Source organism: Onychostruthus taczanowskii, unplaced genomic scaffold (genome assembly GCF_017590055.1).
Source record: "Onychostruthus taczanowskii isolate IOZ18803 unplaced genomic scaffold, ASM1759005v1 scaffold32, whole genome shotgun sequence".
Taxonomy (NCBI): Eukaryota; Metazoa; Chordata; class Aves; order Passeriformes; family Passeridae; genus Onychostruthus; species Onychostruthus taczanowskii.
In genome coordinates, this window is record NW_024500572.1 from 5,003,391 (window position 1) to 5,495,074 (window position 491,684).

General features: G+C 46.2%; 11 protein-coding genes across 28 annotated transcripts; 3 read left to right on the forward strand and 8 right to left on the reverse strand.

Annotated features, from left to right (window-relative positions):
* Window positions 1-90,352: 90,352 nt before the first annotated feature.
* Window positions 90,353-174,760, reverse strand: MN1 (MN1 proto-oncogene, transcriptional regulator). 3 transcript variants are annotated; one of them, XR_005953074.1, is made up of 3 exons: window positions 171,179-174,760; window positions 111,972-112,042; window positions 92,626-92,759 (listed from the first exon to the last, which is right to left on the reverse strand). XR_005953074.1 is itself a non-coding variant. In XM_041410012.1 (2 exons), the coding sequence occupies exons 1-2, from the start codon at window positions 174,609-174,611 to the stop codon at window positions 92,593-92,595; spliced, it is 3,600 nt and encodes a 1,199-aa protein (XP_041265946.1). In that variant the 5' UTR covers window positions 174,612-174,760; the 3' UTR covers window positions 90,353-92,592. The 3 variants fall into 3 exon arrangements, 2 of the variants coding, with proteins under 2 accessions (XP_041265946.1, XP_041265945.1); XM_041410012.1 differs by lacking the exon at window positions 111,972-112,042 and having other exon boundaries at window positions 90,353-92,759; XM_041410011.1 differs by lacking the exons at window positions 92,626-92,759; window positions 111,972-112,042 and adding an exon at window positions 139,903-144,899.
* A 9,235-nt stretch (window positions 174,761-183,995) lies between these two features.
* On the reverse strand, window positions 183,996-198,986 carry PITPNB (phosphatidylinositol transfer protein beta). 2 transcript variants are annotated; one of them, XM_041410257.1, is made up of 12 exons: window positions 198,917-198,986; window positions 198,180-198,210; window positions 197,202-197,347; window positions 196,554-196,645; window positions 196,420-196,427; window positions 195,229-195,303; window positions 194,010-194,093; window positions 189,960-190,037; window positions 189,362-189,472; window positions 188,717-188,839; window positions 185,486-185,570; window positions 183,996-184,659 (listed from the first exon to the last, which is right to left on the reverse strand). In XM_041410257.1, exons 1-11 carry the CDS (start codon window positions 198,934-198,936, stop codon window positions 185,523-185,525), a joined length of 816 nt encoding a protein of 271 aa, XP_041266191.1. In that variant the 5' UTR covers window positions 198,937-198,986; the 3' UTR covers window positions 183,996-184,659; window positions 185,486-185,522. The 2 variants fall into 2 exon arrangements, with proteins under 2 accessions (XP_041266191.1, XP_041266190.1); XM_041410256.1 differs by lacking the exon at window positions 185,486-185,570.
* Window positions 198,987-201,548: 2,562 nt separating this feature from the next.
* On the reverse strand, window positions 201,549-309,671 carry TTC28 (tetratricopeptide repeat domain 28). Of its 3 annotated transcripts, XM_041410029.1 has the most exons (22): window positions 309,526-309,671; window positions 303,487-303,765; window positions 249,042-249,189; window positions 247,161-247,433; window positions 246,009-246,139; window positions 233,787-234,294; window positions 229,410-230,751; window positions 228,546-229,069; window positions 226,874-226,983; window positions 226,566-226,695; window positions 225,951-226,169; window positions 223,863-224,028; window positions 221,084-221,224; window positions 217,386-217,530; window positions 216,407-216,586; window positions 214,689-215,409; window positions 212,906-213,030; window positions 211,619-211,850; window positions 211,157-211,233; window positions 208,163-208,292; window positions 207,522-207,629; window positions 201,549-207,044 (listed from the first exon to the last, which is right to left on the reverse strand). In XM_041410029.1, the coding sequence occupies exons 1-22, from the start codon at window positions 309,607-309,609 to the stop codon at window positions 205,420-205,422; spliced, it is 7,398 nt and encodes a 2,465-aa protein (XP_041265963.1). In that variant the 5' UTR covers window positions 309,610-309,671; the 3' UTR covers window positions 201,549-205,419. The 3 variants fall into 3 exon arrangements, with proteins under 3 accessions (XP_041265963.1, XP_041265964.1, XP_041265965.1); XM_041410030.1 differs by lacking the exons at window positions 303,487-303,765; window positions 309,526-309,671 and adding an exon at window positions 279,790-279,929; XM_041410031.1 differs by lacking the exons at window positions 303,487-303,765; window positions 309,526-309,671 and adding an exon at window positions 248,146-248,238 and having other exon boundaries at window positions 249,042-249,153.
* A 1,680-nt stretch (window positions 309,672-311,351) lies between these two features.
* On the reverse strand, window positions 311,352-324,420 carry CHEK2 (checkpoint kinase 2). The gene is made up of 16 exons (XM_041410238.1): window positions 324,140-324,420; window positions 323,002-323,253; window positions 322,364-322,488; window positions 321,962-322,109; window positions 321,132-321,222; window positions 320,062-320,170; window positions 318,982-319,035; window positions 318,380-318,441; window positions 317,805-317,904; window positions 317,266-317,352; window positions 316,381-316,544; window positions 316,067-316,182; window positions 314,651-314,736; window positions 312,438-312,518; window positions 311,783-311,874; window positions 311,352-311,473 (listed from the first exon to the last, which is right to left on the reverse strand). Exons 2-16 carry the CDS (start codon window positions 323,246-323,248, stop codon window positions 311,437-311,439), a joined length of 1,599 nt encoding a protein of 532 aa, XP_041266172.1. The 5' UTR covers window positions 323,249-323,253; window positions 324,140-324,420; the 3' UTR covers window positions 311,352-311,436.
* Window positions 324,421-324,455: 35 nt separating this feature from the next.
* On the forward strand, window positions 324,456-330,113 carry HSCB (HscB mitochondrial iron-sulfur cluster cochaperone). Of its 4 annotated transcripts, none has more exons than XM_041410320.1 (7): window positions 324,495-324,624; window positions 324,690-324,786; window positions 325,177-325,266; window positions 325,804-325,948; window positions 326,835-326,882; window positions 328,014-328,128; window positions 329,402-330,113. In XM_041410320.1, the coding sequence occupies exons 1-6, from the start codon at window positions 324,617-324,619 to the stop codon at window positions 328,103-328,105; spliced, it is 480 nt and encodes a 159-aa protein (XP_041266254.1). In that variant the 5' UTR covers window positions 324,495-324,616; the 3' UTR covers window positions 328,106-328,128; window positions 329,402-330,113. The 4 variants fall into 4 exon arrangements, with proteins under 4 accessions (XP_041266253.1, XP_041266254.1, XP_041266255.1 ...); XM_041410321.1 differs by having other exon boundaries at window positions 329,406-330,113; XM_041410322.1 differs by having other exon boundaries at window positions 329,425-330,113.
* On the reverse strand, window positions 328,703-340,227 carry LOC121338938 (solute carrier family 2, facilitated glucose transporter member 11-like). 8 transcript variants are annotated; one of them, XM_041410308.1, is made up of 13 exons: window positions 339,929-340,204; window positions 339,527-339,597; window positions 337,515-337,613; window positions 335,809-335,969; window positions 334,992-335,116; window positions 334,631-334,760; window positions 333,979-334,127; window positions 332,953-333,140; window positions 332,329-332,439; window positions 332,118-332,219; window positions 330,962-331,037; window positions 330,408-330,535; window positions 328,703-329,503 (listed from the first exon to the last, which is right to left on the reverse strand). In XM_041410308.1, exons 2-13 carry the CDS (start codon window positions 339,578-339,580, stop codon window positions 329,285-329,287), a joined length of 1,542 nt encoding a protein of 513 aa, XP_041266242.1. In that variant the 5' UTR covers window positions 339,581-339,597; window positions 339,929-340,204; the 3' UTR covers window positions 328,703-329,284. The 8 variants fall into 8 exon arrangements, with proteins under 8 accessions (XP_041266242.1, XP_041266241.1, XP_041266243.1 ...); XM_041410307.1 differs by having other exon boundaries at window positions 339,527-339,616; XM_041410315.1 differs by lacking the exon at window positions 328,703-329,503 and adding an exon at window positions 329,885-329,937 and having other exon boundaries at window positions 339,527-339,616; window positions 339,929-340,227.
* Window positions 340,228-340,359: 132 nt separating this feature from the next.
* On the forward strand, window positions 340,360-347,111 carry CCDC117 (coiled-coil domain containing 117). 2 transcript variants are annotated; one of them, XM_041410316.1, is made up of 5 exons: window positions 340,362-340,823; window positions 341,450-341,500; window positions 341,852-342,085; window positions 343,457-343,594; window positions 344,130-347,111. In XM_041410316.1, the coding sequence occupies exons 1-5, from the start codon at window positions 340,531-340,533 to the stop codon at window positions 344,380-344,382; spliced, it is 969 nt and encodes a 322-aa protein (XP_041266250.1). In that variant the 5' UTR covers window positions 340,362-340,530; the 3' UTR covers window positions 344,383-347,111. The 2 variants fall into 2 exon arrangements, with proteins under 2 accessions (XP_041266251.1, XP_041266250.1); XM_041410317.1 differs by lacking the exon at window positions 343,457-343,594 and having other exon boundaries at window positions 340,360-340,823.
* A 1,749-nt stretch (window positions 347,112-348,860) lies between these two features.
* XBP1 (X-box binding protein 1) lies at window positions 348,861-351,944 on the reverse strand. Its single transcript, XM_041410318.1, has 5 exons — window positions 351,657-351,944; window positions 351,477-351,573; window positions 351,268-351,399; window positions 350,612-350,775; window positions 348,861-349,870 (listed from the first exon to the last, which is right to left on the reverse strand). Exons 1-5 carry the CDS (start codon window positions 351,863-351,865, stop codon window positions 349,681-349,683), a joined length of 792 nt encoding a protein of 263 aa, XP_041266252.1. The 5' UTR covers window positions 351,866-351,944; the 3' UTR covers window positions 348,861-349,680.
* Window positions 351,945-362,366: 10,422 nt separating this feature from the next.
* On the forward strand, window positions 362,367-433,147 carry ZNRF3 (zinc and ring finger 3). 2 transcript variants are annotated; one of them, XM_041410052.1, is made up of 9 exons: window positions 362,367-362,760; window positions 398,745-398,870; window positions 414,057-414,131; window positions 417,418-417,549; window positions 418,459-418,569; window positions 419,499-419,666; window positions 421,557-421,659; window positions 422,384-424,129; window positions 425,159-433,147. In XM_041410052.1, the coding sequence occupies exons 1-9, from the start codon at window positions 362,521-362,523 to the stop codon at window positions 425,200-425,202; spliced, it is 2,745 nt and encodes a 914-aa protein (XP_041265986.1). In that variant the 5' UTR covers window positions 362,367-362,520; the 3' UTR covers window positions 425,203-433,147. The 2 variants fall into 2 exon arrangements, with proteins under 2 accessions (XP_041265986.1, XP_041265987.1); XM_041410053.1 differs by lacking the exon at window positions 419,499-419,666.
* Window positions 433,148-433,170: 23 nt separating this feature from the next.
* Window positions 433,171-458,717, reverse strand: KREMEN1 (kringle containing transmembrane protein 1). Its single transcript, XM_041410055.1, has 9 exons — window positions 458,174-458,717; window positions 448,493-448,655; window positions 445,528-445,619; window positions 440,826-440,950; window positions 440,236-440,389; window positions 439,092-439,424; window positions 438,326-438,484; window positions 437,021-437,105; window positions 433,171-436,286 (listed from the first exon to the last, which is right to left on the reverse strand). The coding sequence occupies exons 1-9, from the start codon at window positions 458,250-458,252 to the stop codon at window positions 436,124-436,126; spliced, it is 1,353 nt and encodes a 450-aa protein (XP_041265989.1). The 5' UTR covers window positions 458,253-458,717; the 3' UTR covers window positions 433,171-436,123.
* Window positions 458,718-460,141: 1,424 nt separating this feature from the next.
* Window positions 460,142-476,297, reverse strand: SUSD2 (sushi domain containing 2). Its single transcript, XM_041410054.1, has 15 exons — window positions 476,231-476,297; window positions 474,848-475,052; window positions 473,370-473,521; window positions 472,704-472,871; window positions 472,304-472,478; window positions 470,684-470,885; window positions 469,561-469,646; window positions 469,076-469,344; window positions 467,966-468,109; window positions 467,404-467,559; window positions 466,115-466,363; window positions 465,537-465,809; window positions 464,847-465,032; window positions 460,527-460,617; window positions 460,142-460,218 (listed from the first exon to the last, which is right to left on the reverse strand). The coding sequence occupies exons 1-15, from the start codon at window positions 476,295-476,297 to the stop codon at window positions 460,206-460,208; spliced, it is 2,436 nt and encodes an 811-aa protein (XP_041265988.1). The 3' UTR covers window positions 460,142-460,205.
* Between the last annotated feature and the right edge of the window lie 15,387 nt (window positions 476,298-491,684).

Sequence of the window (491,684 nt, forward strand, 5' to 3'; positions counted from 1 at the left end):
TCCCAGCACCCACCTGATCTCCAGCACCCGGGGGCGGGTGAGTGAGCTCTGCCGAGCGTGGCTGCCAGAGTGCAGATTGGCAGTTGGCAGGAAGAAGAACTCAGAATATGCCAAAAAGGCCAATTCCAGCCCTCTCACCAAACCTGCCAGAAGAATGAGCCCCATCCAGGCAGGGACGGGTGCCCTGCAGATGTTCGGCTGCCTGCTCACAGCTGTAGGGGACCTGCAGAGATGTGGCACTTTCAGCTTCACTGGGCTTCCTCAAAACTGCTGTTAGAATCTCCTCTAATATTTAAGACTCTCTTTTTTTTTTAAGCATTTCAGTTTTGTGGAGAACGAAGAGCTCTGTCCTGGGGAGCTCATTCTGAGGGAAGAGTGGGATTAAGAACTTCAAAGTAGAGTTCTCCCCTGTGACAAGTTCTTAGGAGAGACCCTGTCCAAGAGTTATCACATCTCTCCAGCAAAGGAAAAGATTTGCCATGAGAATCCTTCTGGGCTCAGGAGCTTGTGCAGAGGCGGAGATCTCTGCCAGCAGCGGCTGCTCTCCAATGGGAAGCACACCCTCCTCCCGGAGGTGTGAAATCTCCAAGGAGGGCAGGCTTCTTCCCACGTGGCAGCCGGGGAACATGCCAGCAGAAGCATGTGCTATTTTAGGAAGGCAGGAAAGGAATGAAAAAGGCTTTCAGGGGACTGAAAAGCCAATGTGGGATGGATGGAAGGATGACAACTGGCTCCAACTGAAAAAGAGAAACTGATGGGCTGCAGAGGAGAGAGGGAATGTAGCTTCTGAGTATGGGAAAAGACTCCTGTCCCACTGTGCTGCTTCCCTGAGGTTCACACTGAGAGTTGGGACACCACAGAGCTGGCCCCAGCCCCAGCAGCATCCCAGAGGATGCCACACCCTGTGGCAGACAGCCTGGTGATGTCAGTGCAGGCTGCGCAGGTTGGCAGGGCTGTGCTCTTTGCCTGTGTGGCTGTTCTAGGCTGTCCAGATCAGGTGAGGAGCAGCAGGCCAAGTATTGGCCTGGGTCAGAACAGCTACAGAAACACCAACAGGAAAAAGCCCTTTTGTTCCCCATGTCTCAACATCTGCTCCAAGTCTTGCCACAGGGCCCTTGGCATAGGACAATTCAGAGAGTTTCATATTTCATTATCACTGCACAGCATCCTTCTTGGTCTGTTCCCTTTTGTATCTGCCTCCAAAACCACTCTGCTGTTTGGGAATCTCTAAAGCAGCCTTGGATACAACACGCTACTCAAAAATAGTTTCCTGTCCTGCAAACAAAGATGATCTACAGCAATGAGGCTTCCCTGGCAGAAGAGTGAGTGAGAGGGTGACCATAAGCTGGTAATTCTCAGTGAACCCTGTCAGGAGGCCTTGTCACTGGTCTGGAGACCTTCTGAGGTCAAGAGACAAGGCATGGCAACTGCTGGAAAGATCTCCTCCTATCAGGAACTCTGCCCTTGTCCGATCTCTCCACACCCAAGGCAGACCATGGCAACAAAAACTGTAATTTAAGTATTAGACCCCAGTATTGGACCCCTAATATTATTTCAGTATTAGACCCCAAAAAATTGCAGGAGTTTTGTGCCTCTTTTCACATAGCCATTCCCATTGGCAGAGCTGAACAAACAACAAACAATCTGCCATGAATATTTGATCCTTTCTTTCCATTATCAGATTGAGGCTGTCCCAGACCTGCTCATTATTCAGCAGGATTTTAGCAGCACTTTGGAAGCTCAGTGTGGCACTGGGGGTGCTCATCTGCACCAGCAGCCACCACTCCACCTCTACAGGTGACAAATGCAGGTGCCAACGTGGTGGCAAGGACAGAGCTGCCTGAGCCAGAGCGATGCCACCTTTGCTGGTACCACTGTGAGAGAGAAGAAGAGCCCGAGGGGCTTGGGTGAGCAGCCCCTGAGAAAAATGTTTTTAGTTAGTCATTTTGTCATAAAACAAATAAAAAAATGTCAACTTCTGATGGCTGTGGAGATTGGGGGTAAAGATTCAGTGAATGCTGCTGCATGTTCAACATCCCAGTAGCAAAAAGGCTGTAAAGGGGGGGACAATGGGGAGGTGAGGATTCTGCACCAGACAACAGGGGCTTTTTGGTGGGTGGTGGTAAAATTTTTGGGGTCAAAAGTTTTACTCAATGAACTTGGAGGTCTTTTCCAACCTTAATGATTCCGTGGTTTCTGTGATTACTGGCTCTCTGGCGAGGTTTTCCACATCCCAGATGGGACAGGTAATGAGAGCACTTGACTGCTGAACTCTTTTTGACATCTCTGCTTTTGCTCTTCTGCAGGAAAAAGAAAGCAAATCCATTCTGATTTCTGTGGAATTCACTCCTCACCTCTGGGTGGTGTTTTAGAAATCAAAAGTAAATCCATTATTTTGCTTCTTGTCTAAGGACTCGAAGCTTTTCACAGATGTTAAGGCCACTTATAAGTGAATGGATTTGTATTTCAAGCTCCTGGCTGTATTTTTCATGCGTTTTAAGCACTGACAATGGGAGAGGTAAATGCACAAACTCAGCAAGGATGCTCTCACATACCAGGATTAGACAAGCAAAAAGAAGCAAATGTATCATCCCTGTGCCCTGGTCATCCTGAGGGCAACTTATCTCCAAAATACTCTTTTAAAAATCTCCCAGTGTATCTGGATCTTGCAGTTTCCTTTCTTCCCTGGAAGAACCTTCACAAATTTCCCCTGCTTCTCATTTGTGGAGGCTGGATAGAGGAGAGAAGAGCTGCTCTTTTTCCACCCAGTGTGACATTCAGCCACACTCTGGGCTTAGTCTTCATCTGTGGTGTAATTCCATTTCCCCTCTGGATGATGTGCTCTCGGGAGCCTGCCTTGTGCATAAAAGATCCATGATGGGGAGCTGCATCATTCTTTTTTTTTTTTTTTTCCATGAGCAGGTGCAAAATATAATGTCCCTGATTTTCAGGATCTGATTAAACTGTCATAGATGTGGAGCAACCTCAATAACTCCCAGCGCCAGGGAGGGATGGCTTATTACAGCACTGCACCCTCCTATGCCAGCAGAAAGCATCTCTCAGCATTTCAATTACAAAGCTATCCTCAGCATTTGTTTATTTAAATTGGAGGAATTTGGTGCTCCTGGAAGCCTGTAATCCACAGGCTGGAGTCCAGCAGGCACAGCCACGTCCCTGATCTCCAAGAGGGGCCACTGGTCCAGAAGTATGATGTGCAAACCTCACGGGCAGACACTGGCAGTGGGAGCACCAGCCACCCCCAGTAGGTCCCAACCCTCAGTGCCTCCCGCACTGGGGTTTGTCCCAAGCTCTCCCACACATCCACTTTTGTGCTCACTCATCCAGCCACAGCTCCTCTCCCCAGCCTCTCTCTTTCCTTCCTCCAACACCAGAAGTGCCTGGGCCCAGATTCCCAGCAACAGCTCCCAGCACTCCCTCACCTTTGCTAAAGTTCCTCAGTGATTCGCCTGTCTCAAAAATAGAATTTATTTTTCTTTTCTCCAGGTATTGGAGCACAAGGATAAAAACAAGAGGATGGGAATCTTCTCCAGTTCTGCAAGAACTTGGACTATGCAGTGGCCAATTTGAGGAGCTGGTCTCCAGGGGAGGGAGAGGCTGAAGCACAGAGAGGGAGAATTCCCTCTGATGGAAATAGTGACAGGAACCAGCTCTGTGTTTTGGAGGGGGAAAAAAACCCCATGTCAAAAGGGGCGACAGCAGGACCCCAGAGCCAGCAAGCCACTGGGGCAGGGGCAGTGAGGGTCACAGAGCACACTGAGCTCAGCCAGTCTTCACTGCCTTCCCCTCGCTGCTTTTTGGCAAAGCTGTTTCCAATATTGGAATTGAATCCTTAACTGTTACACTGATGGAATAAATTAGACTGAACCTTTTATCCCAAAATCTTCTCCATAAGAAAGAGACATCTGAGGGCTCTGGCAGGCTGACAGGTATTCCCTTCCCTGGGGGCTGGCAGGGGGGTCACAGATGTCCCTGGCTGACGCCAGCCGGAGCAGGGCATCCGCGTTCCAGCGCTCCAGCGCGTCCCTGGCCGCTGGGATGGGCTGGCCTGGCACGGGCACGGCCCAGCTGCGGGAGGGATCGCCCTTGGCAAGGGATCAGTAGCATTTCTCTGGCAAGTGCCAGAGCGATGGAAGCAGCCTGTGAGGCGCTGCGCCCGCCTTGCTCCGCGACAGGAATTAGCCGGATAATTGCTCTGGCTCCCAGGGTGTCTTGGCCACCCAGAGGTGCAGCATCGGCAGGAGATCTGCTCCAGCACTCCCAGGACATTTTGCCATGTCCTTACCACAGAGCAGGGTTGAGCCAGGCTGGATCACCGACCAGCCTGTACCAAGACCAGCCTGGCTAGTCCAGAGCAATGTGCTGCACTGGTGTCAAAATCCTCTGGCAAGCTGCCATGCCATGGCCTTGTTTCATATTCAAAGGTAGATGTGTCAATGCCGGAGCTAAAAAACCCCAACTATTCAAATTAGCAATCAGCACCAATGATTGCCCTCCCATCCCGTCCCTGTGCTGAAACAGGAGCTCCAATCCCTACACACAACCAGTGAACACATGCTCAGCATCTGATTCCGAAGAAGGCTCCGGCACCATGAAAAGAACAGGGAGAAGGTACGGCAGAGTGGGAGCTGCCATCTGGGCTTGCATCTGCGCGTTTGCCAAGGCGCAGATGGAGGATCCTTTTCTCTGACTCGGATTTGGCCCTGGAAACTGGGGGATGATGGAATGAAGAAGCAGCTCTGCCTGGAGCCTGGTCACTATTTGGAACTCAACATTAATGCCAAGCCTGTGAGGCTCCTGTGATCAGCACTGGGGGAGATGCCAGGTCAGGGTTAGCTGTGGGGACAGTAGCTGGTGACACTGCCCCTCTGCCAGCACTGGAAGTGGTGCCATGGTTGCTGGATGGAGAGACACCCCACCATGAGTGACCTGCCACTGGCACCCAACACTTCACCGTGCAGCTGAAGATGCACTTTGCTGTGGTGTGTCTCCACTATCCTCACCTTCCTCACCTTCAAGAGACTCAGGGTTCTCTTGAGTCCATGGAATGACACCTGGCTTCCAAGTGACACAGAAAACAAGAAGATGTCTGACTGGGAAGAAAAAGGATATTAGAGGAATAAGGAAAATTGATGCCACTAGCAGGAGGAGCTTGGACTCTAAGGTGAAATAAGGGGGGTGGTCATTGCTACAAGCAGTGAGGCCTTTTCTCCAGGTCAAGGGCTGGAGCCAAGCTATGGGCTGAACGTACGTGTGCTGTAACAGGGGAGGTCTGGGCAGGAGCCAAACCTGTCTTAAAACACATATAGAAAATAACAACAGCATGAAAACACTTGCGAGTTCTCCTTTTCTTCTCCAAGGATGACATTCTTGGCTCTCCTCCTTTAAGTCACACATTACCTAAATTCCTCCTGTTTCTCTTACCCCATTCATCCCCAGTCAGGTTGGGATCTGGGGGTCCTTTCCTAGAGTTATTCCTTGACACTGAAGAGAAACAGTTCTGAAGTGGAAAAGGATGAAAGACGGTGGAGGGGCAGCACAGGAACTGTAGGCAAGGGCTGCTGCAGACACCAGCTGCCCACAGGGCTCAGCACCCCAAGGCTCAGCATCCTCCTCCACCTGGTGCTGTTCAATGATATCCAGCAACCACTGGAGTTACCTTAGTGTCTCCTTCACCCCATCAGCAAGAGACAGAGCAGGAACAGCTCTGGGAGGACAGTGGCAGAATATTTTCTTGTGAACTATGCAGCACCAAGGGGCTATCCAGTGTTCAGTAATTCCACAAATACATAGGCTCATTCCCTGGCACAGGAAGGTGCATGTTTGTCTCCGAGTTCCACGCCTGCTGTTCCAGCACATGGTTTGGTGGGTGTGGTGACTCCCCAGCAAGAGAAGGACTTGCTGGCCTCCTCCCCCTGCTGAACTCCCAGGGGTCCTGTCTGCTCCTTCAGAGCTCATTCCTCAGCGGAAAGAGCCCACCACACCCAACCCGCAGAGTCCTCAGCCCCAAAACGCCAATTCCCAACATAAAGCCTTGGGGAGGCAGAAGCCTGAAACCGCCAGATAAGTAGCAGAGAGGGGAAATAGTGACACAAATTGGAGGGAGTTTGAGCCCTTGTGGTGCTGGGGTGGCTTGAGGCAGGACTCAGTCCCCAGGCCACGAGCAATGTATTTGCTGGGCCATGTGCTTGTGGAGCTGGGAATGCCTCACTCAGCCAAGCAAAGCTGCAGCACCTTGACACATGTCCTGTACCCACCACATTTCGTGAGTCTAATTAAGTGCAGGAGCAGAAATGGTGGAGCACAACAGAGTGCTTGGAGGCTGGCTGTCCACAAAAGCTTCCTCAGAGCCGGATTGTTCAGATGAAGGAATGATCTCATGAGCAGATGGGAGAAAGGCTTTGCTTGTTCCACAGAAATCTGGGCTAGAGCAGAGATGAGGAAACGCAGCACAGAAAACCATTGTGCTGGAGTGTGAGAATGGAGCCAGCAGCCGAGGGGGGAAGGTGTCGGGGGGTGTCTGCTGTCCTGTTCCCAGCAGCAGCCACGGGAGCATCCAGGCAGCCGACACAAGCCTCCAACTGAGACGTGAATCTGGCAGCAGCACTCAGAGGGGGAACAGGGGAACTCTGCTGGGCACTGCGTCCACTCGGTGATGAGTGCTGGCAAAGGGCAGTGCCAGAGGTGCCACCTCCTGCATCACAGGACACACTCCCGAGGGGCCCAGGGACAATGCCGAGCCCAGAAAGGGAGAGAGATATTTGCAGACAGCAAAACTTGGGTTTTTTTCTTCTTTTAAATAAGGTTAATTATTTATTCATGCACAAAACACAGGTTATTGTTTGCTAAACAAATCTGTGCGCCAGTCTGTGTGCAGCTCTCTGTACATGCCAAACGCCCAGTTTCTGAACAAATTGTGCCTCTGTTGGTCCAGAACTCTCTCCTGTGCTGGGCTGGGCTTGCTGTGGGCCCTCAGGAGGGTCAGATCCATCCCAAGGGGGTATGGGAGAGGAGAATTCACAGTGGAGGGAAGAGATGTGCACCAGGGCTGGAACAAGGAGCTGCCCATGTGTCACAGGCACCACCATCCAGCAATGCCCAGGCAGCAGCGATGGAGCACCCAGGGAGGGCTCAGCTGCTCCAGCTCCATCCAGTCCCATCCATGGAACCATCCCAGAAACACACTCAGGAACACCAGCATCTCTGCAGCAGCCCAGGCACAGAAGTAATGCCTCGCAGGGCTTTGTTATCACACCACATGGTTAAATGTCCTAAGCAATCTTTTTTTAAGGAAAACAAGTCTTTAGAAACAGAGGTGACCCCAGAAGCGATAAGTGAAGAGGTGCACCTGAAAGTCTGTTATCAGCTATTTGTGCCTGGCTCTGCCTCAGATTTCTCATTTCGATGTGACGGCAGCTGAAAATTGGATAGATACTGGCTTCACCTCAAACAAGACTTTCTCTTTTTGTCTTCAAGGGCAACTTAAGTGCTTTACCCTCTGAGGTCGGAGAGAATCGCAGGATGCTGGAAAAGGAGTGTTCTGGAGCGGGAACCACAGTGCTGCTCTGCAGCACAGTTTGATAATTAAACTCCACGGTGAAGGAAATGTGAGGGAGGCTGGGAAAGCACAAGATTGCTCCTAACATCAGGTGCTGATGAGGATTTCTTTACAAACGAAAATCAGGTTAAATTTCTAGCACCAGTGACTCCTCCCAAGCCATTTTCTGCCACCAGCGCTGCCTCCAGCCCAGGTCCCACGTCCCAGGGGGACCCAGCTCAGGGAGAAGGTGGTGGTGCTGGCTCTGGCACCATTGAGGGCTGTCCTTGAGAGACACATGCCAGGAAAGGGAAGGGAAGGAGAGAAAAAGGGCAGAGGATCACTGGGGTATGAGCCTGAGAGCAAATTCCACCATCCATGACAGCACAAATCATGAGGAATAAACCAGAGCCCATTCCATCCCCAGTGCAGGGAGCAAGGATAGAAAAGGGACAATTGGGATGCTGGGGTGAGAGGACAGAACTCCTTCTACAGAAACGAGGCTCTGAGAAAGGTTCCAAAGGAGAGGCAGAGACCAAAAGAAGTTCAGTCTGACAGAAGGAAATGGAGAGAAAGACAGTTCCTGAGACCAGGCAGAGCTGGTAATGCTGTGATTCTGCTCAGACTGTCCATCCCCTGGAAGAGGGTGTGACAACCTGAGCAGTTGGAGAGCTCTCCCACCACCAAAACACCTGCATCTTACCTTAATCCTGAGCAGGATACATCACACAGACTTCCCAGCATCCAGTGACAACTAATCCACTGAAATCTCTCCCCCATCTTGACTCAAGCTCTACAGCACAAGTGCAGATTCTGAATCAATACATTTCTTCAGTCAATGTTTTTGTCTGTTTTTCCCTATAAACACCCATTCAATGCAACGTGTGAAACACAGATGTGCTGAGTGGGAAAGCTGAGTCTTTCAGACTCATCCTGTGCCAGCATCACCAGTGAAGCCTTCCTGGGAGCACAGCTGGGGAGTGATGCCATTACAGATGTGCTCTGCTGAGGGATCCCAGTGCTTCCTGGGCAGAGGAGCCCCATCAAAGCCAAGTAAATCCCTAAAGCCCTGAGTGTTCTCCATCCAGGCACATAATTCTGCCTGGATCCAGGACTGCAACTGGGAACAGTGTGTGGATCCTGCAGCTGGAGGGAGAGAATCCCATTTGGAGACTTCTGGTGCTGCCAGAGAGATTGGGGGTGAGATGCATGCACAGAGCTGGGATGGACACCCACATGTCCTGCCCCCAGGACACCCACATGTCCTGCCCCCAGGACAGCCCAGCACAGCCTCTGGATTGGCAGCAGCCTCTGAATTTCTGGGAGACCTCAGTTCCCTGAAAGCCAAACCAGGAGCAGGGACATGACCTCGCTCACCCTGTCACCCGAGCAGGGGATGCAGGAGGGAAAACCACAAGGCCTGACCCTGCAGCACTGGCCCAAATTCTCCCTGTTCCAGGAAAACAGTTCCCTCTCTGCCAGCAATGTCCCCCTCCCCAGAAGCCTCCAAGCCCCCTCCCCTTGCAGCACTTGAGGCACCATCCATGTTCACTGCGCAGACAAAGTCTGAGCAGCACTTCAGGATCTGCAGGAAAGTTTCCCAAATGAATGCTGAGCTGCACAGACTCAACCCAGCTCCACTGTTTCCCACGAGACCCATTTCAAACCAGACCAAAGCCCCCTGGTCCCACTTCCCTTCATAATGAGTTGTCTGTTTTTTCTGATACTTCGGTGGGAATTTTTTCCCTTTAATACCAACAGCTGACACATTATGAGTAAAAGGAAGAGTTCACAGAATAAACTTCAGTGCATTAATTATTGAGGGATATAATCCAAATTTATTTAATGAATTAATAATAAGTCATAGGGGTATTTTAATAATGAAATACTTCTAGTTGTGTTTCAATAATTATGGCTGGCTTTCATAATTACACTGCTGCAGTGAAAATAAAATCAAAATCAATTAGGTGGTAGCAATTCTGTCCCAGGAGTTCTCTGTGCAACTCTATCTAGATCAGGTTTAAAGGGACACAACGAAAATCAATGTTGGTTTAAATTTCCAGTGTGCAGCTCGTTCTGTGCTTCACCATTGGAAGCAGTCAGGGCTTCCCTGTGTGCAGCCACTTCAAGAGATCAGGACCGGGTCTCCTTAGGAGAATCTGGGAGCAGAGCTCTCAGAAACCATTTCCTTTTAAAGAAAACTGACATCTCATCACAGCCAGTGATTCCAGGAACTGAACCCGGAATTCTGCTGGGGCTGTCACCCCTGGCTGTGGTGAGTGCCAAGAGCCCAGGGCACTGAGACAGAGCTGAAGATACCCCAATGTTTGTTCCCCACACCAATTGTGTTTGTTTAGAGATAACACTGCCAGAGAGTTTTTCCAGAAAGGCAGACAAAATGTTGCTAATTCCCTCCCATTCCAGGGAACCTTTATCCCACCCTCCAGCTCAGCTGCACTCAGAAAGCAGCTGGGTTTCTTTAACCTTTTTCATCTCAAGAAAGAGTGTTTGGAACTGGGAAGAGCTCCCTATTCAGCTTGTTGAGTCAAATTGTCACTTCCAGCAGCTGGGATCCTTCCCAGTGACTGCAGAGCCTCACAGCTGGGCGAGCAGGAAGGCACAGCCTTCACTGTGGGGCTCTGGAGAAACCTCCTGCTTCCCCAGCACCTGGATCCCCGCCTGGCAGGCAGCTGGGATCCCAGCTCTCCCTCAGGGTAGGTGACATCCATGTCCCCATAACCCAGCTGTGGGATGGAGATGGGCTCCAACACCAGCATCCCCCAGCACAGCTGGAACCCCAGGATGTGCCAACAGAGACAACACCAAACCCCTGAGCAGCACCACCTCACTGGGGGACTTTGGCACACACAGAGCAAACCAAGGGAGTGGGAAAAGTGCCCAGGAAAAGGCTGGGCACACTGCTGCTTGCATTTTGGGGGGATTTCTGAGTGGCCACACTCAGGTGAGCCTCTCCTGCCCAGGAGCTGACTCAGCCCCACTGCAAGATGAGTTGAGCTCTCTGCAGAGCCTGCCTGCCTCCCCCTCCCACCAGGCTGAAGGTGCAGCATCCAACCCCTCTCCCTTGGCAGCTGAAAGTCCTGTTCACAGTTCCCACATCTTTGAACATCTGGCTGCTCATCTCAGAGGGCTTTGGAAAAACATCCCATTCCCCAAAAGGTGTTGCAGCCAGGATTCTTCAGGCAGTGGTTGCTCGGGGTGTCACACAAGAACAACCCAGAAGCAGCAGAGTAACAGGAGGCTAGCCCAAAACAGGAAAGGGGCAAAGATTTTGGCATCAAAGATTAAGAGCCTTAAAACAGGAAAGGGAAAATTCAAGTACAGCATTAAAGACAAAGTATTCACAAGCAAGAGGTCAGTCAGACAATATTTATCCAGAGGGATGTTGTCACCAGAGGCTTGAGCACAAACAAGATGTGACACTTGGAGAAGGTTGGACGAGGGGCTACAGTGCTGGTGTGAAAAGTGGGTTTGTGCCTGAGGAAATGTTCAGCAGTGCTGGGGACACTGTGGGAGCTTGTCTCTGACACCCAAGACATTCCTGCTCTGCTCCAGCAGCACTGCAGCTTCGGCTCCCAGGAAAAGCAGATGTGGCTTCACTGGAAATAATTATTGGCACCTTGGTATTTTTGCCCTGTGTAATTTAAGGAGTGACCAGTGTTGCCTGTGAGGAGATCACTGCCCTATAATTATGGATCCAGGATGCAAATTCCCATCACATGCAGAACTGCCACAGCTCTGCATCTCGGTGCCACAGCAATGCTGCTGGGAGAGTCCATGTTTTGGATTATACATGGAATGTAATACACTCTGCTTAATGGCAGGGATCATTCTGGGGCAAATGCCCATTATTCTGTCCTGCAAACACCAGCACAGGTCACCCTTGTTCTTCAGCAGGAGGGTTGTCTCTAATCCTGGGAGAAAATGCGTTAAGAAGTCAACCCAAACCACCTTAGACTCAGGGCTTTGCCATTGCTTCTGCAACTCAGAGGATCCAAAACATTCACATTGAAGAACTTGTATATTTTGCACCAAAATAATGGATGTTAAGTAAAAATGGGCCCCAATTCCTGAGCTTGTATTTGTTACCTAGAGAACAGTCCCTTGGCTCACATTCCAATGCCTTCAGGTATTCCTTCCCATGCCCTGCTTTGAGCTGCTGCTCAGACCGTGTGGACTGCCCTCTAAATTACCCAGGGCTCCTTCCAACTCCTTAATTAACTCCAAGTCCCAAAAGAAGATCCAGAGCAGGAACATATCCCACAAAGAGCCTGCAGCTGCACATTCTCACACACTCATCCAGCCAACAAGACATGGCTGCAAACCTCGGGTGTGAAGGCTCCTGCCCCCAACCAAACCCAGGGATGTTCAGCACGTGGAGTCAGCCCAGGAAATGGGAAATACTTCTGTTTGTGCAGCAGCAGCTCTGGACACCCATGGGAGCTCCCACAGGGTGGGACTGGGATGCCAGGGAAACAGGGCACAGCTCCCCCAAAATCACACAGGCAGCTCAGACCCAGCTGCAGAAGGACAGGCAGGGGAAGCCTGGGCTATTTTTTTCTGTGGGACAACATTACTCCTCAAAACATCAACTGCTTCTCTGTGAGTGCAGTTTGCATGGAAAGTAGAATTCCAGTTGAACGTAGCAGTCCTTCACAGTGAGTTATTTGGTGCTGAAGCAAAGGCTGTAGATTCTCCATCCCTGAAAATATTCACAACTCACCTGGAAAAAAGGCCCAGGACAACCTGCTCGAGCTGGGAAGTCAGACCTGACTTCAAAGCCAGCCCTCCTTTGAGCAGGAGGATGCATTTCACCTAGAACACAGGATGCCACCTGCAAGCAAGAGCCTCTGTGGGTGGTGGGTCCTCTGAAGGCACCAGCCCTGCTCCTCCATCGCTCGGGAAGGGGTCCATGTACAGATAATTGATGCATTTTTAACTTGCAAATGCGGCACAAACTTCCCTCAGGAACATCTAATTCACATTTTAAGTAACAAAAGGGCTCAAATCCCTTTCTTGCCTATTTAGTCATGCTGCATTTGGTAGAAGTGAGATGAAATGCTCAGCTCAGGGAAGATCAGAGAGAAATTGTATGATTTCCACATTATAGGATAATTCCACGGCTGACTTACCCAAATGTGCAAGATGAGACGCCACACTCAGACAACGTTCACCATGCTGAGCTGAACTCTTGGGTCTCAGAGTCAAAGAGAAGGGAGCAAGCAGGGGGAGCAGGATTAGCAGGAGAATAACAGATGGGGCCTTGGAGCATCGGGGCACAAAGGAGAGCAGTGAGAAGGTGCTGGATGCAGGAGCCTGGCTGCAGTACCAGCAGAGAGGAATGCCTCAGAGGAACAAGAGGGACCTGGCCAGGTCTGGATGTCTCCAAGGTGAGCTCACACCTGTGGAGTGCCCTCTCATCCCCCCACCCACACCAGCTCTGCTCCCATCCACCCTCAGCTGCTGGTAGGGGGGGGTCTCTGCTTTGAGCATTACCCTCAGTGCAGGTGGAGGCTGGCAGAGGGAGGCAGCCCAGCTGCAGCCCCCTGGCAGCCATCTCTTTGTATCTCAGGTATTTATTTTTAAGCACCTGGGCCTCTGCACTGAGGCAGATGCTGTCACTGTCCCATTCACAACCTCCTGACCATCCACTCAAGGGTTTTACCTGCTTCATGAGGTCTGGACACTGCCTTTCCTTCCCACTCCTTTCCTTTTGTTGATCAAACCGAATTTTATCTCAGAGCGGAGCATCTTTCCAGAACAGAAGGCTCAAATGCTTCATCTTGACAAAGCTGAAACCAAGCCTTTGTTTTGCCAAAAATACCCCTTTCACTTTTCATTTTGTCCTGCTAGTCACCAGATTAAATCCACATTAACAAATATTGTCACTCATCCCAGAAGTACATTTTTTGGAAAGCAAAGTGTGTGTTACAAAAAGCATCATCCTGCTCTACAAGTCCACCACAAGCACACGAGGAGGAGAGCAGGAGCCTTTCCCAGCCCTTGGCTCACAGTGAGCACAGCTCTGCCTGTTCCCCCAGGCAGGAACAGCCCTAATGAACCCTCCCAACGTCACCAGGTTTATCTCACCCCTGTTACTGGTGGTTGTGTGTTTGTTTCAGAGTGCTCTCATGGCATCCCAGAGATTCCTGCAACCCCCACCTGCCAGAGCTGCTGCTCCAGCCAGAAGCTGCCCAATGCCCAGCCCAGCCCTTCAGGAAGCACTTTTCCACCTGGCTGTGCACAGGTAGAGAGCACAGGGTGAGGGTTTGGTGCCATGGAGCTCCTGGCTGGGGACTGTCCCTGCCTTTGGCCATCCACCTCCAAAGCTGCTGCACAGAGACACTCACAGCCACTTATCTTGCAGCCCAGTGCAATTTAATTATCAACTTGGAAGCTCTCCAGCAAAGCATAAAAAGTCAACCCATTGCAGTTGTTTAGGTGTATCATTGCCCTGCTAATTGAGTTTGATGGGAATTTCAAGAGGACTTTACCATATTTTCCTTCATTGCTGTTATGTTTAAGTCTTCCTCATTCTCTGTGTTGCTGAAGGCAGAGGAGGGGTAGGAGAGAGACCTCCCTTCATCCCCAGACTAGGAGTAGTGGATAATGTACTGGGAGATGACTCCTTACTGAGCCACATCTCTCTTTCTGAGAGCCAATTCCCTTTTGAGGAACGCTGCTGTGGACATCAACTTCTGCCAAACTACAATAACCTCCCCACTTGTGTCTGTGCACGGGGATTTCCACCAGTGCCAGACACCAAAACCAGCCTCAATGGTGCCATGGAGCCAGAGGATGTGACAAACAGCTCACAGCCAGACCCAAAGCCCCAGCTGTAACCAGAGAGCCCAGACCTCCATCTCCATGAGCCAGGGGCTGTGAGAATCAGGAGAATAAAGGGTGCTTGGGCAGCTGGCACTGCTCCCACTGTGCCAGCACAGCCAGGATGTGCCACATGGCACTGCAGGGTTGGCTCCCAGCACAGGGCATCCCTTGGGAAAGGGCAGGAGGGGTTCTGGAAAGTGAGTCTGTGCCACACAGAGTCTGTGAATAGTCTCCCTTCTGTTGTTGCTATTTAAACTCTTAAGGTGCAGTCAGGCTAAAAAGGATAAACAGAATCACTGAATTTGTACACAAAGCCCCCCAGTGCCTCTGTCCAGCGCCCAGGAGTCAGTGCAGAGGGTTTCATTGACCAAAAGTCTCAGCAGCCAATGACGTGCCAGTGAGGCCAACAGGACCAAAAAGGAGAGGGGGGAATGGTGTCACTGAGAACCCCTCCAGCACAAACTACAGCTGAGAAGCTGCTTAAACAGGCTGTGCTCAGAGACACCTGCACTTTGTTTCAGGGCAGGTCCCCAGAAGCCAGGTCTCACCTCACCAGGGCTTCATCCCTGTGTCGCCCTCCAGAGCCTCCTCTGTAAATCCAACAGCCTGCTGCAAATGCAGGCAGCAACAGAGGAAAGGGAAGCATAAAACTAACCCCAGGTTCTTCCTGGGGGAGGTTTCCTGAGTGGCCACAGCGAGGCGAGGCTGGTACACAAGGGGCAGCTCAGCCCCGGGCAGCGCCCGGCTGGCAGCGAGCAGCCCCTGACCTGCACCCCGCCTCTGCTGCCCAGGCACTCACAGTGAGTCTGCTTTGCAGCCAAACACGGCGAAGTTTTGGATCTTCCCAGCTGTCAGCATTGGTTCTGGATCTGCACTGCTCACCCAGGGCTCTGAGTGCCTCACCCACGTGCCCGGAGCCAGGAGCAGCAGCTGGTCCCACATCCCTGCCCGTGCTGCGCTGCTGGGCCTGGGCACGGTGCCAGGCTGATGATATCCACCGTGACGTCTGCTCTGCAGCCACACCAGCTCCCAGACACGGGGGAAGAGACACTTTTCCTCTCACATCAGGAGTGGTGGCAGCAGCACACGTAATCCGCGCTGGCACCAGATTCTCCATTTCGTGTTTGAATGATGCTGCCACAAACATTTATTGTCACAAAAGAGGTTATTCAAACATGAGCAATTAGGCAACTATATTAGCATATTTTTCATTGTAATATTACAACAAAGGGTATATTCCTCCCAGTGAATGTATTTATAGGCTTTCGGAGCTAATATTTGTTTAAATGATTAATATGTTTTTCAAATATATGTGACAAGTGTGGCAGAAATATTTTTATCTCCACAAACAATGTTCTGAAAGGCAAGAGCTCAGAGTCTCCGGGAGGGCTGTTTTCCAGGTTCAACAGAGTTTTTCAAGGCATACAAGTTGTATTTTTATCATCATGAATTGCAAGGGAAGCCTTTCTCTGAGGAATGTTTAGAAATAAGCTGAGGCTGCATGGCCTCCACCCCAGCCAGTACCTTTTTTGTACAGCACCTTTCCAAAGAGCCCCTGGATTGTCCCTGCAGTCAGGTCACCATTTCCATCCAAAGTGTGTCCCTTACACTTACTGAGAAAATCCCAAAGGGTGGATGGTCAAAGCAAGGCTCAGAGCAAAAGTGTGTCAAGTTTTTAACCAACACTTTGCTTTACTGAATGTCTTCACACAAAGGGTCACAGGATTTTAATCACAGTTCTGGTGGGGGGGTGGTAGGAGTCAACTTCCAGAGTTCCACGTTCCCTTTTCTGATCACCTCCATGGACAAGCACATCCTTCAAGTCTGAGTGATCTGTGAACTCTCTCACTTTGGCTTTCCTTAAAACAAGAGAAAAACACAGAGAGAAGCAAATTCAAAAAGGTTAATATTGACATGTCTGGAGCTGAGGGGCTCTGGTTGGAGGGAGCAGAGCTGGGGGTGATGCTGCCAAGCCCCTGGACCAGCCCTCAGCAGGGACCCCCTCACTGCCCTTCCCGGAGGAGTGAGCTGCTCCCTAACACCCAATCTCCTCCTGATCTGGGATTTTCCCCTAATTGGTTTCTGTCAAAATCAATCAGGCCCTGCTCCTGGGGTTTGAGTGAGAAGGGGCAGGGCTGGGACAGGGCATTATAAGGTACTGCTGTTCATTTAGCACCCAGCACAAAGTGTGGAGAAGTTGTGAATAAGCCTCCAAATGCCAGCAGGTCCCAGGGCAGCACCCTGAGGATTCTATCCATGCCCTGACCTGTCTGCCCCATCACCCCCACCCCGCTGGGCTGAGGCACGCTGGTTTTGGGGGCCTGACAGCTCTGGCAGACTCATGTGGGACAGCAGCCCAAGTACCTGCAGGGTCTTTCCCCACTGACAATCCTCATGTCCTCAGCAGCTTTCTGAACTGGCAGAATAAAGTGACATTAACAGAGGAGTATGAGACATCTGTGATCGATGCCGTGGCTGAAATCTCAGCCTGGGGTTTTTCTGCCTCTTCAAGTCCTCCTTCCCTTTTAAACGACAACTGAGTTATTTACATTGCACTCGGCTGTGCAAGGAAGTGCAGTCTGAAGAGGAATATATTAACACCACCTGTGGAACCGAAATAGCCATCATCTGCAGGGGAAGTGGCTGCGGGCTCCAGCCTGGTGTCTCTGGGAGCGGCGAGCGGAAACTGCCGCGGGCTGGAAGCTGCTCCTGCTCCGGGGGGTGAAGGGCTGAGGGGAGGGGAGGTGGCTGGGGCAGCTCTCCAGTGACAAACCAGGGCCCCCAGGCTGGACACTGCAGGTGACATGCTCTGTCCCATGGTCGAACCAAACCCTGCCATGGACAGGCATTTGCTCTTCTTTGAAGAACAGATTTAACCTGCTCAGACCCCAAGATCCCACCAGGTCCTCCTGACACCCAGGGCAGGGCAGCTCTGGCAGGTCCATCCAGGTCTGATTTCCAGTGCTGTTGGTGCCAGCAAATCCCCAACCTCTGCATGGATGGCTGACACTGAACTCAACAGCGTTGGTGGCACAGGGGACATCACTCTGTCCTTCCCAGAATGGCTCCACAGGGCCTGGCCTGCAGACTGTGGTGTTGGTATCTCTGCAATTCAGAGAGGAGTTTAAAGGACCCTTTCCAGCCAGGGTCCTTCTCATGGCATCCTCTGACAGCTCCCTGAGCCACCACAATGCTCTTGGTGGTAGAAACCCCTGGCTTGTGCAGGTCCCTGGAGGAGACAGCTCTGGCAGAGCAATTCATCCCTCTCTACACAAGAGGAACCTCTTGGCAGCAGAAGCTGAGACATGAGGTGATGGCTGCCCCATCCCTGGAAGTGTTCAAGGCCAGGTTGGACAGGGTTTGGAGCATCGTGGGATAGTGGAAGGTGTTGCAGTCCATGGCAAGGGGGTTGAGCTGGATGGGCTTTAAGGTCCCTTCACACAAACCATTCTGTGATTCTGTGCTGGCACTGGTGAGTGGCTCCTGTCCCCACACAGCACCTGCCCCTCCCAGTCCTCCCCAGCCTGAGCTCCCAGAGCTCCCCTTGCAAAGATCAGCTGCAAACCTTGATGAAATCTGAACAGCAACCGATACCTTAAAGCCATGCTGGAAATGTGGTTTTCCACCACTGCTGCTATTGCAGGGAGAGTAAATTCACAGACAAATCCATGACCTCGGATTCTTTTAAAAATTCTCCAAACAGAGCCTTAGAAATGCATGGCTTTGCTCAAGATCGCCCTGTTTGTGTTGGTACGAGGCCAAAATCCATGAAAAATAGCATGCATGCCAAAAAAATCAATTTTATATAATAAATACAGATCATTTGGATGTTTCTTGCCAAAAACAATGCAAACATATACATCCTTCATGATTCTTATCAGAGCACAGCTGAATCTTTAATACACTCCACAGACAGGCTACTAAAAGGCAAGAAGACACTGCTCAATGGTCAAAGGTTCCTCATGTCTATCCCTTGCAATGGCTTTAATGGCCAAATTGTGAAATTCAGTTTAATGCAAAACTTAATAAACCAAACCCCAAAGATTCTTGTAAGTAAAACCCTATTTTTAACAAAGAATAGGAGCTGGAGTAAAAAATTAATATATTTGGCAGCACTAGAATTGCTTTATGTTGCTGCAAAAATGTTTACCAAGGTGTAGCTGCTCTGAGCTGCACGTTCCCAACAATCTCATATGTTTAAGGTCTACAAGTGTGTCAGGGCACTCAGCAGCATCCAACACCGTTTCCTGGAACACAAACCTGTTGCAGCAAATGGTTTAAATTCTCCATTACAACCTAGGTGGAATAAATAAAATATTCCATCTGCCTAATGTGACATGCAGATCAGACCCCTGTGGGTAATCCTGGAGTTTGCAAAGGTGCATATGGGATGCTCCAGCAAATTTAATAAATGTAAAGGAGGTTGTTTTATTTTTTAAAATAACCTTTATGTTATCCTTGCTGTAAATTATGTAAGAGGATGCTATCGGAAATGTGACACACGTGCTGCACACGCTCACAGGGGAAAGGCAGCGCTCAGCCTGGCAGCGCCGTGCCAGGCACTGACGGCAGCCTGCGGCTCGCCCGGCTGCGGCACCGCGGGATGGGGGCGGCAGGAGCGGGATGGGGACAGGAGGAGAGGGATGGGGACAGCAGGAGAGGGATGGGGACAGCAGGGACGGGATGGGGCCAGCAGGGACGGGATGGGAGCAGCAGGAATAGGATGGGAGCAGCAGGAACGGGATGGGGGCAGTAGGAATAGGATGGGAGCAGCAGGAAGAGGGATGGGAGCAGCAGGAGAGGGATGGGGACAGCAGGAACGGCATGGGGACAGCAGGAACGGGATGGGGACAGGAGAAATAGGATGGGGACAGCAGGAGCGGGATGGCGAGAGCAAGAATAGGATGGGAGCAGCAGGAATAGGATGGGAGCAGCAGGAGCGAGATGGGGGCAGCAGGAGAGGGATGGGGACAGCAGGAATAGGATGGGGACAGCAGGAATAGGGTGGGGGCAGCAGGAACGGGATGGGCACCCGGCACTGCATGGACCGCACGTTCCCGCCTGCCTGCAGCAGACACTTCATTTGCCCTACAAAACACACCGTTCCCTCCCACGGCTGGTGTTTGTGGCAAGAACACAGCTCCCAAGGATGGCTGAGCTGCTCGGTAAGGCCCCCTGGAAGTTGGAGCAATTCCTTTTTTTAGCTTTCTTTCAGTGAAACGTCGCTGGGGCCGCTGTTGACGCCGAACGCTGGCTGTGCCCTCCGAGAGCGGCTCCCTTCCCCTCGGGAGGGCACCGATCCTGGTCCCAGGCTGGTGACACTCTCCCTGTCACTGGAACCTCACATGCAGATGGAGACTGTGGCACACAGACCCCGCACTGCTGCACACCCACCACTGTCCCCCTCCTGCTGTCCCCCCCAACACTGTCCCCACACCAGTCCCCCACCCACTGGCAGCCCCTTCTGTGCAAGCAGAGCAGGAAAAGCTGCTTGAACCCAGCTCTAGGGAATTTGAGGAGTTTTTTCCTCCTTCTTTAAAGCATTAGTTATAGTGGAGAGGCTGTTTCACAGCAAAGTTTGCAGGAACTATCACAGAGTGTGGAACTGCTCGTGGTGCTGCCTAATGAAGTGTGTTTGAAATATTGAAGTATATGATAAACCATTATGTAAATTAAATTCATTGATAGCTCTGCTATGAAATTGCTCTGGTAGCAGAATAGTAGATAAACATGGAGCTTAGAAGGTGTCATTTATTCATCCTTAAAATGGTTTCAAGTTTCTAGTGATTCATTATCATTCAGCAGAAAACAAAGAGATCATTCGTTTCACAACTAAACTCCAAGACAGGCTCTGGGATTTTGCAAGTGCCCATGCCAGGCTGAGGTGTTTCAGGTGCTCAGATTCTTCCAAACCAGGTCCTTCTTCCTTGCAGGTCCTGCCTTTGCCAGCTGCAAGGGAAAATTCACTCCAGGGCTAAGCAACCCAGGAGGGTTGAGAGGAAGAATGTTCAAAAAGGATAAAGAGCAAGACCAATAGTTCCTGATGCTTCCCAACAATGGAAATGGCATTTGCTATGCTCCCTCTTCCATCACCCACTGCTCCACAACCCCCCCAGCAAGGGCCATGCAGCCTCAGGGTAGGTCAGTTTTTGTCTCCATGCAGGCACACGGGGAAAGCTGGGCCCAGCCCATTCCCCTGTGGCCATGTCAGTTTGTACATTCACCACATCTGGAACAACCTGACTTGCAGGTAAAGATGTTCCTGCAGGGCTTTGCTGCAGAGCAAAAGCTTGGGGCATGGAGCAGGACATCCCACCAGAGATCCTGGGGAGAGTTGCTGGGGCCACAAGCAGGACATCACCATCATGACCATCCACATGGCCCAGCCATCCCCAGCCATGAGAGCAGAGGGATCACAGTGTCCCTGTGGGGCAGGATGGACACGGTGCCCTGGCAGTGCAGGGTGGGAGCAGAGCCGTGAGGGGTTAATGCTCCCGCAGCCGCCAGCCAAGCGTGCTGGGAAGGAGACAACCCGCTGCTCTGAAACTAATTTTACAGCTTAACTCCTATCAAATATCCTGGGCCCCCCTCAAAAACCCTCTTTGAGAGGAGTGCTCCTAACCCGTTGGAAAACCCGTGGCGTGTTTTGATTGGCAAGGTTTCTTCCAGACGGTGGGAGTTATAAATGAACATCTCAGCAGGGCCTGGAAAAGTCCGGTTCATTCTGCCAGCCCGAGACGGCGCGAGTGCCTCTCCACGGGGTCGGTCCCTCACTGGAGCCCCTCCATCCCATTACATAAGCCCCAAACAGGACATTACTGCATGTGTGTGAACAACTCGTGTTACAGGAACAGCAACTCCTATTCACCGGGAAAATTGCTGTAGCTCTCAAAAGGCCCCTTTTCTCACAGCCTCTCGGCCTGGAGAGCCCAGGGAGCTGCCATGTGCATGGGCAGGGACAAAGTCTGGCTCAAGCTGCTGCATCCACCACTCCTCGCTGGAATCTTCATGTGAAAGCAGGCTGTGAACCACAGGGGTCCTGCCTGACCGCACAGTCAGTCCGTGGCTGTCCTGCTCCGGGCTGCACCCCAGCACGAGCCCCAGGAGCAACCAGCTGCTCCACTGAGAGAGACCTCAGGGCTCTGTGCTGAGCTGTGCCACCTCTCCATGCCAGTCTCACAGCCCTGTGGGCAGCCAGCCCACCCAGCCCACAGTGGGTCACTCCCAGGGATAGTTCCCATGCAGGCATTCAGCTGCCAGTCAGTTTTGCAGGGTGAACAGTGGAGGTGGGGGCTGTGCTGGGCACTGGGTGTCCCTTGATGGATGGAGACTCAGCTGCTCCTGCACCAAGCACCCCAGAATGATTTGCCCCCTCCAATCCATGCCATGCCTCTGGAAGACAGTGGAAGCAGGGATGCAAGCCCATGTAAAGGTGTGCCCTGGCTCACAGAGATGAGCATCTGGCCCCCAGAACCTTCCCCACACAGCAGGCATTGCTGCTCAGGGTCAGCACCACAAAACACCCCCATCCCCTTGGTGCCTTCCCTGTCCCATCCCCAGTGTCCCGACCAAGCCAGGTGGCTGGAGGGCAGCTGCCCCTGCCTGCTGTGCCCTGCCTGGTCCTGCTGTGCTGGTGCTTCCCGGAGCTCTGCTGATGTAGGGTGCCAGCAGCACTGGCCTGGTGACAGATTGCAGCCATAAGTCACCGAATGCCACCAGCCCATGATGTGTTACTGCAATACATCACTGGCATGACGGGCGGCAGCACCACGCACCCAGCCCGCGCCCTTCATCAGGCATTTCATTCTCCAGTTCTCAACTTCTCTCCTTTCCCCAGAAAATTAGGGCTGTGTTTACAGTGCATGAGCTGGGCAGCTCCCCAGGTCACTCCATCAGCAGGCAGGGAAGTGGCAGCAGGCACTTTCCCAGCAGGAGCACAAGCCCCTTCGCATGATGAGCAGGTCGGGATGTCCCTCTGGCTGTGACCTCTTCCCACAATTTAAAAGTCACCACTGATTTATCGATCCTACTTCCACCTTTCCTTCCACAGAGGACAGAGGGATGCCTTGAAGAGGCCATTTCTGTTGTAAGACAAGTTTTCCCCAAGTCCCACACCTTCAGCTGATCCCATCCTGCATCATCCCACACCATTCCCACGTGCAGCACGTACCTGGCAGCTCAGATCCACTGCTCTGGACTCAGCCTGAGGCTGGGTAGGTGGTTCTGCACACCCTGCAAAGCACAGGCCATCAAAAACTTTGTTCCTCTGTGCAAACGGAGCTGTTCTCATCTGCAGCTGCTGCAGCTGCTTCTGCCCACATCCCTGGGACCGCTTTGGCTCCTCAGAGCTTTCCCTGCAGCCAAACCAGGTCCTTCCAGCCCCCTTCGGGGTCACTGGTCCCCGCTGGCCCCGGTGTGACTGTGGCCGCTGCACAAACCCTCAGAGGCAAAGCAGCTCTGGGGCTCCGGGGCACACGGGGTGAGTCTCTCACTGCTTCAGAGAGGAGCTGAAAACATATCTCTCCACCTGGATTTTGGGTTGAATTCAGATTGAATGCTCACTGTGAAGGGGCTCCAGCTCCTGGTGTCAGTGCAGAGTGAAGAGGAAAGGCTGGTGCCACGCAGTAACAATTCAATTACTTGCTGGGGATGCTGAGGAGAGCTCTGCTCATTTTAATGCTGTGGAGTAACTCATTTCATGCTGGAATTGCAAAGCACTCTCTAGTCCCACACACACATAGCCCCTGGAGAGCCTTTTCCAATTAATAATCATTAACATTCACTGCTTCAATAAGTAAAATTATTTCTGCATCATCAAAGAGGGCTGGCTCCTCTTGAAAGCCAGGCAGCGTGCTCCAGGCTGGCACTCTGACAGCCATGTGAGTCTGTGGGGCACGTGCTGGAGCAAACACCTTCCCAAAATGCCCTGTGACAGCACAGAACCCACTGATATCCTCCTATTTCATCTTCCCATGCTCTTGTGTTTATCCTTTACTTACTCAATATCATTTCTGCAGTAGGAAATTCTGGCCAAGCAGATTAACACGCTGTGAATATCTGGCTTTGGGAAGGATCTCCCTGAGCAGTGGCAGGTTTGGAAACTGCACCTTTGCTGGTAAGAGGATTTGTTGCTTGATATTTTTACCCACAATTAGCTTGCTTTTATAACATGCAGCAGAAACTGAGGACTGGCACAAGAACAACCCCTTTATGTTTATTTTGTAGGAAAATTTTATTGTGCATCTGTTGGCATCCAGATTTTAAAAGTTCATCCAATGTTAATCGTGTGGCAATTTACATTTGTCTGTGACCTGTTGTTCATCTGCTGCTGGCACTCAGATATCAAATTGCACTTCTAATTTTAGGTGCTGGAGTTTGCCAGGTGTATTTTTGCAAATGAATTTTTGTCCTGTTTTTTGGAGGGTCACACACACAGATCCTCACAGCCCTGTGTGCTCATCCAGCCCTAGGGACACACTTGGGGTATCTGTGGCAAGCCCAGCTTGAATTTGGGGTAGATTCATGGCAATCTGGAGAACACACAAAGCTCAAGGCACCACCAGCTCCCTGCAGAGTTCTCAAACACCCCTCTCCTGCTGAAGCTGGCTGTCCCCTGGTCTCACCTGCCCAGAGCCCTGCAGTCAGGTGGGACAGAGCAGGACCACCAGAAGCCCTTCCACCAACCCCAGACCTGAAGCACCAGCTGTGACCTCACCACAGCCTTCACAAAACACAACTTTCCCCTATCTCTTTAGTTTCATTCCCCACTGGAATCAATTTTCTCTTTTGAAGCTGCACAGAAATTCAGTATAATCCCAGTGCCTCGCCCTGACCTGTCAGTCCAGAGCTGTGCCAGCCTGGGGCTGTGGGGCCAGCAGGGATCTCGTGCTCTGTGCTCACAGCACCAGGGCCACAGGAACAAGGGACAGAGCAAAAAAGAACTTGTGAGGTCAGGCTCGGTGCCAGCGGGCCGGGCTGTGAGGCTCAGGGCAGGGGATGCCTCCCAGCACGCTTTGTCCGTGAGCAGCGCTCATGCCAAGCGCCACGGCGAGCAGGGAATAGGTCATTCACGCTTGAGCTGAAATCCCAGTCGCATTATCTCACTTACAGCTAATTAGCAGGCTCCAGGCACAATGCAGCCAGACAACTTACTGATTTCTGTGTCAGAACTGGGGACAGCCCTGAGCACAGCGCTCGCTGGGTTCTGTGTCAGCCCAGACCATATCCACCTCCTCCCTTCCCCCTTGGCACAGAACCTCGGCAGGGGCCGGGTATGAACCTCCCAGCGTGGGCTGAACCCAGCAAGTGACAGGTTACGCTGAAAGACTGCAGGAAACCATTCCCAGAAGAAAGGCTGCATTGATCTGCAGGGGCAGGGTCCTGGCTCTCCCCCACACTCACAAAGTTGGGTTCCTCTGCGCTCCTGGATGTCCAGGCAGCCACAGGGGCTGAGTCAGCCTCTGCCCTCTCCATCACTCACCTCAAGGCCGTAGCATCGTTGTCTCCAAATGCCACTGAGGGGCTGCATGGCGAAGCCACACTGCTCCAGGGACAGCAGCCAGGCTCGCTGACGCAGGGCAGCCACTCTGGCTGTGAGGGGACCATACGGAAAGGGGCTGCACGTCTGCTCTCCTTGCCAGACCTCTGAACTCCCCTGCCAGCACACAGGGGCTGGGCAAGCCTCTCCAGGCTTTCAGAGTGTTCAGGGTACACCAGGAAGGTCGAAAAGGCAGAAGACAGGTGGAAGAAGAGCAGGACCCTGCTGGTCTCCCACCTGCTGACCCCAGGAAGGCAGGGCTGCAGCTGCCAAAACCGAGCCTGGACACGGTGAACCACGGAAACCACGGAAGGAGCCAAGGATTCCCCCGCTCCCCCATCAGCACCTCCCGTTGCCTGGTTTGGCACAGCTCTGTCCCCATCGTGGGGCTGCCCCTGGTGCAGGGCCAGGGAAAGGATCTTCCATGAACAGAAGAAGCAGTGCAGACAGGGCACGACTGCGCAGGAACAGGAGCGAGCCAGAGATGGGGCACGATTCCTCCAGCGAAGGATGGGCCACTCCAGCCTAAGTAGGGCCAAAGCCTGGTTCCATCTAATCAAGATGATGAATTTCCTGGTTTTCCCAGATGAGCCATGAGGTATCTGGCCTCAGTCAGAAGACCAGAAGAGCTCCAGTTAAGGACTCAAGACAAAATGCAGATTTGCACTGCTGTTCCAAAACGTTTCGCTTCTGAAGGTGCCCAAAGCGGAGGGAAATGAGGACATGGGAAGCAGGCAAGCATTTTGCCTTCTGCCATGGGTTGGTGAGATATCCTGGGCTGGCGCTGTGGAAGGAGAGCTGACCTCCCAGCACAGCTGGGGCACCCAGTCCTTGATGCCCAGCAGGGCAGGTGGGACTGGGAGCAGAGGAGGTGACAGTGGTGACTCATCTACAACCACCGGTGGGATTTTGGAATTAAAGCAGCAGTGCCCAATCTCTGAGAAGATGATTAATCTAACCCAAGGACACACTTCCCCCAAAGAGGAGCAGGGACACAGGGACACCCTGCACAGCCACTGTGCTCTTCCAGCACGCTCCAGGTCAGTGGTGGCGGTGGCAGAGACCCCCCTGTCCCTCTGCCAGGACCCCCCAGCCCGGCAGCCACAGCGTGGGCAAGCTGGGCACAGAGAGCTGCTGAAAAGTGCATCTCACTGCCACTGTAAACACTTTAAAAACATTTCCACAGGTTTCCTGCCTGAGCTTCCCTGCCGAGGAGCTGGGGAACAAACACACTCTGTCAGGCTCTGGTTCATTCAGGCACTACTGATCAAGATGGGATTTTTTTTTTTCATTTTCTATGTTGTTACTATTCATGTCAGTCTGGACTCTTTGCAAAGGAATATTTGCAAAAAAAAATTTTTCGGAATTATTTGCCAGAAACAAAGGATGTATTTCTTTTTGGCCAAATACAGTAGTTATGTGGATAGTTCAGTTCCAGCCACAGTTCACAGAGGCTATTTTGGAGCAGATTTACCTGGCTGTGCCCCACATCACCACACACTGAGCAGATGCATCTCAGTCAATGAGCTCCATGAATTTAAGGGGTATTTCTTTGGAGAGATGTAGGCTGAGCAGTTTAACTAATTACTTACAAAATCATTTTCTTACTTGACAATAACAGCCACCACCTGTTCTGGGGCTGGCCTGGGCTTTGGGCAAACATTACCTCGTTTGTTCATTTCCCACCTGGGAGAATGAGAAATGCTCTGGTTTTATACAAGTTATTTCTACAAAGCTGCTCTTAATACACCAATAAAGAGAGGATTCCTGCAGGCCAAGGACCTGGGGCTCTTTGAAATGCAGAGTTTTACTGGACTTGCAGAGGCAGAATTTGCAGGATGGAAACCCTGGATTTGAGGAGCATGGACAGGATCTCTCTGTGCTGCTGCTGCAGGCAGCAGCCTCATCCCTCTGCTCTCCCAGGAAACGTCTGGAGGCTCTAACCTCAAACTGGTTCAGTTTCTTCAATAACAGTGTCAAACCATTAGCTAGAACATCCTGAACACACATGAGCAGCTCACCCCAGCTCAGCACCCCTCGGACATCCCCCGTGCCAACCCAGTGGGTTTATCCACTTGGGGAAAAACTCACCCTCACACAACAGATAATTTTCATTCCCAAAGCTGACGAAGAGGGAGAAGGAGCTTCCAAGGCCATGAGCACAGGCGGGTGTGACCCCCAGCCTGCACTCCCTGTGTCCCAGAGCCAGGCTGCAGCAGGTCCCCTCGGGCTGGCAGGTGACAGCAGTGTCCCAGGGCCAGACCCAGGTGGGAACATGGCACTCACAGACACCAAACCCTCACAGGTCCCAGGTCCCCTACACTGAGCTCTCTGTCCTCACACAGGGCTCTGGGAACAGCCAAATAAATGAGCAAAAAAGCCATTTTTGAGGCTATTTTGAGTGCTGGTGGATTATATTGTAATGCAGCCCAAGTGCCAAAATACACTATGCTTGGGGGTATGTAAACTAATTCCCAAAAAAATCTTAGGACTTTATTCCACTGTCCTGTCCCTCGGTCTGACACAGAGCCAAGCCCTGCTCAGCACCACCACAGCCTATTAGAGATTTTGCTCTAAGCAGCTTGAGAGTGTTTATTTGGTGTGCAAAGAAGATTGGAGCTGGGAAAAGCACAAAAAGGATTATTCTGTTTATCACTCAGCTTTCCCTGGCCAATCTCTATTCATGGAAAAAGTCATTTACTCGGGTTATCCACAGGCTTTGCTCGCCACAAAGTGTTGAAAGCCCTGAAAATTAGAGAGATGCAGAATGGATTGGAAAAACGTAAGGCACTTAGAAGCCTCTGACACCCAGAAATACACCAACACAACACAAGGCTTTTTCAATCCCAACTTTCCCCACTGCTAATAAGAAACTGTCCAAGTCCCAGCACGTGCCAGTTAAACCGCTCCAAAGGCCAAGCAATAATTAGATGGATTGTCAAATCTGGGAGGCTGGGTTTTGAGAAGAAAATTAGAAACCAAAACATCAGGCTGGCATAATGAGTTCTTCATTAATTCTTTTCTTTAGCTCTTTGCTTTTTATATGGTCTCCAAATGACATTTGATTTTATTTCCATTGTAGCAAACACGAAGCAGGAGTCCACTGGGCTCGTGCAATAGCTACAGACAGGGGAAAAAAGGATGAGGCAAGTGGGAGGGCAGGGCTCACAGCACCCAGACAGTCCTGTGGGCATCCCAGGCTTCCCTTGTCCCCTGGCTCCCCTTGTCCCCAGCTGGGGTTGTTGACACAGCCAGGTCACAGGACCCAGGATCTGCTCTGCATGGATGGATCCCTCCAAAGAGGAGCCCAAGAATGAGTGAGTGCTGCCAGGGGAATGCCCTCTGCTCCTGCCAGGCACAGGGACGGCATGTGACACTCACAGCTTGGGGACAGGGACCCCCATGTGGCCCCCAGCTCCCTCACACCCCAGCTGGAGCTGGAGCTGGGGCTGCCCAGACAGCTGCTCTGACACCGCGAGGCCTCCCTGAAAAGGGAGATTGTTTCTCAAAAATAAATATTAAATAACTCTAAAATTTCAAATAATTCAGAGCTCTGCTGTTTTCCATGCATTATGAAAACAAAATTGAGGGGAAAAGGTATGTAATACGTTTCCTATTTCCTGTTTCTGCAGCTCTGCATGTGCCCCGGGGGATCAGCACAAGTGGAATTATCTCTCCTCTGGCTGGGAGCGTTCATTTCGGGCCAAAAATACCAAAAAAAGTATGAACTAATCCCTACATAGAGCTAGGAAGTGTGGGATCGCAGGCCAAATGCTGAAAAATGAGGCAATTTTCCCCATTTCAAGAAGTGACTAAAATCCCTGTGCTGTTCTCCGCACAGGCGGGTTCTGTTCCAGCCCAAACCACTTCAAGAGCCGGATCAGATCGTCTCTCCAGGAGCAGACAGACACGAGGAGCTGCTGCTCAATGCAAACATTGTCCCTCTCCCAGGAATCCCTGCCTGGAGAAGGGGCACTGCCCAGATATTGTTTCATTTGTCTCTGTGACGCTTGGAGCAGCGGGAAGAGCAGCATTAAATACATTAAATACATTAACAACCGTGGAATACTGCAGCAAGATCTGGAGACCGATAAAATCATCACTGGGAGCGGGATTAGCACAGCAGGGAAGCACCTGGAGGGTTTGGGGTGGGAAGGAGCACCCCCTGCTCCAGGAAAGGGAGATTTGGTTGGGATGCCTGTGCAGGACACAGCAGCCTCTGGTTCCTGCAGCCTCTTCAGCACAGGTTTGGCCCAAGAACTGGGATCAGGGAACAGCAGGAGCACACATGGTGCAGGACCCCCTGCACAGGGCAAGTGACCACTAAAACTCATGGTCACTACAAAAACTCACTCGTGGTCACCACCAAAACTCATGGTCACCACCAAAACTCACTCATGGTCACCACCAAAACTCACTCATGGTCACCACCAAAACTCACGGTCACCACCAAAACTCGTGGTCACCACAGCTGCAGGGAGAGGCAGAGCAGTGCCTGCAGCTTCTGGAGGAGGGGAGAAAAGGGGAAGGCAGGAATCACCTCTCCTTCCAGAAAATACCTACCAGCCAAAGGCAGGAGCCAGCATGAGATGCAAAAATGACAGGAATGTGATGCTCTGGTTGCATAACTGCAAACCAGCCAAGAACACAGCAGTCAATCCTCACCCTGCACCCAGCAGCTTGTGCACTTCATGCCACAAGGGTTTTCCCAGTTGGGGTTGGAGAGTCAAGTGTAAATTCCACCTTTGGCACCCTCTGAATAACTCATTTACTGTCTGACCCACAGCTCTGCTGGCTGTGTATTCAGGGGGTCCCTCATTCTCAAACACATCCTTGAGATTTCCAAAACCCAGAGAATACATGCAGGGATGAGCATGTTCTTACACAGTTTGCTGTCTGGCCCAATTTACTAAATTGCACTTTTATGGAAAAAAAAAAAATCACTTTCTAAAACTTCATGAGCACCACGGAGGAAAAATATGTGTAAGAATCCACCTTTTCATATTTCCTTCCTTTGATGGTGCAACTTCAGCTCTTCATCAACAAAGATCCTGCTTGGAACTCAGCTCCTTAAAAAAAAAAAAAAAACCCAAAAAACCAACTTCACAAGAAGCCACCCGGGGTGGAGCTTGTGCACTTCATGCCACAAGGGTTTTCCCAGTTGGGGTTGGAGAGTCAAGTGTAAATTCCACCTTTGGCACCCTCTGAATAACTCATTTACTGTCTGACCCACAGCTCTGCTGGCTGTGTATTCAGGGGGTCCCTCATTCTCAAACACATCCTTGAGATTTCCAAAACCCAGAGAATACATGCAGGGATGAGCATGTTCTTACACAGTTTGCTGTCTGGCCCAATTTACTAAATTGCACTTTTATGGAAAAAAAAAAAAATCACTTTCTAAAACTTCATGAGCACCACGGAGGAAAAATATGTGTAAGAATCCACCTTTTCATATTTCCTTCCTTTGATGGTGCAACTTCAGCTCTTCATCAACAAAGATCCTGCTTGGGACTCAGCTCCTTAAAAAAAAAAAAACCCAAACAACCAACTTCACAAGAAGCCACCCGGGGTGTGAGGAGGAACACCAGCCCCAGCCCCGTCCACCCCACCCCGGGCAAGCTCCGCCTGCTCCGGGACACCGAGCCAGTCTCCATCTGCGCCGGTGGAGCTCGTGATGCTGCTCGAGGCAACAGCAAAAAAAAATTTAAAAAAAAAAAAAAAAGGAGAGAGGAATCATGGCAAGACAGAGCATGCTCTGACAGCTGTGCCCTCCCCCAGCCCCTTTGCCCAGTTTCCCATTTTCTTATCCCTTTTTTCCCTTCGCTTTAATCTTCCCACTGAGGTACTTGGGCCAGGCCAAGTTCCGAGGCTTTTCAGACTCCAGGCTATTTTCTGTAGCCCTGTCTCAAGGAGAAGGGGGGAAAAAGTAGCTACAGATTTTTCCAGTGGGAAGCGAGTATTTTCTCTTCTCCCATAACACAGGCACGGCCAAAGGAATTTTTCTCAAGCTTGACAACAATTCACCTTCAGGCAAACAACAAGCATGGAAAATTTAAGCCCAGCAGGTGAATGTTTGGGAAAATTTTTAGCCTATAGAAATTCTCGTGTAACCTTAACTATAGGGGTCGCTCTGTGGCATCGCTCATCGCGGGCTCCCTCCTCCGCCGCGCTGGCAGCCGCGTTCCCAAGGACAGCTGAAGGATTGGCATGAGAAAATAGGAACTTGGGAGAAAAAATGTGTACCCGGCCCCTTGAAAGCACTGCACAGTCGGGTACACAGGCGAGGGTCCCCAGCTGAGAGTCCCCAGCCAAGAGTCACTGCTGACTGCCACCACCCACACGGGCTGGGACACCAGGCAGGGATGCAGGACAGGCAGGGATCTTGGCCAAGGATGTTGGGGAGACAGGGATCCCAGAGGGCAGGGATGCAGGACAGGCAGAGATCTTGGTCAGGCAGGGATCCCAGAGGGCAGGGATGCAGGACAGGCAGGGATCTTGGCCAGGGATATTGGGGAGACAGGGATCCCAGAGGGAAGGGATGCAGGGCAGGCAGGGATCTTGGCCAGGGATGTTGGGGAGACAGGGATCCCAGAGGGCAGGGATGAGGAGCAGGCAGAGATCTTGGGCAGGCAGCACAGGGGTTTGGCTGTCACCACCCTGGGACCACAGAGGAATGTGCACAAGCCACAGATTCAGCTTTGCTGCACAGCCTGGACTCGGTGCATGTATTTAAGTTAATCAGAAACAACTGAACCACCAAGAGATTAATTTCTCCAGTGTTAACTGTCCACAGTGGAACCACTGCTGGGAAGCCTGTGGCATCCCTCAGTTCAGTGTTGTGACCTGAGCAAACTTCCCTGGAAGAAGAAAGTAAGGTGAATATCTCTATGGCTGAGCAGTGACTCTGTGCCTACAAGGCAGACCCACCATGGCCCTTCCAGCCACACAGCACCACTGCTCAGCTGATCATGGACATCTGAGTAAAGATAAAGCTTATTTCTTTCCCCACTCCTTCAAGACATTCTCATAGAAATACTTCATAATTTCTAGCAGAAAGCATCCAACCTGTGCTGATCATGTGCCAGGATGGCAAGGACAGCTCCATCTGGAGATGTTCCAGGGCACAAACCAAGAGGAAAGAGCACAGACCTGGGACTCCAAGCCTCACCTGAAAATCCCAGGCAGGGAGATTAATTTCCCAAGCAGTGTGACTCTGAGTCCCTCTCACCATCCCTCCCCAGCACAGGAGCAGCTGCAGCAAACAAAATGTTTGGCCAAAAAGGGAATTTTAGTTAGCCATAAGAATTTATCCATGTCCCACTGCTCTGGCTGGAGAGTCCCTTTGGAGGTGTGAGGAGTCTGTGCAGACAGGACCCCGTGTGTCACAGTCCCAGCTGGGGCACCTGCAGAGAACTGTGGTGGCAGAGTCATCACCAGGTCTGCTGCAATGGACCAGTCAGCCTGTCCAGAGCCCTCAACTCCAACTGCAGGGCAGTTTATAGATGTGGAGCATCCCTGCAGTGCTGCCTGGAGAGCAGGCACTGCCAGCTGGGCTGGCCAGACCCTGACCTGGACACAGGGAGCCCTTGGGAGTGAGATGCACATCAGGGCACTGCCTGGCACGGGCAGCCCCCAGCCCACAGATCCCACTCCCACAAGTCCCACTGATTTGTCTGCTGAGGATAAACAAACACAAGAGGTGATCGATGGCTCCCTTTGGAAAACACTGATCACTCGGCCGCAGCGCACTCAGCGAGGCAGAGGAGCAGCTGCCTTCCATCACAGCCAGGTTTAACTCACCCAGTTTGGGGAGTTAACCACCCTCTGGTAGACAACACATCCTCAGAGCAGTAAACATCCTTTTAGAGCTGAGGGACAGCAGCACTTCTCAGTGTCCCCACAGCCTCATGGTGCTCCGGCTGCTCTGGGACACCAGGATGAACAGTGGGGACGGGGGCTGAGGCTGGCGGGGAGGAGTCACTGTTGGAAAGGCAGATATTTTGAAATACCATGGCTGATATTTTTATACAATAGAGACATCATGTACGTAGGAGGCCTTTTTACATTTTAAAACATAAACTGAATCACCAAAGATAGAAGATGAGCAAACCTACAAGCATATGAGCATTTCACCATCTCACAGATTCCCTCCTCAGCGCTCCAGGGCCAGCAGGCAGCACGTACAGGCAGCTCGCAGGCAGAGCATCACCTCATCCTGGCAGGGAAGGGGGTTACAGAGGGAGAAGGTGCTGGTTTCTGTCTTCCTCTTTCCCTTGAGTTCACCCCCACACCGGGGACTAGAGCTGGTGTTGCGGACAAGTCCGAGGGCAGACAGGGTGGGAGGTGGCACCCACTCGTGGCAGCCCTGAGGACACAGCAGCCCCACGCCCAGATCTGTGCCCACATCCAGCACCAGCTGCTGAAGGTGCCTGACAAGGTGCAGAAGAGGTTGTGCTTGGAGAGGCAAATAAATGAGAACCAAATGTAGGGATGGCTGCGCGTGGACCGGACTTGTGCTCCGAGAAGCTGAAAGATGCTGCACTTTAATTACAGCTCTTACCAATCAGGCAGTAATTGCTGGTATCCTTCCTGTAGCCCACAATTGCCTAATCTTGTTATTTGAGAGCCATCACAGTTTAAACAGCTGGTGAGCTCTGCCTGCTCCTCAAAAAGTCATAGTTTGCCCAGCACTGCTTAATCTGATACCTGTGTGTGACGATGGATCCTCTGCAGCCCCCCAGCTCTGTGGGTGCAGCCTCACGCTGTCCCCTGCCCCTTCCCGGGACATTTGTACCAGGTTCACGTCAGCTCGGTGTCCAGCAGCAGCCTGCCCCTCTGCTGCTCCTCCATGGGGAATCCCACTCCCTCTCCTGAGAGGACACATCTCCAGGAGGCTCCAGAAACTGGAATCTTCTCTGTGCATGATCAAGGCTTGGGAGAACATCCCAGATATAAAAAACCCTACTGGCCACATAAGAACAGATCCAGAGCTCCCATCCAACCATTAATTTTCATTTTTCTGTATTGGAGACATCTGAATGACACCAGCTAAGCTCGGTTGTCCCTGGGTGGCACAGAGGTGACACCTCCCCAGCCCCACACTGCTCTTGGGGCTCCTTGAAGAGGAGGTGCCATCATGCAGGGCTGACACCAGTGCACCCAGAGCCCCCATCCTGCTGAGCCCTGGGGCTGTCAGGAAGCAGACTTGGCTTGAGGTTGTCGCTGATGAGCCCAAATGTCAGTGCAAGAACCAAGAGCTCCTCACAGGACTCTGCTCAAACCTGCAGCAAGGGGGAGTTTTGGAAAATGGTCCCTTCCCTTTGGTCATATTTAAGAATTAACACGTCATGGAAATGCTGATGGTATCTCTGCGCCATTCCTCCTTCATACTTGGTGACTTATCAGCCTGGGAAGCAGTTATGGAGATGTTGTCAGCAGCATCCATCTCCACAGAAAGCCTGGAATGATTGTGATAATACTGCAAATACTTCAGGCTTTTCTTTTATGACCATTGCCATTTACAGGGGATTCAGAAGCACCTCAGCTAGAAACCCCAGCTGGAGAGCAGGATGGGGTTTGGGTGGGCAGGGACAAGCTGCCATGGGCTGTGTGGGATCCTGCAGTGGGCCAGCCCTTGGGTTTGAGCAGCCGTTCTGTGCAAGGCTCTGATTGATGCTGGACCCCTCCCCAGCCCTTCCCAGACCCACGGCAGCCAGCCAGAGGCCCCCCAGCCCCACTGCTGTGGGGCACAAGGCCAGAGCAGAGGAGCCTTTGTGTGCTCACAGCTCTGGCTTTGGGGTCACCTCCCTGCGTGCCTGAAAGGGCAAGTGGAACTGAGGGCAAAGCCGGCTGTAAACGGGGAGGCTCGGGAAGGTCAAGCCTGTGGCTGTGGCTCCTGTTCCATCCCTGCACTGGCAGCCACAGGGGCTGGTGCAGAAGCCAGGGGAGCGCACGGGGCACAGGCGGGATCTGGTTGCACCACCCCGCTCGGGTTCGGCAACCTCTGACAGCTGAGCACAGTAACCCTTTAATCCGTTGCAGAGCTCGTCTGTCAGAGCCCCAAAGCCCACGGGGAGGTATCAGTAACAAAACGCAGGAAAGAGAAATGAGAGTGGAAAATGTTTGGCTTTTTGTCTCCTTGCTCGCTAGAAACACAACCGTGGCTGTGCTGCGGGCGGGTGTTCTGCAGGCACTGCCCAACAGCCCAGGGCTCTGCGGCGTCCTGTGAGCTCCGACTGCACCCAAGGGTGTCACCCACACCTCTGACCTGCAGCATGGGACACATCCTGCCTGCCCCTGCCTGCTCCAGAGCCACGGGAATCAGGGAGGAACGGGTGAAGGCGAAAGGAAGGCAAAGGGAGGGGAGAGGACTCTAATTCTGAGCAATTTAAAGGTGTAAATGATGTTTCCGTGTGGTCAGTGCCCTCCTCTGCTCAGCTCCTCACCTGAGACAGGTGAGAGGTGCAGCTGAGAGGCGAGAGTGGAGACTGGGCACTTCCTCCCTTGTAATCTGCGGATTATGGCTGTGAAACTGGATTACCAGAGGCTGAGAAGAGGTACTGAGCGGGATCCAAATCACACAGCAAAACAGCAGAGAAACCTGGAAAAATGTCTCACACAGTATGAGTGCAAATACATCCTTGCAAGACCACATTTATATTTTAATATCAATTTTTCCGTAATGCAGAACACACTTATGGCCCAGCTCCCTTGCTGGGCAGCTGCTGGGTTTCAGCGTGGGGGAATTGGCAAGATCTTTTCACCAGGTGAAATAAATAGAGTGCTGGGCCCCAGATAGGATTACAGTTTGTTTTCTTTAGGTGTATAGAATCCGCGGGAAAGCTGAGCCCAAACGGAAACTCAACTCCTAAAGAATTTGGCCTATACTGGCCAGCTCCTGTCTGCCTGCCAGGCATGCTCTCCTTGCCTTGTATTTTGCTCTTTATCTTTTAAGAGGCTTTGTTAGCAAGGGATCAAGCCATTCTTTGTGTGCCTGGAGGACAGGGGGCTGCTTTCATATTATTTGAGGATGATAAAGTTACAGGGTTTTACCTGGAGAGCCGCAATGAGAAAGTTCTCCTGGGCATTTCCAGGAACACTCTCCCAGCCAACCCCCCAGCTCCACTTCCCAGTATTTCCAGAGCAAGCCAGGGGGGGCTGAGCATGGTGAGGGAGAGAAGCATGACAGGGCAGAGCCTCCCCCATCTCTGACTCCTATTTTTTGTCATGAACATGTTTTTCTCCTTGTTTTTTTCCTGCAGGGAGACAGGGTACGGGGTGGTCAGAGCCACATTCTCCCCCAACACAGCCACAACAGAGGGGTCTGGACAAGGATCCAGCCTCAGTTAACACCAGAGACAGAGAAAAGCACAACTCAAGAGCCAAAGGCTGCGTGCTGGAGTTTGCTGCACGTCTCATCTCTCTCCTTCTCTTTGTTTCTCCAGTGAGCAGCATTTGGAGGAAAAGCCTTGGCGAGCATATGCTGGAGCCTGCAAGCAGCTGCCTCCTCCTGCTCCCTCACTCCTCCAAAAGCTGGGACATGTGGGAGGGGAAGGGGCAGCCCTGGGACAGACCCAGGAGCACCTGTGGGACCAGCACTGTCCCTGGCCAGTTGGGGCAAAGGCACTGCTTCACTGGGTCAGAGCTCTCAGAGGAGAGCCTGGCTGGAGTAAATCCCACTAGATTTATGTCAGTAGGAGTATTTTGAGGGCCCAGAACAAAGGGGACAGCTAGATGTGTCCTGGAACGGGCATGGGTACATTCAGTCAGTGCCCAGCACGATGTGAAAAATCTTTAAAAGCCCAAGGAGAGGCATCCCCAGTGTCCTGAGACACCCACTGCCCTCCAGGAGTGGGTGCCAGCATCCCATCTGAGCCCTGCTTGGCACCTCAGGCGGCACCATGTGCATCCCAGAGCATCCCACGAGGAAAAACAGGATCCCAGCCTCAAAATTAACACAAGTTAAAATTTTTGGGCACAGGACTTCTAAACTCACTGCTCCAGTGGGACATCAACACACATTTTAAAGCACAAAAAACTCTTCAGCCAGGCATTCCTCTGAGCTGGTTGAAAGCCCTTGTGCCCATGGTTCAGCCCTGGGGCACTGCTGGGGCCCTGCAGCTGCTGCTCTGCTCCCAGAGCTGGGAGCAGCCGTGGCTCATCTGGATTCAAATACAGCCTCAGAAATTCTTCTGGGAATACTGAGGGGAATCTCTCCCTGAAAATATACACATCCCTTCTCTCCAGACACTCCAGCAGCAGCTGAAAAATGGGTCTGCAGCTTCAGCAACCCAGTTCTCCACCACAGTCAGCTGTGCAAGGACTGCACAGCAATTCAGGTCTTCATTTTAGGTCTCTCTGTGTCTTTGCTCCCCCCGTACAGTCCGGGTGGCTGCAGGTGCCAGGTTGTCCCTGTGCCCTGGATTGTCCCCACGCCCCTGGGGCTGTCCCATGCCAGGCTGGGAGCTGCTGCAGATATTCCTGCAGGCGAGGAGGGTCGGTGGGAGTGGAGCCCATCCCTCTGTACCGCCCCTCTCAGCTTCACCACCTGGGCAAAAAATGCGGAGAGCTGCAGAGACACGACCGAGCTGCCTCAGGGAGGACGAGCACGGCCCAGCTCCTGTTGCTAATTAGACACCCGGAGCTGTCCCGCTGCTCAGGTGAGCCCTTCATGGAACAAAGGAGCCCTTGTCAGCAGCATGCTGGTGATCCTCCAGGAGGAGGTGAGGGATCTCCTTGGGGCTCTTCCCGCTCTCCAGTGAGGCTCTGCCAAGCCCATCTCTGCCTCCTGCCACGCGGGGTGGGTCCCTGTCAGAAGCAGGGCGTCTGTGACAGGAGAAGAAGTGACTCTGGTGTCCTTTTGCCCATAAACTGCTGCTTCAAATTTGCTGGAAAATGCACAGAAATCTGATCACAACCTCCCCTAAAAAGCTCAATGCCAATGCGGTTCACGGCTTTGTGAACATCTGCAGCCAGCAGATAATGAAGGGAACTGGCTTTGTACCATGGAGGGGGAGCCAGGGGGGCTGCTCCCAAGGCAAGGGCAGCTGGCAGTGCCGGCTCACCTGGCTAAGTGTGCCAGTGGCACCTGGCTGTCAGGGCGAGGAGGAGTTGGTTGCAAAATGAAAATATTGATATTTGTTTGATATTCAGCAAATTCTCCCAGCTCTTGCCTGCTGCAGGAACAAGTCAGAGCTGTTGCATGTGTGAGCAGGGTGAATGTATCCCTCTGGGGAAGACTGGTGTTTGACTGAGCCAAACCACCCTGTGCCTCATGGAGACTCCTCGGTAAAATGACAAAATCACACATGTGCACTGACAGGGAACACAGCAGGTCTGAGCCCATGATAACTGGCCACCTAAGGCCACAAAAGCATGGCCAACTCCACCACAGACGTCACTGAGAGCAGCCACCTCAGCTGGGAGTGCTGAGAGTGACCAGCCCAGGGGGAGAGACCAGCCCAGGACTCCGCTCCCCCTGTGCCAGCCTGCAGTGGGCTGCCAGCCTGTGCCCCCAGCATACACATCCACCACACAGCCTGCCCCACGAGCAGCTGGAATTGCTGTTGGTGGGACTGCAGGAGCTGCAGAGCCATGAGCTCTTCAGAGCCTGAGCTCACAGACCCGCAAAGAAATGTTCGGCCCATGATATCACAGAGAGCGCTCGCCAAACCAGCTGAAATCACTCAAACATTCAGAGCGTGCTTATGGGGGGACCCTCTGTTCTAAATATATTCCTTTGAAGGCAGCTTGTTATTTAAACAGTGATTGCAAAACAGGGTTTACATGGAGCTGCTCCAAACCAGAGAGGCAGGGAGAGAGGGATGCAGGGAGGGAGGGAGAGAAGGCAGGCTGTGGGCACAGTCACCACCCAGGTATTTTAATTGCAAATCCCAGCATGTTTTATAGATATCTAGAGAGTATCTTTTTACGTGGGCTCCAAGGATTACAGTAAGATCCATCACGTTTTATGTGATCCTAGTGACAGTGCCTGAGTCCCACCCTGACGGCGTCTGGGATGGGAGTATCCCATGGAACAGCTCATCCATGGAGCTGGGAATAGTCCAAGGCATCTCCACGCAGTCTGAGGCTCCCAGGAGAGTCCAGCTGAGCAGAGCAGTCGTGGGGCAGTGCCTCCATCCTGCACTTTGAAGGTCTGTGGGCTCTTGATCCCTTCCCTCCCATCCATACAGCATTCCTGGGGGAAGTGACGCTGCCTTTCTCTGCAACATCCCAATTCCTCCAGGTCTTGCAGCATCCCAGGCTCAGCTCCCTGCTCCTACCCAGCCCATGGTTCTCTGGCTTGCTGCTTTTAGGCTCAAGAACTCCGGCAGAGGAGGGAAATGCAGGGGCAGGACTAGGAGATGGTCTGCAGCAGAGACACGGGCAGGGTGTCCCCACGGGCTGGCACCACCTGCCAGTCAGCACCGCAGGAGGAGCTGCTGCAAGGCCCTGCTCATCCCTTCCAGCCCCACAGGAGCAGTGCCTGTGCACACTGCCAGGCTCCTGCTCAGCTTTCCTTGTGTTGTTAATACAAACAGGGGAATCCCAAGTGTGTCTGTGAGATTCCCAGTGGCAACCAGCCCAGCAGTCAGCAGGGGCAGCGTGTCCCATTTGGCCCGACACGACCAGTGTATAAATGCTGCAACCTGCTACAGTGCTTATTCCAGAAATCCCAGAGGTGCAATCTTTCCTGAAAAGTCTGTCAGGATCTGTGCTCCAACACAGGTTTTGCTTCCTGCCTCACAAAGCCCAAACAAGGGAGCTGCTGGGTCTGCAGTTAAAGCCCCACTGGGCTGGGGCTTTAACGCTGGAGGATTCATGGGCTCATACACCCAGGAATCCCCACGAAGGGTGACTCTCTGTGCTCTTCTGGAACAGCACCACCAAGGGGGAGAAGCCCCTCCACAGCATGCAGTGTGGCATCAGAGATGGCTGTGACACTCAGCAGCACGGGCACAGGGACACAAAGGCGCCTGGCTGCCAGCAGCAGCGAGGTGGCTGTGTATGTGATCAGAGTGCTAAAGGAAGGTGTCTCCATTGCTCCAGTGAAACACTGGTCTGTGTGCTCCCCCCACTCCCAGTGACCTCTGTCCTGACACAAGGGGCAATGTTTGGGTAAATTCAAAACTAGGCTTCCACTCAGGAAGCTCTTCCTGCGCTCCCCATCCTTGAGAGTGCTCTCTGGAGCTCGTTTGTTGTTGGAAATGCCCACAGCAAATGACCTGCCAGCCCCTTGCTGCACTCAGCTTCTGGTGACGTGGAATTTGCTTTGGTGGAAGCAGTGATCTGGCACCTCAGCCAGAGCACAGTGCCAGTGGGGACAGCCCCAGTGCCACCAAAGGCAACCGGAGGGAGGGTGGAGGGAGATCACCCTGCCCAGGATCCCTGATGCTGCTGGTCACCAACCATCACCCCCAAGGCATCACAGGCTCCTCTGGCAGCCAGACAGCAGCAGGAGCCAGGCATTTCACAGCATCCTGCCCTGAAAAGCAGGGATTCACCACCAAAAACAAGTGTAAGGAAGCCTCCAGCCCCCAGGTGAGACTCTGCTCCTCTCCTGCTGCTGCTGAGGATGGACCATGGACCCCACTCCTCCTCGCCAGGACAGGGACTCCTTTGTTACCTTTGCAACAAAGTACCCCAAGGCAGGAGGCTGGAAAAGCCCAAACCTGGCTGCTAGCACTTGTGTGTATAACAACACCCTGAGGAACAGGACACGGCCTCTGGGGCAGTGTGAACACGGGTAAAACAGAGAAGTGTTCGTGTACCAGTACAAAAGCATCATAAATACTCTCCCACTGCCAAAAGACCTCTCAGTCTTTTACTAAATCTCATCACAGGAACAATTTACAAGCCAATAATGCTGAACAACTCCATTTCAATCTCAGGGTTAAGCTTTATTTCAGGCTTTTGCACCTTATCATGTTTTCGCCCCTCCCAGGCTGGCATTGGACTGCTGAAATGGAGTGGGGCTTGTCTCTGTCTAAAAATCATCCCATCAGGAAAAAATTGCCCTTCCCAGGGCAGCAGGGCTCTGCCACCCCTCTGTGCTGCCAGGATCACCCTTGGGCCATCCCTAGTGCCTTGTCCTGGGGGACATGGCACCAACTGCTCAATTCAAACTGCAGCTTCTTCAGAAAACACTTCCACAAACACTGACACTCCAAAAAAAGCTCTCTTTAGCCTTTTCTAAGCTGGGTGTTTATTTTGTTAATATTTTTCTGCACGGCGTGTTTCAAATGAGAACATTCTGAGAGTAAATTGGTGAAGTCTTTATTGCTGTTTATTTCTAAGCAGCTACAAGCCAATAATAATAGCAAATCCTCTCCAAGTGAAAACTGTGTTCCTTTTGGTGGAAACGCTCAGCGCGGAGTCTGAAGCTGTGTTTTGTCAAGCAGATGCAGAGTGTCACCTTATAACGCCCATGCTAATGGAGTAATGGGATTGGAGCTGTGCTGGCTGCCCAGATCGCTGTGATAATCCTGGCCTAGAGAAAACAATCCTGTGTGGAGCATTACTGCTCTGGAGAGAGGCCATTCCCTGCTGGCCCAGCTGGCCCTGCTGCAGGCACACGTGCCCAGAGACACGCCGGGGTGAGCGCTGCATCCTCCAGCTGCCCACGAGAGCCATGGCATTTGGCAAAGCTGCCTCTGGATCCCTCCACGAGCCCACAATCCCTGGGAAATCTCAGGAACGGTGCTGCCCCATCTCAGCCTGCTGCTGGGGACACGGGAACATGCACAGTGAGTGCACCACACACACACCACAGGCTCTCCACGGATGGGATGCGGTGGCACTGCAGTGGCAGCTGGAGCAGCACTGCAGGACTGAACAGGGATGGGGCTCAGTGGGGACAGGGTTCTGGCCCAGGTGGCATAGAAGGAATTCATCTGGGTGGCAAACAGGATCAGCTGAGGCTGGACCCAGCTGCAGGGGATAAAAGCTCTGGAAGTGGGTCTGGGGCTGAGCAGATTTTAGTGCTCTGGCTGGGGATAGATAAAGGGCTCTGGAGTTTGGGGTTGTAGCAGAGATGAGAGGAGTGCTTGGTGTGGGCTGCAGCTGTGTCCCTGGAAGCTGAGATCCCTGCAGACAACAGGACCTGCCAGGAGCCAGCCACCTCCATCAGTGCTGCCACTCAAAGGCAGTGCTCCCAGAAGGAATGACCCGGGTGCAAACTGAAAGTCCTCAGGAAACTTTGAGGATTGTGTTTACTCCTCCAGGAGGGTTACCAGTTCCTGAAGCTCAGGACACGCAGTGGTGAGTCTGGAAAACCAGCAACAATCCTTCACAGTCCTTTGGGAGGTTCCTCTGCCCGCCCACAGGGGGGTTTGAATGCAGAGGAAGGAGCAAAGCAACTTGTGAACGTGTTGGAGAGCTTGGCAGAGCCAGTGGGATGCCATGTGTGGCTCTGTGCTCTCCCAGCCCTGCACCCAGCAAGGCTCCTGCTCACAACACAGAGGTTAGGAGAGGAAGGATGCCAAACCACTGACAAAACAAACCCTGCTGGTGCAAGGAATCCCAGAAGTGTCTGGAATTTGCCTGTGAAGCTGGGCAGCCCGTTGCCCATCTGCTCTCTTGCTCACTCCATTCACACGCTCCTTTCCTCCTGGTTTTACAAATTAAAAGTTGTAACAGTCTCTCTGCAGGCTTGCAGCGAGTGCAGGAGGCAGGTGGTGACTGAGTAACTACCCTTTGCTGTGTGCTTCCCACACCTCTCACCCAGCCCCATTCCCTGCCCTAGGAATCCTTCTCCAGGTGTGGGTGTGAACTTACCCGCTGGGTGAACCCTGCTTGGCATAGGGTAAGGGCTGGCCTTCCTCAGAAAGGATCTTATTTGGGTCTCTAGATCCACCAGGAGCCTGGCACTTCTCTGAGGGGAGGAAGGAGCATCACTCTGAACTCAAAGGTGGCAGGGATGGACACACCTGGAGCCAGGTGTGAGGGTGCTGGTGGTGGTCACCCTGGAGCCCAGAGCCAGCACCCAATCCTCGGCCGGTATCACTTCTTAAAGTGCAGGTTTTGTGTAGCCACGGGGCAATTACTATAAAGGAAAAATCCTTTTATCCAGAATAGAGTACTTTGTTAATGTGATTATGTGTTAATTGCTCTGATTTAACTGGAAGTGGGTGATCTTTACCTGTTAACCGTGGAGCTGATCTGGGAGGAGGCTCACTGTCCTCTCCTGGAAGTTGTTGCAGCTCTGAGCTGTCTGTGGTGTGGATGGAGCCCACGTCCTGCACCTGATGGCTCTTGCTGAGGAGCCCCTTGGCACAGAAATGAGTGGTTACTGGTCACATGGAGGTGTTGGAGCGTGGTGTGGAAGGGTTGGGAGTCTCCCAAGCATGGTGCTCCTGCGGCGGTGCTGGGAGGCAATCAGCAGCACTGCCAAGGGTCTCTGTGGGCCTGGAGAACATCAAAACCTTACAAAACACTTCCATGTGGGCCTCCCCGCTCCCTGCGTGTCAGTCATTCTTTATTAATCCATTGGCCGGCGTGAGCGCTGCTGTCCCCACAAGTGTTCTTTCATGTTTGCCTGCAGCCTCAATGTCATCGCACAAAATCAGGAGTAATTATGAGCAGACACCAGCCCCTTGCTCCCCCCACCGTGACCGTTCCTCCACATCTGGTTTCCACAACCCCTCTCAGGGGTACTGGGAGCTGCAGCTCCAGCACAGACCCTTCAGCTCTGCTGAGCATTAACCTCCTCTGCCCCTTCCCTCCCGCCCCCCATAATTTTTCATTTTGACCGGTGTTCGTCATCAAACAGGTTTTAATTCCCCATTCCACCATTCCTGATGGGTTTATCCTGGGTTTCCTGGCAGCACAGATTCTGAGCCAGCCCTTCAGAGAGGCCAAACCCACACTGTTCTGCAGTGAATCCCCTGCATCCCAGCTCTATCCTGGTAGCTTTTTTGTAATTTCATTTTGCCAGTTCAGGTTCTGGAGTACCTGTGCAGCCTGCTGGCAGAAGGGCCTGTGGGAAATAAATGCCACTCTGTCCACGTGCAGAGAATTTATCCACTGTCCATCTCCTCAGGGAGGCCAGCTCCTACTGCTCCTCTAAATTTTTACCTGATCAGGTATCTCCATGCATCCCCAAGCCAGTCCCTTTGCTGGGCCAGCAGCCTGCAATCCTGCACACATCCCCTTCACATGGTCCTTGTTACAGGCACAAGATGTGCCTTAATCCTGTAATTTCTGCTGGGGCTGGAACTTGCTGCATCAGCATTTTGGGCCCCTTTGTAGATGATTTTCCTTCACTGCCTGTTTAGGTGGGAAGGGACTCCAAGGGGGCCCTGCAGCAGCAGAGCAGTGGGTGCCTTTGGAAAGGTGTCACCAAGAGTCCCAAGAGTTTTCCTTTCAGAAAGGTGTTCCCAGGAGTTCAGAATGTTTTCTCAATGATGGTAAGTGTGGATTGAGGTGCCAGGCTGCTGCGAGGAGTGAGGAGGGGTCTCAGTCAGAGTGGCCCTGGCTGCTGCTGCCACTGTTCTACCTCTTGAGCTCACTGGTGTTCTCACAACCCAAGGGAAACAGAGGTTGTGTTTAAAATTGAGAAAAGGGGAAAAAATGTATTAGACATCAAATGTTGAACCAATTTTGGCTTGACCAGAATCCAATAAAATACAGTTCATACAACATTTTTATTGCTAATTGGTTTGACTGTTAAAATTTAAATGCATTAAGTTACTTTAATGATGGACAGAGTGGACCTTGTTAACCTTTAAAAGGGGTTTAATTAATTTATAGACCTCCTAAAATGCTGCACACTTCTCCCTCCTGTGCTTGGCCCTGGCTGGCTCAGCCAGGCTCCCTCGCAGCCCCCGAGCTCTGAGAGGTGACTGAATGCAAAATGTGGTGAAGATGGGGCCAGCAGAGCATGGCCAGTGCTGGCCAGGGGCAGAGGCACCCTGGGCTGAGCCCCCAGCACAGGGGGTCTGGGATGGGCTGTTAAAGCACTCAGGGTATGACAGAGGGCCACGTCCCCACCCTGCAGAGTGGCAGAGGGGGCTGGGGAGCAGAGCAGGGTCTGTCCTGGCTGCTGGAGCTTCCCAGCACCCTGCTGGTGTTTCACCATGGCCAGGGACCCCTGCCATGCATGGCCCGGTGGGTTACAGGCTGCCAAACATTTTCTATTTAAATGCAAATTTTGACTTTTCACTCAGCAGCTCCATGAAGTTTTTCACAGCGCAATGGGGGTCACAATAATAATTTATCCACAGGCCTCGTCCTACAGGTACTGGTTGTACAGAAGGTTTGGTGCTTTGATGGCTGGGAGAGGAGAAAGGGGAAAGGGAAAAGGAAGGGGAATGAAAAGGGAGCGAAGGACAGACCTCAGTGTGCCACAAATGTGCTGGACTGGGCAGCCCCAGCTCAGCTCCTGGAGCCACTGGCAGCCACAGAGGATGGCCAGGCTCTGGAATTTGCCAAGCCCTTCCAGCTCTTCACCATGTGGTGCCTGCTGAACTCCCCACAGCGTAACTCCTTCTCAATATATATATTATTCTCATTCTTGGTGCCTGCCATATCTAAAGCTGTGCCTGGAAGACGGAGTGTTTATGTGCTGTGCCAGGGAGGCTGTTCTACAAGGCACATCATCACAGCATTTGATGTACACACAAACTTACCCTCATTTATCTGCAGCCTTCCCACAGGGTACAGGGATGGTATTTCTCAGCATCATGAGAAAGAGCAGAGATGCAAGGAGATGAAATTCAATGGTTTCCACTAATTTGGATACCCAGGGAGTCACATCAGATGTGCTGTACCCCCAAAACATCAGCCCCTCTTGCTGTTGCTGTTATCCCCACTCCCTACAATCTGCCTGGCAAGAAAAGCTGGGCTCTGTGAGCAGCAGCTCCCTCCTCAGACAGCCCCAGCACAGGAGCAGTGACTGAATAGGGCATGACACATCAGGGCCCAGCCATGGGAGTGTCAGGAATTAAGATAAGCAGAAAAAGCAGAAAGCCTTTCCCGTGACATCATCTCGCTCTCCTGGTTCACAGGCAGGACAGGGGTCATGGCAGTGCCTGGCCCATGCACAAGCCCTGTCCCTGAGGCACTGCTGGGACAGGGGACACGGGGAATGCAGCACAGCTCCTCCCCAGCCCAGACCCGCCACCTCCACGTACAGCAAGAGCCATAGAAAAGGGATCTGGAGCCGAGGTCACATCCTTTTTCTAATGTGAATTAGTCTGAGCACTAAATGAGTTCAGACTTAATTGTAAGCATTTTCTGTTAACTAAGCAAGAAATCTTATAATAACACAATAAGGTGCCATTTCACAGCATCCAAATGGAGCAATAAGCTGGGGCCTCATTTGTATGTATTTTTTTTTCACAGTGATTGCTGACGCTGCTGCTTTTAATATATTCACATTGGCACAGCCATTTGCATTCAGATGCAATTATGAGTTAGAAACTCCCTCCTTTCTGCAAGCTCCAGAAAGGGAGAATTTCAGCCCAGAGACACGTTACTGTTCATTTTGTGGGGTCTAATTAAGGAGTCTGCTCTGGCAGGAATCGAATTCCTATTGTTACCAAAGGGAGCGTCCTGCAAAGAAATAGATTAAATTAAACCAAGCCTTTAAAATTCTCCCTTTTTCTTAACAAAATCTTATTGATCTTGAGCAGAAATAGTTATTTCCTATGGAAAAAATGACACTTTGGGGACAGAGGCCAAAAAAAAAAAAATGCATGAAGCACATGCATCCATTCCTGGGGAATACTGGCAGGTCACAGCTGTGCCACACACAGTCAACCACTGGACAGCCAGCACAAGACCCCCAGAGGGAGGCTGAGGGCTTCACTGCAGACCCCCAAACCCACTGCAGACCCCCCAAACCTCACTCCAGCTCAGCAGTAGTGTCAGGGCTCCTCAATGACCAGGTTCCCACAAGGCCAGGGCAGTGCAGGCGCTGCCTGAGCAGCAGAGCTGGGTGCATTCCCAGCCCTACTGGGAAGAGCCACCAAAGAGCAACTGGATGGCTGCACATCCCTCCAACCCCCAGCTTCTCTGAGGAGCCAAAACAACAAATAAAAAATTAAGAGAAATTAAGAAAGCAAGGAGGCTGGAGCTCTAGGAGGGGGTGGGAGAGCAGTAAAGCTCTTGCCACGGGCTCAGGTATCCTGGCCCTCAACAGCATGAGGCAGCACCATCCGTGGTAGCTGGTTGTGGTGTGTGACAGCACCATGGGTCAGGGCTTAGGGACACCCACAGTCACGCGGTGGGACAGGGAGCTTACATCCCCCACAGCTCTGTGGAAGGGCTCCATTTTGCAAAGACAGGTGCTGCCCATCTCGCCACCTCCACTGCCGTTCCCAGGAACAGCACAGGGATTCCAGGAAGGATTGAGATTGGGAGCAGCCCAAGGGCCGTGCCACACCAAAATGCCAACCTGCCTGGGGAAACCCTGGCATGACTTCAAGAACTGGTGGCAGCAGGAACTTGGGGGAGTCCCTCAGGCTGGGCCACAACAGAGTCAGAGCTGGACTCCTCAGGTGCTGGTGAGTAGCCTCCTCCTCTTCCTCCTCCTCTTTCCAGAAGGGAGAAATAGCAGAGGGAGGAGGAGGAGATGATGGTGTAATTACTGCAGCACCTGAGATCTCATAAGAGTGCCATGCAGATTACCTCCTCCCGACAGGCTGGAGCTGTGGTTTATAGTTTACACCAGCATATATCGAATTAACCTCCGAGAAAAAGGTTAAACTATCAATCACGAGCTGCAGTTTAAGGAACTGCATCCCTGTGATGTATGGCACCGGCAGCACGTCAGGACTCAGCCAAAGACTGCTTAAAAGTAACGGGGGATAATGGGCCTGGCTCCTTATGGAGATAGATGTGCCGAGTGTTGACTTTAATACGCTGCATAAATGAGACCCCGGTGTGGAAATATTGCATCACAATGTAAAACAATTTCCTCTATTCAAACAACTCCTAAGTAGAGCTCTCGTTAATATTTGCTGGGCGGCAGGGCCAGCCCCAGGCAGCCCTGGCAGTGGTGGAGGTGCCAGTGGGGCACGAAGGGCACGGTGATGGTGGGGGTCCTGGGGCAGTGCTGGGGCTGGGACAGCCAGGGCAGGGGACATCTGGGGCAGGGGACACCGGACAGTCGCTGGCGCTCGCCTGGGCTGGGGCCCCGCGAGCAGAGGGCTTCGATTATCTGCACATGTGTCGAGCAGCAGGGCTGTAATTTGAAGACATGTAACACAGACTGTTTACATTTTTGCAATCCTGGATAGTTATGCGCTGAATTTCCCTACTGGAAAGAAAAACTGCATGAGTGGGGAATGCAGAGGAGGAGGAGGAGGCTTCTCCCCTTCGCAGCACAGGCGATGCGTTGCATCTGGGAGCAGGCTCGGGACCCTGCTGCCCCATCTGAGGGGCCCCTCACAGCCCTGCTTGGCTGAGGGTCGCACTGGGCAGCCCAGGCAGAGGGACAGTCCCCAGAGAGGGGCCCAGGCAAGGGGCAGCCCCCACAAAGCTCTGCAGAGAGCCCAGCCACCGTGACCACCAGCTCTGAGAGAGCGCGGACGCGTCTGCAATCACAGGCTGGGGACACGTGTTACAAAGTTGGGTTTTAATTGTTACAAATGTAATTGCTAATTTTGGGCGAAGCTACTCGTTAGTGCTCCAGGAACCTTGGGAGAATTGGCACTGGATACTCCTAGCCAATGACAGCACTGCCCAATTTTTGTTGAACACTTTTTATTTGCAACAGCTCTGTGATCATCAAGGCTTTGGCCAAGTGATGCCAGTGGTCCCTGTGAGACCCAGGAGTGTGACCAGCCTTCCCCTGCACCCCCAGCACGGGGACTGTGACACTGCTGTCCCATCACCCCGACCCTGGAGAGCTCAGAAGTGTTCAGGGAACAACCCCTCCGTTCCTCTTCAGATGAACTGAGACCTGATCTGCTCATTGTGCTTTTTGAGCTTTAAAAAAAAGGCTGGTCTGAGGTTAGAGCTTCACCTAATGCCGCCTGAAGAATAAGAAAAGGTCAGCAAGACTTGTGAAATAAAAATGTTTCCATCTCAGTTGAGAACAAGCCCAGATGGGTGAGCAAAGTTTAGAAATGGGAAAGAATTGAGCGAGCAGCAATACTGTGAGAAGCTGATAAGAGGAGCTCTAGCAGGAGAATAGGGGAGCCTTGTCTATCAGCCTATTAAAGGCTATTCTTACAAGTTTTTTTCTTTTCATTAATACGCAGGGTGAATAGAACATTGAATAAAAATCAGTACTTACTGCACAATTGTAGGATTGAAAGGTAACTGTCAACAGAAGGATTGGGGTGACAAAAGGGGCCATTTCAGTGCTTAGCAAATGATTTTCGGCTTGTCATTTCAATAGGCCGTGTTTTTCAGAGATTGTGTTTTTTTGAATAGCGTTTATTACCATGCTTTTTAAAAATTTCATGTTGTCTCTTTGCAGGCACCATTCATTTGCAGATGCAGTATTCCTTTTGGGTTGTCAGAGGGATACTGCTTTAGAAAAATAAAGTACAGTCGTCCAGTGAGAAAAAGGATTCTCTTGTGAAGCTAATGGCTGGGAGAAAAACAATCGGGCCAGCTCCTACCTTCTTGCCAGCCTGACCCAGTTTCTCCCACTGTTCTTTATTCATGATCGCGTGGGCCACCGGTTCTCTCCATTTCAAATTACAAGTATGATGCTGAGTAAGATAAAACTTTTTTTAACAGAAAGCCCATCTTCCCTAACGCTCCGATTTTGCAACGGGAGACCCCAAAACCAAACTGGTCGCCTATCTCTCACCCACAGACAAGAGGTCCAATTCTGCAGCCTTTATTCAGACAAAATCCCATTTCTCTCAATGGGGGCTTTGCTTGAATAAGCAGTGGGCAATTAATGCTCAGACTTTACAAAGGAGATACGTGGGGTGTTTAAGGCTTTGTGCGTATGCCCGAGAGGAGAAGCGAAGTGACAAAGTTTTACGGTTATCTGCCTTAAATAAAATCTTTGAAAACACATGTTGGTTTAATCGAAATGATCATGTTCATTGCTCCATAATTGCTCACATAGGTCTGGAATTTGCATGACACTGTACACTATGCAATAGTGGTTAAAAAGACTGGCATTAGGATTTCATATCATTTTAACAAAAACCACCATTTTTGGCACCCTGGGCTCCTAAGTAGAGAGTAATCTAGAATTAGTGAGAAATAGATTTCATGGCTTTAAGTCACTTTATAGTGTGCAGGTCTTGAACCCTGATCTTTTGTAAATTGAACCACTTGTGAAAAAACAAAGGGCTCTAATCCGTTTAAACTACCACTGCACATCCCTGGCCCAGCGCCCTTGAGAAGTGATTTAAATGGCGTCGGGTATGGCAGCCCAAAATATACTCAAATCTGTTAAGAGGCTGATATATAGGAAGGGAATGGAAGCAGGGTAAAAAAAAAAAAAAAAAAAAAAAGCTAATTAAAAGTATTGATGAGTCTGACAGAGCAAGACTGGAATCCTCCTGGCACAGCAAGGGGGAGAGGAACAGCTAGGAGGATGAGGGTTCCAGGCACTGTGGTGAGGATTTGCTGGGGCTGGAGGGGCAGGATGAGCTCTCGATGAGGGTCAGAACAGCCTGGGACACTGTGGAGAAAGTCCTGTACCTCCTACCCAGCTCAGCTTTGCCTCTTGAAACCCCTTTTTTCCCCCTCCTCCAAAACACAAGACACCACTTGTGAGCTATCCCAGGTGACCTGGAGTTTTCTGTGTTAGACAAACATTACTAATTCAAAAGCACTTTTCTTTGCTATGCTGGCATTCCATCTCTTTCCTGAGGAGCTGCAGTAATAATGAGTGTGTTAATGAGGATTATCCTTCCTGTCAGCCCAAGGAACAGCTGATCAGTCCATTGAACCCTCATCCCAGCTCCTCCCCAACTCCCAGGTCTGTGGCCCCAGGTGTGTGGCCATGGCATGGGGATGGCACAGTGGTGTCACCCTGGCAGGCAGCTGTGGGGTGAAGGGCAGTGTCCCCATGCCAGGCAGAGATCCTGCCACTGCCAGCATTTTCCCTGGCTGCATCTTCCTTCTCCCAGCCAGGACAGCTCCTGAAAGGAATGTGCCAGGCTGGCAAGGCACTGTGCTCCAGCATCACAGGGAAGGGCTCTTGGCATTCGTGGCTTGATTTTACACCACTGCAGCACTGAGTGCTGGAGCTCAGGGGCCAGCAGGGACAAAATGTTCAGTTTCCTTAGCAATAGCAGAAAAACAAGAATTTCACTTTGAAAAACTTAAAGCGGTGTTCTTTAACAAACCTGCTGTCTGCTCTTCTCCCAGGGGAATGCTGAGACAAGGATCTCTGCAGCAGAAATGCCTGACTCAGTGTTTAAAGTGCCCTTGTTAGCCCTGCCTTGATGGCTGTCTGGAGAATCACAGATCCCACCGATATTTAAGGCCATATAATTTGCTTATCTCCTTGTACAGTCTTAAGCAGCCCCTGAAGAGGGAGACAGGCTGTTCCCTTGCAGATGCTTTTGTTTCCAGCTGATGTTCAGGTCACAGCAGAGGCATCAGGTGACAGCACAGGGACCCCACCAAAGCCTCCACAGTGGCACCAGACCTCGTCCTAGAGAGGCAGGAGCACAGACACCAAGGGCTGGGGGGATCCAGACCTGACTGTCCCGGCAGGGTCCCAGATTGCCACCTTGCCTTCACTCCGTGGGTTCCCTGTGGGCCCCCACAGCCATTCCCTCAAGCCTTCCAGCCCCCTCCACGCAGCAGCCTTTCCCAAAGCCTCCCTTTGTAAATACCGATGGAGAACCAGAATGAAAGGCCAAGCAGCCATGTCAGAGCACTCTGGACATTAGTCACACAAAAGACTTTAAAACAAAGTTCAATTAGGTGTGAAGGAAATAAGAAGCTGCCAGCAGCAGCAGGGCTGTGTGAATGCTCTGAGATGCTGGAGCAATATGCAACATAAATGCGTTTGTCTCTGCTCTGACCAGCCTTCCCTGACAGCCTGTGCTCCAAGCCGTGCAAACAGAAGCCTCCTGGCATACTTGGAAGATAGTCAACATTTCCAGCAATAATATTTTAATTATGAAGCATGCTGTTGAGTCAGTTATCTGAAGCAACCGGCTCAGGGAAGGCCCAGTGCCACCAGGCATGGGCTCTAAATGGGATGCTGGGATGATGCTTCTCCAAAAAAGCCAACGAGCTCCTCCCTACAGCCAAGGGTGGAGCTTCCCCCACATCCAGCTGTGCTCTGCAGCATCCAGGGCTCGGTGCCACCACCCTTCCCAGTACAAAGCTTTCCTCAGCAGACACCCACCCCACACCCATGGGACAGACAAGGATCTGCTGCATTCCTGGCACAGATCAAGTCCCAGGGCAAAGGATGAAGCTACCACACACCTTCTCTGGAGTCAGATGTAGTTCCTACATCACTGCTGCACATCTGCATTTGGCTGGAGTTTCCTGAGGACTTTTTCAGCTGCCAAGGTATCTCCTACATTCTTGGTTCTTCACGTCCTCTGTGCCACCCATCCTGTCTTCCCAAGTACCCCATGTGTGCCTCTCTCACTGCTTTTCCATGAGCACCACTGATTGTTTTGGTTCAGAGCCACAGCTGCTATTGTGTCCTGAGGTATCTCTACTGGGAAATAGGACACAGAAATATGAATTCAGCAAGGAAATAATAAAACAAACAGTTATTGCTAAATGCAACAGCCACTGAGTGCCCAGCCACAACACAAAGAACCTGAGAGCTGAAGCCCTGAAATGCTGGGAGGCTGGACAGCAGTGCATGGTAAGTGCAGGGATTTTGCTCCAGGGCTGTCTTTACACTAAATTAAATCTGGAGAAGTTCTCAGGATTGTACGTGAGCCCCAGCCAAGGCGCCGGCAGTGAGCGTGTGTGTTTCACCACGGGCGCCTCAAAGACCTTTTGGGCACGTACAGGAATCTGGGCTGCACAACTGCATCCCAGGGCTGGACAGGGACCACTGATTGTGCTTTAATTGCAGGCTCAGTATGAAACAAGGTGTGGGCCAAAGTGCAGCTCCAATAGGTGCAGCGCCAAGAAGGACGCCGTGCCAGCAATAGATACTCTGGCAAACTCGGTCCTCCAGCTCCAATTATGGAACTTCTCTTATACCACTGTCTCTAAACATTGGCTTCTGACTGCAGTGCCTTATGCCAAATTGTAATCGCCCTCATTCTGCTGATGGTCAGAACGCCTGGAGCCCAAAGGGGATGTAATAATCACCGAGGAGGAGAAAGCACGCTCGGAGCTGATGCTCAGCACAGCGTGTGCAGCGCACAGGGAACGGCAGCATATGTCATCGCTCTGTGATTACCTCACAGGAGCTGGAAAAACACACTTTTCCTGCTCAGACTCCAAAATGATCATAAATTCAAATGGGTTTTGCAGCTTTCTGTGAGGAAGACTCTCCAACAAATCCCACCAGCCAGGGACAGGCCAGGCTGTCTGCAGGAAGGTGTTGGCAGGGCAGTGTCATTCCTGGTGGCGCGAGCAGGACCCACCGACACTGTTCACACCATCAGCCCTGATTTATAGCTTATTAAAATAGAGAGAGTTGAGATAAAATGCCAGGAATAAAAAACTCTGACTGGATCGAGTGTGACTTGGCTTATTGAGTTTGTTTCCTCTCTTTTTATAAGGGCTATAAAAACAAACAGCTCTCACTTGACTAAAGAAATCATTCATTAAGCTCCTCCACTTGCTCCAGCACATCCAGACACACACACATAAATTCCGGGTGTCCCTTTCTGGAGCTCACCCCAAGAGCATTGGTGGGGCCCTTTCACTCCAGCTTTGCCACCTGGGCAGGGCAGGCTGGTGGTGGCACAGTCACAGTCACACCCTGGGTCCCCAGGATCCCGGGGGTCCTTGGGGCACAGGCAGGGCTGTGTAACCTGAGGGGAGCCTGGCTGGGTTCACATCCAGCCCAGAGAGACCCCTCAATAAATGTGATTGAAAAGGAAGGGGACAAAAGGGAAAGGGAAAGGGAAAGGGAAAGGGAAAGGGAAAGGGAAAGGGAAAGGGAAAGCCTGAGCAGCTGGGGAAGAGAAGGAGGAGCCTGAGGCAAAATTTATTTCTGTCAACTGGTGGTCTATTTCCTTGATACCATTTCCTTGTATACAGATAAGGAGTTATCTTAAATGACCATGTCTTTTTCAATTTGTACTTAACAGTCAGTCCCATTTTCCTTATATGATACTATCACAGCAGGATGAAAAATGCATTACAATAATCCCTGAGGATCTTCATATATCAATATCAAATGGGCTGAAATTGACCTGTTATAAAAACCAGCCTTTCAAGTCAGAAAAAACTTAAATAAAAAAAGCAAATTTCAGAGCCGGCAGGATGCTCCATAACCCGAATGCTCAGGCACAAAGAGCAACGTTTCCAGAATGCTTAATGAAAACAAACCTTCAACATGCACGGCAAAAATATCCTTGCCATTGGTACATCTGCTCTGTGTTTGCTGCACCTTGGAGAAATGCTGACCCAGGCCAGACCAGAGCATCCACAGCCAAACTGGGCTGAGCCACTGAGTCCAGGACCAGGGATTTGGCTCTGGGAACTTTCTCCCAGCCTGCACAAGCTGGAGGGTGGCAGCTGGAGGGGAGGAAGGGAAAGTGGCTGAAAAAACTCAGCCCTGCCCTGACCACCCAGCTGAGTGTGGCAGTGCTGCACCAGGGCCAGAGGGAAACCAGGCACCACGGGGCAGGAGCCAGCTGGCTGCCCCCAGCTCCCCCAGCCTCACCTGTCAGCTCTGGAAACAGAGCACCAAGCCCTGAATATTCCTCCTGCAACCCTTTAAAATAAAAATCTACCTTCAGGCTCTTCCACACAAGGCAAGGAGAGGATGGGGCACTTCTCTAGGATAATACCCCAGAGTTTCTCTAGCTCCCACTGGGTTCACCCCTCGCTCACATACTGATTCTGGAGCAGAGCACCCAGGGCTGCTTTAGGCAAAGAGGCTCTCTCTCCATTCCACACATGTTTGCAATAAGCACAAACACCACATTATCACACCACTTCATCCTGCCTAAACCAGCAGTGCCCATTTCCCTTCCCGCTATCACAGCTATGGGGGATTTGTCATCCAAATTAGAGCTAAAGATACAAAAATACCTCAACAGATCCTAATCAGAAGAAGATGTTTCTGTTGTGAGTTATTGGCCCACCACAAGCCAGTCAGGGTAAAAAAAAAAACCAAAAAAAACAAAAACGAGAGAGAAGAGGCTGCAAATAAGCTGAGCACCAGCAGCTGCCAGTGCCTACAGCAAGTTGGGCAAGTCCCAACCACATCCGCTGCCAGAGGAGCTGCTGAGGCACCTCTCACCATAAAAGAGGACCCTCAGCCCCAGACCTCAGCACCACAGACTCAGACCACCTTGAAAATCTGGCAAGATGCCCTGTGGTGCCAAGTATTGGGGCCTGCATTTGCTGAAGCCACATCCCCTGCCACGTCTGTGGAACCAGACCCTGCAGATTCCAGCTCCAGCCCAGCACAGGCACCTGTCCTCAATGCTGAGAGATGCTGCAGTACCAAAGCAGAGTCCTCCAGGCCTGGGCAGAACCAATGGACTGGGTGGGATGTGAAATTATTCATTTAAACAACACCATTAAACACATCAGGACCTGGCAGCACTCTGTCCAGAGTTTAGGGATTCTTTTCCTTTCCTGTAGTTTTTACCCCTCTGTTCCATCAACTCTCCTGTGTGGGAACTGCGGGCTCTACCAGGCAGAGTCCCCAAGCTGCCACCTCAGCTCCTGGCACTGCCCTGCTCCCATGCTGCCTCTGACTCCTGTCCCACCATGGCACGTGCGCCCCATGCCATATGTCTGCAGGACACCCTGCGCCAGTTTAAATCTTTAAATCTTCCATCCCTCTAGGAAGTTGGAAGGAGATGTATGAGAATAGCTCAGAAGAGCCTCACTCAGCCTTGCTGACCACAGGACAGCCCTCAAGGGAATGGCTTTGGCCCCGGCTCTGCCCAGCTGCCCACGTCGCAGCATCCCTCTGCCTGTGCCAACTGCAAAAGCTGAGCAGTGAAGGGGTCCTGGAGGAGAGCCTGCCAGAGAGGAGCGGAGCGGAATCCTGGCACGCGGTTGCAGGGCCGGCTGCCAGCTTTAAGTGAATTTCATGAGAAGTGCATTGGGCCTCTTATCATTTGCAATGAGCCCTGCAGCTCTGACGAGACACGGGGGGACATAAGTAATGTCGGAACAGAGCCCTTTATTAATTAATAAACAGGAGTGCAAGCTAAAAGCTCTACATCCACCACTGCTAAATGCACAGTTAAAAGCCCTATAATAACCTGTGTTCATCAGATATTCCAGGCACTCCGGCTCGCTCCGAGGCGCGTGTGATGTGACACCATCTACCTGCTGCAGCCCGCAATTAAAGCCAGGCAGCGGCTCAGCCCGCGAGGAACCGAAGCAAGACGCTGCACGGCAACATCACCTGGCAGATGCAGCCAAGCATCACGGCATCCACAGTGCCCAGGCTGGGCTGGGATGGACGTGCTCAGCACGGGATGGATGTGCTCAGCACAGGATGGATGTGCTCAGCACAAATCCTGCCTCTGCCAGGCTCCCTGACTGAGCGTCACACTCTCCTAAAGCTCACTGGTACAGTCTAGCCCTCAGCTGATCTGTTTGTAAAATAACACCCAGGGCTGCCTCAATCATTTCAAACCAAGGCACATTTCGATTTTCTTGGGTTTTCTCTGCTACCACGGAGCACGTGCCCGTGGTGGTTACGCGCAAATTCACACGCTCCTGTTCACCAGGCACAGCTACCATCAGCGAACATGCAAAGTAGATATTAGCAGCCACACATGGCCACTTAGATGCCTGCTCATTTGCATATGCAAACACTCATTTTGCATGCAAAATGTGGTTTACAGAAAATGGACATCTAAATCGAAGTCCCAGCATTGGCTCTGCCCCTGCTACTGACAGCACCGACAGTGCTAAACCATGATGAGCAAGGGACAAAAAGGGCTGTGAAATGGCCAGGCGTTGTTGCTGCTTTCATAGTTGGGGATTCATTAGAATCCATTCATTTTTGAAAGACACCTTTGGAGTGGGTCAGTAGTATTGACCCCTCTACCCTGACCCTTGCTCTGTGCAGCCTGCCAGACATGACAAAGAGGAGAGGCTGTGAGGGGTCAGAAGTAGCCCCTTCCCTCTCAACCTGCTCTGATCCCCATGAATCCACCCTGCTCCGGGCAACGCCAAGGACATTTTGAAGAGGGGTACCTCTAACACAGAATTCATCAGTGACCATGGGAGCTGATGGGTTTGGCAAAGACCCCACGAGTGTCACGCCAGCCATGTCCAGCCAGTGCTCCTGGAAGATGGCTCTGTGCATCATGCATGCCACCACAAGGCTTTCCTGCCTTCCCTCCTTGGCAGCCCGCTGAACACGCGCTCCGGCGCGCTGCCACACACAAAGGAGCCGTTCTGGGAAATCCTGGCTTTCGGCATGACTGAAGTTTATAGCAGAAAGTGATCCTATTTTCAGGCAGATTTCCACTAATGAGCAAAGCCTTGACGGCCATATGCTCCCCACAGCCTCTCCTGCTCGCTGCAAGCTCCTTACACGTTCTTCGTAGTGGCGAAGAGACACAATACATTTCCATACTGTTTCACTATAATATAAGGACTGTAAGGCTCACCCGTGTTAAATTAAAGAAATTTAAAACAACAGCAGGATATACAACAAATTCATTCCTTAAGGCTGTGCTGTACAGTTCAGTAGGCCAGAATGCTGTGCTGGGATTGCTTCCCTCTGACCCCATGGAATTAATGCTACACGAGTGATACAGGTATGAGTGAGGTATCAGATCCCTTATATGTGTAATATCACACAATTATTTACAAACACCTGTGAAGAGAAAGACAATTTCTGTACAGCATAAAGGCCCATACATTCTCTAGCAAAACTCTGAGATACGCAGGGCTCTGCATCCTGTAAGACAATCCAGAGCTACTCTCTTTTTATATGTCCAAGCTCTCTCTTGTATCTCAGGACAAGCAACTCTTGAAAACTCTGCAAAGCTGAAAAAACATCTTTATCCTTGTCAACATTCTAAGTGAAATATTGGAGAGCCAGAGAGGTCTTTTACCTGACCTCTCTTTTACCTCATGGATACCTCCCCACAAGGGTGCAATCTGTGTTCCTCTTTCCTTGGTTGGGCATTATCATTCTTTTAGAACATACTTAGAAAATACATGTTGCCATTTGGAGTTGGAATGCCTGTTTAAAATATTTAATAATCAGGTAATGAGAAATATTTCTTTCAAAAAGGAACTGGGATATTTGCGTGAAATTCTGGACTTGACGAAATGCCACACTTAAAAATCACAGAATCATTTAGGTTGGAAAAGACCTTCAGGGTCATCAAGTCCAATTTTTACCACCTTGTGAACTAGAGCAGAGTACTGAGTGCTATGTCCAGTCATTTCTTGAACAGGGATACCCTGTTTGTGCATATATTTTCCTGCATCTCCAGCTGAGCTGAGCACCTCAATATTCAATGTGATGAATGTGATAGTTGGAGTTGCTCCCTCGCCACCGGCAACATCACCCAACAATGATTAGTTTGCAAGAAGAGAAGAAACAGCTTCAGAAAAAGTTTGAAATAGTTCCTGCAGTTTGTGCAGCTGCTAAAGACAGACAAAAAGTCAGTGAAATGCTCGTAAGCAGCATGACACACCTCAGTTTATGTGATAATAAAAGCATGATTTGACATTAATTCTCTGCTTTCTGTAGCAAATCCCTGCGCAAAGCTTCTTAGCCACCAACGCAGTTGGATATGTGGAGCAGCCAAGCTCCCACAGAAAGGGTTAAAAGAAAATGTTATACTAAAAGAAATCTCTCTACAAGTATAAAAAAAGAAAAATGATTGTAAATTCCACCAGGGGAATTCTGCCATGAATATGCTTCACCTTTCGCAGAATCTCCCACCCTGCCTCAGAGGATAACTGACCTTTGGAGAAAAATAATGAAAAGAAGAAATTCCTTGGAGAAAATAATGTGGCCAGGCCTCAGTAATGAGATCTGCTCCCTTTATGTTGCTATGACAACCGCAGTCATTTTATAATACAAAATACATGAATGGGAAGAGGGCCATCTCCTCGCACCGGGGCCGGCGCTGCGGCACCCCCAGCCCTTGCACGCTCCTCACAGGACAGCAATGTTTGGCTTGGTTGGTGCTCCACTCCATTTCCTTTAATGTGCATGGGATCAAGGAACCCAGCTTCTCTGAGTGCTCTAATTATGGCTTCTGGATGCATTTCTGGGTGGCAGGAAGGTGTGGGGAGGGTGCACTCACAGCACCCAGCCTGAAGCCTCGGCAAGGCACACAGGGGAAATCTCCCCACAGCTCTGTGCAGCCTCTGGGAACTTCAGCCTGGAGATGGTTCTTGGAAAGAATCTCCTGCTCTTGACTCGAAATCACAGATTTCCCACCCATTTGAGTTTGTGACAATGAGGAATGAGGAGGCAGAGTGTGCCAGTCCCAGAGCATGTTCCAGGCCACTAGGAGCTGCCTGGTGAGCACACCTCTGCTCTACAGGGACACAGGAAGCTGAGCTTTTGTCAAATCAGGTGTCAACAAAGTGGGAAGATTTGTATGAGAGCCTTAATGCACATCCCAGGTTTTCCAGAGGAAGATCCACTTACTCCTGGCATGCAGGACTCTCCAGCTTGCCTCAAACCACTTTGGTGTGTGAGCATGATCGTAACTGCTAGGACTGAAGGTGGCCCAAAGTCAGAGCAGGAGTTGGAAATGGAGAAGTCAAGGGGGACCTAAGTATGGTGTTTCAGTTAATCCAGAGGTTCAGAGCGTTTCCTGTTTCCCAGGTGGTCTGCGGGGAGACCTGTGCTCGCTGCACCGTCAGCACAACTGCTCAAGGAACTGGAGTGCTGGGAAACTACAAACCCAGGTTTGCAAATGAAGAAAACAGCCAGAAACACAGAGGAAACCAAGAGGGTGGAGGAAAAACAGGCTAGGAAACCAGGAAAAGCTCCAGCCCATGGTGTTATACAGCTCAAGAAAGGAGCAGAGTGGAGAAGGGCCCCAGGGCTGTCTGATGGGATGAGCCACAAGGAGGACAAACGGGACAGGATTATTTCCATCTCCCTCTCCACTGTCTTTTCACGGCGACATTTCCCAACAGAGATTGGCAGGAAGGGGTGGAAAGCTGAGGGAAACAGTCCCAGGCAGACAAAACCCAGACTGCTAAAATCAGCTGCCATTCTCCAGCTATTTCCAGTACTATGACAAATGTGCCCAGGACAGGTTGTTGGGTTTTAACTTCTGAGTTACGTGGACATTGAAAGGGGGTCTCCTCTCCAGCACCTGAAGTCAGCACCATTAGCCAGACCTCTTATTTCCCTGCTCCACTCCAAAATACTTTTAATTGCCTCTGGCAACTGATGCTGAGGACCATGGAAGGATTTCTGCAACTACCTAATAATCTGAAAACAGCAGAAAGGCATCAGGAGTAGCTGCTACATCAGGACAGCTCTGAAAAAAACAGATGCAGGGGGCCCAGGCACTGCCAAAATCAGGGTAAAATTTAGGTTGCCCCCTGATTGGTACCTTTTATACATGTGGAATTTGCATGTGGGCAGCAAAATCCACCTTATATCAAATACCAAGGCAAAGGCTAATTTAAATTCTTTTTGTTCGGTACTATGGAACAGTAATAAATCTGGGAAACCACTGGAAAGAAGTTTAAGAGGACATACAAATTGCAGTCACACATCAGCAATTAGGAATCCCAGGAAGGAGAAAGCACCTGTCTTGGTCTTTATTGAATATTATTCTCAATTAGAATATTCATCATGCACACAAGACAATTCTTTCATTCCAACTTCCATAGACATGTCCAAATTACATCATATCCGCAGAACAGAGGGAAGGAAGTTATCTTAATCTATCTCTGAATAAAGCATTATTTAAACTCTCAATGGTCCTGCCTGAAGCTCACTGAGGTGCAGAACCCTGGCAGCTGCTGCACAGAAATATGACTGCCTGGGTGAGCCTCCCAAAACAGCTTGCAAGCAAATGATCCCATTAAGGCTGAGGCTTCCCAAGCAGCCCCCATGAGTGGCTGGCAGGAGGCTGAGGCTCTGCCTTGGAGGGGAACATGTACTGCACACCAGGTGGACTCCAAGGATGCTGATGCCCATGGGGAGAGTGGTCTCACTTGGACACTGTCCAGGCGTGTCATGCAAAGGAAAGCAGCTACAAATTCCTGCTGCCTGGAACCAAAGATGTGAGCCATTCCTTGCCAGGAAAGCTGTGCTCTGGACAGAGCATGTGCTGTTGTCTATGAGGTTTGTTAAATCTGAGGTTACTCTTTGCCTGGGGCTACCCCTGTGCACGGCTGGCCCTGGGAACAGAGCTTCAGTTCAGAACCTTCCCACCCTGTCCCTTGTCCCTTCCCAGCCATGCCAGTCAGACTGCCAGGTGTTTTCTAATAACAGATCATACATTTCAGGCCAGAGGGATCCTCACACTCGTCTGGCCTCTGGTAAGTAGGAGAACAGACCTGAGGGCTTTTTTGTCTCCATTCCTGATACAAATCCCATGTCTCTGCTTGAAGTTTTGACAGAACTCCCTTGCAATGAAGGCTGGAATCTCCCAGGATGAGAGCTGCATTGCCATGGCAGTGCTGTTCATTCCTTGGTCGATAAACCCAAACCCCACAAAGGGGACAGTGCACAGCCACAGTGCTTGGAGAAGGTCCCCATCCTGTCTGTGGGGACGTGGCTGTGCAGGCACACGGAACACGTGATTGTGAGAGGTAACAGAGCTTCCAGCTCGGTCCTACACTGGCTCACAGAGAAGTTACGTTGGCCAAAATATCAGATTTAGGATAAAAATAAAGCTGAGGCAATGTGCTTTAAACAGAAGTCCCTGCCATGAAGAGAGGGCTGCCTGGCTCCTTGCAGCAGCCAAAAGAGGAGACACACACCTAGAGGGTGAGCAGCATCCCTGCTCCCAGCACCAACTTCCCCATTGTCCCCATGCAGCTCCAGCCAAGCATCTGGGCAGGGCAGAGGAGCCACAATGCTCTGCCACACACTGGTGCTGTCACCAAGAGAGCCTGGACCCCTGGGGGGATCTCTGTGATCCTGCCCACCTCATCTATCTCCTGGGTCCCTTTGAACCATCACCTCTCATTGCCACTTATCAGGTTTCTTCAGAAATAAAAAGGTATTGAGAAAAATCAATGATAATTCATTGTATCCCATGATTTTTAAAGGCAATTAAGGCAAAGACAAGGTAAGAGGTTAGCAAAATCTCTCATTCTTTAATATATTGTATTTTCTCATTAATTCCTTAATCTTGTGACAAATTCTCCCAGGCAGAGGGCCAGCTTCCTGCCCACTTGAACTCTGGCCGAGTTTTGAATGAAGCAAGTAATGTCTCAGCACCAGCCAGTGTCCAGTGCTTCCCAGCTGCACTGGGGAGCTATGGGGGGTCCATAGGGATCTCTTCTGGCCCCTCAGCTTGTCCTCTAACCCTGCAAAGGAGAGGGCCTTTCCTGCAGCAAACACAGAGTCTGGGCAGGCAAAGCTTCCCCAGGGCACAAACCTAAAAGCAGTGGCAAAATATTCCTGTGCAAAAAGAAGTCAACGCTCCCCAGCTCTGTCCCTGCTCGTTTGTACCAGAGTTAATAACTAAATTACTGCTAATTGGGGATACTATGAATGAGAGCATATCACGCCTCTGCTAATCACCAGTGTTTCTGTGTAATGTCTGGAAAATCAGAATTATTAATGAAGAAGTTATTTTGGAATTCTGAGTTTAATTCCACAAATTCCAGATAATGGCAGTCTGGTTTGCCAACTAATTTTCACATCATAACATCAAAACCCCTTAATTAATAGTGAACTAATTAGAAAACACTAACTTAAAGACAGCAGGAAAAGTTCTTTCCATAAGGAGAGTTGGGTTGGAGTGAGGCAGCACAAGCTGAAAGGGAGGATTGGAAAGGGCAAGGGGTGGATGGGGATGGGTGAGAGGAAATTCTCAGTCTGGTTTTGAGCAAGCTTCAAATCAATTCTCTTTGAATGCCTCGCCACAAGGCCTCTCCTTGGAAGAGCTGGGAAATGGCTCCTTCCCTCCTTCTGTCGCCCTGGGAAAGGCAGATGCAACGTTAACAACCTAAATATTTACCTGCTTCATTTTGTTTCCTAGTTATTAGGAATATTTTCCATCACTCCGCCTATCTAAAAAAATTTTCCCCCAAAACAGCAAATATTATGGCCCTTCATTCTACATAAATTTATTACTATGGAGTAAAAATGCTACTGTATTCCAAACACTGGCAAGAAAGCCAGGAGGCTCCACTCCTGCCAGCTTTTAATAAGATACACATTGGAGCTGCATGTTGCTCACAAGTTGCATGTTTATTTAAACAAGAGTTTCCAAGTGTTTAGGGACAGAGGTTGCTACAACAAGTTCTTATCATCAAACACAATGGTGCTGAAACGTTCAGGAAGGAGAGTTACAAATGGAGTAACTCTGCAGAATAAATCACTGATAAATTTTCAGCACAATTAGCTTTAACGCAGGATGGAATACTGTGGACCCTGAGTCTTCAAATGGATGTGCTCACTCCTAGGATGGTTTGGGACCTATTATGAGATGAAATGATTTATTTAGGGATTTCAAATGCTTTAAATAAATCTTTCTTTTTGCCTCTGAATTACATGTTTTTCTTGCAGAGCCAGAGATTTGACACTTTCTTGAGGTAATTCTGCAAGGCCAGGATCACCCAAACCTTCCCACTCGCCTGATGACAGAATCCTCTTCAGTGATTTCCAAAAAAACAAAGCCACGTGTGCTCAAAGTGTGCCTCTCGCCTTCAGTGGTGATGATAAATGAGCTTCTTAGCTTGATTGTACAGGGGCAATATAGAATACTCCTGGCAGTACAGCTGCTGAAGGGATGCCACTCAAGCCATGGGGTCATGCTCAGGAAATGTCCATGCACAGATGCCTGTCCAAGCTTTACCCACTGCCTGTGCCCCAGTGCTGGACGTGGGGAGAGGGTCACACACGGGCCTGTCACTGTTCATGGCTCAGCCTTTGCTCCCTCAGCAATGGAGGGACCCAGGCCCCACGTCTGGATGCACTGGGTGCTCGCAGGTCCCACACAGGGATCTCCAGCTGGTGCCCTCTTCGGTTTTCCCCTGCACTTTGTGATCTCTGCACATCCCCACAGCATTGCTGGGATCTCTGCACATCCCCACAGCACTGCTGGGATCTCTGCACGTCCCCACAGCGCTGCTGGGATCTCTGCACATCCCCACAGTGCTGCTGGGATCTCTGCACATTTCACTCTGTGATCTCTGCACGTCCCCACAGCACTGCTGGGATCTCTGCACGTCCCCACGGCACTGCTGGGAGCTGGCACAGGGCGGGGCACACACCGAGGCACCCTGTGCCCAGCCCCGGCAGTGCCGGCTGCTGGAGCACCCACAGGCCTCAGCAGCCCTGGGGCTGGCGCTGCTGCGAGACCTCGAGCCAGGCACGGCAAGAGCCCCGGGCAGAGGCAGGAGCAGGACCCCGAGGGCGCCGAGCCTGGGCCCAGCCCCGGCCCCGAGGCAGGAGCCGTGAAGGGCCCGGTTTAATGAGAGCTGAAAGCTGCAGGAGCAGTGTGTCGGTCCCTCAGGCTCGCCGGCCGGCCCACTGCCCGGGAACTCGGCAAATGTCAGAGGCGATCGGATCTCAGCCTGCTGTGTGTCAGCACAGAGCTCGCAGACATGAATCCCTCAGCTCCGCGGTCTGGGCGCACCCATACGTGCCTTCCACACCCACATCAGCAATCAAAGCGCAGGGGTGAGGATAAAATCCATCCTGCTCTCCCTGACCTGTTTTTGACACCCGCCATGGCTCACTGACACCCCGGAGATGAAGAGGGAATGGTTTAATTAACTTCACTCTTATTAATCTTAGCCAGGCTCGGAATGTGATGGACACTTACTGCATCAAAGCCGGATGGGGATGCAGGCTCCAAGCTGCTCCCACTGAGCCTTCATCGCTTCTCCTGGTCCATAAACTGGGAGCCACATCCAGCCCTTGGCTCCAGGCTGGCTGCTGAGAACCAGGGAAGGAAGATAAGCAATCCTCTGCTGCAGTGCCACTGAAAACTGCTGGGCTCGGTAAATAAAAGGAGTCTCTAAATATTATTTTTGGTAGGGATTTTCATCTGAAAAAGTAAAATGCCATAAATCAGGCACAATGCTACAATCAGCACATACTTGTGACTAAATGCATCCCGTAGCACATTTCAGCATAAATTACAGCCATTTGATTTAGACTTTGCTGCACAAAGCCATATTATTTAAATTCAGCCAGAATTGAGTCCACTCACATTGCTATACACTTATAAAACATAGTCATGATTATTGTCATAAACTTCTGCAAACTGGCTGTTGAGTTACTTTGCCACATCATCATCTATAGTAAACAAGACTTATTTTACATTTTTCTCTCCTTCCCTGACAATCTGCCACAAAACGTTCGGCAGAATTGAGGCTAAAGTTGTGGCCAGATTCCCACAGCACGTGCACAGCAGTCCCTGCACCCCGGGGAGGACAGAAAAGCCTTCATGGAGCTAGAATCATGGAATTATTAAGGCTGGAAAAGACTTCCAGGATCAAGGTTTAAGCTCCCATGCAGGACACACACCTCCCCATAGGCCACAGGCACCAGCCTGGGGAAAAGGACTGAGGTTGGAGCATCAGCTAGCTCCTTTTGGTACCAAAGCATTTCCTCCACATGCAGAGCTTTTGATTTGTGAATAATTTTTTGTTCTCTGTGCAGAACCTTCGAGCTTATCCCTAGAAAGGGTGCAGGCAGGAGTGAGACGTGGAGAATGCTGCAGTTTTGAAGTTTTCCAACTTCATCAAAGAAAGTCAGAGTGGCCTGAATAACAAGTCCCAAAACTGTCCAGTGCCCCTTTCCCTGCCATGACGCCAGCATTCCTCCCCAGCCTGGGGGGACCACTCACTCACTAGCTGGCTTGTCTGACTAAATTAATGTTTTACATTTCTTGTCTAGTTTGCAAACTTTTAAAAAATTAATCCCATCATTTCAACAAGTGTAACAACTAAATTATCATCTTTACATGATTAAAGTCTCTGCTGCGTCTTTTCTTGGCAAACATTACATGCCCATAATTTTACTAAATGTAATAAACCAACCATAGAACTATTAATTTTAGCATGGTATTCATGACAATTAGAAACGCATGAACCTTAAAATGATAAAAACTGAAATGAATACCAAAATAGCATGAAACACAAGAATCCAGCTCCTCAAACCAGGGAAATGGATATTATTGCCTGGTGTCACAACATCTATTTCAAGAGACAGCCCCAGCACCGCCCGGGATGCCACGGGCTGGCAAGCAGCAGTGCCTGGGGCAGGGGTGGCTCCAGCTGGCCCCACTGGGAGAAGCCCCACTTTCACCAGGACCTGGTGGGATGGAGGAATAGCACCGGCAGCACAGTGCTCCCACAGCAGCTCAGCTGGTGGTGGATGGGCTGCAGGAAGGCACCCATCAGTCCCCAGCCCGAGGGCTTCGTTCTGAAACCCTCCCAGCTTCAGACCCACCACGGGGATCCCCACTTCTCCCACTGCTGGGATGGGTGTCCGCAGGGAACTCTCCTGTCCTCAGGGACTCTGGCCAAAGAGCCCCCACCTGCACTTCAGTTGCCCCTGACCACAGCTGAGAGATCCACTCCTTCCAAAGACCTGGAAATCATCCCTTTTAACTCACATGAGAATCACATGAGTGAGAAGCTCCTTTTCCTCACTTTCAACAGCTGAACTTTTTCTTTTTCTAAAAAAAATAAAAAATAAAAAAAAAAAAAAAAAAAAAAAGAAGAAGAAAAAAAAGAAAAAGCAAAAAAACTAGACACTGAGTATTTGAACCAAAGCCAAAAACAACCTTTGGTATCAAGGCATTCCTGAGCTGCTTTGTTTATAGATACCAAAATACACACACACCACCCCACACTGCTGCAAGCACACAGAGCACAAACCGCTTCCATCCGCGCGGCCCGCGGCCACAAATCACACGCTCAGGCCACAAATGCCCGGGGCCAGCAGCCAGACTGGGGCTGGCAGCCACAGGAAAGCCACTGCCCAGGGTCCAGCCCAGCCCTGCCACTCGCCCTGCTCGCTGTGTCCTAGTTTGCAGAATTCCTGACGGACTGGACGCTTCTGCGTTTCCTTTTCCATTATTGCTGATTGCCAAAATATTTGTGCAGTGATGGAATTTGCCTGCCAGAACTAGAGCAGGAGGAGGGAGCTCTGTTTTTGTCTGACCTCGAGTCAGGAGAGGTTCTGGGTCCGCGGCTGGAACTACTGGAGCTGAGCTCTGGCTGGAGCCCAGCGCTCCTCCTGGGACGAGCCCGGGCAGGCTCTGCCTGCCCTGCACTGGGGGACGGTGGGAGGGCTCCTGCCTCCGACAGGACAGAGCAGCCCAACCCATAGAAGGAACCGGAATGTTTCCACTTTGCCTGAGCGCGCTAGGAAACTTTTGGAGAGACTATTTTAGCAAAATATGCTAAATGCCTCCAGATCGATGCCCGTGAGTAGGAAAAATCAAATAGCTTTGCCATCACAAACAGCAGAAGGATGGCGACCAGAGGAGTCCAGCAAGCAGTGGGACAAACAGGAAAGAGTTGGAAATTTCCAGGGCATTGTTTGAAATGCAAGACAGAACATTCTGATCTACTTTTACTGTTTTGATGTTACATTTCATGTTTTAAAACACTCCATGCCTTTACAGAAACACTGCAAAGATGTCAAAAGAATTCAAATACACCAACTGCTCTTTACTTGGCTCTCCTTAGTCATTGCTGATTAGCAACATTTCCATCAGAATGGAGGCAAGACATTTAAGGACAGCCACATGGTGCCACTTTGGTTCTCACTCAGCCCACAGGAAGGAAATGGGAGGTCTCCTCCTCTCACAGAAAGTTGGGCAGCTCCCAGCTCCAGCTTCACCCCAGATTCTGGGCAGGTACCCCACAAGACAGCAGCAACATGCCAGGGCACAACCTTCTGTTGATGAGAACAAGCAAGAGCTTCCCAACCAAGCGGTGACTCATAGAAGGGGCACAGAGAGATCAGCTGTCACCAGCCTGTGGCACACTGGGAATAGACAGCACAGGCACCCACTGCTCCTTACTGGGGATGGGGAACAGCAGGGGATAAGGTGCAAGAGCACTTTTCAAGGCTCTGAGCAGCCACCCCACACAAGGGATCACTGGCTCCTGCCACGGAGATTGGCTCAGCAGGGACAGCCGGTGGCCCGGCACAGGAGAATGGTGACACCGCTGTGGCAGCAGCATCCCAACCATCTCCATAAGCACAGGGAGCAACAGCTGCCAGGCACAGGCTCACACAGAAAATCCTATCCCCAATACCCCATTTCCAGCACTACCACTCCTGCCCAGGGCTCCGTGTCCCTTCCCCACTGGGCACACAGCTCAGCTGCTGCCCTGGCCAGGCTCTGAGCTGCAGGTCTGAGGACACCATGGGTCACAGCTCTGCTGCAAACATGTGTCCTTATGATGATTTTGGCAACAGAAATGGCCTAAATATTTGTTCAAGACTAGTGAGTGTCTTTGTGTGTCAGGCACAGAGAGACTTTTCTTCTGCATCTGCTCAGCCATTTATCCTGCTTTGTTGCTGCCAGTTGGAAGCTGCGCTGTGCAATCCAGGCCCTCGCAGAGCAGGATGAATTCTCAGCCAGGCAGAGGAGTGTCGTGCTGAGTCCAAGCCCTCAGACTCAGTCTCACATCTCTCCCCATGTGTACACAAGTGACACAGCAGGTTCTCACCCTCAGCTCCAGTCTATGGCTCCTCACAGCCCCATGGTGCCTGTGCCCTTCCCTGGGGAGCTCTTACTGCCCCCTCCACATGAGACAAATCCATGTGTCTGTGGCAGAGCACTCCTGGCATTCTGGCTGAGCCATTCCCATTCTTCCAGCACTTTCAGGACATAAGCTTCACTCTCCTGGCTCAGATTTTAAGTAAATGAGCATTTCTCTGAGACAAACCATTACAGGAGGCAGATCAGATTTGTTCATCCATCCAGTTAGTCAGATATTATGCCCCCAGGAATATGCTCTACTGGCCTAGTACCAGGTTTAGGAGAAATGTGGGAGAGTGCAAAAACCTTCAGATAAGGTCACAGCACATGTTCCACCTCCTCAAGCTGAAGAACAGAATGCCAGAAAAGCAGAGGTGGCAGATGAGTCCACTTACAAGGCATCTCCTCACAACAGGCTGCTCCCAGCTTTCCTTACACTAAGGGAAAACAGATTTTTCAGAGATGCAGCCCCAAAGTCGACATCTCCCCAACACCAGTCAAGGCTCTCCCTTTGAACAGCTGCTGATGGAGCAGCATCTCCTGCAGCCAGTGCAGGCCAGGGGGGCAGAGGGAAGCTGGAACTGGGCAGGACGTGACCATCATTTGTACATTTTACGCTCTGGAGAGTTTTACATTTTATTGTCTTATTTTTTATTGCCTAAGCCCTTCAAAAAGATACTGGAGCTGTCAAATCTAAAGTCTCCTGATGATAAGCATGCTCTGTAGAGGAGGTCCTGAGGCATTACTGCGAGAAATGCCTTGGGAGCTGCTCGGGGTGAGGGTCAGTCCTGTCCCTGGTCCCTCTACAGGGCTGCACTCAACAATTAGTCTCTAGTGAAAATCAGCCACAGAAGTTCAGAATTTTTTTCCTTCCATTTCCACAGATCACCTTCTGCTCCAAACATGGAAACCATATGGCAGACAGGTCCTATCCCCTGCCAAGAAATTCCTTCTTGATGAGATCCCTGTAGCTATCGCTGAGGCTACATGGGCTTCCAGCAAGGGAGTTCACTTTATGCATCAGACAAACCCTCCAAGCAACCCAGGGAGGAAGAGCAGGGTTCGAGGTGCCAGAATTCATGCTGTGACTGTTGCCTGTTGAGAGTAATTGCCCTCAGAGGGAATATTGTCATGCTTGGATTTTCCTCTCTGTCCCTCCAGCTGAAGCCAGCCTCGCTCCACTCTGCTGCAAGGAACAAGGCACAGCTCAGATGCAGGCTGGAATCTGGCTGCAGACCCTCTTCTCCATCTGAGGGGCACAGGGGGAACACACAGAGAAACACAAATGGGGAGTGTTTCACCCACAAACATGGTCCATGCTTGGGAAAGGCTAGGAATTACACCATTCTGGACAGGCAAAGGAGTCACACGGGTTTGTTGAGGAATAAACCCAACAAAAAAAAATCCAAAACTCAGCCCCATGTTGTGAAAATTCATCTAAAAGCTGTACAAGTCCATGGCACAGCCCAAGACAGGGAGCAACAACAGCAAGGCGAGGGGAGGTTTACACCACACCCCCAAGTCCTGGTATTTGCTGACATCCTCCCACACCTGCTGCTGGCTCAGAGCTTTGTGGGAGCATCCCATCCACAGGGACTGGGGATCCCCCCTCATTTCGGGGGGGTTACCTTGCATTTAGCTCTGTGGTGATGCATCACATTGGCTTGTGACCACTGAACCAGGAGAGTCACAGCTCTGCCCTCAATGCTGACACCACCCATCTCCATGTCATCTGCAGGCACTACCAGCAAAGGTTTTTACCATCATTGTTGTTAAATCACACACTAAATCATGTCAGAATGTTCCTTGGGAACACCACAGGGAGCGACACTGCCATTACTGACCAGACTTTGAAATCTGTCATTAAGCCAATTTTTAATCCACATAATATGTGCTATTAGCTACAGGTTCTCTGGGCAAAATGTCAAACATCTTCAAAAAAATTGAAATACACAGCACCAACTGTGCTACGCTTCCTAACCAGGCCCAAAATTTGATCATACTGGACTCTTCATATGTTTTCTCGCAGCAGGAGCTGCCTGTCCCTGCTCCACACAGCACTGCTGGATCACCAAGGGAAAGTGTGCAAGATGTCTGACCATTGCTGTAATTAACTTCTTGTTCCTGCAAGGAACCCCCAAGTTTCTGCTCCCAAGCTGCCCTCTACTTCCATATCAGACAGGATCTCCCCAGCACGCTCAGTCACTCGTGAGTTCCGCTCCAGCGTGGCACAGTGTAAAACAGCCCCAGAAAACTGCAGGGAGAACCTGCCAGCAGCCAGACCCCAGATAAAAGACACAGCAGCACAGTGAGTCCTGCACAAACTCTGTGAGTGTGCCATGAAATTCCAATTATTAGTCAATCATTGGGGATCAACAGCGCTCCCAAACTCCTGTGGCTTTTGGGCAACGAGACAGTGGCTGCTGGGTCAGGAATTGCCAGATGCCTCAGGAACACCAAGTCCAGGAGGGTGGACAAGTGCTGGGCAAACAGCAGGCAGTGTTTGGGAGATGCTGTGCCACTGCAGCAGACACAGGACTCTCGGGGACTCTGTGTAAAGGCAGCAGGCCCTGAGCAGCAGAAAACCTTTCTGGCTCTCAGTGCAACACCAGCTCATCCCCCTGCCCTCCCTCAGGCAGCACCTGGACCCCTGGTGCCACTCAGCCACTTCTGCTGGCCCACAGTGCTCAGCCTAACCTTTGCCCAGCTGATGATTCTGGCAGATGTTGCTGGCTGGCTGAGGCTGTTTTTTTGGGTTCCTGTGCCAGTGACCACAGTGCAGGGCACAGCCACCATCCAGGCTCTCCAGAGTGGACCAGCAGGGCCACATTTGCTGAAGAGCAGGGAAGAAAAAAAATCAATGAGCACGGTGCAGTCAAAACAGATTCTGGCAGAGTCTAGGCCATCCTGAAGTGAATATTACTTGGGACTAAATTGTTTTCCTTATCTAGCAGTTTGTCCTAAGGAGCTGGACTTAGCCTCCCAGCGAACCCAATAAGTCTTTCAGTTTGACTGGAAACTCCACATTTTTCCTTTTTAGAAAAATGTCACAGACATTCCTCTGTTTCATTACTCTCCGCTGCTTCTCCTTTCCTTCCCATTAAAGCTCTGGCGAGGGGAGGCCAAGCTGAGCGCCAGTGCGGGGCTGGACACAGGCCCAGACTGTCTGGACGTGGCTCAACAGTGGAAAGACCTATTGTTTTCCTTGGCAGGCAACTGGTATTTTTCCTTATGCCCAGAAAGGCTGCGCCAATTTACAGCCCATGACCTGTGGAGGGGGAGGAAGAGCCAGACTCGCGTCCCACCCTTTTCCCCCTCCAATAATCTCAGTCTGTGGAGGCACCACACACCCTCCTGCTGGGCAGGGACCATCGCCCTGAAAGTTAATTCCTGTAACCAGGACAGCAGTCCTTCCCCCCAGGTATCCTGTGGCCCTCACTCAGGTTTATCACACAGCCAGGATCTGATCCTGAAAATAACCCCAGGGAGTGGGCAGCCTCCCTTGCTCCAGAGCAGCCTCCCAAGCCCTTCCCATGCTCGCAGGGCTGTCCCAGGGGATGGCTGGCACATCCTGCTCCTGCCTGAACAGAGATCCCACCAGCACAGCCCCCTGATGCTATCTCAGTACTTCCAGCACCAGGGCAAGCAGGAAGCACAGGGCTGTGGGAAAACTAAACAAGGAAGTTTGACGAGGTTTCTCACACCACAGAGTAGGTTTGCTCCCTTCTCACTGAAAACTGCTGGGCACAAGTTCAGGTCAGGACTTGCCTTATCACGAATTGTTTCTCCCAGGCCTCAATACCATCAGCAGCTTCCACCGTCCTGCTCCTGGCACCATCCCTGGACCACAGCACAGGGGCCTGGATTGTGCTCCCTGCATTTAGGCAGGGAAGAAGCCATAAGAACACACACGTTGAGTCTGGTGATAGCTGAAATCTCCCCCAAGAAAACTCCTGGGACATAAGAATGGGGAAAATCTCAACATTTCATCAAGAGTTTGGTCCCTAGCCTTCCAAGACTTTCCCCACCTCAGCTCCTGAATCCCCATTTACCTCCCTAAGACAAGAATCACTGCAGCTTTAGGAAACTGAAATCCTGCACTGAAGCAGCAGATCTCCCCAGGCTGGGGGAGGTTTCCAGGCCTGCCCTTTCATCCATCTGCAGAATAATGCTCAAAAAAGGAAAAAACAAAAGACTAACGCAGAAGGTTTGCTCAGTGCATGCATCCTTCCAGCTTTTCATATTAATTACTCTGCTTCCCTCCCAGGCCTCCACTTGCCAAGCGCTCTGCCCTACCAGCCAGGCTGTGCTGTGGCAGACAAAGTCCCACAAGCCCAAATGTGGCCTTTTCCCACTGGCCTGCACCAGCAGCTCTTCACAGTGTCTTGGTTTAAATGGAAGCTAAGAGCAAGAGTGACCCCAGTCAAGCCCCACCACCTGCATCACGTCTTGGTCCCAGACTCTCCCATGGCCTCAGCTCACACCTTGGGGCCACACAGATTAGGCAGGGTGCCCAGCATGGCAGGGAACACCATGGTGCCCACAGTGCCAGCAGGGCTGTGGGCACAGAGGAGCCACAGGACCTGCACAAGGAGATGTTGGGTTTGGCCTGTGCCCTGGAGCAGTCTGACTGTCCTCACTACAGCCAAAGCCCAAGGACACGAGACCCCTCACCCCAATGCCTGCTGCGCAAAGGAACAGGACATTCCTGCTCCTCTTGGGCTGTTCTCAGGAGCCAGGTGGAGCCCTGAGGCTTTGGCCAAGGGTGGTTCCAAGTCCTCATCTGCATGCACTGCCCACCCCATCACTCAGGAGCTGCAGCTGAAGGCCCCAGTCCTTGGGGAACTCTTGGAGAGCACTTCCCACCATCTGAAGGCAAATATGGCAGGTCTTCCAACTTAGCAAGATACTTGCAGATACTTAGCAAGATGATGACAACGAACATTAATTATATCTCAGATTATGTACTTCATCCACCACGTTTCTGCAAGCTGCAAACCCCCCAAATGTCCTCAGACAGAGAACTCCATGAGCAGATATGGATGGAAAGGGAGGAAAGCCAAGCGACAACCGGGCTAATCAGAAAGGAAACGGCCTTTGTCACTCGGCCAAGTCAAACTCAGATTGTCTCTTGGATTTAAAGTGCTGCTGAAGCAGGAAAGCTCTTTAAGAGCACACATAATAATTGTCCAGCAAATAGAATGGTGCCAGCTTTTCTCCTCAGCTTTGGAAAGGACATGGAGGATGCAATACAGGGCCATCACCAGGGGTCACGGAGTGGTGATTCAGTGATTCGGCACCCAGCAGAAAGCTCATTTGTCACCTCTGCTAATTGCAGAACCCTCCAAAGGCTCCCAAGCTCACAGTCTTCCAAACCCTGCCACGCACTCTGGGCAAGGCAGGACACCCCAGCAGAACCACAGGGTATTCTTAGGGATTGCATCTCCCCCATTTCAGCCCTGCAGTCCTTTCAGAGGTGATTATTCATCTTTCTGGACTCTCCATCACACCTCACGGCAGCAGGATTGCAAAGCTGCTCCTGGCATTTCCATCTGTATTATTGCTGGCTGGGAACACAGCTTCCAGTCTGGCCCCTGCCCCTGCCTGTGACTCCTGAGAGGCGAGGCTCCTGCTGGGACTGCTCCAGCTGCAGCAGAGAAAATGCTTTGCAGGGATTGTTTTCACAAACCTTTCTACTGCCAGCTATTTTGATACCACGAGTCATCCCTGCAATGGGGAGGAGAGACCTCCCTTCCCCTTCAAAGGATATCCATGCTTTGTCAGGAGGCTGCTGGGTGCCAGAGCAGAGCTCATGGAAAGGGAGTCAAGGGCTGCCCCTCTAATCAGGGTGGTCCTTCCTGACTCCTTTTCAAAGCATTTTCCAAGAAAACTGGATGCATTGGCACCAATCTGGACAACTCATAAGAGAAATTTCACTGGCTTTGGAGGCAGACAGCTCCACAAGATGGAAGGTGTTGGACATTTCTTGTTCTGGCAGCAAACTCCTTTCAAATGATTCTGTTCTGCCTATGAGGTATGAACACTGGAGGAGTTGGGGACACTTTCACCTGCAAGTCTGTCACCACTACTGCAGCTGGAATTACATCTCCAGACCCTTGGAAGGCCAAGAGCTGCTCAGAGGACCCTGCTGCCTGGCCAGCCAGGAGGCTGCACCTTGGAGGACTCAGGATCATCCTCATCCAGGCTCTCCTAGAAGACATGGAACTGGGTGATCAGGGCTGGGCAGGAGTGGATGCAGGGATCTGGTCTAGAGCAATGACAGGATAAGATACTTTGACACAGGGAGAGAAAAAGCCCCATGTTTTCCAGGTTTCCAGCTCCAGCCTTGCTGAGCCCAGACCCAGGAGCCCACCCCACTAAATCTCAATGTGCCAGTACTCAGAAGCCCTCCCAGGGGTCAGGGTGGTCACAGCACAGTGTTTCTCCCCAGAAACAGGGGAGAATTCTGCTCAGCACAGCACACACTCACCCCACACCCTTGAGTCAGCGACCACAGCGTGCCATGTTCCACTGCCTGTACCTGCAGGGCAGGAGGAAATCAGCCAGCTCCTGGCCCACCAAGCACCTGGAGCAACAGTCCCATGAGCTCCCTCAATCCCTGCCAAGGGAGGAGTTTCGGGGCTGGGAGGGGAGAATCTCATCCCGCCGAGACACGCCTGGCAGCGCTGGAGGAACGTGACTAATCCTGCACCGGTGCTGGGAATGCGAGCGGCACCGAACGCCCCAGCAGCGGGGAAACGCCGCCAGCAGCAGCCAGTGTGAACACGCTGCTCGGGTGTGATTGCTTCAGAAATGGGATAAATAAGGAAGTGGCAGCTCAGCCAAGGCACCAGGTAACCCCAGCCTCACAGACAGCTCATGCACTGCCTGCAGTGCTCTGCCCTGCAGCTCGTTCTGCAGACACACCGAGGGGACAGGGCTGGGCTCTTCCCCGCTGAACCGCACAATCCCAACTGCTGCGGACACCAAGGGAGTTCTCCCAGGGACTGCTGTTGGGCCACGGATTTCATCCCCTTTAGAAAAGGCAAAGTTTTCTCTCACCCACCAGATAGGCGTTGCACAGTTCCATAGGGAGAGACCCTCGTGCTTGACCGTCATGGGAGAGCATCCCAAAGGGATGAGCTGCTCCATGGAGACACAGGGATTTCATCCCCTTTAGAAAAGGCAACATGAGTTTTCTCTCACCCACCAGATGGGCGTTGCACAGTTCCATAGGGAGAGACCCTCGTGCTTGACCGTCATGGGAGAGCATCCCAAAGGGATGAGCTGCTCCATGGAGACACATCTGCTACAGAGCAGGCTGGCTGCTGGGGACAGACATGGCCATTGCCTTGCAACCCAACTCTCCTGTTCATCACACCCAAGCAAGACCTCTCTCAGGAGCAAAGGATCTTTCCACTTGCCTACAGGCAGCCCCAGATTTTGTGTCTGGTTGTTCTGGGAGGTCAGCTGCAGTTTTCAGAACAACAACTAACACAAAGAGATGCCATAAGTATATTCATATGCAGGCAAAGGAAAACAAACCATGATTTTCAACAGCACAGATCACATAATATTCCAGTTACAGCTAATTAAACTCCCTGCAAGAATGTCAAAGAGAGGAGTGTTTTTCTAAGATCCTTTTCCTTTGATTTACAGTGTGCATTGGGATTTCAACCCCAACTCTGTCATATGCTGCACTACCTTCTCCCTCTCAAGATTTCAAATTGTCCTGCTCCAAGTGGAACTCCAGAATCTGGGAAAAGCAGTGACAAGGGTGAACTCAGTCACCTCTGCGGCACCAGCCAGAGACCACCAGGTAATGGCTCTGGACACCAGCGTGACACTGGGCAGTCACACAGCTGGGGAAGTCACAGCTGATGGGGCAGACATGGCTGGGGCAGGAACCAGCACCTCCTGCCCAGCTCCTGCAGCCCTGCCCAGCAGCTCACACGCACTCCCAGGGGAAGGCTGAACCAATTGACATAGAGGAACTACAAGGGCTCAGTGGAAATGATTTGTTACCAATTAAGGCGGAAGTCAATTAAGGCAATCGGTACAGGTTAAAGAAAAGATGGCCTAAGAAATACCTAATTGACAGGAAAAAAATAATACAAAGAGCCACCTTGCAGCAGCCCTGCATTAACAGGGGAGACTGGGGACAATCTGAGGTTTCAAGAGTTCATTGCATTTATGATCAGGAGCACAGAACTCCAGAGGCTTCTGTCCAGATGAGAGGCTGAGGGAAAGATATTGCAAATCATCACTGAACTCTCAACTGCTTTAATCCTCCTCTGTTCCCATTTTCTCCCATTCACTGTGTCAGCAATATCTGGAATCTAACACCCACAGGTGTGTTTTCACACACAAGTGATGTGTAACAACTTCCACATCCACCCATCTAAAGAACACCATCTATTGTTACAATTCCAGACACACACTTTTATCCAGCCCAGGAAACCCCCAGGCTAAAAATATTTGGAGGCTGGAAATATCCTCAGACATCAATCACTGTGAGCCTACTCACAGTGGAGGATCCAGGAGCCACAGAGGCACAGGTGACCCCAGGGAATGACAGGGCAAAGGCCCAAGTATCTAAACAGCAGAGACAAAGGCAGAGGTGGTGCTGAGGAGAGACATCCTGGCTGTTCCAAGGGAGCTGAGCTGCAAGGAAGTGCTGGGGAGCCCACGACGGCTCCTGGTGATCGTGGGACCAGGACACTGCAGGGACACACCAGAATCTCTGGAGCCAAGGACTGCAGCATGGCACAGGGAGGAAAACAAATTGATCCCTGCTGGTGCTGCTCAGCTTTGGTCCAGGGTGGCAATACTGCCCATGAACAGCCAGGAGCACCCATCACCAGCCCAGCATCCACACCTCCAGGAGCACACTGCCCTTGTCCCACCAGCACAGGGCCAGGCTTTGGTGACCAGTAGAAGCATTTGTACCTCACTAACTCCTGTGTGAGCAGGTGGTTGCACCTTGATCTCCCCTGTGACCTCTACAAACCATCTGCTGAACCCCCTGCCACCACCTCCTGCCCTGAAGAGCTCTGCTCCCACAGGTGCCAGCACACACATCCATTATGGGATCCTGGGGACCTTTGCAGGAATAACTCTGATGTGCTGCAGACTTCAGATGGGGCTAAATCACTTGCCTGGTATGAAGGATGCCTTCCTTGGTGACAATTTTAACACTGTTGTTAAGGAGCATATTGCCCAGCTGGAAATGAGAATCCATCAGGCAATAGCATATATCGTAGGTCCTGGTCAGTAAGTGGAAAGAATTGGGGTTTATGGCTTAATAAATCATAGAACTTTCAATTAGATGAGTAGCTTAATTACTCCGCTGGATTTCGCATCCTACCTCTTTTGTAAGATCGTATTCTTTTAATGGCAACACCGCCGTTACCAAGGCCCTGACAAATTGCACTTCGTTCCTTCCTATTCAGCATCTGACTGGAGCAGGTAGGGCATTACAGCTTAAATTCATTAAATTACTCTTAACATACAACTTCCCTTGACTTTCTGTAGATTATTCAAAATAAATGGCATCCCATAAACGCCCTCTCCACTGGGCAGGATTGACTTCCCTTCTGTGACCCTCTCCAAAGAGAAAAATACACAGAGTAAAAACAGGAGATTCAGCACACATTTACTAATGGACATCCGCATGTTTGTTTCAGGATTTCTGACACTTCAGGCCTGGACTCTCCTCCCTAGGCTGGGCAAGGCTGATGCCATTTGGATTGCAAGGAACCTCTCCAGTGTCACATATTTGTCACACACCTCAATGCCTGAAAACCACAACCATCCACAGTCATGGCCCCAAGGAGCAGCAGCACACAGCAGCAAGCACAGCCCCAACAGCACCAAAACACTCCTGATGCCTTCAGGTAAAGAGGGGCTTGCCAATACACAACAGTGGTCACTTCCAGCCACAAAAATATTGCTGAAGTCCTGGGGATAAACAAGTAGGAGGTGCCTCCACCAGCACTCTGTAGGAACAAAGAGCACTCAAACCCAGGCAACAGCAAGCAGGAGTGAGCAGGAGGGATTCAACCCAGCCTGCTGATGCTGGCAGACAGGTGCCCCAGCAGAGCCATCTGACACACCTGAACACCTCGACCTGTGCTTGCAATTCATCCCTCCACAGCATCACCCAAGAGCAGGCCAGAATGTGGGGTGACCACTCTCAGGGGAAGCTTCAGCAGTTGGTGTGAAATGAACCTGTGCCTCATCCTTACTTCTAGAAAAATAGGTTTTAGTTGAAAGCCAACATTTCCCATACACAGGACAGAGTATCCGAGCCATGCAGAGCGACTCCCCGTCTCTCCTCACTTTCTTCCTATTGCACCTCAAGAGTTATAGATCCTTCACACTCATAAAAGATAATCACCCTTCATGGGTGAAGGAGCCTCTATTTATACCACTGCAGCAGGATGAATAGGCTGTGCAATTAAAGCAGGAGCTGCAGCAGAAGGGCTGAGCACAATTCCTATTGAAGAGAAAATCCAGTACTTTCCAGTACCTCAAAATTAGGTATTTTTACCTAATACCTGCTGGGTTAGAAGCCCTAGAGTCAAAGATTTAATCCCAAGGCTCGCTCATGCCATTTCCAAGACCAGCACTGTTCCATATCCTGCAAACGTGTGGACAGCACTGCTCTGGGTACCGTGTCACAGGGTCCATCCAGGAGCTCCAGGCACATCCCTGGGTGCATCCCTGCTTAAGGGCTCTCCAGGACTACAAGGATGGCCACTGGCCATGCCTGGCCGGGATCTCCAGGAGCCCTGCATCTCCGGGGACCCTCTGCCGCAGGCGGCTCCGCGGGGGGCACTATTTACCTTGTTAATTTCCGAGGGAGGCGTTTTAATTGCTTTAAATTACTGCTGGAAAAACTGGAGTGGTCAACAATCAATCAGGCTGATTTACCACCCCGTGCCCACCCGCCGCGAGCCTGCAATCAGCTGCCGCCACGAGATCTATTATTGATGAACTTTGCGGCACCGCTAATTAGCCTTGAGCGCAGGTCCCCGGCGTCGCAGTGCCGGCGGAGCACGGCTGTCACCGCTGCCCGGGACAGGGGACCCGTGTGGCACGGACAGCGCCCGGGGCACCGGGAGGGCTGCCCAGCCTTCCCTCCCTTCCCTTAGCTGGATCCTACAGGCAGCCAGGCAAGGGTGAAGGGGGCAAGGAAGGCTGCACCTTCCCCAAAATGCAGGGAAGAACCGTGGGGGGAAGTGAAATTGTCCCAGGAGCAAAGCCACCCCGGATTCCAACAAAAGCAGTGAGGGAAGAGGAGGGCATTGCAATTCTGCGCAGGAATCCGTAGTTCCCATCCCTGCCAAGAGCACCTCCACGGCGACGGGCGTGTGCGTGCCAGTCATCCATCAGCCCACTGATCTCATCCTTGATTTTCATGGACAACTTTGATTTTTCATCATAAATTCTCCTTGTTCCTCACTGGAGACTGACAGGGGGTTTAAGTACAGAATGAAACGGAGAATATTAAAGTGGCTGCTATTCTTTTGTGCCTGTCAGCTGATTCACTTTAAACACTGTCCTTTTTAGTGAGAATACCACAACACTTTGGGACCCTCAGCCAAGGCCCTCAAGGATATTGATTAAATGCAGCTTTCCTTGGAAGACTCTTCATTTTTTTTAAGTTCTCCCTGTTCTAAAGAGGGGCAGTGGAGGTCCAAGGGTCCTGCCAGGACTGGGTGGAAGCACAGCAACCCCAGAGCAGCCCTCAGATGTACCCAGCCCTGGCCAGCTCGTTCTGCCACATGGGTGGGCCCCATGTTGGTGACACTGGATGGCTGCAGTGCCAGCTTTCCTCACGGGACCAGTCCTGACAGGAGTTCTGTGCCGTGCTCCCAGGAGCCTGAAGAGCACAGCCAGCCCTGGGAGCACCCAGACACAGGGAGCCCTGCATGGCACCAGGTTGAATCCCCCCAATCCTTGCTTCCAGGGGCATCAGCTCCCCTTTCACTCCAGGGAGAAAGCTGCTTTATCATCCCCTCCTTGTTATAATCCCATCAAAGCACTCCTGGCCCCCTCGCCCGGGGTGCCTTTACCGCAGGCACCCACACAGCGCTGGTGCCAGCGCCTCTCCCTGGCAAGCCCAGCCGCAGTCTTTTATCTGCAGACACAAAGCGGCAGTGCCCTGCAGCTCCTCCACTAACAGGTGATTAAACGTGCATAAAGATTTACTCATTTCCCCTTCCCCGCCGTCAGTAAGCAACACGAAAAAATAAATATTCCAAGCGCTCAAATATGAAGGCTTCAGGTTCACAGTGGGAAACAACCACTTCGAGCTATGGAGGTTTCTAGCCTCTGCTGGAAGGAGGTTTCCATCCAGCTGCAGGAGGTGACCATTCCCTAATTCCACTTCACAGCCACGACCTCAGTGCTGCTGCTGCAGCTTCTTGTGTCTTTCTCGGCGAAGGTGCTGAGCCCCGCCCGGCTGCCAACGAGGCAGGGCTGGGCACGCAGGGGAAGGTCCTCAGCATGGGTCTGGCTGGTGCTCCCCTTGCCCCCGCACCCTCCAGAACACCTGCACAGCAGCCACCATGGTCACCAGGGCACCAATCCCAGTGACCAAGCATGCTGCTCCTTCCTGGCACAGGGCTGCACGTGGAGAGGTGGGAGATCTCTGGTCTGGGGACATGGGCCAAGAGGTTCCAGCCACAGCCCCAGCCCCAGCAGGGACAGCCCTGGGAGCATGCCGGGAGTGGCCGAGGTCGCAGGCAGGCTGCTCTGGGTGCCCTCACCATGTTCAGTTTGTTCAGCATTCCTGACCTGCCTCCAGCACAGCTTATCTCTGCTCGCATCGCTCTGGGATGGAAACAGCCCCAGCCCCAGGGGAAGTTTGCTCACCCTGCGTTTACACCTGAAAGATCCGTTGTTTATCCAAAGCTGTGCAAACTGTAGGCCTGGAAACCGGACTGAAACCCTTATGCAACCACCCTTCTGAGCCAGAAACAGCCCAGCAGCAGCTTGCACGGCTTGGCCCGGAGCAAGGTGGGTGTAAAAACTGGAGCAGAGCCAAAAGTAAGTCCATATACTGAGCATCTCTGTGCCTCCAAGGAAGCTCAGCCTCCTGGGTGACGCTGAGGTGACACTTCTGTGCTGCCAGTACACACACCTGCACAGGCAGGAGAGTCCTGGGAGGCTGACACCAGAAACAATAGCCACAAGTCCCATCAGTTTATCACCACTACTGCATTCACCCCCATGGAAATCACACTTTGATTTGTCTATTGATTTTTAAATGTTCAAATTAGCACAGACTCACTCCCTACCTGCTTCCTTCTGATCACAGCCACCTGCCCCCAACACCTCCAGTTCTTTGGGATTCACCTTTCCCCAGCTCCTGCTTTGTAAACACCCCAGCCTCCCCACTGCACCACTGAGCACATCAGGGCTCCTGCTCCAGTACGGGACCCATCGGTTCCAGGGCACAGCTGCTGCCAATTACCACTACTTAACTGGCACATTAAGCACAGAGTAAGGAATTAGGAGTTTCGGTCTGCTCTCTACTTAACAATAACAAAGTCACTTGACCTTTTTTCAGCCACCACAATGGCTGTGTAAGTGACTGCTTGACAAATGGGCTTTGTAATGGTCTCTGCTCTTTCTCATGTGGCTGGTGGAACAGTTAATATCTTGAGTCACAGCATTAAGAGGAGTGCTCGTGATTAATTTAAGATGTCAATTAATCACCCCAAATGGACTGGTTTGTCATCACTTCCTAATGGGAAGATGTTGATTTGTCCCACAGAATTTGTAACAGGAAGGGAGGCTGAAGGCCCCGCTCAGAGCGGCGGGAGCTCTGTGACCAGCGCTACTGAGAGAGGAAGGAAGAAAGGAAACAACCACTTCCACATACAAGGGTGCCACTGTGTTCCCATTTTAAAAATCACACCGCCCTGGGAAGAGCCTGCGTGGATTTTTTTCTGAAGTGCCAGCCCTGATTATGGCTTTAGACACCTCCTTCCAGCAATCCGAGGTGCATCACCCACAGTGCAGGGCATGGGGGACAGCGCCAGGTCCAATCCTTAGAAAACTCACACATTCTTTCTCTCAAGCACAGACAGCAAGAACTGGAAAAATCTCTGCTTTTAGCTGGACAAAGGAGATGTTGACAATTTCAAATCTGTCCTTGGTTTCCTTTTATAGAAACAAGACATGTGCAGTGATGATTCAGAAATGTAGCTCCAGAGATTGCCAGGGCTGCTTCACACCAGCTCCTCCGAGCTAAGCAGTGGTCCCTGTCAGAGCCTCTGTGCTCAGAGTCACCCACCCTGGCCATGGGGTGTGTGGACACTGGGTCCTGGCTCTCATCCCCATTTCTGGAGGCCAGCAGAAGCCATTTGGCCAGTGTGAGTGCTGCTCTGCACTGCATGGATGGTGAGAACACGTCCATGGTCTGACAAGTGTTGCAGTGGTTCTGGACAGGTTCTGCCGAGCCCTGCAATTTTGCTCCTTTTCTAAAAAAATTGCTGTTTGCTACATAGGGCTGATTGCTGAGCACAGGGCCACCACAGCCAGCACACTCTACCTCTAGGAAGTCCATCTTAACTTTAGATTCTATAAGAATTTCCTCCACTGGGAAATGTAAATGTCCAAAATAGCCCCTTGTCAGCCCTCATACTGGGAAAAGCTTTGAGATTCCTCATGCTCCAGAGAAGATGAGCAGGCTTTGTCTGAACAAAGTCCTGGGCAATAGTGTGACAGCCATGATGACAAGGAACTGGACCTCTCTGGATTCCAGGTGGAGAAGTTTGTACTCAAAGCGGGGCCAAGCACTGCAGTTCGCTCTTTCTGGAGGAGGAACTGGACCTGGGGAACTCCCAGCCCACAACACAAAGGGCAAGAGCCCTGTCACCCAGGCAAAGAAAACCCAGGATTGGCATGCAGCACCATCATTTAGGTATTTGTGAAACACTAAACCACAGCTTCTTGTAGCTATAAAAATTATTTCAGACTTTTCAACAGCTTCGCTTCATGAGTCCACAAGTGCCCAGACTTTGCATCCACTGAGGTGCAGGGAAGAAATTCTCCATTCCAGTCACAGTGGGCACCAAGATGCAAAAGATAGCAAACCCCCAGCTGACTCCAAGAGGCTGTTTCCTTGGCTGCACTTTTTCAGGATGTTTCTGGGTCACTTGCTTCCGTATGAGGCATTACCTGGACTCGTGTGAGCTGTGTCACCCCTCATCAGTCTCACACTGCGGCAATAAATAGAGTCCAAGTGGAGACAGGTTTTTTTTCCACCCTGAAGTCTGTAAAAGAAAGGGCTGCAGGAGTTGGAGATGGAGCATCACCTGCCTCAGGCTCCCATGGAGATCCCAGACACGTATCACACTCCAGGCTGTAATTCACAAGGCATATTAATCATGTAACAAGGAAGTCACTTGGGATGTTGGAAAATAAAAGCAATGATGAAAAAATAATTTTTTTTCAATTGGTGTGTAATGAGGCAGGTTTTCCCCCACACAGGCAGGTTCCTCCCTGGGAGGAGAGCCTTTGCTTCCTGCCTGCCCAGGGGCCCATGACCCCGCTGTCCGTCACACCCCATGAACCCTGCTCCTCTGCCCAGCACCACGGGAAATGTGCTCTCCTTTCCTACGAGTTCCCATGAAATCACAAAAATGTTGGGGGTCTGGGGGAGGAAGCACTGCATTTCCATCCATTCCTTTCCTGCCATGGAGGAGGTTTGAAAACAACTGTCCTTGTGTCTGTGTGCGCCTCGTGCGCGGCAGCTGCAGGACGAGTCCTGCTGACAGAGTTGTGGTGAGACCACACTGCATTGGGAGCCCCATAGTCAGGGTTAGGAACTTCTTTCTAATGGGGTGACCCCAAGAAAGTCAGATGAACTCCCTGCACACACGAGATGAGCCCAGACTGGGCAGAAGAAGGCGCAGCGTGGCACCAGCCTGCACTCGCTGGGATTTCTCCACGGCTTTCACCAGCCAAAGCTCCATGACAAAAATGTCAAATCTGGAATTTTAACCCATAACAAGCCCATGAAATCCCAGATGCATTTCCATGAAAGTACTCTTCCTAGACATGCCTGGGCACACGCAGTGCTATGCCAGTGCCTAGGTGCCAGCACCAGAACCTCCAGTGGAGTCACAGTCTTGTAACAACTGCTGCCAACAGGGAAACTGGTTTTACTGGACAGTCAGGTCGTAGGGAGGAAGGTATAGGGGACATATCCCTTCCCTCCCCTCAGGAGCCTTCCCAAGGGTCCTCTCCAGCCATCACAAACATGCACACATGTATGCAGCTTGTCTGGGGTGTGGGACAGAGCTCATCAATGCCACTTTGGGCAGCAGCAGAGCCCATGTGTGCCCATGTGTCTCACTCTTTCCAGAGCTTTTGTGTTTATCAGCTCCCTCAGACAGACACTGGAGCTGCCACGTGTTGCCTCCAGCACAGTCCTGGGGAGAAGGGAGAGCAGGCCCTGGGAGGAGGCAGCTCTGCTGCTCTGATCTAACCGGGAGTGACACAAGGGCTGGGGGCCAGCAGTGCCCACCCCCTTCTCCTGTGATCCTGGACTTCTGATCCACAGCACTGCAATGGGAAAGTCACAGCCCCAGCAGGGCCACGGTGGGCAGCCAGGCCATGGGCTGGAGAAGGTTCTTTTGTCACAGACCGCTCAGCACAGAGCAGTAGATGATTTCCCGATAATTTCCTGATTTCATTCGGGGATCAATTGGCCACTTGCTCCCGTTCCTTCCCCTCAGGACCAGAGCCTCCAGCTCTGCATGCAAAGCAGCCGCTCCCTATTTCCAAATGCAAATGCCTCTGTGAAAGGCCTTGCTTTGAAACCAGCATTATTCCCCAGGGTCCCGACCCTCCCGCCACATCCCTCACCCCGGCCTCTAGCCCAGCCTCTGCCTCTGCCTTCCCAGAGTAACAAAGGTTACTGGAAATAAAAGCAGAGCGATTACCATCTGGGAATCATCAGGCAGAGCCCAGAGGGATAGAGCAGGCTGCAGAGACCGGGCTGACCCCACAGCCCACCACCCATGTGTGCCTCAGCCCCCCCAAACCCCAACAGCCTGACAAGGGCTGCAGGGACCCCAGCAGCATGGTGTGAGGGGCACTGAACCAAGCTGAGCCAAACCCAGTGACACCCTGAGTGGCAGCTTGCACCCCACTGACAGGGGCTGGAGGGAGGAGTGGCTGCTGCATCCCTCCTTGCACCCCGACACAGCACTTCTGCAGCCCCAGAGGCAGGCACAGACAGCCCAGGATGGCAGCAGCATACAGCCATAGCTGCAGCAGGGCTAGAAAGTGCCTGGCAGCTCCATCTCACTCTGTCCTCACCCTGTGACCCGCTGCCAGTGGGGCTGTGGAGCAGGCAGCTGGATGGGTGTCACACCTTTGCTGGCCCCAGTGCTGCAGGTCCCTAAGCTACAGTGGGAACAGGGGTGGGGATGGGGACATCCCACTGTTCCACACTCCCTGTGTCCCCTTGCAGGCGGCTGTGCCCATGAATGGAGTGGCTGCTCCTCCCTGTCATCAATCTCCTGCCCTGTCCACTCTGGAGCCTGGAAATAAACCCCCTTAAACTCTCCGCCACAACCGCTCTGTTTTGGTGGCGGAGGGCCCCACATTCCTGAGTTTCAGACTGCAGCCACGTCTTCAGGAGCGGAGCCACAAGAGCTTTCTGATGGTTAATTGCTGGCACACTCTCACTGAAAACATGAAACACCCCCTGACAAGCCGTGTGATTTATTACTGCCCACTGCAAAACGGAACAAAATCAATTGGCTATTACCTCACTTAGCGAAGGCTTGTCACCGCCTGGGAGCAGGGTGTTAAAAATAAAAGCCAGGCACAGCCCCGGCTGCGATCCCCACGCTGGGGCTGCTCCACCTGCTTTGCCACAGATAACACCAGGGCCATGCCAGGGCCGGGCTCCGTGTGCCCTGATCGCTGCCATGCTGCTGCAGCTCGTTCCTGCTTTGCTGTTATTAATCACACAAATGCCATTGTGAGCACAGCACATTTTACAAGATGTGCAGAGCAGTGACAGAATATTTATGAGAGAAACGTATCCTCTAATTCGTCAAATTCCTGCAACTCTTCCTGCCCCAGCAAGGTGGACCCTCCATGCCCAGGAAGCCACCCCATGCTGGTTGTGGCACTGGCAGGGAAGGGCTGTAGGGTTCATGGGCAGGTGGAACGTGCCAGGGAAAGGGACTGTCCATCCACTCGTGTCTGAGTGTGACAGCCTGGCTTTCCTTGGCTGTGAGCTGTCTCTGAGCTGACCCCCTCGGGGTGCCCAGTGCAGGCTGTGAACACCCGTGCTGTGGCAACACTGATGCAGCTGCCCCTGCTTGCATTTCCAAACATGCAGGGAAACCCATATATTGCCCTAAAAAGTGACCAAAGAACTGCTCCAGCAAAAATCCACCTGTAGTTCCCCAGTGCCAGGTGTTTTCCTTGATAGGAAAGGGAGTGACCCATAGACCACCCCACAGGCAGTTTAGGTCTGGGAGCACACACCCTGTCAGCAGTGGGATGGCTCAGGAGCCAGGGCTGGGACAGCTGCCACTCACTGGGACACTGGCAGCCAGTGCCAGTGGGGCATGGCAGCCCCAGGTTCATCACTGTGACAGATGAGAGGCAGAGCCCTGAGGGCAGGCAAGGACCCTTCTCCCAAATGTTTCCATGGTCAGTGTTGGGGTCTGTGTCCTGGTGCATGTGGCACAGCCCAAGGCACTGCCAACAGGGTGGGTGGCAGCTCAAGAGCTGGCATAAGTGGCAGAGGCACATTTGCAGGATATTTCAGAAATTGAACAGTCCCCCTCTTTACATTTCATCGCCTTTGTTTCATACCCAAATCACTTACAGGCTCCTCCAGTCATAGCAGGGAGATGCTCCTCCCATGAAGCTCCAAACTGTGCACAGCATAAAGAGGCTGCATTATTTATAGACTCTGGATGGATATTTCACATGAGGTCCAGCCCATTCCCAGCATTCCCTCCATTCACAGATCATTAAGTAGCACTTGCTGACATACAAGGCAATGCAAGTGAGTGGGGAACTTTGAATATTGCCACCCAGCCCCTCAGTCAATGAGATTCAGGATGCAATCATCTGAGAAAGGGGGACAGTTGTGCCCTCCCAAACAAATCTCATCTCAAAGCATCCACAAAGCACCCAGCACTAAGGCAGTTGCAGGTGGATCAGTGGGACCCACATGGCACCACAAATAGGACATGAAGGCTGCCCAGGGCCCATTACCACCACTGCTGAGCCTAAAAGGGGTTTCCTCCCCACTGAGCTGATGGCTGCAATCATCAGCCTTGTGGGGACAAAATCCCTCCAAAACCTCAGGAGCAGCACAGCACAAAAGGGCCATGAGGGCAAGAGCAGACCCCACGAGTTTAACTCAGAGCATGGCAGGTAGAAGAGAGGGTCTCCAATGTGAGCAGCACGAGCAGATGTTTGTGTCCAGGTGCTGCAGGACACCTTTCATGCCTGCCAGGTGTTCTGTGCCCTGTGACCATCCTAGCTGGGGTGCTTGGAGCAGCCAGTGGCTCTGTTGCTGCCCCAGACCCCACTCCAGGCAGGCAGACACTGTCCCTGCTAAGGGCCCATGGCCATCACATTCCTGCCTACAGCTGGAGTAAACCTGGGGCTGTGTCTGCCCCCACCTCAGGCCACAGCCGAGCAGAGACAATGGCAGGACGTGACTGTGGGGACATCTGTGCCTGATCCAGGAAACATTTTGGCATCTAGCAGAAGCAGTGGGTTGTTAAAAAGTAAAAAAAGAGATGTGTGATTGCGAGAAGATCTGGGATACATTTGCAGGCTGCAGCAGAGCATTTCAGAGGAGGACAAGGCTGAGATTCCAGTTCCCAGGAAGCCTGACATCCTGCTCCATGGACTGGACCCTGCCAGGAGCCAGTCTCCAATGGGCAGGTCATGTCACCACCCCAAGGGCTCACCCCTTTGCCCAGGGACTGCCTGGATGCAGAGTGAGGCTCACTGCTCTCCCAGTCCCCAGCTGCTGTGCCCATGCTGCAGGCCTGTGCCCTTCAGCAGGACAAGAGCTCTGTGTGTCCCCTCAGTCTCGCCAGTGCAGAGGGTGGCCAAGGGGTGACACAGGGTGGCTGAGGTGCACAGCAGAGCACCTGCATCCCATCCCAAGGGCAGGTGACACTTGGCCATGCAGACCTCCCAGGGAACGTCAGGCTCCTGCTGCCCCTCACTCGGCCAGTCTGGGACCAAACACTCCCCACGGCTCTGTGCCCCACTCTCACCCAGCTTTCCTCTGCTGAGGCCAACGCTGCTGGTCAGAGTGACTGTCCAGCCGGTGCCACCAGCTGCAAGCTTGTCCCCAAGAGCACAAGGCCTTGCTGGCACACACAGGGGCTGCAGCAGCACTGGCTGTGGGAGAGCTGCGGCTCGTCTGCTCCAGCCCAAGGCCAGCCTGCACGGCAGCACTTCCATTTCAGTCCATGGCGCGGTGTGCTGCGGCGACGGAACCGTGGGGCCAGTGGAAAATGGGGCTCTGAGCTCATGCATCTTATTTTAGTTCCCCATCCTCTCTGGAAGCTATCTCAGGCATGTTTTGGGAATACAGCAGGTATTTTTATGAGTGGGATTTGCAAGGGTATTTTCATCTTAGACTTGGAGACAACTGGGCCTGCTGCCAGGTTTAGGAAGCACAGGGGCAAGAAACATGAAACTAGGGAGAGGTAGGCTTCCCACTGGGGCTTATATTTAGCTGAGGGGAGCAGGAGCACTCCAAAATGTCCTGCTTGGTGCTCTCTGTGCCAGACCATCCCTCAGCCGGTTCACTGAGGCCAACCTTGACCCAATCCAGGAAAGGCAAGGGGAACGTGTCCCGGGCGATGGCACTTGTCCGGCTTGGCCCACCTGGCACTGCCGAGACCCCGGCTGCCCTTTGGATCAGCTGTCACCAGCAGAGCAGCGGGTGCGGAGCGAGCTGGACGTCACCTGCACTGGGGGAACAGCACCCCTGGCAAGGACAGTGAGGGCTGGGGGCACAGCACTGGCTGGGTGCTGCTCTGTGCCCAGGGCAGCAGAGTGGAGCTGTCAGGCAGGATGACCAGCTCAGGCTCAGCCCCAGGACACACACGACGGGCAGGGTCCCCTGGGTGCCACGGGGTGCATAGCTGCTGCCCAGTGGGGGATGACAGCTGACAGCTGAGCTGGAGGGGCTGGGGAAAACCACGACCTTGCAGTGACACGGGCCTGGCCGTGCCATGCTGTGGCCGGGAACATGAGCTGAGCAGCTGCGTGGTGGTGCTTGGCCAGGGGCCGAGGTGCACGGGCTGCTGGTAGCCAGCACCAGAGCTGCTCAGAGACCCCTCAAAGACCCTCCCTAGCAAGCACGGCCAGCTCGATCCAGAAACAAAATGCCTTCCCAGGAAAAGAAAAAAAAAAAAAAGAGGAAAAAAAAGAGACAGCTTCAACCAAGAAATAGCCACAGGCAGGTTTTGTTTTTAAAGCGTTTTTATTTTCTTCATTTTGAATTGAATTTTTAAGTGATTTGTCTCACTGAAAATGGACACATTTTGAAATCCCATGTGTTCCCTCCTCTCTGCCCAGAGGGGGTTGGCTGCTGACCCAGTGCAGCGAGCTGGGGGGCTGAGCCACAAGCTCCTCATTTTCTGTGGCAGCTTTGTACCTTTTCCAAAGCAAAGACAATCCTCAGAAAGGGATAACCTCAAGCAAATACCCCCCCTCTTCTGTACCCAAACTGATTTTATTGCACCTGGCTACTAGTTGGAGGGAGCAGAATCAGAGAGCAAGATTTCCTTTTGACTTTCTATTTTGTAATCAAACTAAGTGTAATGTCATGCCCACCATCCAGTGCAGCCCAGCACCTCACAGGGGTTTTAGGCCAGCGCTTGCTGCTCTCCCTGTGAATTCCCAAGTCTCCTGAACAACCAGCACTGAGACACGGCACAGGAGCCCTTGAGCTCCAGCTCCTCCGGCACAGCTCGGAGCGCCCTGAGCCAGGCCTGCCCCACTGCTCCAGTGCCACACAGCACCGAGGGGACCTGGTCCTTCGAAAATGTGTTGGTTTTGCACCAAAACAGGAGCACGTGATGCTCCACCATTTTGGCAGCCGCCGTGTGCCCGTGAAATGGTGTCGGCACAGCTGCACCACCAGTGGCTGCCACCGCAGCCCCACTGATTGCGGCGCCCTTGTCACGCTGCTCCTCCGCGAGAGGAGCTAAATTAGAGCAACTAATTGCACGTCTCTTTGAAACAATCAGAATGACAAATCAGTGGTAATCTCTTCAGTTCTAGAGGGAAGCTATTGCGGCTCGTTCACAAGGATTAATCAGCTTTTCATCAGTGTTATTATACCAGCGCTGCCTCAGGAGAAGCCCCGAGGCCTCGCTGGCTGGGCTCACACCATGGGGACATGGAGGCCGCAGCACGGCCAAGCTGCTCCCTCCCAGCCCTTGTCCATTGGCAGAGCTGCCACATCCACTCCCAGGCTCCGTGGCCCTCTCTCAGGCTCTGCCAGGGGGCAGCTCTGCCCGGGGGGCTGCGCTCTGTGGGCAGCAGGAAGCCTGGAGGGAGGCTCAAGTCGAGAGCACCCCCCTCAGTGTGACTCTGCAATACACAAAACCAATTTAATGATCAGTGCCAAATCAGAGATCGGTCAAGGAGAAATAACTACAGGTCTCTCCCTTCTACATAATGAGCTGCAGGAGACGCCCTGGTGCTCCTCCCCAAGCACAGGGAAGGTTTTTCTCCATGCACCAGCAGCAGTGCTCCGTGCCTGTCTGGGGCTGCTCCACAGAAATCCCAAACACTCTGCTGAGCGGGAGCTGTCAGCAAGCGGAGCTGCTGCCTTTCAACTCTTTACCACCTGCACTCTGCAGAAAAGCACTCAGCAGCATCCCTTCTTGGCTGATACTCAACATCCAGAGGACACAGGCTGCTAGGGATGAATGACCTAGGCTGGGTTCTCCCAGCCCTGCCACTTCTCCATGGCATGACCACGCCCAAACAAGCCACTTTCTACTCGACAAAAGGTAAAATGGGAGCATGTTCTTCGACCTCTACACTTCCACTGCATTTCAAGGCAGTCCCAGAGCACTTTGTGTCTACCCACACATCTTAAGAACAATGATGGCAGAGAGCTTTACTGAAAATGCCCAGAATTTATGTTGCAACCAGTGGTAGTGCCCTTTGGCCAAGGCCTAGGAGGGAAGGATACTTGAGGAGAGAAAAGCAATTTGTGATACTGCTCCATGGACAGAACTGGCTGCTTGCTTTTCATGGCTCATCTTCCACTGTCAAAGACCTTCCCCCGGTCCACAGAGGCTCTTCTTCCCCACCAGGCAGAACTGAGCACACAAGTGTGAGCATGGGGTGTTCAAGGAAGAGATGAGAAGGGGATGGTGCTGCTACAAAAGGCCCTAAATTCTTGATTTTTTATGCATTCACACCAACAGCCCTGAGTGCCCTGAACAAGGGGGCTGAAGCACTACACATGGCTCTGCTGTGCCCTGGAAAAACTCTGTGGCGGGCACGTGGCATTTCAGTGCCCTGTTTCAGTTTACAGGAGCACGGGTCATTCATTCCCTCCCCAGCACAGCCCAGCTGTCTCTGGCCAAGGGGCTGATGCTGGCCTGGGAGAAGCCTCTCCACCAGCACTGCCATGGTGAGCCTGCCCATGGGTTCACCTTGTACCAAATGTCCTGGGCAGTGGGCATGACTCTTCCTTAGGTGCAGGTCAGTGCTGCTGCCATGGAGCCCACCCAGGGCAGCAGCTCTGAATGAGACAATGCCCAGCCTGGCAGTGGGAGATGGTTCTTGGCATCCTGGAGACAGTCAGCAGCAAGGCCAGCGTGGTGTTGCATGGAGGCGCTGTCGGAATGGGAATCACCATCTGCAAGGGATGGAGAGAAGAGAGGATTAGCAGAACTCAGCCACAACCATGGAAGCCCAGCTCCCAGCAGCTCCTCCTGGCTCAGACCCTATCCCTGCTCAGCCAGGAGAGAGGCTGGATAGATCAGGTCCTAGATCAGGGCCTGAGGCACCATCTTCCATGGGAAATATATCAGCCTGCAGCCCATTGCTGGGGCTGGGGAAGGGTGTGCACAACAACACAGCAGCACTCAGAGCAGCTGTGCACAGCTCTCCTGCTGCCTTTAATAGCTCTGTGCCAACTCTGCCACATTACAGTGCTTGGATCACACCATCAAAACTCAACAATGCACTTGAGTTACATAAAGGTCCAGCTCGTGGAGAAGTGCTCTTGACGTTTCCCCACAGCAGGCTTTTAGGGTACGTTAGGAACGCTAAAACCATAGATGGAAAGTGCATGGAAAAGTGAAGTCAGGGTCCTCCAAAACAGTTAAACTAAAACTGCTGAAAAACAGACAAGGAAACATACAAGGTCACTCGCTGCAGCCAAAGGACCCTTGAAGCTGTTTACAGATGGTAAACGTGCACTACATGGCATGCATAACTTCAATTTCCCACTAGCACGTGTGTGGGCACACACCAAGTATAACATGTACATAAAATAATACAGAGAGATATATTTAAGTCCTCTTCATGCACACGTAAAGCCAGCATCCAGGCAACAAATTTCTGGTGAATTCAAACCCCTGAACTAGGAGAAATCCTTAAAAGCAGAAGAGCTCTCTTAAGTAATTGTCTCTCACACCAGAAGCAGTCCATATTAAAATAACCCAATCCTTTTTTTTTTTTTTTCCTTCTGAATACCAAACTCACTCCTACCTGGATTTGCCATGCTGCTGCTGGACCTGTGATGCACACAGTTTACCCAGTGCACGTTAAAATGCCCATGAAGTACAGCACTGTACCTGCCCTGCTCCACATGATTCTCTGCAGATCCCCACTTGCAGCCTCACTCCGGCCAACTCGCTTAGAAATGTCTGAAAGTCAAAGCATTGCTCTCACTCAGGGAGTGTCACGGTGTATTTTGTAACTGGGGCTCACAAACACAATCCTTCCCCCGTGCACAACAAAGGCATTTGGGATCAAAGGAAAGGGTTAACCCCCACGCAGTCATCGCTTGGAGTCCTGGAGGTCTGAGCGCTGCCAACTCCTGAAAAATGGCCACCAGGCAGGCAAGCTGCTGAGAATCATCAGAATAAGATTGGAAGGTGTCCACATCAATCAATCACTTGTTGACAGATGACTGGAAGCCCCCACTGTGCCCGTGGACAGCTGACCAACTCTGGGCTTAACCTGGAGTCTAACATTAGCCTGTTTGCTTCGTGTGGGTGGCTGCTGCGTTATGACCTTAATAGTCAATCAATCTTGCAACGAGCAGTCTGTCTGGCAGAAACATTCATTATCCATCCTATTCATGCATTGAAAAGCTTTATCTTCAAAAACTCTGCGTCACTTAGGGAGGAATAACAGAACCCTGAGCAAGAAAATAGGCCCAGCCCCAGTTTCTAGGGGAAATCCAGATGTTGGGGCCGAGCTACCACAGCCACTGCAGCCCCAGATCCGGGGGCACTCAGGGCAGGGCTTGGCCTCCCTTTTATTTCTGGTACCTATTCAGGCTGCTTTGAGGTTGCTGCTCTTGCACCAGCAACTGCTGGAATCAGTGCCAAGAGGAAGACAAGGGGGAGAGATATAAAAGGACAACAAACACACATCAATTAAACCTTGCAAGCTGTTAGTCACACTAGTTAATAAGTTCTTTCTATCTGTAAAGTGCTCTTAGTGACAAATCCTTTAACTGGCACTCAGAGCGTTATTATGGCTTTCAAGATGCCTCTGTCTTTCATGTGCAGCTTCTTGTACACATGTGAGTGCTCCCCGTTGCGCAGTCTGTTTACACTAGTTGTGAGAAGACATCATCAAAGCAAACTGAAAGCAACACTAAATGCTTGAGAAAAACAGAATTTATTCACTGCTGCCTGCTCTGAAATCGCCTTTCACTTAACAAACCACTGCAAACTGCAGCGGCAGGAGCCAGGGAGCTGGGCTGGCACAGCAGCCCTCGGCCTCTCTGGGCATCACCAGCAGCATCCATCTCCCAGCATCAGGCAGGGGGGAACCTGAACCTGCTCCCAGCAGCTGAGACCTGGTGATCACAGCTCCAGGGATGAGGAACTGCAGGAGCTGCCCATCCCCTGCTGTGACATGGGGTCCTGAGCATGGCAGTCTGTGTACCAGAGCTGTGCCTGGGAAAGGACAAGGGTTGGGAACAACAGCAGTGCCCCAGGGGTCCTCACTATCACTCATCCCAGCTATCCCTGTGCCACGGGGCACCCAGAGGGTGGTTGAGGCTTTGTTTCAAAGAGCTGAAGCCAGACAAAGCTTTGTGCAAGAAGAGCTGGAGGGGAGCACTCCTGCTTCACTCACCACCTGCAGAAGCTGGCACAGGGTGAACACCCATGGGGCAATCTGCAGAAGCCCCTTCATTGCTGGCTGGACCCTGTTCAGGAGAGGGGCAATGAGAGGGTGGCTCCATCCTCACCTGCATCACACAAATCCCAGGAGAGCAATATGTGACATACAAGAGCACATAAACACACCAGCACAAGGGAGGATGGGGAGCCGACCCCAAGTGCCTTGTCTGGGGCCAGCAGCCACACAGTACCACGGGATGCCCTTACAGAAACCATCCTCTCCTTACTCAAAGTCAAAGCAATTAGGGCCCTGCAATGTTAGATTTAAAAAGAGGCAGTTAATAGGAGATCTTCCGTAATCCTTCACACTCAGGCTGCCAAAGCAGCCACAGTTCAGCAGGCCTTGTCCAGGCTGATTGTATGTCCTGAAAAATGAACAGTAACTTGCACAGAAGCAAGTTATGTTTCTGCAAACTCTCTTCCACACAAACTAAATATTAATCACCTTAATAGCCATTAATGTGTAATGGCCATTCATTAAATTCAGGAAAATACAGGGCCTCAAAGCAACCATGTCATGGTTTCAGTACCTGGGGCACTCACCACACAGCACCTGTGCTCCCTGTGCATGGCATGTCCAGGGCCACTGCTGCCTGAAGCCACCCTGTTCACGTGGCACCCACCTGCCAGTGGCAGCACAGCCACGCTCCCAGACCGTGCAGCAGGAGCAGCGCTGCCACATCATCACCTCTGGGTGTGCACAGAGAGCAGCCCGCTCTGCCAGGACAGCCACCAGAGCTCAGTGTGCTGAGCAGCTCAGTGCCTTGCTTGACCTGGCACCCATCCACACAGCTCCTGCAGCAGCATGGCCCAGCACAGAGGAGCTGTGCCACTGGGGAGTGGGATGGCAGCAGTGGCGTTTGGGGGGCCTCCAGGCTATCAGTTGCAGGTGGCAGCATTAGATCTGCTGCCCCAGAAAGTCCTCGGTGCAACCTGGCCTCCTCCGGCTGGCTCAGGGCTTCACGGGCGGTGTCAAGTGGCAACTTTCTCAATTCTGACCTTGTTGGAATTTGCTGCTGGGGGGGGACACACCAGTCCATAAAGTTCCCATTAGTGTAAAAGCAGATGTAAGCACTTTGCTGGCAGAGCTCAGCAGCAGGGAAGCCTGCAGTTGATCAGTTATGCCTCGCTGGTCACTGCAGTCAACAGGAATTACTGCAGAGGGTTCCTGTGCCCCTCTCTCAAAGCCCACCCCTCCAAAAAGGATGGTTTTAAGGAGTCAGCCAAGTTCAGGCAGCACTCCAGGATAGCACAGTAAATCCATGTGATCCGTGCTGAGGGGAGCCAGCCCCAGGCAGGAATAGCCAGCAGGAGAGCAGTGTGGATTTGTTATTGCACTGAACACATCTAAGTATGGGGATGCGCTGCTGCTCCCGTGAGGAGCTGGTGACTGCAGGGCCTTTGTGCCACATGACTCAGCGCAGGACCGAGGGACAGGCAGGTGGCAGCTGGGACTGGCCTTTGCCATCAGCTCCCACAAGGACACCCAGCACCCCCAGATTGTCACAGCCAGGGAGCAGCACCTGCCCCTTCCCACAGCACCAAGGGCACAAGGGGACCCCAGACCCTGGAGCACCTCCCTGGGCTGGGGACCTGAGTGCAGCCCCTCAGACCCCAGCCATCAAATGGGCCACAGTGCTCAGCTACAGGGAGGAAAAAGGCAGCAGTAAAGGCTGCTGTGGCCATGGTGCTTCCTGTCGCTGGAGGTGTGGGACTGCCAGTCCTCCACCCCCCGTGCTCCCTCTCCATCATGCTGCACTGAGAACCAGCACCAGCTGACCTGGTTTCAGCCAGTTTTCCTTCATGATTAACACTCTCCGGGCTCATGCTCACTCTGTTATTCTCACCAAATTAAAGAGCAGTCCTGGATCCTCGTTAGATTTGCTCACATTTGAGCAGTGTCATGTGGTCAGTAGCCCATGGCAATACACTAAATTAAAGGCCTAATGCAGAATCCACCTACAAGCCTGACAACTAATGAATCGAGAGCTTCAGGCCCCAGAGGAGCTGCGCTGGGATGAAGCCACTTCACACCGAGCCAGAGCAGAAGTGCAGTCCCTGGGCTGTCATTCAGAAATAAAGAGTTGTTGAATTTTATTCACCACAGGACACAGAAACAACAGCATCTCTGTAACTAACGCTGGTTTGCCAGAGAGCCAGGCAGCAAGGAGCCCTCTCAGCACTGATCCCCCAGGGCACAGCAGCTCCTGCCTGAACACCAGAGGTGCTGCAAATGACCTCCCACTTGGCTTCAATGGACTGGGTATGAGTCCCCATCAGGGACATGATGACTCTTCCCTCTGGTCAAAATTAATACCTCCACCCACCCCTCCAAACCACGCTGGTGCTCCAGAGTGTACAACACAGCCCCTTCCTGTGCCCCCAGCTCTTCCTCTGTGCCCCAAAGGGCTCAGAGAGCTCAGCTGCCCATGGCACGGCACCCAGCCCTCCCAGGCATCAGGCAGCACCCATGGGGCTACACATGAGAGCAGACTGTGGCTCCACACTGGGCTGTTAGCACCCTCTCCCCATCCCCAGCAGCAGCTGGGCAAGCACTGCATGTCAGCTCTGGGGCCAGTGCTGCAGCCATCAATTTTGCTCTGAAGCATTTCAAGTTGGAGCTGAAGCCTGGAAAGGTTCAGCCTGTTGCATCAGACAGCTCCAGCCCTGCAAAGGTCAGGGCTGTTTTGGTAAGGAGCTGTTTGCTGAAGCCTCCCCCTCCCCCAGATCCCTGCTCTCGGCCACAGGTTCCTGCACCCATAGCCCTCCCCATGCTCACACACTCACACTCTGCTCAACTTTGGAAATGGAGAAGTTCCACACCAGGACATTGCTCCTCGCCGTCAGCACACGTGTGCCACGAACTGGGGGCTGTGCAGCGCTCCTGGGCCACCCAGCGTGGCACTGGGGGGCCTCCCCTCCTCTGTGCCCACCCTCTCGTGCCCCTGCTACAGCTGGGAGCCCAGGCAAGCCCTGTGCCAGGCAGTGGTGACCGCTGCCAGTGCCACTACCCACTGTGCGTTCCTGATGGTCACAGTCATGGACCCGAACCTCTCTCCTCATCTCCACAGCAGAGGCAGAGCCACAGCACAAGGACAGAGCACGGTGTTCTCTGCTCAGGCTGGTCTGAAACACCCTGGGAGAAACTGCCCCAGAAAGCACCACGCTGCAGAGAGGACACCCAAACCTTTGGGGGACAGGAGAATGCTCCCAGTGACCCCCAAAACTCCGTGCTGGGGGCTCTGCAGGTGTGGGTGGTGCAGAGCAGCGCTGGGAGCAGCCAGCCAGGACTGCAAAGGGAGGAGAGTGGTGAGCTCTATCATAGCCACCCTGCAGCCAGGCACAGGGGATTGTCCCCCTCTCCTCTTTGCAGCTGGCATCCATCCATCCATCCATCCATCCATCCATCCATCCATCCATCCCTCCATCCATCCCAGTGAGGATGGCAGGGCAGGTAGGAGAACTTAAGGCTGAGATGTGTTAATTGGTGCTGGTGCACAGCCCATCCTCCCCACATTCCTCCATCTGGACAAGGCACCACCACTTTGCTAAAGCCATCTTTTCATCCTAAAGCAAGAGCTGTATTTTAACATTAATTCTTTTTTATTCCTAGACAGACTTAAATCTCATTAATTTTAAGACACTTCAAGCTCTCTTTAGCAGCCCCTAACATAATTCTCCTAGCTTAAGATACAAGATACTAGATAGAAGTAGCCAATCCCGTTTATAATTGTATATATGACCAGCAATTCAAATTCACTTCCCTTGATTTAATGTCCTATTTGTATTCTATCAATAAATGGAGTTCTCAGGACCATACTTAAATGGAAGCAGCACTATGCTCTGATAGCCAAAGCCAGCAAAAAAAAAAAAAAAAATTGCATCACTAAACTAAAATGTCTTGTAGTATATGATTCCTTGACTTATTGTTCTCTCCTCTTCACTGCACTTGAATATTAACTGTTGTATTAATAGCTCACTCTTAATTATCCATGAGTAATGTACTACAACCAGAAAATTAATGGAGGGAAGCACCACAAAAATGGAAAAGAATTCTTCCTATCCCAGATATATTTTCAAGCACATTGTGAGAGGAAGAAGATACACACTGCCTTGGACACAGCCAGAGAAGAGGCCAGTGCTGGGGAGGGTCCATTGCTGAACCCCAGGGATGGGTCCTTGCCCTGCTGGATTCTGCTTGCCATGGGAGGGAGGTTCTGAGCAGGGGTCCCATAATGATCCCAGAGAGGTGGGGTGGTCTGGAGAGGGGCAGCAGAGCCAGCCAGTGACTTTGGTTCTCCAGCCCAAGATGAAGGAGATTAGTGGGACCAGAGTGAGAAAATTGTAGTTGTTAAGGAAGACCTTGCCACAAAACACATAATTCAGCTCCAGATTTCACTGTAGAAGGAATCTGAACTGGAAAAGACTGACAAAGGACAGGATGTTTTCATGGATAATGTGGATTCTCAGAGCTAAACGTTACAGCTGATGGGAGTGCAATGATATGCTGCACCCCTCCTTCATCACCACCCTTCTCTCCAAAGGGATGGAGAGACCTCTCATCTCTGCCAGGACATTTTCCCTCCCTAGGAGCCTGTTGGAAAGTGCTGCTCACCGTGATGCCATGACACAGTGTCTCTGCCCCCGAGCTGGGACCAGGGACAGTGCCACATGGCTCCCCCAAGGCAGCCAGGAGCTGCACAGGCAGGGCCACCGCATCCATCTCCACGGGTGCGATCCTGGGGCTGCTCCAGAAGACTGGAATGGTGAGGTGCCTAATTAAATATGTGCCTCCCAGTGCTGGAGCCCTGCAGCAGCCATGAATTATGCAGCGACTCACTTACATGTCAGCAGGATCACAATATTGATGAGCTATCCTGCATGTAATCTGATAAAAACCAAGATAAACTCAGCAAAAATTGAGTGTAATATGATCCTTTCCTTTCAATAAACCACTTCCAGCCCAGCACTGGGAATGTCTCTCCAGGCTCCCTGCTCACCTCAGGCAGCCAAACCCATCAGCTCCTCAGCATGGCCCAGCAGGGGCACGAAGCAGCAGCGTGCTGACAGCATTCCCCTGCACCTGCAGGGCAGCACTGGGTGCCTGTGGAGCCCACCTGGGGATATTTCTGAGCCCTGGTGCTCTCCACAGCGCCAGAGCATTCCAAAAGGTCTGCGTTTTGGCATTTAGATTAATGCTGGAGACAGGGAGGAAGAAGTCTCACCCTGACTCCCTCCTCTCGGTCTGAGCAAACGAAGGATGACAGAGCGCAACTCCCACTCGGAAATGCTTTCCGGTGCTCACACAGACCCAGGTCCGACTCCAGCTCCCGTGACAAGCCAACTGCTTTGGAAACCTGGGCTGGATGCTTTCGGTGCCCTGGGAACAGCCAGCAGCACAGACTCCTGCCCTCAGCTAAAACACATTCTCCAAGAAGCACTCGAAGAGAGGGGAGAGGCTTCTGGCCACGTTTGGTCACTGGACCCGTGCAGAAGGCTGAGGGCTGTGAGCCAAGGACAGAGGATGCTGCTCCCTGCCCCAGTACTTCCCCAGTGCAGCAGGGACTGGGGCTGTTCCCCCTGGACTCAGCAAGACCTTCAGAGATCCCCTGAGGGCAAGCAGTGCCCACCTGTCCAAGGCAGGGGATCCCCTGCCCACCCCCGTTCCAGACAGAGCCAGATACAATGAGGGGAAAGCGAAGTGTCTGCCCTCACCTTGGGGACACACACACTGGAAGCTCCTCAGCAGCCTCATTCCCAATGTCCTTGTCCCATCAGATTTAGGGACATAACGAGGTGATCACTTCATTGACAAGAAACAAGCAATGGATTAAGTAGAAACAGGAAAGTTACACCAACTCTGGAGCCTGTTGGACACTGGCAGGGGCTGGGGATCCTGTGACAGCCCATAAACCCCACCACCAACCCCAGTGCTGGCAGGTCATTGCAGAAGAGGTGACTATCAAAAGCTTGTTTGACCTCCCAAGGAACGTTTACTTAGAGCACAAGAACAAATTTCAAAAACTAGAGCACTGCTGGTTTTCCTTTAAAATTGTATTTCAATATAAAGAGAGAGGAACACAAAGATTGAGAAAGACTCAGACTGGGGGATATGCCCAAGAGAACCAAGAAATGGCAGAAAAAGACCAGTAAAATAAATGAATGATGAATGCAAAGACCTCAGTAACTGAGCAAGTGGCCAGCTCCCAGCTCTGCTGCTCCTCTCTCCAGACCTCTCTCTGGCCCATGGGAGGGCATTAACTGGGTGAACTCCAGCTGGAATCTGCCCTGAGAGTCGGGGGTGACAACACCACAGTCAGCACCATGTGCCAAACCAACCAAGCACAGGCAGCACCAGGCTCTCCATAGCCACAAGTTCCTCCAGTTCCTGACGTTGCAGGATGGGTCTGGATCCAGCCAGGTCCTCCTTGCCCCAAAGGCTGCTCTCCCTCATGCCCAGGGGGTCTACACTGGCCCAGCAGGTGCAGCTGGGGGGGAATTGGTCTGGCCCGACACCCTGCAGGGGTCTCAGCCCCACTGATAAGCCTACAGGGAGGGACAGGAATGCTGCTGCCTGGAGACGCCTCATTGCACAGATGTGTCTGTGTCTGCGCAAGAGAGAAACTTTCACAGTTTTACTGCTTTTCAAATATTTTAATGCAAGCCATTTGGTGTCATATTTTTAAAAAATGGGTACCAGCACAAGCTACATGCACATTAGCAACTGTCTCTCTATTAGTGTAAATACAAGAAGCAGAAAAGCACAGTCTGACTCCTAATCCATATGGTTATTCCAAATAGATTGCATGGTCTTAAACTTTGGCTTACTAGACTGGATCTTACATATGGAAAGAATTAAAATGCTGGATTTACAGTGCAGGCTAATCAGAACATGTTTAAATAACGATGCCCCAGCAGCCCCAGAGGGTCACAGCCTCCTAGACACCTGGTGGAGAAGCTGATCCTGCTCCCACAGAAAGCACCTCCCCAAAGCCCGGCGTTGCAAGAGCTGCACCGTGGCGCAGGGCAGGGCAGGATCCAGCCTCCAGCACTCCAGCAGAGCAGGCTGCAAGGAGGAAATACCTCATTTCCCACCGACTAGTCCATACAAGCAGAGACAATAGGGCCAAGTGTGCGCTGCCGGCAGTGCTCCCGCGTCGGAGCGCTGGCCAGCACGGGCTGCTCTGCCCTGACTCTTCCTATCTGAAAAAGCCATCAGCCCGCCTGCTCCTTCACTTAGAATGAAAGGTCACTTCAGGGCTTTTAGGGTGGTTTTTTTGGTTTTTTTTTTTTTTTTCAAACAAAAAAATTATCTCGATTTGGAAAAAAAAAAAAAAAAAAAACCCCCTTTAAAAAAAAAAAAAAAAAAAAAGAAGAAAAAAACCCCCACTATTAAAAGCAAAACATGATATCACTGTTAACAAAGCCAGAACTCATGGGAAGGTGGATATACATTACTTAGTTCTGCTAATTCATTTCTGGACAAGGCCAGACTCATTTTAGGTGCTTCAATACTTCCATGTCCACCACCACAAATCTAAACATGTTCCCCCACCAGTCTCCTTGCAGCAATCCAAGCCTCTCCCCTTTTATTCCACTGATGTTGTTTCCATGTGAGTCAGTTGCCTTTTTATTGCTCCTCTAAATACAGCTTTCTCCAAAGTTGCTGAATTTCTAGACTTGGAAGCATGACAAAAGAATGCACTGATTCACCCCCCTCCACACAGCTGGCTGACACCTCGCCTGGAGCAGACTCACCACAGGGAGGGTGACCAGTGTGAGCCAGTATGGGCCCAGCAAAGGAGATGTGGTCTGGGGAAATGGAGCCCAGCCACATCCCAGCCATCCTGGACTCTGCAATCTGCCTCTCTGCTGACCAGAAGACAAACCCCAAACACCAGCCCCAGGATTGGTCCTGTATTGTGCCGCGCCACACAAGCTCCATGTGCTGGAGCCAATGCCTTGCACAGGAGTCCAGCTCCCTCAGCTCCACCCAGATCAATAACACTGATCAGCAATGCTTCTTGTCCTGAGGGGTCACCAGAGGCTGTGCAGAGTAGAGAGGGAGAGGGTTTCAAAAGCACAGCCAGCCCTTAATGACTACATCAAGTGGCAAGTCAGTTACTGGTCTCTTAAACTTCCAGAAAACATCAGCACCAGGGACCCAAATGGTGTTGAGTGTCTCCTCCACTCCCTGGTGCAGGGAATTGTGCCACAAGCTGAAGGGCAGCCCCATGGCCAGGGAGACCAATGAGCAGGATCACACCCCCAGCCCATACCTGCTCCCTCCTCCTCATTCCTGTCCACAGAGACCCACGTGCTGGGCTTCCAAATTGCTACCAGGAACGAAAGTCAGCCCCTCCGTGGAGCTGCAAGGGGGCTCAGCTGTGTCAAGCTGGCAGCACCCAGCACAGGGCAGCTTCCTGGGCAGGTCCTGAGAGCACAGCTGAAGCCCAGAATGGTTTCCCCATGGTCCATACTGCCAGCTATACGGGAGCACCTTATCTGTGCTAAAACCATCATCAGATTCTGCTGCCAAAAGATGCAGAGGAACTTGGAAAGGCCACAGATGAATAGCACAGTTCAAACCATCCCCTTGGTACTGAGAACAGTTCTGCACAAACACACTGCACTGACTAGGGCCTAACTAAGGTCTTCCTCTCTCCAGGTCTCATTACTGAGGATCAGGAAAAGGGAAAGAGCATATGCTCCTTTTGGTTTTTAAGGAAATTATTAAATTGGGCTCAACTTTTCATCTTTCCCACAAAAAGGTGCCCTGTCATCTCATGCCTGTTCACCTACACAAAGACGAGATGACATCTCTGGCTAAAGGCCGACAGTTCTGCACCTCCTTGTCACTTTTAACAAGAAAATAATCCTGCAGAAACACTTGAAAAACAAATCGGTGTTGACACTCCTCATCTGCTAGGTACACTTTACAAAAGGAAAGAAATACTGCATTAGCGTTTGACCCCCTCACCTTTCTGACATTGCAAGAAAATAAAGAGGGAAGGCTCAGAAAAGCTGATGCTGAAGTGAGAACGTCAGGAGAGCAGCCAGAGCTCGAGGCTGGAGCCCCCAGCGCAGCGGGCAGGGCTGGGCCAGCCCAGGCAGAAGGGAACTGTGTGCTGAGAGCATCAAGGAAGCTGCAAGGGGCACACAGGAGTCCCAGGAATGGGTGAAGAGATGCTTCTGCAGATGAGGGCATGAGAACTTAAGGAGAGACCATCACCGAAAAGCTTCTCAGTCCAGCAAAGCCCTGGGGCTCTGCCCTTGGGCTGGAGTCAATCCCTCCATGTGTGTGAGCAAACATCCTCCCACCTTATCTTATCCCTACCCCACAGCAGCCCTGTTCCAGCTCCATCCTTGCACCTTTACTTGGCTGTGTAGTGCTGAGTGGCTCCTTGCACTCACAAGAGACTGCCTTGTCCTGTTCTAAATGCTCCTGAACCGCGCAGCACACTTCCAGCTCCTGACCTCTGCAGCAGGAACGAGAGGGTTTCCTCAGCTCCCAGCACTGTCAGCTGCTCCCTTCATTCTGGGCACGGTGGATTTCACCAAATAAGTCATGCTAACCCCACCTCCTCTTCCCTGAGCAGAGGCTACGGAGAAATAAAACTGAGCTTTGTCTTCTGAACAGCCAGACACCCTCCACGAGAATTCTCCCAGCAAAGGCAGCTTCCCTTTGGACACAACACTCGGGTGACTTTCCACGTACTCAGGCACCAGATGGTCTCACTGCTCCCCCAGTGTGGCTGGGCACAGCTCTGCTGCCAGGCACAAGTCCTTGCCTGTAGGAGGTGGGGGCACTTCGAGGAACTCCCAGAAATATTTTCCCACCGGTAGCTGTCGGCCTGAGCTAATGCGACATGACACGTATCTCACCAGGAACAATGTGCTGACATTCCGAGCCTGCTCACCATGTTCCCAACCACTGTCACTGCAGAGAGACCACGGGCAGGGGGATACATTTCCCCCCTGAGCTTGTTTCAAGCACCCCTTTGAGGTGTCACTGCCGTGGAAGGCCTGGCAGTCCCTCCACAAGACAGCTTTGTAACAGGTAGCACAGTACGGTGGTAATGTCAGCTGGAGCAGGAGGACAGGGAGAGAGGCAGTGTGCCTGCGCAAGGAGTCTCCTGCAAAGCCACTCTCATTAAGTGTCCACGCACAGCAGCAGCTTCACATCCTGCAAAGATGGCCCTGGACTCTGCCCCATCTATGTAAAAGGTGCAGCTGTGCACGGGAGCAAGAGTCAGACACGAGTGCCAACTGTTCACAGCCTAAAGACTGCACCAACAGCTCCCTCTGAGCAAGGGCTCTGTCCCTGCAACACCCCCAGGAAAGTGGATGGGAAGTTCTTGGGACAGATCCCCTCCAGGCTGCAGGTGGGGAAATGCAGGGAGCATGACAGAGCATGGTTTGTGTGCCGAAACCCTGACACCCGCCCGTGCCCTGCTTACACAACAGCGTTACACAACACCGCGCTTCCCTGGGTTGCATAAGGCCAGGACAGGCACACCCGAAACCCCAGAGACAGCGACGTGCTGGGACAGCAAACCCACTGCTGGTCACCCAAAAGGACATTCCCACCATGCTGCCTCCCCAGTGGCCCTTCCAGGCCACTCCTGAGAGGAGGCAGCCCAGCACAATGACAGGAAGAACCACAACATGATACCAGGAGGCAAGAGAAGGAGCTATTTCACCACATCCTGGGAAAAAGCTGATTCGACCCCAAATCACAGGACCTGGAGAGCTCTTTCTCGCTGCACAAAGAAATTGTTGTAACTTTTAGAGAATTTAAGGTAAATTTTGTTAGAGACCATCCAGGGCCAGCCCAGCACAAGGGGCAAGCAGCATTTCCACATATCTGCAGGTTTCAGCTGGGTGACAAAGGCAGCACCGTGGTCATCAGCAGTTTGTAACTTCTACCCCAAGCTGTTGCAAGAAGGAGCAGCACTGCCAGGTGCTGCCATACAGCAGGTGTGAACTCCTGGTCTCTGTTTCAAAAAATCCACAGCACTGCGGTCTTCACAGTTTGTAGCTTCTACCCCAAGCTGCTGCAAGGAGCAGCACTGCCAGGTGCTGCCATACAGCAGGTGTGAACTCCTGGTCTCTGTTTCAAAAAATCCATCCAGTACATCCCAGTGTGTGAAAAACAAAGCATCTACCACACCACGCAGCACAGAGAAGGCTGCTAGGAAGGATGAGGCTTGGGTTTCTCCCCAGCCACTGAAGTTTCCATTTTCTGCACCCAAGCCAGATGCCTGCAGCCTGAGCAAGGATTTACGACAGCATGAGCTTCAGAGTCCCTCTGCTTCTCAAGGAAGTATCAGGAAATAAAAGGGCAATTGCATTAGTCAGTCATCAGGAGTTCAGGGTTTCTGCTTGGTTTCAATGACAGCAGGTAAAAAAAATTGCTCAGCTGCCTGACTGCAGCCAGCAGCCCTGCAGGAGGCCAGGCACATCCCTTCCTCACACACTGCATGCCACACCACCAACACCTCTGCTCTGGTAGCTGCCAGGGCCAAGCTCAGGTCATGCAGGGTCTCCCCCAGCCAGCACAGGTCATGCAGGAGCCAGTGTCTCAGCCTGAGCTCTGCTCTGCTCCAGCAGCTCTTGCCTGTGCAGGGGGTGGATGGAAATGCAATGCCTGGAGGGTCTGAGCATCCCCCCGTGAGGTCCTCCCAGCTTGTGGTCTGGTGTGGAGAATTTAACCTCTACTGAAAGTCCCACCAAGAGGAGGTTTGCCTCCTCACCAGCTGCATCCCACCAGCACCCTCCTATCCCCTAGGGACACCAGCCCTGCCCTCCATGGACCCTACACCCATGTTCTCAGTGGTGGCAGATGTCCCCATCAGTGAGGTCACAGACATCCCCACCCACCTGTTAGCTCAGTCTGCTCCGTGGGAAGGCCACCCACATCTGTGGGAATGCTGTTCAAGGTTACATTATGAGCAAATTCCAGTTTTTTCACAACAGAACTAAGCAAATATCACTATCCAGATCTGAAACTCACCTTGGAAATGCCACGAACATCCGCTCTCTTCCTCTGTGTGTCCCCTTCACGCAGCTCTTGGCTGGTGACCAGCCAGCCAGTTTCACCCACAGTGCTGCCCCAAATAATTGGTTTATTCCCTCATGTAACAATTCCTAAAAGACCACTGCAAATCCTTTCAACAAAAGCTGAGGTAGCCAAATTCAGCTTCTACTAGCCTCTTTCCCTCTCCTCCCCCCAGATATAAATTTTATATTTGGACCTACTAAAGTTGGCTGAAAATAATGATAACTGACAGATGCTGGGTTAAATAGGCCACAGTCTTTCCCTGGGGCCTAATTTAGACCGGATATCAAAATGATACAAAATATCATTGCTTGCCTTCACTCCATCAGGACATCTGTAGACAGACCCATATTAACTCCTTCCTGGGAACATTGTGTTTGCACTGTCACCTTGCAAGGAAAAGCACTTTTTTTACCTGATCTCCTGCCCTGGATCTTACGCTCCAAGATGTCTCCTAAGCAAAGTCTCTTTAGTTCCAGCCTAGCTTAGTGCCAGGTGCTGGGCAGGTCACACCAGCTGAGCCTCTGCCCCTTGTGGCACAGCAGCCTCAAACCATGACCCACCCGTGGCACTGCAGTGTGTGAGGCACAGGACCCCCAGACCAGCTTGGATACACGGCTTGCACCACTCAGGACAGGTAATTAGAGGCTGTATTCTAATGAATATGCACAAGGGGGCAGAGTCAGAGTTGTGCACCTGAGGTAAAGTTATGCATATTTTAATTTTCAACACTTGGCAGTGCAGTCTCACTTCATTCACTTGGTCTCCTGCATCTCCTTTCCTAGGAGGCTTGTTGGGTTTGTTTCTCTTCAGAGGAAAAGGAAACATTACAAAAGATCTCCTTTGTCTCATCAAGCACTCAGGGTAAAGCCCAGGACAATCCCAAGCCCCAGCCCAGACAGGGTGCATGCCACATCCTCAGTGGCACCTGCCTGCACCACAGGCAATGGGTCCATCCACTGACAAGACTGAAATGTCTAACTACCAAGTCTCATTTTCAGTTGCTTATAAATTTACCAAGGATTAACTGATCAGCCCCAATTTTCCTTGGCAAATGCATCAGCTGTACTGGATATATTGATTTGAAGATTTAATTCAGAATTTCTTGTTTATTTCTGAGAAATATTTCTCGTGCAAACTCTCCATCTCTCCCACTCTCTTCACTTTAGAGGGCAAAGGCACATTCCATGTTCTGAAAAAAACATGAGTTTGATTTACAGAGTTATTGCTGTCACTTAGTTACTGTACTAAACAACAAGCAGTGAAAGCAGCTCCAATAGAAGCAGCAGCATTACAGCCACCTCCACTCCACACCTGCCCACAGCTGGCTGCAGCTACAGCCCTCAAAGCTCTTCATCTCTGAGGGCTCAGAGCTCCTGAGGCCTCAACAAAACCCACAGAGTGGGCCAAGGCTGAAGAAAACACAGTTGGTGCTTTAAAGTGAAGTTGAATTCAAAGAAAATCAGTGCATCAGTTTAGAGTTATAAATGCTAAACTGCGGAAGGGGATCATTTGTGCTCCCATAGACTCATAAAACTGTATTAAACATTAAGTACTATGTTAAAAGGACATTATTTCCAAGTCCCAGATGGAGCATTCAGAAGTTAGGAATGCCTCTGCAACCTGCATTTGACCTTGTTTCTTTCATTTGTGACAGACTTGGGTTGCACTGGTTTTCCTCTGAGCTCAGGCAGGCGCTGGGTGCTGGAGCTGCTCTGTGAACAAACTGAGAATAAAAGTGGTGGACACTGATGCCATCAAAACCCAGCTTTGCCTGCTGGAGCTGGGAAGTGTGGGTACAGGAGACAAAAAGGGCTAAGGGAATCCCATGTACCCCACAGAGCACTGCTTGCTGTACTCACCACTGGCAGATGCTGCCCAGGCACTGCTGCCAGCCTTCACACCCTGTGGGGTGGAGAGGAGGCTGCAATAGCCTGGCAGCCCCCAGAGCCAGGGAAGCAGCCAGCTGCCCCCACAGCTTCACTGCAAGGCTGTGTTGTGGTCCTGTGGCCCAGGAACCCTCCCCAGCCCTGCTGCATGCTGGATCTCTGGTGCAGGGCTGTGGGGAAGGGCAAAGGGCAGCAGGGCACAGGCTGAGCTGGGCACTGGGTGTGCCAGTGAATCGTGCACTTAACTGGACACTGAACACAGCTGAGCTGTCAGCGTGTCAGCACGGGGACTCCTAATCCCAGCCTGTGTCAGGGACAGCCAACAGCCTCAACATAATTGCAGAGAGGCACAAGCTCATGGCCTGGCAGCAGAGATGCTGCTACTGATCTGACATGTGCAGTAGGGCAAGGCAGCAGCAGCCACCCAGGATCAGATCCTCTGAGCTGCTGTGCAGAGCAGCACCACAGCCCAGGGAGCTTCTCCTCTGCCTGCCAGCCCACAGCCTTAGCCATGATATTTTATGAAAAATCCTTTGCTAGGATTTTTCTCCTGTTCTAGCTGAGAAGCCTCAGAAAAGAAATGTGAACAATAGCTGTCTGATGGCTGTGGAATGTGGTCTGGACATTGTTTACCAACAGGTGCATCTGTGATTGGTGCATGTTGGTTGTTTCTAATTAATGGCCAATCACAGTCAGCTGGCTCGGACTCTGAGAGTCACAAGCTGTTATTCCTGTTCTTTCTAGCCTTCTGATGAATCCTTTTCTCTCTATTGAGTCATAAGCTTTGTTATTCCTGTTATTTCTAGCCTTCTGATGAATCCTTTTCTCTCTATTCTTTGTGGTATAGTTTTTAATATGGCATTATAATATAACACATATCATAATATAATAAATCAGCCTTCTGAAACATGGAGTCAAGATTCGCATCTCCTCACACAAAGCATCAACCACACACAGCAGCATCCCAGCAGAGCCCAGCATTCCATCAGCAAGCTCTCCCTCCTTCAGAGGGCAGGGAAAACAGGGATGCCACAGAAAAGGGATTCCCTCAGCCTGTGGGGGACAAGCAGCGTTTATTCCTGTGTGTGGTCCCTGCCACTCTGCCATGCTGACGCTGTGGGGGACAAGCAGCTGTGCGTGGTACCTGCCACTCTGCCATGCTGACATGTCAGGTTAAAGAGCCAAAGGATGTCAGAGCCCCCAACAGCAGCTCTGGTGGTTTTACTCACATCATTAACAAATTAAACTCTGAGATTTGGAAGGGACAATGGCAACAGCTGTTTTGTGGCATTGCACCTTTCCTGGATCACACCCTTCCCCCATGACAGTGTAAAAGGCAGGAGACCAGCATCACCTCTGCTCCTGCAGAGACGTGCAGCCCTCTCAGACATCACATGGGAAACACTTCTTGGGGACAGCTGCGATGGGAGGGAGAGGCAAGAGAGCAGAGAGCAGTGCCCCAGGTTGCCCAGATTTGTGCAAATATTTGCTGGGATTCCCAGCATCCACAAGCAGGAACACAGTTTGCTATCTTATTTTCCAAATGAGAAGCCAAATTTTCTGGAGGCACTATGAACTGCAGGCAGTTATTAACAGGGTCCTGCTTCTCAGCCCTCACTGCAGGTTTGACCAGGGCTTGCTGAATGGCCAACACAGAGCTGTCAGACAGCCCAGAGACCCCAAGGGCATTGCTGCCAAGCACCTTCCCAGCAGGAGAGCCCAAGGCCTGGATCTGTGCCCTTACCTGGCGAGGCAGGGGCTCAGGCTGCTCTACAGGCACAAGGAATAAATCTCTCCTGCACAGGGAAGCTCTGCTCAGTGCACAGCAGGATGTGCCACTGAGCTGACATCACCACCAGCTCTCTGCAGCACATCCATATGGCTGGCCAGCAGTGGGCATGTTCTTTCACTTATATTTCCCTCAAGTTTTGATAGTACACCAGGAGGTGCAGCAAAGCAGTTTAATGCCCAGGGTGATCACACAGCCAGATCATGGCAAGAGGGCTTTTCCAAGCAGCAATGAGACAGCATCATGCATTAGCCAGGTCATGCTGAGCTCAGTCCAGCACAGATGTCTGAGTAAAACCTCTCACCTTGCTCCAGCCATGCCTCAAGGGGCACCCACAGGTATCCCCATGTGCCTCACACCAGAAAAGAAAACCCAGGCCTGTCAGCAGAACCAAGCAAGGCAGTGGCTATGAAGGCTGCTCCCCCTCCCCACCACCCGTGCAGCATGGGCTGCATGGCTCAGGGGGCTCCCATGGGTGCCAGAGAGCAAAAATCCCCCAAGGTCCAGAGGGGCACACCCAGACCATCCCTTGCTATCTATTTCCACCCAGCCCCAGCCACACTCCACTGGGATTGAAGAGCCATCTCTTCTCATGGCCAAGTAGTATCTCCTCTGTGAGCAGACAGAATAAGGCAACAAACTATTTCATTTTTACTATTTGTATTTGACCTTTTTATATTGTTTGCTTTTTCCAGCATAATCCCTTAAGAACACGACTGATGATTTATAACAAAAGAATATCTCTATAGTGGGTGCCTTGCAAGACCTCTCTCCTGCTGTTTTAGAGTGATTTACTTTTGGATTAGCCTCTGATAGAGAAGGGCTCGGCTGACGATTTGCCCTCGTATATCAAAAGGGAAATCCTTAAGACATCACTATAAAACAGCAGGAAAGAGCACCTGCCTGACTCATAAACTTATATGATGTGGTTTAGTCAGATAGGCCATCTGCTTCCCTTACATACCCATATGTCCTTCGCTGTTCCCCGCTACCTCACGGTTAACTTTGGTGATTTTCTCCTTCACTTCCGCAAAGCTGAAACAGAGAAATGAATCGAATGATAAACTTTCATGCAGATGGAAACAAGTGCAATAGCCACTGTCTCTGCCTTCCAGTTACACAATAAATAATGACAGTGGAGGTGAGGAAACACACGCCTGCTCTTCATTAGAGCCATCATATAAACTTAATGTGCCAAATCCTGCCCTGGCCTACACCCACATGGCTCAGCCAACTCGGGTGAAGAGAGGAAAGATCAGCTTTTGCAGTGTGTCCTTGCCAACCGCCAGCTGTTCCCAGCAGGAGCAGGCCATGGTGCCCAGCATGTCTCCACTCCCATGCTGGAGCTTCTTCCCATGGGCGAGGGGTGGTTGTTCAGCCAGGGCTGGCCTCAATCATCCCAATGTTTAGGGGAAAAATACAAGAAATGGAAGATTACTCCCTTCCCTAGGACAGGAAGACACCCTCCATCCTTATGATTAGGGACTGACTGAGCCAAACTATATATGAAGTCTTCAATCCCAATGACCAAACAGGCTTTTGTCCCCTGAACTCACCTGTGACCCTTTTGAATCCATTTTTGTCTTGGCTTCTACAACAACCCATACCCGTTAACTTCAGGGACGTATCTGAACACCGTGATATAAAAGGTATCCAGCTTCAAAACTGCTGGCTAACTTCATTACATACCCCAGCTCTTGCCCTAGAAGAAAGCAATTAATTGTTTTCTAACGAACCTCTGCCTTCCACACGTGACTGCACATGGCTGGCCAGCAGCCCCAGGGACCAACCCAACACTCCTTTCCCACAGGGACAGCCTGCTCTCTAGCCTGCCTCACACAGAAGTTCTTTCATGCCACCTTTTCCCCCTTTCAGCCTCTTTAGAGGTTTATTCTGCCTTTTTTTGCAAGACAGGGCTTGACTAGCACATCACTCGCTATATCCAAAATGTGCTTGCAAAGACCACTGCAGCTTCTCCACAGTGTAACTTTGGTCCTCTACGTGCTTTGGACACGCACAGCCAACAAACACTGCTGTCCTTTCACACCTCTCATGAGGAGAAAACCAACGGATCCTATTGCTTTGTGACCCCAGCCACAATCCCAAGGAAAACTCCAGCATGCTGGCCCGGGGAAGTGGGAATGCCCTGCATGGAGGCAGAGCAAGCTGCAGGCACTCGTTCTGCAATGAGAGCATGTCGGCATCCCCCAGTCTGGGCACGCTGCTGCCGTGCAGGGAGAGGGGGGGCTCACACCAACCAGCCCTGGGGGCACAGGGAAATCAGCCTCCCTGCAGCTCAGGGGGGAAAGAAAACCTCCTGTAATTTACGTCCTTTTTTAGTGTTCCTCTTGCTTTTTAATTTCCCAAAACCCAGTCCCTGGGAGTTCATTTTTCTCCTCTGCAATAGAGTAAGGCGAGCGGAGGTTTTTCCGGCTCTCTGGAGAGCTGCCTATAGCCTACCACAGAGTGGATAAAAACCCGCATAAAAAGACCACCCAAGGGACTGGGAAAGTGGTCCCTAGAGGGAAGAAAGAGGCATTTTGTTTAGAAAGGCTGAAGCACAGACAATTACCCAAAGCAGGGGGGGAAAAACCGGCATGAAATCTCCTGCTCAGCTTTCCCCTCCGAGAGGCCTGACAGGAGCTCTGGCCTGCACTGTGCTGTGCCATGGGCAACAGAGCTGCCAGCACAGGAGAAGGTACCAGGGAGCACACATGCATGCACCAGCATGTTTCCTTAGGGAAAAACTGGCAGCATCTCGGGCACAGGAAACACTTCACTGCCCTTCCCCTTACAGAGACCCCAGTTTATTGCTCACAAACTCCGTGGAGCAAATGGCTCGAGTCCCACAGCTGATCTCCACGGAGATCCAGTTATTGCAACACTCGGAGTGCACTTAGCCATGACGTGTCCCCTGCCTGCTCTTACACACCCAGCAACAATGGCCTTGCACACCCACGAGGGCACAGGCATGGCAGGGAGTGCCCAGTGGTCCTGCCACAGGCAAGGAACAGCACGGCTCCAGCAAGGACTCTCTCAAAGAAATTAAAAGTGGAAAAGGCATCACATTAACCTCCTTAATTTTTCATTTCTGACACACACTGTTTTCTCCTCATTTCAAAGAATTCCAAGTTAATGTCTGGAGGGCAGAAAAATCCATTTCCCAATATGCCTGCTGCAGCTTTTTCACCAATCGACTGCCCTTCCTGGTACAATCACTGGGACATTGATTTTTTTTTTCCTTTTTTTTTTTTTTTTCTAGAGCATCATACAAAAATCTATCAATGCAAACAGCATCTTTGAAAAAAATACCAGCAATACAAGGCAGGATGCTTCTTCCACCCTTTAACCCCAATGCTGCAGGAAACCTGTGCCTGGTACCAGTTCCAGCAGCACCTATTGCAGCGTGTCAGGGACAAAGATGACCCACGAAGCTCCTGGCAGTGGGAAAAGTCTGGGGGAGGAGCAGGGGGAAGGAAGAGGCTGCTCCATGCAGTGCTGGATAGGATTTAGGGAATCCCACTGCAGGCAGCTCCCTGTATGTCCCCCACCCACAAAGGTGACAAGGCACAGACTCATCACCCCAGGGACACAGACCAGCTCCTGGCAACTCTGGGCTCACCTTGAGACCTCCATGGAGAGGGAGAGCGTTGTCCCCCACACAGCAGGGAAGCAGCCACGGGGATGGGCAGCAGGCAGAGGAGGATTTTCTGCCTGTGCATTGCCTTCCACGGGACCCAAGGCTGCCCGTACAACAGCCCGGGTTCTGGAGAGCCTGGCAAAACCCGCCTCCTATTACTATGCTAAATAAACACTTCACTCAACAGTCTTGGCACTTATTAAGCACCTGGGAGAGAGACTGCCTCACGTTGTCCAAAACACTCTTAATTACTGTTTAATCAAGATCTCTTCCCCTCTAGAAAAAAAAAAAAAAAAAAAAAAAAAAGAGGCGGGTAAACATTTGCATGTATTTTCCACTGCAATCACATTACACATCTCTGTGACAAGCAAATTCTTGGCAGAGCTCAGGAAGAACACGCTGCCTGTGCAGGAGCATCGCAGCACAGCCTGCTCAGCCAAATAGCCTTAGGTCCCCCCTTCCTTAGGTAAGAAAAGGAACCAGGAGGATTTCCTGGCACATGGACTAACGCCATCAAATGCTTCTTTTATTTGTTGTTGACACATGTATAACAGTAGAGGAATCACTAAATAGCCTTGTAATATCTTGATTTATGGATTATTCTTCGCTACGAATAGCACATGGCAAGGACAGCATGACTTCATGCTGTATCTCTGCTAGCACAGGAGCACTGGATTGCTGCTATTAGCACCCCCAAATCCCAGGCAGGACAGGGCTGAGCCAGGCCTCGATGGGATGCCCAATCCCCTGCTATTAGAGGTGGTGAAGGCACAAAGCACTGAGTGGGCGTTTAAGCACAGATCCTTTTCCTTTTTACAAGCCTTCTCGAGCTGGATTTTCCCTGAGTGACTCCTGCAGGGAGCTTTAGAACTGTGCCTGGCAATGTGCAGCTGTTTCCAGAGGCCAAAGGCTTGGGGGATGCTCTGTGACATCGCCAGCCTGACTGCCCCAGCCAGCACAAAACCTGGGCTTGGGGGTCATGATCCTGCACAGAACCTCCCTTCTCCTCTACTTCACACCCAGCTCTTCCTTAAGATACAGGGGATTTGCCTTAATTGATTTAACTGGCAGCTGCAATGCTCTGACAAAAATGAATTTATATCAGAGAAGCACAAGAAAGAGAAGGACTCTTGGGACAGTCTTCACACCAAGGGGCAGGTCCCAAACGGGCCAGACAGGGCTCAGTTTGGGTAACACCACACTGCCTCCATCACAGTCAGAAACACATCAAGCAGTGCCCTGTGAAAGCTCTGGAAAGGAGCAGGATCTATCCAGGGCATGTGTTCCAGCACCCGTGTGCTGCGCCTGACTTGTTCTGTTGACTAAGTGACAATTACCCGGGATCCAATGCTGGTGATAGATTATCAATGGCATATGACTTTGCATTTTAACAGCCACTAATCTGCCTGCTAAACCCAGAATATCAGGTTAAATCACCTAATGTGATCTTTTGAGCAAGGCAAAGCAGAATTCTGTTGATAGTGGTTTAAACAGCTGCTGGTGAAAGCATCCAAAGCAGCTCAGCTGCAATATTCCAACATGGATGGCCAGGCTTTGGGTAAAGGGGACACCTGTATAGGAGGGGGGATAAACTGAGTCCCCAGAACCTTCTACACAGTGCATGCATTCAGAAGATCCAAAGCTCTTCATAAAAACAGGCTTTGGGAAAAGGGCAAGAGCCCCCAGGGGAGATGGGCACAAAGGTCTCTCTAGGACAAACAAGCAAGATGAAGGTAAAACGATCTTGGATTACACATTAAACAAAGATTCATTTATTCATTTTTATGAATGACTGAATTTCTTCCGTTCCTCCTCCCTATCCATGGTACAACATCCTCACACAGACAACAGGCAATCTACCAGATATGTGCACGAGTTCATGTGACAATGATGTGATCAGGAGCTGCACGGCTGAACCCAGCACAGACTCCAGCTCTAAATTAGCATTCAAGCACAAACTGAGCTGTGTCAGTGCTCCTCAGCAAACCAAACTAGTCTAAGATTATCTCTGTTCTCAGCCCATTTACCAAATAGGTCTCGTAGTGAACATGTGCTGACTCTTGATCTAGGGAATGCATCCAAGGAAAACAGCTGCCAGAGGCTTCGCTGCGAATGAACACTGTGTGCTAAAGGAGTCCCGTGCCTGACACGGAGCTGGAAAGCTGGCTGGAGGTTGAAGTGGGGACAGACAAAAAGTTCACTGCCTCAAGTGCCATCTCTGAAGAAAGCCACTCACAGACACAGAGGGTGGGGCAGTCATTTGCAGCAGCCCCCAGCCTAGAGCAGTTCTCTACAGGAGCAGAGTCCTGCTGCTCTCTCTGGACAAGTCCCCCCAGCCCAGACACACTGAAGCCTGCCAGGTGCCTGCAGGAGCTGTGCAGAGCTGCCCCTGCTTCTGTGCCTTCCCTCAGCTCCATGGGAGGATGGGTTATCCCTCCAGCAGCTGGCCTGACCAAAGACCCCTCCAGCAGCGCTGCTGCCAGCCCAGAGCACAGCTCCAGGCCAGCACTGCTCCCCTCTGCAGGGGGAGGGACAGCAGTCTGAACCAGCACTAACAAACCTACTCATTAAAAACTTGGAAAGGGCATAAAATCCACTTTTCTAGGGAACAGGAACAATTTGGGGGGGGGGTGGGAAGGCAAACATTTTTTCTTTCATAAAGAGGCAGTGGAACCAGGATCTCAGCATGCTGCAGCCAGGAACAGTGGCTGGGAGCAGGATAATGCCCATCTCTGCCCCAGTAGCTGCACCCCATTGCTGCCCTGCAAAGCTTCATCACCATGGGCAAAAACACCAAGAGAAATTGGCTGGTTGATGCTCTGTCAGTTAAAGAAGACATTTCATATGTTGTGAAATTAGCATCTGACTTCACTGCTTTCTCCTCCCCTCATCCTTTGAACATTCATTTTCTCCAAGATTTTGAGAAACTACAGCAAGGGTGATGGAAACCAGTTCAGGGTGCACAAAAGAAAGGTCAGCAAGTGCATCTGGATAACTTTTAAAAATAATTACTCATTTTCATATCCTCCTTCCGTTCTTGTGGCTGAGAGCACCAGACACGATGAATACAGCCTTCCTTGGAGCATTTTCTTGGCACAGGGTGCTAAGGGTCTTCAGAAAAAAACTCAGAAAACACTCAGACCTGGGCTGTGATACCCTTGCATCTCATTAACATGCACATCCCAGTCAAAAGCTAATGTCTGGTGTGGAAGATGTCCATCCATTTCCCGCTGAGCCCACAGCAGATTTCTCTGGGCCTGGTTAGTGAAGTCCCAGCACAATAGTGCTGCAAGGCCCTTCGTCCTGCTGTGCTTTAGCAGCATTCCTTGGCCCAGCAGAGCACACCAGCAGTACGAGACGTGAACAATGGCCAAGCTTTGTTTCCATGTTCCTGTCTCCTGAGCCCATGAGGAACATCTGGTTGCCTTCCTTCCACTGCAGAGGGTGGGCATGGGTGGGTCCCCAGTGACAGCAGCAAGGCTACAGTGAGCAGCACACCCCGAGCAGCCTATTGATCCACACAAGATGAGGCAAGACCAAGGACGTGCTTGGAGAGGTGCCTGCAAGACTTTTGCCACGCTGGCAGCAGAAATTGGAATCTGTGTGAATGTCAGCACTGCGAACAAAACCAGCATGAAAGACTTGACCGTGGCCTGCAGAGAAAGTGGCCACTCATGTCCTCGTCTCCACAGACCAGAGCAGGAATCACCACCCTGTGCAACATTTCCTGGTTCCTGCCAGGACAGGGGCATCTGCTCCAGGGCTTTAACCACATCAGAGGCAGCGCAGGAAGATGCTCAGGCTCACGGCCAGTTTCAGGACCAAGAAGCAGGAGTCAGCACCCAGCACCCCACAAATGGTGCTTAGAAGAGTTGAGGAAATCTCTTCCACACAAAGCAGAGACACAGGTCTGTTTCTGAGGGACACTCACCACGTGGGACTCCCATTACCCAGGAGAGGGGAGGACACCCATCTTTCACCCAGGAACACAGGAGCAGCCAGGGCACTCACTCCCTGCTTTGAAGGATTTCAAGTTCCAGGTATGTTCAAGAAATGGCTGAATGTGGCACTGAGTGCCATGGTCTAGTTGGCAAGGTGGTCAAAGGTTGAACTCAATGATCTCAGGTCTTTTCCAGCTGAATTGACTGTGTGTCCCTTCTCTTAGGGGTGTTTGGTAGGTGTTCCTTGGGATAGGCAGACAGCAAGAGTGCATACACTGCTGTGCCTCTGGAAAAAAAGGCTTTTAGGAAATAAAAAAATCTTCCTATAATAATAATAATTCATATAAAGTAACTCCATAGATTAAGCTTGTCTGATTTGAAAGCCAAGACATAACTCAGAGAGAGGTTGGGGGGCTGTGAGATGTTGGCAGGAGACACCAAGTCCCCAAGAGGTTTCAGGCACATGTGGGGCACCACAGTAACCTGCTGAGGAACTCAGGCAGATCCCCAGAGCTGTGCCATGCTCAGGGCAGAGCTCTCCCCACTGGTGCAGGGTGGTGATGGAGGCACTGCCTGGTGTGTGTCTGCCCACCAAGGTGACCCAGCAGTCTGTCCTGGGCCCTCAGGGCAAGGGACCAGCCAGCAAGTGACACGCTGGCTGCAGGCTCAGCAGCTCCATGCAGCTGAGAGCCCAGCACAGAGGGAAGCCTGGATTAGCTCCTGGCACTGTAGGAAGTGCTATAATAGCAGAAGCAGAGCAGCAGGCAGCAATTGTGGAGCCTGAGCAAAAATCCCTTGTTTTCACTGGCTAGTTCTGGTTTCATGTTTCTGATCTTTTAAACATCAGGCACTCCCCAGGCCTGGCCAACAGCTCCCTAACACAGCACTGTGCTCTGCCAGCAGCCTGACCTGTGCCAATGGGTTTCCTCCAAACTGCCAGCTCCAGGCTGGAGACGGAGCTGCAGCCCCGCTGCATATGGGCTGGCAGCAACCCCCAGCAGCAGGAGCAGCTGAGCCCCCTCCCTGGAGCAGAGCAGCACCATCCCACTTGCCTCCAGCCAAGGCTCACAAATCCAAGGCACTTTTCCCAGCCTGTCTCTGCAGGCAAACCCAGGAGTGCCCCAAACCAAGGCAGCAGAGGCACGGGGAGCAGCCTGCAATGGCATGGTGCAAGACCAGTACAAACCAGTGCCAGCTGCCACCAACACATGCTCTGCTGTCAGCCCAGCCACTTAATCACACTGGTTTTTCCCTGGCTGTAAGGCAGCCAACAGCAGATCTGCTTGTTCCCCTTTCCAAAGGGGAGAAGGAAGCTTGTGGAAAATAAAATCACTCTCAACAGCCTGGAAAAAGCTGTGTGAGTCTACAGAAGCAATGAGAGATCATGTGGGCAGGTGAAGGGTTAACAGGTGGAAGCCAATGCCCCTCTACCAGGCAGCCAATACTTCTATCAATAAATTATGCATCAGCATCTAGTAATAATGACCTAGCAGCCAACGCTATTTAAAACAAACCAATCGATGGTATTAACGTAATCCCCAGGAGAAAACAAGACACCACACACAGAGCTGGGATCAGAGCAGATCAGGCCAAGGAGAAAGGGACCTTTGGGACAGCAGTCAGCCAGTGGGGATAGAGGTCCCCGAGCTGAAAGGCCAGGCAGGGGCTCCAGTTCAGCCAGGAGCAGAAAATAAAAATCACCTCCCCAGCCCTGTGCCACAGGCACCACAGCCTGGGGAGGGGCTGGCACTGAGACCAGCCTGGCTCACCCCTGTGGCAGCTGCTGCAACCTGAATCCATCCCCAGGCCAGACCCTGCCGGGCACAGAGGCGAGTGGCTGCCACCCAAGCGTCTGGGCCATGCCACACTGGCCCCACTGCAGGGCAGGGGCCACAGCCCCCCACAGCAGGCACAATGTGCTTGATCTTCCTCATCCCTCGAGTGCTCACTGTGCAGAGCCACCTGAACCTGGAGGGGAGCAGGGATTTGGGAGCTGTTGCACCCCAGCAGCCGTGGCCAGCCCCCAGGAGCATGGTCTCAATGCACAGACACTACAGAGCTCACCAGCCCACACATATAACACACTTCATGTGCATTCTCCATATTAATAAATGGGGAAAGAAGGAACCATCAATCTATGAACTGCCAATTTGCACAGGACTAGCTCTTTTACTGGCTACGCACTAGCACCTTTTACAGCCCATTAATTACTTTCTCTAATAAAGTTTGACAAAATGATAACTTGCCCATGAAAAGTGTTGTAATAAATACATTTTCTCTAACTTTGGACCATTCTTGCATGTCTGGCTCATAAACCCCTCCCATGGTTCAGTAACTTAGAGCCTACCTGTACTTTCCAGGCAAGGAGGGGGGCCCTGGCATGGTGGCTGGTGAAGAGCAGCTGCACAGTAGCACTGGTGCCATGGCCAGCAAGCAGGGGCCTCTGCACACCAGCAGGAGCTGGCCAAACTCTGTCACACAGCTGGTGCTGAGCAGGGGAGAGCACAGCCCACACTGTGCCCTGGAGCTCCTGCTTGCCTGGTGGGTGCTGGGGACCTCAAAAAGCCTGTGCTCAGGGCACCCCAGCATTTCCCAATCCCTGGGTCACACACAGACCCCTCAGCTCAAACCCATGCAAGTGCCCATGGCAGGGTTAGCCAGCTGCATCACAGCAGTGGCAGCTCTGGATGAGGAGGACCAGGGTCTCCACAAGTGTGTGTGCCATCACCACCTCCAAGAAGCCAGGTATCTGTGTCCCACACATGCAGCCTGCACTGCTTCTACACTCCCTGTCATTTAATTCCCATGCCAGCCACTAAGACACATGACCTAGACCCATGCTGACAGCTTGGGATGCCCACTGCTCTAACCATTTCTTTATCTACACAAGGCCACAGCTGAGCTCAGTAGACAATGCAATGGCTGAAGCTGATTTTTCTTAATACAGAAACAGTAAGCAATTGGTAGGTTTTAATCTCCATTTCAAATTATAAGCTGTTTAAATATTACACTGCTTTTTATTACACTCCTTAGAAGCAGTAAGAGACCCGACTCATCTGAGACAGGAATTCAGATCTCATCTTTCCCAGTCAGCCCAGTAAACAGGAGTACTGGAGACTGGCTCCAGAGTTAATGGTCAGCATGGATGGGCATCACAGCAGATAAAGCAGGAGGCACACCTGCCCTCAGTTTCCCTGCCAGCCTCCTGCCCTCCCCTGAGGCTGGCCAGCTGCTCTCTCTGGCCCAGGCACAGAGCCACCACTGTCACCTCTGCAGAGGAGCAACGCAACTTGGACTGAAGGTCTGAGCAGGCTGGCACAATCATGGCACACCCTGCGCTGCTACAGCCAGCCCCACGCTCGCTGTGCAGGCTGTGCTTCTCCTCCAGCAGCCAAAGGCTCCTTCCCTGTTTAATTAGTTGAGTGACTCTGCTCTGCCCAATAAAATCATCACCCCCCTCAGCAGTGCCATGCCACGGAAATTTATGATCATAATTTAGAGGCTGAATTACCACTGTCGGTACCTGTGCCATATGAATTACTCAGTCATATTAAATTCAACTGTTGATTTTGCAGGGTTATGCGAAGCAGGAACACTTAGAGCCAATGAAATAATGGAGGAGAAAGAATTATGGCCAGGGAAGTTACATTAGCTGTCCAAAGCACCCTGCACAGAGCCCACCTGCCCATCCCCAGCTGAGGGCTGCCTGCTCCCAGCAGTGCTGGGCTCCCAGGATCATCAGAGCTGGGAGATTGAGCTTCCCCCTCCCCATGGCCAGGGTTCTGGCCGTGCAGAGCTCTGCTGTCAGAAGATTTGAAGGATCTTCTGTCCTCAGCAGTGTTAAGGAACTCTGTCAGACACCTTCACTGACATGAAAGAATCCTTCCATTTCTGGATCCAGCAGTCCCCAGGGCACATGCTGTGGTAGGAGTTTTGCGTCCATACACGTACAGAATTTGCTGGTCTGTAGAGTCACAGACAGAAGCTCAAGGACAGCCAGCACAGCACCAGAAGCCTCAAACCTCAACATGAAGATCTGAACCCAGCACTGACCTGACTTTCCACACAGAGATACTTGTGAACACTACCCTACAAAGTCAGAGCAATGAACTTGAATTGCTGCCAGCCTAGACACACTTGGTCCAAGACTTCAGATCCCAGCAGCCTGCTCTGACACAGAAAAGACAAAACCTGGAGCCCTGCAATGCCACAAACTGGAAACAAAAAGCCCTTTGACTGGAAAGCCTAAGTCTCAAACAGGCATACAGAATTTGCTGCTCTGTAGAGTCACAGACAGAAGCTCAGGGACACCCAGCACAGCACCAGAAGCCTCAAACCCCAACATGAAGATCTGAACCCAGCACTGACCTGACTTTCCACACAGAGATACTTGTGAAGACTACCTTACAAAGTCAGAGCAATGAACTTGAATTGCTGCCAGCCTAGACACACTTGGTCCAAGACTTCAGATCCCAGCAGCCTGCTCTGACACAGAAAAGACAAAACCTGGAGCCCTGCAATGCCACAAACTGGAAACAAAAAGCCCTTTGACTGGAAAGCCTAAGTCTCAAACAGGCTGCTTTTGGAGTGATGGCTTTAACAGCTTATGTGCAGGCAGGATTTCTAATGCACAAAGAGTAAAGTGCATTTGTATGTGGAACAAGTATTAATCAACTAATGCAGAAAAAAGGTCCATCAACAAAAAAGAAAGCCTGGGATGCTTTATTATAATCCTGAGGTTTTTGGTATTGGCAAAATAATTTCCTCAAAGAAAGTTACAAACCCTAATTTCATACAGATCTCCACATGTCTGTCCCAGACCTCTCTAATCATGAAAAAAAGAGCATATAAAAATTCTCATGCATGGTTTCAATCAAGTGCATTTATCTATATAGATTGCCCTTTTTATGCCAAGATAATGTCAGAAACTCTACACAAATCATCACAATTTACACTCTCCTCCTCTTTAGTCTAAGGCAGACTCTGCCAAATCAAGGGCTAATATATCACATTATTTCTAGTAATCCAAGGGCTGCCTCCTGCCACCTGCTTTATGAAATACCTATGTCTTTGATTCATTGATCCTTGCCTAACCTTGTAGGTAGAGAAGCTTTTCTCCCTCCTTTTAGAACTTTAACCTGTTGTGTGCTGTGCTGCTTGGCTGACACCAGCCTCTGCTCCCCAAGCCAGGATTAACCCTCCCCTGTAACACAGGACCACATCTATTCTGGAAGCCTGCCAAGGATTTATTTTTTAGACAATAAATATGGGTTGCTTTTTTCTTCCCTTTCAGGGGAGAGCACAAACACACTTCCCACAATCAATGCAGTCAGTCGAGTGCCTGAGAAAATGCAGAGGTGAGCAGAGCTGGAGGGTGCCCCACTACCACAGTGTCTCCCCTGTCACAGCCCTACCTGCTCAGCATCTCACTTTTTGCCTAGTAGGAGCAGATGGACCTCAAGACAGAGATCCCCTTTGTTCTGGCCATCCAGCACTGAGCATGGCAACAGCAGCTGTCACCAGAAACTCCATTTTTTTGCAATAAACCTTCTCCTCTTTACACACAGGCAGTCATTTGAGTTTCCTACACGACCTCAAAGGAAAACACTAAGCAAAAGCAAATTCCAAAGAGCCAAGAACCAAATCCAGCTGATGTGAGCATCCCAAATCCCTTTGCAGAGGGTACCCCAGCCTGCTGGCAATGCTGAGCAGGGCATCAGTGCCAGACACTCTGCTTCTGTGCACCCACCAACCCCATCTCCTGATGAGAGGATGGAGACCAGAGGGAGCCTCAGCCACTCAACAAGAAACCCCCAAGGCCTCCCACAGTCATGGCATGGATGGGCATACCCAAAAGCATTTGGGAACAGATTTCACAGGCTCTGCAGCTGCAGTGCTCATGCTGCTGTGAAACTGGGCCTCCTGCAAGAGCCCGCTGTGCTCTCTGTCCATTCATGATGGAGAGAGCTTAGTATTCCAGCTGTGCATCCCAGCATCACACAGCAGATCGAATATGCATTGGTAAATACTGCTTCTGCTGCAAGAGACACAGAGAAGTTATCAAGAGGAAAAGCAAATGTGTACAGCAAACAGTGTGTAGAGAGCACAGCTGCAATACAAAGCATGTCCTTCCCTCCCAATGCCAGCTCTGGGATGACTAATACTGTGCAAGGATGCCAGTCACCAAAAGACCTCAGATGCCCTTCTTCCACAACTCTGGAAACTGAAATAAAAGTGTGGGACTGTCTATCTGTGCCTGCAGACCCAGGTGTATCCCCTCTGCACATGAACAAGCCTGTCACTGCTCTTCCCATTAAACTCAGCAGCCCCTGCAGCCTGCAACAGGGCTCCTGCTCTCACAGCCAGCAAACCCAGTATGGATATTTCCCCAAAAAACAAGGTTAAAAACCCTCAGCAGTTTTCAAGTCCCTTCCAAAGCCCCCCAGGAGGTCCCTCCTGGCTGTTAAGGACTTCGTGGGAAGGAGCCCAGCCATGCAGAACCAGCTTTCCCAGGTCTTGCTCTTTCACAGACATCTCTGGTCCTTTCAGATAAAAATTTTTAAGCACAGGGTTTTCTCTGGTCTTTCTAAAAGGGCTACAGCCCCTGGCCTAAGAGCTTGCTGGCAAGCCTCTTCCCCATGCTTTTTGGTCCAAATGCACTCTCCCAAACGTGGCAAGGCAGCTCCCTGGGGAGTGAGGGTGGCCACTCACAGGCTGAGCCCAACAGGAAAGCACACCACAGCCAGGAGAGAACAGGCAGGATGCACTTTGTCCACTTACAGTCTCACCCAGGGCATAATTTCAGACATTTTCTGCAGATTAGAAAAAAGGGGTTTGGTTGTTTTTTTTAAAGGAAGCAAATCCAGGGCTAAAATCTTCCCCTGCATCTCCTGTCCAGTGGCAAGGTCTCCTCTGTTCATTATAATCTTCAGTGTAACTTCTGCTCTGCAGCTCCTTTAATCACATCAGATATGGGAACAGAAAAATGTCATTGTTCCTTGGCCATGAACAATACCATCCGTGGAGCCATGAGAAAGTGCAAGATGGATATAAAAAAGGCGGGCTCTTGTCTCCCCATAATCTCTTCTACAAACTGACAAAAGAGGGTTTTGTATAGAGAAAATTGCCACATACAGAAACAAAACAAAAATAGAGCATGCGAGCTGGGACCACTTTTATCTGGAGAGGCACCACAGGGAGATATGCCAAATGTGATTCATTTTAACAAGTTTAGCCCTTGAGAGACAAGAGGAGAGCCCCCCGTTAAGAATGAGGAGGTTAGCCAAGAGGGTCAGGGGGGGAACAAGGCCTGGCACAGCCAGGGAGGGTAAGTGACCCTGAAGACTGCTGCTTCCCTTATTACAGTGGCAAGTGGTTCTGGCTTGGGACAAATGTCTGAAAAAAACCAGCCTGGTCTGGGTGGGGATGGGGCAGTTAATGGTATTTTACTTCTGTTAGGTTAGCCTGTACATTGGTTCAATTACAGGGGAGTAATTAAAGTCTATAAGCAGATACAGAGGTCCTTGCTCACCCATCCATTATGGGCAGCTAGCAATGATTAACTGCATGACCCTTTTGGGGAGATTCTTCCCCTACACAGGCACCTGAGCAAACACCCCAGAGCTGCTGAGCAACTGTGTGCAAAGCACCAAAAGGCTTTGGTAAAACGTCATAAATGCACCCACATATGCTTGGGACCAGCCTGCCCACTCCCCAGGCTCTGCAGGTACAGAAAGCCCCAGATCAATACAACAGTCAGACCCTCTGAGTGAAATCAATGCAGCTCAACAAGCACCTAAGTCCTGGTGTCATCACGTTATTTATTGCCCAAAGTCCCCATCCCACATCAGTCCAAGCAAGAGCTTGAGTACATTCCCTCCTTCTGCAGCACACAGTTAAATCTCAGGCTCAAGTTCTGCTTCCCGATATACAATGGGATCGTGAAGAGCACTGGCACCCCACCACCACCAGTTCAGAGTGTGTGAGGTCACAGGGCTCTGGGGGTCTCACCCAGAGCAGCATCCAGCACCTTCCTGAGAGCAGCTCTGTGCCCACCCTCCTCACAGGTTCTCCTCCTCCAGCCCTCCACTGCCTCCCAGGGATGTCACTCTGTTCACTGCCTCCTTTCAAGCCATTGTTAGTTTATTAAGTGCTTTAAGAGATGCAATTTGTGCCCCAGGAGAACAAGCTGCAGAGAAAGAACTCCACAGTCCTGGTGGCCTGGCAGCACCAGCCAAATGTCACATCCAGGCCCAGCAGGCAGCAGCATAGAATTAACCAGTGCCATCCCCCACCGTGCCTCCAAAGAATGGGCGAGATGGGCACAGCCCCTCCACAGAGGGGCCACAGCCGAGCTGCAGCACCAATAAAACTGTGGCCATGACAGCAGACAGCCACGGGGCCGGGCACTGAGCCTCTGCCCGAGCAGGCAGGGTGGGCAGGGAGGTCTGGCACGGCCGGTCCCGGCCTGTGTCACCAGCAGGCCCAAAGCAGCATCTTCTCTCCCAGCGCAAGAAAAGGCCTCCCCCAGGCTCACATGGCCACAGAGCCAACCAGATCTGGCCTTCCCTGCTCTCACCTAGCACACCCAGGGAAAAACTGGCCAAAAAATACCAACAGCGGCCTTGCTCTGAGCACAGCACCCAGCCAACCCCCACAGCACTGCAGGGCCAAGGAGATCCTTCAGCCCCATGGCAGGCATGGGGAGCTCAAACACTGCCTGGGGATGCAGCAGGACCCTCCCTTGCTCTGCTTTCACACGTGTGAGAATGCAGATTAAGCGGCTCGTCACACAGTGGGGACACCCAAGTGCAGACATTCTCCAGGTCCAGCCTTGCTGGGCAGCTGGCTCTCCTCAGCGGGGGCTGCACAGTGCTCCGTGCAGGATGTCTCCTGAAGGCCTTCCAGAAGCCCAGGGCTTGCCCACAGCTGTCTGACACAAGTGTCAGGCAGGGGCAGTGCAGGAGAGCTGTTCATGTACTGCCATCCCCAAACCCACATCAGACACTGGCTCTGCTCCCTGCTGCAGCCCAGCACCCTGCAACAGGGAAAACAAACTGCCCTCCCAGCACATCACCACAGCCCTCCGTTTTGCCCCAGTGCCACATGAGGCCTTCCTTACCCACCTTCCTGGCAGACCTCAGGCCTCAACGTGCAACTTGTTGCCAAGGATCATCATCACATCAACAGCTCACATGAAATACCCCCACATTTTGCCCTGCAGGTTTTTAACCTTAAGGGTCTGAAAGTGACTCGTGCCTCAAAGCCCCTCCTCACACACCCTTCACAGGTGTTTGCTTTTTTTCAGATTAATCCATATTCCCACCCATGAATGAGTGACAGGTGTCTTGCTTGACACCTGATTATGTCAGCCAAATCCCCAGCCAAAAGCCATGTCACAAATTAGGTCATTTAGGATTCCTAACCAACACTGTTAGCTAAATCCTTAACACCGTTAATTATGTTTCCTATCACCAATTTACAAAGCAACTCTATTGATCTTGCCCCTACTCTGCAAATTACAAAGAAATGACCAGAATTAAAAATGCAACATCGGAGTGGGAGCTTCCCCCAGCAGAGAGAAGAGCTACACCTCAGCACTGCACTCCCCTGATGTAAGTCTTCCTGGAAGATGATCTGCATGTTGTCTTTTTTTTTTTGTGGAGAGCAATGAACCAAAGGTCTAAGGAGCAATATATTTTTTAGCTGTGGTTACAGCTTGGACTTAATGATCTTCCCACAAGCACAAAGCTAACCTGAGGTAGCAGCAGCATTTTACATTATCTCATTGAGAAAAATACCACAGAAAACATGGTTATAAGTACATGGTTCAGGAAGGCAGCCTGGGAATACCAGGGAAACTATAGTTAGTTGTTGAGAAAAGTATAGAAGTCTCATTTAAAACTGAGAAGTTTCTTCATTCCTCATCTGGGCAAATCCCCATTTTAATCTCCCTGTGACCCCTGGGGATGGAGCAGCACCTCTGGGACAGGCAGATGAGCCTTTGGAGTCAGCACTGCCCTTGCTCTGCTCCCCAGCAGTCCTGGCTCCATGCAGCACCAGGGCTGCAAACCTGTCTCTCACCTGCTCCTGGCAGGAGCTGAGCTCAGCCCTAAAGCTGACACTCATTTTCATGTCGTTTGCTCTGGCAGGAAGAGGCGTTCTTTGAGATGAGCTCCATCAAAGCTTGTGCGCATCGATCTCCTTACAGTCAGAAAGCTCAATTAGACCTTCAACAACAAGGGGAAATAGATGGCAATTCTGCCCACCAGCAGATCACAAATCCTCTTACTCAGAGGATACAGTTCATATTACACCCAAGCAAGAAATCTATCAAGTCATTTTAATTAATTCCCCTCCTCTAAAACACTTGAGTGGCTGACTGGAGAGGGGACACACTCCTGCAGGGAAGTGCTGTGTTCTCACATGCCAGGGGCAGAGCATCTCACCCTAGGAACACCTATGGAGGATCCCTTCTACCTTTACTAGACTGCACAGATATTTCACTATTTCCCACATTTTTATTGTTTTTAATATTTCCTCATCTCCTACAGCTGCAAACCAAACATGCAAACCTCCAGATGCCACTCACCCAGGTTTGGGGAAAATGAGGCCAACCAGAACAGGGGCAAAGCAACCAGGACCCACAAAGCACTGCAGAGGCAACCCCACGAGAGATGCTAGCATTGCTCAGGCTCCAAAATAAGTGTGTTTGGATGCTTCACTGACAGTACAGAGAAAGAAAACCACTGGGAAAGAAAAGCCTTATGGAAACTGAAGGGATGGGAAACTGTCATGGGAACACAGAGGAAGAAGCAGGCCAGGAATAAACCCAGGCTACAGATCAGCAGGAAGCTGCTAGCAACCAGAATGAGAATGTTCCAGACAGAATATAATTTTTGTCCCTTCTTCTGACAACCTGGAAGAGGAATTCATCTCCACCACTTCCTCCTCAAAATGCCCTACCCCTTCAATAGCACATCTGTCTCATGGGCATCCACTGAATGACACTGTAAGCAGACAGACAGAAACACCCGTGATTCCACCCAGCAGAACACAGGCAGTGAATCTGTCTGTCTGGACACACAAACTGTGTTCAGCACCATAACATCCAAACAAATTCCCAAGGGCCTCAAATTAATATTGACTGATCCCAAAAGGCTGACAGATACTGCACAGGAGGGAGCCTGGGAGATGTTTTACCAGATTTTAGAAACAAAACCTCCTTAAATATCATGAAACATTAAAAAATCCTCATAGCTGCTAGTGTTTGCAAAAGGAGGGATGACAGCAACCGCTGTCCTGTTGCCCTGCATGCACAGCCAGTTGGGTTTTCATTGCAAATCCACTCGGCATCTCATTACTGTCCATCACAGGGGCTCCAGTACCAGGACCACATTCACTTCAGCAGTGTGAGCCTTGCACTGCGCTTCCTAATGCAGCTGGATTAATGGGAACACATCTTAGGGAACATCCTCACCAACCAGAGGAAAACAGTAACATCCTCTGACAGTTCTTAGGCAGCAAAGCACAGATCCCCAAAGGGAGAGAAGTTCAAAGAATCTCAAGACCTGACGGGGCACGGACCTTACGAAAGGCTGTGCATGACATGCCTTCCTCTGCAAAGAGCTCTCACAGCTTGAGCTGCAAGAACAGGAGCTACATTTCCACTTGCAGACATGATTCCACATGAAAAGAAGATGGTACGATGTGAAACTCTCAGCACTGCAGAACAAGAAGAGAAAAAATACAAGTGTAAAATACAAATACATTAACTCAGTTACATTAAGCTAGAAATTTTTAAGAAAATGAAATCCTGTTAGCAGAAGGACAAATATTAAATGTCATTAGGAAAATCATTGAAAATACAGACAAAAGAGACAGCCTGCTATCGTTATGTTATGTCATAATCTGCCTTTATGTTGTGCTTCCTCAGAGCCATGAAAAAGACTTGGAGGGCTCAAAACAGCTGTGTTAACCAAAGGAATCCAGTTTTTAAGGTTAGTGTCTTGCTTCACTAAGCACCTTCTCATAAAACACAAAAAGAAGCAATTAGCTGCTAAAGCATGGAGTTTAAAGACAGAGCTTCCAGCTCCCAGTCCACTGCAAAGGCTCTCAGTAAATATCTGAGATTTTGATTTTGATGACAAGGTGCATCACACTCACACCTCACTGCTTCGTCAGTGGCAAGAACAGGGGGGCAAAGGGGCAAAAGATTTGCTCCACTGCTCTTTGCCTTTCCCATGCCATTTGCAGGAGAGTCTGGCTTTATAGAAGACACGTGTCCCACTCTGGGAAACATCCAGCTCTGATCCCCCCGTTCCTGAAGGCACTGGTCAGCTCAGAGACAGTCCCTGCATGGTCCTGCATTCCAAATGGAAAGCAGCAATGCTGTGCACAGACCAGCCACCCATGAGAGCCAGCACAGCCATTCCTGTGCTGTTCCCTTAGGCCTAGGTGCACCCTTTAGCCACGTGCCTCCCACATTCTCCCATATAAATTCCCTCTGCACTTTTCCATCATTCTTATCACCCTGACCAAGCGGGTCTGTCTCGCAGGATGCGAGCCAGACCACCTGCAGATTCCCATCCCAGGGAAGACATGACCCTGCCTGACGGATGCAAAGCAGAGCAGTCAGCCACACACGGTGGAAGTGCAGGAGTCTGCTCCCAGGGTGGCAGCTCTGAAGGTGCATTTCCATAGCTCGCATTTCCATAGGGTCACGCTGGCAAAGAAAGGAGAGCACTGGGGAAAGACTGGCTTGGCGAGTTTGAGAAGAAGGCTCTTCTCCACCAGCCTTTAGATACAAAGGTCGAGGGCTTGCAAGGGTCAGCAACCCCTCTTAATATTCACCAAAGCAGCAACAACAAAGGCAAGCTGGGGAAAGGGAAGCGTTCCTGTGGAGTCCCATCTTCACTCTGGATACCACTCCACAATGAAGTTATTTCAAACCGCCCATAGGTTAAGCTGCTGCTTTCATCCCAATAGCACAGTTCCTGCTGAGCTCTGCCTGCAAAGGCACATCAAGCAGAGACACTCAGATGACATCTAACCTCACCCAGCTCGCTGCAGCAGCACCTTTCTCAGCCAGGCTGGAAATTCAGATAACAGAAGAGAATGTGTCAATTGCCTAACATTTAATGAGACCAGAAGGAGGTCACAGCTCTGTCTGAGCAGCACTGTAAAAGCTCCCATCTGTTACAAATGCTGTGCTGGACAGTGGCAGTGCTTGGTAAAGAGACAAGTTCCACCTTCCAGAGCAAACCACGTGAATGATGCTTGGCTTTGATGATGATTCCTAGGAGGCAAGTCTCACATTTCACCTTCACACACCTGGGCATTAACCACAGAGTCAAGGACACTTACTGCTTTCTCGTTCAAAAGATCTGGATCATGTCTGAAATGACCACCATGCTGTGACAGCAGTTGGGAAGCCTCTCCCTCTGCATGGAGCAGTCTGGGATGCTCCTGTGAGCCCAGGAATAGCGTGCCTGGCTGCAGTCACTGACACCATGGTGGGGAGCAAACAGTGTCTGACTACCCCAGGAAAATGACTGAATTCTCCCTTTCAGGTTTGTTGTCTGAAGCTTTTCGAGGTCTTGTGACCACATAACACCTGCACATCAAATCCTATGTGTCAACAAAACTATAAAGGATTGGCACCACCACCAAGTATTCCCTTCCCCATCTGTGTTTCTCTGGAACTAAAGATGTGGCTGTGACTACAACCAGTCACCTACCAGCTTCTTTCTGTTGTGTTTCTATCCTGCACTAAGCACTTTATAGAGTGACATGGTCAGCCCTTCACAGCCCAGCCCATGGCAGAGAGCAGGAAGGGAGCAGAGCTCCTGTGCCCGTACCCTGTGCCCACCGTGCCTCTCATCACCCACCTGGGCACTGCATAAGCAGCAAGGTCTGGTCAGGAGCAAGCACTTTGTGTGCTCCTTGTGCCTGGCTGCACAGGCAGAGCTGTGAGAGAACACGAGGAGTTAAGCTTTTTTGCACAAAATGTGTAAAGATTTGGGCTGCACACTTGGTGAGCTGCAGTGGTTGTGGGCCAAAACATTTTGCTGCATATTTCTGAAATTATTTGTCAGAAAAGAACATCAGTGACATAGAAAATGGGTTGCAGATGTAACCTTTTCAAGCATCAATAATAACTTAAGACATTTGAAACAAAATCTTAACTCACAAGTGACTCCATCACATGGGGCAGTTTCTGAGGCGAGGGCTCGCAGAGGAGAGGCAGGACTGTAACACATCCCAGCAATGGTGCCCCCTCCAGCTCTTCCACTTAGCAAAGAACAATTCAACTCTTGCATTTGCCAAAGCTACTTCCCTTTCTGAGACCTTTTTTCTTGATTTCCAGGCTATTCCTGGACTCAGTGGGCAATCCTGGCTGGAAAAAGAGGCTTCCAGACCAGGTCCAATAGCCAAAGCCCACAATACACAAATTAGGATAGGCAGTGATTTCTCTGAGGTCCAGCACAAAGGCACTATGCAAGAAAGACATTCACACACACACAGAGCTCCTGCTCCCGTGGCCAGTGTGGCTGCTCCATCACAGGAAGGATGAGGGAGAGCAGAGATGTGCATGCTGCAGCACTGCAGACAGCATGGATGTCCTGTGTGTCAGTGTCACTGTGTCCACAGCTCCATGGACCCGTGGTTCATCCACAGCCTCTGGAGGGTTCCCACTGGCTCAGGGTCAATCACTGCTACAGGTCTGGCACAGCCAGAGAGCCAGCACTGCCACCACCCCGGTATTTCTGTAATGAATATCACCACTGTCATCTCAGAGGCACATGCTTAAGGAATTTAACTACTTTAATACAATGGGCTCAAATTGCCAAAGAATGTTTGTGCATCAGTGTGAAATCAGAAATTCGGGGAGGGGGTGCTTTATCTGTCAAAGGCCAACCTCAGGGGGCTGCCAGAGCAGACAGTGGGAAGCTGGATTGCATTTGACACGCATCAGCCCATCAAACACAAACAGCCTTCAAAGTGCTGGGAGGCTGAGCCAGCCCCATCCCAGGCTGTGCTGGCCCCACTGGGCTCCGACCCGGGTCACGCCCCGTGGGCTCTGCAGGACCCACCTGGGCCTCCCAGCCTGATCCTGCTCCATAAATCACAGGGAAAGAGATACTTCTTAACAGCTCAAATTAAGATGAAATGCCTTTGTTTTCAGGCTGGGAGCTACCTGTGCCGTTCCCTTGGCCGTGTGTCACTGCGGAGATGCCGCAGCCACACGGACAGCAGATGTGCAGCCACAGCGGACAGAGCAGCACGCCAGGATGCAGCATCCAGGCTGTCCCCCCATCCATCCAGCTGTCCCTCCATCCAACCAGGCTGTCCCCCCATCCATCCAGGCCATCAATGGGCCAGGTATGATCAGCTAATGACTGTCCAACAACATCCTGCCCAGGATGGAGAGAAAACATCCCAGCCCACAGCATGGGCACAGTACCAGTGCTCGAGGGAGGCCAACCCGAAACAGAAATCCTGCCAGGATGGTCAGATCTCAGCCAAGCATGGCCACTACTCACAAAACCCCACTCCTGGGTGTCTGTGGGACTGGGAGTCCTGGGCCTGGCTAAGGCATGGTGAGCACACTCCCTCTGCCCCACAACCACCCCTTCAAGTTTTGCTGGAGAGTTTCCAGTGCTTGGAAAGAGCCAAACTTAAATTATTTGAGGGGAAAAGAAACACAAAACCTTGTCTTCAGATTAATCCCCAGGCCTCCACCCTGAACAAGCCCCTTCTGCAGCCCTCATTGCCAAGCCCAGCCCCAGCTCTCCGGCACAGGCTGCCCCTGGAGCTCTTCCAAGGGGCTCCACAGCCCTCTGCAAGCATGAGCACAGCTGAGGGGAATAAATAACAGCCCCAACGTAAAAAACAGCCTTTTCTTACAAAGCAAAGTCTCAGATAGTAAATGAAGGGAGAGGAAGGGGAGGGAACGTGCCTGAGCACCCCCTCTTCAGCACCTCCAGCTTGCACAGCGTCACTCAGCTGAGCAGAGTGCACAGCAAATAATACCCACTCCAGTGTCCCCCTGCCCCAGCAGCGAGACCCCACACACCAGGGAATGCAGGGGAACAGATGGATTTTCCATGGGAAGGAGCTGTGACTGCTCCTTCCAGTTGAACATGTCAGCCCAGCAGAGCCATGTGTTCAAACCATTAAACTGCTGCCTTTGCCCTGCCAGCAGCGAGGGGAGAGAGGGCTTTGAGGAGGGATATTCAGAGGGAAATGCTCCTCAGCCTGGCACAAGGCAGACAGGCCACAGAGACCCACGACCAGAGCCTGAACCTATCATTTTTATGTACCCAAACTACAAGGTTTTTCTCTTCCAGATACTTCTTGTCAATGAGATGAAGCGACAATAAAATATGAAATTGCATTAATGCAGCAGTAATCTCTCACACATGGGGCTGCCTTCACCTGGGCTCCTAAGCAAGGGCCTTGATAAGGAGTATCAGGCTTATTAGACCAGCAAGTTTTGGAGGTTGTTTGCACATGGGGTAGGGGTTAGAGGTATTACACTGGGGTTATTTCAGGCCAAAAACCATGCACAGCATTGAGCCAGACAGAGATTTCTCGGAGATGAGGGTGTGGGCCATTAATTAGGGAAACTGACAATGTTTAATTTCACTGCGTCAAGAATGAGGGACATTGAGGGTCCATGAATTGAGATAATTTGATTTTAATACAAATACAATATTTCTCTCTTTATCTTTATTAACATCAGAAATGTAAATAGTTTCACACAGACTGCAAAGGAGCCCCTGCCGTGTTTGCTGCTGGGAGAGAAGGCCACAGCAGACATAGTGTTTGTTTACAAGGGATTGCAGGCTTAAATTGTCAACCACTTCCCCAGTACCACCACAGAGCTGCTGGCAGACCAGGCCAGGAGCTCAGCACAGAGTGGAGGCTGCACCAGTCACGTTCTGAGGCATCAAACCCAGCACCTACCCTTGCATTTAGGAGAGGAGACACAATGCTGATGGGGCCAGGAGCAGTCAGCTGGAACACTTCAGTTCCCCTAAAAGAGAGGAGTTATTTTCCATGGAAATTAGCAAAAAGCTTCTGTTAGCAGCAGTGGGAAATAAAATTTAAAATCTTATATTGCAAGTAAATGAAAGTGCACACCAAAAACACAGCAGTGGAAGAAGGCTGGGCCTGCAGAGTTCAGGTGGGAGTTGGCAGGGCTGATGCTGCCTGCAGCCCCCAGCCCCAGCACTGCAGCTCTCATGTGAAGGTGCTTTCCAGTGGGATGTGCATGTCTGCAGGAGGGGTGTGCATGGCCCATCTGGTTCTGGGTGCACGTGTGCAGCGTCCTGTGCAGGAGTTTACTCCCAAAGGACAGGATTCACTTCACCCGGGCACAAGCTGCTCTGTGAAAAGCTTGGAGTCCACCACAAGTTATTACCTCCTGAGAGGGTGGACAGAATAGGAAAAGCATTGCCTCATCAACAGCAGGCAGCAGAAACTGAGACAAACTCAGGATTTTCCTGCATTTTATCCAAAAAACCTTTTCCTTGGGCTGAGTGATACTCTGAGTTACTTGGCTGAAAAGATTTGGGAACACAAGGCACAGAATTCAGATATTTCAAAAATGCAGGTATTCTAATAAACAACAGAGAAGACCTCCCTAATGTGGGAGGGAAGCATTCTGGGGATAGGTTTCTACAAAAGCAAAATATTTCCTGGAGCAGGCTTTCCACCAGAGGAACAAATAAGGTTTCAGAGGCTGAAACTTTGGACAAAGCACACCTCACACTGTGGACATGGTGCTCGTGCCCCTCCAAGGCCATTCTCCAGCCCAGCCCTGCTGAGCTGGGTGCTGTGCACAGGTTATTGCAGGGCTCCCACACAGGTTCATGTCTCCAAGCATTCCCTCATGCCTCAGGAGAACCACTCAGACCATGTCCAGCTTTGTTGTTTCAGCCATACTGTTGAGGCGCCTGTTTACTTGGGAATCATATGTTTTCTGCCCTGGTCCTCACTGTATTCAGAACAGTTACTTAGCTTCAATAAGCCCCTTGTTAAAGTCTTTTCCTTTCTGTAATCTCATCAAACTAACCAAAAGGAGTTTGTTCTGAAATAGAGTCCCATTTTGTAACCTGGCTTCCTGGAGGAGCGCTCCCCATGCTCACCCGGCCCCTCCACCACAAAAGGGCTCTGCTTGTCCTAGCGCTGACAAAACACTCCGTCTGTTTGGGTTAGTCAGCAGGGGGTTAATGAAAAGCCCGGCCCTGGGGACTCCCACCTTATCTGCAATCATGAATTTATTGAAGAATGTGTTAATGTGCTGGATTTTATTCATCAGGGGTCAGGGCTTTTCAAATTCTTCCTCCCAGCTCCCCCTCTTTCCATCCCTCCCCAGCAAGCTCACAATGCTGTTTAAACAAAGGACTCCCAACACAAAGAGCAAATTTACACAGTAAAGTTTTCTTGCAAGCCCAGAGCAGAGTCTGGAAGAATTCCAGCTTTATAAAGAGAAAAGGGGGTGGGGGGAAGAAAGGGGGAAGGGAGACAGGGGCATTTTGCAGAGGATAAAAGGAAATTGAGAAAAGTTCCCACCTCCTGAAGCTCAGCCCTGAATATTCTCCATCAGTTAACCCCAAAGCAGGAGGATGTTTTGGCAGAACATGAGCCCTCATAGCATCAAACTTCTCAGCCTCCTTCGAGGTGGAGGCTGAAATGAGTGTTTCAGTATCACATTTAGGGTGACACTTCAACAGCTCCTTTGTCTGTGTCCTGCTAACAGAAACCCCTAAGAGGACACAGCAACCATTCACCAGGGCTCCTCCTCTGTTCCTTGTTTCACAGGTGTGACACAAGCATGATCTCAAAGGAAATAACAAGGCTCAGCAACGGTGACATGGTGACACGTGTCCATGGCCAAGTGAGAACACAAAGGAGCCACAGATCCCACCTCCCATATCCCACCACATGCTGTCCCAAGACCAGGGACTCCCAAGGTCCTGTCAGACCACTCCTGGCACCTCCCACCCAGGCCTGGCAAGGGCCCAAACCCACTGCTACCTGCCAGTGCTGGAAATAGGCAGCCACGGATCCCCTCCCATCACCTCGAACATCATCCCCACTCCACAGCTGGAATAAAGAGGTGTTGGGTCGGTTGCTTCTATTCTTTTTCACTAAAAAGTTAAGGACCCCCACTACCCTGTCCACTTTGGTTGTGCTGGTCAGAGCTCTGGGCATTAGAAAACAGGGCACAACCCTGCACTAATGAACCAAAGATGACCTACACGATTTTCTTCAGGTCTTGTCACCTCCACTTCCTGCACTGTCATTACTGAGCTCTGGCAACGTCTCAGAAAGGAGAGCTTGGAAGAGACCTCACCCCCACCCACTCCTCTGCCCACTAGGCACAGCCTTACAGAGCTCATCTGAGCAGAGAGTTTTTAAACATTTTACAAGCAAAATATAGATATTTTACAAGCAAAATATATGTGATGTTATTGGCCATAATGCTAAACTGCTGGGGGAGCTACAAATTGTCTCCCAGGCAGGAGAGTAACCACTTCAGGAACATGACCTAGAGATTTTGGAAATACTCAATATTAAAAGAAACCCATTATAATGGGATTCCATTTTCTAACAACTTTCTCAGCCGAAAGGATGCCATTGACTCAAACTTTCATTCCTGTGTTTATTTATCTTGGTTTTTATGGAGAGAGATGCCTTCTGCCATACTCTCATACCACCAGCAGCCATCTGCAAGCAGCTCACCCAAACAGCAGGGGAAGAGGGGGTTTAAACGACCCAGGAGTCACACACAGGAGCCCCCAAGCAGCACTGCAGGAATGTTGGCTGGCACTGCAGGGGCAGAGCTGCCCCACGGCTTCGTGGTGGCCAAGGAGGGGCCGAGCAGATCTCAGCACATGGGATCCAGCTGCATTGCCAATGGATTCCTGAGTGCTGAACATACAATACATATTTACAGAGTCTCCTCCGTGACAGGAATTCCAAAGCCTCATGCAGAAAGTAACTCAAAGGATGTAATTAAATCAGTTAAATGGCTTGGGCAAAGAGATACAGCTACAGACAGATTTCTCGGCACAATCTCAGGCCACAGGAAATGATTAGGAGAGCAAGAACTGTAAAAGCTCCAGGACCAACCACTTGCTTTTCTTTTCTTAATAAACTATAATCCATGCTTAACTCTGACACAGACCAGGTGAGCCTCTGAGCACAGTGCCCAGGGATGAAGGCAAGTGTTTGGGATAGGCAGGCACCGTGCCAGCGTCAGCAGAGGTGGCATTACCAGGTGACAAGTAAAGCCAGTGTCAAGAGCAGAAATCAAGGACCAGTCAGTTGATTTCCATCTGTTAATGTGATGTGCAGTGAACAGTGAGCTCCTGCTGCCTTTTTGGAAGCAGGAGCTTGGGGCGGAGCGTTGCCAGAGCAGGAGGGGCTGCTCCAGCTGCTGGCAGAAGCAAAGGAGCCTTTGCACAGTGGGAGATCTGGGAGCCAAGAACGGCCCGTGTGCTGGAGGAGCTCTGTGAATCCAACCATTAACAGAGCTCGTGGTCAGTTTTACTGAACAACTAGGACAAAGCAGGAGCAGGGCTGGGGGCTTGGGGAGCTATCCTGGGGGCTGCTCCCGCTGCCCAGCAGCTCCAGGCATGGTCTGGCCCCTCTGGACAAGCTCCAGTGACCAGAGGAGAAAGAGAGACACTGCCACAGAGAGAGGGGACACAGAGAGCAGGACAGCCCCGATCCCATGGCAGCAGCTGGGCGGAGCTGCAGAGACATCTCCACTCCCCAGCAGCAAAGAGGGTACCAACAACCTCAGAGTACAGACAGGGCCACCATCCTGCAGTGCCTCTGAGGACAGGCTGGGGGTGGTCACCATGGGAATGAGGAATACCAGAAGCTTTTGCTGCCCAACCAGTCCTCAGTCTCATGGGGGAACTGCCTGGGCAGAGGGGAAAGTCTTATCTTCCATGGGCTTCCCTGCAGAGCAGGGACTGCACAGCTGCTATGAACACTGCCATTCTTCCTCCCTCGGGGTCAAAAAGTAAAATTTTAAACCACCAATCCTGCTGGGCAGAGGGACACCACTGATGGCAGAGAGGAATCAGCAAAGCAAAGTGCACCCCAAATCTCCCAGCAGCCCCAGGGAGCCACAGGTGGGTGAGGGTTTCCTCAGATCATGGGCAAATTTGTACCCATCACAAGGTCCAGGGCTTACCTGAATATGAACACTATCCGTTCACTTCTTCACACCCCTGGGATAAAGGACTTACTAAAAAAATCCACAAACCTGGTATGAAATATAGAGTAGCCACCATTAACATCATATTTATTGTTATTTAGTTGCTCAGTAAAACATATACAGATATGTACAATATGCAGGAATACAGAAGACTGCACTTTACATATTAAAAAAAAAAAAAAAAGAAAGAAAAATAACACTCAATTTCATGAGCTATCGTCACAGTCTTCCAACCAAGCATTTAGGAAATGAATTTAACAAGAACTAAAAAAAAAAAAAAAAAAAAAAAAAAAAGAAAGATTACAGGATTGCCTAACACACAGCAGAGTCAAGTTTTCATATTTTACATGTGCAATAACATTTTTCAGAAGAGTTTGCTAATGCAGTACGGATTACCAGTGTTTTGAGGTTTCTTTTTTTTTTTCTTTTCCATGAACCAAATTTAGTACAAAGAAATAATATCCTTTTGCTTAAGGCTGTTTTAAAGCTGTAATATTTTTGGGTAGTGAATAGTGATAAAGGTATAACTGCTGGAAATCAGAACCTGCAGTTTCATCAGTCAGAACCTATGAGCGGATGGACTCAAAGCAACAATTTTAATAGAGAATTTCTAAGACAAAATTAGACTATTTCCTCCATTAGCCTTAAGCATTAAAGAAGAAACAATTCTACAAAAATGAGTTATGCTCTTACACACCATCCCTTGAACAGCTGTGAATCCAGTAGCTGACAAAACCTTACACTGCAGCTTAACAAAAATAAGTCAAATGTACCAGTTTGATTTGTCGTCCCCTCCACCCACCCAGTGCCCATCCCACTGCTGGGCTCACCTCATCCCTTCCAGCTCCCAAAACTGGAACTTTTTGCCTCATTGGTGGTGCCTGGAAGTCCAGTCCCTACCCAAGGCTGCCCCAGAGTGACCATGGAGACCCCAGGACCTGCACAACTCCCCAGGTGACCCAGGTGACAGAATTCTGGTGCTCATCCCCTTCCACCCTCAGACACTGTGAAAACCTTAACCAAGTAACAAGCCTAAAGCCCCTTACTGATGCTCAAACAGCAGAGAGCAAGTAACCCCAAGAGAACGTGACCTGGAGAAAATTTGCAGGAGTATTTAAACATGAGGCCTATTCTGTCCTTTTTTGGCAAAGAGGTATTTGATCGCTCCTCCCAATTGAAATGCAAGGGAAATTTCGCTCAGTTTGCTACGACACTGCAACTTGCAGACTAAGCACGGGGTTGGTTTTAGGGAACACAGAGGGAGCTAGGGCACGGGGCCAGGAGATGGGGGATGTCCTGGCTCCCCCAACCCAGCCCCGAGGCTGCGTGGGAGCCTCCGGCGCCAGCACGGCCAGGGAGAATCCCCAGGGCAAAAGGCCAAGCCTCATTGTAGCTGTTGTTCACAATCCAGAGCAGACTGTGCCTCGTACCACCCCTCTTTGGCTTCTTGTCCAACTGCCCCCCATCTGGAAGCCACGTAGGACACACAGGCGGGAGGTTTCTCCCAGGCCTTTGGGGAACACGTATCTGGTAAAATTCTCGCCCTGTTGACCCAACTCGGCCCCTGAAGGAAGGGAGCCTCGGGCACGGGGCTCTGCAGCAAGCAGAGGTCAGAGCTCAGTGCAGCTCAGCCCTGCCACTGTTCCCTCAGTCTCCTGCTGCTGTCTGTGCCTCAGTTTCCCTCTCCACAAGAGTGCAACTTACCTCTTCCACAACTGGCTTTTACCTACAGCTCCCAAACATGTTTCAGTTGGAATATTACTGTTTAGAAAATTACATCATTTCCATTCTTACCATGTCAGGCCATGCTGACACTTTATACGTGTTAAAAAAAACTGATCAGTGCATTCAGTGTAAAATCAATGGAGAAAATGGGTACAATGAAATTACTGCAGGTGCCACCAGCACTGTGACAAAGCTTGAACCTTCTGTATATGCTGTCAGTACCACATCCCCAGGTGATTGAGCAGGACATGATGCCTGTCCTGGTCAGAATGTAAGGTTTCTGTTCTGATCTTTGGCAAAAAAGCAACAAAAGCTAAAAGCGCAGGTTTGGTTGGTCCTGGCTAACAGCTGCCTCAAGCAGAGCTCATTCAATCAAAACCAAACAGACAGGAGGTCAGCAAGAGGACTGTGTGTGACCGTATGATTCAGTTAAACTCCACAGCCAGTGAGCCCAGCACACAGGCAAACACTGCCTCGACTCCTCCCTCTCTGACAGTCCCAACCCTGCACTGCACCCACTGCCCGCAGCAGAGCCAGAGGTGGCCAAGTGCCACAACACCCAGGGCTCCCTGCTGCACAGCTCAGCACCTGGAGACAGCCCCTGGCCTCAGGACACCTCCTCACCTCACAGGATTCCACTGATTTTAAGGGAATTGCCTGTGCTCTGCATTTCCATAAGGAAGTGAGAAAGCAAGTTCCAAGAGGATGAGAACAACACTCCAGGAGAGAAGTGCAAGCTGCTGAGAATGAGCCAGCAGAATGGGGTGGTGAGACCAAGGCAGCACAGCTCCACTCAAACGGGGATTTCTCTTTAAAAGCATCTGAACTCGGTGTTCCCTGACAGGTTCCTTCCCGTGGCACAGGGTGTGCATCCCTGACCTCAGGAAGCCTGAAAAACCTGTTCTCTTCAGTGCAGCAGGAAAAACTAAAAACAAAGCACAAGGCAAGGGACTGTACTCCGAGCAGGAATGCCACCAGGCCATGAACTTGGCTGAAATTTTCATCTCTAAGTGATGGAACACAGTGACTGGTGTCACCCCAGGGCCCCCTGCTGCAGACTGAGCCCCCCACAGCAGCACAAGTGCTCTGCTGACAGGATTTAAAATCAAACATATACAAAGGTAAGCCAGGACTTGAGGAATCACAGGCAGAGAGGCACCTTCTGGAAGGGGCTGACAGTGATTACTAGGAGATACTTTACTGGGGATGGTGACATTTTATTGCAGGTGCAGGAGGAGCTCTGCACTCCTGGTTGCACACCCTGACAGAGGTACAAACCACCCCAGCTTTCTGATCCAAACCAAGTGGGTGTGAGGCAGCTCCACAGCCAGTTGCTCCAGGATGGGCAAAAATCCTCATCCTCGTGGAAGCTCCAGCTTTAATACAAAGTAAAATAATATTGAAAACCAAGATTAAAAACTATCCAAATTTATCCAAAGTCAATTCATTGACCAGACCCATAAATCAATCCATGCATGGTTAATAAGAGCACATTCAAATCACATTTCCAAACACTGCGAGTCTCTCTGAAGCCACATAAGACTGAGAGTGAGGATTCCAGCCCACCCTTGGCTTTTTAGGCAGAATTTCCTCTCCGTTGGTGTCTACCAAGAATATCACCTCAAAATAATTAAAGACCCAGCACAATCATCAAAGATAAAACACAAAGCAGTCTTCAACTCTGTCCCTGCAGCAGGGACACATCTGTGAAATCATGAATAAATAACCCTAGAGAGGCCAACCTTTATTTCACAACCAAAACCAAAGCCTCTAGTGCTGTTCCTGAGCTCCAGGAGCTGTGGGAGGTGATCTGCAGGTGTGGGGCAGGACAGGGCCACTCCTGGGCACAGGGACACACAAATAATGGACAGTGTGACGTAAAACCACTGGAGAATCAGCCCATCGTGTCAGTCGTGGCTTTATCTGGTTTGCTTCCAACTTTCGTCTCGAATGAGCATTATCTAGCCCAAGCAGGAAAGTATGGCTTTCCTTTTATTGTGTGCATCCAGCAACGCTGTTCTTTAGTGTAGGGCAGAAAGGGGCCTTGAACGAGTTTGGAGGATTCTGACACCAGGTCTCCCTGCCCTGGCAGATGAGGAAATGTCACCCCTGGGCACATGGTCCCCTGCATCTTCCAATCTGGGCCATCCCTGACCCCTGCCACTGCACTGGGACATGTTATGGCAGGGGCTGGGGCATCCCCAGGCAAGTGCAGGGGACACTGGACCTGCTGGCAATCAACAGCATCTTTCTGCAGTTTAAAATGGGCAAAAAAGTGGACAGGGTGCAGGGTATTTTCTTCTCCACTATCAATAAAGTGGGAAATGCAGGAGCACCATCAGGCCCAGGCAAGCAAAAAGGAGCCTGGGCCTTTGGAGGAAGAGATAATGACAAATTTATTTAAAAAAACCTCTCCATACCTTCCCTGCTGTGCCTGAACCAGCCCATTCATGACAGAGCTCCATCCCAGGTACACAGAGGAAAGAGCATCCTGGCCTCACCAGGAGGCACAGAACAAAACAAGGCTGAAAGCAAAGCCTCATTCTCTCAGGAAAGGGCAGGTCCATGCCTGAACATTCAACAGAGCATCAACTGCTTGGTTTGTATGAGACTAGCAAAGGCTGGGTGTCACTACAACATATGATTTAATGCTGACCATTTCGCTTTCACTGGTGTTTATTCCTGAACTGCTGCTCCTCAGGATCACCATCCTAATAAGCACTGAACAAAACAAAACAAAACAAAAAAAAAAAAAAACAAAAAAAAAAAAAGGAAAAACAAAGCAAATGAGGAAGAAAAGGAAGAGGAGGAGGAAGAGGAGAATCTTTGTCTTATTATGACATACGTGACTTGGACACACACTGAGATGAAAAAGGAAAAGGCCTCATCTATAAATGTATGCCAAGGTTACAGAATAATGGGAAAAAGTGGTCTAGCAGGAAAATCTTAAGCAAAAGTGTGCTAACTGCAGAAGGGTTAACACTGGTAACATACTGTGGCAGAAGATTAAAAAAAAGTTGAGGTTTACTTTAAATTAACCCTTTCCAGTCCATATGCCACTAAGCAGGTACCAACCTAGAAAAATAGTCCACCTAGCAGTAGCGGCCCTTTGAAATTAAAAAAAAAAAAAAAAAAAAAAAATAATCTCTTTTGTTCAAGTCAGGGCAGCCACAAAAGTCCCGAATCTGTTGGAGATGTCCGAGTGCAGGGACCTCCACGTCGGCACCGCAGTCCGGCCCTTCGCCTCGCCCACGTCGTCCGTGCAGTGGACCGAGAGGCACTGCAGGTGGGTGCCCGTCTGCGCCGCCGCCACCGAGGTCTTGCTCGGGGGAAGGTCGTGGGCTGCAAAGGGTTCACAGAGAGAGGTTAGGAGACCTGTGACATGCAACCCCGTCTACTCACAGCCTGCAACCCCGTCTACTCACAGCCTGCAACCCCGTCTATTCACAGCCTGCCAGTGGCGCTGCCGCACCCTCTCCCCATCAGCCGCGCCCCTCTCCTGCATCTCCTCTCCGGCTGGGAGGATGCTGTCACCAGCACCGAGTCACCACCAAAGGTATGGCTTCCCCTGCCCACCCCGAAGCAAGATCTGGCTGGTTGTTCAGCAGGCCAGAACACCACCTGAGAGAAACCAGCGATGTGTCTGAACGCCGGGGATGGAGCCCGGGCCGATGAGTGTGTCCTAGACCGCAGCACAATCGGGAACTTTCCTTCCCCGCTGGAAACGGATGCTGACGCACCACGGAGCAGGAAGCCAGCCCCGAACCCTCCGTGCCCTCGTGGTCAGTCCCAGCATCAGTCTCCCTCTTCCCCTCTTTTAATGGAGCACCGTGATAATATTTTTCTTAAAAATCTGTTCATTTTAGGACTTGGTATGATCTTTAGCTATCATTAGTTTCTGTTAACCACAGAAATGTAAGACTTTTAACTGAAACATCCTAAACAATGTCCCTAGGCCTTCTTCCTCCATCTTTTACAGTTAACGTGAAGAGTAGGTAAAACGGGGAGAACATGACAAAGATGCAAATGTTTAACATCTCAGGACTTTTCCTCCCATCACCTTCCTCCTATTCCACAGAGCCAAGCATTGTAGGGGTACCACACTTCATGGGGCAACTCATATTACTTTCATTGAACCTCCTGCTATACCAGATACAAAACTAGAACTGAACAGATTGTTACACAATCAGTAATATTAAAAAATAATGCTAAACTAGCCTGGAAGTCCTTGGTTTAAACTGGAAAAGGCTTTCAATGCTTGACTATCACAGGATGTCAGAGATGCTCATATCTAAAACAGTATAACAACACCACACAGGAACTACCAAGAATCTGAGGATGTGATGCCATAAATGCTGGGAGAAGGAATCAGGCTCCAGAGCAGCACTGCTGCCTGCTCAGCCCTGCTCTGTGTCAGTGCTGCAATGTGCAAAATCCACAGAGAGCCCTGTGCTTGCTTTTCTCCAGGGACCCTCCTGTGCTGCTGCAGTCAAGGATCCAGCAGCAGCAGGGCAAAGCTGGTCACATTATCTACACGCAAACGGATTCCAGCTCCCTGCAGTTGGTGTTGGGTGGTTTTAGTCAGTTCTGATGAACAGGCAGCACTGAGGGGCTCAGCAGAAGCATGGAGTGGAGGCTGCTGTGTGATATCTGAAGTTCCGGCAGGCAAAGAGGTGTTGGCACAGATCCCTTCCCACCACATGGAGCTTCTACTCTTCTTTGCTGTCACCCTGAGTCCTACAGCTTTGGGAAAATCACAGGGCAAAAACCCAGACTCCCTGAATAACCACTATGTTATCACATGTTCAATTAAACTTTCTGTCCAGAATGCAAGTATACCCAAGACGTTTTTTATTTATAAAATATTCAAAACTCAGATGGGATTGTGCAGAGAATTGTGAACAGGAAATGTTTTCCTTACTTGTATTTGTTCACAAGACACACAGTACCCCCTGTTTTTATTCTTAGGTCTCCCTGACTGCACAGGACATGCTGGGCTCGGCACAGGAAGAGCCAGCGCCTCGAGATTAGTCCTTGTGACAGCAGCTCTCTTCCTCTCCTGCAGAGAAAGAGGAAAGAGTCCCACAGCTGAACTGCTGCCACAAGGGGCCCAGGGGTCCCAGCAGTGTTTCTACAAGGGCTGCAGGAGACCCACAACAGCCGAGGCAGAGGTGGCACATTCCCAGGCTGGGACCAGAGCCAGAGCTCCCCTGCACCAGCTGTGCAGGCACCCCAACACCTGGAACAGAGCTGGTCCTCAGCAACAACTCTGTGAACAAGTTCATGTGCCACAAGGAATTAGAGAATAAAAGATCAGGCTTATTTGTTTGTAAATCAGCATATTATTTCTAAGCCATTTGCTGTGGATAAAATTCATAAGCAAACTACTGATAAAGAAATCAAAGCAAAATCCCACATGGATGAACAAGATTCCTTGGCTTGAGAGGAAAACCCAAGTAAAAGAGGTGAGCAGGAACTGAGCCTCAGTTTGCAAAGCCAGTACTGACTGACACTGTCCACACAAGCCTTGCTCACCATGGGACACCACTGTGGGAGCTCCAGCTCTCCTGTCTGTTGTTAATGAGCACAGAAAATGACGTATTCAAATCCAAAACAAAGAGAGCTCGCAGCAAAGCTTGCACTGGCACAAGAATTCTCAAAGCCAATCTGGATGGAAATTTTCAGTTCAATTTACTTTTTTCCAGTATTTCTGTCTTGACAAAGGTACAATGCTTTCCAGGAAAAAACCTTTGTAGCAAAAAATTAGAATTGTGCTGATCCACCTGGTGAGAATTATGTTCTTATGGATGAGATATTGCCTAATGCTTTGTCCAGAACAGTAACACTCTCCCAGCAGACCTGTTTCACCAGCCATGCTCTCTGCCTCCTCCCTCACAGCCACAGTGTCCACGGTCCAGGGCAGTTCTGGTAGCTGAGATGGACGTGACTCGGCACGTTGAAATCAGTCAGGTAATGCAAGATGGTGTCACCACATCATTGCCTCAGCTGCCAAGCTCCAGATAAATCACTGTCAGTCACAAAGTACCTCACTGAAAGCAGGGAATTTTTAAATTATATTTAAACTGCACAACTGCGTCTATTAGCAACTACTGCAAGAAATTTGTGTTATTAAAAAAAAGCAGTACACTTCTAATAAGGGCCATCCTCCACACCCAAGATCTTGAGATGGTCTGGGTGGAGACTTCCCCTCCAAACTAAAGGACATGACACAGAACCCGGACTGACAAAAGCACAACCACCCTGCACAAAGGACAGTTTGTGTGCCACTTGGAAACAGCAAATGCTGAAGCAGAGGTAAGAAATCAAACATCATATATAAGCTCATGTCATGTTCATGTGAAAAGCATGAAACTCAAAGCAGTGAAGTGACCAAAGACCAAAAGAAATCTGGAAAATTCTCGCCCATGATGGTGTCCTTCCCCACTGCTGTTGGTGATGCTGTGCTGGTCTCAAGAGTCAGTTTGCTTTTAGGCAAGAGCTTCTGACCAAGCTTTACCCAGCCAAACACATTCCAGCCATTCAGCCCCAGACAAACAGTGAGAAGAGAGTGCCCAGCCAGGCTCCCCAGGCTCCCTCCAGGCCTGACCCTCTGCTCTGACCCTGCACATTTAGGAAGCTGCTCTTTCGTTCTGCTCTACTTTGCAAAGGCACACAGCCTTCAAAAGGAAAAGGTTGCTGTTTGTTTGTTTGTTTACACAGCATTAATGGCAGCGTGGTGACTAACCCAGGAGCCTGGCCAGCAGCGTTGGAGCCTGCAGCTGGGACACAGGAAGAGAACCAGGAGTTCTGCACCACAAAAAAATTCAATACACACGCTACAGACTGCTTTCCCAAATCAGCTCAGGAACAACACATTTCTTTAGTGAGGTTAGACCCTGGCATTCACCTTACTCTTCAGACAGCATGTGTACACACCTTCAGTCCCTCCAGCTTCCTTCTCCCTTTTTCATGAGACCCTGAGCAGTTAAGCTGCTCAATATAAAGCCTCTTTTGTTGTGTAGCATCTTCTTATTCATTATGAAAAAACAAACTTGTTCTCTTTACTGTGACAATCCCACTGAGCACTGTCCAAACCCAGAGGTGTCCCTATTTTTAAGTAAAGTAATCTCATTAAAAACGAGTTCACCTGCACAGATACCACACATTGAGTACATCTTCTTGTCAGAGAGGAGGCTAACTGAGGGAGGGCTGGTGTAGCCAAGGCAACTGCAGATGCTGTGCTGAGACACCAGGAGCTGATGCTGCTCTTCAGGTGCTGCTTAAGCCATCCTTCTCATTTTTGCCAAAATCACCGCCAACAAAAGGACGGAAAGCAGTGAGACACAGGAGCGAGAGCACAGACACAGTCTGGTAGGGGTCTGGTTGGGAGTGGGTTCCACTCCACATTTCAGCCTTCCTTCGAGATTGAAGTGACAAACAGGAGGTGAAGATCCCTAGAATGGCTCCGTGCCCCAGGGCTCATCCCTTACACTTCTTCACCGCTCTGACACGGGCTCAGCCGCCCGCGCTGCCCAGGGTCCGGCTGCCCGGCACAGCACGGCCCCGCCGCCGCCCTCGATGGCCAGCCAAGCGTGAAGGCCCTGCTTTGCTACTGATCTTGTTAAGGCTGAATCGGAGGATTTGGTCAATAACACTATATTCCCTGATCAGAGATCTGTTTCCCCTCTAGCACCTGATAACCACTCTTAAAGGACGCGTTAATGGGCTTCCCTTCACTCCCTGCCCGTTAAGCAGAGGCCGAGCTACCATAAGAGGGAATAGATTTGAGTAATGATCCCTTATGAGGCAGCAAACCTACATATAGTGTTTAAAATTATTCCCTTAGGACAAGATGTTTTTCACCAAATCTCCCACATGACAGTTTGACATATTGGTTCAGGCACATAGCTCTGCATTTGTACACAGCACAGAAGCATCTCTTTTCAGTTTTTGAGAAAAATAAGGTCTGAAAACATTTCATGTTTCCCTGGACACTGGACCTAGTCTCCACAGATTCATTTATTCCTGAAATTGTATTTTAAAAATTTTATTTTTAAACACAACTAGTTCATTTGTGTTGATAAACAAATGAGCAATCTCCTTCCTCACCTCTGCAGCACTGACAAAGTCCTTGACAAAGGCATTTTCTTGACCCTGGAATACAAGGAGGCGAGGGCTTGCATTTGTTCCTAAACACAAACATGGCATCTGCAACCTGCTTACACCATAAACTTGCATCACTTTCAGGTACCTTCAACCCTGACAACCAGTGTCTGCTTTGGGCTGCATGTCTCTGCTCTTCCCAATGCTTGGAGGGCACAGACTGCCTCTGGGCCCAGACTGGCAGCACCCAGCTCTGCTGGCACTCAAGGAAAAGCCCTAATTACCCCATTATTAGAACATTCCTCTTAATTTCATTTTACTTCTTCATTTATTCTGTGTAATCCCTGCTCGTAAGACACTTAAAGGTGCTTCTCCCCTGCTGCTCTCTCTCTGTACGCACAGAATTCGGTGTTGGTGGTTAAGGTGAGCAGCTGATGCCAAGGACTCGTCAGGACGAGCTCAGCGGAAATGGGGACAGGTGACTCCTCACGCTGCTGACCAGCACTCAGCAGAGACACCCCAGCTCCAGGGTATTGGCCACATTTCACTCCATGACATTTCAAGAAGCCATTTGGCTTGGTCAGCCCCTCAATTTATTGTCAAGGCCCAGCCAGCTGAGTGCCTTTCTCACGGAAGGAGGAAGGGCTCTTCATCAAACATGCGTGCACAGAGATGAGCACCCTCCCACAGCACTCATATATCCTGCAAACCAGGATTAAAGCTCTGACTTTGCTGCAATACAGACAAGACTCACCCAAAGGCATGGCACACCCAGGCTAACACACAGTCTGTTCACCCTTAACGCTGCTTGCTGCCCACCCCTTCATCAGCCCATCAGCTCTGGCAGCATCCTCTGGTCCTCACAGGCCCTTCCTCCACAGACAGCTTGATTAATTGGAGGTGCCTGAGGCTCTAAAGGGAGCATGTATCAGCCCATGCTACAGAGATGTTTATTTTGTTTTCAGTGGTCTCCAATCTGGCATGGGGCTCCATCAGAGCTCGCTGCTTGCACAGAATTCAGATAACAGGAGACACATAGTGCTTGCTGCAAATACATATTTTTCTTTTTTTCTCCCTTGACCTCTTTTCCTGCTCCTGTTTTCACCAGGAGCAATGGAAGGATGTGCACGCCATGACAGGGAGGCTGCCCAAACCCACAGCAGCATTAAGAGTTTGCTGTCAGGCTGTAGGGTTACAGTCAGACTGTGAGCCACATGCTCACAGAAAGAAACAGAAGAAACTGGTGAAAAAAATGTGAAGTAGGAAAAATGCTAACCCTATCAATGGAAAAGGCAGCATTCATGTGAAGCATGACCTTGAAGACACAGAATGAAGGATGTGTGGATGAGGACAATGACATTGCTGTTGTAAAATCCACGTTCCCTCCATTGTGCCAGGAAGAGATGAGATGGGGAACTCATTGCTCCCCACCTTGCTGCCACTGCCCGGCAGGAGAGCAACACGCCACCATGGCTCCACAGGCAAGTGTGAAACTGCCTAAACCCATTTATTTCTCTGGAGGCTACTGTTAAATCACTGCTTTCCAGCTCTAGGACTCTCCAAGAAGAAAGGTAACCTCTGCATCCCTGGAGAAGCCAGAATCTCTGTCTGGGCCTCGGGACAGCACCAGCTCCTGTACCTTGCTAGGTGGCCACAGGGACAACGGACTGTTTGTAACTCATATCCTTCCTCTCTTTTGGCTACCTTCAGTTCCTCTTTCCAGTTTAACACACTGACTCTCAGGCTGGCTTCTCTGCAAAACACAAACCGCAGAGGGGGGTCCTGCCTACCCCCTGGTGAAGTGGCTGATGTGGGGGTTTGGTTCTCACAGAACAAAAGGCCATTCTGGCAAACCAGGTCCCACCCCAGCTGCAGTGCTGCTGTTTGCCAGTCTGGTTGTGCCTACCCCATGCAGGTGAACCACTGCTCATCTGTGACAGCCACGGAAAGCTGAGCTTCCAACCAGGGCCTAACCCAGCCACACGGCTCTACACCGCTGGTCAGCTCTGGTGCCATCACCAACACTGTGCTCCCCTCAGCTCTGCAACGTGTGAGAACTGTGGCCCTGCCCAAGCAAAGAAAACTGACATTAAAAATCAAACCAAACAAACCACCAACAACAGTTAAGACAATGTCTGGACACTTCCAAGAGAAAAGAAAGAGGAGTCCAGCAACTGCAGCCCATTCCAGCACGGCCGACTCAACACTCACAACGCCCATATGCTGCCATCCAACACCAGGGAAGCCTCACGGAGCTCCAAGTTATTTTCCAGGGTCTGTTGTTCTTCCCCCTCAAAAAACCTGAACACTTCTGCTCATCTCTGAAAGGCGTGAACTGCCTTTCAGTTCACTGACACTCAGACCTGGCACTGGGAAGAGGCCAGGACCAGCTTCTCTCACATAACCCCTCTTTTCAAAGGGCTGTGGCTGTCTCAGACATGGCCCTGCCTCTGAATCCAGCCCCCATCGTGAGAAGACCACCTCCATGGCAGGAAAGAATACTGGCTGACTGATCCTGTGTTTTTGTGCTGCTGGCACACATCACCTGCTTGCACTAACTAAATGCTCTGAGCCTATTTTCACCAAGAATGACAAATGACACATCTGTGATGAGTAAGGAAATGCTGGGTTTTGCTTTCAAATGTATTTCATGTGTACGCAAACTATCACATGACAGTTTTACACACAGCTCCAGCCCATGCACAACCCATCTCTTGACTGCCAGAATGCACAAGCAAACAAAAGATTTTCAATAAAATCCAAAGTGGAATTTTCTCATTGCCCTGAAGTCACATGAAACCATTCAGTAAGCTCTCACTTAAATAAAATCAGTTCTGGACACAGTCTAGTATTATTTCAGGACAGGCCAAAATTGAAAAAAGATGCTACTTAAACGTTCTGCATTAAATCACCACCTGGACATTCCAAAAATAAGGTAAAATGCCAACTTCCACTAGCAAGGGAAGGGATGTACCAATGGATTTCTATAGGCAATGAATAGTTCATGATTATGCACAGAGCAAACTGAAAGAGAAACACGTAAATGCTTCATCAGATTTGTGCAAGAGCTTTGACACAATTGTGGGGAGGGGAAATAAGTAAGATATTTAAGCCCTGCAGATCATACATGGAAAACTATTTTCCTTGAGGAAAAACAGAATTAAAGATGAAGATTCCCTTCAAAGAACTTTGTTCATAGTCATTTAGTTTCAGGATGCAAATTAAGTGAGCACTTGTTAGCAAACAAAATAAGGGAATTAGCTCTGAAATATTTTCAGTCTCTTGTAAGGCTCAGATACACTTGGCCAAAGATTTTAGGTGTTTTGTCACATTGTTCCCCAAGAGCTCTCCTGTGTTCTCACATCCCAAAGGCAGACCTGCATCCAGCCTGGCTGCCAGGGGTGGGACAGGGATCTGCTTGGTCCCTCTGTCTCCTCCCTGGCTCTGCCCGCAGCTCCCAGAGGTGCCTCTGCCCCATCTATAACTCACAATTAGGAGAGCCTGTAACACAAAACTGCCACAGGCAAAGTCAATCTCTCCCAGGGGCCTCACACATCTGAGGCTCCTGCACACCAAGAAACGGTGATCATGTGCAGTAATGCTTGGGGTTAAACCACACAAGTTCAAGGATATCCCTGAAAACACAGTGGGAGTTTACCAAAGGCTAACATTAGTGAGAAGAACCAGCATCAAGGATCATTAGCTCTTTTATGCCATTTATTTATAGCCTACCTTGAAACACATCCCATTTCTCTTTAGGACACCTCCAGCTGAAGTTTGGTGTCTCAGGGGTGAATGAGGAGACTTTGGGAAACAGTGTTCATAAAAACAAAAGGCGTTCAAAGCAATTTTACCACTCACAGATGAAGAGGAAAGGAAGACCAGAGACTCAGGTCAAAGCTGGCACCTGCAGAGAGACAGTTCAGAGATGGACAGAACAGGCTGAACAGGGCACTAAGCACCTGGCCTAGTGGAAGGTGTCCCTGCCCATGGCAGGGGTGTGGAACAAGATGAGTTTTAAGGTCTCTCCCTGCCCAAACCATTTTGTGATGCTATGGGCCACTCCCTGACCTGCACTGTGCTCAGCAGCACCAGCTGCTTGACACTTGACACTCCAAAAACAGGGAGTTCCAAATCACTGCTCGCAAGTCCCTTGCAAGTAATTCACAGGCAAATTCTAAAGAATCTGCAAGAAATAACTATAAAAAGCACAACTGTCAGGAGGCCTGAGCTTCTTAAAGAAGGGTCAAAATCTCTGCTGGAAAACATTTAAGTGCTGGCAAATCAAACTGAGAGCTGATACTATCAACCCAGCACCTCCTGGGCAAATTCCTTCTAGATCTCTTCTAAAAAAAAAATCCCAAATCCCTAAATTTTGACTACAGAAAGAGACAGAAATGTCATCACATAATGAATTTGGCATATTCAGAAAGATCCCCTAAAGCACCAATAAGGTGTGGTGATTGAGCTGGGGCCCAGAAGTCTGATGGACGAACAGAGTTTGATTGAACACCATATTTAAAAATTAAATCTATCTGAAGGGAAAGAAAAAAAAATCATTAGAAAAAAATGCACTAGCAAATGAGGAGCAATGGCAGTGAGGGAAATTCAGTATTAAAAAAAAAAAACCACAAAGAAAAAAACCTGGCATTCTTAGGTACAGCTGTAACTGCCACTATTAGGATAAGAGAAATATAAGCTCATCTTTTACTTCCAATTGTCACATCACTGTGGAGTCTTCATAAAATTCTCAGAATAGCAACGAATCAGGAGCAAACAGCTGTTCAAGCAGGAAAGTCACAGGCAGACAGACTTTCCTTGCTTCAACAAAAAATTAACTCTAAAGTTTCACAGGCCAGTAAATCAACAGAATGGGCCTGTACAACACAGGACAAACAGTCTCATCTTCCAGCCCAAAGCTGATATATGGGCCTGTGTTCTCCCTCCGGCCATATGCTCACGTGATTTATGACCCACAACAATTTCAATACTCCTGGAAAATGAAAGAACAGTAGACAATTAGTTCATCCCACTATGCTGGGAATTGTGTGGGCTCTGCCCTGTGGCACCTCCCCAGGGAGTGGGGGCTAGCAGCCCCAGTTGCTCCTGTCAAGGGCAGGGGAGGGACACAGGGCTGAGCAGCAGCCAAGCACTGGCACAGGGAGCACAGCACATCCCCAAGGCTTCACTGCATGGAGCAGCCCACAGGAACTCCAGGAGAGATGCAGAGGAACTTCTAACCAGGGCCTGGAGTGACAAGACAAGGGGGAATGTCCCCCTCTGAGAAAGGGCAAGATTAGATTGGATATTTACACAGCGAGTACTGAAGCACTGGCACAGGTTGCCCAGAGAAGTTGTGCCTGCCCTATTCATGCAAGTGTTCAAGGCCAGGCTGAACGGAGCTTGGAGCAACCTGGTCTGGTGAAAGGTGAAAAGTGAAAGGTGTCCCTGCCCACAGCTGGAATGAGGTGACCCTTCCAACCCAATTCTCTGATTCTCTTCTGTGATTCATTCCCATCCCATCTGTAAGTACAGCTGTTTGTGACAGCTGCTGCTAACCTGGTGTAGATCCAGTCGGTGCAGTACAGACCATACCACCAGCAGGGCGTAAGGACCTTGTCATCTCTACCTGCAGCTGTGCCAGGCAGGGCACTGCCTGCAAGGCAAACACTGTCAAACCAGGCAGGATTCAGCTCTGCAGCACCTGCTTCGCTGCCACAACACAAATGCAAAGGGATCACCAAACAAAATCCTCCACCCCACCCTGAATTAGGCTTTTCCCTCACACAGGTGGGGTGAAGTGCAAGTTCAACAGCTTGACTCATACAGCCAAAACTTCACCCAACCCCAGCCACCACGGCAGCTTCAGCTGGGGCTGATGCACTTGTGAGCCACCACAGAGCACACAGCTGAGAGCCTGTGAGATACCAAGTCTACTGACACAACATCAAAATTGGTTTTTCTGAAGCCAAGGGTATCCAAACTGGTCTTTAGCTAACTTCTGAGTGACAAACCCAAGTCACATGTCTACTCAAAGGCATGGCTCTGAACAGCAGCATCATGCCCTCCATGGATGAACATTTTATCCACTGGGAAATGTGCCAAATAACTCAGGTATCCATAACAGTACTGCAATGAATTCTGCTATCTGCCATCCTGCTCAGGTCTGCATCCACACAGCTTCATCCCCCAGCAGCAGAGCTACCAAGGCAGATGAGCCAGCAAGTTTCAACAAGAGGGTGAGCAAAATGGCAGCAGGAGCATCCATTACCCACAGAACAGCAAGGCTAGAGGGATGGAGTCTGAGCTCAGCGTCCTAATGTACCCACCTTGCCTCCCTCCCTTCCTGCAGGCCTTAAGCAGAAGGCAGCTGTGCTGAAGGAGTTAATCTTGCCTGGAACAACCTATCTCTGGTTTCTCAGAAACTCCAAGGCTGCAGAGCTGGGCTTTCTGCTCCCTGCCTGCTCCTGCCTGCCCTGCCTGCAGCCTGACCCCTGACATTTCCACTCTGCTTCTCCCTGGCATGGAAAACTTAACCATACACAAACAAACAGGTTGGGAGGACAGATAAATGGAACAGAGGAGGAGAAAGGGAAGATTGCTCAGATTCCTTGTCAAGGCCCTGATTACATAACAGCAGCACCACCAGACGTGGGTGAGGGGCTGGCATTTATCAGTAAACCCTGAAGTCTACAGCAAGGCATCTCTGTTTAATTAATCCTGAAAGGGTCCCTTCCCCCTTCTACTTCCCAGGGAGGTTTTGAGGATCTGCAAGTTTAAAGACACAGCGAATCCTTTTTAGCTCTTTCCTTACAAAACACAAGGGCAAAACCACAGTCAGGATTTACTAATTCTGTGGCAAAGGCTTCCATTGCATGGACACATGCATTGACACTCCTGTTGAGGGAGCATCTTGGATTCAGTCATACCTCTGAGGCAACACACCCATCATGTGACAGCTTTAGAGTGACCAGCTGGAAGCCTGCACACACGTAATCACAACCAGGCATGGATCTGCAGATCTCACCTGGACTCTTCTGCCATTCTTACCCAATACTCATTTCCCAAGGGATAAGTCTCTTCAGTGCCTGATGCAGCTCTAGTGTCACCCATTTTTGTACAGTTTTCCCACGGTGGAATCAACATCACCCAGCAATGGAAAAGACTGCACATAAACATAAAGCAAGACAACTGCAAATGCTCTTGTCTCTGGGCTTTCACACAGCTTGAGGAGTCTTGGGAGGACCTTCCAAGGCACCTTCCATTTCAGGATGGTGCCCTTTGATCCAAGGTGAGCACTGTACCAGTGCAGAAGACCAGAGTTTAAGCCATCAGCCATGAAGGGCCACAGAGGTGGAAAGTCACTCCACACCTCAGCAGCAGTGCGAGGGGAGCTCTGCTTCCAGGGTGCCTTCATCCCACCACAATGCTCAGAGGGTCCCCTGCCCTTTGATCCAAGGTCTGAGCACTGTACCAGTGCAGAAGACCAGAGTTTAAGCCATCAGCCATGAAGGGCCACAGAGGTGGAAAGTCACTCCACACCCCAGCAGCAGTGCAAGAGGAGCTCTGTTTCCAGGGTGCCTTCATCCCACCACAATGCTCAGAGGTTCTCTGAGGGTTGTAACAGCTCTGGATCCTATAGAGTGGACAGATCACCAAACCCTAAACCAGCTTCCAACAGGAAAGGCCTCAGCAAGTCCTTCCCAAGGCTCAGCATCAGTCCTCAACAGGGAACAGGGCAGGGAGGGTCTGGCAGCAGTGCTCAAGCCCCCAGGTCAGCAATCTTAACCACCATCCACCCAATCATCCATCCAAGCAACCACCCAAGCCAAGGTAGAATTATAGAGATCAATTCTTTTTGTGTTCCTGCAAAAAGAGAAAATGAGAAAGTAGCAGAAAATCTCTGTAATAATGACTTCTAGTCCAATGAGAAGCAGAAGAAGGGGTGGGGGGAAAGGGAAAATTTAAAAGTCTAAGTTCAAATTGTAAAATAAATCTGTAATTCATATCAGTTTTATAAAATTCCCAGGAAAATACAAAGTCAAAACCAGTTATTTTCTTGAGGATCTATATTCTTAAATACCTGGTTTCAACATAATCTCTTTTTAAAGAAGTACTGGGATGGAGAATGAACTGTGAGGAACTGAAAAAGGTCTCTGCCTACCCAAAAAAAAATCATTATACAATGACAAGAGACAATCCAGTCTATAATCAAAGACAGAATCCTGACATGTTCAAAGAGAAAATTATTGTAACAACAGTGACTTTGAAGATGAGAAGGGTTTTTTTGATTGAAACAATGGCCATCAAGATTTTTACTGTAGCAGCCAATGTTTAAATGCATCACTCAGCATGCTGAGTGCCTGCAGATACACTGAGCACCAACAGCAAAAAAAAACATGTAAAAATAAAATAGTAACACCTAAGAAAGTCCTGCCTGAAGTGGAACCAGGAAACACTCTCTGAGTGTGAACCACTCACACCAGGGAGCAAACACTCCTACTGATGGGCATGCTTGTCCCAGGCAGTGAAGTTTTACAGAAGAGCCAGTGTCCCATCAATACAAAACTTGCAAGTTACAAGGCACTACACTAAAATATTTAAATTTTCATCATTTGCTTCCAGGGAGTTGCATATTTGGCCATAAAAGTCGTGATCTGCACTCTTTGCTGAACTCGTGTGATTCACAGAAAATGAATCACAAAAGGCAAGTTTGGTGACTAAAAAAAACAGCTGTTCTGTAATGCACCTAAGGAGCAGTATCAGATTTGCTGGCGTTTGATTAGGAGACTATCGGAAGATGACTATAAATATCCCTTTCAAAAACGGAATCTGGATTAAGCTCAGTGTTAGCTGGGTGCTCGTCAGTCAGACTGCCTCACACCTCTCCTGTATTTCACCTTTTAGGGGAAAGCCCAAGCACAGTCCTCCTGAAGGGTAATTTGTCACAAAAATGATTCAAAAGCTGTGCAGCATCACTACCACCAAAATTTGTATTTTTAACATGGAAACTTCGAGTTGTATCAATCCTGTCCATGGCTCCATCACTATGAGCAATTATATCTGGGAACCATTTTATTAAACTATGATAACACCAAACAATTTATTTAATAAAAGCATTTTCTCCACTGTAACTCAGCAGTGAAAAGCTGTTTAAAGCAGAGTCTACCAGCCCTACTTCTTCCACACACTTCTGTTCTCACCATTACATTGAAAACCTTCCACCAAAAATGAAACCATTAAAAAGCATGAATATATGTTTTGGTTTTCTCTTAGCTGAACCTGGCAAATCTTCCTGGGGGCATCTCCACTTCATTTTCACAGCTACCACACAGGATTCCCCCTTCTTTCTTCCATTAGACATTTATGTATCTTCTGCAGAAAAGGAACATCTTGAAACTGATGTCTGTGTGTTTTTGCTGATGTTGTTCCAGGCCATGCCACACTTGGGCTCACCACCTGTGCCTCAGGTGTGCAACAATGAACCAACCAAGGCCACAGTAGGCTTGGCTCTTCACCCTTTTGGGGTATTTCTGGCAGAAATGCCCTGGTAAGTGCCACGTTCGTGTCCCCATGGTGTGGTGGCCGCTGGCCAAGCACAGCTGGCACGCACAGCACACACCACCACAGTGACAGCCCAAATCCAGCTGTGACAGCAGGGTAAGGAACACAACCTGCGATGGGACAGAGGCAGACTGGGACACCCACCTTGGAACCCAACATCTGTTTTCCACAGAGTGCCCAGACAGCCCATGGAACTCAATCCCATGATATTTTAAAGCAGGGAGCACTGCAGATAAAGACAGATCAATTTTGCCCTACATTTTTAAATGAAACTCTCCTGTTTTGGAAAGAATTTCATTAAGGTGAAAATATAATACAGAGCTACCCATTTAGGAAGAATGTGCTATTAATTCTTAGCAGTGTATGTAGAAGGGAAAATTGCATTTTTATCTAAATGGTTTTTTCAGTATAACCCATTTCCAGTATTCTTTTACAGCCCAGTAGTGGGAACTTTTCACATTTCTATTTCAGCCAGACCACTGTGGAAGGCAGCCTTCAGTAACATGTCAAATACAACCCTTTAAAATGTATTCCAAGAGAAGCTCCACAAACTGGAGAAAGGCCAGAAGAACACACCTTAAAGGATGGTTGGAAAATAAAAGGAAAAAACCTCTCTCTTAAGGATGTAAGCCAGATTTTTAAGGGGGAGAGGAAAAAGGATGTGGTTTAGGGTTTTTTTTTCCCTAAGAGCCAAGAAGAGTTTCAGTCTTCCCTCTCTTCTTGCTCACTTGAAGGAGAAACACCTCCTCTTTGGTGCAGTTCCCAGTTCCAAACGCACACAAAGAGCAGAAGGGGGCCATGTTATCACTCTGAAAAAATGGACATTCTGAGCTATAACATGCACTAGTATGTACTACCAAAACAAGTGTATGCTATGAAAGACTCATTTTATCAGCATAAACAAATGCTCATTTCTCACTGCAGTTTCATACCATTTGAAACTGAATATAATCCAAACAATAATTCCAAACAACTGATGCTGGGATCCAAGTTTGCCTGACACACTGCCATCACACAGCAAGAACAACATCAAGTAAAAGCAAAAGCAGATTCGGAACTGACTGCTTCGAGTTTTACCACGTTCGCCTAATCTAGTAAAGAAAAGCAAACATAAAATTGAAAGTTTTTAAAATTCTTCATTTCATCATCAAGGATCTCATATTCAAGCAAACCCAAACCACAACAGCACAGTGGCCTTGTGTTTAACAAACAAAGCCACTGACTTTTCAAGCACCGCAGCAGGGCTCACTGAAGAAGCTGAAGCTCCGTGTTTTCTCAGCATTGTTCATTTGACATTCTTCACCTCTTTTATTTTTTTTTTCCCTGCATTGGCTTTTATTAGCTTACTTCAGAAAATTAGTATAACAAAAATTTTATCTTTCAAAACAGACATTTAAAAGTGCAGCAGTTATGGAAATACAATTGGACAATGAACAGTTTTTATTCCCTCTACCTCGCCACACTCCGCACGGCAAAGCAGTAATTACAGGAATCTACTTCTGGTTTAAACTCTACAGTAAGCTCTTTCCAAATTTAAGGCCAGCAACCAACCCTTCATTATGCTTAATAGGTAGACATAAAATGTAATTGTATCACAATCTCCCAAAGCACGTTCCCAGCTCTGAGGCTCACACGTTTCTGGCTCAAAAAAAGAGATATTTTATCTGTTCTTTTTTCCTTAAGAGAAACTCTGCAGCACCATTGACATCAGCCACTCGAGGAAAACTACACAAAACACTAGAGGATCTGGAAAATTATTTGGAGTAAGACTTCACTGTGTTGTTAAAAGCTCACATTTCCAAAGTGAAGTTTGTTGGTACCAACAGGACCACAGGAGCCCTGGCAGAGTCAGGACCGTGGTCACCTGCCCCGGGGCCCGAAGCACCGGGAGCAGCAAATTCCCTTCTGCCTTTCCCATTCACACCTCAGCTGAAATAAGTAACATCAGGACACAGAACAGGAACTGATTTATCTACAGGACACACCACTTTGTCATGTAACATACAACACAACTTTGATGCACAGAGTTTGAAAGCAAAGCTCACCCAAAATCACCAGGGCTGCCCCTGGGCTTTCCCCTGCTCCCCTGAACATTTTCCAGCCATCATCTTTCACACCCACCCTGCCAAAAGCACAAAGAACTGGCAAAAGATGGGATGAAACTTCACTAATAATCCAGAATGAAGGAATGTTTTGCTATTCTCCCTTTTTTGTGATCTGCCTCTTTCAAAGTAGTTCATATCAGATTTGAATTGTACTTCAGATAGCCCTTGTTTTTCCTCTGCCTCCAGAACTAAGGCATGGTAGGGAGAGCACAGGGAGCTGGGCTGCATGTGGTTTCGTCCAGCACAAAAACAAAAGTATGTGCCTATATTTAGAGGTAGAGAAGGGAGCTATAGCACCCAGGAAAAAAAGAAATAGATCTTACTGATTTTATCTTCAAAAAAGCATTTGTGTTTTTGGTTTGTTTCAATCAAAAATGTGCTGCAAGCATTTGACCCTATATCCAGCAACAATAAAATCTGTTCTATCATAAAATACCAGCTGCTTTGCACTTTGAATAATAATACTATTTTAAAAGGGTTTCAGAATTATTGTCTCATAGATTGTGGTAGCTTTTATTACAATTACTGGGGAACTCCTTTTTTTCTTTTGTAGAATACAATCAATAGGCCCATTTATTATCTTCTTGCTTTTAAAACTGTATTTGGTCTGAAATTTTGGGTTACTTTTCAGACTACGCAAAAAACATTTTTCAGCCTAATATTTGGCACCAATAAAAATTAAAACAATGGAGTCAGATCAAAAATATCAGTATTATTAGATGCAAACAGTTACCGGGCTGCCTGGCAGGTCTAAGAGTCTTTTTTCTAATTATCAGCTCAGTACCACTCCAGGAATAAGTCACACCAGGTGGTTGTGATGTACTGGGCAGCTCAGACCTGGAGTCTGGGTCCTCCACTCCCAGCACCCAGGGGAGCAGGGAGGAGAAGCCCTCCTTTGGTGATGCTTCCAACCCCAGGAATCTGGAAGAGGTGAAAACCTTGCACCAAACTACTTCTGCAACATTTAGGTCTCTTTTCCTGTTGCTAAGACTGACAAACCTATTTAGAAATACACTCACACAAAGATCAGAAGTGCCCTAACTGGGATTTGGGTTTATCTTTTCCACGAGAGGAGAAATGCTGCCCCGGAGAGGGCAGTACAGCCGCACCATCCTCACCGAAGAAGGAATCCACGCAGAAATGAGATCACCAGGTGGAATGAGATGCTCTCAGCCCATCATCCCCTGCTGACACACGCTTCCCAACCCAGCAGCATTCAGCACTGGTTGGGAACCCAAGTGCCCTCCAGTTCCACTGTGCATCTCACCAGCATCCTCTGCCAAGCCCTGGTGGCACCGCCCCGTGTTCCAGCGGTGAACCGGCACCTGCCCAGCCCAACACCACCTCTTTTATCTCATTTGGACAGTAAATCTTTAGCAGTGGGAACATCTCCCAGGTTTCTAAAGCACCGTGGCAATTTATAGTGCAATAAATATGATCTTAAATAAAAATAATCCTAAAGTGGGACCTGAATATGGACTCCACTGCGCCCTAAATCACATGTAGACCCAATCCCGGTAAGTACGATGGCGATGCCTGGACTGCCTGAGCCATCCAGCCAGGAGCAGGAACGCCGTGCAGACATTCCCTCTCTGCCTGAGCCATCCAGCCAGGAGCAGGAACGCTGTGCAGACATTCCCTCTCTGCCCAAGCCATCCAGCCAGGAACGCCGTGCAGACATTCCCTCCCTGCCCGAGCCATCCAGCCAGGAGCAGGAACGCTGTGCAGACATTCCCTCTCTGCCCAAGCCATCCAGCCAGGAACGCCGTGCAGACATTCCCTCCCTGCCCGTTGCAGCCTCACCTCCAACAGTGCAGGGGAGGGAAGGCTCAGCCCCATTCCCCAGGGAGCAGCAGTGCTTGCAATGATGCTCAGCTGTGCCTCAGACCCACAGCATCCTCTGCCTCTTCTGACTGCTCTCACCTGAGACCAAAAGGCTTTTAAATGCCATTATGGAGGAATATTATACCTACCCACATCTCCCTCCAAAAAAAAAAAATTAGTGGAAGATTTTTCTAGGAAAGAGATCCTAAAACTCTGACCAGATAATAACCCCAGCCCAACCTCCATTTCCTATGTTAATAGATCAATTTACATCTTTCTAGCAAAATGGTTTCAGGCTACATTATAAAAAAGAAAAAAGTCATGCCTTTCTTCTGAAACTGCATTTTGGGAGAGGATTAAGGAGGAAGGAAGGATATGACTCTTTCCAGGGCTTTGTAATGTATTTGCTTCGCATAGCAAATTAATATTCTCAATTTTAACTCAGGAGTACATTCTTAATTAGGGTATGAAATGTTTTAAAATTTTCTTCACTTTACAAATGGCTGCTTTTTCAATTAACTGTGCTTCCCCAGCCTCAGGATGATCTTTCTATTAGCAACAGAATGCTTTTGAGTATTTTGTGAATACTAATTCACAAAATTAATTAAATGCAGACTTAACTCTGAAAACATATATTTTACCACCAAAAAACCCTGCTGTCTTCCAACTACTGACCAATCACAGGCTTTGCTGGGATCAAGGGGATCAAGTCCTAAAGGCCCAGCAGTCAGAACTGAAGGTAGGAGAGTTAAAAGGAAAGAAAGCAAAGTTCTTCATTTTGTATTTTAAATGCTCCAAGCACAGAGGGGGATAAAAAAAAGATAAATAACCCAAAGTTCACAGAAAGTGGCCATGGGAGCAGGACTGTGGCACATCTCTCCCATCGCTCACAGAGCTAGCAGAACCCTTCGAGCTCCCACACGTGTTGTCCGTGTTTAAACTCAAATAAACTGTATTTATTTCAATGTAAAAAAATCTATCAAAGCAGCACTTAAACATAACCAGATTCCTGCTTACCAAACCAAAAAAAAAAAAAAGCTTTTTTTGACAAATGTTAAAAGCTAATAAAAAATGTAGACCGCCCAGCGTCATGCTCGGTGGCGTTACGTTAAAACACTGAACAGACACAAACAGATTTGCTGGAATTGAAAACAAACAGGCACAAAGTGCCCTGCTGCAGGGTCTGGGCAGCACCTCAGCCTCGGAGAGACTCGGCTCCTGCTGGGGAGCTGCCCCTGACGGATGTGCACGTGCATCCCAGGGAGCGGCACCGTCAGCGGCGCCAGAGCAGCTCCTGCCCAAACGGGCAAGGCAAAACTTGGGAAAATGTTACTTCCAAATGGATCAGACCCAATCCTACAGAGAGGGATGTGCCCTACGTGTGAGTCAGGCATCTCGAAAGGGCACAAGCACGGAGCAAAAATACTCCTATGACAATGCCCGTGCTGCTACAAAAAATAACCCAAGTACAGGGAAGAAACACAGAACAGTGGTGACCATGTTGTGGATAAGAATTGCAGCACTAAGAAAGGCACATTTCTAGACCATCGAGTCTTAAAACTTATTACATCAACTAAGGAAAATGCATTCACCCCATCCAGATGCTTTTGTCATTTGCCAGGAGATGAGCAGAACATGAAGCCTTAGAGGAGAGGGCACTGGTGGGGAGAGAAGAAGGGGTGCTGAAGAGGGGAACAGTAAAGCAGTATCATCTAAGATGTTCTCTTTGAAGTATTAAGAAAGCCAGCTTGTAAAAATTAATGGATTAGACCTCCAGCTGTTCAATTCTCAGCTTTAAATTTAGAAGGCATTTGACTTTGGAACATTGGCACATAATCCATAAAATATATTTAAATTTGTAACAAAACCCCAAAATCCTTTGTATTAAAAGGCCACTAATAACTCAGAATGTTTTAACTGCACCAACACAAAGCATCTGGCAAAGGAAAAGCAGCAAACTACAAAGAATCACAGTATTTTTATATAAGGCAGTCATCTAATCACTGTGTGTAAACTAGGTCTATTTACAGAACAGCAAAAATTCAGAATCACATTTTAAAAACTGAGAAATCTACCAAGACCAGGAAGGTGAGGGCAGACCTTGAATTTCCTGGGTGATTCCACAGCTTCACCTATTTAATTTCCATAAGGTTCCCCATGTCCCTTACCCAAGATCTGGTACACAGCCAGCCATGTTCTGAACAGCCCTCACTAACAGAGGCTCTCATTTAAAAACGCCTCTCAAAAAACAAAACTATTTCATATTTAAAAATAACACACCGATCTTAAACGTGTCCTGCAAACCTTAATCATGTGTTTACAGGTGCAAAATATCGTTCTTTCCAAGGGTGTAGGTTTTTCAATGGGAAAGCTGGACCAGCTGGGCAGGGAGGCAGATGCCGGCCGGAGCCGCGGCGCGATGGCGAGGTGGCTACCAGCCCCTGACGCCCACCGCCTGCATCCAACGCGCTCCAGTCCGAAACACACACAAGGACAACCTATTCAGTACTAGGGATAAAACAGGGAATGATCCTCTGCCTCCAGTTTGACAGGTCTCTTTCAATAGTCTCAATGTGCTTCAGAAATTATGTCATGAAACGGCTTCTGGTATTTCGGTAAATTCAGCGTTAACAAAGCATACGCGTTAGGCCACCTGAAGATTCATTTTAGAACTGGCTGTGCACTTTCTGAGGAGACTCTCCTCACACTCAGATTTAACAGAAATACACGAGAAACCACTGACTGAAAATGTACAGTAATTTGTCTAGTACTAAAATTTTATATGGTCACATAAAGGCATTTTACTGTACCAAAACCTTTCCCTGGTATAGAATACTACCGAGGCTGGGAGTCAGCTGGTTCAAATAAAAGCAGCCTATTTAGTTTCAGGTTAGACTTTTGTTTGATGCCTTATTCTTTGTTGTACACAAGTAACAACAAATTATATCTATAGACATTGCTAATTAATAGCACTTTTTTTCAAAATATTATTTGCAGTTTTATGGTCAAGCATTCCACTAGGTGATTGGTAAAAAAAAACAGGTATTGTACCTTAAAAAGTAAGAGGAGACATGGTGTAATACATCACAGATCAAAATAAATCTATGCTGTCATCCAGGCTCATATATAAATACTAAGTCTAATTCATTGCCTTTTACATCATACATAAAGATCTGAAGCACATTCACACACCAATTTTAAGAAACATCTCCCTCAAAGTCTCTCTCACGCAGATCCTCACACCAAGTGTGTGCTAAACAACCCCATTAAAACTCGCCTTGCAACTGAGTGGGCATCAGAAAATAAGAGACTTTGGGGCAAGGAAGCACCAGGATGCAAACCAGATAGGTAATCTGCATTAATTCAAACACAGCTAGATTGTCCACTGAAATGAGAACAGGTAAATCTAGAGAGCAAAAATTAATAGCCAGACAGACAGTGGATGCAAAGGCAAACACTGGCCACAGTTGTTACTGAAATGCCAATAAATTTACACATTTCCTGCACTAAATATTTTAGTATATCACAGCAAGAGGAAATACTACTGAAAATTCTGTCCCTTGCTTTTTCTAATATATGCCATAAAGGTCGACAAGCACACTGCTACAAAATGTTTATAAAACAAAGGAAAATATTTCTAAACAGAACCATTTTCTAGTAAAAAGTATTAAAAATCATAGTCAGTCAAGGTAAACAATGGAGAATTTCTATCATTCACATGAGGCCAAGCAGGGGCAACCCTCCCAACTGATTTTTTTTTTTAACAGGTTAGAAAAGTTTAAAGCGTCATATTAAATCCAAATCTAATGCACACCAAACTCTCTCCCAGGATAAGCAGCGGGAGCGTTCTTCCCTCCTCACTCTGACTGCTAATCCAGATCATTTAATAAAGATGTAGATTTGATATAGGTGAGGTTTATTGTGTAACTTCAAGACAAAGGCAATAGCTTCTTTTTTCACCAATTTGTTAAAATTGTGTAAGTTTCAGCAGCCCAGTGAGACAAAGCAGCATCGGGAATCACAGCCCCCTCGCTGGAAAAGGCGCTGAGCTTTGCTGCTGAACTCGCTTCCACAGCGCTCACTACAACACAGCCGCTCACAGCACATCGCTTGCAGCGAGGCTTCAGTGCCTGAAAAACCTCACCAGAGGTCTGACAAACTCAGTCCCAGTAAACAAACATGGTCCCTTGGTAAAGCCCCTAAAAGAACTAAGCAGTATTTAAAATAAAGTGGGCAAGCAGAATGCACTGGAAAGGGAAAGAAAACAAAGGCTCCCGGCCGCATCTGGACCAAATTTGACCTTTGTTAATGTATTTCTAGTAATTCACAGATGTTACACACTGCTCCAGCAAGAGGGTTGGCCTGTGGACTCATCCAAGTGACAGGTTCGGTGTAACAATGAAATATTAACAAAAACTCACAGATGAAGGCTAACGGTGCCGCGTGCCACGTGCCCATCAGCCCGGACTGACGAGCCCAACAGCCACGGAGCAGAAAAATATACTCCCATCCTTTCCAACCAACACCTGCACAGTTCTAGGTACATAATGATGTCTTCACCTGACATCTGCAGTATGGAACTTTCAAAATTTCAATTAAAAACTAAAAACCAAAACCCCAGCACTTAATTAGTGGGTTTCTAAAGAATACAAATACACATTTCACTGAAGGGGAAATTGTTCTGGTTCGGTCAAACCAGGAAAAGCAAAACCCCATTAAACTGGCCCTGGATTTTATGTGAATTTGAACTGGTTACTCTTTGTCAGCTAGAGCTGTGGTGTTAGAAGTCAAGACAACCCCTCTAGACTCAGTGTTATTTATCTCTCAGTCCCAGCTCAAGCTGCTAGGCAGAGGAAAACACAAAATTCTAGAAAGCATTTTCAGGGGGGAAAAAACCCAAAACCTACCAGCTACTTCACATAAAACATGTTGGTACAAGAAATGATGCATCAGAGAAAACTCTTTACAGAAAACACATTTCAGGGCAGAGCCATGTCCAGGCAGCATTACTAATACTACATTCCGAAATGGAACGTGAACGCACGCACAGAGCTCGCAGCAGGCCAGCGCTGGAGGTGTCACACCTCACAGCACCGGTGTCTGCTCTCAGCAGCCTCCAGACCCACAGCTCACTCAACTGCCAGAGAGCAGCAAATCATTTTAATGCCGTTATGGGAAAAAAGGTGAGCTCCGAGGATTCTGAGCAGCCATTAAAACAACTTGTTTCCCCCATAACCTGCGCACTAACAGAGTATTTGAGAAGTTCCTGATCCTGCTGTATTTTGGGGAGCCTGCTCTTTCCTTCATGGCCAGCACTGAAGTCAGACCCTCTGGTCCTGGAGAGTGGCAGGCAGTGGACAAAGTGTCCAGCCCTGCACCGAGGGGAAGCTGCCCCCAACACCCACCGCCCCTTCCTCCACCTCTCCGGCTCTGGAGCCGCCAGTGCCAATCGCAGCAGTGCCACGGTGGGAATAAATCCTTGACTGCTCTCACGGCAGGTGTAACTCAGAAGCCCCAAACAAGCCTCCACTGGGGAGGACCCCAGGTCTAATGCTGCTCTCACTAACACTGCCCAGCCCCAAAACAGTGCCCACCTTCCAGGAATGCCGAGGAACTGCTTAAATTCAGAGGAGCGCTGCCTGGAGCCTGCGCACCCACCCGGACACTGGGTTTCTGCTGGAGCAAACACCACAGTGCAAATCCCAGCTGACTGAGAAGGTTTCAAATCTCAGCCCACATCTAAAGGAAGCCTTTTCTTAAACACAGTTTCACACACTCAGGGGTATGGCAATGTTAAGTTTAATTATTTCTACTGACCGAGGTGAACAGCCTGTTTTGTCTCACCCATTGTATCTTTATCATCTCTAACAACAGTTAAAGTAAATTCTCTGTGAGTCTGTATAAATTTCCTCATCCGAGGAACCAGCCCATTCAAATCCCTCAAGTGACTAAAGCATGAACCAACCCGAGCGCCTCTGCATTGTTGTGGAACTGGTTTGCTATTTTATGTTAAGCCTCTGAAATACTAAAACATATCCTTATATAGGAACACTGATTAAATGGTTTTCCTTCCAAGTGATGAACTGTTTTAACAGCAACATTGTGGTTATCGCGACCAGAAAGCAATTACTTCTTTCACTAGCTGTTACTAAGAATAGCTGTGATCAAAGTGACTGGAGGAGTGCTGTTAAAAGACGCTGCAGAAGCATCGCTCAGTATGACACACACACACACAAAATATAGATCATTTTAAACCAAATTACACTTTTAATAAATGTGCTGTTCAGAATTAAATTGCTGCTCAGGATTTCTTTTAAATCACTGTTGGGATTTCTTTTTTCATCCAGGAAGTCGAGACCTATATAAGTTATTCTTTCAAAATCTATTTCTAAACACGGCACGGTGTGAGATCTGTGATCTGCGAGTGTGTGAAAGTGCACACGTAACGGGGTGCGTGTGGTGTGAGAGAACGTATGTATGTGCTTGAGCCTGCCAAGGCAGAAGTAACAGGAACTGTGATTTGTGCTAACTAGCTATTGATCCAGTCAGATCTAGATGTTGTGTACAAGAAACAATAAAAGAGAAGGGGCCAGGAAGGATGCTGTGTGCAACTCCATTTAAAAATGGAAAAGAAGGGCCCCAAACAAACCAATTTATGTCCTTGCCTGGGTGAAGCATGGAGAATGCTGATGGGCTTCCTCGGGTCTGCCGTGCATGCTAAACACTCTGCTCGAAATGAGAGTCTCCTGCGCTGGGCATTAAACATGAACAAAGAGACAAACCGTGGGGGCTAGGATTCACGCTTCAGAAAGCCAAAGCTGCAAAGCCAACCAGAACCAGGTTACGAAACAGCCCAGTTTCCTAACCAGCTCACTTCTAATTTCACCAACTTTCTTAGCTGAATTACTAAATGTGGAGGGCTGTAAAAAGTCAAGTCTCTACTACCAGAGATAATGAAAACAATTTCAAACTACACTGCAATACCAAAATATCATCTTTCCTCGGCACAAATAATGAGTTTATATTGTGTAAACTGCACACATGTATTTCTAGCACACCAAAAGCCACCCACCTGCCCTCAGACAGCAGGTACAGCATGTGCACCCATTGTAACAATCACACATACAGCTAGGCAGGCTGCAAAATAGGGATTTGATAAGATAAAATAGAAACCAATTGAATCTATAATCATCCTTATCTTAAACAGCTTTTATAATAGAGGGCTTTCCATTAAAATATTTTTTTCTAAGCCTGGGGAATTATGATGCCCTCTGGACACAAGGAGGGATCAAAAATGACAACTAATGTCAAAATTAAACATCTGTCAACTAAGCAAGTTTTACACTAACAGACCCAGAGCCTTATTTTAAACTGCTTTTCAGTTAAATCAAAAATAATTTGTTACAAGCCGTTCAGCTCAGTATCACACTGCTGTGGGCTCCAAATACAAGCAGGGGGCACCTGGACCTGAAGGGGCAGACCTACCACCAGATTCATGTTTTTCTGGTGAGGGAAAACCCCAGTCATAGTTTTGGGAAAGTGGCTGGAAGGTTCGGCTGGCACCAGGCTCTGTGGGAGCCCCCTCCTCAGTACCCCATGCCTGGTGGGACCCTGCAGGAGCCCCCTCCTCAGAACCTCAGGCTGCAGGTCCCTTCTGCAGTATCACAGGCCCAGGAGCTCAGGTGAGGCTCACTGGGAGCACCTCTGCTCAGCACCCCCACCTGCCCATTCTCTAGGAGGCATGATGGGGACAGGGCTGGCAGCAGAGATGCCATGGGGCAGTTGTCACCTGGGCCAGTCAGGCAGCAGACACTTTGTCCCTGGCACTGCCTCCCCCATTAGATCCACCCAGCATCCCAGCATCCTGTAGCCCCAGCCCAGACTGGGAAGGTGCCTGGCATCCAACAGGGGTGGAGCCAGTGTGTGCCCAGAGTACCAGAGCTGCAGCCTCACCATGTCCCCTTCCCTGAGCAGCCCACAACCACCCCTACCCCTGTGCCAGCACCCCTGTGGGACAACTGATACCTTCTTTGCTGGGGTTCGGGGGCTTGGGCTTCTCCCAGGGCGCCATGGGCTTGTCCTCCTCCTGCCCCTCCATCAGGGCCTTCTCTCCAGGCAGGTACCAGGTGGAGTTGTGCTCTGCCATCAGGGAGTCCAGGTCGATGGTGCTCATGGTGCCCTTGACACCCTCGGAGCAGCAGCTGCCCAGATCACTGTCCCCATTCTGCCCCGCACACTCCCCCTTCTTGCTCTTCAACCCCAAGGGCTGGTCTTCCGAGATGCTGAACTGCTGCCGCTGGAGCTGGATCTGTGCCTGCAGGATCTCCAGGGGGTGGATCTCATCCTGGGCCGAGGTGCTTGTGGGGGTCCGCACCTGCTCCATGCTTGGCGTGCCAGGGTGAGCGCCCGCCGTGGTGCTGAGCCCATAGCTGTCGGGGGTCGAGGTAGATGTACTGAGAAGGCCAAGGGCCAGGGGCTTCTGTCCGTTTAGAAGTGCGTGCTCCCCACGGGGCAGCTTGGGCGAACCACCCAGCAGCGGGCTACGGGTGGGCTTGGAGGTGGCATTGTCGGAGCTGGAGGACACCTCGTCCTCGTTGCCGTAGCTGGTGCTGACCTCGTCGGGAAAGTCCACGTGCGGGGAGCTGCCGTCTGACTTGGTCACGCTCTGGATGCCGCTGTCCAGGGAGGACATCAGGTCGGGCTGCTCCGCCAGCAACAGTTCACTGCCCTTGCCCCAGGATGGGGAAGTCAGGGGCTTGTCATGAGGGGTGCCTCCACCGCGCTCTGCGCCCGCAGCCCCCGGCGGGGCCCCCGCCGCCACCGGCACTGCCGGCTGCCCTGGGCTGACACCGGCTCCCCCGCCCTCGGCAGCTGAGAACTTCTCAAAAAACGTGCCGGGACTGACGTGCCCACTGTCCCGTTTCCGGCGACCCCGACCCCGCCCGCCACCCGCCTTCCCCTCGCCACCGGCCACCGGCTCCAGCGCGTAGCCGGGCGAGAGGCTGCTCTCCGCAGGCAGCAGCGGGGCAGTGCCCGCTGCTTTGCCCGTGCCACCCCCGCCTACTGGTGGCCCTGCTGGGAAGTAGTCCGGGGCAGCAGGTGGCGGGTCAGGCTCGGCCTGGCTGAGCTTGCGCTTGGCCTCGGCCGGGCTCTTCTTGTTGAAGGTGACGTTGAGGTTGGGAGCGCCCAGGCTCGCGATCATGTTTTGGCAGGCAGTGGAAAGGGCAGCCAGGCAGCTCTGCCCGAAGACATTGTCCTTGCTGGCCGCCTTGCTGAAGGAGCCCAGCGAGAGGGCACCCAGCTTGCTGGCAGCGGGCCGTGGTGGCGGTGGCGGGGGAAACTCGGGCGGGGGTGGTGGGTAGGCACCTGGCGAGGCGCTGAGGGCAGGTGCAGCCCCGTGGGCCGCCGGCTGCCGCGCTGCCGCCCCAAAGGGGAAGCCAGGCTGGGCGGCAAAGTCGGCGGGGCCACGGCGCTCAGCAGGGGCATTGGGCAGTGCCACACCGCTGCCTGGTGACTGCAGCTGCGAGAGGCCACCCATTGTGGGTGTGAAGGGCGGATGGACGCCGGGCGACGGCAGGGCCTGCGCTGGCCCCTCGCCTGCCATCCGCAAGGGCTCCTGCAGCCCCAGCCCACCGGCACCCGGCCGGAAGAGCACGGCAGGGCCGCCCGGCTGCAGGCCCAGCTCGTGGGGGGCTGCCTCGGCTGGTAGCCCGGGCGCTGCCAAGCGCCTCGGCAGCAGCTCCCCAGGCGGCGGCGGCCCTGCGAACCAGGCGCTGTCGGGGGCCAGGTGCGGCGCCGGCGCATCGAAGCTGCGGCCGCCACCAGCCTCCCGCTCGAAGGCTGGCGGGGGCAGGCTGCCGGGTGCGCCCACCTCACCGTGATGCCCCAGCTGCTGCAGGCTGGGCGGCCGCAGGCGCTGCTGGCTTCGCGAGGCCATCTGCTTCATCACCAGGGCCGCGTTCTGGCGCTGCGCCAGTGCCGGGTGCTCAGGGCCGCCGTGTGGCAATGGGCCCCCAAAGGCCTCAGGTGCCGGCGGGGTGAACTCGCCCGGCAGGCCAGGGTAGGCCGTCGGGGAAAGGTGACTCTCCATGGCCGGGCCGTGCATGCCACCGCCCCAGGAGGCACAGCGCTCGACGCCAGGAGTGTTGGGGAAGTCAAACCGCGGCCTCTTGGCGACGCTCACGTAGGGGGCATCGAAGTGCTGCAGTCTTTGATTTGGTGGCTGTTGCGGAGGAGGGTGCTGCATATTAAACACGGGGTCGGTGTAGGGATGCATATTCCTGTTCTCCAGTCTGTGAATAGGGTATTCAAACTGTGCATGCTGGTTCTGCATTATGGGCCCATTGTCCTGCAGGTTGGAGTTGGGAGCGTTGGCTTCTGTTTGCTGTTGCCTAGGGATGGCTGGCGGGCAGGAGTTCTGTCTGGCCAGCAAGCCCGGCGGCTGCTGCGGTGCTTGCGGTGGTGGTGGCGGCTGCTGCTGCTGCTGCATCAGCGGGTGCCTGGCGTTGGCCCCCGGCTCCAGACCGGCCGACATCTTCCGCGCCCCCCCGAAGCGCTCGAAGAAGACGCCGTGCTGCTGCGGCGGGTGCGCCTTGGCCACGGCCATGCCCGGCGCCCGGGGCAGGGCGGGCGCCCCCGCGAAGCTGCCGCCCGCCGGCACCTGCCGCCCGCCGCCGTAGTGCGGCAGCTGCCCCTCAGGCTCCGACGGGGAGAAGACGGGCAGCTCGAAGTGGCTGGCAGGGCCGTCGCCAGGGTAATTGTATTCCAGCGAGTCCACGCCGCCCTGCGCCGGCAGCCGCCGCGGCTCGAGGCCGTGGGGCTCGGAGGAGCCGGCCGCCGGCAGCCCGTGGAAGGAGGCAGCGCGGTTGGGGGACTGGTCGAGGGGCAGGCAGGGCGCCGGCACGGCGTGGCTGGCGGCGCCGGCGCCGTGGTGCTGGAAATCGGGCAAGGTCCCGGGGCGCTGCTGCCCGAAGCCCTCGCCGCTCTGGCCCTCGGCCATGTGCTCGTAGCCGTCGGCGAACGCCGTCTGCCCGCCCAGCGCACCGCTGTAGCCCAGAAGGCGCCCGCCGTGCACGCAGGAGGCGCCGGGGTCGGGCCCGAAGCCGCCGCCGAAGTGCGGGGGATGCTGGTGCGGGTGGGGGGCGCCGCCGGGGCCGCCGTGCGGCTGCTGTCCGCCGAAGAAGCCGTGCACGGGCGGCTGCATGCCGCCGCCGTGCAGCTCGGCGGGGCCGCGGCCCGGAAAGCCGTAGCCGTCCCCGGCCAGGCTCATGTTCATGCCCAGGAGGGGCGGCTCGCCCAGCGCTCCCAGGGCCGGGTCCGCCGGTGCTGGGCCGCCGCCGGGGAAGGCCGGCGCCTTGAAGTGCGCGCTCATGCTCAGTCCGGGCTGGCCGAAGCCCCGCTCCGCCTGCCCGCCGCTCCGGCCGCTGTTCTGCGGCTCGAACTGCTCCAGCCCGAACATCCTGCGCGGCTCCTCAGCAGGGCATGGCTGCTCCGCGCCGCTCCGCCGTCCCGCTGCCCGCCGCTCCCCGCTGCTCCGCTCCGCGCCACTCGGCCGCCCCCGCTCACATCCTGCCGCGCCGCCGGTACCGGCCGCTCGCCCGCGCTCACCCCGCCGCTCGCCGCTCGCTGCTGCCCGAGAGCCGACGGGGCGGCGCGCCGCCGCTCACCGGGGCCGGGCGGGCGCTGCGAGGGCTGCGCCGCGCTCCCCGCGCGCTGCCGCGCTCTCACCCAGCGCTGGCGGAGCAGCAACAAGTTTTGCATTTCAGCGATGAATTTCAGCCATCGGGGCTGCGCCAATGAGCGCCGCGGTCCGGGGCGGGGCTGCCGTTAAGGTGGCTCCGCCGCCGGGGCCGTGCCCCGCCCGCACCGCGCCCCGCACCGCCCCCCGTGCCCGGCGGCGCCGCTGCTCCCGCGGCGCACGGAGCGCGGGCGGACGGGGAGGTGCGCGGTACCTTGGGGTCCCGGAGCGGGGTCCTGAAACGGGGCGGGGGGCACTGGAGCTGGCACCAAGTGGCGGGTGTGGGGAGCCGCCGGCCGCACTGCCCGCCGGGGCGAAAGCCGCCCGGTAGCCCCGAGCCCGGGGGAACAGGAGCGGCCCCGCCGGTCCGCCCCGAGCCGGGCACCGCACGGAGCCTCGCGGGGAGCGGGCGCTGCGGCAGCGGGGGGAGTCACAAGCCCGTTCCCCCGGAGGGACAAACACCCAGCAGGCCAGGGAGCCCACAGATCGCCGGCGGGACACGGTGCTTCAGGTGCTCGCGGATGCACATGTCGATAGTTTAAAGAAATAGTAATGAATATTGCTCCCACCGAAAAAAAATGAGATCTATAAATAAGCGGCTGAAGACTGTTTGTATATGGCAGGAGAGTTTTAACGGGATTTTTTTCTGCAGGATCAGGATGCTGCGCTGTGATTAAATATTGATTTTGTGTAATTAGTTTTCATGTGAACTATCCTCCTTGCTGATGGCCTGGAGATTTCAGAACTGGCGAAGAAATGGAATTGGACGTGGAAATTATTACTTAGCGAAGTGACAAGGGGGGAAGAGGGGGGCGCGGGGCTCGAGCTGCGGGGCGGGCACCGGGGTGGAAAACGCAGCACGCGCGGCGCGACCGCGGCACAAAGGAACGAAGGGGATGTCTCGCTCCTCGCTACGGGAACGGCGGCAACGGAGGGAGGGACTGAGGGAGAGAAGAGGCCGCCGGCCCCTGCGCCGCGTCCCTTCATAGGGTCAGCGGTCCGGGCCGACGGCTGTGCCGGCCGGGGTCCCGCATCCCGCTCCGAACCCGGCGCGGCTCCGGCTCAGAGCGGCCCCGCGCCCGGGGCTCCCCCAGCGCCGCCGCCGTCGCGTCCCCTCTGCGCCTGCGTGCGCGCCGTCGGAGCGGCTCTTCCGAACGGGCACAGCGCCCCCTGGCGCCCGCCCGGCCCCCGCCGCACCCCCGCCGGGCGGAGAGGCCCCGCTCTGTGCCCCGGTTCGTGTCCCCGCCGGGCGGAGAGGCTCCGCTCTGTGCCCCGGTTCGTGTCCCCGCCGGGCGGAGAGGCCCCGCTCTGTGCCCCGGTTCGTGCCCGCGCCCCCGCTTCGCCCCGACGGCGGTCGGAGAGCCCCCGCTCCGGCCCAGGGTCCGTGCCCCCGTTCCGCGCCGGCGGAGGGCAGTGGGGCCGGACGGGGCGGGCCGGGACCCGCGAGCATTCCTCGCCGCGGAAGGGCAGGATCGGGTGCGGGGGATGCCGGGCGGAGCCGCCGGGAGCGGCTGCCCGGATTCCTCTTGGGGCAGCGGTGCCGCCGCCGCTCCCTTCCCCGGCCCGTCCTGCCGCTTTTCTGGGGGCCCGGGCGGGCAGCCCACTGCCCCGGGGTGCCGCCGCTCCCTGCCGAGCCTCTCCTCGCCGCGGGCACAGAACGGCCCTTAGCCCAGCGGCGACATCGGCCCCGGGGCTGCGACCCGGACCGCGAGTCCGTGCGCTGCGCCAGAGGCTCAGCCCCGCTCCCTCCAGAGCCACCCCGGGCTCGCTGGAAAAGTCAGTCTTGACATTTCATCCCCACCCATGGCTTGGCCCAGCTCGCCCAGCACCGCTCCTTCTGTGGACTTTGGTGGGATGGCGTCTATAGCTGGACAATGGCAAACATGGAAATCATCTCAGCTTAAGTATTCTGACGGTAAAAACAGTGAGCTGCTTGGGATGGCAAGGTCGGATACCAGCTGCGGGGTTCTGCTGGCCCGTGGTGCGCAGGTGGGAACGGGGCTCAGCCTGTTTCTAGCCTGAGATGTGCTCTGGGGCTGCCAACTGCCCCTCAGCTCCTGGTGTCCAGCACAGAGCTGGGAGCACTGGTGGCAGCGTGGCCCTGGGCTGGGGCCAGCACGGTCACCCGTGTCACAAAGGGTCACAGTCCCCAGCAAAGGAGAAGGAAGCCTCTCTCAATCAGACCAAGCAGTGAAAAGTGTATTTTCTAAAACATATTTTTACTTTCATTCTTGGGGTTTTGGTCATCTTGGGGGAAGCAAGGAAAGGCATTATTTAAATAGTTGTAGCTGCTGGGGATTATTTTCTAAATTAACAATAGTAATTGTGCCTGCCAAATCCAAAGTTGAGGGGATTCATTTATTTCAACTCTCCAGACAATAGCACAATTTTGGGTTTCATATTGCAAGCTCTGAAAACCAAATAGTGGGACTGATGTTTAAAAAATAATTCAAACAACATCAATTCATCAGACTTAAATCCAGCTCTTTCCACTGTGGCAATTTAACTTGCACTTAGAAAAGTTGCTGCTCAGCAAAAAAAAAAAAAAAAAAAAAAAAAAGAAAAAAAAATCCTTTTTAACAAAATGAATGCATCATACATAAAACATCACGGACCATACAATTAGTAAGCAAATGTAAGAGTTCAGCTCAGTTCATAATTATTCAGCAAACCTATTCAGAATGATTTTTTCTCCCTCCAGCAATCTACTGTGTGGGCTCATTACCACTGAAAATCTAACGAAGAAACCACCACAGAAACTGCACAAAATAAGCCCATATGCTCAAGACACTTTGGCTCAGCCAGCCCTTAGCAAGAGCCCCTTAAACCCTGACATGGAGGGAACCCAAGCTCGCTTCTCCGCGGTGTTTGCACTCCCAGCTCTCCAAAGGTGTCCTGTCTTTAGTGCAGCTCCAGGTATTTAATTTCCAGCCACTCCCTTGTCCTCCGTGCTGCCACCAACGCCTGCTCCGTGTCACACAGCCCGGTGATGGCTCTGTCCCTGGAGCAGAGGCTCCCAACAGCCACTTCACTAACGAGCTGATGGGTTTCTCTTGCCAGGGATTTCCCTTCCTAGCAGGGATATTCGGTGAAAAGAATTGTAATATTTTCAAGGACAGCTCTCCAACTCTGGCGGCTGACATTTTCAGGGAAGTTTTCAGCATTTCTGCCTGGAACAGTTGAGGGAAACTATTGTATCTCCTGTCTCTCAAACTACAGCGAACGTGGTGGTGGAAGGGATGCAGGAGGCAAATATGTAAAATCATTAGATGAGCTTGTGAGTGCAGGGAGCACAGAGCCAGCTCCTGAGGGAAGGCATCGTTCCACAGGGGATATGTCTGTCTGTCTGCATCTGCTCCAGCTCCTGAGAACAGGAGGATTTTTGGGTATGGAAGGGCTCTGTTCTGGGCAGGTCCCAAGACCCAGCTGTGCCCAGAGCAGGCAGACCTGCCCTGCACACGGTGCCTCACAGGGATTTGCTGCCAGCACGGTCACACTGCTGAGCTGGGAGGCACCAGCTAAAAAGTGACAGGGAGGCACTTCCAGTGATCCGACCTCTGCCACTCCTTGTCCTTCCCTGCTTTAGTGTCTGGAGGTGACATGGTTTGTAATTGAGAGTAAAGACAATTTCATCTGCGAAACCTGATTTGCATTCAGTCTCTGGGAAGTTCACCTTGCCGGTGTAAGAATTTCATGCTTAGTTTTACCAACAATGTGGTTTCTGAAAAGACTGAACCAAATCCCTTCAGACACTTTACTGCTTCCCATTTTTAAAAATGCATAGCTGAACAAGCAGAGTTAAGGGACTAAAACACCTCAGTCATTTCCCATAGGGGTAGACAGCAATTTCAGAACTTAGACAGGGATTTTCCTGTTTGGTTCTTCTGCAAGGTTGGTTCAATTGGTTCTAGATCCTTTACATGGCTGCAACCTTACGCTGTGCATCTTTCCTGTTTGGGTTTACAGGTTCCTCAGTGTGGATCATGATATTTTCACAATATCAGTAGAGTTTTCCATTGCTGCAAACACCTTTTTTTTTTTTTTTTTTGCTAATTTAGTATATTGGGTGCCCTTTATACCACTTTGGTGAAAACTTTTACAGCACACGGGGCACTTTGGTGTACATATAATGAACACCAAAAATATGTTTTGATTGAACATATAATTTGGATTACTAAAAAACAGGATAGTGCTAAAATCATACAACACTGAGAGTGTACATTAGTAAAAACATAGGAAATCCTAAAGCAATTTTTCCGGTCCACAGCACAGTTCACTGCTTGGGCTTTTATTTTCCCCCTTCAAATTCCCATCTCTAAAACACACATGTAGGATCAGGCATTCCACTGGGAAGGGGATATTAAAAAAAGAAGTTATGTATATATATATATATACACAGCACAACAGAAATAGACAGAAGTAGTGAATTAATTTGACTACAGGAAAAGTAGAAGTTTTATGTTTCTTAAAATAGCTCAGTGAAACATAAATAACAAAATGGCACCTCTCTGTATGGATAATCATGTTTAACTCTCCTCAGTGTTTTATGGTGGAGTTTGTGTGACCAACTTTGTTCTGCTGTTTTCCTAAACGTGAACCAGGTGGGAATTTATATAAGTGTGGTGGAGCAAGAACAATCTTTGAGCATCTGGAAAGTCTGGCTCACTGTGGGTGATGCCAGAAAACCACCAAAGTCAATTCATTTTTCATCATCTTATAAATTGAATTACTGTGAAAAGAGAGAGCCAGAGGGTGTTTTATAAAGTCCTGATGACTTAATTTCCCCTAAGTATTGGCTTCACAAGAGCACTTGCCTTGGTGTTCCTCTCCTCATCCTGCCATCCCCTGCGATGCCACACGCTGCGGTCCCATCCTGCCATCGCCTCCCTGTCCGGACAGTGCTGGCCACAGCGGGGCCACGGGGTGCAGGTTTGGAAGTCACTGGTTCTCAGGAGGTCCCCTCTGGGGACCAGGCTGGAGAACCTTCCCCAGGGCTGTGTGACTGAGCACCCTCTGTGTTCCATGGTGCCCTGTGACCGCTGCCATCCCTCCCATCGCGGCTGGGGACGCGCTGGCTCCGGGCCCCCCTGCCTTCGGCCCCTGACCTCCTGGCTCCGCTGGAGAACAGACCTGGGGTCAGAGGGATGCTCGAGACCACGGAGCCCAGAACTCAAACCAGCAGGGAAATAACGCTGCTCCTGTGTTTATTATTTATCGTGTTACTTCATAAGGTTTAACAGCACGACGTGCGTTCCTGAGCCACTGGTCAACCTTGGCTCACAGTCCTGACTTTTCCAATTTAAATCAAGCGCCTCTGCCCACAGACTGTAGGGAAGAGGCATCCCAAGGCAGCAAGCACACGGTCCAGCAGCATGAATTCACCTGCCCTGCCTAAAGAATGATTTGCTTTCCAGCAGGAATTACTCGGGCACTATTGGCTGCCCCTCGCTGACAGCCTCGCCCAAACCCCCCATGTCCCCGCCAGAGGCACAAAGGGTTAACGATCTCCTGCTGCCCAGAACCATCGCTCCTCCACCATCACGGCCCCTCAGCATCTGTACAAAGGGCCTGATTTAATCCGGGTTGCAGACGACTCACATTGTGCTCGCAGCCTCGGAGTGATGTTGGGTGATCAGGTTTCCAACTAATATCCAAGGCACAGCCCGAGCACTGAGCGGGAACAAAGGCACCTTTGTTACTGCAGAAAAAAAAATCCCCTGAAGATATTAGCAGTGCAGCAGAGTTCAAACTGTTAAATGATTCAAATATTATTTAATGAATACATTTGAAATGAGGTCTCACAACCCAGAACACTTTTTAGATCATCATTTACAAAGAGCCGCCTCTTCGCTTACTTCTTTATGGAGTTGCTGCTTTCAGATTTCAATTATGGCCATTTTGCTCCCAGCCTTTTTTAGGGACTTCCCATGTTGGTGTAGCTCAGTTCTTTTTACGGTATAGTTTAGCCAGTGACTACTGGATATTTCAGAAGTCCTGATAATCACATTCCTTTAATTTGCCTTGGACTGTGTGAGAAACAAGGGAGACAGAGCCTTTTGCAAAAGGAGCAACAGCATTAGGTGTTGTTCTAGAGGGTGCTAAAGCCAAGCTTATAAAACAGAAATTTGGTAAATAAGCATATCAAGATTTTAGTTGGGATTGGAGAAGCTCTATAGTTCAGATTCAACAAATACCTCAAATTTCTTGTGTGTCTTGGATATGCAATTCTAAACCAGAAAGCCATGTAATTTTAGAAAGAAAAATTAAAGAATAAAGGTAAATGAGGTTCAGGAAAGAAACATGTCCCCAACCTGAGGAATAACGTTTTAAAATTAAATCAGGGCTTTGTGTGCTTATAGCAATAAGAAATCCAAGGCTGCTCTGAAGCATGGACAGCAGATATTGTCCCTAGAGGGTAACAGCAGCACATCTGGGGCTGTGCTGGTGCCTGCTGAGGTTTTTAAAAAATACAGCATAAATAGCAAAAGTGGGGAAAAAGCACCAGAACAGAGTGACTACAAGCATCAGAACAAGTACCAGCATACCAGCAGTGGCAGAAATAGCTCCCGACTCTGTCTTCAGGTGCGCTGCAAAGAAATGACCTCCCCTCACACCAGGCACGCTCCTGGCTCTACTGCCAGGGCTGGGACCTCAAATATCCTCTGCTGAGGAGACAGGGACAGCAGCACAGGATTCCACCTGACTCACATGAAGGATCCTCATGCAGGTGATGCCTCAGGTGGAAGCAATTGAAAATCTGCCTCCAAAACCTGGGCTTGACACATTATCATTATAATCTTTAGAACTACTGTGCATGCCAGAACTCTGTTTGTGGTAGGGTTTGCACACTGAATTCTGCCCACAGCAGGCATCAAGGAGAAGAGGAGGCTCCCAGGAATAAAATGTCTGCAGCCATCACTCTGGATAATCTCTGCTTCCCGACAATTATATGCTGTTGATTAAAATTAATTTTTCATATAAATTCAAGCAAGTAGAAAGTCTTTCATTAAAAGTTACAAAACTTCAAAGAAAATCTTTTCCCCATGACTTTATCAAGACAGAATTCAACAGAGAAGACTCTTGAATTGTATGAACTGAATAAAAACCACAGCAACAGCCCCATGCTTCAGATTTTGCCATAAAACCATGGCACAGCATTTCAAGGACATGATGTAGCTCCTAAACATGGCTGCATCAACTGAGGCTTGGAAATGCAGAGTAAATTGTCTTACAGGACATTTTCAGATTGCTCAGAGAGTATTTAGAAAGGCCTGAGGGTGGAAAATCCCAAAAGACCTAAAATCTCAGCAGATTTTTTTCCTGACATTTCTCAGTCTACATGTAAAGGTAAAAGACAGAAACCATTCTCCTTTCTCTTCAGTGATTAAAAAACCTCTAGAAAAAAAGCAAATTCCTTATAAGTCTCCTTTAGATCACACTTGTGTACAGCCAAGTGATGGATTTCCAAGGTTACTGCTGGAATGTGGTTCCCAGCAGTCTATTGCAGTGAATAACTATCACGTTTACATATCCATTACATCAAAACTACGTTACACTTCCACTGCTTCCTGTCGGTTCACCATCTGGAAGCTAAACAAGCTGGTAGTAAAGACAGAATTCAATTCTGCATTTACCAAAGGAGCTCTACAAGCTTCCATTTGCAGCAGGCGATTGCACAACCTGAGCAGGCAGAACCCTGCCCCAGGGCCAGCACTGCAGCTCAGCCAGCCCCAGGAATGGGACCCCAGGGAGGGACAGCCAGGAGCCCCTCAGCACCTCTGGTGCCCCGTGGGAGGCACATCCCACCGGCAGCCCCTCCTCATGCCCAGTCCCACCTCTGCCAGCCCAGCACATCACAGTGGGCAGAGTCCTCCCAGCTCAGCAGTGCCCAGGCTCCAGGTGCTGCTCAGCCTGAAATCCCAAACCAAGCCCAGCCCCAGGTGAGAGCAGCCTTTGGGACACCAAAGACCAGCTCAGGAGCAAAATGTGAGTGCCTGAGATAAGAGACAGAGCTTTTTATGATCAAATTTATTTAATTAAATTTCATTGCCTGCTTTACTTGTCAGTTGCACCAGAGACTGCCAAAGGAAACAAAACATTGTACATTCACTACAAGATTCTCTCAAATTTTCACAACTAGTCCAAATCCATGGAAGTCACAGGGCCCCTTTCCCTCTGCATTGCAACACATTAAAAATGGCAGGACACAAACTCCAGCACTGAGACCTGAGCCCTTGGGTTCCAGGGGTACTAAATGACCTCTGTGTGTGTGTGCTACATCTCTGCATTTACCAACCCAACCTCCTGGTAGCACAGGACAAATAAACACTGAACTAACCCAGAAAGGAAGCCAGCCACATGACAGTGGGGCTGGAGGGTGGGTGGTGCAGCACACGGGGGAGGCACCAGCACCAGGCAGGCGTGGCAGTGCCAGCGTGCTCAGCACCAGGACAAGTGCACAGCACACCCCTGCTGCCAGTGCAGGAATGTTTTGCCACTGATGGGAACAGAAATCAGATCCCTCCTGGGAAGTCAGGCAAGGCTTGCCCTGCCAAGGGTGCTGGGAAGAAACCAGGCATTAATAGATCTTTATCTAACTAGTGCTTTTAAAAATACTTTTTCTTTGATCTAACAAGCATTAGGTTAATGTCCCTCTGTTATGTGCTCTGAATAGTTCCTCAAACATGCTGAAGACCTTTTCCCTAAGGAGTTTCCTACAGGAGGCATCTGTTATCCCAGGGGCTCTCACACATCAGCCCCTCACAGACAGCAGGGGAATGTGTCAGGGGTTACAACTGAAACTGTCAGCAAATCTGAAAGTCTACATCTCCCAAAGTGTATTTCCAACATGAAAACAGCTAAAATCACAATTCTATCCCATTGCTGTGTGTGAAATCCAGAATGCTTGCATGACTTCCAAAGGGAAGCTCTGGAAAACAGCCACTGCACTGGCAGGAGTATTCCTGGAGGGAAGGGCTGACCCTGTCCTCACTGCCCAGCCTAAGATACACTGGAAAATGCTCTACAGGTACTGTCAGTGTACTTGCCTAAAAAGCAGGTTCTGAAAAATTTCAAGTTGCAAATTACTTTATAAATCACAAGCCATTTTTCCTTAGTCTTGCCAATTTTAATGAAGAAAACTGTTAGCATTTCAATGTACAAAAGTCCAATAAAACATGATTTTTTTTCTTTTAAATCAGTGAGTGGGTAAAGTTTGGGTTAAACTTATTCAACAGTAAAAGTCTTCCAATTTCCACTAATAGAAATTTTTTTCTGATTTGACTAGAGGATAATGACAATCCAGAAATAAATAGCTATAAATACATTCATTGTTCCTATTCCAAAAACTCATCACATAGGGAAGACATAAAACTGAAATTAACTTGTTTGAGTGTTCCTTTACAATGAGAGATGGGCGAGTTAGAGCAGAGTGACTTGGACAGGAGAGAAAACAAGTAGGGCAGAAATTGGTCCAGTATTGACATTCATGAACATACCAGTTAGCAAAATTCATCCTTTAAATGACACTACTCAGTTGATTTTTTTATTTGCTTGGGGTATACATAATGAAAGCAGTTTCCTTGGAATCTTTGCTAGGACAGGTATAGCACCCAGAGACACTGTAACCACCCCTTCTGTCTGCATGTGTGTGTGTAGTTATATACAGAGTCATGCACCCACACACACAGCCAAGATCCGGCACCGGCGTCCGTCCGGGTCACTCGTCATTGGCAGCACTCGTTCCTCTCACTTGGCCTTGGTTACGCAGCTGTGGAGAGAGCAAGTGCAATTTCTGCATTAGCAGCTTCTTCAGACACAGCTCCAAACACGCAGGGAGATTATCTCCAGGGAAAAGCAGGACAGGGCCTCAGAGTCACACAAAAGCAATGCCGGCTCCTGAGGGAATCTCAGTGGGAGCTGTCCTTGGCTAGGACCTGCCCCCAGGGCTGGGAGCAGCTCCATTCTCTGGGGAGCCCACACAGATCAGTGGCATGTGCACCCTTGGGCTGGGATGTTACAACAGTCCCTGTGAGGAACAGCAGCACCAAAGGGCTGGGCACAAGCACCAAGAGCCTCTAACTCCTGGAGAAGCTGCTCCTGCAGTAACAGCTCTGACACGGTTTAGTGGAACTGGGTTTCTAAGAACTGAACTTGTTTGGAAGGTGACGCTCCACAGCTTCCCTAAGTGACGTGGACCAGGTCCAGAGATCACTTTGCCCCTGTGTGTGCAGCAAAGCGAAGCTGCCCTGTGTGACTGGTGCCCAGAAGGGGCGGGCACCAGCGCTCAGCGCCACGGCCCCGACAGCAGCGCATCCCACACCTCGGGTGCCTGCAGTGGGAGAGCATCAGGCACCAGGGCAGGTGGCCAAGGCTGCAGGAATTCTGCTCCCAGCCTTAGTGCCTGCATCAGTGCCCACCTGCAGCGTCCTGGGCACCGTGGGCCAGCCCCCCCTGCTGACCACCACACCACTACCGAGCAGGAGGAAGGTAAGGCCCACACGGGTTATGTGGACATTAAGATGATTTCTGCTAGCAATTCCCATCCAAAAGAACAACAATCCCTCTTCTCCTTTTCCATCCAGCAGTTGACTTACACAGCTTGCTTTGCCTCAGAACCTACAGAGAACTCCTCTAGACGTCCGCAGCCAAAGTGCCTCGAACGGAACCCTTCTTACGCATCTGAAGTGAAATAAAACGTGAGCTCCACACACAGAACCTGCGCGCCGTGGTTAGTATGAGACAAGGAACGACCTGCAGGGCCAGCATCTGCCTCTCCCTGGCCAGGGCCAGGACCAGCTACAGCTCAGGGGGTTTGGCCATGGTATGGTATTTCTTTTTGGCAAGGAGACCTGGGAACTGGAGAGCAGCTGTAAACAATGCTGCTTGAAATTTTACCGAGCTCACGATGCTCCAGCATGGAATCACTGCTCAGGGTACTCAGTGTGGCATCTCTACCCTCACACAGGCATGACAGAGGTTGGTCACAGGGCTCTGGCTGGACCTGATGCTTTCCTGCTCTGCACTGATGAGCTGATGCATGTTTCATGGAGCAGAGGTGCTTCTCATCTCCAGCAGCCAGAGACAGAATCCACCAAGTGAAACATAAACAGTGATAAAAAGATGGACTGGGATAGAGGAACTCTGGAAGAACACTGATGAGGATTCAGAGAGTAACAGAAAGTAACAAAAGCAGAGATCCTGACTATAAAAATCGACTGAAGATGAAGCACAGGAGCAACAAAAGAACTGGAATGTGCACAGAACCCAGAGAAAGATCAGCTCGGAGCAGAAGGAAGAAAGGGTGTTCATGAGAAGGGGAAGAGCACCAGGACACTGTGTGGGAAAGAACATGCACTGCCAGCCCTGCTTTGTGCCAGGTTTGGCTCTCAGCATCACAGGGCTGCCCTGGCCATCCCTGACCACTGCAGGGACATGTCTGTGTCACACTGAGCACCTCAGCCCTGAGCACTCACTTCCCAGAGGTCCTGGCCATAAAACACACTTTGAGGTGTACTGGGGATGTAAAGGCAGTTACTGGTGAGCACAACGGGTGGAGTAGTTGAATATGAAACAAGATGTCAAATTATTTTGGATAAAAGTAGCATTGATATTATTTGGCAGTGACATTTTTGCCCTCAGGTTGCCTAATAATGCACTGCACCACAAACCCATGGAAATTACATCATTTATAGGTGTTTGTAGACAACCCTCTTGCAATAACTGGAAAAACCCCAAGACAGTAGGTCCTCACTCCTCTCACATTTCACAATATCCAAAGAAATCTGGGTTAGTGTAACATCATACATTTATCTTGTGAAAAAGAACAAACCAAAACAACCCAACTTTTTCAACAATACACAAATTCCAAATTCCTGACACTAATATCTTACACAACAATTTGCAAAAAACAATTTGCCTTTGCAAAAAGAGAAAATATGAAGTAAATACATTTGATGTTTAAGAATGAGGATAAATGTTACACCAGAGCTGGGTTTGGCTTAAGGTAAGAACTAAAAGAGCAGCAAATATTTTGGAAAAAAATATTTAAAAGTAGCTACTTACCAGTGAGAAATGTGAAACAAAACATCCACAGCCACAGAGACACAAAGGAACAATCTGACCATGCACACAGATGTGTCAGGTTCTGCTGCCTCTCTCTAGCACACCTCTGGGGTGCACTCCTCACTGCCACTACCCTTGCTCAGGAAAACTGGATAAAGTCTGTTTCAGTCCAAATTAAGAACTATGGATGTGCAAAAGGGAACCCTTCTGGCAAAAATCAGTTTAGAGAGGACAGCTGTTACGCTTGCTCCTCCACAGACACCTGGGAACAGGTGGCTCTAGGATCCTGCTCTAGGAGCAGGATCAGGCATAAATTAAGAGTTCAAGAAGAAACCCCCTTGATTTGAGAAAACAACTGCCAAAAATAGCCAAATGCCCATGAGAGGGCACAAGATCTACAAGAGTGAGTGAACACCAACCTTGTCCACAGCACATTCTGGGGCTGCTGACCCAAACCTCCAGCTTATGGGCAAAGAGCATTTGGTGCTACAGCTCAGCACACGACTGTGAAGAAACACTTTTCCAAACACAGGAAACATCCCTACACAACACAGGCTGTTCCACACTGCTTGGAAAGCCCCTGGAGAGCACGAGTGGGGAGGGAGGAGCTGCAGCTGCTTTGGTACCAAGAGCAAAGACCAAGCACAGAGCAGAGAATGTCCCCAGGGCCCCTGTCCACAGCTCAGGCAACCAGGTTAGAGGTGTCTGCCATGGGTCAAACCAGGCAAACAGCAAGCTGCAGCTGGAGACATGTTATGTCTTGGAAGAACCAAGACACTGGAACTGTCTGGGTAACCTGATTGGGTTTGAGACATGAAACAATTGTCAAAATGGGAAGGAAGTACAACTGCAACTCCAAGAACGGCAAAAACGCCAGTGGGATTTAACATGGGAAAGGTTCATGCCAAAGGTCATGTTCTGGAAAGACTCTAGAGAAGAAGGCTTCCTTCCCAGCCTGTGGTGGTCCTCTACCTCTGCATGGAGAGAGCAGTGACAGTGCCCCAAGTCTGAGCTTTCTCCCAAACATCAGCCCACAACACATCAGCCACTAAAGCAGGAAAAGTGACATGATCTCAGCTGATTTTACTGACTTTCTTTTTGGAAGTAAAACTTTGGTTTGGTGTGCTAATCAGAAGTGGAACAGCTGAGAGGTGACACAAACTTGCTTGAAAACATGCTTGAAGAGAAAAAGTAATCAGATCTGGTGACATCAGCCCACAACACATCAGGCCACATGGATTTGGTCCTCACAGCCACTAAAGCAGGAAAAGTGACATGATCTCAGCTGATTTTACTGACTTTCTTTTTGGAAGTAAAACTTTGGTTTGATGTGCTAATCAGAAGTGGAACAGTTGAGAGGTGACACAAACTTGCTTGAAAACATGCTTGAAGAGAAAAAGTAATCAGATCTAGTGATGACCAGAAATGAAACAAAGCAAGACACGAGGTGGAACGGGACAGTGACAGATTTGGGTTCCAACCAAGTGGCAAAAGGGCCCTGAATGGGACTTTTGCAGTGGGTGTGTTGCCATAAACACAGAGGCAGTCAGGGCAGATATCCTGCATTTAATGACATCAGAGGCACTTACCTTAAATCAGCACAGAATGCAGGAGCCCATGGGGCTGCACTCAAGGGGCCACAGTGCTCATCAGCAATTGCCCAAACACACACACAGGCATGGACACCACACAACTTGCCTCAGTTTCTGCACAGATAAATCTGCAGGTAGAAGCACACACAGCCTTAAAAAAAGCTTTCTTACCGCTTCCAGCTCCTTCTGGGTTTCATCCTCCATCCTCCTGATGTCCTCCATAGTCAGCTCAATCCACTTGTCAATCCAACAGAACAGCTGGCGGTGGAAGTTGGTAAATATCCTTTTTTCTTGCTTTAAGAAGATAAACAAGCATTAGATCACAGGTAGGACTGGCTAAAGGCTGGTGAAGTGATAGCAGCTGCTCAATTTGAAGACTTAAAATCTTCAAGTGGGTGCTGCTTCACTCTGCTACAGATTCACCTCACACCCCTGGATCCAATTTAAATTCATCTCATCTCTCAAATGTTTTAACATGGAAAGAATGAACAAATTTCACTATCAAAAAAGAGTTTCAAGAAAGTTCAGCCATTCACATTACTTGAGAATTATGAAGAATGTTGTTACAATCTGTTCCAGCTCCAAGGTGGCAGCAGCCAAACCAGAACAGCCACTTCCTGAAGACTTTGCTTTTTTTCCCTAGAGAATTGTTCTGGTAATTCCAGTGAAGCCCCACTTGCAGCAAACCAAGACACAAATGGTTTGACTGGCTGGGGAAAAGGACAGAATTCCCTGGCTGTGGACAATAGGAAACTGCATCAGTGTTCCTGCTCAAACCCCCACATCAACACAGCCCCAAAAGGCAGAAGCACTCACCTTTTGTATAAAATTTTCCACTTTGTTCTGCAGTCCCCACCACTTAAATTTGATGGTCACCAATTTGTAAGCACACATTTTGGGACACTCCTCATCGGTTGCTAACTCCTTCTGTTAGGGGATAATAGAAAAGAAGTTTTAATACTTTGAAAGTTTAATTATTAGTAATTTTAACTCTATTTAGTGCATTAGAATGATAAATAGTATATTTTATAGTAAATTAATTAAATTTAACTATGTTGTTATGATAATAAAATATTATTCTAAGCATTATTACAGAAAAACAACATTCTAATCAGTAACTTGGGGCTGTTCCTGACAGACTCCCTGTGATTCACTCCAGGGCACAGCAGTGGCTCCTCAGTTCCTGTGGGGATCTCTGGTGTGGCACACACAGCCCATTCCCTGCTGGGACAGATTCTGATGGCTGGCAGGGGGAGCTGGCAAGCTCTGTGCTGCTTTTGGGGTGTCACCTGGGGGATGTGCTGGGCCACAGAAAATTTGTTCCTCAACTGGAGCTGAGCCAAGTTCTGAAGGAACCATGAACTTTGTTCTTCTGCTGATCAATTCCTAAGGCTGTAACAACAGTTCCTAGTACCTTCCAGTTTGGCCCCAGAGGTCCTCTCTTTGTCTTAACTGACTGGAATAATGCAGGATCTTCGTCAGCTTTGTAGTCCTGTAACATAAAACACTCTGAGAGTCAGAAAACACCACCAGATTCAATATCCCACTGTGTTAAGGTTCTGCTGGGGCAGGATGGTGCAGCACAGCTGCCAGGCTGGCTCCATCACACCTGCTCCCAACACAACAGCTCTCCAGGGCTGCCCTGTGCTGTGCACACTGTGACATCTGCACTGTCCCACTGGGTCTGTGACCCCTGAGAGGAGGAGAAGGCAATAATTCAGCAGCCAGCATGCTAAAGCTATTCAGGCTGCAACACATGGCCTCTGCTGGGGAGGCACAACAGGAGGGAATCCTGCTCATGACTGCCTTTTAAAAAATTCACACAACCACTGGATAGAAGACATTGAAGTGAACCAAGATATAGCAATGGATAAACAATTTTGCTCTACATAACTAATTGCTGGCAGAACTGCTGCTGGTTTGGGGCAGCAACATGCCAAACAGAAACCCAGGAATTCCACCTCTTAATGCCAGTTTTATAAATAAAACCAGGTACTGCATTGAGACAAGCCTGAATTTATTTTCACTGTGTGAACATCCTGCCAAAGCACAGCTCACTGTAGTGGTGTGAGGCACGAGGCATTTAAACTGAGCTACATGTGCAGCCTTGATCTGCCTGGGTTATGGAGTGGAATGACTGGTCTGGATACCCCAGGGACACTCAAGCCCACATGATGCTGTTACCTGCCATCCCACCTCCCACTGCACAGGGACACTGGCAAAAAGCAACTGTGCTCTTGCATTTTGGACCCACATAAAAATAACCACACAGCTGGAAACACTGGGGAAGAAAATGTTATCTATGAGTAAAAGGTAGGAGTGAAAACAGAAATCCCAAGGAAATAGATGAGTCACAGTAGAGTTTTCTGTGCTAGAGACAGAAGCTTTGAACCAAGACCTTTTAGAACTCAGTTAACCCAAATCCTGTTAAGGACAGGAAAAACCCTTTATAGACTAAAGCCTAGATGGACAGGAGGGCATTGTAGGAACTCTTCTCTACACACAAATCCTACAAGCATGCAGGGAAGAAGACTGGACTAGAGCCAAAGTACAAATAAACAACAGTTCTTTGCAGAGTTTAAGGAAAATATCTGTGCAGCAAGAGCTTAACTCCTGACAACAAGTCCTTCTTAGGAAGAAAAACAGGCAGCTGCTGGAGCAAATATTGCAGCTCAAACCCCTGAAGTCCTCTGGAAAGTCAGACAGGCAAACATCAGCCTGCAGCAGCATAACAGGACAGAGGAGCAAAACCATTTCAGAGAAATACACAAATACCATTTCACAGGCAGTTTCTGCTTAAATTCTCAGTATAATATTCATGAATGCAAACATGTATTATAAAGAATGATTTAGAGAGACTGTGAACCACATACAATAAAGTAATATCACAACAAACCCAGAACCTGGGCACTTCTTTACAATTTCATTCTCAGTCTTTAGAGCTGCTCAGAGTAGTAACAGTGCTCCTGAGAACTCATGGTTCACTATCAAATGCTATAAAAATTCAAACAGGACAGAATGATTTTAAGAAAACTTTTAGAACCTAACATGAAAATTACACAAGTTTGATGCCTGATCTGCAAACCCAGGAAAATGGAACTGAACATAGAGTGGCATCACACTAACTAGGTAGGAGGACACAAATTCTGGGTTTCCAGCTCAATATGGTATTAGTGTTTGAAGCAGGAGAATGTACACGTGCTATGAAGCAAAAAACTCACATACAGATCCTGAGGAAGGTACCACCTCCCACAGCTTCCCTCCAATACCATTCCACAGCTCTGTGAGTGCTCATTCACAGCACACCAGAAGACCAAAATCAGGTTTATCCAAGTATGCCATACTCCCAACTCAGTGCATGTTTCCCTTATCTCATAACTGACACAGTCACCAGCACCACTGTACACTGCCCTGACAGGCACTGGTGTGCTTTAGGTAGGTTTAGCTAAATGGCTTTTAATAAAAAATGCCTTGCAATCACTCCCATCTCCTGAAGAGTCCTGCAGCTACAGCACAGCTATCAGGGGAACCATTGCCTGAGATCACCTTTGAAAGAATGCCAAGGTTCACATGGGGAATGAAACCAGCCTGGATATCACAGACTCACATCGTGGTGCCATGCCCAGAGCATGAAGTTAAAGGTCACTAGGAACAAGGCTGGAAGAGATATTTATAACCAGGATGAAAAGAGGGGCATAAAACTGAAAGCACATCATATTTGTACACAGATAGGCTGTCCCATGGGATGTGTCATTGCATGATGAATCCAAGGGTCAGCACTAATAATGTGGAGCTGTTTAGCTGCCTATTGTGATAAATTAAGTCTGAAATGGGAGAGATACACCTATCAAGCTCTGCAACTTGAGAATCTTTAACACTTCCTTACAGACTACAAAAGAGCAATTCCTATATTCCAATATATTTCCTCAAACTGAAGAGAAATGGACAGCACACAGAAATCCAAACTCCAAAATCCAAATCCATGTGTAATCTGATTTGTACAAAACTGTAATTTTAGAACTTTCTTTCAAGTAATAAAGATCCACTATGACCTAAACAAGACATTTAATGTCTTCATTGTACAAAAATAGCTATAAACCTGATTTCCATTTGTTTTCACTACCCTGTACTTCTCTATAAATTATTTCCAAAACCTCTGCCTCCTCTGATGTTCATCAAGTGCTCATTTTTGCTTACACTTTAAAAACTCTTTCTCTCCTGGGAAGTCACTTTTATACACAAACAACATAAAGTGACACAGACTGCATGCTGGAGATGATTAAGAGATGGCAGGGTTAAATGTGTATCTAAAGAAAGTCACAGCTGTCACCCAAATTATTTCTATACATACTTAAATGAGCACGAGTCAGCATGTCAGTCTTGGCAATTTTGTTATGATGTAGCTGAACTTCCAAGACAAAAAATAAAATTCAAGTTCATTACCTAAACTTAATAAAGGTATCAGCACAAATAGAAAATGTCTCTCCTGAAGTCCTAAGAAGTAAAGAGAGAGAAGACAAAGGCCAGAAACTTCAGACTTTTATAACAGAAGAGACTCCAAGTGTGGGTCCCAGAGGATCCCTGATGTCTCTCCCATCCCAGAAGGGGAAAACAAGCAAACAGCAAGGATGTCAGCCTGCAGGCAACTCAGAGCTACCAGTGTCTGCTAAGAGTTTAATCACAAAGCCAGGCTTTGGTTAATGAAGTCAGGACTTAGCAAAACAGAGTTTCTGGGAGATGAAATGGAAATAAGAAATTTAATCACATGGTGAAAATGAATCCCAAGTATTCCTACACAAAAATGGGCTAAACTGTGAGCTTGAATCTACAAATATCCTCTAAAATATTTGCTAAAAGTGGAAACGTTGTTAGAAGTTTATAAAAAGGAAACAGAAATGTAACAATGTAGAAATGTACATCAGAAGAGACTTAAGACTCTGGATGAGACCACTCTGCACTCAGTTTTGATACTCTGTAAGTCAAATACACAAAAGAAAAGAGAGGATTATGTACTGAAAATAGTTCCAAGGACTTCCTGCAAAGAAATCCTCTCCCCAGAATGTAGGATATCCAAGTATCTACTTTCAGAAAATAACAGTTAAAAATTATGAAGAGCTTCTCCTTGCACAAAACCAAGACAATCACATTTATTGTGCAAACACAGTCTGCATATCAGTGCCTACCACTTCCCTACTGTCCAAAAAATATTACACATCCAGCAGTCCAGCTGTTACAATTTAACAAACCAGGCAACAGCCCCAACAGATCCAGATGTGCAGAAAGAATCAGCAGTAAAACCAAAGAAGAAAGGCAGGCACATAAATGAATGGTTCTGTTAAAGACACTTTTCATGTCTCTGTTGGGTGAAATCCACACCATTTTAGCTTATTCACTAAAAACACAAAGCACAAGTGGAATCAGCTGTGTGCTACATCCCAATCCCAACAGCAGAACATTTACTTACTCCTGGTTCTACTTGAGTTCTATCTGCAATGTCAATATGGACAACCTCAACACTCTTCCATGTGTTTGGATCTAAATTGTGAACCTAAAAAAAAGAAGAAGAAGGAATTAAGGAATCATTCCCATGCTGGGAATCACACAGTGATGCACCTTTGCAGTACCTGTGTGTGCCAGGGAGTTTTTCAGGATGCTGTAAAGGCAGCATTCTCCAAACCTACCCCTTCTTCCTCTGCCTTTCTCCAAGGGAATGATCTCCACAATTACAGTTTAATTCATTCACTAATCAATTTTAAACCAGCACAAAGCCTTCACTTCTTGTGCACTCAGGAAACCTGGATTTAAGATTAAGCTCTATTCATCTGTCACATTTGTTAGCACTAATGAAATCAAGCTCTAATTAGAACCATTACCCATTCCAGAATCTACATGAACTTTTCAAGCTAGAAAGAAGGTGTAAAAATTCCAAGTGCAAATATGCAGATTTCAATAACCTGATCTCACAGGTTCCCTGAGTCACAGGACTGCCTTGAAGGTGGACCAGGAGTAGTCTGAGGGTGTGTAAAGGTCAGAGGATGGAATCAGCTCCACACCTGAGGTCTGTCCAGCACACCTAAACTCAGTTACAGCCAGGGGAGCTGTCCAAGAACAATCCCCCTCCAGTGCAGCACATCCAGAGTTACAGCTCACCCAAGCACTGGAAACAGACTGACAACTACTCCTCTCTGCATGGTTTATAAATGTTTGTCATTACAGATCAAAATTTTCCTCAATTTGACTGTCTGGGGGGAAAACAAGAACATCATCAGCTGGGACAATTCACAGAGGCAGCTTCAATATTTAACTGCAGTGCTCACAGATCAACTCCAGTGCTCTTGTGAAACCTGTTTTCAAATAAACTCATCAGCCTAACTTGTCAGCATGCCTATGGTAAAATAACATGAAATTAACAAAAGGACCTGCTGAAAAGCTATTTAAGTATTTGCATAAGAATCAAGCATCTGTATTGACCTCTAATCATAAAAACCAAACCCCTTTTCCTGATCTCCTTAGATGGGACAGCTTGACCACCTTGCAAGGACCTGAAAAATGCTTTTCTTGCTTTACTCACTGGTCAGGCATTGACTTTATGCAGTAATTATCCACCATCACCAGGTATAAAATACTTTATCTGTACTAATTGTACAATTGCACTAAGGCTTGGCATCCAAACCCCAACTCACGTTCTCTGTTGTTCCCAAATCTGGTTTATGCCAGGTCTCAATTTTTATGAAGAAGTCATCTTTCATGTATTCATTCTGTAAGAATTAAAAGCAGAAAGCACAAGTCTCATTACATGTCTCTGCTCTAAGTTTAGATAAATGGTGTCTACATACAAGCCATTACTAATCCCTGACTAGCAACACAAGATATTGAAATTACCAGAGAAACAGCCCCTTACCTACACACAGAAATAGGTATATGACAATCTTAAACTAGAGCAGTGAGTACTAAATTAAAACCAGTCATCTTTAAGAAATCCAGCTCTACCTGTGCACACCAGTAGAAACAACCCTGCCATTTGCTGTCCTCAACCCTGAAGTTCTTTACCTCAATGTTCAAGTAATTTTCAAGCTATCAATCCTGCAGTTAGATGTTACTGTACAGCACAATTACAATCATAAAGCTGGATCATAATGGTCCAGCTGCCACCAAACTGTACATCTAAAGACAATGACAGAGCCCTGCTGATTCCAAAAGTCAGAGGGCACCCACCTGTGTGCACAGGTACCACAATGAGTCAAGCTCAACAGCTCAAACTCACTTGTGTCACATCCACATGGTAACAATCTAAACTGTGTTTGCAAGTGAGCAGATAAAGCAGTTTAACATTTAACTAATAAGTTGTCATTAAACAGGTCGCCAAAACACGTAAAAAATCTTAATGATGTGTCTCCCATGCAACTTAAAAAAACAAATCCAAATCCTGAGCTCTGTTGATCCACTTAGGTTCCCAGTTACCCCATTTTAACTGGGGCAGGAATTCATTTTACAGCAGTGGCATTTCAGATAGGCAGGGACTGATTCCATTTCCCTGCTCCTCCTGCATTCAGGAGTGTAGAAGCCTCTGATATGTCACTTTTCCCCTCCCACTTTTTTAGCATTATGTCTTACCAGGACAGACATTATGCATGATAATTAAAGGCATAAAAGAAGACACAGAAAATGAAATAATTTCTCTGACAAATTACAGTTCTAATTATAGCCACGTGCAGACAAATAAAGTAAAGGGAGTTACTTTGTTATGCTCTACACCAGGAGTCCTAGCAAAGCACATCTGACAGGCTGGAGCCAGACAATTGTAATGGGCAGTGACAGATAAAATATATCTTAAAAAACCCCAATATATGATTGGTAGGATTTCAAATACTCACTGTCACAACTGGTGTCGTTGGAAAACACGAGCAATGAAAGGAAAAGAAAACACAGAGCATTGTTAGATACAATTGTTTCTGAAGGATTTCACAAATAAAAACACCAACAGAAGAACACACATGGGGAGACTCACTTGTTCTACAGTAGGGATATGCATTCCAGGCCTTCTCGTGGAACACCAGGGAGCCTTCTGGAGCAATCATCCTTACAAACCCAGGGACTTTACTGGGAAAACAAACAGGGACAATGTGTTTAAAGTTCTGCCAGCTGATATTCCCTTTTGATTCGTCCCACTGCAATAAGAAAGGCACATTCCACCCAAGCATTTGAGGGGTTGTGATGCACACTGTCACCTGCAGTGAAACACACAGGAACTTCAAAAACCTTCCTGATCATGACATGGCTGAGAAAAAATGGGAAAGGTAATGATAAGGTACCAGAGTGAGCTGTGTGATCATGAGGAATGCTGTGCTTTCCCTCCTCTTGCAGAGCAGCAGAGACACCTGCTGAGGAAGAGCACTGCAGAGCCCTCACCTCCAGCTCCCTGGCAAGCAGCTCCTGACCTGCAGCAGGAACTTTATGTCCCACTCATCTCTGACTCCTGTCCAGTGCAAGGCAACACAATTCCTTCAGCTGTCCCAGACAAGTATCCCACATATTTAAAATCCACTGTATTTCCCATTTCCCCACTCACCAGAGCACTCATGCACAATTCAGCAAATTAAACCTCACCTTTCAACATTTCTTGCTCAATACCGAGGGGCATCAAGGCTTTTCTCACCTCTTTAAGTGATAGATTTTGTGAGTGTATTGTCCCTTCTCGCCATCCTGTTCATAAGGCTCGTTTTTTAAGACCTGAATTCCTTCCCCACCACCTGTTTCGTTTTTGCTAGCTTCTGCCACAGAATAAAGCTGCCCAACTTGATACTGCAAAGGGAAGAGAAGTCAAATGTTAGCACCAAAGTTGGCCAAAAGCTTTTAACATGTTAAAAACAATTAGCTGCTTCCACTGACAATTCAGTAGTACAAAAAAGACTGTCAGCAAAGTAAAATACACCACAGCAAAGATGTTTAGTAAATTCTGACAACTTTTTGGCAACACGTCTGCAGCTCACAAACACCACGTTCCACAGCAACCCAACACTTGGGTGCACACCATAACTTCATTTTTTCTATCCCAAGAGCTAAGTGAATTTGCTGTCCTTCACTGCACCAAGAAATAACATTTTGAGTATATAGATTTTGGACTGACTTATTTCCAGCTCTGAACCCTCCCAGTTCACACTTTCAACCAACTAAATGCTGCCCTGATAGGAAATGCACACTACAGAACAAGTGTGATGTTTCCTTCAGCAGCACGTTCAACACCCTGTCATGACAGACACCCTATCGTGACTCTCACTTAACTGCACTTCAGTGCCACTTGAATGGCTGGCTTCAGGTCTGGGAAGACAATTCCTTCCCCTCTGGCTTCAGGAAAAGGCTTGGAGTCCCTCAGTGCTGGATCAGCAGCAAAGTGCTGCCACAGGGCACAACTGTACTGGTGGCAGTGGAAGGCTCAGAACACCTCAAGGCTCGGTGCTGCATTTGCTTCCTTGGAAATTCCTTGCTCAGGACAGGGATCACACGTGTGTCACTCATCTCTGTCAGTGCAGCCACAGCACAGGGAATGTTGGGACTCAGGCTGGTCACATTTCTGACACAAAACCCCCTCCCAGCCCTCAGTCTGAATACAGCAGGGAGGATGATCAGGACATACCTCTTGCACGGAGCAAGGTAAAACCACTCGGCTGAAAGAGGAAAAGAGAAAACTCAGTAAAATTAATCACTGGGCTTCATCTGCAGATAACAGACATAACACAGATGCTGAAGAAAGAAGTGCCAAAATGAGCCAATTCAAGTTTTCTCTTCAGAAATCTCTGTGACAGGGAGGCTCTGGATATAACCCAACAAACCCAAGTAAAGTTCAACGCCAGATATGTTACAACAGGAAACACAAGGGATGGAAGATATCAGAAGCCAGGAAATCTGGCATCTACTTCCAACTCTGTCATATCAACTTCGTGTTATGCTAAATTTGTTTACAAACTTTTCAACCTACACATTACCTCTACTACCACTGAGGCTACAGCCAGCGGACTCTGAAATAACAAGAAGGTGGGACAGGAAACAAACCAGCCAGGAGCCGCCACGGCAAGGATCTACCCCGCGGCACCGAACAGGAGCAGGGCAGGGCTGCGGCCCCGCCGCGGGGCTGTGGCCGCTGTCCCCGCAGGCAAACGGGGACCAGCCCCGCGCGGCGCCGCCGCTGCCCGGCCCGGCCCGCGGAGCTCGCGGAGCAGCCGCTGCGCGGCCGCGGCTCTCGCTGCGGGCACGGCCCGCCCGAACCGTGCCGAGCGGCCTTTCCCGTGAGGGCGGCACCTCTCCCTTTCCCGCGGCCCGGAGGAAGCGGCGACCCCGGGGCCACACGGCACGAGCGGCGCGGGCCCCACTCACAACTCCTTGATCAGCACCATCTTCCCGCCGCTCCGCGCACGCGCCGCTCCCCGGACAGGCCCCGCCCCCGGCCCGCGCGACCAATCGCGCTCGGGCCTCGCCCGGAGGAGCGCACGCGCCGGGCGCCGCCAATCCCAGGGCGCGCAGCCCCCGCGAGCTCACACCTCACCCTATCGGCAGCCAATCACAACGAGCCGGGCGGGCTCCGGTGCGCGTCAGCCCTCCCGTTGTTGCTGATGGGGTGACGTCATCGCCGGGCGCCGGTGCGGGGCGTGAGGGACCCGGGCCGGGCGGGGAGCGAGAACGGGGCCCGGGCCTGGAGCGGTGCCGGCAGTTCCCGGTGCCGAGCGCGGCCCTGCAGGGCAGCGGGACGGACCCTCCGCACTGCCGGGCGGGCGCGGACGGGCCGGTGCCGGAAACGCCGGTTGCCCGCTCCGCGGTGTCGGGCCCGCCCGTTGCCGGACGGGGTCAGCCGCAGCGTGCGGGGAGCGAGGAGCCGCAGCGCTGGTGAATTCCGGGGAGCCCGGCTCCGCTGTCACGCCGAGCACCGTGCGCGGCTCTGCCTCTGGCACCCGGGGGAAGCTGAAACCGCCTTTTACAATCTGCTGCAGGCGAAACCCTCCACCCGCGGATCGCGGCTGACTCCGGGCTGCCCCTGGGTTGCCGCACGAACGGAACCGCAGGAAATCCGTAGCAGCCTCGGTTTCCGCGGCCAATGCCGCCCTCTTGTGAAAGCGTTTATTTTCGCCTCCATCAGTCACGGGGAGGACAGGGATTGATTACAACAGAACAAGGTTCGGCCGGGCTGGGGCTTCCACCTTCAGCTGGCGCTAAAAAATACAAAATGAAAGGAGTCTGCAGGTCAGAAAGCTCAGAAACATTGAGAGAAGGCTGAAATCAGCCCCAAGCGGAGGAGCCCTTCAGGCCGTGAGGAGCCTGGAGGAGAGGAGTTGCAGTGTGATACTGGCAGGGCAGGAGTGTGACAAGGACAGGTTCTACCCGGGGGTGTGAATGCCACAAAACAATCCTCAGCAGAATCCAATTACCAAATTCCTTCAGGTGAATAATCTGCCAACACATTCCACATGTTCACCAACAGGAGCAGCAAGATAAAACTTGTTTGGATCATTCCTTTCTCTGCTTCTCTCACAGCTTCTCTCTGTTCAGAGGGCATGTGAATACCAGAGGGGGGCAGAGGGATGGGACCACCCAAGGCCCATTCTTTGTGTTGAATTTGGCTTTATCCTGGTTTACATAGGGATGGAAGTTATCCTGTGGCAAAATGTTTTCCTTAGAACAAAGCAGCCAGGAAATACACTTCCACTTTGAGGTTCTCCAAAATTGTAATTCAGGGAAAATGACAGGATTTACTTAAAATAATGCGTTCTAAATATATTGACTTGCTTTAGTTCCTGAACATTAGTTTTCATTTTTCACGTTTTCCACAGCCATGCAGACTTTTGCTTTCCCTCTGTTTTCAAGCAGAGGGAAAGCAAACACACAGATATAAAACCAGGTAAGCTGGAAAGAAAAAACCACAGGCTCCACACTTGTGTTCCAGTGGTGCATCCTCTTCCCCAGGGGTGACCCGTGGCCCTCTCTGCAGCTCCTGGCTCCCCTTTCCCTGGAGAAGCCATCATCCCCCACACTTCCTCTTGCCAGGAGCCAGAACCAATGAGGCATTATCCAAAGGACAGAAATCCAGATAAAACTCAGTGTTGCCAAACACTCCTCCCCCACATAAAAGGCTGTATACCCTCAGCAGGCTCTTCCTATGGACACCTATTTCCATGGAAGTCCTGGAACGGTGACTCAGGCCTGCCCTGGCTCTGGCCATGAGCAGCAGCAGTGATCAGGGCTGTACATCTGTTTCCCCAAGCATTCAGGATTTTCCTTTATTTGGTTTTTCAGTCCCTGCTGCTGCTCCTTCCCCATATGGACAACATTTGTGTGGTGTTTGCTCAGTCCCCAGCCCTCTGTTTACAGCTGCATCCTGCCACACACGAGTGTCACAAGCAGCCACATCCTGCTGACCCCAGGCCTGGCACAGCCCAAGCACTCGAGCCCAGCTCCAGCACAGCCCCTCTGGAGGAGGGAATGCTGCCCCAGGAGCTGCTCCCCGTGGCAGGGCTCCAGCCCAGGCTCAGCCTGAGGCAGAGCCAGCCCTGCCAGTGGCCCCTGGCTGCTCTGAGTGTGCGGTCCTGCGGCCCCAGAACAGCTCTGTGTATTTAGTTTCATGTCTCCAACACTTCCCTGCAGTACAAGGGCACCAGGAAGATTTAACTCATCAAGTTCCAGCTGGCATTGGTACGGAGAGACTCTCATCCCTTTAGCACTGGGCTCACTCACAACCCTCAGAGCTCCTCCCAGCCCTGTGAGTCCTCTGCTATGAGATAAAAGTAAATACTGGTGCTCCCACCACCTGTCAGGAGGAGGAAAAGGAATTTCCAACAAGCAGTGGTAACAGGAACACTGCACTGCACAAAAGGGGAGGGAAGCTGCAGAGGGAGCTGAGGAGAGCTGCCCTGAGTTTCAGCCACGCTCTGCCACAGGACGTGGTCACACAGGGGAGCTGGGCAGAGAGCCAACAATCACCCTTCCCCAAATCCTTCCAGATAAGAGACTGAGGCACTGAGAGAACTCATGCTTTAATAGACACTGAAATCACAAAGAAGAAAAGGCCAAATGCCTTAGCAATTTCAATAAAAATATGAAAATCTTTTTACATGGTAAATCTCATAATATAAAAAGTTTAATGCTGTCTGGAAACAGAGTTTTAATTTACAAAGAAAGTCCATAGAGGCCAAACATGGCTAACACTGCACGTAGGGAGAGTGCTGAAGGGCTGCTGCTGGGAAGCCTCTGCTGACCATCCTCTCTGGGTCACTGTCTCCAGTGCTCTTCTGCAGCTGAGGGACGAGTGTCCACACACACGTGCAGCCCTGCTGGGCAGCATGGCAATGCAAAGAACCCAAAACTGCTCAAACCCATTATCACCATCCAGCTGAAACTACCGATGCTTCCTAACAGATTCTCAGACACCTCTGTGGCCCTGGATCTGTTCTGCAATTTGGAAGAGATGTTCACAGAACGAGCTTGCCCTAATGAAAGAAAATATGGCCTAGAATGATATGCATGGGTGTAGCACCCCCTCAATGCTTCTTCCTTGTTTCAGTAAGGTATGATTAAACAGAAGGAAAACCAATATCAGGCCAGAGGTACAGGCTAACCAACAAAATCAAAGTAAACTAGGTTTTGATCACAGGGGTTGTTTACTGTTCCCACTTAGATGGAGCTAAAGACAGTCAATAAAAAAATCTGAAATCTCACACAGTAAAACGTACAGGGCAAAACCAAAACGTTCTGTGGCCTTGTGGAACGGTTGCATGTGGCAGGTTTAATGTGGAAGTGGTTAATACCTAATTGTTATTGCTCACTGTATTACGCAGTGTTGTCACTTGTACCATGCACAAATACAACAACGACAAATGCATTAAACCCACAGAAGGAATTCTAACAGCAAATGGAGAACGTGTGATTTTCATTTCCTGAATTTCTCCACGTATTGGGCAAACCTGATAAAACTCTTTTTTTTTTTTTCCTCACAAAGGGGTTGTTTCTCATTCAGGAGGTGGAGGAGTGAGGGACAAGGTGTGCAGTGTCTCCCAGCCACGAGTAAGCATGCATTTCATGGCTCCTGGCAAGCCAATGGAAGTGACCTGTGCCAAGTCAACGGAGACCTATTTCCCAAAAGACTTGTTCTAGTGACACTCACCTTCCATATTTATACAACATCAAATTCCCCAAATACTGAACTTTCTCTACATCTGAACCCTTCCCTGCTTCTAATGCTCCCCCCTCCTTAAAAACAACAACAGAAGAACCACTCCCCCACACCCCCCACCCCGATTTAGCTCTGTCTGAAAGCTTTAAGCCAGCATGAAACCTGCTGGAGCACAGAAATGGGTTGTAACAAAATGGCAGCATAGAATTTCTACAGGTTAAAAGATCCTTTAGTTATGGAAGTAAACTACAACAAAGAGGCTTATTTCTGGCGTGTTATGCAGCACTACAGGGAGTATTTGCTGTTGCTATAAACAAAAAGCTGCCCACTTCCATCCTGGGTGTTCCTGGGATGTCGTTTCAAAAAATTTATGCTGGTTAGAAACAGAGCGGGTCACATGAAGTCTCTCAGCAGTCCTGTGACCACAGCAAGTGGCTTCATCAACAGCATCTCTGTCTCCACAAGGGGCAGACGCTGTGCTGACTCATTTTGGCCCACTATTCTAATTTTTCCTGCCAAATGACACGAAGGTGATGTTTAGCACCAAACCATCACAGGAAGATGTCATGTACAGACAAATAACTTGCATCATGATGAGTTGAACAGATTGACTCAACTGTTCTGCTACATTGTGTATGAGTAGGTAACTACTCCTCTCTGCACTGAAAACTTTGGTGATCCCCCCTCCCTTGTTAGCTAGCTGGCTGTAACAACCCAGCCCAGTATCCTTTGCCTTTAGTGCTTGTGTTAATTTCTTGCCACGATAAAAAGGAAAACATTCTCCTGAAACCAGCAGACTCCAGAATATTCTCACAGCATGCATCTGATTATGCCTGTGAGTAAGCTGAGCCTAAGCATTCTCGTGTTTCCATATCAGAACTGAATTCTCTGCCCTGCTATCATGCTTTTCCTCCAAGATCCCTAAGAAAATCACAAATTATCAGATCCACATTTACAACAAGAGCATCCAGCCATGCTAAGTACAATTCTCTGCATCAGCAACGTACCTCTGGTACGTCCCCAGAGCTGCCTGCACTCTCCATTCAGCTGCAAGACTGGAAGTTGACTTCAGATCCAGCTCAAACTCAGGGCCTAATGAATTCAGCCTCACAACACCTCTGTGAGGTAGGTAGGTAAGTATTACTATCCCCATTTAGATAGAAAGGGAAGACGAGGCACGGAGAGGTGAAGTGATTAGCCTTCAGTCACTCAGCCAATTCTGGGAGTGCAGAATAGCCACCAAAACCTTGGTGATACAGTGCTCTGACTTCACAGCCTGCCAGTCCTTGCGTGGATCTGAGCTGACGTGGCGGGGTCGATGCTGCCGCGTGCCCACGGCTTCAGTGCATGTACACGATCCCTGGGATCCTGATCACATCACTGCATTCCACAGCCACCTAGAAACCATCTCCAGCCTGCCCCTAACTCCTAAACCCCACCTAGCCTAGGGAAGCTGACTCTTTTATCACCCTGGGGGTGCTCTTGGTCCCCTTTCCTCCACTTGTCAGAGGGCACTCAGGTTTTGCATCCAGCCCCTCCGCTTGCTGCCTCGCCTTCTGCCTCCAGCTGCACCAACAGCTGCTCACACTGCCACACCTGCTCCAAATGAAACTTGTTTCCACACCTGCTCCAAAGGAAACCTGCCTCCACAGCAGGGAAAAGGTTCCCAGAGCTGCCTGTGCTGAGCCCTGGCAATGATTTAGCAGGATCGAGGAGGGTTTTTTTGGTCTGGTGATGTCTGAATCACACACACTGATGTCACATTCCTGCCTGCTGTGGAACTGCAAAATAATGGTCTGAGCTGCAGCATCTGCTATCTTTTTCTGTGCTCACTGAGCAGAGATGTTAAGTACTGCCCAAAACCTGCCAGGATAAAAAGTTCACCTTCAGAATGTGGTGTGCCAGAGAGACCAGAGCACACAAACCTAGAACTTGTCTCTCTGACACACTCACTACCACACACACAGGCTCACCTGCTTTATTAGGCCCCAAACATTTCCTTTGAGCAGACCAACCAGCAAAGTCTCATCTGAGGACTTTCCCTCCAAAAAAGTTACCTGAGATGCAGATTTTAGAACAGGGCACCTCTCTCCTCTTGTCTTTGTTTCACCGGTCTCTAAATGATGCAACAGAACTGCCAGATCCTGCTGCTATGGAGTTTTACTGACAGCAGTTTCTGGTTTGGCCAACCTGGCAGAGGTATCTAGAGGCATGTGGTCTCCTCTGTCAGCCTCTGAAAGCAGTCGAGTAAATGGCTCATCTTTCTCCAGGCAGAGACTTGTACCTATGTTCTTTGTGGTACACAGCAATGTTCTGCCTCCTCTCCCTTTCCTCTCCAACCCCTGATATGTGTGATTTCTGTACAAAAAGCCAGCTGTAAAACTTCTGGTTAAGAAATATGAGGAGGTGGCTTAAAAGCCAGTATTTAATGGGCAGACAACCAGATGCTTTGCACCTGCTGCTGCAAATACTGAATACTACAAAGAACCTGCTATCAGGTGAGTCTGGCCAAGGTCCTGATAAGGGAAACAAAAACCCATGTGTGTGAGGCCGTGTGCCCCCACAGTGACAGCAGGCCAGCCTGTCCCATCCCTGGGCACTGCCAGCTGAGGGCATGACCACGGCTGCTTTAGCTACTGGTTCTGTCTTGGTAAAGGCAAGTGGGCAGAAGCAAATACTTCAACATGAGTGTAAGTCAATAGCTGGTACTTGGGACATTTCAACATTTGGAGGAAGGGAAAAATCTTCCTGGTGACAAAAATTTGTACCCGTTCCCAGCTGGCAGCCTCAGGGGACGCACAGCTCCCAGAGTGTTGCCAGGTGAGGAATGAGCTGATGTCATGGAATTTGTGGTTTCAGGGCATCTGTGTCCATTTGGAGGGATCTTCTGTGGTGAAGCAGCAAGGTGTTGCCCAATAGACAGGTCCTTCAGTTCCAGCTTCTCTGCACTTTCTTCTTTGCTGTGCCGTGGTGATAAATTGAGCAAGCTGAGGACATCTTTCTTAGAAGTCATTGTTCCAGGAGCTCCTCGGAGAATCTTTATTGGACCAGTGGAGTGGTGCGGAGTGCTTTGCCAGAACATCTTTAAGTTGTGAATTGCTTGCACTTTTTCATCGATGGCAGCCAATTTTAATTTGTCAATGTCTGGGGCATCAGCTGGGCTTGAGCGAGCAGAACCAGCTGAGGAATAAGAAAGAGCAGGAGATGGAGTGCTGCCACCAGGGGACTGATGCCCTGAGCTCGGAGAGATATTTCTGGGTGATTTAGAAATGTGAGCACTATAAGGAGAGCTGGGGTACTTGAGTTTAAAGGGAGGCTGCTCAGTTAAGGACCCATGTGAGTCACAACCCGGAGATGGCTGCCCACTGTACTGACCTGTGCCTTCTCTGTTTGACATCTCCGACGTTGTGGGGCTGTTATAGCCAGAGCTCACCTTCTGAAGGGATGAACTCCTCGTTGGAGGCTTTGGTTTGATGGCAAGAGGTGAAGAAGACTGGTTCCTCTGGCTGGAGCTGAGCGGGCGGCTGAAGGCGCTGGTCTCCGAGGAGCGGAACGCGGACACGCCGCCGGGGCTGGGAGCCCCATCCTCTGAGCTGTTGCTCTTGCTGATCTGGCTGCTGCTTCTCTGAAGACGTTCAACAGCAATGAGGTGACTCTGAGTTTCCTCCAGAATTTTTTGGGCCAGCTCTTGTGGATCAAGCTTTGGATTACTGTCCTCCTGGGATTTGACGGTGCTGTCAGTCTCAGTGCTAGACTGGTCAGATTCCCCAGTATCAGAACTTGCAAGTTTCCCAACTTTTTGGAAAGGTGAATTTGGGCTGGGGATGAGAGTCATTTTAACAGGAGAATTTGGAGTACTTATGCTCCCTTTGGAGTTGATGGATGCTTTAATGCCTCCGTTCTGACTAGTTTTGGGTTGTTTGTGATCAGGGGAAAATCTTGGTTTTATGTTTTCTTGGTAACTGGCTAAAGGCTCATTGCTGATTATAGAGAAACCTTCATACTCTTCCTCATCTTTGCTGGCTGCAGTGGCTTGTGGTGACAGCTGGCTCTGAGCTGCAGACCTGTGTGGATAGATATTCTTGGGCCTCTCATAATCCTGCCGCCCTCTGTGTCCTGCCCCATCCAGCGTGTTCTCTGGCTTGGAAACAAAGCTCATGGAAGAAGCAATGGAGCTCAGGCTGTACACAGAAATGGCATCTGAGGCAAGGCTGTCTGGACAGGTAGGAGAGAATGGAGGGTTTTGATACTGGGGTACAGGGTTGGAAACAGACTGAGCAGAAGCCAGTGACTCCAGTGATGAGGAACTGTCCAGGCTAAGGCGCTTGGGCAGCTCTGTAGAATCTGAAAAAGAAAAGACAACAGTATGTACAAACATGCCCCTAGACACACCATAAAATCAAATAACACCAGGTAATATTCTATCAGAATTAAGAGAAAATGCTACAAAACATGCCCTCAGGCTCTGTGCGACCAGCTACTGCTTAGGTAAGGAAAAAGAAGTGCACAGCCCAGGCAAGAACCTCTGTCCAAGTATCCTAGATGGAAGTTCGTAATTATATCACATATATATTACCTCATTTTATATCTCAACACAAAGAATGAATTATTTGTCCTCCAGCCACTGGACTTTATTTCCAGCTTCTGCTCAGACAAGTCTTTCCCATACAAAAATAACATTTACTCCAGTCTCTGTATCACATCTGGTCTATGTGACATGTGTGTGACCTCTGCAATGATGCAAGTGTGAGATTTCAGCAGAAGACATTCTGATCAAATCATCAGATGACACAATAGCAAAAACACACTGAGCAGCTTTACCAAAAAGTGCCAGCAAGGATTGTAGAGCAAAGTGCATGGTCCTCCTGGTAGCTTGTTTCCCAGTTTTCAGAATGACCTCCTCTTGGCCAACTTCACAAAGGTCAAAACCTGTAGTGGGACATGGAACAGAAAATTACAGCTCACAGAAAGACCCTCTGTCTCAAATAAGAGTAATGTCATTTATAAAACAGACAGAACAGAGAGGTGTGACAGCCTGCAGCACCCTCGGAAGGATGACTTCCCCTCTCACTTGCAGTTTGTTGTCTGTTATTTTTCACTGTTTAGCAACACCTTCTCCAGGTGTTGGGAGTTTTGTGGCACTGGACTGGGAGCACACACACTCATTAACAAGTCACTCCTGTCAACATTTCTGTAGCTGAAAATTACTTGGAGTTGCCAAGAAATTATACACCAAACACATCTCAGGGGACAATGTTCTACATGCCAAACAATTTACTATTAATTCCAGGTTTCCTCACAGTAATAAAGCTGAAGAGCACAGACCTTGGACTTTGGCAAGTGCAGGCTGGGCTGCAGGGGGCAGACAAACGTGAAGCTGTGAGTCTTATCAGTGTTTCAAGCCCCCATATGAGACACCAGCAGTGGGTTTAGAGAGACAACAGAAATAAGTGTTTTCCTACCTAGAGCTGCCAGAAACTCATGACAGCCAGGCAGCCTCCAGAGCTGGACACTGATGGAGACCTGGATTGGTGCAGAGGGGAAATCTTGCTCCTTTTCTCCTGCTTGAAGTTGAACCAGGACTTGATGCAGCTGAAGACAGCAATACAGACATTAGCCATTCCTTACAAGTCACATCACTGCTTCTCTTACAGCCACAGATAAAGCAATGGCCTCTGCACACCCTTTCCCTGGACACCCAGTTCAGCTGCTGCTCCTGAACAGAGCAGTGAGATGGGAAGGTCTGGGAAGAAGGACAGTTCAGGGACAGCAACATCAGACAGCCTGGAACAGCAGTAAAGGCAGGGACAGAGCAGGGGTGAGGGCTGGGGGGTGGCCAGTGGAAACTGAGCAAGAAGGAAGCACAGCAGGAACATCTGTGAAGGGAAAGAAAAGGAAAGAGAAACTCTGGGGCTGCTCACAGAAATATACTAAAGCCCATTCCATGACTGAGCCATACTCCTTATACAAATCCTAAGAAACTCATTAACTGGGCAGAACAAGTCATATGAAACCATGGAAGACTTTCCTAACATCTCCATGGCCTCCAGGAAAGAAGTTTCCCAACTGTGCCCAAGGGACAGGAGTAGCAAGCTAGAGAGAAAATGTGTTTATGAAGATCTGACACAAATTAAGATGCCAGGATCCCGTGTAATTCACCAACACAGCCAGGGCAGCAAGGATGGAAAGCCATTAATCAGGGACCAGCTAACCTCAGGACCACCCATCTCTCACAACCCACAAAAGCTTACACAGGCCTTTTTCCACAGTAGCTGTGTGGAGCAAATCCCAGGCCTGAGAGCGGGTGCAGACACGGAGCAGCGCAGGGCACGGGTGTGCAGTGACCCCAGCACTGCACCCTGCACAGCAGTGTCCCCCCGTGCACATCATACTCACCATTGCCACCACATTTTTAACAGCCTTCGGGCAGCAGGCAACAAGAAAGGAAAAGAGGAGAAAAGAACATGGGTTACTCTGTGCTACAAAGTGCCTGTGCTGAGGAACCTTGCAGGGACACATCCATGGGCGAGCCAGCACCCTGACTGCCAAGATGCTCTGTCCAGAGAAAGAAGGGAGCAATGGGAATGGCCTGAGCTGGGAATCCAACAGCATGGGAACAGGCAGCTGGAATCTGGGAGTGCCCATCTCATGACAGCTCAGACACTTAGCAGGCAGACACTCAGGCCAACCCACACTCTGGCAGGAGGCTGAACATAAAACAGCCCTTCTCTTGTTTCCTCTGGGACGCAGCACTGGCGCTCAGTGCAGGCAGAAATCCCTAACTTTTCCTTGCACATGCAGCGTCGGAATTTCTGTCTTTTGCGGCTCCTGCCTTCACCTTTGCACTCAAAATAAGCATTTTCTATCCAGTGCAGCTGCTCAGGCTCCCACCCTGCTGCTTCACTAATGCCAAAAGCACTCACTCCCCTGTGATGCTGGTCACCCACTGAGGAAAACCAACCAGCAGCACCCAGTGACTGCAATGTCTGACCTCCTGCTTCTGTCTGGAAGAAAGTCTGCTTTCCTCTGGGACAGGCAGAGCCCCAGCTGCTCACACCATGAACTGCCAAGAGGCAGGAGAGGAAAAAAGCAATCACCACAATGGAGGGGAGAGCTGCTGAAAACCAACATGTAACAGGATAGACTGGTGCAAAAGGGAATTCTGCCAGGGGTCTGGGCTATGGAAGAAAACTTGCAATATCCCTGCCAGTGTTTACTCTGTGGGGCAGTGAGGAAAGGGTGAGTGTGTCTTTTGTTACTTGTGTACAGCCAGCTGAATGTTTTTCCTTGGGTAATTTAATTATCTGAGGCAGGGCAGCAATCATGAAGCCACCTCATTAGCACTCTAAGGCATTCTGAGCATAGGAAAGTTGTCCTGTCCTCCTAACACCCCTCAGACCTGACTTCCCTTGGGTGACCATGAGGAAGATAACCCTGAAGTTAACCACACACATCTCAGGCACTGAGGAGAGCCAAGGCAAGAGGCAAAACACCACCAAGGGCATTGGAAACATCTCTAACTCTGCTGCAGATCCTAACAGGAACCCTTTCCTTGGAGCACACTCATCCCAGTGGGCTACCAGAGCTGCTCAGCAGGTGACAGAGAGGCTGGGGCTCTTCTCTGGCTTTTTCTGCAGACTCCATGTGACTGAAGGAAGGGCAGCCTGACACCACACGGAACAAATCCGAGCTCCCCACCACAGTATTGCCTGGAATGTTTCTGCACGGGGAAAAGGGAAAGACAGTGAGATATAGGCCCATTCCCTGTGTGAGTGTGTCCATGTACTAAAGCAGGCAAATGCTGAAGAGAAACCTCATTAGAGGAGCACTCAGGACAGTAAGAACCATGGAATGGAAAGCAGCCAGGCTGGTGGCCCAGAGAAAGGTCAGGTTAGGCTAGGCATGCTCAGAGACAGGAGAGGGAAGAGTGTGAAGGAGGCTGAGGGGAGGGAGAAGTCCCATCACCACAGGTAGGTAGCACTACCCTTCTCCTAAAGACCAGAAATCCTTTCCCTGGAGCCGTGAGCACACACAGGAGCAGCACAGGCTCAGGGAGTTCTCTGACAGACCTTGCATTGTCCAAAGTCAATCACACCTTGGGACTTGAGTGAATAGAGTGGGCAATGAGCAGCCAACGTGGGCCTAGGCAGGATGGCCAAATAGCAATTAGGGGTCTGTTACTCAATTGCCCCACACTGCTGTAGGGATCATGCTTTCACCTGTCACTGAACAGGGAGTCCCAGGGCCACGCAGCCCAGTAACCCACTTGCATATTGTCCTTCTGGACACACACGTTCATTCACACAAACAGGCAAGTTTAGAATTTCAACCCTCAAGTGTCCTAGCAAGCTCTGGGTTGATAAACCAGGGCATCAACTATTCTGCATATTTCTGAATTTACTGACCTGGGAAGAGCCATTTGGAACTTGGTACTGGAGGAAAACCTCCCAACTCACCCTGTTGATAAGCTGCTCTCCTGTTTCTGAAGCTGTGATAAGTTTACAAAGTGCCTGAAGTGCAGGGTTAGGCAAACCTGAAAAACATCAGCAGAAACATCTGTATCTGTTTCTTGACTGCAAGAAATGCAACAAGCCTCAACAAAACACACACTTGGCTAATTGCTAAAACCTCTCCCCAACATCACTGGACAGCTCTGGAAGCAGCAGCAATTTCCAGAAAACAAAAGATCTTCCCACTTTGCATCTGATGACAGGTTTCCTGACTGAGAGCTGGGAGAGAGGAACAGTCACATCGACCCAGCAGCAAACGATTCTCATCTGTGGCAACATTTTCAGTTAACATTTACTTTTAGAACTTCTTCCCAGTCCAATACATTGATTTCATTGATGTAAAACATCCCTTTTTCACATGCTGACATCACAGAAAGGTGTGAAAGGCTGATGTGTGCCTCCTCTCACCTAGGAGGGACTGGATGGTGGTGCTGCACTGCTGCAGCCGGTCCCCAGGGTCCGAGGTTGGGAAGAACACTGCTGCTGGGAGGCCGCTGGCTGGTGGGTCCAGCCGAAATCCCACTGCTGTGAGGAGTGCCTGCCAGCCTGGAATGCCACCAACTTTATTCTCCACACTCTGCTGGGAGGTGTACATGGAGTTGTGCTGCCCGTTCTGGATTCGCTGCAATGATTTCTCCACCTGGGGGGAAATGACACAGCTTATTGTACAAGATGCTGTTACTGACTGCCTCTTTTTACACAGAGAAGGGACTGGAACAGCAGGCAGGAAACAGCAAATCCAAGATTGATCCTGGCCTGTCTCACACAAGAGGGCATTAGTGCCTTGGAAAGAAAAGCTCCAGTAACTCAGCTTTCACAGCTGCAACATCACAGTGATGAGTGTCAATATTCTCTGGGACGCTGGGAACAATAATGCCACAAGAAATGAAGTAACAGTTTGTTTGGGATAGTTTCCTGTAAGCCTGGCAGCTGCATTTCTCCCTAAAGATGATTCACCTTGGGGTTCCAGACTGCTTCTTACCAGACAAAGAGCCTGCAGCTACACAGCACACAGGAAAGAGAGATGAGTGTCCACAAACCCCAGCAACTGGGAAGACCAGCAATATTCACAGGTTTCCATCATTCTGGGTACTTCACACTCCTGTGAGACCACAGATGATGCATTGGGAAGAAAAGTATTAGAAGTCATGAGTGATCATTCCAGCCACCTGGCAGTTGGCTCCAGTCCCGCTGTTCCCCAGGACAGACTGGTGGCACAGATGGGGACAGAAGGGTCTCTTATCTTCCAAACACACAGAGACAGCAGTGACTGTGCTCTGTGTTTCCATGACTGCCATGTTCGTAGCTATTTCCCTGTATAAACAATTAATCCCAATGCTTACCCCTTAAGCAGAAACCCAATTCAACAGCTAATGCAAACCAGATGGGTCTGGGGAGGATTCTGTCACAATACAATCTAGGATTTTGCTTACTTTGCCTCTTTTTGCACTGAACACTTCCTTAGGTGTCCAAGTCTTTCCACAGTGATCTAGAGTTTTGCAAGAGGATACATCACAGCAGGGGAGGGGGGATGAAGGTGTATATATATATATTTTTTCAAGTGGGAGTGGCTGCACACCAGGGAGTGCCTGCTGTTCCACTCATGGCTCTGCTCATGCCCTCAGGTGAGGGTGTCTCAGGACTAGATGAGTTGTGGTGCCACTCATGGTTGTGACAGCCCTTCCTTTCCCTTACCAGATGAAGGAGGACACGCAGAGCATCCCGGGCCCTTTCAGGGTGCTGCAGGATCTCAGTCAGAGCCTGTCCTACCAATGAAGAAGGGCTGTTCAGCTTCATATCACTCCCAATAAGCATGAAGCCTGCAGGATTCAGAATGAGAGACAGTCAACCTCCTGTTGTTATGGAAAATGTTCAAACCAGACACAGATGTCCTCTGCCCTCAGACCAGTGAATGATGGTTCACTGTACCCTGCACAGGGACATTCTTTTCCCAGAGCTGCTGCCCACTCCCTGCCCAGTTATGCAGACTGAATGAACTTCCAGAAAGTTTCTAGATACTTCTTACTGTCCCCTGCCATTAAATCAATAGCATCTTCCTGTTCAAGCAAGCAGAAAACCACTGGATTGCAGCTAAACTTGTCCAGGCATGCTCCAGGTCTCCTCTGCAGCCACAGAAATCAACACATGCCAACAGTGGTCGTAAAACAGAACGCTGAACATGGAAAGTTTTTGCTGTTCTGGTCAGAAACCTGTCCTGGCTCAAGCCCCATTCACTGCCAGACTCCCCAGATGTCAGCACAAGGAGTTTCCCTTCTCATTCATGCAGTGAGGATGCAGCTGCTCCTGGCTCTGTGCTCTGTCCAAAACTCAGTGCCAAGGGTGAGCAGTGAAGTCAGGGACTGTGTGGGATGAACCTGCACAGTGCCATGAGCAGCTGAAAGCCTCTGCTTGCTGGCAATGCCAAGCACTGTGTCCACACTCTTTCTTTTCTGACTAGGAAGTGGTCACTTTTGGGGCCTTTTAGAGCTCTTCTGAGACAGAAAAATCTTGCAAGGAAAATAAAATCCCAACTGAACTGTGGCCTGTAACCTGAACTCAGCTCACAGCTGGTACTACCTGAACCACATCCTAATGCTGGACTCAACATGCCTGAAATCACTGTCAGCCTGACTCATTTTAACCAGTTCCCGCTCCTCCAGCCATATGCAGTTCACACCAGAGCCATATTCACCACAGTTTCCTGAGCTAAATAACGTGCTTCTGCTGTCTGTGCAAAAATCAATTTGGGGAATGCCTGCAGCTTTCAAAATCCAGGCCTCATGCCAGGAAGAGAAATTAGGTTATCTGTACGTATTCCTGTCACAGCACTGCTGAACTCCAAGACTTTGTCATTCCAAATCTCAAAGTACAGACCTAACTGAGAGGGAGCAAGCACCAGCACTGCACAAGGAGCTGACACTGCTGAGACATGCCCCATGGAAGCAAGAGAAAACCTTTTTTCTCTTTCTCCTAAAAGGACCAAAGGAGTAAGTCCTACAAGGTTTATGTCACAAAAATCACAACTACTTGCTGCTGCTGCTTCCAGCAGCACTTCTCCTGCCTCCTGCTGAAGTGTCACTACATTTTCCATTAAAAAGCCTATATGTGTGTTCCAGCTGACTCCATCCCAAGGACACAGGAAGCGTGAGCCTGGAGATTTCAAACATAGAGAATGAGTTGTTGTACTGCACTTTATTTTTTTCCAGTCATGAAATACACTTCACCTCACAACTGCTTCTAATTATACCCAATCCATACCCACCTACTGTGCCCAGTGAAATGCTTATGGGTCCTGTGACACTGACATTCAGCCACACTCAGCTGAATCAGAGTCTGAGACACAGGGACTGAATTCCAGGAAAGCACAAGGCACACACTGCTCCCAATTACCTGCCAGCACTGCTCCTTGCTTAGCTCACATAGTTTGGCAGCTCCCTAGAAACCCCATCTGATTTGTCCAGAAGAAGACTCTTCTTACCTGCCCAGTTGGCTGGATGGGAGAACTGCTTGCTGCTCTGCACGGTTTTCATTGCCTCTCCCAGGGCCGCACTGGCTTTCATCCCGTTTAAGAGAGAGGAGTAGAAGGCGTGCACAAACATTTTGGAAGCAGCCACAGGAATGGGCCAGAGTGACACAAGGACACATTGAGCCCCAGCAGCCAGGAATGCTCTTGTCAAGCCAATGACTCCATCAGAAGTGACTTTGCTGTTGGACTCTTGGTAAGAGCCAAGAACCACCAGCTTGACAGGCAGCCGCAGATCCAGCACATCAGCCGCTGTAAGCAGGAACTCCTGGAGAGGAGGGCAGTCTGAGATGCTCTCCACATCACTGGCATCATCCTGCATCCTAAGAGATTCTGGGATTGTGTAGGGGTTCCCAAAGGAGCTCTTGCTGCTGGCTGGGTTGCTGTCAGTGTTGGGTGTCAGGACCAAAGCAGCCAGCTTCCAGGAGACGTGGGTTGCAAAATGGACACATTCTGCCTGAGTCAGGGCACTCATGACTCTCTCTTTTGTTGATGAGCTGCCGACTAAGGGCTGGCAGCCAAGTAACTCAGATACCATATATGCTTCCTCTTCTGCAGAGGGCATAGGTCCCCACAGCCACCTGTCCATAACTGCTGAAGGGAGCTTGGGATTTCCGATCACAGCTGCCATTGAGGTAGAACTGGAGTAAGCAGGAGTATTCTTCCTCACATGGGACTACAGACAGAAAGAAAAAGAGAAAATGGGGTTCAAAGATCTCGTTTTTATGGTGCTGGAAATAAAATATCCTGTCCCTTTGGCTCTAAATGTAAGTCTGGTTGTCATAATTACAGGAAGACTGCATTTCTTTAGTTTCTTCTGTTTAACTATTCCAAGGAACACCTCTATTTGAGTGTGGTCAAGACTTCTATCCCCAGATCCCAGATATAGCCCAGGTCCCTTTGAGGGTTGCAGCAGAGCTAAAAACATAAAGAAGATTCCAGGTTCTCACATTCCTGGAACACCACCTGCAATCACTAAGTGGTTCCTCATACCTGCATTTCCAAGACCAGTGTCAGCACTGCCGGCAGCAGGTGCTGCAGGCAGCTGATGCTGAATGGAATAGCAGTAATGCTGACAAGATTCAGACCCTTCTGCTGCTCCACTGACTGTGCTTAACCCAGGGCAAACCAAGATGTGCCACAAAACACTGCCCAGCAAGAGCAAATGTGATTTGGTGTATTCTCCCAGGGAGTTGGGCATTAGAAATGCTTCTGCAGGATTCACCTCCAGGATTTGTTTTCCCTCATAGCTTTGACTGAGCTTTGACTGAGACATCAGTGGTTTTCCCCACTCAGAATGCTAAAATGGAGGTGAACATACCAGCAATGTGACAGACAGTCAGCTTGGCAAGGAAGCTCAGCACAGATCAGACACCTACATCTCTGTAGTCTGCCATGTAGTTCCACACCCAGCACATGCAATCCTTCAGAGGAGGATATCCAAATGATCCAAACCCCTTGTCTTCCTGGCACACCTGGGGCTGTGATTGTGTGCTGCAGGAACTAGATCAGAGCCTACTTTAGAGCTGTGGTGCTCAGCATGCTCCTCAGACCCACGGTGGCCTGTTTGTGCTTTCTGTTCTTGTGTCTGGCACAGCAGGACAGAGCTGCTGCTTTGTGAGCATGTACCAACACCTGCACCCACAGGAGAGGTTTCATAAGCAGTGTCACACCTTGGAGCTGGGATTCAGTGACTGGATGGATGGCACTGCAATGAGGCTGAAGCGCTCGTAGAGGTACTCGTTGGAGGAACTGCCCTTCAGGAGAGCAAAGGGAATGAGGTACAGTTCTCCCTCCAGAACCAGGACCAGCTGACGGTGGCGGCCAACAGGCCCACTGGAATGCATCAAACCCTGGAAAGAAAGAAGAGAGAATTCGTTTGGCCCTTTGGCTGCACCGTGTCCCTGTCTGTATTTCCCAAGCATCAGGCTCTGCTCTGACCCCGTGTCAGTTTGGAAACACCCACATCAGAGCCATGCTCTGCGTGACAGAGCAGCACGTCCTGTGCAGCTGCCCACCTGTGCCCAGCCAGTCCCAGGGGACAAGTGAGCACTGAGGGCACTGACCTGTCTGCTCTGGGTCATCACCCTGGCCTCAGCCCACGTGGGGCCCAGCCTCACCCTGCTTCTGCAGCTCCTTCTGCTCCAGCATGGAATCTTGGATAACCCAAACCACCTATGCTTTGTCAGTATTGTCATCACCTTATCCTTTGTCAGAGAATATTCTTTCTGATATTGAATTTCTAAAAAGCCATTTCCTCTGAAGAGTGAACCATCTACAGACAGATCTGTCCATGGCCTGCACTTCCAGATACTTGACCTCATCATCAACCCAGACTCACCAAAACATCTAACCAGGAAGCATCTTATGGATGGAAGTGAAGGAGAGAGATTAGTGAATAGGGAACATGCAGCTAGGCACAAAATGTGACAACTGCTCCTGGTCCCATGGAACTGTGGAAATTTATTCATCTAGTGTAAAAAAAAAAAAAAAGCAAAAAAGCAGGACTAGATCCTTGTCTCTAGATGGTTGCTAAGACCCCCTTCCAACCCAGATTGTTCTGTGAAAACACCACACTTCAGAAACCAGCCCCAAGCTGTCTGTTCTTGCTTTCCCACACTGAGAGGGTTTGGTGTCTGTGCAAAGCCTTACTCCTTCCATGGGTCCTATCAGTAAGTCGTAGAGAGCACGGAGCGGGGGTTTGGTGAAAGAAGTCTGCTTCCTTGGAAGTGATGATGTTCCATCCTTAACAGGAGACATGGTGCTGCTGAACAGGCTGGTCATGCTCTGACAGCTCCTGTGGGCAAAAGCCAAGGGAGAGGTTAGCTGCAGGAATCGGAGCTGCCCTGTGGCTGCCCTGACTTCTGACAGTGACCCTGTCACCCAGGGGACTCTGCTCTGTAAGATGCTTCATGGGAGGGCTTTGGTCTCTCATTCAGCTTCACACCTCACTGAGCAGTGACACTAATGGCAGGATGAATCAGCTGCAGACAGCACATGACATTGCTGTGGAGTTTCTCTCCACACTCCAGTGCCTGGAGTGCTGTTCCCAGCTGCTCCTGCACACCTATGGGGAGCAGCTGTGTGCAGGCAGGCATGAGACCCACTGACAACTGACCACAGCCACAGGAGGATTTGCACTTGGGTTGTGCACCAACTGACCTAGTGATACCAGAGGAAATGTGACAACAGGCAAACCAGGAGACAGCAAGATTCTGCACTTCTGCCACTGCTGAGCAACACCTGGTGCCCATTTCTGATATTCTCACAGAACTCTGCACTCCTGGCATCAGCAGCCACAAGTGTCTGCCCTGCTGAGGAAATGAAGTTCTCCCATTCTGGGCTCACTAGTCCAGCAGCTGTGCTCCCAGAACTGTTATCCTTGGCTTGGGACCATTTTATGTGGAAAGGGTAACTTTCAAAAACATTTTAGCAGGTGGACCTCAAAGGAAAGGTAGGGAGGCCTGGGATACACCCCAGCCATTTCTGATACATACCAACACACAGACTCAGAAATTGCATTTTCCCCCCTCTTTCTCTTCTCAGCTGTTGCAATCAGCCTTCTGACCCAGGATTGTTGCCATCAGGCAGCACTTGCCAGCCCCACAGCCCATGTTCAGCCATTGTTACACACTCATTTACTGCAGGGAATAGGGGCTTCATTACTTCAATCAGCAAAGCCCTCCTGCATCTTGGGTTTCCCAGACAAGCAGCTCTAGATTTATTTCCTCAGCACTCAGATTGCTTTTTATGAGAACCAAACCAAGGAAGCACCATAAATCTCTCACATCTCTTGCCTCTGTGTGTGTGTACACAAAGAGTGAGCAAATCCACAGGGGAGGGTGAACAGATCTCTTGTGGCAAGTGGGGCTGACCAGGAGCCCTGGCCAGCCCATCTTTTCCTCCCAAAGAAGCCAACAAAAGGCTCCAGGTGCACTGATGATTTCCACCTTGCTCTTGCAATGCAGAGGATCCCCTGATGTCTGAACAGTGAAATCTTTCATTTGGAAGCCTCTGCTCAGACTCTGCAGTGCTGCTGATTTATAACCCTTTGTACAGGCAGCCTAGCCTGCAGCAAGCAGAGAAACAGCACAAACAGCCAGGGCTCAGCTCTGCTCCCTGCCTTTGTCTTGTTGGGATGCAGGAACAAAGCAAAGCCTCAGAGAACAGGGTCAGACTGACCTGGCTGACCAGCAGCCTCACAGGTGCTGGCTCTGCCTGCTGGGGATGAGTGGCTGGGCCCAGGCAGAAGGAGGGGTTCATCCCAGAACCAGCACAGAGCTGCTCCTGCCTCAGCACTAATTAGGATTTTGGACAAGTCAAATACTGCCCATGGCCAAACACAGCCATTGGGAGGGCTGGGAGTCAGGCTGGTGCTGCAGGGGTCTGGCAGCCTTGGGAAGCTGGATACCCACCAAGCCTTCCTCAAAGAGACTCTTCCTAAAGATGCAGCCCTAAATCCACATTCAGGGCCTTGACACACACACTGTACAAAGCTGCAGTAAGCTCCAGAAAGCAGCCAGATCTGAGCTCCCTGAGGATCATTTCAAGGATCCACAAGTATCTCCAGAACTTGGCAGTGGTTGCAAAAAACCCACAGCCCACCCAGAACTCTCTGCCAGGGTGGTCTGCATGTCAGCAGCTGCAGCACTGCATCCTGGATGGCAGAGAAGCACCACAGAAGGGACTCCCCAGCCACTGCTGTTCCTTCTGCCTGGGCTGCCCTCATCCCTCTGCTCTGGAGAGGGTCAGCTGTATGGTTCTCCAGGGCAAGTTGTCAGCCCTGAGGGCAGTAATAGGCTCCAATGATCCTGATCAGCTTGCCCTACCTAAGGAGCAGAGGAAATAGAAGCTGCAAGAAGACAGGAACCACTGTGGCTATCCTGTGGTTGTACCAGTGGCATCCTCAGCTCAAACAGCCATTGCCCAGTCCTGAGATCCCCACAGTGTTCCTTCAGTGCTTCTTTCTCCTCCAAAGTCCATTTCCTCTCAGAAGTTCTCTAAGAGAGCTGCCAACCCTCCAAGTTTGCTTTTCTAAGCAGAATTGAGAAAAAATCCTATTATTCTCTGCTTAAAAGCACCTACCCTGAATTCAGGGCTCAGCAAGCCAGCTGTAAACAGATGTGGCAGTGTCAGCTCCATCCCCTGGTCCCCCTCCACAGGCAAAAGGAGAGGGGCAGGCAGGGAGGCACTATCTAGCAGTGTCTCTATTTTTTCACCTCAGTGCTCATTGCAAGAACATCACAGACACAGCTGCTTCTAATGCTTCCCCTGCTTCTCTCCTGAGAGTGCTTTCAGTTAAATACCCAGGATGCCCCATTCCTGGGCTGCTCCTAAGAGCTGCAAATTACTTACTTGACAAGGCACCTGAGCCTAAGTTCCTAGGTCTGGCTGCAAAGTAATGTATGTGGCTCCTGTGAAGCAGAAAGACAGATGTGGCATGGTTGGCCACTGCAGTGTTCCTGAAGATTAGCATTCCCTGGAACAGAATCACATCCTACTTCCCCCTATAATCAGAAGGACAATCTCCTCTCTTTCTAAGCCTGATAAACTAGCAAAACATCTCAGCAATTCTGGGGATCTGCCTGTGTTATCCAAAACTAGCAAGTATTCATAGTCCTTCAACAGTGCAGCAGCTTGAACAGATGCTGGTGGATTCTGGAAAGAAAACCAGGCCAGTTGCTGGTGCCAGCAGGCAGCTCCCAGTCCGTGGGGATGCTGTAACAGTTCACAAGCTCCAATGGTGGCTCACAACACTCCAGGCTGATCACATTTTCTTTTCCAGCTGAGAAAGGCCTAGGGTATCCTGTGCTCATAAACCACAATCAAGCACAGATCCAGTCAGAAATCCTGGGTTGCATCACGCAGCCACACTGGAAAAATTCTGTCCTCAATTTTCTTTCCAAATGGTTGCCCTAAGCCCTAATCAGCACAGTCATGTGAAAGGCTGAGAACAAGTTGTAAGAGGCAGAAAATGAGTGGAGACTTGCAGCTAGTACAATCCTGTAACTCTGGAAAAGCAGCATATATGTTGTAGCTAATTGGTACAACACTTGAGATCAACAAAAACATGTATTTCTGTAACAAGTGTGCAGGAGAGAGCTCCAAGCTCTGCATCTCACATACAGCAGGGACAAAACAATTGCTTGGAGTCTCAAAATCAGCACTTGGCCAGGAGAAGAGCAAATTCAGAACAGCTGTTCCTCTGGACACTCATCAGTTACAACAGGACCAGTCCTTGCTGGCTCTCCCCTCGAGCACTGGCTGCACCTAAACTTGCAGTTTAGAGAGAAGCCCATCACCAAGAAATCTCCTGCTTGCTGACCCCTGCAGCAGTGCTGCATTCTCACCTGTTCAATAGGTTGTTCCTGCTGACCATCCTCAGGAAGCCAGTTGGATCAGTCATTGAGTTCAGCTTGTTATTCATCTCCTCAAACTGTTGGTCCATGATATCCCCAGCTTCACTCTCTGTCTCGCTGCTAGCACAGGCTCTGGGGGGAATCAGTGAGATGAAGGGTCACTGATGCGAGAAGGAGCAACAGCTTGATGACAACTGCTTGGCCAGTCTGAGCAAAAATGTTTTTCAAACAGAAGCTCAACCTTTTGTCAGGCATATAAGACAATACCAGCCCCAGTTCCTCCTCTCCTGGGATTCCTCAAGGTTTAGTGAGTGGCACACGCAGCGGGGAGGGCAGGACCCTTTCTGTGCACTGCAGGCAGGGATTTCTAAAGCTGCAGCACAACACTGAAAAGCTGAGTCTGCAGGAAACACCAACTCAACCCTTATCTGCCTAAGAACATGTGTGAGCACATCCTTTCCAAATCTCCACAGTTAACTTCAAGCTCCACATACTTCCTTCACGTAGCAGAGGGAGCTGTGCTGCCACTCCTGTTATACAAAGAGGGAAAGCACAGAACAATTTACTCTATCAATGCCCCAAGTGCAGCAGCAATACTGAGAAACAGCCCAACAATTCTAAATTCCCAGTCTCCTGACACCAATATCTAAATTTTCTCAGTGCAGCTGGGGTGCTCATGGTGGGCTGGGTTGGGCTCAGTGAGCATTTTGCATGTGAATCATTCTCTCTCTATTTTGTACACTTTTTTTGTTAATGCTGTTGCTGTTACTGTTTGTTTCCTTGTCTCATTGCTGTTTCCAGTAAATTGTTCTTATCTCAACCCACCATCTTCACCTTTTGTGCCTCCAATTCTCTTCTCCAGCCACCAGGAGGGAGAGAGGGGGAGGGAGGAAGGAAGCAGTACTGGGGTTTGGAGAATCTCAGTGGGAGAACTAAACTGGGGAGTACCATTCCTAAACCATAACAATGGCACATCACAAACCTTGGATTTTTTACACTTAAGATAAACCTAGGATGCTACCTCATGAAGCTTCCTTGCATCTCATTTCTGCTACTTTTTGGGTTTCTGACAGCTTGAAGCCTCTCCTCAAGGGCATGTTTCCCAATAAAGAGCACAGGAATTAAATGAACACACAACCTGTACTTGTGCAGGCAACCAGCTGTATCTCTGCTGCTGTATGGATCATGAATCTCTTGTGAGCGAATTTCCTGGTCAATATGATTTACAGCCTGCTAAGTCCTGACAAAAGTCAATCATTTCCTGAACACTGAAATGGGGACAGCTGAACCAGACGGGGGATTAAAAAAAACCAACATAAGGGAAAAAATGAAGAAGGAAAGTTTGTCAACAGCTTCTCCCTGCACATTTTTCCTCCAGTTGAGGCATGCTCAGCTCTGAGTCCTGGCACAGTTTGGAGTAACACTCACAGCTCCTGAAAGAGGCAAAAATCTTGAGTTCATGAACCCAAGAGAGCGGGTCACATGCTCTCCCTAAAGAGAGCGGAGTCTGTTCTGACACAAATTCAAGCAGATTTTAAAATCCCTTACACTTCTTTTTTTTTTTTTTTTTGCAAGAATGTTACTTTGAGGATTAATTAGACCAGCTGAAAAGAACCCTTTCTAGCAGAACCTGAAGGCTGCAGTGTGGAACTGAACATGCTGTGCATCCCCTCCCCTCCAGAAGTGTGAAGACACGCTCTGGAGACTCAGCAGTACCTCTGACCCTGCTCAGGCTGTGGACACACAAACTCTTCAACCTGAAACCCAGAGCACTCCAGCAAGCCAGGGACTGAGCAGTCAAGCTCCTTCACATGTGCTGTGCACATTCACACCCTGCTGCTGGGCAGAGCCTGGGGCTGGGACTGAGGCTGGCAGCTTCTGCTGGGGCCCTGGAGAGCAGTGGAATCAGCAGGGCTGAGGGGAAGCACTCGAAGCACACTGGGAAAGAGGTTTCAAGTAGAAAGTGATGCTCACCCACGTGGAACAGCTAAGATTTGTTTGCTTGATCCCCTGCATGTGATTTTGACATGGGGAAACAATGTCTGCCTATGATTGTACTACACTGGTCCAAAATCTTGGAGACAAGCATTAAACCCAGAATCCTTAACCAAAAATATACCCCTACCACTACCACAAAGTGAGGAAGAACCTGACATCCCAGCAGATTAAAAACTCATCCCAGAACCTGAAGACTGAAGGACTGCCCTTGCCAGGAGGTGAATCTGTGGTGACAAACAGTTAATGAAACTAAAAACTGTATCTGCAAAACTGCTGCATGAGGCCCAAATGCAGATTTCAGTTATGGATCTCGTGTATCTGCATGTCTGCAGGGTAAGACTCAACAATCAACATGTGGGTTCTAAATTATTCACTCAGCTATAGCCACAAGCCACACTGGGGGGGGGATGGTTAGAATTCCTATGGTATTTGCAGTTTTTCAAAGCAGTTGAAAGAGAATTAATTACACTGGAAACTGTAAGTAGGATGAAATCTGTCCATATGCAGTCAGACATGGCACCTGCCTCCTCATCCAGTCTACAAATTCACCACACAGCCTGTGGGTTTGGATCTTATTTGCATGTGCATAGTGTTGTTTGGCAGGAAAATAATCATGGTTACAAAAACAAAGCCTTTTTTTTTTGTTACTGCACTGAAAATTTGCCCCTTCTGTGACTCTCAGTTCTCAGACTTCTCAGCCAATTAGCTCATCCTAAAATGTTATAAATTCACGTGGGAGAGCAGGATGTTAGACCCCCTGACCCCAACTTACCTGGTGTAGTAGGAATCCACCCCCAGAGCCTCCCTCACGCTGGAGATGTGCTGCTCCAGTGCTGAGTTTGTCAGTGTCTGCAGGGCCACGCTGTTGGCTTCATGGAAGTCCCCAGCATTTTCTGTTAGGCTGTCACCCAGATAATACTCATGGAATTTCAGAATTCCTGCAAGAAACCAGAATCAGGAGGTTATTTCTGCAGGGCTACAACAGGGTTGCCAGCAGCTGTCTAAGAAGGTGGCACAGCCCCAAGCATTTGGCATTTCCAGCAAAACTGGGGCAAAGTGTTCTATGCCAGGTCTCCACTGAACTTCTCCAGCATTTCCAGCCTTGTTTTTAAAATCTGGGTTTGTACTTTCCAGATAATGGCTCAAAGGCACAAAGGCAGAGGAGAGCTTTTACGAGATGCTCAAAATGCCTTTGCTATTGCAGCACTCATATAAATTATAAACCAGATCTTCCATACAAGCCCCTACTAGAGTAATTCACATTTCAATTGATGCACATGAAAAATACCTATTAATAGCCTCTGAGCAAATTAACTGAACACACAAGGCTGAACAAGAGTTGTTACTACAGCAGAACCTCCTCACATCACACACAGTGGTTTCACTCTATAAAAGGAAAGAAGATGGATTAAAGCACAGTGAATTATTAAAAGATAGCATTTCACAATGGGTAAACCAGATAAAGGCCACTTCCTGTTTTGCTGAGAATTCCACTGCTACTGCAGATAAAACCTTCCTGCTTTCAGACTGGTCTATTCTTCCTGAGATAATTAATTCTGCAGCCTGTGATCAACAGTAAAAGGCTGCTCTGGATGCCTTAGCAGCAGCATCAATTATTGCACACAGTCAGAGAAGAGCAGAGGAACAAAGAATAAAGCAACTCCTGTAGCAACAGCAGCAAACACAGCAACAGCCAAAAGGTTCTGAGGGCTCCACTTCAGTGGGACAATGAGGACCCTGGGCAGCCACTGAAGCTGCTCCCTCTGTCAGTGAACAAGAACAGGTCACCATGGCTGGACCAGAGTCACTACTGAAGGGTTCCCAGCAAAGTTTCCTGAGCAAAACACCACAGCCTGTGTACCCTTCCCATCACCTGATAGTGCCTTCAAAGAGGCAGTCACAAACCGTGGACTCAAACACTGCTTTTCTCCAAGACTCACTCTGGGCAAGGAGGAGACTGATTATGATGCCCAGTGGCAAATCTTACACTTGATCCATATAATTTTAATAAGCTCAGCCTAATAGTGATACTATAGAATTATTGGCATTTTATTGTGCAAACTGAAGAGCCAATTAGTGACTGGATACACAGAGGACAATCCCACCTTCACTCACACATGGAAAATGCTCCCAGAAAGTGTCTCTTCCAACCACTGTCATCCCATCTAAATCAGGCATGTGTGAGTGCTTCCTTCCCTTTCTGAAGCATTTTTCATGCAATCTAAATAGTGCTTTTTATCTCTCTAGCTTTGTCATGATGAAGGGCTGCAATTATTAAATTATATCCAGAAAGAACTTGTTAAAATTTACAGTCATCACTTTATTAGATAATGAATAACAGCTGTCTGCAAAAGCAATCCTCTTCAAATTAATCCTCCTTGCTCCTCTGTGATAAGTGTTTCCACATTCATGTGAGGATCAGGCAGTTCAATGGCATATCAGGAAGTGAGGATGCCCTTCTGTTTTCTGCAATCCACTTCAGTGAATAAACGTCAAAAGCTTTTGGAAGAATAAAGCACAGAACTATAATTAAAGTAGGGGTTCTTATGCATAGAAGATTCTCATAGAGCCAACATACTTGGAATTTCATTACTCTTCTGTTCTGCCCTGTGGGAAATATATACAGATTGGAGGTTGAAAAATGAAAATATTAAACATGTGAAACATTTCCATCTCCAGGTGAACATCAAAGTCCTGAATAAGCACTTCTGAGTCATTACTGCTGTGGCTATGCCATAGCTTTTAGTCCATTGAGCTTTAAGGTACTAGATGGAAATCACTCCCTCCTACATTCACTCTGGTCCCAAATTCATTCCTATTCTCCCAGCTCCCAGGATTTTGTGTCCAAAAAGGAGCTCACCTGCCCCAGGAGCCAGCAGCCAGCTGTACAGATAACCTGCAGCCAGTGAGTAGTAGAGAACAAGTCCCCTCTGGCCATTCACAGTCTCCAGGACCTGGTCAAGGGTCACAGGAGAGTAGGGATCTGAGTCCTGCTGCCCAGTCTGACGTTCCACAAGCAGGTCAGCAAAAGCTCTCGTTCGTCCTCTCTCTGCTACTGCCAGTGCCTCATCATGGTGACCTGAAAAGACAAAGCCATCTCTCTCATCTGACACAAGAGTGGTCTGCAGTGCCACGTTCATGGAACAGGGACAGTTGCTATCCCAATCCCAACCTGGGGAAGCAGTGCCACCTATTCCCAAAAGAGCAGTCTCTGCACTGGAACAGTCGCACAGAATATATTTGCTGCAGGCAACAACACAATGAGCCACAGAAAGGCAAAACAATGGAGGAAGCAAGGAAGAACGAACCAAAGGCACCCCAAACTCAAAGACACCCATATTGCTGTCCTGAACAGAAATGCTGTGCTGGACAGCTGTGGAGCAAAGGACATACCAAGAACTGCCACCCCAAAAGTGCAGCTGAACTCCTGGCATGAGCCTGGAGTTCAGCCTCAGCATCTGGAGCCATCTCTTACCCAGACTGACAAGAACTCGCTGCAGGGCCTGATAGGAGGATGTCTGCAGGTCGAAGAGTGACAGCTTGTAATCCGTGCTCAGCTGCACCTCGTGGCGGATGGTTTCAAACAGCGCGGAGGCGCGGTACAGCTGGGAGGGAAAACAACCACAGTCACTTCCTCATGGACACTACACAGCACTGCCTGGGAAAGCAGGGTGAGCCAGGCCATCCCCTCAGGCTGGGGAGCTCTGCCTCACACCCTCCCTGGGACACACCAGACACTTTCTTCCCTGAGAGCAGAACCACGCGGGGCAGCCCATGGTGTACCTGGTGCTGGGACTCCTCCAGGTTCCCACTCGCCCAGAGGGAGAGGCCGAGGCCGTGACGGATTTTTGCTTCATCTTCTCTGCGACCCAGCTGCTCTGCCAGCCTCAGTCCTGAAAAGGAGGCAGAGTGAGAAAGTGCCAGAGGGGAGAAGGGCTGTGGCCTCAGCCCCAGGGTGTTCCTGAGCAGGCAGAGACAGCTGTGGAGCTGCCAGCACTGGGACAGAAAGCAGGGCAGCACCAGTGGTGGGTGGTGAGCAGGGCAGGGACAGCACCAGGATGACCAGTGGGGCAGTACCAGTGCTGGGCAGCTGCTGCCCTCACATCAGCACCAGCATGAGAGGTGACAGACACTTCCATGGACTGAGCTCTCCCTAAGTGAGATTAAGGCACCCTGAGACACACTCAGTAAGCCCCTATCAGAAAGTTCAACTTTTAAACCCTAAAAGCCACACAGACAAGCAAAATCACGCTGAGCTGTCAAACACTGCCAGAAAAGACACCTCTTGCCACATTCCTGGCTTGCTTCCCATCAGCTCTCCCCGGCCCTCTGGCAGGCTCTGCATGGTTTACGTGCTGAGCCAGAGCACAGGGCAGGGGCCTGGCCTGAACAACCTGGAGCTCACTTCACTTCCAGCAGCACATTCTGTGCTGTCCCCACTTCCACACACTCCAAACCTCTGCCTTGGTGGCCCCTGCTGACAACAGGGACACGTCCTCTGAGGCACCTTGGGTTTCCCCCACCCTGGAGAGCAGGGCCCTGGCTGTCACCACGCAGCTCAGCAGCAGCTAGCATTCCCAGGCTATGCAGGAATTCTGCAGCACACCAGGAGAAGGAGCTGTGTTTCATTTCTCCCCTTCCAACAACATACTGGAATCCTGCCAAGGTCAGTTTCACGAAAACCAAACTAACTGATGTAATACATCCTTCGGCCTCCAGCTTCATACACTCCAGCTACATTGCTCATCTGCTGCATCAGAGCGCACAGTTGGATCAGCTGCTGCCTGCATGCTGCACCCCCTTGCAGCAGCACAACTCCCAGGCCAGCACTGACCCAGCACTCAGCAGTGGCAGATAGCTCCTGGACACCTCATGCTGAATTTCCCTCACCTCTCTATCGAACAGCACTTGTTTTCACTCAGACTTTAGGGGAACTCACCTATTTTGTCTCACTCCTAGGTGAACATGTAAGAAGAGCCAGGTGGCTACCAGCAAGGCATAAATCTCTCCTAACAGACCTCTCAGGATCAGAGAGATTCATCGTATTCCTCTGTCATTTCCCCACAGCCAAATCCTGGTATGCAATGCCATTTATAGAGAAGGTTTACACCTTCAGGCACAAATGAGCTTTACAAAGAGACTCTGCTAGGTACAGTGTCAATTCATGCTCTGAGGTACCTAAGATGCCCTGAGGAAGGCACAGATATGCTTTGTCTAGAGGACACCTAGAAGGCTCCACCTGAGATGGCACACTGGCTGTAACACCTCCACAGACAGCTACTCACACAGATGCTCAGCAGTAGCTGTGGATGTCTGCAAGAGCTCCTGCATCAAAGGCCACTGTCAAACACATCCTGTTTGAGCCACGTTTGCAGTACCTCACCTCTCCCTGTCTTCAGGTCTCCCTTCCACCCTTCTGACCCTACACGCTCTGTTGCGTAACTCAGCCTCTCACCTTCCTGCAGGTACATCACAGCCTGAGAGTAGTTCTGTAAAGCATGATGAGTCCTCCCCAGGCTGCTGTAAGACACGGTTTTGGCTACAAGGTCGTTCATTTGCGCCGCAATGCTGAGGTGCTGCTCCTGATAAACCACCGCCCTCTCGTAGGTGCCCAGGGACTCGTAGGTGAGGCCCAGGTTGCCGTAGGCCCGGCCCTGCCCGGCGGGGTTGTTGGTCTCCTCGGCGATCTGCAGGTCCAGCTGGTGGTACTGCAGGGCAGTCTCGTACTCGCCCATCTGCTGGTAGACCCCGCCCAGGCCGCAGGCAGCGTCGCTCTCCAGGGCTCGGTCCTTCATCTCCCGGGCGATGTTCAGCTGCCGCTCCAGGCACGAGATGGCTTGCTCGTAGTTGCCCAGCTGGCTGTGCAGGCTTCCCAGCTCCCCGTAAGCCTGGGCTTTGTTAAATGCCTCCCCCAGCTCGTGTGCCACTACAAGCCTCTTCTCAAAGCACACCAGAGCCTGCTGTAAACTTCCCATAGCCCTACAAGGGAAGAAAACAGCAGTGTTTATTTTGCCGGTATTTCCTTGAGAGAAGGTGTTTTGCCATTTCCCCTGGAGGCCAGCTCAAACCTTCCAGTCAGAGGCTTTCCCCCAGCAGACATCCCCAGCACTTTTGAATCAACCTCCTCCTCTGGGCAGCGACATCAGCTTCGTAATTTGAGCTGTCAGCAGAATCCTCAGCATCCACAGGACTGTAACTCACTCCTGTGCCACATCACCGTGTGTGTGCGCCGAGGCCCTCAAACACACCCCATCAGTACCACACTGCATCGACTGTACTTGTACTTCACTGACATCAGAACACACGTGCAGCTCCTTACCTGTGCCCACTGCCCAGGCCTCGGTAGGCCTTTGCCTGATCTTGCATACGGTTCAAGCTTTGAGCCACAGACAGGTACTGTTCGTAATACTTTATAGCTTCCTCAAAATCTCCCAGAGCCTCATAACAATCTCCCAGGTTCCCATACGCTCGGCCCCGATCTAATACGGATTCATTCCCACTGAGCTGCTGCAGCATGGCCAGCTGCTGCTCAAAGTAGCCAATCGCTTCCTCCATGACATTCATGTTCATCTTGGTAATGCCCATGTTACCGTAGACCTGGGCTTCGATGCTGGGGTCCTTCAACTTCTGCCCCAGCTCCAGCTGTTCTTCATAGCACTTGAAGGCCATGGTGTACTTCCCAAGTGACATATACACTGCAGCAAGGTGACCGTGTGCTCTGCATTCACCCGACATATCCCCCAGCTCCTGGTACACCTCCAGCTCCTGCGTGTGGTAACCTAAAGCCTTGTCACACTTCTGTACCATCCTGTATGCAGAGCCCAGGGCTGCATAGGCATTGGCTTCCAGTCTCCTGTCTTTAACGTGATGGGCTAAGCTCAACTGCTGCTCATAAAATTTTATTGCACCATGTACATCTTTTTTACAGACAAAAATATCCCCCAAGTTCCCCAAAGCTCGGAATTTGGCCTGGGAATTGTTCAGAGACTGTGCCAGGGACAACAGGTACTTTTGACACTCCTCTGCTTTGCTGAAGTCCATCAAGGCTTTGAAGGCCAGGCCCAGGTTGCAATAGGCTTTGGCTTGGCTCAGCTTGTCATGAAGATCCTTTGCTAAAGCAAGATCCTGCTCATAGTACTTAACAGCTTCCTCGTAGTTCCCGAGGCAATAATGGGCATAGCCAAGGTTGTGGCAAACTTTCCCCTCGCCTTCCATGTCCTGCAGCTCTGGGGACAAGCGCAGGTACTGCTCATAGTACGGGGCCGCCTGCACGAACTCTCCTCGCGTGCAGTGGAAGTTGCCCAAATTGCTGAGGGCTCGCGCTTCGCTCTGGATGTCCCGCAGCTCCCGGGCAATGTTGAGATGATTTTGGTAATGCTGCAGAGCACGGTCGTGGGCACCCAGCGCCTGATAAGCAACAGCCAAGTTGCCGTGTGTGGATGCCTGAGAAGCACGGTCGTTGACTTCCATGGAGATCTGCAGCTCCTGCCGGTGGTACTTGACAGCCTGGTCGTACATGCCCAGGGCATTGTAGGCGTTGCCCATGTTGCCGTAGGCCCGGCCCTGGGCCGCGTAATCGCTCAGCTCCTGCGCTATGGACAGGTGTGTCTTGTGCAGCCGCAGCGCGGTGTCGTAGTCACCTTTCATCTGGTGAATGATTCCTGGAAAACAACAGAAACCAGCTCAACAAACGCAGTGCCCTGTACTAAACCTCTGCAGCACCCTGCACACCAGGATTGCCTGCAGCCCAGCCCCTTTCCTGGCTCTTCACAGCCCTTCTGAACAAACTGCCTCCTTGCTTCTAACAGGGAAAGCCCAGGAAAGGTTTAGGTTTCATGTTATATAAAAGCACCCATTCACCACAACAACCAGACACAGTCTGGCCCTATGAAATTGCTGTTTATTTCCAGAAGCGATACCTGGTAGCTCCAGAGCTCAGACTCAATACACTGAGCGAGACAGCACTTGCAGATGCTTTTCAATTTCAGTGGAATCATCTTGCATTTGTTATGAGACATGGGAACAGGAGCTCTGATCCTGCTGATGATACCACCTACACTTCAATTAAACTCTGTGCTAATGATGCCTGTTGCTACTTTGAAAACACCTGTGAACAAGCCTGGAGGTTTGGGAGCCACTGAAGGAGGCCCTGCAAATGTTTTTTGACATTAATTGCAAAAGCTTCAAGAGAAAAGTATCTGGCATCTTTGGGCAACATGACGAGCACATGAAAAGAGATACAGAAGTTCTCTTGGAGCTGCAAAGAGGCAACACCAAGAGACTTTAAACTGTGTTCTATTAATAATGTGAAGTGTCTTCTCCTCATCATAGTGGGAAACCTTAAAAGCTGCAGAGGCTGCAAAGTCTGCTCTCCACATGGAGCCTGAGTGTTTGGAAATACCAGATGCTTTGCAAAGGTTGAGAACCTGAGACTTCTGGTTAAACTCCACATCTTGTGAAAGGCTGACAGCTTGTGCTTCATCCTCAGTCCATCACCTCCTGCTCACCTCGTCCCAGAGCACAGAGTATCTCCCTGCAGAACACTGCAGCAGCTGGGCTCTGTTACAGTCCCTGTCTGCCCTGCTTAACACTGGATCACACACTTAAGGGTGCTTTCCATCTGCATCAGGGAAATGCAACAGAAAATGTCTGTTGCTTCAGCAGAGAGGCCAACTCTAACATTCTGGCCTAGAAACACACATTTAGATACATTTTTTTGCCTGTCAGCATGGTTATTTTGATGAGGTTTTGTTTTGCATGTGGATTAGATCAAAGAGACAATTAAAACTTGACTTTTTGAGTACTGGATGCATTTTAAACAATAATAGATTGTCTCAACAAGAACTGCATGTTCCCTTTCTCCAGTATAACTCTGACAGAGAAGACAAAAAATACAGCCAAATAACAGCTGAAACGTGAGACCCCGCGCTCAGACGCTAGGAGAACTATTCTAACACAAAGTGTGGAGTGGCTGAGTCAGCATACCAACTGAAAGTTATATTTAGGCTATAATCCAACACTGAAAAACATTCTCTGCTGCACCAGTCCATCCATCTCTCACATCTCTGCGTCTCCCCAGGACTGCAGCCACAGGGTCCCCAAGACAAGGTCCCACACTGGAGAAGAGCTGGGGAATGTAGTTTGTGCTTTGCTGCTCATGCAAGGCCTCCTGTCCCAGCCCTCCTGCCTGCTGGGTGCTGTCACATTAACAGAAACCTTGTTCAGCCTCACTGCTCTCTCATGCTAAGCCGCCCACAAGCATTTTTGCATCACAAACCTATTCTGCCCCACATTTGTGTAAAGGAGGAGATTTGCAACACTAATTAAAAAGCTGTGACTGCTTTGTTTTCTGCAGTTCTCCTTATCTTCTTCATTCAGCTCCTGAAGACTCAGCTACTAAGAGAAATTAAGTAATTCATCAAGCTCTTTTCAATTACCTGCTGTTGATAACATCAGAGTACAATTAGCATCTACAAATGAACCAAGTGCCAACTGCCAAGCAGAAACAGGAGCTGATTTACAGCGTGGGGCAGCCTGCAAGGGCTGGGATTCAGGGGCTGCCAACAAACACTTATTTTGATATCCCAGCACCAGCCCTGCTTTGCTGCTCCCAGCCAACTGAGAACACATCCCAAATAACAGCTGGAACACTGGCAGCACAACTGCCACAGCCATGGCAGAGATGGAAATGCATCCTTGGTCGCTGCCACATCTGGTGCTGTGAGGCAGCAGGAGAAACAGGCTTCACTTCAATGGAATTCAGTCTCTCCCAGCCTGCCATCAGCATGCCAATGCTGCTCCTTAGGACAATGCAGGACTCCTACACCCTAGTATTTCAATGAGTATATTTGGGAAAAAAAACATAGGATTTGATCCATGTGTCTCTCAACTTACAAGGCAGCAATATATCAGCAGATCCTGCTGGTAAGCTCCCAAAGAAATGGCCAGGTAACAAACCACGTCACGTTAGTACAAGAATTACAGTTATTCCTAACTCCTGAAGAGCTCCTCAAATGCATTTTATCTTTTCATTTCCCTTTTGCTGTGAGTTTGTGCTTTCTAGTATTTTTCTAAGGAATTTAATAATTGAACAAGGAATACGGTACAGCAGCACACAATCTGCCAAGGGCCTGTTTAATTTATTAAGGCAGCCTGGTGAAACTGCGTGACGAAGAAGATAGCACACAGCAGAACTTGGCCATCCTAGCAGCAGCTCTCATAGTCTCAGCATTCCATGACAAATTCTGTTGCCACATTGCTCTTCACAGAGAAAAGCAAGGCACAATTCTTCCCAAGGATTTCTGAGATTCACATTCTCTGAACCTCAGAGAAAGGAAAAACACAATTCTTATTTGCTGTGCCTGTGTTGTGCCAAAGTAGAATGCATTATGGAGACTGTTTATCCAAAGTGATGGTGTTTTGTTTCCTTGGCCTATCAGGACCAAGAGTGTTTGTGTGTCGGACTGTTGGTGGACAGTCACGAGAGAGTCACGAGACTGAGTGCAGTGGAGTGCAGTTGTGTGCAGAGTGAGTGCTTGGCAGATTCAGTTTAGATGTAATATAGCGTAATATAGTATAGAATAATATAATAAAGTAATTAATTAGACTTCTGATAAGATGGAGTCCTTCTCATCATTTCTCCCTGCCACGGGGGTCGCTTTGATTTCATAAATTCTGCTCCATGTCAGGGCCTTACCTAGATTGGAGGAGGCTCTGCCTTCAGCAGCTCGGTCCTGCAGGCTCTCAGCAATGTGCAACTGTTCTTCATGGTACTGCTTAGCCCTCTCCAGGTCTTGCATACATCTAGCTGCATGGCCCAGGCCAGCATAAGCTCGCATCTCAATGGCCTTCTCAGCCAGCTCCTGGGCCAACTCCAGCACATAGTTGTGGTAGGACATGGCTTTGTCGAAGTTCCTGCGGTAGTGGTAAGCACTGCCCAGGTTGCTGTAGGCTCGAGCTTCCTCCCGCTTGTTCCCCAGCTCCTTGGCGATCTTCAGGTGTTGCTCGTGGCACTGCACTGCATTTTCAAAATCCCCCATTGCAATGTACACCGCTCCCATGTTGCCCAGCTCCCGCGCCTCGGAGAGCTCATCTTTGGACTGCTTGGCGAGGAGAACACACTGCTTGTGGCTGGCCAGGGCGTTGGGGTAGTCCCCGATGGCGGTGTACACGTGGCCCAGGCTGCTCAGTGCTGAGGATGCTGCCTGCAGGGGTAAGGGAGACAATGTAAGTACAAGCATTCCTGGCAACAAGTCAGATGGCCCCAGTTCTAGAAATCAAAACCATGAGGGGCCATATTGACAAAAGAATGCAACTACCAACGAGAAAACTGGTTCTCTGCAGCTCTAAACCACTCAGGGCAGCTTCTGTGGAGACAGCAGGAAGGGATGGGATTGACTTGGGAGGACATGGGTTGGACTACCTCTTTCTTTGATGTGTGTAGTGTGTGTTTGTTCCTGGCAGAGGGGAAGGACAGCACTGCAAAGATGCAGAGGCTACTGAGGAGACAGAGAGAGTGATTGCTGTAGTTACCAACATCCTTCCACACCTCTGCTTCACCAAGCACACCATGCTCCAAAGAGCACAGCTCTTATTGTGCAGCATCCTGAGCCCCACACAACCTTGGGAATGCAGAAAAGACAACAGCATTTCAGTAGCTGGAGCCTCTGTCCCTTAGGCACCTCTCACCTAAATATAGTGCTGTGAAAACCTAAGTTCCTCTCACCAAGAAACAGCTGTATTTAATAAGAGAAATTATCTGAGAATCAAATTCTTTTGGCCCCTGCATCTTCCAGGATGCAGACCTGCCTTCCACCTGGCAGAGCCAGAGCTCCCAACCAGTCAGCAGGGCAAGGAGCCAAGGGCAGGGATGTGCTCCTCACACACCTGCTGCCTCAGCAAGGCTGTTCACTCCAGCTGACCCCGACTCCTCTGCAGCTCCTGCATGTGCATTTCCTTTGCTACCCAGCTGCTGCTGTGACCCAGTTCCAAACCCCCCAAAAGGAGCTGTCAGGGTGAGGGCAGCAGCCAGCCAAGGGCTGCCACTCATGGCCCTTGGGCAGTCCTGGCAGTGGCCCCAGCCTCTCCTCAGTGCAGGCCAGAGCAGCTGCTGCTGGTGTGGCCACAGGCAGAGCTGGGACTGGGTCCTGCTCCATGCTGGTCAGACTGGCTGCAGAACTGGGGTGGTCTGGCCCTGGACAGGCTCTTCAGCAGCACAGTGACATGAATTTTTGGCTGACAATGTGAGGGAGAGCTCTTAGAGGGTTTGAGGGGGCCTGTTTGGAGGCTGCTACAAAACCAACACAAAAATTATTGCTCTGAATTGGACTCCATTTTTACACAAATCTTCATGAAGCTTAATATATACAGAGTATTGAGTCATTTGCAACCTAAGTAGGGAAGCAAAGGGAAAAAAACAGATACATGCAGCCATTTTCCACAGGCCCAGACCAAAGTGGGGCCCATTACAGGCCTCAAGATGCATCAGAGCTCCCTTCATCCTGATAGGAAGCAACGTGCCCACTGCTGTGGAACAAGGCAGCAGCACCCCCTGGACCATGTCAAGCCCAGTACCATGCTGTGAGAACTGACCCAGCCTGGAAGTTCAGGAATTCTGGAAGACTGGCCACCACCAGCAACAGAACTTCTGTTATTGCTGGGAAGAGAATAGAAATGTCTTTCTGGAAAACAAGGAGTCAGTGAAATCTGGTGTCTCCTGGGGCTGCTAAAATAAAAAAAAGTGGACATCCATGCGTGCAGATTGCTGAAGAGATGAGCTCTGGCCAAGAGCCATCAGGCAGAGACTCAGATGATGTTAATGGGCTATGGCTGGGGAAAAGAGGCATAAATGGAAAGCAGCAGATCTCAGATTGTGTGTGCACAAGAGAAACTTGACAGAAGCAGGGACTGCGTATCCCGCACATGGGAAGAAATCTTTGGGATGTGTCCTAGAATGGGAAGCAGATGATAGGAATTGAAATTTGTGAGGCTGGAAATGTTTATTCTTAGGGCTCCTAATCCCTTAGCCCAAGAGCATGCCCAAGCTCACATTAAAGACCTAGAATGAAGGGTACAAGCTTGGCAACCATTCTCAGAGCATGCAAAAACACTTGGCTGACATGCCTGAATGCCCAGGGCTGGATTATCTAAACCAGGATGTGGCAGGAGGACTAGTGAAGCAGAAAAGAAAAATAAGTTGAAGGAGACAAAAAGAGAAATAGAAAATAAAGGGCGAAGAACTGATGAAAAATAACACAACTTGATCACAAAGCTGGGGCCTTTTTGTTTTTTGTGGCTCACCCAGACAGACAGACAAGGCAGGAAGGCCACCTCCACCCTCTGATGTGTCCTTCATTCCAATGGTCCTCATGTTTTAATCTGCACTAGCTTCCACTGTTACCTGACCTGAGAACAGCCCTTCTCAATCCTCTGGGAGTCGGCATGAGGACAGCCTGTGGCACTCCTGGCTCCCCCAGGCTGGGGCTGATTTGTACAGCAGCAATCCTCCAGCAAGACAACCATCAGTGCTCTATTTGCTCTGGGGGCAGTAAAGAGAGCTTGCCCTTACAGCAGTGTTTAGGAACAATTTGGTTATAACATCTGCTGGGAGACTCCAGTGACTCACTTCAAGGGATTAGGAATAGGACTCCAGAAGATAAATTCATGACTGTGGATTTAATAAAATCCTTCACATTAGAGGATCCACTGGGAACCCCAACTGGCTCAGCCCCAAGAGGGATGGGGTGTTCCCACGTCACTGGCAGAGGAGCCCTGTTGTGGCAGGGAGAGCACACGGCTGACACATGGCAAACAGACTCCATCTCTGCTAGCACACACCTCTGCTTGGTAGCAGGGTGATGTGAGACTGCAGCTCCATACCACAGGGGGCTTGCAATAGCAAACAAAGAAAATCAATGTTTTATGTATCTGACAAAGACAAATTTTACAGTGGGGGTTGCTTACACCTCCAATTAAGCAATTTATCACTTTAATAGAAAGCAGATTCTTCTGCCATTGAGCAGAGGCACAGAAGGGAGCTCTGAAAAAGGTTCCTAAGCGCTCTCTTTCTCTCAGAAACAACAGCCAGCTCAGGTTTTTCAGCTGGGTAAGGCAGAGTCTGATGTTAAGCAGATGTGCATGACAGAATGGCACCTAGCAGTTTGGAGAGATGCATTCCTTAGGCATTTCACCCTTGCCAGAGAATGGTCATTTCCCAATCATGTTACATTTAAAAAAGTCTTCACCTGAGTGCACAGCCTGCTTAAATAAGAACACTCTATAATCATCCAGAAATGGACAAGGTAATGGAAAATGTTCTGCCTGGTATCTCACTGTAAGGTACCCTTAATCCCTGAACACAGACACTAATTAAGACTGATCAGAGACAGAGCATGCCCTGCTTCATGCTGCTTCTTTCAACTTTCCTTCTCCCTCTGGGCACAGAGTAACAGCAGCTTGATCCTACAGATGTAGTGGAACTGTATCCAGCAGATTACCATGCATATTCATCCCAGCTCTACTGGGGGCAGGCAGCAGCACCTCTGAAAGCCAGAGTACCTCCTCATCCACACCCCACCACCCCTCACCTGCACGCCCTTGCTCTTGAATGCAAGCAAAGCCGTGCTGGTTCATTGAGAGTGCTCTGAGGGTACTGAAGGGAGCAGATTCTTCCAGAACAGACACAGAGCTCTGACAGCACAGGCTGAGTGCTGTGGGTGTCACCACACACAGTAAAATCTCACTGTGCCCTATGCTGCTAGAACTGTTCCAGGTAGGAAGGGCTCAGGATAAATGACACCAGGGACACATCCCAGCTCCTTCTCTGCAGGAGCTGTTTGTTTTACAGGTAAGGAGCAGGTGCTGTGTACACAAACAGGACAGCACTGTGATGGGAGTAGTTACAGGACCTGCTAAAATGATAATTTGCTGTAAATTGCGCTTTATCTCCACTTCTATTAAGCCTCTTCATCATTTCCTCAGAATCCACAGGTATGCCTCAGCCTGGCTTGGACAGCACCTATTTATGCACAAAGACAAGTCTCACATCCAAACAGAGCAGGTGCCCTATCAAAATTAAAACCTGTCCTTCTCTCCTCCCTTCAAGGTGAGGCTGATGTGCCAGTGCCACATCTAGCTGTTTCCTTTGTGTGCCATGCTTTTGAAAATCAGAAAGGAAGCAGCAGGCAACATCCTCCCCTCTTATACATGATCATACACAGAAAGAAGGAATGGATTTGCTTTTAGGCAATTATTTCCTGGGGGCAAAATACACCAAAATCAATATCCCTGACAATCAATATCCTTAGTTATTTGTAGAAGGTCTCAGTCTTTAACAAAGAGGAAACCCCAAAAAAGCCAAAGCCATGGAACACAAGCACTAATATCTGAAAGCCTGAAAGGAGCTTTGTACCTACTAACTGGAAGAGAACAACCAGGAATTAATGACACAATAGAAAGACTCAAAATACACAGCATAAAGAGATGGTCCTGGTCTCCACTTGATTAATGGGTAAAATTCACAGAGCTGCTGCTCACAACAGAACCTGCCACGGACTGTGCTGACAATTTGCTCCCAGCCCTCTCTGCTCCTACTTGCTCAGGAAATTGTTAATGTTTCAGAGGACTTCTCATTCTCCCTGTTCCATGGCAAAAGTAGTACATAGTAGTACAAGTACTACAAAAGTCACACATAGTACAGGAATCCAGGCAAACCTGAGCAGCACTGGGGGTTTGACTGCCAGACCATCCACAGTTTCTCCTCTTCAAGAGGAATGCTGACTCTCACCTGCTCATTCATTTGGAGTTCAAAATAATGCTGCTCCATTCCACTGACTCCATCTCCTCCATTATCATTTAGGAGCAAGGTGCCTAGCAGTGCCCAGAACACTTGTAAAAGTAAACCTGGGCTACACCCTTAACAGAATAGTTTTGACCAAGTTAGCAGGGTTTTGCTGGAAAGCTGAAGCAACAACTATTTAATTCCATTTTTAGGAGTAAATCTGCCTGTCACATGTACTGACCAGGCACTGTAGAAACTGGTGCAACACCCCTCACCATGTGGTGCTGGGGACCTGGGGGAGTGGGCTGCCTTTCTGGGTGGGCTCTGCAAAGCTCCACTCATTCCTCAAGAAATCACACAAAAAACCAGCCTAAAAACATTGCAAAGGAGATCTCATCATTGAGCCTACACATCACCTGGGGCTGATCTATCTTAACCCCAAGTAGCCCAAATTTGCTCGCTTTCTGGACATAATCTGAAAGGCTCCTGTGTGCAATCACTTTAGGGAGGATGGCTGACTTGACATTTTTAGTGGTGATGTAAGTATTCCTCATTTAAAACCACAAGCTTCTCCATGGTGGTGACCCTGAGGAGTGACTCATACCCTGGTCAAAGTCAGGAAGAATAAGCCAGCAAGTCACAAACTTGGATCTAACAAGTTCAGAGCAGGCAAAGAAAATATCAACTCCTACAGCAGTGTGCTGACCTGTGCCAACCCTCACTACTCTTGTTCATAAGCTGGACATCCCCTCTCTGCAAACTCAATACAGAGGAAAAAGCCCTGGCTGAAGTGGACCTCCTGAAAACCCAGAGAGTGCAGCAGCTCTTGCATGAGTTTTCTGCTTCATTTCTTTTACTGCAGCCAGGTCCAGGCCTTAGCAGCGTGCTCAGCTTTGCAGACACTGTGAAAGTAAAACCAGAAGACTGCATTTCCTTCAGCTAAAATCCATGTGCTGTGGAGGTCAAATGGGGACATTTAAAGGAGATCCTCAGGAAGTATTACATTTCCCTCTTGAGTCACAAGTCCAAACAAAACAAAGCATATGGCCTTTTAGTGCATTCCCAAATTTCCTGCACCAGTCAGATTTCTCTTCCTTCTGCTTAATCCTATCACTTTTGAACCAGACAAACCTGTATGAATCCTGTCAAGCTGACTCTAAAAAACCTGCTAAAGACAGAAAGGGAAAGGCAAAGAATTTATACTCTCAGATATAAATCCAAATGCTGAAGGTCAGGCTCTAAGGCTGATTCACATCACTGAACTCATCCTTTGAGGCACGCAGGTGATTCAGTCCAAGCTGTAATGCAGCACTAGTGGACCCACAATTACAATTAAACTCCAAAGGTAAGTGTTCTCCCAGCAGCTGGCACTCAGCCTTCCTCCAGGGTACAAGGCAGTCTGCCCTGGATCCCTAATAAAGCAAGACTGCTGTCTGCACTGAAAGGCTGGAATAATTTCCTCATCACAGCCTGTCTCTGACATCTCAGTCTATGTTTCCAGGCATGACAAACTGCTTTAGCCTGAAGACTCTTTCCAGTTCTCATTTGTAAGGTATTTATATCCTGTCCTCATTTTCCAGATTGTTTGCAAATATAACAAAACAACTGTGGTTGTAAGATTTTCAGATTTTTCCTTTCTGAAAAATGTGGCAGCCCCAGGGCCAGACCACCTCTTTGTATGGCTGAGAGCCACACACATCCCACAGGCAGGGACACTGCCATGGGCTCCCTCGTGCTGCAGCTCATGAATGGATGGGATTCTCCACACCCCATCCAAGACTGCTGGTAAGGAGCACATCCTCTATGAGATCTAACTCAGAAGAACAGAAAAAACCCCATTCTGCTGCTCCAAACCAGAATTCATACAAGTTCAGGGAGAAGGCTGAATCCATACAGCCCTGCTATTGACTGAAGTGGCTTTACAGACAAAGCAGGGCTGGAGGGACACCTGGAAAGCATTTCCCCTTCCCCTCAGGAAAGGGCAGAAAACCTTGGCTTTAGAGAATTTACAGATTTCATTAGAAAGGAATGATCTATCTTTCCTTCTGCATCTCCTTCTGGAAACAAGGGGGTGAAATCTGATCTTTGATTTGCACAGCCTGAAGCAAGGAGCTGCACTTTACCAAATGTGGGAGCTTTATACTGAGTTTCATTGCTTTGAAGGGGACTGGGAAAAACGACCAAAACTGCAAACCTAAATAACTACCAGTGGCTGAGCTGCTCACAAAGTATGCTCAGACAGTTGCAGAATGTTCAAATTCTTAACTGAATCCAACCAAGGATTATGTCTGCCCCAGTAACCACACTCTCTAATACTCCCCCTCCAGGGATGCCAGTGCTTGGTGACCCCTCCCAGCCATGGCTCCAGGTACATCCAGGTACATCCAGCTCCGTGGCAATGCCCTCTGTAGGAAGCAGAGCACTCAGCTGCATTCTGGAGTCTCCTGGGCTGCAAGCCCATGGTTTCTCTTTCCAGTGAGAATTTCTGCATTCTGGTATTTCCCCTGCCACACAAGAACCCTCATAGATATGCCAGAGCAAGGTGACACAGAAAACCCACCAAAGCCTGCTTAATAAACATCTTTCTTCTGTGCTACTTAACTACCCAGTTCTAATTATAATCTTCATCATCCCCATTTCCTGCAAATAGTCAGCCATTCTGAACAAAATCTGCTGAAGCTGCAAACATGAACTCTGCCATACATTTGCAATCGTTTTAAAAAGCATCTTGAGACAGCAAAACCTGGCTCATCAACTTACTGAGCACACCCACCTGCTGCAGAGAATTCCCAAAGCCACAGATGCTCATGGAGATGTCCAGGGCAGCAGCCAGAGGCTGATACAAAGGGTCAGTAACAAGAGGGCACTGAGCCCCAGCAGTTCTGCACCTTTTCCTTCCACAAATAGCTGCTTCCAGAGGGAGGTGGGGGGAAATCCCTTCAAAACCAGGCCCGGAATGGTTGCTGCAAGCTGTTGGCCATCATGAGTCAACCCAGGGGCAAGACAGTACTGACACAGTCTGTCAGCTCTCTGCCCTTCCCTCAGTCACACCCCTGAGAAAAGGGGCACCAGAAAGTGCTCAGCTGCACCTTCATGCCAGCCCTGGGGAGAATTCAGGGCTGCAGACAATCCTCTTTCTCACCCAACACTTCTGTTCACTCCTGCATGTTGAAGAGAGATGCTGCACCCCAGGGAAAGGCTCAGTTCAGCTCAAAGCATGCCTGCCAGCCAGCACAGAGGGGCTGCCAACACCCAGTGGCTTTCTGGCAGCAGCATCCTTCCCAAGAGCTCCATGCTGGCAGCACAAGCCCTCATTTCATGATGGTTAGTTTATGATCCTGCCATACTGCCCTGCTATTTCTGAACAGCGGGGCTGTAATCGAAGGCGTCTGAGGGCCCAGGAGAGAAGGGAGCTATTAGACTGAGGGTTCCTGTGGTGTCCATGGCCTCTGCATGGCAGGATTCAAGCACAGCCTTGTGAGGGTTTGGACACTGGACCCACAAGAAGGGGCTCCACAGCTTTCCCTTTCCTGTCCATTTCTGCTTGTCAGCCACTCACAGCTCCAAAACTCAAGTGTTACTTCTCTAAATGAAATGGTCTGGAAGGAACACAGGGCCTTCAAAATGGTCATCAAGAAGGGCCACCCCAACCTGTCCCTAGAAATCACACATCACTGGCTGTACACTGGAACTCTGGCCTTACAGAATTCCTAATACAACATAGTTCTGGACACCTGAGCTAGCAGTGAAAAGGGACACAGGGGACTAGTGTTACAGGCATAGAAAGATTTCACATTTACATTTTGATTCCATTCTTTCCTCTGATCCTGGCATAGCTCACCAATTGCATAATCCTTGAATAAATCACAGCTTGTGATATGGCATCAACACATCCTACCTACATGAGTTACCTGATGGTTTCCAGAAGATTAGGCTACCTGGTGTTAAAATCAAAGCAATTAATTCAGAAATAGAGTACAGACATAACACTCAGCACCTGCATTATGGGCTGGTGTAACTGCAGCCCTTAGACCACTCTGAGGAGAAACAGGCTGCAAGCTTCTGCTGCTCATCAGAGCCAGCTTTTGTGACAAGAAAAAGACAACAAGCTAAAATAACGTGATGCAGTCTTCCCTGCTAACATCATCTGCCACTCCTCCTCTGGCACATTCCAGCACCTTGGCTGCTGCTTTGGGGAACCTCTCTTTGTACAACTCCCAGCACTTTCATGAGTACTTTCCAGAGACTGGAAAAAAGAGCAGCAGCCTGAGCTACCAGAATGGGATTTCCTTGGCAAGTGAACTGCTGGACAGCAGTGCTGACATTTCATACAAAGAGCACAGAATATGAGGCTGCTGCTGCTCTAGGACAGCTGCCACTCTTTATCCATCTTTATCATCAGCAAGGAAGTAAAGACTACATTTCACTCCACTGCAGCCAGGTCTGCTCAGAATGGAGGTTCTTGTTTCTGCTCAGTGGCAATTACCCCTGCACAGGCAGCAGTTCCTTCCTGCAGGACAGGAGTGGGTGAACTCCAACAGCCTGCAGTTGGCTCTGAATGAGTGAGGAAAAGACAAGACCAGGGGCGCAACCAGCCCAGGAAAGTTTTATTTTCCACCTCTGCACAAATTGCAGGGCCTTAGTTGGAGCTGGTGCCAAGAGAGATGCCCAAAGATCAGCTCCTGAGGTGCATACAGGCCCTGAGCCAGGGTCCTGCAGCTCCCTGCCCATGTGTTCCCTCTGAGCTCAGATGGGCTGTGAGCACCCTCCTCACTCAGGATGGGATGGTTACACTTTGTACTGCTGCCATGGGGCTACACAAAGAGTGATGCTCACCCTGCCACCAGTGACATGGCTGAAGCAGGGACAGGAATAGCCACAGAACTAGCTCGCTTGAATTTCTTGACTAGCTGCTGAAGCTGGTAAAAAAATCCAACCCATTCCTCCTGAGATGGCTGTTTCATGGTGCCCCTCCCAGCACCTCACTAAGAGCTATTCTTCTCCCTCACCTGCACAGACCAAACCCACACTTGTGTTCAAACCCCCAAATTCCCTCTTAAGACACAACAGGTATGCCAAATCCCGGCAACACCTGCCCCATGCTCTCTCTGGACACAAGTACAGCAAAACAGCTCTAACTTCTCCCCACACTGACTGAAAGAGCAAATGGCCTGCCTGGACACACAGCCTGTGTTTGCAACAGGAGCTGCACAGACTCCCTGTGCCAAGGAAGAAAAACATGTAAAATCTTGAGTCTCTGTGAGCAGCTGAGATGCTTCCCTGTTCAGCTGACAGTTCCCCTTCTGCATGGGGGAGGACAGACCTGAATGCTCCAAACAGACCCTCTGCAACCTCCTCCTCCATTTATGGGCAGCACTACCCAGCAAACATTTGTTCCAGCAGCCCCAGAACCAGACAACCCCTCCAAAGACAGCAGTATCCCATACGAAGGAGCACTTTTTACCTTTTCTGCCAATTCTCTGTACAGTCAGGGGTAAAACAATTACCTCATTACAGTCACACACCAAATTCCCTTCTGCTGGAATTCACATCAGCCCTACTGCAACTTTATAACATTTGCATTATAAAAATGTCTGCAAAGGAGGCCAAGAAAAACAGCTTTTTGTTCAGAGGAAGCTCTGTGGTCAAGATGATGTCATCAGAAAGCGCCAAATTAATTTCCTGTGGTTACATCCTACAGGAAATCCAAGAAGCTCAGCTTTCTTGCTAAACCAAGTAGTCATTTGTTGTCAATAACTGTTAATTATGTGCCCAGATGTGTCATGAACTAAGGACTATTACCATTAGCCCTCATTCCCTGGACTCCCCTCAGTGAGATCTGTTTAAATCAATGGACTGAAGACCAGGCAAAATGCTCCAGCCCCACATCCCAGGACAGCCTGGGGTTCTGGGGCTGCTGTGCTCTTGCCAGCACATCAACTCCCCTGCTGCTGCCTCCATGCCCCACAACAGGGGATGAAACCCATGGGGATGTTCCATGGGGCAAGAAACACCACGGGAGAGCAGCAGCCACACAGGTCACTTTGTCAGCAGCAAAAGAGTTTTTCTGCTCTTCATGAACAGAAACAAGGAAATCAGGAGTGATTCAGAAGGTTTTCCAGCTGGTAAAATAATCAAGAAAATCTCTAGGAAGTCCCTCCCCCAGCCACAGTCCTTCCACAACCTACTGAAAGGTGCATTTTTCCAAGGCTTACTTGGTATTTAACTTACCAAGTTAGTAAAGCAGTAAAGCATTCAGCAAATTCTAGCAGATTTTTTCCACAACTTGCCAATGGGAAATTGATCTTCCTCAGCTTTTAGATCTCCTCCAAAACCACTAGTGCTTACATGAATTCTCACCTGCCCTGCTGTCATGCAATCATCAGTCTCCATTTTCCCACTCACACTAGAGGGGAATCCCTGGAGCAGGGGATAGATTTTGTATCTGTGCACTAAAATATGATTCTGTCCTTACAGTGAACTTTCAGAGAAATGCCTCGGGACAGCCTCCTCAGTCCATGCAGCCCTGCACTGGCAGGGAGCCCAGCAAAAATGAATGGTCAAGGCAAAGCAGATCCTAAACCATTTGTTTTCAGGTTTGCACGGGTTCTTTTTGCTCTCACTGGTGTTTAGACTAAGTGTATTTTATGCAAACACTGGGGACAGGGATCTTGCCCATTTCTTGGCAGGGGAAGGCACAACTTAGGATGCAGTTTAGCAGAGTCCAGGTCAGCAGCACCTGTAACACTGGGAAATGTGCTGAGGATAGCGAGGGCTCAGCTGCAGCAACGTGGTACTGACACTGACCCAGCTGCAGCTCCTGCCCCTGGAGCCCAGAGCCTCAGTGCTGCAGGAACACAGATGGTAAGGGAGAGGGAGGCAAAAGGACCTGCTCAGAGCCCAGAGACTAGAGATGGGGGAGGCAAATGGACAACCCAAGCATCCTGCCCCTCACACTTACATATCATATCTACTGGTACAAAGACTTTCCTTAACAAAAGGCAAGTGGACACCCAGGAGGAGAAGTCACAGCTCCCAAATTCTTGGGGTAAAACAGGGCGGACAGACAAGTCATTTTGATCTCTCTGGAAAACCATGCAGTGCAGACTACCAGCTTTGACTGTTCAAAAAACTTCCTACCTCTCTGTCCTTGAGCTTCATGGCAAGCACCAGCTGATGTCTGTGGTTAGTAAGGGCTTCCCGGTAATTTCCTTTGGAGAAGAATGCAGAGCCCAGATTTCCATGAGCTCGGCATTCTCCTGTCTGGTCACCTGTGTCACATGCAAACAAAACAAAGATTAGGTAATACAGGCACTGCTGGAAGCATCCAGTGGAAAGACTGAAACATGGAATACAAGTGAAGCTCTGGTGTGAAAACCAGCATTAGAACAAACTCATCTTTATGTTTAATACACAGCCAAACTTCCCTCTTTGCTGGCCTTCAGAAACTTCTACAGTAGCCATCAATCTTATTTTTAGAACTGTTTTACTTTTTCTGTGGCCTAACACCTGGCAATTTTCCATTCCTCCCTGTTTATTCCTTGCTGGACATTGTGAAGGTCAGACAATGGCCAAGGCCTAGAATAAGCACAAAGCATGGCAGCTTTCTCCAGAAAGCAGTTCTGCAGCACAGCTCAGCTCAGATGTACAAAGCACACCTACAACCACCAAGAGAGCAGTGCCTATGCTCTCAGTGAACAGTCCTGGCTCAAGCCTTTGGGCATTGTCTCTCCAGCTCTGCACAGCCAGGGCTTTGTCTCACACCTGTCTGCTCTCCTACAGCACCCCACAAAGCCAAATGCTCTCAATGTTGTGCAGAACATACTGAACTCAAGAGGGATTTTTGAATTTATTTTTAAACACTCTTTGTTCATCATTGTTTCACTACTGATTTGTTCCTTCCCTGGTTACTGCCCCAGAATCTCAGAGTGAGTACTTTTGTCCATCAAATACTTGGAAAAGCAGATGGCTTCATTTAAGACACATGTAAGGTTTCGAGCCCCAGTCAACACAGGGAATAAGAGCAACTCTCACATACATGACATCAGGTAATTAGAAGACCCAGTAAAACCTTCACACACCCACTGATCATCTGCCCTTTCACACAGGCAGGCAAACAGGGATGCACAAACCTGCAGTCTGCACATTTCAGAAGCTTCAGATCAGATTTAGCAGCTTGTGAAAACCCACAGCAACCCGAGCATTCAAGAGAGATGCTGATCACTAACCTAGCTCTTGATTTGTTTCACCAGTCCCCACCCAGCACTCCAGGAGTGAAAGGAGCATTCTTACCTAAACTCTTGGCTACGTCCAAGTCCTGCTGCATGTATCCAGTGCTTTTCTCCGTGTTCCCGAGGGACCAGTACGCGCTGCTCAGCGCAGAGAACACCGATCCCCGCAGCTTCAGGCTGCAAGTGCCAATCTTCAGGGCAGCCTCCAGCACCACCACAGAGGCCCCGTGGTGTCCTGCAGTCAGGAGCTCCTGGCCAATCACAGACACCACAACAAAGGGGCTCTTGTCCAGCTTCATCTTCTGCAGTTGTTGGTAGGTGGGCTCCAGGGACTCTGAAACGCAAAATCAAAGACAGAGGTACTCAGCAAATCAAGATGTTTGCATCAGGAATCACCTTCACAACTCATCTTGATTTTTTTGTAAACAGATGATACATGAGTTAAAGGCCAGACAGCTCAAATTCAACAAAGATTCATTAAGGGAGCTTGGGGCTCAAAGGTACCATCTAAGATCTGGCACATCAAGACAGATCACCTGGCAAACTGCTGTTTGCCTTGCAGAAAGCACTTCAGGAAGGCAGCATAAAAATAGAGTTTAGAGCAGTCTCAGCATAGAGCAGTCTCATACTGAGCTCTGAAGTCTGGCCTAATGGCAGAAAGAATACAGAATATATCTGTGGAATTTTGTAGGAAACTGGAAATAGGCCATCTGCAGCGTCTGAGAGCATTGCAGTTTTTGCTCTTTCAGCACAAACCTTCAGATTAATGTCTCCAAAGTCTGTGCCTGTCCAGATACCCAGGCACATGATGTGTGCTAAGAGAGGTGACCAAAACTGCAGAAAGAAGCTGCTCCTTTCTGCTGGAGACAGTGTTCCTGTGGCACAACAGCACTGGACCTGCCCAACTGCTTCGATTTGTCTAACTGCAGCAGGGAGCACAGTTGATACACAGCTGCAGGGCAGTCAGCCAGAGATCATCCTGCCAAATTTGGGGATGCTCCCACAGAATACCATATAGCCTGCATTCTAAGCAGCAGCCTCAGTACCTTTGGGTAGCAAATCAAATTGCATTCACCAGGTAACTGCTGTATAGGACAGAAACTTCCAGATGAATTCATTTTGGAGGATGGAGAAAAACACTGTAAAAAAGCAAATACCAACAAGGACATTTTTTCATTTCAGTGCTCCTTGGCTCCTAAGCCCTGTGGCCCCCAGCACCATCTGTTGAGGAGGACAATTGCCATGTTCCCTCCTGACTAACAGCATTAGGGCACTGCAGCACAAAGCCTGCAAGAGACACAGAGCTAGGAGGAGACAACCCCCTTCCTCTAGAGAAAAAAATCTTGGAAACGGGGACACGATGAAAGAGCACAGCTCATATGGCTTCAAGGTCTCTGTGACTGCAAACACTGCTTGAACAGAAGCGAATTAGCAGAGCAGCCTTTTTGCCTTCTGGAATGCTCTGTTTTCAGAGACAGCAGTACCACAGAAGAGCTGCTGATGTGCTCTTCTGGGGCAAACACTGGCCTGGGGCATTTCAGATGTGCTACTCCCAACCTAAACACTGTGGGAAGTTGTTGCAGTAACAACACAGCCAGTGCCACAGCAGCACACACCTCTGCCTGCACTGATACGGGAGAAAGGAAAAACGAACAAGGACTTCACGGGAACTGCTGTACAAACCCAGCTTGATTCATCTCCAGTGCCCATCAAGCTGGCTAACACCATCTTACTGTCCCACTTAACCAGAAAGACAGTTTTTTTGTTCCTTCTGTAACTTCAGGCTCCCTTCTTGGCATCCTCCTGACTCGGCAGAGAAGCCAAATCTCCAAATCTTTCCCTCCAGGCCTCCAAGTTCTCCTGTCCTCAGATTCTGGGACTGAAGCTCCCAGCTCTGACTAGCTCAGCAGCAGGTGAGACCTGAGAACCCCCGTGTGCTTACCTCTCATGGGAGACTTCATGGCGGCCTCGACCATGCCGACCAGAAGCTGAAGGCTCTTGGGATCCTGCGCCAGCCCCGAGGCAAAGGCGGCCAGCGCATCCGCATGGCGTCCCAGGTACTGCAGGGCCACGCCCTGACGGAAGTATGCCTGCAGGAACAGAGGGAACACAACGCCCATCACTGAGCAGCACCAACAGGCACAAATAACACAGCTCCTCACCTCGTGCTGGTGGACAACAGGCCACACCATGGCACTCTGGCTTCTCTGGTCGCGTGGCTACAATCACTGCCACCAACACTGCAGTCCGGTCTGTGAAGCCCAGCAGCGCGCACCCCCTCATTGTGATCACCTCTTGAGCTTTAGCAAGGCCTCTGAACTGTTCTGGGGACCAGGGTGGGTCACTTCTGGTCAGGCAAAGCTTTCCCCTTGAACATGGCCAAATATTATTTCTTAACTACTTATAACCAGATGCTTTTCTCAAGACCCTCCTTTCCAGTCTCAGCTCACACAGCACAGAAGCAACCCAGTTCCTCTCTCATCAGCTCTTACTAATGAGTCCAATATCAACATCCAGCACTAGCAGGGCCCAAAATGTACTGAAAGCTCAAGCTGCAGTGAAACACAACACAAAGATGCAGCCAGGAGCTGAGCCTTCTTTCTCCACTCACATGCACTGAGGCAGACACTGTCCAGCACTGCCCCACTTGCTAAGTGCACTATATATACAACACACACACATGTACACTGATCTGTACAAGCTTCTTAGACTAAAGCAAGACACTCATAATTCTGAAACTGTTGACAAGATGATTTTTTTTCATTTCTTAATTTTCTAGAAAACCATTTACGGAAACCTGCAATATCTTCAAAGTAACTTGTATCTCCTATCACCATGTATTTCCATTTCTACATCAGCAACATCAATATGCAGCTGCAAAGCATTCCCAAACAGAGCTCCCAAATCTGCACTCATTGGCACACCAGGAGCCTTCACACAAAGCAGGAACTTGAGACACACTCTCTGCTCGCACAACGAGCACAGGCAAAGTCCTGGCCCTAAGGGTATCCAGAGCTGCCTGGGAGATACTGGGGAAAAAGACTACAGAAAACATACTCCAGTATTTACAAAGGACTCAGGTATTTGTAGCACACACATCTGGACACTGTGTTATAAAAAGGTCTTGAATCTTTAAGTACCTTTGATGCCTGTTACTCAGGTTTTATCCTCATGCCCAGCTAATACCTTTCAAATGCAAATTTTGCTGCATTTTGAGTTCATTCAAACCTATTTCAATAGCACAAACAAAGAGGATTAAGCATTATTTGTATTATTTAAAAGTGCTTTAAGAACCAACACTGTTCCCTGAGATTGGCTCTCTTGGCTAGGACCTCATCACTCTCTCTTGGTCCATAATAGCACAGAGATCTGCACTCAAGATACATTAGGTATACATCTGGGAAGTCTTTACTTAAACAGGAGAAATCTTTAATTAATTTTTGAACTCGTTAGAGCATTCAGGCACTTTTGGACTCCAATCCAGGAAGGCAGAGATTAAGAAAAATCAGAAATGATGTGAGAAATTTAGAGACATGAATATTTAATCTCTTTTCCATTAGTAAGTCTTGATTGTAGAACCCCTTTTAATGAATTCAATGAAAGGAAAATGCTTTTCATTAACCTTTAGTATAAATGTGTTCTTATTGAACCAAACAAGCCACTGTACTGGAAACCCAATTCATTGTTAACTAGATTACAAGCATGAAGCTTTAAATCAAAGAAAATACAAAGAACTAACAACATGCAGCAGCCACCAAGCACACGTCCTCCCAGCAGAGTGTGAACTGTCATCTAAATCATGCTGTACACTATTAAGTCTTGTTTTTCAGAATTACCATCTAATTGCTTTCTTTACTGCCTGATGAGAGGGGGAGTTGGACAGAGCACGACTCTGACTGGGACCTTTCCAGCCCACAAGGCTGCTTGGTCCAGGACAGCCGTGCCTGCCTGGTTCAGCTCCGCAGAAGGTGGGCACGGACACACAGCCTCCAGCACTGAGCTCCGTGTGCTGCGTGGGCATCTCCAGCACCTTGTGCTTCACTGGCACATCCTGAATGCTGAGAAATGAGAATCCCCATCCTCTGAACCCTGCACATGGAGGGGACACACAGGTTCCAGGTGACAGGAGGAGACAAGACCCACGAACATCCAGTTCAGTTCCGCACATTCTGAACATCCTTTATGGAAAGGGCTTTTATCCGCTCCCCACATCTATTCCTGGAAGTGCCCCTGGAAACTGCTTAATTTGAATACAAACACAACATTCAAAGCCCAAAAGAGAACCCTATTAATCATAGCAGAAAGTACAATTTTGGCCTATTTTTCTCCTGCAAAAAACCCTTCCTTCCTTCCTCTTCCAGTTTCCAGCATACACAAGAATGCTCCCTGCACATTGTGTTCCCCATGGACCTTTAACTAAATAAATAAAAGCATTCACATCACCTATTTCCTCCCCAAGAGGCACTCACAAGTTAGTTTAGCATTGGAATGAAGACACTGTATCAAGGGGAAAAGTCTGCAAAGAGGAAATGGTGAGAATCACCCTTTGGAAGAGGAGAGGAAAAGGGAAGGCAGGGAGCCAGCAGCTGCAGCTGAAGGAATGAGCCAAGGAGCAGCTCCTGGTCCCGACACAGACAGAGCCTTCCCCTGCTGAGCGAGCTTTAAAGTTTAAATCACATTATGTGAAGATACTACAGTGCTCACTCACAGTAACACTTACATTAATTTTCCAGTGATCTCAAGTAAGAAAAAACTATCAATTCCTTTTAAGAAGATTAAAGCAAGGAGAGAGACAGTGTTTCACTAAAGACAAGACAGAAAACAGCAGGTGTTTTCTAACCTGGCTCTCTGCATTCTCATTGTCTCAATACAGACAGCTGGAACCATCTCTTTCATTTTTGCAGTCCCTGCACCACACTTTCCAGGAACAAGGCACTGTGCAAGAAGAAAGCCTCATTCTCAGCTGGAATTTGGCACCAGATGCATCTCCCTCAATGGGAATTATTTTCTCCTGTCCTTGTTTTAGCAGGATGGACACAGCTGTGATGTTCCCACCTCCAGTCCCAGCATGTCAGGGGTTCCCAGCACCCACCCCTCCAGCCTGAGCTCTGCCCAGCACACCCACTGCCTGCAGAAGGACAGGGAGAGCAGCTCTCACCAGCAGGAACCCTTTGGGAAAGGAAGAGGATGAGAGTCCAAAGCAGCTCTACAAAGCCGCCAATCTCAAGTCCCTGATTCTACATTGTAGAGGCTGTTCAGTGAGCAATCCCAAACATCTCTGAGAATCAAACACCAGTGCAGGCTCACACAGCCAGGTGGGCTCAGCCTTCTGCACAACAGGCTGAGCTTCTGCCCACGTACCCAATTTCATACAGCCAAGAGAAGGAGGGAGGACAAGAAATAGATAGAGCTTTTTATCCATAACACCTTTGAAAGCACTGTTGATATTCTGGAGGCAAAAATAAGTTATTCTAATTAATTAACTGGCAAAATATATTTGGCACTTGAGACTTAGGAGCCATGAAAAACACTGCTGCTGTAACAGATGCTGCTCACACTGCTGGCCTCAGGACAGAACCCAGCCAGGTGAAGTGGCATCATTCCCAGCACAGCACCCAAAGGGGAATAAGTCTTCCTACCTCATTCAGGTTTTGCCACCCATTTTTGCAGACTTGCCTCCTTGCCCCATGCTTTTCAGAACACTCCATGTTTTCATGGTTGGAATAAAGTTTTTAACTGCTTTTCCTATCCTCAACATAATTCTACCAAGCTTGTATGAGCATGAGAAGAGCACAGCACAGTCAGCACTGCCTGGGCAGGCACAGCCCCTCTCTGCAATTCTAAGCAAAGTCCCATGTTTTCTGCCCAATTTATTGACCCATATAGTTTCTGTACACACCAGTATTTTCCGCATGTGTTTATTATAGCCCATCTAATGGAAAAGGAAAATGTCTGTCTTACTAAGAGCAGCCACTGGACTGATAGCTGCAGCGTCCAGGGAACACAAATAAACATGCTTATTAGCTTTTTTGATCCTCATCATTTGAGATCCCATCTAGACCCTGAATACTAGATTTCCCTGTGCAATCTGAAACAGGATTAGAATGCAAATATCATAACTGAACGGCCAATATCAAGAGGGGAGCTGAAATTTTTATTAAATCTTCTGATATCAATATGCAAGAACTGTTTTAGGCAACAGTAATTGGTTTATAATTAATAAGAAATATACAATGAAGATAAAAATACAGTACAAAGACACAGCATGTAAATAATGAATGGCACCTTTAAGTTCCCCAAGATTTTGCCAAATAAAACCAAGTCAAGGTCCTGCCTACAAGGAATGCAGCAACAGACTGTACATTTGGGATCTCCCCTCCCTGCTCAGGAGCTCCTGTGCCTCCCCCTGCATCCCCCCTTTCTGCAGGGATCCCACTGCCATCACAGGCCACCCTGCCCTGCCAGGCTGACCTGGTCCCTCTGCCACTAAACCTCACCCCACAGGCTCCCAGACAGGGCACTGTGCTGGCCAACATTAACTGGATAACAGAGACAGAGGAACAAAATTGGAACAGCATCAGAACAACTTGCAGAAGAAAATTCCTGTCAAACAAACATGGAAAACTTGAGAAAAAGCACCTTGGTCTTAAACAAAGGCTGCCATTGTACACAGGGGAGGAAACTCAAGCCACCCTCGTGCTGCTGTCAGCTTCAGATCCTGGACAGTTGGCCATGGGGGCAGGAAAGGCAAACACACAGAAAATGCTTCTTCCATAATGCTCCCTTGGTTTGCCAGATCGGGAGAAGATGCCAAAATCAGCAGGAACAATCTCTGATGCATTTAATGCCTGTTCTCAGTGTGCGGAACACCTCTCGTGCAGGGAGAGCCGCTGCCCCCCAGGGCTGCCCGTGCCAGCTGTGCCCACGGCTGACCAGAGCTTGCCAGGGACCAGCAGAAGGGAGGCAATGTGTGAACAGCTGCCACAGCTTCTCAGGGCCAAGCACCAGGTTGGATCCATCCTCTCCCCTTGTAACTGTTTTACAGCCAAATTTTAGAGAAAAATACGGACAAATCTCTGCTGTGGGATTTCAGGAATGTGAGGAGAGGGAAGACTGCACTTTAATTCAGAACACATGTAGCACATGCATAAATACTGCTGCTGACCACACGAGCTGAATTCCTGCTTTCCCAAAATTAAGGTTGCACCCCAGGTAACACTTTTCCTTCACAGTCCTACATCTGGCTGACACCTGAACCACAGCTGTCAGCCTGCCCTGGAGAATCAGCACAACAGATCTGTTGTCTCTGCAGCTTTGTTTCTTTATCTTCTACCTGTTTCAAGATGCCTCTTACAGAACTACACTACCTAGAAATGGGAATTTCCTCTAAGACCCATGGAGCATATAGAGAAAAACAAGATGGGTGTGTGTGTGTAAAATATCTTGCCTGGTTTTATCCAAAGAGCATTTAATCATTTTTATTAACTGTGCTTCCACTACCTGCTAATGGGATTCTGTGCACAGCTCACTTGCCCACCTGGAATAAATCGAATTTAATCAGTAAATGAAGAGTCAAACCTTTGTTTACTTAGTTGAAGTCAACAGCCCAGCTTCTCACAGAGCTTATCCTTGTTGCTCCTTTCTCACATCCTTCAGGCTTGCTCTAGGAACAGCAGCTACATCCTGGAACTCCTCTTCAGATGACATCCCTCTCCTTCCCTAACAGCAGGTGCCAGCAGGCAATCTTCCTGTCTCTATCAGCTACAACTCTTAACCACCACTTAACAGCAAGAACCAGCTATGAATGGAGGGAGGGAAGTGCTCTGGAGGAGTAACAACCAAGCTGTCAGTGCCCAGGTACAGCAGCAGGAAAACAGAAGCAGCCTCCTCTGCCTGAGGCCAACAGGCACAGCACTGCAGCATCTGCTACAGCTCCTCCACAAGGAGGACAGGGACAGTTTGGGACAATTTTTGTCTAAAAAACTTTTTTCAGAATGGCAGAAGAAAAGATAGGTCACTTTTCATCCCGCTCAGAAGTAAAACCAGTCTTTGTAAGATATTATTAGATATTTAACAGATACAGAATTATACAAAACTTAAACTAAATGGATTAGCTGACACCTGTAGGTGGCTTCTCAGGGAAGCTTGGGGCAGAGGCAGGGCTTGAACACCATTATTACCTGGTGCTGAGTTTACTTTCAGCACTGTACCATGATCTAAATTGTAAATTTACTTCTTTTCCCCAGTCCAGGTACTCTTCCTCTGGACCCCAATACTGGGCCCTCTTGGCTTCACTCTCCATCCATAAAATCCCAATTTTCCTACCTCCTCCTGGTCTTAGCTGCTGTTGGATTGCTATGAATCTGAAAAGCATTTAGGGTTGTTTTGGAAACACTCTTGTCTGCACTGAGACAAGATACAGCAGAGGTAATTTAACAACCCTGTAACAACTTTGGTGAAGGTACTTCACCCAAATGACTCAAAACCTTTCTAAGTGCTGGAAGTCAGATAGACTTTGATCAGCAAATGGTGATTTGTGTGTAACAAGAATGAGTGAAGTGCAGTATTTCAAACTAGTATTTCAGGATTTTAACATAGTTTTTCCAACATAGCAGACAGACTCCACAAGAGCAACACTCTGCATGCAACCAAGCACTCAAAGAGAAGTGAAATGCACCCTGAGAGCCACCAGAATTACACTGGGCTTTGTGGAAAACAAGCCCCAAAGCCACTTCCTTATCACCCATCTCCATGGGTCCATTCTCAAGACTGCCCTGATCTTAAGCTACATCCTTTCTTACCAGTGAAGTAGGAAAAAATCCGAGCAGTACAACCCCCAGGAGAGCAGAGCAGAAGACAAAAGTAAGATGAAATTCACAGCAGTTAGAGCAGAGGATAGCAGTGACTGCAGGTGGGGGCTGCAGTGTACCTGCAGCAGGGAGCTGTTCCATGTTCCCTGGAGGAGCAGCTGATGCTCAGCAGGGGCTGTGACAGAGGAGCCCAGCACACACCTACTGCAGACATCTCCTGCCTCTTGGCTCACCCTGCCAGCGCCCAGCCAGCTCTGCCTGCCAAGGACAAAGCTGATGACAGGGGAGAGGGGAAAAATCAAATTTGCAAAAGTACTAAATATATAAATCTCTTTGGCCCAAGTGAACGTGGGAAAAATTCTTCAGCAGGGGCGTCCCATTCAGCAAGTTTTGCCAGATCATTACTCTTGTAATGCAAAGGGAAAAACATCAACACCATGTTTCCCTACAATGATTCGCCTCCTTTATCACAGATCTCTGAAGCACCAAGTAATTTAGTAGTTGCTATGGAAACTGCTAGTTTTATTGAACAGCCCTGAAAGGGTCAAGAGGTACCATCAAACTGGCCAATTGTAAATTATTTCCCTGCTAAACATCTGCTTTATTTTAGTTGCCCTACCACTTCTCTGTTTTGCTGTTAGAACAGTATCTGGATGGACTCCAGAATAGGTGTCATTCTTCAGTGGGGTTGCAAGAGCCAAGTCCAAAAATAGCCATTTTTATTTTCTAATACACTGTAAAATCCTTCAAACAATGGAGCCCTACTGAGGGCAGAATAGCAAAGGACTGGGGACTCTTCCCTCTCACACACACCAGCACCAACTTGAGGCAGTGGTAACCAACACAAAGAGCTGGTTTTCACCACGATCCCCGGGGTTTTCACATGGCTGCTTGCACCAGCCACAAAATGAACAACCCATCAGACTGATCCACTTGTGCCTTCAGAAAAGGTACAAAACAGCAGTAGAAGAGCACCCTGCCCTTCTCAGCAAGAACCCAGCTCTTCTCAGCTTTGCAGCCTCAAGAAAATACAGTCTCCTTTGCCAGCAAGGGTCTGTGCTCTAGGAACAGAAAACATTGCATTGCCTGTACTGGACTACCAGAAAACAATGTAATCTACCTTTCTTTATTCATCATACAGCAAATGGCACCAGAGGGTCCAAATGCTAGTTAGCAGCTTCTATTCCTACAGGCCAGGAGAACAGCAGGAGTACTGGCTGCATTTCCAACTTTGCTATTGAACTCACTGGATTTGTGTCAGTTCCATAGAAGTGCCAAATTTCTTATTATTCCCATTAATGAATGTGTGTCTAAGGAGCAAGGCTCTCTCTGTGGAGGACATGAGCAGCTCCCCTGTGCAGAGGCACTTTCTGTCTCTTCAACAGACAGAAAGCTGCCCTAGGCAACATCACCTGGAAATTCTTATTCCAACATCTTTAACTTGCCTTTAAAGTTATCTTTAAGTAACTTTAAGTTACAACTGTACTTAATTCAAATAACTGGAATGGGCAGGAGAGAGCATTTTATTACAGAACATACCTGAATTTAAGAGGCTGCATGCTTTCTAATGACAACCATGCCTAAGTTCTGTGCCCAGGGCAAGCCAGTAAAGGGCAGGCTCTGTTCCCTCCTCATACACTCCGTTCTTCATCTGGCTGAAATTATTCAAGTGATGACAAAGAAAGCAAAAGCTGTGTCTATATAGACAAGTTCTGGTCTTTCTCACATATCCTGTGAACTCCATTACTTGTGTAAGGTCTTGGCTTGGAAGAAAATATTCTAAGTTCTGAGGTATTTGGCATGCCTTGGTATGGTGACTCCAACCTTGATTCAGACTTTCCACCCCCAGGAATCCCAGAAGAAGTGAAGACATTTTTCTGTACATCCACAGGAAAATTTCTCCTTCGTCAGGCGATGAGTTCATAGTATTAATTTCAGTTCTCTTTTCTAAAATTATCCACCACAGACTAAAATTTCCACACAGCAGATACTGGGGCATTGCTCTGTTAGGATACACTCAGCAGAAGGGATTCTCACAAGGCCAGAGCTTGCCTGCCTGCAGAGCTCTGGACTCCTGAGAAAGTTATTAGGGCTGCACAGAAAACTGCAAATCATGCAGAAATAGTTACAGACAGACCAAAATCAAAGAGAAATGTTTGATGTGTGACAGTTCCTTCCACCTAATGGGAAATCCCTACATCTGGACTCTGATGTCAGGAAGGTGCCAGGTGGTAGAAGTACAAATATGAGGGGACATGCTAATAAGCCAAGAGAGATCCTGCACTTCCAGAGGCACAGTTCAGGAATGCTGCAGGAGAAAACCAAGCAGTGCCCTGCCACGGGATCCCAGTTCACTGGAGCTGCTCAGCAGCAGAATCTGATGCGTTAATTCTCTCCTGACTAACAGACACAGCAACTGCCCCTACAAAACCAACAGCTTGAGGCTTATGGTACTGAGGATCTGTTTGGCATTCTGCAACACAACACCCCATGGGAACAGCTCCACTCCAGCCAGGAGCTCCTGGGCACCAGGCAGGCACCACTGGCACAGACCTCCTCAGCTGTGCCCCCGAGGACAAACCCTTCCTTAAGCATTTCCTCCAATTTCCTCTTCCACTGGCATTTCCCAAAGGATGTTCTGACAGCCAGGTCATGGCTGTTCAGCTGTGGCATTCGTGCAGGGTAAATGCAGCCACAGTGAAAACTCTGTCTCTAGGGAAGGAGAAAGCTCACAGTAATTACAGCTCGCTGAGAAACCCCCAGCAACAGGGATGGCTGTAGACTCTTCCCTGTCTGTGAATTGTACAAATTTGAACTTTGGGTGAGAGATTTAATACACCAAGCACCAGGCAAGTCTCCCCCACAAGGTACCAAGAGCAAGCAGGAGAACAAAGAGAAGAAAGCACTGCCTGCTGCTTGCCACCGGCCTGCAGCCCTGTCAGAGCGCCGGGAGGAGAACAAGCAGGCTTAGTGAATAATTGAAGATACAGTGATGAAATCTCCGAATGTCAGAGGCATAATACAGTTTTGTAGGTTTCATCATGAAGGCTTGAATTCCCAAATAAGACACACTGAATAATTTATCTCCATGTCAGTACTGGGTCATCAGCTGTTCACTCACAGCACGCTTCAAGACACTTGAATGGGTCTGAACAGACTAAAGAACAGGGTCCAGAGGGAAGAGGTGATGAAAATTCAACCCACTCACCCTTCCAAACACTAAGCTCAGATAAAAATGTGTAGAGCCCTCAGTCATGCCCTGTGCATGAGGTCCCACAGGTTCTGAACCTGCTTTAGTGCTGCCCAGCACCAGCTTGCCCCTGTGCTGCTCCTCAGCACAAGAGACCAGGGAGCTCTCCTGTGCTGGCTTCAGGCTGGCATCTGCCACCCTGTCACCCAGACTCAGGCTCATCCAGCTCAGATCCAGAGGCTCACCTGTCTATAGTATCTCAAAGCCCCCAGCCACAGCTCTGTGCCACTAAAAACCACTTGCTCAGCAGAGCAGGGGATGAACACTGCAGAGCCTTTGCCCAGACATCGTTTGGAGCCTGCCAGGTAGCTATGTGCACTCAGATTTTATTGGTTTAGTGTTATTTTTTTCACATTTTTAACATTCACTGCTGGGCAGGTACCTGTGCAGCAATCCATACCCAGACTGTTTAATCAATAACTGTATGGCAGTGAGTAAAAATCCCTGCATTTCCAAGTGGAATTCCACAGCTGCCACACCCAACCACCCATGATGGGATCAGAGAGCACAGCTCAATCTGTCTGGGCAATCTGCTATCCTAGAAATCTGCTTTAGATAATATGAGCACACAGGCAGGTCACACACAACAAAGCTTGTAGGATTTAAATCAATTCTCAACCACCAAAGACTTTCCCACGTACTAATATCCTGAAACAGCCCCCATCAATACTGACTGACCTGGCAGCATGAGTAATTACCTCCTAGTTCATCCTTTAAATGACAGAGGAATCCTTCCTAGCTGAGCTATTCCCCTGAGCATCTCCCTAGGAAGAAGGAGCAGTATTCAGAAGCAGAGCTGCACGCCTGTAGCTTTCCCTGTGGAAAAGGCAAGCAGCCACCAAGGAATTCCCCTTTCCACCTATGCTGACAGGAATTTTGTAACATATCGGATTATTTGAGGGGAAAAAATTAAATGCAACACAACTACATTGGCACATATTCTTTTGGCTTTCACAATAATACATTTTTTTATTTTCTCTTAAAAATATAATTTAAATGAAAGAGTCTAGATTAAATTGCAGTAAATTCCCTGAGGCATTATGTCCATTCATTATTTGTAAAATACAACACACTTTTCAAAGGCTCTTGGTATCATCACTTATACAGTGGGATTTGTGCACTGGTGATTATCAGTAACTGAATATAGAGAGTCAGAAAACACCTGGGTGCTAAAAAGGCAGGGGAAATGTTTCAAAAAGAAATGGGAAGTGACACTTACGAGTCTGGAAAGAACTGGTCATTTAAATGACAACGTGCCAGACAAAGGCAAAAGAAAAGGAATGAAGAAATCAAATTCACTTAAGTGAGCACGTGTGTGCACTCATGCATATGCAACAGGAAAAAGACAGCCAGCCACAGATCAATCATGCTAACAGACCATATGAACATCAGAAAATGCAGGTCTGAGATAGTCTGTATCCAGTGGGATAAAAAAAGACATAAACAAAGGTACAACTGCCACAACTGCACCAGTGTCACTGTGTCCCTGTGCTGTCCTGCAGCAATTTTTTCTGCAGATCAGTTAAGCAGTCTTTCATTCAATTATTGCCTAATTAAGTGAAAAACAAGAACATCATCCTTTAGGTCTTTGTTAACACTTCAGTAAATAATTCCAAGCTTTTCTCTCATTAAATGACAATCTTTCAAGGCATCTGTTCTTTCTCATCACACATCTCCAAATATTCTTCCAATCAGAGTGTCACAGCTCAAGAAGGACACCACTGTGCAAGATGACAACCACCACACTGGGTCTAACAAAAGCTCCTGCAGTCACCTACTTGTGACTCACTACAACTGGAAATGGCAAGACAGGAGCTGTGTGTGCATCACAGCCCACAGCTTTGAGTAGGAGAGTTCTGCAAAGCTCCATTTTTCACTTAACCAGACAAGGAATATGTGAAAGTTAAAAATTTCTCCTGAAAAATGAAACAATTAGGAAGTGCTTTTTTGTGGGAACATGCTGCTTTCACAGCAGCATGACAGAGGTTATTTTGAACTTATTACTTCCACTGGATTCAGCTGTAAGTAATTAAATTTAGTCATAGAAGTCTGATCTATAAATGGAACCTACAGAAGCAATTACCAGAGCTTCCACTGGATCAGGAAGCAATGGCCTGCTCTGTTTGAAGTAAACTGAAAAGAACATTATTTATACTGCATGAGAAGTCACAGTAACATGGTCCCCTTGCAGAGATTTGCTTTGAAAATTACAGTTTTCAGTGAAGAGAGTCACAGGTTATAAATTCCAGCCATGCTCTGCTCCTTCCACTTGAACAGTCTCAGGGGCAAAAACGACAATTGTATGATACAATTTAAAAGAACTGTTTTGGCTCCTGTTCTGCACACAGAAACCACATGAAGGAGAAGTTAATTAAACATGCAAGAGATGGGGTGACTAAGCATCAAGATTTTTAGAATTATATCTTTTGATATGTTATTTGGGTCTGTTTGGAATCCTGACTATGCAGAATCTGATGGATCCGTGAACACAGTGGGCCTCTCTCAGCCCAACCCCTTAGCATGCACTTTTTCACTCCTCAAACCCCTCTGTACAACTGGACTTGATCAGGAAAAGCTTCCAGAACTGTATTTTGAACACACTGGTGGAGAGGTGCAGCCTGACAACATTTGCTGAGGACACCAAACTGAGTGGGGAAATGCACACTTGGGAAGGGAGAGCCAACCTGCAGGAAGACCAGGACAGGCTGGAAGAGTGTGCAAACAATTTTCTATCTTTCTCCACAGGCAAAACCACTGAAGTGCAGCACCAAATTGTGCAGGAGAAACAGCTGAATCCTGCTCTGCCTTGTCAAGAAAATGAAGAGCTTGCGTGCTGCTAGAAGTGAGATGTGCCACATGCTCACCGAATTTGAATCCCCATCTGGAGCTGCAGCCCAGGTGGCAGAAGGTCATGGCAGTAAACTCTTCTGTGCTCAGACATCAGCATTGCCATCAATATTTCATTGCTCCCCTTCATGGTACAGGCAAGGATAACAACCTACTCTTCATCACATTTCTTTTACTTCGCAGAGGAAAGAAGAAACAATACTCTGTTAGCAAGTGCAACACAATTAACAGAGTAATAATGATGAAAACTACTGCACCTTGTAAAATCTTTGCTTGGTTGTAAAGAGTTCTTTGACTACTAATGGCATTGTGCAATGAGGTCTGCAGCAGCTTGGCAGCCATTAGCAATGATTCACTGCCACAAGGCACTTCTCAAACAACATATTCAGGAATCAGAATTCTGAAGGATTTTCCTGGTCAATCTCTGGGCATAAAAATACGAGAAAAACAGAAGATCTGTGAGGCAAGAGCACAGATCCCCACACACTGAATATAATATAGAGAATTGTTATAAATATTCTGTAGGGCATTCACTATCAGACAAAAATTGATATTTTTATATTTATTATTTGATAAGGAATGTGCTAGGGCCATCCCTTAGTGGGACTGAACACACAGATTATGCACACTTTCATGCTACTGTGGCAAAATTGCAAACACACAGCCAAGCTCTGAAAAATGGCCATGTGATAGTTCTCACACAAGGCAGCCTACAGCCAAAAAATAAGTCAACATACTTTAGCAGATCAAGAAATCCTCTAGCAGTTTCTTCAGGGAAACCACTTTGAGCCTAAAGCTTCTTAAGCCTGCCTAGGACAAACTTTTTCAAGGACCATCTTGGTATTTGCATTCTGACATTGTGTTAGAAGTCTCTCCTTAACAAAACCCAAACTAAAAAACACACAAACAAAAACCTTTACCAGAAAACCTGAAAAAATTCCAGTCTGGGAAAACCTGTCCCCCATAAGATTGCCTGTTTGGCAGCCAACCATCAGCTGCTGTCCTACACCGACCCTGGCAATCACCACCTCAGACACTGGGCACCTCTCACACCAGATCCCTCCTTTGAGGAAAGCAGTTTATAAACAATGATGCTGACATGTAATTCTGTGGATATGCATTTAATTTACAGCTGGGAGATTCTGTACAACAATCCAGGAGAAAAGCAGTCAACAGCCACAATATTTCCAAAAAGAACATCTGCTCCATGCCCAGCAGACACAGCAGTTCCAGCCACAGCAATTCTCATGCCACATGCAGCACCTTACCCCTGCCACATCTCATCTCACATCTATACCTAGAGAGGGACACAGCAGTTACAGACCTGGGTAGGAGTAAATGTTCCTTCAGTAATTCAGTCCCATTTAAAAAAAAAAAAATGAAAAAGTAATTCAGCAGGGTCTGAAGGTTTCAATTTCAATCATCTCCCCTCTGCCCTTTCACGTGACTGCTCCCAAAGGAAATCCTGCTTGGAGGCATCACTATTTCATGTACCTGAGTCAATAAGCCTCTGCTCTGAAATACACAATTCCAAGAGAATACGCTATCCCAATGCCTTTAAAGGCACCCATCCCTACCCTACACACACAGATGCTCTCTTTTGCACACACAAGGCTCAAGCACCTCCTTACATCACTCATCACCTGCCTCATCTCCCCCAGCTCCTCCTGGCTCCTGCCAGACTCCACGTGGCTGAGCACAGCCCCCAAGAGCAGGGACAAAGCTGACCCACAAGCACAGGCCACAGGGCATTGCCTCAAATAGGTTATTTATCATTCCCAGCCACACAGGAAAAAAACAGAGTGCTACCACAGTTTATACTGGCAAAGATATGTTAGATAATGTAAAAGATTTGAACTATCAACAAGGTAGAAAATGATGACAACCCTGCTCCCAGGACTTGGTATTATAAGCAGGTGGGAAAGAAAACTTTCAAGTCACCACTTCAGTTAAAGTAGATCTTTAGCTTGAAGGCAAAGAAAGAGTCACCTGTAACTGAAGTCTGGAATCTCCAAAACATGTTTTGCATTTATTAAGATATTATTAACATCAGTAGAGAAAATAACCGGCCAATTCATACAGCAGCCCAGACTCACGTAAAGGTTGTTAAAAATGCAATTCAGTGGCAGAGGTAGGAATGCAGCTGCCATGAAATGCAGAGCATAGACACCTGGCAGAAGGCATGAAAGCAGCATCCTGGAAATATCATCTAAAATAACACTAGTTTCTGCAATTGCTGGTTCTGGAAGTAAAATCCTGGATCCCACTTTAAAGTCAAGGCAGTCCAAACTGCTGAACCAAAGCAACTCACACAGCTACTGACTGTGTGAGTATTCATCTTCTGAAATCCCAGGAACCTGCAGCAGGACAATGCCACAGAGAGGAGACCTCTTCTCAGCCTGATCACATTAACCTGATGAAAAAGCCAGGAAAGGCCTTTTTCTGACAATTCATTATTCTCTGTTCAGAGAGTCCCACCAAAACTGGATGGACCCTGCAGATGCAGCCACAGAAGCCAAACAGACATAAAACCAGAGAGCCACTGCAGCACCAATCTTCACTTTACATTCCTACCTCTATTTGAAACATTTTACGTGCATTCATCAGTAAATTAAAAAGCAACAGCTCAAGTCACTGGATTCACAGCAAAAGAAAACTGAACACCCAACATCATTGTTGGGAAATTTTCCTATTTAACAGCTGTTTGCACCTTTCTACTGTAATTCCATTGCCCTCATCATCCCACACTGAATAATCTCTCCCTGACACATCCCTGTTTATACACATTCCATAATCACAGACTTTTATGTTCCCTACTCAGTCAGTTATCCAAATGATACAAATTCTGCCCCTTTGATCTTTCCTCATACATCAATCCCTCCAGGCCCCTAATCACTTTTTTCACTCTTCTCTGAACTCCCTCCAGTAATGATGTGATTCTAATCCTCTGAAAGGAGAGGTTTTTGGCTCCAGTTCTTCCCACAGATGCAAGCAAACTAATTCAGAGAGACTCCACAAGCTCTGTGCATAGCACTGTCACCAGCCACCACACATTAGACAGTGACACCGAAACAAAGATGGAATTGTATTGTGAATGCTGGAGAGCCAGAAGCTAAAGGAACCACAATGAAAATTAAAACAATGAACTGATCAGTGCTTTATACAGTCACCAGGACTTCAGGGCAGTTTCCTGCCAGATGCTCTGAAGAAGCCAGGGTGACTGTCCCAGGGTTTTACAGAACTACAGCTCCTGTGGCAGCTTCATGATAAATAAATACCCCAAGAAAATGGTGCACAGAGCAAAGCCCAGGGCCCTGCCCACAGCCTGGGAGCTGTTTCGCAGTTACCACAGGACACCCTGCAGCAGCTGCAAGTGATATGAGCCCTGCTTATACTGATCAAATGCCTGGCATCCCACCATAGTAGGAGACACTATTCACACCTCCACCAAAGGCCCTGGCCAGCATGAGAGCCTCCAGAGGCTACACAAGACCCGTCTGCCATCATTCAAAACCAGTTGTGAACAATTTCCAAACTGAATTACAACAAACTGACTCCAATTTGACAGTCAGTAAGTAAACAATCTTTAAATTCTACCCACAGATGTGTTGCCTGATTAGTGTATTCTTTGCTACAGTTCTGGCAAAGGAAGGTACATCAGAATCCACACGACTTGCCTGTTGCAGAAAACTCCCCATTCTATGCATAGGGATTATACTGGGTCCCCAGTCATACTGGAATTACAGGTATCCCAAGCAGGATCCCATGGGCACACCACCACCTCTCCTCTGGGGAAGATGCAGATCTCCTGACTTCTCACACATCATGTGAAAGCCAGGAGAAGCCTTATGCAAAAAACAGATGGCAGAAATAGCTCAAAATGCTGCATTTCAATGATTAAGAGGTATCAGAGTAAGAGAGAGACAGCTTGTGTTGGGCCACAAAGCATTACATCTGAGACTGTATGTCTGGGAGGGCACTGTGCTGTGAGCATGGAGAAGATGGAATTCATCAAAGCAGGATTCAAACCAGAAAAATGCTGATGGAAGCAGGATGATGGGAATTGCAGGCACAGCAGGAGCCGCCATCTCAGCACCACTGTAATGGCCACTGGTGACACGTCTCCATGGCAGCGGGGACTGAGGTGGAACCGCTGCAGGAGAAGGGACAGCCTCCATCCCAGGGGGACAGGAGGCCAAGCAGGACACACTACAGTAGTGGCAGATGGGCTCTTTCCCTCATGTGTTCTTAAACGAGAGACTTGAGATAAATGGAAAAGAAAACACTCCTGAAGTTGGTCCACAACAAAGCCAGTTCCTGAGCCTCAGCACCTCAGATCTTCCCCATCAGATGGGGGCACAGGGCTGCAGTGTAAAAACCCCAGGATAAGAACCCCTGAAACAGGTCCAGGTGAAAACTGGGACACTGATTTCAATGCAGCTTTAAGTGACCTTTTGCAGGAGACAAAAGCAACAGTGCTGTCTGCATTCAAAGTCCTAATGAGACCAGGTGAACACCTCAATAGATTCAAGGCTGGCCAAGTGAGAGCCTGAGATTAGCTCAGCTGGTTAGAGCATGGTGCTAACAATGCCAGGGCCATGGGGTTCGTCCCCATATGGGCCACTCACTTAAGAGCTGGACTTGATGATCCTTCTGAGTCCCTTCCAACTCAAGACTATTCTGGGATTCTCTGAAAGAGTATTTTCCAGTGAAAATAAGTATCAGGCAAGGAAATGCCTGTGTCCCACTGAAACCTGTAGTGGTCAAATGGATTCAACTGGACATGGCAAATGGAACAGCAGCAAATACAGAGAGTGGGGACACCTCCTTGTAACACCTCCACTCACTGTCACAACCCAGACAGACAAGGGGTACAGCTTCAGGTGAAGATAGTGATCCTTTGGACACTGGATGAAATGCCATGAGGCACATCCTAGCTCCAAAGGGATGAAACAGAGCACCTGTGCACATGGCACCATTATGTTGGTGTGGGGTCCAGGGTTTCTAGGATTTATTACAGAAGCCACACACTTTTCATGGAAGGAGATAATTCAGCCATTATCAGGACCATAAGGACTCCAGCAGACTTGTTAATAATGTCTCTAGAAATGACTGCAAGGCTTGAGGTCACTTTTGCTGCAATGCAATGCAAATGAGTACAGGTTAATACAGCTAACACTTATAATGGGATGAATCCTAGTTTCAACTATTGCAACAAAAAAATAAATCAGTCAATGCCGAGATGATTAACAAGATAAGATTAAGGTTAAAACTAGAAAATCTATTAACCTGTTTAAGAAGTAAATGTGGCACCTGGCAGGTCATCAGTCTCTTAAGCCTCTAGGGTGCAGATGCTCTAAGCAAACAGGAGAGGGACCGAGGCAGCCAAAAGCTCTGTGTGAAGGTTACTAGATCTGTTACTGCCTTGTCACACCACAAGGGACATTACTTCTCCCTAAACTCAGCAGAGTGAGCCACAGACCATCAGCTCCCACTGTCACAGACTCCATGTAGCACAACCCCTGGATGGGTAGGATCTGGGAAGAAAGAGCTAGTAAGAGGTTCAACATACAAAAAGAAGCACAAAGAAAAGAAATCAGCATCTAGAATGGCAGATTCAATTTCATGTCTATATCCTAACAGCTGTGAATTCAGCTCATAACAAAAGTTTTAGTCAGAAAACTACATTCACCCATTCTGCTTGTCCTAGGCTGCATATATGCTTGTCATTCAACTGTCACACTTATCCATTCACTGTGTACTGTGAAAACAATTGTAAAGAATTTTAATTATGCCTCAGAAGACACATTATCTCCTGGAGAGAGAGACACATGGTCCACCTGCATATTTAAGTCTAATTTCCCTCAGGAAAATTTTCCTCTAATGCATTATTTCACATCAGACAGCCCACCACACAGAGCAACTTGCCAGGCTGCACTAATTGTTAACAGTTTGGGGTTTATCACGTCCTGCTTTTTAAAGCCACGTACAGACCCAGTCAGGATTGTGAGAGCACAAAGACAACCTATTCAGAGGGATGCCGACCTACAGAAGAAAACAAATGCTGTAGGTGGGAAAATGAAGACAAAAAAGACAGTGATTCAACCTGTATCCCAGAGCCTTGAACTGAAGCATGACTGCAACTGGACAGTTCCCACCTTGATGCCATCAAGTCCTTGCCTGATCAAACTGAACAGGGTATTTTTGCTGCTAAGACCTTTGTTCTGCAACAGTGAGAACCTAAATGCATTCCTACTCTTCCAGGATTTCTTCTGTGCATTGAAGAAAACTAGGGGAAAGTTAAAGGAATTGTGGCTTTCGGGAATTCCCTCACTGAGTGCCTGTGCAAAATTCTAAATATTTCCCTACATTTCTTTACCCATCAAAACACAGACGTAGCCGTCCTAATCACTGCACACATCAATATACAAAAAAAAGACCTCTAGACTTGGAAGAGAGAGGATTTCACAGGCAAAAGGCTGCAAAGAACAGTACCCAGGCCACTGGAGCTCCTCCTCACTAATTATCCCAGAGTGTCCATTTGCTATGTAACCAAGGGAGAAGTGTGTCAGACTGTGGCAAAGCTGTCTTCAGCAGCTTATGGAATGTTTCTCTGAGCCCTGATGCAATTAACTGCCAGTAAAGTGCTGAGGCAGGCAGAATTAGGAAGCTATAACAAATCAAGTATATAATCCTACACCATTTACATTTAAAACAGCTGAATTGCTTTTAACTCACAGAGCTGTAGCATGTTTACAGTTTCATTCCATCTGATCTAGATGTCCTATTCCCCAACCAGGACAAATAAAAAAAATCCAGTTTCAAGGCAAAAATGGGGAAAGACTCAAAAACAGAGTACAGCTCTCCAGAGCTCCCTGACCCAGGTGCCAAGACTGGCCATGCTGAGCCACCAGCACACCCTCAAAGTCACTGCAAACACTCAGAACCACTACAAAAAAAATCATGATTACCCCAGAAGCTCTTGTTTAGCTCAAAGGAAGTCTGAGTAATGTACAATATGGAGATTGCTGGGTCCAGGAAACGCTTTCCCATAAAAACAAGCATGCACAAACTCCAACATTCTTGCTGTAATAGCCAGTTAGCTGCAGAGAGAGTAAAGCAACTGCTGCTAAAGTGTTATAAAACTTTGTGGTGGGAGAGGGGGGAGGTATGAGGGGAAATGGACATTTCCATAGACCGAAGACTTCTAAGGAGGTCTATTAAAAAAACCCAAAAACCCACAAACAAACACACACAAACCTGCTTCTTAAAAGACAATAAAAGCAAGGTTTAACAAGGTCTTAAGCTTAATCTACTGTGTAAGAAAAATAATGTACACTATTCAACACTAATGTCTTCAGCAATCCTGGCACAAAATGGTTGGGCAGACCAGATCCAACAGCTACTGAGGATGATGGGCATTTCTCTGCTAACTTAGCTGACTTTTAGCCTGGACTGTTGGATGGACTTTGCTGCTACTGCTCAGAAGATAATGCCAATTAGAAAGGAAAGCAGCACAGAGAATCCACCAAATGCTTTTAACTTCTGCCAGCTACACAAAGAACACAATTAATGTCTAAGAAAAACTTATAAAAGTGACACCTGTACTCAAACAACTCATCACCATCCAACCAGCTGCATTACAACTGGGACACCCTCTGAGCAAGTGCTGACAGATTTTCCTGATTCCCACAGCTGGCCTTCCCACCCTTCCCCAGGACAAGGACATGCAGGACACCCAGGGGTGCTGGCCTCACTGCCCAGCCACTCACACTGCTGGAACTGCTTTAACTGCAGCAACAACGCTGATTTCAAAGGATCATGGACTTGTTTAGAGACACCCGAGCTGGAGCACAGCTGGGGCTCATGCCCATATGGCAAATTTCTCTCTTTAATCTAACTTTGATAGTGAGATCTGTTAAATCTTTGATTTTATTGGCAGATACTGACTGTATTTGCCTAACCTCTGAAGCCTGATGATTGACAGTGTTAATGTACTTTTTAATAGATGAAAAGGGAAATGACAGCTTTTGGCTCACTTTCAAGCATATTTCTTCACTGCAAAATACTCTACAGCTCAACCTGCTTTTCATACAACCTAAGAAATCTCTATTCTTTATAGTGTTGCTAATAACTGGTGGCATGCTGAAGAAAACTGTAGCTCAATAGGAACACTTACTGTGGGAGCTACTTTACTTCCTGAAAGGAAGATGTTTTCTTCCTTTCTTTAATCTCAGCTGCATTGATCTGATCTTAGAAAATCCCAGACAGAAGTTAAACATTACTTCAAAATGATTTCTACACCAAACAAAGCTTACCCTCAGACTTTTCAAGTGCAGCAGTTGTAACAAGACACTGGTGGTTCCAGCATCAAAGGTGATCTGTGTGGACTGCTGAGGCTGAGGGACTGCACTGTTCCACATGAAGGAAGCTGTCCACAGAATCCCTGGTTCTTTGGTTTGGTCTGGAAGGGACATTAAAGCTCATCCTGTTCCACCCCCTGCCATGGGCAGGGACACCTTCCACTATCCCAGGTTGCTTCAAACCCCATCCAACCTGGCCTTGGACACTTCCAGGGATGGGGCAGCCACAGCTGCTCTGGGCAACCTGGGCCAGAGCCTCGGCATTCCCACATGGAAGAATTTCTAGCATGTCTGAGGAGGGGAAAGCTGTGGTTTGCATTACATGTTGCGAGAGACTGGCAAAGGTGTTTCTCTGCCCAGATATCCTTGTCACGAGTCTGCATCTGAGCAAGAGCTCATATTCAGAACCCAGAAATTCATGAAAGGGCTCTCCAACCATAACAGAGTAACATTTCTATGGAAAATGGGATGGTGCCAAGTCATAAGAGTCTCTGCAAAGGCCTAATTAACATGAATAACACAGCTGGATATTTTATGTATCAGTTAAGTCCCTCCTTCCTGCCACTTAAGAGTAAAAATAGTTGAATATTTTATGGAGGTTAATTCACGCTTGCTTAGGTGTGATTCCACTTTAAGAGAGGGCAGAATAGACTCTTGCAGCCATCCATATAGGAGGCACTTGGACAGCCTGTCTAAATGGTGTTTGCTGAAGGAAGTCACAGCATAGCAGGTTTGTCAGAGAAATGTGAATAGTTGCCAGACTATCAAAGGAATTGCCTTTCCTTCCATTCCAGACTTGGGTTTCAGGGTAGATGAGCTGATATCATCACCTGGCAGGTTACAAGATAATCAGAAAAGGAAAGAGTAATGGCAAAGTACAAAGAAAAATACAAAGAAATCTAAAAGAAAAACAGCATGGCTTACCAGGAGGTCAGACAGTTGGTTTTATCCCTCTGACGGCTGTTTAGTTCAGAATACAATCTGGCATGCTTCTTTACAAATACACAACATCTCAGTTAATCTGAGGTGGCAGCAGCTCCCAGACCTGCACAATCCCTTTGGACCCTGCACCAGAGCACTGGCCAAGAGAAGCATCTTGGCTACCAAAGCCTCTGCAGTGTGTTCCCTGGGCTGCATGTCCACCTCTGCAGCACTGAGCCCAGGCTGCAGAGCCTGCCTCCTCCACACACCACCAAGCCCAGGCTGCAGAGCCTGCCTCCTCCACACACCACCAAGCCCAGGCTGCAGAACCTGCCCAGCTCATGAGGTGCCAGCTCCAGCCCAGCTCGACCCACCACTGCAATACCCCACTGCTCACCTGCTCCATGGCAGGCCAAACAGCAGCTTGTGTCCAGGAAAGATTCAATCACTTATACAGTAACCACAAAAAGTGCTTCTACAAACTGTTCTCCATTAAAAGGACAGAAATTATTTGCAACTGAAGCCACTACGCTTAATTCTTATTCAGAGTCTCAGACTAGCCTATCCCATAAACATTCCCACCTCAGCTGTGCAATTTTGTTTCAATGTAGGCAAGAAACTGTGCAAGCCTATATCTGGGTTATTCAAATAGCTGAAGGCACTGAATTGTTAGTGCTGCCCTGGAAAGCATGTAATTATAATTTGCAAAAAGTTGTCACACTTGCATTCATCTCACAATCCTCATTTACTCCATTAAATGTAGTAAGCTACTAAATAATAAAAACAAGAATAAAAGAAACAATAAGTAACTCTGACAGGAAGACGTGTATTTTCACATAATGGAAAAAAACCTTTTTTTTTTTTTGAAAACATGACTTATTACTGTCTACCCAAAGAAACCAAAAATCACATTAGTACCAGCAAGGCTCAGAGTGAACAGAGGTGCTGAAGAGCCAAGCCCCCTCTAACCAAACACACTTTCCAAGGGTCACTCCCAAGCAGCACTGGATCCACACAGCATCAGAGGCTGCCCCAGGGTGAGCAGGGCACGAGCAGCTCTGGCCAGGCAGCTGTGCTCTTGGGGAACAAACCCAAGCTATGCTGACAGCACAATCCATACAGCTTTAATAAATATCCCAGTAGGAATGTTACTGACACTTCTAACTGTGGCTAACCAAAGCGTAATGGTCTCAGAGATTGTTCCAATTAAGCTGATGACACAGACAGGTATTTTATTATTTATAAAGCCCTCGTTTTTGCAGCATAGGAGAAAGCAATCTGAGAGCATTTCCCTATTCATTACTCCAAACCTTTTCAAACCAGCATCTCTGTAAAAAATCCCTCTATGCTGGGCTTCTGCTGTTACTCCACATTAGAATCAGTCATGAACCACAGTGTTTGCCTCACATAGGGAATCTTTTTCCATTCCTCCAGAGACAAACTTTCCTTCTCAAACACTCTGTGGCTGAACCAGTCCATCCAACCTGTATCAAGGAATTCTACAATTTCATTTTGCCTGTATTTTCTCAGATTTGTATGCTTAGCTGCTCCTGTCAAACTAATATTCCAAGTTCCAGTTAAATATACTTAGTGATACAAGCTGCTGCGTCTCTTACAAATTGACCCAGGAATCCCTATTACAAGGGTTGATTTACCAGAGCAGGGTATTTCTGCTTAAATAAAGTAACACAGAGAAGAACATTATAAATATACTAAAAAGCACTAATGTCATTTGGCAGATGAAGACTTCATTTTTTCCACAAAACACTGCAAAGTGACATTGAAAGTAATCAGAAAGACTTCAAATCATGGAATTATTTTCCAGTGTTCCATTCAAATACAGAACTCTGACAAACATGTACAAACACAGCAAGATGATGAGCTTTGCAGAGCAGTGCTTACAAATCCACCCTGACTCCAGGGTGCAGGTACAATGTACATGTCATGCACCCTTGCTATAAGGGATAAGTTCTGACCTTAGCCAGCTCTCTCATCCTCTTCTTTCACCTTCACCTACATCTAACTTCATGCTCATTTTTAACCTCTTTTGTCAGCTCTTGAAGTAATAGACCCAGTTTAAGAGAAGCTTTGTGCATGTCATGGATTTTTCTTCTAAACCAAAGTAAGCTCTAGTAGAAATTCACATGGATGAGCAGGACTGAAGGGATGATTTTAGGTATATCAGAAGGTTACAAGGCCCATACACAGGAATTAAGGAAGATTGCATTAATCATCTAAAAGGATTCAAATATTGCAAGTAGAGCAATTCCATTTCCTAACAGGAACAAATTCTAACAATTTCCCTTACAGAAATTTCCATAATTACAAGTAATAATTATCTTCTTGACTGAAATTCTGCAGTACAGCACTTACTGCAAAGGACATTCCCATCAAATGCTCTATTTAGGAAATAGAGGAGGAATATTTTCTTGGTGAATTGTAAGTTGCCATCATATTGATTAACCCACGCTTCAGCTCTGCCAAAATATGCATCTATCTTTGATAACCTTAACAAGAATCACCAAACCCTACTTAATGACCCTATAATTAGGTTTTTGTAAAACCCTAAAATATACAGATTTTTAGAAGTGCATGCAGAAGAAGAGGAATAGATCATATCCACAGATTACACCAAATGAAGATCAGTTGTAACACTGCATATTGGACATCCAGTTCTTTTCTGCTGAGGGAATCAAAGGCTCCAAGACAGCATTTGGATATGCATTCCTTTTCAGGCAATAAGGACAAGTATGGCAACAGCTGCTCCAGTATTTGCAAAAACTGTATAAACGCAAACAAAATACCAGAGGTTACAAGAAACTAATATTTGCATTTGTTGCTTTTGTGCATAAGGAAAATGTCTGTCAGCTGTTCTCCTTGTGCATAAGGAAAATGTCTGTCAGGAACATGTAGTGTCAGTTATTCACCATTTTTCATAAGCAAATATGTACAATCCCACATCTCTTGTGACCAGCTGTGGGAACAGAGTCCACTGGACTGCTGCTGCCTCTGTACATCTCTGTTATCCTATAATATCCCAATTCAGCCTTCCAGCAGTACAGCAAAACATCCTGCTCCAAGCCTGTGGAAAGGGGAGCAGGATGTTGATTTTCTGCAGCACCCCAGCCATCAGTGATGGGCTCATAGCACAGCATATTCCAGGCACTGCAGAACAAGAGTTTTCAGAGCAAGCTTATCAGAGCTCACGACTGATCCTACAGATAAACAGAATTATCAAAACATATTTAACGTGTTGAAAGACTCTAAATGGTCACAGGCAGGTGAAAGCCAATCATCCATACAGCAGGAGACCCTGAAGCACAAGAGATGACAAAGGCAACAGCAATTCGATAGTGAGAGATAAAAGGATAACGTTTTGGGGGACCTTCCCCTCGAAAGTTGCTGGCTCTCTGCTGTACACAGTACAGAAAAAGAGCTTGCAACACCAAGCAGGTGTCATGTATCTTACTATGCCCGTAAGACTGGAAGTGAAGATACAGAAACTCTTATCAGATATAAAAAAACATAGATAATGCACTGTAGTTACAAAGTGCACATTTCATTACAGAAATTTGTGGGCACAGAAATTTGTGGGGAATGGGGTAAGACCTATCAGGATTTTGCAGGCTTTTCTACTAGAAATATTCAAATCAGCCCTGTTCCCAGCCAGTCAGCCTTCCCCTCGAGGAGCTGCCCTCATGCTCTCCCCTCTCTGCAAGAAGCTTTTTGATTTCAGTCATTGTTAAGAGGAAGGCAGGACAGTGGTCCATCACAGCAGAACAACAGATTACCAGCTCAGATCGCTATGAATTCAGGCATAACATCATTCCAGAGCCAAGGACTGTATTGCCTTAAATGGAAAAGATCTGCAATATTTAACAGGTCAGGAATACTATCCATTTCTGTTTATTTAAGCATATAAGAGGGTAGATTTAGATTTTAAAAGTCTCTTAAAAATATAAAATAGGAAAGCTCATGAATACTCCTCTGGTAACTGCCAGTTATGAAAGTTGGGAAAGAAGCAAGGGTGAGAAAGGAAAGGAGGAAAAAGGGAGGAAAATGCTTTAAAAATTAATTTTCTTATTTTCACCTAATATGAACAGAATTCTGGAAAATCAGTTTGATTTTCCAGCTTAGAAAAATCATGGCATTTGCCACATCAGTAAATCCTCACACAATCCCATCCCAGTGCTGCCCATCACCTGCCAACCTGCCCAGAGAAGGACACCAAGGTCAGCTAAGCTCCTGCTCCTTTGCAGGAATTACCAGCCTTGCAAGCATTCCCCAGTCCTTTTCCACAGCATAATCCATTTCACCTCACAACACAGAGTGAAAAAGTGACTTTTACACCAATAGCCCACCCAGGAGCCAGCCCACTCCACTCCCTATGGAAAAGGACTCTAGAGCCTGTGACATTTTAGCTGCAATACAATACAGATTGCAATCACTGTAGATTCCCCACAGTGCTTGCTTGTAAGAGTCACACAGACATCATTACTGACAAGAACAAGGTCACAAAAAGGTATTTCATTGTTTCTAGTGAATAACAGAGGTTGTCCCAGGAACCCAAACACACCCATTCATCCCCACTTCAGCTCCAAATGGCACAGCAAGAAAACAGCTCCTCTCCCATGGAGAACATGATGTGTGTGCCCAGATTCAGTAGCAGCAGGAACAGATGGAGCCAGGAATGGTGGCACAAAGTTACAGATTACAAGAAAAAAAAACATCTGAGCTTTTGGATCCTACTATTACACAGTGACCAAGATGAAATGCACTATTCCAGTCTCGAGCACGTACTGAAAATCCAAACAGAGGACTTGGACATACCATATTCAGACATTACCACTTGGACTTGGACAATACACACAATCAGATTTTCAAAAAAGAAATACAGATCTCCAAGAGAGTAACTTATGGCAGAGAGATAATGAGATTTGCATGAATTTACTTAGAGCATATTTTCTTCTGTACTCCAGGAAAACTGAAGAAGCTGTTTGTACACAGAGGCATTACACATGAATGAATTTTCTTACAGAAATGTTCTTGGTAAATATGCCTAACTTGTGGCAGTCAGGAACAAAGGGATATTCTCAGCTCAGCCCTGTGTTGCTATTGATGATTTACTGAATCCTTCATGACATCCACACCCACAACAGTCAGTTCAGGTTTTGTCCAGCATTTAGTCACAGAATTGATTAGCAATTGATTTCTATGTGCAATTTTGTTTAGTATCTAAACCAGCTGCTGTTATCAGGCTCAAGCAGGCAGAATTTCCCACACTGCTCCTACATATAAACAAGGTGCATTTCATAAACATGAAGCTTTATACATCTTGCTGGCTTGAACAGTTTGGAAAGAAGTGCTCTCACCGGAACTCCAGTACCCCACCAGGCACTCACAAGCATAATGATATTTTTATTATTATCCACAGATTCACTATTCTGCATCAGCAAACACAACCACACCACCATCCACACCATTCTTTTCTACACTTAGCCCAGAAGCTGCAACAAATCCTAGCCAACAACAGGTCAGAGCAGCCCAAGGCAAGTCCAGGGCAATGGGATCCAGCAAAAAATCACCATTTCACTGAAGAGGGAGCCACTTGAGCCAGCATCCTGTGGGCAGCACACGTGGCTCTGCCAGCCAACTGTACCCTGGAGCCAAAGGAAGCTTCAAAAAGAGGTTTTGATAAGGGAAAGATTTAGTTTCAGACCTACAAAACTGCCAGCCAGCCCTCAGTGCCAGAGAAGATCGTGGAAGAGGTCATCAGAGGAGGTTACAGAGCTGGGGAAGGGTCTGGAGCAAACCTGATGAGGAGCAGCTGCAGGAGCTGGGGAGGCTCAGAGGGATCTTCTCCCTCCCTTCCACTCCCTGAAAGGAGGCTGCAGCCACCTGGGGGTTATTCTCCTGAGTAACAAGTGACAGGACAAGAGGAAATGGCCTCAAGTTATACCAGGGAAGGTAGAGGTTGGATGTTATTGAAAATTTCTTCATGGAAAGAGTTGTCCAGCCCTAGCACAGGCTGCCCAGGGTAACGGTGGAGTCATCATCCCTGGAAGCGTTCAAAACCATGTTGATGTGGCACAGGGGTACATGCTTTAGTGGTGAACATGGTGATGCAGGGCTGACAGTTGGACTTGGTGATCTTGTCCAAACATAACAATTCTATGATTCTATGAAATTCCTAAAAACCGAGCTGCTGAACACACTGACATGACTGATTTTACGCTTTCCAAAGAATATGATCAATGTAATGAATCAGTCATGGCTGCAGCCAGACCCTGTACAATTACTGGCTCCTGAGATGCTGTCAGTGCAGTTGTGCTCACCCAAAGGCAGGGGCTGTCTCATGCTGGAATTCCAGCCTGACTTCCCAAGGCAACAGTCTCACATACTGTGCTGGCAGCCCCTGGCTCCTGGGCCCAGTGCCTGCATCCCAGGGCCAGCATGGACCTTGCTCTGGACTAGAAGACAAGGATACAGAGAGAACCTGGAAGGAAGTGGAGCCAGAGGTCAGTCACCAAGGTCCACAGGAAAAGAGTCTTTATTAGTTCTGATGCTTGTGGGAAAAAAATCAGTAAACAACGGTTATTTTTTAAACTTAAAAATACATATGGTTTACAACAGGAGTATTTCAGTCGCAAGCAAATTCAGTTTTTCACTTGCTGAAGGCAAGAGAACCGGTTACACATTCCAGGCAATAGCTGTATCTGTGAATCACCAGACAAAGGAGCATACTCCAGGGTTACACACAGGACTAATAAACTGCACGAGATTCTATACAGCACCATTTCACAGCTGTGAAAGCAAATATCTCTCAATGAGCAAAACACCTTAAACATTCAATAATAAAAACATTGGTAAGGGAAGAGAACACAAGTATAAATAAATAAATCAAGGGAGACTCCTGATTCAGTGAAGCAGCACATGCATTCAGCTCTCTTATTTGGGCATTCTAACAGGGACAAGGCAGGGAAATGACTTCTCGGAAGTCACTTGAGGAAAGGACCAGCAGTACCACGGGCTGTGGTGCCACTCAGTGCTGCCCTGTCTCATTTTCTGTGCCACCCAGACCTGGGGCAGCAGAACCTCCTGCGTGGTCTGCACGAGCCCCTTTCCTGAGGCTGCTCCGAGCAGCACACGACGGCAGCACTGCAACGGCACCGGGCCAGCAGAAACCCCAGCCGTGCTCACGTGAGGCTGCTGGCAGCACGGACTCAAGAACCTCTGCTGAGATCCCTGGGACTACAGCTGAACACACAACCTAGTCCAACACGAACATAGCTTGCATCACGTCACATCAGGAATAGGAATTATTTTTTGCTCAGACAAGCCTGACAGTTCAGAGAAGTTCAGCTGTCTCGTGTACCCTCTACACAATCAAATTTGGTTGCCCAAAATCAACTCGATTTGGACACAGACAATAATGCAGAGAAAAAAAACAACCATCTGACATGGTGATTTAAGCGTAAGTGGGTGAGCCAATACAGCCGAGTGAATCCTGACACTCTGAACAGAATCTTCCAGAGCCGAGGAGTCCAGCCAACAGCCAAGAATAATATTTCAGTGGTTCAGTCAATACAGCTGTAACCATGGCCTGGAGGGGTTTCCACAGCCGTAACCACAGGAGTGACTGCACATTCACTTGAAAATAGTAAAAACAGACATTTAAAAATCTACAGCTTGTAGACATCTTAAAACCAGTTTGAAAGAAGGCACAGAGGGGCCTGAAAAATGCACCAACACTCCCACCAAGCTCGACTGTCATCTGTTTATCCTTCTTACGAGACAATGACTTGAAATAAGAACTCCTCTCACTAGGTACAATCACTTGCTTGAAAAAAAACCTGAAGGAACAGCTTCAGACTGGCTGAAAAGAGATGAGGCACCCGTGTAGAAAGCCAGAGCTGCAGTGGCACAAGGCACGTTCCAACCAGGACAGTCTAACACCGTTTGTTCGTGTCTCACACTCACAGCCAGAGACACTCTCATGCCTTTCACATATGATTCCTATTTCTTCCCTGATGTAAGACACAGTATCACACAACATGCTACAGAAGAAGCCCTGCTGGTTCAAGCAGGCTTTCCCAAAAGAAAAAAAAAAAAAAAAAAAAAACAAACCAAAAAACCCCCCAAAAAACTAAACAAAAAACTAAAATTAAAAAAAGAAAGAAAAGAAAAAGTTTAATAGTCCACAGCTGCCAGGAGCAAAGGGTCACTGCCGCAGAGGGGCGGCACAGCCCACTCGGTTTGCTGGGTTTTCCCTTCAAAGAACATCCATAAATCGCACTGCCAAGCGCCATGGAAAAGCGTCCTGCGCCGCGGCCCCGCTCGGACACCGCGCACCGCCCAGCGCGGGGCCCTCGCGGGCACCGGGCCCCGAGCACCGCCCGCACCCCGCCCACGGCTCGCAGCGGCGGCGGCACCTCCCGCGGCGGCCCCGCCGGGGCAGGCAGCGCGACAGGGAGCGGGGCGGACCCTGCCGGCACTCACCTTCTTCCGGGGCTGCCATTTCATCATATTTGTAGAGCGGGGACGTGCAGCATCAAGGTGGCGCTGGGGCGGCGGGCGCAGCGGGGCCGTAGCCCGCGGTCATGCTGCCCGGCCCCGCCACCAGGCCCGCGCACGCGAGCCCGCGGCGGGCACAGACGCACCGGGCCGGCAGGGGGCGCTGCGCGAGGGAGCGGCTCTTGCGCCCCCTGTCGGTGTCACCCGGCATGGGGACAGACCGTGTGGCACCGGCACACGGGCACAGCCCTGGGTCCGGGCACGGGGACAGACCGTGTGGCACCGGCACACGGGCACAGCCCTGTCTCCGGGCACGGGGACAGACCGTGTGGCACCGGCACACGGGCACAGCCCTGGGTCCGGGCACGGGGACAGACCGTGTGGCACCGGCACAGGGAGGCAGCCCTGTCTCCAGGCACGGGGTGTCCAAGGGACGGGACAGCCGCTGTGCCCCGGCACACGGGGACAGCCGCTGTGTCCAAGAACACGGGGACAACCCCCTCGTGTCAGGGCATGGGGACAGCACTGTGTCCCGCACACACGGGGACAGCCGCTGTGTCCCGCACACACCGGGACACACACGGGCTGTGCCCGTGTGCCGGTGCCACACGGTCTGTCCCCATGCCGGGTGACACCGACACGGAGCGCGGTGCCGCCGCTGGAAGCGCTGCGCAGTTCCAGCTCTGCCGGGCGGCTCTCGGCTGGGGCTGCGGGCAGAGCTGGGCACTGTGGCCATCTCCAAGGAGCCGGCTGTTCTAACACCACAGAGCTTCAGCCTCAGCTCTGGGGCTCTTCTGAGACTGTTCTAATAAATGAACAGAGGCTCAGGAGAGTTACAAATCCTTAGGGCATGAACACAACACAGTTTAATTCTGGGCTTATATCATTGAAATGGTGCAGAGGTGTAGTTTTCATTGCTGTGAGGAATGACCAACAATGTATCATCTTGGAGATAAACAATAAACTTAATGGCAAGTGTAATATCAAAACACAGGTCAAAAAACAAACATTCACTGCCAGGTCCCTTGGAAACACAACAGTCGCTTCTTTCCATCGCAGCTCCTCAGTCCCAAAGGGCAGTGTGCCTTGGGTCTCAGGGAGGCCGGAGCACTGACAGGGGTATTTTTGCCCCATCTGATGCTCAGATGCCACTCCCTCCCACAGTGACACAAAGCTCAGACACCAGTCCTAAAGCTGCCTTCAGCAGGTCCCATCTGGTCCCACTACCCTCAGACACGAGCTCTGTGTTCCGTGTTTCTGTTCCCACACCTTCCCCTGGATTACTGACAGGGCACGTGGCAGCACAGAGATGCAAGTGAAAAATAAAGCTTTGAAATGCAGCAGGGACTGAAAAGAACAGGTGTGGCCTGGAACAGGAACTCCTGCTGGTTTTGCTCCCCAGAGCCAGTGCATCACAGAGCTCTGCCCTTCTATTACACCAACAGCAGAGCAGTGGGCCCTGAAACTCAGATTTCCATAAACTGAAGAACTGGTATTGACAATTCTGGTATTGACAATTCTGAAGCGTTCTGTGCATAGCAGTTGGTGCCCGAGTGAAGAAAATAAGTGCTCAGCTCCACGTGGCTGTCAGAACGAAGCTTCATCAAATTTACAGACAGATTACAAAATGTGGTGTTTTGACATAATCAACAGGAGGTTTTTGAAATCCTTCCCAAGTAAGGATAATTAAGTGGCAGCAATGCAGGAGCTGTTGTGAGAGATTGTAATGTTACAGTTAATGGCTTAAACATTGTTATGAAGGACTTTTTGCTCATTATGGCAAAACTGTGTAAAGAAGCTGCAACCACCAAAGCACACCCCTCCCTATTTGATGTATTATCACATCTCTTGCATAATCCTTCTAAATTCTAAGTTGATATCTTTGTTACACCTTGAAATTCCTTCTGCTCAACAAGTGAGCATCACCCAGAAGCAATCACACACTGCAAGTAGGAAAAGGTCCTGTTGGAGATGGCTTGTTGAGCAGTTTGCTAGACAGGCTATCCAAGCAGAATGAGAATTCAGTTCATTGTGTCACTCTACCTAGGTAGCAGCTAAATTGGATAGTGCTCAGGAGGTACATGAAGACTTGGAGTAACAACCTGCACTTCCCTGTGTACTGCCTGGGCTGGCAGTGTGTGAGATGCCAGCACTTCAGTAACACCCACAGCCAGAGCACTGCAGACCAAGCTGAGTCCCTTGGCAAATTCATGAAGGATAATGAAATCAAGTCCTTTTATTTCTGAATTTATTAAAGCAGCTTTCAATTCATTACAGTGCTCCTGTGTCTGTCATTTTTACCCCCTCCGGCCAGAGTGCTGAAGGCAGACACAGCACCTCACAAGGGTTTACAGATGAGACTCTGCATGAGTGACTGAGCTGTGGCAGCTGCTCAGCAAGTGTGGCCTGCAAAAGGGAAAAAGGAGTTCAGAAAATTCTGCTCTGGGAAGAGGGAACTCCCTTCAAATGTAGGAATTAAACAATTCTCTTTTAATTACCAGATCAAGTCTTGCGACAAAACTCCATCCATTTCACACCCTTCAGGAAATAAAGGGTCAACACTCCAGCATTATCCATCCTTTGGTGTTTCAAATGAAACATACTTTGGTGTTTCAAATGAAAGCCCTACTCCATGCCTTGGAGAAGCGAAGGGAATATGGGGTGGATAACAGGAGGAAGATAGGTGATAATCAGAGAGAGAAAGAGAGAACATAGTGCCCTCAGTGCCCTGTTCCACTGTCCTTCCCTTCACAGAGCAGTGAGAGTCTCTGCTGGCACCTCAGTTGTGACTGTATTATATACACATGGTGTGCTGCAAAATATCTGTGTGATAGTCCTATGGCAAAATGTATTTCTGTACTTCGATGGATAGGAAACCTATCCTAAATTTTAACTGCATCTTACCAAGGAAGGTGTTTGTCTTCAGAACTGTTGAGACTGTTATTGGCTTACGAGGCTTCAGTTCTACCCTTACATGATCCTGAGCAGAAAACCATGTTTGGGACCTGCTTCTAATTATGACTTGCCCCTCCTTTTTTCCATAGGAAGTACAATTACTGCTGCTATGGAGACAAGTGTAATTCAGGCAAGATGTGGGTCAAAGAAATACTTGGAAGGCAAAGATTCATAGAAAAGCACCCTTTCTGCTATCTGCCCTCCCCTGGAGAAGGGTCTTCTCCCACTCTTCCCTTGCCAATTTCCATCACCATCTGCTGTCTCAGGTAAGGAAGAACCAAATAAATCATCTGTAACTAACCTGGAAGTTCTCACCAGGAGAGCTGCTCTTCCTCCCCTGCCCCCCCATTCCCACACCTTACAGAGACTCCAGCCATTCACATCTTCAGTGTCTCTGCAGGCATAACAGCCTCAAATAAACTCTTACTAGCCCAAAATGGGAGACTTACATTAATTTAGTGGACAAGGCTATACAAACTTGTTTTTAAGCTATACTTACAATATTATCAGGTTCCTGAATGAAAACACTACTTTTATTCCTCAAGATAGTCCCCTCTGCCTGCTCCTCAGAGTACACCTTAAACACATTCCTATGAATTCTTTCTAAAAAAACCCAGCTGCAAGCTGTATTATCTTACATGCAGTAGAGAGACTGAAAACAATCTTGCCCTTCCTGGAATGATGCTGCTTGGACAAAAGGCCTGAGATGATCATTTGCTAGAAGAGGCAATTGATTCAAAGGAAAGGTTTGTGTTGAAATGAAGGAATTCTGTGTGTGAATATGAAATAAGATCAAGCAGGATAGAGGATGGCTGTGGTACCTTTAAGGACACTCTTGCACTGAGGAGACAGATCCATCAATACACAGAGGAACCAACAAGCTCACAAACCCCAGCAGCAAATGAAATGTGAAACCTTTCAATTATGGTTTAAAAATTACATCCCCACTTAGACACTTCTCCTAAGGAGGTGGACTTCAGACACACCTGACAATGACATGAAGAAACTGAAAGATAAAATAAATTAAAGTCAAACTTATTGCTTTAACAATTAGCTTTAGGTGAGCAGAGAGGGAGTTAGAGTTTGGTGACATACTCTGCACATTAAATTTGTCCTGTTTTACAGGACACAGAACATATCTTCTAAATTTAAAGAAATCATAGCAGCATATGCAAAGTTTTAATAAAAATTCTTTTTTAGCTTTGTCTGAAAGGGCTACACAATAAAACTATTGTATTGTAAAGGATCTATTTTGTCTATTCTAAATTTCTCTTCCACACAGTGGAAATGGAAGCATGTTATCCAAGCTATCCTACTCCTGAGTCCTGAGCCACTCAACAAAAGATCCTGTAACTGTCAGAAACAGCCCCTAAAACTCTCTAAGGACTCTTCTCTTACTGATTTAGAATGATAGGCAGTTCACCTGCTGAACTTTCTTGTAAAATGTGTACCAGGAATTTTGTTTGTGTCTGTTCACATTTTCAGTCAGGACTGTATGAATAAGAGATGTGACACAATTTATCCATATGCAGCACCATATCTTCCCAAAGCACAGCACGCTGCATCTCACAGCTGCCCTTTCCACTGCTGCAGCAGTAAGAGAACAGAGGAAAGAAATAAACTGAACTCCTCTACAATGACAAAGTGTCTACAGACAGCCAACAAAGCCTCAAAACCAGAATCAGATAAATCTCCTTCAGAAAGATAGATGTTCAAAGAGCAATTCCTTCTACAGTTAATCTGAAGAGTACCTTGTCACTGCCATGTCAGAGATAACCACTTCAAAAGTGGGAAACAATCTTAAGGTGTTGTAAAACCCTACAGCATCACTGAAATCATTGGAGCAGAGACAATTTGGCATCTCTGAGGAGTCACATCTAACATTGTTAGAATAGAATAGTTCCTGTTGGGAGGGACCTAAAACAATCACCTAGTGCAGTTTGCTGAGGAGAAGCATCTCCAACTCAGCACTACCATGACGGTTTCTGATGCAGTTTTAGTTAGCTTCACTACTTCAAACAGTAAAATCAGGAGAGCTCACCAAAATAGGAACTTGAGACCCTGTCAGTGACCAGAGTAACCCCAATTAGCTTTGTCCTACAGCAGTGAAGCCAGCACACAAGACTCAGTCAGAATCTGACTCCAGGTATTTTTCTGCATAAAGTTCTGAGAGCATTTAAGAATAACTAGGACAGCTGTTGGCTCCAGCCTAAAAATACAGAACACATCTGCTTAACTTACCTTCATGTGCTCAAACATCCAGCACCAAAAAAGCATAAGGCTTAAAGAGGTACTAAAATTTTTCTCTGTGGAGAAACAGAAGGAGAGAACCATGCAGCAGTTTCCATTCATGCCTGACAGGAAAGGTGAGGGGTGAACTATTTGCAAGAAGCAACAATGAAAAATTATTCAATCTGCACCTACATAAAACTGTTTACTGACTATAAGAGATTGGTTTAAAATACTTTTTGAAGGTTATGTAAATGACAGTTAATTACTAGACATTAGATTACTCCATAATCTATTTTTGCAATTAGCACCTTTTCTTACTGAAGTTCTATTACAAAAGGTGACCCCACAGCAGACCGAGAAGCACAAACCTAGTCTTGAAATCCGCACTCACTTCACCTTTCTTTTTCTCCAGCACACATTTTTTCCATTTTAAAAACTGAGAATATCAGTAGATACTTTGGAAACAGAGGCTTTTTGCACAGACACAGGGCAAACAGGAAAAAAAGAACACTATCTGCTTCCCTGGAATGTCTCTGCTGATGTGTCTGGACCCCTTGGAACAAGGACTCTGCTGTAACCCACAGTCCCAAAGCCCAGGCCCCACCATGCAGCACAGAAAACTCAATTAGAACTGAAATGTAATTAAGTAATTATAGCTGGAAAAAAGATTGTGGTAAGTATCTTTAACCTGATACACAGTAGCTTAGACAGCAGGTTCTGAATATGGGTCAGAAATATTAAGAAAAAACAAGTGTGGGAAGGAATTACCTGAATGAAATAAGCAAAAATAAGAAAGGGGAAGACTTATCTAAAAACTTCTCAATTTATTAAGGTCTAGGGGAAATGGAAAAGACTCAACAGATCTTGAATTACATCGTGCTACACACGGTGCCTTCTTTATATGCTGCATGTACAAGCAATGACAGACAAAAGAGAGACAAATTGGTTTGATATATTCTCTCTGCCTGGGCACAGACTTTCACTGTTCAACGTGACATTGTAGCAGGCTGTCAGAAATGCAGTGATTGTCAGGCTTCCACACTGCTACCCAACCACCACTCTATAAACATCAGAGTTTAGGTAAAATGCTGCCAATAAGCTCATATTTACACTTTAGAGAAGTGTGCTGTTATTCTTCTCCTCCTAATTAAGCTGTATAAAGGCTTAGGCCTAATTACCATGACTTTAATGTCCTAAAACTGAAACAGTTTTACAATGGTTTACTCCAAATAATTCCAGGCTCAATAAAAAACAGAAAATAAAATAAAATAAAATATAAAGAGTTCTTGTTGCTAGCCTCAACTGAGGTGCTACAGGAACCCCACATCAGACAGACAAGTCAGTCCCTAAATCTAACAGCCTGGCCTATTAAATCTGATTTTTCCTGCTGGGTGTCCTGATCACTCTAAGAGAACAGACAAAATCTGGGAACATACCTCTTGTAGGTCCATCTTCTACAACATGAAGAACTCAGTAAATGGTGCATCTTGTTTATGAGGAAGAAAACTCCTTTCTGATGCCACTTGTTAGAAGCTTATGCCTTGAAGTCTGGGAGCAGCTCCCACACCTATCCAAGCACAAGGACACTTACAGAGCTGTGCCCTTCCTTGTTAAAACAGCACAGAACACAATTTTCCCCCTGAGTTTTCCAGCTGGAGAATCACCATGGCTTGGTGAGGACACGGCAGAAATGCCTGGGCATCCCAGCCAGGAGGAACCAGATCCCTGCTGTGGTACAGTCTCTGAGCTCAGCAGAACAATTTCTACTCAACAAGTGAGCAATATGAACCTCCTGGCAACTCACAGATCTCACATTCCTCTGAGAGGAACCATCAGAGCACCCTTAAGCAGATCCTTCAGAATGGCACAGTTCCAAAGATTCCAGAGTGGCAATTTACCTGTGTGACTACTACAGGAGACTTCTTTGTAGTCTTGTACACAGACCAGCAAGATTATAATACTGCTAGCTAGCAATGATCCTTTTAGCAGGAAAAACCATCAGTAAACATTAAAAAATATATAAAACAGAAAAAATCTCTCAAGCTTGAAATGTTCCATTTGGATAAAGAATTCCTGACTTTCTGTAGGCGTTCTCCTGTTGCTGCCTTCCAGAATCTCCCCTCCTCCCTTTAATTAGAGCCTGTGCAAAAGGAGGGAGAAGCAAAGCTATATTTAACTCTCTGTACACCAATGACCAGATACATTCTGTACGGAATAAAAATATTTTTAGTTGACCCCAAAATCCAGGTGAAAAAAATCTAGGAAAAAACCCCGTATTTTCACCCTGAAATACAGAAAAGCTTAAACCCACCTTTGGCCTTATTGCATGTGAAGCACTGCTGGGTAAGAGATTCACATAATTCCTGGAGGCCACTTAATCTGCAGAGAGAGCTGTGCATCAGTAAAGAGAGCAATGTCTGGCACCAGGGCCTCTGCTGGAATGTGGAACCGTTCTTAATAGGAAGTACAAGTGAAAACTGGAGTCAATAGATTCCTTTGATTCTCCTCTGCTGCAAGTAACTCCTGTAAAGAAGCTCTCAGTACGTTTTCTGGATAAAACAGGAATTTCTCCAAGCTCATCTCAGAAAAACACTGGGAGAGGAATTCTACATGGGCTGCTCCCAAGTGCAGAACTTGGGCTCCAGGACTGAGAAACCCCATGGAGTGTATTTGAACCGTGCACAGAGCGTGGCTGGGCCCAGGCTCAGCCCAGGACATTTCTCAGCATCTTTACAAAGCTGCTTTCTCCATTTCTCGGCGCGCACATCTGGCAGCGCCGCGGCGCGAACAGCAGTTCCTGGCTCTCCGTGCATGTGTTCTGCATCCCATGACATCATGCACTCCCCAGCCTGCCAAAGAGCACTCTCTGCTCCACAGACCACCAAAACAGAGCCCCAGCATCCCTGTGGGGAACAGGGCTAACTTCCAGCCCCAAAAGTTCTCCCCTTGCAAAATCTTGTTCAGTGTTTCATCTGTTGTGCTGCACTCTCTCCCACTCACATCCATTACTCAAAAGCAGTTTTCAAATCATTCCTAAATTGCTTCTATTCTATCCTGCCTGTGAAGATCTTTTCTCTGCACAAGGCTGTAACTACTCAGTTACTTCTCAAAAGAACAACCCTTTTTCCTTTTATTCACAGAGGGTTTTTAACTCTTTAACAGCCTGAATTACTGGGAAATCTGTATTTCCCAAAGAATCTTAGGTTTGTTTTTCTTTGCTATGAGTAATAGTAGGTGGCACTGTACAGATTGATTGTTCTCTGGAGATGGGATTAATGGCTCATCCTGTGTCATACTCATTACTTAACACTGCCTCAGCAGCACAGAAGCTCTCTGGCACACTTAAGAAAATAGGTTCTACATTGTAGGGCAAGTCAGAAGAAAAATAATTCTGTTACCTGAAAAATGTTCATGTTCAAAATCTTTCAAAACCATTTAAAGAAAGGCAGACAAATGCCAAGACCAAAGATCCATGACTTACACACTTATTGGTGGAGAGACCTGGAGCCAATAACTGCTGCATGATTAGACCCTGGAATCTACCAAAACTGGCTCTCTGCTCCAACTCCTGTTATCAATCCCAAACTAATCAGCCAGAAGGAAACAGACATACAGATACTGCAAGTTGGTAATGAAGTCATAATCAGAGATAAGGCTGCAAGATTTCCCTGCAATAATTTCACTAACAGAGGTGAAAAATAAGGTCTCCAAGCCTGATTCCTCTTAAATAGGGCTTAATTGTCAAAGGGGGGAGAAAAATTGCAACAGATTGATATTTCAAAATTACAAATTTCAGTTTTCTTCTCATGCAAAGTGGCCTCGTGCAAAAGAGCCAACTCACTCATCAGGCAGGGGTCACTCAGAGGTTATCCACAGAAACAGGACACAGGCAGAAGCCAGGTCTATCACAAATTACCAGGCACATTGGCTCGAGGCAGCAGCAGCCCATAAATCCATTTCTCCCAAGACAGTACTTGCATTTCTAGATATTCCACTGACATCTATCTCCTCTGCTCTCCACCAGAGCATTTCCAGATATCAGTCTAATGTTCCAGAACAGAAAAATGAGGGCACTTGAATGATTTCAAGTCACTGCGCTCCCAAATGAAAAAGCAATTTTCTCCTATTTCCTGCCCCCCCGACTGAAGGTTCTCAAGCCCAATTGTTGTGTTTGGCATCAGGTAACTGCACTCAGTAATTGTGGCTACTGACACTCACTTCAGAGCACTCTTGGAAAGGTCATCCAGTTAACACTCTTGAGTTTCTTTTCATCCAGTATTATTATTTAAAAATAATTATTATTTTAGTATTTTTTCCAGTGATGACCAGTGTTTAAACTAAGTTATTAGCTTTATATTAACAAAGATTAAAATATGCTACATACACATAACTATGTAGTGTTTCTCACACTGAAATGTATATGTTTTGTTTATACTACCTCTTCCCCTGAAAAAATCTCAGATTAATTAATTGCCACATATGATACTCCTGGGATAACATACTTTCCTTTTTACTTTTGGTAGGGAAATACATGACATAAAGAGAATCCCAACTGCAGATAATGTAGAAGACCTTAGAAATACCAGATCAAAAAACACTGAAAGAAGGAAGAGTCAATCTGGCACTCCTACTCTGATTGTTACAGAGTGGTTTGTTTTGACTCAGGGGAGTCCTGAATATTTCTGTCCTTCCTCACTTGTAACAGCAATGCAAGGAAATTTATGCTCCTGAGTTTCAGTTCTGTGTCTGTTTTCATGGCAAGTTATTCCTGAAGCTTGAAAGAAAAGTTATCCTGTAATTATAAAGATGGAGCCCTAATGAGTTTCATTAGAATGCAGTGCATCAACCCCAGATTGAGACATAGCCCAACATGATTAATTACCCTCTTGGAATGGCTACAGCAAAATAGAGTGGGCTATCAAGGCTATCATCTAATAGCTGTGTCCACCCACCTTCTCCACCTGCCTGAAGAGGTGTTCTCCTTTCCTGCAGCTTGGCCACACTGTGACAGCTGTGGGTGCTGCCAGCGCCAGCTCAATAGATGATAATCTTAATTCATCATCTTCTCTATTAGCAATTACCCTTGCTCATTTCAAAATCAAGGTCAGTTTTATTTAGCATATTTAACTTTCAGAAAAGTGTCAGTGTTCTAAGCATGAGTTTTTCAGCATCAACTACTATTCAGTTATGTAAAAACAGGAATCTTCTTATTTCACAGCTAAGCTTATAATCATGTCCAATCAAACTAGCTCAAAAATTATCTCAATTAATCCTTTGAAATGCATCAGCCAGTTCCCCAGTTCACCCAGTTATAGCAGTATCAAAAAACTAGAGTTGAAAATGTATTTAGTTGATTTTTACTTTTCAGAACATCTTGAAAAGAGATTTCACTAAAAGATAACTGAAATCTATTTGGAAAGCAGACTGCAGGTAAACCTACAGCTGTTTAAAGTTTATTGGCATTATCTTGAAATCTGTCACTTCCTGTAGCTCTGAGATGCCCCCAGTGAGGCTTTGGCTATGAAATATTAGGCACCTGAACACACTGTTCATGTGCTCCTCAAAAATTCCAGCCAGCAAACTGCATGAAGGATCTCAGCACATGTCTCAGTCAGGCACCAAAAATTAAAATTTTTCAGTTATATAATCTCCTCCATGTCTTGTTGTTCCATAGCTTGTTCCAAAACCCGTACACCTCCTAGAGATGCACATTTGCTTTAAAGATATTTAGACTTGATGATCTTCAAAGATCCCATCCCACCCAAGCCATTTCATGGGAATTCTACGTTACAATAAGCACAGAATATGGACTTGAAGCTCCAAAAGGACTGAGTCTTGCATTGGTAGGAACAACAGGAATTTCACAATAGTCTTCCAAGGGTGTCCACTACAGACCATGCCTGTGACATGTGGCAGAGGCCTCCTCAGTGACCTCACTGTGTGGGTGGCACAGGCACGGCTGGGATGTGAATTGTGCTCACACATTCTGTTATTTCTCATTTCAGCACCTCCATGCCACTTAAGATTCTCAGCTCTGAGGGTGCTGAGGCTCTGCCCAGGTTGCCCAGAGATGCTGTGGCTGCTCCATCCCTGGAAGTGCCCAAGGCCAGGTTGGATGGAGCTTGGAGCAACCTGGGACAGTGGAAGGTGTCCCTGCCCGTGGCAGGGGGTTGGAACAAGCTGGTTTTAAGTTTCCTTCCAACCCCAACCATTCTGTGATTCTAGAAAAAGTACTACTAAACCCTACCATGTCTCTCAGCAGCTGCCAAAAAGCTGCAAGCCATACCAGCCCCATTTCAGCTCTTCCATTTGTAACACTTCTAATGAGCAGATGGTTAATTTTTGTGAGCAGGGAATAAAAAACAAAACAACTTTTGCTGGTGCAAGTGTCTAAGGGTCCTTTGGGTTATAAAAACCAGTTGTTTTGGACATCTGCTTAAATTTTTGACTGTAAATTTAGCCTTCTCTATATTACTAAACAGATATTCATATCCTCCATTTGTTTTCAGGTAAAATAAAAACTTGCCAGACATTGTTCAAGGCTTTTTAGCTATTTAGAAGTTGGGAAATACTTCAAGAGTAAAAAAAAAAAAATTATTGTGCCTGTTTCCTGTCTATTTCCAGCAATGAAATTTTTGTACCTCTAGATCACAAAAGTATGTGTTTGTCCACCTTTATTATTGCCACCTCATTTAAAATCAGCAGATGAAGTTCCCACACAACTGTGAGCATCCCACCTTCAGAGCCAGATCCTCAAATACCATCTCAGGCTGAACCTCAAGGCTACACAATATTGAAAGTGTGAATATTTGAACAATGCTACTGCTCACTTCAGAGGCCAAGGGACTGGGGCAACCCCAAAGTAAGGAAAATAACTAGGAAACAAGCTTTCTTTCATGCAGTACTGATAGAATTTTGGGGGGTTGTAGCACTATAGAGATTAGAGATACCTAAAGCAAAATGTAAACACTACCTTCTTTATCATGGCAGAAAGCAAAAATTTCAGTTAAATGTACCCAAAAGCCCTTCAGAGGCCTCAGCATTTGAAAGACCAGCGTGCTCACTGCATTCACCTTCTTGGCAAAACTGTTTTCTACTCAGATTAGCAGAAGGGAGAGTTGTAAATCTGCTACATTCAAGTTGCTTTTTTCTCTTCTACAGTGTGATTTTATAAAACATGAATTCACAGAAGCTGCAGTAAATGTTTAATTAGTGAAATACAGATGGTTATTTTCATACAAATTTTAAATTTTCCTTTTTCATGAAGCACCAACCAAACCCAACACAATGTGCACCATATTTACAAATGCATAAAAATATTTATAGTTCCAGATATGATTTATCACTGTACTTAACAGTACTGAGCACTCTAAACTAACAAACAATAAAAATTACATTTCTGTGATTATTTTTTTTGTTTAGTATAAACAAAATTTAATAAAAAATAAAATATAAAACCAATTTTAAATACAAACAATTTTGTGTGGGGACACAGAAGAAAAAAGAACAAAAGCATTAGTATTTGGGAGGAGAAATTGTATGAGAGCATGAGAGACAATGGATGTGTCTGAGCCAGGAGTGAGTTGCTGGTTTGGATCATTAACTGAGAGCTCGATGCTGCTCCCTCTGCAGACTCCAGGATCAGAATCCTCACTCAGTGCAGAGTGTGAGATCAAGCAGAACAAATGTGGGAGGGCACAAAATCATACAGGCAACTGATTTCTTTTTATTCATTGGAACACTAATTTAGGCTCTTTAAAAAGCTACATTTACTATACACACTCCTCTTATCCACGCTCCTTTTTTGCAGCATTCCCTATTCTCTTACAGCTTTCCAAAGCCTCAGTGACTGCACCTTGCAATACCAAACATTTCCATCTGAGTTAAGTGCACATATTTTCTGCTTTAAGCCTAGGAGGGCTCAGTGCTGTAGCTGTCCTTTCCCAAACAGTCACAAAAGCCATTATTTCTCAGCACACTTTCAGAGTGCAACCAAATCCAAGAAGCTGACATTTTTTATTTAGTACCCATGGGCTATAACCATGAAAAATTTACTCCCTGAAATACAGTTGCATGAATTTCCTATCCACCCTACTCATGATAAAAAGTAATTTCCTTGCACAGCCTGGTAACAATGGCAACTGAATGAGATGTATCACCATAAAATAAACATGAGCACATCGCACATCTGAATTCTCTGGAGTGAGACTACTACTCTGTGTTCCCAGAGAACATTTAAATGAATAAGAGGCCTTGAAGCTTGACATGTATCTCTAAAGGCATGGGAGAGGATTCAGGGCAACTGTCATTAAAATTAATCACTATTAGTGATCACAAACCTCACTGTGGCTCACTGCAGGAGAGCTATCAGGGCCAAAACAAGATGTCTAAGCAATGAAAACCAAGAGCTGATCAAGAACTTATAGGTATTCCTGTGTCATAACTGAGGGGGGTAAAGGTTACACAACAACAAACTCTGATATTAGATTGTTTTCCAGTTCCTATTCATCTGGCAAAGGAAAAGCAAAACCATTATTTTGTATTTTGGACCAATTACGAACGAATTACAGTGCAAGAAAAAATACACAGAAAATAAAAATAAGAAAATATGTCTAGAATTCCTATCCTGAGTTATTGCAAAAGTCCAACAGAGTGAGGCAGGACCCAACCATGCTCTGCCCAACTCATGGGGGAGCTGTCCAGCAAACACAGAACTGAACGTTAGCAGGGTTAAAACCACCTTTCACCAGCTTTTTCACACATTCAGAAAAATTATGAAACTGAATTCCACTAGATGTTATGGCTTCACAGGACAAATGGGCTCAGAAATTCAGTTCTTGAGAAGCCCATGAGCGATAAGGAAGATACAGCAGCTCAAATGTAACCTTGAGGACAGAAAGCCTCAAAATCTCTGACAGCTGCCTGACATCTTTGCCAGGAAAACCAACCCCAAATTCCTGTTCCCTTAAACATCTCCTACCCACCAGGGCTTAAACTCCTTCATGTGACACTTCAGTCTCAGCACAGCAATTCTCATGGAAGAGCCAACACCCCCTCTCAGACGGGAGCAGAGCTCTCAAAGAGGCAGAAGGCTCAGTGTGATTCTGTGACACATGGATCCCAGTGCTTGTGAGGATGTGGGCTTATAAAATCACCTTTAATTACATAAATCAGTAATTATTAAATTATTTTGTATAATTCACATTGCCCTTTCTGTTTTTGCCACACTGCTTTTTGTGTTGCATTTGTGAAGGACAGAAGACTGCAAGCAGATAGCCTTGGCAAAAATTAAACCTCCTTTTTCACACTGAAAAAAGTTGGAAAATTATGCCTGAACTACCCATTAATGCAGTGTTTCAGGAAAGTTTCTTTCCACTTCCCATATGAGACAAGCCTCTATTAAAAAATGTTTCATCCAAGTACATTCTCCCTTTGTTAGCATCCAGAATATCTAGGGCTTGGTATTCATCTTTGAAGAAGTTCATTAAAAATGAATCATAAAACCATGAATTTAACACTTGTCTAAATAAAAAATAAGTTTTCCATTAGGGGAAGTGAGCACTGTATTAGTTCTAACACAAGAAAAACTAAAGGAACAGTTTTCAGTTACAGACCTATCAAGCACACGGAATAGAATTTTGACCCTGACTAACAAAAGCCATGACATAAACTGCCTAAGAAGAACAGTCTCAAATACTGGACATACCTTTATTATATTTTTATATACATCAATATTCATATGATAATAAGAATATATATATCCATATATATATTTTATATGAGCTGGTTCCTCAGCTGTTTTGGAATGAAAAAAGCAGTACAGGAATTTGCATACCACTGCCAACTTCTGGTAAAGTCATCAGAAATTACAAAAATAACTGCACCGAAGAGCATAAAAAGTTGTGTCTATGATAGACTTCTAAGAACTTCTAGAGAAATTCAGTTATTTGACTTCCAGTACAGAAACTTGACATTTCTGAGTAAAGGGAACAAAGAAAGAGTTCAAAGCCACATAAATCCAGAAGATAAAATTGAAACTAGAGTGTCCTTTCACTACATGATAGAAACTACAATATTGTTCAACCTTTCTTTTAAACTTCAGGGGCAAATTCTCTGTCAGTGGATAATAGCTGATAAATAGCAGTGGATAACAGCTGATAAATAGCAATTATTTCTGTCGTTCCATGTAACACAAGGGGCTTTATAATTTCCTCTTTGGAGCAAACGAGAAATCATGTACAAAGATGCTTGTGGCAAAAGGGAAATGTCACTTGCTTTGTGCAGCAGTTCAGACCTCAGTGCCCTCAGACACAAATGGAGCAGTGACTCAGAGAACAACAGGTTATAGAAATAAAAATAATTGCCACAATCCTCTTCCCTGTTTGCATTAGTTTGAACTGTCATCATGCTCTTGTGTCAGAAAATGCCTGTGCTTAATGCAGCAATTATCCCTGTGCTGCATCTCCTACTTGTACATGATCACAAACACTTCACATCTCACTGGGCTACAGGGAGGGAGATGAAATGACCTGAGCAAACACCTGCTGGCACTATAAGGCCAGGAAGATGGAATGTTAAGCCCTGGATGTATTTTCAGCTGTCAGAGAGCTCTCAGCAAGGCCCCTGCTAATTGGTTGGGTTTTCTTGCCCTTGGCACAGTGTAGCACAGTGTGTAAATGGTATCCTTGAGTGCTTCCTACTGACTTGCTAGTCAAGGCAATTTTCTGCTTTCTCCATTTTTAGTGTTTTCTCCTGTTTACTTGCTCTCACAAACTCTCAATTTAATTTAATTTCCTCAGAGACTGGTTGAGATTATAGGTCTGTAATGAGGATCCAGTAATGTCCAGAAATGCCATGATGTATCAGCCTCTATACCCAAATAAAAAATGCAGGTTTGTAAGAGCATTCTTGTCGATCACAGAGAAACCAGGTGCAGCATCCTTGAATCCATCAAATCCCCTCCTGTTCTTTATTGTCACTCAGCCACCAACGGTCAGGTCTCAAAGGAGAGGAGGGCTTGATGCACTCCTTATCATCCACAACATCTTGGGCAGTCTCAAATTCTAGTCCTTGGCCAACCAGAACTACAGCATAAATTCAGAGAGCTGGGACAAACCCAGGATGCCAAACCCTAAGAAAAACAGGACTATTTGCTGCAGAACAAAACCAAAAACATCTGAGACACAGTTGGTGATCTAGCAGAGAGGCAAATAATGTAATTGGAGCAAAATGAAAAATAGATGGGGATAAGGGGCATAAAGACAGTAGGGTAACAACATTAGAGTAAACAATTAAAATGCAAAGAAACCCAAATGTGTATAGATAACGTGAGTGTAAAGCAAAACATTTCAGAAAGCACAGCTCAGAACAGCTGCTCTCCTTCCACTGCTGAGCATCAGTGACACTGCAGCCTCAGGAGCCAGATCTGCCAGCACTGCCCTGCCAGCCACTCCTGCCTGATGTCAGACAAACACAGTGGGCAGCAAGAACAGCACCAACTGTGGAAAGAAATTAACGAAATTCCACTTAAAAGTATCTAAAAAATGTGAATTTCTGCACAGAGCTGAACTGAGATCCCAGGCCCTGCTGAACGCCTGAGCACAGAGCGCCCTCTCATGTGCTTCACTCATTTCTCCACACATCCCTCCAATCCTCCACAATTCCACAACTTCGGAATGAGTCACCACTATGGTCACATTAGCAAAGGAATTAACCTCCAAGGTGAGAAAACTCAATTCTTGTATGCTGACTAAAAACAAGGAATATATATCTCATTCTTAAGAATAACAAAATTGAAGGAACAAACCACTGAAGAACTAAAACCTGAGCAGAAAAATCATCTGGCAATTAACTCCTCAAGGTCTGGGTAGGAGAGAAAAAGAGGTAACAACACATACTGAGGTTTTAGTCTCAAACTATGGAGTACAAAACCCGGTATTGTGTAAATAAATGAAAGCAGTCCAAATGTCTTAAAACGCTATCCAGTGGGAATGTGCCTGAATCTCAATGAGAAGGTAACAAATACTTTTTCTTAAATATCACCCTTGCAGATCAATCCTCACTTCTGCATTTCAGAATTACTTCAGCATTTGTGCTTTGGATATTCAGATATATGAGGAATAAAAACCACTATACCATTCCTGCACAGTAATATAACTAGTTCCAGTGGCAAGAGAGCTGCGGGGTAAAAACCTACCACCTTCCAGGAGAGAAATTTACATTACAGCATTTAGACTAAGTAGAATAACTGCAGTTAATTCCATAAAAGAAAATTTTAAGTTGCTTTATTCCATATACAAAAGGGTTCCAGAAAACAAAGGAAGGAATAATGAAACCCTACAGTAAGTGCTTGGAAAATTTGTGTTGATTTGTTGCATGCTGTGACTCAAGTACCTCTATAAGCTTTTCCAATTCTAAGGCAATAAGCTGATTTCTCAGAGAGGAGCAATTTTTCTTGTGTACTTGTCTTAAGACAGACAACCATTACATGTGAAAATACTTTTTTTTTTCAGGATGACATAACTATAGTGTCATTGATCCATGGTGTCCCTGTCCCCCAGTCTCCTGTTGCACTGCTACTGCTCTGCAATTTTAGGAATTTAGGGAAAGGAAAACCTACACAACTTATCTGCACAGCAGTTTTCCTCCAGCAATGCCATAACCATCTCTTCTGGTGCAGAGAATAATTCCCTTGACTGTTGGGAAAAACATTAACTCCATAAAGCTGTCAAAGTACTACATGATGCTCATTATTTAAATACCTAATTGGAAAAAAAAGGGGGGGAGAGCAGAAAACTTTTAGGTGAGGGTGGTCAAACCCAGGAACATGTTGCACAAAGAAGCTGTGGAGGCTCCAGCCTTGGAGATATTCAAAACCTGACCAGACAATGTCATGGACAACCTGCTCCAGCTGACCCTGCATTCATCTCCAAGGGCCCCAGCCAACTTCAGCTATGCTGTGGGTTTGCAACACAAAAAGACAGAAAGAAATGCATAAATATCATGATAACATAAGACAAGTTCTAGCGAAGTGAAAAAAGTCTGTTAAATGGTTTTATGTACGTCTGAAAAACTGGAATGCAACTTTCTGCAAATTAAAGACAGACTGTAAGCTGAAGGACAGGACTGGAAAGTTCCTTGCTCATCAAATTAAAAACAAGAGGTCTATTCATGAAAAAAAGTTATGTGGTCAAGTCACATTCTTTGCTCAAAAGTTTTACGTGGGACCGAGGGTGGGCACTCTGCTTGCCATTGACTGAGAAACTCTGAGGTTGTTAGGGATTGCTAGAGCATGTGAAGGTTTGCTTATAAAGATGGGCAGGCAGTCAGGAGAAGTGCAAGTGTCCCTTCTTCTTGTGGAAGTCCTGGTCAAATGACTGACAGCTGGAGAAGGCACTTAATAAAATACCAGTGCAAGGTTTCTGCCAAATTCCCCTACAGTGAGATGACAACACCTAAACCCCTCCTGCACTGCAAAGACCCAAAGGCTTCACGGCTCACAATTCCCCCTTCTTTCAGTTCCTTCATAGTTTTTCTCCACTAGAGATGCTAAGCCACATTTTTAAACTGAGACAATACTTTTAAATTAGGAGAAACAAAGACCATAAGAGAAAGTCATGCCTGATGTAATTCTTCCTAGCTACTTTTAAATTACATATGCACAGGGCATTCCTTTTGCATCAGCTACAGTCTCCAGACTAATCAACATTTCTCTAAAAGGCGTTTCAGCTCTACAAAAGGTTGATACAAAAAGGCGGTCCTGTTTTAAGAAATTACATTTTTCCCTGCCTAGTGGCTGGAATAGTTGTATTAATCAGAGATCACTACTGAACCCCAGTCTTCAAATCTGTTTGCCAGCTTGGCCCCCTCTCTTTCAGCAACCCACTGTGCTTTTCAGGGAATGCTGCTCCTCAAGCACCAGTCCCTGGGACTCCAAACAGCACAGAGTCACTAATGGTACAGTCAGCATCCTTCTACTCACACAGGACAAAGAAATCAAATAAAACCAAGGTACCCCTCAGAGTGCTGAAAACATCCATCTTTGTGATTCTTGCTTCCATTTCTCTTAGGCTGTGATTGTTCCTATTACCCAAATGTATTCAAGTTTGACAAAGTCATTTCATCTCCTGTTAATGAACAACTTTTCTGTTGAGAGATTAAGAGAATAAATCAATGCCAAAACCCAGTTAATTGCTCAGTAGCATTAGGCTGTTTGTACCTTTTGTTAGCTGTCACAGCACTGAGCCAGCACTCAACGGGTAGTGAAATCTACATTTTAGCACAGAATTAGGTCCAAATTGAAACTATTTAAGCCACAGCATTTTTCCTATAATGTGAGGATTTAAAAATATCTCAAAATCAGCAAGAACTAAAGAGAGACTGTTCAGGTATCAGAGTCACATAATATATATCCCTCCATTTTCATGCACCATGCCTAAGGCTGCACAGCTGTGAAGAGAAATAGAATAAAAATTTTCTACAGCACAATCAACAGCAAAACAAAGAAAACTGTTCAGTAGGAAATCAAAGAACAAAATGAGCCTGATCTGATTTGCCTCTTGGCTATTTCCAAAATGCAGTTTAATTCCTGAAATATTCTGTTATCCTTGCATTTCTCAGTGCTATGTACACAAAATATTTTTCAAATAGCAGAACTCATAAGCCAGCCCTCTCAGACAAAGCCTATGAACAGGTTTATGTGCTGTTGTTATAAACATGTTCCAGCCACATACAATAAGTTCTTGTGGTCTGTAACAGATCTGATGTTTCTCTCTGCAATCACTTTCTCATTGTTCAGGTCTTGATCTGCATAGATAAGCACATGCATTTGTATAAACACACCTGCTCATTACCCAACATTAATTAATGCTTTAAATAAAGATTTTAGGGTGGGGATGTTAAGAGCATGACTTTCAGCCACAGATTTTATTCAACTGATGCTAACAAGCATTAAGTGGAGTAGGAGCAAAAAAGTAAGAATTAACCAACTACATAAGAAATGTAGTTTGTACCCAAAGGAGGAAAAGAAATACAGAAACTTATTTCTAGTAGCTCAAAAAACCTGCATTCAAATTAATTTTTCAACTTCCTAAATGAAAGGAAGTCAGGTTTTGTATTTAAAACTCAGGCCTTTCAAACCAAATACCAGTTGTTCTTACTAAGCTCCCTCTTCTGGCTAATTAATAAACTTGCTTAGACTTTGTATGCAGAAGTTTCAACCTTCCCAGTTCTGTTCTATCAAAAAAACCCCACCAATTATTTTTTTAAAAAACCTGGTAAATAAATATTGAAGTTGAAATATACAAGTTTTCAGCTTCAGACAGAGCCTTCCTTTTGTCTCTGACAAGTTCCACAAACACACACAAGGAAATAAACATCCTTGTACTGTGTAGGGACACTGCAAACTGACACTCGACTGTCTGCACCTCCTCTCAGCTTCTGAACACCACTGCCTATTTTCTGCTATCAGATATTCTTGAAATGCCAGTGTTCAAAACATACCACACCAGTTAATTTGTTCCCCAAAGTATACACCCTTCCTTGTTCTGGCTAAAACTAGGGTTAAATATGTAACACAAATACAAATACACCTTTTAGAAATTGTAAATGTTGAAAATGAGGAAAACAGAACCACAGAATAAACTAGGTTGGAAAAGACCTTGGAGATTATGGAGTCCAACCTGTGACCTAACATCACCTTACAGCCAAACCATGGCACTGAATGAAATCAAGTCTTTTTTTCAAAACCTCCAGGGACAGTGACTCAAACACCTCCCTGGAAGCCCATTCCCATGCTGAACCCTCTTTCTGTGAAGATTTTATTCTAATATCTATCCTAAACTAGAAGCAACCAGTCCTCACCAAACTAACAGAAATTCAGGAGACAGAACAAAGACAGAGGGGCAGTGAATGGCCTCAATGTCTTAAGCCAGCAGTCACCCTCATTGTGGAGCTGCCAAATCAGTCACAGACAGACTCTGGTAAAATTTTTCATCCTCTTCTAAAATCTAGAGTCATTGCAGATGATTTGTGGAAACAACAATTCAAGGTGAAAGGGAAGTACTATGTAGAAGGGTGTGAACATCACAACTCCAGTGGAATGAACACACAGAGGACAAACAATAATTCATTAGCTGTGGGTTTTCATTATTTCAGTTACTGTAGCAGCATCACTGCTCCTTTCTAAAAGCCAAGCCACACTCCCAGCCAAGCCAATTTTATGAGAATTCTGACACAACTATGCCAATGAAGGCAGGCAGCACAAACTCCAACCTCTACAAATCATTTCTGCTCAACACCTTTTTGACCTTCAATCCAGCTAATGAAAGGCCTTGAAGGGAAATTCATTTCATCTTTCTATTTACTACTGCACCTTCAGCCCAAGTGAAATAAAAATTCTGTTTCTACATACAAAATCTTAAAAGAACCACGACAACAAAAGACTGCAAAGCCACCCTCTGAAGCAAAACACTGAGGGGTGACCTGAAATAAAACAACACCAAATCTTTAAAAGTTAGAAAACCAGAGACAAGGTTCCAAATGGGATTATGAGGATTTGAAAGAAAGGAGGGAAGTGTGTGATGCACTGACAAACTGAAGATACCACTGTGAAAAGATAAAAGGGAAGATACAACCAGTGACTGTGGCTAAGCTTTATTCAGGACAGGATGCCTGCAAAAGCTATGTTGATTCTTCCACTGCCAACTGATAGTAGCTTTTGAAGTATACAAACATTCTGTATCACAGAGAAAGATATCCATTACACACTGATGGAATAAAATAAGAACATATGTCATCACAGTAGTTTTTCCACCAATGAGGCTCAAAATGTTATGTAAAAGTGACTCCTGACTTCTGGTAAAACAAGAATAAACAAAGAAATAGAGTTTGGTTAAGATCAGGCGGACATTTAATAGCAGAACTAGAATTGAAACAGAGTTATTTCATGTTTTTAAACTCACTGATATGGTCTACCTGGAAAAAGAAAATTCATTTTTTTGATTATTAAGAATGTTCTGGGTTTTTTTAAATATTTCACCTTAGCACTGCATCAATACATAAGTCTACTATGTCTGAATTTAACTGACTGTTAGTAATGCCTTTATTTAAGACAGATAGCCTTTTTAAGCTCATAAATCTTTTCCATCTTATCTTCTATTTTGATCCACAAGTCTTTTCCACTGATCATTTCAAAGGCAGTTATATTTCTGTGACTGGCATTTTGAAAGTATTCTTTTATGGTACCTTTTCACAACTTTGCATGTAAGTCAGAACTGTATTAAATCACTACCAGGCTTCTTAGAACCAGGATACAAAACTGAGCACAGGCACCTTTGATTTTACACTCCTTCGTCATCTGCAGCCAACCAACCTGGACAGCTAGAGTTTAATGACAGTACAAAATTTTCTACATTTACACAGAGTCCTTCACAGAAAATCTTTTATGACATGCAGTAATATAAACCAGATAATGACCAAAGAAAAACCCACAAAAAAAACCCACTCAACAACACAACTTAGAAGTCATAAATCATCTCCCTGACAAAGCAGGAGTTTCCTCTAATGTGGATTCATTCAAGTCTTAAGGAAGCATATGAAAAAGCTTTTCTAGAGGCTAATAAACAACTGCAAATCAAAATACAGGAATTAAGAGTGATCTGCTTTGAAACAGAGGAAAACTTCAATAGTTTGGAGCCCAGCTGGTGCAGAGCACCATGCTTGCCACCTGCTCCGATTTCTGAGGAGAGGAACCTGGTGATGAGTCTGCTCTCAAACTGCACCTTTAGCTAAAGTGGCTCATAAGGATGTGTGAGGGACTGACAGGAGAAACAGAATCTGGAGCAGATGCTGTTAAAATCAATTAGCATGCAAAGGACTGGCCCTGGACTAGCCAAGGCCAGGCAGCTACTGGAGCAATCAATGGCAGCTGGTGGAAAGCAAGCCCAGGAGGAAGAGGCAACCAACATCATTTGCTCTTTACAAATGTTTCCTTTCGTAGTCAGGTCTTAGAGAATGCCAAGATACATATTTCTTCAAATGTTTGTCCAAAATATACTACACACAAACACTCTTTGAACAGTATTTTGAAAGGCCTTATCATTCTAATGTACTAATAAGAATGTCTATGCTACCTCTCAAAGTTTTGGAACCACATGTTCCTGGATGCTGATGAATACTGACTACATTAAACATTAAAACAGATGTCTGGTCTTCACAACCCAGGAACCATGCTGTGTTAAAACAGTAAAATAGTAGCCTACTCCCATTGGGGAACAGTATGCTTACACAGAAAACTGTTTAATACCCAACACGTAATTCAAGTCAAACAACTTTTAAACAGAAAATACATTATTATCTGGAGCTTTTAACAAAACCAGGCTTTAGCACAGAAATGCACTCTTTTACACTGGGTGCTACATACACGACCAACAACCCCCCAGGAGTTCCTCCTTCCCTAGAGGAAATAATACACAAAAGACAAACACACTTCCTCACCTTTGGCCATTTGGGATTGAGGAGTCGTGCCTTGATGGCATCATCCAAGGCCTTGTCATACTGGTGGATTTTCATGTAGGCTGCAGAACGGTTGCTGTAGAGGATGCAGTTCTGGGGGTCCACCCCCAGCGCCTCGTTGTAGAGCACGATCGCCGTGTGGAAGTCGCCGTCATGGCAAGCCTGGTTGCTCTGCCGAACCTTCTCCACAAATTCAGCTTTGCTCAACATGGGACTGTCAGGACTTTTTCTTCTGAAGGATTTTGATCCACAGAAAGAAATCTGGCAGAGGGAAAGGGAGAGTTTTTATGTTAGTGTTAAGGAAGGCTACTAAAAAAGGGAAAAAAAAAGATTGAACTATTAGAAACTGTACAGCAAAAATTAAAGCCACCAGCGTCACTGCAGAACAAATGATGAATTCAGAACCAGATTCTTAAAAAAGTAAGTTGCTTATCTATTTAATCTCTTTTTGAAGGTACAGGAGTAGCAGAAAGAGTCTTGCAAAACATATCATTCCCTAAGAATGAGGTCTTCTAGACACAAGAGCAGCTGCAGTCTGTTTACATATGCTGCACTCCACACTCAGAAGTGCTGTTCTCCTCAGCCATGCTATTGGATTCCACAGCACTAGGCAGAGTTGCCAGGTGGAGAACAGGTGGCAGCTGTGAATATGAAGATGATGCTGGTACCTCTGAACTTTGATATCACAGAGAAGCACAGGAATACACAGACAATGGAAAAATGTGTAAAATCTCTTCAACCAAACCAAAGAACCTGCCCTGTAGCCTCTGCTCACAAACCTCTATACCCAACAACATGCAGCTGCAAATTGTTCATATTTGGGAAGGGAAGGAGTTTTTAGAACCACATACACTCACAGAAGTAAGTGGGACAGACAATTTATTTTAACAACAGAACAATCCTCCTTGGCAGAGCCACCCTCCCCCATTGACAACTTCAGGTAATACAAAATAACAAAGAAAAAATATTTAAGCCTTCTAATTATAAGACATTATTTAAAGTGAGCTGTAGAAAATCCTAGTTCCATTCATTGTGGTACACCTTTTCTCCTTACTTAAATTTCTACATTGCACATTTTCCTCAAACACTCCTTTGCAGTCAGTAACTGTTTCTGTCATGCAAACTCTCTCCCAAAGACACTCAAGAACTCAGCAAGAACATCTTAGTCCAACTCTCATCACAAGGCAGTTGGGAGTTGTGCAGTAACAGTATTTGGCAACACAATACATATGGTAACATACAAAGTACTTGAAAATATTCATTAAAGGTTTAGACTGCTATAATTAAGATTGGTGTCATCTAGTTTTAGTCCTGCAAATTGAAAAAGTTTAAGAATATCACATATTGTTACCACAACACAACAACCACAGGGTTTAAATACATTAGCAGAGCCAGCTGGGGAATATTTTTAAAGGTGGAAAGGGAAGCAAGCTGCAAACTGACATCCTGTCACAAGGATCAATTGGTCTATAGAGTTTTTTTTTCTTTTCTTCCTTAAGTCAAATAACAATAGAAAAGCATCAAGTTAGAAACTACTGATTTCTTTTTTTTCTTACTATATACATTCTTTTCTGACAGTGTTTGTGTGTTTGCCTGAGTAAAACATAGAATCTCCTCCAACAGGGAAGTTTAGAAAAAGTTTGGACAATCTCCACACACTGCTTCAAGATTTTCATCATTAAAATATTTTTCCTAATATCCAAATCTCCTTTGTGTCAGTAAATGTACTGTTTCTTGTTCTGTAGCAGACTGAACCAAAACCTCTTTTCCTTTCACCTGTGAGGTTGCTTTCTCTATAGTATTCTTGCTAATGCTGGCACTGAACACGTTGCTTCATTCAAGCAGTGCAATAACTCACACATCTGTGAGCATCTGACAATAAACTTCATCCCATGGACAGTTTGTTGTGACCTGAGGGCAAGAACTGACTATGAAGATTCAGCAGCTATTACATGGGCACAAACACAAAGGTGAGGAAAGCCTGAGAAAGGTAATTAGCCAGCAGAAGGCTTGGAGGTACTGCAGGAAAGGGGGCTGGTGGGTACCCAGGTGCCAGGGGCAGCAGTTTCTTCACGTGTCTTTAAAGGTGGCTGCTGCCTCCCTCCCTGAGTATTTCCTGGTCACTGACCTGCATCAGGGACAATGAAAAATACCACATGTCACCTATTTCCCAGGCTTTTATCACATTCAGAGTGAACGACTGCAGCTTCCACAAGCAGTACTGCAACAAGCCATGAACTTAAAGTTATTCAGAAGATAAATATTTCAAGAAATAGATTCCTCACCAGCTGTGGCCATAACTGCCTCCAGCAGGAGGGTGGCCTGGTGTGAAGGCACAGCCAGCCCCACCCTGGAGAGCTCAGGGGCAGCAGGGGCATCTCACCCACCCCTCTGCCCGACCACAGGGACTCTGCTGCTCACCCAGGACCACCAAGAGCTACTGAACCCTCAGCAGTGGGACCTCTGCAAGGGCACAAAGCACCCAGCACAACCTCGAGGAGCATCAGTGAGACAAGTCCAACAACAGCTGTCTTTTCTGGCAGTTTACTATGCACAAACAAATGCGCACACAAAGCTGTTAATGATCCTTCCAGAATCACACTGTGAGTCTGTAACAACAAGGAGAATCCATGAGGACACATCCTCTCGGTCCAAGTGAAGTGGTTTCTGCCTCTAATATCCTGTGACGCTAAACAATCTCGTGAAAAAAAAAGGAAACGACGACGGTAATTTGTGGAATATGTTACTGTTTAATTCCTGCTATCATGAGAACTACGTAAGGCAGTAAAACATCATGAGGTAAAAGAAAAAACCCTGAAACAGTAAAACTGAGTCACTCTGGCACTCAAACCACAAATGAAAAAAGATTATGATTATGGTACCAACTCACAAAAAGTACTCATTACAAAGCCATCCCCTCGCCAGTCACCACTGCTCCTCTTCTGTTAACACAGTGGAAGGTGATGGTAATGCACATATTTGGACTGCCTAATATTTTGCTACAGAAGGTGGTTGCATGTACTAAACCAATGCTAAAGAAGTTTCTTAACAGAACAAGTAAGGTTCTAATGAATTGCAGAAGAGGTTCCAGTGAGAAAGGCTGAGTCAGAAGCTCATATATTTCTCATAAAGTAGAAGATGGCACAAGCTTCTCAACACTACTTCTCCAAACCAGCACAAGACAGCAGAAATCAGCTCTTATTGTGATGTCAGACAGAAGCTTCCACAATATCTGCTTCAGATCAGACTCAGCAACAAATTTGCTTCACTGGTGAAAAAGTGTCCTCTGGGAGAAGGTGCTCAGGATTCAACCCTGCTGGCCAAGCAAGAGGAGTGTTGAAACACACACAACCTTTCCTGGTCTTTTTCAAGACGAAATTAACTCCCAACCACCCCCAAAGCAAACAGGAACTGGAATATACAGCAAAACTTCCCTTACAAGAACTTTTGTCTTCACTGATCAAGCTTGTTAAACTTAGTCCTCTCTACAGAACATCCATTAAATAAAAGAAGTGCCCATACACACTGAAAAATGTGTCTGAACAGCCACAGGGAACAGATTCCCAGTGAGTTCCAGTAAGACAAGCGAGAAGAGATAACAGCAAATCCACATTCTGCTCCAAGTGGACTAAAGAAAACAATGTGGTACAAAAGTAAATGTTTTATCAAAACACCAATGTTACACCTCAGAGCTTGTTGGTTTGTATGCATTTCCTCTTATTTAATGCTACATAATGCAAATTATTTATTTGATTTGATGATGTCTTGGGTGGCATGTCCATAGTTAAGATAATTTTTTTAAAATTTTCTTTATAATTTTAAAAAAATATACTGTAAGTGTGGTATGTAGAATTTTTATATTTGAAATTATCTAAATAGCTCAAGATACTTATGGAAGCATTAGGAAGAGGAAAACACCAAAAAGAGGCAAGCAGAAAAACTGGCATTCCTAGTAGATTCTGAAAAAAAAGGAGTGACAGTAACTAAGGCTAAATACAGGTTTCCAAAATCAGCTTAAATCTGTAACTGAGCTTCCCTTTCTACGAAAACTTCTACACAACTTATATTTTAATCTGTAAAATGGTTTTATGGTTTCTCTCCATATTCTGGGGTATTACTGTTTTTCTGCAACAGAAATTGGCTTCAACAAGAGCCCAAGAATAAATAAAGTACATGAAGTGTGTCCCTGAAACCTCCCAGCAGCCAGCACTTCAGCCAGGCTGTACCACTCTCCTGAAGAGATATGAAGCCTTGCCAACCACATGCAACCTTCCCCTAGAGAGAGCAGAATTACAACAGAAATTGTGTGCAAAGAAATGAAAGACCACCAGAACTAGAGGCTGAAGCCACTGCAGGATGATATGAACTTATCAACAGGAAGGAAACAGATTTTTTTTCTTAACTGGAGCTTAAACAAGATTTTCTAGAGAAAATGGTTTTGCTTAAATAATTTTTTAAAAATGGAAAAAAGTTGTGAGCTTTCAATACTGAGTTTGTGACAGCAGTTAGATCCACCCTAATTTAAGGCATGCTACATGTTGCTAAAAATTGTAATAACAACTATGCAATCCATAGCCAAATTTCAACAGTACTTTTCCGTTCATGCATAATTTTTAAAACTAGTTACTGTTAACAATAATTATATAAATATATATGAATATATAATTAAATCACAAACTATCAATGAGGAAACAGACCTCTCCCTCCGATCTGTCTGTGAGCCAGAGGGAGAAAGCGGCAGCAAGGAGGGATTGATGGACCAGTAATTCAGCGAAAGTCAGGCATGAACAGTAACCTCACTCGAGGAACACCTGTTAGGGTAACATTCAAGGCACTTCCACTCATCCGTTTAGGAATTTATCCACTTGCCACATATCCATTTCAAAGAGCCTATAAAGGGCTCCATTAGCACCTGAAGAGCTCTTGTTTCACAGCAGGAGAGATGCTATCTAAGACTGTGAAAACCTCCAAGAAAAAGGAAAGACACTAACATTAACAACTCCAGAAGAGAAGAGGAGGAAGGACAAGAAGGCACAGGCACCCGGCTCTCTGAATTTCAGCTCTCTGTTCACTGGCGACAGCCAGGGGCATCCCTGTGGCTCTGACACCGAGCTCCGGGAGCGCAGCTGCTGCCCGGGCTAAGAGCATCGCTGCTCGCCAGCCTGCGCTCAGCCACGGGCACAGCCACGCCGGGGACATCCGCTGTCACCCCAGACACACAGACTGAATACAGCCACGCTGGGGACATCCGCTGTCACCCCAGACACACGGACTGAATACAGCCACGCCGGGGACATCCGCTGTCACCCCAGACACATTGACTGAATACAGCCACGCTGGGGACATCCGCTGTCACCCCAGACACACGGACTCAATCCAGTCTCCGGGTTCTGTGTTCTGCCAGTGACAAAGGCCTTATAACCAAGTTCATAACATCTTTTTATACCACCAAAGCAGGGTAAGGAGCTCCGCGGTGCTGCCAAGTACACCTGACACGCTTACCTCCAAACTTTGCAGATTTCAGCGTGATTGGAGTTTGTTTACGGGGGCGCCAGAGCGAGCACAATGCCCATGCCGACATCCGAGCTCTCTGCTCGCGAGGGTCCCGCTCCAGCTAGCGGCGGTGTTCGGGGCACGCAGCCCCCGCTCCGGGGCCAGGCCCGGGCCCTCCGCCGCCCCTCACGGCGCAGGAGCCGGCCGGGGCTACGGCGGGACCCCCGCCCGCCCCGGGCTCCCAGGCAGCGGGGTCACTCGGGCACCCCAACGTGCGCAGGGCGACGGGAGCCGAGCGCTCGGCCTGGTGTCCCCGGAGCCCCGCCAGGAGCTGCCCCACGACCGCCCGGCCCCTCGCCGCGCCTCGGGCCACCGGGCCTGCGCCCCCGCCGAGCCCCCTCCGCTCCGCGCCGGGACAGCCGCCAGCCCGCGCCCCGCAGCTTCCCCCCGCCGCCCGTGTCCGGCCCGGCCCGCGGCTCCTTCCCGCCTCCCGACCGCTCCAGCGCTGCCCGTCCGGCGTCAACTTACTCGGGGAGGCTCCGCGTCCTGCTCCCGCCGAGCCCGGCCCACAGCCTCGGCCCCCGGCGGGGGCGGCGGCGCCTGTTGCTCCATCGCGCTCCTGCTCCTCCTCCTCCTCCTCCTGCGGGGGCCGGGGCCGCCGCCGCCCCCGCCAGGCCGATCCCACTCCGGCCCCCGGCGCCACGTTCCGGGCCCGGCTGAGTGGGACCCGCAGTGCCCCGGCCCCGCCCAAGAGCAGCGCTCGCCTCTCCGCGAACACGGCCGAGCCCCGTCCTCACGGAGGATACGGCTCCAGCGCCGCTCTGTCGCCAGACGGGAGGGGACCGTCGGCCAAAAGCAGCGGCAGTTCGAGAGTAAGAGGGGCCCGCAGGGACCGCCGGTGGTGATGCTGGGCACGGATGACGCCGCACTGGCCAGGCACAGCAGCCTCAGCACTTCGGTTAACCCAAGTCTTCCAAATGCTGTGACCCATCCCAGCATCTTGAAATGAAGAGGCAAAATGGATTATGCTGAAGACTCTTGGGCTGTGGGTAATAAGTGATAAAGAAAGGATTTCTTATCTATCTGAAAATTGGATGCCACCTCACCATAGTGAAACTTACTCTTCCATAGAAAAAAAATTAGTCTGAAACTTAAGAAAGTTTTCTGCAATCAAATGATGAACACGTGGCCAGCAGCCCAAAGGCTTGCCATCAAATGAGTGAGATCAACTTTAGGATATCATTGGAAAGCAGGTCTTAGTCAGGACCCAGGAAAAGGACCCAAGCAAAGCAGTCACTGATTATTTAACAACTGTGGGATATAAAAAAAGATGGAGGAATAAATTATGGAAGTTTTCTATTTCTATCTAAAAAACAAATTAACAGTGTAAGTAGGAGCTAGGGAATTACCTTCTCATCAGCAATGATGCAGGTCTTTTTAAAGTAATGGGTAACCAAAGCCCAGAGGTATCAGCTTTTGCACTACACCAGGACACAAATCTGGCTCAGTGCATCCTGTGATTCTTTTATGTAGCAAATGGCAGCTGTGTTCCCTTCTACTTCAAATGAGCTGCAACAACCACCAGAACTCCCTGAGGACATGCCACTGACAGATTTGCACCCAAGGGCACATCCCCAAGGACAGACACACCTTTGTTCCATCACCCCACTGCCTCTAGAGTGGACTGCAATCAGTGGTATTGTTTCCATCCAGATGCCCATGGATGATTCTCCATCCAATCAATTAAAACAAGTATCAATGTACAAGAATCAGCATTTTATCATTAACATTGGTTAACATCAAATATATCAAAACAAGATCTCTGCAAGGGGCACATACAGGAAACGTGACTCATGAATATCTTAATTCCTCCTATCTGACATGGGTTTATTCCATAATGCATTAGGTTTTATTCTTTATAAATCAACTTAGAGTAGATGCCTTTAACCAGAAGTGCATGTTGGAGAACAGAGTTACTAAACTGTTCTTTCAGTCAGTTATGAAGTTAATAATCCTTTAGTAAGCAGCACACAGTTCAAAATTTTCACCTAACAGACAAGCCAGTTTTTCCTCTCTCAGTTCAGTTCCTAGTTCTTCCCCAACAGGAATTTATACATCTTCATTTCATCTCTTGTTATCAAGTTTCCTCTTGCTCATCCCTCCTCTGGGAAATAAACATGGTACACGCACGTTAAAACACCATGCAGATGGGAATTGTTGCTTTGGAAGCCAATCAGCCCCATCCCAGTGCACAGTGCTGTGATTCTGCCAGTCCAGCATTCACTGTGGAGCTTTACCCGAAGCCCAGAGCACCTCAAGGTCCATCAGAAGTTTTACATCTCTACTGAATAGTCTAAGTGTCCTCAGAAGTCTGTGGGCAGCATTGTGTCAGGTAATGCTGTGTCTCAGGCAAAGCTCAGCAAGTTTAGTATTCCTTCTTCATCTGTTAGGACTAAGCATTATTTCCATGCCTAACCTAGAAATTGGAAAAGAAGAAAGAGAGAATATAGGTGGGGTTGAAGCTAGCCTAAAAAAGTGTTAGTAGCTTAGTTCAGGAGTTTTTCTGATACTTTCCTCGAGTCAGACAGCTGGATGGACTAGAACATGACTAATTGTGCAGATTCTCATGCATTCACAGCAGTCACTTCAGTCTTACAAAGTTATTTTTATTTGAAAATTACACATCTTCAACAGTTTATTCCATTATTAACATTTTTCTTAATAAAAAATTCTGCTCTCCATAAAAAAGCTGTCATTAACAAAGTCATTTTCTCTTCCTTTTCACCTCACTTTCTGATAGGAGGTAGAAGGAACAGCACGCTTAGCAGAGCCATTGTCTTCCTCATTCTCATGGGGACGCTTTCTCGTTGTGGTTGGCTGGAAGAAAAACACAGGAGGATGGCTCCAGGAAACCAGGTAAGGCAGAACCTGACTTTCTGCTTGCTCCAGAACTAGAGGTGTTGGACAGTGTGACCAAAAACCAACCCATGTTTCTCTCCTAAGATCCATCTAATTATATTTGATGGTTCTCATATAAGATATTGCTCCCAGCTTCAAACAGCTACTGTCCATAATTTTCCTTATTAGCATCCACTGATGAATGGCACAATGCTGTCTAACCTTGCACCAGCATGAGAATTTTTACTTCAATACTAAACATTAGTGACTTGAATCCATTAAAAAGAAATACATTCAACCATTTTATTCTAAATATAGGAATAATCCTTTAAAGCCTAGGCAAGTGTTTCTATACATTTAAACAAAGTGTTGACAAAACATGGAAATCCATGGATACTCTTCAGGAAACAGAACTAACCATACAGCCCAAGGGTACATTTCTCTAAAGTCTCAAAATGAACTGCTTTTTTTATTAAAGATTACTTCAAAATCTAGTTTCTCTGTACATCAAATATTAATTTTCAAATATCTACTGCACATACCATTTTTGATGTTTCTGGTGGATTCATACTGGTACGTGTCTGAGCAAGTAGCTGTTCAAATGTAGTTTTCATATCCTCATCCTGCAAAAAACCCCAGCATCTAAGTAGTATATAGAATATTTAAGGGAATGGCAAAGATTGGGAAACTCAAAGAGAAGTGAATGGGACATTCAGTGCTAGAGACAATTAGAAATAAAGATCATTGAGGTCCTAAGGATTTCAGCTGGATTTTTTTTAGGTGAAGGCACTGGAGAGGGTCCTTTTCCAAAGCAATGGAGTATTGCAGTATCTCCTTTTTTATTTAACTATTCTTAAGTGCCACAAAAAGGATTTTACTTGAATATCCATTTAATTTTATATAGAATTTTGACTTGTTTTTCTTTTCCAGTGTCACCTGATTTGATTTTGGCTACATTTGAATTGATGGATAAGGTAAGAAATATTTTTCCATTGATGCAACAAAGACCTGTGGTTTTTCTTCAGCATGCAACCAAACTAATCTTGTCCCAATCAAAAGACTTCAGTGAAGATTTCAGAGGCAGAAACAGCAATAAGTGTTTATATGCCTTTAAAAATGTTTAATTAAGTAAATATAGATAAGAAGACATTTCCACTGAGCAGTACTTAGGTTTACACAGCTCAACAAGTCTTTAAAGTTCTAGATTTAAGCAAAGAATAAACAACTTGTTTTGAAAACACTAATTTGAAAGCACTACTAGTTTAAATAAATCTGCAGAACATGCTTACTTCTAGTACCTGAAAAATTCCCTAGTGGCCCCAAAACCATCAGAGGGCTAACAGGCATCAGCTGGCCAGAGAGAATATGGTTTTTCCTGCTGACTTGTAAAGTCGATACTCCCAGACAACACAAGAGGGAGAGAAGAGTCAGTAACTCCTCACTGCTCACAGGAACAGGACTGGGGAGCTCTTTTGGTGATATGAGATGTGTGATATCTAGAACTGAGCATGCTGGATGCTGGCCTTCCAAGCAGTCTACATCACCCATGAACACCTGATACTCCTAACAACAGCCCCTGGAGGGAAACAGCTCAAAGAACAGCAGCTGAGTGCTAGATGACATCTGGATTTATGGCTATGATGTTTTCTGGAACCTTCTGTCCTGTCTTCAAAATTAAACTTAACAGTAAGAGATGTCCTTACATGGAATATAAAATCAAGTTAATAAAAACTTGAATATATATATATATAAATATCTTAAATTCTTAGCTCATCTAAATCAGTCATCTATTTCCCCTTGCCCCTTATGCATACCAGCAATTTTTAAAATCAGTGTTGCATGGTTTCTGAATAACTTTTTCTGCTCAGATTTGTAATTCAAATATAAGAATCTATATCTGATTAACTAACTATAAATGTTACATACAAAACTACAGTAAGTAAAACCCATGAATGCCTGGAAATGCTTCCTGATGCCCACGAGCATAATCAAGACAAGTTAATCACTTTAAAAAGTAATCCACACATGTTTTTTGTCTCAGAACACTATCAGCTGTTGAGCACTGAGAGATACTCCCTTGCTGCCCTCATTTCTTATGCTCTTTACCAAAGCCTCTGAAATTCTCCTGTTCCCAGTGGGGGAACAGGAATAGCCTTGTGCTTGGTGTGAATAAACAGAACCTGTTGCATGGCTCAGATGTAGGCTGGGTGACATTTTTCAGCCTCTTCAAGCAAAAATATTCAAGAAATCTCATAGGTTCAATGGATACCTCTGCCAAAATTAAGTAAAGACCACCTAAAGACTATCCCTCTCAAACCTAATTAGACTGTAACAGGAGGCAGGGAAACCATCACTTCCTACTCAGAGGATTCCCAAAGCAGGGACACTTATTCCTGCACAGCAGAATAAAAACAAACTAGCATTGGATGCTTGCCAGAAACAAAGTGCACTGCCTGCCCACACAAACATCTGAGGAGATGGGGCTCAGTTCCAGTGCTCAGAAGGAGAGGTCCATCCTACCAGAGCCACAGTCAGACTGGGGCTCTAAGAAACACGTCTTGATCTCACATGTGAAAGAGTTCTGGGCAGAGGTGTCTCACAAGGGATGCAGAAGCTGCTCATTGTATTGAAAGGAGGTATTCAGGAGACTACTCCATGCTGCTTTTGCAGTCTCTCTACAGGGACTAAATCTTTGAAAACACAAGACAAGTTATCCCTCAAATAACACAGCTTTCACTTAAAACTCAATTCCTACCTGAAGCCAAGGATGCTCTAAGGCCTCTTCTGTGGTAAGACGTTTGCTTGGATCCACTACTAACAGCTTCTTCACAAGATCCAGAGCTAAGACAATAAAATGAGCTGTAATCAATACACTCATTACCTGAAATTTGCCTACACCAAAACTCCCTCTGACAATGTGCCTTACACCCCTTCAGGGCAATGCACACAAGTGCAGGCTGGGCAGATCCCTTTTCTTTTTCTGTGCATGGGAAGGGCTGCAGACTGCAACCATCTCCCTTTCACATGCACATGACTCAACACCTCTCAGTATACCAGAATTACCCTTAAATATATTTATCATACACAGTTTATGTTCTGAGCATGCACAGGAGGCTCAGCACTTCCCTAAAAGCTTCAGTATTACTGTGGAAAAGCAAAGACAGCTTAATTTATCCTGGTTTACAGTGTCTGGGAAAGCAGATTATCCATCTGGGAAAGTGGGAGAGAAGAGACAGGACATACACATGTATGCTCAACATAAACTTTCATCTTCTTAGGAAGCTGCTTAGTAGACACTGTGAAAAATATGGCATTTATGTTGTATTTCATTACTCCAAATCTCCCATAAAGGAATTTCAGCAAGATTTACTTTTCATTTGATCAGATTATTCTGAATACATATCAGAAGGACTAAGTACAATCTTAACATAATTTCCATTCTCATGAATGTCTGATTTAATACTGAATAAGCTCCAAACTATTCAGGAAGAAGTTATATTTGATAAGTGTATTAGACAAAGGATGACCATGTAATTTATTAGAAACTCCTCTGCAGATAAAAAGAAGTGTCCAAGGTAAATACTACAATTATTTTGTGCAGATAAAATGTCCTGAAAAACTAAAAGCACACAGACAGTAATTATCATCATTTTAGTTTGCTATGCAAAAACTCAGTTTCACAGACTGCTTCACTTACAGTGGGCCAAACATAATAGATGATTCCTCAAATGTGACTGACACTTTCAGCTCAAACACTAGCACCATGAAAGGACTCTCTTGGAACGTTTGTTTTTTGGAATTCTAACTCGTATTCCTTAAATTCCTGGTATTTTTGGTTCAACACTTGAAGAATCTTTAGGCAATGTCTGTAGACCAGCTTGATAAAGTCAGAAGAAAAAGTGAAAAGAGGAGAAATAGATGTATGTGCCCACAAACTCTATACTTGTGTGATTAATTATGCTAAATGCTACTAAGAAATCTCTTCAATAATAAAGTATGTGCTCTTTCTAATGCTTTAACTATGAACTTCAAAAAATATTTTTAACATATTAGCTTAAAAACTAGACATATTAACAAACAATGTGCCATGCAGATGAAAGGAGGATAAAGGAAAATAAAAACTACAAGAAAAGAGGTAGATATTTTGCTACCCACTGTGCTGGAGTCATACCCATGTCTGACACATGCTTCCACTCTTTTGCAATGAATGTGTATTTTCCATGAGTGATTTGATCCTTCAGAGAGAGCTGAGTATTTTGCTCATTGAATGGTGGATATCCACACAAGCTGTATAAAAGAAAAGAAGTTAAACAACACTGAATTTCTCATAGCAAATGAAACACTGAAATCACACATTTTAAGGCAGTGTTTTTATACTGTAGAGTTTTAAACTTTCCCTTCCTCATACAGACACTGAAGTTGCCAAGTCTCAAGCCATGTATGTCAAAGACTGCCCAGTGAAGGTACATCTACACAATATCTTACCATACAAAAAGAATAACTCCTAAACTCCAGCAGTCCACAGCTCGGCTGTATCCAGCAGTCCCAAGTGAATTTAGAACCTCAGGAGCAAGATACATGGGAGTACCACATAATGTTTTCATAAGAGAAGCTTCTCCAAGAATCTTGGATTGTCCAAAATCTGTAATCTTGTATTTAAAAATGGTAACACCACATTACATATTAGGATGGGCTGTACTAGAACACATCACATTGTAGACATACATCAGGAGGTAGCATTAAGTTTCTTCCTTCCAAGCCAGTTCCAGTACATGACTATGAATAGAAGTCATCTCAAACTAAATTATTAAGGAGGAGGAAGAGAGAGAAATATGACACAGGATCACAACTTACACTAGCAAAAAATACTCTCAGATTTGGATATAAATGGACAACTACAGAGTAAAGGTATTGTAGCCTATTAGAAGAGTTTACATTAAAAATAAGCATTTCAGCATGCAAATACAGTCAGTGCTTTCTCTGGGGGAAAATAAAAACAACACAAAAAAAAATCCACAACGCTAATTCCCCCTCCCCCCCCCAAAAAAAAAACCCAAAACAACAACAGAAAACATCACTGTCACCACACAGCCTGGACATTTGTGGGAATGCTGTCTGTAATTCAAGAATTTAGATTTTATTGGGGAAAAAAATCATTGACATTTGAAAATACATATGTAGTGTATGGGTTGAAATATCTATAAAAGTAAAATTACAATTATGAAAAAAAAGGCCTGTGTTTCAAGTTATTTCATGGTTTGTATGACTAATTCCATAATACCTTTTTGGCTGTGTCCAATGAAATATCAGTAAGAATGTGAAGGAACACTCCCAAATTTCTCCATTAACATGAAATGTAATTTTCCTTACCTTTACAATACATATCTCTTCAGAAGATGAAAGTAGCACATTTTCTGGCTTTAGATCTCGGTGTATAATTCCATTGTCATGAAGATACTAAATACATACAGATGGGAAATTAAGGAAAACCAGACTGTTAACTTGTTTTAAAATGAAAGCTTTCAATTTTTTCTCATGGCAATGGCAGGATAACAGAAATGGCTGTGTAAGAGGAGGGCAAACATTTAAAGCTCCCTAACATGGGACTGTCCCTTAAAAAAAGAAAGCAAAATGAAAACAAAACAAAAGAACCCAACCAAAACACCATCACAAAGAAGCAAAAAAGCACCTTAGAAATAATTATTCTTCAAGTGTCAAGTCTCATGCAGGCACAGTGTGCAGACCCACATTCTCTGTCAGCTTTGTAGGAATTCTGCTTTTCTGTCTCTCTCTTGTTAAACCAACTTGTTAAGAATGCTGTGCTGATTGCTTGCTTGGGTTTCAGCAATGGCAAGTGACAGAAAAATTGATCTTAGTGACTTTTTTTGGTAAAATTCACCATTATGTACCTTTACTGCCAGCAGCATCTGATAAAAGTACAACTTGCAGATATCTTCTTTCATCTTGACTGGCCTTGATACTCTGTCATACAATTCTCCTCCTTCCATCCTAAAACAAATGCAGGTTAACAAGCCAACATATAACTTCCAAAAGATTCTCATTAGACAAGACTAAGACCAAAACAATTGGCTATTCTGGCTACAGAGAAAGAACAGATTTCTGAAAATGAGTGAGCAACATCCTAAACACAGCACATGCATGGCTGAGGTAAGGTGAATCTCTTGAGTCTTCACTGGGAATTGTTATATGATTTTTGATCAGCCCCCTTTTATGAGCTCAAAAATAAAATAAAATAAAAAATAGCAGCAATCCACAACAACAACAACACCCAGGCCCTGAGTGCCTATAAAGCACAGAAGGAAGATTTCTCCTGGTTATCCTAGCTCCTAATCTTACAAAGGTTTTAGAGAAAAGTGGAGGCCAGCAAAAGGAAAACAAAATAAAAAAGCAAAACCTCCATAGTTCATTGTGGCTATGAAAAAAAAATTCATTTTATGCATTTATTTTCAAACAGGTTACTTACAGTTCCAAAACAATGTAGTAATCCTCTGCTTCAAAGAAATTTTTAATCTTGATTAAGCAAGGCTAACAGAAAAGGGAACACAGAGACACACAAAATAGAATAATTTGTAAAAATTAATCCAGAAGTTCTTATTTCACTATTTCAAACCAGGTCACTTAAGCTAACACTTAACACAAGTGACTTGCAGACCACACCCTCAACATTTTATCTATTTTACATGCAGAGGAAAGAGGGGATACAAATTCAAGAAACTGCCAGTGAAAACTAGTCTTTACATTTAGTTATTTTGCAGCATTTACAAAAACTTGCATCAAATAAAAATTTCTGCAACAGGGGCTCAGTTAAAACTTCTCCTGTGATGTTTCTTCTCAAATTTATCTCAGTTATCCAAAGCTTTAAAATCTCAAATCTGCTAGGATATAATACACTCAAAAGAAGAAAAAAAAGACCCATTCAATAATCTGCAAGGGAAATTATATATCTCCTTCAACACATTTCTGAATGGATAAAATTGCTCTTTCATTACTACACTAAGGTCAGTAAACTAAACAAATACATACAGGAGGGAGCAAAAAATAATAAAAATATACAATAATACTCACATGATCTATTTTCTTCAAAATTTCAATTTCTGTATTGATATTTAAACCTGGGTTCTATTAAAAGAATCAAATACCATATTGGGTAAGACAGAGCTGTTCTGGAATAAGACATATGAGAAATAAGAGACAGTACCAGAAAAGGGAATAGCCTTTTGCTATTCTAAGTGACCATAACATACAATTTTTTTTCCACAAAATGATCAGATACCTTCAGTGAATTAAATAAACAGAGTGCTGTCAATATCTGGAGTGAGATATTGCTCCAGACATGTAATTTCACTGCAGGTTAGAAATCCCCAACTAACTTTCCAATTAAAAAATATAGAATTCTTTTTGCTCATATACTTATATTTAAATAGCTTTTCTCCCTCCAAGATGCTTTGCAGATGGGCCAACCTAAAATTTCATGCTACTATTTTGCAAGATAACATAAACAGATTCTCTAACCCGTGGCTTAGACTCAACTAATGAAATCAGCTCAGCAGGGATTTTTTTGCTCTTCTTCCAGTCCAAATCAATCATCTTGGAACACACAACTTAACCCATACACAACATTCCAGATATACTCCTGTGTCTGTTTTGTAGAAGAACATGTATTGGTAATTATAATTCACAACAGCATCTTCAGCCAGTTTTCTTTGCTCTTCTCCAAGTTATGGCTTCTGCCATTAGACCTTCCCAAAAGGCTCCGTACAATTTTCTTAAAAAGTATTATGATGGAACATTCAACAAAATTAGCTTCATTGGTACATTTTTGGTCAAAACTCTGCTGGTTATCATGTGTCTATCTGATGCATTTTAGGACATAAACCAAACCCTGCAAGACACCACACCACCCCTTGTATACATCCCACTAACAGTCCTAAATGATGAACCTAATGGAATGTGGTCAAGGAATAAAATCAAGAATTCTGCACATCATACAAGATCAAAAAGCGTTTTTAAATTAAATACTGAAGACATTGAGTAAGAAAATCCTCATTTGAAGACAGCTGAGGAGTCAGAGAAGTTACCAAATATTCCAAGACTGCTGCAAGGCGGCCAAGACAGACAAACAGACAGACAGACAACAACACTTACTTCATCACTCAGGCCACTTGCCACAAAGTTCCGTTTATTGATGATTTTCACTGCAACTTTGTTACAGGTGCTCTTCTCAAATGCCAGTTTGACTTCTCCACAGGCACCACTGAAACAAGAGCACAGCTCTGTCAAAAATCTGTGTAACAAGTGCAGGCAAATGAAAGCGTAATTTGGAGCTGGCTGCTTTCTAACTTTCTGAATAAGGCACATTGCCTGCTCTGAGGAAGTACTCAACAGTTAGAAAATCTACAGCACTTCTCTGGAAACATTCAAGAGTTAGAAAGTCTGTTTAAACACAAGTCTTGTCAAGGGCCATTCATTCAGGATTGCAGGAGTCCATACTCTGTTTGTAGCAGGAGTGCTGGCAGGGAGGACAAGCTCTGTCAGCGTTTCCTTTATGCAAAGGCATTTAGGAGAAGAGAACTTAGGAATGAGTTCTCTTAACACTGAATTGCACAAATCTGAGGAACAGATATGACAATACTTGTATTTTTACTAAATAGCAGTTATATTACAGAAAGAAATTATTCTATTTTCCACTCAGATTTGTTTCTACTTAATTATCCACCTCCAGATTCTTCCCTGACCAACTGTTTCCAAAAGAGAAAAAATAGCCCCCATTTAAAATAGCTTCTCTCTCCTTTTTCTTGGACAGTTCTTTTCCTTTTCATCTGAAGGCCTCAGCAGTGATATTGTAGGAAGCTATCTTCTGACAAAGTTCTTCCTTCTGCTTCTAATAACTGAGTAAATTAATACACAAACTTTAAAAACACAGTAAGAATTTACAGACTCCATTCCCTTCTACAGAAAAAAAACCCAACCAAAACAAAGCAAAACCTGGTTTTTGCAGTTGGTGGTAGGTTACAAACCCCAAACCAATTACAGAGACAAAGCCAAAATTCCTGTTTAAATTGTTGTCAAGAACATATGTATTCACATGTTTTCATTCATTTTTCCTTTTTTCTTTTAAAACAGCAGCTCGGTTAATACTGGTAATAATTCCAGCACAGGATACTGATACTGATAATGAAGTTCACCCTTTCTACTGAGGGAAGAAGGATGCTTACCTTCCCAAAGTCTTTGACATGATATATTTCTCTCTGAATTCTTTAGGAAACGTCATCTGATCATCCACCATAAGATCAGAAAATACAAACACTGGGAAGACAAGTGGAGATCATTTTCCTATTACTAAGTTTAAAATTTTTATTATAACCAACAGCTATGTTTTGTGAGCTTTTATGATCAACAATATAACTGAGAAAATACTGCCTGCTACAGGAAAATCTAAATATATGCTATATATTAAACCAGCTATGGGTTAGCAAGGTGATCTTATTGCTAAAAAAATTATGTTTTGGGATTAAATTTGCAGCAGTCTTTAACTAATTAACTACATTTAAGGACAAAAGGAGTAAAAATGTCAATGTCCCAGCAAAGATCAAAGAGATGTAATAATCAAGAAGTCACTTAGTGGAAAATCAAAGACAAAGAAACAGAAGCCCAGCCCTATTTATTTTTAAGAGGATTTTCTTTTTATTATGCATCTGCTTAGGTATCTGGGGGCGTTTTTTCAACTTTTCTTGAATAGTCTGTTTCCCCTGTTCCCACCATCATATGCACAGCTACTGAAGCCCAAAAGGGTTTCAAAAAAAGGAAAAAAAACTATAAAAGCTTCTACTCTAGTAAGGTGCTACCTGATGCATATTTCTTTAAGTTTTCTTTTTCAGGTTTTTTCCTAGGGTTGGCACGGATCATTTTTATGTGAGTAGTAAACACCTATTAATGAGATGTGCTCATGAAGCAGCTCAGCTCCCAAGAAACATACTCAGATTAATGCAGAAACAACCTCTTGGTCAATACATGAAAAATCCACTTAAGTTAAAGCACATTTTACCTTTATTGGTATGTACAGACAAAGCAATTTCAGAGTTGTGTGTCAGTGGAAGCCTCCTCCCTCTTCCAACGAGCTCTCTATTAACAAATGTCCCATTTGCACTGTGGTCTTCAATGTAGGCAACAAAGGAATTTTTTGGACCCATTTCCTCAAAGAGAAAAAAAAATGGGGAAGATGACAGTAAAGAAAAAATGACTTTACAATAAAGACGTGATACACTAGAAATTTACTATTGTTGACTCAAGAAGTGAGACTGAGTTTATTTCATAAAACATATGAATGGGGTAATGCCAAAAGTCACATTAAAGGAGTCAACCCTGAAGATACTTTAATTTCTTTAGGATCTCTGCCCCAAAGTCTCTTTTGGAATTAATAGACAGAGTTAACATTTTTAGCACTTACCCTGAAAATTCGGAAGTGCTTCTTGCTATAGTTTTGGTAGAAGCCAGTCTCAGACAATCCCAGCTTAGAAAAACTGTAATCACAGCTTTTGTCCCTCCCAAACCAGTACTCCTCATTGACACAGTCTGCAGAGGAGGGGCGGGTACAGCAGAGAGAGAAGACAACGTTGCAGGAAGTTAATAACTATGGCACTACAGAATGATTCCAAATAGTAATGGATAGGATAACAGAGACAAGATTCTTCCCATAGAATCAAGTTTGTCTTAACTCATACAAAGCACCACACCCTGTCAAGTCCTTTAATAATTTTACCCTCTTTAGCAGTAGTATTTTTCAGTTCACCATCAGCAATATAGAGACATATAACTAAATAAATTATAAATTTGTTTTAAATGAAGCATGTAACAAAGAATATGAACACCCCAGAATTTCTGTAAGTCAATGGCAGCTGTGTATCTGAGAACTCAGCGTAAACACTGGGATGTAGTATGGAATAAAACATTATAGCAAAAAGTTCCATACCTAAACTTGCTTGTAACTAATTTGAAAATGAAAGGACACTGCTCTTCAGCAAGCTGCTCAGATCTTTTCTGAGATCCTACAAAGAAACCAAGAGATTTATTACAGTATGCACCTACCACAGTTGCTGAAACCTTTTCCAAGTGCAAAGAGTCGACCCCAAGGCTGAGGAACCAGCTCTTCAGATTCCTGGTCCTCAGGGATGGACGGAAGCTCCTGAGTGGGAACAGTGTCCAAGGAACTGAGAGTCCCAGAACTTAAGGAAGACTGACTAGTGCTCTGTGACCCACTGGAAGAACTGGTACCACTCTGTGGCTGCTGGGCACCCTGAGACTGCTGTGCTTCACTTCCAGTCTCTCGAGACATGTTGGCTTCAAAGAGAATGTTAAAGAAACCGCAATTACTACAGCAAAGTAAAACTGGCAAACACTCACACACTGCACTATTAATGTCCAAGTCCATTCTCAGCCTCAAAGATGCAAAACTTACAACCAAAGCGTGCATGTCTGGGTTACAAGCAGCAAATTCCCAGGAACTGTGCGAACCAGGATGGTTTTCCTTTTAAAAGTCAACGTGGGGCGGCCTCTGCTGGTTCTAAAGCAGAACTAACCCCGATTAATTCCCGGATTGCTGCCGAGGTCACACAGGCACGGGCTGCGCTCTGACAGAGCATCCCCGCACGGAGCAAGGGACCACGGCTGGTCCCCAGCACAAGGAGGAAAACTGAAAGGAGTAAGAACTGCAAAGCGGCACAGGTTTTCTTGAAAGCCCCCGAGAGATTTATCACACCTGTTCACAATAATGTACAGATTGAGACATTCACGGCAGCCCCGGAAAGAAACAGCCCCGAAATTCACAGCCCGCGGTGCCTCCTTCTGCACTCAAACGCTGCCCCAGCCTCCCTGCTACAGCCGGCTTCCTCCAACACAGCGGTGCCCGTGAGCCTTCCAACCTCACCAGCTGTAATTGGGGTTTTAGCTGGTTGCCATACAGTTTAATGCATACTTCTCCTTATCGCTTTGCTATATTTCATTGCGAGCCGTAAACCCCCGGCAGCTCCCAGGTTGCCTCCCCCGTCCCGCTCGTCACAGGTGTTTACAGACACGGGCGAGGCGCAGACAGAGCGGGATCACGGCACCATTGGGGCTGGAGAAGAGAGGCCAGCGAATCCCACCGCTCCCCGGCACCGCCACCGTGCCCTGCTCCCACATCCACACGGCTGCGGGACCCTCTAGGGATGCTGGCCGCACCTCTTACCTGTGCAGCCCTTTCCATACAGGAGCTTTCCCTCGCGTCCAGCCTGAGCCTCCCTCTAAAGGCTCAGACGGCGGGGCCGGGCCCCAGCGGCCGCCTCGCCCCGCGCGGCCCTGCCCGCCAGAGCACTGCCGCCCCGGACCGACACCGGCACCACGGCCCCGCCGTCCCCACCGAGCACTGCGGCCCCGTGCCCGGCGGCACCGCGCGGCCGTCCCGGGAGAAGCGGGGGGAGCAGCCTGCGGCGGCCCCGGGCCGGGAGAGGCGGGCAGGGGAGGGAGCGGGGACGGGCCGGAGCGGGACCCGAACTCACGGCTCGCGGAGCACGCGGGGGTCGGGCCGCGGCCGGCGTGCCGCGCCCCGGGGCCGCCGTGCTGGAGCTGCGGAGCTCCGCTCCCCAGCAGCGATGGGCCGCTCCGCTTCTGCCCCGGCTGCCAGGCTCTGCAGCCGCCGGCGCCGCGGCCTGACCTCTTCCGCCTGATGGACTGGTGAGTGTGGGCGGGGCGGCCGCGAGCCCGGCCGCCGCGGCTCTCACCCGCCCTGTGTCCTGCAGCGACCGCTCCTTCCGCATCGACCCGGGGCAGCTGCAGCGGCGGTTCCGGAGCCTGCAGCGCGCCGTGCACCCCGACCGCTTCGGCAAGAGGCCGCCGGTGAGCCCCGGGCCGGGCGGGGGAGCCGGGCCGGGAGGGGCCCGCGGGGCTCGGTGACCGCCGGAGGAGCTCGCCTTTAGCGTTGGGATGCGTGGCGGGGTCGCGGTGTCGAGTCCCCACGTCTCTCCCGCTCGGGGAGTGAGGGGATTCGCCTGTGTTTGTCTTTCGGTGCTCAGAAGAGGCTCTGGCACGGATTTGCGGTGGCGGCGGACGATGAGGGGCCGCTGCGGTTCGTCGGGCCTTAGCTGAGTGCGGTGCCACAGCTCCCCGCTGCACGGAGCCTTCTCCGTTCCACACACGGACCGATGTGGGGACGCTGGCGTTCCGCACGTAACAAAATGTATTTTGCCACTTGTTATCAGCTTCCGATTATTTGCCATCCGTTTGCAGAAAGAGCAGTACTACTCTGAGCAACACTCTTCCCTGATCAACAAGGCCTACCAGACCCTGCTGAACCCTCTGAGCCGGGGCCTCTATCTAGTAAGGTCTCCGTTAGGTATTGCAGTGTTCTGTAACTAACCCTGGGGGCTGGAAGGGATCCCACCCTCGATTCAGTCCTTAATGTGCTAATTTGCATTCCCCTGAAGAGAATCACCAGAGATTGAAGGGAGACCAGAACCAAGTTTCTCCAAAAATTAATCAGCATTAATCATTTGCTACGCATCTTACAGTAATTTGTCGTCCACATCACATGTAGTGTTTGGCCATGGCTGCTCATTCAGAATTTCAGTCTGACCCATGTCAGCCTTTTTTATGTGTGGTTTTCTGCTGATTTTTATGGTCAGACTATGTATGGAGTTAATTTTCAGACTGACACAGTGCACTGTAGGTTTATTGAACATGAATCTGAGTATGCCCCACTAAGAGGTGTTAGAACATGGGTTGGACTCGATGATCTTAAAGGTCCCTTCCAACCTAGAAATTCTGTGATTTGAAGAGACTTAATATTAAAGAAAATAGTTTCCATAGAAATGGATGTGGGAATATTTATTTTCAAATTCCCATTTCCTCTGCCAGCTGGAGCTGAGTGGAGTGGAGCCAGCAAAAGAGACAGACTGTGATACAGACTCATCGTTCCTTATGGAAGTCATGGAAATTAATGAGAAACTAGCAGAGTCCAAAAACAAGGATAACCTTGAAGAAATTGAAACTTCAATTAAAGGTAGGTTATGACTGGAGGGGTTTGTACAGAACTAATACACTGAATCTTGTGTAATACATGAGTCTGAAAGCTTTAAGCTGTGTTGGTATATTTCTTGTAATGTCTTCAGTTTGTGTTAGTCTGGAACTGACTCACTGCAAAAGCTTCTGCCCTGTTCCCCTCTTTTCCAATGTTGACTTTACCTATTTATGCACCTAAACATTACAGGTCTTGCGAACATTTGTATAACAGAACCTATTCTGATGTCAATCAAAATAAATATATATAGACAATAAAAAGGAATTTACTCAGCCTTTATCAGGTTAGTCAATTGTTCCAAAGAAAAAACCTGTCAGAATGAAGTTGAATAAAATGCTTGTCTGACCATACTGAATAATGTTATTTATACAGTTATAGTTCTTATGGTTATTTATGCATTGTAGTTCTTTCACCTTCTTCATCTGGCAGCTATTATATTAAGTGGTTATTCTCCTTTCACAAGCAAATTTCTTTTTATATTGTTGGTGATACCAAAAACATTTGGTTTACTGATATATTCTTTGCAATAACAGCTATGTGTTAAAAGCAATTACAATAACTAGAATAAAAACTGAGTAGCACAGGAGAAAATTAAGTGTAGCAGGGTAAACTGATATACCAAAAGTAAGTTAGATTGCTGGGAAATTAGTGACCATTGGTGTGCATTGGAATTGCTGTCAGTATGCCTGTTTAAATAAAGAAATACATGTTTGAAATGATAATTAAAGCTGCATTGACAGCAGTATAATGAAAAACTCACTTGGCTCCCAAAGGCTGAAACTAGTAATGAACTTTCCCAACACAGGCAGTCAGAATGCAGTGGTATCAAATATCCTAAGTATAAAAAAATAAATAATTTTTTTTGCAGTTAAGCAAGAAGAACTGACCAGAGAGGTCACTGCAGCTTTTGAAAAAGGTACCTATTTTATGAAGTTTTTACCTGCCATACATTCCTGTCAAATGCTTAAAGCTCCACATTCTCTTACTGGCAAATATTTCCTGAGCTATGGAATAGAAGTACTGCATTGACAATGGTTCTTTGTTAGGTATTTAGAATAAGTACTTCTAAACTGACATTCCTGCTGATTTGGGAAATTCAGGACCTCACATTAAAAGCAAAGTCCATTACAAAAGTTCCATTCATCTTGCATCTAAATAATCATTTTGAGAGAGAATGTGGATGCTAAGAAATTGTTTTGTGTGTTTCCCAGAATGCTGGGAAGGACAGACTTTTATCTTAGACATATTCTGAGGTTTCATACTTGAATTTGGGAGTGTTGTTCTGCACTCCTGGAGCTGCAGCAGAGCAGTGAGTGCTGTTCTTGGCAGTGAAAGCCACAGCTGCTGTGTGGCAAGTAAAGGCCTGTTCAGCATAAGGCTTTGGGGACTTCCTGTGCAGTAATCAACATAACTTAATTCTACAACGAGTGGATAGGCACAAGCTTGAACCATTCCCAAGCTTCTGAAGCTGGGAAGAAACCTTTGTGGTTGTGTGCCAGGTCCAGAATGCCGCAGGTTTGGCAGGGGTGGGTGTGTGAAGCTGTAAACATCACGGTGGTGCTGGCTGGGCCTGCCTATGAGGAGTTACATTTGTCTGTAAATCATAAATCACCCTCCCCTTTAACTGAGCAGAAATTGTTTCAATGTCAGTTTTGGAATTGGCACTGTCCAGACCAGACTCCTCCTCATTTGCATTTTTCAGTTATGTCAGTTGGTCTATTTATACACGTTTTAAACAAAAACATTTGTCTTGCCTAGTGGTAGATCAATACTGCAGCCACTTTACAGGAGTCATTAAAGAATATATTCATTCACATTTCTTTCCCAAATTGTTCATTGTTACAGGTTTTGTGGAACATTTGAGCTGACATGTTCCCAAACTATCTGAGGTTAAAACAACAGGCAGCATGGTTTTAATAGTGTGAGTCCTTGAGGCTCACAACTCTTGGTACTAAAGCAGGTGCTGTCATTGAAATCTTGAGATTCATTTTGAAAATGCCAATTCACCTCTCCCTCTGTAAACCAGTAATGTTTTATGTAATTTCAGATGATCTTCAAGAAGCCAAGAAGCTGCTAGCAAAAATGAAGTATTTTGCAAACATAGAGGATAAACTAAAGGCCAAGAAGATCCCTTCCTGATGTTGCCTTCTTAGCTATTAAGAGTTAGTATTATTTTCAATTAAACAAATGGTTTTGTTACCAAAATCAGACCAAGGGTGTTTGTTTCCTATACTTCCATTAAAAGCTTAATTCTGACAGGAGGAAAATAAATATAAAAGAAATCCCATGCTTGCTGCAGCACTTGGATAACAGATGGCATTTGGAAATGCTTACATCCAGGAAAAGCTGTACTGGGCAAGGTGGGCCACTGTCCTGGCAGTGGCAGAAATGGAAACAAATACCAGAGAGGCACACAAACTCCACATGTGAGATTTCTTACTTCCTAACATGTGAAGAATTTATTTTAATTTGAAAAAGAGCCCAGTAAAAAATACTGGAGAGGGGGCAGAAGGCTCTTTCAGCATGTCCTGCAGGCTCCCTGTAATTTAAAGGTTAAAAGTATTTAATTCCTGTCATCTGTCCTCTCTGCCACTTCATGCTTTTTGGTATGTAGATCTCAGTCTGATGGGAACTAACCTCCAAAACTAGAAGTAGTTTTACCCTGTTCCATGGTTTAAAATGTTAAGATGCTAGGTTAGGGGAAAAAAAATAACCAAATTGAAACTCCAGTCAGTCTTTTATCAGGATACAAGTTTTTATTACAAATACCACTAATCAGAGAGGTGCTGTACTTTGATTGCACAGTGCAGTAGTAGGACTGGATGAGGAATGTCTTTAAGGCTTTCAAAGTTACATAACTGGAAAAACAGAAACTAAATACCACTATTTCTACATAAACTGGAATATTTCAAATATCAGCTGTCAGTTATCAGTTCTTGTGTGGGTTTTAACAAGAACTCACCATGTTACACTCAGCAAAGCATTTGGATACGCCCAATGACCCAAACTGAAGACAGGGCTTGAAATAAAAGAAGAGTTGCTGAATTATCTGCAGAAATCTGCCAGAGGGGCTCACTGAACATCCTCCCTGGCATTTCTGCATCCCTACAGCAGCAGGTTACAGCTAAAGATGTTTTCTGTGGATAATACAATATATTGTTAATTGTATTTCAGCAATACACGTTTTAACAGCGTTTCAGCAGAACTAACGTGCCTTTAGTTACACTTCCTCTAAATACACAGGAAGCTTTAATAAGCCACTTGATCATGTATTACAAGGTTCATAATTCTCACCAAAGTTTGGTTGCATCTGTGAAATTATGCAGAAATCTTTAAAAATTCATCTTGAAGTTGCCTTCTTTCATAAAGCTCCGTTTCCTTTTTCCTGGCATTTCTTCCAAAATTAAGCTTGTGAAATTCCTTTTTGATTTCCAGAAAGGATTTGTTTTTTGTCTCAGGAATTATGAAGAAGATGAAAGCAGCAACAAAGAAGCACTCCAGTAAGAACACCACAAAACAATACTGCTTCAGTCCATTCTGAAAATAAATATGATTGCAACATATTTCAAGTGTAATAACAGTAGGTTTGAGAAAATAAGCTTTTTGTTTCCATTTACACTTAACATTGCTGCTCAGATGTTTTTCTAAAAGGAATCACTTAACCTAATCTTCACCTGTAACTTTTTAGATAAAGACTGTCAAGTGCTGTGCAACAGGCTTTTATTTTAAAAATAAGATAAACCATTTAAACAGTCAAATGTCACAATCTAAAAGTCAACATTTGCTACTTAGCTGTCACATATTTTTAAGAGTATATAATTTAACTTTCTCTGAATGTTAATATTTTTCCATACTGTACATTAAAAAAACCAACTATCTTACAGCTCAGCCATGAAGAAAGGACAGGCAGATCCAGATACCCAGATGCATGCTGTTCCTATCAGTTTTGCTGTCAAGAATATGTGCTAAAACTAAAAATACAAAGCTGGAGATGAAAACCTGTCTTGCCTTTCTTAATAATCTTCTGCTTACAGAACTTTGTCAGTTCAGCAAGTTCTCAGAGATGTGACTTACTGACCATAGGTATCACCTCAATGTTACTTTGCCATAAAAGCACAAGGCACTATTAAAAAATGTTTTATCTAAATCTCAGTACCTGATTAAGTTCTTCTGCTTTTGATACCTTCTCTGTTTTTTTCATCTGAACATGAACATTACCCTCCAGTTCATTCCTTTTACTTTTTTATTTGTCATGTTATATTGGGGTTTGTGAGGTGTAAAAAATACTTTTAGGAGGGACTGAATCTAGTTAAACTCATTTGAGGGGCAGTGTGCATCCTGGTCAAGTGTCAATTATACATACAAGTGAATATAATAAAATACAAGCAATGGGATGGAACCTGGGAGCAGGTGAAATGCAAATTGTGCTGTGCATACTCACCACTATGAAGGGAAAGAGCATTCCAACTGTGAAGAAACTAATCCAGCTCACAGTCCCTGCGATCATGTAGGCAGCAGGACGTGAGGACTGTACAAATAACTCAGCTGTCAGGGTGTTTGTTATGCCACCTGGGGATGGTTCAGAAACAGAACAGAGAATTGTGCTGAATGTCCATTTGAGGTATTTCCAATGCTACAAAAGATTGACTTGCTTTTGAATATGCTACTAGCTGATCTATTGTAATTCCTAACAGCACAGTTCTGAGGCTACTGCCCTTGCAGGAAGTTTCCCAGTAAAACACAGCCCCATTTCAGCAGCACAGATCAGGGAGCAGGAGTGTAGAACCCCTGTGCTCTGAAGGACAGAACTAAGCCCTCCCTCACACATAACTGCCCCAGAATCATGCATGGTAAGCCTCAGCTGTGGGCTACAGGATGGCCTCGCTTGTGTTCCTCAGCCAGAGCAGCAGCAGCTGTGCTGCAAAGGCTTCTTGGCTGTGTGACACCTCAGGCCTCCCAGACCTTCCCCCACTCACACACGCTCCTGTGCAGTACCTGGGCCCAGCCCAAAGCTCAAGATGAAGGCAAATACACACATCATGCTCATGTAAGGCACCCAGGAGTACAGCTCCTGAAACAGAAGACAATTAGGTTTAGTTCAGATTTTGATAGCCCAGTTTTAAAGTCTGGCTTAAGAGTTATGTTTCCTTCTGTATTTTATTTCAATTAAGACCAGCAGTCTTTCACAACTCTTTTACAGCCAAATTATTTAACAGTTCTGCTTCAGAGAAATTAAATAGTGTTCATTCAATGACTTGTACTAAACCGTATCATAGAATTATGTAATCATAGTGTGGGCTGGGCTGGAAGGGGCTTTAAAGCTCATCCCATCCCACTCCTGGCCATGGGCAGGGACACCTTCCACTAGCCCAGGTTGCTCTTAGCTCCATCCAACCTGGTCCTGAACACTTCCAGGGATGGGGCAGCCACAGCTTCTCTGGGCACCCTGTGCCACGGCCTCAGGGAAGAATTTCTGACACCTGATCTAACCCTACTCTCAGTTTAAACCCATTCCCCCTTACTGTGTAACCACTTGCCCTTCTCACTCCTCAGTCACACTGGGTAACAGGAACGAGTCCTTTGCACCTGGTAAGTCAGAGAGAAGGTCAGAACAGTGCACCAGAGCGTCATCAGGAGATAACCCCCAATGATAAAGGTTTAGTTCAGATTTTGATAACCCAGTTTTAAAGTCTGGCTTAAGAGTTATGTTTCCTTCTGTATTTTATTTCAATTAAGACCAGCAGTCTTTCACAACTCTTTTACAGCCAAATTATTTAACAGTTCTGCTTCAGAGAAATTAAATAGTGTTCATTCAATGACTTGTACTAAACCGTATCATAGAATTATGTAATCATAGTGTGGGCTGGGCTGGAAGGGTCTTTAAAGCTCATCCCATCCCACTCCTGGCCATGGGCAGGGACACCTTCCACTAGCCCAGGTTGCTCTTAGCTCCATCCAACCTGGTCCTGAACACTTCCAGGGATGGGGCAGCCACAGCTTCTCTGGGCACCCTGTGCCACGGCCTCAGGGAAGAATTTCTGACACCTGATCTAACCCTACTCTCAGTTTAAACCCATTCCCCCTTACTGTGTAACCACTTGCCCTTCTCACTCCTCAGTCACACTGGGTAACAGGAACGAGTCCTTTGCACCTGGTAAGTCAGAGAGAAGGTCAGAACAGTGCACCAGAGCGTCATCAGGAGATAACCCCCAATGATAAGGCATCTTCTTCCCACATAGTCTATCAGCAAACACTGTGGACAAGATAGAATCTTCTGTTAATATACTGATCTCATTTTTACCAATATTCTTCAAGGAGAATCATTACTGCTTGTATGGCAGGTAGAACAAACTGCTCCTTACACAGGAGAGGGCTGTGAGACATTCACACACTCCAGTGCCAAGTGTCACATATGGGATTTTTTCTGCCACAATCCCAGCTTGTTCAAAAACGTAAGTTGCATAGAAATAAATCTACAACAGAAAAAAAAAACCCAAAACCAACAATGAGGTTTTTCTGGTATTTAAAACATTGTCTGGAAACAAAGTCATGTTCACACTAAACATATAGATCAGTGTATTTTATGTTGTGAGTTACTAATTCAACATAAGCAGCAATAACAATCTGTTAAATTCATGTCTAAATAAACATATTGCTATCCTAAAAGCCAAGATGATTATTCAACTTACTGAATATGCTTTATATTCTTAAACCAGACACACTCGGATAAAGTGATTCACCTTTATTTACTTTTTCATAGGAATGTTTTTCAGAGGAAGTATCGAGTCATTCTTTAAAAAAGTTTGCATACCAGAAACACAGAAATGAGAAAAAAAATGAAAGAGAAACACCAAAATAATGCAAGGACATTCTTTCCCACCTATCACGTTTCGCTGAGCTTCTCTATGTGGATCTTTTAATAAATGGTTGAAAACCAGGTGGAAATAAAATCATTATTTAAGCTGTTTGTTCATGTGAACTCTTACAGCATTAATGCCACTGAGCTGTTGGCCCATTGTCATCACGATGACAGTGATGAGCTGCCATCTCACAGCACGGTCACTGAATAGCTGCCAGGGCTTCTTGGGTTTCTCCCCATCTAAGGCAAAGCATTCCCGCTGGATGTCTTCCATCTCCCTTCGATACTCTGAGGAGCCATGAAATCGTTTCAAAGCTACAAATAGAAAAAAATAATTTACATTTATCTATTAACCACAATCCTGGGAAATAATCTCTTTCCATAATGACCTAGCTTTTGCTAGGATGTGAAAAATTTGCTTTGTGACTTGCTTGTTCCTTGCTGTGTTTTCAACATTTTTTGCTGTGGTGGATTTGGAGAATTCTGTGGCATTTTTTTCCTTCTTTTTAGAGGAATATCTGACTTTGAAATATTCACCAGGCAAAATATCTTGTATCTGAACCTCAGACCTTCAAATAGTTTTTTTCTTAAATGACCAGTTTGAGGAGTTTTGCTTAAATTCTAGGCAGATATTGAGTCCTTTGTTATGGCCCTGACTTTAATGTTGCCAATGGGATGCAGTTAGTGAGCTGGAGCAAAGAGAGAAAATCCTTCTCCTAAGGCAAATATAATCAGAAGTCATTTGGATCCCAGACTGAAATCTTTACAAATGGTCTTAAAATTTAAAGACTATACAGCATCAGTTCCTCTAAAATCTTCCTGATTAAATATATCTCAAGTGACAATCTGTCTTCTTAAGGTTAAGAGTAGGAGTTTTGATGATCCTGATAATGAACTTTTCACTGAGAGTAATCAGCTTGGAGTTCCAGTCAATGAACTTATATTTGAAACAGGATAATAAAGTTTTGTGCATAACCCATTATGGGCTCCTGAGTTCCACAATCCCTTCTTCTATATAAGCTCACTGGAGGAAAAACATGGGCCAAAAAGTACTAGATGATACAACAGTGCTGTGTGGATGAAGATAAAATGAGAATCTGGAACCCAAAATATTCATTGTACCCTTCTGGAGAACAGAAAGTATAGGTATTACCTTTGGCACAGCTCAGCTCATCACCTCTGTCAATAAGAAGATATCTGGGACTTTCAGGAAACCATGGAAGGAATAACAGTTGGGCTAATGCTGGAATACAGCTGCTGGATAGCAACAGAGGCCAATGCTCTTCTCCACCTAATAATTCTCTGTGAGAAATGTGGAAAAAGAACGCAAATAAATATAATAATTAGCTACTGGTTACTATTTAGTGCAGTCTCTCCACTTGAAACTTCTAAGTTCCAGCTGGATGAAGGCCTGAGCAACTTCCTCTGATCACACAGGGACAAAAGCAGTGCTAGTGCTGTGATACAGAAGTGTGAGTCCTTTGCTCTCAAGCCCTTGCCAACATCCACTGTCTCCAGCAAGAAGTTGGCAGAAAACATGAACTCAGCTCAAATGTGGCTGCTTTACTGATGCTGCTCTGGTGACCCATCTAAACTGACACTACTCCCCTGAGGAGACAGCACTGATGGCTGGCAGTTGTAGGAATAAGGTTACTCAAGCAGGATTTTCTTCTCCCAGGAAGACCTTGTGTGAATTCTAATGCTGCAATGGCACAAGGAATGTCCTGCAATGTGCTGTAGGAAATTGGAATTCCTTACACAGGAATAACACAAAACAGGAAAAAAACCCCTCAGATATTTCTTACCTCAAACCAATTACTTGTCCTGTCAGAATTCCCCCAGTCAGAAAGATGGAAGTCCCCATGGCCAAGCCACCTCTTAGGTGTTTTGGGGCAAACTCCCCAATATAAAGAGGCTGCACACAGAGCCCAATACCTGCAAGTAAATGGAAAAAACATTTTCCTATCAATAGAAATTGCTTTGCAAGGAGTTACTAAACCAAAACACATACAAAATGGGAGTTAATTAATTTCCTATTCATTTAGTTGCCTTCAGATTCCAAGCTACACTACAGAACATTTTCATCATAAAACCTAAAGGATCAGAAATAATAATAACTTATCATTCACCATAGTTTATTGATAGTAGGAATATGAAATAATTCACCTGAATTTATGCCAATCAAAAACCTTCCAGCAATGAGTAACTCAAACAATCCTGTAGGAAAACTGATCCCCATTAAAATGGAGGCTAGTATTGCTATAATATTATTCATCAAAAGAGCTCCTTTCCTAAAAAGGAGGAACAAAATTAATAATAATAATAATAATAATAATAATAATAACAATAATAGTAATACCACAGAACAAACAAAAACTGATTAAAACAAACAAAAAAAAACCCCAACATTGAAAACAACCCACCTCAACCAGACATTATGGAAATCTGTAACAATGTGGTTTTTAGACAGCTTCTTTTCTGATAATGTGGAGGGATAAATTGACTTTATGCTGAAGAAACATGCTATTCCCTGGAAACCTAGAAAACCCAGATATCTGATACAACTGCTTATGTTTTTAAAATGTCTAAACATGACAGAAATGCCTGACAAGGTAGGAGTGGGGTTTCTTCACTTAGACAAATGAAGTGTAACAGATGAAGCAGCACATCCTTACTGGCACAAGGGCTGCAAATGTATCATGGGGAAACTCATGTTTCCAACACACTCTGTGTGCATTCTCCTACTCAGATTTCAGTAAATGTAATGCAAAGACTAAGACAAAGGTCATAATTCAGGGCTCATCCTTGAAAGTTACATTGGAATAAACTGTAAAATTCTACTAGAAAACTCAGTTTTAAAGTGAAAAATCACTTTCACCAAGGTACTCTTTTCTCCCACTCTTTTCCCATTTATTTACTTTCAATTTCAGTGGGAAGGTAGGAAAAGCAAACATGCTTTCATATGCCTGCTGCTGCAACTGACCTGCCCAGGCGTATGGCCATGCTGCCTCCAATCAGGGCTCCACACAGGCCTCCGAGGGAAAAGATAGAAGCAATGACAGACCAAAGAAAAGTCAGCAAATCTGGATTTAGCTCCTTGTGATAACGACTACTCCAGGTCTCGTTTAAGAACTTGTGTATATGCTGCAGTAGAAAAGAGTGATGAATGTGTAGCATTTTATACAGCCCTACAAACAGCACTACAAATAACTTGCACCCCAGTCCTGAAAATCAGTTCTGGGAGTTAATTCTAAGAGATATCATCTGGCAGAATCTTCCTTGACCACGAGGAAGACTTTGTGTTTCCTACTCCCCACACACCTCAAAGGCTGCTGAGCAGCTCTGCTTTGGGCCCTGCCTCAGGTGCTGCAGCAGAGGGGAAACAACCCTGACATGCACTGCCACGAGAGAGCTCTGAGGTCCTTCTGAACAAGAAGAGGAACAGGGTGCATGGCTGGCCCTGCTGTTTTTAGAACATCTCAGAGCACAGAGGCCTTTCAACCTAAAAAATTTTACTGTCAGGGGACTCATTCTGACACTTGATTTAAATCTCCCTGCCTTAGTATAATCCAAAAGAGTAAAATCGCTTTTTCAGCTCTAATACTACTCCACCTTACAGTATTCATGTGTCAGAACTTTGAAGCTGTTATTCCACATGCTTGGTTTTTTAAAATTTGCCTTTAGAAACTCTTGAACTGGCATGTATCTGTAATCAGAGGCTCTTGCTCTTTACCTTCAAACAAAGATTACAGAAGAACAAACTGTTTGGACTATCTCTCTGTTCCCAGCATATGACATGTTCTTTCACAAACAGCTTCTTTTAAGCTTTGTAAAAAACATACAGGGTTGCAAATTCAATCTTCACAGTTTCCCAAGCAAATAAATCAGCTGGTAGCAAAAACTGATACCCATCACTTTCACAAGAACATTTGCTTAGATCCTTGAGTCATCCACAAAATATGCAGAATCCTGGAGGCTACAGCAAAGAACACTCAAGTAGCAAGTGAAAACACCTACAAGATACTCAGCCACTACAGATGGAACGTTTTAATTCCCTAAGAAGGACTTTTTCAGTAATCTGCCTTGTGATGGATACCTGTAAATAGTAGCTGTACTTTCTCCCTGTTATCCAGTGATAGAAGGAATGGGAATGGCTCAAAGCTGTATCAGGGGAGGTTTAAACCTGACATTTGGAGAAACAGTGGTGATATCCTACAGAAAGGGGGGTCAGGCAGAAGAACAGGCTTCCAAATAAGTGGTCAATGCTCCAAGGGCATTTGGACATTGCTGTTAGTAACATGCTTTAACTTTTGGTCAGCCCTGAAGTGGTCAGGTAGTTGGACTAGATGGTCATTGTAGGTCCCTTCCAACTGAAAATGTTCAGGTCTATTCTACCCTTAGGGTTCTGGGTGATTTTAGTAACCAAAAAATATATTACTTATTCAGTTAATCTTTCTAATAATAAAGGTATTTATGTGGCCTATTTAGCACTTTTGTCTGACATAGAATAGCTCTGACTGGAGGTACTCACAAACAAATGCACATGAAACCACATAGGAAATGAACAAGATTCCTTCACTTGAGAGGAAGAGTGCTTCAGCTCCCACTGTGATCACAGCAAAGGCACATTTGGCCTCGTGGCCAAGTTCAGAGAGGAAAGAGCCCAGGGAACAAAAGATGAGCTTTTACCTGCGTGGGTGCATTGATAATAGAGACATTGTACCCATACTGAAAGGTGCCTCCAATTCCAACAGCACAAACAGCCAGGAACAACGTCCAGCTGGGGAGCTGGGGAGCAAAAGAAAATCATGGGCATAAACAGAGACAGGACCCTGAGCCCACACACATGTAATATCTGAAGGAAAATTATGGTGAAATACATCATGTATTTAGTTTGGAGCAGTCAAAGTATTAGTTTAGAAAACCACCTGAACTCCTGAACACCTGCAGCAGGAGAAGCATTTCAGGCTATTTTTGGCCCTGATCATTAACAGCCTTCAGAAATACCACAATCACAAGTCTCCAGATTAAGTGTAGGCAACAAAACCATTACAGCTGTTATTAGAAACTGAGTAAATGCTTTTTGCATAAGCCACACTGCTCACAGTGCCTGTTTTTACTGAAAGAATGCTAGGACTGTTTATGTCTGGTGTTAGAGACACAACGACCCAGTATAAGAATTAACAAATCTCAATTTCTGTGAGTCACATTTTAATCAAGGTGTGAGAAGCAACAATGTTTTATTTCCCTCTAAGCAATATTTTAAGTCCCTAAAATGATTACTCAATGTCTGCAAGTTGGCAGGGGCAAAGCCTTAGTACCCCATTCACAATAATTTGTCACTGGCAAGAATATTAAATTTAAAGTTTATTAGCATGTATTTTTAAAATGTTTCAATATCTATGACCTAGTTACAGTCTCAAATCACTATTCACAAACTAAAATTCATAGAGTCACAGATTCACAGGTTTTAAAATCAACACAAACTACTGCTGTGATACATCCAAATCACAAGAATCTAACTGCTCATAAACCATACTTTGGATATGGCCAGATATCTCCAGAGATTTATACAGTGTTTGATATTCTCATGAGGTGCTCTCTGAGTTTACTTTTTACTGAATATGATCATACTAAAAATAACATCCAGTTCAAATGTCTAGCAAACCTTTCCTTTTAAATTAGGTCCTAATTTAATCTCAGAGTATCTTATTGATCAAGTCCAGCTGTACACAACAACATCTCCTATATTGAAGACACTTCAGTGATCAAATTTCCACTTCATATATAAAGGCTGTACATATTTCTTTTAATAAACTTGTACTCCCTGAATTTCTCATTGTAAAGTGTGTAGACTAATCCTTCATCCTTCTCATTCTTGGTCCAGTTCCCAGAAATGCTGAGTTATTCCAGATATTGTACTGTATTCTGACAGAGCTGTGTCCTTCCTAAAGATAATTCATCAAAACTTCCTTCCTTCCTTCCTCCCTCCCTGAAATTTGCAAGTTGAAATTGATCTTATTAAAGTAAAATCCAATTAACATTTCCTTACAGTTTCCAAGAATAAAAAGTATTTCTCTGAATGTCAATCAAAGCAATGAGTTAAGTGTTATAAGTAAGGGCTGCAGTGGGTATGGTAGAAAAAACCAAAACTGATGTTTTGGAATGTGGCACTGCACACTCAGACCCTTATATTAATTAAGTACTGTAAACCTATTTTGTGTGTTTTATGGGTACAATTGGGAATCTAGAAGGGACAGAAAATAAATAAAGAAACATACAACCCAAAATAATGAACATACATCATATAACTTAGGTTTTATTATGACAGATCTTTTGTTCTTCCTGCCCAAATCAGCTGGGCTCGTGACACTGGTATGCTGTCTCACACTGGAATTTGGAGAGAGCACAGATAACAGCCTCGTGTTCAGTTTATAAGGGCGTTCACTTAATTCCAAAAACATGACACAAAATTCAATTTGTATTCAATGTAAAACATTAGAATCAGAAAGCTGCTTTTATAGCTTCCACTTTCTACCACAGCCAGGTGTCCAAGAAAAGCACGAAACCTTACGAGTCTAATCCCTTAATGTATTTCTATTCAAAAGCTGCCATGAAATTCCCGCACATTTCACATGTGTACATCATTGCTAAAACCACAAACTCCCTGCAGGATCCACCTTCAGGATGGTTCTGCTTACCTTGCAGGGCGAGCTAGACCCTCTGAGCAGGGGCTGGTGCTCCATTCTGAGCATGGGCTGAATTAGATTTCCTTTGCAAAATTTAATAAACTACGTTACAGGGGAAAAAAAAAATAAAAATAAAAAAAAAAAAGGTGCCAAAAAACTTAAGTTACTAATGTATTAAGACACAGCTTTACTTTTTTTTTTTGTTGTTGTTTTGTTTGATTGGTTTTGGTGGTTTTTTTCTCCCCGCCCATTGGGACTCTCCTCAACATTTTTGTGACAGGGATGTCCAACTTCGATAAAGCCTCGCAGCAGCCTCAGGGAGCTTTCCCACCTCTCACACTGTGTAATACACCGTCCTTCTCTAACTCCGCGCAGAACCCGCAGCCTCCCGCAACTAAAGACAAGGGTGGTTACCGTGTTCCTGGGCGCCATCCCTCCCTCCTGCCGCCCGGAGCTCCGCTCGCCACCTCCCCGAGCCCGCCTGAGCTCCTCAGCTGACCGGGATTTGGCTGCCGGACCGTGCCCGCCCCGCTGCGGGGATTAAGCCGGGCCACGGACAAGAGAGGGGCTGTTCGGATTTCCTCGGGGACCCCGCGGCGCCCTCACGGGCCGCGGCGGGGACCCCGCGGCGCCCTCACGGCGCCCTCACGGGCCGCGGCGGGGACCCCGCGGCGCCCTCACGGGCCGCGGCGGGGACCCCGCTCCCAGAGCGCGTCTCCCACAGCACCCAGAACTACAAGTCCCACAGCACTCGGGACTACAACTCCCAGAGGTCTCCCAGTGCCCGGGACTACAACTCCCACAGTGCCCGCGGGTCCTTATCGATAGCGGCGAAAGGCCTGGAAGGACCCGGGCAGTAGCGGCGGCCGCAGCCGCGGGCCCGGCTCGGCCCGGGTGAGCGCTGCGGGCGGAGGAGGTTTCGTGCGGGGCTCCTGCGGGAGCGCCTCGGGCAGGGCCGGCGCGTGGCGCAGCGCGGATTGCGGCGTTGATGTGCGCTTTCTGCCCCGCAGCAGGAAATGGCAGCGCTGGGCAGATCCTGCCAGGGCATCCCGGCGGGCCCGGCCGTGGAGCTCCCCACAGCGCCGGCCGCCGCTCCGGACCGCCACGGCCCGCAGCCCTTAGTCGGCGGCCACGGCCGTCTGCAGCCACCCGGGATGATCGTGGCAGGGATGGGAAACGACGGCGTGGACGGATCCTCCGGCTTCTGTCTGCAGAGCAGCTTCGACCTGGCCTCCCTGGCCGCGCTCGGGAGCCACAGCGAGGGGCTGACGGTGGCCCCGGTGAGCTCCTTCAGCAGGAGCCGCAGCCAGTAAGTGCCAGAGCCGTCCCGCAGGGCCCAGGCCGGAGCGCCTGGTTCTGCCTGCGGAACTGCGGCGGGTGCTTTGCGAGGCCGCTGGGATTTGTTTCCTTGTAGCAGTGTTGCGCTGGTAGGAGGTTAGAAAATTGTATTGTGCTCGGCTGAGGACCTTGAAGCTGGCTGGTGGGGGTGAAGGAGCCTTTTGAAAGGCAAGGAAGGTGATCGAGTGTGCCAGTATCTTTGCGTACTTTCAAACTCATGTATTTGTTTCAGTATTTTTTCAGTGTGTTCCTCTGATACAGAGTATTAAGAGACTCAAGCTGGGTCATGTTTTGCTTCTTGAAGCATTTGAATTTTAGCAAAAATTGGTCTTGCCTCTTGTGGAAAACTAAATAACGAAAGGAGAATAAATTAACGTGGAATTCTGTTCAGAGAACTGAGTAATTACAGCCGCCTTTGACTTCCTTTGTAACAAAGTGGTTATTTATTGTCCCAAACTTTTGTTCCCATCGCAGCTGGTGACATACTGTGACTGTTGACCTCAGATGAAATTTTAAAAGGGAGGAAAATACTGTTTGACAATATCAGTGTAACCAAAAGATACAATTTGAAGCTGAGTAACTGTTTTTCTTTTGTAGTGTCTCTGTGCGATGTGGAAAGAAGCATAAGCTAGAAGAAGAGGCAGAAGGGTAAATTAATTTGTCTTTTTTAGCCTGAAAAATCCCAATTTGCTTTTTGTTTTGTTTGAGCACATCTCACCTACAATACAAACAGGAAGGAAATCTATCATTGTTTCCATTTGGAACTCTTCCCTTGAATTGCACATGACCCCAAATCCATTTCTACTACCTAATTAATTGTGTGGCACTGACTTTCCTGAATAGGTACTCACATTTTACTAAGAGCAATGTGGATTTATTTTCTTTGTTGAGGCTGCTTTGCCATAATGTGTCAATGCTGCTGAAATGCACTTTACATGTGTTCCTGTAGAATGCCACGTTTCTTTTTTTTGACAGTTGTAAACTTACTTTGTTTCCTAGCTGTCCTGTGCGGAAGAAGAGACTGACAGGAGCCAAAAATTGCCCTTTGAATCCCAACACTGAAGAATGGATTCTTTGTGCAGGTCAGCAGGCAGCTGGGGAGGTAGCAAGTCAGTATGGTGGCAGCGGTCCTGAAACTGCCATGTTAGAAATTCCCTGTGAAGAAATGGATCAGACAATGGGGGAACAGCAATGCGAGGTTGCTCGCAGGAAACTTCAGGAAATTGAGGACAGGTAAATGCAGGGATTGAGTAGCCTGGCTTTGCTGAGCTTTCCCTTTTTTGGTGGGCATTCAGGGGTAAATATAGCACCTAGCAGTGTGATAACACTGCTGTAAGTCTGAGATGAACCTTCTGTACAAATTATTTCATTTTAGGCGACCTGTGGTCCTGTGAGACTTCAGGCTGATCTGAAATGGTGCTAGAGCAGGAGATGCTGAGTAAATAACACCCTGCTCACAATCATTATCCAGCTTCAATATACCATAATTGGGTTTAATGCTCTTCTGTGAGCATCCAGAAGCTCAGATTCTAACATTTACCTGCTTAGGCTTGAGCTCAGTTTTTTTGTTGTTTTTTTTTTTTTTTTTTTTACCAACTGCAGCTTGTTCTGTGATTTAAACTTTAAATAGATGTGAATTTGTCAGTGGAGAGAGTAGCATGAACCAAAGAGGTCTCTCTGCACAATCTCAGTAAGGCTGAGATTGATCTTGCTCATGATGTGATGTGGGATAATTGGGTGGCTATGGACAGTCTGCTGTAGTCTTTAAATAATTTTACTGAATTCAGGCCCTTGAAAGATTTCTGGGAATGGTATGTGTATGTATCAGTTGATTGCAGGTGAGCTGGTATTCCAAAGTATCTAAAATGACCACTGCAGATGATTAGAAAAGCCAAAAGTTATAGAAATTTTAAAACAAGATTTTGTTGTAGATTACTCCATAGATGATGCATAAGGAGAAGCAAGGTACTGTTGGACTGTTATTTTTTTAATGGGTAAATCAGAGTAGTGAAATCTATTATCTGTCTGTGTCTGCTTTGGTCCTCTTGGAGGATTATTCCCTATTCTTCCCAGCTACACTGCTAAATTTTCTGTAAAACTAAAACCAAAAGAGATGCTTCCATTTGTTCTAAACATTTCAACAGTTTGTGCTGATTTAGTCTCAGAAACTGGCACCGCGTTGTGAAAAGTGAAGCACTACCTTTGCAATAATTCTCAAAGTCCAGTTTTGGGGCATTGAGCAGGTGAAGCAGCTGCATAGCTGAGACTCACTTGTGTAATGTGATCATACAGTTTCCCTTGGAGGGAATTGGTTTATTTTCTCTCAGTGTATGTTTGCACTGACACTGCTGGGATAACACAGGGGTAACAAAGCTAGCTCAGGTACCAGGAGTGGCATTGCTGCTCGAGTGGCTTCTGTGATGAGTCCTTCTCAGGATGTTTTGGCCCAAGAGAGACTCATGTTAACATGGCCCTGCTGCTTCTGGTACCCAGCCTAGGTGAGAGATCTGCACAGAGCAGAGCACGTAGATGTGACTGTAGTGGATGTTCCTGATAACAGTATGCTCAATAGTGTTTATCTCCCTCTTCCCCCTCCATTCCTAGGATAATTGATGAAGATGAGGAAGTTCATGCTGATGGAAATGTTAGCAATCTGCCCACTCTTATCCTGTCAGATACCCTTAAGAAAGGGATGAAGAGGGATTTTGGTGAAGTCCTGACAAAGAAAATAATAGAATCTATGTAAGTTCTGGAGGAAATCATGGTGCTATGTAGCTAACATGTGCAAATGAAAAGAGAGACCTCGTTTCATGTTTATGGAGATGTCCTTGATTACTGCATGATGCAGCCGACATTGTATAACAGACCACTCATCTGGTTAAAAATAGGAAAAACTGTCCTAATGTAAAAAAGAAACAAATGTAACTGTAGTGGTCATCAAGTATGTGTTTTGTACTCCTCATGTCTACAGAGCGAAACTTGTTGAGTGAACCAGTATCAGTTTTGGTTTTATGTACATGAATTTCCAAAATGAGAAGATCTTGAAGTGTGACCAGTGGTGGTCAAGTTTGGTGCAAAAAAGAGAGAAATACAGGGTTAGAACTAGAAATAATGGAACTAGGGAATAGGGAAGAGGAAATTTAATAGGGGGGGAAGAAAGGTATATATTTTCTGGAATATGGTTCCAGGCTAGCTCAAAGGATGAAGATACAGGTCTTCTGCATTTAATAGCTGTGCTTGGAGAACTTAAATTTTACTGAAACTCCATCCCTTCTAGGAGCCGTCCTTCTATGGAGCTTGTGCTTTGGAAACCTCTTCCTGAATTTATGACAGATAAACTGAAGTCTGTTTCTGTTAAGAACTTCAAGCAGCAGAGTACAGAAGTGTGTCAAGCTAAGCAGCCAACACCAGGAGCTCCTTTTGACCCACAGACTGAAACGTTCCCTGGATCACAACAGACTGCCATGTCTCCAGATCCATATGTTAGTTTGGGAATATCTGGGTGTGCAGAAGAAGAAATGGAGTTGTAGATGCCAGATTTTAGACTGGAAGTGGTGAGCTTCTGATGCTTATTGTTGATGTTTTTTGATTATTTTTTTCTGGTTTGATGTGTGAATCTGAAGTTATATTATTTGTTTTTTGTTTTCTTACTAACAGTCATAAGCACACCACAATCTTAGGGTGGCCAGGAAACACCCTAAGATTTCTGTGTTCCAATCTGTTAAATATTTTTACTTTTACTGAAAAGGTAATTCAGAGGCCTTTGGAACAGGGAAGTAGCTTTCCATCTTGCTTAATGGTGAAATATCCTCTTATTTGCCCTTGGTAAAGCATAAAATCCAAATACTGAATGTAACTGTGGCTTAAGCCACACCTTTGTCTTACTGAGCCATTGAAACTGGTGCACATAACTATGCTTGGCCATTTGGTTTAATTTGAATTACAAAATGTAAAGGAAGAAATATCTTCAAATCTAGTCATGGATAGAAAAGCAGTCCCTCTGGTAATAGCAGCTTTTCACATCATCTTATTTGTTTGGACTTGATGTAAACTCAGATGTAGAAATTACACAATCCATGGGGTAGGGAAGGAATATTACAGCTGAGCTTAAGTCTTTTGCTTTGTAGAAAGTAAAGCCAGCACTTAAAACTTGCAGGATACTTGCTAATTTCAGTCATCTTGGGTTCACTGGCTTCTAAATTTTATTTGTGGTTTTTGATGTTCCCCTCCCCAGACAATGCAAAGTTTGGAGGAAAGTGGTTCTCAGCAAAGAGATTCACATTTTACGTTGTGCTGAGCTTCTTTGTACGCATGGAGTTGGAAAGTCAGTTGAAGACAGTGTAACTTCTGATGAAATGAACAGCATCCATTAATTTGGGTAAACATGATAAGTAAATCAGATAACAGGGATAATGGCTGCTTGCTGCCATTAGGAGGGTCAAATGCTGGGTTATTGTCTGTACCCAAGTCCCAGGTGACTTTGGTGGTGAAGTAAAGGAGATGCCTGTCTTTTTCCTGAGAGAATCTAGACATAAAATTTAAGCCACAGTATGTGCCAATAATATAGCAAGAAATTGTTTATACAGATGTATGCCAAAAGAATTTTCTACCCTGCACAGGGTGCCAAGGAAAGGAGTCCAAATTAATTATTGCTTGTACCTTTTCTCAATGCACAGCAGTTCCTTATGCTTAAGGTTCTCTTAACTTGTTTCAGGGTTTTATCTTTCGTTCCTAAGTCCTTGAGCTTTCTCAGAGATACCTGAATTGGGGCTTTTCATAAGAAATCCTTTTCCAAGTAACAGGTTCTGTTCAGAGTCCTATGTCCCAGTCTGGTTTTGACATCTTGCTGACATAAAGGAGCAAGTACACAGTAACGCAGCTGCTCACGTAAGAAAATCTACTCTTCCTCTGCACAACTTGTGATAATATTCTTTACTGTTGAATAACCCCCATAGCTGAAAGCTTAAAATCAGTCTTCTCTTTTTGCAGTCATCCTTTAATTCCTTCTGGTTGTTCAAAAGATACCTGTTTGTTAAACCCTGTTTATCTTGCTGCTTTTGTTGAAGGTTGTCTGAAATTTTCTGTCTCTTGGTAAAACATTTTAGAGTTTCACTAAAAACACTCTAGCATTTGAGTAGGTATTACTCTGGAAACCAGTATAATACACCTGTACCATTCTGGAAGGTTTATTAAGTTGAAGAACATGGGCAGCCTATCTTGCTATAATGCCTAATTTCATTTCAGGGTCTGCTGTAAATCTTTTGCATGAACTGTGTAAAATTTCTTACATATTATTAAGCTGCTGAACATGTTTAAGACCTACAGCCTTTGACGTGCTCCAGTGCTCGAGCAGAACATAAAGCAGTCAGTTTGGAGAAGGCTGTAGTCACTGCAGGTAGAAAATGTGATGCCTCCAAGTAAGTAACTGGTTTTCAGCTTGCTGGATTATAGTGAAAGTTCAAAGTTGGAAGTATTTTAGGTAAAAGGTCTGAATCCTAAATAAACTGAAAAAAAAGGATGAATATTTCAAAAATGCAATGAAACCATCTCAGCAACACTGAAACTGTGACAGAAGATGTAAAAAAACTCTGGGAGGCCTAAATACATCAAATGATGCAGTTGTTTTCCTCTTAAAACACCAAATTGCATATCAGATTTGCAGAATAAGAAATTGTTGTAGATGGCTTTTAAGCATACTTTTTTCCTGCTAGGTTTGTACCAAAGGTTGACTTTCAGAGGTGTCTTTCCTCTTAATTCAATGCCAATAGGGCATCACTGACCTGTTACCTGCCATCTAAAACAAGAATAGAGTGGTGCACTGTTGACAAAGAGTATGAGATGGAGAAAAAAATAGTTTGAGAAGTTTGCTTTGATAGAAAACATTTGCATTTATTTTTTCACAATGCATTTCTGCCCTTGTGATAGGAGACAGTGAGGTTGAGTTGCTTAAATTGATACAAGAGTGGGAACCAAGTGACAGGAGCACTGAGCAAGATCCTTGCTACAGCAATCACTTGGAGAGGGTGATTGGATGAGAGATCAAGCTGTGGGCATTTACAGACTTCTGTATTTGTGAGTTTCATTTGTTGTTGTCCTCATTAAAAGACTTTTATTAATGCTGTTCACAAACAGGATGGCAAATGCAATGCAGTATTAGGAAAAACATTATTTTGAAATACGAAAGATCTGATTCTGGTCTGTCTTCTCTTGGGACCAAATCACCCTTTGTATGTCAGTTTTCAATAAATTTTCTAAAATATTTTTTAGATGACTGTTTCATTCCTGGTAAGAGTGACAAAACCTTGGGAGCCTATGTGCAGTCCTTCAGCTGGACAGTAAAGTACTCTTCTGGCTTAACAAGATTTGAATTTAACTATGTTTTGTCAAAGGCATGCCTGTTTTTTCCTTCACAGTACTCAGCAGGACAAGGGAAGGCAACAGCAGAATAAACCTGAAGCTGCCAGGAAGGAAGAGTTATTTTAAGTCTGTCATGACCCAAAGGCCCCTGACAAAGCAATAGGGGTACCAATAAGTGTTGCTATAGCTTGTGTTTTGAGAGCTTTCATTTTACTTCAGAATAAAACTCTTCAGAAGTACTCAAGCTAGGTATTCTTAAAGTTAAGGAATGTTTGAGAAGAGTTTTAAATTCAGATTTTAGTAATTTTGTTGAAAGGTAAAACTTTTGCTTTTTTTGTGTACCATCTTAGTGGACTTGATCCTAATAGAAAATACTAGTGCTTACAGGAATTCTGAATGGTAGTAGGCTTCTAGATGCCAAACAAGAACTAGTTCTGTATTTTTAGTGGAAGAGGTCTCAGTAACTATAAACACCTTCCTGTGGGACACAGTCCTTGCAGTAAGTCAGGATAAAGCATGGCAGGACAGAGCCCTTAAGTTGAAAAGGGGAAGCAAAACAGTGTAAAGACCATGTCCTTCAACATTTCTGTCTCCTGTGCTTAACAAGGTTGAAATGTTAAGCACATCCCATGTCCTGCTGTGATGGAAAGGAGACTGTAATACAGTTTTCTTTGGATTTTTTTAGATGTTGAAATGGCTTGCTCATAGTTGCCAGGAAGGGCTGGGGCTCCATAAAAGGGTGCTAACAAAATGTATTGCAAAACTACAGTTCAAATCTTCACTTCTGCTTTTTTTTGGATTCCCAACAATTTGATGCTCTTGCAGTCATCCCTATTTTCCACCTTGAAAGTAAAGCAACTTATGCTTCTGATTACTTGGATTTTCTATCTAAATTTGTAGTCTTTAATTCTACCCACTATTTAGTGAAGGTGGAATCCTTCATTATAAGCTAGGTTACTCAGGCTTGTAATCCAAGGCAGTCCTATCACCTTGAATGTTACTGACTGAAACATCTCTGGTTTTCTTTCTTCCCCACCCCAAGTTATTTTTGCCAAAATTGAATGCAAAACGTGAAATAGCACTGAAACCAAGAACAGCTGTGCCAACACCTGCAACAGCTCTCTTATCTTCAGTATAAAATTTCTTCTGTCTCTCCCAGTGTTTTTAATATTGTGATAAATTCTGGATACTGGAGCAAATGGATGTGAAGAATGAGAAGTCCTGCTGTGGTATTTGATATTAGTCCATTTGATACTTCAGGATTTCCTGTGGTAATACAGAATCTACAACAGTTTTCACACTGTGTCTGTCTCACACCCACCTCCCCTCATACTGAGATATTTGGACAGCATTGCTGGCCACCAGGGTGCCACCACTGCCCTGACTTTTGAATATTCAGACTCCAAGCTCCTACCACCTCTCTGCCTTACAGAGGATAAAGGTTTTCCTCTAGTAGCTTTGGCCATCACACAAACTTGCCCACCACATCCAGTGCCCCCAGAAGGGAACTGCTGAAGCATCCAGCTGCAGACACCTTATGAGCAGTGCTCCTCCATGCATTGTGGCAGGATGAGACATTGAGGGACCTGATTTAAATTCTCCAAAGCCCAGACACTCTCCCCTCCCCACTGAGTTCTAAGGCAAAACAGGGTCAGTGAGCTGCACTGCATTTTAATTGCACCAATACAGTTAAATATTAAACGGACAAAGCAACTCTACATAGCAAATGGAAAACAAGCATTTAGTGAAGCTGTAAGACTTAGAGACTATTAAGGTCTAGCCCAGTTGTCTATACATGAATATCCCATTTTAGTTTTTGGTTTTAAAAAGTTTAACTGGAAAACAAAACATTTTCAGGTTCACAGAGAATGAGCAAGTTATTGAGAAACAAACCTGCCTCTCTCCTAAGCCAACACTGACTGGGGGGAGCCAGGGCAGGACAGGACACCCCAGGCTTTTTCATACCATCATGCCACCTACTATAGCATGGTAAATATGAGAAACACTTTTCTGGATGGACTTGATTTTCCCCACAAACACCCCAAAGGGGCATTGCTGATTTCCTGCCAGGACAGTTGTTCACAGGGAGTTAACACTACCAGGTTAGACACTGATGAGCTGGGGAAAGAGTTCCTTGGCAAAGCTATCCTCCCACGCATGGTCAGGGCCAAGCGGAGACGATGCGTCACTGAAGGGCGACAGGGATCCTTCATACCCAGAGTCACTACAGCCATCCAACAGGTAGCTTGGGGCTTCAAGGCTATGACAAGAAGAAAGCAGATGAGAAAAGCCCAGTTCAGGCATGAAGCTGTCTACAGGTTCCTTCTTCACAGACACTGGGACTTCAGGGATGGCCTTGTCATCAGATGAAGAGAGATTTTCTTTCTCAATTTTCACTAGCATATTGGTTTGGTTGCCCACTTCAACAGGAATCTCCACTACTAGTGGTTTTGTATACACGTGATCAAACCTTATGAGTTCATTAATGGCTTCCAGCTTGGCTGATGGGGACCCCAAAGAGGGAGAGAGGGCGGTTGGTATGGAATTTGTTTCTCCAGAGACGTCTTCGTCCAGCTTTTCCAGGCACGTTGACTCTGAATCAGCATATTTGAGAAACAACTCTGGGTCCAGACCGTCCAGAAAGCCCAATAGGAGATCAGACTGCAAAATGAAAGACAGTTTTAGAAAGACAGTTTATTACTGTTACAGCCAAACACCAAATGTGGCCTCTATTAACCTCCACGCGGAAGTTAACATACACTGATGCAATCACAGTTGTTTTACCAAGAGTATCATCAAACACACAGTTAAGGCAGTTACCTATCTTGCAGAAATTCACAGAATAGGCCAGGCTGGAAGGAACCACAGTAGGTCACATCTGCTCAAGCAGAGTCACAGTAGAGCTCGTGGCACAGGATTGCACCAGATGGTTCCTGACTGTCTCCAGTGAGGGAGACTCCACACCCTTTTGGGCAATCTCTGCCAGGGCACAGTCATTCTTTGCCCACAGCTTTTTTTGTAAGGGTACTGGCAATTCCAGGGAATTATACATGCATTTGAGATTTACAGCCACTATTAGAAGCTCCTTGAGATCTTGTACCCATCAAGTACAAACACCACGGTGCCTGCTGGCTACACAGACCACAGGAAAAACCTGCCTTAGGCAGACCTGCACACGACTAAAGCTGTGGGGACTGGGTTTTTTTATGTGTGTGTTGTTGAACTCCTGTACTCATTGGACACAGCCTAACACAGCTGTTCTGATGCACAGGTATGGCATTCCAAGATTTGGAATGAATGGAAATCACCAAATAATTTCACATCAAAATGTTAACAACAATAGTCTTAAATCTACAGTATTTCCAAATTTCATGGACAATTTGTATAGGACTGGATGCTCACCTCAGAGTCTGAAGAGTCACTGCCATCAGAATCCATGTGGAAGCTATCAGAAATGGTGACTGCTGGGCCTGCACCTGCTGCAGAGGAACACGTAGTCTGAGTGCTGCGGACTCAGCGGACCCGGTCACCAATCTGATCTCCTCCACCTGCGATTCCTTCACAACCTGTACCAAGACAAAAACTCAGTCACTGCAAATGTTCTGGCAGGCAGTACACTACACAATCTTCCAAGATCATGATTTTTTCTGCAAAGGGTTCCAACACAAAATTCACTATTTACTTATGCTGTAGGAACCTGAAGGTAAAATAATTTCAAAGTTAGCTGAAGCTTCCCTACACTTGCACATTTATTTTGTTTGACACTTTTAAATGAAAGCCTGACCCTCTCCACCACATCTGAGACATACCTACATGACTGTAACAGTTTCTATTTCACCTCTATAAGGTAGAAAACTATCTTAAAACAGCCTGGAACTAGTCAGCTTTCTACCTCCCACATTACCCATTTCGACTTGGCACCCGCTGAGTTTCAGGACAGCCTCCATACGGAGGACAAAGGTATTTCCGTCATATCCCTGCCCACAGCGCCGAGGTTGCCCCGGCAGCCGGGCAGCTCTGCCCAAGGCGGGGGCGGACACGCCAGCAGCGCGGCTCACCTGGAACTCGTCACCCTCCTCCTCCGTCTTCACAGCATCTAAACCCAGGCGGCAGCGGAGCTCCTGGTTCTCCCGTGCGAGGTTACACGTCCTTTCCCGCAGGAGCTGGTTTTCCCGCAGCAGCTTCTGGTTCTGCAAAGAGCCGTGAGGCAGGGAGGCCGCTCCCTTCCTCCCGCTCCTCCAGCCCCTCATCTCCCCCAGTCTCTCACCTCCTCCTCCAGCTCCACCACCTGCTGCTCCAGCTCTGTCATCCGCGCCTTCTTCCTGTCGCGGGCACTCTGGGCCGCCACGCGGTTCTTCAGCTTCCTGCGGGGCAGAGCAGCCCTCAGCGGGAGATCTCGTACCCACCAAGCTCAGCCGCAGCTCTCCCACGGATACCCCGCACTCACCTGCGCAGCGCCTTCTCCTCCGGGCTCAGATGCGTGAGCCGCTGCCGCTTACGGGCCGGCTGCGTGGTCTCCATCCCGGGGAGGCTGGGATCGGCTCCTGCCGGCAGGACAACGGACAGATGCCGGGCAGCCGCGGTGCCGGGAGCCTCGGCCGCTTTGCTAGGGATGAGGAGCAGCCGCGGGGCCGCGGCACCGGGCAGCGCTGCCATGGCGGCACGGCAGGACAGCGGACACGCTGCCCGCGTCACCAGCGCGGCGCTCTGCGCCCCGCGCCGCCCCGCCCGGATTTCTACCATCGTGGCTCTCGCTCATTGGCTGCGGGGCGTGACGCCACGGCCGGGAGAGCTCGTGATTGGCCCGAGGCCGCGGGCAAGGAGGGAAGCGAATTGCATCAGACAAGGGGCGGCGGTCGTGAGGCGTTGGTGGGGGCGGGGCTTGCGGGCGGCTGTGAGGGCAGAGCGGGGCCGGGAGGGGCCGGAGGGGACCCGGGCCGGGCCCCCCGCTATGGCGGTGGCCGGAGTTGACCACTTCCTTGAGGAGGCAGTGAACCGGGTCTGGCGTGGCGATCCAGCTGAAGCCTCTCTCTGGTCTCCTTTCCGGAGCCGCTCTGTCACAAGTAGTCACAAGCATAATCATGGGGAACACAAGTGCCACGAATGGAGCTGTAGCAGATGCCATAAGAATGAACTTTTTAGTGTAAGAAGACTAAAAAGGCAGCGAGATTGATGAGTGGAAGCTGCAGGAGACCGTGCAGAAATCCCTCAGGGGTGTCTCGGGCTGCTCCCGAGCGTGTGGCAGTGGAGTGAGCCCTTCTGTGGTGTCTGAGGGAGGAAATCCCCCCGCCGTGAGGGGCTGGTGTCAGATCTGACAGATCTGGGCTTCAGACAAGAGGTTTGTAGGTAAAAAGCCTGGAAATGCTCTGCCCATGGGAATGCAGGTGCTCAGCAATGCAGGGCAGCAGTGCAGAGCCATGCGGGGCACGGAGGGTGTTGGGGCTGCCCGCAGCTCCCCGAGTTCTCACTTGTGACAGTTGCCAACGACCTGAATAGTTATGAAATGTCGAGACTTGGGCTGCTCGCAATTATTTCTGAAAGCCATTTGTACATTGATTTTAAATTAGTCGGGATGTTAAACACTAAAGGAAAACATGAGCTTTAGAAGATCAAAGACGCTGGTGTGCTGCTTTGGCATTGCTCCAGCACTGGAGTTCTGCCAGGCTTTCATGATACAGAGAACAAACTGCATTTGTAAGCTTGTGTTTGTTCTTTTCTTGTGCACTGCAGCATGACATTGAGCTAAGGCTGAAAGTTCATCTTTCTACTTTGACACCTTTGTGGAAAACATGGCAATTTTTCAATAAGCCTTTTAATCAGAGTGCAAAAAAAGTCCTGCTAAGCCCCTGAGATGCTGGCCATTGGAGATACTGCTTCCCTTTTATGTATCTCTTCTGGATTTGGACTTATGTTTCTTCTGTAATTCTAATTCCCACTTTAAAGTGTTACTTTTTTCAACCAAAATGCAGATTCAGTATTAATGCTTCAGATTTCAGACATCCATTTCAAGTTGCCCTTATTTGCAAGAAAAGTGTTGAACGGGGTGAACAGGGCTGCCTTACTTTGCTGATTTGTAATATTTACAGCTGTACTGGGGAGGTCTGAATTATCATTATATGATTTATCATACATATGCCTTGGTATTATGACTGAAGAAAAATCCTAACCTTCTGTCTACAGGTGATTTAATTTTCCTATTTAATTTTCTGTGGAACCACAGCTCACGTAAAGCACGCTTTCTTTTGCAACAAACACTTGTGTTCATGGATAAACACCAGAAGTGCAGGGACATATGTGCTAGTAGTGGTGCCTGAGCTACTTCACAGTGATGTGTAACCAACAAAAGTGGAAGCTGCCCTTGGCACTGGTGGTGTCCATTGTTATTGAATATAATAACAGCATCCATTAGTGCTGGCAATAATAGCTAGCAAAAAAAGGGCAGGACACCCTGCATTCTAGTCCCGTTGAATGGTTTTAGTAGTATTAAGACAAGCTCTGGGGCAGTTGCTGGCAATATATTTAGGCTCAGAAATATTATGTTACTACCATTAGGATATATAAAGTGTTTTATTAAATATATGGTTGAGTCACTGGGTAAGAGAATGCCTAAGAAAAGGTCCATAAAGCTGGTCTTACACTGTGACACCCTTTCAGAGAGTTTTAACAAGAAGGCTTCAAGTTTAATTCTGATTTCCCCTTTTTTTTTTTTTTCCCTTTACTGTTTACACATTCTGGTCTTCGTATTTTTCTTTTTTTCAGTCATTTGATTTAATCCTGTGATCCACGTGACTCAAGAATGCTTCTCACCCTGCTGGGGGGTTCAGCACTACCACCAAGGATGTGCCAATGAGGACACTGTTGGCTGTCCTGCCAGAAACCACATTAGTTCCTGCTAAAATAGGTTTATGTTTTATGTTCCAGGTGGCCAGCCCACCAGAGGAAATAATTTTGTTTAACGAAGGTGGAGAGGCTTTACCCTTGTGTAATCTCAGATACAGAGAAAGAAATGTGTGTTGAATGTTATCTACACATGAAAAAAGGGGCAATAGGGGAGAAAAGTAAAATGGAAGAGGGGGTGTAGAGAAAAGATTACCTGACAATCATAATCTGAGAAAGAGCTTGCTTTCCAAATGTGTGTCTGAAAATACTTGGATGGTGGCCCGGGCCCCCAAGATCTTGACAACAGCTGGAGTGTTCCCATACCTGTATCAATAGCTGATTAAATAAGAACCTGTTTAGCAGCCTAAAACAAGGTTATTCAAAACCTGTAAACAAATTTTACTTATTCTTAAATGTTGTCATTACACATTTGGATTCAGGAGTGCACCTTTCAAAGTTTTAGTGCTCTCAGTCTCAGGGAATATGCAGAATCTGTATCCTCTGGCTGCTGCAAGGAACTGCCACCCTGCCTGCATGCTGTCCAAAGTGACATTGGCTTTCCCTTCTCTTAACACTGCCACAAGCAAGCCTTTCAGAAAGGTGATTTTCACTCACCTCTCATCCCTTCTCCATTAATACTCAATAAATTATTGTGATTCTGCTTCATTAGCTTCCGTGATTGTTCCCAGGTTACCACCAGAAAAGCATGGAAAAGACACAGTGAGTTCAACTTTAAACCATGACTTTCCTAACATATGTGTACCTTGCCTTCCAGTTCCTTGTCCTCCTGTCCTCATGTTCCACTCACATGTTACTGGTACTTCCAACACCCCAGAATTTCAAGGAAGAGTGAAATAGGTCTGCTTGAATTCCATCTTAGATCTTGGTTGTGGGCCAAAGGCATGGGCTGAGAGTCTTCATGGTCCAGTCCTCTGACCTAGCTGATTGTGGTGAGGGAGAGATCCCATCACACCTGTACCTGACGTGACTCCTGTTTCACCTCTTCCAATTCCTCCAGGCCTTCTTGTTGGAGTTCTGTCTGTATTTCCCCACAGCAGTGTCCCAAGCACTGCAGGCAGCATCCCTTGGCTCGGGCAGCCCCTGTCTTGTGACAGAGATGTCTCACGTGCCCCTGTTGTAGGGTTATCTGCCTCCCCATGCAATGGAGTTGGTTCTGCCATCATCACAGTCAATGAAGTCTTGCTTCTGACTTGCAAAAGAAGTCTGAGTTAACTCAGGCAATGCTATCAGTGTTTCTGGAACAAAAATATTCTGCAAGCTGACTAGAAATTCGGTCTTTTATAAGGCTTTTCTTCAGGAAAAGAGGGCCTCCCTTCAGTGCTACAGGAGTTCCCAGCAGGAACTGAGGCACTGAGGTTCACCTTGGAGCTTCTTTGGACAGTTCAGTTCCATTGCCCACATACAAAGAGATTGTATTAAACCCTATTCCAAGTTTAATTTTAGCTTAGCAGCAATAAATTTCAATGCAGTACCTTGTGAAAAAAAAAAGGAGATTAGGAGCACACTGCCCAAAAGACAGGTATAGATGCATGTATAGCAACTGATTAATTTAATTTTTAGAAAATATGAACCTCCATTGTGGCCTTCTTCTGTAGTGACTTCTTTGCACCACAGATTGTTTGGCAACAAAATCATCTCATGTTTCACAGCCTCTATAATTGTGTGTGTAATTCCTTTTGCTATTGTTACAGAATACAAGATGGCAGATTTTTCTTAAAACAGCCTAATGATATATTGTCTTTTTGAATGATAAAAGTAAATTTGAGATCAAGCAATCTCTATAAAAGTCTCACAATGTTCCTTGAATATCCATAGTGGTTTTTTTCCCCCCCTGAATTTCACTTGCATTGTAATTCCAATTTGCTTCATTTTTAGACTCCTCTGAAACTCAAGAATTCACTGGTCTCAGCCAAGACCAGAAATTAACAAATGTATATTATTTTGTAGCAGTGGCAATTTTTTGGTGAATTTGCTATTTTTCCAAAAACCAGAAGTGTTTATTAAACAGCAGAGGTCCCAGTGTAGAGACAGCTTCCTAATCCCCCTCACACTGTCAAGGAATGCTGATATAAAGGGAAAATCTGTCCACTTACAAGGACATGGCAGTATTCTGAGATAAAGATCTCTTGATTTGATTCTTTCTGTCAGACAGAGAAGGAAATTTCACTTGCACATTCAGAGCGTGGAGCAAACCCACTGATGGGAATTTAAAAGAAGACAAGATATCCACGCCACAGTCAAGAGAAAGGCTGGCAACCCTGTTCCCAGTTCTGGAAGAGTGAAAAGTTACTGGAAAACTCTGCAAACATTAGTCATGTAAACAGATCTTTATACATAGGCACTGGATGCCCTTGGGAAGGCTTATGCCATCTGCCAGTCCCTGAGAGAGTCCAGCTGGGAATCAAACAGCATTGGTCACTTAGCCAGGAAAATGGGTTCAGGTCAGGTAATCTGTTTGGTGGGCAGCCCGATCTCTGCAGGAACCCCACAGGTCAGGAGGAGGTTGTAGTTGTCATTGCTTTGCTTAGTTGTTCTGGCCTCTGCTTCCCACAAAGTTGGCCCATCCCCTTCCCACACCATTCCTCTATTGCTCTATTGATTCTGCTTCCATTGCATGGATTCCCTTTCCCTTTAAAAGCTCCAGCTGATGGCACCTCTGGTGCTTTGCTGTGGTTTGATTATAGTACCTATTCCCATGTGTAGTCCTACTTCATCTCTTTGGCTTTTCTCTTTCCAGCTTGGTCCCAAGCACAGTGTTCCCCTGCAGGGTTCTCTTCTCCTGCTGGCAGGAAAATGTGGGCCAGAGAGTTGTGCAGAGTACACAGGATTTGGGGTTCTGGGGGATGCCACAGGAGCTGTGCACAGAGAGGTGTTGTGCTCACCTGTGTGCACTGATGCACAAGGACACATTACAGGTGGTAGTCACAAGCAAAAGAAAAAGGCAAAGGTCCTACACTAACTTGAGACGATGCAGCAAGTGAATTTTTTTGGAGTGGTTCTGCAAAATGTGCTTGGGCAGTACAGGAGAGACTGAACTTGCTGCTGTGCTGTCCCGGGGAACCAACAATGCTGTTCTGGGTTTTGTGCCAGTGTCTCACATGTTGAGCAAGCTCTCTGAGGAAAACACTTAACTTGAAATCCCACATACCTAAAAGCTCCTGTTCCAGTAAGTTTTTTTGTTTGCACATCCTGGTTCAGAACTGGAACCTCTTCTTGGAAAATACCCAGGGAGGTAAACAACCACGCTTAGGAAAACTTGATGGCTACTTCCTGTTGGCAGAAGCCAGCTCTTCTTTGGACTACTGCCAGCATTTAAAAGGAAAAACCTTTTCTTGTTTCTTAGACCTTCCCTAGGCTTTGAAATTATTTTAGAAGTCCAGAGCCCCTGAGAGTCCTGGAGGCTTTCTTGTTTTGTAATTTTGAATTTATTTCCTTATATTCTTCCATTTGAGTGGCCTTTTGTATGCAGAACCCTGTCTCCAGCTGTCATGTGACCCTGTAAGAGAAGAGGAAATTATCAGGAAATGTCAAGTTATGAATCAGTTCTGTTTCAACACAAGTTCAGCAGGACCCAAAATGTGGGGGATATTGTCAGAATCATCCATCTCCTGCCTCCTACATTTTTGATTTGCTGACTCCACAGAGGGCACAGGGTAGCAGCTGGTATTCAGAGAGGGACAAGTCTATTATGGTTTGCTCTGGTATCCTCACTGATTTGCTCTGTTAGCACTGACTTTAATGATAACTCTTATGTAAACAGGCAGGGACAGCTAAAGCCCTTAATCTACTAATTAAATAGTGCCAGTCAGATTTTTTCACTTAGGTGAGTCTTTAATATAACAGATGACCTAAGATGAAATAGAGTAAATAGTTTCTTAACTCACTGTCACATGAACAAATCCATTGTTAATGTAGGAATTCCTTCATTTTAGCCAGTAACATTTTAAGAGTGGGTTTTTTTGCTTTTGGTACTCAGAAGCAGTGAAATTAATTTTTTTTGCTTTAGCATAGAGTTCTTCACATTGCAATTAGTATTAGGAGCTGATACATCATACATTTTAAACATGTGCTGCAAATTTATTCTGCAGTGTTTAAATATTGTTCATTTTATATTATTGCTTGAAGTAAGGCTTCATGAACAGCAACTTGTACCCTATATTTACTCCAGAAACACTAATAACCATGTTGAATTAAGTGTCAATATCTAGACTGCATATAAATATGTGAAATATGCAGGGTGTGTTATTTATATTTAATTTCATTGGTGGCTTCTTCAATATTATGAATGAGGAAAGTGCTAAGCATTGACCTAATGACCACATGAAATTAACAGTAGTCTGGGATTAGTGCAACTAACTGCAAGTGAGTAGATGTGATACAGAGCACAGCAGCACAGTGAAAGACATTGCTATGGATGCATTTGAGGGTCTTTCTTGCAGAATGGATACTGAGAATCTTGGAAAATATGGCTCCAAGTTCTTTCCAAATCCAGTCTGTTCCTGCCACCCCTTGCAGAGATTTTAGATTACCAAAAAGCATATAGAAATAAGTTCCTAAGTTTGCTTCTTAGAATTCTTTTTTTCTTCTTTTGGTAACATGATCTGCTGTGCCTGCCTGGTGAGCACTCTGAAGGAAAGCATCAAGCATGGCTGTATTTATTGTCTTGCAACTCTTATTTGAGCTTGTGCTGTGTATTGGGCAATAGTTTGCAAAAAGAAAGGACCAAATTTATCTAATAAGGCTATTTTCAGTACAAGCTACATAATTCAGTTTTACAGACCTGATTCATTATTCTTTTTTCCCTTCAGTGGACAATTACATGTACAGAGAGGTGAAGGATTCCACAATCACCATGTTTCCCCTTCCTACAGATTTAAAAGACTACATGTTGTTTAAATCATTGGAAACCTTAACTATTCAAATATTAACTAATAATTTTGTTCACAAAAAATTGTTATACTCAAAGTTGTTATGGCTAGTCAGTTGTTTATTTTGCTTTGCTTTGATGCTGATTTACTTGGATTAATTGTGTTTCCAAACCTTAAATAGCAAGAGGCAAAGCCACTTTGCACGACATGTTTTTCCTTAGTACAACTATCCACTCACTTTTCTTTTTGTTCTTTAATTAAGCTGACAACCCACAACGGGGGTTGCTACTTTAATTTAGAATAATTGATGATAACGACGAAAGCATCACTTGCACAAATACAGAAAAAAATGTCCATTACCATGGGCTTTCAAAGTGCAATGGTGAGGTTTGCCTGCAGATGCTTAGATGAAGGTGAAGGTGAAGGTGAAGGTGAAGATGAAGGTGAAGTGAAGATGAAGATGAAGATGAAGATTCGAGGCAGTGGGAGATGCTTTAACCCCTGCGCTGCTGCGGGCCCCCCCAGCCCCGCTGCGGCTCCGCAGCCCCGGGCGCGGCGGCTCTCGGGGGACACCTGCTGGTGGCCGTGCCGCGGTGCAGGAGCTGGGGCTCCTCCGGAGCGAGAGCTCCAGCAGCGCCCGGGGGTGTCTGAGCGAAGCTCTAAGCCAGCCCCAAAACTCTCTGCTGTGCAATCCTGTCTCAGAGGAAAAGGGCAGGCGTGCACGTCCTTGAATTTACTGGGAAAAGGACAGCGCTTGTTTCTATTGCTTATTAAGTGGTACACCAATATAATTTTCTTAGGAAATAAGCTCTGCAGAGCATGATGTTAAAATATATAGGAAATGTGGGCAGTAGTCCGAGTTATCAGTTCCTGAAAACGCCTGACTGGGTGTGTGAATGAGACAACCAGGCCTTTTTGTCATTCCTATAGACAGCTGGTCTGCTCTAAGAAAATTGTTTTGAGCTTTTTCTATAATGTTCATCACATTTATCATGTGATTTTGTGTATATATTGTGCATGTATTATGTGGCTACTTCACTAACTTTGTTTTCTCTCAAGAGCAGAGGGAGGAGGGTTCTATAATATCCATTTCTTTGCAAGGGAAATGAGATGTAGGGAGTTCCGTGTCAAAAGCATCCTCTAGTGTTAATTGCCTGCTTCTGAGATGGAATTATAGAATTGTTTATGTTGGAAAAGATCTGTAAGACAATTGAGTCCAACCATTCCTCCAGCACTGCTAAACCACTAAACCATGTCCCCAAGTGCCATATCCACGCATCTTTAAAATCCCCCGGGGGGTGGTGACTCCACCTCTATCCATGGCCTCTTGATCCAACGCTTGACAACTCTTTCCATGAAGAAATGTTCCCTAATGTCCAATCTAAGCCTCCCCTGGTGAAATCTGAGGTTTTTTCCTCTGCTTCTGTCACTTGTAACTTGAAAGAAGAGACTGAGTGCCTAGAGAATGCTTTCTCAGACCATTTGGCATTGCACATAATTTAGTTTTGCTCAAATCACAGCTCTCACTGTCCTCAGCTTTAGTTACAAATGCTTGAGACTTCTCTATTCAGACCCTGGGCCTCAGTTTGTCATTCAGGGGAAAAAAAAAGAAAACATATCTGAAGTATTATGGCATAACTGAATTGTGAACTGTATACTGCCAGCTGGGCAGGATGCCAATTAGAAATATTCGATGCTTTAATGATAGACAGTCCATTCTCTTCCTGTAACTTCCTGCTTGGATTTCTGCCCAAGTCGAGGGAACTTGGTGACCTGAGACCTAGTGCCTCATGTCACTCCTCAGCATTTGACTGAGGCCAAGGCAATTTTGCTGTGTCTGTAGTCCGGGTGGAATAGATCAGATCTTCAGCAACTCTTATTTTAGGCATAGGATGTGTCCACTTGCTGTATAGAGCCCCATTCACATCTTTTTCTGTTGGTAGTTTTCAGACAGTTCAAGCTGTTCCTAGGTTGATTGGGATGTAGGAGACCATATGTTGACTAAGCATCAGCATTTGCCTCATGGGGGAAGGAAAATCACGTAGAGGTCGTTTGCACTAAGGGATTAAAATGCTTCCATTTAGTACACTAGATGCCATGCATTTCTGAAATTGTACTGAAACGTACCTGTAATCAAAAATTTGCACCTGTTGACCACATCTAAATTTGCATAGTGCACCACAGTGATGTCCCTTCCAGCTCCCTTTCTAAACATGAAACAGTTTTGTGGCCTTTGATCCCCTGCACTGTAGTCTTAGGTGGGCATTTTGTGGCTTACTGTAGGAGCCCAGGGTGTACGGTCATGCCATCCCTTCTTGAGCCTTTGCCACTGAAGAAATCCTCCATGATGTGTTAAGCTAACATTGCTCACTGTGTCATGCTAAGGAGGACACTACCTTCTCTTCACCTGTAACAAAGTGTATTTAGGAAAAGAGATGGCCATTTGTAGACTGTGGTATTATTTCTTCTGCCAGTGAGTTAGGGCTGGGCTTTATTTCCAAACATTGTGTTTCATAGCCAACAAGGGATCTTGGATCAGTTTGTCTCAATGCTCCTTGTCACTGGATTATATTTTTAGGCTGTGTAACACCATGTATTAATGAGTTCCATGCCTTAGTTGTACATACTTTCAATGGAAAAATGTGTAATTGGCTGGCATCCAGTTCTTGTGCGAGACTGCAACAAAAATCATTACCACCACATCTTCCCCTCATCATCGATGGAGGTTTTGTAGACTCGCACTTACAGCCAAGCGAAATAGCCCAGGTAACCCAGCCTCCCCTACTCAGATTCAGGAGACCGGCATCAGGGGAACGCTGAGCCCAGACACAAACGAGGAGCCCGCCGGGTGCCGCCTACAAATAGCTGGCACCGGCAGCGCAGCGGTGTCTCTGCGGAGGATGGGTGCCCGTGGTACCCGCGCTGCCAGAGCACTGCTCCGCCCGCCGGGGCACGTCCACCCGGGCTGTGCCACCGCCGGGGATCCGCGCCTAACGCACCGGGCATGGCCGGCGGCCGCGGGCCGCGGTAGCGCCGGGAAGCGGCCGGGCCGAGCCGCTGCGGCCCAGGCGGCTGGCACAGGTCTCCGGGGCTGCCCTTCGCCTCCCGGCCCTGCAGGCCCGGCCGCGTGGAAAGCCGATCCCGGCAGGGCCGTGCCGAGTGCCGCTCGCTCTCAGAGCCTTGCGGGGCCGGGCCGAGCCAGGCCGGACCGCCGGCAGCCACGGCAACCGCTCGGCTCGGCCGGGCCCGGCGGGGCTGCGGGCGGTGTGCGCTCGGCGGGAGGGACCGAGCGGGTCAGCGCGGCGCGGAGGGCGGGGATAACCCCGTGGTGGCCGTCACGTGGAGCAGATGAAAGGGAAGCGGCTTGGCAGGGCGGAGAGGAGCCGGGGCGAGGGAAGGGGAGCGCGGCAGCGAGGAGCGGGGCGCAGCGCGGCGGGAGGGCCGCTGCCATGGGACGCTGACCGGCCCGGGACCCCGGCCCCGGAGCTGGAGCCGCTCGGGAGAGATGCGCGGCGGCGGGGCGCCGCTTCCTCCCGCCGCGCGATGAGGGGCTGCGGGGCCGGCGCGGGGCTGCCCGTGCCGCCGCTGCCGCCGCCTCTGCTGCTGCTCGGGGTGCTGCTGGCCGCGGCGCCGGGCGCGGCGCTGGGCAAGGAGACGGCGTTCGTGGAGGTGGTGCTCTTCGAGTCCAGCCCCAGCGGCGACTACACCACCTACACCACGGGGCTGCAGGGCCGCTTCTCCCGCGCGGGGGCCACGCTGAGCGCCGAAGGCGAGATCGTGCAGGTGAGCGCGGCCGGGGGGCGCCGCCTGCCCCAAGATGGCTCCGCGGGCCCGGCACCTGCGGCACAAAGCGGGGCCGGGCCCGCCGCCCCACGTGCGCCGCGCGGCCGGGCGGAGCCGAGGCCGCCTCACACGCGCGGCGGGCTCCGCTCCGCTCCGCTCGCCCCTCCGCTGGGCGCGGGGCCGGCGGGAGGAGGCGGGGCCGCGCCGGGCTGCCCCTGCCGGTCCCGGAGCTGTGCGGGGCTGCTCCGCTCCGGGGGCGGCCGGGCCGCGGGGGGGCCCGGACAGAAGTTGCCGCGGCAGTCGTGGGGTGCTGAGCCCTCGGGCTGTGCCGGTCGTTGGCCGCTCCGCGCCCGGCGGCGCACGGAGCTGGAGCCGGTGCTGCCGCGCTCGGGGTCCCTCGGAGCCGGGCTCCCAGCGCGTCACGCTTCGTGCAGAGCTGTGCTTGACTTGCTCAGCAGAGAAATGGTTCTTGTCTTTGAACGCAACTACCCTTTACTCTTATTGAAACTCTTGAAGCGCTTATCTAATTCCTTTGTAGTTGCTTGTAATTGCTGGCTTTATTTTTTCCCTCCTTGGCTAAGTAGAGAAAAATTACTTGAATGGTGTTTTAGTAAGTTTGACTGTTAAGCAAGTGCCAATAGCAATCTCTTTAACAGCTGTGGGGTTGGTTTGTTTGTGTTCCATATATGTATGCATACGTACACATACATACACATGTAAATATACATATAAAACTTACAAGAATCTAGCTGGTAGCAAGTAGGTTATAGAAACAAGTGTTAAAGCTCTACAAACACAAATACATTACTATCAAAATAACTTTTTTTTTTTTAAAGTAAAGAATACTGCTTATTGAATGCTTGATATTTCAAAACAGTTTCAGCTGGGATGATTTCTTATAAAAGTTCTCTTGGAAGCAGAAGAGTTATGAGGCCAAATTGCTGATGTAAGGTAATTTTTCAGAGAAAAGAGGGATGGACCCATTAAGTTATAATTATGACATTTAGAAGAGGTGGTGCTAGTAGGGGCTGGAATTGACATGGACATTTTTTTAACCTTTTAGTGCTTCTTCATTTTAAGACTTAATAGTGTCTTTGGGGCCAGCAGACTTCAAAGGTTCCTTTTGTGTCAGGTGTTAGTATTAAGAACAGAACATAGGCCATTTAGTGAGGTCATGCTTTCTTGGTGACTGTAAGTAAAAGCAGAGAAAAAAAATAAACTGTTCTGTTAAGACTCAGATTTGCACAACTTGAAACAAGGGTATTAAATAGGCTTTGGCAGGCCTTATTGTTTGTAACATCACCTGTCTGCTTCCTCTTCATGCCTGAATAGACAGCACCCCAAAGAGGAAAAACTACAGCGAAAGCCACATGATGTGGCAAATCTTTTACAGTCATTTATCACTCAAAAATTGATTTGCTTATTCATCTGGATGCTTGCTAGATAACATATGCCAGTGCCAGGTTTGGGGCTTTTTTTGTTTAATGAGCTGTGTGTGCTGCTCTTTTTTTCAGAGGAGAGAACCTGGCAGATACCGTTCCAGAGCAGCTAGACTGGATGGTGTCAGTTGTATTTTCACTGTTGAGCTTTTAGATTGCATATAACATATCTTGTCAGTGTCCTTCTTCCTCTGTTTCATCCTGAAAGAGAGTTTATCAGAGCCACAATTGATCAAGATTTTCACAGCATTGTCTTGCCTCCTTTTTTTCAGCTGGGCTGTGTTTTTGTAGAACATTTTGAATCTGCTGTTCTGGATCATCGTTTAAAGTTCACTGTGAGGTTTAGAAAAGGCTCATGAAGCTGTTGCCACTCAGAACCTGTTCAGCAGCAGCTAGTTGTACATCAGTCAGTGAAGCAAGCTCTTCTTGGCCCCAGCCCCTTTGTCAGTGCACACAGCTCTTTCAAGAATAAGATGCATTTTTCTTTAAGATGAAATATTAGAACTTCTTGAAAATCAGGCACACATTAAAGAATGGATCAAAGGAATTGTGGTTTTGGGACTACACAAAGGCTTACTTTTGTTTATGTTAATAGCATCAATTACTCATTGGTCTTGAAAGTCTGAACAAAAAAACCCCAACCTTAAGAAACAATGCACTTTCAGCTTTTGATAGGTCATACATCCACTCCTGAACTGGTTATTGGTCAGATTCCTATCCAGTAGTGGTGTGCTATTATATTGTTTCTCAAGTTATTGTGAATGAATCTTATTAGGGTCAAGTGTCTCCCCAGAATAACTCTTCAGAGAGATGAAATGTTCATATGCTTTCTTTCATGTGGCCGCAGTTTGTATTCAGCAAACTCATCCTTATGTTGCTGTGTCAGCTGCTCCTTAAACTGCTCAAAAGTCCAACCATTTTGGTGGTGTCTGGCATACTGGAATATCCTCTGTTTCTTGGGGCAGCATACTGACCATTGATATGGTCAAGAGATTGGAAGTTGCAGATGTTTGGTTAGAGAGTGACTGTGAAAACCAGATTTCGTTGAAACCTCTGAAATGATATATTGCTTTGAAACAAATTATCACTGGAGAACTCCCTCTGGTTGAAACTTCTGGTACCATTCAGGGCAAAAGTTCAGATGTAGTCTTGTCGCAAATTCAGTGTTACATGGCCACAGACTGGCAGTGCTTGGACAGTAAAATCACTGATTTGACTAGCAGTGGCTTTGTTGCTCAGAGTGAGATTGTGTCTTAATCTACTTGCAACTGGAGAGATTCTGTTCCTGTTGCTTGTTCAGCTTGATAGTTGAGGTGTGGAGCATCTAGTGTTGTATTTCTTATAAAGTTATGGTTGTGATTGGACTGCTCAGGTGAGGTGCTTGGCAAAGAGGATCGAATTTAATGCCTGTGATGTGTCAAAAACCTTAAATTATGTGCATTCATCATTGTCAGTTTTCTCTCAGTCTTACTTTTTTTGTACTCCTGCCTTAAAGCTGCTGCTGAATACAGTAATATGTCTGGATTACTGATATATACAATTTTGGAGACAAGCAGCATAGAGGAGAGATTTGAGAATATTAGAAAGAGGATCAAATTTAATGCCTGTGATATGTCAAAAACCTTAAATTATGTGTATTCATTGTCAGTTTTCTCTCAGTCTTACTTTTTTTGTACTCCTGCCTTAAAGCTGCTGCTGAATACAGTAATATGTCTGGATTACTGATATATACAATTTTGGAGACAAGCAGCATAGAGGAGAGATTTGAGAATATTATCAGTGGTTTTCCTTGTGCAACAAAAGTTTGTGTTTTGGTTGGTTTGTTTCTATTTGGAAGCCTCACTCAGGAAATTATGAACTTTATGTAGCCATTGAACTGGAGCAGTGTGTAGATAATGTAACAATCTCCACTTGCATATGTTTTTTGTGCTTAAAAGGTCTGGGGACAACAAGCATAACTCAGTGCTTCAAACTCCAGGAAGAAAACAGATGTGGGGCACTTCCCAGCTTCTTGCATGACACTTCCTAGTAGCAAATTATTGCCCATCTTTCTCTTGTAGAAGGTGGGGAGGCTTCAAACTGGGCTGCAAGACAGTGCCTGTGTCTTCCTTCCTTCCTGGCATCTCCCTCCCACCCCTCACTTCAGTGGCTTTGAATCTTTCCTCTGTTTTTTCAAATGCAGAAGTTACCAAAGGTTGCAAACTGCACTCTGAAACATTGGCAGTTGTTAAGGGTGTTGAAAGGAGTGACTTGAAATAACTGTGCAGATACAGAAGACATCTAGCCATGATGAGAGGAGGCTGAATCAAGGGAATGTTTGTGTCCTTTGAGAGTGGAAGACGAAAATACGTATTTTTGGGTTTTTTTGGTTGTTCTTTCGTGATCATGCAGGTTAAGTTTCTTCTTGCTGAGTGCCTGAAGGCCTTTCAAAATGAGGAAGTGGAATTATTTGTGGCTTTGAGTCACTGTCTTATTGAATGTTTTCTTTGCTAGTTATCCTCTTAGAATATGAAGACGCCTGTGATTGGGTTTGTGTTAGTTTCCATACCTACCTGTAAATCTGTGGCTTGCAGTAATGATCCTGAGGACATCAGGCACAATACATTTATCTGGGCTTCAGGCTGGCTTTGTCATTGTGTCCTCCTTAAAGGAAGCATAATTTGCTTTCAAAATAAGAGATCACTTAGGCAAAGACTTGCATGGTTGTTATACCTGGACAGCCTTTGTAGAGTGTAATGCACAGGCAGCTTGCTCACAGCAGAGGTGTTGTCTTGGGCTTGATCTCAGGACAGATTGGTCCAGTTGTTTCACAGTTTTAGCCCTCCCTCTGTCCTTTTTTTTTTTTTTTTTAAGTTTCAGTCATGCTTTATCATGTTGTGTACTGTGTGGTGGGGGGTAGTTGAAGACAGCCTGTTAATGGGTTTTGTTTAGGTTTTTATCCTCTTGTACTGTTTTGTCTTGACACTGGACACTGTCCTCACACCCTGAGCTCCAGCCCAGTCACATCATTGCTGGCTTATTTTGCAAGGAGTTGCCTGTTCTCATTGGCTTCTACCTGTGATGTTGTAAATAAAGACACTTTTTAAAAATAATTCTTCAGCATTGCAATATCTTAGATGTCCCCTAGAATGGTGGTGAAAAGACATGGGAGGGGACTGATCCAAAGATGAGGTGCCAAATTTAGTGATGAGTTACTGGCTCTGGAGGAAGCTCAGCTGTCTGTGGTCCTTGCACAGAGCTGCATCAAAAACAGAATCCTCCTATCAGAACCTTGTTGCAAGACTAAGGCAGTCCCTTGAAGAAAGGGTGGGAGGCACAGTGTAAGAAAATGCCATAAAAGATATTAAAGTATGGAGAAGTTACAGTAGAATGAACAAAAAACGCTGATGTGACCCATTTAGGGGAAGAAGAACAAAGTAAGTTAAGTAAGTAAATAAAAGCAGAAAGCTCACAGCACTGGCTCAATGCTCAGACCAAGCAGTGCAATTTCCGTACTTCCGAGTAAAGGTGGGGAATCAAGTGGGGAAAGTAATTTGTGGGAGTTCAGGTGACTTTTCTGCATATGTCTGCATGCTTAGTTAAACTTCCTCGGAGATGCTGAAGGTCTGCACTGTTGAAAACCTTGCCTTTAGTGGCAGGATGCTGACCACTTCCTTTTCCTTGTGCTCCTCTTGCTTGTTTCGTAGTGAGAAGTAGGAAAAAATCCCAGAGAGGAGTGGTACTCAAAAACTGTTCAACGTGCATCCATTTGGAGAATTTTTTTTTCATTCATATATATTTATTTATGTTTAGACTGGATCTGTGTGACTACAGTGGTTTATATCTAATTACAGCCTGCTTCATGGTGTTACCAGCAGTTGTGGCCAGCCGTGCCCCGTGGGTGGGACTGGCCCTCAGCCCCCCGAGCACCTCTCTGGTGCCCTTACTGGGCAGCACAGCTGCTGCCTTAGTGCTCTGCCTTCTGAAATGACACCAGGTGAAGTGCTAAAGGACAGAATTCAGTGTGGCAGACTTGGAGGCAGCTCTTCTGCGAGCAGATCTTATAGGAAAAGTCTTGAGTAGTTGGATAAAACCATTGATTAGCATACATAGTAATTTTCTTCCAGTTTATACCATCTTGTGGTGGAGTGTGTATTTAAAAAGGCTCCCTTTTTTATTACAGTCTTCTAGTTCTTGTTTTGGAATTGCAAAGTGAGGCCCTTCTGAACCAAAATAACTTTCAGAAATGGTTTTTCAAAGTATGAATGCTTTCAGGAGGCCAGCATTGGACTGGTTAAGGAAAGATAAGATCTGGATGCAGTAATCTGTAATGCAATAATCTGCTGTATGTTCTACCCAGTTATGTAGGTGGTACAGGTATTTGCATTAATACACCTACTACATTGGAAGTGCTCAATTTAGGAAGCATTAAGTGTTAACTGGTACATACTATCTCTTGTTTTGGGCATCTGCCCTTCAGTATTCAAATATGTTCAAACCAGAGCGTGTGCCTACACATAAAAACAGAATGAATGCAAGTTGAATGCTTGGCCTTATTTCTCGTTTCCTGGCTTAAAAGGAGAGCCCTTCACACTCACAGAGACCAGCAAACGGAAAAACAGATTGTTTTTAAACAAAGGTGTGGTTTGAAGTTGTTAAAACAGCAGCAGAAGATTCATGCTAAGAAAAAAAGTAATCATATTTTCTGCATTTTCCTCGACTGCTTGGCACAAACCAGAGGTGACCGGGGAAGTGTGATCTTGCAGATTCCCAACTGAGACTCCCGAAATTTGCACTTGACTGCACTTATCCCACTGGTGAAGCTGTGCTTACATTAGGCTTGAGCAGTAGTGCTCAGGAAAACAGGCCTCTGGTGACTTGGGGTGTCCCCTTCACAGTGGCGGGCTGCTTTCATTCATTTTTCTGAATTTCCTTTTCATGCTGCTTGGAGACTTTTGTTGTTGCACTTGGCTTTAAGATGAAGAGCCAGTTTACAAAGGTTGATTAGGTGCCTGTTATGTTCCAGACACAAGTACAACCTTAAATATGCAGCTTAATATATGCAGACTCTCTAGGCTTCCCAGACACATGTTACTGGGTGCATTAATGTGAGGATTTTTTGTTGTTTTCTAAAGCTGATGGCCAGCTTAAGCTTTCTGTTGGTTTCCTTGAGCTTAAGCTGCTTTTTTATTTTGCATAATTTTCAGCAGTAAAGCAAATGGAAGAAGCAGTGAGGAGGTGACTGGCCTGAGAAGAACGAAGGGGCATGTTTTAGAGTCTGCAGTCATGGTTTGAGTACAACTGTTTAATTAGCTGTACAGGCATGCATGTTGCAAGTATGTGCCTCCTACCGTGAATTTATTGCATGTGCTTGGTAAGCAACTTTCAAATACTTCTGATTGTAGTGTTTGAAAAATTGCTTTTAATTCAGAAAAGAGCCTAGTTTGTGCCAAGATCTCTTTTCCTACTTTGAGGCTTTTGATGCTCGCCTGCTTTAAAAAAATACACACAATAAAAAGTGGTTTAAGTGTGGCTGTGAAAAATCCTCTTTCTCTGCTTCTTACTTTATCCATTCCACTCTGCCCCTCCTCCCCTAAGCAGAAGAGGCTCAAACCAAACTTGCAGTTGAGTTCACCTTTGAAACTGCAAGTTTGAGCTTTTAAACTGTCTACTTTGATGACACATAAAGAAATGTACCTTTGAAGGTCTGAATTGGCAATGCAGAAGGTATTCTTTTCAGATTTTTTACACTCATGGGTCAATTTCACAATTATGTGGTTCATGGAGAAGAACCTCTTTTAAAGGCTGTGGGTTTTTTAAAATTTTATTTTATTTTCCTCCCAGAGACTGCCCTTGAAGATTTATAGACTTGTTTGGGTTTGGATAAATGGTGGCACTCTTAATTGAGCTTTGATCGGTTTTACATTAATAACAACAGCAACAGTAATAATACCTGTGTCTCATAGATAAAACATCAAAATTCTGTATACAGCATGCCAGTTGTGTGCACTTGTGTTTTCTGTTCGTGCTGGATGAGGTTTAGCCTGTCCTTGCTGGATTTGGAGGTTAGGATATGCAATATAGCAGTTGCTGCCCTTTCCTTAGGCACACTGGGTTTTCTCCTAAAGCAGTCTCTAAAGGTGTGTATGATAAAATAGGGAGAGGTATTGGTTACCATTCCAGTGTTGTATTTTAATAGGTCCTGCATACTTTCTCATACCTGATTTGTATTTATTTAGAAGCTTTTTAGAGTAGATGCTGTCTTGCCTGCTGTGAGACTAAAGAGTAGATGAACACTTTAGGATCTGGATGCCAAGCTGGCAGATATCCTGGATGATGTGTAGCAGTGCTGGGAGCAAGAAATGAACTCTGGAAACAGTGCCAAGGGATGCTGCTGAGTTCAGTATTTAAGAGGAGCCAAGGTCTGGAGACCTCTTTTTGCTCAGAGACAAGGTATCCCCAGTCTGGTAGCCAGCAGTGTTTTGCCTCCTTAAAAGATACTATCTTTTACATCCCAAAACTGCATCTGAAGAAAAGACATTGTGGACTAGTTAATATAAAAGAATTTCCAAAGTATGACCGTATTTTGGTTTTCCACGATTTTATTTGGGAAAGTTACTCTGCCAGAGTTCCCCCTGCCCCCATTCAGAACTGTCAGGGATAGTCTTTTTGGGTTTGGATACTGGAATTGACAGAGTTTTTTTCTACAGTGAAATAACACGGTTATAGTTGCACATTGGGGTAAATTTCTCACACTAGAGCTGAATGTCCTCAGATAACAAAAGTCATATGAAGTGGTCTGCTTTCCTGTTCTACCTGTATCTACCATTCCTGTTATCTTCAGGCAACTGTGGGAAAGTGATTTGCAATCTTTCTGGACAGTTTTAGTATTAAACATAGATCCCTGATGTGGAATATCAGCCAGAATGTATGCACACGTGTGTGTGTGTGTGTGTGTGGTACAAACAGAATCCCTGTTTCCAAAGTCTCTGTTAAGTGTTACTTTCAGGGCTTGGATAGAAACTTTCCTGGAGCCCAGAGACATCCCAGCCTTGGAAGTTGTATAGGAAGAAGCTACTGTCCTTTTCAGGGAAAGGGCTGAAATGTCCTGAAAGAGTTAAGCTCTACTTAGCTCACTCATAAGGTATTTAATATCCTTATTAAACTCAACTGCTGCTTCACTTTTTTTTTTCCTCTTCTTATGCTGAATAAAATTTCTTGAAGAGCTGAGCCTCTGCCTCTCAGATCAGAGGCTCACATGTTGAAGCTGGCAGTGCTAGAGGCTAGTTCCTATCTGTGTGACAGCATTTTTAATTTAACAGGACCAGCTTTGATGTTCTTGAATATTTATAGGCAGCTTCAGATCACTCCAGTATGTATTCTTTTTAACTGGAGCAGAAGTTCTTCCTCACACAACAAAATTTCTTTCCCTCTGTTTACTCTTTGGTCTCTTTTGGATTTGTAGACATCAGAGTGGTTTTATGTTACAGAAATATTGTTTAAATACTTACTTAAAGGGGGGAATCACTTGATTTCCTTTCTAGTTCCTGCAGCTTGGGGGTAGTCCAGTAAATGGATCATAGCTCCTTGTCTGATCCTTGCTACAGACACATTGTGAAAGAGATAGATACAGTAAAACAGAATTTGAGCAAAACTCAGTTACAGTGACTCCTTCTCCATTACCTGTATAAACTCAGGTGGGTCTGCAGTGGCTCAGACCTGGAGCACCCCCAGGAGTCACAGAAATGTTTGTCACAGGCCCTAAGGAACGAGCAGGTTGTGGTGTGAAGAGGAACTGAAAACTTGGGATTTGGCTCTCAATAGGAGCTGATCAGAAATGATGGAAAAAAGTTTTAGAAGGAAATTGCCACTCAGATCATTTGACTTGAATGAAACTTCGACCAGCCTTGGGCAGGAGTGTTAAAAAAAGATACCTGATGGATGAGCTTTCATTCAAGTTTTAACCCCTCTCAGGCTTCTTTGCCTCAGTTCTCCCCTGCCCCACTGGCAGTGGGCTGCTCAGAGCTGGCTCTGTGCTTCCAGAAACAGAGGTGTGGGGTTTGGGCACTTCAGAGCCTCTGCCTTTGGTGTCCTAGGCCTTATTGTGATTTGCCTTTACCTCGATGGTGCCACAGGAGGCAGCTTGTGTGTCATAAGAGTTCCCTCAGCCTCTGCTGTGGGCTTCTCTTTTCCTCCTTCCCCTGCCATGTTTCCCTTCTGCTGTGTCCTCTTAGCCCTGTCTGGTGGATGTCATGTGGACTCCCTTATTCCTGATGTTCTGACCCACAGAAGCTTTGCCATGGCCAACTGGGACAACAAAGCAATGGCATTTTTTCCTGGATCCATGTGGATGCTGGTAGTTTGGGCAGATTGCTGTATCCTTCTCTGTTTGCTGTGAAGTTCTGTACACTTTACGTTGCAGGATGATCTCCTAGGTAAACTTGGAACACCATTATTCAAGTAGCAGATTTTTTTTGTGTGTTATTTTGAATGGTTTCACTTAGTAAAAAATTCTGGTTTTCAGTGATGATAATTTGCTTTAATGCATGGCCTACAGAGGAAAAGGTCTGTGGGTTTAGACATTTCTGTTGTAGATGCACTTCTCTGTTGGGACAGCCTTTTCTAGTTCAGCAGGTGAAATCAATGTCACTGCCTGGGTGGATAAATAGCACTGAAAATCAACCACAGGAGGAAAGTGCTTGCTTTCTATCTGACATAAGCAGTTTGCTCAAAGAGTAAGGCTTCTCTTACTACAGCCATTCAGCAGGGAAATAGAGACCTGTAACTTACTAATGTAGCAGTGAGAGTTTCTGAAATATGCCAGTAAGCAGAACTTTGTAATGTACAAAACTAGAGAAAGAACTGGGTGGCTGCTGGAGTGCCACTCCAGTGCTTGTGTCTGGGGATGGGTGGATGTGATAGTGACTTCATTGTGCTTTAGTTCCTGCCTCCAAACTGTTGTTAACAAAGGTAGTTTTCCTTCTCCCTACATACCCTGAAATATCCTTCTGAGACAGGAAAATTTATCAAGTGTGGAAATACTCAATACTTCTGTCTCTGGGCAGGATTTCTCCAACAACCACAAGCTGTGCTAGGGGAGGTTTAGATTAGATATTAGGAAACAAAAAATCACACAGAGGGTTGTAAAGCATTGGAAGAGACTGGCTAGTGAAAGTGGTGGTGTCACCATCTCTGGAATTGTTCAAGAAATGTGTGGATGTGGCTTTTGAGGACATGGTTTAGTAATGAACATGGTGGTGTTGGACTTGATCTTAATAATGATTCTGTGATTCCCTCTCTCAGTGTGCTTTTGTTTTAGTAGGAAGTAATAGACAGTAGCATACATCTAGTTAAATGGAATTGCAGTGAGATTTTTTGCAAATCAAATCACTTTTCCGTCCTTAAGTTGCACTTGGTGTGTTAGAATTCAAATTGGTGAAGCTGGGAAAATATTTGCTTCCTGAACAAGTGATAAAACATACTAGGTGGTAAGGATATTGCTAGCAAATAACCTCGTAGATAAAGATATTTGTCAGACTAGGTAGCACTACTTAAGAAGCTGAATTATATATATATATATTTTTAGCAGTCATACTGTCCAAGTATTGGTGAACGTTGAAATCTTGTCACTATAAACACATTTCAGATAAAATGAGCTCTGCAGTCTTTAGAACAGAATCCACAAACTGATGCAATCTGTTCTTGTTCCTGAGACAGCAGAATTTTGATCTAGGTTAGGACTAGTCCTGGTAGGAATGACTGAGAAAAGTGATAGGAATCCTGAGTGTCTGTCAATGGAAAGTTGTGGGGCAGGGAGCTTGACTTTTTTATAGCATTCTTGCCAGGACAAAAAAAAAAGGCAAAAAAAAAAAGCAAAAAAAAAGCTTGGAACAGCAAACAAGAGATGCTCAGAAGGACAAGAGAGAAGTTGAACAAGCCTTAGAAGAAAGCAGTTGCTGGGTGTAGCACACTGTAAACACTGCCCAGCTGGAGAATATCCTCTAGCACTTCTCTGCCTCCAGAGGCATGGTGGTTATGGCAGCTCTGCTTTAAGGAATGGTTCATGAACTGTATGACAGAGGAATTTAATCTTTGTATCAGTATGATAATGTGGCATATCCATGCCCAACTGCAGGGCTCCATTTCTCAGCAGAGAATAGCATTTCTTAGTCTGAAAGAGAATCTCTACGTGAATTCACAGACTTTTGCTGTTTGTGTTATATGGAATTAACATTACAGACTGTGCCTCTGGAAGGAGGAGTTGGTTTTATTTACCTTTTCAAGCTGAGACAGCTGCTAGAAGAATATAATTTAAAAAAACCCAAAACAATATCTATTTAGAGATAAGGCAATTTACATTAAAAATACTTTTTTTTAAGAGTAATTTCAGGCATTTTCAGTGCTCCTTCAGCTTAATTCTTAAGGATACAGAGTACATTTATAATTGTGTAGTAATCTTTACAGCAATTAAGAATGTGCTGTTCGACTGGGACTTTATGGGCACCTGTGTTTTCTGGTTTGGTTTTTTTTACTGTCCATTTAGAAACCTGTCAGTGAAATGTCCTTGCAGATGCTGAGGGATGACTGCTAACAGTGAGTGAAGCTAATTATTGGAAGCATGAACAAAATGGGTTAGAACAAAACACATGCTCTGCTTTGCAACAGGTGAGCATATGCTGCCTAACTGAAATGCTAGAAAAGATTACTTTAAAATCATGCATGTTTTAGGAAAATACTTACATTTTCTGATATTGGCCTGTTCCTGTCTCTCGTTAGCTGGTGGAGAATTGATCTCTGATGTTAAGACTCCAGAATCGTATTTTTGGTACTGGGACAGGTCCTGGATTATTCATTGGGTGAATAAACTTCATTCAGGGTGTTTAAAATTTGGCAGCTAATCCTGGCAGAGCAGCAGCTCTCCCCTGCTGTCCTGCAGGTTGCTTTCCCAAGCCCACATTGTTGCTCTCTGGGCTGGATGGAGAGGAGCTGGGGAGCAGCTTTTGGAAGGCTGAGATGCTGCTTACAGCCTGAGATTGTTTCTGGGGCTGGCAGCATGGGCACAGGAACCCTGATGGAGAAGCAGTGACTGATGTTAAATCTGGGTGGAAAAAAAATTAGGAAAAAAATTAGGTTTGCCCTCTGATTTCTTTCCTGGTGCCTTTTTCTTGCCTTTGAATTCTCACTTTCTGATTGCTTTTAGTTCCTGTGTGAATTCTCAGGGCACTACCAGGGAAGCACACAACAGTTTCTGAACTTCAAGGTAAAAATGATTTGCAAGAGAATGAATAAAAGTTCATGATCCTAACATTTCAACCCCACTCTTCTATAATAATTAAGACAGGAAAAAATTATAATAACCTCTAGCTAATTCAGACTTAGTCTTTGTGTAGATGAATTTCTCTTCTCATCTATCTTTGAGGGTAGAGAAGGAAACTTTGGTTTGTTTTGAAACGTGATTGATTTAGTCCTGCAGTTGGAGGTATTTGTTAAAAGCTCTTTATCTTTGTTATATCTAGCCACAAAAGAGCAGTAAAAGAGAATTAAATTAGGAAAAGAGAAAATTTCTTACATGTAATGCTCCTTAATTGTTATTTTAATGTATCTTATCTCTGGTCCCTTGACATGGACCAGGTCTCAGAGACACTGAAGGGAAATGCCAAGGTGGTGTAGAATCTTGGAATTCCCAACCCAGCCCTGCAGGGTCTGTTAAAATAATCACTGAGTCGTGGTTATCCTTCAGGACAATTTTATAGATTTTATAGGTGGCACTATTTCTGTCATGTTCTGATATTTCATGATGAAATTACTTACAGATGGGTCACAGGCAGAGAAACTAGGGTTGGTATTTTTTATCTCAAGAGACCTTCCCTTTCTTGAAGAAAGCTAATTTGTAGTGCTCTGGAAATCACTTCAGTGCCCTTCTTAGGGTCAAAATTAGGGATCTGACAGAGAGAATTAAAGTGCAAATAAGCAGATCCAAAAGTTGTCTATTCAGACACATCTCAAAGTTCCAGCAGGATTTACTTTTTTTTTTTTTCCTCTAATATTGCCCAAAAGATGGGTCATGAATGAATAGTTGCATCAGCGTGCTAGTCTGGTAAGTAATATACTGCTTTTGTAGTCCATATAGCAGAATCCTGAAAATTTGTCATCAACTTCATTTTCTAGTACATTTTGTGCTAAGAAGTGTTTGCCATCCACCTTTCCCCAGCCTACCTACCCAAAGGCAAATCAAGTTTCTGAAATTGCGCTGTGAGATTTTAAGTTGCTGCATTGATTGAAGATGTCTCTGGACTGAAAATGAGAAAGGCAGAGCTTTGTTTTCCCCTCAAATAAATATTAGAACATTGGTGTGACTTTTAGATGACTTAATGGCTCTTGCAGGCCTGACACATCCCCTTGCATCAATCACTTATGCAAAAATATTAATATAAAGTTAATACTTCTTCCAATAGCGATCTGTTATAAAATATTTTGGATTGTCTCCAGCCTTCCAGTTCAGCACTGGCAAGGACTGGGCATGACAATCAACCTTGAGCACTGTATTGGGCATTCAGGCCAGGCACTGCTGCATGGCATCGAAATTCCCTGTGACACACTTGCCCTGGGAGCTGTCAAATGCAGCACCAAAGTTTTGCAAGCAGCCACAGCTGTGTTTTCACGGTACAGTCAACTGAGTTCTCTCTGCTTTATCTGTCTGGGAAGCCTGCTGTTGGGATTTGCCCAAGCTGTTTCCACAGTCTTTGGAAAAAAGAATTGAAATTTTGGGTCTCCTGTCTATATGTAGAGTTTGTGTTGACTCTTCAGGCTCTGCTGCTGAGTGAGTGATGCAGCTGTTGCAAATATTAGCCTGGAGTAGTGGAGTACTGCAGCACCTAGAATACTGAATATTTTGACTGGGAATTCAGAAACTGAATAATGTAGAACTGGCTGTTGTTTCTGTATGTTCTGGTGTGAGTTTCTTACCCATGCTTTGTGGAGATGTTCAATGAAGGAGCTGTTCAGGCAGCCATCTGAATCATATATATTGGGGATGCTTTTTAGCCAGTTTCAGAATAATTTGACAGGTAACTTTTCAACTTGCATTCAAATAAGAGCTTCTTATAGGTTGTAACCTCTCTCATTTTTTAACACTTACTCATTTTTCCAGCTTGAGTACTGAGATAGGTCTTGTAGAAAACTGTGATCATGAAATTAACAACTTTATCACATTAAATGCTCCAGTAAGTCATTTACAGGTTCTCTTCAGTTCTGACTGTTCTTAACTTTGAAACCACAGAGAGGTTGGAAGAGGTAGCTCATGGGCTGGGTGTTGAAGATTCCTAAAAGTTTTAGGAGAAGAATTCAAGACTGTTCCTCCATTCAGCAAAATCAGGTCTGAGGCAAAAGCTCTTGGCTATGCCTTACTGCCTTGCACACCCAAAGTATGTGTTTATAACACACACACCAGTTTTTACTGCTTGTGTTTTCCACATGTGCACCCCTGACTTTCCTCATGGCAATCCTGTCCTGCTCTCAGACCTTTGGGACTACCTTGAAATAACTTCTGAAAAGAAGGGAGAAGAGAAATTTTAATGGTAGCAGACAGAAGGCAATGTGGGAACACAGTTATTTACTGTGGCAAGTCCCAAATCCTTATTACCAAAACTGTCACAATGGGGGTGCTGCTGCTGTGGCAGTGCTGCAGCAAACACTGTTTTATCCTTCAGAGGAGGGGACTTACCTTTATATACCTGCAGCACTCTCCAAAGGAAGCCCTTCTCCACTCTTCAGGTACAGGATAGCATTTGAGAAAGCTGTGAGGAGTTTGATCTATCTGAGCTTTCCTTCTCTGTGTTGGTAACAGAGGTGCAGTTATTTGAAATATCAGCTAGGTGTGTGTGAGAAAAATAGAAATGCAGAGCTAAAATATCCAAACTAAAAATGCAGCAATATCTTACCCTGTGTTGTAATCTGGATGAAGGTTTTGGCAGGATATCTCCCAGGTTTTGAGTGTTTTAAATACTGGTGTGCTTTAGTAAAGAAGATGCAGCTGAAGTTTGAGTGTAACCTTGTACAAATGTAAGTCAGACAAGCTGCAGTATAAAAAATAAAGTATAGAATAAAAGCATTAGAAAAATGGCATGGACAGCCTCACTGTAAGCAAGAGTCTTGTTTTTAATGAGTAGGCAAGCTCTTGTTGTTTAATAACCAAGCAAAAAGAAGCTTGGACACAGTAAATCCCAATGGTTTGTGCAGATTCTGTAACTGAAATATATGAGTACATATGCTTGAGTGTATATGCTGATGTCAGACAAAATGAAGTGGCTTGTTTGAGATCAAAGTTCACCCATCTTCTGTTAATGTAAAGATGAGTGCCTTTCCCTGGATCTCTGTGTTGGTGGGAGGTGGGTTATAAGTGTTTGTATACAATTGTGAGCCATCTGGGCCTGAAACAAAATTGGGACCCTGGGGAACAGGAGGGGAGAGGTGGCCAGTGGCACACTCATTTTGTGCTCCACCTGGTAGGGAAATAACTGCAGAGTGTGGAAACTCAGACTTCATGAGGAACTTTGGAACCCAAGTAATTAAATTGGTCCCATTTTTATTTTAATAACAGAACATTGAGTGTCTACCTTTGCAGCTGTCTCTCAGCATAAAGCCAGCCCAGGCTATTTTCATATTTTCTGCAAAGACTTATTTGAGGTTTCATTTGTTAGGAAGCCTGTGCTCCAGCTTGTCACTGCTGTGAGAATGGGTGGGAGGCCAAGGGAAGCATTTAGTTTACTGGAGTTTGCTGGATTTGTGGGATCCTTTGGCCTGACTTCAGAAGGTATTTAGATAGTTATAGCTGACTTGACGTTACTGAAGAGAAATGATGTCTTCTGGCTGTTTAAACAAATTCATAATGTGTTATGGAAAGTATCTTGGTGATATTAGGAAAAAATTCTGTACTTTGAGGATGGTGAGGCACTGGCACATGTTGACCAGAGAAACTGTGGATTCTCCATCCAGGCTGGATGGGGCTTGGAGCAACTTGGTCTGGTGGAAAGTGTCCCAGCCATGGCAGGGGATTGGAATCGGATGAGCTTTAAATTCCTTTCCAAGCCAAACCATTCTGTGATTCTATGGCACTCACAAATTGAGGAGTCCTATTTTTTCTGACCTCTTTCTTGCCTCCAAGACAAGAGGAAGGGGAAATGGGAAGGTGACCATTGGCATGTCACTTGTTAGTTAAGTCATGAACACATCAGACTTAACGTTTACGCTTCTGGTAAATTTTTTATTTTCTTTATACAGAAATCCCTTGCTGAGGGCAGGGATATTGGGTACTTAAGAGTTAAATAATCTTGCTTTGGAAGCAGCTGAACAGTTTACACTCCTTGCTGGGCTGTACAAAAATACTTTTCCTTTGAAGTACTAGGAGGAGCGGCTGAGGGTAAAACCTGGAATGGGGTTGTAGCTGGCAGTTTGCAGTGGGCTCAGCCTGGAGCAGGCAGCTGCCTGCAACTGCACTGTGAGATGGCAGAGAAGGTCAGCCTTTCTTTCAGTCTTGCCATCGCTGTCTTATTGCAAGAAATACAGATTATTGTATGTCTTGCAGATTATTTCACATCACATTGCCAGAAATACAGATTAAAAATATCCTTTCCCAGAAAGGCGTGAGAAATACAGGAGTCTTATTGGAAGTTCCTTCAGACTGCTTCTGATGTGATCTGGTAGTGAAGTGCACCCTGCTGCTGTCTGGGATGAGAAGGATTCACTTTTGCTGAGTGGTGTAAAACAGATCAAACTCTTGTCTGAAAGAGCTTTCCAAAGTTTGCCAGAACCTGTGAAATCTCAGGCCTGATGTTCCACTCAGCCAAGCTGAGCTCTCAGTGCAGCAAGAGCTGACAGGAGAATGACAGTAGTGGCACTTGCCGCAAATGGAGGAAACTAAGCCATGATGTTTGCAAGAAAAGCCATGGGTTAACGGCGCTGTACAGTGGGAAGCTGTGTCTCTGCTGCCAGAAGTGTGCATGGCACTGCTGGGTGCTCTTCTGGAGAGCAAACCTTGCCATGGGCAAAACCTGATGCTCACTAGGTCTGATGCATGTGGTGTCTCCTGCCAGGACCAGCAGTGGAACTAGACAGACTGAAGTTGTTCCCTGGTTTTCTAGGGCAACACTCTGTCTCTTGGATTAATAATCTCTTGTCACACATTTTTTTGGGAGATGCCATTACATGAAACTGAAGAAAACAAATTTCTTTCCAGCAATGCCATTAAAGGGACAATCAAAAGCAATTTCCCCAACAGCTAATGAGGGGTAACATTAAGATACCTGGCTACATCTGTTGAAGAGACTTATGATGGTAGTGCTGCAGGTCAGATCTCCAAATTTCCAGTTAGAGTTATTTATAATAATAATAATGATAGTGTCCTTTCATCTTTACTCATTTAAGAATCACACACTTGGCTGTTGGTAGGATCTCTGTGTTTCTTTCCCTGCTGCTCTGCCACTCAGTCTTTAGCTTTCTACCTCTGCCTTTTTTTTATTTTTATTTTTTTCTTTTTGAACAAAAAAAGTGTCAATAATTCAGTTGCTAAAACAGGCAGCATTTTCCTCTGGGGTTTCTGCAGTTGCTTTGCCTGGCTGAAAGACTAACCATAAGTTGTCAGGGTCATCCATTCTTTAAGAGGAGCGAGCTGCAGGCGCTGGCAGGAGGGCACAGGCAGGCTGCCCACATGTTGCTGCAGTGGCTGTGTGTGCTGTGTGTGTGTGTGCTGCCCCGGGATCACAGGGCACACATGCCTGCTCGGTGTGTTCACAAAGCTGCTCTTGGACAGGAATGGGTGCTGCTGCCTTTTCCAAAACTGTGCAGGCAAAGCAGATATTATCAGGGCTGGCCCTGGGGCATAAAATAGAAAGATCAAAGGAAGTGGCAGCAGCACACAGAGGCTCTTCAAAGCCTGAGTAAGGGAGGATTGATAGAGAAAAGGAGAATGCTCTTGCTGATGTAATCACAGCCTGTGAGACAGGTTGGCTTTTTTTTTTTTTCCTTAATTTAAACAAAGGCACAAAGACAGTCCTTGTTTGTTTAGAGAGGTGAAGCATGTGCCACAGAGATAGAGCAGGGATACCTCAGTATATAGAAGGTTTTCATGAATACTGTGCAGCTCAAACATTTTGAAGTGTCTGCAAAGTTGCAGTTTTTCTTATTTTACTTTGCACAACTTCTGCATGTGGTATTCTCTCACTTGTGGTGTCCATGTGGAATGAAGTAGGAAAATGGCAAAGAAAGGAATGCTTTTTTTCAGGCTGCCGTCCTTATTAAATGGAAGCTTATTTTGTTTTCTCTTGAGAATGCCAGTTAAAAATTTCTGGGATTTGTATGAAAAGAAGTTAAGCACAGGCAAGGTGGAGTTGGAGGGGAAGTGATAAACCAGATCCATTGTCAAGAAGCACAGGCTTGTTCAGGCACAAGCTGTGAATTGGAAAGAAACAGTTGTTCTCCCCCTTTATCTGTGGAAACGGGGAAGAAGAGGTGGGACTCTCCTGGAACAGATGTGCAGGGGTGGAGGGAGTTTTCAACCTTCTCTGTTACAGACCTCACTTTATATGCTACAGCTGCAGAAGTGTTTCTGAACCTTCATTTTGCTTATAAAGGTCCCACCTTCATAATTCAAAGGGAACCTTGTGAAATTGTGACCTGGAACATGGTAGTTCAGCTTTTCCACCCAAAGCTGTGCCTGTATGGTGTATGGCAAATGACCTGAGCTAGCACAGTCTGATACCCAAAAAGTTACATGAAGACATGACTCAAAGCCTGAGTAACTACTACCAGAAAGTAAATGCATATCAATTAACACAGTTGCATTGATTTTACACGTTTGGAGCTCAGGCAGGACAAGCTCTTCTGCTTAGATGGTGAGCAAAGCCTGCATGCATCTCTTGGTATAGACTGGAGGTCCATGGGTGGCAGAGCCTGTCCCTCTGTAAGTCTTTGGAAAGCTGTTAACTCCAAAACTTAAAATCAGCTTCACCATTTTGCATTGTTTCACTTATTGATTGTTTTAGAAGAAAGACTTAATAGGATTAACTCAGTCCCAAAATATTTTCCAGGATGCCAGAGATCAAAGTGGTTGTTTCTGCTGGCAAAATCTACAGCTTTCCTTCCCCTGTAGGTCTGAGACCATTTGCAGTGCAGTTCAGATTAGTACACAAAATTGTGGTTCTCTGAAGTTTGAAAATCTATCATGAGGGAAAAGTGGCTGCCTATATTGTTAACTTTAATGCTTTCTTCTTGGGTCAAAGCTACATTTATAGTCTGCTGAATCAGTTTATTACCTTAACAAGGCAAGCAGTAAGGTCCCTGCTGAAAAAGGGATTCATCCTCTTTGTTGTGGAGTATGTGGGATGATGCTGGCATTCTTGTGTTGCCTCATGTGGAAATTTCTAAAATTTGCTGGTCAGCATCAAAACCTTTTCTCTTCACCCTCTTGCATGTCTCTTCTGCAGTGCTGCTTCTACAGATGTGTGTGATTTGATACTTGACACTAATAGAAAGCGCTTCAATACACTTAAAATACTCTGATTTTGGTTTCTGCTTAGCAAACCTTCAGGCACCAGGAAATTTGCACATCTTACAGAGCTTTGAGATGGGCTCTGACATGTACTTGTGTTAATGCTGCAGGCACTTTCCCCTCACCATACACAGAGGCTAGAGAAAAATTCTGGGATGGGAATCCTAGCAGTTACCATGGCTTTCTGCTTTAAAATACATTCTTTTTGGAAATCCCACCCAGATATGCGAAGGACAGATTGTTCCAGTCTGTAGAGGACAGTTAATAAAGCAGAGGTTTCTCTGTGCATAGAATAGGGTAAATTGATGGGTTCTGCCATAGTATGGCATCCCTATTCTTTGCTTCTAGTGAACAACAGAATGAAAAAAAAAGAGGTTTTAGCTGATTTCCTGTATGCTCTGCTGAGTTTGTGCAGCCACTTCTGCCAGTGGTTATCTGTGGCCTTTTGATTCATGCAGCCAAGTGAATTAGCACAACTGCCATGCTGAGTTAACCAAAAAAGTTCCTCTGCTCCAGTGGCTCTGGCAGAAACCAGTAGCAGATATTTGTGAAGGAATGTCAGATTAGAGCAAGCATATGGTGAGAATTCTGCAGGACATGCTTCCAGGCTCTGCCAGCTTGTGGCTTAGGTCTTCCCATAAGGATTGAATTCTACAGGAGAGCCCTTGATGGGTTTTTCTTTCATATTTTTTTTTCCAGTCCGTTACTTCATGTGTTGTCTAAATTTGGGAGCACACAGGGAAGATCTGTTTTGGTTTTGGGGTTCATGCACACTGTGACATGGTACTTTATTTTTGAAGAGCAGTGGAGTCCGTGTTGCAGGAGGTGTAGAACAGCAGTTTTATTGGCAATGTCTGACAGGTACCAACTTAAATTGCTCACTAACAGGATTGGAGGGAAGACAACTAAATCTCCAGAATTTTTCTCATTTTTTTTACTGTTCAGTGTGAATTTCTTTTTGAGCTTCAGGGAAAAAAAACGTTGCCAGGAAGTAATTGTTCTTTCTGTCTCTTCCTAATTCTGTGCAGCAGCTGCCTTGTCTTTAGCTGCTATTAATGGTCAGAGCTTTGTGAACAAAGGAGCGTCAGGCTGATGTAACTTCTTCCTCTGTTAGACATTCCCTCTGAAGCCATCTTTTGTCTTGATGGCCCTATTGTAACCATTCATATACTGATGAATGAACAGGAAGCTGATGATGATAGTGAGCAGATGAGTTTGATCATGAACAGGTTTTACTCAGACTCCAGCCTGAGGGAGTATATATAGGAACAGAGCTGTAGCACTGTCAGCTACAATGTCTGATTTGTTCATTCAGATTTTCTTTTGTGTAAGAAACTAGAAAAAGTTGTTAATCTAAGAGGAAATGTGCTAACTTTTTATAGAGAACAACAGTATTACAGCTAAAAATACAGTAATTCTGTCTGTGGCCTTGTCATACAAAGAGAAGTTTATTTGAATGGCTGTATTTTTGGGGGGGGATTGTGATTTCTTGAGATGGAATGACTTTTTCAAGACTGATGGTAAATACTTTGCTGTACTGTTAGCTACTTGAAACGTCATACAAAGAGAAGTTTACTAGAATGGCTGTATTTTTTGGGGGAATTGTGATTTCTTGAGCTGGAATGACTTTTTCAAGACTGATGGTAAATACTTTGCTGTACTGTTAGCTACTTGAAAGAGGCTGCATGTTGTGTGGCAGTCAGTGAAGCATCCTAACCATGGCTTTTCAAGCACAGATGTTTTTCTCATGTGGCCTTTGGTGATTGTGATATATTAACTTTCTATAGATAGATAAACTATTCTCAAAATGCCTGATGGAATGGACTCTTACATTTATTTTTAAAAATGAACACCAATTTAGTGTTATTTAATTACTACAGACAAAATTAGAGGCTCCCCAGCAGTGGAGGGCAAAGATGTGCCTGTGAGTGTGCTTGTTCTTTCCACAATGCCTAACCTTTCCTGTTTGTTTTCGTGATTCGGCAGAGATTCCATTGACTTTGTTTTTATTTTTGTGTCTGTCACATTTTCTGCGTTCCCATTGTTTGTATCTGGTTGAATGTGCCTTTATGGACCTTGGTTAAAGGGATTCTCCCAAGTCACAGCTGTATGTACAGCAGGTTATCAGTGCTGGTCTTGGTTAATTGTAATACAAGCTGGAGGCATGCACCAGGAAGAACAAAGAAGCATCATAAAAAGCTTCTCAAAATTGTGGCTAAAATTTCTTTTCCTTCTTAAGAATAAAGTGTATTCTGAAAACCTTATCATTGCACTAAAAATTTAATGGAATGTTGCAATTAGTAGGAAAGGTAAGAGCGCAAATTATGAGAGAGCAAAGCAGAAGACTTGGTGAGCACCACTGGGTTCCAAGAGCTTGAATGCTGCATATAAAAGTGCAGTGCATCATAAAAGTGGAAGGAGAGAGTAGATAATGGAGCAGATAGATCACAAGCTATGCATCATCTGAGTCCTGTAACAGTGTGACATTCATTGAAAATGACCTGAATTTTACCAGTTTGGAAAAGAGGCTGTTGACAAGAGACTTTGAGTAGAGTCTGATGCCAAGACAGCGATTAAGGAACAATTATTGGTTGTTCCTTGCAATATGATTATCAGAGCATTCTCAGTGAAATTCACAAAACAGCTTTACAGTAAAGCAAAAGAAAGTACATTTTAAAAACAGTAGGTTGTGTTTTTTTTGCTGTAGGATGGTGTAAAAGCCATAAGTATGTGTGTCATTCCAAAGGAATTAGGTAAAAACATGGAACATAGATGCATTGCTTACTTAAACACATATTCTGGGTGAAATCTCAGCTCTGGAGGTCTTAATCACCAATAGCCATAATGAAGAATCTGTATCTAAATCATAATCATTCCTTATTTTTTCTGCTTTTCATATTCTCTGAATTTCTGCAGTTAGCAGCTGTTGGGGATAGGTTACTGTGCTGGTTGGATTTTTGGTCACACCCTGCATGGCTGCTTTTGACTCGCCCAACATTGCATAGGAATCCTGTGGCAGAGGAAGCAATCCCGTCTGTTGGGAAGCATTCAGCTGCTTTAACCACAACACTGTATTTTCTTTTCCCATAGTGTCTTACCTCATTCCCTGCACTGTCCAAACTTCCTGACATGTGAGGGGAATGTCCTGCAGACAGCACTCCTTCACCCCTCGCTGCTGTGTTTTTGGAGTGCAGTTTACAGCACTAATTTCCCAATCGGTGAGGCGTACCTCAGTGTTGAGGTGTGCCAGCAGGAGATACACAGCACTACACCCAAGCCAATAGGCTCGACTGGATTTATTAGCATGGCTTGTATGCTAGGGCTGGAGGAGCTGGATGGGAAAAAAGGGGGCTAGCGTGGGGTGGGAGTGAATTAGTGAAGGGCTAGTCAGGAAGAGAGGAGAATTGAGGCAATAGGTTAGTGTATGAAGGAGGAATCATCTGGAAAGAGATGGGAAAAGGAGGAAGAACTTCTGATGTATCCTGAAATATAACACAAGCATCTGAAATTTAAAGGTGAATTGGGCTCATGATTTTAATTGTTTTAATTATGGTAAAAATCTAACTTTAGAAACTTCTGGTACCTGGTTTTTCCACCCATACATGCACAAGCATCTGAAATTTAAGGCTGAATTTGGCTCATGGTTTTAATTATGGTAAAAATCTAACTTTAGAAACTTCTGGTACCTGGTTTTTCCACCCATACATAGGGTACTATAATATGATAAGTATGTACATTAATATTTCTCAGAAAAAGCTGAGAAAACCTGTTTTGGTTACTGTTCTGTAAAACAGTTCGCTTTCTGTAGTTTTTTTATCCAAAGTGGAATTTAATTTTGTTCTTAGATCAGTAATAAACCCCTTGTAATGAAAAGGGACTCCATGAGGTCTCCAGAATTCCAGAAACTTCCATTATTGTTCGTTTGACTTTAAATAACATTAATTGAATCCTCCAGGCACCAAGTGCTAAGTTCCTGCAAGCGTCTTTGATAAATGAAAAAGAGCAAAGAAGTGATAATTAGTTGAGTGCAGAATAGTTTTGATTCTGGTTCAAGATGTCAAAGCATAGGCTGTGAGCAGGGAGTGAAACTGGCCATCAAGTCAGCTTTTGATCTGACCAAGTGCTATGAACTGTGCACTGGACTGAGTTGTGGAGCCTGTGTTGCATTTAAGTTGGTTATTTCCTGTGCAAAATAAACCAAATTAGGCCTGAAAGAGGGAGGATGAATTTCACAGTGTGTGTGAAATGTTTGCAGAGACTAGTCCAGCAATGTGCTACGTTAGAATTAAGCATAGCTTTTTATTTTCAAGTCATTCTCTCTAGTACAGAGCATTCTTCAGTGGTGACTCAGGGTAGAGCTAATCTCACTCAAAATGGTTGCCAGTTGCCACTTGGAACAATAGGAGTGAAGCCACAGGCTGCCATCAGGTGGTAGTTTTTAAGAAAGGCGATTTTTCCCCAGTGGATTTGAGTGCTTTCTGTCTGGTAACATGAAAGATTGCAATATTCACTGAATTCTTGCAATGGGAAGTGTTGAAACAGTGCATTACTCATTGCTTTGCCTGAAATAGAAAACCCAGTGCAGCAGGTATTTTTCTTTTATGAAAAAACCCAAATATTATGTTTTCAGGAACAGCTCTGGGCACCTGATTTATGCACTGGCCTGTACTTAAAGTACTCAGTTCCTCTCTGGGCAGGGGCATCTCACCTTCCAGGAGAGGAGATTGTGTTCTGTTGTTACATCCTGCTCTAGAGCCATGTCTTGTGTAGCCACAGAAGAGACTTTGGCTTCACCTTATTTCCACAGGATATAGGTCAGAGAGATTGTGCTGACTGGAGCTGACAGAGAAGTGCACATAAAAGTAGGTGTGATGTTTGGATTTTGCCAGAAAATGTGCAAAGCAGGTGCAGAGCCTGAAGGGTGCTGTGGAAGTAATTTCTTGAGAACTTGATGCTGGAGAAAGGAGAGGCAGTTTGGAAGCAAGCAGTACCTATTTGGAGACCTCTGCTTTTTCCGTTTGGGTCCTTTCCCTCTAAAAGTTACCTATCACCTTGAAATGTTTTCACATGGGCAGAAGCCATAAGTTGATACAATCCGTTGAAGCAGTCTAGGTTATCAGATGAAAGGAAGGTCAAATTATGAGTTTTGGAGAGGAAAGCTTGGAGCACAAAGTGGGGAGACAGGGATATGAGAAGGCATGTGACAGCTGGAGTTGGAAACAGAAGTTCTGTAAACTTTACTGGTTTGTGTATTGGTCCAGAATGGCTTATAAAAGGTAAAGAATCTGACCAAAAGGCAGACTTTGAGGAACAATTTAAGATGAACACTACCTTCAGATTGTAAACTGTCAAAAAGATTTTCTTGGAACATTTTTTTGGTTGTTGCAGTGTAAGCTAAAGTTAAATGTAGAGACCAGGAGAGTGCTTTGTAATTTATGACAGAATTCAACACAAGAATATGATAGTTATCCTCAAATTTAGATATCTTAAAGGTTAAGCTTCACAGAAAGAAATACGGGGAGATGTCCAAAATAGTCTAACTGATAGCAGCATAACAAAGAAGTAAAGAAGACCCATAACAGCATATCTGATTCCAATATTTCTCTTCCTCTAATGTCTTGAGAGAGATGTGTGAAGGGATTTGCAGTGGACTGGGTCAGAACTGGGTGATTTATGGCAGAGGAATGAGGAAAGACTGAACAGAGCATGCAGCACAGGCACCTCCATATCAAGACAGAGGAATAATACAATTCCTTAGAAATAATGCAGTGTGGGAGGGAGAGTGTGGAGAAGAGTGGGTGCTGGAAAGTCTGGTCTGGGCAGTGAGAGCAGGCACTGCTGGAATCCCACCTCTGCTGGGCCTGTGCCCTGGGGCGTGCTGGAGCTCTGGGAACTGGGAGATCCTTATTCCACCGCGGAGCTGGGAGCACATCTCTGACATGGTGGTTTGTTTGTCTCCATCACATCGCTCTGAAAGACACAAAATCAGTGTCCTGTTTTTAGGCTGTTCCGTTTTCATCAGATTCAAAAACTTTAAATAGCATCTTGTGCAGCACAGGCTGAAGGGATTTTCCTATTGGCCAGAGATTTTATGGTTCATAGAATCTTGAAAGAGTGTGTGTGTAAATATTCAAAAATCAGTTCCCATACTAAACTGAGGAACAGTTGATCTTTAGGCTGTGAACCATTACATTTCAGCCTTGAGAAAACTTCTTTTTCATGCTGACTAAAGCTAACTGTATCTGTTTTTTCCTTCCCTAATGGCACTTCCAGACTGACTTGCAGTCAAGGGTAGCGATCAAGAATTTTCTAAATATTAAAACCTTTTTTCCTGACAGCTTTTTTGTCTTGCAACCCAGAGGATTTGTTCAAACCATGTAGCTTTGGTGCCATTTGAATTAGCACCCAGGCTCCACTGTGCTGACAGCAACTGAAACTTCATGCTCCAAAACACACGCTCAAGAAGTGTGTCTGTTCATCCTTAGCAGATGCCAGCTGCTTCCCTCCTTTGTTTGTTTTGGGGAAGATACTGGTCATGACGTGGGAGGTAAATATAATGAAATTATTTCTATCCTACCGTTAATTGATAAGTCAACAACTGTATTTTTAAGCTCTTTCAGCTAATTAAGACACTTAAGAGAAAATTACAACAAAGTACTGGTTCTGTCAGGGAAAAATGGGTTTTCTAAAATAGAGTAGTTCCTAGCTTTTGAGAACTACAATGTTAAAATTTTAATTATTTCTTGAATTTTTATTTTTTTGTTTATAATAGAGCAATTTTGATACTTCTCTGTGTTCAGATTTTAATTCATCTGTTAGATTTCACTGCTTGCATTTGCAGCTGCTTTTCCTATATTTGAGGGCTAGGGGCTTCATTTTTACATTTGGTCAACATGTGCATATTTAATAAAAACGCCTCAAAAAGTTATGAGAATTCTGAAAAACAGAGTCTGGGATTGCTCTTACATTGCCTTTTAATTTTTATGCAAATATTGCAGGTAGCTAGGAGTCTGTTATTTGTTATTCCACAGTTTCTCCTGGAAAAATAACACATATTTTGTTGGGTAGTGTTTGCAGGCAGTGTTTTTATTGTGTGACTGCCTCCCAGGTTTCTACTGTGAAAATGTATTTATGTTTTCTGTGAGCAGTAATGAAACTACAGCTGGCTGTGCATTATCTGCTGTACCTTTTCCATCCCTTTTTAAGCATAGTCACTGAGACAAAATTTTAATTTTGAACTGAGTAGAATGCTGATCCTTGCTGCTGCCTACTTCAGCATATTTTACACCATGTATCTTGATGAGTTTAAACAGTAGTTGAAGTATCTCGAGTGCAAAAATGGGTGGAGAGAAGGATTAAAATATCCTAACCCTTCCCTTTTGTGCTTCCCCTGAAGCAAAGTGCAAAGCTGCCCACTTTATATTGCCAGCTCCAGCTTTATCCTCCATCTCTGAATTTCACTGCAGCCCCAGGGGAAGCTGCACCTCTGTGGCTCTCCCACAGCTGCTGGACTTTGATGAGGACATGCCTTGGCTCTTTCCACTGGCCTCCCTTGGCAACCAGCCCTTTGAAGATGACCTCTTGCTGTTTGCCTGTTGTCTCTCTTGTGTTGGATTATAGATGAGAGGTTGGCGTGAGGGGAAGGGGGATGGAACGGAGTGTTGTGCATTTTAAGCCTCGTTTCTTTCTGCATTCTCACCTTTTTATTTTTTTTTTCCCCTCTGTGGCTTTTACCTCTCTATATAGATAAAATGTTGTCATGCATATGGAAAATGGTTTCTGGCAGAAATAGAGAGTTCCTGCTTGGCATGTGTATATAGGACAAAGGAAGTTTGATTGGTATTGTGGTAAGGACTCTGCGTTCTTCTGTAACAATCTACTCACGTTAGTTCCCTTCCCCCATCCCTCTTTTTAAATACAATATTGTTCTTAGTTATAGTGCAGCCTTTCTCTGTGTGCATGTTCTCTGTTCCTCTTCCCTCCCTCTTGCCCCAGTGAATGCTTCCTCTTGGAGGCAGGACAATGTAATCACCTTGTTAGTGAAGGCTCTGGTGGGAGATGGAAAGGGATGCACTAGAGCTCTGTGCCTGGGTCACACTGACTACTTTTGGAAATCCAAACAATGAGACTTTGCTAAAAACTGAGAATATCTTTCATGAGAGTCTTATAGGGGCAGTAGCTGTAGAGTGAGAAATATGGTGTTATAGGGGATCAAACATCCGATTTTCACTACGGTGAAAGGTGAACAGGTGAGGTTATTTAGGACAGAGCAAATTTCACCATCTCCTTTTTCAGATTTTATCAGTGGTGAAATTAGTCTTCATCAAAGTGTGGCAAGGAGAGCAGAATGGTAGTTGACATTGGTGTGGAATATTGATGAATAAAGGCAGGAGTAATATATGTTTGAGGGTATTTTACAGCAAATATGAAGAAAATAACTTGGATGTACCTGTATATGCAGCTGGAATGCCTCAGTGCAGCATTCCACCCAAAACTAGAAGAATAGGGTGTGGGGGGTATCTGTGATCTCCAGATGTAATTAGTATATCCTTATATTTCTGTTTAATCGGAGCTTCACTTTCTAACCCAAATGCCACAGAAATAATTTGTGTTATTTTTAACTCCTCTTTCTCTCCTTCCCTACCCTTCTGTCTAGCAAAGTTCCCCACAAACCTGAATGCAAGAAAACCAGCTCTGCTTGTTAGTAGCTTATTGCAAAATACACAAAATAATATCTTCTCTTGTCAGAGGTCACTTCTTACTACATCAAGGACTGCCTGGAAAGCCAGGATCTAGACCAGTTCAGGTGTCAGAAAAATGAACTGTAGTGAGTTTGGACATCTCAAATCAGTGTGCACATCCAAAGAACAGTCACTGCTGGTCCGGAGTTTCACAGTACTGTCAAATTTTGGGCCAGCATCAGATCTGTCAATCTGTTAAACTTCCTTGCTAAAATTCAATTGGCAAATAAATAGTTCTGAGACTTTTCAGAGCTGTGTGCTTTTGTAAAATGAAACACTACCTTCTCTGATATGTGCATGTGTGCGTGTTGTCTTCTGATTCCCTCCTAAAAGTTTTGGAATTTTCATCACAGCCAAATTTTCTAAGTGTGCATCTTGTGTGCTTTTGGCTAGAGAATGCAAAGGGAAAATTTCTTTTAGGGTTCCTTATATGAACACCTTCCATCAGCTGGGTTTGGTAGCTTGTTTGTTTGGGTTTAATGTTGTTTAATGTTTTGTTGTTGTTTGTTTGGGTTTTGTTGCTGTTGAACAGTTGTGTTCATTCTTTCTGGGCCCCAAACACTCCCTAAGGTTGAACAAATCCCATTATGTTGTACTGTCTTTGTCAGGGTGTCTTTATACTTCCTACTCCATTTTCTGATAGAAAACTTAGTTACAAAGTATTGGTAACTCCATATCAGTCCTTCAGCTTAAACAAGGAGATTGTATGGCAGTGGCCTAATATTTTCTGTTATAAGTCCCTGCTTGAGTGCTATGGGACAAATGCAGTTTTTCATGAGATGTAAGATAATTCTGCTTTTCCCAGCCAGTTATGATTATGTTTAAAGTTTTGGTACTTAGTGTGTTTTGGGGGTCTGGCTTGTTTGTTATAGAGCCAGAAATGCTTGTTTGTTTGGGTTTTGTTGCTGTTGAACAGTTGTGTTCATTCTTTCTGGGCCCCAAACACTCCCTAAGGTTGAACAAATCCCATTATGTTGTACTGTCTTTGTCAGGGTGTCTTTATACTTCCTACTCCATTTTCTGCTAGAAAACTTAGTTACAAAGTATTAGTAACTCCATATCAGGCCTTCAACTTAAACAAGGAGATTGTATGGCAGTGGCCTAATATTTTCTGTTATAAGTCCCTGCTTGAGTGCTATGGGACAAATGCAGTTTTTCATGAGATGTAAGATAATTCTGCTTTTCCCAGCCAGTTATGATTATGTTTAAAGTTTTGGTACTTAGTGTGTTTTGGGGGTCTGGCTTGTTTGTTATAGAGCCAGAAATGCTTTTGTTTTATCATGTAGCTACTGGCCTTCTGCTGAAAGTAATTTATGAAGGTATCATTTTATTCCAGATTTTCTCTCTAGTTTCTCCTATCCTTAGTGACATTATGCCTTCACCTTCCACCAGTTTAAAGAGGAGGGGGAAAAGCACAATTGTAAACATGACTTTGTTCTCCTTTGGAGTCTGTCAGTACCATGGTAGGTAGGAGAACTCGGTGTAATCAAAGCACTTAAATTCCTGAGAGAAGAAATCTTCCTTCAAATTGTCAATAGTATGCACATCTTTTCGTGGGAGTTTTGCTTTTTGAGATGCTTTAAAGGAAGGAGACACCAGTTCTCTATTTGAAAGGACCAGGAGCTTCCTTGCAAAGCGTTTGGAATAATTACTAGTGTCCAGCTGCCTTGCTGCAATAGATTGCTCAGCTGCATGGCTTAGGCAGTGCAATCCCTGCTTGTGCAGCAAATCTGGTGCAAATGTGCTGAGTTTAGGTTTGTAAATGTGTAACTGTGCACATGCTGTGGTAACTGTAGTGTTTCTGAGCTGGGGCAGTCCTAGCAGGAGGATGCCTGGGAATGTCTTTCAGGCAGTTCTCCTGGTCTCCTGAGGTATTTGAAGCTGGACCATGGCACAGGTGAATTGAGTTTGCTGATGAACTAGATCAGTGCTAAGATCTGGTTCCCTAGTTAACAAAACCTCCTTCGGCTGCTCTTCAAAACTTACTGCTCCTTTTCACAGGATCTGGTGGACTTTGTGTAGCACTGGCCAGTCTGCATTGTAGAATTTGCCTGGCCTCTCCTGCATGGTGGATGTGTTCAACTGAGTATCTCTGGTTTTACATTCAATTACAGCATAGACTGGATTTCTCATCATCCCTTTTGGCACACTTCCTGGACTGTGAGAGGATTTCAGGAATGCCTGATGCTCTTGCTGTAGAGAAAGTTGAGTGGAAGCCACTTGTGGGTTCAGTGCTGACCACTGGGTTGGACAGCATGGTCACAACTGATAGCCAAGAAAAGCGCCCTGCTGAAATGCTCAGGTCGTATCATGTTACATTTTGTGGCAGTTTGGTTTTTTGCAGGATGTACTTCTTTAAAACAGAAAAAAAATGTGCCTGAAAGAGAAAAGAAACCATATTCTAATGGAGTTTTCTACTTGTGCTGGGGAATAAACATTCTTCTCTGCATGGCAAAGCTGCAGAGTGATGGGCAAATGCTTCTGGCTTTCACCTTTTCTAAAAAGGCTGCTGTGTTCCAGCTGCAGCCAGCATAAAAAACCTCATGTTTTATCATGAGGCTGCAGAAACAATAGCAATGCCTAACTTTTCTTAAAAAAACCCTGCTCTTTAGTTCTTAAAAAATTCCTCCCCCTATTTGTACAGTTTTGGATTGCTTATGTGAAATGGCACATTCTACTGAAGACTTTTTCAAACAGCATGACACAGGGAAGTTAAGGCCTGAGCCTTTTATTTCTGGTGAAGTCTTAGTAATGCTGGGTTGGAATATTGCAGTCAGGAACCTTTAATCAGTTTTTGGTAGCAGCTTGCTGTGCCAATAGAGAAGAGTAAGTGGAGATAGTTTTCCCAGATCTGTCTTCTTGGATTTTGCAACCAAATTGGCTTGCTACCAAATTGGCTTGCTGTGCCAATACAGAAGAGTAAGTGGAGATAGTTTTCCCAGATCTGTCTTCTTGGATTTTGCAGATGAGTGTGGCATTCTTCTCCTGGCATCAGGGGTCGTCCCCTATTCTCTATGCCATGTGAAAAATAATAGACCTCAATGCTGCAATTACAGCAGCCAGCTCTAATTAGGTATCTGGAGGCATCCTCTGATTCCTTGGACACCTTATGCCAGGTTTGCATGGATGATTCCTAACTCCATCCTCCTTGCAGCTGTTGGTTGCTTGCTTTGTTACTGCTTTGTGCCAACCCCGTTCAACAGCAGGCATTTCTTGTTTACAATTTTTCTTGCTGTTAGTATACTTGTCAGTCTTGGCATCTCTTGCCAGTTTGAGCTCCTAATGCTTTCCTGTTCTCTGCATCTCCAAGGAATATTTCTGTATTTTTGAGTGTGCCCCTTTTTCTCTATGTCTATTCCATCTAACTTTTGGTGAATCTAGCATCAAAATATTGGATTGTCTCTGAACCAGACACTGCATCCTCTGGTACTTTTTGGTGAATGAAGTTGTTGTTATTTATTAAAAATTTGTTTGGTGACTTACTGCATTTTGGATAAAGCATAAGGTGAACACTCAAGTCACTTTTTGTGTTTAGTAAGGCTGGTTTGACAGGGGAGATGCTTACTACAGAACTCCCAGCAGAGGTATACTAATGGTTTTTCTGCTTCCTGTAAAACACATGTTTTGGTTGCCTTATTTCACTTGAGTCTTGATACACTTCAGATTTTGGATCCTTCCTTTAGAAGGAGCTTCCCTGGAAAAAGGGATTGGAGGAAGGAAACAAGACCTAGAGCTTGGAAGTGGTGTCAGGATGCTGAGGGGCTGGGTAACCAAAAGTGTCCGAAGTCTGAACTGAGTTATCAGGATATGCTTCCATGCACCTGGGGTAAGCCAGGAAAGGAACTCTCTTCCTTTCAGTTACCAGAGGCTACACCTGGTTTGGGAGAAAGCTTTCCCTGATGATAGAGTTCCTGTTCAGGTTGACTCATTTTTTATGTTTTCTTTTGAGCACTGCAAAACCTCATAAATTTTATTTCAAAAGCCTGTCTAGTGAAGGAATGTGAATTCATGTGGACAGGGATGAATCCATGCCAAGTGCATTCCAGGTGGGAAAGCTATATGGAGTGTCTGTTGTTTCAGGATGTACAGCAATAAAGAGTTCAAGTCTTCACAAAAAGACTAAATAGTTCTGCTCCTTTTTAGAGGCTTGTGCACTGTAGTGTTTTGAATTTGCTTTTCACTGTGACAGTTTGAAACTACTGATAATTTTCCACCTCACAGAAAATAATTAGTTTTATTGTTGCCATTGTAGGTTGTCCATCATCCCTTTTGTTTAGCTTGTTTAAAGTAAAAGATGTCTGGGATTGAGAAACACCCTGGATCCTCCCTGGGCCTGATTAATATTTTCATTTAGGCTTACTTTATTGTGTTCTGTGATTCAGTGATTAATTCACTTGTGTTGTGACGGGAAACCGTGAGAACATGGCATACACTTGCACTGGATGAGTTGTGTCATATGCGCCATCAGCCCAGTGAATGGCGTTTCATTCCATGTGGGCACCTAATCAGAAGTAACACCAGTGTTTCAGGCTTGAATTCTTAAATTCACATGGTCTTGTTGCACTTTTAGTTGATATCTCTGGTTTGGAAAATTACAGTATATTTTATCTGTCATGATCTACAGAGATCACTACAATGTAAGCTTGTGGTATGCAAGCAGAACCTACCAACTACTTGTGGCTTGGAGTGGTGAAGTGCTTTTCTGGACAGAAAGTTTTCTGTCATTGAAGCCCGTGTCTTATTGGCCTTGATGCTGATTCTGGGTTTTTTCTGTGTCTTTAATACGTGTTTGTAAAAGGAAGAGAAGAAGCTCTTTCAGCTTCAGGTTTATACTGATTTCCAGGGACAAAACTGCAGGGTGTGCTTGGTGAGTCTGATCCGGAGGGTCACTCACACTTGGAAGCTGGTACAGAATAACAGTATTCCTGAGGAAAGTGGCAGTGGAAAGAATTTTCTGTTCTTTTGGCCTTCTACCTTCTTTAGTCCTTTTTCTCTGCACTGAAGTGGGTAGAGCTGTTATTTATTCTGTGTTTGGGAAAAAAAGACCAGAGCTTTTCTATACACGAGACAGTGTGTAGAAAGATCCTGAGCTGTTCATACATCACTTTGTAATACTATAATGCCTTATCCTGGCAGACATAAAAAAAAAGGGCAAAAGGGTGAAAGTTCTCTTTTAATCATCAGGACTTTTTAGGTGATAGAGTTACAGAGCAAAGTATTCTTCATCTGTTGGTTTAATGTTTGTCTGCCCTGTAACACTAACCCACATAAAATTGCTGCGGTTCTTTATAAAGTTATTTTAGACCCTCAGCAATGTATACAGATTTTGTAACCTTGGATAAAAGCACCTGAGTCGTGGTTTCAGTTTTACCCTTTTAGGCATGTGCAAAGTGCCCCAGCATATTTCAAGGATTTTGAACTAGAAACTTCTTAGATATGGGTTATGGTTTCAAAGCTCGATTGATACACCCTATGTCAAGGGAATTGCATCAAGGAAATGGTTCTCTCTTTCTTTAGATGCTTAATATTGATTAAAGCTTTGTGTTTGCTTGAAGGATCCCATGGACTCTTTGTGGGGTTGATTACGTTGGTATATCTGCCCTGGTAGTTTAGGAGAGAGCACTCTGCCTGACCCCATCCTCTGTTTTTATGTCTGTGCTGAAGAGTTTATCCAGCAGATACTGAGACTATGGAGTGGTTCATCTTCCAGTGATAGTACTTCCCCCAAGCTTTTAGCACTAAGTTAAATTGCTCATCCATGTGAGATGGTAAACAGCTCAGCAGTGTGTGATAGTAACTCATTTAGGAAAAAAAAAAAAGGAGAAAGGCTAAATTAAGAGCCTACCTAGTACAGTGTGGCTTGTTTTTTTTCTTGGAGTGGATTGGTGATGAATCTTGAAAAATAACAAGTGGTCGGAAAATCCCTGTATTGTGTCATTTCACTGTCATGTTTCCCATATTTTACAGTAATCACCCAAGTTACTCAGAAAGTTAGGGCCCCACAAGATAATATAAATAGCACTCCATGTATTGTATCACTTGCAAAATGGAAGTCAGGGTACAAGACATGGGAGAAAAGGAGAAAAGGACAAAACGACAAGCTGGTGATGCAGAAGTGATGGTAGGATTAGGGGCCATTACATGGTGCTACTTTGCATGGATTAGTGAGGGGTATATATATGTAAATTATTGAGCAGTAATCACCTCATATTATAATCAGCTACCAAAAAGCAGAGTTGTCATAGTGTTGGTATCAGTTTGTGGATTTCTTCAGCTAGTTTGATAAAGTTAAGATTTAAGGAAAGACACTAAAGTGGATGAAGTACAGACTTTTTTTGCAATGAATATACGTTAAAGCCTGGGAAACAGGCAAAGGTCTGTGAAAAGAATCCAAGGAAAAAGAACAAGGAGAAGACAGTATACAGTACAAGAATTGAGATGTATAACAATCTATACAAAGTTTATACACAAAGATATTATCCTAAGGACAGCAAATTTGGAAAAGACAAACGATGTGTAGGAAGCTCCTTGCCATAATAAAATTAGAGTAACTACTCTAATTAGAGTAACTACACAAAGTGTTGGAAGGAGGAGGAACAGATTAAATATTTGAAATTAAAAACAAAGACATATTGTTGCCTAGAGTAAGAAACATGAATGTCTGAAAGGAGACTAAAGTTTCTCACTTCATGATAGCCTTACCCCCCACATCATTTGGGTTCAGAAAACAATAGAGAGTGCTTCACAATGGTTAGGAAGTTTCTTGTATCTTACTTTGGCTTACATGACAGGCTTGTTTCAAAGGATGACAGCATGTTAATACTGTGCAATTATTTTAGAAAAAAGGTGATAATGGCTCTGAAACATGGGGTCTGGATCTTAATGATGTGTAAAGGTTTTATAAGGGACTCTGCCAAACAGTTTGTATTGTTTCTGTCAGTTTGCAAGGAAAGGTCGTTTGCAATACCAAGGGGGGCTTTGTAGTTAAGAATTTTATATCTGAACAAAGGACTTAAAATCACATTTAATTGTTAACCTTAAATAATTTCTTACAAGCAAGATGACAGCTTTCATAAAATTGCAAAGATTTTGTACTCATGGCATGCTTCAGAAACCTACTGAATTCTTCACATATGCAGCCTTACATTTCAGTTTTTTTTGTGTATGTTAACTTAAAACAAATATACTTTTAATATATTATTTATTTTTTATTTATTTTTATGTCTGTATGGTTTTTAATTCTAATGATTGGCTAAAAGTTTCTTTTTGATTCTGTTTCAGATGCATCCACTTGGACTGTGTAATAGCAATGATGAGGAAGATCTGTATGAATATGGCTGGGTAGGAGTGGTGAAATTGGAACAGCCAGAGTTGGAGCCTAAGCCATGCCTCACGGTCTTAGGAAAGGTAAGGGGACAGTTTGGGGCTGCATGTGAATGTTTCTTGGAAGGATTAGTTCCTTCTGGAGAAAAATCGGGAAGAAATAAACTGAGGAAAACCCCCCTTACTCCACAAAATATTCCTGTTTTGCCTATTTTCACTCTAGGTACTTCAGGGAAAGATGCTGTCCTGACTCAGTTGATAGAGATGGTGATGGGGAGCTGAGCATTCCCTTTTTGAGCTCTGTAGGAACCTAACAAAGATGAAAGCAAAAATGGCTTTTTAGCAGAAGCAGTATTGGAGTAGAAGGGGTGAACTGCAACTGGGATTCTTACTTGGTCAGAGCAGTCAAAAGGAAAGCATCTTCCTGGTTTTCCTCAGGCACAATTTTCTGAGAATATGTACAATAATTTCCTCTTTTTGGGGAAAGAGAAGCTTTCTAACCTAAAAGATTTATTCACTTTAATCTCAGGATAGATACCTCTAATAACAAGTGAATTTGATTGTACTGGTCAAAAAAATTAGAAATTTTCATAATCCTGGAATTTCACCATGGAATGGGGCCTCTAGGATCTTAAATTAAGTACAAAACTTGTCTCTTTGTTTATGGGGTGAAGTCACTAACATACCATTACTGCTCCCAGATATGTTAAAAAAAGAAAGCAGAAAGGTGACCTTCTTTTTTGTTCATGCCTTAGAATTTTTGAGTATTGAGATTATTCATGTTGGCAGTTGAAGTCTAGAGGGTTTGAAAGTGTGTGAAAGAGCACAGGCCACAAGTTCTACCAGCAACTGAGTAGTTGAAAACTGGTTCATAACAGGGATTCATCCTAAAATCCAGCTGCCTGAATTTGGTAGGATTGTGTTGGTGACTTCAGGTTAGCAGTGTAACAAGCAGAAAATAAAATTGCAGGTTGACATTTTTTCACGTAAAACTTGGCTCTGTAAATTTATAAACAAAACTTCTAAAAACTTCACCTTTCTAAGGAAATGGGAAGCCATCTGCTTGTCTAGAAGTTGCTGCAGGTTTAACTTGTACATGGTGAAAAACATCTCTTTAAGAAGTGTCTTCCCTTTCCACTGAATTTCAGCATAATACAGCTTTTTTTTTTTTCTAACTTGGAAAACTGTCTTTGTTTCACAGAAATTCTAGGTATTGCTTCTTAGTTCTTAGAAAGATAAAATCTGAGGATGAGGTCTTGTAAGGATGGGAATTAGAGAAGATTCTGTCCTGAAAGATGCATACTGATCCATAAGCAAACTCCAGGAGTAAGTTTAATCTTGAGGCAAGCCATTTCAGGAAGGAGTCTGGTCAGTCCCATCTGTCAGGCTCTTGAAAATTATGTGAGGAAATAGATGGGCAAAATGGATAAAGGAAGTTGAACCATAGGTACCCTGCACCAAAAAAAAAAAAAAAAAAAGTTAAAATTCTATACCTGGCCCACTGCTGTGTGCCCATATCCCACCATGTCCTCTATACTCCCCATGTCCCCAAAGCCACACCCATCTCCAGAATCAGTTCAGCTCAGCATTTGCTGATGTTAGCTTCCTAAAGCTTGGCCTGCTGAGCAGCAGACTCTGCCTTTGCTTCAGGAGCTCTGTAGCATCTGCTTTGATGCATAATGATGGTGATGTGACATAGGGTGTGTCCAGAGAATTAGGGCATGGAGTTCCAAATGTGTCAGTTTATATGTAGCAATTTCAACAGGTGAAAGAAGTCTCGCCAAGGTTCTAGTCAATACTGCACTGCATTTCATTGTTCTGTATTTTCTCTACTTTTTCTTCTCTTCCTGAAATATTTCTTCCCTATTTCATGCTCTCTGCTGTGGTTTCTCCTCTCCTTCTTTTGCTGGCAACCCTTCTGCTCAGTTCTCACTCTGCTCAAGTTATGTCCTGATTTAGAAGGACTTCTCAGAATTCTTGGAATATTGTTGAGTGCAGATAGCATCAGGAGCATCAGCCCTGAGCTTCTTTCAGGTTTATCAGTTCAGTCAGCCTGGTTATCACACCAGTGAGAATAAGTTGTGGTGTGATTATTTGGGTCTCTGAAAAGTTCAGTTTGCATGCAGTTTGATACACAAATTGCTATGTGAGGATTCAGTGTGGCCTGTAAATTATTTTGCCTGGGTAAATATCAAACCTGCTGCATGTGTATATGTGTCTTCCTCTGGTTATTTTTAGGATTTGGCAGCTGACTTAAAAGAAAATGTGAAATGGAAAGGAATGGAAGAGGGAGAGGAGAGGAAAGGAGGGAGGGAGAGAGAGAGGAGGAGAAATAGAAGGAAAAGGAAAAAGGAAAGGAGCAAGGGAAGGAAAAGAAAGGAAAATATGGGAGGGCTGGTCTTGAACAGGGAAAGGACTTGGAATTTTTTCCATGTAGAAAAGGACGAAGCAGTCAAGGAGTGCAAACCTACAGTTTGTTCCTCATTAAGTTTGATTTAACCTGCCCCAAGGTGGGACATCATAGAGGTGATATTGTTGAAAGTTTGGAATATGGTGAAGCAGAATGTAGGCTAGTTAAAAGCTGTAGAGGTAAATTGCATGGCACATGAATCTGGTAAAAAGTTTTGTATGGCTTTATTCTTATTGTTGGTTTTGGTTGTCAAGGTCTTTTTTGATTTAGGGGGGGTGGTGTTTTTGTATGTTTGTTTGGATTTTTTTGAAGTAAAACTTTGGCTTGTGTTTTTAGAAGTTCTACTCTAGTTGTTTATCCAGAGGTAGCTATACAGAATTTAATGTGTCCATTTTCATATTGATTTTGTAATTTTCATATTGATTTGTAATTCATATTGATTTTGATATTGCTCATCCTTCTTAGTCATTGCTTGTCCTTCTTTATATGAGGTAATGGAAATGAAAGTGTTTAAAAAAATGTCTCTGCTGTTAGGGGAGTGCCTGTGGAAACTGGGCCTTGGTTGAGGCAAGGAGTGTGTGTGGCAGCTGTGTTTTACCATTACCTTTGATCACAGTGCAGTCCTGTTTGAGGCCATGCTGCATGCAGGCAAAGCAAAGGCCTGGGTTTTACTGATCTTATGAGCTCCTGAATAGGGCTAGGAGGGGAATGACAGAGGAAGAAGAAAGCTTTTGGAAATGAAAAGGAAACCCCGTGAACCCGAGCAGCATTATTGGCTGGATTTGCCTACCAGGGAGCCGCTCAGTTTCTGCCAGGCTAATTTTGCTTCAGCTCCTCTCCCCCACACCCCCAAGCCCACCTCCCCCTCTCTCCTTCTTTCAGACTTTTTTTGTTTTTGAGGCATGGCTGTAGTAACTTGGTTCTCAGGCTGGGAACCCACTGAGCTGTTGCCATGGTCACTGGGAAGCTCTCCGTGCCATGTGCTTCAAAGGGAACCTTTCCCCTCCTGGAATTCCTGCCTTCCCTCTGCACACAGCACAATGAGGCTCCTTCACCGCTCCAGCAGTGGCACTGTGCTGGAGGAAGGGACAAGCAGGGTTGCCTGCAATACTGATTGCCTGCCTGCATCCTGGCAGGGCTGGGGAGTTGAACCCGGGTGTTCTTTGGGGTCCCTTCCAGCCCACACCACTCTGGGATTCTGTGATCCACCTGCACGTGTCCTGTACATTCCAATATGCAGGCTCCTGTTCTTCCCCCACTCCAGTAATTTTCAAAGCAAATTACATCTGTCAAGACTGTGAAATACAATTCAGCAATACCATTGTTTTTTACTTCAGTACAGGATAGTGAGAAAATGCTGAAGATTTGTTTAAAAGTAGCACTTTTCCCTTTCTGCAGGATTGAAAGTCCACAAGAAAGGATTTAGTTCTTCTTTCTCTTCCAGGGACTGCTCTTCTTCTGTATTAATAGGATATATGTATTTGAGGATGTGCATCTGAGTATAACCTAACAAAGACAGGATGTCCCTGCTACTACTGCTTCCTGTTTTCTTCAGATGAAAGAATCTGTAATATGAGGAAATTCCTAGCAGTGCTTCCAATATCCATTCATTTCTTTTCTAAGAGCTTATTTACAAAAACTTACACAAGTACTAACTAGAAGAATCTCTTGTTTTACCATGGCATCATTATTATGATGCTAGTTAGGCTGGGGCAAAAATCATCATAACTTGAAAATGCACTTAACAGTTGAACTGTGATTCCTAACCTTTTGTCTAACAATTTAGTTTAAGTATAAAAATTCCTATAAGGTAATCAAATGAGAATTTATGGGGCTGTGTTGGTAGTTTAGTTCCTGAATAAAGAGAGATCTGTTCTAAGACTTGAGAAACAAGAAGGCCTGTGAGGAGTTCATTTCAATCTTTTTCTTTCAGAGTTATTAAAACTAATAAAAAAAGGCAAATTAAACAAAAGCAACTTACACCTTTATATTAATAGCCTAAATTAAGCAATCAGTTATATGTTCAAATTGGTTGCTGACAGTATACTTTTTGTTTCTTTGTAATTAATAGTTTTATACACAGTTTAGATAATTTCCTGTAGAAATGGATTCAGTTCAGTTGTAGAAATGCATATTGAATTCAGGCAAACGCTCTTCCATGCTAAACTTGTTCAGAAATTAGGACTGAACTATGCCATAGATTAAGATCTAAAATTAATGAGAGACATGCCTAAAACCATTGGTCAGTGTTTCCAAAACTTTGCTTGTTCAGATACTTTCAACTGGTAGTGACAGCTGCAGTAAGGCACCCTGTGCTGAGTCTTGTTCTGCATGCAGTGGGAAATATTGTCACTTCAGGAAAACTTCTTCTATGCATTGAAGTAGTTGACATCCTTTTTATGGGATCTGTTCCACAATTTGGAGACCTTTTCTACCTTCTGTTAGCCTGTGTTTCTTCTTTGCAAACAGCATCCAAACAGCATTTGTAATTCTTTTTGAGGCAGTAGTCTCAAAACTTAATGGCAAAATTTCATTGATCTGGATGAAAAGTAACAGTATGGGTGATTTTTTTAGCTGCTTGGTTTGTTTGTTTCACCTGAAGGTTTGTGCTGACAGTGTAGAGTCCAGTGGAGGTAGGAACAAGTAAGAGCAGGTGGGGTCTACTTTTTGTGATGGCAGTGTGGCCATAAATGTATGTCAGACTACAGACTGAGAAAGAATTTTTGGCAGTATAAACTTAATATTGGTTGTTTTGAACTCCCAGACATTCTGTGTTAAGAAGGAAGTTGTTATGAAGTAGAAGAAAGCTTTTTGAATGAGACTAGACTCCTTTGGCTGTGGACCAGCTGTCGGATCTATATTGCAATGTCAAGCATGCCAGAACCCTGATCAAACAAAATCTATTGTTTTTATCAACCCCATTGTTCTGTAATGAAAAATGAATATTAGTTTTAATGGGGAAAAATAGCATCCTGGCTACTGTTAAGGATTCAGACCTTCTGAATCAATCATGTTCTTTAAGAGTCTTCATTAACTTTGCATTAAAATTTTTTATTTCCAAGGTTTGTTGTCTTAGCACTGCCTAAAATAAGGGTTTACTGTGAAAAAATGTAGTATATATAATTGTAATCCCTGCCATGTTTGTGTTTGTCTTTGCTGTGTTTGTTCTAAAGAATATATAGAGAAAATCATAATTTTCCCAAAGCACCAAAGAACATCATAAGTACTGTAATATATTGATTGTTTCTTGTTATTCCCCACTTCAGCACCATTTATAATGTCCAAGACACCTGAAATGTTCACATCCATTTTAAACAACTCTAACACGTCTTTTAAAATGATATCTGAAGCGATACTGATATTTGTGCAAGTACTTTTGATGTCATTCATGTTTTGACATTAATTTTTCTTACTTCCCCTTTGCTAGCAATGTGATCAGACCTCTGCACCATATGGACACAGTGATTTCTAGAGTTCTAACAAAACTCCAGCATAGATGAGATCAGAAGAGGGGATAATACATGTTTTTTTTCAGGAAGAAGATGGCTTTTCTTAATGGCACACAAAAAAAGACAAGAAGAAGAAAAATAATCACATAGAACAAAATGCTTTTGCCAAAAGCACCGTGCATTTCTGCTTCCCATCTCCTTGCCTCTTCACCCCCACAGACCATACTCCAGCAACAAGGCTATTTTAACAGATGAAGAAGGGGGTTTGAGTGGGAAAGAAAAAAAGTAAGAAAAGGCTGCAATCTAAGAGTGTTAGAGCATGTGGCCACTGCATGAAACAGCAGTGTCATCATTATAACTGAGTTCTTGGGTTTATAAGTACCTCTCTCACGTATTCCCTCTTTAAATCCTCTCATTCCATCTCGACTTTCCACTGTAATTTCTGCAATCCCTTTGAGGAGAGAAGGGAGAGGTTGAGCACAGGAAAGAGAATTGACAGGCAAGCCAGTTGAAATGTGGAGAGAGGAAAGGTTTGTGTATGGATTGTACAGTGAAAGATGCAGAAGGAAAGAAAAGAACTGGATCAAAGCCAAAAAGGAGAGAGCTCAAAGGAAGGGCCAAACAAGGGCTGAATCAGGTTATGCAGTTCTGAAGAAGTAGCTCTGTCAGGTTTTCATTCATGGGTGGTGGTGAGCTCTTTCCCTTGGTAACTAGTGCCAGCAAGCTGCTACTGTATTACTTTACTGACTTTCTTTCCATGTTGCCTGCACAGTTAGGAAAAGCATCAGCTATTCATGAACAAAGCCCTCTCTCGTGTTTCTCCCTCTGGGCACTCCTTAGATTTGCCATTGTTGGATTGATTACTTTAAATAAAAGTCCACTTTTAGAGTTGAGTCCTTAGCAGTCCCCAGCACCATCTTCACTCCTTTCAAACCAACTGTGGAACACAGCTGCTTCTCCCTTAAGCTAAAGAAGCAGCTGTTGTTGCACTACATGTGTTACTGGAGTTCAGCTCAATCAGATCTCCTAGTGAAATTAATGTAAGTCAAGGGCTGATTAAAGACTGAGGAGCAATTATTTAAAGTATGCTGCATTTACTACTACTACTACTACTACTACTACTAATAATAATAATAATAATAATATGGAAATGCTTCATGTTTCTTAAGTTTCTGGACCCTCATTATTCTGTGTGCCTTGTAAGCCTTTCAGACATTGAGAGTTGTTTTTGTTTTACATGCAGACTCTACCTATTTCTCTAACAGGAGAAATGCATAGTGGCAAGAGTTTGAAAGAGAGAAATGAGAGAGCGAGTAAGTGCTGCTGGGTTGGAGGATAGAAACGAGCACAAAAGAAGCCTGGCAAGCAGAATCAGATAAATGGACCAGAAAGTGAAGAAAATAAGGAGCAGATATGGAGGCAGGGAATGGAATTATTTAGGACTTCACAGATGAGTGACATGCCTAATTTTGGTGCACTAGGAGACAGAAGGCTTTGAAAGAAATTGGAGAACTTCGGAATGTAACCAGAGCTGCATCAGAAGGACTCCAATATTCAGAATAAAAATTGGGCAGATACAATTGACAGTGGTAAAAAGCTGGATCCTGAAAAATTGCAGACATAAAGTGGGAATGTTTTGCAATGATTTTCACAAGACTGAAAGGAAGGAAAGAGAAAAAAAACTACACAAATTGTGCTTCATATCCTACTGCTTTGAGATAATTTGCCAGAACATGTTTTTCTGCTCCAAACATTTTATCTTTTTGATGACCAGGTGATATCTAGAGGTGTGGTTTTGGATAACATGATGATTTAACATTTGTACTGAGTTCAAGGAAATGAGTCCAAATGAAACAAGTGATCATACTGTGAACTCAAAATGAGTAGGAAGTGCTTTTTAGTCAGTGTAGGGAGTACTGACTGAGCTACTTACAATTCTAGCAGGTTAGTTTTTGAACATTTGAGTTGGACATATTTGTGACATGAATTAGGTTATACATATTAATTATACATTATTAGTATTTGCATTGCTGTGGCCTTAGAACTGTTCAGTAGGGATATGAAACTCTCGCAGAGACTATTAAAAGTATCACAAGAATGTATGTATTCTAGTGCATTAATGTCTCAGTTCTTGGCCCATTGGTGGTTTGTTCAATTGGTAAGCCAAGAGAACACGTGACAGACATGTCATTTTTCAAAATGCTCAAATAACTTGGTCCCTTTGGGATAGGAAGAAAGATGGACCTTAGCCTTGAGAATCCAAATATTGAGCTTTTAAATGGGTATGGGGGGGAGGAGGCATTTGCAAAGAGCAAAGAATCCATGGACTTCAGGTCCATGGATGGTGTTGAAACTCCCAGAGGGTCGCTTCAGCTGAGTGTAAGGGTCTAATGAGCCAGTCTGACTGTTTATGGGCTGTGGTTAACCTCTTGCAAGTTAGGATTTCCTGTCGCCAGCAATGAGCTGTGACCGCCAGCACCACAGTGTTAATGATGAGGTAGGGGCTGATGAATGGCTGGACTCCAGACAGCAGCCTTCACTGGCAAGGAATCAAGTGGCTAGAGGGAGAAAAACATTGAAGTCTACAAGGGAAATAATGCAATCTCCAGAACCTATAATTCCCATGTTTAAAAAAAGAAAGGGATAAAGAAACTGGCGACAAATTCAAAACAAGTGAAGCTTTTATCTCTGCATTCTGAATAGAAGATTGTTCTTCAGCAAAACTGGCTGTAAAAGCCAGGCCAGTTAAAACAATATGCAGGCTGCTTGCCTCCAAGTAACCAGAAATTGTTGGCTCGGAGTAGCCTGTTCTGAGGAGCCAACCTGCTGGGAGACGTTATCCAAGCAACGGCTTGAATGTAATTCCTCCCGCTGTGGAATGGCTCTTTGGCAAATGAAGACCCTAATTAGAGATGGAAGGGTTTCTATTTTGTTTTTCTTTAATCCTTGCCCCGAGGCCTCTGCAATACAGCCATGTCTCTGCTTGCGTGGAGAGAAGTTTCCAGTTTCCCTTTGTAACAAAAATCCTCCACCTTTTTCATTTTTGTTTTCCCCTTCTTTTTATCTTTTTTTTTCCATTGGATTTAAATTGTGATTGTGCTTTTAAATTTTAAAATGCTGCTTCACACTTTCTATACTTCTTAATTGGTAAGCAGCTGTTGTAATGCTGTGTAATATAGGGCACGTGTATAAAACATATCTCAAGGTGCCAGAGAATTTGAGTATTCCAGTCAGGAAGGAGTTTTATGCTGGTGTGATATATGGGGATTTGACTGTCTTGTTTTCAGACAGAAATATTGAGACAGAAGAAAGTTCCTTTTTCATTATCTCAGAAAAGGTTTGAAATGGCATCCTGTTTATGCTTGGCTTAACGGAGTTTCTGGAATTACCAGGGAATTGTACATTAACAGGTCTGAAGCATCAGTTGGTTAATTTGTAACTTCTGCTGTTTGCAAAGTAGATGGCTGTCCTTTTCTCCTTCCTCCTCTGCCCTGCAGAATTGGCCTGTGGCCTGGCTTGCTGGCTCCAGTGTTGGTTCAAGGGACAAGGTATTTTTTTTGTGATTGATTGAGCCTGATAGCAGTGTGGGGGGAGAAAAGAGAGAGGCCTGGATTGTTCAGATGTTGTTGTCTGTATTCTGTGTAGCTCTTGAGAGAAACAGGTTTTTGCATTTTCACAGTTGCAAGGAAAATGCTGTGGGTTTTGTGTAGGGTTCTTAATGATGAGCAGGTTTGAATGCTATTGCCTAGCTTCATGTGATGCCATTTCTGCCACGCTGAAAATCTAACCCTGCCATCCATAGAATGGGGGTGCAGTTCATACCCACTGCTTGTTTTAATAGGGTTGTTTAAGGTATTCCTTTCCCCTGAAGAAGTTTAGAGCTCTGAGAGCATCAGGGTCAGAGCACCATTCAGCTGACTGGAATGGCAAACTGACAGTGGCAACATCTTGTCACAGCCTGCAGATTCATCATGTATTTATTTAAGAACCGGTGGTCTCCTCATCATTAGGACTTCCTGGGTTTGTCCAGACTTAACTGAGGTTTTCTCAAAACTGGAGAAAGTTAAACCCTGATAAGGTGGTTCCTAATGCTGTTTCAGCACAAAAGTTGTCCTATGCTAATATTTAAAAAAAAAAAAAATCAAATGAAGACAAGTCTGCAGAAGTGTCATAGTTCAACCACACAACTACAGCAAACCTCTACTAGAAAAGCCAATATTATAGAACCCAGTACTGCATATTCTGCATCATATCTCAGTAATATTGTCTATATCTTTGTGTTCTCACTTGACCTTGATATGGAGAAAACAGGTGCAAATCAACTGATGTTGGAACAGACTTTGTTACTTTTGAGTCTGCTCAACAGAAGACCAAGACCACTGAGTTGCTATATCAGTCATTTATTTTGGTGAAATATTGCAGATGGAAACCTCATTCCTTCAGCTGTATTCCCTAGCAGCCAAGATCGTTGAAATCCTTGAGCTGCTTTTCCAGGGCAGTAAAACAAGACACTGCAGCTTTTCATTGAAAATCTTGTTCCTTGGAGTCACAGAGTTTGCAAGTTGCATGTCACAGAGTGTTGCTCGTGTGTTACCAGAACACTGTGTGAGAGGCTGACTTCTCTTATTTCAAAGCACCAGAAGACAGCTGATGATAGAATCAGCTATGAAAAATGTTCCACTTAACACTGCTTGCATAATCCCACTCTTTTATCAGATTAATGACCATTGACTCCACCATGCAGAGAGATCTGACATAGACTTTGAATTTGATGGGCTTGGAATATCCAGAAAATATGCTTCAAGTTCAATAATTATTAGTTCATAGAGAAACTTAGGGGGGGAAAAAAAACCTCAAAAACTGACAGAGAAAATTCAGGCTGGGTCAGTTGTCAGTTAAATAAGGACATACAAATCAATTTTATTAAGGGCATACAAATCAATTTTATTGACTACTCTGTTCAACAGTCTCCGCACTGATTTAGGGTAATACCATATTTTCTGCCCCAAAAACCAAGATGTACTGAAAAAAGGAACGGCATTAGGAAAAAGCCATTGTTATACCTGTTGGAGCTGTGCTGTTACCCTTAATTCTAGCAGCATTTTGCTTTTGGGATCCATAGGACTGTTTTCTGTGTACTGTGCCCTCATTTTGGAGGACCAGCTAATAATGCTGACATCCCATAGTTTGCTAAAAGTTTGCTAATAGTTTGCTAAAAGGAGTTTACTGGCATTTGTACTGGTTATTCCTTAAACCATTGCCCATTGTTTCTTAACCCAGGGAATAAATCAACCTCCTCATGTAGCACATACCATAATTATAATAAATATTTGTTAACTAGAGTGTACTAAGTTCCAAGAAGATAATACCTAGAGTTGGGTGAACAATTGTACAAATCCAGGAAGAGAGATAGGTAGTTTTTAATGTAAAAAAATTTGTGAGAGCATAATTTTATATCACCGGGATATATCTGTGGCTTATACAGGCAGCCAATACTTTTGAAGCATCATTTTCTCCCTTCAGTCCATCAGTATTATCCAGGATGTTAACTTAAAAAAGTTTATTTATAAGTAGTAATCTGGCTCTGCCAATAGCCATGTTCAACAAAAGGTACTCTCTTAATGCAAGATGTGTAATGCATTACTATGTTGATGTAAATGGCAGAGCTTGCGGTGCTTAATGAACTTTGATCTCCCCACCTATAGTTTAAGCCTTGGTCTTTCTCTCCTCTGTAATTTATTCACTCTCTGAAATCCATTAGATTAAAGTGTCATGTCCTCAGGTGCAAATACTGCTGGATATTGTCAGGGAATTCTAACTCTGGCAAATAAGTAAATGTAATGAATAGAGGCTGATGCTGTTGGTGTGATTTTTCTCTTAAAGGAGAACCTTGTTAAGCAGCTTTTCTTATGATGGTTTCTCCACTGTTGTGTTCTAACTGAAACAATAATTGGAATGAAACCATACTGTAAAGCAGAGGGGAGGAGATGCTTGCCATGTTCATATGTGCAAGCCTGCACAGTCCTTCAAGGAAGGAGCTGAACTTAGTTTTGGTTGTTGCTGTCCTACCTGACTCGAATGAACGCGAGGAACATGCACCTGTTTAATAATTATCTGGTCCCTTGGGATGAAAGTTTGCCTCATCAAGGAAGTTGTTACTTCCTTATTGTATTTGCCTGGCCCACAGGGAGGTAGTGCAGAGCTCTTAAAATCTTTCTGGTGTTCTTTGAGGTAATAACTTAAAATTCCTCAGGCCTGGAGATGTGGAGAGGTATTTTTCTTGTGCTTCTGTCACGTGCATTTCCTCTTATCTTACTTAGATTACAAGGTCTAGTAAATTCTGCCAGATTTTAATCTGAGACAGTATTTAATGTGCTTTTTATTGGTAACGTCCATTGTTCTGTAGTAGCATAAACTCTAGACTCTGAACACAGAGATGGACTGGGAGGTTGTCGCTGTGAACAAAGTGATCACTTGAATTATGAGAAGTGCAATTACCATTTTTTTTTAAATCTATTACTCGTTACAAAAGGGGAAGAATACTGATACGTAGTGACAGTCATTTGTTTTAAGCCATAGAAGACAATCACAGAAAGAAATAGGCCTGGCAAATTAACGGGAATTGAATTGTGGAAATGTCTGATTGTTTGCCACAAGTATTGTGAATGTAATACACAATACTTGTGTAAGTATGAGCTTATTTTCCCCCCTCATCTAGCTTGTGTTTATTTTTGATGCAGGTTTGGTCACTTTGCTTAGAAAAATGATTCGAGGGAGTCTTAAATGCTGGCTAGCCCAAAAAGAAAAAAAAAATCACGTGCCTATTACAGACTGGCATTATTTTAAGTGGGACTCAACATCGCTGTGTTATTTTGAGCTGCCCTGATTACTGACGAGTGGACAGACTATTTTCAAAGACGTTTTGACTGGAACGATCCTGCGGGTATTTTCGGGGATGCCGAAGGACCGGCAGGTGTTCCAGGTTGCCCCGGTCACAGGTGCGCTCTTCCCCGGAGCCGGGGGCAGGAGGGGAATGCCCAGCGAGCAGAGGCGCTCGGGCTCCCCTCAGCACTGCCCGCTCTTACGGCCGAGCTGGAGGCGGGGGAGGCGGAGGCAGCCGCGCTCTGATCTCCGGCCAGCGGAACCTGGCCCGTCGGGCGGCCCCCGAGCCCGCCGGAGAGGGCTGGCGCCCGGCTCCCGGTGCGGGCCGTGCCCTGGGGCGCTCGGCGCGGCGGGAGCGCCTCTCTAGCACCTTGTGCAGGAGTGGTCAGCGCCTCCGGCAGAGGAAGTTTGGTTGGAGCGAACTTCCAGGCAGGAGCGCCTTTCCCTGGGTATCAGGATTTAAACCGCAGCAAGGAATAAATCCCCGCGTTTCCCCGCTGCCCCGGCCCCTTCCTCTCCCCTCCATGGCCGGGGACAGGCGGCGCTTCCGGCGCGGGGGCGCTGCGGCCGCAGGGGGGCGCTGTGCGCGGCCGCTGGCCCCTCAGGGCCGGCGTGGGGCGGGGGAAAGGCGGCCGGAGCCTCGCGGGGCTCGGGCTGCGAGCCTCGCTTGGCCCCAGTGAAGCGAGCCTTGCAGGGCACAGTAGAACGAACCTCGCTTGGCCCCAGTGAAGCGAGCCTTGCAGGGCACAGTGAAACGAGCCTCGCTTGGCCCCAGTGAAGCGAGCCTTGCAGGGCACAGTGAAACGAGCCTCGCTTGGCCCCAGTGAAATGACCCTCACAGGGGAGTTTCCACCTCCGGGTGTTAAGAGAGGAAAAGCACCGAGTAGAAACATTGTGGTGTGGAGGTTAATGGCAAATGGGGGTGACTCGCTTGGCCCCAGTGAAACGAGCGCCGCACTTGGCCACAGTGAAATGGGCCTCACTTGGACCCGGTGAAACGAGCGCCACACTTGGCAGGATGGCCACACGAGTCGCCCCCATTTGCATTAACCTCCACATCACAATGTTTTTACTCGGTGCTTTTCCTCTCTTTTAACACCCGGAGGTGGAAACTTGCTGCTCTTTCAGTGTGTTCGTGCAATTAAGGAGTTTTTATCGGCGCTGATCTGCAAAATCTCTTTAAAAATCTCTTCAGAGATCAAGGGGCCTTGCTTGTTGACTGATCATCCTGAAAAAAACATTCTGAATAGCCTGAACAGTTCTGTAAGCAGTGCGTGTCTGTAAGGGGTGCCTCCTAGGGAAACCTGGATGAGCCCTCACCTCAGGGCTGCTGCAGAGGAGAATGGGTGGTAGATTCCTTTTAACTCTTCCTCCCCAACAGTTCTTAGTCATTAACCAGGTGTGCCGACTTCAAAGGGGACAAATACCTGGTGGGCTGAGAAAAAGCTCTAATTTGGGAGTTGGTTTCCCTCATGTGCTGTCTGATGGGCCTTTTTGATTTTTAATAAAATAGGAGAATAGAGCAAAGCAAGTGACCTTTATGTATTCAAACCAACTCTCTGTACTGGCCAACATTTTTTCCAGGAAACTGCTGAGTAATGTTTCATAATTTATTAATTTTATTGGTTTCTCTTACATCTCAATATAAGTTCAAGTTCTGGTAGTCTGTGTGGAGGGCCAGTGCCTTCTTGTTTAGTACTGTGGTGGTGATAGCTGTCATTGCTTGGAGAAATAATTTCTTATATTCTGTGTCCATGAAGTTAATAGGATTTTGAAAAGTTACTGGGAATGTCTGCTTTGTGGAGCCATTGAGCAACATTTGAACAGTACATACAGAGACACAGTGGCAGAAGCAGGATAAAACCCCTGTGTTAGCCTTGTTTTCACTATCTCAGAGGATTTTAATATCTTCTAATGCCTTCTCTGTGCAGTTGGTAACTCCAGGTTTGGACTGTATTTGATGAAAAGCTGTGCACTTACATAGCTCGGATCAGCATGAGAAATGTATGCAACAGTTCTGACCTCCGATGGTCAGAAAAAGCAGTATTCTCTGAGGCACATTTTGAGATTGTGATATCCTAGTTTGTGAGAATGACACTGAAAAAGTATAAAGAACCCAGTCCACCTTAATTTTCTACACTTGTGAGCTTGTCTCCACCCCAGGTCTTTGCAAATATGGTTTTTAATGGCACTTCCAGGTAAAATGGAGGGAAAATAATATAATTTTAAAAAAATTCTTCTACTTAAAGTTTTAGGAGGGTCTAAATCTCATTTGAATTCCCTTAAAAGGTTGTTGAAAGAGGAGTTTGAGAAGGAAGGAGCAGAGACACTGTAGAAGCTGTAGTGAAGTTTAACTACCTTCCATGCTGGTTCAGGAACTCCTGTTTGTAATTGTCCTGTCATTTGTTTTAACTACACAGAAACACAAAATGTTAAGTTTCCTATCTGGAGATGAGGAGAGGGAGTAATTTTTGAGTCAAGAAGTTATCTTTTGGGGTGGGACTGAGGATGCTGTCTTTCTTATTGCAGGCCAAACGAGCAGTGCAGCGAGGAGCCACAGCGGTCATCTTTGATGTTTCTGAAAACCCAGATGCCATTGATCAGGTATGCAGCAATGTCAGGCAGGCAGCAATGCAGGTGTTGGGAACCTGGTAGAAAGGGAAAACGTTGGGGAGTTAGATTTTTTTTCTTCTAGCTTTTGCTAGAATCCAGAATCCAGGTCTGGGATTATGATTTTGAAAGAGGATGGAGGCAAATTTTTTGTGGCCCATTATCTAATCAAAGAGGTTTTCTTTGCCCAGCTCTGTGTACAAAACACAGGATGTTTGGCCTAACCAGCCTGTGATCAATAGTGTTGTTGAACAGCTGCTATTTTTGAGATTGTGAAACAACTTTCAAACCTGATTCTAAACAAGTTTTTTTAAAACTTATAACCATTTCTTTCTCATTTACAGCTGATGATTTCTGCCTATGTATTTTGTGGACAAGCAGGCTTTTTCTTCTTTTTCCAAGTCTTGTTATAACTTTCATCTTTTTATTTGAAGTGGGTGAGGTAATAGCCCTATGAAAGGCTTTAGCATATTTCAGCCAATTTTGGGTTATTTTAGTGAAGAAACATAAGCACAAAAGTAATTCTGCATTTGGTTTAGTTCTGTTTTGTCTTGAAACAAAACTGCTGTTTCTGTTACAGCAGAAACAAGTGGAGCTGATGAAGGTTTTAAATTGCAGTCTGTATTTGTGGGGGGAAAAGGGAGATCATCAATGTTTACATGAAAGAAGCTGGCTTTAATTCTGAAATGAGCATCTGTTGGACAAAGGAATGCAGAAGACCCTGTGCAATGGATGCTTTGAGTACTGTGGTCTGCATGTGCATCAAAGTTGCATCAAGCTCTGATCTCGAAAACATTCACAGGGATATTTTTTTCCCCTTTTCTACACAGGAAAAATCTCTTTACAAAGATGTGATCTGTCATTTTCTATTTTTTAACTCTGTGTTACAGCTTCTGGTTACTTTCAGCCACCCTGCTCTGGACTTGGGAAGCTGAGTTACTGTTTCTTGCTCTTTTCCCTCTAACAACAACAGCTTTCCTTGCTTGATTATAAATAATAAACTGGGTGCATCTGTCCCCAGGAGCTGGGAAACTGGTCTAGTGGATGTTTGAATATTTTGAGTGTACCAATAAAGTGGAAGAAGGTTATTGGCTTAGAGCAGTAGCTGACACAGTAAATAGGCTCTGTTAGATGAAAGAGCAGTAGCCTGTGGAAACACTGGCAAACAGGAGAGGAATCACTGGATGTTGCTTTATACTCTAAAAGTTACAGTTACTGGATTGGCTCTGTTCTCATGCTGCTCTGGATGCTTGTTTTTAATGGATTTTGAGTCTCACCTAAAGTCTTCAGAACCTTTGACATTGGGGTGCTGAGTAATTTGTCTTTAAAATAAGTACCATTTTGGCACTCATAATGGAATTGTGGTGGAAGACAATGACAGATAACAGTGGAGGGAAAACTGACATGAGGTAATCTGGAGTATCTTTGGTTCAAATGGAAATATCCTAAGACTCTGAGGGGAGCTGTTTAGGAAGTTTTCTCATGTATGCTCATTGCCAAGCACTAGAACAAATAAGGGAGATTTCTTTGAAAAGGAGGAGTGGACTATTATGAAAGGCAGTGCTTCCTGCCAGTCAATGAACAGAAATTGGAAGCAGGCCTGACCAGCAGAATTGTCCTCAGATAATTTGGTAGATGCCAAATGAAAGGACTTTGCCTAAATGGGTTTTATTCCCACTGATCTGAGTATCTTCTGCTGTAAATTAAGAATGAAACTTCTATTTTTAGGAATGCTTTTTGATTTGTTTCTTAGTTTTACTTTTGCATATTTGAAGAGGAGTAACAGCACCCAGAGCATCATGGTTAGCAAGAGTCTGACAATGTGCAAAAATGAGGAACTGGGAGAATTCTCTCTTGAGCAAGAAATTATGAGAGAGAGTATGTGTCTGGGAATGGAAGGATAGTGAGTGGATTTGGCCCTAGGCCAGCAAGGCTTGTAGACATGTAGGGTTCCTGGATGCTGCAGCTAGGTTTTAGCTCATCACAAGACACTTGCCTTAAAAGTAATTTGATCAGTGTTCTCAGAAAATCCACCAAATACTAGGAATAATCACTTTTTAAAAGCCTCAGTGAAATCTCTTATCATCTGGTCAGTTAAAGTAGACTCCTTTAATCAGGATGATGGACCAGTCAGCTGGTAATTTCTGCATGGTTTAGTCAGAACTAACAGGTAGCTGTCAACAATGCAGATACGTTACTTGGCCACAAGATGCTCTTGTTCTGTTTGCTCACATTCCTCTCATCTCATTCCTTTCCCCTGTACCATTTCCATCTGCTTGTCAGTGCATTGCTTGTTTTCTGTCAACCAGCCTCTGCATTCATATTTTGCTCATCAGTCAGAATAAGCTATATGAATTTATTGTGTTGGTGCTGTTTTTTAACAGAGCAGTTCTCTTGTATAGTTATAACTCTTTCTGGTATATAATTTAGCAGATTGTTGTTCTGCATTTATTGGCCAGAGAAGTTGCACATTTTCCTCACTTGCAGGTTTTCAGCATTACACTGGATAAAGCTGTGAGCAGCCTGATTTGATGTCATAGTTGACCCTGCCTTGACCATGAGGTTGGCTCATTACATGCCTTCCCACTCACATTATTTTCTGATTCTGTGATTTGACCTTTTGGACAAAACATAGCTGGATCTGGAAGGAACTTTCAGGGTGAATTTTGTGGTCTATTCAATACTTTAGTCTTTGGGGCCCCCCATCCTGCAATCAGTAGGTCTCATCATTGCGAGAATTCAAGCAATTTTGAATGAGTTTGTAGAGTTAAACATCAGAAATTACTTAATTAATAACTTAATTTGGCTAGGTACAAAGAGCCTGAAAGACACGATTCTGATGTGAGATTGTTCAGGGAGCTGAAGAAATTTCTATGGGAAAATGTTGAAATTGAAAGATTGATAAAATGTAGCAGGGACAATTTTTTTGGAATGTGCAGATTTTTATTCTTCCTTATTGTGAGGTTTAACATTACAGTATTAATATCTGCACGGATCCATGATGCAGCTAAGTTAAAGCAGCTGTTCAGAAATAGCATTTGCTTATCCTTAATCTCAGTTTTGGTCCATAAAAAAAAAAAAGGCAGCATGAGTCAAAAGTTTAATTGAGATTTAATTCTGTGGAATATTTAACTAAAAGTCTGTGCTACAAGAGAACAATAGGTGCTTGAAATCAATTCCATGTTCATACTCCTTAACCATTCTCTGCATTGTCCAGAAGGAAGGTGGTTTTCCTGAAACAGGAAAACCTTCTGAGCAGACTACTTTTTTTTTGTTCTAGCTGAACCAGGGCTCAGAGGACCCTCTGAAGAGACCAGTGGTGTATGTGAAAGGTGCTGATGCTGTCAAGCTCATGAACATAGTTAACAAGCAGAAAGTGGCCCGGGCCAGGATTCAGCATCGCCCCCCACGGGTGAGACTCTCAGATCCTTTCTCTGGGTATCTCAGTGCTGTTACTGCGGGCAGGGCTTGCTCACAGCGCTGGCGGTGAAGATGTTCTGGTGCTCCTTGTGTGCATTAATACTTGTGAAATTCTGTTGACCTAAATAAACTGTGGACAAGCAGCTGGACCTGGTGTAAGTATAGAATCCACAATGTGGCATCTGCTGTCTTTCAGAAGGATACTTTTGAGTATAGAAATGGCTAAAAAATTCACACAGTAGAAGCTTTCCTTTTTCTTATTTATTGCACACTCCTGATGGTTCAGTTTTGTAAGGCAGTTTGCCCTGTGTTAACTAATAATTCTGTGTAGTATTTTAAACATAGATTAATTATGAGATTATCTGATATTTGTAGTTGTAATATAAAACAGGCTTTCTAGACTTTTTTTCCCCTAATACTCTCTGTGTATAGTTTACAGAAGAACAATACTAAAGGTCATCAATGTCCCAGTTTCCACTTTGGTGTTTTCGTTTTAATGGAATCCTTCTGTTAAGAAATGTATTTGAGAAATGGGCCATTTTTGAAATTTCAAGTGTTGATTTTTCAGTCAATTCCATGCATAAGCAACCCAATAAGCTATAAAATTTGTTCTGGTGCGATTCACTCAGTTAAAAAAACTGGATTTTGCAGTTCAGAGACTGTAAACCTGACATCCCATGCTTGGCAATCTGTGTCTTCTGTTCACTTGCAGTGGCACACGAAATACAGGTTGTGTCTCATAGATTCCCAGGTAATGAACAGAACAATGTGTGCCCTGACTTCTGCCATTCTGACTGTGTACATTCAGCAATGGCCCCTGAGAAATTAAAAGAGAAAGAAACAACAGCTTTGAGTATGATCTAAAGGAAGGAATAATAATACCTTTGTTTTAATTTTTAAGCAACCCACGGAGTACTTTGATATGGGAATTTTCCTGGCCTTCTTTGTGGTTGTGTCTCTTGTTTGCCTCATTCTTCTTGTCAAGATCAAACTGAAACAGCGACGTAGTCAGGTAAGAGCAGTAATGGGAATTCACTGAATGCTGAAGGTTAGCTTCTCTTACTTTGTCCTAAAATGTGCTTGCAACTTTTGGAAATGCAGGCCACTGACTTACAGTAGCCATCTTGGTGGCTGTGTGGTTTTATCCATGCGTGTGGGCCTTTGGAAGAACTTGGAAATATCTTTAAAGGAGATTTACATTGACCCATGATGTTTCTTAAATCCAGGAATGAAAACAGTACAGGCACAGTCCACTTAGGCACTGGGAAGAAAGAACATTTCTGGTTGCTCACCGGTTATCAGTAGCACTGGTATACTTCTAAATGAGTCCAGACTCTTGCTGCTGTATTGTGGAGAGGATTGAAAATAAGTAACAAATCTTTTCAATAGGATAACATCTATTGAAATGGGAGGGGTTTTCAAGGTAAAAAGTTTGGTTAGGAGAAATTCCAAGTGACATACTTAGAGTTTGTCCTGGAGGAAATTATACAGCTAATTTATAACATTTCATTTTAATCCCTTTCTCAATATTACTCCAGTTAATATGGTGATAACAGCATATTGGGGCATTACAATCAATACTGACATATAAAAAAAGCTCCTGGCCAAGTTTTATATGTTGGCTTGAATAGTTGCTGCCTATCAGTTGAGAAGTTGCAGTGTATCCCATTTGTCATCCAGTTCTAGTTCAGAGTAGTTTATCATTCTCACTTCTGCATGTGGCATACATTCTTTTCCATGAGGCTTCTGATCTGAATTCTAATTAGCCTTCTCTCTGTTTAATTTAAGAAATTATACATCACTTGGGCCTGACATGATCTGTAAGATATGTTATAGTGATGTTTCTTTGCTATTACACTCTAGTCCCTTACACAGCAGCATTGGCTTTTTTTTTTCTTTTTTCTTTTCTTTTTTTTTTTTCTTTTGTTTCTTCTCATGTAGAATTCCATGAACAGGCTTGCAGTGCAAGCACTGGAGAAAATGGAGACCAGGAAGTTTAAGTCCAAAAGTAAGGGACACCGAGAAAGTAACTGTGGAGCACTGGATACACTCAGTAGCAGCTCCACCTCTGACTGTGCCATCTGCTTGGAGAAGTACATTGATGGGGAGGTAAAGGATGAAAGGTTTCTTCACCGTGGGCTGGGAATGTAGGTGGTTTTAGCACTGTGGTGTGTGGCTGGCTGTTGGGGACATCCTGTGCTGAGGTGGTGCCGCTGCTCAGTTTGATCACACTGAGCAGCCAACTTGTCCTCAGCTGCTTGCTGCAGCTCTAAATTACCCATGCTGCAGAGTGAGAGGTGAGGGATCCCATTTGCAAGTTGCTACCTTCAGTTCTTGCATTTCTGAAGAACAAGTCACAAAGATGGCAGGGTTGCCTCAGCAGTTGGTTCTCTGGGTATGTTTGACAAGTCATGCACTAAGGTGATAATGTGTGCAAGCTCCCTTGGAGGTAAGGGATATCCTTGGGGTTTTGCTGTTTCAAGATTTGATGGCACCCTGTCTTAAAAATGCCAAGTACACAGCACTGCTGGGAAACCAGAGGAGGAGAAGGAAGAGAGGTCAAAATGTTCAGGAACAGTTTTTTGACTCCTCAGTTACAATTGCTGTATTGATGTCAGGGCTTGGTGTCCATGACAGTTCAACGCAGAGGAAGCAACAAAAGGGTGAAATAGAAAATGAGCTCCTTAAAATAAATAAAATAGAGGCAGTCAATATTCACAGCTGTCAACTTCCACTAGAAAGATTATGTGAGGACATTTTATTTTGAAATGTTTCATAAAAGAGTCCTAATTTTTAAGGCAATAGAAAATACCAGCTGCATATTTGAGTGCTGCAAGGTGCAAATAGAAAGTTTAATGAAATTAGTTGATGGGAAATTATTCAGAGTAGCAAGGATGTAGGTAGACAAGGACTTCAAAAGGGCTGTACAAACTTAGTGCAGAGGAAATTCAGGCATGAACTTCAGCTTGAAGTGATAGACATAGGGAAGAACTTCACATGCATCAGGGAAGGGTTGGGAGCTGAGCATTGCTATTCAGGAACAAGATCTTGATGCTTTAGATAGCTTTGTGAAAGAAAATTGGTGTCAATTTAACTGCTTTGTGGCAGTTAGAAAGGCAAATCAGATTCTAGAAATGAGATGGGAAAGTCTAGAGAACTGAACAGAAAACATTATACCACAGTGTAAGTTTAGTTGTGTTCTCACTTTGAGTACTGTGTACTTCTGACCTCACCTCACAAAAGATATGGAATGGAAAGGAAGGTGCTTCAGGAAAGGGTAGTCACAAAATGATCAAATAGTTTGAATGGTTTCTGTAAAAAACCTTGAATTATTGAGTGGACAAGGACTCTTTAGACCCTGGGTTACTTGGGGACAGGGGAATACAAAGTTGTGTGGTGTTTCTCTACCAGGAGGTAGCAGCCCTATGGAACTCCTTGCCAAAGCACGTTAGAAATTGAAAATCTAAGCTCATGGGGAGACGTGAGCACTTAGAGGAAAGATTTGTTGAAAGAGATATCCATCAGGCTCAGGAAATCCTGTAAACACATCGTAGCTGAAGGATAAGAGTCCTGGGCAAGGGAAAAAGTATCATATACACTGTGTTGGTTTTGCTTTACCTGAGTGTTTTCCATTGCAAATAATTGTAGGAAGGGTACATCATTACTCTTGATTTCTGTTTTTTAAGTTCATTGAATATATTAAGGAAGACTTTTATGATGGCCTTTTTAAAGGTGTTGGGTCATACAAAAAGTGTCCTAAAGAAATGTCCTATATCTGCATGGAGTTCTAAGGCACCTGCAGACTGTTCTTTTAGAGACAGCTGAGCACTGCCTGTTGTGCTCCTGGCTGTCCTGATGCCATTTTTTTCCCTCTTAGCACTTCCAGACTAGGAATTGCTCCATTTATAATAGCCAGGTTGAAAAAACTATGAGCAAGCTGTGAAAAATTCACTTGTTAGGAAGAAGTACATTTTCATGGTGCTTCATCTGCTCCTGTAGGAACTGCGTGTCATTCCTTGCACTCACCGATTCCACAAGAAATGTGTGGATCCTTGGCTGCTGCAGCATCACACCTGCCCTCACTGCCGCCATAACATCATAGGTAAGTGCTGCAGTGTGGGTGCTCTGGTGTCTTGTTTATTTCAGACAGCTTAAAAGATGAAATAAAAAGTGTGGCTGTTTGTGAGTCCCTGTGGAGCTCTCAGTCCTTATTGTAGCATAGCCCTGGAAATAGAGTTATCCCCAAACTCTCAGAGAACAGCTGAGTGCCCCTGGCACAGCCTTGGGGTGGGGATGATGCCCAGCTGAGGGCAGTGTTGTGCAGCCCTGAGTGCAAGGACACATGGAGAAAAGGGATATGTTTTCCCTTGGGAATTACAAAGAAAACAATGTATGTTCTTTTATTTTTCCATGGTGTTGTAACTTGGAACGTGGTTTCCCTTACTTGCCCTCTTCCTGCTTTCATTTCCTGTGTCTTAAGAAAGTTTTCTGGCGTTGCACATTTATGTAAAAATGCGTAAAGTGAAAATTTGAGCAATGACTTCCAGCCTCTCTCAGCCTCTGCAAGATGTAAGCAAAATATTTTGTGTATATGGGAACAGTATGTGAAATAAATTCACTTCTTTTGCTTTTTAAGCAAATACATTTGGGTGTTTCAAAGTTTTCCAGATATGCTTTTGACTTTTTTTTTTCTTTTATTTCCTTCCGTGTAAAAAATTGGTGCATAATGTAATGACATGGAAAACAAAAGATCCTTTCCCGTATAAAGTACATTCCCTTTTATTCCCTGCTAGTTCTACTTCTCCATTCTTATTTCTCTCCTTCAGAACAGAAGAAGGGGAATGCAGCTCCAATCTGTCTGGAATCCATCAACCCAGCACGCAGCCGGCAGCAGAGGGTGATTCTGCCTGTCCATTACCCGGGCCGGGTGCACAGAGCAAGCCAGATCACAGCGTATCCCACCCGGACCAGCATGGACCCCCACGGAAACCCCATCACCTTACTGACAGTGGAGCGACACGGTGAACAGAGCCTCTACCCAGCCCCTTCCCCTGCCTATATTCGCAGTTACCAGCCTATTCATTTGGACCATGCTTTAAACACACATCACTGCAGCCTGGAGCACAGGGCTTACTCTCCAGCTCACAACTTCCGAAGACCCAAGTTTGGTGGACGCAACTTTTCCAAAGCAGCGTGCTTCTCCCGATACGAGACCATGTATCAGCACTACTACTTCCAAGGCCTTAGTTACCCTGAGCAAGATGGACAGCTTCCAGCTGGCATTTCCTCAAAGGGTCCTTCCCGTGCCTTTCAGCCTGGTAGCAGCATGCTTTTCCCTCCTGTGGTACATGTAATGCCCTCGTCCCGCTTGGAGAGTGGCAGTACCTCCAGCTTTAGCTGCTACCACGGTCATCGCTCAGTGTGCAGTGGGTATTTGGCTGACTGCCCTGGGAGTGACAGCAGCAGTAGCAGTTCTGGTCAGTGCCACTGCTCCTCCAGCGATTCCATGGTTGACTGCACTGAGGTCAGTAACCAGGGGGTTTACGGGAGCTGCTCCACCTTCCGCAGCTCTCTGAGCAGTGACTATGACCCCTACGTTTACCGCAGCAGGAGCCCTTGCCGCGTGGGTGAGGTCGGTGGTGCAAACAGGGGTGCGATTGTGCTCTTGGAGAGCCCCCACCAGGACGAGCTTCCGGCTCACAGTCATGCTGTGGTGGGTGCTGACTGCCGGCCTGTGCCAGCTTCTTCCTCAGGGGACCAACTGTCTAATTGCAGCATGGATATGAACTATAGCAGTAATTCCTCACTAGAGCACAGGGATCCAAATGGCACTACCTCAGAGGGAGGACCTGAGGCCACTCCTGGTGCTGCCTTGGATGTTAAAAGGAACTGGAAGAATCCAGAGATAGCAGGGTCGATTTCGGAGCAGGCATGCGCGTGCTGCTTTGAATTCCAGCACTCTGCCCTGGAGCCTAGCAGTGGGACAGCTGACTGTAGTGCACTCTTCCTTAGCTCTCCACTGTGGGGGACATGTGGCCAAGGAATTGAACCACAGTCAGGGAACACCCCAGGCTTGTACAGTATTAACTCAGACCACTTACATAGGACAGATGGGGTAAAATATGAGGGGTTGCCCTGCTGCTTCTATGAAGAGAAGCAGGTAGCCTGTAGTAGCAACAGTGGCAGTGGAGGTGGTGGCTGCTATACAGAAGACTATGCAGTGAATGTGCAGTACACACTTCCTGATGACACCTTGCCAAACTGCTGTAAGGGTGTATGTGATCTGGGTCAACGCATTCCCATCATTCCTGAGGACAGAGACTGTGAGCTGATACTACCACCAGAGCACCAAGGGACCCACATAGGAGGCTGTAGCTCCTGGGATGGAACACCTGAGCTAGACACTTACCTGCACTGTCAAGGTATTGGAGAGGTACAGGTCGAGAGGGAGGTGTGCTATGAGGCAACATCATTCCTGCGGCAGAACTACTCTCAGGAGGAGGAAACTGGAATGCCCTTTCCCAGTCCCACTCTGAACTCCCAGAAGCTTATGATGACCACAAAGGCCACAGGTAACATACGTGCTTTTTTTGATTACTTGCTATGTTTCTGTGTTAGTGTATGAAATGCTGCCAGCTACCTGCAGCCATAAAGGTCACTCCATCCTTCAAATAAGAGCAGGTTATTGACTAACCATTTGCCCCAAAGTATTATTCCCTGGTTACCTGTGCTCATTTCATCATAGCCAGAGGAGGAGAAGATAACTTACTAATTAACCCTATAAAAGCTTTCATGCTCATCCTTTTTGGGGAGGGGCCCCCATTAGAGTTCCCACAGCAAGGGACACTGTGCTAGTCATGGCAGCTGTGGTGAGTTGCCTAAGCAGGCAGTGCCACTGTGAGAGATGACAGACAAGCTGAAGGTTTTTTTTTAAAAAGGTGAAAATCTTGGAATTGCTGTAGAAGAATATGTGGGAAAGTCTCTGCTGTGGACATAGACAAGGGGAAAAAATAGCCACTCACAGAAAGAGGGGGGATATTTCTTACCTGCCTTGCCAGAGTTATTTTAAAGGATGTTCATAGTATCACAAGGTACCCTTGTTTGGAAGGGACCTCAGGCCATAATCTAGTCCAACCCCCTGCTCAAAGCAGAGTCTGCTCTGAGTCCAGACCAAGTTTGTCAAACCAAATGTATCCAGTCAGGCTGGATAAACCTTCAGGGACACAGAGTGCAGTCCCTTTCTGGACTGCTGTGGCTGTGCTTGACTGCCATGATGGCCAAAAGATTTTCCTTATATCCAGTCTGAACATCTCACACTTCAGCTTAACTTCCTCACGTCAGAATTGTTCAGAATGCAGGTCTGTGAAGATTGTGGTTTCATCACTGGGGCAGCCTCCATGTAGGTACTGCAGAGCTGCTGGGGATGCCTTTGCTGCAGGCTGAACAGCCCAGATCCCTCAGCCTCTCCACACCAAGTGCTCCAGCCCTCTGAGCATCTTGGCTCTCTGTGAAACTCCAGTCAGTGAGTGTCTTGTTCAGGGGGCCCAAAACTGTATGCAATATTCTAGATGCAATGTTCCTTAGTTTTCTTTATCCTTCAGGTGCTGGATCTCATCCCTTGGAGAGAAGCCAAATCAGTGACTAGACCTGTCCAGATGATCCCAGATGGAGAAGCGGAGCTTATCAGAGACTCCAAATTCTCATGGACTTAATTTTTTTTAAGCTTTGACAAACACACAAAAGTGGTAATGTGGAGAAGTCCCTCCCCTACTTCCTCTGTGTTCACATCAGTTTGATTGTCTCCTTTGTCCCTCCTGCCTGAAGCCTTCAGGCCTTGATTTGTGTGCAAAGCCCATGTGGGACATGGTGTGGAGCATTTCTGAGCTCTAGTGCCATTTCTATATTAATGACAAAGTGTTATTTATATTTTCTTTTTAGAAGTGACCTCTTGCTGAGAGGTAACACAGTGTGTTAAATAAGCCAGGCTATGTGTAGATGCTGTTATCTCCTACTTGAAGGAGTCCAGCCTTTGATAAGCTCAGGGCTACACCTGCCTTAGAAACCAGATAGCACCTTGAAATATAGTAATCCAGAGGGATACAGCTGCTGAATGGATGCTCAGATACTGACTAATCCCAGTAGCAAATCCTAGCAGCCAGCAAGTTATTTGAGTGATTTTGAGGGAGGTGAAGCATTGGACTGTCTCCTTTCTCCTCTTCCCTTCTCCCCCCTTTCATGCTGCTCTGATGGTTTGGCTAGGAAGGTGTCCTGCCATTAGGATTAGTTTCAACAGAGTGGGGGTAAGGAAACTGATAGCTCAGAATGTTCTCATCCTCACTTCCTGTATTTAAACCGTGGACCTCATTGTATCTTCTGACCAGTGAAGAATGCTGGGGACCTCTCCCTCAAGCAGATGCTCGAACAAAGTGCTTAGAAAGGGTATTACCTTTGTAGGTAATGAACTTTTTCTTCCATAGGAAGTTTTTCAGGCACCTGTAGCCCCTGCTACGGCTGTGAGGAATGCTGGCATGTGCAGGAAAGCAGAGCTTGCAGTGTGCTCGCAGCTTTGCTGGCTCATTTTGGAAACAGGGTTTCTTGTTTCCTTACAGGCTGCAAGCATGCCTAAGGGAAGCAGTGCTTGTCACCTTTTGTGTGTGTGGGAAAGTGAGGGACTTGGTTTGATCATTGTTTTCTTCTTTGCTGTGGTTGATGTAGCTTCCATAGATTGATCTGTTTTAAAGGTTTCTTGGGCCCAGCCGGTTGTGCTTCATTTTTGTCTTGTGTACAGAGTGCTCTCTGTACCCCATTAGCCTGGGCACATACTTTTGTTCTTGTTCTTGTCCTAGTGGGGATGTTTGTTATCATGAGATAATTTATGTCGTCACTTCTGATAGCAATTGTTTCCTGTGGAAACAGCAGCTTCTGAGTAAGAGGCTACCATAGCATGGGTTAAATTGCCTGTCATGCTGCATGTGCCTGAGGACACAGTGTCATCCTGTGGTGTATTCACAGCAGGAATTCTTCTAAAGGGAAACTAAGTATTTAATGCCCACAGTGCCAGTCTTCTGAAAAGATTTGTCCTAAGTTCAGTACACTTTGGAGATACTTCAAAGACATGAAATAGAGATGTACACTTCATATTCTGCCAAAGCAATGTCCTTGACAGCACTGGGCTGGTTGTGAGACCCAGCAAAGCTAACTTGTATTCTCTGTAGTCCCAAATGAACTATTTTAAAAGAAGGAAACAGATATCTAAGAAATAACAAATACATTTGTCTATTTTCTTTTGCTTTCATACCCAGTAAGTTAGGAAAAAAGTTCCACCTAAAGGAATTCACATTACATCTTTTCAGTCAACAAGCACCCAAATTCAGCTGTTCAGAGAATTAATACAAGGTAATATCTGGGTATAAGATTAAAAGAAAAATGTCAATAAACACATTTTCTGTGTATAAAGCTTATTAAAAACTTATTCATTCTCTGAATGACTGAAGTAAGTGGTATGTATTGGGAGAACAAACTCTAAAGGTTTGTGATTTTTGGATTTTTTTTGAAATTTTAAAGTCTTACCCTCTCCTTCCTCCACTAGAAAAGAAATGCATTGTAGAAGCTATGGCATACTAGCTTGGTTATTCTGCTTGGTGTTTTGTGAGGCACTGTAAAGGCCACCTAAGATACATTGTACTCTGTAACTAAAACAGCATATTCTGGTAAAAGTGGTTCTTAAAAAGGTTTGAATATTCTGGCTCCTGGTGATCCCAGATGTACTGGTCCCACACATTGTGGAAATCTCTGCTGGTGCAAGTCTCTGCAGGCCATAGCACAGACACCCTACACCTGCCTTCTGTGCTGGGTCTGACATTTAACATAAAACTCTATGTCCAGTGCAGACTTACAGGCTAGCTGGCCATGATAGATGGTTTTTATAACAAAATGCCTTTCTACTACTTACATGAACAGTTGTCGTTGTGTTTGGCTCATGAGGCACTATTTAAAATGTTTTTAATTAAAATTGTCTTATAGCACTTAAAATTGTTTTGTATAAAATTTGCTGTAAAGATTTGTAATATGGTCAAAGGGCTCTTTCTCCTTCATTACCATTTTTAAAAATGTTTTAAAAGCTAGAAAGCATCTTGTATATATTCTGTATATGTATAGCAGCACATTTCATGTATGGAAATATGTTCTCAGAATATTTATTTACTAATATATTTATCTTAAGCCATGTCTTATGTTGAGAGTGTGTGACATTATTGTAATAATCACTGAAAATCACTAACACGAGGCCCTGTAAATACATGATAATTGCACACAAAGATTTTACAGTACTTGCCGACCAAAAATGATTTAAGAGAAGTGTAGTTACTTGCAGTTTTGTAAGAAAGTGTACAAATGTCTGTATTAAAAGAAAAAAAAAAAGGCAAAACCACACAAAAAATACAGTTTTATTGCATATACATGTGGGAGTTGTCCTTCTTGTTTTGGGGGAAAGGACATAGATAACTGTTCTCCTCAAAGTATAGTCCTCGATATACTGAGATGAACTCTAATAAACAACATTTTTTCCTTTTTTTTTTTTTTTGAAACAACAGATAGGTGGATATGGAAACGCCTTTACACAGCACTCCAGTTACTGGGGGGCAGTGGGGGGTAGGTGTCACACAAGCCCCTGAGCCCCCCAGACACATGGAAGTACCACATCTGCTAAAAGAAATCCTCATTTATGTTTGGAACCTGCCTGTTCCTCATGGCAGGGGAGCTGAACTTGGTTGTAATTTCAGGTAAAAGTAATTTATTGCCCTGAAAGAAAATTGTTTTGAGAGAGCATGATACAGGTGGACACAGCTGGGTGAATCATAGCTTGAATGGTCTAGATGCAGGTCCTTGCCCTGGATCATGGAATCACTGGTCCTGCTTTAGTGAAAAATCAGTATTTTGTTGCTCCTTTTGTCAGCAGAGAGCACAATTTCATCAGAGATGTTTATGCAGACTCCAGAAGAGGGGAGCCTGGGGCTGTGTGGCTCTGTGTGTGTATGTACCTGTGTATTTATGTGTGTTACTGTGTAAACAGTTCACCCTCATGTGGTATTCATTTCCCATCCAGTGATACACTCACAGAGCCTTTTCCAGGATTCTCCAGCTTCTTCCTGCTCACACAGATTTTCATCCGGTAATCCCCTGGACTTTCCCCATTTCTCATCCATGTTCAAGTGCACTGTAATTCAATCACCTCAGGATTCAGCAAGAAATGAGCCTTACTTCTCTCCAACCCTCCTTGTTTCGTGTGTGATAACTCCATTTGGGATTATTTTGTAGGGCATGAGGACAGTTCCCATCCTGACAGGTAGGATGGAAAAGCCTGGTCTGTGTGGGGACAGGCACAACCATGGAAGAGGAGCAGGTGCTTCCCAATTAAAGTATGTGCCCCTTTTTTTGCTCAGTGAGCAGAGTCTTGGCAATTGCCAGTGATTACAGATATGCCTTTTATATGCAAATTAGTTCACAAAACACTTTTCTTTACAAATAGCATAAAGCCCCTGTGTGTGGGTGGCTGGTAACTCAAATGTTGACAGATCACATCTGAATCTCCCTTCTCTTCCCTCCCTCCACCCCCGATTGCTGTTGCTGCTGGTGTTCTGTTTTCTTGTTCCCTGTTCTGAAGAAAGCTGCCAGGTGATTGTGCTTTTAAGAACAGGACATGCCAGCACCCTCAGTGTCCTGTAGCACACAGTTTGTGGTGATTGGGAGTGGGGCTGTGGCTGAGCCCCATCCCCAGTGGCACAGCTGTGAGCAGCAGTGACAGCAATGAGCCATGGAGTGCCCAGGGGCACTGAGCAACCACCAAAGGGAGCAGAGGGCACACAGGTGCAGTGCATGAACGTGAGGGGGATAAAAGGTTGGGCTAAAGAACAAGAAGGACAGAAATTTGCAGCCTTCTGAAGTGAGCTGGTGTTACTTACTGTGTATGGGCAGATGCGTGAAGCCTTCTGATCAGGTATGGTGTTACTCTGTGTGGGCAAATGCTTAAAGCCTTCTGAAATTGCGTGGTGACACTGTCTTGTGGCTGTCCCAGCTGTGACATGTGCTGTGACAGTGTCCCACTGAACAATCAGGGAGCCTGTGTTCTGTCTGCATGAAACACAGCAGTGGGCTGCTGGCTGAGCTTGTGTGTGGTGCTTGGCTCTGTGTGACACTCTGTCTAGTCTTTGTTGTGGCTTTTAAAAAATGACTAAATGTTCATTTTGCACAGAAAATAATTTACATTTGGATACTTGTCAAGGCAGGGAGGTTCTTTTTACTTTCCAGATTTGATGCTTAAGGAACAAATTTGTGACAAAATCAAAGTCCTGTGGGGCACCACAAACCCTCACAAAACCTTGATACAGTAGAAAAAGACAAGCAGGAGCAGATTATTCATAGTGGATTGTACATTATTGTAACACTTGGTGTGTCTGTAACACTATCTGCAATATCGTGTGCATCTGTCAAATCCTGTGACAGCTGTTGGGTGACGTTTGTTGTTACTTGGGTAGTGTGAAGAGAAAAATGCCCTTAAAAGGATGGCCATGTTCATACCCTGTGGAGCCAGCCTGGCCTAATTCTCTGGCCAGGGAGACAATGGCATACCTGAAACCAGATATTTTATCTTGCAGTGAAAGCACTGTGCTCCTGTGACTTAAATGCTGCATAGAAAAGTGTCTCTTTCAGAATAAAGAACACATTTCCCTCGTGGGGAATGAAACTGCTGCTTAGGAAAGAAGCAAGAAAAAAGAAGGGAACAATTCCCAGAAAGAACCAAAGTGCCAGAGTCCCATAACCAGAATGGCAGGAAAGGAGAGCAACCTCCCCTATGACAACTGTTTCTAAAAGAAAAATGAGTCTTCATGAAAAGCTGGAGACAGTTTTGGTATTTGTCATTGGTTTTGTGGTGTTTACATAAAAGGTTGCTGAAGGTTTCTTAAAATGTAGCATTATTTTGGCCAGGAGGAATTAATTAGCAAAAAGATGAATTTTGCAACAAAGTGGAAACAGCATTACAGTGCTGCAATTACAAAGCAAACCCTGAACAAATTTATACAGTTTTTAAAAGTTTGAAAACACATAAACTGAAAACTTTCAATTTGCTGGTACCTCAGAAATTGTCTCAGAGCAGTATCATACTTTATATGTAAAGTAATCATTCTCAGCTCTAATTACTCTCTTCTAACATTTACAGCAGGCAGTGCTCTTGTAATCTGCTGGTGAGCTGCAGCAACTTCTGCCTCCTTTATTTCATGCTTGTATACACTTTAGTCATCCTAACTGAACTCCTGCTGCACAAATACACTGTATTTATTTTTTCATAATTATTATTTACAACCATTTGCTGAATGCAGGGTGAACAGTTATAAACACAGTGCATACTTCAGCAGCGAGTCATCTCAAGTTTGATTTATTCTGCTTTCTTGACAGCCTTATGTGGTTCCTGTGATAGCTTTCCTGAAGTTCACAATGCCAAATCTCATCCCAAAGCACAGGTGCTCAGTAAATCTGGGAAAGTCTGAGTGGCGTGAAATGTGTCTGGTGGGGATGTGTTGTTAAAAAAAATTGATATGGTCTGAAGGCAATTGTATGTTTCACTCTCAAGGTAGCAGAACTGTTCATAAATGTCCAATATTCAGGTGAAACTATCAGTGAACTGTATTTCATTGGAAGATTGTGAAATACTGCTGCAAGGCAGTAAGAACCAGTCGGACAAGTTTTTGTCAGGAGTTGTTTTTGTAGTTCACCCTTCCTTTAGGCAAAGTGCTGCACTAGAAAACTCTGTTCCTTCCCACTGCCTGAGAAGGCTTATTAAGCAGAAGATGAAAGTGGAATAGCTGCTTATGCTCATTCAGTGGCAGCCATGTGTCTGCTGATGTGTTTGACCTGTAGCCATCCAGGCTGCAGATCCAGTGCAGTTTCCAGGACTATCCATACAAATCTCCTATTTATATTATTGCTGGGGGGGTTGGAATACACAGACTTGAATTCTGCAATCCCACTGGATTGTCTGTATGAGCAATGTGATAAACTTCCTCAGCATTGTCCTGGCTGTAGAAAATCTGGCAGAAACAAGTCCTAAAGAAGATTATGTTAATGCTTGATTGAAAAAGCAGATTACATGTTTGATGGTAAAAATCATCCAGAGAGTATATGCACATGAATTTGCAGCATCTTATGAAAAGCCTCATACATTTACAGGCCAGAAATGAGATTCAAAGGAGGAAAGTGTTTCTTACAGCAATTGTTTTATCAGCATCTATTCTGTCACAAAACTGAGGCTGCGTTCCCCTATTCTCAATGTCTTTCTATTGTATATACCAAAGAAGTATCTTTGATTTTTTTCCCTATGGTTACAGTGTATAGAAAATTTATTTTTCCCAGAGTGTAAACTAACATCTTTTCTTCCTATAAAATGTTAGCAAGATAGAAGCATAATATGCTGTATTAAATAATGCATTTCCTATACATATACAAATATATATATTACTATGATAACACATCACACATTTTTACATAACAAAGTCTCTATTTTCCCACAACATAACAATATTAAGATAAAAATACATATAAAATCACATAGTCAACAAACTAAACTAGTTTTAAATGTAGATTCTGAATGAGGGAAGGCACTTGTGCAGCTGGCCCCTTTCCACCTGAGGTGCACGCACAGTGCAGGCTGCTGGAGCTGGGGGCAGAGCGAAGGCAGCAGGCTCACACAGGGCTGTGGCAGCTCCAGCAGCAGTGCTCAGCTCCTGGGGCAGACATCTGGCCTCGTCCCTGGCTTATTGCCTGCTTAGTGTGCTCTCAGGGAGCTCTCAGCTCCCCGTGCAGCCACCCAGTGAGCAAGGTCAGAGAGCTCAGCTCTGTAAAGAATAACTCAGGGAAGAAAAAGCCATGGCAGTTTTTGACCTGATCAGTTTATTGCACCACTGCACAGCTGGTCACACCAAGACAAGAGTGAGCAGTGGGCCAGAGCAGGAGCTGAAATGCATGTGAAGGAGGAGGCAGCTCCTCATCAGGATTTGGTTGCCAAAAGAGTTGCTTTTGGCATTGTAGCCATTGCAGCCTGTCCAGCCTCTTGAGGGGGCTGCCAGGCAGGAGCTCAGAAGGCTGTTCAGATACAATTCCAAACAAATTCCTCTTCTGCAATTATTTTCAATTTGTTGGAGAAAATGGTGTAGACACCACCATCCTGAGGTGTCCCTGCTCTCCAGCTGCCAGCTCTCGGCTGCCTGTGCAGCAGGGCCATTTCTTTTGTGGGATTACAGCACTTGTGCATGGTCACAGTTTTTGCTTCTTTCTCCCCCAAACCCTTACAGCAAAGATCAAAACATGCTGTGCTCGTGGGTACCACATCTCTTGGCCATAAATCACCACAGCCTGAAGTGTCTGCACCAGCAGTGTGAGTGACCCTACCACATTCTGAAAAAAATCCACACTGCAGATCTACCTCTCTTCATGGTGTCAGCCCTGGAAAGTAATAAGTGCTATTTAAGGGACCCTGTCCATGAATTTCCATCCATTGCTCTGTTTGCTAGCACTAGCAGGATCTGGAATCAGCCAATCTGAAAAATATTTTGTGGGAATGGTCACAGTTTTTGCTTCTTTCTCCCCCAAACCCTTACAGCAAAGATCAAAACATGCTGTGCTGTGGGTACCACATCTCTTGGCCATAAGTCACCACAGCCTGAAGTGTCTGCACCAGCACTGTGAGTGACCCTACCACATTCTGAAAAAAATCCACACTGCAGATCTACCTCTCTTCATGGTGTCAGCCCTGGAAAGTAATAAGTGCTATTTAAGGGACCCTGTCCATGAATTTCCATCCATTGCTCTGTTTGCTAGCACTAGCAGGATCTGGAATCAGCCAATCTGAAAAATTCTGTGTGGGGGGAACGTACTTTCTTCTATGCTTTCATCACTGTATTACCCATGCACTGTCTAATACTAGTCCTGTTTATTGTTGCCATGACCAGTTAATCTGCTGTAAGTGCTGGTTTTATGGGACTTTTGTACATAAATTTGATTAATGCTCCCCATAAAAGTCCCATGAAATAAAATTTTATTAAAAAATATTTGAGGAGCTAAGGGAGCAATGCAAAAATCTCACTTCTTGAATTCTCTGGATTTTGCATTAGTAGCATCAGTCTTTGTTGCTGTTTGTTATGATATTTTCTCTAATATTATAGTGAAATTAAAATCTTCACTAATGAAGTGTAACATTCTGTATTTTTCCTTTCTGTGGTAGGTGTAAATTAGTCACCAGGTGTTCCTGATGTTTTTTCAGTTTATCACCATTAGGTAACTGCTTTATAAATGTCTCTCTGACAAAATGTTTAACTTGCATTTGATAAGGCAAGCAAAGCTTCATCACTTTGTGATAAGCACTTTGTGCTTGTAACAGCTCCTGAGGATCTGGCAGCACACTATGATTCTCTCTGCCTGGTGTCCTGTTAGTGCACCAAATTCAGGATTCTTAGGAACCAACCTACTTTGTTTTGCTCTGAATCTCTGGGGTGAACTCTTTCTCCACACAGCACAATGCAAAACCTTACTTTTAAAAAAGGAAATTTCAGAACTTGGGTCTGAAACAGACAATGCTTTTTGGTCCAACATGGTGACACGTAAGAGAGAACCAGCATATTTTTTACAACTTGTCCTGTCTTCATTTTAGCTAATACTGTAATTATATTTTCCTGTATTCTTTCCAGCAGCTCATGCAAGAAAGTACTAGATGTTCCCATGCTATTCCATTTTTTATATAAACAATTCCATAATTGCTGGCTTAGTAAAGTCTGGTTTCTTTTAAGCATGCACTGTGATATTGTTCAGCTGTTTCTAGCACTCATCTGTGGTACATAAATCAAGCTGGATTGAATTCAGTTCAGGTAAAAGACCAGATCTACAGTGGTAAGGCACAAGATTTCACTGCTTAATTCTTTGATGCCCTGTTTTTTTCAGTGAAATCTGTAGTTCTCACAAAAAGGAGGGAGTTACATGTTAAAAAATGCAAGGGCAGTTACTAGAATGAATTTAAACTCAGTTTTCTTAAGTACCTTTTGTAGATGCACTTAATAGATGTTCTCTAACTGCACATCTGGCATATGCAGATCATTGTTATATATTCAAACTTAACCAGAATTATTGTAGTTTTATGGTTCTCAGTGAACCTTCTCCAACTGAGTTTAAGGACCTGCCCGTTGTAAACCTTTCCTGTCCATTTATCTGACACTTGCATTGACAGTTTTTCCTAAATATCTTGCTGGTCTGAACTGGCTGAGGCTGAAAGACTCATTGCTGATCCCTTGGAATCACTTGTTTCCCACTTGTGGTGGTGGGATGAGAAATCTGACTGTTGTGCATGGACAGTCAGTCTACCAAAGAGAAGAAATAGTTAATGCTGTCTTTGCAATCAAAGAAAATAGTTCACAGATCAGAACCCCACTGATGTTTTAGTTCTTTGACAAGTAAAGCAATTGCCTTAAAAATTCAGTTCAGTTTTAGTGCTGCAGGCAAGGAGACACATCTCACTGGTGAGTGTCAAGGCAGCTGTTTTGTGCACGTTCAGCTGCACAGCCTGGCCCTGCTGAGTTGGTGACAGCAGCCTACAACTTTGTAAATAGTTTGGGCTGCTGAGATCAATACCTGTGACTTCAGAGCAAAAATTGGTAAGTCAGCCTCACTGATAAAAATTCAGTGTCTTTGGACAATCCTTTAAGAAGCCCTAAGCTTATACCCAGGATGAGTGCTGGCTCTCAGGCTGGAGTACAATAGTTTTTTAAAGGATCACTGTGAATTTGAACAAAACTATCAAAAACATCAGTGAATGATGGGTCAGACAGAGTCATTTAAAAGGCTTCAATGCTCCTGCAGGCCTTGACCTGGTGAGCTCTAGTCAATCAAAATGCATATTTGTAGCTGAATCTTGTTATAGAGGCATCCTGAATTTGATTTTTTGTTTGCATCTCTGCTTGTAAAAACAGAACATGCAGAAAGAGCACAGCACTGAGCAACCAGGCTGATCATTTTCCAGTCTTTGATTCCCATTCTACTGTGTAGTACCAGTGAGATGTGTTCACATCAAGGCAAATAAGCTCTGTGTGCTGAACAGGTTATCAGTACCCACCTCTGTCTTCAGCCTTGAGAATAAAAGGACTGAATTAGCCTGATTTAATACAGTGCTACAGGCAAGGGGGACACAAGAAATCCTCAAGCTGTAGATACCCCTTCAGTTACCCTGGACAGGGGTACAGGACGTTTTGAATTTTACGAGTTTTTACATCTATTTTAAGTGCAATGGTTTAAAGGCAGTAATTAACAGCACTACAGACTTGAGGAGCACCAGGTATTTCAAAATTATTGCTCCAATTAAATCCATTGTCACTGCTATATCCAAGAGAATAGCAGATAGGCAAAGTCACTCAAAGGCCTTTGGAAATGGACTTTTTGGAAAACAGGTATGAGATTGGGAGGAAAAAAAAAGGAAGATTAATCTCAAGTCACCTGGATTTTAAGGAGATCAATCCTTGCAAAATAAAAGCTCAGTTTCCCACCAGTGGGTTGCAATCATCTTGTTGATTTCGAAGCTTTTTCTTGAAGATAGATATTGATGTGGATGGTTGGTAAAATATACTCCAGATCTCTCCAGCAGTAGTGACATCACTGCAATCCTCTGTTTCAGCTGCAGCTGGAATCTGGTGGGACCTAGGAAACAAAAGTGAATTCACTCTTGTGTTAATGTGCTTGGCTATTAATGTCTGCACTGGGAATGCTCACAGCTTCCACTGCATCTGTGACACTTCTTGCTACCTGCTGTGCAAAATGCAGGTTTTTGGAGTGTTTCTTGGTTTGGCTTGATCAAATGAAAGGTTAGGTATCCTTTTGCCACCCTAATGACAGCAGTGACATTAAGCTAAGAGGGCTCTACAGACTGTAGTTGTTGTTATTGTAGTTGCTATTAATACAAATTAATTTCCTTGTATATTTTTAAGCATATTTGTACTATGTGAATACAATATTCAACACTTTGATTTGCTGATAACTCACCCCTCATTTCATTGAGTGAGTGTCCATCTAGAGGACACAAAATTTACTTGGTAGGAGTGTAGATGTTTTAATTGTTTCCCTGCAAAGTATTATCAAAATTTGTCCTCTTCTCACCAAACCTGGATGTCTGATAACATTTTCCTCCTTTGCCCTAAAGTGCAAATCTTGTCAAATCAAGAGCAGAAGAGATAGTCTAATAGCAAATGCTATCCTAACAGACTGGGAAGTTTAAAAATGTGCTTATTTAGGATCTTCTATGAGAATACAAATATGTAATAGCTAACTTGGTTTGGAATGTGGCCAGTCTGACAATTGCAAGGCAGAGAGGAGCCCCAGGTTTGGTTCAGAGCTGAGATCTTGGTTCTCTGTGCTTGGTTTTGCTCCACACTCACCTCATGGTAACATGCAGAAGTATCTTTGCTATTATGGCTGTAACACTTAGGATGAGCAGTGCTGTGAGGCTGTATATTGTCCATTCTGCAAAAGAGAAGAGGGGGAGCTCTCAGTACATTCATTTACTTACAGTTTTTACAGTAAGAATATTGCATGAAAGGAACAAACAGCCTTATTCAAATGCTTTATTCAAATCCGGAATTTGACAGTGTCTTAAACCTGCAAGTATTTTCTGCAGACTGGCACAAACCATACAACTTTCAGTCAGAACTGCTTTTTTCTCTTGCAAAACTCCTCCCAATAAAATTGAAAGCTGGCAAAATTCAAAGCATATACTAGTAAAATTATCTAGGTAAGGAAGCAGAAATTCCCTTCCACCCACTGCCCCTTCCTCAAAGCATTGCCTCTACATGATGATTTGAACAATATTTTTGGACCTGTATGAAATCCAAGGGTGCAGTTGCTGTTGGTGTTCCTGGGCAGTTTAACACTAGGCAGTTTAGGTGTAACTGTGGTAAGCCAGCATTAGGCTGGGCCTAGTCCCAGACTGTTCCTGGACATTCTGCACCTTGGCTGGTTTGGGTGTGCAGCTCATGTTTCAGGTTTGGATGCTGTCTGCAGCATCCCAAACCAAATCCCAAATCCCAGCACTGTGGCAGTGTCCCCAGTGGGATTGAGGCCCAGCTCCAGTGATACAGAAAAGCAGATGCTCAGGGTAGTTTAACAACAGGAGAGAATAATGGTGATATTCACCAAGAGTGCATTTCCAGCCTTCAATTATTTACAGCTCAGTAATTTCTGAATTCAGTGATGTCCTGAAGCTGAGTTCTAAACACATGACAGTTCTCAGTCACCCCTCCCCTACACCCATTAACTTGTCTAGTCCTCTGTGTTATTGATGAGGCTTTTGTTAATTTGGGGTAACAGGGATACAACCAGCATTCAAGCTATTCTAGACTCTACAAGTAAAGTTTGCTCTTTTTTCAGCAACTTGTGCCCTTCTGTGCCATGCAGGTCACTCAAGCTGACTTCAGTAAGGAGGCTGCTCTGACTCACATATTTTTATATACTTTCATTCTCAAGAACTCGACATCTTCACACTATTTCTGCCTTAGGCTGAGAAGTGTTTTGAAATGTAATGAGAGAATCCCAGTTAGTGCTAATTAGACTGAATGAAAATTCATCTCTTAGTAAGATGCACAGTGGATCTGCTAACTTTGAGGAGGCAGCAAAGGAAATAGTGACTCCAGATTTTGCTTTGGCAAAATGTTTTTTCCCATTTCCACGTTTTATTGTGTCATTACCAGGCATGGAGCTAGTTGGATGGCTTGGGCTGGTTGTGATGACATAGAGTATCTTTGATGACCGGGCTGCATTAATGCTGAGATTTGCTTGTTCATTTGTCCTCTCTGGAAGGGTGTGATTCACTGGGATCTTGTTTTGGTGCACATTGTCCTTCACAGCTGAAAACACAGGAGTATGATTACAGTAACCATCTCTTAACAGGGGTAATTGGACTTTATTTTGTAAAGTTATAAACAGACATGCTGCTCTCTGGTTTATGTAAGAGAACTCAAATAATCAAATTTATCTGATTCCTTAAAAAGCCTGTACTTCACCACGTTGGGGTTCTCAGAATTTTCTGGAAGCTGATTGTTCATCATAACAGCAGGTACAACTCAAGGACCAGAACATTTTATCTTGGTGACTTTCACCTGTTGCGAGGAGCCGAGATGAACCAATGTGCAGATGGATTATTGTTTGTTTTGTTTTCCTTTCTCATTTTCCAATCTGTTTTAACAGGAAGGTATAGAATTGAATTTTGAAATTATGAAATAAATAGCAAAGTACAGGTTTTGAAAACCTGTGTTTTGCTATTTATTATGTAGCTGACTGGAATGTTCTAAACTGAGAGAAATTTTGGTGAAACTTTCACCCAGTGAGTAGTGGGAACAAGAAACACCTGTTAGATAAGAGCTGAAATATTTGTTCTTTAATTGCCACTTCAGAAATCTCCTGTGTGAATTAAATGCTTCACTGAAAGGTAGAAGAGCAAAGGTAGCCTCTTACCTCTATACCTGATAGCAAATCCCTGGGCTTGATTGATATCATCTGAGAAAAAGTACAAAATGACAAAATCCAAAGAGATGTTAAAGGTGTGGGGAGGCTTGTTCTTGCCATTAAAACGAGCTAGAACGTGGTAGGTGTAACCATCCAGCAATTCCACCATATCTGTAGCATCCTTGATTTCAAAAAGGACAAAGCTGAAGTGGATTTGAGATGCCCCTGGAACTTGTATGGTCCAATAACAGACTTTGCCTGTGCCGTAAGTGTCAGGGAAATCTGGGGAATAGATCACAGCTGTAGCAGAAGTGTAATTGCCTCCACAGGCACCAATAAGGGCTGTGAAAACAAGAGGAAAGGGAGAAAAATGAGAAGAAAGAAAGAAAAAAGAGGTAATACGTTAATTTTGCAAATTTTCAGCACCCTGTAGATTCTAATACTTAAATGTGACTTGAAGGAACAGGCTGGTGAGGCCAGCAGGATGCAGTCTGCAGCTGCTCCTTCCCTCCCTCAGCACTGGGAGCACAGCTTTTGTTGTCTTTTCTTGCCTCATTACTCTGACCTATGCATCAGTCTTGAACACTGCAACTTTCCTTTGTCCTTGTGTGTAACCATGCACCCTCTCCTGCATCCCTGCAGAAATGGGATGAGATAAATCACTGATTCAGGGGCTTCTACTCCATCCCTATCAGGCAGGGGGGGAAAGTGGATTAGTGACTATTAACTCTCACTGCTTAATGACTGATATTCCTTCATAGCTGTATGAAACTGAAAATCTAAACTCCAGTGAATCCAGAGAGAACCCAAATGCCACCAACTGACAGTGCATGACCATACATGCACATACCATTTTTTACTCTCTAGTAAGATCAATTCTTAGGGAGTTTCTGACAGCTCACTTAGTACCACTTGTGAAGAAAGTGAGAGAACCTCTGGAGCATGAGCAAGTATCATTTCTTGGAAGAGCTAATTCACATTATTAATGGATGAGAATTTTAGGCAGAAATGGAAAGCAGCTTTAATTTATGTGGAATGGAGGTGTTTTGCTGTTTGGTGTGCTACAGTTCTCTTTGTTTTGAGCCTTTTCCCTAATTTGCTGAACATGTGAGGCCTCTCCTTTGGGAAAAACTGAGCCTGCTTCAATACTTACTGTCAAAAAGAATGACTCTGCCGTCCCCACCGCAGGGCTGAGTGTGGTCTCCAAAGCAAACACTGTTGCATTCCGTGCTGGCTGCCTCCCCGTATCTCCAGTAGTCAGGATTATTTCCACAGAAGCAAGCATAACCTGATTCCATGCCTGCAAACTTTGACAACAAAGATGCATAAGGAAGGGAGGAATAGTATTTGAAGGAGTGACAGCGGGAGGTTGTTTGAGCAAGAAAGCTGGCAGCAGAAATTGTGTGTTTTGGAAAAGTATGATTAGTCAGAGGAACCACCACAGGCTATTTTTGTTTGGGCTGTCAGGATGCTAAAGATTAGGGGGAAAGATGGAATGGAGGGCACCCTGACACTCACAATTGCAGTAAGCAACCATATTTTCTCCTGGTGTTATTCATTAGTCATTTGCTCAGATTCCTCTGGATGCAGAGAGAGGGCTTGACCTCCGGGGTGAAAGTGCAGCCTTAGACCTCCCAAAGGTTAAAAAAAAAACAGGGAAGAGGAGAAATACAACAGAGACCTCTAGGCATGCCACCATTTTGTCTTTGAAAGCATGTTGTAAATGGATGTCAAAGCAATCACCTTGAACTGCTGACTGCGGCAGGAGCTGATGCACGTTTGGATGGTGAGCTTGTTGGAGGTCTCGCTGGTGCCAGTCAGAGGTGGGGGCTCCCCATGGTCCTTGTAACAGCCCAGATTTCCTGGCACTGGCAAGAGTGACACACAGCAGTCATTCTAAAGTGCCTGTGAACGTCCCAGAGCACTTCATGCACTACCTGGTCACTGAGCAGCTCTCTCTGTGTTCTGGGCCCTATGGGAACTCTTCGTTACTCTTTGTTACTCATGCTCTGTATGATTCTTGCCATATTTTCCAAACACGCCCAGGGATGAGTGATGGGACAAAAGAGTATCATATCATCTCAGCAATATACCTGTAAGACTGTCTAGCTGGTTTCAGTAAGCTGCAGTAAAATACAGAAGATAAATACCCTGTTCATTTCTCCTGAAAGAGGCAATTTAAAACACCCAAGGTATTAAGTGGGTTCAGGGGGGTTGTGTTTGTTGGGTTTTTTTTTTTACTACTGGCATGCATATTCTGAAAATAGAAATTAAACTGTTTGATTTCTGTCTGACCTTCCAAACATGACATTCTGGAAGTTTTCAAAACAGGATATTTGAGGAAGGGAACCTAAACTGTTTTAGAATGGAGTTTGGCAAGTTTTATGGGAGAGACTAATGTAGGGGAATTTCCTAATATTTAGAACTTGAATTCTGATATGAATCTGAAGCATCATACAAGGAGATTTAAAATGAGCAATATTACTTTAAGAAAACAACCCATCTATTTACATTAATATGATGTTTCAAGGCTCCTTGGTCACTATGGGAGATCAGAATTTTCTCCCTTCAGTGCTCTGTTTTTCTTTTTTTTTTTTTGTTTTGCACTTTTCATCAAAGCACTGGAATTTAGCCATGACCACCCCTGGAGAGGATGTGGAGTACAATACAGTGCTGGGATAATGGCATAAAATTATCCCTTGCCCACTTGTCATATCTATTCACACGCTTGAAATTAAATCTGTTACTAGCTCCATGTTCAGTTTTATTCCTGTGCCAGAATGATATGGATTCTTTTTGTCCACCTAACTGCCACAGCTCTGTTTGACATGATGTGTTCAGAGACCTGTACCAGTGTTTTATTTATGTAGTCATTGGTTATTAGAGTACCCAGTAAACTTATTATAAATAATGACATAACGTTGCTTGAAATACTGTTCATAAATTAATTTTGTTCTTTAAGAATACAATTTCAATTATAAATACTTGCATGGAGTTATGGCTTTGATATGCCCTGCAGCAACATTCATATAAGTACTGAGACTTCAAGTTACAGCCTGATTTTACATACCTTTGGAAATCCCCACTTGCAGCCCCACCCCAGCTGAGTACAGCTGGGCAGATAACTCATGAGAGAGCTCATTCTTTTTTGTATTGTGCATGATTTCACAGCCCTGAAAAAGCTTCCTAGTTATCCAACCTAGCTCATTTTCCTAAGAGACCTGGGATTTTAATATTTTTTTTCTTTTTTAAAGTAGCTTTATTAGTGAGACCTTTCAACCTTGGCTCCAGAGGATTAGTACTTCAGTATGCTAAGAAACCTGAGTAATTTGAAAACTTCTTAAATTTTTTAACTAAATCAAGCATACATCCTACGACTAATAAGTCTCTGGTGTCCCAGCAGTATTTTAACCTTCTTTCCTCTTAATATTTAGCCTGCTAAAGAAACTTGGCAAAAAAAATGAGGTAGTCAGTGTTCTGCAATTACTGTTCATGCTCACCAGTGAGGTTTCACTATTACACTGTCTTCACCCATTTGTATCTATTTGTCCTCTTCTGCTTAAAAGCTCACCTCTTTTGCACAAGCATATTATTTTTCTTTTAAGCAGCATTTGACGTAATGAGGTCCTGGCAAACACCACAGCGTCTTCATTTTGCATGTTGAGGCACATATTCAGTGTATTAAAATATGGAATTAATCCTTTTGAGCTCAAAACCATGTTCCAGCTATGCTCATCTAGCTGTCTTTGAAGAGCCTCCCAGCTTTTTCCATTGGTAGCGTGCACAAATGGTTTGAGTGTCCTTGTTCCTGTGTTCCATACAGATCTGTGTAATTTAGCTGGCCCTGCCATTTAACACCTCCTCCATATTTCAATCAAATTTATTATGTTACCTACATGCATGCTGGAAATATGATTCCAGTAATGAAATCTGTTTATGGGGAGAGAGTCATGTGAGTCATAAACATGAAGATGTAGTTAAGTGGTATAGCAAGCCTTTCTTTTTCTCACATTTTGGAAGGGTAAGTTGTTATTTCCTTTGAACTTAAACCTAACCTTATTAACAAGGAGACCAAAAAAGTCAGGAATAGCTGCAGCACTGCAAACAAACCATCTGAAGCATTCAGTTCTGAATCCTCCATGTGAGATGCACATGTTCTCTCAGCACTCAGAGCTGCAGCTTTGCCTTTTATTTTCTGTCCATTCCAGTCTGCTTAGCAGACATGAAAAAGGAGAGGAAGAAAAAGGGAATACAAAGCTCCTCCTGGAGTAACTACACTGTCTTCTGTGATTGTGCTCATCCATCTTCATCTAACACTGCTAAATTCTGTACATTACTATGCAGAATGTCAGAACACATTTCTGACTGAAGCATGTAGTGTTATGTGTAAATATTAGGGAATGAGACACATGAGATAATCATGTGAATTCATCACTATAATGAAAAATTCTTAACTGTAGATTCTTAATTATTGTTCAGATGAATCATTGCATGCAAATCTCTCTAGGCAATCAAGATGCTTCATGTTGTTGGCACTGCCATGGTATTATGTGGGCAGAGTTAATAGGTAACTTATGTTCCAGATAATTTTCTAGTAGTAAATATCATTAAGAAAAAGCAGCTTATATAAGAAATTTTTCTGTAAAAATTTTCAAACAGATTTTGTTTTAAACAGTTGCTTTCTTGCTCCGTCACAAAAGTCAAGTTTTGCATTAAAAAACTGACTTTGCATTTCATTTGTACACTTCACAAGATAGTTTTGATGGTCCTATGACTTAGCATCATGCTTACTGAAAACAGAAAGTCTGGTGAAGAATAAAAGATTTTTTTACACAGCTTCATAAACCATGAGGTTTGTATTAAGATTTGGATGGGCTTGCAATGTACAGTTTGCTCTAAATTGCTGCAATTCCTTTTTCTAGTATCGAGTTTCAGTGCAATGCTTGAAGCAGCTGCTACTGGTCAAAAGGACATTTTGTAAATGTAAGTCTGGATTATCTGTGCAAGTAAGTGTCCAAGTTTAAATCCTCTGCTCCCCACCACAGAGAAAATGAGCAAGGCTGGTTTTAAAAGGATCCTTTGTGTAGAACAAATGGAGTGGAGAGAATTTGTCTTTCAGCTTTTTTCCTGATGCCATATCCAGATAATTTGTTAACATCTGTGGTCTTTAAAGAAAATGCAAATTCTTTCATTTTAGACCAAGTTAAATTTCTTAATTAGGAGGGCCAAGTTTCTTAAATCATATCTTATATACTAGAAAAATAAGAGTATGATGTCCTCTGAACAATGAGTATCAGAGTGTTGAATGATTCTGTTATTTAAATTAGACTCCTTAATCTGTATTTAAGTCTAGGTAAAAGCCATCTGTCTTAAGGTTACACTTATGTATTTGTTTGCCTGGCATGAAGATGTGAGTCACATTCATAAAAACCCCAAAACAACAAAGCTATGAACAAAGTAAAAAAAAAAAATCACTTTAGCTCCATTTTTCCTGTCTGGTTTTGTTTCCTTAACTTCATTTAAGAAATATACTTCTTCCAATCAAATGTGTGGACACCTGCTCTGGTGCTCAGCAGTGAAGACCTAAGTTATGCCTCAGAAACAGAGGGTACTTGCACAAAAGAAGTTAGGAAAGCAAGTGAAGGCATTAATGATTGGATTTACTAAAATGTGTAGCTATGGTTGCTTGTTAACATGCAAGACTAGAATATCTTAATATTTGGGCATATTTTAAAGAATGTGATTTAGGCAAGAAAATTTTGGAAGATGCTGACACAAATCATGACAATGTGGACACAGTAAAAAATAGAATACATTAAAAATATTCTGGAAAGAAGCTTCATGTGAGTAGCTTGTAAATGATCTGATTTAAAAAAAATCAAACAAAGTCCAAGTTGTGGTTTCACAGCAATGTTAAATATCTGCACCTGCCAGGGACAGAATTCTACTCCAGAGTTCCCATATAGCACAGTCACCTTTCCACTGTGTCCTCTCATATTGTTTCTATGTTTCCTCCAAGCAATTCTGTGTAGGATGCTCTATACACATTAAACTAATGTAATTCATTTTATGAGCTAATTGCAATGAATGGACACATATATACCTTGTAAAAACTTTCCTTTTTTTTGTCCTCTAGATTTTAATAAATTAATGATCTATGGATTCAAAGAACTAGCAGTACTTAACAAATTTTGTGTGATTCCCTGTCATACAGTATTATTTGTAAATAATATAATCCAGTAATTCTGAGATGAAAAGGAGGAACAATTCAGTAAGCTTGTCATTAACTCTTAAGACACCTGTTTAAAATACAGCTTAGTCTGCAACTGAAAATCAGCTGTTTTGCCTTATCCTAGTTTGTGTTTGGAAATCACTGCCCACTGTTGTGGATCTGCCAGTCTGCTCAGCTGAGATGCAGGCCGAAAAAACTGCACGGTGCTCTTACTTCGGCAGGATGGAATCTCACAGTATTTCCAGTATATTCCATCTTCATGTTCTGCAATATAGCACCATGGGCTGACATCCCCATCAGGGTTTCTGAAAGAGAAAAACACTCAGTGAAATTCATCAATTTTTTTCAAAAAACACACACCAAAAAAATCAATCTTATTAAGCTTCAATGGCATTACTATTTTTGCTCTAGTACCTACCAAAAAATGCAAAGTTTTGCAATATCAGAAAGTTCAGATAGCTTTGGTTATTACAGTATTCATCAAGCATCTGATGCTAGTAATGTCTAAAATATAGGTTGTTTTACTCTAAGGTTAAAAGGTGCAGAGCTATTTCTGGTCAGTACTGACAGAGAGGAAGATTTTCTGTCCCACATCCTGGGTGCAAGTTCCACAGACTCATAAACTTGATTTTCTGCCTTGGTACAAAATAGTCCAGATTCTGACTTTCTGTGTGTATGGTGACAAAAATACTGATAGCTGATAAAGTCTTCTGGGAGAGACTGAATTTTTTTCCTCTCTTTCAATAAAACTGACTAAATCCATTCGAGTGATCTCTTTATATTGATGGTTAATTCCTTATATGTCCATCATGATGATGATCACTATTTTTACAATTATTTGCTGTTGTGTAGCACCACTTACAAAAGCATACCTAATTAGTCACTAGGTTATTTAAAGTTTTTTTTTCTATATACACTGTGAAAGGCTGTTCACATTGCAAAGATCTATTTAAGAGAATAAATTCTTATTTTGGACAGTCAGGTTTAACTATGACTTTTTCTTTTAACTACGACCAGTTGCAATCTTTTTATCATGTGCTTTGGCATGAATTCAATAAATGACACAGCCCTACTGAAGTGTCAGTTCAGCTGCATGTTGTCATTTACGCCTATTAACAACTCTTTTGTGGAAGATCCAATTTTAGAAATTCTGTGGATGTTTTTTGGTCAAATAGCAGACTGCTGAAAACAACTGGTGGGTTGAGTGCAGTTTAGAAGACTAAAATGTTGCTAGTTAGGCTTTCAAACAGATTAATAGAAGCAGTGCACCAGGAAAGTCTAAGACTAGCTATGCTAGGAATTTAGGTGTAATGCAAGAGCCTCCAGTAGCTAAAAGAAGTAGAAGACTAAAACCAAGTGAAGCTTGTACTTCAACTACCCATTTTCCCTTGTATCCAGAGTTACTGGAATTTTTGCAATTACATCTTCATGACAGAAACCGTATGTCAGGAATTCAATCATGAGAATGGCACTCTACATAGAAATGCCTTAAAAATGTGAGGAAATTGGAGAGAAACATGGGGAATGTCTTTAGAAATCTTGGCCTTCAACCTCAGAAGTGCATGGCAGTTGGAAAACTACTCTCTGTCTTTCAAAATCTCCAAAAATTTCAGTCCTCATAGTTTTGTTATGGTTGAAGTGAGTGGAATGCTGAGGCATTTCCATCTGAACAGGGTGTCTTGCAGTAAACAAAGTATTCCAAGTAAGGACCACCCATGGAGAGGTAACATGCTTCTGATTAATACTTCAAGTGTAAAATTTGATTGTTCAAATGTTGTCCCCAAAATCAAATCTCAAGGCAATGTATTATGCCTTAAAAAAGCCTTGTGAGGTATGTGCTGCCTGGGAAAAGGGAAAAATCAACTTGTCCATTGTCATCAAGCAGATGAATGTCAGAGAAAGAGCTAAACCAGCTGTATCACAGCCCTCAGCAACATTTGCATGCTATAGATATACTCCAGCATTCTTAGTGACTTTGCAAGCTGTCTTTCAAGAGAATGTGAAGTTAAAAGTCATCCATTAGTTAGGACTGTCATTCCATACACCTGTGAGAACTCCTAGGCAAAGTGATGCAGCATAAGGAAGAAAATGAGGATAATCTAATACCTAGCAGACTCAGGTAAAAAAAGCTCTTTTTGATAATTAAGTAATTTCTCAAGTTTACATATCAGATTATAGGTTTCTTATTCCCTGTAGCATTTACCAAGTCCTCATTTGCTAGGTAAAGCAAATTTCAAGTAAGTGTTTTTTGAGTATCTGGATAAACATTCAGTTTCTCATGCATGTTTTTGCACAGCTTGTACATGTTTTGCTTTGTACTAACCAAAATATTAGCCAGAGATGACTGCCAAAAGTAAGATCCTGTAGATACAGCCTGTCTAGAATATTGCCACACAGCAACAATCAAAATTGCATTCTTGATTCTGCTATTAGTATCAAAGATAATTTAGTGGCCACTGTATTTTTGACAGTTCTCTATTAGTTTGCCTGCTGAGACACAGAGCTAAAAAAAAGCCTGCAGAGCCTAAACATCTCTGAACTTCAGTTCTGATTTGGCCCCTATGTTCTGAAGTTCTTATTTAAGTTTTGTTCTAAGTTCTATCCTAGTTATGGAAGACTTTCTCTAGAAGGCAAGGAAAGAGAAGTGCATGTTTTAATGCACTTAATCCATGGTTTAATCTGGCATTGTAACCCCTGACAGATGAGCTTCTGAATTTAAATAACTCTATCACTGAGGCTCAATGAGAATTTTTTGTCACTACAAAACTTTCATGAGCACAAAACTTGGAAAGTGTAACAGAACCAGGCTTGTGCGTGAGGATAAAATCCATCCAGAGACTCTTCCAGACACTCACTGCACCGTGTCCTTCTAATTTGGATTTTTTTTATCTCCACCTTTTCATTTAAGTAATCTATAGTCTTTCTCTCTCATGCCACCTTACAAACTGGACAGATGATAGGGACTGTGCTGAACAAGGTGGGAGCTGGGCTGAGAAAGTTATTCTACTAATGGTGCTGATAGATTCAAGGTACTGATTACAGGGTAAACCAAAAAGTGTTAGATACCCATGGTTCTGACATTCTTCACTGCCTGACAGGACATTTCCCAATTTTCTGTCAGCTGCTTAAAGTAACACTGGGTATTCGGGCACTGTTAAAGCAATGGGATATTTCTTACCTGCAGTAGTTATGCTCTCCAAGGCCTCCCTCCCCATTGGGATATTTCACAGTATTGTAAGGATGCTCAAAGGTCTCATTCCAAAAAAGACAAGGTTTTCCTGCATGTTGGGAGGTCTGGTTCTGAGTGCCACGATAGTCAGCCCCGTTTGCTGTATAGCATTCTGGGAAGAAAGAGAAATGGGAAAAGAAAGAATGTATGTAGGTTTAGTGTTTGTTCTTCCCTCACCCTCCACCCCATATCCAATAGACCATGTTTCCTGCATTGTTTAGGCAGCTAAAGATGCTGGCTAGGATTTAAGCTTTCAGTCAAACCTCTATTCAAGAGATTATGATGTCATTACTTTCACAAACAATGTATAAGACAGGTCTGATGAGAGGTTTACACAACTAACATGCATCTTCTGAGTAAGCATAATACTTTTTTACTTTTACTTTTCCTTGTGTTTTACTCATTAGGATGACTCTGTGACTTGTTAATTTTCCAAAAATGAAATCATATGACATTATCAGTCTGCTACTTATCAGCATATTAACCAAAATCTCATGCCGCTTCAGCTGAAGTTGTGACTATCTGTACTTTACAAAGTGAAAGACTTTGTAAGCATGGATCTTATCAACATTTACATTCTGATTTAGAAAAATTCTTAGAGATTGAGTTGCCTTAGAAAGGGACCTCCTTCAACAAAGTATAATCACAATACTGTGATTTGCTACTAAAGCATTTATGCTTTCAGATTAAAAAGTATGGGTCAGTATTCTTCTGCCTCACTCACATTTTCCCACACTTACATTTGTTTCCCTAGCCTCCTGATACTCAGCAAGTTAGAAACCAAAGAAGAAAATGATTTCACTAAATACATTAGCCCCTTCTCAGCTGAACTACAACTTTCATGCTGCCTGGTTTTGCTGGGCCTTGTTAATCACAGAACTGTAGAATGGTTCAGGCTGAGAGGGATCTTAAAGATCATCCAGTTCCACCCCCCTGCCATGGACATGGACATGTTCACTGGACATCTTCTGATGAAATAAATATCCAAATGCATGAACAATTTTACTTCTGCTGAAATTGCAAAACATTTTTGATTAAATTATGCAATGTGAGCGTGGCAGAGCATGGGAAGAAGTTGCCCAGGGAGGCTGTAGAATCTCCATCCTTGGAGATATTCCACAGGCACCTGGACATGGTCCTGGGCAACCTGCTTTAGGTGACTGTGCTTGAGCACTTCAGTTGGACAACATGACCTCCAGAGGTCACTTTCATCCCAGCCATCACCATGCTGTGATTCAGGAAGATTCATTATAATTAGTTTATCATAAATAAGTCCATCCTGCTTATAATTAATAGTTGTTAACATTTATCATCCTTGCATTTATTTAAGAATAGGATTAAAACATAACAGTCTGGGACAGAATTAAAACTGCTGTTTTACACTGCTGTAAACATTTCTTTGTACTGGACAGCATTACTGGGGAAATCCATTGAAAATTAGCTTTCTGCTAACTACAGGCTGTGAAAGCTCCTGTTTCATCTGATAGTGTTCTCTGCAGAAACCATACTGCAGCTGCAGAGATGTTCTACTGCCCTGAGGGAGTGGGAGAGTGCTCTGAAGTATGTGCTGATCTCAGGTGTCCCTCATGAAATCTAACTTACAAAACAAGTCTAGAAAGACCTGTGTAGCTGCAGTTGGAAGAGGGAAAAAAAAAACCCACCCACATTTTAATCCTGATATTAACAGTACACTGTTTTTGTATTTAGAACTACTGTAGAAGAAGGAAAAATGTATTATTAAAACCATGCCTCTGAAATTAGTTTAGTCTGGGCTCACAAATATCAGAATGGTACAATTATAATAATTATTTCAGAGTTCTATTACACAGCAGATGAAAGACAATGGTTTTGTGCTTTCACTGTGCATTTTCATGCCTAGGCAAGTTTGGATTTCTATTAAATGAAATTTTGTTGCTGAAGGCACATAGAAGAGGTGTCTGCACAGCCATTAATATATTCTGTTATCATCTGTGGACAGAAAGGTATATAATTTAACAAAAACAAGCTTCAGGTCGATACTCCTCCTTACTGTAATTTACCTGCCTTAGCAAAACAGGTGGGCTGCAGACATTTGCTTAAAAATGCAAATCTGAGTTTCCAGTATTCAGGCCACTACAGATATTTGTGTAAACATGAAAAAAAACCCCACTTTAAGGTCATGACTGTGCTGCAACTTTATTCAATACCTCTTTTGTTTTTCAGTTAATATAAAAGGTTTTGTAGGTTACAGCTGAAAAATATAAGCTGATGAAATTTAACAGAAAAGAGAGAAAAATGTAAACAAAATAGATAAACAAAATAATAAGCAGCAAAAAGAATTTATGAAAAGTGATAAGCACATCCAGAAAAGATATCTATATTAGCTTTGTGGGGGTTTTTTTTGTTTGTTTTTTTTTGGTTTTTTTTGCTTCTCACTCCTAAATGAAAAGCAATATATACTTCCATCTACTCAGAAATTTAAGGAATGTTACAATACCTGAATTTAGTCTGGCAAACTAAACTGAAGTTAACTTAGTCCATTTTAGGATCTGCTAAGACTGGCCCAAGCTTTAACTTGCAGTAGTGACTGACTTACATTTTCATGTAAGCTTTTTTTAACTGATTTTCTTCAAACTTCACTGCACTTTAAGAAAAAGAAAGGAAGAGTCAGAGCCTACCTATCTAGCCTACCTATCTCTCTTCATTCCTCTTAACTGCAGTTTTTGTTCCCCAGACAATCGGTAGCTGTATCAGTGCCTCCTGTGTTCCTTTGTGCTATCAAGAGATTTGGTGCAAATGTTTCAGCTGAGTTGAAACAAAGCTCCCCTGGCTTAGATGTGGATGTGGAAAGGGGAGGCAGTGAGATACCACAGAAAATCATTGATTATCCCTGAAACACTGAAGTGAAAACTTTAAGTCATGGAATTTAGCAGCTGTTATCAAATGAAAAACAAAACCTTTTGTGTTACAAGGAATTTGGATTTTCTTAAGGATTAATAACGACTTTGCCATAGCACGGGAGTGCAATATTTTCAAATAAATATTGGCATTTTAAAAAATCAGGTCAGTTGTCCTTGCTATGCTCCCTCCTGGCTTCTTGTGCACCTGCTCACTGGCTAAGCATGGGAAACTGAGAAGTCCTTGATTTAGAGTAAGCACTTCTTGGCAACAACAAAAAATTCTTTTGTTTATCACATGCAGTGATTTCATCATATTTTGCTGCACGACAGCCAAGACACTACCTTAGTGATTTCATCATGAAATGAATACTCTCAATGTGCTGAAGATGCATGTTTTGTCTGCAGAAAGACCATTGTCCTCTCTATTTCAAATCCAAGCCCTAAGAGATTCTGGAGAACAGAAGATTAGAACCTCCACCCTACTTTTTGTCTTGTACACTGGTGCAATAATTCTGTGGAAAGATGAGCTTAAAAAAAGGTCACCTAGATTTGTCTGCATAAAACTAAATCAGATGAGGTCATCTAAATTAAACAGTCAGAAAAGACTGGACTGAACACTGTTGGTACAACTCTTTGGCTTACTCAAATCAGATGATTTCCCTTTGGTAGATTATGCAAAAGGGAGGAGGAAAATATTAAATCAACCAGCAACAACCACCCCTCTTTGTTGTGGCACGCTTAGGTTGAGTGATACTTCCATGACACTTTAGGGTATGAAGCCCCTCACTTGGAATGTAACATTAGAACTGTGACTCAAGAAAATTAATACTGGTTCTGTGAATTTCAGCAAGCCTTATTCCTTAAAGTTTTGTAAGATTATGGTCAACTGTGACAGTATTGTATCCCAGTCCTCTCCCAGCAGCAAGGACAGCAAGGGAAGAACAGAAACCTTGTGGACACTACAGCTGAGAGCCCCCAAGAAGGCATCAGGTTGCCACTGTGCTTGATAGATTTGCCACATGGATTTTGCCCATGCACACAAGGCTCAGACTATCCTGTCAGCTATAAACCTCTACTAAAACACAAGGGTTTCAGACAGGACATGAAGAAAGCTGTGACCACTCAAATCTAGAAGTGTGTGACCTCATACTTCTAAGATCTTAGTCAGCTGGGTTTCAGACATAGTCTAAAGTAGAGGCTTATGTCAAATCTGTGATTAGAATCAGTGTCCACGATGATTTCACTCAATTAACTGCCTAATGACCCTGCTGCTTCTGCTGTGTCATGGGGATACCTGTAAACAGAATTAATCAGAGAACCTTTGCAGAGGTTCTAGTCACAAAAGGTTCCAACAGATGCTGTTCAGGCTAATGTTCATGAGCCTTGACGAGAAAACAGGGACAGCACTTTGTTGTCAGGGCTGTTTTGTTTCAACACATCAAGTGCCACGGTTGACAGCAAGTAACTTTTAAAATGAATGCTGAGGCTAGGTAAGCATGTACTGAGTGACAAATGCTAGAACAAAAAAGCAGAAAACAAGACCAGGGATGTTGTCCACTGTAAGTGAATACTCAGTGTGTGATACAGGTTCACAATTAGTTTTATTAGAGCCAGATCAACATTTGGAAGATCAAACAGCAGCTGTTGTAGAAATTCTTTCCATCTGTGTCGGTTTCTTCTTCAATGTAGGGACCTTACAATGATCATTTTCCTTTGTTACTTTGGGACTGCATGGCTGCCTGCACTCCACATGGGCGCCACTTCAGGATCATTTGAAAAATTAAGGTAGTGCAGACTATAACAGCCTGATGTTTTATTGATGATAAATCACTGACATTTCAGAGTCTGCACTGGCTTCCAATGATTTTCTCAAAGACATCTATCTAGAGACACTACAAATTGCAGACTGAAGGGATGGAGGTTTCAGGATGGTTTTAATGACTTCTTAGAGTACTTTCCAAGTCTGAGGCCCGTACATAGCTTTTGAGACTGAAAATTCAGAATGACAAACTTCTTCCTATTCCACTGCAGAGTAAAAAAACAAACCAAACCACTTTGTTTGCTTAATGTTTTCAAAGCTACTTAGAGCACTAAGCAGTGTCCAGAGAGGCTGACAACAATTATCAACCTGAAACTAGCCTACCCAAGCCAGAAATTATCCTACCACCTACTACCCAACAAAAGGCAAGGTTTTCTTTTAAAGATCTGCAGATTAATGAAAGATAAATGAAAGTGGCTACTATTTAAATCTTGGGTTTCATTACAGCAGTGTAATTAAATGTAAGGTTGGACCAAAAATTAAAGGTTCCTGAATTTACGTGGTATAACTGCCTGCTCAGTTTTCACTTGTTTTTCCTACAGCCTTTTAGAGAAGTCAGAAAAATGCTTAAGCAGAATATAAGGGTAGGAAACCAAGGGTGCCAGGTCCGATAATGACTCAGTGTGGGTTGCCTGATGCATGTGCTTGCAGAGTATTCCAAGAATAATTTTAAGTCATTTCCATTCTATCTAAACTGTTCTAGTTCTTGCTGGAGATCGCAATTGGAGCACTCCTCCTTAAATGAAAGCACTGTATCTAGGTGCAGATGGCAACAGTTACAGGCACTAACCAGATGCTGCAGTCTCTAATTTGATTGAAAGGGTATAATTAGACAGCAGAAACACTTCAATGAGAAAGTAACGCACAGAGGAAAGGACAGAAACCACTTAACTGATGCCAAGATACCCCGGCAGTGACAGAGGCAGGGGCCCACGGGTGGAAGGGGCAGAACACCACATCACCTTCTTCAAATGAGAACATTTTTGTTTCCCTAGAGATGTGAATAGGGATTCTATTATCATAGGTTGCCACAGTTCTTCATGTGGGAACACTGATTAAAACCAGAAGAAGCTTCAGGAGATGAAAGACACAAATATGGCTTCTGTGGTCATTATTAAAAATATTTTTAGCATTGCAATGGTTTTCTTTGAAGATGCAGTTTTATCGACTGAACCAAAAGTTAATTTGCATACTATCATATGAGGGGGTCAGGGGAAAAAATCTCATTCCATATTATGATGCAAAGTAAATGCTTTTGGGAAGTATAAGGCTGATTTGGATCTACCCGAGTGAAAAAACAGTGTACTATTTTTGCATTTCAATACTTTTCTATTCCAATTCATACTAATATAATACAACCACTCATCAAAACTGTCAGACTTCTGTGCCTGTGCTGTAACAGTAAGAACCCCCCCACAACAGAACAATTAATAAAAGCTAAAGAAAAACCATCACAAAAGAATTGTCTTTGTTTAAAATAGCAATTATCAAAATTCCTAGAAAACAACTCCCCATTTCTTAAATCAGACAGTTAAATTTTGATGTGATGCTATGAGGGCACTTGATTAGCTGATCATTTCTTCCTTTACAATGTGGGGGAACTCCACATGTAGTTTAAGAATTGTATCCTGCTCATTCTACATATCCATGCAAACACACCCACAGACACACACATACAATTTTTGAAAGTCCTCCAATGCAATCATTTTTGCTAGTCAGAATTAGAGACCTAATGAGCATTGGTCCAAGCCAGAGAGTAGCCACAGTGAATATCTGATTATACTTGAATTATGCCACCTGAGATTTGATCAAACCTTGACTGAAGCATCTGTCTTGTAAAAATGTACATTCCTGGAAATGTACAGACATGCAGAGTTGATACTTGTGCTCCCTGGCAGTGTGTGAGCTGTCACATACGTGAACTTGCTATCCTTGTGAAATTTTGACTTTAATCATCAAGCTAATCACTTTTCATCACTTTTTTTTTTTTTGTTAAAGAAATAAATCTGTCTGGCCAGACCCTTTCTGGACTATGTTGGAAGCAGACGAGTTAGGTTATGAGCACAAGAGACAGTTCCCATTATTTCTAAATGCATTCTGTCCCTTTTGTCTTTTTATTTGTACTGTACAAACATGCTATATTAGCCAGAGCTTTGCAGCTGCTGGCTGCTCCTCAGCCACAAGATGCAAACACACTTGCTTGCCTTGTGATTCTTTATCACTGGAAGTAAGAATGTGTGATGTGACCCCATAAGAATTTCTGTTCCTTAATACACCCATTTGTTTTCTTTCTTTGTGAAGTTATAAAACTGTTGTTCCCTTGTCAAGTGTGGCAGGCTGAATCCTTTTGGCAATTTTATCAGGATGGGCCATAGCCACTGTGTGGATGAAGGGAGTGGTCAGCTGCACAACAATTATGGTGTGATATGACAAAAATGAAAATTTTGCAGCTGGCAGCATGTAATCCCTGCCTCCCTCCTACTTCTTTGGCTCCATCCTGCTTAAATCTATTCTCATAACTCTGGATTTTGAGTTATGCTCTATGCATGTACAAGCATGATATGCTGAAATGTCTGACTATTTCATCCCCTATCTGCCTAGTTAGAAAGAAAAAAAAATTGCTTTTTTAAGTCTTTCCATGAGGCTTGCTTATGGCATACCAAGTAGAACTGCTTCTCTGAATCACCAAGGCATAGACAGAATAAGATGACAAGAGATACCAGGTTTGTGAGAGAAGGCTGGAACAACAGCTCAAAGGAAAGACTCAGCTGGGAAAAAACCAAGGACATGGTGACTCAGTATTGCTAAATGGAAAGAAAACAGAGAAAGGAAAAAGAGATTGATAATCGCATACATTTCTGATGGGGAAATTAAATGAATGGTATAAATACAGAAACTACAAATTATAACTTGTTGCACTGAGTATATAAAATAACATTTGTTCACCAAAACGAACATTTGCTGAAGGCATTTCCATTTCTTTGGCCTTGAAACACAAAACTCACCAAATTCAAACAGTCCTTTAATGGTAGGTAATCTATTCACACACTTCTTATTTCTGATCCACTTGAGAAATTATGTATGGCTGATGTTTGAATGCACAAATGCCAAGGTTTGAATGCAGAAATGTCAGTGTTTGAGTTAATAGAAACAGTTGAACATCACATGGTGAAGCAGAAACATTATGTGGAAAGTACCATAGTGCAAAAATGGTTGTTAATTCACTTTCATTTCTGACAACTGCAGTAATTTTTCATATAGTAATTCCAGAAGTCTTTCTCTTATCTTAGCAAATGATGGTGACACAGTCTTTATTTTGACTGCACTTTACAATAAGCTTATAACAACATGCATTAAAAACCAAAACAAGGAGTAGGCATTAAAAACCAAAACAAGGAATAGGTATTAAAAACATACCATACAACAAACTGCCTTCCAAAAGCAACAGTAATGTTTGTCATTTCAGAATTCTGCTAGTTTCAAGTGCAACCTGCCACAGCCGATCCGGTCTCAGTTCTGTGGGATTCAGGGTCAAGACGAGGACCCTGATGTGTACCTTGTGCAGATTAGGAACTCTGCAGATCCTGTACATGCCACATAAATTACAAGTTGCTGTATTTGCACCGTTTCCAGGTGCTTGAGCAGAAGACACATGGGTGGCAAGAATTTCTAGATCCATTCTCCCTTGCTACACCTTCATTTGGAGGCATTATGTACTCTTCCCTCCTCCCCCTGCCCCAGCTGCTTGTGCTCAGGCATTTCTGGCTTCTTTAACAGCCAAACATTCACACTGGGCCATACCCTCCACTTGCTGCCACACAGCCCTCTGTGAGAGACATGGTTACACACGGAGTGTTCTGTTCAGAAACCTTACAAGCAAACATTCTTCAACTTAAGCAAAGGAAGGAATATTCACTCTGTGCACCAAGCACGTCCTAATGGTACTGGGAAAAGACTCTTAGGCAGCTCTCTAAATGCTTATCTAAAATACTCTCATGTTTTACTTCTGAGAAGAAGTAAAATTTACCAGAACTTTTTCTTGTAAAAGGTTTTTTATTCACTGAAAATGGCTATGCAAGTATTTTCCTTTTCTAATTAGCTGCATCTATGAAAACTTGATGAGCAAGTATGTGTTCAAAAAGGAGAGCAAATTCTACTTTGTAAGAAGAAACAGCAAGCAAGAATACACAAAATGTATCCAGAAGGACCACACATCTGATGGCTGTGATGCTGTGACCATCTGGAACTGCCACTTCTGATCTTGCAAAGCATGGCCAATGTTTACCAGAGGAGAACCACAGTACTTGAAATCATTAGTAACAACTCAAACGAGAACAAAAGGGTGCCGAGAAACTTTAAGTGAAAAATCACCTTAGGAAGTGAAGCTTCAGGCTTCCAAACGGTGAGAGGAGCCCAGGCTCGGCCGGGAGCTGGGGCAGCACGCTGCGGCCAGGCGGGATGCTCACCCTTCAAGCTCTGGCTCTGCTGCCCCAGGTTTTTCCCCAGTGACACAAACAATCGCACGCCCCTCTCCCTTTAAACGCCTCCATTCCGCAGACCTAGCTATCGACCCACTTTTATAGAGAAACGTGCTGCTATTCTTTCTCTTACATCATGCTTTCATTGGAGATTCCGAGCTCCCGGTTCAGCAAGCGCGGGGAGAGCCTCAAATACCCAGGGACTCCAGGCAAAAACACCCGCTGCGTGCTCGCACGAGCAGCTTCGAGCCCGGCACGGCTCTGCCGAGCAGGAAGGGACGTCGTCGCGACCTCGAAGAGGCGCTGCCGGCCGGCAGAGCCCTTCCGCGGGAGGCTGCGGGTCTGCGGAGCTCGGGGAGAGGCTGCCCCGCTGCCTCGCCGCTCAGCCCGGCGAGGAGCTCGGGGAGCAGCCTCGATCGCGCCCCCCTCCCGGCTCCCCCGGAGCGGCACTCACCGGACAGAACGGGCTCGCGGCAGCAGCTCAGCGCCAGCCCGGAGAAGGCCAGGACGGCGGCGAGGGCGGGAGGCTCCATAGGCAGCGGCCGCCGGGCCGCGCCGCGCTCGCAGGCGGCAGCCCCGGCTCTCCGGGGGTGGCAGGCGGCCGGGAAGAGCGCAAAGTGCGGGAAGCGGAGGCCCTACAGCATGTGTCCTGTAAGTGCGCCCCGGCGAGGTGCCGAGTGGCAGATGAGGGATCCTATTACCAGCCATGTGACAGGAAAGGATAGAGACCGACATCCCAACCTGCTGCAGCGCGGGACCGCAGGGCTGCCGCTTCCACTTCTGACACCGACAGGTTCGGGCTGGTGGTGTTCGCCCCGGGGCAGCGCTTTGGCCCCGCCGAGCCCTCCTCGCTAGCCGGGACGCCTCGCTACAAACACACACAGACTCCTCCATCCTAGCAGCGACCCAAGCCGCGCTCTCGTCACTCCCCTCGTACCCAGTGTCCCGCGGAAGAGGTCGGGCAAGAGCCCGTCAGCCCCGTGGCCTGGAGCTGCCGGCCGCTGCCCCTGCCCCGCGCACGCCCTCCGCCCGCCGGGCTGCCCTGGAGGTGTGGGAGCCGATGGGCGAGCGCAGGTGCAGCCCGGCTCTCCTCTCCTGAAGCCGCGAAGGCACGGACGGACACGGCACAGGGAGAGAACGCCGCAAACTTTCTGAGGGACGCGGGCATGAGCGGCTCCGCGGGCGGCGAGGTGCTAGAGCCGCACGCTGCCTTTTGGGGCGTCGTTCTAAAAGTGAAAAGGCACCAGCCGCCCCACAGATGTGACCGGGCTGCGGAGCCGTGCTGAGGGAGCGCTGGCAGAAAGCAGCGCGGCTGCCGAAGCCGCCCTGTCCCCCGTAGGCCGCGTCCCGAGGCGGGCGGAGCTGAGGCCGGGCGGGGGCCGCTGTGGCAGGATGAGGCACAGGGACCGCCGCACAGACAGCAACACAGACAGCCACACAAACAGGAACACAGCCGCACAGACAGCCACACAGACGGGAACACACAGCCACAAAGACAGCCACAGGAGCCCTCCACGCCCAGAGACCCGGGACACTGGCGGGCGGGCACGGACACGGGGACGTGAGGGGACACCCACGCCTACAGCGCACACACACCCAGAGCGACAAACACAAACACAGCAGCTCCCCAGCCGAAAGGAGCATCGTTGCTTTCTGAAAATGCACGTGCAGAAAGATAGGGTTTGGGGTTTTGGTTTGTTTGGTTTGGGTTTGTTTGTTTTCATCTACCTGAAGATACCAAAGTGTCAAGGTGGTAATGTCAAGCAGTCGTCTAACTTCTACAAAGTCCCTACTTGGCCCGTGAGACATTTTAGCAATGGTAGAACAGCTTTGCTAAGAAGCAACCAACATGGAAAAAACCCCCACACTAACAGTTAAAAAAGCATTTAAAAAGTTGCTTTGTCAGGAACAGAAACAGGGCAAACATCCTTTGTACAAGGTACATCCTTGTACCCCCTTTACAACACTGCTGTGTAATCAAATAGCAACCCATACAGGCAGAGAACAATTTGCTATTCTGAAGAGGAACAATCAAAATACAGTTCGTAGGCCTTATCTATTGTATCAATACACAGTGTGGATGCATCTCACTTTTAGCATACAGAAATCTCCTTCCATATGAAGCTGTAAGGTTGATTTTGAGGAGGGAAATGTGCTTACATTTCTTTTGGCCATTGTAACACATATAGAAAGCAAAAAATGGTCTTCATGTAGTAGCATGGCTTTACACATAAATTTTAATATCACAGCATAGTATGCCACATTCTTATTTCTTTGAGCTGAATTCGTAGTGAATGTAGCATTTTTAAGTGATGAAATACTGAAAAACAATAGCAGTGTTCTGTTAGCTTGGCACTGTGGGTTTTTTTTGTGACAGGTTCAGAAGTATTTAGTTCTTCCTCACACGTACAGTCTTCTTTCCAAGGGCCGTAACCCCATTTTGTTTCCATTCACTCAATTTCGATTCCATTTTATCTGGCATTCTATCACTTGTGGACACTGGAACAGAGAAGGCTTAAAAATTTGTAACAGTTGCTAACAAAGTTCAGAAAATCAACCACATCTCCATTTCAATCCACCAGTATTCCTAGGCAAAACCATTTTCATTCACTATGCTGCCCTCTTTCCCCACCAGTCAGTTTCACATACAGTTGTTCAGTGTTTATACATCAGTTGCGCTTTTTTTTACCTGTAGCACACTGGCAGTTTGTTGCCAGTTGTCATTATTAAATAATTATTTAAAAAGTCATAACAGTTGCTATTTCTTTAGGAGGTTCATTTGTGTTTTCAGTTCAGTTAAGGCTTACCTCTTCTTTCTGCATAAATAACCCAGACGTCCCAGGACTGCAAGGCCGACTATTCCAAATACACTGCCAATAACAATTACTTGTTTGATACCTGAAAAAAAGAGACCAACCACAAAAAAACCATGAAGGCTTTTCTACACATTTCTTCATATCTGTTTGAATGCAGTCACATGACAATTTTTGAAATGGTACAAATAGTGCTAATTTTTCTGTTCTCTTTATTTGAGGAACTGCCTCCCTTGGCAGTGGGATTGCACTAAATGATGTCCAGAAGTCCCTTCCAACCTTTCATCCTTTCAGATTCTCTGAAACTGGTAAAGATTAGGAACTCACAGAATTCCTACATTTGATTGTTAGGGCAGGTGGCTGCAAAAGCTTTCTAACACAAAGGGTGGCTAGTGGTTAATATGTAGTCAACATTTTGCATGTGCAATATTGACATGGAACTGTCAATCCCAACTGAAATGGTTTTCAATCCTTATTCCATATGGTTTGACTACTTTAAATATTTACCCCTATTTTGGCATTAAATTTTCAAACTACCTTTGCTGCTTAATAATCTACATAAAAGAGAAGTGACTGCTCTGATGTGGGTACATTGAACTGCATCAGAGAGTTTGAACACACTAAAACACGAAAAGTGTCAACTTGATTCTGTGACTGCCTAACAAGGACACCTGAAAGACAGAAAGAAACCAGATATGAAACAAATTTTGAATAAAAATTATCATTTTGTTTTCTTATTCTTCTAAGCAGTGGCAGATTACCATGACACATAAGAATATTTTTAAAAGTTAGGAGATGCAGCATGTGGAGTGAACTGTCTGGGAGAAACAAAAATTCCTACATTTTGTATCTGAGCCTTAATACATCAGGGCTGCATTTCTGTCAGCCTTCCTTCCTTCCATCACTTTGTCACACCCGCCCAACCCACAGCCTAGCACACAGTGATGGCAGAGTGGCAGAACAGACACTTCTGTGATCCTAGAACAGATTATTCAGCTGGTAATTTAATTTATAATGAAGCTTAAAGAAAGAAATGGGATACATAAACTGTTTCATAAGCATTGGTCCATCATCCAGTAACTTCTGAACAAGGCTTAATGTTTGTTTTACACATCCTTCACTGGGAGGCACCCAGTCTCTGCCAAGTGATGAGAACCCACCACTGGCTAAAGAAGTTAGTCCAGTAGTGATTTGCCTCTGTTGTGAAATCTTTGTGTTTAGAAAAAGCACAGAAGACTAATGAGATTTCTGACAGCTTTTCAAAATGAACAGCATTTACACAGAGCCTGAGACTGGAAAAGGAAATCTAAAAGTGAATAGAGGATGGGGGAGAAAGGAGAAAGTAACCCAAAAGACAAACAAAACTAGATTGCCCTTAACATCTCCATATTGTCTGTCTCAGAAAGACTGTATGTACTTATGTTGCCACTATCTTATGATTTTTAGCTGGATATTACATCTCATTTTACTAGAATCTCCTTTTTGCATTTGCTGGATGGCTTCTTTGTTCTTCCTCTTTGTGATATTCTGTGAAGAGAGCTTGCAGTGGTACTGGCAAGACTTGCAGTGGGATTGTAATTAGAAGCATAGCAAAATAATTATTAGCAGAGGATTTCCATGGAAACTTTAGTCCAAGGAAGCAAAACTCAAAAACAACAATATGCAGGCCCAAAAACATAATTTGTATTTGAAGTTTCGAAACACCGAAATGGATTATGTAAAATAACTGGCATTACATTTTCTTGTTTCCACCTCTTTTCCCATCCAATTTTCATGGTTCCCATGCCTTTATTTTAAATATTCTCTTTTGAAAAGGCATATAGCAACTAAAAAAACCTTGATGATTTGCATGACAGAGCTTGAATTTGATGTGCCACAAAACTGCAGCCCTGTAAAGAAATACACCTGTAAGCTTGGAATAACAGAGGGCTGGGCCCTGTGCTCCTGACCAGCATGAAAGAAATAATTTGACAAAGTGTGTGTTTGATAGTTCACTTTCAAAGTAAAAAAGTGACTGCTGATCACAGTGGCTAGGTCTGTGGTCACCCATTCAGGCACCCAGAAATCGGGAGGGGCTGTCCGTTAATTTTGTCAGGTTTAGTCATTAATTTTTCTGGTTTCAAGAAGGTCTTTGTCACAGGACTTGATAAAATGGATGTTGGTGAAACAGCAGCATGCTGCTGTGTAAAGAGAAAAACAATAAAGAAAACTGACCTCAGGAACAACAGATTTTGACAACACAAGGACCTCTTCTGTTCTGGAGAAGAGAAGGTTTGGGGGATGGAGAGTAGAGAAAATAGCCAAATAGAGAAGTAAGACAAGGAAAACTGGTCCTGGATTTCAGCTGTGTCTTGGACCAGAGGCAGAAATGTATTTAGTGGAAAGCAAGCACTAGCTGTCCATGCTATAAAAATATGAGTAGTTTAGATATTAGTGAAAGGAACTTTGAACTGTATTGCCTCTCTTCTCTGTAGAGACCTGGGCCTGTCAATAAAATAGCATTCTCAGACAAACACTGACATCTAGCAGAACACCTTATGGAAGAAGGAGAAACAAGGCTAGCTGTAAATGCCACTAGTAGGGCATAGCAGTAAGAAAAAAAGAATGGAGAAATTTGTATTTTATATTGTGTTGCTCAGTTGTTGGTGTTGTCAGTATCCTGCTGCTGTGGACAGCATTGCCATACTCCAACTTCCTGCAGCTAATAGAAACCATCAATTTTGGTTCACACTGCAAATGAACTAGAACACCAAATATCAAATAGTAAGGAAGATCTTTGTTGTAATAAGATCAATAAAATTCTTTCACACCTTGTTTCTCTTTGTCACCTTCCAGGAAAGCATTGGAAAACATTGTGGGTTTTGTTTGCTTATTCACAAAGCTGTGTCATGTCTCCATCCTTCTGAATGTAATCACTGCATATCTTCCAGCTCCTTTCCTCTGATCTCACAGGGCTGCCTTTCTGTCCCCCTTTTGCTAGTGTAAATGTCAGCATCTGTTTTGCTTATTGAGACTGACTGGCTTTTATCCAGTATGTATGTGGTTGATGGCAGCAGTGGAAAAATATTCTTAGCTTTCAGCTTGGCAGAAAGTTTTGCCATTGCCTTTTTAAGATCTGGCCTTTGTGAATTTTTCTGCTGCCCAAACTCACTGCAGTTCATCTTACAAATATTACTAAGTTCAAATATTTACTAACTCACTGCATGGCAAATGTACAAGCAATTGGTACAGGCAGCAGAGGCTGATGAAATGTGCCAGCATGACAGGAATTCGTTGCTGATGTGAAGCGCACTTTCCACATTTCTTTGGAAGGGTCTTAGAATGTAGAATCTGTTAGTATGAATTATTTGATGAGTGCTTTTGGGAGCTATTAACTCAGCATTGAAAGTGCTTCAACATGCCATCTGGCCTTGCACCACCCTGGTGCTTTGAAATATTGCCATCTTGAGGACATTTGGAGTCTATGTGGTGAATGAATAAAAAGAAAATTTTGGGCTGTTTTCTGTAAATCATAGAGACAGCCTATGCTACTAAACTGCTACTAAATCCAAGAATCCCAGGCTAACTGATAATCTATTAGTAGTAACACAAGAGGGGGAATAAATCTATGTTGTTTATACTAAATACTATTGCATCATTCACAATACTTTTACTGCTGTAGAATAATAGAATTATATTTTGAGATAACATAATCTTTTAGAAAAAAAAAGAGTGAAAGGGTTCAACAAGTGTGGGCTGTGTCTGCTCTTGAATCACAGAATCACAGAAGAGTGGAGGTGGGATGGGACCTCTGGGGGTCATTTTGTCCAACTCCCCTGTTCAAGCAGGACCACCCAGAGTGAGTTGCCCAGGACCATGACCTGACAACTTCTGAATATCTCCAGGGAGGGAGACTCTGGAACTTCTCTGGGCAAGCTGTGCCAGTGCTCAGTCATCATCACAGTTAAAAAGGGGTTTCTATTGTTCAGAGGGAAGCTTCTGTGTTTCAGAGCATGCCTGTGGCCTCTTGTCTTGTCCCTGAGCACTACTGCAGAAATCCTGGCTCCATCCCCTTTTCACCCACCCTTCAGGTACCTGTACCCACTGATAAAACAAAAACTTTAATACCTCCACCAGAATGCACAAAACCACCATAAGTCACCTGTTATTTAGATTTGATTAATAGTTTTTCTACAAATATAGACATCTCATGTCCAATGTTTTACCAAGTAAGAGAAGTTGCTTTTGTCAAGGGCCATCATGGTGTACTGAGATTGCCTTGTCCTTGATAATGATTTTTCAGTGACAATATGTGATATTTAAAAGGCAACAGACCTGTTACTGGGCTGCACTGGGGTGTGTCTCCTGACCAGGCTCCTGACACTTGGCAAGTTCTTTCCTGTGACCCTCCTGTGAGTTCATAGCCCTCATTGCAGCTGAAATTGATGGTTGAGCCCAGCAGGTAGTTAGTATTATTCTTTCTTCCATTGGTTGGATGATCCAGCCAGCCACAAGAGATCACTAATAAAAGAGACATATTTGGTTAGAGTATTTAGGACTTAGACCAGCAAACCTCCATTACAATGATTCAAACAGCATTTTAGTGGCAACTCATGGAAAAACAAAGATTTTTAGGCTATCTGAAAGACAGTATTTCCTGCTACTTTTAAAATTTATTTTGATGTCCAAGGAAGACAGCTTAATGTATATAAAATGAAGATAAATTTTCTATGCTGTGGTGTTACAGTGGAAGAAATGGAAAGAAATTTATTTTGAGTTTGCCTAAGTATTCTATCAGTACAGAGATTTCCTGGTACAAAGATGATTCCCCATGATCAGATTATTTATAGGTGCATGAACCTACAGTTAAGCAAAGCCTCCTCATAGATGCCCTGTAGGAATAACTGTGGTGATGCTCCCTATGGGCTGTTCACTTAAGGTTTGGACTTGATGATCCCAGTGGGTCCCTTCCCACTCAGAATATCCTGTTATTCTGTAATGATGTTTTGTGGAATACTGTATCACCTGGCTCTAGATGTTCTACCAGCAGCTTGTGATTCTGATGGGAAAGTCTTGTGGAACTTCCCACTGGAAGGCTTCTTGTGGTCAGGACATCAAATCTGCAGAATGGGTCAGAGCCACAGTGTGAGACCATCTCTTCTAGCAGGGGATCAGCAGGGTCCTCATGAGGGGAGAACACGGGCAGAAAGGAGGCATTGTGCTTGTCCCCATGAACGAAACTGTTCAGTAAGAACTCCGTGTCATAAGTAAAGAGAGAAGTTCCATTTTCAATTGCCCCTTGAGAGACAGAGACAGAAAGAAAGATTCACATGTAACATTGCCAACTAGACTACCTTCTGCTATTAATCCAGGTGTTTATCTACAGAAATGTGGCTGGAAGAGATATAGGAACAAAGTGCTGAACACTCCATCATGGTTCTGTTTTCACTCCCCACATGGGTAGAGGAGGGCATATTTATCTTACTGCCTTCTCTTCCCCCAGTACTGGTTGCTTGGCATAGACTTCATTTCCTAGTCCTTAAATCATAAGCTGTCTTAAATATGTAAAGAAAATGTAATAATAGACCATAGAAATTACTTACAGCTAGCTCCAAATTCAAACACCTGCTGGGGACTTGCATGAACTGACATGGTGGTTTTATTCTTGAAGGTGTAGTCATCCTCTGGATTGCCATTCATTACCCCAAAGAGACCCCATGTGTGATTCGTAAACTCCTCTGGGAGCAGAATTGTCAGGGTCAGAAATCCTCCAGTTCCCCTTATTTCCACTCCAGCCCCAGAAGAGAACATCACTGTGATGTTCTGATCAGGTGTAGAATAGAGAAAGAGACCTATAACGAGAGGAAGAGGACAAAATAGCTAATTATCCACAGTGAAAAAATTGTTGTGTTTTAGCATCAGTTTAAATCATCAGTTTTAACCATTTTTCATACAGCTTTTCCTCCCCTCCACTCTGAGCTGCACTCTGAGAACATTTAAAGGGAAGCCACACCTTCACTAAGTTGTGATTAGATGGCTACTAGAGAGTGGCAGCAAAGAGATGTCCACTGTTGATGTAAGATGTCTCCTGCCACTGTCCCAGCCCAGAAGCTTAAAGATATGAGATGTTCATATCAGAGAGTGCCTGTGAGCTGGAAGCACCACTGTCAGTGGGCACAGTTTTCCTCTCCTTCTCCCTTGTCTTGTCAACACCTCCCTAGTATGGCTTCTTCTCCAGGCCCCTCAATGTCCTTTTCATTTTTTTTCCTCCCTGCATCTCTGCTTCTGCAGCTCCTTGTCAGTGTAGCCTTCCACCTGCTCTTCAGCCATGTGAGGAATACTGATTGCTAGCCACAGAAATGTTCCTCTGCTGAATAGGGGGATTACTGTTAAAATGGAAGTGATGTATGATGAGTATTTGTCAAATTATCATTAAAAGTAATCAAACGATCACAGCCCTGTTGGACAAAAAGTCAACTTTTTGTCTTTTTGTCTTTTCAGTCTTTTTGGCAGAAGAACAGAGGAATAATATCTAACCTATTGAGAGAGCTCCCAAGAGGTAAATATGAAATGGAGTTATATTTTAGCATATATTTTACTTATATTTCACTATATTTCATTTCATTTGCTAGGCTTCATTGCATTAGATGCAGTAAGCTCAAAGCAGAATGTAAAGGACAGATTTAATTCCATTCACTGTCTTCAGGATGAGGAGGAAAACCACTGCTCTACAAACAGGTGAGAGAGGACATAGAAACCATGGACACTGGAGCCACCTGTTAGAACGCTTGACAAAAGGATGCTGAAAAAAGAGTTGAAATGCATGCACCTAGAGACACTTTTAACTGTCCATGGGCTCCATCAGAATGAGAGGCTGATATGTATAACTAACCTTTCAAGTCCATCCAGGTTTGTTCAGAGAAGCTGAGAACCCTCTGGTTCAGGAGGACCTCCAGGTGCAAATCCTCAGAGTAGCGCACTTCAATCACATCAGAGCTGTTCTCCTGCATGGCCACTGCAGACAAGCCTGTCCCCTGAGCCCCAGTTCCTTCCAAATGAAAAAAACCAACACTGCTATCAAAATGTATCAGCTGGCAGCTGTGCCTATTGCCTGATTTCAAGAACTGGCCTTATGTTTCCTTATTGATGAGAATGAGCATGGAGAGAAATAAGAATTTTTTTGGAGCTCTTAAACACAGTGGAAAAGTTTACACTTCCATTACTCACACCCAATAAAACTAGCAATTAAACTTTGATTGGGAAGTTTTTCCTGAAGATGTCTGCTTTCTGATTATCTTCAGAATGGTGACTGTTCACAAATGGCCAAACAAGAAAACTAGAGACAACAGAGACGACAGGAGGATTGCTGCTAAGTACAAATCAAGCAAATATCAAATCTCAGTTCTGCAAATCTCAGAAGTTCAGAAGCTCTGCTTCCTCTCTTATCAACTTACCATTGGAAAAGTGTGCCTGCTGTGTCCTCCCTTGCACTCTCAGGGATGTGAGATCAGACTCTACCAATGTGTATTCTCCTAGGCCATTGAAGGTGAAGTTCAGACCATCAAATGTAAAGAAATGAGGATCCCCAAAAGCAGATGCTATTTTTAAAAGCAAAAAGAGAATTAAGAACAAGCAAAATTCACAACCTGTTACTCCTCAAGTTCATGAGAAAGGAAAGAGGCTAGAAGTCTGCATCACATGCAATATATGGGGAGATTTGGACATGAATACAGGGCCATCGCCTTATCTTAGCATCCATATCCTTTGCACCCTTATCCCCTTTTGCACTTCCAACTTCCATGTAAATTGCTCCAAGTTGCTTCTAATTTACCTTCTTTTGTATGCTTTAATCTGTATAGTAACTAATACAATGCACCTTGCCATCAAGTTGTAAAGTTGTATTTTCACAAATTCAAACTCTGCTTCTGCCAATACTTTTGATGGGGTTTCTTTAAGCAGCCAGACCACCCATGCATGACCCCTAACTACCTAATGCTAGGCCCTCTGCAGTTTTCTCCTTTTTTCCTGATGCAAGCCACTGCCTCTTTGCACTTCTTTGTGGGAGGCCAAGTCCTGCTGGACACCTCATAGAAGGCAAAATGTGGTAGCAACAGAGGTATGGCAAGATCTGATGACTGAGTTAAAAGCAAGTGAGAGAAAACCAGACGCATTGTAAATTGTAAAACTTTCTTATTTGATATGAATATTTCTCATCATGATAGCTTTTCTAGCTACTTTCTACCTGTCATTAACCATCTCTAGCCACCTTTTTTTCTGAAGAAGTCCACACTGATGATATAAAGCCGTGGACATTGACTACTATGCTTTGACTATTTAGGTTCCAGGGGTGAGTGAGATGCTCAACCGCAGAAAATCTTGCAGCACAATTAAAAAACCCATACAGATTTTATAAGTGATAGATCAATAGAAACCTCCCATGGAATTTTTCCACAGGACATTGTACCCTCATCATTGTCAACTCATATATACACATGTAGAAATATTCTAAAAGCCAAGACTGTATGAAAAATCTACACTCCATAAGGAAAGTCTGGAGCCCTTACCAGCTCGGGGAGGGCGGTACGTCCTGCAGTCACTAGAGGGCCGCCTTTTCATATAGAAGTCACAATTCTCAGACCACAGGCAGCAGTAATAGAAGCTGATAACATCATAAAGCCAATGGGAAAAGCCAGGTATCCGAGGAGGCTTCAAGAAAGGTGGCGAACCCCAGTCATGTCCTCGATCAGGTGTGCTGCCTCCGGTGGAGTCGCGTGTGAGGATTTGGGTTCCCGTGGAGTCATAGCAGCACTGCTGGCCAGCCCCATACTGGGGACTGATTGAGAAAAGCAGCAAGAAAATCATCATTTAGCTCTGTGGGGTCCGTTTCTATTTAGGGGTTGCTTACTGACTTTTTATGGATACAGCTGAATATTTCGTTTGCCAAACTCTATCTGATGTACAGTTAGACTTCACCCCTGATTCTGTGATGCTGCTGTCTCTGGGGTAAAAGGATTAATCAAAAAAAATGCAGTTTAAAAATGTACTTTACCTGGCTTGAATAGCTCTTACACAATGCACAGCACCAGGATGATAAGTACACACGCTCCCCTTTTCAATATCACAGCCATAATCTGTCTGAAAAAGATCAATGTTCACACTTAATGGGGTTCTTTCCTCATTGTCCTTTCTGTTCTTACATTCTGTTCCCACCCTTTGTATCTGGCATGTGTGTTAAATTGACATGAACTGCTTAAGGTTGTGTTGAATAGCGTGGAATGATAGGAAAAATAGTGAATTTAATACTCAAGTGTCTGGAGCAACATGTCTGACCTGAACATTTTGTAGTCTGTTACAACAGACCTTGAAGAACAAATGCAGCCAGATGGGATTCAAGTGTAAGTGTACAACAAACACAGACACAACAGAGTAAATGTTTATTCTGTGTTCTTAGACAGAGGCAGTAGATCTATTCTTTATCTTCACAAGCTTTTACACATTATGTTTGGAGCTTCATAACCAGAATAGTAACAATGTTTACCTTTTTTTTTTTTTTTAATGCATAAACACATGCCACCATTTGGTCCCATAAATAGGAGAGGAAGTCACTCTCATCTGGTCCTCAGATCAGCAGTGTAAGTGAAAGTGTAGACTGAATGGCAATTGATTTCTTAGCTTTTGTTAGTTCCTTGATAACAGTGAAACTGAGAAGGAGGAAGGAAGCAGGATAAATGAAATAATGGATTACAGCTCTGGGCTTGAGTTCTGAAGTATAAGGCAGAAGGGTTTGCAGCAAAGTGTGATGAACTAGGCAGAAATAGTTTGTCACAGCATGGAATATCATCTTCAAACACAGACTGTGATCTTGTAGGATCTCAAAGAAGCCATCCCTGCTCCCAGCTCCTCAGAGTGTTTACAGTCTACTATTGGAACTACTGTTTTAATTCCCTGTTTGAATGTCATTTCCATCTCCTATTCTATAGACACTTTTATTCATACTACCTAGATAAGCTGTATTTACCTCTGCCATTTGATATGCTACTTGGGCAAATTTAAATGTAACTTAATTTCTTTCATGATGTTTAGAGAGGGAACAGGGGTGTGTGTGGAGTTTGGCACTCCTTAAGCTTCCACCTGGAATTGAAATAAGCCAGAGGGATCAAGTAATAACTTACGTGGAACCTGCCAGTGTCAGCTCTTGCCTGTGCCAAGGTGCAAGGGCAGTCTATAATCTCTTCCAGGAAGTTTGGAAGCAACTCTTCCTTTCTGTCCCATTCCATACATTTTGCAGTTGCCCATGCTTTTGGGTCATTTCTGAAGGTTTTCTCAAGGTGCCAAGCCAATGCATGGTCTGAGCTCCAGATTGATGGAATGTTGCTGGGGGGTGGGGGGAAAGAGAAACAAAAAATAGGTCTGATAGCTGAACAAGCACTATTTTGACAGTAGCACTGTGGCTCAATTGCTAATTATAATTAAAAAGCATATTTTGACTTTTAAGTTATTTCATTGCAAAGCCCACTGCTTTCTTTTTCCTTCAAAAAGTTATGGCAAATCAAAATTTTCCAAATTCAGGAGGTGACAGGACAGCATGCAGCAAGTATGCAGTAATCACAATCTATTTTAGAATCATGATTCTGACTTACATGGATCCTTTTAGAGGAAGGTTTTGCATTCATGCCTTTTGACATTGCAATTTCATTAGGCCAGAATGAAGAATATCTGGATTCTTTAACAAAACATAACAACTGCACCCCAGCAATATCAGGACTAATGGCTACAGAAACCATTCAGAATCCTTGAAATGTTTCAAAGCCACTCTGCTTTTCCCCATGAAAAAAAAATCTTAACAAAGTGTAATAAAAAACCAAAACCCTCTAGAAGGAGAAAAGGTTATCCTTGTCTGGGTAGCAACTCCTAAATGTTCAAAAAGGTTTTGACATTTTAGCAATATGTTGTAACACTGAAGAGTTGGCATTAATATACTCACAGAGTCTACACTATCTACATCAAACCTGCAGATATGGAAGAATTATGAAGGAATATCCATGGAGCACTTACACAGGTAGTTCACCAAAAATCATGGGGAAATATGCAATGAAAAAAAAGAAAATGGGCATAAAATTTGAAGGAATGCAAAAAACCTGCACACAAAATAGAAGAGGAAGGCCTGTGGCTGCAGTGACTGAAGTTCTACAATTAGGGACTCCTCCACAGTTGTGACAAAACAAAAAAATCAGCAGATCCTAGTCTGGTGACAGCATGGGCTTGGCTGGAGTAATTTTCTTCACAGCAGACACGTTTTAGATTTGTGACCAAGAGAGTGCTGATAACACACCAGTGTTTTATCTCCTGCTGGCATGGTGTCAAGGTCTTCTCTGTGTCTCATGCTGGCCCCAGGGAGAAGGCCAGGAGGGAGCACAGCTGTGACAGCCAACCCAAACTGACCAAAGGGATATTCCATGCCCTAGACCAGCATGTCCATCAATAAAACTGCAGGAGTGCTTTTCTAAAACAGCCCTTACTGGGTGACTGACTGTGCATCAGTCTGCTCGTGGTAGACTTTATGATTCTTCCTCCATGCTCCTCTTTACTTAGTAAACTGTCTTTATGTTGACCCATGAGTCTTTCTCACTTTTGACCTTCCAGTTTTCTCCCCATTTTTTCCCATTAAATGGAGCCTGAGTCTCAGTTTTGGAATGCCAAAGGAGACAACAGCTTATAAGGTAGCTATTATTATCATCATTATTATTATTGTTATTGTTGTTATTATGTTGTTGTTGTTGTGATGCACTTGCCTCTGCCCATCAAAATAGTTGCTGGGTATAATTCTCAAAATTCCATAGTCCCAAGTACTGTAATTTCCTTCGGCAGGTACAGGAATGAAAGAATATTTCCCTGTATTGGGGGTTTCTCTTGCCAAAGTATAAAGGTATTTCCATTCACCCCTCCAGTTTTCTGAATAACTGTCACCTGTCAGATAGAGGAAGAAAAGGGTTTTGGATGCTGGAAAAGAGCAATAGCCACAAGATTGAAATTAGATGTCTCCACCCATATGTAAATGAAGAGGAAAAGCTGACATTATTGTCATCAGTTATTTATACTTGCAGGTGTCAGTGAAAGTGGTCACAAGCTGTGCAGAGCTCTGCACAGAAGTTATGTGTGTGATAAATGCTTGCAGGAAAAGGGTCACTTTACCTGTTTCCTGGTATCCCCAGACTTCTATGTTGATGTGGGTTGCTGCAAGTGTCTGGTGTGTCCAGGTAAGAGTTAAGTTTCCACCAGTGTTGGAGGTGCCATAGTATTGCCATTTTGTCTCATTTACCAACGTGCATTTTTCTTCATCTGAAACTTTGCTGTGATGTACTGCATTGCAGAGCAGAAAAAGAGGGTTAATGACATTTTGGCTTTGCAGAGTCCTGAGAAAGTGCTACTCTATCATTTAAGATTTAGCAGGATTTCCCCTGGGTATGTTTTACTCAGCATGGGATGCATGACATGAAAAGAATAGGCTGAAGCTGAGAGAATGCAATGCTTACTAATACTTGCAGTCCTTAGAATGCAACACCACAATGCAATTATTTGAAGAGAGGACAAAAAGGGACAGAAGTAGGGATGAAGTGGGAGCTGTTTTGGTCAACCTCATTTTTAAACAGAACTTTTTATCAGTTAATGCTGCTGCTGCTACTCAATTGCTGTGCAAGTTCAACTCTCAAAAGATGAATTAACATGAGGCTAGTGAGACTTCCTTTTCTGAGGCCTGTTAAGGAAAAATAAAACTGATCAAAAGGAAAAGACTTCTGTAATCTTGCATGCATGGAGGAAGAATATAGGAAGAAGAGGGATGCTGTAGATATAAGTAACCTGATAACCAAGTTCCAGAGTAGGGAAACGTTGCCCCAGCATCTGTAGAAACTTCAAAAGGGATGAAACCAGTCTCATAAAGCAATGGAGAGATGCAGTGGGCTTTTCCATCCTTGTCAATATAGCCACTGGTTCTGATTTGCTTCTTGAACCTGTAGATGTTGAAAACACTTTTCAGTGTCAGCACAGATAGAAGGAAAATTCTGAATGTGCTTCAGCAAGCAACCTTTTGTCATGTGTGGATCATTTCAAGTCTGGGGCTGTTTTGCTTGTAGCAGGGAATATAAACTGGGAAAATCTGCTCATTACATCAATGTGAATTCTGCTGTGAGCTGCACAAATATACAGCAATCCACAAACCTTCAACTTACTGTTTAATTACTAGGGGAGTGAGACATGATAAATTAGCAACAAAGGGGCAACAGGAAGAGGAAAATAACATTATAGCATTAGTAGGATTACAGGGTGGCTAACAGCGACCATGATGCAGTAATTGCAAATTTCTGGTTTGTTTTTTTTTTTCCCCTGGTAAGTCCTGTGAGGGCACTTAAAAGCAATTTCATGCTCTTCTAGATTTTCTGTTGCAAAGGTTAACTCAGAAGGCACTGCTTGTTATTTAACCATTTGATTCTAGTTAGGGCTCTTGCCCAGAGTCCTAGGGGATAACCCCACATGTGATTCTTCAAGCCTGATATATTTGGACTGAATATCTACTCCAAGTATCAGAGGGAGCTGGGGCCTGCCAGGAAATAGTACCTTTGCTTTTCTGCACTGGAATTTGCCTTGGCTATAATTATGTAACTCTGCAGGCACACAGTTTTGTTCTACAGAATGAATGCCTTTGGTCAAAGGTTTTCCAAATAAAGAATTGAAAACCTGTTCAGGTACTGCTACCCAGATGGGAAGGACTCCAAATTCTCACTCAGAACCTTCTGTGGAAATAATAGCACAACATCTGGGTCATCAAAATTCAGTGTACTGTATGTATTGCATGTGCCACTGTGCACCTAAGTGTGATATAGGCTGACACATTTAGGATCCACATCTTTCTCTTACAGGAAAACATCAGCTGTCCTACCTACATTTCTGTCTTGCTGTTTTCTCATTCAGATTAAGAAATAAATACTTCTTTCCCACAAAGGGAAACACTAAAGAAATATTGACAATCAAGTGCTCTGAAAAGAAACTCTTTTCAAAAAGTCACTGTTTTAATATGTTAAGGGAAGAATGAGCAGAGTTATGACTGTACCACACAATAACTCAACCTAAAAAAAACAATCCTGTGTAGAAATACAGTCAACAGGTATCCTTAAGGGTGAGAGTGAGCAGAACTTTTGTACTTTTCAGGATTCTAACAACTTTACAAGTTTTCACTCCTGTATAGACTGGTCTTGTTTTGTGCTAATTGCCTATTTTTGGAGAGTGAGATTATAAAGTTTTGCCTCCCTTTGGCAGAGGAATATAAAATCACGGCCCACCTGCATTTTAGCACAGAAGAGGGATCAAAAGCTGTGTTGTTAATCAAAAAGTCTTTGCCTCCCATAAGAGATCCTGAGTATGGAGAAATTTGAAGACAGAATTCCTTATAATCAGGACAGCATGTCCCCAAGGACTGGCATGTCACCTGGCAAGAACAGGTACCAAGCAGCTCCCCACATCGCTGTGCACAAGAGTCTTGAGCTCCTTGTTAAAGGAAGAAAAAAAAACCAGTCAGGAATGTTATTGAACTCTTCTAGATGTTCTCTGAAGCACAAGTACATCACCCAAAGGACTGCTGTAAGTAAATAAAATAGCCTGGTTATGTTAGTTTAGGAGTGTATTTAGGTGAAGGTTGTAATCAACTGCATATTAAGGTTGCTCCATTTTGAACAGCAAAATACATTTATTTACTTCCCAGACAGTATATAATTTCATGAATTCAATGGGTATTTTTACATGTAATAGACAGATAAGACAGATAAATCTCCAGAGCAGCCCCTCAGTGAGTGTCACTAATTACATCTATTTTTGAGAATAAGTCTTAAACATATCAGAACAGGGGAAAGTTAACATCAGCAATGAAATGGGCTCCAACACAAGTTTATTAAGACCTACTTAAAAGTTTTTGTTTTGTGCATTTCACTTGAGTCTGGCCTTTACAAGGCAGGTACACAGACAGGTGAGCAGGCTCTTGGCTTACAGACTGTCAGTAATTACTGGACACCACATGGGAAACTACTCAACAAATAAAACAGTGAGAAGAAGACAAGACATTACAGTAACACTGTCAAAAATAGCAGACATTTAAGGGGAAGTTAATTGAGATGAACAAGCTGCAGAGACAACTGGGAGCACTGAGGACCTTTTGGGAAGTGGAATCTTGCAAGGATAACACTGCTTGGGAACTATATCAAGAATACCATGCAGTGCTGAGATGATCTAGGTAAGTATCAGAAATTCTAAACGTGGACATGGGTCTTGCAAAATTGGAACCAGCTATGAAAAGCTGGAAGATTGATTATTTGGGAGGACACAAGCAAAAAGAAATGCAGGGATCAAGGTGGGTGGTGAAGAACAAGCACAGGAAAATGCAAAGAAGGGAAGTAAAAACACTTGTTCAATATGGGAAGCTAGAAAGTTTTTCTCTGTCTTGAAATATATTTGCTCCATTCTCCAGATTGTCTGTTTATTTACAGAAGAGATCCACTGGCCTGCTGGAAATTACAGAGGAAGAGACTGAAAATGAAACCATGCAGGTAAAAGCTGGCCTGTGTGTCTTTGGTATCAACAATTTCTCACCTGAAGTACAATTTCTTATTCTGAAGTAGAGAAGTCAAAAAAGTTTGCAGTTAAAAGCAGCAAAATGTTTGAAAATCACTTACCTGCATTCCAAAGAGCAGTGAGGGTGGAAAGAATGAAGAAAGAAACATCCAAGCCAACGAATTTCATATTTTGTCCAGATGATTCAGGATGGCTGATTGTGGTAGTCCCTGTGCTAGTCTGGAAAAAGCCTTCAATGGAAACGGGTGTCCAGAAATAAACAAGATTCTCGCTGTTCAAAGGTTTGTTGTAAATTACTGAAGCAAAACAAATTGAATGAAATGCTCCATTTCAGAGGTCATCTCCAATCCAGGAAAAGATTGAAGGGGAGATAGTCGCTGCAACTCCTTCACATTAACAGTCAAGTTTTTCTGAAAGGGGGGTAGGTGTTTATTGTTTTACGAGCATTTCTGCTTCAAAGCTCAAGGCCATGGGGTCATTGGCAAAAGTTCTATGCTTTAATTTTGCTGCAGGAGCTAAAACCTGTTATCACTTAGGAGAATGATAAAGAATACGTGCTGACAGTACAGTTTAGTTCAGAAGATGATGAGATACTGAGGAAGCATGCTTACTGCACTGGATGTGACAGCATGAGGGCTGATTTAAATGAAGGTAGACCCCTCCTTTTCCCTCATTTTAAGAGGTTAAATTGAAGAAAACTCACCCCTTTTCATCATTTTAAGGGCTTAAATCAAAGGGTTCCCCTCCATTTCAGAGCACTTCTGCCTGTTCCCCAGCACCACGTCTCTCGTGTGGGAGCAGTCCTTGGATATATGCAGTTTTGGAGGTGGAATTGAAATTCCAGCAATGGGATCCAGGCGGAGAATGGCAGCAATGCCAGCTCCTTTCCATAGGAAGGAAAGCAGGCAGCCCCAGTGTCTCCGGGGCGGGTGACAGGCTGTCCTGGGGAGGTGAAGCCCCAAGTCCTCTCTGTCCTGGCAGCTTTTGTCTGGGAGCAATCCTCGGGTATATTGGATTTTGTGGGTGGAATCCGAGCGGCGGGCACATGAGCAGTGCCTGAGATGCCTCGCTGGTGGCACCTGGTGACTCACAGCGCTACTGCAAAGCACAAATGAGCTCCTGGGCAGCGCTTGCAAGGGAAATTCGTGCTCAGAAACTGCAAACCATCAACATGCACAGGAACAAGAAACTGCAGGCTGGAGCTGGGCTCCGAAAGCAAGGGAGCTGAAAGTGTTTCTTTGGACAAACCCATATGGAGAAATTCCCTTTTTGTCTCATCAGTCTGGGTCTGTAAGAGACAATAGAGTTGTTAGTAGCACTTAAACATCTCAAATGTTTTTATCTCTCAGGGAACTGGGCCAGCACTGAGCTATTCCCATGTGCCTGGAGAGCTCTGGGGAGGGGCAAGATGATGTCCCACTTCTGTCTGGGAAAAATGGCAAGAAAATAAAACGTAGTTTCCCTTCTCTCACTGAAGGAATTCTGTAGGACAACATGGACATCACTGCTCCCCCCAGTTTGGGTGAAATATTGATATCGTTTATAAATATTCCCTCTCCTCAGTCCTTCACTGCACAGAGAGGAAATTTACTCTGTCCTTTGTTCCCAACAACACCTTTCCAGCCCAAATCCCAGTTCTCACAGGCACAAACTAAACAGACCTAAGACGTTGGTTCAATCATGGCCTGGAATTCCCAGCTCCATGTTCTCTGGATTGCTCAAGCAAACACTCACAGCAGTCTCGCCTCAGCCCAGAGACTGAGCTCAGACTAAGCCCATCACCAGTGCTGCTGGTTCAGATCACAAAGATGTAGGAGCAGCAATGCTGGGGCCCTGCTGGGATGGCCTTGGCATGGCTTTCCCACTGCCACTGCTCCTAGAGCTGTAGGCTCTTAGGCTCTCTCAAGCCTAAGCCTAGCCCCAGCCCTCACAAAAAAGAATGCCTTGTGTAGGCTGTTGAGTCCTCTACTGGAAGGGAGGGAGCAGCTCATCAGGAATGCACTTCCTCCATCTCTCTTGGCTCTGGAACACCTTCATTATCATGCACAACCAGGATAAACAAGTGAGATTGGAAACCCTCTAAGCAAAATCCGTGCTCGGGCGAGTAGAGCTTTGCAGGACCCACGCTAATCCTGCTCTACAAAGCACATTCCAAACATTTGGCACCTCCTGCATTTATAGGAATGAAGGAAGTCATGTCCCTACTGGCCTTCACCTCCTTCAGGGGTACAGATGGGCCCTGCCTCTCAAAGCTCTTGGCCCAGTGAGCCTGCCAGGGAAGCAAGCTCATGGCTGCCCTTGGAACCTGTCTCTAAATAGTTTCATTCTGGCAGGATGATGTAGTGGAGCCTGGCTGTTATTGCTACCCCCTGGGTCACACAAGGTAGCAGTGACGTGATGGAACAACTTGGGCTCTGTCACAGCAACTCATCTGTCACTGCCCCGCTGAGATGCGCAGCAGAGCTGCTGTCAGTGCTTGGTGCAGAGCAGGATGGTCCCAGTGCTGCTCCAGCGCCCACAGCAGGAGCTGTTTCTCCTTAGGAAACTGAAATGCTTTTTACCATGCTGCCAAAGGCCATCTGTCTGTTTATTTGCTGCTGTCCACCCTGCTGGGAGCTGGTGCAGATCTTTGTGCTTTGCCCTCTCCTACCGGAGCCTTTGGCATGGGCAGGAGGAGGTGGCTGCAGCTGGGTGAGCTGGCACCTCTGCAGATCCTGGGCAAAGCCATTTGGTTAATGCATCTCCTTCCATGGGAAGGAAGACTGAAGACTGGTACAGGCTGACTTGGGAAGTGCTGCCAAGAGATTGCTGATCCTTCAGCAATTCCTGTTTTCTTTGGTCCCTACAGGAGGCTGCCAAGAGAAATGAGCTTGACCAACACCTGCAGGGGCTGCTTTACCAGCTCTGAAGCAGCATCCCTGCTGCTCTGCTCCCAAAACATAGGAAGGGCTCTCATGCTGTCCTGAGCCTTGCAAAACAAGTGCTGAGTTTTACTTCCACTCTGCTCCCCACTTTCCCGTCTGTGTCTCTGAGGGTGAAGAAGCAAAGAGCTGCCAGCAGGCTGCACTGCCAGGCAGAGCTGAGTGTGCTCCTGCCCACACTATCTCAGGTTTGTTTGGGCTGGGCCAGGCAGGTGTGCCCAGGGGAGCTCCAGGGCTGTACCCGAGTGGAAGATTGCAGAGAGAAAGTGCTGCATTGTTCTCTGCCTGCAGCTACCTTGCCTGAGCCCAGCTCTGAAGCATGCTGGCACAGAGGGATGTGAAGAGCTGTGGTAAATGTTAAGGAATAATTCTAACATGTATCAGGAATACCCAACATAGCACTGAACTTCTGAAGTCAGATATTTTGGGTGTTCCCAGCACTGCAGCAGAACAGTTTGTGTAGCTGCTGTGCCTGGTTGAGCCCATTGCTATGCACAGAGCAGCAAAGAGAGTGTTGCTATTGGACTTTCCTTCACTTCTTACTTCTTGGAGCCACGATTGCAGAGCAGATTAAATTCTTTTTAATGTCAGAAGAAAGGCCTAAATGCAGTAGTTATTATTGTTTAGTATTTGGCAAACCATGTTGGATTAGGGCAGGGTGAACAGTAGGAGAAATATCAGAATTCCATTCTAATATTGCCTTTTATATGGATTACAAGTTATGTCACTAGGGACTCATATTCCAAACTGGAGACAAGCAGCCCCTTGTGACTGCTGGTGAAATCCAGCAGCAGGAGGGAAAATGGAGCAGCAGCCAGCTGGGGAGACAGTGCGTTCCCAGGAGCAACTCAGCTCATCCTGGGGCAAGTACAGGTCCCTGCTCACAAACTTCTGTGGTGAATGTTTGACTCAAGGCCTGTCTTCTGAATCCTTTCCTCAGTGCTCCCAAGCTTCCCTCCTTGGGCCATCAGCCAAGGAATCAGGCATATCAACCAACAGACCGTTTGTTTTTCCAGGGGCTGTGTAAATTGTGCTGCTGTTATCAGTGAAACCAGGTCTGCTCGTGGCCTCCTGCTCTGCGGGCGGTGGAGGGCTCTGATCTCCTGCTCCTGTGGCTCTGATGTCCTGCTCCTGTGGCTCTGATCTCCTGCTCCTGTGCTTTCTGAGGGTGGGGCAACAGCTTGCATGAGTTTCCAGAGCACCAAACACGAGGTGAGCACTCTGTAACTGCTTCCAGAGACAAGCTGGCCTTACCACAGCTGTGTATTTGGACTTGCAGCAGATGTGAGAGTGGTAGGACATCATACCTGTGTGGTTGTGCAGCCAGAATTGTTGAGCTTTCCAGTGGTCTTGCCCTTGCTCTGAAATAAGGACATGAAAATGCTGTTCTTTTGAATGTGCTGTTTATCTGGTTAAAGGCTTGCTCTGGTCAAGTGGGATGTAACAAGGCTGGAGCAGTTTTGAAGAAGGTCCAGGTCTGGATTTTTGCTCAGATCTGGAGCAATAGATCTATATCTTTTGGTGTTTGATTCAGTTCTGCTCACAGCCCCACAGACAGAGGATTTACCCGTGGGAGATTCTGCCCTGTGCTGTTCTTCATAATCAACAACCACCCTTGATGTACACCCTGATAAGGCTCCAGGAATCCACTCATCCTGCTGTGCTGCTGCTCCAGCCCTGCACACCTGGGCACAGCCCTGGAGCAGCCTCTGCCTCTCATGTGTGCTGATTTGGCTCACACCCAGCTCTGTCTCTCTTTTGCTTCACCCATCCTCACAAAACCAAGCGCAATCTGCTCGTGTGTGTGTGCTTCAAGAGCCCTGCCAGGAACAAAGAGAAGTCCAAATATTTGTGTTGGGCTGTTACTCTTTCCATTCAGGCGATAAATGACAGACTGCAGCAGAGTCTTTGTGTGCTGTGTGGGATTTCCACTGAAGCTGGCTCCAGCTTCACAACCTCACCAAGATGAAACACCTACAATTAACAGCTGGGTTTTAACTGGAGGGAAAATGACTGAGTATGATTGAAATATGGCCTTAAAAAAAAACAAACATCAAAACCCAAAACAAAAACCCACAAACAAATCAAACACACAAAAAAACCCCCCCAAAACAAAACAAAACAACAAAAAAAAAACCCAACCAAACAAACAAAAAAAACCAACAAAACAAACAAAAAAAAAAACCTGAGAAGAATCATCAGATCTTCCCTGTGTCAGATGAGAAGTGACTGGTCTCTGTGTGCATGCAGAACAGAATTTTCACTCTGAGCTCTAGGAGCTCTGCTGGTGATTTCTGTCCCAGAGCCTGGGACACAAGCTGTCAGTCTGCACACAAATATTTCAGAGCTGCTTTCCAGAAAAATCATCAGATCTTCCCTGTGTCAGATGAGAAGTGACTGGTCTCTGTGTGCATGCAGAACAGAATTTTCACTCTGAGCTCTAGGAGCTCTGCTCTGTCCCAGAGCCTGGGACACAAGCTGTCAGTCTGCACACAAATATTTCAGAGCTGCTTTCCTCTGCAATTTCCAAGCTTAAATCCATGTGGGGCCTGAGTTTCCTTGGGCCTGAACCTCTTTTTGTCTGAGCTGGCCAAGGGGATGGAGATGTCTGCTAACAAATTAATTCCTGACCTTCAGATCCCTGCTTCTGGGAAGATGCTGGGCTTCAGTGCTTGGTAAACCCAGGAACAGAATGGTGAGAGAGCTCCAGGTGTGAGCTAGCTCAGGACACAAGCTGGTCTGGTGTCACTGGGCCTGTTCACAATTTGGGATAAAGGAAGGAAAGACACAATCCAGCCTTGTGGGATTTCACATACCAACATGCCAGACAAATTCTACTTTCTCTCTCAAGTAAATTTGGTGTTCCCTGCTAGTGCCACCACGAGTTTTCTCACTCAGAAGTTTCTTATAAGGAACTAATTAGCCTTGAAACCTTAAGGATTGACTCTTCAAACATAAATACTCCCTATAATTACCTTCTCTTTGGATATCTTTAGTGTTTCATTCTACACAGCAGACAATGCTAATATTATAACATCAAGTTAAATCACATCTACTTTGGGCAACTGAAAAGCTATCAAAAGTGACAGGAGCTTCAAAAAAACCTAATATCAGAAAAGAATCATGTCAGAAATCTTTCTGGCTTCCTTTTTTATCCTATTCATTACACTCAGCAGAGAAAAGAAGCACCGAGTCTGCTTCAGCTGCTGTTTCCAAGAAGGATCCATTTTGGCAGACTCTTTAAGCTCCTTCCTTCTTAGGTCACTTCTGAGATCACATAAGAGCTGAGGAACCTCCCAGCAGCCTGTTTCACTAAGTGCTCTGCCCTGTTTTGCTTCTGGGCTCAGGCTGGCACTTGAGAGTTACGCCTACCTGGGCTGTAATAAAGTATGTAAATGTTCCAGGCAGAGAGTAGAAGATGGGTAGAATCTGTATGGTCTACATTAGAACTGCCTAAATTCAATTTATTACCACAGCCTGACCCTCACCTTCACTGACTGACACCTTTGAGGAGTGGGTAGCAGAGGGATAAATCCTTTCCTGCCCTTGAGTCTTCATTACTGGCAGTTGGGAGAGGTCAAGGGTACAAGGAGAGAATTTTGCCAAACATATTTATTTTTCAAGATAAATGAAATATAGGTCTCAAACCCTTTGCCAAGGCTATGTGTGCATCACTATTTAAAATCAGTTGATTGATAACAGTTCTTGCAATCAGTCCAAGGAATTCTGTTGGAAATTTTCTGGAAAATACAAACCTGTTACAGCCAATGATAAGGGGTATTACTCTTTAATGAAATTAGAGGGTAAATAGCAAAGAGGCCTTGAGTTTGTTTTCTTTTTGGATAATGGAAAAAAAAATCAGATGGTATGTAATACAGCAATGTATAAGCTGGTCACTTTATGTAGCTACAGAATAGGTTTGACAGTGCCTGAAACCATTGCTCATTGTGAATCTGAAGCATGTTTTCTCCTGAAATTTTCCATCTCCCCTCTCATCTGGTAAGGCATCAGGCAGGGATTCAGGCAGGCTTGCCCACCAGCCCAGTGGCTCTTCACTCCCAATTCCAACCTGTGGCACTCCAGTGAGGAGCATTTGTACAGAAACAGCCCAACACTCTCAGGTCTGTCCTGAGCAGCTGAAGGAGCTTGGCTACAGAGAAAATGAAATCTGGGGTGTGGTGTGCTGCTCAGGAGCTGCAGCTGGGATGCTCAGGAGCTTGTGCTGCAGGGATGCCCTCACATGGCCCGTGCCAAGCAGCTGGCCAGGGCTAGCCAGGACATTTCCTGGGTGATGCAGACAGCTGTGCCTCCTGGTCACAGGGAACTGGCCAAATGATGACACAGGCACACTTGATTTGCTGTGTAACAGCAGACCCTCTGTGATTCAGGTAAGAGCACACTTATGTTGTTAAAATGGTATCACTTGCTCCAGGACCTATTTGTGCATAGTCCTTCTAAACGAATCCAACCACAAGAATTTCTCTGATCAAATTAGGCAGGTTGGCTCGGCGTGGGTGGGTCTGTGGGTGGCAGTTCTCATCCTCAGTGACAGAGCTGACTTGCAGTGCCTGGCAGTGTTTGTGTTTCCATTGTTTCTGATACATTTTCTCTTTTTATATGTATTTCTTTAAGTGCTCTTGGGGCATCCTATTTACATGTGAGAAACCTTGCTCTGAAGCTCACTGTCAGAAAAAACTAAACCTCCCATCTCCCAAGGCCTGTTCCTGCCAGCTCCCTCTCACCTGGGATGACCAGAATGAACATGCAGGTGTGACAGGGAATGAGTGTGCACCTTGCTATGGCTGTTCCTACCCTTGTCCAGTGGCTTTTTCTGTGTCACAGTCACAGGGGACTGCTCTTCTGTGCTTTACACAACAGGCTGTGCTCACACAGGTATCAACAGATGACTTCTTTATCACAGCCTCAATTTCATGTCCTGTGACACATTAAATTGATGTTACACATGTCTTTCAAGTTGATTCTCCTCCCAAGCATGTTGGCTGGCATTAGCCAGCTCCTCTGCTGGTTCAAGTCAGTGTAATTAGAATAGTTTCATCTAGCTGAGAGAGGCCCCAAGCTCCTATATGGATGCTACAGTAAATTGAGAATGGTTGAGTGAGTTCTGAAAACATACAGCCTGAGGATGATGAAGCACTTGGAGTTTTTAATGAAAGATATATTAGTTTAAAAAATTAAGACTGTTGACAGAAAAATCTGATTCTCATTGTAAAATCTGAAATCTAAAGCAAGTCGTGCCAAGCTCAAAGCCTAGTCTTGTGAGCCACAGGATATCAACAAGTTTTCTTAAATCAAATATTTCTTAAATCAAATATTTCCGGTGTTCCTCTCCTACCCTTAGCTGCCATTCAAACTCTATTCTTTTGCTTTTTGGTTTTTCCTCTTTATCCATCATATATAGCTTCTGAAGGAGAAAATCTTAAACATATAATCAGTATTGCTGAAATGATACAATATCTTATCTAAACCAAGCTGACTGTTATGCTTTGAATGGAAAATGTGCTACATTCCTCCCCAGGCTTAGGTCTGTAATATTATGTCTACACAAGAAAACTCAAATAGGCCTTTAGGGTCCTGAATATGGGAAGGATCAGGTTGAGACTGATTGCCACATTAAAATTGTGGGGCATTTTCTATCTCCTGTAAGTCCCACAGTCCCACAAGCTTTCCAGTACCAATTCCTTTGTGTTCCTCAGAAATTTATATCTTTGACTAGCATGATCCCAGGCTTTCCTATGACCTCTGTTACTGCAGCTGACCACTGGCCCTACAATATTTATTGTATTTCTCTATCTCTGCAATTCCACTCACCTCATTTTACAGAGGGACAGAGGAATGGAGGGGTAGAGAATCTGTGCATATCTTAATTCTCATTACGTTGTTGCTAATGAAGAGGTGCCCAGAGCTTCCCAGGAAATTTGTTGCAAAGCAGGGAGCACAAATGCACCCAGGACTTTGGAAATGTGTGCTCAAACCTTCTCTTCCATGCCCTGTCCGTGGGGTCAGACCATTCTTTTTACAGTGTTAAGCAAGTTCATAACCTTTTTGCAGAAGGGGAGACAGATAAACTTGTTTACCATATTTTATCTTGTGGTTCATTTCTGGCTCCATTCTGGTTTCCAAGTATTTGTCTGATTTTGTTTATTTGCGCTAGAATGGAAGGGAACTGCAATTAAATACAAGTGGTATTAATAGCTTGTTGCATGTGGCTCTGCTTTCTGTAACCAGATTATACTAATGTTGCTATTCAAGCCTTGAAGCTGCAAAAAATGTCCCATCCTAATTACATAACCCCAGCTGAGGTCCCTTGGTAATAGGTGAGTGCATAAAACTCTTCCTGACAAGTTTCTCACGAGTCAGAGGATCTTGGTATCCTGCTTATTATGCCATGTTAATTTTAAAAGGCTCTCGTCAACCAATAACCCAATAACTTTTCTTCCCTCTGGGTTTTGTTAGGTTAATCCATGAGTCATGGAATATTTGACTATGAATTCATGACTCATGGGAAAGCACCACGGCCATCACAGTCCTGGATGATCTTGCTGCCTGGTGCTGCCTGGGCACGTGCATTCCCAGTGCTTGGATGGACACCAGAAATGCATCCTGCAACACTGCAGAGCATCAATAAACCCAAAACCCTCCACTGGGAAATATTAGTGTTAACCTGGCTTCTGAGCAGAGCAATTCTCAGGACTTATACCCAGCTTTGGGGAGAGCATTGGTGATGGACAGAGAATTTAAAAAAAAAAAACAGGGTCAGCCTTTTTCCTCTTGCTTTTATTCAGATATTGTTTTTATTAGTGATGGTGTCTTGTTGCATTTGACAAGGGACCAATGACAAATGCTGAGCTGTGTACATTTCTGATCTTTAATTGGGCATAACCATTACTGCATTAGTTGCTACAAAAATCAAAGTAGTACAGAAATAATGATGAGAAATTAGGTCTTTTAAGGCCTTGTCCTTTACACAGATAAGGGAAAGGGAGAGATAGCAGTCTAGGGGACTGAAATACCTACATACTTCTCAGAAATGCATCTCTGATTTGTCAGACTAGAGACCTTCAGTCCCAGGCAAGTGCTTCAGCTAAACTGCATTTCTGGGAAATTGCTCTGTGAATTTGTGGACCAGAGAGCTCAGGTCCAGAAAAACACATACAGGGGAAAAAAAAAAAATCAGATATCAGATTACAAATAGTTTATCACCTTGCCCTTGGGTCTTCCTTTGCTGTGGGGTTGTAAGTGCTGCAGTATAGATATGGGTGGGTATGATGTCTTAGCAGAGCAGTTGGGTTTTTTTAATAGAAATTATTTTAAATTTTTAAAAATGTGTTTGAAAGCACTAAACACAAAAGAAATCTTTCTCATGATTCACTGAGAGCTTTTCTTGCATGCCACTAATGGCTGCAGGTTTTCATGTGGGAGAATGGTCTCTCTGGTTTCCTAGAAATCACAAAGACAAGGAATCATTGCTTTGGAGTGCTGCAACACGGGGACAGATCTCAGCTGCTGCACCCAGCAGTGTCCAGCCTTGCTGCAGGGAGCTTCTGTGCTGCCTTTCCCATTCCTGGGAGCAGCCTGTCCTTGTCAGTTGAGAAAACTGATGACAGGTCCAGAGGAAGAACCCGAGTTTGTCTTTTTTCAAGTGATCTTTCTGTGTGTCCACAGCAGTGGTACTAGCATGATAGCTTTCAAGGCCTGTTTTTGGAGTAACTCCTCATCCTGGGCTTTTAGGGAAACGTCCAGCCTCTGCCCAAAACCAAAACACTGAAAACAAACCACAGAACAGGGGAGAGAGCTGGGCATGACACAATTTGCTTATCCAAGGACACAGTTTGTCCTTGACTGTCCCTCCTGCCCGGTGTTTGCCCAGCCTGTCCCAGGGAGGCTCCGGCAGTGATCTGGGCAGCCTGCTCCCCTCCTGAACCCATCAGCAGGGGCAGAGCTCCTTCATCACTGCTGGAGCTTCTTATGCCTCGTCCTATCTCCTGTGGCCATTCCTTGCTGTTATTTACACATCTGTAAATAAAGGAAGCTATCATTTCTGCCCAGCTTTACACTGCATGAGTAAGGCCCTGGCTGGAACAATATCTTCTTAAAATTGTGTGTGCTGCTGGTCTGCTTGAAAACAGAGACACCTCCGAGCCAGTTAGTCATAAAGAGGAAAGTTTATTAACAATCCCTTCCCAAGGCAAAGCTAGAAGCTTCTGGAAGCAGTTAGGAATCCCAAATGAGCTGGTCCCATGAGGAACAGTGCTCCTGGCTGTGCCTCCCTTCTCTAGGGCAGCAGTGCTGATGCACCAAACCCCAGAAAGAACCCAGCTGCAAAGAAAATGCCTGACAATCCTATTTTTAAACTGGTGCATGCCCTTGACCTCCCAGGTTCATGACAGAGAGGAAGAAATGACTGTTCTATAAGCCTGCATTCTTCTGTGGCTCTTTGCTGTAATCCTGCAGTGAAAGGGGGTTAAACCTGCTCTTAAATGGGCACCTCTTAGAGAAGGAGAAGCAACCAGGCCTCTGATTCATAACAGGACAGATACAGGTTTCTCTGGAAATAATTGCAGTCCTGTAATATTGTAGATTTCATTGGTGAATTTTGTGTCAAGGCTGCTTTTGAGAAGGATGGAGATGCCAAGGGTGACAAATGTGAATTCACTGTCCACCTGGATTGCTTTGGAAAGACTTTAATGGGCTGAAGGGTTCTTTCTAACCATAAATTCAGCTCTCTGCTAGAGAAAAGAGAGGGTCCTTAAACCTGGAGGGTTCCACTGCATTAGTCATGCAGAGGCCACGGGAGCAGGGTTGGTGGTGGAGCGTGCTGGAGCTGCTGCAGAGGATCCTGCTGACTTGAATGGACATCGGAGGGGATCCCAGAGCACAGGCTAAAGTGAGGCCCATATCCCACCCTGAACAAACCTTGGCTTCACCAGAATTGACACGAGGGACCCATGGATGGCACACACCAAAGTGTGTGTGTGGCTGTGGAGGGAAGCTGAGGGTGGTGAGAGTGGGTCTGTTCCCAATCAGGACAGAGACAACATCGTGTAAGGAACTGCACGATGAAACCTGCTGATTTATGGACAAGCAGTACTTGTTCTGGCAAAAAATAGCTTCCAATTAGCCTGAAAACAGACTGCTCTGGGTGGATTTGCAGACTCTTATTTATTGGCAAACTTCATTTTAATATAATCAGCTGCTTGGCAGGCAGGTTAGGTAATGATCCTTGATGTGAGCACTAACAGATTTGAACACTGAGCACAGCCTTTAGTGCCCAGAGCCCTCTGCCAGTAGCTGAAATGCATTTGATACTAAAATGCCATGGGAACTCAGGAAGGCCCTTGCCAGAGCACCTTGCTGAGTACATGAAAATGCCACCTTCAATAATTCAGAATGTCTGTTCAGTAAGCTGGTGTGTATGTGCAGGGAGGGGGGTAATAAAACATCTCAGACCTGGCCTGCCAGGATAATTCACTGGCCAGTTAAATGTCTCAGCACTATTAATCAATAGAGTGGCTCACAGCATAAATAAATCCAGAATGTAATATGACAGTGCTATAGAAGCACATGGAAAGCGACTCTCCCTCTCCTGTGTGCCATGATAAGTGCCACACTGCTCCAGCAGTTATTTGAATAACCTCAATGCTCTAATACTTCAAATACTCAGACCTCCTACCAGTGCAATCCCATGTTTGAATGTCACCTAAATGTTTTAAACTCTGTTCTGTGTGTGATGCAGGGAGCTGGCTGTGAATGTGCAGATTGCAGACTCCATCACTTAATTCAGTGTCTCATTTCACTGATCAAGAGCTGATGTTGTGAGTGGAGGATCACTCCATTCCTAAGACAAAAGCATTTAACCAGAGCTGGAATTATGTTTCTGCAGGTCCCTGGTGAGGTATGAACAACACTCTTTGTACAACTTCTACTGCTGCTGTAAATCTGCAGATGTTTTCAGAGCTCCAGATTAATCTACTCCTTCAGCCTCTGTAGGAATGCAACACAACAAGGCAGTGTTCAAAACTTGCTTATCCTGGTGAATTTGGTGCAGTTGTACTGTAATCTCTGTCTTGTCCTTGCTGTAACTGAGCCAGAATCCAGCCTACTAGCAGACATCAGAAACCAGCATGATAAACAACATAATTTTAACTTTCCATGAAATTCATGCAGCTTCCCTTCTTCCCTTCCATTCACTAATGCCAGGTTAATATTTATCTTTACAATTTACAGATATTTGTAGACTTCCAGATATTTCTTCCACCAAACTGATCTTCAGCCAAGCACTGCATATTCAGTACCTTCACTCCTTCTGATGAACCTGGCAAAAATTCCAGCTTTCAGGTTAGTGTTGGCTCTGCCCAGATACTGGTGGTGATTATGCTCAGCCATTGGGGTGTTTGTGGAAAGCGGATGTGTAACTGCCTTAACATGTCTGAATTTGCATCAGATTTTGAATCCACATGAATACAGAGTCTGCTTTTCATCCCGAGGTAGTCTGAAACTCAAACCCTGATCTTTCCCCCTGTGCTACTCTGTCCATCTTCTTTGGCTGTGAATATCCAGTTTCAAGCACACATTTCTGTGAAGAAAATAATTACCCAGCAGCAGCATCCCTACAACTGAGCTACAGCACACATTAAAGCTCATCTTCAGGCTTCAGTGCTCATTTCACACAAAGAGGAGATGTGGGACCAATTATAAGGCTCAGCCCATGTGCAGTAACATGTTCAATCACATCTTGCTCATGTGCCCAAGCCTCATAATCCAGCACTTCCTTCAGAAATATTGATTTGCTGTCCTATCCCTTAGTGCTTGTGTCCCTAGGGCAGTTGCTGTAATGAAAAGATTACACAGGAAGGCCTTGGAGATTCCCTCTGTATCAAGCAGAAGTCTGAGTTCAAAACAGAGATACACAGCAAGGGAAATAACTTGGTTTTTTGTGATTGTGTCTGGAAAGGATTGCCACATGCCTTTCAGACACAGCTTCATGGTTCAGCTTCATGGGTGGCTGCTGGGAAGCTTCTGATCTCTCACTGGGCACTGAGGGGAACACCAGGCTGGAGCTGCTGAACTAGAAAAGCAAAGACAAGATCTTGGGAAAGATGGCTGTCTGGCCCACAGCAGGGCTTGTATTAAGAAGCTGGAACTGTGTAGAAAAGCATCATGAAAATATGGAAATTCCCTAATGGAAATCTTTATTTTGCCTTTATTATAAATCTGTACTCTGAGTTTCTTACATAATTCCCTCACACTTCTGTAGCTTTAACCAATTCCCCAGCTCAGAGATAATTACATTGTGCCAAGAGGTAAGGATGGCACTCTTGGATTACAGGAGGTAGAAACAGCCATATTTATGACTCCTGATTAAAACATGGTATTGGAAAAGAGCATTACTTGAGTCATCAGGATATCACTTGACCATTGCTTTCCTTTACATTCAAATTAGAAAAAAAGAATAAAATTGCATTAAATTAAAAAGAGACTTTCAAGACAATATTCCAAGGCTTCCCACAGTGGGTGTATTGTATGCTTATATTATTCTCCACCCATTGTAAATCTCAGCAGTAGATCTTCCCCCGCTGATGTTTTGCATTAGTAAATTGAACTCTCTGCTCTGTCCCCTCAAAGATTAATGCCTCCATCTGAGGAAGTAGTTGAATACGTGCTGGCAGTAGTGCTTTCATGATTAGCAAATGGGAGAATGTGGGAGGAGAACAGAATTTGCATGTGTTGGATGTTAGCCTAAACATACTCTCACTGAATTCTGGACATCAGGGAAGAATTGATACAACACAAGCTTTTAATCAGCAAACCACGGGGAAAAAAAATTGAAGAATCCTACATTTAATTAAAAAGCTTTTCAGCCCTCTTTGTTCCAAAATGAACAAATGTGTCTGCAGAGTGCACTCCAAACATCTCAAACCCATATTTGCTGTCAAGGGGCATTACATTTTATTCGTGGTCCTGGGGGAAGTTTCTAAATTTTTGTAGAAGTTCAAAATACCTTCACCAAGCTATTTTTTTGAAGACACACAATTGAAAGATGTTTAATTGCTACAAATATTAAACTGATCATTCAAAGTGCATGTGATACCTCATGTGCTCATGGTATCCAGTATTACTTGGTCCTGATCCTAGTACAGACTTTTATTCTGCTGTCTTGAAGTACTTTTACTCATTAGAAAGCTACCCTGTGAGCCTGCTTAAAAACAAATGAAATTTGCCTAAAACAAAACCAAAATGTCAGCAGAGAGTAGGCTGACTTTGCCACCTGGCTCTGTAAACAGCTGCATGCAAAGAGCTACCTTAGGACCCACATTTAGTCAAATCTAACTTATGTTTAACTTTTTTTTTTTTTTCCACAACCAACATGCTGTGAAGGAACAAATAAGCACACTCAGTACAGAACAAAGAACATTCATCAGTGCGATATTTTGGCCTCTAATTGAACAGCAGTTGTATCAACTTCCTCCTTCACCCAGGACTGCGTGTCTTTGCTGTGCTGGGGAAGGAAAGGCAGAAACACCTGTGGGCACTGGAGATTTTACCACAGCTCTTGCAAGAGTGCACTTGCTAAACAGAGTGCTCTGGCTGCTTTCCAGACAAGGCAGATACAACA

Coding starts and splice junctions, on each gene's coding strand:
- PITPNB (XM_041410256.1), bottom strand. CDS start 198,936: ATGGTGCTGATCAAGGAGTT. Junction 197,348..198,179: donor TACCTTGCTCCGTGCAAGAG/GTATGTCCTGAT, acceptor TTCCCTTTGCAG/TATCAAGTTGGGCAGCTTTA. Junction 189,473..189,959: donor CTCTGGGGCCAAACTGGAAG/GTACTAGGAACT, acceptor ATCCCCTAACAG/AAGGAGTTAGCAACCGATGA.
- XBP1 (XM_041410318.1), bottom strand. CDS start 351,865: ATGGCAGCGCTGCCCGGTGCCGCGGCCCCGCGGCTGCTCCTCATCCCT. Junction 350,776..351,267: donor AGGAGGGTGACGAGTTCCAG/GTGAGCCGCGCT, acceptor GTCTTGGTACAG/GTTGTGAAGGAATCGCAGGT. Junction 349,871..350,611: donor GTGACTCTTCAGACTCTGAG/GTGAGCATCCAG, acceptor TTCATTTTGCAG/TCTGATCTCCTATTGGGCTT.
- KREMEN1 (XM_041410055.1), bottom strand. CDS start 458,252: ATGGAGCCTCCCGCCCTCGCCGCCGTCCTGGCCTTCTCCGGGCTGGCG. Junction 438,485..439,091: donor ATTTGCTATCAGGTATAGAG/GTAAGAGGCTAC, acceptor CTGTGTTTTCAG/CTGTGAAGGACAATGTGCAC. Junction 436,287..437,020: donor CTTCTGCATGTTACCATGAG/GTGAGTGTGGAG, acceptor TTTGTTTCCTAG/GTCCCACCAGATTCCAGCTG.
- LOC121338938 (XM_041410307.1), bottom strand. Junction 334,761..334,991: donor TTTGATTGGCATAAATTCAG/GTGAATTATTTC, acceptor ATTTACTTGCAG/GTATTGGGCTCTGTGTGCAG. Junction 334,128..334,630: donor GGACAAGTAATTGGTTTGAG/GTAAGAAATATC, acceptor CATTTCTCACAG/AGAATTATTAGGTGGAGAAG.
- MN1 (XM_041410011.1), bottom strand. CDS start 174,611: ATGTTCGGGCTGGAGCAGTTCGAGCCGCAGAACAGCGGCCGGAGCGGC. Junction 144,900..171,178: donor CCCGAACCCCAGCAAAGAAG/GTATCAGTTGTC, acceptor AACCCTTTGCAG/CCCACGACCTTCCCCCGAGC.
- CHEK2 (XM_041410238.1), bottom strand. CDS start 323,248: ATGTCTCGAGAGACTGGAAGTGAAGCACAGCAGTCTCAGGGTGCCCAG. Junction 322,110..322,363: donor AGCACTTCCGAATTTTCAGG/GTAAGTGCTAAA, acceptor TTTCTCTTTGAG/GAAATGGGTCCAAAAAATTC. Junction 316,545..317,265: donor AAGAGATATGTATTGTAAAG/GTAAGGAAAATT, acceptor TTTAAATACAAG/ATTACAGATTTTGGACAATC.
- TTC28 (XM_041410029.1), bottom strand. CDS start 309,609: ATGGAGCAACAGGCGCCGCCGCCCCCGCCGGGGGCCGAGGCTGTGGGC. Junction 216,587..217,385: donor TGATAGGACCCATGGAAGGA/GTAAGGCTTTGC, acceptor CTTTCTTTCCAG/GGTTTGATGCATTCCAGTGG. Junction 215,410..216,406: donor CACTGAATCCCAGCTCCAAG/GTGTGACACTGC, acceptor TTCTGTCTGTAG/TCCCATGTGAGGAAGAATAC.
- ZNRF3 (XM_041410052.1), top strand. CDS start 362,521: ATGAGGGGCTGCGGGGCCGGCGCGGGGCTGCCCGTGCCGCCGCTGCCG. Junction 418,570..419,498: donor TGAAACAGCGACGTAGTCAG/GTAAGAGCAGTA, acceptor CTTCTCATGTAG/AATTCCATGAACAGGCTTGC. Junction 419,667..421,556: donor AGAAGTACATTGATGGGGAG/GTAAAGGATGAA, acceptor CTGCTCCTGTAG/GAACTGCGTGTCATTCCTTG.
- CCDC117 (XM_041410316.1), top strand. CDS start 340,531: ATGGCAGCGCTGGGCAGATCCTGCCAGGGCATCCCGGCGGGCCCGGCC. Junction 341,501..341,851: donor CTAGAAGAAGAGGCAGAAGG/GTAAATTAATTT, acceptor TTTGTTTCCTAG/CTGTCCTGTGCGGAAGAAGA. Junction 343,595..344,129: donor AAGAAAATAATAGAATCTAT/GTAAGTTCTGGA, acceptor CATCCCTTCTAG/GAGCCGTCCTTCTATGGAGC.
- HSCB (XM_041410319.1), top strand. Junction 325,267..325,803: donor TGAGCCGGGGCCTCTATCTA/GTAAGGTCTCCG, acceptor TTCCTCTGCCAG/CTGGAGCTGAGTGGAGTGGA. Junction 326,883..328,013: donor CACTGCAGCTTTTGAAAAAG/GTACCTATTTTA, acceptor ATGTAATTTCAG/ATGATCTTCAAGAAGCCAAG.
- SUSD2 (XM_041410054.1), bottom strand. CDS start 476,297: ATGAAATTCGTTGGCTTGGATGTTTCTTTCTTCATTCTTTCCACCCTC. Junction 466,364..467,403: donor AACCTGGATGGACTTGAAAG/GTTAGTTATACA, acceptor CTCTCGTTATAG/GTCTCTTTCTCTATTCTACA. Junction 465,033..465,536: donor GGTAGAACATCTAGAGCCAG/GTGATACAGTAT, acceptor CTCTTTTATTAG/TGATCTCTTGTGGCTGGCTG.